General features: G+C 35.4%; 4 protein-coding genes and 1 long non-coding RNA gene across 7 annotated transcripts; 2 read left to right on the top strand and 3 right to left on the bottom strand.

Annotated features, from left to right (window-relative positions):
• Positions 1-79,156: 79,156 nt before the first annotated feature.
• On the bottom strand, positions 79,157-79,586 carry LOC150109554 (uncharacterized). The gene is made up of 2 exons (XR_016549921.1): positions 79,502-79,586; positions 79,157-79,365 (listed from the first exon to the last, which is right to left on the bottom strand). It is a non-coding gene; the product is annotated as an uncharacterized LOC150109554 (long non-coding RNA).
• A 105,437-nt stretch (positions 79,587-185,023) lies between these two features.
• Positions 185,024-352,222, bottom strand: LOC150109555 (uncharacterized). Its single transcript, XM_090402650.1, has 5 exons — positions 352,103-352,222; positions 344,618-345,538; positions 274,823-275,015; positions 224,434-224,613; positions 185,024-185,298 (listed from the first exon to the last, which is right to left on the bottom strand). Exons 2-5 carry the CDS (start codon positions 345,473-345,475, stop codon positions 185,024-185,026), a joined length of 1,506 nt encoding a protein of 501 aa, XP_090258776.1. The 5' UTR covers positions 345,476-345,538; positions 352,103-352,222.
• A 20,330-nt stretch (positions 352,223-372,552) lies between these two features.
• Positions 372,553-480,862, top strand: LOC150109556 (uncharacterized). The gene is made up of 9 exons (XM_090413570.1): positions 372,553-372,593; positions 372,759-372,934; positions 379,708-379,831; positions 393,868-394,100; positions 399,887-400,137; positions 418,532-418,743; positions 430,060-430,215; positions 447,913-448,233; positions 473,205-480,862. The coding sequence occupies exons 4-9, from the start codon at positions 393,886-393,888 to the stop codon at positions 473,940-473,942; spliced, it is 1,893 nt and encodes a 630-aa protein (XP_090269696.1). The 5' UTR covers positions 372,553-372,593; positions 372,759-372,934; positions 379,708-379,831; positions 393,868-393,885; the 3' UTR covers positions 473,943-480,862.
• Positions 480,863-516,496: 35,634 nt separating this feature from the next.
• On the top strand, positions 516,497-534,940 carry LOC150109557 (pfs47 receptor-like). Of its 3 annotated transcripts, XM_090408983.1 has the most exons (4): positions 518,258-518,327; positions 519,542-519,753; positions 520,364-520,636; positions 534,861-534,940. In XM_090408983.1, exons 1-3 carry the CDS (start codon positions 518,288-518,290, stop codon positions 520,613-520,615), a joined length of 504 nt encoding a protein of 167 aa, XP_090265109.1. In that variant the 5' UTR covers positions 518,258-518,287; the 3' UTR covers positions 520,616-520,636; positions 534,861-534,940. The 3 variants fall into 3 exon arrangements, with proteins under 3 accessions (XP_090265118.1, XP_090265109.1, XP_090265100.1); XM_090408992.1 differs by lacking the exons at positions 518,258-518,327; positions 534,861-534,940 and adding an exon at positions 516,497-516,530 and having other exon boundaries at positions 520,364-520,828; XM_090408974.1 differs by lacking the exon at positions 534,861-534,940 and having other exon boundaries at positions 520,364-520,828.
• An 8,765-nt stretch (positions 534,941-543,705) lies between these two features.
• LOC150109558 (uncharacterized) lies at positions 543,706-568,850 on the bottom strand. Its single transcript, XM_090409001.1, has 2 exons — positions 568,688-568,850; positions 543,706-547,041 (listed from the first exon to the last, which is right to left on the bottom strand). Exon 2 carries the CDS (start codon positions 547,033-547,035, stop codon positions 546,391-546,393), a length of 645 nt encoding a protein of 214 aa, XP_090265127.1. The 5' UTR covers positions 547,036-547,041; positions 568,688-568,850; the 3' UTR covers positions 543,706-546,390.
• Positions 568,851-576,716: the final 7,866 nt, after the last annotated feature.

The following is a 576,716-nucleotide window of genomic DNA, read 5'->3' on the forward strand; positions in this document are numbered from 1 at the left end:
TGGGGTCCCACAAGGCTCTCTTTTCTCACCCGCTCTCTTCCTTCTATACATAAATGATCTACTCCAGCTGACTGCCAATCCGGTACAGTTTTGCTGATGACAGCACATTACACTCATTCTTTTCATTTGACATATCCTGCAAAACACAAATCACCACAGCCTCCAGAAATCTTACCTTTACTACCTTAAATTCCAATCTCTTTAAAGCATTCAACATTATCAACTTCAATGCCAGCAAAACACAGCTCTGCATTATTTCCCACAAAAAAGAATCCTGTTCTTCCAATCTTACCCTTGAAAATACTCAAATCTCTATTCAAGATGAGATTCACCCTCTTGGAATAACTCTAACCTCTAATCTCTCATTCTCTCTTGGCACAAACATATCACAACTATTGCCTCCTCTGCATCCAAAAAATTAGGCTTTCTCTTTTGCTTGAGGCATTACTTTAACATTAGCTCTCTTAATCCTATACAAATCATAAATGAAAATATCAATGAAAATACTCGATTCTATAAAAAAAAGAGCAGTTAGATTGATTGGCAACCCTCTCTCACTAATATATTTCACCCACTTTGTGCAGGCATTCATCTCTGCAACCTGCATCTTCTATAAATACTTCTATGGCCGCTGTTCATCAGAGTTGGCATCAATAATTCCTCCACCCTTGCAAATCTGTCCAAACATGTGCAGCAGCTAACCAACACCCTCTTGCAGTTCAACTCCAAACCCAGAGAACAAATTTCTCCTCTTCTTCATTTGTCCCTTCCACTGCTGCTCTCTGGAATAGTCTTCCACCACGTATTTCCCAAAGAATACAGCCCAGAACTTTTCAAATCAAATAAGTTCTTTATCTCCCATCCATGGTATTAATGTATTATAGGATGACCAACCTCTTGTGGATGGGCTCTCCATAAAAAACAAAAAACAATATATATATATATATATATATATATATATATATATATATATATATATATATATATATAACTAGGAGGGGGGGGGCTCTGCTCCACTGGTGCCTACAGCACCCAACCCCCCGAGTTCCGGGCTGGTAGGCCGGTTCTTTATGAACCTCATTTTATTATTCAAAATTACAAAATGAAGATAAAATATTTACTATATAATCAGTCATGACATGTGTGTTATGCTAATTTCAGTAATGAATACTAACACGTACTGTTCTAATTATCGACAATGAGTTTGATTGTTGTAATCCTGAAACGATAAAATTGTTGTCTCGTGAAGGCAAACACATTATCGGACATTTCAAAACAATGAAGACGTGACAAATTTTGTTTCAAATTTCTATTCTCTTATGCTGCCTCCAAAAAGGGCATTTTGGAGGCAGCATAAGAGAAGTGGAAATAACCAATTCCATGAGATCTACAAAGACCAGGCAAGGAGAGTGACTTGGTTGGTGAGGGTAGCTACAGAGAGGTATGAACAGCAGTTAGTTCATGAAGCCAAAAAGAATCCTAAGGAGTTCTTTTGATATGTAGCCAGCAAAAGAAAGAATGATTATGGAAGGATGACATTGATTGTTGAAAATGGTATAAAGACAGCTGCTGCGGAATGTGTGGTGGAGATACTTAATGAGCTGTTCATAAAGGTCTTTCAATCTTGTGAATGTGAGTTCATGGAGAGATTGAGAGCAGTTGATGATGGGGAAGAGAGACTGATTATAAGTGAGGAAGAGGTGTTTCAGGAGTTGAGTAAACTAGATGTTAATAAGGCTGTAGGACTTGATAATATATCACCATGTATTCTGAAGGAATGTGCCAGGGAGTTGACACCTGCCTTGACATATTTTTTTAATACGAGTCTTGCACTCGGTCAAGTCCCTAAGGAGTGGAAGGAGGGCAAGATTGTGCCACTTCATAAAAGAGGTGATCGAACTAAAGCATCAAACTATAGGCCTATCTGTGTGTCAAGTGTTGTGGTTAAGTTGTTGGAGAAGCTTGTGAGAACTAGGATCCAGAGTTGGGTTGACAACAATGGTATTATCTTTGATGGACAGCATGGATTTACTAAAGGGAGGTCGTATTTTAGTAATCTACTTACTTATTACAATAAAGTTACTGCTTCCTTGGACAGAGGAGAAGGATACACAGTAATATACTTGGATTTCGCAAAGGCTTTTGATAGAATACCTCATGATAAGTTGACAGACTAACTAGAGCAGATGGGGTTGGATATTAGATTAGTGCATTGGATTAGAGACTGGCTATCTGATAGGTATCAACAAGTTGTGTATGTGGGAGCAATATCCAGGAAAAGGAAAGTAACTAGTGGAGTGCCTCAGGGGTCTGTTTTGGGACCATTACTGTTTAACTTGTATATTAACGATATAGGTGAAGATTTGGATGGAGATATTCAGTTGTTTGCAGACGATGCAAAGTTGGGACGAACCATGAAGAGTAGTGAAGATGTTGTGGCCTTACAAGAAGACCTGAATAAATTGAGTGATTGGGTACGGAAATGGGGATGTGAGTTCAATATTGCAAAATGTAAGGTTTTAAAATTTGGAAAACAAAGATGGGATGCAGAATTTATGCTTGGTGAGGATATATTATCGTAGGTGGAGGAAATTAGAGATCTGGGGGTGATAGTGGATAAGGATCTGAAATTTAGGGGACACACAGCCAAAATTGTGAAGACAACACAAAGGCTTCTGGGAATGATGCGGAGGACACTGACGTGTAGAAGTAGGGAGATTCTTGTTCTGTTATATAAGGCTTTGATTAGCCCACACATGGACTATTGTGCCCATATTTGGTCACCTGGTTTTCAGAAGGATGAAGAGATGTTGGAAAGGGGTCCAAAGGCGACTGACTAAGGTAGTTTCTGACCTCTGGAATGTCGAGTATGAGGAAATATTGAGAAGATGTAATTTGCAGTCTAGTGGACAGGAGGGAGAGATATGATAGAGCCTATAAGTTGGTAAGGGGTTGTTATAGGGTCAATGCTGGAGAAGTTTTACAGAAAATAGTGGAAAATAGGGGGAGAACCAGAGGGCATCCCTGGAAACTGTATAAAGAGGGTCTGAGTAGGGGAATGAGAGGCAGGTTTTTTTCTTGTAGAGTTGTAAATGATTGGAATGCGTTGCCTGAGAGTGTGGTGTCTGCAAGGAGTTTGAATGTGTTCAAGCATGGTATGATGAGCTGTGTGTGTGATAAAAGGACCTTCCAGATGAATCTTTGACTCCATGAGGTCTTGGGGTAATAATAATAATATATGGTGCACAGTGCTCTACTACTGCTACATTGGATGAAGAGCTGTTGTATAACCAGAATAAGAATTTGGCAATACAGGGAGATGGAATACAGCACATTTACTAAACATGTTCAGTTAAACTGGCTAGGCCTTTAACATTTTTATATAACTTGAGTCTCAACTCAAGAAAGATATCACAGAAATGGAAAGGATGTGTGATAGTTCCGTTGTACAAAAAGTGATGTTCAAACTACCAACCTAACATTATTTTTGGTGTGATAGTGAATATTTCAGAGAAGTTGGTAAGAACTCACATATGCAAATGAATACACAGACCAGCTATACTCTGCAAGGAACAGCATGGATTTACTAAAGAAAATTGTGGAAGGCAAGCTTGATGAAGAACAAGGTGGGTTTAGAATGAAGAACAAGCTCTGATTCCAAACTGAGGTTGTTGGGATCAGATTTTCACTTTAAAACAAAACATTGAGAAATCGTGGGAATCATAGAAGGATCCGTATTTAAGTTTTGTAGATCTGGAAAAGGCATGTGATAAGGTGCCAATAGTACTATCGTTATGTGGTGTCAGTGGGACATTATATCAAGCAATACTTAGTCTTAATTTAAGTTGTAAGTCAGCAGTTAGAATTGAAGGAGGTATAGGAAGATGGTTTGATGTTAAATCATCTGTGCGGCAAGGATGTACATTATCCCTTCTGTTATTCATCATCTATATGAATCACATTATGAAGGAAAGTAGTATTAAACCTGATATCCAAATTGGAGAGGTTAATCTCAAATCTTTACTTTATGCAGATATCGCACTATATGGATGTGAAACCTGGATTCTAGGCAGAGAATACATAAGAAGATTGGAGGCTTTCGAAATGTGGTGCTAGTGCCACATGAACAAAATAAAATGGACAGAAAAAAATTAACCAACAAGTTCTGAGAGAGAGAGAGAGAGAGAGAGAGAGATAAGCGAAACAAGAAGACCAATAGATCAATCAAAATTAGAAGAGGTAGGTGGTATGGACATATACTTTGGCATGATGGACTCTTGAAAAGAATAACTGAAGGCAAAATAGAGGAGAAAAGAAGAAGGGGCAAACCAAGGAAAAGCTTTGTTGACCAAGTCAAAGGAAGCATGGGCCTGAGGAGTTATCAGGAGATTAAGAAGAAAGCCAAGGATAGAGTGGAATGGAGGAAATTGCTGCTGAGCTACAAGTCCCAAGACTGATGCAGATAATGTTATACTCCTAAATAAATCCAGTATAGGTCTGCAAGATTCCCTGACTAAACTGAATAACTGTTGCAATAAATTTGGTATGAAAATCAGCAATAAAGACAATGAAAATAGGCAGAAAGACTGGAAATATGAACTGCATCCTGAATGGAGAATCTATAGAACAAGTAAAACATCTTAGCTATTTAGGCACAATTGTTAGTGAAGATGGCAAATTAAATATGGAAATAGACAACAGTATTAGCAAAGTTGGTATGCTAATACTGTTATCAACAAAAAATTTAAATGGAATAAGAGAGAAAGAAATTAGTCAAACACTAAATTAGCTATATACTAGACAGTGTTCAAACCGATTTTAATTTATGGATCTCAGATATTTGGATTAGAAATAAAACATCTGACCAAAGACCGAAGACCAGAGATATGAGAGTTCTGAGAAAGATTAACGGAGTGAACAGATAGCATCAATACCATATTAGGTAAGAACATGACATTGTGAGCATTCAGGAATGTGTTAGCAAGTGCTAATCTCAGGTAGTACGACAAAAAGGGAGAGGAAAGATTAGCAAAACAAGTGTTCTTTTACCATAACCACTTACAAGATGTAGGTGGATATGATAAAAAGTGCCTTAGAAGACAGAAATATAAGATCTGATAGGAGTTTTGACAGATAACAGATTAATTTCGAGGAAAATGATTCATAGGAAGTTAGTAATAATGTAACTTTTCATGTAGTACTATCATAATATCCTGTACACCCCCCTGCAGTACATGTGAGGAATTTGATGATGATGAGTTATGCTACAAGAAACTGATGAGGCTAGGGATCTTGGCATCATGGTAGATAGGAATTTGAAGTTCATAAGTCACATAGCAAATTTGTAAATACAATTCACATGATAATTGAAATGTTGAAGTAAACCTTGACATGCAAGGATAAGGAAGTTATTTTGCCTCTTTACAAGGCCTTGATAAGACTGCACCAACTACTGTGTGCAGATTTGGTCTAATGCGTTCCACGGGGATAAAGAAGCTGTGCAAAGAAGAGTTACAAAGATTATATCGGGATTATGAAATGTTTATGAAATGAATTATTATGATTATGAAATGAATTATGATTGTGAAAGAATATTTGTTATCAGCAATGGTAAGTTGTATACCACGAGTGAGGAAGAGGACACGATTTGGAGTAAAGTGGATGACAAACAATATTAAACAGGAATTGCATGTGAAAAAGAGGCTATGGAAGAGATATAAGGAGACAGGTGAAGAGAAGATGCATGAAGAATATAAGACACAGGCCAGAAGAGTGACTAGTGTGGTAAGGAAAGCAAAACTGGAATATGAGAGGAGATTGGCCCTAAGATCCAAAGAAAATCCTAGGGAATTTTTTAGCTGTGGCCAGTAGGAGGAGAAATGACTGTGGAAGAATGATATTGTGGGATAAAAATGGGAATAGAGTGACTGATGCAGAGGACATAGTGGAATTGTTCAATGAACACTTTATTGGAGTATTTCATCCTAGAGGAGTCAGTTTTAATGCTAGAGGGATAGGACTGGTTCGAGGTCTGGAGGTACAGGAGGAGAGTGTGTTTCAGATACTGAGTACTCTGGATGTCAGTAAAGCTGTGGGACTGGATGGTATTTCACCACGAGTTTTGAGAGAATGTGCTAGGGAATTGACAGTGCCTTTAACGTGGCTTTTCAATGAAAGTCTGACTTTGGCAAAGGTGCCCAGGGAATGGAAGGAAGGTAAGATAGTGCCATTGCATAAGGGTGGTAACAGACTGGAAGTGTCTAATTATAGGCCAGTCTGTGTGTCATCAGTAGTTGTTAAGATCTTGGAGAAAGTAGTGAGGGACCGTATACAGCATTGGGCAGATGAGGGTAATGTTATCTGTGAGAATCAACATGGATTTGTGAAAGGACGCTCTTGTTTTAGCAATATGCTAGCCTTTTATAATAAAGTTACAAGAACATTAGATGAGGGAAAGGCATATACTGCAATTTTCTTAGACTTGGCGAAGACATTTGACAGGGTGCCACATGATAAGCTGATATTTAAGTTGCAGCACATGGGTCTGGATGTCAGATTGGTCAACTGGATTCAGGATTGGCTGTCTGATAAGTATCAGAGAGTTGTGTATGGTGGAGCAGTTTCCAGGAGGCAGAGGGTTACAAGTGGGGTTCCACAGGGCTCAGTACTAGGACCTATATTGTTTAACTTTTTTATATCAATGACATTTGTCAGTGGATTGCAAGGGGATATTCAGTTGTTTGCAGATGATGCGAAGCTGGGATGGATTATTAGTAATAGTGCAGATGTGGTAGCCCTGCAAGAGGATTTAAATAAGCTAGATAGATGGGCAAATGAATGGGGGTGTCAGTTTAATGCAGCAAAATGTAAGGTCTTGAGGTTTGGGAAACATCGATGGGATGCTGCATACTCTATGGGAGGAGGTAGGGGGAGACAAGAGATCTGGGGTTGATGATTGATAGAAACCTGAAGTTTAGGGGACATATTGCAAAGGTGGTGAAGGTAACACAGAGGATTGCTGCTATTATGAGAAGGACACTGACCTGCAGAGATAAGAGGGTTATCATTCCGTTGTATAAGTCTCTGATCAGACCACACTTGGACTATTGTTCTTAGATTTGGTCCCCAGGATTTGAAGGGGATAAATTAACTGTGGAAAGGATACAAAGACGGATGACAAAGATGGTTTCAGGACTGTACAAGGATAGTTATGAGGATTGGCTGAGAGAATGTGGACTGCAGAGTTTGGTGGATAGAAGAAGGAGAGGTGATATGATTGAGACTTTTAAACTGTTGAGAGGTGGTTACAGGGTTGACACTGGGGAGTTCTTTCGCTTGGTTGAACAGCGGGAAGGAGTGATGACAAGAGGCCATCCCTGGAAGTTACAAAAGGAAACTGTGAGCAAGAGGGTAAGGAGTGGTGTCTTTGTGTGGAGGGTGGTTGAGCCGTGGAATGCATTGCCAGATGGAGTGGTGGGAGCGAGAACGGTCAGTGAGTTTAAAGAGTGGTATGATAGACTTTGTGTTTCTCAGGGGGGGGGACTTCCCCTCGATAAGTCTTGACAGACTTTATGTCTTAGGAAGGACCTCCCTCGATGAGTCTTTTGACTCCTTGGAGGCCTGAATAATAATAATAATAATAATAATAATTATTATACAATTTAGATTATGAGGACATGTTGCAATTATATGGACTACAGACTCTAGTTAACAGGAGAAAGAGGGGTGATATGATAGAGGTCCATAAATTCTGAATGGGTGTTATAAGATATTATGTGATGAAATTTTACATTATATGGAAGGTGGAGAGAGAGAACATTGAGACCTAGGGTAGACCATTGGTCATCTTAAATTTAGCAGATTCACACCAACCATAAACCACCTTCTGATATCTATCCATCAGTCACACATTTATCCAAGTCAATATTGTGGGATAAAAATGGGAATAGAGTGACTGATGCAGAGGACATAGTGGAATTGTTCAATGAACACTTTATTGGAGTATTTCATCCTAGAGGAGTCAGTTTTAATGCTAGAGGGATAGGACTGGTTCGAGGTCTGGAGGTACAGGAGGAGAGTGTGTTTCAGATACTGAGTACTCTGGATGTCAGTAAAGCTGTGGGACTGGATGGTATTTCACCACGAGTTTTGAGAGAATGTGCTAGGGAATTGACAGTGCCTTTAACGTGGCTTTTCAATGAAAGTCTGACTTTGGCAAAGGTGCCCAGGGAATGGAAGGAAGGTAAGATAGTAATATACTTTGTCTCATTTTCTGCAGTTTATGCAAAAGTCTTTCTTGTGGTATCCTATCAAATGCTTTTGAAAATTCCAACAGTATCATAGTGTTATCCATACCCTTTATCCAAAGCTATAATAATGATATTAAATATGAGCAAATTGTTAAAACATGACCTGCTTTTAGTAAACCCCATGCTGTTCCATGCTGAGTATAGCTTGTCTCTCCAACCCATTTCTGTATGAGAGTTCTTACCAACTTCTCTAAAATCTTCACTCCCACTCCAGATATTGATAGGCTGGAGTGGGAGTGATTTGACATGTGGCATACAGCTATTTGCTGATGATGCAAAGATTGGTACAGTAATCAGTTAGACATATCCGTTTTTGCACCATCCTTGTAGAGCAGAACTATCATACATTCTATCCAGTCAATCTGTACATTGGCATTGGGAAGGATTTGACATGTGACATACAGCTATTTGCTGATGATGCAAAGATAGGTAGGGTAATCAGGAGTACTGCTGATATGCAGTACTTGCAGAATAATTTGAATAGAATGGAATTGTGGGCATGTGAAAATATCTGTCATTTCAATGTTAATAAATGTAAAATCATGCACTCTGGTGTGATTAGAAATCCAATGCCATATTATATTGGTGGGATTATGCTTGAAGAAGCTGATGAGGCTAGGGATCTTGGAGTTTTAGTAGACAAGAAGTTGAAGTTCAAGGGTCTAATATATATAACAAAAGTTGTAAATACAACTCAGAGAATAATTGAAATGCTGAAACAAACCTTGATATGTAAAGATAAAGAAGTCATTTTCCCTTTTTACAAGCCCTTGATAAGACCTCACTTGGACTACTGTGCACAGGTCTAGATTCCTGATTTCTATGGTGATTCTGATACAGTGAAGAGAGTGCAAAGGAGAGTTGTGGATACAAATTATGAAAACAGATCAAGAATTTGTAGGCTGCAGACACTAAGTGATGTGACTGAGACTTACAAACTTCTGAAAGGGTTATACAGAATTTCAATAGATGAAATTTTACATTTTATGGAGATTGGTGAAAGGACACGAGGGCATCCTTGGAAGCTGAGAATGAATGCCTCTAAGAAGGGGGTAAGGGCTAGATTTTTCTCTCATCGGGTGGTGCATGAATGCATTGCCATTGGATGTTGTGTGTGCAAGCAGTGTGAATGAATTCAAGATTAAGTGTGATAGCTGGTGTGAATAATATGGCCTCCTTCGATGAGTTCCTGACTCTCTGGAGGTATCTTTTAATAATAATATCTGCTGCCAGCTTAGTTTGCTGATTGAATAGTATATCACTTTCCAAATTACAGACTGTGGGTTTGAATCTCACTTGTGGTATGGATGTTTGTGGATGTCATTAGGTGGTAGATGATTTTTATTCAGCCAATGTGAGACTACTACTACTATTCTACTTATTAGAGGTTCTGAAGTGGCTTGAAGAGTTCCATGTTTTCTAGAATGGGAGTTCCTGGGATACCTAATCCTTAATCTCCTATGATTTAAAGTGCTATAGGCTCACAACCATTTGATGGTTAGACTGTCATAAGAAGAAAAATAAACTTTATATAATGTTCTGTTGCACGTGGTATTTACACTCCTCTAGAACTTCTCTTGCTCACTGACTTCAAATCCTTTCTTTCTATTTTTTGCTGATGATAGTATATTTCATTCTTCCTCCTCTGGCAGAAGTAAGAAAGATTTCAGATGACCTCCTCTTACCTTTGATAATATTCAGATTTGCAGAGAAGATCAGATTCCACTTCTTAGGCTGACTTTACACTTGTAGCCTTTCCTGGTACAAGCTACAAGCATATTGCATTCACAGCCTCAAACTGTTCTCACATTTAGAGTAGGGCCAAAAACCTCCCTAAAATTCTTAATGCTATCCAGAAGAGGGCAAACTGGTTAATTAATAATCTCTCCCCCCCCACTCTCTAACAAGTTGACTCCAATAACTATCATAAATTTTCTGTTTCTGCCTTTTCTATCAATATTTTTATGGACAGTGTTCCAATGGATTGGCTTCTGTCACTCTTCCACTTTCTTCTAAGCCTTAAAAACTTGAGCACCATCTGTTTGCATTCCAGTTTGACAAATACTGAATCAACTTTTCATCCTCTTCTTTCTTTCTTTCCATCCACCACTCTTCTCTATATTCTTCAAGGACTACACACCTTCCTGCTTTTCAACATCAATAAGTTGCTTCCTCCTTAATTACTTCTCCATAAACAATACGTTCATTGTTTATGGGGAAATAATTTCCTTGCAGTAGGTTTTGTAACTTTAGGTTTACATAAAAAAAAAGGTTTAGGTTTGCATTAGGTTTACATAAAATAAAAAAATTAAAACACTCACTCATGAAGTATTGTAAACAGCATATTATTTTGTGAGTGGAGCTAAAGGATGAGATGATCTGAGAACCAAGCTTCTGAAATCAAATGTACTCTTTTCCAAATAAGCAAGATGATGGTTTCACATCAGAAATGAAAACCACTACCACCTAAATGAATTGGCTATCCTCTAATGGTCAATTTGCTTTCAATTTATTTATTATTATGATTATTATTATTAAGAGAGACCTCCAGGGAGTCAGAGACTCATCGAGGAAGGCCACATGCTACACACACCAGCTATCATACTTATTCTTGAATTCATTCACACTGTTTGCACTCACAACATCCAAAATGGCAATCCATTCCAATCACGCACCACCTTCTCAGAGAAAAATCTAGCCCTCACACTGTTCTTGGGCCTTCATTCTCAGCTTCCAAGGATGTTCTTTCCTTTTCCATAAATTGAAATCTTGTATCATCCTTTCAGAAGTTTGTAAGTCTCAATCATATCACCCCCTCTTTCTCCTGTTTACTAGTGTCTGCAGTCTACAAACTCTGAATCTGTCTTCATAATCAGTATTCCACAATCCTGATATCATTTTTAACCCTCTCCTTTGTACTTTCTCTCCAATATATCAGAATCACAATGGAAACCAGGCCACGCTCAATAGTCCAAGTGAGTTCTTATCAAGGCCTCGTAAAGAGGCAAAATAACATCCTTATCTTTATATGTGAACATTCATTTCAGCATTGCAATTATCTTTTGAGTTGTATTTGCAATCTTTGCCACATGGCCCCTAAACTTCAACTTCCTATCTATTAACACTCCAAGATCCCTAGCCTCATCAGTTTCTTCTAGCCTAATCCCACCAATGTAATACAACATTGGATATCTAATCATGCTGAAGTGAATGACTTTACATTTACTCACATTGAACTGATACCCATTTTCCCATGCCGACAATTCCAGCCTATTCAAATCATTCTGCAAGTACTGCATATCAGCAGCATTTCTGATTACCTTACCTATCTTTGCATCATCAATAAATAGCTGTATGTCGCTTGTCAAATCCTTCCCAACATCATTAATGTACAGATTGAATAACAGTGGACCAAGCACTGATCCTTGTGGTACACCGTTTGTTACCTTAAACTTTGCAGACTCAGATCCCCCATATACCACTTTTTGATAACTGTCAGTCAGCCATCCTCTTATCCACGCTAATATTGTATAACCCAAACCCATTTTCTCCAATTTATGCAAGTCTACCATGCTGTATTCTGTCAAAAGCCTTAGCAAAATCCAAAAGTATCATGTGCATCTATTCCCTTTGTCTAGTTCAATGGTAACATTGTTATAGAATGTGAGCAAGTTGCTAAAACATGACCTTCCCTTAGTAAACCCATGTTGTTCATTGCAAAGTAGAGATTCACTGTCAACCCATTTCTGAATGCAAACCCTAACCAATTTTTCCAAAATCTTCACCATTACTCCTGAGATACTAATTGGTCGATAGTTGGATACATCGGTCTTTGCACCACCCTTGTGCAATGGAATTATGTGATGGATATGAGGATGGTTGGTGGAGAGATATCAGAGAGTGGTTTATTCAGGGGTAGAGTCGAAAAGACGGCCTGTGACTAGCGGTGTGCTGCAGGGTTCTGTTCTTGGACCGCTACTGTTTAATTTGCTCATTAACGATATAGGAAAGGATCTGAGAAGAACTGTGCATCTGTTTGCAGATGATGCAAAGTTAGGTAGAGCAATAGTGAATGCTCAGGATGTCAAAATTTTGCAGGATGATTTGGATAGTTTGGAGGACTGGGCTAAGGAGAATGGATGTCAATTTAATGTGGAAAAATGTAAGGTTTTGCATTTTGGGGTGAAAAGATTAGCAGCAGTATATCACATTGGTGGAACTGTACTCCAGGAGATTGATGAGGCTAGGGATTTGGGAGTGTTGGTGGATAGGGAGTTGAAGTTTAGGGGGACACATCGCAAAAGTGGCAAAATCAGCTCATCAAATCACTTGGCTGCTGAAAAACACTTTAACGAGCAGAGACAAACAGGTTATTGTTCCTCTGTATCGAGCCTTGATAAGACCCCATCTAGACAAGTGCCCAGATATGGGCACCAGGGTTTCTTCTCAATGGGGAGGAGGTGGAGAGGATCCAGAGACGAGTGACCAAGATAATAGCAGGACTATGGAATGAACCTTATGAGAACAGGTTGAAGATTTGTGGGCTGCAGAAATTGGTTGATAGGCGGAAAAGAGGTGATATGATTGAGACATTCAAATTACTGAAGGGTTTCTATAAGATTAATTCAGACGATATTTTTGAGAATAGGACTGGTAGTGGGAGGACTAGGGGCCATCCATGGAAGCTTGGTAAGAGTGTGGTTAGCAAGGGTGTTAGAGCTACGTTTTTTATTTGGAGAGTGGTAAATGAGTGTAATAAGCTGCCAGAGTCTATTGTGGGTGCCATGACTGTAAATGAGTTCAAGGTGAAGTATGATAGATACTGTGTGAATGTTGAATAGTTGTTCTTGACATGATGTTGGGGCTCCCTCGATGAGTCTAAGGACTCCTTGGAGCTGCCTGTAATAATAATAATAATAATAATTACCATACATTCCTTCCATTCCTATGGAATCTTCCCTGTTCTGAGACTCATATTAAACAGCCTGTTCAAAGGCATAGTCAGTTCAGCTGAACACTCTTTTAGCACACATGGTGATATTCCATCAGTCCCTATTGCTGAATTCTTATTTAATTTGTGCAACGGCTCTAAAACCTTGGCTTCACACACCTGCATTTCTATTTTTCATTCATTCATTCATTCATCTAGTGAAGAGGTAACAGTGAGCTCAAAAGGTTGATAGCTTTTAAGAAAATGGGCACTCATTAACTGAACAACCTCTTCTACATCTGTAATCCTCACGCCATCTGGATTTATGAGATTTATTCTTTCATATTCATTCTTTCTTTTACTTGCAGCATATCGATAGAATTCTTGTGGATTGTCTTTAGAATGCAGAGCCAGTTTCTTTTCATACTCAGACTTTGCTTTACGTACAACAGTTGTGACTATTCTAGCCTGCTGCTTATAACATTCATAACGGATGTCATCCTTATGCAAATGGTATTCCTTCAACATCGTCCTTTTCTTACGAATTTTTTGCTTAATAAGATTACACATCTATTTGACTCCTACTCTGTTTATTCTTCGAACTCTCGGGGGACATATTCTGATATCGCATAATTTAAGTATTGTTTAAATGCTTCCCATGCACTGTTGATATTTTTTCCATCCAGCAACTGGATCCATTCCACTGAACTCAGTATACTCCTCAGTTGGTCATAATTACATGCTTTGTAGTTCAGCATGTAACCTTTTCTAAATGGAACATTCATAAACTTAGTCACTTCCCAAGTGAGTACTGTATGATCACTGTCACCAACCAGAGGCAGAATAGTTACATCTTTAACTGACACGCCCTCTGACACTATAATCAAATGCAACACTCTTTGACTTCGAGTTCCTTCTGTTACATGCTGCTTGAGGAAGTTGTCACGCAACAGCTCAATCACTGAAAATTCAGCTTCGGTTACTAATAAAGGAATTATTTTTGTAATTACAACTGTAGTTATTATCCATGCAACAAATTTAATGTGTTCATTAGTTGTCAATTATTGACATTTAATATCTCTCAACTTATAAACAGAAAAAACGTACAATTTGGTTTGAAGCATGACCTTTGCATTGTTCACAGCATATATGTTATTTAAAGATTTCATCACCTGGTTTTCATTGTGATGTGGAAACACTGGAGAGGTCCAAAGGTGAATAACCAAAGTGATATCAGGACTCTGGAATATTGTTTATGAAGAGCATTTGAGAGATGTTGAAAGTTTATTTTTCACTTGGTTAGACTATAATAAATTTAGTTTAATCCTTTATCCAAGTGTGAGCAAACAAAGTTTGCACCTGAAAAAAAATTTTTTTTTTCTTTCAGGCGCAAACTTTGTTTGCTCACACTTAAACTAAATTTAAATTAAACTAAATTTATTATAGCATTTGAGAGAAAGAATGTGGATTACAGAGGTTGGTAGATAGGAAGAAAAGAGGAAATATGATAAAGACCTTCAAATTAGTTAAGGGATTCTACCAGATTAATACAGAAGAAATTATAAAAAGAGTGGAAGTTAAGATGGGAAGAATGCGTGGCCATCTCTGGAAGTTGTATAAAGATGTGGTGAATAAGGGAGTGAGGAGTAGATTTTTTATGTGGATCTATTAGTGGAATGCATTGTGAATTCAGGGAGTGTAAATAACTTCAAAGTTCATTATGATAGACATATTGCTGGTTGAGTAGACTTCCCATGATGAGTCTGTTGACTCCATGGAGGTTCAAAAGATATATTTCGGTGATTACACCACATTTTTTTTATTATTCAGTTATATAAAACACTGAAATAATAGTTCCCGACAAGTTTCGTAAATCGTAGGATTTACATCTTCAGGGGGTAAATAGTATAACTTAAAGTTTAAACAAGAGAATTAATAAATACAAATCATAACCGTCTGGCTATTCATAAAACTCAAATAACAGAATGCAGATATATAACATTATTAACGTTGAACAATACTGGACGATGTCACGTGTTCTTGTTCTCATTCATACAGTCCAAGCTCAGATTGAGGTAGATTTTTTATTAGAGCTGACCACACTTGATGGAGAATTAAACCTTGATTTTTATTGCATTGGGTTGGGTTTTTTAGCATATTAGCAGCTTCTTTAAACTTTCTTATATAACTGTTGTTTTCTATGTATGACATTACTGGTAATTAATTTACGGAATTAACAACGCATATAAAGTATATTAATTAAAGATAACTTTAATGAATCACTTCTATATTTCGGCAATGTCACATTGCCATCTTCAGGAACATAAAGATATGGTATGTGCACCCAGGCACTAACAAAAGCAAATGAGGAAGAAAGCAAGAAACTAATTTTGTTCCTAAAGTCCTAATGGTGCCCTCTTGCGGGCTAATTTGGTAGTCTTGGCAGTTGGGCTGAAGTTCTCATAATGAAAGTCTCCCAAATTTGGGGCAGTTTCATGCACCCAAATTTGTTGAGGTTAGGAACGTTTTTTAGAGCTGCTGAAGATTCTTTGAATAATCTTTCGTATTTAAACTTGCTGCGATGGATTATTTTTGTTTTCTTCCAACGAATTTTATGGTGGGTATCTAAGGCATGGTCTGCCAGCCCAGAGTGGCTGTACTGGTGAAACCGGATGTAGTCTTGGTGTTCTGAAATCCTGATATTTGTTGTTCTGCCTGTTTGGCCAAAGTAGGACAATTTGCAGCTGCAAGGGACCTGGTATACACCAGGTAGGTCTAGGGGAAGTGGTTGGTCTTTGGTAGAGCGGATAAGGGATGCCAACTTTTTATATGGTCTGTAACAGGAAGTAAGGTCATATTTTTTGAGGATATTAGTTATTTTTTCAGAGGTGCCCTGAATTGTCCTACTTTGGCCAAACAGGCAGAACAACAAATATCAGGATTTCAGAACACCAAGACTACATCCGGTTTCACCAGTACAGCCGCTCTGGGCTGGCAGACCATGCCTTAGATACCCACCATAAAATTCGTTGGAAGAAAACAAAAATAATCCATCACAGCAAGTTTAAATACGAAAGATTATTCAAAGAATCTTCAGCAGCTCTAAAAAACGTTCCTAACCTCAACAAATTTGGGTGCATGAAACTGCCCCAAATTTGGGAGACTTTCATTATGAGAACTTCAGCCCAACTGCCAAGACTACCAAATTAGCCCGCAAGAGGGCACCATTAGGACTTTAGGAACAAAATTAGAGTCTTACTTTCTTCCTCATTTGCTTTGTTAGTTCCTTAGTGTACATACCATATCTTTATGTTCCTGAAGATGGCAATGTGACATTGCCGAAATATAGAAGTGATTCATTAAAGTTATCTTTAATTAATATACTTTATATGCATTGTTAATTCCGTAAATTAATTACCAGTTATGTCTAACCAACGTATAAGTCTTACTACTAGAATTATGTATGACATTGTCGTTTTTTGCCAGAGTACATCGTGTCCAGTGGAAGTGGTATGGAAAGCAAGAATTTGGTAACCATGGAGGTTACCAAAATAATAAATAATAATAATAATAATTTATAAATTAACACTGTAAATGTGTATAGTTATATTAATTCAGTTCTGGCTGGCATATTAGTTAGTCATATATTTTTCAGTTCTTGTGTTTATATTATTAGTTTGTTCAGAAGTTCTTAGGATAAATGAAGTTATTAATATGGTGAGTAAAGTCAGTAATATGGTGTGATTTTTTCATTGATTAGAGTTGTGTATATGCATTGAGTTAGGGCTACTTTACATGTGTATGATGATTAGCATTGTATTGCTGGTGAAGACATGACAGTCTAGGAGTTAGTTGCCGACCTGGTTGGCCAAGTGGTTAGCATATCTGCTTTCCAGCCAAAAGGTTGTGGGTTCGAATCTTACTGTGGGCATGGATGTTTGTGCTTGTCTGTGGAAATACTAGTGGTTGTGGTGGGCAGTAGATGGTGTTGGTGTAGTTGCGTTTAGAATTATTATTATTTATTATTATTATTATTATTATTATGTGACACCTCCAGGGAGTCCAAAGACTCATCGAGGCAGAGTGTGCCAACAGCATTGAACAATTGTCCCTGGCAAATGAGCTGTAGAGTAGGTAACCCCCCCCCCCCTCAATGAGTCCTTGGACTCCCTGGAGGTGTCATTTAATAATAATAATAGTTGTATTTTAAAACTTGTCATTGGCTAACTTTAAAAAAAAAATACTAAATTATAAAGTTGGAAGCTGAGCAAATGTGTTTAAAAAGGAATAATCACCACATCAATGCATTAACTGCTTTTAATGAATTACTTTCTAATGGCGTTTAGTCAGATATTAAAGATGTGACTTTAGTACATGAAGATAAGACTTAAGTCACACAAAATCGTGCTGTCTACCTGCAGTTCTTTCTTTTATGGTATGTTACTTGAAAACTCGTGTAAACATCCAGTTGTTATTTTCAAAGATATAAAATACAGAGATTTAAAAATGCTAATAGATTTTATGTACAAGGGTGAAGTGGACATTTCGCAGGACCAATCTTCTATTCTACTTAGTGCTGCTAAAAGTATGAATGTTCAGATCGGTACAGAGGTTGCACATTGGGATACTTCCAATATTAATTTTCAGGAGAAGAGTGAACATGACTCAAGTAACCAGGCCTTGTTACTTGATGAGGTGCAACTAAAAAAACACAGCACAGAATCACAACAGTAAAGTAAGAGGAAAAGAGGAAGATTTCAGAGTAGATTTCTTAGTAGTTCTAACAGTAAAGGCATAAAGACATTATCAAGAATGAATGAGCTAGATACATCAGAAAATACTAACAGGCCAAAAGTCGTTTATAAGTGAAGGAAGGTCAGAGCTGTCAGGAACTGACTAATCTAAGTGAGGTTTCTGTTTGAAGTAAAGATATACAGTAATAGAAATGGAGGAATTACAGGCAGTGACAACATCTTTTGACAATTTGCTCCAAGATCCAATGTTAATCCCAGTTACAAATACGACACCTATTCTTAATACTGAGTTAGGCAAAACTCAACCAAATAACATAGAATCAGGGCCATGTGGAGATAGCCAAATATTAGTTCCTTGTTCTGCATCACCTGAATGATCTACTTCTTATCAAGTTGCATAAAATGTGTGATACAAGAGTGTCTCACTCTTATTACCTGGAATTGCAGTTTTAAAGAGGAGTATGATAGAAATAATATATTGATCAGAGGATTAATATGGAAGAAATTATACATATATAGAGAGAAAGATGAGAATCAGAGGTCATTTCTTAGTCATTTCTAAGAGTTTTTTAGAAGGTGAGTCGTGGGTGAGTAGAATGTGCCACTTGTGTGTGTATGTGTGTGCATGCTGCGAGTGCTAGGTTCAATTAAAGGTTTTATACGATAGATATATTACTGGTTGAACAAGACCTACTGCAGTGAGTTTATTGACTCCATGAAGGTTTGTTATTATTATTAATAACAATAATAATTTAACATTAATATATTATATTTGACAATTTATTATTATTATTTTCATCCATGTTATCTTAGCATAAGCAAAAAGTATGCTTGTAAAGTAATCTCATGATTAAGCTCCTTGCATACAGAGCAGTTGACTTCATATCGAGTTGCCCTTTGCATCCCACCTTGATGTGCAGTACAGTCAATTATTAATATCTTCCGATTAAGTAGCTTAGTCATGAAGATGTTCCACACACAACTTTTGTTTGATTACTTTAAGGTAAATTAGGGTACACTTTCTTGTTGAAGTTCATCCTCAGTTCATACAGGATTTCCAAAAAATGCCAGTATTTTAAATTTAAATATTTTTTAAACCAAATTATTGATAGTTACCCAACCGAATTGTTCATCTACTTAGAAGAGTTTTGTGAACATTAAGTCTCCCGGTTGCATTCTAATTGGTGAGTGTCAAGGTGTTACAGTTCATTGTAAACAGAAAAGCTCATTGTATATTATCAAATAAAAAACAAGCATAAATCCTCTATGCTTTTTATTCCCGAGAGAGAGAGAGAGAGAGAGAGAGAGAGTACATGGCACTCTTTAGCTTTATATGGAATATAGACAATAGCAACACAAGAATATAGCAGACAGTTAAAACCATCTTGTGCGAAGTTTCTTTTGGTAGGAAAAAATCCTTTTTTACCTGCACTAGTAATACCTAATTCAGGAGCTGGATGAAAAAAAGGTGTCAAAAAATTTATCTAGCCAGCACTTAGAATCAAACCAATAAGGTCTTTATTTTATCAATCCAACATTATGGACATTTTGCAAGGGCCATGCAAGACCTATACAGTGTTTTATGGTATGCAAACTTGGAGTCCGAGATTTGCATGCAGTGAGAATTTGGATAATTTGCCAGGCTAATCCAACTAATGATAAAGGTATTGAAATGATATAGTCAATTTAAAGAAACTGGCAATGCTAAGAAACATAAATCTACAGGATACCTGAGAACTCTGGAATTCCATTTCCTGAATATTAGCTAAGTAACGTGAACCTGCAACTTAAATGTTTTAACAAGTTCTGATTTTTCTACCAGTTAAAAATTAACTTTAGAGGTGAGGAGTTACAAGTTTGATTCATGCTAAACACACATGGAGTTTACCCTGAACTTGTTCACCATAAATAAAACTTTGTGCTTGAATTTGTCTTTTACCATATTTGTTAGTGCAGTATTTATTTATTTATTTTTTTCAGAATAGATTTCGAACAGCAAGGAATAGAGAAGACTGGAAGTTCCTGCTCAAGAGAAGACTCAACTCGTCTTAGATGGACGAGAAGAAGAAGAATAGATTTGCATTTAAAATGCTGGCATTCTTTTGTGGAAATCTGTATTTTTGAGCAGAGATTCAGGACTCTCAAGATTTATATAAAAAAGCATTTTGCTTTTGTTTCTTTCACTTGTAAAGAGGAAATGAGTTTGGAGAAGATTTCTGTTAACAATCAACAGTACTCTTGATATAAATCAAATTTAATACATTTTGAAAAATTATGGAGACAACTACCGTGTTTGAGTAAAACTTTAGTTTAATATAAACCAAAATCCACATTCGACGTTTCGACCTTTATATCAAGGTCATCTCCTGGAGCATATATACTATATACAAAGAAACAAGCTTCACTACAATCTACATGGTTTGTTAAAGTTACTGACCAACCGTTACAACAATTATTGGCCTGACCTCTGGTGAATAAAAAAAAACCCCTTACTACATCAACGCTAGAGTCCTATTATTAATATTATCTATTGGTTGTAAAATTACATTGGGAGCAACAACAAGTCTATATATATATATACGAGGGCTGTTCAATAAGTAATAAGACTAATTTTACTGTCGCGTAACCACTCATCACAATATTAATTTTTGTGGAATAAAGAAATGTTGCTGTCTGTATTAACAAAAGAGGTTGATAGATGGTGTATATGGACTGATGTGCCAGAGTGTCATGTGACTAAACGCAAGCTTGTTTCGGTGCACCTATGAGCCGTGATCAGTCGCCGAAATGGAAGCGTCCTTGGAACAGCGTTATGTGATTAAATTTTGTGTGCATTTGCAAAAATCGGCATCAGACACTTTTAACATAATACGCGAAGCTTTCCACGATGAAGCAATGTCGAGGGCAAGTGTTTTTCGCTGGCATAAAATTTTTAAGGAAGGAAGGCAAAATGTGGAAGATCTTGAACGTGAGGGAAGACCTTCAACGTCCATCACAGAGACAATGATCAACACAGCAGCGATTATCATCAAGGAGGATCGCAGAATTACAGTATGCCAGCTGCATGTTGTCCTGAATATTTCTGTGGGAAGTGTTCACTCATTTGGGACTGAAACGTGTTTGCGCCTGATGGATTCCCAAACTCTTGACACCGGAGCAAATACAGCATCGAGTGGATGTGTGCACAGAATGGAAAGAAAGACTGGAACAAGAAGGCGACAACTTCTTAAAACGCATCATTACAGCAAATAAAGCTTGGTTGTATCACTATGACCCTACAATGAAACAACAAAGCAGTGAATGGAAGCATCTGTCTTCGCCTACCCCCAAGAAAGCAAAAACTGTAAAATTGGCTGGTAAAGTTATGACCATAATGTTTTTTGACTACGAAGGCATTGTTTACCAACACGCTGTAGAACCCAGGAATACTGTAAATGGCTCATACTATGTTTTATGGATAATGGTACAGCACGTCAAAAGGAAGCGTCCATTGCTGAAGAATAGCTTCTTATTGCACCACGATAATGCAAGGCCACATATTGCTGGTGGTGTAGTGGATGTTTCACAGAAGAACAACATAGATATCCTACCACACCCTCCATACAGTCCTGATCTCGCACCGTGCGATTTCTGGCTGTTTCCTCAGCTCAAGAAACCACTAAGAGGCTGCCATTTCGAAAGCAACAAAGCACATGTAAAAGCTGCAGAGTCGGTTTTGAAAGAACTCTCAAAAAACGGCCTTTCACATGTGTTTAAGAAGTGGATGCAACATTGGGACAAATGCATCACGTCTCATGGTAGTTACTTTGAAAAAGACCATGTAAATGATGATGATTAAAGGTAATCTGTTTTCTGTATAAATATAGTCTTATAACTTATTGAACAGCCTCCATATATATTAACACCATGATTATACATATAAATTCCAACCAGTTGGTATGGAATGGTTTCCAATACTAGCTGAAGGTTGCCTAGAGTCCTGAAGTATGCTGGATACTAAATATTAGGTAAGGCTGAATGTGTGCCATCCAGATTCTTGGAATTTTCATGCCACCATTATTGTTGATATTTGGGTGGTTTATCAGAATTTTGCAGGTTTCCTTAAATTTTCTTTCATACCAGGTTTTTGTATGGTGTAATGAGTGGTTACTTTTCCAGTCGATTTGGTGTAAGGTGTTGAGAGCATGATCTGAAAGGCCTGCTTCACCAAAATGGTTATATTTAATGTGTCTTATGTGTTCTTTCTTACGTACAGGGATTGTACGTCCTGTTTCACCAATGTACGGTAAATTACACGTGCAGTGGATGCAATAAACTCCAGGATGTACCAATGGGAGGAGAGGATCCTTACAGGAGTTGAATATGTTTTTAAGTTTTGGAGGTGGCCTACAAATTTTAAGGAAGCCTGCAAAATTCTGATAAACCACCCAAATATCAACAATAATGGTGGCATGAAAATTCCAAGAATCTGGATGGCACACATTCAGCCTACCTAATATTTAGTATCCAGCATACTTCAGGACTCTAGGCAACCTTCAGCTAGTATTGGAAACCATTCCATACCAACTGGTTGGAATTTATATGTATAATCATGGTGTTAATATATATATATATATATATATAAATATTGACTTGTTGTTGCTCCCAATATTATCTGTTGGTTGTAATTTTACAACCAACAGATAATATTAATAATAGGACTCTAGCATTGATGTAGTAAGGTTTTTTTTTTTCCGTCACCAGAGGTCAGGCCAATAATTGTTGTAATGGTTGGTCAGTAACTTTAACAAACCATGTAGATTGTAGTGTAGCTTGTTTCTCTGTATATATAGTATATATGCTCCAGAAGATGACCTTGATATAAAGGTCGAAACATCGAATGTGGATTTTGATTTATATTAAACTCAAGTTTTACTCAAGTGTCTCCGTAATTTTCCAAAATGTATTCGGATCACCGTGTAAGCCTAAAAGAAAAGAAAATCAATTTTAAACTGCTGAATAATCTTCTGATAGAGTCTCAGTGTCTTTTTCACGCCACCAAAATGCAATTGCTATTTGTAGTTGATCATAATATAAAAAGTATTGAAACTTATTATTATAAGACAAATGAACCAACGATCAAAAGAAGGGAATGGATGAACTTCCTGTAACTGGTGAAAGTAACCTGTGACACGCCAGCAAGTGCATCAGAACTAATGGTGGCTGTGAGCAACCTCAAAGGCATTTTGAGGTTGTTCCCAACCGACCTTGCCTTCAGCCAGTGTGAACAAAGCCAACAACTTGATGAAAAGTAACTATACAAATAAAGAATCAAGCATACTGCAACTGGTATCATCAACTCTGCCTTCTCACACTACTTACACCAAAGCCCAAAACAGATGCAAGAAAATCATTAATGCATCAAAACCCAATTTCCAAAGAGCCAAAAGTAGGACACTTTCACTGTGCCCAAATGGCAGTCACACATTTTGGTCTCTTTCCAAAGCAGTTGGCCACAAATTTTTCCCAACACCATTCCTACCACTACTGCAGCCAGATTGGTCTATTGCATCATCACCTACAGAAAAAGTCAATCTCTTTGCATTGCATCATACTTTTCGTCAAATGCCAGTATAAATGATTTTGGTAAATGTCCCCCATTAGTGACTTTTTTTGATGCACTCCAAACACCCAATACTCAATCCCTCCACTCATCTTTCACCAGAAAGTGATCAGAAAAATCCTGACTAAATTAGATACCAAAAAGTTCCCTGGCCTTGATGGCATTCCTCTAATTGTCATGAAGTTTTGTGTATCCCAGAGCTGACTCTTCTTTCTGTGTTACCTCTTTATGATTTCTTAGTCCATTGGCATCTACCACAGTAGAAATTATCCCATGTACAACCTATTCTCCAAAAAAGGCTGACAAATTCTTACCATCAAACTACCACCCAATCCTCTCTCTCTCTCTCATCTCAGTCCTCTCCAAAGTAATGAGAGAACCATCAATATCCAACTCCTATGCTAGCTTGAAAGTACTCAACTAGTAAATGACCACCAGTACGTATTCTCCCAATGCTGTTTAACATAACATCTGCTCACCTATGTCACCCATTTCTGAATAAGTACTATGGAAAAGTTTGGTAAATCCTAAGTGATTTGCTTGATATCTCCAAGGCTTTCGACGAGGTCTTGGCACAAGGGCCTATTAAGTTAGCTCTCATCCAGTTTTCTCAATGGACACACACACACTGCTTGGGATGGTGGATAGTTCCCTATCTTCTAACTTTGTAACTAATGCTGAGATTCCATAAGGTTCTTTACTCTCACCTACTCTCTTTTATCTATATATATGACTTGCTCCAGTTAACCACCAATCTGATACTCAGCATTGCCAGTGACTTTGAGGTAGTTATTAATGTTTAACTGAAATATTCACGATATTGGGATGAATTTAACCGAAAACTATCAACATAAGAAGCCTGAATGGCAAAGAAATGGAGCTAGTTGAGGAATTAGAGTACCAGACTGACATAATAGGGGTGACCGAAACAAAAAGGACAAAAACTGGTGAAATCTTTTTGAGCAATAAATACAAAATGTTATATTCAGGCAATGACAATCAAGGAAAAGAAGGAGTAGCCATAGTATTCAACACTAAATACGAGGCTAATCTTCTTGAATGGCAGGCAGTCTCAGGTACAGTGATGGGCAAATATCAGAATGGGGAACTGGACAATGAGACAAGGTGCCTTAGACAATAGAAATATAAGATCTGATAATGTTGGCGTCTTGACAAGTAACAGACTGATTTGGAGAAAAATTGTAGATAGGAAGTTAGCAATGATGTAAATTTTTCATGTAGTACTATCATAACCTGTACACCCCCTTGAGGGTACATGGCAGGAATTTGATGATGATGATGATTTAACTGAAGAAATGCAGCTGTTTGCAGATGAGGCTAAACTGAGGAGTCAAGCTGATGTCATGACCTTACAGTAGGTCATCATGTTGGAGATTAACACATTTAACTAATCTGGCTTAACAAAATCATCACAATTCACCAGTCAAATAAAATTTGTTTATTTGAAACAGAACTTTCATTTGGTTTCAAATGAAAATATTTTGTATTTTTCTTTAATACAATATAACTTTGATATAATACTCCCAGATATATCATCAAATTAGAATTCCCTATATTCTAGTACACTTAGTTATGGAAAATAAGGAAAACAAACCTTAATATTCTACCCCTGTCTCCATCCACATTAATCTGGTAATAATCCCTTATTAATTTATATGTCTAAATCATGTTCCCCACTCCTCCTATCTGCTAAATTCTGCAATCTGCATTTACTCAATCTGTCTTCATACTCAACATTCCATAGACCAGAAACCACTTAAGTCAATCATCTCTGGACCTTTTCCAACAGCTCTTCATCCTTTTGAAATTCAAGTGAGAAATCTGTGCACAATAATCCATATGCAGTCTGATCAGAGCCTTATACAATGGATTCACAACATCTTTACAGTCTACACATCCCAAAAAAGGAGAGTAACCAGTGGTATAACTGAGGGTTCTGTTCTTAAGCCCTGCTTTAACTTGTTTGTAAATATCACATATACAACACTAAAAGAAAGGATATATCATGTGGACTGACTTGGGATCTTCAATAGTTTGCTGATGATGCAAAGTTGGGGAAAATTATAAGTAGCACTGCTGATGTTAATTCCCTTCAGGAAGATTTGAATGGAATTTTGACTTGGAAAAAGGATTAGGGGTTGTAGTTTTAATATTAATAAGTGCAAGGTGTTGCATTTTGGAGTGCAGAAATATAAGATTGTGTACTATATTGATGGTGCTGTACTGCAGGAAGTGGATGAAATTTCAGATTTGGAAGTGTTCCAAAGATGGCACATTGTAGTGCCACTGTATAAAGCACTGATCAGACCACACTTGGAGTACTGTGCTCAGATTTGGTCACCTGGTTTTCATTGTGATGTAGAACCATTGGAGAGGGTCCAGAGACAATATCAGGAACCTGTAATACTAGCTATGAAAAGAGGTTGAAGAAATGTTGATGGTAGAGTTCAGTGGATAGAAGGAAAAGAAGTGATATGATAGAGACATTTAAGTTACTGTGGGGATTTTATCAGATTAATTCAGAGGTGATTATAACAAGACTAGAAGGCAAAAGAAGAACCACAGCTCTTCTCTGGAAGTTATGTAAGAGTGAAGTGATGAGGGGTGTGAGGAGTAGATTTTTACATGGAGACTTGCCAGTGAATGGAATGCATTACTAGGATATGTTGTTAATGCAAATGTTAAGGATTTTAAGATTCTGTATGATAAATATGTTGTCAGTTGAATAACATCCCATGATGGTTCTGCTGGCTCCATGGAAGGTGTAATAGTAATAAAAAAAATATTTTTATTGTATAATACTTTTAATTACATCCAGTTCTGGATTTTTGTATAAACAAAGATCTAATATTATGATGATAATGATGAGAATGCAAAAGTATGCCCTGTAATAAACAGGATTATGGATTGGTTTTGGATGAAGTGTAAAAGAGGAAGCTTTATTGTGAAATAGCAGATTTGTAGGGAAATGTATCGCATATATATATAAGTTAAATGCTACCAAAATGATGTTGAAAATATTAGCCCTGAATTAATTTAAGGTCATACTTTTATATGTGCATATTGGTTTAGATAGGATCTTGATAAATAAGTGGACTCCACAGGGTTCGTGATGATACCAATAATTGTAATCGTCAAACACAAATTAAACCAAAGAGAAGATATCATAGATATAATTTTTTAACAACAATTAAAATGGTTTGGACACCTTCAGAGAATGCCCTTTCAGAGATTACTAAAAGATAAAGATTATCAAAAGGCAAACCAAAAAGAACTTGCTTACAGTCTTTGAAGGAAAGGTTGCAATTATCAAGCTTCAGAGAGAGAGAGAGAGAGAGAGATGAAAGAAATGGCCAGAGACAGATTGCAAAGATTTGTTCATGGGAGGGGGCTCATCCTGTCATCTGATCTGACATATGAGAAAGAAGCAGCAGATGCTTATGACTCTTAATAAACACAGCTGTAACACTTAACTAAGAGAAGGCACAAATACTAAAGTGCTCATAAATTCATCTTTTATTAGTTCATTTTTAAGGCTCCACTACCAGAAAGCACTGTTTTAAATTAGTCAGTTTTCTTCTCAGTGGTAGGCAGGAATATGTGATATCAACTTGCAAGTCATAAGATATAAGCAACTTTCTAGAAAGTGTCAATTGCTAAATACATTGTATTCCAATTAGGACAAACGTCTCATGAGAGAATAAATTTGGGATCCTATGGATCTTTTATGAATACATTCAATGAAGAAAGGAGAGGTTGATGAATACATTCAATGAAGAAAGGAGAGGTTGATGAATACATTCAATGAAGAAAGGAGAGGTTGATGAATACATTCAATGAAGAAAGGAGAGGTTGATGAATACATTCAATGAAGAAAGGAGAGGTTGATGAATACATTCAATGAAGAAAGGAGATGGTACAACCATCTGGTAGCAGAGCCTTAAAACAAAACTAAGAAACACAAATATATAGGCATTCTGGTATTCATATACCTTTATTCATTTAATATTATGACTATATATGGAAAGTCAATAAGCATCCATGACTGCAAGGTTTGCCAGAATTCACATTAATTTTATTTTATGCTTTTGTCTTTAAAGTAAACGTTGAATATATTCACAGAAGATTGTAGGATCCCAAACAGAATATATTCTACTATATATATTCCAGCATGAGTTTTTGCCTTAATATAAATGCAGTTACAAACTATGGAGAATCTTGCCCAGTGTATTTAGTTTTAACCCTTTGGTGGCTTGTAGGAGAGGGGATTACTTTAAATGTGTTGGATTATCATAATGTTCTTATATGCTTCTTGATGTTTTACATATAAAGAAATAATGATAAAATTTTCAAGGATACAAGGATATGCACGGTATGCAAACTCAACTTCCCCTATATCTTAAAAGAAAAAAACTAAACACTATGAGTGTAAGTATTATGAAATATACTGAAAAGAAAATGCACATTATAACATTTTATTAGGATTATTTACATGAGTGAACTTTTTATACAATAAAAATACAAATATCAACAATTTCCATAAAAAATTATTATTGATTTACAGTCAGTATGATGACAAAACAGTATTTAAATTGAAAATTTAAAAAAATGCAACAAATTATCAAAAATCCCTGACATTATTAACATTTTCACCCTTTTTTCCTTCCTTTCTTTCATTTAAACCCTTCTTTGCTTTGGAAAGGGAAATGTTTTTGCTCAGTAATGGCAGTAATATGTAAATAGTTTTAACAAAGAACAGCCTAACGTCATACCTAATATTCTGACAATATAATATCTTTTGTAATTCCCTTTCTAAATGATTTTTGATATTCAGAATTAAGGTCACATTTACAGAATGAAGTTATCACACTTGTGCTATCTGCAAACTGCAGATAATCAGGATACAATATACTCCTGTAAAATTTCCTTCAAAAATTCAAGCAACATTTTCTTGAATTCACACTAACAATTAAAACCATGAACATTCCTCATATGAACACGGAGTGTATCAGATCTGCTCCACACCTTGCCACAGATGTTGCATTGGTAAGGTGTTAGTTTGCTGTGCTGGACTTGGATGTGTCTCCGTAAGCTGTAGGATAAAGTATAAGCCTTGGAACAGACATAACAGCGATATGGTGAACCTGAGACAAGGAATATTCACTTAGTTTATTACTATGATGATATCAACGTCAACAGAAAATTAAAATGAAAAATAAATAAATAAATAAAACTTAAATGTTATACTTTATTAAATAGTTATCTGTAATAACCTTATCAAATGAGGTAATAACCTGAAGTTTTCATATTATTTCTGCAATAAAGTAATATAATGAGATAATAAAGGTATATATATTGAAAGCCACGGTACAGGCCAGAGAACAATGTAATATGTAATTTTATATTTTGATAAAACTATAAATAACTATTTGCTCAAAGATAAATGTTTGAAATCTTATGTGAAAAACTATCATATTAAATCGCAGTAAATTCATGTAAGAAATGTTTTTTCTGGAGTCTGTGACTCCAAAAATCATCCAAACTTTAACAAATATGGATGCATAAAACTTCCTAAGATATGGAAAACAGTGTTGTTGAAGTCTCTCCCAACAACCAAGGCTGTTGTACTGTATTCACAGAGGGAGCCAACCTTTTATTAAATGATGTTTCTCCACCATTTGAGTGGCTCCTTCAGATATTACTGAACATCAAATAATAATAACATTAAAACCATATAATAAATAATGCCCAATGAATGTGATCACTGAATATATATATATATATATATTATAGAACAGAACAGTACTACGGAGTTTAATTGGTATTGTTCTTTGAATAGATAAGATGATACAGATGAAATGGTGGATCTCACAGCCTGTTTTCCACTGTTGTGTAATTCAGATAAACATTTTCACAACACCCTGAAGAGTGCTATATTCATAGGATATTATAAATCTAATGTAATGTTTTTTAGTTAATGTTTAGCAAAATCTAAAAAACCACCTAAAATGGTAGAGAAATGATATGTAATAATAAATGTAATAAAGATTTCTTGCAAATAAATCTATTCATACTATGTAAATTGTATTATTTAAAATAGACTAATTCAGAAAGACAAAGCTGAGAATCTTATACAATGACAAACACAGAATTGCATGAATAGTCTTGATGAAAGGGTCGATAGACTGCTTTTTCATTGACAGGCTATGGACTTGAGTTCCACAGGTGTGAACTGACTGTGAAAAACTTGCCATCTTTGTTAACATAGATCATAGATTTTTTAATGCTTTTTTTTTAAAGGATTAGATTTTTTAAAGTAACTTTATTGCAATAAAAATTATTTTTATTGCAATTTAAAAATATACTTGACAACAAATTGAAAAAAAATTTTGCAATTTATTTATTTTTTTGTTAGATTACTACTTTTTTGTCTAGTATGCACTATTACTTTATAAAGTATAAAATGGCAAATAAACAAACAAACAAAAAAAACTAGTCACAGCTACTAGATATTTAAAAAGAAATGTAATTGCCAATTTATTTCTTGTAAGAGCTGACCGATGATATGAAGTCTCATGAAAAAATTTACAGAATAGAAAAAAATATCTTACTGATTGTTCAGCTCAGTTAGGTAAGATTTTGAAGCTCTGGAAAGATGCCAAATCCTCAATCAAATTAACCTCTGGACACAAGTGAGAGTGATTACCTTTACACTTATGATATATCAGTACTGTAGGTGGACCACAGGGACCCTCATCTGGAGAACAAGGTTTTATGTTCGCCAGATGAAGGTTCCATTTCAAGCTATTATTAAACAAGGTGGTAGTGGTGAGTTTACAGTAGATGATAGTGTTCACATGTTAAAAGTGCGGTATTACTATTATTACCCCAAGACCTCATGGAGTCAAAGACTCATCTGCATGAAAAAACTTGCCTCTCACTCCCCTACTCACACCCTCTTTATACAGTTTCCAGGGATGACCTCTGGTTCTCCCCTGATCTCTCACTATTCTCTGTAGAACTTCTCCACCAATGATCCTATAACAACCCCTTACCAACTTGTAGGTCTCTATCATATCTCCCCCTCTTCCTCCTATCCACCAGACTCTGCAAATTACATCTTCTCAATCTTTCCTCATACTCGACATTCCAGAGGTCAGAAACTACCTTAGTCAGTCGCCTTTGGACCCTTTCCAACATCTCTTCATCCTTCTGAAAACCCGGTGACCAAATCTGGGCACAATAGTCCATGTGTGGCCTAATCAAAGCCTTATACAAAGGAACAAGATCTCCCTACTGCTACAAGTCAGTGTCCTTCGCATTATTCTCAGAAGCCTCTGTGTTGTCTTCACAATTTTGGCGATGTGTCCCCTAAATTTTAGATCCTTATCCACTATCACCCTGAGATCTCTTATTTCCTCTACCTCCAAATATATTCTCACCAAGCATAAATTCTGCATCCCATCTTTGTTTTCCAAATTTTAAAACCTTACATTTTGCAACATTGAACTCACATCCCCATTTCCATGCCCAATCATTCAATTTATTAAAGTCTTCTTGTAAGGCCACAACATCTTCACTACTCTTGATGGTTCGTCCCAACTTTGCATCATCTGCAAACAACTGAATATCTCCATCCAAATCTTCGCCAATATCATTAATATACAAGTTAAACAGTAATGGCCCTAAAACAGACCCCTGAGGCACTCCACTAGTGACTTTTATTTTCCTGGATATCGCACTCCATACACAACTTGTTGATACCTATCAGATAGCCAGTCTCCAATCCAATGCACTAATCTAATATACAACCCCATCTGCTCTTGTAATAATACTAGTAATACCATTTGCTCTAGTAATAGCTTTACAATACTGTGCAATAATGTGCTTTACAATACTTGCAATAACTCCATCACCAAACTTCAAGCTTCTTTATTAATATCATTATTAATAAACCACCATTCAGTCAGCAGACTTAGTTTAACTTAACTAACAACATACCTATCATACTGGGCATTAAACTCACTCACATTTTTAGCATTTGCAGCATGTTGGTAATGCAATTCACCCACCTATTACTCCATACTATTATACAATTCTTTAAAGGGTGATGTCCTTCATTCTTATAATCATTTCTGTATTGATCCTGTAAAATCCTCTCACCAACTCAGACGCTTCTATCATAACCATCTCTTTTCCACTTACTCACTGTAAGTTACATCACCTCAACTTCTTCCCATAATCAATTGTTTTAAGGGAACATGTGTACTAGAAATATTTATAGATACTTCTACAGCTTACATTTGTAGAAAAAATATAGAATTTTACTCAGGAAGTATCTATTTTACTCAGCACCGATTAGGTCATTCAGATTACACATGCATTATTGTGCACAAATTTGGTTCCTGATATTGCTTCTGAACCCTTTCCAATTTTTTCCTTATTACAATCAAACCAGGTGACCAAATTTGTGCACAATAATGCATGTGCAGTGGCGGCCCGTGAAGCTTTAAGTGGGGGTGCTGCCTATACAAAATAATTTTTAAAAAAATTCTTTTTTTCCTAATCAGTAACCAATTTATTAATAAATAAATCTGTAGATTTATTTATTAATAAATTGGTTACTGATTAGGAAAAAAAGAATTTTTTAAAAAATTGTAGATTTATTTATTAATAAATTGGTTACTGATTAGGAAAAAAAGAATTTTTTTAAAAATTATTTTGTATAGGCAGCACCCCCACTTAAAGCTTCACGGGCCGCCACTGTGCATGTGTAATCTGAATGATCTAATACGGTGCTGCAACATTCTCCTTATCTCTACTTGCTCCTTTTCATAGCTTTACAATACTCTGCAATAATGTACTTTATAATATTTGCAATAACTCCATCACGAAACTTCAAGCTTCTTTCAGTCATGATTTTGAGGAAGTGATAGTTTCATCTCTTTCTGGAACATCACAGCAATTCAACACTTTGACTCAAAAGTGCAATGTTGTACAGTTATTAACATTAAAACAGCAATTTCTCCCATCTGACTAAGATAAAAGTCTATTTAAGTCTTTCTGAAGGAACCTGGCATTAGCATTCTAATTTTACATCATTATTAGCCAACAATTCAATATCTTATATCAATCCACATGCAATAAATCCTCAGTGTTCAGCTATCATAGTATCCTGCATACAACTTGAGAATACACACCAGAAATTATGACGATGGGAATGCCATGTGAGAATTAAGTAATTTTATTGAGAAAGAAATATAATAATGCCAGCAGAGAGAGAGAGAGATGTGACATGACTTAGGGTGAGAAAAATACACATGGCAGAAGTGAGTATAGACTTGACAATGGGCAGGTGGTGTGATGATAGAGAAACAGGAATATGGTATTTACAAGAATAATGATAGATAGCTTTAAATGTTGTGAATCAAGAATCAATCACCAGGGAGAGTAGAAAACTTACAGAAAAAAATGGAAGTAGTGAGGAAAGAAGTGGAATGCATTAAAACTGAATTGAGGATATCAAATGGAGAGATTATTATTTTATTATTATTATTCAGGCCTCCATGGAGTCAAAAGACTCATCGTGGGAGGTCCTTCCTAAGAACATAAAGTCTGTCAAGATTCATCGAGGGGAGGCCCCCTTAAGAAACACAAAGTCTATCATACCACTCCTTAAACTCATTGACTGTTCTTGCTCTTACCACTCCATCAGCAATGCATTCCATGGTTCAACCACTCCTCACCCTCTTGCTCACAGATTCCTTTCGTAACTTCCAGGGATGGCCTCTTGTCATCGCTCCTTCCAGCTTTCAACCAAGCGAAAGAACTCCCCAGTGTCAACCCTGTAACCACCTCTCAACAGTTTAAAAGTCTCAATCATATCACCTCTCCTTCTTCTATCTACCAAACTCTGCAGTTCACATTCCCTCAGCCAATCCTCATAACTATCATTGTACAGTCCTGAAACCATCTTTGTTATCTGCCTTTGTACCCTTTCCACAGTTAATTTATCCCCTTCAAATCCTGGGGACCAAATCTGAGAACAATAGTCCAAGTGTGGTCTGATCAGGGTCTTATACAACGGAATGATAACTGTTTTATCTCTGCAGGTCAGCGTCTTTCTCATTATTGCAGCAATCTCTGTGTTACCTTCACCACCTTTGCAATATGTCCCTGAAATTTCAGGTTTCTATCAATCATATCATCAACCCTAGGTCTCTTGTCTCTCCTACTTCCTCCAGTATAACTCCTCCCATAGAGTATGCAGTGTCCCATCGATGTTTCCCAAACCTCAAGACCTTACATTTTGTTGCATCAAACCAAACCAACACCCTCATTCATTTGCCCATCTATCTAGCTTATTCAAATCCTCTTGCAGGGCTGCAGTATCTGCACTATTACTAATAATCCTTCCCAGCTTCGCATCATCTGCAAACAACTGAATATCCTCTTGCAATCCACTCATTGTCATTGATATAAAGGTTAAACAATATAGTTAAAAAGCTTGAGAGGTGGTTAGCTGTTGTGAAGAAAACAAGATGGGTGGAAACGAAAAGAAGTCAGAGAGAGAAGAAATGAGATGAAGATGTGAGCAAGAAAAAGAGAGGAAAGTGAGAGGCAGGGCAAAAGAATTTTAAAAAAGAAGAAATAATGAATTTCATTGTGAGAGAGATGAGCGAGACTATGAGGAGCTGTACTCTTCACAATGAAATTCAATGATTTAAGATGTATGGAATGTTAGATGAGTGCTTGCTTGGGAAATAACACAGAGAGTGTAGTAAAGACAGCAAAAGATTCAGAGCAATGTTATAGAGATCATGAAGGGAAGGATAGCAAGGGTGTTGCATTATTATCACAGGAGAGTTGGAGACCAGTTGTGATAATGAATGCTATGACAGAATGTGTTTACCAACAGATTTGGTGTGGGTAGAAGTCACAAGTATGTTTGATAACAGAACAGAGTAGTATTCAAAGAGATGGGTTGCATTTACCATCTCTTGAATGGATGTAGACATTAGGAGAGGCTGCTGTTCTGTGAACTAGTCAGTGTGCTGAGTCAGAAAAACAAAATTTTCAGACTGGAAGTTACTAGGGATAGTAGGAATGTAGGATATTGCAAGTGGTGGGAAGTTATATGCCATGGCATCAAGAGGAATAAAGACTAGAGAGAATGATGGGCATGGTGTAATAAGAATACTGGTAATGTACTGCTTTTTCTATATGAATGGTAAGAATGTTAGAATAAGGAAGAAGAGTTTGTGGGCAGGACAAATGTAGTCTCCAAAAATTACTGGCATTAGCCAAACATGGTTGAAAGAAAGATCATGTTCCAACAGGCATTCTATAAACACTGAAGTCTTAATATATTTTAGAAGACAGGAGGGATAAACTTGGTGTGGGAGATGATGAAGTAGACAAGTTGCATGGATGGAGAACCAGAAGAGTAATGTCACCAGTGGTTTTGAGAGTATGAGAATACTCTGTGAGTATTATACTCGGTGAGAAGGACAGGATATTTAGTGGAAGTGTTGTTATATGCTAGGGAGTGTGGAAGGAGAGCCTCTGTAGCTCAGTCAGTATAGATCAAGCCTTTTGGTCGGAAAGACCTAGGTTCAATTCTCATCAGTAATGTGAGGAACCTTTATCTGGTCTTTTTCGACTAAAGGCGAGTTAGCCAGTCTCATACAGAGGTAGAGGATTTTTTTCACCTGGAAAGTTGGGTTTTTCATTCCCAAGAACAGACAAACCAGCCCCGTGAAGAGACATGGATTACAGTCATGAATACGTCCCAGTCATATGCTGGTCCTGAGCCCAGATAAAATTCAAGGGGGGGGGGAAGCAATGATGAACTACCCTGTAAAAAATCTCACCAGAAATACTTTGTGGGAAATGCTTACAAAGTCGCATACAGTCAGAAACGACTGAAAGGAAAACCAGTCAGTGTGGAAAACAATGCTAAACTAATTATTTAGGCAAATTAGTTTAGCAATGCAAAGTGGGTGATCATTATGGGAGATCTAAACTAAACTAACATAGACCAGAAAGAATTTCTGATGAATAATTATCTAAGGCAACATGTTATTGAGTGAACACATAAGTTTTTAATTTTATTGCATGATTAGAGGATGCATTCCTTTTCCTTACTTTGAATGATCACGTAGTTTTAACTCAGGAAGATGAGCATCTAAGAAGATGTCTCAAGAAGAAAGGAATTTATGTAGTAAGGCTTAAGTGCTGGGAGAAACTCATTGTGTAGACTTCAAGGAGTGAAACAGCATTGAGAAAAGGATTAAAATTACTATTTAATTATTCAAATATTTCATCTCAGTCATGGAGACATCTTCAGGGAGTACAATATGAAATTTGTAACACTCACATAAAGGCAACATCAGTGTTGACATATTAAAGCCACTTGATCACTTTATCATATTATTTCAACATGATTAATAGTGAGTGAATGTAAGTGAATGAAATGAAATGGATGTATCAAGAGTAATGATATCTTCCCAAATGTTTTAAAGAAATGTGCTTGAGAACTGATAAGGCCATTGAGCTGGCTATTCAATGAAGGTCTTATAATAGATGAATCACTAATTGTGATTCATCTATTATAAATGTGTGGAAAGAGGGTAAGATATTGCCATCTTATAATAGTAGTATAATGGAAGCTTCAAACTGCAGATCAGTTTCCACTTTTTCAGTGAAAGAAGTCAAGGTTTTGGACTTCTTTCACTGAAGTCCAAAATCTTTTCACTAATATAAGAATTTGGCAATGAAAGTGAGATTCTATTTTTTTTATTTAGTAATATGGTCATTTTATAGTAAAGTAACAAGAATAGTTTTGAGGAGAATGCACATACTGTAATTTTTCTAGATTTTGCATTACAAAATCCAAATTCAGATACCAAGCCTGTGATTAACTGGCAACTGCTATCATAAATATATGTTGTGCAGGAGAGGTGTGTGTGTGTGGGGGGGGGGGGTAACAAGGAGAAAAGATTGCAATTCAGTTCCAAGGAGTTAAGTACTGAAGCCATTACTATTAAACTTTTACATCAACAATACTGCATTGAGGCAATTCTACTGTTTTAAATCAAGTCTCCTGGCTCGAAACTGGATCACCCCAGTAATAACATAATAATAATATACCAACAAGCTATGTGCAAGCAGTGTCCTAAAGATGAAAGCTAAATGGTGTATCAGATGAGTCTGTTCTTGAACATATATGTTTATAATATCGTCAGTAATTTGAAGATGGGCATTTAGCTGTTTGCAGGTGATTTGAAGATGAAGAGAGTTATAAGGAATAATGCAAATGTTATGGATTTGAAGAGACCGCAATGGTAGCAGATAGATGGGAATTGTAAAAATTCTGTATATATACTTACTCTAGGGGCTGTGTTACAGGAAACAGGTTCTAAAGGAGATTGTTCACAAGGAACTGAAATTTAGAGAACAACACTAAAGTAGAGAATGCAGCAAAGAAGTTTGGTGCAAAATGTAAGTTAGGGTTTCACTGAGTAACTTCCCTTTTGTTTCAAATCTAGGAACACTATGCATACAGTATTCCTAGGTTTAGTCATCTGACTTTTAGATGGATCAATAACTCTGGAAATAATTCTGAAAGAGTTAATTGGGCAATTGTGGAGGCAGCATAAGAGAAGTGGAAATAACCAATTCCATGAGGTCTACAAAGACCAAGCAAGGAGGGTGACTTGGTTGGTGAGGGTAGCTAAAGAGAGGTATGAACAACGGTTAGCTAATGAAGCCAAAAAGAATCCTAAGGTTTTCTTTTGATATGTAGCCAGCAAAAGAAAGAATGATTATGGAAGGATGACACTGATTGGAGAAAATGGTATAAAGACAGCTGCTGCAGAATGTGTGGTGGAGATACTTAATGAGCAGTTCGTAAAGGTCTTTCAATCTTGTGAATGTGAGTTCATGGAGAGATTGAGAGCAGTTGATGATGGGGAGGAGAGATTGACTGTAGGTGAGCAAGAGGTGTATGGGGAGTTGAGTAAACTAGATGTTAATAAGGCTGTGGGACTTGATAATATATCACCATGTATTCTGAAGGAATGTGCCAGGGAGTTGACACCTGTCTTGACATATTTTTTTAATACGAGTCTTGCACTTGGTCAAGTCCGTAAGGAGTGGAAGGAGGGCAAGATTGTGCCACTTCATAAAGGAGGTGATCGAACTCAAGTATCAAACTATAGGCCTATCTGTGTGTCACGTGTTGTGGTTAAGTTGGAGAAGCTTGTGAGAACCAGGATCCAGAGTTGGGTTGACAACAATGGTATTATCTTTGATGGACAGCATGGATTTACTAAAGGGAGGTCATGTTTTAGTAATCTACTTACTTATTACAATAAACTGACTGCTTCCTTAGACAGAGGAGAAAGATACACAGTAATATACTTCAATTTCGCAAAGGCTTTTGATAGAGTACCTCATGATAAATTGATAGTCAAACTAGAGCAGATGGGGTTGGATATTAGATTAATGCATTGGATTGGAGACTGGCTATCTGATAGGTATCAACAAGTTGTTTATGGGGGAGCAATACCCAGGAAAAGGAAAGTCACTAGTGGAGTGAATCAGGGATCTGTTTTGAGGCCATTGCTGTTTAACTTGTATATTAACGATATAGGTGAAGATTTGTATGGAGATATTCAGTTGTTTGCAGACGATGCAAAGTTGGGATGAACCATGAAGAGTAGTGAAGATGTTGTGCCCTTACAAGACTTGAATAAATTGAGTGATTGGGCATGGAAATGGAGATGTGAGTTCAATGTTGCAAAATGTAAGGTTTTAAAATTTGGAAAACAAAGATGGGATGCAGAATTTATGCTTGGTAAGGATATATTGTTGGAGGTGGAAGAAATAAGAGATCTGGGGGTGATAGTGGATAAAGATCTGAAATTTAGGGGTAAAATAGACAAAATTGTGAAGACAACACAAAGGCTTCTGGGAATGATGTGGAGGACATTGACTTGTAGAAGTAGGGAGATTCTTGTTCTGTTGTATATAAGGCTTTGATTAGGCCACACATGGACTGTTGTGCCCAGATTTGGTCACCTGGTTTTCAGAAGGATGAAGAGATGTTGGAAAGGGTCCAAATATGATTGACTAAGGTAGTTTCTGACCTCTGGAATGTCGAGTATGAGGAAAGATTGAGAAGATGTAATTTGCAGAGTCTGGTGGACAGGAGGAAAAGGGGAGATATGATAGAGACCTACAAGTTGGTAAGGGGTTGTTATAGGATATGCTGGAGAACCAGAGGTCATCCTTTGAAACTGCATAAAGAGGGTGTGAGTAGGGGAGTGCGAGGCAGGTTTTTTTCGTGCAGAGTTGTAAATGATTGGAATGCCTTGCCTGAGAGTGTAGTGTCTGCAAGGGGTTTGAATGTGTTCAAGGCACAGTATGATGATCTATGTGTGTGATAAAAGGACCTCCTAGATGAGTCTTTGACTCCATGAGGTCTTGGGGTAGTAATAATAATAATAATAATAATAATAACTAATTTTTCAACTTTAATGATACCTGTGACATACTAATATCGTGTAAAATACATTAAACACCAGTAATAAATTTATTAAAAATTAGTAAAAGATATTTCATACTGAAATTAACAGCAAATTGTCAGTGTGGAACAAATAATGTAATGAGACATCTACAACAGCTGCTGCCCAGTAAACTAGAAGGATCATATTAAATACATAATGAATGATATTTGCTAAATATGAAAATATTTTATCTGGAAAAATAAATTTATTATTATTATTATTATTATTCAGGCCTGCATGGAGTCAAAAGACTCATCGTGGGTGGTCCTTCCTAGGAAACACAAAGTCTATCAAGACTCCTCATGGGAGGTGTCTTGATAGACTCTTCCAGGAAACCAGGAAGTATCAAGGTGAATGGAGAAAGTGTAGAGCAAGTGAGACAATACAAATACCTTGGTAGTATAATATAAGAAAATGAAAAATGTGACATAGAAATAAAAGAAAGAATTAACAAAGGAAAATATGCATTTTATACAAGAAAAATTTGTTTATTAATAAAAGGAATAAAAATCTAAAGAAAAGGCTTATTAAGTGTTATATTTGGAGTATGACCTTATATGGGTCAGAACATGGACAATTGGGAAGAAAGAAGCTAAAATGTTGGAGGCATTTAAAATGTGGTTATGGAGAAGAATGGAGAAAATAAAGTAGACTGAAAAAAATCACCAATGAAGAAGAATTACAAAGAGCTGAAGAAGAAAGGAATTTACTAAAGACCATAAGAAGAAAGCATAACTGGATAGGACATGCATTAAGAGGAGACAGCCTACTGAAAAGAATGATAGAAGGGAAAAGTTGAAGGAAAGCGACCAAGAGGAAGGAGACGACTAATGATGCTTGATGATATAATGGGCACAAGAGGATATCAGGAAATGAAGGAGACATGTACAAAAAAATGTACATCAGCACTCTCTTTGAATAAATGCTCAATGTAGTCATTCTGATATTCAAGAAGAATGTACATCAGCACTCTCTTTGAATAAATGCGCAAATTTAAAATGACATTTATATAAAAGATAGAGAGAGATTTGACTAGAAGATTGTCGACTCTGTGCTGAACTCTTGACCAGCCTCAAGCTAAATAGGCCCAATTTGTTCCTGAAGTAAAGAATTTGAAATTTCATAAAATTTTGAAAGATGGTGCTAAGTTCGATTCTCGTTGCAACGGGAGGAATCTTTATCTGGATGATTTTCAATTGAAGGTGAGTTAGCTGATCTCATACAGAGGTAGCAGAGTTTTTTCTCCTGGAAACTCGGGTTTTTATCCTGCATACAGACAAATCGGCCCTTCAGAACACACGCAATTTACAGACATAGAATACTAGTTGTAGTGGTGGTGGAGGTGGGCGGTAGATGGTGTTGATTCGTAGTAGAGGTTCGACGTAGTGGTTGAAACAGTTGTAGGTGTCCTCCCGCAATGAGTCTTCGGACTCCTTGGAGGTGTCAGGAATAATAATAATAATGGTGCTGCTTCCTGATTGTCTTAAATTAGGGGCCCACCAAAATAATGTCAACTGTAGGACTGATATTTGCTATGACTGGGACTGGCTGAGCCAGACAAGAGTTTATACACACATATACACTGCTTGGAAAGAAGTCAATGGACATCCCTATGGGCAAGGAGCATTGTGCCATATAATGAGTCATGTGTTTGTAGACAGTATAAACTAGAGATATATGATGCTCCCAAGTCAGTGCAACTGTGTCTGAGTGAAATGGTTGTGAGAAGGGAACTGACAGAGTTTGAAAGAGGCAGTGTGATAGGATGCCATGTACGTCTAACTGTTCAGCAAATTCTTGACAAATTGAGCTATGCCAGGTCAACAATCAGTAATGCCATACTGAGATAAAAGCACAGGAAGTGAGCTGCAAGTGCTACCTGCAGTGGATGACCCACCAAATGTGACTGTACGGCACTACAAAGGATAATATGTAACAACTGCCATTTGTCAGCTGACACATTGAATGTAAAGTTTTGGGCATTGATTGGAACATGAATCTACACAAAAACATTCAGAACCGAGGCTCAGAACATGAGTTTCCATCGTAGGACTGCAATATGCTAGCCACACATTACCTGAATCAACATGCAGCATAGTCTTTAGGGGTGCAAAGAGCATGTAGGATGTGGAAGCTTGGAAAGCCGTGTTATAGAGCAAAATCGCACTATACCCTCCACTGAGCAGATAGATGGGTGTGGCAGATGCCCAGTAAATCTCTCTTACCAGAGTGCATAACCCCAACTATGAAATATGGAGGTAGCGGTGTGATGGTATGGTCCTGTTTTTCCTAGTTTGGTCTTGAACCTCTGTTTATGGTCCATGAACATTGAACTTCAAGAGCTATCTGGACACTGTTCAGATAGCTCCTACTGTGTGGTGCTTCTAGAGAACTGATTGTTTCTTTATTTCAGCAAGACAATGCACCGTGTTATAAGGCTGGTGCTGCTGTTACTGTGTGGTTTGTGGACATAAATGTTACTACACTTAACTGGCCTCCACAGAGCCCTGATCTCAACTCTATTGAACGTATGTGGGATGTGTCATTGTAGCAAAAGGAGGTCCTAAATTTTATTAAGGGGGAGACCATGGCTGTTTATTCCATTTATATATATATATATTAATTAGTTTAAATGACTGATACCGAGAGATAACGAGATTAACCATGCCACCTCTTTATCTCTCGGTATCAGTCATTTAAACTAATTAATAATATTTTCTACCGAGTTAAAATGAACAATCATAATAAATATATATATATATATATATATATATATATATATATAGGATGTAAAGAGCAATGTTTCAAAGCCTCTTCTCAAATGAATGTTCTACTCTTTCAGAGTACAAGAGCAGGCAATCACAAGGAACCTGGTAAACACCTGAGAGGAAAAGTATGCACAAGGTTATAATTTTTTATGATTCTTGAAATTGGTTCTGAGATTTCAGGAAGACAGGGGATCAAGGATCTGCATACAGAATCAGAGTTCTTAGAAGTTCTGTGATGCAGTGAATCTTCTCTGGGTTGAAGCCATTCTGATGCATAATTCTTTTGACAGTATCAAATTCTAGTTTTAGGTCAACATTGTTAAAATGTGGGCAAACATCAAAATTTGAGTCTTGCACAATAGTATTGAGATTGAGCATGGTATCTGATGTGTGCCTAATTCAGAGTTTTAAATATGAATGGCTCTTCAAAGAAAGTTGAGAGGTCCTATTACACCATCCAAATTTGAATCAGAATGATTGTCTTTTGATCCTGATGGCTTGGAAGATCCTCATCCACAGTGAATATCAAAAATGATTACATATCTATTTGATGTGCTCCTTCTGGCTCAAAGTACTTGCTGTTACTGGTTAATATTATTGCATTTGCCTTGGGTATTCCATCTTTTAAACTTATTTGTTACATATGTATTGATAATGTACTTAATTATTTAATGTGTTTTATACTCTTTCACAACAATTTTTTGCTGACACTTTCTTTGCAACTCTCTCTTCATCAACCAGCATTCAGGATACTTGCAAACTGTATTGCAGTTAATGATTTAAACTTCAGATATTTAGAATAATGGGACAGGAATATACAGTAACAGTTTGTGCATATTATATTAATTTTTAAAGAATCATTGTCACCAGATTGAATATTATGTTGTAGTAATCTATTAAAACACATCATAGTACTAAAAGTTTAAAAACACATTGAGTTACTGTATAGTTATCACAAAAGTATCCTGTCTACCTTAGACCAAAAATGGAATCTTAGTTAGCAACAAGTTAGTTACAAGTAACCAACTTTACTCACCTATATAGCTCACCTGTAATTAAGTTTTAGGTTTATATATGATGATGCTGGCTTTATTTCAGATTCACAGAAGAAGACACTCAATATTTGGATATACTCACATATTTATCCATCCTCAAAATTACTTTGCAAACCTTACAGATGAAGTCATCACTTTTATCTTCTCTGAATTAATATAACCAAAACACATGCCCATAAAGTCACATTCAATTACAACTAAATTCTATTTTAAATTTCAGTTTCAAACTTTGAAACTAAATTGCATACAATACATCATGCAAATTATGGAAACAACTACCTGTTAGAGTAAGACTTTAGTTTAATATAAACCAAAATAAACACTTGACGTTTTGACCTTCACATTAAGGTCATCATCATCTGGAGTATACACATACATACAAAGAAACAAGCTGCACTACAATCTAAATGGCATGCTAAAGTTACTGACCAACTGCTATAACTATTGGTCTGACCTCTGATGACAAAAAAAAAAAAAAAAAACCTTACTACATCAAAGCTAGAGTCCTATTATTATTATTATTGTCCATTAGGTTACAAAATTAAATTAAGCTAGAGAGCAACAGTATAGCGAACAGTATGGCCTCAGTTTCAACTTTAAAAAGACAAAAATCATGATAATTTCAAGAGAAAAGAAAATACCAAAAATGTGCATCAATATAAAAGGAAATAAATTAGAACAGGTGCAAAAATACATATACCGCGGACACTTGATCACAGAGAATGGCAGGACAGAAGATGAAATTAGAAAAAGGATTGAAATCGCAAGGACAACTTTCGACAGTATGAAAAATCTACTAACATCTAGAGAATTAAATCTGAAAACAAGACTAAGAATCTCCAAATGCTACATATGGTCTACATTATTATATAGAGTAGAGACATGGACACTCTCCAATTTGAGTGTGAAAAAACTGGAGGCCTTTGTAAAGTGGATGCTGCGAAGAATTATGAGAATATCATGGAAAAAAAAAAAGACAAATGAAGAGGTACTAGAGATGGCAGGCGTCAACAGGAGCCTGATGAAAGAAATTAAAAAGAGAAAAGTCAGATATTTTGGACATATTCTGAGACATAACTGCCTACAAAGGACACTTCTCGAAGGAACTGTTGAGAGAAAGAGAGGAAGACAAAGACTGGAGTGGATGAAAAATATAGAAGACTGGACCTATCTCTCATATGAGGAATGCAGCAGAGAGGCACAGAATAGGACATGGTGAAGACACATGGTAGTCAATCTCCTGGAGGGAGAAGACACCTGACAGGACAGGATAGGAGAGAGCAACATGTTTACAAAAAGGAAAAAATTAATAAATTAAAAAAAAATATTACTTAATATAAGTAATACATATAAATTACAGCCAACTGGTATGGATAGTGACCAATAAAAACTGCTTCAAGTCCTAAAGTCAGGGGTTGCTAGAAACTAAGTGGGCTGAATATGTGCCATTGAAATTCTTGGGATTTTTATGCCACCATTATTGTTAAGACTGGGGTGGTTAATCAAAATTTCACAGGCTTCTTTAAATTTCCGTTCATACTAGGTTTTTGTATGATGTAATGAGCAAGTACTTTTCCAGTATAATGTGGTGTAGGGTGTTAAGAGCAATCTGAGAGGCCTGCTTCGCCAAAATTGTTATATTTAATGTGTCGTTTAACTAATAATTTTTAATTCTTATTTAAGAGCTTGTTCATTAAAGCAAATTTTCTTGCTCCCTTTCCTGGATACACTAGTCACACATCTTCCCTCAGGCTGTCCATCCTTCATTGTTTACCATAAGCCTAGGTATACCAGCCAATATATACATGCTAACTCATATCACCACCCTTCGCAAAAATTTGGAGTCATTAACACCCTCAAAAACAGAGCTATAACAATTTGCTCTAATGAACAAGCTCTTAAACAAGAATTAAAAATGATTAGCAATACATTTATAAATAATGGCTATAGCAAAAATACTATTAATAAAGTTCTTAATAAAACTTCATCAAAAAAGAATATAGATTACAATAAAACCATTGCTATCCCATACATTAAAGTTATCAGAAAAAAATTAATAGAATCCTACACCATTACAATCTTGATGCCACAAGCCTTTGACTCGATGAGGTCTTGGGTAGTAATAATAATAATAAACCACCTTTAAAATTAAAAAACATATGCAACTCCTCTAAGGTTCCTCTCCTCTCATTGGCACATCCTGGAGTTTATTGCATCTACTGCACCTGTAACTTACCTTATATTAGGGAAACTGGACGTACAATCCCTATCCGTAAAAAAGAGTACAAACAACACATTAAATATAAAAATTTTGGTGAAGCAGGCCTCTCAGATCACGCTCTTAACACCCTACACCACATTGACTGGAATACAATTTCCGTTCATACAAAAACCTGGTATGAACGGAAATTTAAAGAAGCATGTGAAATTTTCATTAACCACCCCAACTTAACAATAATGGTGGCATAAAAATCCCAAGAATTTGGATGGCACACATTCAGCCCACTTAGTTTCCAGCAAACCTGAATTTAAGACTTGAAGCAATTTTTCAGCTTTTATTGGCCACTATCCATACCAATTGGTATGGATAGTGGATAATTTATATGGATACTTATATAAGTAATAATTTTTTCCTTTTCAAACATGTTGCTCTCTAGCTTAATTTAATTTTGTAACCTAATGGACAATAATAATAGGATTCTAGCTTTGATGTAGTAAGGTTTTTTTTTCACCAGAGGTCAGGCTAATAGATGGTTGGTCAGTAACTTTAGCATCCCATGTAGATTGTAGTGCAGCTTATTTCTTTGTCTATATGTGTATACTCCAGATGATACCTTCATGCAATGGTCGAAACGTTGAGTGTTTATTTTGGTTTATATTAAACTAAAGTCTTAATCTAACATGGTAGTTGTTTCCATAATTTGCATGATGTATTCTGATCACTGTGTAAGCATGAAGGAAATAAATTACATATAAAATGTTCTGAAAAGTAATCGCCCAGCAGTGAAAACTGAAAATTTTTTTACCGCAGTAGATTGTGGCCCCGATCAAAATGTAAACATTGGTAACTAAGCAAGTGATATGTGCCATTTGGCAAGCAAAAGGATTGGCTTTTTTTCCTTTTGATAATGACATCTTGAGAGTGGTCCAAGAACACGAGTAAACAGGTGATTTCAAGTAGGAAGTGGCCATTACCTAATGTTGAGAAGAATAAAAATGAGCATCCCATATTCACATTTTGAAAAGAAAAGAATCAAAAATACAAAAAACTCTCAAATGTGAACAGAAAACTAAGATATTTAAATATTTATTAGGATATATGAAAAGCAAAAGTGTTTGACAACAAAAAAACAAGCTTTAGAAAATGAGCACAAAAATATGAAGACACTGACTAACTTGGCCAGAGATGAACACTGTGAAGTTATCTGCAAAAATAAAAAAATATGATACAGGAAATTAATGAAGTAGGTCATGAAACAAGATATCATATAAAAAACTTCTGGCTAGCATGTGCTGATAGAAAATACAGAGGAAAAACTATGTGTAAAACTAGCTAAAAAGAAATAATTTTTGAAAATATAGAAGATGGATATCGTAAAGCTGGCAAAATGTTCTGGGGGATACTAAGAAAGCTTAGAAACTGAGCAAGAATACCATATTAATGAATATAAATAAAGAATAGGTAATGGCCACTTCCTACTTGAAATCACCTGTTTACTCGTGTTCTTGGACCACTCTCAAGATGTCATTATCAAAAGGAAAAAAAATCCAATCCTTTTGCTTGCCAAATGGCAATAGGAATTAGAGATCATAAAGACAATATAAAAAGCTAAAGAGAGATATATTCTAAGTGTTTGGATTTATTACTTTCAAAAAACTATTAAAGTTATGACATTGATATTATGCCATTTCAGATAATATCTGGAAAGGATGTAGTTAAGGATACATATCAGTATGAAGCAGAAAAAACATTATAACTCCGAAATCTGGAAAGGCAGCTGGAGTGGATAATAATATGAAAGTTTCAGAAGTCATGGTCACAAGGTTCAACCAGATGACTGTAGTAGAGATCTTAACACACACATTTTTTTTTTTTAAAGGAAATAAAACAAAAACTAAGGAAAGGCATGCACACTGTCATTTTTTAAAATTTTTTTATGGATTTTTCCAAGGCATTCCAAGACAGGGTGCCACATGACAAGTTGACTATTAAGTTGCATACTATGGGTTTGGATATGATATTAATGAAGTGGATTAGTGATTAGCTCTCTGATAGATATCAGAGAGTTGTATATGGGGGGGAGCAGTACCAGTACCAGGATGGGAGTAGGAAGGTTACAAGTAGAGCTTCACGGGATTCAGTCATAGGACCATTGTTGTTCAATCTTTATGGTAATGATATTGTCACAGGACTACAATGATATGTTCAGTTATTTGCAATGATGTGAAGCTTGGGAGGGTTATTAGTAAGTGCTGATATTTTGACTCTTCAAGAGGATTTGAATAAGCTGGAAGGGTGGGCAGTTTAATGCAACTAAATGTAAGGTTTTCAAATTTGGGATCCGCAAAAGGGATGCTTTATAGTCACTTGTTCGAGTTATACAGGAAAAAGTGGAGGAAGCAAGAGATCTTGGGATGATTGTGAGTAGAGATTTAAAGTTCCCGGGATATATTGCAAAGGTTGTGAAGACATCTCAGAGAACTGCTACAATGTTGAGGAGAACATTGACCATGAGATAAAAAGTGTGCCGGTCCCATTGTATAAAGCTTTGATCAGACCATATCTGGATTTCTGTGCTCAAATCTGGTCACTGGGATTTGAAGAGGATGAAGTAACCTTGGAGAGGGTGCAGAGACAGATAACAAAAAAGATGACAGGACTGTACAACGTTAATTATGAGGACAGACTGAGGGCATGCAGACTGCAGTTTGGTGGAAAGAAGGCAAAGGGGGGGGGATATGAGTGAGACATTAAGCTGCTGAAGGGTTATTATCGCATTAACACTGAGGAGAAATTTTCCAGGAAAAATAACACATTTCTCCATTTTAGCTTTGCTGATCTCAGAAAACCATATATTAGAGTACTACCAAGAGGAAAATCTGTTCAAAGAAGTCATCTGTAAATACATGGGTTATACATAGAAAATTGGCAATTAGAATGAAGGATATATGAAATGTGGTTCATTGTTAAATCAGGAGTAAGGTAGGGTTATATACCTTCACTGTTATTACAAAAGGTGTTATTAAACCTGATATTCAAATAGAGATATTAAGTTTGGTTATTTAAGATGCTCATTTTCTTAAATAAATCTGCCAAAATCAGCAAAAAAAAAAAAGTACGAAAACATTAAACTGCACTTTCATTAGTGAATCTATGGCACTATAACTATTTAGATGTGACTTTTTGAGAAATCAGCCATCACACCAAATTAGCAATATATAGGATATATACCCCAAAAACCAATTTTAGCATATGGATCAGGGGGGGGGGATGGGAAATAAATAGAATAGTAATCAAAGAATGGATACTACAGATATAAGATCAATGAAGAAAATAACAGATGGTATCGATAGCAGAATCATGTTAAAAATGAAGATATCAGAAAATTAATATTCAAAAGTCAAGAATGTGTAAACAATGTCTAAGATTATAGAGTCCTTTAAACACAATTTAAACACATCTATATCTTAGTGCTACTCAGAGGAACACTAAGCTATAGATGTTTCTCTGAGGCTGATACATTAATAGAAAAAAAATCAAAATATAAGAGCTAATCACTCTGAAACGATAGACAAATTTGGAAGAGAGCTGCTGTTTTATGTAAATCCTCACTCACAAAGGGTTGCAATCTTATAGAAAATTAGTTTTAGTATTTTGTATAATTGGAAAGTAGTCATGAAATATGATACTTCAGATTAGGTTGCTATAATATCAAGGTCCAGCTATTTTTGTTAAAAAACTATTGTGATTACTAGAGATTTTTTAACAACAACAAAAAAAAAAAAAAAATGCAGCAATTCCATTGGGTATAATCCTTTCCAAAAACAGGGTTTTGAAGATTTGCTCAAATGAACAAGCGCTTAAAGATGAATTTAAAGTTATCAGCAATACTTTCCTAAAAAATGGTTACAGCCAAAATACTATCAACAACATTTTCTACAAGACCTCACTTAAAAACAAAGATAAACTAGACTAGACTACAATAAAACTGTAACCATTCCATACATTAAAGGGACATCAGATAAAATAAACAGAATACTACAGAAATACAACCATAAAGCCACCTTTAAACCTCCTGCAAAATTAAAGAGCTTTCTCAATTCATCCAAACATCCACTCCCTCTGCTGGTCCGCCCTGGAGTATACCATATTTATTGCACCTGTAATCTACCCTATATATAAGGGAAACAAGACGCACAGTTCCTATCAGACAACAGAACATAAACGACACATTACATATAATAACTATGGTGAAGCCGGCCTTTCTGATCATGCCCTGAACATTTTACATAGAATTGACTGGAAAAGTTGTTTATTAGATTTTGTTTACATCACTTCAAAACATGGTATGAACGTAAATTTAAGGAAGCCTGCGAGATTCATATCAACCACTCTAATCTTAACAATAATGATGGTCTAAAAATCTCAAGAATACGGAAGGCACATATTCTACCCACTTAACCTTTCTCCCTAAGAGTTAACTATAAATAGGACCATAGGTAATCCAGAATCTTAAATCTAATATAACAATTGTCATGTGAAATTAGAACACCATTGTTACTGTAATAAAACTATCTATATGAAAGAATGTTTCTCTGATGTTATCTTAAATAGAATATAGCTTTGATGTAGTTTTTTTTTTTTAATTAATTAATTTTATTTTCACTAGAGGTCATGCCAGTAGAATAACTGCTGATCAAATCATTGTCTCTTTAGCATACTGTGTGAAATGTAATTCAGCTTGTCTTTGTATATATGTGTATACTCCAGATGATGACCTTACCATGAAGGTCAAACGTCAGGAAATTAAAATAGTTATTTATAACACGATTGTAGAGTCGATAATTTGTCTAAAATGAATCCATTGAGTATAACATTTTCAATGGAATTCAAACAGAATTCCAATCTGTTCTGTTAAAAATATTTAGGAATTTTCCCATTTGCAGAAAGTGAAAAATAAGTTTTCAAAAAACAAATAAATCTTTCTAATTTTGCCAGAGTTGTTGTTTATAATTATAGCAGAACAAGATGAGGCAACAAAGTTTTTTTTCTTTTCAATTAACAACATGCAAAACATTGGTAATCTATAGCACATTTAGTATCATAGGTTAGGGCAGTATTCTTGGGTTATTTAACCTGGAAATCTTGCTCTTGAGACTAAACGTGAATGCAGAACACTTTCAAGCCACTTCAGACATCTAATAAGCAAGGTGGTAGTCTCACACTAGGAGATGTTAAAAAAAAAAAAAAGTCTAACTAAATTGTACAGCTTCTCCAGCAGGTATGTCTATTTTGTGGGGGGAAAATACTGAGTTCGTCATATGAGACTGGCTAACTTATCTTCAATAGAAAACATCTTATAAACCTCTTCCTTGCATATCAGATGAAACTACAATCCATATCTTTTAAACTGCATGCTGTCAAAGTGGCTAACTTGGTATGATGAAGAAATTCACACATATTCTTGGTCTCCAAACCATTTCAATAAAGGGAGACTTGTTGTTCTTTAACATGAGCAAACACAGACCAAAGAAAATAAATTGCTGAAAATGTCAACAATTTTTGGATGGTTAAGACTGTAAACTTTAAGAATTAGGTTAAGAATGCAACATGTTTTTACCAACTTGGTTGTTGACATTCATATTAACACTATAAAAAGTGTTATAATTTTTACAATGTGAATCAACATTGTAAAAAATGTTGATTCACAATACGAAAGGAGCAAAATAAATATGATAATTTATTAAGCTGCTGCTATTTTGATGAATTTTAAAGAATTTATACCGCTTCAGAGTAGAGTACAAAAAACACTTATCACAGAATACAAGGCGCTATAATCAAGTAATTGTGGATATGAATTCAAAATTTTAACAGACAAAAAGAACTAACATCCTACCACAGCATATCCTATAGGGGTGGATTTAAAGCAGACTACAAATGCTGGCACTGAAGGAAGTCTTAAAATAACTCTCTCTAAAATAAATCAATACAGAAGTATTTGTTGAGATTCAGGGTGAGCTCTCCTTTGATGATTAACTCCAAAAACAATCTTTCAGACTTGTAACACAGTTTCTATGTGGTACTGTAGCTTACTTTCATCATTTAATCCAATATGAAGGGTTAACAACACACTTTGTCAGCCCTGCAATGCCATAATGGTGGTAGTGTATGTATTTCTTGTTCTTCAAAGTGGATATTAACAATTCCTCCTGTTTGTCCTAATAGGTTAAGTTGCAGGAACAATGCACTTTATATACCCCTGGATGATAAGAGATAAGGGTTGTTAGTTTGATGCACCAAATTGACCATCAGTTAAAACTAGTGTGTCACCTAAAAACATGGATATGTCAAATTTTGACAGAAGCTTAAATGTGCCCTATAGCTACAACTTAATACTATGGACACAAGAAATATTACCATCTACTTTAAAGAACATAAGAAATATATATAAACTACTATTATTATGGTAGGTCAGGACTAACAGACACCATTACCATAACAGTACCAATGGAAGAAAACTACAGTACTACAGAGAAGCCATCACAAGTCAGAAACTATCTTTGGAGTCTGTATGAATGAAGCACTTACTAAACTTCAACAATGGTTGCATAGACAACTTTAAATACCCCCCCCCCCAGAGAACACTACAACAGGATGTCAATTCTTTTTTGTCCATTACAGTTTTGAAGTGTTTCAACAATTACTTCAACGTGTTACCTTATGTTTTTTGTGTGTTCAGAGAACAATGAGTGGAAATCCAGTGAAATATCAGCAATAAATCAAACATCAGTTTAATAAATTAACATATAATTCTTATAGTGAGTTTTATGAAACCTCTGAATGATCAAAAAAAATAAAATTAATTCTGTAAACTTTCAGTGACACAATGAATATCAACTATAAGGTGACATTTAATGTTAGTGACTATCTACATAATTTAAGCATTTGAGAACAATGAAATATTCAACAATATGTATATTATGTAGTCATACATGATCTCACATGTAAATAAAAAATAAGGTAGATAGCTTATTTTTTATTTAGAATTATGAGCTCCATTATTATCCATTCTCAGTGACTGTCTATTTGAGCCCATACCACCATGCTATAGTCAAGACTGCACTTTAATGAAGGGTACTATAAATTTTTTTTTCCTGCACTCCCTTTGGGTGAACATGGGTTTTGCACTCTCCTATCGTCACCCCTATTAATTTATCACAGAAATTTAAACATTATCACATAAAACATAACAGATTCAAAGCCTATACCTTTCGATCATGGTTTGCTGCCTCATGTTTGTATTTAAACATTCAGTTGAAGACTTCATGTAATATGAATGGTAGTAATATATAGATATTTTCTGCAACAAGTATAATCTTTTGGTATTAATGATCTTTTTTAAATAAAAATGTTTTAAATTAAATAACAAATATTACTTTGGGAAACCTCTTCCATGTTCAAAGGCCAATCACATCCATCCTTTTTCGATGTATGACCATAGTTTTGAAACCACTGCTCTGATTTTTGAGATGTATATATCCAACATTAAATGCTGCCCTTTGCAGACAGTTGCATTTATAACTCTCTATTTGGTGACATCAATAAATTATATTTAAGCATAATGCTACATTAAGGGCTCTGGTATACAGTCAACTGATCTGAATAATCTAAAAGCAAAAATTATATTATTCTGAATGGATAAGTGCTCATGAAAAATCAATAACCAATTCACTGCACATATAACGGTTTTATGTAGGGCATAAGGTCTTAGAAAATGCATTTTCAAATCTTCTGGTAGTAAAAGCACTGATTAATAGTAATGGCAATTGTAAAACTTTTTCCAGTCATGGAGGACAGGAAAAAGTTTTGTGCTAAGCTGGACAAATTTTCTTTTTCTCTCATACACAACAAAGTAATCTAAGATTTCTTTGCAGAATCTTGCCAAGATTTTCAGATTTCCTCTCCTATTGTCCAAGCTCATTGCTACATGATCTGAGTAAGACTTATAAACAACTAAGCCAAGTCAAATGTTACTTTTATTTTCATCCTAGTCTCAAAAGGATGGAAAACCCATGCATTAAATGTATGACATTTCCATTCCTTTAAAGACCAGCATCCTGATTAACATACTCCATTCAAGATTGATCTGGATAAGTCAGTTAGCATGATCATATCCTGCCAACCATCAATTCAAAGTTGCATTACCAACTGAATTATGTTTCACAACCATCCTAGCCTTTTTCTCTTTTTTTTTCTCTCTGTCATTCAAGTATCACATTTTCTACTGCAATCATCAATATTATATTATAACTTTTCTGAACCACCCTGCTTTGGCATAGTAACATTACTGACTTCTAATGTATCACATAGGTGCATTAGCACTGATGTGTATAAAATGCATAATATAAAAAAAATATATATATATGTTTGCATATATCATTGCATTAGGACTGATGTGATGCATTGATGGTACTTTACACTCCATTATCATAATTTCTGGTTTTAATTGTAATTTTTTTATATGATGTATTTTATGTACGTTTATTTGATATGGAAATATTTACAATGATATATGAACAATATAATATGCTGAGCTGTTTGTCTATGAAATGTATGCACATCCCACCAATTGATGCCAACAGATACACTAATACCTTACTGATAACAGCAAATCATATGAGAATCTTGATATCCTAAAGGCCTGAATTTGATTCTTGCCATGACAAGAGGAATATTTATATCAATTGAAGGTGAGTTAGCTATACAGAGGTAGCAGGATTTTTTCTCCTGGAAACTTGGGTTTTTCATCCTGCGTACAAATAAATAGCCATGAGAACACAAAATTTACAGACAAAAAGTACTGTTGTTGATGATGATGATCGGCAGTAGATGGTAGTGTCATAGTAGTAGTATGAGAATTTAGTAGTGGAGACATTGAGATGTGGGTATGGCGAAGTAGAGTAGAGCACCCTCCTGTGTCACATACATCCATGCCTACAGTGGGATTTAAATCCATGACTTGGTTGGAGAGTGGGTATGCTAACCACTTAGCCAACCAGGCCAGCATTTGAAGGGGTTGTAAAGTATTCTGGTAGGGAGAGCGACAATGTGTGTGTTTGGTTGTGGCTAATAGCAAATACCTTAGCATCCCTATCTGTTTGATCAGTGAAACTGGAGAACGGAAGCCAATTTGAATTGTGGATGCCAAAGTCCCTAAGAAGGATGACCTCAGTATTAGGTATTTCGACTGTAGAAAGTTAGATAGAGCCTCAGAGAAAGAGAGAGAGAGAAAGAGAGATGGTTGAAGAGGTCAGAATGGTTAACGGAGTTTGGAGAGCAATAGAGGCAGCACATGAAAAGGGCAGGTTGGTCTGGTAGAGAAAATTTGAGCCAAACCCAAAATTTATGGATTTGAAGTTTTCGAATGGACAACAGCAGACTACCAAAAATATTATACAGATACAAAATAAGTGGAAAAAGAAGAATCGGAAGACCAAGAAAGAAGTTTTACAATTGATATTTTAATTGATATAGTATATCAATTCTGATTAATGCACAAGTGCAGATCTTGTGGCAGAAATAACTGTGTAAATGGACAGTGATTGTTGAGGTTGCCAGCTTATGTTGTCTTAAGAATGGTAATTCTGGGGTAATGATGCACATCGTTTCTATTGCTGTTTAGGCCATAGATTTTGGTGAAGTGGATATGGAAACTCTTTTTTTCTTAGTAAGAATTAATGTTGGTGGTGTTTCTGGTTTCAATTTTGTTACTTTTTTTTTCTTTTTTTTAAACTATTTTTTGTGGGGGAGTTTTTGTGATCTGCAGTAAAATCATATTTCCTTGGATTGTGATCCATTATATGTGAGGAAGATATATAAAAAAGGAAATGGAGCATTTAATAAGAGGTGACAGACTCACAAAGGGAATTAGACTGCAAGCCTAAAGCCAAAAAGAGAGGTACCCTCATTGGGCACTGGTAGACAACCATAGCTATTGAGTGGGTCGTGTAAGAATTACTGTTTCCCAAATCTTGGAAAGTTTCACAAGTTAAGATTTGGTTGTCTTTTTAAAAATCTGCTGCTGATTCCAAAAAAAAGTTTGTGCTGTTTGTATTTGCCGCAGTGAAGAATGGTAGTTTTTTGCATTTGATTCTGTGGAAGTGTGGAAGGTGTCTGAGGCATGGTCATGTAGACATTTCTAGTATTCTTAAAGACAGATGTCGGTTGATCTTCCAATCTGCCTATAATAGGACAGGTTGCAAGAACAGAGAACTTTGTATATGCCTGGAACTGAGAGAGGTGGGGGGGGGGGAGGACATTTAGGAGAGGGCAAGAGCAACTAGCTTCAAACAGGGGTAGGAAGCAGTTCTAGTTATAACAGCTAGGAACTTACCAAGATTTGGGAAATGGTAAGTAACTCTTAAACCACCTTTCCAACAGCCAAAGGTTGTCTATCACTGCCAACAGATGGCACTCCCCTTAGGACTCCAGGCTACAAGTATAATGGAAGATACTCTATTATACTCGTATACGAGTATAATGGAGTATCAGTATACGAGTCGAGTATCTTCCATTTATTTTTATGTTATTTGTGTGCATTTACAATTTTCATTATAATAGATTTAGTTTAATCCTTTATCCCAGTGAGAGCAAACAAAGTTTGCGCCTGAAAATATCTTCAGGACTAAATATAGTGTTGTACTATCTTATCCAGTAAGTAGTGCAACACCAAGGCAACTCGTGGCAAAGGGTGTTGCACTACTTACTGGATAAGATAGTACAACACTATATTTAGTCCTGAAGATATTTTCAGGCGCAAACTTTGTTTGCTCTCACTGGGATAAAGGATTAAACTAAATCTATTATAGTCTAACCTAGTGATAAATAAATTTACAATTTTCATATTGCATCTCCAATGATGTTTCTGTGACAGATGAAATATTGGAACCATATTCTTTGTAATAATTGTACTCCATTAAACCTCAACATGAGCTTCCAACACTTCAAAAGCCTAACTACACAATCAGAGTTCACTCCTTCTGTATGTATGCATGTTTCAAAATCATAGACTTTCAAACGCAGGTTTCAGCTCTCTCATCCCATGTTTTTAAACTATGTCAACATCTTTTTCTTTTTTTTTTTTTTTTTGAAGTTCTTTATAGTTGAGGAAGCAGATAAATCACAAATTTATGTCAATTAATACAGGTGGTGTCAAATGTTAGTGGATACTACACCTACTCTATAACTCTCCATCTCCACTACTTAATCTGCCAACTACAGCGAATTGCATCAGCTACACCAATGCCATCTACTACCCACTACCGCCACCAGCATTTTCACAGAAAATCACAAACATCCATACCCATGATGGGATTTTGGAACCCGCAGCCTTTTGCCAGGAGAGCAGATATGCTAACCTTGGCCAGCCTTCACCATTATAATGGTGAAGAAGATTCCATTTGCTAGAAGTCCAGTTTTGCATCTATTTCTACCATCTTACCATCACAAAAATGATCAAAACATTATATAAATGAGGGTTAATATTTCAGCTTTGTAATACAGTGGTACCTTGGATTGTGAGTAACTTGGTCTGCGAGTGTTTTGCAAGACGAGCAAACATTTTTAATAAATTTTAACTTGATAAACGAGCGTGGTCTTGCAATAAGTATTACCTATATGCTTTGTCTGCCGAGCGTCACGTGATCACAAGCCGCTCCGGATTGTGGGTAATCATCTCGCATGCTCGGTCTGTCAGCATACCTCATTCGTATAGTCAACATTCGTATTAGCATTGTGACCACGTGTGTGTGTGTGTGTGTGTGCGTAAAGCATTTTTTTATTTTGTGTCCAAATGTAGTGACTGTTCTTTATTAACTGTACTACGACAATGGCCCCAATGAAGAAAAGGGTTGAAAAGGAAGGCGGTAAGAAGAAGGAGATGATTATGGTGGAAGTTAAGAAGGAAATCATCGGGAAGCACGAACAAGGTGTGCAAGTGGCCGCCATCGCAAGAAGTGTAAGAAGTCTACGTCAACGATTTGCACAGTATTAAAGAAGAAAGAAGAACTAAGGGGGCTAGTTGTAGCAAAAGGAGTCACGAGAGTATCAAAGCAATGGCCACATATTCTGAAAAATGTAGAACAGTTGCTTTTGGTGTGGATAAACGAGAAGTAACTAGCAGGTGATACTGTGACCGAGAACTTGATCTGTGAGAAGGCAAAGGCCTTGCACGCCGACCTCATAAGTAAACTGCCAGGTACGTCTACAGAAAACGAAGAAGGCTTCAAGACGAGCAGGAGATGGTTTGATAACTTTAAGAGGAGAAGTAGCATCCATAGCGTTGCGAGCCACGGAGAGGCTGTGAGTTTGGACGCAAAGGCAGCTGAGGCGTTCGTTGCCAAGTTCCAGAAGCTCATGGTTTCCGAATGTTACCTGATGCAGCAAGTTTTTAACTGCGATGAGACGGGGCTTTTTTTTGAAAAAGATGCCAAAGAGGACCTACATTACAGCAGAAGAGAATGCAATGCTCGGTCACAAGCCCATCTTACCCTTCTCCTGCTGTGTGCTAATGCAAGCGGTGATTTCAAAGTCCAGCCCCTGCTCGTGTATCATTCTGAGAATCCATGAGCCTTCAAGAAATGCAAGGTGCAGAAGAGCCAGTTAAATGTTATGCGGAGGTCCAACACCAAGGCTTGGGTCACCCGTATCTTGTTCGTTGAGTGGATTAATGAGGTCTTCGGTCCTGCAGTGAAGAAATACCTTTTAAAAAAAAATTGCCACTCAAAGTCTTGCTGGTTATGGATAATGCTCCTGCTCATCCTCCAGGCCTTGAGGACGACTTACTGGAAGAATTCGAGTTCATTAAGGTCAAGTTCCTTCCTCCCAACACTACTCCATTAATCCAGCTCATGGATCAGCAGGTCATTTCGAACTTTAAAAAGCTTTACACCAAGGCACTATTTCAGCGATGCTTCGAGGTGACTGAAGGAACTAACCTTAACCTCCAAGAGTTTTGGAAAAATCATATCCACATCGTAAACTGTGTCCAGATCATCGATAAAGCCTGGGTTGGAATCACCAAGAGAACCCTTAATTCTGCTTGTAGAAAACTGTGGTCTGATTGCGTTGAGGGGTTTGCTCTGAACAGGAGCTGCCAGTTGTCGATGAAATTGTGTCCTTGGGGAAGACCATGGGACCGGAGGTGAATGAGGACGACATTCAAGAGCTGGTGGAGGAACATGGCCAGGAGTTTACCACCAACGAACTGATGGATCTGCATCGCGAGCAAGAGGTTATGGAAGAGATCTCATCTGAGGAGGAGAAAAATACAGAGACATCCCTCTCTTCAAATGAGATTAGGGAGGTGTGTAAAATGTGGGAAACAGTGCAAAATTTTGTAGAAAAGCACCACCCGAGTAAGGTTGTGGCAGTGTGAGCGATGAATCTGTTTAACAACAATGCAATGTCATATTTCCGTGAAATCCTCAAAAGGAGGCAAAAGCAAGTGTCATTGGATAGGTTCCTTGTTAAAGTCGCACAAAAAGAAAAAGTCAACAGATAGCAGTGATTCCGTTAGTGACAATGAAAGTCGTCCTACCCAATACAATTACTGTAATATGTAGATCTGATAATGTTGGAGTCTTAACAAGTAACAGACTGATTTGGAGGAAAATTGTAGATAGGAAGTTAGTAATGACATAAATTTTTCATGTAGTACTATCATATCCTGTACACCTCTTGAGGGTACTTGTCAGGAAATTGATGATGATGATGTAATTAATAAATTCGATTACTTTATGTATACAGTATTACATTTAAAAAGATAATAAAAATATAAAAAGGTATACATATATAAGGTATATGTATTTTGTATTAATCATTTTTATATGAATATTTTTGAGTTTTGGAACGAATCATCTGAGTCTCCATTATTTCTTATGGGGAAATTTGCTTTGATATATGATTGCTTTGGATTACAAGCACGTTTCTGGAACGAATTATGCCCGCAAACCAAGGTACCATTGTATATTTATAATACCTATTTTTGTGGGAAAAAAATGTATCACTTCATTTCTTCTGTGAAAAGAGTGCAGTAATAAAGAGGACAGTCTATTATAATAGCTGTTGTTTTGGTCACAGGATCATACCTGTATTTTAAACTATGCCTTATGTGATACTACTTAAGATTTTATTGGCATTGTAGCAAACTACTAAATGCATAAATGCTATTCATTTGGCACTGGTGTTAGTAGTCATGAACAGACTTCACAGACACACAGTTCATTCCCAAATCTTCAGTTAAAACAGTCACATTGTATCATTTCTACATTATCTACCTTACTTATGGATTCTTGAGTACAAGCAGTTAAAAGATGTTTAATGTTAATCTATCTTTAAATTAACAGAAATTGCTTACATGGTTTCATTGTGCCACCGAATGCTGTTAGTAGTCATGAACAGACTTCACAGACACACAGTTCATTCCCAAATCTTCAGTTAAAACAGTTTAACATGAACCATTAAGAAATCCTATCTCTATGAAGACAGTCACATTGTATCATTTCTACATTATCTACCTTACCTATGGATTCTTTAGTACAAGCAGTTAAAAGCTGTTTAATATTAATCTATCTTTAAATTAACAGAAATTGCTTACATGGTTTCATTGTGCCACCGAATGCTGTTGCATTAATTCATGTTTCAGTTACTGTCATCTTACTGAGTTATAACAAAACTTAATGCCGACATAGTTTTTGATTCTTGGATATCATGAAATGCTATGAACACTTCAGAGTAACAACTGTGACCTTCAATAACATCAAAAGTCAGTGAAATATAATGAGATTTTATACTGCTGCAGTCAGTATAAAATCTCAACATTTTTGGAGTGGTCCTTGTATGTTAACTATAACACTGATACTACCAGAAATGTGCACTAGTAAATCATGAAGCATGGTGATATCTGCTCTGAGTTAAATTTTAAAGCTTTTAAATTTCAAATATTTGGCTTTGAAACCATGATGGATTTTTATAATTTCATTTACTAGCTTTATATTGCCATATAAAGAAAAAATGAGAAAAGTGCTTTCTAGACTTTTTCTTAAATATTATTCATTTAATATTCTTAGCTTACAACTATTTGTAAATGCTAATTAACTCTCACTTTTTTTTTGAATTCATAGCCAGATGAATAGTTAGTTACAGTCGAGTTCATTATGGTGATATCTGCTATAGAGCACTAGTGTTAATGAATTTCTTTTATTTATTTATTTTTATGTTGAGCCCATACACCAGAGGTTGGTTGATCAACCTATAGTACATTAGTACCATATATGGATAGTGGGTTGGGAAAGGAGGAACTTGTTCACATTTGATTTAAAAGACTGTATATTGTATTCCTTGGGAAATACAACACAACAGGGAGATGAGGGGAAGACTGTTCCACAATACAGCAGTTGCAGGGATGAAGGAGGAGGAAAACAAACTTGTTCTGTGGGTTTCGAGGTGCACTGTGAAGAGATGTTGAGCGACAGCTGTATGTGTTCCAATGAGCTTAGTACTAAGTGGGGGAATTATTATGCTATTTCAGATGAACATTTGCCATGGAAATTTTTGTACAATACACATAGTGCAGAAACTAAACGTGTCTGCAAAAGTGGGGAGAGTGAGTTGGTAAGAGATGGGTCATTAAATAAGTCTAATTGCTCTCCTCTGTTGAAAGTTTTATAATAAATTTAGTTTAATCCTTTATCCAAGTGTGAGCAAACAAAGTTTGTGCCTGAAAGTACCTTCAGGATTGGGGTGAGGCGGTACAACACCGGGCAACTCGTTGCAAAGGTGAAGCAAGCGAACATCACTCCTATCTCAGTATCTCTCATAATGCAAAACACATCTCCTTGCGGATATGTCTAATGTTATGCGTATTGACTCAAGCATTTTGAAGGCGTTCTTAAGGGCTTCACTCCAAATGTAAGAGCAGTATTCAATTGCTGGGTGGGTTTGTGATTTGTATAAAGTTAACAGCTGTTCAGGTTACGTCTTGAGCAAAAGAGAAATCCTAGTTTTTTAGAAGCTGAGGTATTAAGCCTTTGGTATTAAGCTATGTTAAAGAAAATTCATTGCAAAAAACCTTCCACTCTATTCCTTGGTTTCCTACATGTTTGTTATTATAGTGAATGATGATTATGGCTACTGCAGAACCTTTATAGCATATTTCAGCAAATCAGTAAGTGTATCTCAGCAAGAGTTACACTTACTGAGAGTTAAATCAACAGCCTTTATAAGCAAGTAACCTATTTATGATGATACTTCATGTGCAAACTTTCGTTTGCTTCATGCCTAGATAGGAGTTTGATTGGTTCAGTGCCATGGCATGTACAACTGCAAGGACTAGAAGTTGATAATGCATGGGAGGTAGTTAAGAAGTGCTTGCATGAAGCAATGGCTGACTGTATACCTAGAGTCCGAATAATAAATCAAGTAGGGGTTAAATGGATGAATAACACCATTAAGCTTGAGTTGCAAAAAAAGAAACAACTATGGAGGGAATTTAAGGAGAAGGGTGACCGGCAGGCACATGAACGGTATAAAGCGCAGGCCAGAAGGGTGACGAGTGTGGTAAGAAAAGCAAAAAAGGATTACGAAAGAACATTGGCCAAGCAGGCTAAAGAGAATCCTAAACAGTTTTTTAGATATGTAGCAAGTAAAAGGAAAAATGTACATGGCAGATTGATTTTAAGGAATGCCGATGGTAGGGAGGTAACTGAATCAGTTGAGATAGTTGAGTTACTGAGTGAGCACTTTGCAAAAGTATATCATCCAGGTGGTGACATTGCAGAAATGAATAAACCAGTAGATTATACGGGAATTGTGGTTAATGAAGTGGAGGTGAGTAGTCTATTGCATAACCTCAATGTCAATACATCTGTGGGATTGGATGGTATACCAGCTCGTGTTGTACGAGAAGCAGCTAAAGAATTGTCAGTACCCTTGACCATTTTGTTTAATTTGAGTCTCGGGTCTGGGTTAGTCCCAAGCGGGTGGAAAGAGGGGAAAATAGTTCCACTGCATAAAGGTGGTTCCAAGACTGCTGTTGTAAATTACCGACCGATTAGCATATCAGGAATCATTGTCAAGGTCTTAGAGAAAATAGTCAAAAGGAAAATACAAGATTGGATTGAAGAAAATGGGATACTGTATCGGGGACAGCATGGTTTTGTGAAGGGTAGGTCATGCCTCAGTAACTTGCTCACGTATTATAACACAGTGACGGCTGAACTGGATAAGGGTAATGGGTTTACGGTGATTCTACTGGACCTTGCCAAGGCCTTTGACAGGATTCCACATGGAATTCTAATCAGTAAATTGCAGCATATGGGAATGGACATAGGGTTGGTGAGATGGATAGGAGGGTGGTTGACGGAGAGATATCAGAGAGTGGTTTACTCGGGAGTAGAGTCCACAAGACGGCCTGTGACTAGTGGTGTGCCACAAGGATCTGTTCTTGGACCACTGCTGTTTAATTTGTTCATAGATGATATAGGAAATGATCTGAGAGGAACAGTTCATTTGTTTGCAGATGATGCGAAGTTGGGTAGGGCAATAGTGAATGCAGTTGACGTCAAAATTTTGCAGGATGATTTGGATAGATTGGAGGTCTGGGCTAAGGAGAATGGATGTCAGTTTAATGTGGCAAAATGTAAGGTTATGCATTTTGGGGTGAAAAGATTGGCGGCAGTTTACTGCATTGGTGGAACTCTGCTCCAGGAAATTGATGAGGCACGAGATTTAGGAGTGTTAGTGGATAAGGAATTGAAATTTAGGGGACACATTGCAAAAGTGACCAAAACAGCTCATCAAATCACTTGGTTGCTGAAGAATACGTTGACAAGCAGAGACAAGCAGGTTATTGTTCCTCTCTATCGAGCCTTGATAAGACCCCATCTAGACTACTGTGCTCAGATTTGGTCACCTAGGTTTCTTCTTGATGGGGAGGATCCAGAGGCGAGTGACCAAGATGATAGCAGGTCTGTGGAATGAACCGTATGAGAACAGGTTGAGGATTTGTGGGTTGCAAAAATTGGTTGATAGGCGGAGGAGGGGAGATATGATTGAGACATTCAAATTACTGAAGGGTTTCTATAAAATTAATTCAGAAGATATTTTTGAGAACAGGGCTGGTTGTGGGAGGACTAGGGGACATCCATGGAAACTGGGCAAAAGTGTGGTTAGTAAAGGTGTTAGAGCTGGGTTCTTTACTTTTAGAGTAGTGAATGAGTGGAATGCGCTCCCTGAGTCTGTAGTGGATGCTGTGACAGTGAATGAGTTTAAGGCGAGGTATGATAGATACTGTATGAATGTCAGATAGTTGTGATGAATATGATTTGGGGCCTCCCTCGATGAGTCTAATGACTCCCGGAGTTGCCCGTAATAATAGTAATAGTAATAATAGAGGATAAAAAAATATATACATAATTTTTTGTCAAGTATAATTTAGTTTTTTTCCCTTTTGAAAAGGTGGGAGGAAATGAGATTTAATGTAAAGATTAAAGAATATTATTTATGACCTTTTTGACATTTTTCTTATTAATACACTCATCTCTAAGTACAGGAAACTCTAGATGCCACGCAATAAATTTCTGTGGGAGTTTGGTCTCGAATTTTGATATTTATACTGACCAAGTTTATTATTACATTGTTTACTCTAGTGAGAGTTAATTAATAATTTCAAATTTTTAATCTGAATTCTGTTATATATTCATGGGATTTTTAGGAGGACAGAAGTCTCTTTGTAAATAAATAAATACCGTATATTCCGGCATATAAGTCGACTTTTCAGCGTTGAAAAAAAAGTACTAAATTTTTTAGGTCGACTTATACAGTGAGTCAAAAATTGATTGCTTTCCAAGAAAAAACTAGTACATATCATACTCTGTTAAATTTATTAGCAATATACAAAAAGGGTAAATAAGTAAAAATATTTCAACTTATATCAAATTTATTTACAGAAAAAATTATTTACATGTTATATAATTAGTTATTTACAAAAGAAAATAGGTAGGCAACTACATAATTAAAATTTAATTTTCACTGTCTGAATGTATGAAAAGTTCATTGTACTCTGGTTCTGTAATTTCTTCTGGTATATCATCATATGAATTGTATTCGTTTTCTCCATCAATTTCATCATCATTGTAAACAAAATCATCTTCTGAGTCATCTAATTTGTTAGATATAGCACATTTTTTAAAAGATTTTATTACCGTATCTGGTTTTATTTCATTCCATTCACGCATAGTTACCAAAGACACATTTGTCCTCCTTTTGTGTAACTTTTCTCTACTCCATGCATTCCACTGTTTTTGTAAACGGTCTTTAAATGGCTTTATACAAATATCCAACAGTTGCACTAGTGAAGTTAACCCACTCGGAATCACTGCCACATTTGCATTATTCTCTCTTAATAAGGATTTTGTGCTCTCCGTTAAATGGGATTTGAGCATGTCCCACACTAAAAAACTTCGGATTTTTTAATGCGCCTTGTCGTGTATTCCAAATATTTTTTATCCACAGCTTAACTCCTGCTTCGTACATCCAACCATTCTCATGAACATGGACAAAAACGTTTCTTGGAATTTTGATCTTTGGCATTGTTTTTCTTTTAAAAATTACCATAGGTTTTAATTTAGTACCATCTGCCATACAAGCAAGTACAACTGTGAAACAGCTTTTTTCATGTCCAGTTGTTTTTAAAGAAATAGTTCTACTTCCTTTCAATTCTACTGTTCTATTCCCAATCATGTCAAACATAACTGGAGTTTCATCCATATTTCCGATTTGAGACAATAAATATTTTTTTTGCTTTCTTTTAGCAATTATAAATCTTTGAAAACTTAATAACTTATCATCCAAATCCTTTCGCAGCTTCTGTGCGATTTTCGTTTTTAGGCGAAGCACTAAATTTTTCCTTTCCATAAACTGGCTACACCAACTCGCTGTAGCTTTGAAGTTTTCGCTGTCTTTTTTATTTGCTTTGCTCCACTTCAAAGCAAATAAACGAATATTATTTCTCGTTATAATGAGTTCCATTTTGGCGATTTTCTCGAACCCAATCTGCAACATTATTTTCCAGAATAGACCACTTACAAATTCCTTTCCGTAATACGCACTTATTTTTTGGCATTTTCATTATTAAAGTTTCATTTTTTCTCTAATAGCAAACTAGTTTTTTGTTTACTCCGAACTGACATGCAGCAACACAGTATTTTCTTTTTCAAATTTAATCACTTTGCACTTAAAACTCGAGTCATATTTCATTCTTTTAAAAGGAGCCATTGCACTTTAGTTCACTATTGGTCAACTGGTCAATACGAAAAAGAAATTTTTCGAGTCGACTTATACGAGTATAAGTCGACTCGAAATTTTCCTTTGAATCTAGAAATTCAATGTTTTATAATCCCAATGACTAATTTCAGATATAACATATGACTGATTTACCACCAAATGGGCCTTAATATATTTACACATCAATATTATACAATATTATATGGATACAAAGTGTCCATTAAAGTTATAACATTTGGATACTATTGAAATAAAAACATAGATATGAAGCTTATCATTATTATTTCGTGACAGCTCCAAGGAATCCAAAGACTCATTGAGGGAAGGCACCTACTCCACAACTCTGTCTCCTCCACTTCCATCCATCACCATCATCTACACCAATGCCATCTACTGCCTGCCACTACCACTAGTATTTTTTGTCTGTAAATTGTGTGTGTCCATAAGGCTGATTTGTCTGTATGCAGAATAAAAAACCGAGTTTCAGGGAGAAAAAAAATCCTGCTACCTTCGTATGAGATCAACTAACTCACCTTCAACTGAAAAAATCCATATAAAAATTTCTCTTGTCATGACGAGAATTGAACTTAGGCCTTTTCCAATCGAAGGGAGCAACATCCGGTCGTTCTTCCAATTGCACTACAGAAGAGCTTATATTTTTGATATATTTTATCTGTAGCACTGGGGTGGTTAATATGCACAATAGGTTCATTCATTTAAAACCATTTGAGAAGGGGTGGGTATCCACTCCATCTGGAACCAGGTAGGCTAGCTGCAGTTGAAATGACTTATAAAATTTATTCAATATATATCAGGGTATATCACTTACTATTACAATGCAATTTGTAAATTAAATAAATAAGGCAAAAATATGTTTCCTTTTGCATGATCAAGAAATATGGATGTTTTTTTATCCTTGATTTGATATATTTAGTTATGCTATATTCTGAATTATCATTTAGCAATTACCACGCTGAAGCTTTATCAAGGCTCTTTCTTCAAAATAATAACACACGAATAAAAATGATAATGTATGAGCTAAATTTAAATAAACTTGTATAATAAATGTTTTAATGTATTTATTTCTTATTATTTATTTGTCTTCTTTAATCTTTGTTTTTCAAAGCAAATGAGAAATGCTAATTCCGTTTGTATGTAAGAAGTGCACCTGAAATATTTTTAATGAACATTTAAGTAACTGTATTCTTAAGGATGAATACAATCTTAAAGGCATACAAAATGTTTTAAATGAATTTTTTTCAGTCAATGTATTCTTAAGGACAGTTATAGTTTTCAACTAATATCTTTCTTCAATGGTTTTTAAGTTATGCTGCATTTAACAAAAAGAGTCTACATTATGTGAAGTAGGAGGGAAAAAAACGTATTCTCCCATTTCACAAGAAGCCAATTTTAGTTCAAGTTAAAGCTGTACTAATTGCCAAAAGTTTTAATTATCATTCATAAGATATGTGTTTAAATGGAATGATGCACAACTGAATCTCTTTAATCTGGAAACTTTTGAACACTGTAGATCAACTTTTGAACTTGTTAGATCAAGTAACTAAAAGCCTTATCCACATCTTCCTTGGTTTTTTTTAAAAGATCAAGTATTATTAGGATATACAATACACAATTTTTACTTACAGTTCATACTTATGCAAATAAGTGATTTTTGCATAACTGCTGGCCATTTTAATCTAAAGATGGGCCAGTCTGATTGGCTGAGTGAATAGAGCATCCAACACCACACTTTTAACCCACCCAAACAATAGGGGTGGGTTCAAATCCTCCTGTGGCCATAGATGTTTGGAAAGGTCTTTAGATAGGAGATGATTTTCATTATCCAGTGCAAGACCATCACCCTGCTTATATGTGGTTGATCTCTAGAGTAAGGCTACTGGATTATCTTAGCACATCCATAGTACTGATGTACCACAGATTAACATCCATTTGTGCATGGCATTCATGTGAAAAAATGAATAAAATCAAAATAAATAATTAATAAAATAAATTCAGCGAAGCAGCCAACCATTTAGCTTGGGTAGATAGTGTCTCTGCTTGCAGCCAAATGGCTGTGAGTCTAATCCACTGTAGTATGGCTGTTTGTGAAGATCTTTAGATGGTAAATAATTTTCACTGCTTGGTTTCACATGCACCACTCTGGTCAGTGGAGACCTGAAATAGCCGAAAAGCTTTTGTTTAGTCTCTATGGCAGAGGGTTCTTAATTTTTATTTAACCTAGCCTGCCCAATTCACTCACCATACTAATGGCTAGAGTTTATTTCAGTCTTTTCATGGGTAGAATTGTTAAAAAAAAAATCTTATTTTAATTAATTACGTGAATAATAACGATATAAAATGTAAATCATCCCATTTCATTTAATTACCTTAACACAGTTTTGTTGCTATAAAATATGTGAGGACACAGCTATTTTATTTAAATGTTTTGGTATAGCAATATCATTTGTTACAATGTCAATTTCACTTGATATTTATATATCGAAATAAAATATCACATTAATCAAGAAATTCACAGAAATTTTTAATATCAGTTACAATAAAGAAACACCTGAGATACTACTAAAGCCATTCTGCAAAATAGGCACACCAACCAGAGAGCATACTTAGTTAACAGGCATAACATGTTCGTCTCACAGTCTTAGTTGCTTTAGTCAAAATTCCAACCCAAGGAATATGGCCAGCTATTTAAAAATCTTAAAGATCAGAAGAAGCAGTTCCTGGAAAACAGAATGACAGACTAAAGAGATTCAAGTGTGTTACTGTCAACCAAAAAAAGCTTACTTCTCTATTTCAAAGTTATTGTTCTTCCCACCCCTTTGGCTTATTTCAAAAAAAGATTAAAATATATAAGAACATCTAAATGAAACAGTACTCCCATTCCTGAGCAAACAAGTGTAATGCTGATAAACAAACCTCTTAACAATTATGATTCAAGTACAATTTTAATTTCATGACAGGCACTAATTAACACAAGAAATTAATTTTTTCAAAAATGTGATAATGACATTTATAACCATAAGTAACTATAATCTGCAGAAGTTTATTTTGATAATTAAATTTTGTTTTGAAACAAGCATTTATTTTTACAACCATCCATTAATAAAATTTATAATTTCAAAAAATCTTTAATTTCATTTATATCATCTACTGATATATATATATATATATATATAAACACTGACATTTGAATAGTGAAATGCAGGTACTTAAAGTTTTTAACCTCAGCAAATGGAGGTTATTTTTAACTGCTCAGAATAGGGAGAAAAATAAATTTCCTTTCTAATAATATTTCTATGAGCTAGGAACTTCAAATGATTTAGTCCCATTTCTGAACTTGTATCACACAGATGCTACCATTGGATATTATCTTAAAATGGATCTAATGAGCAACATAAATGTCTGAATGTTTCTCCAACAAATGTTTCTGTAATGCAGCATCGTACATGAATTTTTTTTGACACATCTGACACTGATAGCGATAAACTCCTTCATGGGTTTTGCGGTGGTGATAGAGTCCTGTGATATATTTATAAGTTTGTGAGCAAACATTGCATCGATAGACTTTACGCTGTATTTTGTGCAAGTCCATGTGGCGTTTAAGACCTTGTTTATTAAAAAATTTTTTTTTGCAAATACTACACTGTGGTCTGTCTTCATGAAATGGATCACTGATATTCTTCTGTGCAGCAACAGCTGGATGATAACCAAGAAATGTAACTGAAAAGGAAATCAGAGGAGACAAAATTAGTACCGTTCATGTATGTATGTATAATATGCAGTACATGTAAAATTTAGACTGTACATGTAAATATTTTAAAAGCCTTATTAATTATGCAGATTGGCAACTGTTTAAACTAATGTGAAACTGACTAATAAATATATTCTATATTTACCTTATAGTGTCCTGGATATTCCTCAGTAAATCAATATTAAAAACAATCTCCTTTCTCAAATGTACATCTGCAGAAATCATGAAAACTAAAATTTCTTTGTGTTACTTCATTGTATGCCTGAAGTAAACTAAAAGTACCACATAGTAACTTTGATTTTAATCAGTGCTAAGTTTCATTTTAATTATTAAACAAATTAAATAGTCAAAAATTAATTCAAATATTTCTTCAGAGAAATGATATTGTATTTTCACTAATGCTTGTTTTAGAAAGTTTTAGCAGAAAATAATGCAAATTTCTGTTTTAGTTATCAATCATGGGAAGTATGTGAAAGTCAGAGTTTATTGGGGAGAAAAAAAAACAATCAAAAGATAGTATTTGCTTAAATACTACCATATTGGAAATCAGTAAAATAGATAACATAATTCAGAAATTAAAACTGCAATATAAGGCAGAGGTACAATTATTATTTCTTCTGACTTCATATTTTGCTTCATGAATCATATTCTTTGAAGGTCCACAGAACACACTGATTATCTTTCGTGACAGAAGAAGAATGTTTTTTTTTTTTTACTGCAAACAAGAAAACAATAGTTATTTATATAGAAAAATACATACTGATTTCAGAACTTAACAGAAACTCTTTCAGTAAGAACAGCAGAAAAATTAAAGCAATACCTACACATAGGTATATATTGAGAAAAATAAAAATATTTATATATTAATATTAATACTGACTTATAAGATAAACTGCATATTATCTTATATTTATAAACATTTTCTTAATATCCACAGTTAAGGCTAATAATATTAATAATGAAAATCAATCAGGAGACCAGAGAAGAATTATATTACAATATTCCAAAATAGAAGAGTAGAAGGAAAGAAATCACTAGGAAGACCTGGAAGAAAATGGATAAAAAATATCAAGAGTATAAGTGGTGTTAACTCTTACAGAAGTTTAAATAACTTGGCTGCTAACAGACTGGACTGGAAAATTATTGTTCATGGTAGCCTCAACCTGCCTTAAGTGAATGAGAAAGATGATGATATCAATAAAGTGAATATCATATTTGCATTAGAATAGACCCTGTTTAAACACAATCTACAAAGATTTCATTAGTATTATATAACTACAACATTTATTTTATACCTCAGCATATAAAAAGGCTAAGAAACTAAAGAAGACACACATATACACCATATTTCAAAATTACATCTTAAAATATGAACAACAACAACTAAAAGGGCACTGTCTCCTTTACAAAATAAAACAGCTTTTGAATGTTAATCCTAGACCACTATGACTTTGTAAGAACTTGTTAAAATTTAGGATGGGAGTTTGCCTTTCATATTTACAAATAGCAAGTTCTGATGTTTTCAATGTAGAAGATTCTCCACATCACTGTCATTGGCAGGGATTTCAAATCCCTACTAATGATAGTAATTTTATTCCTCTTTCCCAACTAACAAATCTTGCAGTACTTGAATATTTAAAACCCAATAAAATCTACGATTTATCCTTATCTTAATTTATCCTAATAATATCTTTAAATGCTGGTCTGTATACCATTCTCCAATAGGGTGAAGGCAAACTAGTTAATTTCAGTGCAACTGAAGAAGAAGAACCCTAACTTCCTGCTTTGCTTCTCCCTTATCTCTGATACATACATTACACACATCAGATACTGCTTTTCATGCAAATTTACCTTAAACCTTTTTCTGGCACAAGTATATTAAAACCATATATATATATATATATATAGACGTATGTAAACTTTTAGTCACATAAGTATGTGACTAAAAGTTTATAAGGCAGAACACCAGAATAAGATGATAACATTCATTTATTTTAATTGACAAGACGATGTTTCATCCTAATTGAATAGGATTTCTTCAGGGTGTAAACATACAAACTAGTAAACTAGTAGACAAAACAGTAAGGACTAACAAAGGTGACAAGGTGTTATGCAGTTATAGAAGAGACTGATGTTATTTTAAAATATTTCTAATTGTTCAGAATGTTGTGCATGTTTATGCATTCATTAGCCAAATATTCATTTTTGGCTAACGAATCTTCAAAATTTGAGTCATCAGAATTCAGAAAGAACCGGCCTAGTCCGGAACTTGGGGGGTTGGGAGCCATAAGCGCTGGTGGGGGGAAGAGAAGAATCCCCTTTCGAGTCTTCAAAATTCGAGTCATCAGAATTCAAGGAGAACTGTCCTACCAGTCTGGAACACTCAGGGGGGGAGGGGGATGCAAGGAGGGCATTCCGTCCTCTTTGACAGGTGTGGGAAACCCTTTCCGAGTTTGCAAAATTCAAGTCATCAGAATTCAAGGAGAACCGGCCTACCAGTCCAGAACTCGGGGGGTTGGGTGCCATAGGCACCAGGGGTCAGTGCCCTTCCCCTAGTGTGTGTGTGTGTGTGTGTGTGTGTGTGTATATATATATATTAATCTCACAAATGAGAGACTGTAGATTCAATCAGCTGTTTAGAGGGTTTGAAGTTCGACTATGAATGAATGAATATTGACCTGCAGCTGCTAATGTTTTCATAGATTGTCTGAGATAACTATGATTAAAGAAAGGTACAATTACCATATTAAAAATAAATAAAAATTGCATAATAGAACAATATATATTTTATTTTTTTCCTTTTTACATGACATCCAACTGCTACATTTTATACCTATATGATTTTGATTAATATTTGATTGTTATTTATATGCATGTCTGCTTATGAGATATGCTGCAGTGATTTTACTGTTTCATTCTATAAGCAATATTTTGTTTAGCAAAATTATACCAATTAATCATAGACAAAAGTTTCACTGGAGTGGTGGCCATATGAAATTAAAAGATCAGCTGAAGACCTGAAAGAAGATGGTCAGATGATATAAGAAAAACAATTGGAATTCTTTAGCACCTACAAGCTCAGTATAGAAACAGATGAAGAGAACTGGGAGACACCTATGGCTAGAAGTGGCTATAAAAAGGGTTAAAAGAAAAAGAAGAATATACAGTTGACCCTTGAAGAACAGGTGGGGGTAGGAGCACCAACCCCCCACATTGTTCAAAAATCTGAATATAACTTTTGACTCTCCAAAAACTTAACTACTAATAGCCTACTGTTGATCAGAAGCCTTAACAATAAAATAAACAGTCAATTAACACATATTTTGCATGGTATGTATGTATTATATATTCTTACAATAATGCAAGCTAGAGAGCAGAAAATGTTATTAAAGAAAATCATAAGGAAGGGAAAATACATTCACAGTACCGTGTTTATCGATACCATAAGTTTATGTTGTCTGTTTACAAGATGAATCGTATCTCTATCAGACATCGATATTGTGTTAATAGATACAAAACACAGTAAATGTTATACATATCACTAATACTAGACATCAAAAATGAAAAGATAATGTGGAAAAGAAATTCGTATTTATTTACAGATATAACAATTCATGCATTGATAACGAAGAAGCAGCAACATGATTGCTTTATGGTAGCCTAGTACAATCGATACGACTGCTTCACAGTAGCCTAGCCTATATATTAATGAATCATTACAAAAATTTTATTTTATGCTAATTAATTGATTTAACTAATTAATAACGGTTAATTTTGGGAAGTTATGATTTAATACTGCATCTTTACATTTGTTTAAATTTCTCTTGACTGCAAATGGCCATGTATGATCTATAAGTGTTTGTGCACAAGTTTTGATAAATTTTAACTTTTTATAATAGATTTGTATATACTTTATAGTAGTAAATGATAAAATAGACTAGTATCTACATATATTTTATGCATTCATGACATGCCTAATTTTTTTCGATGCTTCTAGGTTACATGGTTCATCTGCAAATTTTTTTAAATTGTCGCAAACCTCCAAAAAATTTTCCATTATATAAATTAAGCAGATATTAAATCCAACATCATTTCAAAGCTGAATATAGAAACTATAAAAGTTTTGTGTGAAAACTGACCACAGAGCTTGCGGGAATACACTCACTGCCATAATACGAGTTGCCCTAGCTGAACTTAACATGAACACTCAAATTGTCCGTATATTTGCCTCTTATTGGTCCATTTTGATAAGGTTTCACTGGTGTGACAACTGTTTCAAACTCATTGGTTTTTGTCAGAGACCAGGCAGAAACCTAAGAGAGCAAAACTCTCAGTACTAAGGAACTCGACTGGTACATAAAGTATTTACTAAAATAAAGAGCCAAAAGGCTTCACTTCAGTGATGCAAAATTATATAAATTAAGTGGATATTAACTCCAACATCATTTCAAAGCCAAATACAGAAACTATAAAAGTTTCGTACAAAAATTGACCAGAGAGCTTGCGGGAATACACTCGCTGCCATACTACAAGTTGCCCTAGCCGAACCTTATAGGAGACATGAACACTCATTAGAGTGTTTTCGTCAGAGACCAGGCAGAAACCTGGTCTCTGATGAAAACTAATGAGTTTGAAACAGCTGTTAGACCAGTGAAACCTTATCAAAATGGGTGAATATATGGGCGCTCTGAGTGTTCGTGTCTCCTATGTAAGGTTTGGCTAGGGCAACTCATAGTATGGTGGCTGTGTATTCCCACAGGCTCTCTGGTCAATTTTTGCATGAAACTTTTATAGTTTCTGTATTCGGCTTTGAAATGATGTTGGATTTAATATCCACTTAATTTATATAATTTTGCGTCGCTGAAGTAAAGCCTTTTGGCTCTTTATTTTAGTAAATATTTTCCAATATATTTATTAAAAAAAAAAGAAAAAGCGTATAAGTGGAACCACGCAGTTCAAACTCGTGTTCTTCAATGGTCAACTGTGTGTGTGTGTGTGTGTGTGTGTATATTTTTTTTTGATATTATAAATTCTTGCAGAGCTTTCACAGGATTTAAATTTTTAGACATTTTAAGTTGACTGTAGAAATGTTTTATGACATTTTTTTTAATGTTAATCCTATCTATGAAAAGTTATAACCCTATATATATATGTGTAATAAATTAATAACATTGATGGATTCAGGTTTAGAAAATCTGAAAGTCCTTCTCTGTTGAGCTCAACTGTAGTAGTTTTAAGCCAATTCACACTTCCAATAAGCAGGATAATGGTCTTACATCAGATGATGAAAATCTTCTATCGTCTAATAGCATTTACAAAGATCTCACTATGGAAGGGGTAGAAGAGAACAGAAATCCTATTCACTCTGTTAGGTACAGTAAGTTCCAAACCTCCTAATATCCCTTTCCAAATTCTTACTTAACGTCCAAATGATTGTTCAGATGTTCATGTTCTGCTATCTTATATATTATTTGAACATCGAACCCCAACTTAACTGAAAAAGTCTGAAATTTTTTTTTTTTTTATCTTGTTCACACCCATAAAGGTTATTTGCAAACCAATAGTATATTTTATACTATGGGCAGGCTAGGGTTATTTTATCTATTTTTATCAATTATTTATATATATATATTGTTTTGTATTTTTCATTTACATTTTCATCAATAAACCCTACTCTAGAGACCAAACGTAGAACTTTTTCAAGCTACTTCAGGCTTCCAATAAGCAGGGTGGTAGTCTCACACTGGGCAATGACATTCATTTCCCACCTAAAGACAATCATATAGTTCCAGGTGGCACTTTGAGTAAGTTGATGTAAATGTGTGCTCCTCATTACATTGTTTTTAAAAGTGATTTCCCACTTAAATTTCACAAGTGGATTAATCAGCATGGAGAAAGCTGTAAGTACTCTATAAGTGCCCCATAACAGTGTTTTTTTTTAAAATGATGCATATAATATCAGCCATGTGCAAGTGTCCGCTAATACCTACCTCTCCAGCCAAAAGGTTGCAGGTTCGAATCCTGCCGTGGGCATGGATGTTTGTGATTGTCTGTGGTAGTGGATGTTAGATGGTGTTGGTGTAGATGATGACTGTAGTTGCAGGTCGTTGTACTTGGTGAATTGAGTGATGGAGACAGAGCTGTAGATTAGGTGCTCTCCCTCAATGAGGTGTTATGTAATAATAATAAAAAGCAGTGATGTCAGAGCATGCTGGACATATCCAATGCAGCATAGGCATCCAGCACTCATAAATCCAATGATGCTATCTAGTGTCAAGTTGCAGACACAAAAGAGGCCTTCTATGTGATTTCTGTCAGCAATGGATTTTTATGCACGTTCAGTGCATAAAAATCGACGGATCAGCATACAAACTTCTTGTGAACCTGAACCTGCCTTTCTTCTGTCCCCTGTGCCTCCCTTCAGCGAAACAGTTCCTCAACCTAGAAAAATGCATTAAAAGCTTGGAGCAGCACCTTGCTACTATAGAACAAACTTTATCCTGCAAAATCAAATTAATTGAAATCAAGCTAGAATTTATGTACTGTTGTGGATGTGTTCTAGCTTGATTTCATTTATCAACTTCCATATACCACCCTGCTCCTTAACTTCATTGGTTCAATGATTCATGACTCGATCAAGGCTGAAAACAAAAAATATAACACCATTATCTGAAGGAAGATACCCTGAAGGAAGACATAATCAAACTAATGTAAAAATCCCATTTTGAATGCAGCAAAATCACCAAATGCCACAGCTTCAGACACACGGATGAAAGAAAAGTGATGGGACAACTTTCCCGCAACTGGTAAAAGTAACCTGTGACACACCAGTGAGTGCATCACTACTAATGGTGGCTGTGAACAACCTTAAAGTCAGTTCTCCCTAATCACGTATACAAGTCCGGCCTAAACTTCTTACTTTTACCCAGCATGAAGGCCAATTACTTTGCAAGCAGCTGGAAGAAAAACAACAAAGCAGCAATAAAATATATCAGCAATGGTACACTGACTACAAAAGAGGAATTTTTGTATGGAAATTGAGCGGTGTTGCATAGGGAATGTGTATGATCCACTCGGTCTACAACAAACCCCACAGAGACTTTCAGATCCACCTTACAAATATATGTGGTCTCTGCTCCAACCTCAACAGTGTCCACTTCCACCTCCAGTCTGCAAAACCCCACCTGCTTTTCTGACAGAAACCCAAATTTCAGACTCTCCATGCACTACTCATCTGAACTTCCCCAAATACACACTATTCAACTCCTTTTGGCTCGAGGGAGATATTTACACATACGGTTACTTTGACATACATGTGTACCATGCAAGAGAGCATTCAATTTAGAATCTCCTGATTTGATCTAGTTTAGCTGAAAATCTTTCTGTCCCCACTCTGTCAAATTCATTTGCTGTCTCTATCACTCTCCCAATGCCACCAACTACTCAGAGCTCTTTGATTTCCTCTCCGTGAAAGTCGATTTCCTTCAATTCAACTCTCTCAGCAGTGAGATTATCTTCCTCGGTGATTTCAATGTACACAATACCAACTGGCTTTCCTTTTTCAACTGCACAGATCAAGCGGTGGAGTACTGAGACATTTGCCATCACCAATGACCTTATGCAAATTGTTCACATACCCACCGGAGTACCAGATAATGATTCCTCCAAATATACTATGAAGTTTGTATCTCCTTTAGGTAACTTCTAACCTAATAGACCAAAACCTAGTGCTTAGCTCTTCCACCACTAAACAACAGCCACACAGCTATTCTCAACCAAAAGTCATCTGGCATTATAAGAATACCAAGTGTGATGACCTCCGAGATTTCTATTTCATTCTCATGGATGGATTTAGACTTTCAGTCTTCCAACCCAAGCATATGTACTGAATGCATCACTGAAGTAACCCATTTCAGAATGAAAGCACATATTCCCCATTCCACTCTAAATTCCCATACCCTAAGTAAGTAAGCTCTGGTTCTCAAAAAGATGTGCTAAAGCTGTACACAAATGAAGAACCAAAGCAGGTTATCATCAAGAACTCTGTCTTCTCTCACTGCTTACACCAAAGCCTGAAACAGCTGCAAGAAAATCCTTACCATCAAACTATTGCCTCACCTCAGTCCACTTCAAAATAGTGGAGAGAACTATCAACAGCCAACTTCTATGCTTTCTTGAAAGTACTCAGCTAATAAATGACCACCAGTATAGATTCCGCCAATGCCATTCAACAGGGGATCTGGTCACCTATGTCACACATCTCTGGATAAACACCATGGAAAAGTTTGGCGAATCCCAAGTGGTTGCACTGGATATCTCCAAGGCTTTTGACCGGGCCAATTAAGTAAGCTTCTATTATCTTCATCATCAGCCTCCGTTGGTCTGTCCTATGAATTCTGCAACTGGGTTGCCAGTTTTTTCCCTGGATGCATATTGAGTGTGATAGTTGATGGTTCCCTATCTTCTAACTATGCAACTAATGCTGGGGTTTCACAAAATTCTGTCCTCTCACCCACTTTGTTTCTTCTGTACATCAATGACCTGATCAAGTTGACCACCAACCCAATACAATGTTTTGCCAATGACAGTGCACTACATTCAATTTTTTCTCACTTGACAAATCTTGCACCAAACTACCACAACCCACATAGCAACAACCTCTGCAAACCTAAATTCTGATCTCCAATACCATTCTTTGATGGGCTTGGATAACCTTGTCAATTTCAACACCTGCAAAACAGTTCTGCCTTTTTTCCTAACAAAAAAGAACTACAGTATATCCCAGACTTACCTTTGACAATGCTGAAATCTCTATGCAAGAGAAGATCTATCTTCTTGGATTACCTTGACATCAAGACTCCCTTGGCATAAACACATTACAACTGTTGCCTACTAGGCATCAGAAAAATTAGGATTCCTCTTTTGTTCAAGGCATTACTTTACTCCCGAACAGCTATTAACCATGTACAAATCACAAATCTGCTTGCACATCTGGGGAAGATGCCCTTAAGAGATCCCTAAAAATACTCACTCCAACCACTATTGCGCAGGCATTTAGCATCTACTGCATGCATTTTCTATAAACATTTCATGGATAAATGTTTACCAGAACTATCATCAATATTCTCATTCTCTCTATCAAATCCATTAAAACACGTGCAACTACCACTCAACATCCCTTCACAGTCAAACTCCAAACTTGTAGAACAAGTTTCCCTTCATCTTCCTCCATCCTTACTGCTGCTGCTGTATTCTGGAACGGTCTTCCCTCCCATGTGTTTCCCAAGGAATACAATGCAGAGGCTTTCAAATCCAATGTGACCAAGTTCCTCGTTTCTCAATTCTCTTCCCATACGCTGTACTAATGTATTATAAATTGACTAACCAACCTCTCGTGTATGGGTCCAACTGGGGGAGGAATCACAAACATCCATGTTCACAGAAGGATTCAAACCCACAGCATGTTCATTGTAGAGTGGGGATGTTAACCACTCGGCCAACCAGGATAGGATGATTATTCCAATGTCTTATTTTTTTCCTATTATGTGAGCATCAACACCCCACCATTCTCACTGACAGCCTAGTTGGTCAAGTGTATTAGAATGTCTTTAAGTGGAAGATGAATATTATTACCCAGTATGAGACAATTATCCTACTAATCAAAACACTTTTCAAGTTGCTTGAAAAGTACCAGTTTAGTATGTATAGGAAACTCTGATTATTTAATCTTTATCCTACCAAAATTACTAATGTATGATAGCTTTATGACCTTTCATGGGTGCAATTATCATTAAAAATAAATAAACACTTACTGCATTTCACTCTCGCTATAATGGAAACAACTTCACTGAACTGCACTACAACATCATAGCATGAGTACGGTGAGTGGTATACCCTTGCCTCAGGTGCCGTGTCTTAAGGGATGCCACTTGAAGTCACAGAGCAACTTTTTTTTCTTTTTTTTTTTGGATATTAAATATCTTTATTTTCAGCAACTGTTTTTGGACTTGCGTATGATATTCTGGAAAAAATAACATCTGATGGATTAGAAATTAAAAATTACACAGGACAGGAATGTGATAATAGTGCGAATATGGTGACTAAATACATGGCATCCAAGCACATATTATGAAAATTAATGATGCAAGATATGTTACCTGTGCAGTATTATGCAATAAATCTTGTAGTGTACATGCTGCTGAAGTATCACATATGGCATTCTTTGGAGTTGTGGAACAAATTTCTACTTTTTTCTCCCACTTCTCCTGTGAGATGGAGTAAACTTTTGTCAGTAATAAAAATGTTATTAAAAGTCATTTTGCAACTGGATGATCTTCTGAAAAAAAGGACAGTAATTGCACTCACTGAACAAACTCCAGAAATATATCAAGTTTTAAGACATCACGGGATCCAAAGTCTAATTTTAACACAAAAATTGGTGCACAAGCTTTGTTAAAACAAATCGATTACCAATTTATTTATTTATTAGTTGTTTGGTCTGATATCCTCGTTTGTATGGATCATGTGAATATTCATTTGCAAAATAAAAAACTTATCAGTTCATGAAGCTTCAAAAATATTAAATGGTCTAAAAATGTCTATACAAGACATGAGAAAAAGAGGAGTGGAAGATATATTTAAAAAAAAAAAAGCAAAATATAACAGAAACAACAGTTATTGAATCTACATTTCTATTAATCATAAAATGTAAAACTGAAGTTATGAGTGATGAAAAAGCTGAAGACGGAAGCTATTTACTTGCATATGAACATAAATTATAGGAAATATTAATACTATAAGACAACATTCTTACTCAGTTTGGGTGGAGATATATGATATAATGAAAGAAATTTATACTGATTTCAATTTTTTTATCAGGAAAACGTTTGGCAAGAATGCCAACAGAAGAGTTTAAAAAATTGTACAGCAGATCTTGCTCATAAATAGGAAGAGGATTTTGATTCCAGAATTTTGCTTAGAAATAGAAAGTTTTAAGATGCAAGCAAAATCTTTATTCAATAATTCCGATAATCTCATCAATTCTTCCTTACCTAATTTATTATAATTAGTTACATTCATATCAACTTCAAGATGAGTATCCCAATGCCAGTATCTGTAGTATCCTGTGAGTGTAGCTTTAACAAACTCGAATTAATCAAATCTTAAGATCACAAGACAGAGCAATTGATTTTGCTATAATTTCAATAGAAAGTTAAATAAACACTTACATTATGATGAGTTAATTAGAGTTTGCAAATAGCCAAAATATTTAATTATGTTTTTAATTTTAATTTGTTATGTTTATTTACTATGTAAATCTCATTGTATTGCATTATTAGAATTAATATTTTTTTTGTGTATTTTTATACATTATTGTTGTATCATCAATATAATAAATAACACTATAAAGTACCTGTTGAATTATTATTATTATTTATTTATTTATTATTTTTTTGTGGTCAAAATTAGCAGCACTAATTCTGATCTCCACCCCAGGCATCAATTTATCATGCTACAGTGCTGCAGCAGCACTGTCTCCACAACTTAGAGTTTCCGTTCAATGTGTTAGCCCATTTATGGCATCGTCTTATCACGCAGTAAATAAAATTTGGGTTATGGATGATGTTGACAGAAAGCTTGTATACAGGCACAGATTCAATTTTGCTCGAATCATCTTCAGAATTTTCTAACTTCCCAGTTTTCAATTCAAGTGCTGACTGATATGCATATAAATTTAACAGCAAAAGTTCAATATCTTTATCTGTGTTATGGATAATTCTTCTTTAGTAAACAATTTTTGAAGAAGTTAGTAATACTGGTAATTTTAAAGAAGTTCTACAACTACTGCTATACTAATAGATGGGCTTCAGACCTTAGATACTTTAAAAATTTATTTTGTTTTGGATTTCTGCCATCTTTCCCTATTTGATTTGCATTTTTTTATTTTTACTTTTTAATATCAGATTCACTTCATTTCAGTAAGATGTTATTTAACAACAACATATATGATCAATGTTTTTTTGACTACTATATACTACATAAGATGACATAAACATTGGGTTTAATAAAAAAAAAACAGTTCCTATGAATTTGATATTTTTTCATCTTTCAGTTATGTATTAATTAATTCATAACCTAAGCTCGTTTTTGTTTTTAAGCTGTTATGTGTAGAATTATCTGGCCCAGAAGAAGCCACCAGTTAACATGGCAAAACTAATAGGCTAATACGTTGGATCAAAATCTACGAACTATTAAACCCAATTTTTATGTCATCTTATGTAACAACATATATATCATTTGACAACAATGACTAAATTTAACTTACACACAATTATGAAAAATTCATAACCTTTCATTATGAATTTTAAACATAGATGATGATTTATAATTACCAATAAACATTAGTAAAAAGGCACAACAAATAATTAATTTCTTCATATGCAGAATATATAACAACAATATCCTAACAGGTTTAATAGAATAAATACAGAACAGCACAGAAAAATAATTAAACACAAGTTTAATCATTCCTATATTTCATCTCTGTGACAGAGACAAAAACTGTTGGGTGGGAGGCATAACAATTAATATAAATACTGAATAATTACAAGTCACTTACATAAATCATTTATTTGTAGAATTTTTGGCTACATTTCATAGTAGCTAAATTTTCAGTACACTATAGAAAGATGACCACAAAAAAAAAAAAAGGAGAGAAAGAACAACAATTAAATTGAAAGTGCATAATATTATATGCACTATTGAATGCAGGAGAATAACTCCATCTGCATTAATAAATATTAAGAAATAAATTAAAATAAAGATAAATAGTAAATTATTTTAAATGTAAATAATTAATTACAATTTATGAAACACATGAATGGTAAGCTTTAGTGAGGATAACTTCCCAATATTGAGACAGTTTAAGGCATTGCTTTTGTTAAGGTTAGGATTGTGAATATGTGCTTAACAGCTTTCTTTATACAGTCTTTCTAGAAGAAAATTGCTTTTATATAGAATTTTGGTATTATTCCACTGAATTTTGTGTTTTGTAGATCAAGTGTGGCTTGCTACACCAGATTTATTGGGCTCTTCAATAATAATAGCATAAGCTTCAAGAACAGGGAATTCTTGTATCAGTTAGAGGGATATTTATAAAGAGTGAGACTTCCTGATATCTCCAAGACGAGTCTTCGGACTCCTTGGAGGTATCAGGAATAATAATAATAATAATAATTCAAAACTTACTAGAAGGTCTATAACCACAGAGATAAGAAAGAGGAGAATCTATAGCGAACCACATAGGATGTCTGACTTATAAACTCTCAAGATACCTATTTAATCTTCTCTCTGTGGTTATAGGAAACTCTGCCTCTTACATAAAAAATTCAATAGATTTCAAGAATAAGATTTCAGGATTATCCTTACAACTCATAGATCTTCTAGTAAGTTTTGAATTAGGCTCACTCTTTATAAATATCCCTCTAACTGATACAACTGAATTACTTCATAATGGTTTTCCTTCTGATATTGTAAAATTATTTCACGCTGTCATTAATTCAGGATATTTTGGTTGTCAGAATAAATTATACAAGTAATAGAAGGGAACAGCTATGGGATATCCCATTTCTTCTACTCTAACTAATTATTTCATTTAACATTTTTAACAACATCTTTTCAACATTTTTTATTTTCATCTAAACCATTGATTTGGTCAAGATATGTTGATGATGATTTTGCTGTGCGGAACTCCTCTTTGTCCAATCTTCATAAATTTCTTGAGAAAATTAATTTGACAAACACAAGAATCCAATTTACCCTAATAGTAGAAGACACTGTCTTCTTTTCCTGGATATTCTCATTCCATGTCAACCAAATGGCAGTCTACAGTTCTCAGTGTATAGAAAACCAACTCATACTGGCAAATACATTGATTTTAACTCATATCATTTAACTCATATTTTGCAGATAAGGCATAGCTTGCTAAACCACACCTCATCTGCAAAATACAGAATTCAGTGAAATAATAAAGTTTTAACAAAAGCTATTTTCTTCTGGAAAGAGGAAGCTGTGAAGCACACATTTGCAATCCTGTTGTGGCACAGGCGAAGGCCATGGCATATCAAGATCTGTATGATCAATTAGAAACAAAGGAAGGACAGAGAAAAATTTACCAACTAGCGAAGTGTAGAAATAAAGCAGCTAAGGACATCTTACATGTGAGGCAGATCAAAGATGCTGAAGGAAGAGTATTATGGAGGGATGTGGACATAAGAAACAGATGGAAAATATACTTTGAGGGACTTCTGAATGAGGAAAATGCAAGGACTCACAGAGGAGATGGGCAGCCTTCTGAGGGGATGGTGCAGAACATCAGTAGAATGGAAGTGACGGAGGCCATGAAGAGGATGAGGAATGGAAAAGCGGTGGGCCCCGACAGAATTCCAGTGGAGGCATGGAAGGCACTGGGGGAAGAGGGAATTGACCTGCTGTGGGACCTGTTCATGAAAGTTTGCCAACAGGAAAATATACCCGAGGAATGGAGGGAGAGTACTCTTGTTCCCATCTACAAGGGTAAAGGGGATGCACAAGAATGTAAAAATTACAGAGGAATAAAGTTGATGTCCCACACAATGAAGATCCTAGAAAGGGTTCTTGATGGTAGATTGAGGGAGGAGGTGGAGATTGCAAAGGAACAATTTGGCTTCATGCCTGGTAGATCAACAACAGATGCTATCTTTGGGTTACGACAGATGATGGAAAAATATCGAGAGAAACAAAGGGAGCTGCATCTGGTATTTATTGATCTGGAGAAAGCATACGATAGAGTGCCAAGGCAAGAAGTCTGGAGGTGTCTGAGGGAGAAGAAGGTACCGGAGAAATATGTCAGGTTGGTGCAGGAAATGTACAGAAATGTGAAGACAAGTGTTCGGACCTGTTTGGGACAGACAGAAAGTTTTCAAGTAACAGTTGGCTTGCATCAAGGGTCAGCATTAAGTCCGTTTCTGTTTAATATTGTGATGGAGGTGGTAACAGAGGAGGTGAGAGAAGATGCACCTTGGACAATGTTGTATGCAGATGACATCTTGCTATGTGTAGATTCAAGAGAAGAAGCGGAAACTAAACTGGAAAGATGGAGAAAAGTACTGGAAGAGAGAGGTATGAGACTGAGCAGAAGTAAGACAGAGTATATGTGTTGCGCAGTGGGTGGTGGCCAGGAGACAGACCTGGAGCTGGAAGGAAATGTCATCAGGAAGGTGAGAGACTTTAGATACTTAGGTTCGACAGTGGAAGAAGATGGAGGAGGTGAGAAGGAAGTGGGATGCAGGATACAAGCAGGTTGGAGGAACTGGAGGGAGATGGCTGGAGTGTTATGCGATAAGAGGGTGCCGATCAATCTGAAAGGCAAAATTTATAGGACAGTAGTGAGGCCAGCTATGACATATGCTATAGAAACTGTGGCCCTGAGGAAAAATAACATTAGCAGGATGGAAGTAGCAGAGATGAGAATGCTTAGGTGGATGTGCGGTGTGACCAGAAAGGATCATCTGAGAAATGACTATGTCAGGGGAACAGTGAAAGTTACGAACTTAGGAGCGAAAATACAGGAGGCAAGGTTGAGATGGTTTGGTCATGTGATGAGGAGGGAGGACGAATATGTGGGAAGAAGGGTCATGCAGATGGATGTGCAAGGAAGGCGGAAGCGTGGGCGGCCAAAGAAGAGATGGAGGGAGCTGGTAGAAGAGGACTTGAAGATGAAGAACTTGGATGTGGTGACAGCCCAAGACAGGAAGGTGTGGAGGAGACTCATAACAAACAGTGACCCCACTTAAGTGGGAGAAGCTGCAGAAGAAGAAGAAGAAGAAGATCATCACCTTTCAGAAATATAGTGTGGTAGAACCTGTAGTCGACAGAACTCATAAAATATGTTCAACCCATTCTCTTCTAAACAAAGAGCTGCCTATTATCAGAGCTACCTTTATTTTAATGATTATAATATCTCCCCAAAAGACAAATATTCTCCTCTTTTTTTCTTATCCTGGAGTTTACAGAATCCCTTGTTCTTATGGCTTATGTTATTATGGACAGACTGGTCATTCTGCACAAATTCTTCTTGAAGAACATCAAGAATATATTTCACTTATAGAACCCAATAAATCTGGTTTAGCAAGCCATGCTGTATTTTGCAGATAAGGCGTAGCTTGCTAAACCACACCTCATCTGCAAAATACAGAATTCAGTGAAATAATAAAGTTTTAACAAAAGCTATTTTCTTCTGGAAAGAGGAAGCTGTGAAGCACACATTTGCAATCCTAACCTTAACAAAAATTATTGCCTTAATTTGTCTTAATTTTGAGAAGTTATTCTCACTAATACTCACCATTAATGTGTTTCATAAATTGTAATTAATTATTTAAATTTAAAATAATTTATTATTTGTCTTTAATTTATTTCTTAATATCTATTAATGCAGATAGAGTTCTTCTCCTGTAGTCGATGGCACATATATCATCACACACTTTCAGTTTAATTGTTCTCTTTTTGTGGTTATCTTCTTCCTGTGTTGAAAATGGCAGCCGAAAATTCTACAAATAAATAATTTTACGTATGTGACTTCCATAATTGTTTAGTATTAATATATTTTCCACTTACATCTTGACTTTCAAACTATCCTATGAATTAATGTTTCCCAAATCTTGGGAAGTTTACCACAACCATATTTATGTAGATTAGGTTGATTTTTTAAATCTACTGCTGATTCTAAAAAATAGTTTATAAGTTTGCATTTGCTATGGCGAAGCATAGAAGTCTTTTTCCATCTCATTTGGTGCTAGGTATTGAAAACATGGTCAGCAAGGCCTGACTGGACACTCATGGCAGCAGATTTCCCAGTGTGACCATAATATGATAAGCTGAAAGAACACTGAACCTTGTAAACACCTGAAATAGAGAGGTAGAGTATCCTTAGAAGAGCAGATGAGGACAACCACCTTCAAATTAGCTTTGAAAGCAGTGCAATGATTATATATTTTTATAAAGCTCTGGCTATTTTTTCTAAGGTGCCCCAGATATAGGAATTAGTAATAGCATTATTGTAATCTGTAATGTTAAGAGGAATGAGAGGAGATTGGAGGAACAACTAATTTGTTAATCATTTTGGCATTGTAGCCATCAGATAGGAAAGTTTGGCAAATAAAGGAGAATTAAGCTGGGGGGGGGGGGGCTGGTTGGAAGAGAAGTTGGAGGTTCTGTTAACAAGCATTTTAATAATGCCATATTGTTGAGAAGGAGGATGATGGGAAAGTATGTGTATGTGTCTAGATTCTTAGCTGTTAAGGTAGAGGAGAAAAGAGTCTAATGTGTGAGCCATGCAGCCAAATAGAGAATACATCGTTGTCATCAATATATCTTAATCAGACAGAAGGTTTTTAGAAAGGCAGTATCAAGAGCATGTTTTTCAAAATATTCCACAGAGAAATTGGCTAAAGGAGAGGGAGAAGAGAGAATAGTGAGCATTGATGATGCCTCTTTATTTATCATAAATATTTTAAATAAAGAGATGACATCATCATTATTATTAAAACAAAATTTTGAATTAAAGATCTGAAATGAGTAGGATTTTTAATATAGGATGAAGTGCAGCTTGTAGGTGAGAATAAAGATTTAGCTAATTTTCTGGCTAGTTTAAAGTGTGGGGGGGGGGTCAATAGCATCTACTATGGGAGAGGGATATTAAGTTAATGAATTCTAGACAATACATATATCCACAAAATTGATAAACCCAATCTCCCTCTCCATCCCACAGTAAATGCTACTAACATGTCCTCCTTTAAACTAGTCGAACAGTTAGCTAAATTTACTAGCCAACTTCATATCTGATATTAAAAGATTCTACTCATCTCAAATCTTTAATTCAAAATTTAGTCTTAAATAATAATGATATCAAGGCAAGCTTGATGTCATCTCTTTATTTATCAATCCCCCTTTCTGACATTACTTGACTGAAAAATGTTTTCCCTCCTGACATTACTTCCTCTTCAATTTTGCCATTCATACATCACTTGGAAAGACACCATACATAAAGAGACAGAGGGTACAGCAATGGGCTCTCTTCCTCTTCTAGCCAATTTCTGTACATACTGGCCACTGAATTAGAAACTTCACAGAAAACAGTGGTTTCTATATAGACATGCGACTGCCAATACCAATTTTTTTTCAATGCTTTGTGCACAGTTTAAGTGAGATATGGGTAGAGAACAACCTTCATTAAAAGCTTCGGTCAATTGCTGCACACAGAAGGTTCTGTTCGTCGTTAATTGCATCATTTGACTTCTCAGACGATGGCAATCTCGTTCTTAACAGACTATCTTAGGATCACAGTTATGCCTCTTAGACAAGCAATATCAGTTATTTTTCCACTGATTAAACATCTGGGGGTAGCTAACATTTGAGAAACCGGTCAGCTTTGCTGTTTTCAAAATTGTAGCTCCAGCCAGACAGGCATCCACAATAAGCCCTTTATTGAACTCCAGTTCCTTGAGTTTATCCATCGTGATCAACACTATTAATGATTACTGACCAGCAGTATTCTGAAACAGTTGCCTAGAACACGTGGTGATGCACATGATCAAGTATTTTGCATAAATGACACTTACATACATCTACATAAAGATTTCTAATCCAGTATGTGTATATGGAACATTTTGAAATACAAGCTCTCAATACTGCCTATCTTAAACCTTCTATCTGGTTAAGATATATATTGATAATGTGTTGTCTATTTGGCTGCATGGATCAGATACCTTAGACTCTTTCCTCCTTAACAGACGCTGCTCCAGAATCCATTTCACTTTAGAAAAAGAAAATAATACCCTGCTTTTTCTAGATACTCTAATCACAAGTCTTCCCAATGATCCTCTTTCTTTCTCAGTTTACAGAAAACCCACCCAGACATAGAACACAAACTTTTCTATCATCATTCTCCCTATAATATAGAGTACAATAATGCTATTATTATTCCATATATCTGGGGGTGCTATTTTTTGTGGGCCAGAAAAAAAACAGCCAAAACTCTGAAGAAATATAATCTTTTCACTGCTTTTGAATTTCATTTGAAATTGGCTGCCCTTATCCGCTCTCCAAAGAATGCATTCCATCCCCTCTGGGAGATGTGTCATCATCTACCTTGATCTACTTGGATCAAAGTAGATGATGACATCTACTTTGGATACCTAGCCCTGAATTAGATGAAAAAAAAAAAACACTACGCTTCACCACAGCAAATAAAAGAAAACATCTTTCAAGTTTTTTTTTTTTTTTTTTAGAATCAGTAGCAGATTTAAAAAAATCAGCCTAATCTAAATAATATGGTTGTGTTAAACTTCCCAAGATTTGGGAAACATTAATTCTATGGCTTCCCACTCAACAGCCAAGGCTAGCCTACAGCACACATAGAGGATGCCCCTGTATAGCACTGTAGTCTTTTAGTCTAACTTCTCCAATTATTGTTTGTATGTTTTCATGTATTTTCATTATTACAATTTTTTATTATTGTATTCCTGATGATGTCATTCCTGATGACAGAAATGAAATATAAAAAGATTAAACATGTTCATTTTCTATGCTGTGTTCATTCCATACAGTTAAACTAGCTCTAAACTCACAGTTAAACCTAACTGTGAGTTTAGAGCTAACATCTGAATGTTGTGCACATGTTTGGTCACCTTTCCTTGGGGATCGAGAGGTAGTGGAGAAGATTCAGAGATGAGTGACTAAGATGGTGACAAGTCTGTGGAATGTTCTCTATGATGATAGATTGAGAGTGTGTGTGATTTGCAGAGTTTAGCTGACAGGCAGAGAAGAGGGGATATGATAGAAACTTATAAGTTACTAAAGGGATTCTATAAGATTGACACAGAAGAAATTTTTCAATACATGGGGATTAGGGAAAAAACAAGGGATCACACTTGGAAGTTGTCTAAGAGTGCAATGAGTAAGGGTGTGTAAACTAGGTTCTTTACTTGGAGAGTGGTGAATGAGTGGAATGGATTGCCAGAGGTGGTTGTGAGTGTCCCAACAGTATATAGGTTTAAGGAGATGTATGATTAGGTATTGTTTTAATGGATAGAGTGGGGATCCCACAATGACTCTTTGGCACTCCATGGAGTGCCCATATAAATGATAATAATAATAAAATACTTATTTAATAGCCATACCACTCAGAACATACAATCAAGTTAGAAGTGAGCAGATGGAAGTAGCTACTAAATAATAATCATTTCATAACTATTTGCATTACTAATATTGGCAGTGACTGTTACTCGACTGCCTAAATCATGCAGCCTCTGCTAGCCACAACCATATTCATACCATCAAACTGCATGTGTGATCACCCAATTTATAAATTCCACTAAACTTTGACATTTACTATCCTATATGAAAAAAGAAAAAAAAAAAAAAATTGAGATAACAGCCCCCCCCCCGTGTGTGTATGAAACCTATGACATAACCAAGAAAAGAATGTAGGAATCCTTAGAAATGGCATTGGATCCACATCTAAATATAAACCCAAGTATCAACTTGTCAGAATACATCCTAGCCATTGTTAGACAAATGTGTGTACACAATGTGCTCAACAATTAGAAATATTTTTAAAATACTCGTATCGTATTATCCTCTTGTATAACTACATAGTGATTATTAAAATTAAGGGGATATTAAATCCCACATTGTTTTAAAACCGAATAAGAAACTCAAAGATTGGAATCAGAGAGTTTCTTGCCGAATATAGTAAACTATAAAGTATCGGCGAATAATGTTTATATCGCCGAAATGAAGCTTATTAGCTCTTTATATTTAAGTACATAGTGATTATTGCATCTGTTAGTCTTTATACTGTATATCTACTAATTTTCATGTTTAACCTGAAGAAATCCTATGTAATTAGGATGAAACATCATGTTTTCAATTAAAATAACTGTTACCATCTAATTCTAGTTTTCTGCTTATAAACTTTTACTTATATATCCACTAACCAGCAAATTCTACATGCTTATATATATATATAGCAGGTTTTGTACTCCCCAAGTATCAAACAATATTTTTCAATTTTAAAACCATGATACCATGAATGTATACTAATGAATAAGTAGTTTCAATTAAGCAAAACAATTTCAAAACAAAGTAATGCCTGTATTAGCTCTAATGATACATTCTTAAATGCTAACAATAAGTTCTTTCTTGCTGACAACATCAACAACTGCCATAAATTCAACTGGGAAACAGGAAACCTAAATAGTATAATAGACTATATAATAGCTAATAGGAAAACATCTAACAAGATACTAGATAGTAGGTTATTCAGATGTATGGAAATAGAACCAGATATCATTATCTATTACAAGGAAAACTGATAATACATACAAGATATTTAAAATTAGCCAAATTAGCGCAAAGAAGAATCTTTTAGAGTTCAACTCCTGGATGATAAAAGTATTAATTACATATATTTGCAAAGAATCAATTAAAATTGTAACAAATAAAAGAAAATGACGATAAAGAAATAGAATGGAATAATTTAAAAACCATATAAGTCCAGCAACACAATGTCTTGAAACAAAAAATAAATGAAAGAGGAGAGAGAGGAGAAGGAAAATAAGAAACTGAGATGAGAATATTAGAGCAATAATCAAAGACAAGAAAAAAGCATATAAACAAGGGATAAATATAAAATCACTAGAAATAAAAAAAAAAACAATTATAAACACAAAATATCAATAGCAAAAAAAACCATGCACACAAAAAAAGAATAGAGAAACATGGGATCATTTCATGGCAAAATTGGAACAAGATCTTACAGCAAAGAGGATAAATATATACATACAAAATTCTAATAAACAAGAATATGAAGGAAAAAGTAAAATTTGAAAAAATCAAAGAGAAAACCTGGTAAGACTTCTTCCAAAACTTATGGCAAGATAGTAATGAAACTAAAACTGATATAATGCTAACTACTAACTATACAGCAGAAGAAATAACACCGTGCTATAGAAAAATTTGAGGGAGTAGCTATAGCACAGGTGACCTTAAAACCACATGTCTGGGGGAGATATGTTGATGACATCTTTATTATTTGGAAACATACCCACAAAGACATTGAAGATTTAGAATATTTCCTGAATAACTGTCATCCAAAAATCAAATTCACATTAGAAATAGATAATGATGGAAAATTACCCTTCCAGCAAAAACATTGCTGGAGGATCATTAGAAGGCTACAGGAAAGAAACCCCACACAGGAAGATTCATTTCCCCCATCATCCTCAACAAAAATTAGGCATAATCAAAATCTTAAAAAAACCAAGCTTTAAATATACTCAAAAAGGATGAAATTAAAAGAAAAGAAGAACTTCATATCCTATTTAATCAGTTCCTTCAAAATGGCTACTCAAGAAATTGGAAGTTTTTTCTCACTTGGTTAGACTATAATAAATTTAGTTTAATCCTTTATTCAAGTGTACGCAAAGAAAGTTTGTGCCTGAAGTATCTTCAGGACTGAGGCAACTCTTGGTAAAGGTGGACCAAGCTCTCATCACTCCTTGTCTTAGTATCTCCCATGATGCAAAGCACATCTCCTTGCAGACATGTATAATGCTATGCATTAAGGGAAGGGCCACTACCCAGACAGGTTTTGACCTTTATTGAGGTCTTGTCAGTGGGAGCCAGACCCAGAGGTGGTGATACTAAGGCAGAAGCAATGGAGAAGTCATATTTACCTACATGACTTGCCAAAAGGTGTCTCACCTTGTTATTAAATTACTCTGGATTTAGAGAAAGATGTTGGAAGTTGAAAAAAACTTCCAACAACAACAGGAAAAAAAAAAAAGTGAAATAATGCAATTTTAATGGACAAAAGATCTAAAGTCCTATTTTGGCATCCACTAATGCTGTAAAAAAAAAAAAATTACAGCTATGTGGGAGTTGCTCTTACAATAACAGTTTCCCAAATTTTTGGCAAATTAATGCAACCATGATTGTTTAGGTTAGGAGAATTCTTCAAAGTCATGACTGACTGGAAAAATAATCTTTCCGATCCATAATGACTTCTAAATAGCATATTCGTTTTCTTCCATCTAATCCTGTGTGAAGGAGTGTCCAACATGTGGTCTGCTATAGTAATAATAGCCTGACTTGTCACACACACACACACACACACACACACACACACACACACACACACACACACACACACACACACACACACACACAGTAATAGTAGCAAATATATTTTTTATGTTCTTCCAGGTGTATGTTAACTGATCTTCCTGTTTGCCCATAGGAGACCAAGTCACAGTCACAAGGAACTTCATACACTCCAGGGTGTGCTAGGGGGGTGAAGTTTATCCTTAGGTGAGCGGATCAGAGTTGCTAGTTTAACATGAGGTTTGAATGTGGTGTGAAGGCCATGTTTCATCAGTAATTTGGCTATCTTTTCTGATGTACCTTTGCAGTAGAGAACAGAAATGATAATGTCGTGTTCCTGTGTATTAGAGGAGGGAGGGGTAATGGGGGCTATGGAGTATTTTATCTATTTTGTAGGGATTGTAGCTGTTGGCCAAGAATGTATGGCGCAGATATTTGAGTTCTGTGGACAGAGTTATATCGTTAGAACAAATGGCTATGGCTCTGTGCGTAAGTGTTTTTAAAATGCCATATTGTTGGACAGGATGATGATGTGATTGTTTATGTAGGTATCTTCCTGTGTGTGTGTGGTGTGTGTGTGTGTGTGTGTGTGTGTGTGTGTGTGTGTGTGTGTGTGTGTGTGTGTGTGTGTGTGTGTGTGTGTGTTGGCTTTCTGTAAATGGAAAAATATAGTGATCCATCTGAAAGGCGGGTGACTAATGTGTCAAGAAATGGTAAAAAACAGTTATTTGATTCTTTTTCTACTGTGAAGTGGATTTTGGAGTGTTGGCTGTTTAGATAGGTGACAAATGCATCCAAAGCATCTTGTCCACGGGGCCAAATGGCAAAGACATCATCTACATAGCGTAACCACACTAGTGGCTTGTATGTAGCTATGGTAAGTAATTCATTTTCAAAGTGTTCCATGTTAAAGTTTGCTAAAAGGAAGGGAGGGGGAGGGAGGGACCCATAGCAGTACCATTAATCTGTTTGTAGATTTTTCCTTCCTAGCTGTATTGTGCTCTGATGATGCTGATTTGAAATTAATTCAGTAAATATAAGCAGTCAATAAAACATCTTTTGATAAAACTGTTTGGTGTTAATAGCGTTAAAAATAAGTCATGAATAACTGTCAACACTTAAGCTTATCATTTAGATTCATTCCAATTTACATTACTATAATTAAAATCATCCTTCTCTTGTTAATTAACCCAAGTTGCCTATACATTTCTTCATTACACCCTCCATATTCCCTGGCTTATAGCAGTATCTAACTAAATATCTCTTCTTGCCAACCTCCACCACACACCATACTATCTCAAAACCGCCGCCACTATTTTCTCCTTACATCTCCACCTTGTACAGACATAATTATCCTGCTATCATCAACAACACACCCTCTCCCTTTTTGCCATTTTCATGACAAACATCACACTCTTCTATTTCCATCAAGATATCATTCTCATCCAACCATGCTTCACTTATTCCAACAATTTTTGGCTGAATAAACTCAATCAGTGAACAATTTCATCTCCCTTATTTCTGATGTTCCTGGTATTTATATATAAAAATAGCAATTCACTTTTATTATAACTAGTCCTATCTATGCCCAATCACTTTTCTTACCACTTATCCCATATATTTCCTCAGACTCAACTATTCTTTACATTCCAGCCCTTCCCATTCTTATGCTGACCATTCTCATACACACATAAACCATCACTACTGTTTCCAACATTCACTCTCTTTGTTTCTCTGTCCATCTTGCATTTCTGCTAACTCATTCTTTTGTTTCACACTTCTACAACCATTACTATTCCATTCACCTGATCTTTCACATCACCTTTTACTTCCTCTATCACTTGTTCACATTATTCATTATACTTCTTTCTAGCAACACTCTTTCCAGTTGATTCACACCAAATCAATTTAAATGAAGCCATCGCTATGTACAATTCCATCCTTCCCTCAAATGCATTCTACACATTAGCAAATTGTACTCCTTTCTACTCACACAGTTCTGCGAACATATCAATATGATTTGAATAAATTTGATAGATGGTCAAATGAATGGGGGTATCAGTTTAATGCAGCAAAATGTAAAGTCTCGAAGTTTGGGATACATCGATGGGAGGAGCTGCTGGAGGAAGTAGGGGAGACAAGAGATCTGGGGGTGATGATTGATAGAAAACTGAAATTCAGGGGGCATATTGCAAAGGTGGTGAAGGTAACCCATAACTACAATACTGAGAAGGACGCAGACCTGCAGAGAGAAAAGAGTTATCATTCCGTTGTATAAGACCCTGATCAGACCACACTTAGACTATTGTTCTCAAATTTGGTTCCCAGGATTTGAAGGGGGATAAATTAACTGTGGGGTGCTTAAGGGTCAAAGCTGTATAACTGAGAAGAGACCTCTGCATAGCCTTTAAAGGAATGCGGAGAACCGACAGGTCTTCTGACCTAATGTCCAATCCTCACCTTCTTGTGGTGCACCCTGTTGGGTATCTACTTTGATACTGAACGAACGAGGATGGGATGGCAATTTGGGATTTAGCTTGGAAAATTTGGAGAAAAGAGCAAAGCTAATAATAATGGCAAACATCTGTTGAATTTCTGCTCAGGACATGAACTGGTTATTACTAACACCATGTTCCAACATAAAAATGTGCACAAATTCACATGGAGAGAAGAGGCAAGGAATAAGAAAAGTCTCATTGACTATGTTATTGTTGATAGTGATGTTTTCTCCCTGGTGCAGGACACCAGAGTGTACAGAGGATTTAAATTGGAAGTGATCACTATTTAGTCTTGAGCAGGATAAAATTGAATTTCATATTGAAAAGAATAACATGTAAGAAAGTTTTAAAGCGAATAAAAGTTGAGCAGCTCTCAGATGTGAACTGTAGACTAAAATACAGAAAGATTATTGAAAAGAAAATGAAAGAGTTTGAGAACAGGAATCAAACCTTGGAGATTCAGTGGCAAACTCTGAAGAAAACATTGATGGATTCTGCCAGAGAGGCATGTGGTGAGGTTGTGTGCAAGGATAAAAAAATCAGAACTCCCTGGTGGACACAGGAAGTTAAAGAGGCAGTGAAAGAAAAGAAGAAAGCATATCAAAAGTTCCTGGGAAATAAGTCAGCTTTTACTCTTACAGAATACAGAGACAAATGTAAGAAAGCTAAACAGTGTGTAAAACTAGCTAAACAAAAGTCATGGGAGGACTTTGGCAAGAATATAGAAAATAAATATCAAGAAGGTGGAAAAATATTCTGGAGGTTGTTGAAGAAACTTAGGAATGGAGGAAAGAGTGCTGTAAAAGGAATTAGAGATGATAAAGGTGACATGAAAACAGGAGAAAAAGAAGTATGGAGAAGTATCCTTGAAGTATGGAGTAATTACTTTGAAAAACTGCTAAATGAAACAAGCAGTGATGACAGCACAGTGATAAAAAACACTGACCAGGCATGCAGTCAGGAATACATATCCATACATCAAGTAGAAAAAGCCATCAAAGGCTTGAAATGTGGAAAGGCAGCAGGAGTAGATGATATTCGACCAGAAATGCTGAAGTATGGTGGTATAAAAGTCTTACAGTGGCTGCACTGCATAGTTCAGAAAGCCTGGACAGAGGGACAAATTCCCGATGATTGGAGTAGAGCTCTCATAGTACCCATATATAAAAAGGGAAATAAAACCGAATGTGAGAATTACAGAGGTATTTCCCTACTGAGTGTTCCTGGCAAGATCTGTGCAAGTATACTTGAGAAACAGTTGAGAAGAATTGTGGAAGAAAAGCTTGGTGAAGAACAAGCTGGATTCAGGCCAAACAGAGGCTGTCAGGATCAGATCTTCACTTTACGACAAATAATCGAGAAAGCATGGGAATATAACAAACATCTGTATTTAAGCTTTGTCGATTTGGAAAAGGCATATGATAAGGTGCCAAGAGAGAAGCTATTCAATACGCTGCAGTTATATGGTGTCAATGGGGCATTATATCAAGCAATACTTAGTCTTTATTTGAGTTGTAAGTCAGCTAGAATTGAAGGAAGTACAGGAAGATGGTCTAATGTTAAATCTGGTGTGAGACAAGGATGTACATTATCCCCCCTGTTATTCATTATCTATATGGATCACATTATGAAGGAAAGTGGTATTAAACCTGATATCAAAATTGGATATGTTAATGTCAGCTTATGCGGATGATGTTATACTTCTAAATAAATCCGCTACAAGTCTGCAAGATTCTCTGACTAAATTGAATAGCTGTTGTAATAGATATGGTATGAAGGTCAGCAATAAAAAGACAAAGACAATGAAAATAGGCAGAATCATTGAAAATGTCAACTGTGTTGTGAATGGAGAACCTGTGGAACAAGTAAAACATTTCAGCTACTTAGGCACGATTTTTACTGAAGATGGTAAATTAAATACAGAAATAGAGAACAGAATCAGCAAAGCTGGTATGGTGGGAAGTCAATTGAATAAATTCATATGGAATAAGAGAGAAATTAGTCGGAACACTAAATTAGCTGTATACAAGACAGTGTTCAAACCAGTTTTAACTTATGGATATGAGAGCTGGGTCAGAAGTAAAACACTTGACCAAAGACTAGAGACCGCAGATATGAGAGTCCTGAGAAAGATTAGAGGCATGAACAGATGGCATCAATGGTAATATCATATTAAAAATGAGGATATTAGGAAAGAACTTGACATTGTCAGCATCCAGGAATGCATTAGCAGAGCTAATCTCAGGTGGTATGGTCACTTAAATAGAATGGGAGAGGAAAGATTAGCAAAACAAGTGTTCTCTGCCAGATTGGCAGGAAAACGACCCAGAGGAAGACCAAGATATAGGTGGATTGATATGGTACAAAGTACCTTAGATGATAGAAATATAAGATCTGATAATGTTGGAGTCTTGACAAGTAACAGACTGATTTGGAGGAAAATTGTGGATAGGAAGTTAGTAATGATGTAATTTTTTCATGTAGTACTGTCATATCCTGTACACCCCTTGAGGGTACTTTGAAATTACTTTGATGATGATAAATTAACTGTGGAAAGGGTGCAGAGGCAGATAACAAAGATGGTTTCATGACTGTACAATGTTAGTTATGAGGATTGGCTGAGGAAATGCAGACTGCAGAGTTTGGTGGATAGAAGGAGAGGTGATATGATCAAGACTTTTAAACTGTTAAGAGGCAGTTACAGGGTGAACAATGGGAAGTTCTTTCACTTGGTGGAGCAGAAGGAAGGCGCAATCCTGGAAGTTACGAAAGGAAGCTGTGAGAAGAGGGTGGTGGAACTGTAGACTGCATTGCCTGATAGAATGGTGAGAGCAAGAATGGTCAATGAGTTCAAAGAGTGGTATGATAGACTTTGTGTTTCCTAGGAAGGACCTCCCACGATGAGTCTCTTGACTCCATGGAGACCTGAATAATAATAATAATATCAATCACGATTCTTGTTCACCATCTCAACTTGTTATTGTCATACCTTGGCAACACGCTACAACCATTCCTATAATACTGTTATATTTCATTCTCTTTAATATCTTTCTGATATACATCTTCAGATTCACTTTCTGTTTAATTCAAACAAATGATCTGTCGTACTTGCTGTTATGTTGTCATTTCTTTCTTTTGTTCTTGCATTCACGTTGCAACTAATGCCAGAAGTATCAGGAACAAGAGTGAGGAATTTTTGGTATTGGAACCTTGCCAAAAGTTATAGACATTAGTGAGACTTAGCTAACAGCAGATGATGTAGTTAAAGCGATTGAATGTGAAGGGGTGTTTAGTATTTTCATTGAAGACAGAGAAGATAGGATGAGGAGGAGTACTGTTGATGATGCCAAATGAATTGCAACCAAAAAGAATAGAAGATAGGCAGGAGAGCAGCTGTTCATTTGAAGCAATTTGGTGTGAGATTAAGGCCAGTAAGACAAAATATACAGTTGGTTGTTGCTATAGGCCAGGGAGTTCCACAGATGATCTGGAAGACATGCATTGCCAAAATAGTACGAGTATTGGTTGAGTGGTAATACTGGACTTCAACTATGGAGATATAGACTGGAAGGAAGGAAGATTACTGGCAGAAAGGAAACAGAATTTATACACTTGCTGAGAGACAATTACTTAAGGCAGCATGTGATGGAGGGAATTAGGGGTGGGAAAGTATTGGACCTGGTCATAGGATCAGAAGAGCTATCCATAGCCAAGGTGACAACATCACCTCCAATTGGTGAAAGTGATCATGTGCTATTGACTTGGGAGATTGTAAAACATGAGGAATATTCTAACAAGAAGGGGGTGTTTGTGGAACTACAAGGCAGGTGATTATGACATGCTTAGGCTTAAATCTGTACCATGGCATAAAACTGCAGTGTAAGGATGTTAGCAGTGCATGGGATATAGTTAAGGGTTATCTAGAGCAGAGATTCCCAAACTGTGGGCCACGGCCCCCCCTTGGGGGCCATTAGTTTTATTGAGGGGCTGTGAAATAATGAAAACAAATTTAAAATGTTTTAAGACTAAGTGTGCCATGTCAAATGTGTATGTACGATGCTAAAAATACCCGAGTAATGTAATATTTGCATTTGACTTTTGCAATATTCGCTGTGCATGTTTTGTATTAAATATAAAAACAATAAATATTATAATAATATATGTCTGTATTACAATTTTTTTTTCAATGGGGCCGTGAAATATTTAAATTTTTCCAAGGGGGCCTTTACATCCATAAGTTTGGGAAGCACTGATCTAGAGGAAGTAGAATTAAATTGTAGACCTAGGTTAAGGAGGTTAATTGGGTAGGAGTTAGATGGATGAGTAATATCATTAAGCAAGCGCTACAGAAGAAGAAAATGCTGTGGAGGGTATATAAAGAGAAAGGTGACCAGCATGGCAAGGAAGGCAAAATCAGATTATAAGAAGAATCTAGCCAAGCAAGCCAAAGGAAATCCCAAAGAGTTCTTTCGTTATGTGGCAAGTAAGAGGAAGAATGACTAGGGAAGATTAACCTTAATGAGTGATGATGGTCACTAGGAGACAGAAGCAGATAAAATAATTGAGTTACTGAGTGACCGCTTTGCAAGGGTATATTATCCTAGTGAGGTTATTGCTTTAACCTATGTGACAGACACTAATGTGGGAAAAGAGGTGGATGTGGATGAATTGGAGGTTCTTAGGATATTGCAGAATCTCAATGTAAATACACCTGTGGGATGGGATGTTAGCTAAGGTTTTCCAAGAATGTGCAAGGGAACTGGCAATGCCCTTGACTAGGCTGTTTAATTTAAGTCTCGGCTCTGGTAGAGTTCCAAGGGAGTAGAAAGAGGGCAAAATAATTCCTTTGCATAAGGGAGGTTCTAAGACTACAGTAGCAAATTATAGGCCAATCCTAGTAAAAGTACTAGAAAAATTGGTAAAAAAGGAATTCAAGAAGGGGTAGATAAAAATATGATACTGTATGAGGGTCAACATGGCTTTGTGAAGGGTCAGTCACCTTAGTAATTTACTAACCTTTTATAACAGAGTAACAGCTGAGTTAGATAAAGGAAATGGTTACACAATGATTTTGCTGGATTTTGAAAAGGCATTTGACAGAATACCACATGGAACTCTGTTACACAAATTAAGTCAAATGGGGATGGATAAGACACTGGTTATGTGGATCAGGGGTGGCTGCTGGACAGATAACAAAATGTGGTATGTGGAGGGGCAGAATCAAGAAGAAAACAAGATTCTAGTGGTGTGCCACAAGGTCAGTGCTGGGACCATTCCTGTTTAATTTGTACATAAATGATATAGCAAATAACCTGAAAGGAAATATGCAGTTGTTTTCTGATGATGCAAAATTAGTCAAGTAATAGTTAATCAAGGTGATGTGGGGAGTTTGCAGGATGATTTAAATAAGCTGTCAGTATGGGTAAAACATAATGGGTATCAGTTTAATGTGGAGAAATGTAGTGTTATGCATTTTGGGATAACTGGATTACAAGCTGTGTATAACATTGATACTACTGTACTCCAGGAAATAGATGAAGCTAGAGATTTTAGGGTGGTGGCAGATGGAGAGTTAAAGTTTAGAGGACATGTTGCTAAGGTAGCCCATAAGGTTACTTAGCTATTGAAGAACACATCAACAAGTAGAGATAAGGAAGTTGTCATTCCTTTTTATAAGGTCTTGATATGTCCACATCGTATGGAACATTTCAAAGGCCACTCACCATCTTGGACACTCGTTTCTCAATCCCATCCACCACTTCCTCAGAGGATAGATTGAAGGTGTGTGGAGATTGCAGAAGTTGGTTGATAAGAGAAAAAGAGGGGATCTGATAGAAACATTTAAGTTGCTTAAAGGGTTTTACAAAATATAGGAATCAGTATCAATGGTATAAAATACAACAATTGTAGATATGCTGATGATACCATTCTAATTGCAGAAAATAGAAACAAATTAATCAAATTACTGCACCTACTAATTGAAAAAGGTAAAGATTTTGGCCTACATTTAAATACAAAAAAAAAAGACCAAATTTATGAGAAAATAGATCCGAATCAGAAATATTCATAAACAATATAAAAACTGAGCATACAACAGAATACAAATATTTACTGCAGATGGAAAACAAGATAAAGAAATAAAAATAAGAACCATCATAGCTAAAGATGTCTTCTAGAAAAATAAAGATCTGCTCAGAATTTCTGTGGGTAGAAACAAAGAAGAGAATGACAAGAGCATTAGTTTGGCCAGTTTTCACATATGGAAGTGAGACCTGCGTATTCAAGAAGAGAGTAAGACAACAGATAGTGACCTTTGAAATGTGGTGCTACAGAAGAGCCCTGAAAATCTCATGGACAGAGCATGTGACAAATGTAGAAGTACTACAGAGAATGAAAACACCTACATCTTTATTGCAAGAAATGATCCAGAGAAAGTGAGACTGGCAGGACATGTTGAGGGGATCAGTAGGACAGAGGACACTAACAGCTGTAGAAGGAAAGATTATGGGAAGAGGATCAAGAGGTAAAAAAAAGAAGGCATGGTTTGATGATATAAGATCATGGAGAGGAGCATGTGACTATGCTGAAACAAAAAGAAAAGCTGCCAACAGAAAGGACTGGAAGAACATATGCTGCACCCTTGCATTGAGAAAGCCACATGAAGGACATGTTGAGGGGTTTAATCTGATAGATGCAGGGGAAATATTTCAGCACTTGACTAGAGGGACCAGAACAAGGAGATCATCCCTGGAAGTTGAATAAAGGTGTGGTTAGTAGGGGGATGTGAGGACCATATTTTTTGCTTGGAGAATTGTGAATGAATGGAATGGGTTGCCAGAGTCAGTTGTGAGTGCTTTGTCTGTTAATGGATTCAAGGAGAGGTATGATAGTGTGTGTGGATAGATTGAGTCTCCTGCAGTGAGTCTTCAGACTCCATGGAGGTATCCGTAGTGAATCATTTTCGAGAAATCTATGCATTTAATCACATTTGATCAGCACGTCACAAAAAGTGTGATGTGCTGATCTCGTTCATACCCCATTTGCTGTTATTCAATGCAAGCTGCAAATTTCAGGAAAAAATATCCCTAGCAATCCAAAAAGTTCCACAATCACTATGCAGTTAGGTTAATTTTCAAAAATAAATGAAACTTTAACAAAATGTAAACAATATCGGCAACTATTATACAAAATAGCACTTACCTTTTCCTGAGCTGTTTCCCAATGGCCTGGCACCTTGCAGTTCCTTAATGGAAATTAGTAAAGCATCTTTGTAATAGGTTTGATGGAATACTATTGTCCTTATCAATGCAAAAAATAATGTAGAATGGTCAGTTTAGCATTTTTGGGTAGATATATTTAAGCAGAAATCTTGTTTGAAGTAAAAAATTAATTTTCACTCAGAGATAAAACCTATAATTTAATAAAGCAAAAATTAGAATTGCACAAGATGTTAAATGTCACTTAACATGTTAAATGTTTTCCCTACAAAAAATTGCTGACAATGTTTTTGGAGGGATTATTGTAATAATTAAAAAAAAGTTGAATCATTTATAAGCGTATAAAAGGATATGACCTGTAAATCGTTGACGTGCCAGCAAAATTCTCAGCATGCCACCTCTGGCACGAGTGCCATAGGTTCGCCATCTAGGGTTTACTGTATAAAGCGTTTATTGTTGAAAATTGTCATTGTTTTCTGCCAGGAAAGCACATTAAAAATCATAAGTGTGTCATATGTTTATTTTTATTATTATTTTTTTAAATTACTTTTCAAATGCAAGTTGAATTATTTCAGATTCAAACAGAGATAACATGTATTAATTCTGGTCAGACTGCAAGCAAAACTATTTTTGGCTGGAGAGTGGAAATACAGGATGTTTCCAGGGGATGTATACAACTTTGCAGGAGAACAGAGAATAACTTGGAAGACTTCCAAAAGTTGAGCAAGTGTCATAATGTAGTGAATGTTGTCAAATGACAACACTAGATGGTGTGATACATCACACCATTTGAAAATGGAGACTTTTGATGGTATGGACCAAGCACATTGTTTGTTTTGGTTTGAGAAACGAAGTCTACAACACAAGTTCAGAGGAATTTCAGCATGAAACACAGCAAAGAGCCTTCTAGTAGGCGCACGATCTACATATGGCACAAGAATTTTTTGGAAATAGCCTGTTCTGTGCATCATCCAAAGTCGATGGGAAGGCTATGTGCTGCTGATGTGCAAGAAGTTTGGGAAAGCGTTTCCAGAGAAGTCCTGGAAAGTCAACCAGATGGGCATCTCATCAAATTGAAATTCCACATACAACCATGTGGCATGTTTTACGACAACATCTACATTTAAGGCCCTACAAATTTACCCTCATACAGCATTTGAAGAAAGTTAATAAGAAGATATGCTAGGATTTCTGTACAAAAATGATCAGCAGGATATAACAAAATGAGGTCTTTTTGGACACAATCATTTTCAGTGACAAGTGCACTTATCATGTAAGCAGGCAAGTAAACACTCACAACAGCAGAATTTGGGGAAGCAAAAATTCACACACTGTCAGAGAACATGTTCGGAGTACCCCAAAGGCTAACATTTTTTGCACCATAAGCATGAAGAACGTGTATGGACCCTTCTTTTTTTTTAAAGCCTACCATTACTGGTGATATGTATCTGGAAGTACTATAAGGGTACCTAATACCACAATTAGACGACAATAACTACAACAGACACATTTTCAGCAAGACGAAGCACCTCCTCATTACCTGACAGATGTAAGGTCATACATCGACACTCGTTCACCAGGCAGATGAATTGGTAGAAGGGTGCCTGTAGCATAGCCCCTGTGTTCCCCAAACCTTACATTGTTAGATTTTTTCTTGTGGGGGGTGGGGGGGCTTTGCGAAAGATTGAGTGTTTGTACCACCACTACCAGCCAATTTGGATGAGCTGCATTCCAGAATCAAGTGTTATGTTACATTTGCACAGTAATAAAAATTGTTCATCTATCACTATTTACCTTCTATTGTCATTCAAAGTTGTATACTCCCTTTTGAAACACCGTGTACTATTCACTTGGCATTTAATGATACTGTGATGCAGCCAGAAAAGTACATATCAGTACTTGAGGTAGGAAAATCACTTGGAGTAGATGATATTCAAGCAGAAATGCTCAAATGTGGAAATATAAAAGTTTTACATGCATTGCATAAACAAGAGGGCATGGTCTGAAATCAAATACTGGATGATTAAAGTAGAGCTCTCATAGCACTCATCTATAAAAAGGGAAATACAGGAATACCTTGTATAGCACGGTTTTTGGGTCTAATGCGGTTTTTATTATTACACCAACATTGTCAACACTGACTGGCGACTCCTGGGCATCGCAAGTAACAGTCGAGAGCTACATTTATGCAGTAGTTATTCGATTGGCTCTCAGGTAGACACATTCTTTCCCTGCAGCATTTTATTATTTATGCTAATATTAGTATTTAATATTTTTTTATTATTTAAGTATGAGTGAAAAGAGACAAAACAAAGAAGACACTGTTGGAGTAACAAAAAAACGTAAGTGGTTGACATTAGAGAAGAAACTTGAAATTATAAAATGTCACGAGAATGGCGCTTTGTTTGCTAAAATAGCACGTGAGAATTCAATGAATGAGTCATCTGTATGAACATATATGTCAAAAGTGATCATGAGAAATTGATCTTCTACAATGGAAAATATGGAACGCCTTCTAATGATCTGGATTGAAGATTGTAATCAGAAAAAGATTCCTTTGAGTCAAATGATAATCCAGGCAAAAGCAACAAGTCTATATGACAAAATAAAAGAAAATGAAAGCGAAAATGAAGGAGGTACAACCAGTGAAACTTTTATAGCAAGTCGCGGGTGGTTCTACAATTTCAAAAAGGGTATGGGACTCCATAACGTAAGAATCCAAGGTGAAAGTGCAAGTGCTGACACTAAAACTGCAGAATTATTTCCCAATGAATTGAAGGAGCTTATTGAGAAGGAAGGCTACAGAGATGATCAAATTTTAATGCTGACGAGACTGGCTTGTTCTGGAAAAGAATGTCATCGCGCACATTTCTAGCAGACAAGGAAAAAACACAAGCTGGGTATAAAGTGTCAAAAGACCTATTGACACTTTTACTAGGCGGTAATGCATCAGGTGATTTAAAATTGAAGGCACTGTTAGTGTATAGAGCAGAAAACCCAAGGGCTCTTAAGGGCTTTACAAAGAACAATTTACATGTTCATTGGCGTTTGAATAAAAAAGCATCAGTGACTCGTTTAATTTCGAAGACTGGTTTAAAACTTGTTTTTGCCCTGAAGTTAAAAGCTATTGTAAAAAGAATGATATTCCTTTCAAAGTTTTGCTTTTTATTAGACAATGCACCAGGCCATCCAACTCTATTGACTGACTTAGATGAAAATGTCAAGATTCATTTTTTCCCTCCAAACACAACATCAATTCTGCAGCCGATGGAGCAAGGCGTTATCTCCACTTTCAAGGTTTACTATTTAAGACGAACATTTTGCCCAAGCTATTAAAGCTGCAGAAGAAGAAGATTCTTGGACTTTGAGTGAATTTTGGAAGAAATTTAACATAAAAGATGCCATTCAAAATATTTACGAATCTTGGCAAGAGGTGACTCAAAGCAACATGAGAGCCATCTTGCCGCATTGTTCAAAGGACTTTGTTACCTTTGCAACACAGAAAGAAGAAATCTCAACAGAAATTGTGCAGTTGGGAAAGATCTTGGTTTTACAAGTTTAGATTGTAACAATGTGAAAGAATATTCTCATTCAAATGATTTGGATGATGAAACCCTTTTGGAGTTGGAACAATGAGCCTATGAAGCAGAAGAAGAAGAAGAAGATGACCTCCATTGATGTCATGGTTGAAGAATTTTCCTTAGCTGACCTTTCAACTTTTGTGAGAAAAATCGACGAAGCTTCCGACTTTCTCATAAATGCCGACCCGAATTTGGAAAGAAGCATCAAAGTGAGACAAAGTCTCAATAATGCCATCAAATGCTACAGAGATCTAGTACTTGAAGAGACAAAGAAGACAAGGATGATTCAATGAACACTAAAATACTACTTTAGTAAAAAATAAATTACTGTATGCTAAAATTGAAGCAATATTTATTTTGTTTTCTACAACTTCTATATCCGTTTTAAAACAATGTGGGATTTAATATCCCCTTAATTTAAATAATGTTTATATCACCGAAATGAAGCCTATTGGCTCTTTATATTTAAGGATTTTATTTGTTATTTAGTTAATAAAAATAACAATTTTTTTTCATTTTTAAAATTTTTTATTATCCTAAATTTTTGTAATAAACAAATTAAATTGAAAACCTTTATAAATAGACCTCGAACAATGCGGTTTTGCATAGCGTGGACGCTTCTTGGAACCAATTAACCGTGCTATACAAGGTATTCCTGTAACTGAAATGTGAGAATTTCAGAGCAATTTCTCCATGGAGGGTTCCAGGTAAAATTTATACAAGCACACATGAGAAATATTGTGGAGGGGAAACTTTGAAAAGAACAAGCTAGATTCAGGCCCAAAAAACAGCACTGTCAGGATCAGATTTTCACTTTAACACAGATCTTTGAGAAATCACAGGAATCCATTATGGATACAATTATACAACACAATAACAGAATTAAGTTTTGTTGATTTGGAAAAGGCATATAAAAAGGTTCTAAAAGATAAATTTTTCAAAATGCTATAATTATTATATAATTATCATTATCAGTAAGCATGACTTTGAATTCAGATTTGCTGAATGTGGATGCAGGGACAGGAAAGAAAAAGTTGCCCAACTGGGACCAGCAGACTGCAGATATAAATACAGGTAACTCTCGTATAACGCGGTACTTATACAATGCGGTTTCGATATAACGCAGTCTACAATTTCTAGTAACCCTTTATTTTTTTTTCATATATTTTTCGCCGCGGGACTTAAAAATCTAATTTTATCTTCGTTAAATTTGTGTCTGCCCGTATTGCACAAGTAGTTATAAGTATCAAATTTAGTTTTATTGTATCCCTGAATAAGATACTGTACAGAGGCTTTTGCAGTCTGCATAATTCTCAACAAATAGTGAAATTAGAGACAGCTGTAATAAAAACGGTGCTAACTAACGAACAACATGTCCCCTCTCACAGAAACTATGCTGTATAGCCTTAAGCAAAACCATATGTTGCACTGAAACACAGTATCTAACTAAAAACTATTGTCCAATTTTTCAATTATGAAATAAGTGTTTGTTTTATTGCATTTGAAATTCTCAATGTCATTATGACAGATCACAAAGGCTAACTTCAAATAAAATTCTACCAAGAATTGAAACATGCCATATAATGAGTGTGTGAGTTCAAATGCAAACGCAAACAAGCAACCATAAAATTCAACCAAGGGTTGAAACTTTTGTGTGAGTTTTGCCAGTCGGTATTGAGAAGTTCCGTCGGAACGATAAATGACACCCTGTCGTGAATGTGTTAAAACTAATAGCGAATGTTGTTATGACAGTTTCAGATGTTATGGAATTCGATTGAAAAGAAGTAACATTTCAACTCAACACTTGTCGGTTGTCTTTGGCTCGCACGATCTTTTGTTATTACCGCAACAATCATATGCACATCTTTATAACTGCTTTCTTGGGTAAAACAAAATTCAACTTGTACGTATTGTAATAATTAAAAAAAAGTTGAATCATTTATAAGCGTATAAAAGGATATGACCTGTAAATCGTTGACGTGCCAGCAAAATTCTCAGCATGCCACCTCTGGCACGAGTGCCATAGGTTCGCCATCTAGGGTTTACTGTATAAAGTGTTTATTGTTGAAATTTGTCATCGTTTTCTGCCAGGAAAGCACATTAAAAATCCTAAGTGTGTTATTCTCAAGCTGAGCAATTTATTTTCTGGTGAGTTACATATGTAATACTTTTTTTATGCAAAAGTTTATTTTTATTGTAATGGCCACTAAAACTGCAATGAAAGGGAAAAAAAATCAACGTTGAAGAGGAAATTAATTTCTCTCAAAGAAAAAATTAAAATTTTGGATCAGTTGAAAATTGGAGAAAAACTAGGAGTTGTTTCAAGAACTCTGAATTTAAACACAATTCGAACAATCAAACAAAATGAACATAAAATCCGAGAAAGTGTTATTCCTGGGTCAACGGTAAGTGCAAAGCGCGTTGCTCGTGTACGTGATATTCTAATAGAAAAAATGGAGAAATCTCTAATGATTTGGATAGAAGACTGCACTCAAAAGAAAATTCCTTTGGATGGACATCTTATTAAGCAAAAAGCTCTCAAATTTTATAAATATTTAAAAGAACTTGATCAAGATTCTTCAGAAGAAATCTCTCAGCATGGATTTTGTGCCAGTAAGGGTTGGTTCAAAAACTTTAAAAAGTGGTTTTCTTTGTATAATCTAAAAATCCAGGGAGAATCAGCATCAGCAGATGTTGAAGCTGCCATTAATACCTAGCAGAACTTTAAAAAATCATTGAAGAAGGTGGTTATAGTGCAGACCAGGTGTTCAATGCAGATGAATCTGGGTTAAATTGGAGAAAAATGCCAAAATGCACCTATATTTCGAAAAATGAAAGATCAGCTCCTGGATTCAAAGCTTCCAAAGATAGAATTACTCTACTGTTTTGTAGTAATGCATCAGGTGATTACATGACAAAACCAATGTTTATTAACCGATCTGCAAATCTCGTGCGATGAAAGGGCTCGACAAGTCCACCCTACCTGTTTATTGGCAGGCCAACAAAAAGTCATGAGTTACAGCTAGCATGTTTGAAAATTGGTTTTTCAAGTGTTTTGTACCCAATGTAGAAAGTTACACAAAGAAAAAGAATATGGACTTCAAAATACTACTAATTTTAGATAACGCACCAGGCCACCCAAAAAATTTAAGCCATCCGAATATTAAAATAACTTTTTTGCTGCCATATAGTACTTCACTTATTCAACCACTTGACCAAGGAATAATATAAACATTTAAGTCGTATTATATTCAGCAAACATTCCAATTAATTTTGGAAAAAATGGAATCTAATCCAAACATGACACTGCCTCAAGCGTGGAAAGAGTTTTCAATATTGAATTGTGTGAAAATTATTTCTCTGTCCATTAAGGAATTACAACCCCTACGCTGAATGCTTGCTGGAAAAAAAATATGGCCTGAAGCGTTCTGGAACAAAATTTCGTATCTCCAGTCAATGCCGAACTACGTCGTATAATAAACGTCACACACATTTTTGGTGGAGAGGGCTTTTGCAATATGGCTGAAAACGAAATTAGTGAATTAACTAATGGAGAAATATTTAAATGAGGAGGAACTGGTACAATTAATAGATGGTGTCGAACCAAATGGCGGGGAAAGTTCTGCTGAAGATTCTGATTGCAATAAATCCATTAAAGAATTCAGTTTAAAGAAATCAGCAGAAGGATTGGACTTGGCAAGAAAGTTAGGAAGTTATTTTACGGATAATGATCTCTCAATGCTCTCTCGGGAAAATTCACGAAGCAATTGGATATTTGTTTAGCTCCATATTATGAACTTAATAAAAAATTGCAGCATAGTGGTAAGCAAAGTCTTATTACTGACTTCTTGATAACTAAACCAGCCGAAGTAGGCAATGAGAATTATACAAATGATGTCCAAGAGATTTCAAGTGGTGACGATCTCAGGCCACTTAAAGAACATCTAGAAATGTTATTTCTGAAGACAGTGATGACGATTAAAATGTGCGCATTATTTTATTGTGTCTAAAGCATTTATTCATTATGTGCAATGAAATTTATGTACAATTTGTAATTTTTATAATTTTATACTATGTATTTGTTATTACCTGAATTAAATAAAAATATTGTTTTTGTTGGATATGTCATTGTTGTTTATATAATTAAAAAAAAAACGATTTTGGAACATAACCCTAGTTTTTCTATGTGACCTAAGTCTCGCATAACGCGAATTATATAATGCAGCATTTCTGTGGAACCTAACATCCACGTTATACGAGGGTTACCTGTATGCTGGTTTTTATAAATTAAGGAACAAAGAGAAAAAGTGCAATAACTTGAGGAGGGGAAGGAAAAAAAAACCCTGAAAGTCAGGTATATTATGTAAAAAGTGGAACAACAACCTTCTGCATTCCCTAATGACTAGTCTCCAGCTGTTCAAAAAGAATTACTTTGCTCTTGATACCAATATCGAGCTGACAGCCATTTTCATATGCTCGTAATTCCAGCCCATTCAAATTATTCTACAAGTGCTGGATATCAGCACACTCCTGATTAACCTGCTATCTTTGCATCATCAGCAAAGGTACTTTACATTAAAGATATTGGGAAGGTCAAAACCTTCCCAATATCTTTAATGTAAAGATTAAATAACAATGGACCAAGGACTGAGCCCTGTAGTGCACCACTGGTCACTTTAAATCCTTTTGATATCTTTCAGTCAGTTATCCAAGCTAATAGTTTATAATCCAATCCCCATTCTCTAATTTATACAAGTTTTCCATGCTGTATCCTGTCAAAAGCCTTAGCAAAGTCCAAAAGTCTCATAGTGAATCCATTCTCTTTCTCTAACTCAACCACAAAATTATTATAAAATGTATACTCAAACATGACCTTCCCTGTAAACACATGTTGTTCATCGCAAAGCTCTTCCCAACTTTTCCAAAATCTTTGCTATCACTTCAGATACTGATATGGCAATAATTAGACACATCATCACTCTGATAATTCAAAATTAGATTATTACACCAGTATTTCACCTGGTCACCAAGTCATCTTCATGGGCACAAAGAAATATACTAAGCACATGCATGCAGGCACACCGAGAGGAAGGCAAATACAGTAAGTGTAATTCCATCATGAAATTAAACCTTGCTGAAGGATGAAACCTTGATGAAGGTCTCCCAGATTTCTGATAAACATGAGATAGCCCAATTTTTTATGATTCGGAGAATATTGTAGTGCCGCAGCAGATTCTGGAAATAATCTCTACTCTCATATTTATATATGCTTCTGTTTATATAAAAGGGAGTTTTTTTTTAAATATATGTTAAAGATACCAAGCTATTTTAATACCGATTATTATACCCAAGGTAAAATACTTTCTATATATATATATTTATATTCAGAAGCAGATATAAATCTGAGATTATTTCTGGAATCAAGCACATAGCACTACATCTCCAAATCTTAATATGATTGGCTGTCTTACTTTACAAAAGATCTGGGAGACCGTATTAAGATCTTCAGCAAGATCTCATCACCATACCCATAGAGGGCACGACTTAATGTCCTTTAGATGCCTTATGTCAGTCTTTGCACTATCCTTGTACAATGGGATTTATTATACGTTCTTTCCACTCCTGTGAAATCTTCTTTGTTTTGAGACTCAAGAATTATACAGCCTAGTCAAAGGAATAGCCAATTCAGTTGAATACTCTTTTAGCATCTACACTGTTATCCCATCAGTCTCTATTTGCCAAATTCTTATTCAGTTTGTGCAACAACTCCAACACCTCCTCCTCACAGACCTGAGTTTCTTCACCTAGTGAAGAGGTAGCATTGGGCTCCATGTTACAAACATTAGGTTGATAGTGCTAGCAAAATGGACACTCACTAGTTGAATCATGTCTTCTACATTTGCCATCTGCATTCATTATTCTAACATGTTCATTCTTTATAAACTTGAACAACAAAGAGAGAATTCTTTTGGGTTGTCTTTAGCTTGGAAAACTTTATTTTCATAGTCAGACTTAGCTTACTGTAGAATACTTGTTAACTTTTCTGCTCTGCACCTTATAATTTTCATAACTGACATGTAGAAGGTATATCCAAGTATTTATATTTTTGATCTAGCCTTGTAATACTTAACTTTCTTTTTTTTTGAAGCTACTACAGTCTACAACTGTTTGTTATCTAAATTTACAACTGAATTTTTGTATTTCTTCCCTTCGCCAGCCTGGCTGGCCGAGTGGTTAGTGTATCCGCTCTCCAGATAAAAGGCTGCGGGTTCAAATCCCGCCGTGGGCATGGATGTTTGTGATTGTCCTCGGAAATACTAGTGGTGGTGAGCAGGTGCCCTCCCTCGATGAGTCGTTGGACTCCCTGGAGGTGTCCAATAATAATAATAACAACCAGCTTGCAAAATTACAAGAAACCAGCAGAAATTATACTATGATTATAAATTCAAGTAAAACAAAGATAATGAAAATTGTAAGTCACCTGAAAGATATACAGATAATACTTAATCAGGAAACCAGAGAACAAATTAATGGTTTTAATTACCTAGCAGCATATTTGACTTCAAATTTAAATGACATAGCAACAATAAAAGACAGATTACACAGCATGATCAATGATGAATAAACTTAATAGACTTTGGAAAACAACAAAATTCCTACAACTCTAAAAAAATAAAATTATAAGAAAGTATAATACTACCAACAGCTCTCATGGAGCAGAAACTTGGGCCTTAAAAAAAAAGAAGCAGAGAGGAAACTGTTAGCTTTTGAAATGAAATGCTTCAGGAAAATAAAAACAGAATTCATTGGACAGAAAATAAGACAAACGCTGCAAGATTTGAATATCATTAAATTATGAGGACATTATGGAAGGTACAAGACCCAGAAGAAGATAAGATTAACATGGCATAAAGCCCTTAGAATTGCAATGGACTTTCAAAGCTGTTTGCATATGAAAGAGCTTGCTTTGGACTGAAAATGGTGAAAGGATCTTATCCATGTTTGTTTGATTTTTCTTTGTTTCTTCATAAGCTATTTTTATTATTACATAACACACCTCCAAGGAGTCCAAAGACTCATCGAGGGAGGCACCTGCTCTACAGCTCTCAGTCTCCACCACTCCACTAACCATAGCTACCTTCATCATCTACACCAGCACCATCTACCGCCAACTACCACCACTATTTTCACAGACAATCACACACATCCATGCCCACGGCGGGATTCGAACCCACAGCCTTTTGGCTGGAGAACAGATACGCTAACCACTCGGCCTCCTCAGTAATTTTGTCTTGCTTCTGTTTTGTGGTACTAGCAATTTCAAGTGAGAACTTCATAAGATTTTGGCTAATAATGTCATTACTTTCTGATAGATAAGCATAGTAATCTATATTCTTTATGATAATCAAATTCCTGACATGTACTTTCATGGGGTGTGAAAGGATGCTATGATAGTACTATATTAACTTTACATTACCCAATGCATCTAACATTTCAGTTCTCTAGGGCACTATGTCAATCTACCTAGATCTGGGTTATCCAACAACTCTTTTTGCTTCAACATCCATAGCCAACAACCAAGAAATAGAAAATTTCTACACAAATCTTGAACAGGCATTAAATTACAAGTTAACATACATTCATTGGTGGAGACTTAATGCCAAAATAGGATGAGGAAAACAGAATGAAAAGTTTATAGGCTCCAATGGTCTGGGAGAGAGAAATAGAAGATGAGAGAGACTAGCCAAATTCGCCACAGCTGAACAACTCTTTATTATGAATACTTTTTTCTACAAATGCCCAGGAAGAAGATGGACTTGGCAATCACCAAATAAGAGAGACAAAAAATGAAACAGACTCTACAAGACTGGTATACAAAATGTTGGTGCAAGAGGTGAAACATACTTCAACATAGATTCTGACCACAGACTTCACAGAGCCATTATAAGAATAGACCACAAAAAAGAAGAACGTATTAGGGCAACATCAAAACACAAAAATATAGCCTAAACAAATAGACTATTGCAAATTCAGGAAGTACATAGAAGAGACCAAATGGACTATTAAGAACTGCTACATAAATGATGACTATATTGAATTTATTAATAAATTTAATGAGTGAAAAAAAAAATCAGAAATTTCTGTGAAACAAAAGAAAAGAGAACGACTCACACCTCAAACTATAGAACTACTGAAAAAAAAAAAAAAAGAAAGAAAAAGAATTAAAGAAATCCCAAGGAAATGTTCTAGAATACAAAATTATCTGTAAGTTGCTAAGGAAAAGAATTCTAGAAGACTACAAAGCTTTCAGGATACAAAAATTCGAGAAGCAGTGCAGGCAAAAACCAACATGAAAGAAATCGAGAAAAACATACTAACAGAAAAAAGATAGAAGAAATTGTGCAGAATTTCTATAATGATCTTTCTGCGACTAAATGCCAAGTCTCAGAACCAATCATTCCAAAACCAAGCAATATATCAGATGTACTTCCTGATGAAATAGAACACTCCCTTAAGAAAATAAATAAAGGTAAAGCTTCAGGACTTGATCATTTATTAAGGCTGAAGAAATCCAACAAAGTGGAGCAACTATATTCAAAGCTTTGACTACCAGATTCATGTGGTACTTGAAAGAAGGAAAGATTCCAGAGGAATGGATTAAAGACCTCAAAAACTATACTTCTATTCAAGAAAGGGAATAAAGAATGCATAAAAAATTATCGTCCAATCTGTCTACTCTCTCACATATATAAAATCATGAACAGGGTATATATAATGACCAGAATCCAAACTCTCGAAGACAACTCCAGCAGAGAGTAAGCAGGATTCAGAAGAGGCTTCTCCAAAATAGATCATATCCAGATCATTTTACAATTAATAGAAAAATGCAGAGAATACTGAATCCCTCTTTACAGTAAAGTTTCAGTACAGAAAAAAAAAAGCATTTGATACCACAGAACACAGTGCAGTCACCCGTGCTTTACTGGAAATAAACGTGGATCCTACTTGCATCCACATGATAAAAGAAACTAACAAAAATCTGAACACACAAAATACCCTTTTTGATCAACCTATAAATATAAATATAAAGAGAGGATCAGCCAAGACAATGTGATCTCCCTAAACCAGTGATTCTCAACTTATGGGGGCATGCGAAATACCTAGGGGGAGGGGGGGGGCAAAGAAAGTGGAAATCAAAGGAAAAACTGAAAAACTACTTTCCTGAAACAAAAGCATTTAATGAAACTATTTATTGACACATAAACAATATAAAAACATAAAATACAATCTGAAAATAAAATAATAAAATCCACTGTATCGAATAAACTAGTCATGCTTATGGGAACATATCAATATTGCAAAATATACCGAGCAACTAATTAAAACTTAACAATAACAATCAATCTAAAAATTAATGGCTTCCTTGGACCTTTGCTCATATGAGCAAAGCGTTTCATATGATGGTGATAAATTGGAAATTGCCACTCTTAGTTCTCCTTCTATACTATATTTAACTGAGATCTATATTTTGTTTTTAAGGCAGCCACTGCAGAAAAACTGATTTCATGAGGATAAGATATTGGAAATGGCAAAAGTTTACAAAAAACTCTTGACGTTAGTGCAGAAAATTCATTATTAACACCAGCCAAAATTCAAACAGCGTTTAGATGCAAATTGTCTTTTCATTTCGCTGCTTGATGTGAAGTCTATAAATTGTTCCTCTTCTTCAATTGAGAAACCTTCAGGGGTAATTTGAAATAGGTTTCTAACCCACTCCTACATTGCCATTATCCTTCTGGTATCTCAGGGAGAGATACCAGAAGGTGGTGCATGAGGGAGCAGAGTCCAGGATGAGGCATGTGACCAGTGGTGTGCCTCAGGGTTCTGTGCTTGGGCCATTGTTGTTTAATTTGTACATAAATGATATAGGAAATGGCTTAAAGGAAGATATTCAGTTGTTTGCTGATGATGCAAAGTTGGGTAGCGCAATAAAAAATCACGCTGATGTTGAGAGTTTGCAGGATGATTTAAATAAGCTGGCAAAATGGGCAAAAGGTAATGGATGTCAGTTCAATGTGGAAAAGAGTAAAATTATGCATTTTGGGATTAAAAGATTATCAGCTGTGTACTACATTGATGGAACAGTACTCCAAGAGATCGATGAGGCTAGGGACTTAGGAGTGTTGGTGGATAGGGAGATGAAGTTCAGGGGACACATTGCTAAGATGTCCAAGATTGCACATAGGATTACTTGAGGAACACACTAATATCCAGAGATAAAGAGGTTATTATTCCCTTTATAAAGCATTGATACTTCCACATTTGGATTACTGTTGTCAGGTCTGGTCACCTGGATTCCTTAGAGATGAGGAGGTTGTGGAGAGGGTTCAGAGGAGAGTGACTAAGTTGGTGAGTGATGTAAAAAATGTTCTCTACATTGATAGATTGAGAGCTTGTGGATTGCAGAGGTTGGTTGATTAGGCAGAGAAGAGGGGATATGATTTTATAAGACTGATGCAGGGGAAATGTTTCAGCTGTGAGAATGATGGAAGAACAAGAGGTCATCCCTGGAAATTAAGGAAAAGTGTGGTTAACAAGGGTGTGAGAATGAGGTTTTTCACCTGGAGGGTGGTGAATGAGTGGAATGCATTGCCTGACTCAGTTGTGAGCTCTTCATCTGTAAATGAATTCAAGCAGAGATATGATAGATATTGTTTTGATAGTTTGGGTCTCCTGCGATGAGTCTACTGACTCCATGGAGATACCCGTAATAATAATAATTATGTTGTCATCCATTATAAAATAGTTTCTAAAATTCTTCGTCAACAATGTTAAATCATTTTCAATAATTGCAAATAAAACTTTGACGTGTTGCTCTTCTGCCTTATAGATTTTGATAAATTCATCCACCTTTGCAAACATTTCTAATTTTTTTGTTGCTTTACCTTTTTGTTCCATAACTCTAGTTTTTTACAAAAAGCATTAACTTTGTCACTCATCTCTAATATATGTGTATTTTTTCCTTGGAGTTGCAGGTTTAATATATTTAATTTCTCAAATATGTCCACCAAGTAGCTCAATTTCATCACAAATAAGTGGTCTCTAAACTTCTCTGCTTCTTCATGATTTTCCTCTTCCAAGAAGATTGCTATTTTGTCTCTTAATTCATAAACACATTATAAACATTTTCCCTGTGATAACCATCTTGTCTCACAGTAAAATAGTAACGCTGAATGTTCTGCTCCAGCCATGTCTTTGCAAAGTTCAGAAAACAGTGTTGATTTTAAGGGTCTCATTTTCATATAATTCACCAAGGTTATAATTGTTGTTAACACAATGTTTAGACCAGGACTCATTTTCTTTGCAACCAGAGCTTCTCTATGAATCATGCAATGTGTCCAAATACATTGTGGGGATTTTTCTCTCACAAGGGCTTGTAAACTTTTAAACCTTCCAGACATAACTTGAGCACCATCAGTGTAAATTCTAACACAATTTTTCCACTATATGTTTACCTTGCATATAAAATCGTCCAATATTTTGAACAATTCAGGTGCTGTGGCTTTTCTTTCTATTGGTTTACAAAACAATAACTCTTCAACTGCTGATAATCCATCACAAAATCAAACATAAGCAATTAAATTACAATCCTTGTTGCTATCTGTTTCCTCGTCAAGCTGAATTGAGAATAATTGGTTACAAAGCTTCAAAAGTTGTTGCTGCATATCTCTTTAGATAGAGGTATGCACTGTATTTGTTTAGTAAAACTTTCTCCAAGCATAGTTTCCACAATGTCGATCGCAGCTGGAAGAAATGGGTCTCCTCCAATAGTGTGGGGCTTTTTGCACCTAGCTATTTTATATATGCAACTTTGTAAGAAGCTAGTAAAGCTTTTTTCATTTACAGACAAAACTTTTTTAATACTAGATTTTTGCTTTTCAAAACATTTCAGTTTGGCAGCAAAAACCTCTCCAGGTTTGTTAACATACTCCTTATGAAGTGTTTCCAAATGTCTTTTAAGTTTATTCGGTTTCAGGCTATCAGCCACAAAAATTTTCAAACAAATAACACAGAGTGGTCGTTCTTCATCATTAACTTCAGTCTTTGTAAAACCAAAATCTAAATATTCTGCTGTATACTTTCTTGATTTTACTTTCGGAGTGATATTCCGTGAACCTGAATTTGTTGACGTCGACACTCCACAGTTGTCAGATGCCTGCTTATGTCCAATTAAAGTTTATCCATTTTTCTATACTAGAAAAGATTGCTTTTATACCTTGTATCACAGTCGTTGCAAATAGGAGTAAAATAACACCAACCAATGACTCTCCTCACTGTTGGTCACTGTTGCAGTGTTACTGCCATCTTGCCATTTCAAGCCTTATTTATATTCCCAGAAACATTTCAAGAACATTTGAGACTTCCCCGTGATGAAATCACAAATGTTTCCAAAAGGCCAATACGATTCAACAGTCCGTGCAGTGATGCCAGATCTATACAATTTTCAAAAGATTTAATGATGTATTTAAATTTGTATGTATATTTAAAAATTTTAATTAATTCCTAGTTTTTTTCATTTTGCTAACTTTTATGGGATTTGTCAGTATCTCAACACAAGAATTGCAAAGGGGGGGGGGGGGCACCACAAAACCTAATATTAAAAAATGGGACACACATGATAGAAGGTTGAAACACTGCCCTAAACCTATTTATCAGCACATTTTTGAATATATTCTACGAAAAATAGGCCTAAACAGAGGAATAAACATATATGGTGAAAAATTACAAATCCTAAGGAGGACAATCTGACAATTTGGGTAATCGGTTTGTAAAAAATCAAGTTTTAGTGATAGGTAATCAAAAAGGACAGCAAGATTATAAAAGTTAGGAGAGTGGTAAAGGCAGAAAATGAAGACTGTTAAGTGAGGTAAAGAAATTTTGAGGCAGAGCAGATTGAAAAGTGGGGATTTTAAGTTGGATAACCTGCAGAGGTTGGTTGATTGGTAGACCCTCTGCTACTAATGGCTCCTAAAAAGTTAAGCAAGTTTAAGTGCGGTTAGTAGTTGGAAGGGGTTCAATCGTTCGATGCTGTTAACACACTCTCCCTCGATGAGTCTTTCGCCTCCCTGGAGGTGTCACATAATAATAATCTTTGACAAGAGATATCAGATTTCACAAAAGTGCATGTTCCACCCATTCTTGTGGAATGCATCGTGTAGGATTAGTTGGGAGAGCTGAGGTTGGGACAATTGAGGTGGTTATGGAGGATGCCAACTGAGGTTCTGTTAGAAAAAAGAGATTCAGGTGTTGATGTCCGTAAGTGGTAATGTATGTCACTAATGTTTGTATTAATGCCTTGAATGTTAGCAATTTGAATATAAAAGTGTTTTTTATTGGAAAAAGTTTGGGTATTATTTTGGTGGATTAGGGCATAGTTTTATTATTTGTTTCAATTTTTTTTGTTATATTTTTCATATTTTTAGATTTTTAGATTTTTTATGGGAGATTTTTTTTGTATCTGCATTCATACAATGCTGGTCAGGAGGTCAACCACGTGGGCGTCGACTGGTGCTACTGGGCGAAAGTCAAGTAACATTGGCGACACAGACTTTTCAAAACTGATTAGATGTCCTGGGTGTGATATGTATGCATGGCGGAATGTAAGAGATGTTTTTGTGGAGAGGGAGAGAATGAGCAAAAGACAAGAGAAAGTATGGATTTTTCATAAGTGCGATACACCGTGGGACCATGATATACAAAATGTGAAACTGACTGAAAAGATAGATAGTGTACATGAAAGAAATGAAAATGGAACGAAAGATAGAGAGACTGATGGAATGTAGAAGTGAAAGTTACGAAAAACCAAAACGAAATGAAAGCAAGAGAAACTGAGGAAGTAAAAGAATGCAAAGATGTAGAAGCGAAAGTTAAGGAAGACGTTGCGAAAAACAGAAGTGAAACAAAAGTTGGAGAAACTGAAGAAGTGAAAGAATGCAAAGTTGTACAAGCGAAAGTTAGTGATAAGGGGGTGAAAGAAAGTATGGATGAGGGAAAAGGAAGTAAAGTGCAGCCAAACAAGAGGTAGTGAGATAGAGAGTGAAGCTGTTCATTTTAGAAATTATGGACTTTACAACCGTGTTATAAATAACTCTTTTAATTTCCTGACATTTTGATCTTCAAATTAAGATCATCATGTGGAGTATATACAAATAAACAAGGATAAGCTGAGTTACATTATACACAGTAAGCTAAAGAAACAATGATTTGATCACTGGTTATTCTACTGGCATGACCTCTAGTGAAAAAAAAAAAAAAATTAATTATTTGGAAACTACATCAAAGCTAAATTCTATTTAAGATAACATGAGAAAAACATCCTTTCTTATAGATAGTCTTCTTTCAGTAACAATAATGTCCTATTTTTAACATTACAATTGTTATTTTTGATTTAGGATTCTGGATTATCTAGTCCTGTTTATAGTTAACTCTTAGAGAGAAAGGTTCCATGGATAGAATATGTGCCTTCCATATGCTTGGGATTTTTAGACAATCATTATTGTTCAGATTAGGGTGGTTGATAAGAATCTCACAGACTTCCTTAAATTTGCGTTCATACCATGTTTTGGTGTGATGTAAACAACTGGTGCTGTTCCAGTCAATTCTATGTAAAGTGTTCAGGGCATGATCAGAAAGGCCAGCTTCACCATAGTTATTATATTTAATGTGTCGTTTATGTTCCTTTTGTCTGACAGGAACTGTTCATCCTGTTTCCCCTATATATGGTATATTACAGGTGCAATAAACGGTATACTCCATGGTGGGCCAGCGGAGGGAGTGGGTCTTTGGATGAGGAAGAAACAAGCAAGAGAGTTAGTTGTGATTGTAGGGATGAATGATCTAACTGGACATAAGAAGGATGTGAGGACAAATATCAGGAGGCTATTGAGAAGAGTGAAAGATAACAGTGTAGTAGGAAAGGTTGTCAGTGTGTTACTCAGGTATGATGATGATGAGTTGCGACAGAGAGTCAAAATCATGAATGGTATGTTGGTGGAGCTGTGTGAGGAGAAGGGAGTGGAGTTTGTGGATGTGTTTGAGGGACGAATGAAATTATACAAGCGTGATGGGTTGCATTTAAATAGCTTTGGAGTGAGTGTGCTGGAGAAAGTGTTGCTTGATGAAAGTATAGTGTGTGGAAGTACAGTGTGTGATGCGTGCCAGAGATCAGAAGGAAGAGATGAAGAGAAAAATCAGGAGAGTGGTACTGAAGAGACAGCAATGCTTGACAATGGAAACAGTAGTAGTGTGAGAGAGGAAGAGAGAACAGGAATACAAGAGGAACAGGGAAACGGGGGGGGGGGGGGCTCAGGTGGACAGGGAGACATGGCATAGAGAGAGAATGTTGAAAGCGGTAGTGAATGTGTGTGTATGAAGATAGAGTATATTACAATGTGGGTGGAGAAGTGGAGACTGAGCAGGTATATGTGGTAAGCGGTGATAAAGGTGATTTGAGAGGTGTAGTGGGGAAATCACAACCAACATATGGCTTGGATAGGACTTGCTATAGACCTAAAAATGAACTATTGTGTTTGTTTACAAATCCCAGAAGTATCAGAAATAAAGGGAATGAAATGGTTTCAGTTATTGAGTTTATTCACCCCCAAATCATTGGAATAAATGAAACATGGTTGAATGAAGATGTTATCATAACAGGAATAGAAATGGAAGGGTACAGTATTTTCGTGAGGATAGAAAGGGCAGGAAGGGAGGGGGAGTGTTGCTGATGATAGCAGGGGAATTAAGTTCACATAAGGTAGACATGAAAGGGGGAAATAGTGGCAATGGTTGGTTAAGAGGCAGTGTGGTGTAACGTGGAGGTTGAGAGGAAGACATATTTAGTTGGATGTTGCTATAGGCCTGGGAATGTGGTGATGAAGAAATGTATAAACAACTTGGATTAGTGAACATAGGAAGGGTAATTATGGGTGATTTTAATTATGGCGGTATAGATTGGAATGATGAGATAGCATTTGGGAATAAGGAAAGTAAATTTCGAGTTCTTGAGAGATAACTATCTCAGGCAATACGTAAAGGAAAGCAAGCGAGGATCAAGAGAACTAGATCTGATAATTTCATCAGAGGATATAATTGTTAGAGGGATTTCACATTTTCCTCCAGTTGGTGAAAGTGATCATGAAGTAATCACCTGTGTTGTGGCTAGTCATATGCAAGCTTTTGCGAGGAAAAGATATATGTGGAATTATAAGGCTGGTGATTATGACAAGCTTAGGAGACAACTTCGAGCTATAACATGGAACGAGGAGTTGAGTGGTAAGGAAATAAATGCTGCATGGGAACTTTACAAAGAAATACATAAACAGCATCAATGTACGAATGTATTCCAAAGGCCAAAAGGCTGAATAAGGTAGGTGTAAAATGGATGAATGTGGAGCTTAAGCATGAAATCTGGAAAAAGAAAGTACAAGATGAATAATAGTAATCAGTCACATGAAGAATATAAAGAACAAGCCAGGAGAGTGACTCAGTAAGGAAAACAAAAGTAGAGTATGAGCAAAAATTGGCAAATCAGGCTAAGAAAAACCCTGGAGAGTTTTTAGATATGTGGCAAGTAGAAGGAAGAATGATCATGGAAAGATGAAGTTAAGGGATGAAAGTGGTAGAATGGAAACTTGCAGAAGACAATGTTGAGGTATTCAGTGATCATTTTATAAGTGTGCTTCATCCTGATCAGGGTGGAATCATGAGGAACTTAAGTGTAGAGGGCATAGGAGAGGATAGCTTAATTGTGAGTGAACAGGAGATATTTGAGGAAATAAATAACCCTGATGTTAATAAGGCAATAGGATTTGATGACACATCACCACGCATCTTAAGGGAATGTTCCAGGGAACTGGCAGTAGCATTGGCATGCCTTAAATGTTTAATAAGAGTTTTGCAACAGCACAAGTTCCAAGGGAGTGGAAGGAGGGTAAAATTGTTCCACTGCATAAAGGCGGTGATAAGGCTGTAGTTTCAAATTATAGGCCGGTCTGTATATCTGGAGTTGTAGTGAAAGTCTTGGAGAGATGTGAGAAGTAGGATACAGAAATGGGTTGATAACAGCAGTATTCTCTGTGGTTATCAGCATGGGTTTGTTAAGGGGAGATCATGTTTCACTAACTTACTTATGTACTATAACAAGGTGACAACCTTGGACAGAGGAGATGCATATACAGTGGTGTACTTGGATTTTGCAAAGGCTTTTGATAGACTGTCACATGACAAGCTCTTAAATAAATTGAAACAGATGGGATTGAATAACAGATTTCTGTGTTGCATCAGTGACTGGCTGTCAGATAGATATCAGAAAGTTGTATATGGAGGTGCAGTAGCTTGACAGAGAAAGGTCACTAGTGGTGTGCCACAGGGGTCGGTTTTTGGGACCATTGTTGTTCAACTTGTATATTAATGATATTGGGTCGGGTTTAACTAGTAATATCCAGCTGTTTGTGGATGATGCAAAACTGGGGAGAGCAATGCACAGTCAGGCTAATGTTAATGCCTTACAAGAGGACTTGAATAGATTGCATGAATGGGCAGGTAAGTGGAATGTCAGTTCAATGTTGCCAAGTATAAGGTTTTCAGATTTGGTAAGCAACGATGGAATGCAAAGTATACACTTGGTGGGGAAACTTTAACAGAAGTAGAGGAAATGAAAGAGATCTAGGAGTGATGGTGGACAAGGACCTGAAATTCTGGGGCGACATTGCACAAGTTGTGAAGACATCACATCGAATAATGGCATTGATGTGGAGAACCCTAACATGCAGAAATAGAGAGGTTATGATTCCATTGTATAAGGCCTTGATCAGGCCTCATATGGATTATTGTGCACAGATTTGGTTGCCAGGTTTTCATGGTGACGAGGATATGTTGGAAAGGGTACAGAGAAGATTCACAAACTTTGGAATGTGGAGTAAGAAGACAGATTGAGAGAATGTAAGTTGCAGAGCCTCGTGAATAGGAGGAAGGGGGGGATATGACTGAGACATATAAGCTGGTCAGGGGTTGTTATCAGGTAGACATGGAAGAGATTTTTCATAGAATGGGAGAGGGGAGTAGAACAAGAGGCTATTGCTGGAAACTGTATAAGGAGGGTGTGAGCAAAGGAGTGAGAAGCAGGTTCTTTGTATGGAGGGTGGTTGGTGAGTGGAATGCATTGTCTGAGTGTGTTATGGTGGACACATTGAATCAGTTTAAGACGCGGTTGGATGAGCATTGTATGCAATAGTGAGTACCTCCCACGATGAGTCTCTGACTCCATGGAGGTCAAATGTTGATAATAATAATAAAACTCTAGTATTTTTATAACTGATTTTCATGTGTAGGGTGGTTGATTCTGAAAACAAAGAGTAGGGGCAGGTAGCTGGGGCGAGGGACTTGGGTACATGACTCACACACAGTGAGTGCCCAGACTCCAATCCAAGTGTGGCCTCGGACAGTGCCTCCTACATACTTTTGACACTCTAGGCATGACCTAGTGGGGTAAGCAGCAGCAGGATCATTTGCTAGCTGATTAGGAAGCCTCCAACAGAATCATTACCATAGTGTTCAGTCCCATGCACTACCCGGCAACCAGCTTACAGGAAACTGTTTTAATGGTGTACCCCCAAATGGAGCAGAAACTGGCTCCTAGTTGAATATGATAATGGAGTAATGAATTTACTCAGCAAGGTCAATACCTAAATTGCATGTGAGAAGATGGGGGGAGGGTGAGAAATCCGAGGCTCTATGTAAGAAACCACTTCACACTTCCAAAAAGCAGGGTGGTAGTGTTTCACCAGGCAATGAAAGACATCTACCATCTAGAGATCTAGCTGGCAATTCTTCACAACTAGGGAATATATGCATTTAAGCGGGCAATACTTGCCCTGCCAGAGCCTTCATTGAGGTAATGTGAGGTAAGGTGCAGAAGGTACCTCTCTCAACACTGAATGATCTACATCACTCTAAATTTCACAGAGTGACTTAAAAGGATCATGTATAAACTTATTCTCATTTTACTCATTTTAGACTGAAGATGAATTTAACTGTCTGGTGTGAGACCACCACCACTGCTTACTGGAGGCCTGAAGTAGCTTGAAAGGTGTTTGGTCTCTAAAGTAGGGTTTCTGGACCATAAAAAAATAAATTAGAAATACAAAAAATATATAATTAACAAAAATAGATAAAAATTGCTAGCTCACTTGCAGTATGAATGCACTACAAGGTAATGTAACCTTTTGTGGGTGGGAGCCACAGAGTGGCAGCTTGTCCATAAGGGCTGCAGCCCCTCCAGTATAAAATGAAAGTTCCTGTTTTATTATCACTATTCTTAAATTTTTATATATTTATTTAAAACCGTTATATTTTTGTTTGTAATACAATACTGCTCAATAGTATTTTATATAATTCATTTTGTAGCAATAGTTGTATTTTGCAATTGTCAATGTGCTGTGCGGGCTAGGGCTAGTATCAGTACTGGCTAGTATACTCAACGCTGGAGTTACATTCAATGCAGACTGCACCAAATCGCTACCTAGTGGGGATAACGCATGATTTACATGCAGTTTGGGCTGGTAGCATTGCAGCCCAAGATACTGCTACTACACGAGCACAAACAACACTAATTAACATTGTTGTCGTTATCATAAATAAATATTGTGCAGTTTTTCTTTTTTCTATTTAATTCTAGCATTTAATTTATATCTTTGGAAATGAACGAAGAGAAGAATTCTGTTAAATGTTAAATTTTGTTATATTTTAGTTTTATAAATGATATGTTTTTTATTCCATATTTATTTTATTTTATTTTTTACTTTTATTGTTACAGCCCCACCACTACAAATTCTTAAGAGCTGCCATTGGAGCCACGTAAAATAAAAACACTCATCGATAACTCTAATCAGTTATAAATAAAAATGTACCACCAAGCAGAACCACTGTACTCCCCAAAATCAAGCCCAAAGACGAACATTATTAAAATGTCATTAGTGGGAGCCAGGCTCAAAAGAGATGCTATGGTTGAAGTAATGTAGGAGTCATATATTTTCCACATACAAGTAATGAAAAGGTTAAAAAAAAAATCCACTAACACTTTTATTCCCCTATAGGGAGTAGGCAAGGCCGTTTTAACCATGTCTGACTTTGGAAGACTAAGACATTAGTTCAATCTCTACTGGTAGCCAATCCAAGATAGCTGGCCCAAGACTATCACTAATTATACAAGGTGTCTAGTATAGAGAAGTGGTTGACAAGTGCCACCATCTTGTGTTCCCTAATATTCTAATACTATGTTTACTGTCTGAAAAAAATAGTATGAGTTCTACAGTTAATTTTTCTTGAGTTTCTGGGAGAAAAAAAATTACTTCCTCATGCCAGAGATCAAATAACTAGGGAACCAGTCAAAAAAGGTTTAGAAAAAAGTTCCTCTAGTTGGCAGCTAGAATTGAACTTACTATGCGCTTTTTTTCAGGCAACCTAGCATTGTAACGTATATGCCACTTTCATTGAGCTACACAGGCTCAAGTGAAAAGGTATAACACCTTATTATCAAAATACTCTGGATAAGAGCTACTTGTTGCAGGTTTTTTTTTTTTTGGTTACAAATTAAATTAAAGATTTTTTTATTTATTTTATTATTATTATTTTTTTTTAATGCTGAGTCCATGCATGAGAGGTTTGTTGATCAACCTATAGTGCATTAGTACCATATCTGGGCAGTGGGTTGGGAAAAGAGAAACTTGTTTACATTTGTCTCCTTTCTTTTAGGCTTACACGGTGATCCGAATGCATTTTTGAAAATTATGGAGACAACTACCGTGTTTGAATAAAAACTTTAGCTTAATATAACTAAAATCTATATTCGACGTTTTGACCTTTATGTCAAGGTCATCTTCTGGAGCATACAACTATACACAAGAAACAAGCTACACTACAATCAAACTGGTTTGTTAAAGACACTGACCAACTGCTACAGCAATTGTTGGCCTGACCTCTGGTGGGAAAAAAAATAAATATACATTAATGCTAGAGTCCTATTATTAGTGTTATCTGTTGGTTGTAGAAATACATTGGGCACAACAACAAGTATGTATCTATATACATATATTAGCATCATGTACACATTCCAGCCAGTTGGCATGGAATGGTTTCTAATACTAGCTGAGGATTGGCTAGAGTCCTGACTTATGCTGGATCTTACATATTAGGTAGGCTGAATGTGTGCTATCCAGATCCTTGGAATTTTCATGCCATCTTTGTTGTTGATATTTGGGTGGTTTATCAGGATTTCAGAGGCTACCTTAAATTTCCTTTCGTACCAGGTTTTTGTGCGGTGTAAAGAGCAGGTGCTTTTCCAGTTGATTTGGTGTAAGGTGTTGAGTACATGGTCTGAGAGGCCTGCTTCACCACAATGGTTATATTTAATGTGTCTAATGTGTTCTTTCTTGCGTATAGGGATTGTCCGTCCAGAAACAGGACGGATTCAGCAGTAATTGCATCCATTATGCCTTCCATTTCTGCCAGATGTACAGGAAATTGAGCAACAGCTGCTCAACATCCTTTTACAGAAACTGCATACTCACCAAACATGCTACTCCCAGTCATCAATTCTATGGAACAGCCTCCTTCATGAAGCATTTCCTAAGGGCTACAATCATCAACAGTTCAAGAGAAATATCTGATTACTCTACTCCTGCCCCTACCTACATAGAGCATTTGTTTGCTATGAGCTCTTCTGCCTTTCATGTGTGCGAGAAATATAAAAAAATAAAACAGAAGTTTTTCAAGCCTCTTAAATTCATTTCCTATCTAAAGACAATCACAAACATCCACACCCATAGTGGAATTTGAATTAGCAGCCAGTGGCAGGAGAGTTGGTACAATAACCACTTCATCAACCAGACGAGCACAATTCTGCCTACTTTCCTCTAAATCTATTAAGATATATGAGAAGTTTAGTCATTTCCCCTTCACAGCTCAAATTTACAAAACAATTTTTTTTCCACATTGCTCACTAACTCTGCTACATCTATTCTTTGGACAATCTTTCTTATGTATTTCCTAAAGGTGCAATCTGCATATCTTCAAATCTAGCATTTACAAGTTTGTTCTTCCCTCTCAATGTTTTATCTAGGGTGCTACATGTACCCTTACCCATCCAGGCTAATATGTAGTGTTTGGGATCACTATAACACAAAATAATCAAAATCAGCAACATAGCAATAAGGTGCTATATAAACTAATTCTAATTTATAGAACTAAGAGCTGTATTAGAAACACAATAATTAATAATTCTGATAACTAATTCTTCAACAATGAGCATTCAAATCCTACTATAGCACGAAAGTTTGTGAATATCATTAGGTGGTAGATAATTTTCAATACCCCATGTATGATCACTACGCTGCTTATTAGAGGCCTAAAGTGGTTTGATAAAGTTCCCTGTATAGAGGGAATTTTTTTAAGATAATCTAAACCTTTACTAATCCACAGTGCTATTGCATTATATGGCCTTCGATGTATCATATATTCACATTAGAGAAAGAACAGATGTCATCAACGGGAGTGATTAAAATATCAAAAAATACTATACGTATAAATAAGCCTGACATTAATAGTATTCAAAAATGTGTGAAGTTAATCTGGTGAATGGAACATATTGCAATGGAAATGAACAGATAACCACTGCAGAGAATAGCTATACTTGTAGTATTTAATGAGCAGTTCATCAAAGGTATTTCATCCTGATGAATGTGATAATGTACAAAGCATGAGTGAAAAGGGAACGACAAAGGAGAGACATGTGGAATGTGAGGAAGTAAGTAAACGATACTAATATGGCCACATGATGTATGACTATGTGTATGACAATGCATCATCATATGAGTTTAGCTGACAGGCAGAGAAAAGGGGATAATGATCAAAATTTATAAATTACTAAAAGGATTCCATAAGATTTTACACAAAAGGGGAGAACTAGGGGTGGCTCCTAGAAGTTGTCTAAGAGTGATTAGTAAATGAGTGCAGAAAAGGTTCTTTACTTGGAGAACGGTAAATGTGTGGGATGGATTGGAAGGGGTAGTTGTGAGTGCCCCAGTGGTGAATAAGCTTAAGGAGAGGTATGATATGTATTGTGAAAATAATGGGTAGTATGGTACTCCTGCAATGAGTCTTTTGACTCCACGGAGAATACCTGTATAAATAATAATAATAATAATACCTGTATAAATAATAAAATTTTGTGAGTGCCCCAATGGTGAATAAGCTTAAGGAGAGGTATGATATGTATTGTGAAAATAATGGGTAGTATGGTACTCCTGCAATGAGTCTTTGGACTCCATGGAGAATACCTGTATAAATAATAATAACATGTTTTAAAGTATTTGTAGGGAATTAATTGCAGTCTTGATATGTTTACTTAACAAACGCCTTGAAATGGGAAGGGTCCCAAAAGAATAGAGAAGAGGGTAAAATTGTTCCACTTTAACAATTTTACCCTCTCTAAAATTGTTCCAAAGGGGGGGGAAGCTGATAGTTCAAATGACAAGCAGTCTATAAATCTGTTGAGATTAAAGTGCTGCAGATTGGTAAGTGATAATCACTATGGGTTGCTTAAAGGAGGGCACATTTTAGTAATTTACTTTGTTACAATGGTTTCAAAAAATTCATCAAAAGATGGTTTACCAAACAGAAATTCTTCAAAAAAAAAAAAACAAATAAATAAATAAAACAAATAAAATAATAATAATAAAAAAAAATAAAATAAGTAAAATAATAATAATCAAATTTGTCAATGATTTGCTGAAAAGCAATTCATCATCATAACAATTTATTAAAAACATTAAAGTTTTTAATAAATTCCTTTTCATAGTTCACTAAAAGAAACATTTATTTCTTTTTTGCACATCAAAACATTAAAAATAAGGTTTTAATGTTTTCCTTAAAATTACCTAAGATACAGGAAAGATGATTCAGGAAGTAATGTAATCAAGGATTTTAATAATTTTATATTATTTATTTATATTTTATTCCACTTCAGAATATTATTCTACAATGTAAATGTATTATTGAAAAGTGAGATTGGTAATTCATCTGTAGTAAACTTATACAGATAGGTATGGAACAGAATCAGAAGTATTCCTGTAAAATTGAGTATTTAATCAGTGTGACTAGAAAATATTATTTCCTCATTATGGATTCATTTAGATTTTTTATTCTTGCAACAATTTTAATGATCTGATAACTTCTAATTAAAAAAAAATACTAATTTTAGTCAATTTTACTTTTATATATTTATTTTTGCCATGCAAAAGCAAGAACTGTATCATTTGCCATAAAATAATGCATTTTATTTATTTGTTTTTTTTTTTGGATATCTCAGTCTTATGCAATACTTCAGGATCATTTTCCACTTTAAACTTAAAAAGTATAGCAGGCAGGAATAGCATCCCTTTGCTATTTGTTTTTTTTTCCACAAAAAAGTTCTTTCCTATTCTGAACTACTTGTACTGTATTTATGTCTTCTGATGGAAGATTAAGGATTCTGCCATCTCTAACTCATGAAATATAAGCTCCCCATATGAACTCGAGTTTATGACTATATGAGTTGTATTTCTATTAAAATGCCTCATTCATTATATATTTATTATAAGTAATAACACAGCTTTATGCCTGCACCTCTGGTTGACAAAGTTTCTGATCAATTCTTAATAATCAACAAAAGTATTTAATTGTGCATTTTGATCATCACTTTGTTTCTTTCTTTCAGCTAGCATTTTAATTGTATGAACACAGAACTGACATACATATTGGCAGCGAGTTGTTAATTATGAAGTATAAGAAAAGGAGTATTTTACAACCAGAAAAGCAATGAGTGCAACAATAAAACATCCTTAAAAATAATGCACAATTAATTAGAATTATGAGTTACAACAGTTGATAATCAAGTGATTTAAACAGTACTAAAAAAACAATTTAGATCTCAATCAATATACTAATGAAACTGCCTTTCTGTTAATTTTTTTGTGACTTGCTTTCTTTGATGATTTGCTGTTTTGATTAACTGCTTTACCAATACCTTATTGTTTAATGAATTATCATTTGATGAACTGTCTTCTATGAATTGTTTTTAGTGAAGTCCTTGCCCATTACAAAAAGGTGATGAATGCAAGGGGGAAAAAGATCATGAATATATATTAGTGCACTTTGCAAAAGCAAAATATAAATGTAGTACCGGATACCTGATAACTTGACAAGTTATCAGTCATCAAGCTGCACTTGACAAGCTGGTAATAAAACTGAAAAAGATGGAGTTAGATAACAGATTAGTGAGTTGGACGAGATTCTCTGATAGATATCTGCAAGTCGTGTGTGGGTTAAACAATGACCCCAAAATAGACTCCTGTACCACACTAATGTGTGGTGGTACAGGAGTCTATTTTGGGGTCATTGTTTAACTTCATATGTTGATACTGGAAAAATGTTTAAATGAGGACAGTTATGTGTAGATAATGCAAAATCAGGAAAACTATGAGGAGTGCAATTTTGTGTACCAATTTAATGTTGCAAAGCAAGGATGGGATGCAGTGTATACAGATGGTCTCATCAACCATCTGTATGCACTGCATCTTGAAGGAGGTGAAGAAGATAAGAAGCCTGGAGATGATAGCAGACAAAGACTTGAAATTTAGAAGTCACATTGCTAGAATTCTGAGGAAGATACAGCAGATTATGGAAATAACAATAATAGCAAGGAGACAATGATATGTAGAAGTAAGGAGCTTATGAGGGGGGGGAGGGATCTGGAAAGTTCTGATAAACACCTAGAACAAAAATGATATAAAAGCAACTGATATAACCACAAGAAAGAACAAACAATGATATAAGAACATAAGTTACCTTCATAACTCTGCTACTAGTATGTTCTTTCTTGCGGTTATATCAGTTGCTTCAATATCATTCTTGTTCTAGGTGTTTATCACATAGTTACTTTTCTCTGGAACTTTTCCAAAATATCTTCAAGGGAATGAAGATATTTTGGAAAAGGTCTGAAGAAGAGTAACTAGGTGATATCAAGTCTCTGGAATGATATGTATGAGGATGGAGTGAGTAAATGACATTTGCAAAACCTGGTGGAGAGGAGGAGGAGGAGGATGTTATGACTGATATACATAAGTTGGCAAGGAACAGGAATAAGACTAGAGGACATCACTGGAAGCAGTGTAAGGAGGATGTGAGAAGGGGAAGTGAGGAGTAGGTTCTTTGAATGGAGAATGACAGTTGAGTGAAGTACATTGCCCGAGATTCATGAGTAGAGAAACAGCAAATTACTTTTAAGGCACAGTTTGATAAGTACTTCACAGTATGTGACAGTGAAGACTTCCATGGAGTTTCTGATGTTAACAATCCTAATAATCTAAGGTGGTATTGGTGATCACTTAAACTGAATGGTAGATGAATGAACGAATGATTGGTATAATAAATGTAAGAGCTGACAGTAATGGAGGCCTATTCAATAAGAAACCAGTGTGAAAGAAAACTGTTGACATGAAACCAGTAAACAAATTTCTGTGGTGGATTATCATAGGATCCTGTATCCCATGAAAATGCATACCAGGAAGTATAATTTCTTTGAAAAAAAAAATACAGGTGGGTGTTTTTTTTTTTTTTTTTTTTTTTTTTTAACTTGTTTCTAATATTGTACCTATGATATGTTTTATAGTAGCAATATTTAAACTAACTTTTAACTTTGGCATTAATTTTTTTTGTTCAGTTTTGTATTGGTTAAAATTTATTTGGTAAGAAATATTGGCTAACACACAATTTGCATTATAATATTATGTTTCTTTTTATTTCTAATTTAAGTCTTTGGAAGACATTAACAAATTTTAACAAGTAACAATCCTTGCAACTAAATAGATTACAATGAATATGGAAAGAAGATTTAAATGTATGCAATAATAAGAGCTAAAACAGAACAATGAAAAGAAATTTTATTTTGATTTTAAAAGCTTTATCATAAAATATGCAACAACTAATTAACATCATGAAATTTCTTTAAGCTCCTGAGAAATCTTTACAGTATTTATTCCACTAAATTAAGACATTAGGAACAATCATGAACTTTTTGAAACTATTCTTTGTTATCCTAAGAAATCTGTACTTCATTAACTGTAGTGATTTACATGACATCCAATCCTCCTGAGCCAGAGATGCAGTAATAATAATTGTATCATAATTAATAATATTACATATAATAAATTCACATTATCATTAATAAAATATAAAATCTTGATTATAGTAGGTCCCAATAATTACAGTTTTAAAAGTTTTTTTTTTAATCAGTTATTACACATTTCTAATAGCATTTTCATCCTTGTTATTAATAATAAATTATTTATTAGATTATATTAAAAGTCAATGGTATATCAAAAATTACTGGTTTCCAAAGTTTTTTGTTTTCAATATTGCACCACACAAAATGCTACTGAAAATTTGAATGCCATTCAAATATCAAATGGAATAAATAACTTAAATGTGTTAAAGTGAGAAAAGAACTAAATCAATAGCACTCACGCAAGCATAGCCGCTTTTGTCTGCTTAAAAAAAAGTTTTAATATTTGAGCAAACATGAAGTAATGGTTTAAATATTATTGACTCTAAGAATTAGTTACAAAGTCTGGTGTATGAATACATACTATTATTCCTTTCTCCCAATAAAAATGTTTTTTTTTTTGAAAAAAATCATCTATATATGTTATTTAAAAAACTACACTTACATTCTCTAGACATGACAATCCAAATTCAGTCAGAAACCACTTTTGGCTATCTGAAAAACAGCTGAAACTGCAAGAGGTCATAGGTGATTTGTGAAAAATGCAATAATTAAGAAATTAAATCACACTATCAAAATATTCTTTGTCCCAGATTCTTTTAACTATTCTAATTTAACGGATTCTAGTTTAAAACTACTTTTGAAGAAAAAAAAATTAATATTATATTATATCGCAAAAACTGATTTTTTTTTTTTTCTGTGATATGAAAAGGTTGATGAAATTTCTATTCTGATCCTGTTGAAATGTTTTCAGATACTGCTAAGCCTAGTTGATACAGATGAAATATAAGCGTGAACAAATAAGATAAACTTTTTTTTGAGAGAATTTATCTTAAATATGCTATTTAACTGACAAGTTAATTTTTATATGACACTGTTCAGTTTTCCCAAAGACTAAGTTTTATTTTACACAGGAAAATTTCACAAAGCAAGTATAAATTAAATGCTCTTATATACACTGAAGAAAATTTCTCATAAACACTTTTGAGTATATAATATAAAATGAACCACTGGACTAAAAATTACATGCTGATTTATTAGCTGTACAAGTGTTCTGCATGAAACTGCCTAAAATTTGGGAAGCAATCATCGTCAGAACTTCAGTCCAATGACCAAGAATATCCATTTTAGACCACAAAAGGAAGGGGTTTACTATTTAGGACTTTTAGCCCACCTTTGGTTGCCATGCTTTGGTCTCATTTATATAGTGTAGTGCCTGTTCACATACCACATTGTGCTATGCTCCTGATGATGGCAATTTGACTTGGCCAAAATATCAGAAATATTAAGTTTATTGTAATTAATATTTTGTCTATGCTGTAATTTCCTTAAAAATGCAGTAATGTTAAATGTAATATTGTAATCAATAACCATTTTATCTGACTGCAATCATGGATATAATGGAAGGCTCTAAGGCACTCTTCTCAGTGACTGAAGCTCATTCACTTCAGCCAAATGTAGCAATTTTGTTCTTTTTGTTGGATTCTGATTATGTAGATATTAGAGTAATTATTATTTGCTTCAGAATCCAACATGATCTTCCATCACAAAGGCTACATTTGTAAATATTATTTAATGTAAATAACTTAAATTATAATTTGATATCATGTAATTACCTTAATTATATCTAATATTTAATTGTTTAATCAAAGATATGTGTTAATAGTAATAAGATTCTGTATTAAATATTATTAAGCTATTTTATTTATTGTTATGTCAATATTATAAGAACTTGTATTTGTAATTTAACTATACATTTATTGAAATGCAAATATTCTATTTATTCTTGTTTGTGAAAGTTTAACGTTATGTAATAACTGAACGTAGTGGTATAACTTTATGTAACGTTAGCGAAAATGTTTACGTTTATTTGTTGTCATGGAAACGCGTGAAATAAACGAGCGCGAGTCGAACAGAGCGAGGGCTGGAAAAAGAATAATAAAAAAATATAAGAGGTAACAAGAGAGAGTTGGGACAGAAACTTGGAAGTGAAAGGAAGCAAGGGGATAAACTACAGAAGTAGAAGTAAATAAAAGGTTCTTAAGGGTAGGAGTTAAGTGGATAATTTTTATAAGTGAGCAAGGACGAAACGAATTTTCTAGTTAGCTGATAGTGAAAACAGCAGTAATAATAGAAGGGAAATTAATGCTACAATCGGATAAAATAAAAAGCTGGTCGTCTGATCTAAAATTGCGGCTTATTTCCGATTTGCCCTGAAAAGAACATCACAGTGTTTTAATTAGTTTATGAGTGGTAACAAGGATAGTTGAAGTACCCTGTAATTGATGTCCAGAATTCTGAAGTGCGATTGATAGTGCTTTAAGTATAACTGTGGATAAGTCTTGTAGATGTGTTCTTAAGTGAAATAAAAATAAATTCCAAAAGTTTGCTCATAACATAATTGATGTGCTAGGAACTATTTCCGGTAAGGTCTATCATAGTGTATTATTTCATTGCTTGAAGAATTGTGTGTTAATTACGCTATGCTTAACCTAACTTTAACTGTGGAAACTCTTCGTGATTGAGAGTTGGAGATAAGAATTGTTTGAAAGATATTTTTCAGCTATTAGTGCCTGTGATACTTTGAACTTATAGCATGACTGAGAAATGTGTGAAAACTGATTAGATTGGATGTTCTATTATATTTATTTAAGTGTGGAAACTTTGTAATCCAGAAGCTGAGAAAGTGCATGTGAAGACTTGGAAGATTGTGCTAATGTGATTATCTTGACTTAATGTTTGACTTATTTCTATTGTTTAAAATTAGAAGTAAAATTTATGTAAGTGTTATATGACCTATATTAAATGCTTTATTTGTTAACCTAACTGTTGTATTTGCCTGAAATTCTTTTTACTGCACCGTTCACAAAAATTCGAATCTAGCGGGAATCCCAAGTGGAAAACAAATACTTCGGCCAGAATGAATGAGGAGACTGCTAACTAACTATGAATTGTTCCTACTATTTTATATAGACTAATCTAAGGATAGAGTGGCGCAGTATAATAGAAATTTCTCTACCTTTGGATTGGTGATCAATTTACAATTAGTTGTTTTTTTTTTATGAAAGTGACTACAACAAGATGGCGAATTCGAACATGAAGAAAAGAACGTCACGAAAAAATGGCACAGTCGACAGGATTTGATTTCACTGAAATAGATTGTAATATTAAGTATTAAAATTTGTAATAGTAAAGGAATTTGAAGGTAAATTGAGTGAATCAAGTGAATTGGTTGTAAACTAGAATCAGGCAAACATAGAAGTTATTTTAGAATTCTAATTTTTTTAAAGTTGTTGTTAATAGAATAATATGGCTGTTTCATCAAGTTCTAAAATGGAAGATAGTGAATTTTTTCGTACAGTGAACCCACAACAGGTTTTTCCCCAGTTTTCAGGTGAAGAATCAGATAATGTACTGTTTTTTTTTTTACTTATGTTGAAAAACTTAGAGAAACAGCAAATTGGACGGATTTTCAACTGTTAGTTTTACTCAGAAGTAAATTAATAGGCAAGGCTAAAGCATATTTTAACTCATCTCCAATTCTCAAGGATACATTTGATTATCAAATATTTAAGGACAATCTTATTTCTCAGTTCTCAAAATTAAGAAGTATTGGCCCAAATTTATGGAAGTTACAGAGAGTTTTACAAAAAGATAAAGAAACTGTTACTGATTTTCACAATCGTTTGTTGACACTAGCCAACAGTTTAAATGTGACTAATGAGGATAAACCACACTTAGATTGGGCTGTATTCCAACAATTTAGACAAGGTGTTAGGTAAGAATTAAGAGAAACAGCTTATAAGAAGAAAATTTCCACCTTAGAAGAGTGTCTCAAAAGTGTCAAGGAAAAAGAACAAATGTTAGGAGATCTTTATCCCTCAACCAGTGTAGGTCTTGTAAATCTTGTAAATAAGACTGGTTGTTCCTTGAACCAATCTGAAGTTGAAAAGAAAAATAAGGATGGAAAGGGAAAGAATATTGGAGAAAATCCAAGTAGTATTAATTGCATAACTGAAGGTAAAGAGCAATTTGACAAAAGGCTGATGACAGAAGTGAAAACCCTAATTCACCAGGAAGTAAATAGGTTAAATCAGCCAATAATGGATAGTCTTAATGAGGCTGTGAGACAATTATCAGCTATTACTTTGAAGTCTGAAGAAAACCAAAACCCCACAACTGATAAAATTAATGAGATAATTAAACATGAAGTGGAAAAACAAAATCAACCCATTTTAGCTAGTCTAGATAAGGTAATTCAAGGGCTAGATAATGTCAAACAACAGATGTCTATTATCCCTCAATCTAAGACAGAGACAAAACAAAGAGATCCTCCAAAATGTTATAATTGCAAGAAAGTTGGACATTATGCCAGGAATTGTTTCTATAACAAAAGAAACTACTCTAATAACAGATGGGACTCAAAATTTGGATACATACCCTACAGAGGATATAATAGAATGCAGAAACACCAAGGACCTAATGAAAGAATGATGAGAGTTAGAGGAGAAATCCTAGGTTCTAAGTGTAATATTTTATTAGATACAGGATGTAATGCTTCAACTATTAGAAAAGACTGTCTCCAAGGTATAAGACATAAATTAAGGAATAATATTACCAAACTTAGACAACCAGAATTTAAACTAAGTGTCTGGCTAGACTTACTTATCATCCCCTCAAATGCTGACATAAGCTCCCACATCATATTGGGAACAAATTTCTTAGAAAGATGTCAGTTCTCCTGTGATTTTTTTAAAAGGGAAGTATGCCTAATGGGCAGGAAAATAAGTGTCAGAACAAATGGCAATTATATGCATAATAGAACAAGGAGGCAGAGAGAAAGGTTTCATGTACCTGAGAAAGGATTTGCCCCAAATAAAGTGGAGCTGTCTGTAATTGAACCAACTGTGGAGAATAGTAATACACAGTCTGTTATGCCTTATCTACCAAAATCAAAATGTAATACTGATGAACATTCTCAACAACTAATAGCCAAACCTGAACCTGAAGTTATCAATAAGGAACAAACAACAGTTGAGGTAAATTGTGCCAGGGTGACTAGTCTATATAACAGAACTAGGACAAAAGAAACAAATTACCAAAATGATAGACAACTGAGAATAAAAGTTAGTAACAGAGAACAGAAATTCTACACTGAAAGGACAATATCACGTTATAAATGTAGCAATCAGAATTCTCCTTATGATAAAAACAACAAGAACTCAAGTGGAGAGATGCAGAAAAGCATATACAACTGTAATAAAATATCCAATTATATTCAAACTAAGTGGTACTTAAGATCTTGGAAGGGAGATAAGAAGTCAATTTTCTCCACTTGTGAGTCTAGTGTGAAAAATTTTTCTTTAAAGAAAAATTTTTCAAACGAAGAGTAAGCCTTTGTTGGATTCTGATTATGTAAGAGTAATTATTATTTGCTTCAGAATCCAACATGACCTTCCATCACAAAGGCTACATTTGTAAATATTATTTAATGTAAATAACTTAAATTATAATTTGATATCATGTAATTACCTTAATTATATCTAATATTTAATTGTTTAATCAAAGATATGTTTTAATAGTAATAAGATTCTGTATTAAATATTATTAAGCTATTTTATTTATTGTTATGTCAATATTATAAGAACTTGTATTTGTAATTTAACTATACATTTATTGAAATGCAAATATTCTATTTATTCTTGTTTGTGAAAGTTTAACGTTATGTAATAACTGAATGTAGTGGTATAACCTTATGTAACGTTAGCGAAAATGTTTACGTTTATTTGTTGTCATGGAAATGCGTGAAATAAACGAGCGCGAATGGAACAGAGCGAGGGCTGGAAAAAGAATAATAAAAAAATATAAGAGGTAACAAAAGAGAGTTGGGACAGAAACTTGGAAGTGAAAGGAAGCAAGGGGATAAACTACAGAAGTAGAAGTAAATAAAAGGTTCTTAAGGGTAGGAGTTAAGTGGGTAATTTTTATAAGTGAGCAAGGAATTTTCTAGTTAGCTGATAGTGAAAACAGCAGTAATAATAGAAGGGAAATTAATGCTACAATCGGATAAAATAAAAAGCTGGTCGTTCAAGGAAGAATTCTGAATAAACCCAGCTGATCTAGAATTGCGGCTTATTTCCGATTTGCCCTGAAAAGGACCTCACAGTGTTTTAATTAGTTTATGAGTGGTAACAAGGATAGTTGAAGTACCCTGTAATTGATGTCCAGAATTCTGAAGTGCGATTGATAGTGCTTTAAGTATAACTGTGGATAAGTCTTGTAGATGTGTTCTTAAGTGAAATAAAAATAAATTCCAAAAGTTTGCCCATAACATAATTGATGTGCTAGGAACTATTTCTGGTAAGGTCTATCATAGTGTATTATTTCATTGCTTGAAGAATTGTGTGTTAATTACGCTATGCTTAACCTAACTTTAACTGTGGAAACTCTTCGTGATTGAGAGTTGGAGATAAGAATTGTTTGAAAGATATTTTTCAGCTATTAGTGCCTGTGATACTTTGAACTTATAGCATGACTGAGAAATGTGTGAAAACTGATTAGATTGGATGTTCTATTATATTTATTTAAGTGTGGAAACTTTGTAATCCAGAAGCTGAGAAAGTGCATGTGAAGACTTGGAAGATTGTGCTAATGTGATTATCTTGACTTAATGTTTGACTTATTTCTATTGTTTAAAATTAGAAGTAAAATTTATGTAAGTGGTATATGACCTATATTAAATGCTTTATTTGTTAACCTAACTGTTGTATTTGCCTGAAATTCTTTTTACTGCACCGTTCACAAAAATTCGAATCTAGCGGGAATCCCAAGTGGAAAACAAATACTTCGGCCAGAATGAATGAGGAGACTGCTAACTAACTATGAATTGATCCTACTATTTTATATAGACTAATCTAAGGATAGAGTGGCACAGTATAATAGAAATTTCTCTACCTTTGGATTGGTGATCAATTTACAATTAGTTGTTTTTTTTTTATGAAAGTGACTATAACAAGATGGCGAATTCGAACATGAAGAAAAGAACGTCACGGCATTTTATTTATTCTTCCCATTACTTCTATAGAGTGGTTTAGTTCCATTGTAATTACATGCAAAACAATTAACACTACGAAGTCAACATTTTATGTGTGTTACTGCATGTCCTAGAATTAGTTTGCCTGTTTGGTGGAATAAAAACATAAGTCTCTGTGAGAAAAAATTCATCTACTTCCATATGAGATCAGCTATCCAACCCAGACAGGATTCGAACTCATGTTTTTCCAAATGAAGGGCAAATGTTGCATCATCATCATCATAACTGCTTGTTTTTATGGTGATTTCAACATATAAGCAAGAATGGCACAATTTTGGATTAGTATATTTTTAAGAATAATTAATAATATTTATCCATATTTGAGGACAGATCCAGCAACATTTTACAAACTGTGGTTGGTCCTGTTGACTTGAATCGCAATGATTATCAGATTTTAGGCAATTTGTGAGGATGTGTTCTTTCATACATTGGCTATGCAGCAATGGTGAAAGCTTGTTTGTCAAAAACTGATCTTAAAATTGAATCTATTTTTTTTTTAAAGTGCAAAACAAAACATTATCATCATCATCAAACACTATATTTTCATAATATTCTTTGAAGCCTTTTAGGCTTCAAAGGATATTATATATATCCATTCCCTTCTTATAGTCCGATTCAAAATTTTCTGAGAACTTATTATTATTATTATTCAGGCCTCCATGGAGTCAAAAGATTCATCGAGGGAGGTCCCTCCTAAGAAACACAAAGTCTATCATACCACTCCTTAAATGCATTGACCGTTCTCACTCTCACCACTCCATCAGGCAATGCATTCCATGGCTCAACCACCCTCCATACAAAGATACCACTCCTCACCCTCTTTCTCACAGTTTCCTTTCGTAACTTCCAGAGATGGCCCCTTGTCATGACTCTTTCCTACTGTTCAACCAAGTGAAGGAACACCCCAGTGTCAACCCTGTAACTATCTCTCAACAGTTTAAAAGTCTCTATCATATTGCCTCTCCTTCTTCTATCTACCAAACTCTGCAGTCCACACTCTCTCAGCCAATCCTCATAACTAACATTGTACAGTCCTGACACCATCTTTGTTATCTGCCTTTGTACCCTTTCCACAATTAATTTATCCCCTTCAAATCCTGGGGACCAGATCTGAGAACAATAGTTTAAGTGTGGTCTGATCAGAGTCTTATACAACAGAATGATAACCATTTTATCTCTGCAGGTCAGTGTCCTTCTCATTATTGCAGCAATCCTCTGTGTTACCTTCACTACCTTTGCAATATGTTCTCTAAATTTCAGGTTTCTATCAATCATCAACCCCAGATCTCTTGTCTCTTCTACTTCCTCCAGTTTAACTCCTCCCATAGAGTATGCAGCATCCCATCAATGTGTCCCAAACCTCAAGACCTTACATTTTGCTGCATTAAACTGACACCCCCATTCATTTGCCCATCTGTCTAGCTTATTCAAATCCTCTTGCAGGGCTACCACATCTGCACTATTACTAATAACCCTTCCCAGCTTCGCATCATCCACAAACAACTGAATATCCCCTTGCAATCCACGGACAATGTCACTGATATAAAGGTTAAACAATATAGGAGATTGATGAGACATTCCTATGTCAACTCAATAATTCTTGTAAGCTTTCAAAAAATTTTAGTTATAAGATGAATATATAACATCCTTTTTATAATAACTATGCCATAATAATGAATCCTTTTAGGCTCTTTATTATAGTATTTGTTATATGCATCTGCTGAGAGTTCACTTACGAAAATATAACTTTCTGACATGGGATTGCTATGGTTGAACAGAGGGCTTGGTAGATTTTGCAGGTTGATAAGCATTGAAGTGTGCATATTTAGATAAGTACTTTCTTTCTGTTGCATTTATTAGCATATTGTTTAACTTTAAAACACAAACCTTACTGGAGCTGACAGTGAAGTATTTAACCTATAGGATTATAGGTTAAATTATATGCTATTATATTATCATTTCCTTTCTTTCCAGCAGTTTCATAAACTACAGATTGCAGGTGATCTTTGTTCACAGGATTTTTCCATTGTCTTGGGTAAAACTGAGCTACTGTAAACGTAACATTACAATGTTGAATTTTCAAAATGTGCTTGTTCATCCCAAGGGAGCAAACTATAAGTTTCAAAACTGAGGGGAATGTTAATATAGGCAGATAGCTAAAGTCCTTATGAACAAAGTAGGTAATATTGATAAGATATATGGCTTAATCCCCTTTAAGGGTGGATAGATTCCAAGTCATGGCCAGCAATACCGATATTGGGAATGATCTTTTAGAGGGGTTTTTACTTTAACAAATAATCAATTAAGCCATTCCTTATTGGAAAGTTGATGCACACCATGAAGACAAAGTTTTTCACAAGAGTTTTTAGATAACAATCATAGTAACAACATATGCTAAATAGGTCATAGTTAAACAGATACAAAGAGGAATAAGCTTTGAAGATTTAAAGTGAGAATCAGAAAACATGCTATTCTCATGGACATAAAAATACCAGTTCCTAATTTGTTTATACATGAGGGGAGGGGGTCAGAGGAGCAACTATTAACAACAACAAACAAGGAAGGAACCAAAGAAAAATAAGAAGAAATAGTCAGCCCCTATTGAGAAGGGAAGGGATCAGTGTTATGCTGAACTATCTCAGTGTAAAAGTCAGTGCTGTGTTTTGTAGGTCAACTAACCACATCAGTACAAACTATGAAAAGCAAAATGTTTTAATTACAAAGTACAGGGCATATCACCAGCCAGTACCATGTCATGTAAAAAATGTCAAAGCACATGACATAACGTAAATGGCTGTTGCTGCTGAAAGCCAGAGGCGGGGGGGGGGGGGTACCAACCAGCAAATGGTTGAAGCAGCTGTGTTAGTTAAAGACTTTTCACATATAAACAGTCAATTAACGGTTTAGGAAAAATCCCAAAACAGAGTAAATAGAGCAGCAGCAGAAAATTCAACAGCACCCACAAGATGCAAGCAACTTATCCACTGCTTTCACCTGAGAATAGTGTTGACTTCACAGATACAGCTAAACCTCAGGGGTTTTCCTTAATCTGACTCATCAGAGAATGAGATGGAATTGGAAAGCTGCAGAGGCAAAAGAGGAGCAACTATTAACAACAACTACAACAAATAAGGGAATGAACCAAAGAAAAATAAGAAGAAATAGTCAGCGCCTATCAATCTAGGTAATCTCAATATCTCCACCACTGAAGATCTTGACAAAACACAGGAATTACAAGAAGACCAGCCCAACTGCGACCCAAAAAAAATGGCAAACAGAAGTCAACAGATTTGGTCGACCAAGGCTAAAATTTAGTACACAGAGTGACTGGAAGATATCCTAATTAGGTTTGAATGTAGACTGGTGTGTGATAACATCCAGAAACTAACCATCCCTCTTTCTGCAAGCAGTTAGAGAGTAATAATATGCATATGTCTTATAGAGCACTTTATTATGCTAAAGGTATTACAAAACTCTTATGAACATTGGAACCACTATTACAGAACAAGTATGAATGCAATTTTTTTCCATTGCCTTGCTTAACACAAGAAAAACAAGCAAGGACATGGAAACTCATTTTCTTGTGTGTGTGTGTGTGTGTGTGTGTGTGTGTGTGTGTGTGTGTGTGTGTGTGTGTGTGTGTGTGTGTGTGTGTGTGTGTGTGGAAATTTGTGTTGTTATATAACATCCATGTGTTAATTTACAAGAAACTTACTTCTTAATTCATAGTGAAGTGCAAACTTTTCAAGCTGTTACAGGCACTGTAGAGTCAGAATATCAATATGACCCTCAATTATTAGTTTATTATTCAGTGTACGGTCAGATATTAACACAGGAATATTAGCCAGTAGATTGGGTTTAGATCAGTGTTTCTCAACATTTTTTGGATCATGCCCCACGTCAATGTCTCAAAGATTTTGATGCCCCTCCCCCACCCTCTAGCATAATAGTCAGCCAAGTTCTGAAAAAGTATAATATAAATATGTATAAATATATACATGTACATTTTCTAATTGCCCCCCCAAAATATTCAAATTGCCCCACACTGAGAAACACTGGTTTAGATGGACAAAAAATTAGATATTTCTGACCATCTATGCTCTCACAACAGAGAGAGAGAGCAACTGGGCAGACCTGTAGAGGACACAATTTGTCTTGGCAGAGTGGCAGTGCTACAGACCTTTTGTAAAAATTTTAATCTAATAAACATTTGGAGGGTCAGAAACCATGGAGCCTGAGGCTTCATGTCATTTTGTCACCAGAGTGATACTCAGATTGATTGTTTCTGTGTGTCCACCCACCAAGAACATTAGGTAGTCAACATAAGACATTTGAACATCCCCAACCAACAGCAAATTTCAAATCATAAAATAGTGCACTTAAAGCTTCACCTTGTTGACAACATAGACATGCCCCAAACCTTGACAACTCAACCCCAGCCACCTTATGCTGTCTGAAGATAAAATCTGAGAACTATGCCACAAATGGGCACAGGCAAAATGGGACTGGACAGCATGGTTCCACCTGCAGACTGTCATACAAAGTAAATTCAAGTCTTGAGAAGGAGAAAGACACCTGCCACAAAGTCAAAAGTTTTATTGGCTATTTAAAGAACTAAAATGGTATATCAACAACAAGAAATCAGGCATGCCACACTTTGGATTGATATGCCATCAATAAGCATACTTATTGACATAGGTCTAGAGAATAATAATAATAAGAAGACTTTAAAGTAAACGTGTGATTCAGGTAAGCAGATGCTCCCTCCATAGTCTTTTACAAAAAAGCAACTCTGGACAGCTAGAGAGAAGAAAACCATCAAGGGAATCATGATAAAGAGGAATGCACTAAGCAACACTCACAGAATCCTGCAAGCTTTTACTGACCTTTACAAGAAAACTTTCTTGGATAAGGATGCAGCAGTCATTCCATGAATCCAGGCATATACCATGCTTGTCACCAGATGTTCAAGTAATCCACAACAGTCCCATAACAGTGGATGAAATCAAATTAGCACCTATGTGGGGTGGTCTGAAAATTTCTTGGCCTCAACCATAAATGGCAACATTTTTCTTTTTCAAAGTTGGTACATCTGTCATAAGCATCGATGTGAAATTGCAAATCACTCTATCAAGTAGTTTTTTCATACTGCTGTCGGAAGCCAAAGTGTTGTCTGTATCCCTAGAAATGGATAAAATTGAGTATTGTGAAGTTATAAAATTCTTTGTAAAAGAAGACTTAATGGCAAAAGAAATTCATCTGAAGCTCATAAAAGTTTATGGGCACGCATCTCCTTCGTTTTTGACAATTAAGAAATGGGCTGCCGAGTTTAAACATGGCCGTACCAGCCTTGAAGACGATACACGTGAAGGACGTCCAAAAAGTGTAACAACAACAGAAATCATTGATCAAGTGCACGATATAGGTATTGGATGACCGGTGAGTCAAAGTGCGTGAAATTGCTGAGACTAGGTATTTCAAAAGAATATGTAGGATACATTTTGCATGAAAGAATTGCAAATGAAAAAGCTTTGCGCAATATGGGTGCCGAGCAGATCAAAAATGCACTCACATGAAAATCTCTGAACAGTGATTGGAGTGTTTTAACAAGAATAAAAACTAATTTTGTGTGTTCGATTTATTACTATGGATGAGACTTGAATTCACCATTACACACTAGAATCCAAACAACAGTCAAAACTGTGGACAGAAGCCAGTTGTTCAGTGCCAAAGAAGACAAGGTCATGGCATCGGTGTTTTGGGATGCTAAAGGCATTTTGTTTATTAATTATTTTGAAACGGGTAAAACAATAACTGGGGAATATTATTCCAATCTTTTAACCAGACTAGATGAAAAAATTTGTGAGAAAAGACCCAGTTTTCAGAAGAAAAAAATCATTTTTCATCAGGACAATGCACCTGCCCACAAAGGTGTTTTGGCAATGGGAAAATTAAGGAATCTGCACTATGAATTGTTGTAACATCCACCCTATTCCCCAGATTTGGCTCCCTCTGATTTCTATCTCTTCCTAAAACTAAAAATCTTCATCGCTGGTCAGCGTTTTTCTTCGAACCAAGAGGTGATTGCAGCTGTAGAGGGGTATTTTGCAGATCTTACTGAGAACCACTACAGGGATGGGATAATGGCACTTAAAGCATTACTGGAATAAATGTATTAGTCTTAAGGGAGATTATGTTGAAAAATAAAAATAATTTTGAAATTATAAATTACCGTATTTACCAGCGTATAAGACGCACCTTTTTTTTCTTTGAAAATAGGTCTGAAAAACAGGGTGCATCTTATATGCTGATACTCAGTTTTTTATTACTTTCATTTCTGGAAATTTTCTCTGTTCCGAGTTACGCAATTTCTTTCTTGTTTCCTTGCGGTGTGTGAGAGCATTCCAGTTATGTAGAGGTCAGTGGATGCGCTTAAAATTGCTTAAAGGAGTATTTGTACATGTTCATGCAAAAGACTGGATGGATGGAGGAGGAATGAAGTTATGGATAACTAAACTTTGGTCTAGGCACACTGTTGAAGAAGCCTGCCCTGCTAAGTATATGGGATCAATTTCGTTCTCACAGAACAGAAGATGTTAAAAATAAACTCAAGGAATTGAAAACTCAGCTGTAATTCCAGGAGGTCTAACTAGTCAGCTTCAACCTTTAGATGTCTGTATTAATAAACCATTTAAGGGATTTATGAAGGAGAAGTGGAACAGCTGGATGTAGTCTTCAGATTTTGAGGTTACGCCATCAGGAAGAAGGAAGAGGTCTAGCATTTCGCAAGTTTGTGAGTGGGTCAAAGCTTCATGGGATGCTGTGAAAACTGAGAGAGTGGTTAAATCATTTAAGAAGTGTGGCATTAGTAATGCACTGGATAGTACAGAGGACAGTTTGTTGTATGAGGACTCGGATTCTGATTTAGAAGAGGTTTCAAGTGTCTCTTCATTTAGTTCTGGAGATTAATTTCTGGGTTTTGACGAAGAAGATTAAAAGATGGTTACTCTTTCCTAGTTAGATTAGGTACTTGTTGAAAGTAGACCTACTTATTACTTTATATTTGAAATACTGTAAATTCATTATAATATTCAGTGATAAAGTGTTTTTTTCCTAAAAAATGTGTACAAAAAAGGGGTGCATCTTATACACCGGAAAATACGGCAATTTTTTCACTGTTAGGCCGAGAACTTTTCAGACCTCCACGTAAGCAGTACAAGCCATAGCAAGTGTCAGTGCTAAACAGTCTAGGAACAGAATTTTAGAATCACATGGAACACTAATCCTACCCATAGTAATCAGGCTTTTGAATAAAATCCGACCAGAGGCATACTAGCAGATTTTAACCAGTTACACAATATTCATCCCTAAGCAAAGCAGAGATGAAAGAATTATATGCAACCAAATTCCATCAAACTCATCATAGACTATAAATTATTCACAAGAATAATTAACAATTGAATGAAAGTCAATCTTTCAAGTATTTTTACATGTGTCTAGACCTGCAGTAATCCAGGCTGGGAGATGGGATTCGACCTCTTCCTTCTGCAAGATGCTATACAGCTTTGCAAGAATAAACAGTATCCCTTGGCAATACTTAGCACAGATTTAGAAAAATCATTTAACTGAGTCTGACTTGAATTTCTCTTCCACATTTTATATCTTGCAGTGATTGATGAAAGTTTGTGCCAATCAGAGGAATTTACACTGAAGCCAAAACCAGTTTGAATGTCAAAGGCAAAGGAATGTGCCAGGGTTGTTTTCTTTTGAGTCCACTATTTCTCTCTCTGGTATTAGAACTGTTTCTGAGATAGATTAACAGCACCACCATGATAAGAGGAATACCGTTACCATCAACCACACAGGAGTGCAAAACATCACCCATACAGATGTTTTATTCTGTGTCTTCAACAACAACAGTTCCACCAGTACGTTCTTTAACATCTTTCATCAGTTCAGGAAGGGTAGTGGACTTGAGGCCAATCCTAACAGAACCAAACTATTAATCATTGGACAACAGGATGCTGGCAACTTACTACCGGGCTTAACCTCAAAGATTGATCCTATAATTATCCTAGGAGTACCATTCCTAAGGTCCAATACTGACTGTAGAAGATTTGACCAGCAAGAGCAAAATCACCTTACATGAATGAGACATCTCTCCTGTTTCAGTGAGAGCCACTGAAATTGAAGCCACAGAAAGTGATCTGTACAAACTTCTACTTCAGTTCTTTTTGGTATCATTATGAGCAAGAGACTGAGTTTCAACACTTATGAGATGGATTTGCCTCCCCTGTGCTCACTTCTTTACTAACATCATTACAAACATTAAGAAAAGTTTTATCTCTAGTCATCTGAGTAATTATCTAGTCAAATACTTCCTCGAATATTCTCTATCCCACTTTGGTATAAGTAATCACAAAGGAGCATGTGCAGAATTTATCCCCAAATACTATCAGAGTACATGCCAACTTATTAGACAAACATCAATCAAAGGAATATATTTATCTCTAAAATTCACACAATTGCACACAAAAATCTTCCAAATTCATAGTCACCTATCACTGAACTCACATATGGATACTGGAATTTTTTCAAGTAGCCTCTATAAATTTCATTGCTACCCTTCAAGGTAAAACTTGTCCTGGATGATAGCACATGGAAATCTCCCAGTGAAGTTGATAAAATACAGAAAATTTCAAACAGGCATTCCAACTTGCTCAATATGCAGACAACTTGAAACAGTTAACCACTTCTTTCACTACTGTGCTATAATGAGATATATCTGGTTTGGCATTTACAGAGTTCTGCACGTTCCTATGTTGACAGCAGAGGAAGTTGCATTACTGCAGTTTTCTCCACTAATCACTAGCCAAACCAAAGCATCATCTTTCTAATGACAGAATTTGGGTATTATTTATGGAGAATCTGGAAATGGTATGCACAAACCCAGTAAACAAGTTATACTCCACAGTAATTGCAGCTCTAACTCAAAATTTCTGCCTTTAGAACAGTCCATTTGGAACTCTCTCAATTCATGAAGTACTGCATACCTGAGTTGGCCTTCTCTGCCCAGGGTTTCATAGGACTTCCCCCCCCCCCCTTAAGAATGACAGAATTCAGATTTGTCTGATGTTTCCATTTGTTTACCTTTAACTTCAGAACCAGCAAGTAATTCAATGAAATAGTGTAATATCTCTAAGGTGGAAGGAAGTCCTATGAAACCCTGGAGCAGAGAAAGTCAACTCAAGTTGTGCTAGCTTTGAGATGGGAGCCTATATGTGGAGCCCAAACACCTATGATGTGTTTGAACAGTTTGAAACAACTATCAGGCCAGTGAAACTATTTTTTTTTTTTTTTTTTTTTTTTTTTAGGAAATTACAACACATACTGAATATTAATTACAATAACTTTAATTAATACTCCTGTTATTTTGGCAAAGTCAAATTGCCATCATCAGGAACACGGAACAATGATATGTGCATGCAGGCACTAACACTGGGTGCATGAGGCTCAAAGAAAGTCAATCAAAGTTGGGCCTAGATTTTAAATTGCACCCCCAAGTGGGCTAGATTAGGTAGTCTTGGCTGTAGAGCTGAAGATGAGTGCTTCCCAAATTTGAGGCAGTTTCATGGACCCAAATTTGTTGAGGTTTGGAAAGTTTCTCAGGGGTAAAGCAGATTCCATCAATAGCCTCTCATATTTGTATTTGTGGTGGAGTAGAGTGGCCTTCTTCCAGCATAACCTGTGTTGGGTATCCAAGCATGATCAGCAATTCCAGAGAGGCTGTAATGGTGGAACCTGGATGTTGGCTACATGTTCCAAAAGTCTGATAATGATAGTCCTGCCTGTTTGGCCATAGTAGGACAGCATGCAACTGCGAGGAGGAACCTGGTAAACACCTAGCAGATATAAGGAACGTGGCTGGTCTTTGGTGGAGCAGATAAGTGATTCCAATCTTTGGTATGTAAAGGGTGGTAAGGTTGCATTTCTTTAGAATTTTTGTTAATTTTTTGGATGCACTCCAGAGATATGGAATGGTGATAGATTTTGTGTAGTCTATGTTCTGAAGGGGGTGGTTGCAGTTATGGGGTTTTTAATATTTTTTGGATTTGGCAGGGATTGTAACCATTGGCTGGGTAGCCAATTTGATGGTATTGAGAACGTATTCAAGTTCAGTAGTTAGAGCACCATCATCAGAAATAATTAATTTTGCCTTGTTATATAGGGTTTTTCTAATCGCATATCGTTGGGAGGGGGAGGTGACAGTTGGTGAATTTATCTACCAGTATGTGTGGGTTTTCTGTATACAGAGAATGCCAGGGAAAGCATCAAGCTTGCACTTAATCAGAGTGTCTAGGAAGAGAAGATGGCTGTTGTTTTCCTTTTCTAGGGCAAACTGAATCCTGGAATGTTGATCGTTTAGATGTGTTAAGAAAATGATCAGAGTATCCAGGCTGTGTTGCCAAATGGAGAACATATCATGTACATAATATAGCTAAACAGTGGGTTTATGTGAAGCAGGGTTTAAGGCTTTCCCTTTGAAGGTCTCCATGAAGTAGTTGGCCAAGATATGACATTATAATTAATCTGTTATTTGTCAGGTCTCCAAATATAAATTAAAATCCAAATAAAAATATTAAAAGGAATTATTAGAAAATCAAGCAGGGAGTTAAAAAAAAAAAGATTTACTAGAACAAAGAGAGGAGAAGAAAAATAAGGAACACAACGAGAGGCAGGAAAGCATGAAAAGTGGTAAGTTATCAATGAATAATAATCATAAAAATAAGGTAATTCAATTAGAATGTTAGAAAAAAGAAGTAATATGGTAATCTGATTTGATAATTAAATTTACACTTGAAGACAGATACACATCGAGCTTCCTGAGAGCTAAAATGAAGGATGTAACGAATGCCAAAAAGAAAAGAAAAGATGGCAGTGCTTGTTGGAATTAATGATTTTTAAGTAGTGACAAATATAGTATGAGAGAGGATATGAATGCTCGATAAAAGGAGGGAAAGAGAGAGAGAGAAACGTGAGAAAGCGAAAATTGTTAGTTAATTATCTAGATATAGAAGTAATGAGTTAAGAAGCAGTGATATGATACCAAATGATTCAATGCACAGGTGTTGTAGAAGAAATGGGTGCAAGTTGATGGTAGAAAAGACTTTCATAAAAAGGATTGCCTGTACTTGAACAGATTTGGAATCAGGTGGCTAGAGAAACTATTTTGTCTTGTGCATTGCTTCAACCATGGTATCACTTCTGGGTCTGGCTCCCACTGAAGAGACCTCAATAAAAGTCAAAACCGGTCTGGGTAGTGACCCTTCCCATAATGCATAGCATCATACATGTCTGCAAGGAGATGTGCTTTGCATTATGGGAGATACTAAGGCAAGTGATGAGAAGTTGTCTACCTTTGCCATGAGTTACCCCAGTCCTGAAGATACTTCAGCTGCAAACTTTGTTTGCTTACACTTGGATAAAGGATTAAACTAAATACAGGTATCCCTTGCTTAACGTGGGATTTGATTAATGTGGCAAAATTAATTGTGACAATCCCTTTATATATGAGGCAAGAGTTTTAATTAACGCCTTTAAATTTACCAAAATTTCACCAAATATGACATCATTGCTACAACCCATGGACATGGGCATCATTGCAACTTTAAAAGCTTATTTTCTTAAAAAGACATTCTCAAAAGCAGTAGAAACAACAATGGGAGATAATAAGATTAGGCTCCAAGAATTTTGGAAAAATTTTAACATTAAATACGCAACTGAAAACATTCCTGACTCATGGAAGCAAGTGTCTTCTAGCTGAATGAGAGCTGTTTGGAAAAATCTTTTGCAGAATGCGCTAATGACTTAGGTCAGTGTTTCCCAAAGTTTTTTGGATTATGCCCCACCCCAACGCATCAAAGATTTTTGATATCCTCCCCCCCCCTAGCATAATAGTCAGTCAAGTTCTGAAAAAGTATAATAAAATATGTACTTTAAATAAAAAGGAACATAGGTAAAACTGTTTTTAATTTGACTTTCTTCAATGAATATAAATTTTATGCTACACTTTGTTTATTATAAAACATAAATTGAACTGAACTCGGGGAAATAAAATCCAAGTTAATGCGATCCTTGAGCTTGATGTCTGCTGCAAAGAGTTTTTATTTGAGGTACTAATTTAGTCATTTTCAATCTCAAATCCCCATGGTTTGTGATATCCAGATGATTTCTTTGTTTCAGTAGCAAGTCATTTACAGCACTAAAGCCACATTCAACTAAATATGGTGATGGGAAGAGCAACAGTATTTTTTTTTTGCAAAACTAGTTGAATTTTGGTATTTATTTCTGTCTTTGAAAAGATGTTTAAATGAGACAGTATCTGAATGTGTCCTTAAATTTTGAAGAATAAATAGGATGAGAGTGAAAGGGGTGTGCAACCATATTAAGGAAGAGATCCATATGAAGAAGTATGAAAGAATGGTAATGAGAAGAAGAGTGAGAGATGTTATGAAATTTATGGTCAGAAAAGTTACAAGCACTGTATGGAAAGCTAAGCTGGAATATGAAAAGAAACTAACTGCACAAGCAACCCAAAGAAATTTTATCGTTATGCTGCCAGTAAAAGAAAGAAGGGAAGTGGACTTGAATGAATACAGACAGTATCCTTGTGTCAGAAGCAGATGCAACTGTTCAAATAATGAGTGCTCACTCTTCTATGATCTATCAACCATGTACATATAGTGCACAGTGCTGTCACAGCATTAAGAGATAGGGGTGTGTGAGAAGGAAGTTCTAGAGTTGTTACATAACCTTGATAAGAATTCAGCAATAGGGATAAATGGTATTTCTACTAAACGACTGTTCAGGCAAACTGGCTAGGCCCTTGACATGTTTGCATACTGTGAATCTCAGCCCAGGAAAGAACATGATAATCCCATTTCATAAGGGTGATGAAAACACCGATGCATCTAACTATCAATCAGTATCTATAGAGTGATTCTGAAAATTTCAAGAGAAGTTTGTAAGAACTCCCATACAGAAATTGGCTGACAAACAATCTAAACTCTGCAAGGAACAGCATGGGTTTACTAAAGGGGAGATCATGTTTTAGCAATTTGTTCATATTTTATAATAATGTTACAGCTGATGGATACACTATGACACCGTTGGACTTTGCTAAGATATTCAATAGGATATCATATGAAAAGCTGCTACATAAGCTGAAGAATATGAGACTGAAATATAAACTATTGGCTTGGATAAATGGGTCACTGGAAGACAGGCATCAGAAAGTGGTATATGGGGAGAAGTGAATCAGTCAGATTCACTTTCCCATATACTACTTTAATCTATATATTAATGATATACTGAGAAGAGCCTGAAAGGAGATGTTCAACTGCTTGCTGATGATGCAAAGATAGGCAGAGAAATCAGAGATGTAACTACAGCATTTACAGGGTGATTTGAATAGGCTGGAAATGTGAGTTTGGAGAAACTGACAACGCTAAACATCTTACAGTTATGGTGGATAGGAAGTTGAAGTTCAAAAATAGCAAAAGTTGCAAATGCAACTTAGAGGATAATTGCAATGCTGAAACAAACACTGATATGTAAGGATATGGAAGTCATTTTGTCTTTTTACAAGGTCTATATATGACTGCACCTGGACTACTGTGTGCATATTTGATCTCCTGTGTTCCTTAGAGGATAAAGAAGCTGTGGAAAGGCTGCAAAGAAGAGTTACAAAGATGATGGAAGGATTATGGAATGCTGTTTACAAGGCCAGATTGAGAGTATATGGACTGCAGACACTTCTAGACAGGAAAAAGAGGGGTGATATGATAGAAGTCTGCAAACTTCTGAGAAGGGTGTTATAGGATGTCAGCTGATGAAATTTTTCATTATACAGAAGGTAGGGGGAGGACAAGGAGCATCCATGAAAATTAAGAAAGGAGTGAGAGTTAGATTTTCTCTCACAGAACCACGCGCGAGTAGAACTTTCCCTGTTGAAGTGGCAAGTGCATCTAGCATGCATGTGTTTAAGAGGTATGACAGCTGGTGTGGGTGATGTGCAGTCCCTCTTAATGAATCCTCGACTTCTTGGGAGGTCTGATAATAATAATAATAATTAGCTCTTATTCAGTTTTTCAGGCACTATGAACTGAATCAATCCATCTAGCTGGTATCTCTACATGTTAATCTTTTACTCCATTTTTGTTTCAGACATTTGTTTTACTAATCTTCCATTCTAATTAAATTACTATGCTATTTCAGAAAAAACTCTAATTTATATATTCTTGATAAAAATGTTAAGTTCCTTTCTGTCATTGATACTATAAACTCTCGGCTCCACATATTAACAGTGGTTTGTAAACTACAAGTTGGTGTATTAGCCAGATGAATGTGACTGCCCCCCCCCCCCCCCCCAAAAAAAAAAACCACATATGAGCTTTGCTTATTCTATTGTCTATTTTCATATTTAATTTACAATCACCACTAAAAATTTTAGTAAGATAGATTAAATGTTTTATTTGTTATAAAAGTTCTTATGTATGTGTGTGTGAGAGAGAGTACATTTGATGTTTTTCACTTTCCTGTCTACCTTCACAGTTTCTCTTTATGGCTAATTTTCATAGCAAATTTGTTACAGCAGGGGGAAAAATAGCAAGAAAACAAACAAAAAATCATATTTAAATTAATAAATGCAAATTAATTTTTTTCTGTATGTAAAAGTGTCATGAACATAACAGAGTGACAAGCAGCAATGACCGAAAATTCAAAGTGTATCAACCATCTCCCAAATCAAAGACCATGTCTAAATCATAATTTGGTAGTCTGTCGAGTCAATTCCTAGGAGGTCAGATGTCATGTAATTCAACATACAGTTAAAAACGAATAAAAAATCTGAGCATCTATACCAGGTCAGTTATTTAAATATATACAAGAAAAAAACAATATAGATTATAATTATATGTTTTAATTTCAAGCAGGAGAAATTTATTTTACAGTGACCAATCACCAGGAATTAGTATATATATTAGGGTGGTCCTTATTTTTGAAGTTTAATATTCTGAAGTATTTGTGTGTTTTTATTTCATTTGTATATATGTAACCTGTGTCATGCTTTATTAAAAACAAATCATATTTAAACATCATGCAATAAAAATGAATTTCATCCTTCACAAGTCAAAAAGAATGTTACTAATAACTGTTATTTTATTTTTTTTAAATCAGATTTGCAAAAATGGCTGAGACAACTAGCGATACTTGCAAGAATTTATTATAAAATGAAAGCAAACTGTCTTTTAATAGACAAATGTTAAGCATTTTCTTCCATGAACACTTGTTCATTAAAAGGAAATTTGTTTCCATTTTATGGTGGTTGTTTACTTTTATATCTACTTTAAAAGAGACAGTTTTGAAAGTTTAAGTAATTCTGAAGGTGACATGGTTCTGAGATAGTTCACCAGCATAATCAAACTTTGAAAAGCGATAACTGGAGTACACAACATTGAAGAGAAATATGAAATGATTAAAAATCTGCAAATGAAGCAGAATTCATCAATGGATTTAGACAATCTTTTGGATATAACTCACATGGAAAAAAAGTATGATTAATGTTCAAGATAAGAATTTCCTTCTTACTCAAGCAAGATGAAAGGAGTGAGGGCTGGGGAAAAAAAAAGATGGTAAGTCTGAAGAGGAAGAAGAGCAGTAGCTTGAGACAAGATAAATTCATTTCTATGGAACTGTCTGGTAGTGATGAGTAATAAAACTACCAGTGGTAATTATAATAAAGAGCATATAGAAGAAATCAAGAGGAAATATTGACACTCTCCAACAATAAGAAGAAATTCTGAAGAAAGCAGAATATTTTACATTTAGCATGTCATTACTCATATTATGAAAATCATGCATATGTATCTGAAGAATACATGATATTTCATCTGGATCCAATGTAGCCATTTGCAAAATCCCAGAATTTACTAAATAAGCTTGCTGAAGCTGAGTTTCTTTACTCAGCTTTATAATCAGCTCCAGTTTATTTGTTTAAATAAACTGGAGCCTCATTATAAAGAGACAGCAAGAGCCTGAATAAAGGTAAAGAAAACATGATTGAGTTTACCACTAGCCACCCTCAAACAGAAATGATTACAATGAGTTTTGCAAACTATAATATTTCTTGGAGAGATCCCACAATATGGAGTGAGATTTTTGGATCCAGCAGCATATACCATGTGAAATAGTTGACGAAGGAATAATTACATTATCATAAAGATTTGGATGTCATGAGGATAGTTCAAGAACACTCCCTGAGAAGGGAATTGCTTCCTAGTTCTAGCATACATAAGAGCACAGTTCACAGAATCTCTTGCTGATTCCTCTCCAAATAATGATTTGAAGGGCCTAACTTTTTATCTATTATGAAGAGAAGAGCCCAATCTTCTATCAAGTTGCCCATAAATTTGCTGAGTGAGAATGAAAGACCAAAGAATTCTTTAGTTGTATCAGTGGAATCAAAGCAGAAAGGGGCTAAGATCCTGGATGAATAAGAAAATATGGATGGAGCATGAGTGCAGACATACTAATATGAGAAAATCATTGGATATGATGCTTGAAGATTATCACCAGTGGAAGAAATATGGATTTCTTCCATTGCATTTGCATTCCAATGGCACTTATTATTAAGATCCCAAAACTTGGGAGCTTTTCAATGATTATAAACAGGATTTGGGGATAGTACAAAATGGAAAAATTGTGAATGACTATAGAATGCACAGTACGGCTATTAGTGAAGAATACAAAATTCATAACAAAGGATGAAAATAAATCCAATGGTTGCTTCAAAACCACAGAAAATGTCTTCAAGACCACAAAAAAGAAACTATCATAACCAACAAATGAAGAGTGAAAGATCTGATATTTGTGAGGCAATGGAGAATTGTACCGAGGACTATCTTCTTTGCTAAAATATACAGCACATGAATATAATCGCTGTATCATTTCCCTGAGGCTAAATGGTAGAATTTCAGTTCCTTGCATGACCTCCAGAAATATATAAAGATGTTCAAAATTTCTTGAACATTTTTGTATATTTATTCTTTACCGAATCAAGAATAAAGAGTTAAAAGTATAAAAAATGCAAAGCAATTTTTTTCCCCTATACCTAAGGACCACCCTAAATATTATATATATATGATCATGATAATGCATAAATTCAAGTTATGAAATTCAAGTAAGCATACTTTATAAGAAAAATAATAATACATTATATACATATATGTCTAAAATGATGAAAAATTTTACTTAACTAGGAGTAAAATTATACATAAACATGATCCTAAGTTTATAGCAAATATTAATTTTTTTAGGACATGTATATACTTTTTTGAATAAATAATGAACATAAACTATACTACATCTAAAGATTTAACATACAGTGAAATCACGATTTATAATTTGACAGAAACTGATAAATATGACAATAAATGCTAATAATTATATTTCGGGAAAAAAAATTATAGCATGACTATAAAGCAAGAAAAAAAAAATTAAAACACACATTGCAGTTCTATACAAAGAATGTTCATTTTTTCTTTGGTAGTATCCCTGGTAAATAAACTTAGTTAAGCGGTACTGGTATGGCCTTTTTCAGTAAATTCATAAACAGTAAAGGAATGATGAAATTTCCTCAGGCATATGTAGCTGTCAATAGTGAAGGAACATAGTTATCAGAAAATCTGGTAGTGTGCTACTCCTATAATTGATTTTCAATTTTAGATAAATGTTAGGAACAATTTCGTCACACATAGATGAACTAAATATTAAATATCTTCAAATATATGTGATAACATATTCAAATCTTATCAACAAATTTCTCCAATTTTCAGATTTGAATTTCCTACAAGAGTCAGTTCATGAGAACATAAAAACTATAAACAAGTTACACCACAATTGGTTTTATTTTTCAATCACACCCAAATCTTTTATTATTTTTGAATATGAGAAATCTTGCTATTTCTTATCCTTGTGGTATGACAACAAGAATGAGAAATAACAAGATTTTCTGTTTTTAATTTACATTTTTCACAGCTTATATGTGAAGTAAAAGAATCAACTATGGATTAGAAGTTGCCATAATACTTAAAGGATATCAGCTGTACACAAATTATAACAACTGATGCTTTCTGCAATGTCACTATGCAAGCATGGTAACTTAAGTAGAATTATGTAGGTAAATAGTAATCTGCATTTCTTTAACTACCTGAACAGTACAGAAAATTATTATTATTGTTTATATTTTTTATAACTAAAATTATTTTAAAAAAAATTGCTATTAAAACTAAGAGTGGCACCGATGATACTTCTTTTCTGATCCCCCTCCCCATCACTGATTCATTACAAAAAGTACATTTTGTAATGAATCACTAAAACATCCCGTTTTAGTGTTTTCATTAACTAATTTAATTTTATTAATCATTTTTTTAAAATATTTTGAAAAAAAAAATAAAAATTTAGTAAAATTAAGGGTCAATAAAGATGTTCAGTTTCAGACATTTCTTAAATTATCCAAATTAAAAAAAAAAAAAAAAAAGAGATGAAATTTAAGTCAGAATCTGTTTCTAAAACAATTTTGAATCATGTTGGCTGATCACCTTTTTGCTACCACATTTTGCTCAATTTTATATTTAATTTGGTAATATTGCCTTCCTTTTTTTGAGACTTAAATATCTTTCGCCAGAGGAAAGTTTCAATAATGAATAAACAACAAATGACAATTAACAGTGGCTAAATGAATTCATTGAAAGTATTAACAGTAGAAAAAATTGTGACCATACATACCCAACTAAAATAAGAACTACTACAGAAGTACCAATCACTGTAAATCAGCACTTCTCGAAAAGATTTTGAATCATAGTCTCATCAGTTTTTTTTTTTTTTTTTAACTCTGTATCTTAACACAAATAATTTCCAAGCCTATAGAACAACAAGATTGTATTAAAGCTTGTAGGCTAAGTAAAACTATAATTTTGAGGTCCTTAAATCAAAAATAGTAACGAGGTTGTTTTGCTTATTGCCATCCTTCCCCCAACACACACACACATTTCTCTTGCCAGTTTCTCGGCCTCTTTAAAAATTAATCCCCTAATAAACAATGTTTAAATTGTGTATTCTTATATTTTATACTTCTGCCTTTTGAGTCTTGAAAAAACTGCAGTCATAATGTTACTAGGTTTATTGTATATAATGTATCCATACAAGGAGTAATATTTATAGCAAACCTCATTTTATTCATGGTGTCTTTTAAAAAATGTAATCCTTCAATATGAAAAGGTTGTTGGAAGAATCAAAAAAAGAACAGCAAGAGAGTGAAAGTTGCTAGTTTATTACTAAGTATCATACAGAAAGCTAAGCTGGAGTACAAAAAGAAATTAGTTGTGCAGTCTAAAGGCAACTCAAAGAATTTTATCATTATATCATTATGAATATGGAAGAATAACTTTAAGGAATGCATATGGCGCCCTTGTATCAGAAACCAATGTGATTATTTAAATAATGAGTACTCATTTTGCTAAGATCAACCTGGGTGCATAGTGCTATCATTACACTGGAAGAAGAGAAAGAGGTGCATAAGAAACTAATTCTAGAACTGTTGCATAACCTGGACAAGAATTTGGCAATAGAGACAGGTGATATCAGCACATGGGCTAAAGTAATGTTCAGCCAAAGTAGTTAAGTCAATGACAGGATTGTATAACTTGAGTCTCAGCTCAGGAAAGATCTCACAAGAATGGAAAGAATGTATGATAATCCCAACGTATAAGGGTGCTGCAAAGACTGATGTGTCTAACTACTGACTTATCAGTATCTCTAGAGTGGTGATGATAAATATTTTAGAAAAGTTGGTAAGAACTTGTATACAGGAATGGGTTGACAGATACGCTATACTTTAGCTTGTCTGTCAACTAAAGAGAGGTCATGTCTCAGGAATTTGTTGATATTTTATAATATCATGCTGAATTGGACAAAGGAAATGCTTAGACTATGATACCTCGAGCTTTGTTAGGGTATTTAACAGAATGTCACATGGAAGGCTATTAAATAAAATTTGGAGGATATGGTAGCTATACAAGCTATGTATAACTAAGTCAAGCTATACATTAGTGATAATAGACAGGATGTGTCAGGAGAGGTTCAGATGCTTGCTGATGATGCAAAGATAGACAGGGCAATCACAGATGCAACTGATATGCAACACTTAGAAAATGACTTGAATAGGCTGGAACTTTGGTGAATGATAATAACTATCAGTTCAATGTAAAAAGCATAAATTAATTCGCTTTGGCATAATGAGATTTACAACAGCATATTATATTTGTGGAATTATCCGTGGAGAAACTGATGAAGCTAGGATCTTGGAGTTATGGTGGATAGGAATTTGAAGTTTTTTGTATTTCCATTTTTTGCTATGTGACCTTTGAGGTCACATAGCAAAAAATGGAAATGCAACTCAGAGGATAACAGTGATACAAACACTGACATGTGAGGATAAGAAAGTCATAATTCCACTTTACAAGGCTACAATCACATCTGAAATACTTTGTGCAGATTTGGACTTCTGAGTTCCAAGGGGATAAAGAAGCTGTGAAGAGGGTGCAAAGAAAAGGTATAAAAATAAATGGTATTGGGATTATGGAATGTAGATTATAAGATCAGAGTGAGAGTATGTGGAGCAGATACTGATACACAGAAAAAAAGATGATGGTAATAAACCAGAAAAGAAAGAAATTAATACTGATCTGAAGTTAAAAATCTTTTTAATTATTAAAATAATGAACCTGCAAAATTAAAACTCATCACAGAAAAATTTTAAGAGAACAGCATTTATGAAAAAAAAAAGTGGTGGGGGGAGGCCCTATCCAAAAGTTTCTATATGTTTAATTTATCTGTCACAACTCTGGAAAAAAATTATTACAGTAGATACTTTTATACAACAATACAATACAATAAAGATCAAAAACTAAATAGAAGGCATCCTATATTTCAAATTATGCAGCATATGAAGCAAAAAAGAGTTTTAAAAAGAAATTTTTCTAAATCAATAAAAATTACCAACATATGCAAGAAATTGTATTCAGGAAAATGATAAAATGAGGTTTCACTGTATTTATATTTAAAAATTTGTAAAATCAGATGTATAAACTACTTCAAAGATTCAAGAAGTATAATTTAAATACCTTTATGGGCAAAATGGCCTTTTGTAAGGAAATGTTTATGTGATATGATTTATGTTTTATGATAAATAACTCAGTTAGCATTATCTTACAGTACAATACTGAAAAATAGTTAGTCCACACAACAATTATGGTTTCAAAAACCCTAAAGTTATCAGAAGTATATATATATTCAGAAAATATATCCTTTCTATAGATTTTCATAATATTTTTATATATATATAAATATATATACAGACATAGACAATGCACAGTTGTAAAAACAGGTACAAAACAGAAGTTTCCTTCTGTATTCATATATTAGCTCTTAACTAAATGAATTAGTAATACAAAAGATTGGCAGAACCTTATTTACCACTTTATAAAAATGTTATAAAATGGATTATATGATAATGCAGATTATTAGAAAGGATATATTTTTATTGCAAAAGTTGCAGCATGATGAAAATACCAAGATAACAAACTTGTTTGAAACATACTGATATACAAAATCATTCAAGGGTAAATTAGGGAGCTATATATTATAGAACCATCAGTTATGGATGTAAATTAATTGATTTTTCCTATAATAATTTGCATTATTACATACAAGTACCATATTTTTCCAACAAAATCTCTGATAATTCTTTGTATACATCTATAATTTTATTAATATTGCATAGCAATTACAAAACATCTATAGCTGGAGACAATCCTCGACCTTCAAAGTTTTTTTTTTTTTTTTCACATGCTGCAACATTTTACATAATAAAATGCAATCCTCATCACTCAAGTTTACTGGTTTATTAACTACACATTTATTAGTTTAAAATTCTGTTACGCATACCAATTCTTCATGAATGCTGTATGAAATATATAAACAGACTGATAAAATAGAGAAATGGGAAGAATTTTTTGTTTTTAATTTATTTGAATATGTCTATATAACAACCATGTACATACATACAGGAAAACCTGACTAATCTAACATTCAAGAAAATAAAGTTAACATGAAGCACTGATTACTTATAAATCAGTAGCAGTTCCATCTTTGTGCGTAAAGTGATTTGAAAGAGGTAAATTTTAGTTTGTTCAACCTGTAAAGCTTTATTTACACTTAATAATATATTCCTGATAGAGAAGATATTTGAAATATGAATAATTTGAAACTGAAGGTTGTTAATCATTCTGGAGATGACTTCATTATTTTTCATATAATTTGAATCTCAAGTATGGAATGAAAGCATAAACATTGATACTAATATCTTTATTAAAAAAAAAAATATGAGTGGAGGTAAAAAGAGAATGAAACTGATTGAAATTTACTTTTATATTTAAAAAATTATATATATATATATATATACACATATATATATACAATTGATACACAACAGAAAATAGGAATGTCTAGGTGCAACCTTTATAACAATGACTGCTCAATTATATGGACCTCAAATAAATGAAACATCAACTGTCTGATCCTTGAACGAATTAGCATGTCAAATGACTTGCTCTTGAAATCATCCAACTGAATATTTAGTTAACACATCCTCAGTTAAATGATGAGCAACCAGATTTTTTCATATGACTGGATAATTAAGAGATCACTGCACATGCAGTACTCAACTTATGCAATTATAATAGTGTGCATTTAGTTAGTGATAAATGCTTCAAAGATTGCTAATGTTACAAATGGAATCATTATGAAGGCAATGTCAGCTTTGTAAAGAATTAAAAAAAGAGAGAAAGAGAGAGAGAGAGAGAAATGTTGTTGTTGAAAAGCAACAGTGGCCTGCTCAACTTGAGTGTGATACAAGGAAGTAAGAGTGAAAGATGATATAAAAGAGCAACAGTTAAATGTTTATGTTTGGAATTTACAACAAAACAGTTATGATCTATTGTTGGATTCTGAATGAAGATAAATTTAAATTATTAATACTCTCCTCAGAATTCAACATAATCCACATTGGCAAAGGCTACATTTGTAAATATTATTTAATGTAAATCACTTGTTTATAATTTAATATTCATATAACCACCTTTAATTTTATCTAATATTTAATTATTTAATCAAGAATATATGTATTAATAGTAGAAAAACTCTGTGTTAAAATATTATCAAGCTATTTAGCTTAGTTCTATGATTTTTTTTTTTAAATAACGAAACCTGTGGTGCGTTCATAATTAGAAGAAACACACGTATAAACCACAGTGAAAATTATTTAATTGTAAATATTTCATCCTAAGTATCTTAGGACATCATCAGTACAGTATTTAAACAAAAATTAGGAATAACATACAGTTAGGGCGCATGATTACAATAGAATCTCATGAAAACGTGCATAACGTGCTAAAGTAGTACAAAAAAAAAAAACAACGTTAATTATTTAACACAGTTTTGTATGATAATTTCCCATACTTTAGGAATAGTAATCCTACAAATCGTCAACTCAGAAAATTAAATAAGCTACTTAATGAAACTTCCTCCTTAGACGAAGAAACAATCAAAAAACTTAAGACATACCATGCAAGACCTCCTAGAATTTATGGCTTACCTAAGCTACACAAAACTAATGTTCCACTTAGACCTGTCGTAGACTGTATCGGCTGTCCAACGTACAAGTTATCAAGATTCTTATCCAACCTTCTCCGCCCCCCACATAGGCCACTCAGTCTCTTCAATCAAAAATTCTACTGAGTTTCACACAAAAATTAAAGACATTCAACTATCAAAAACTGACTTGTTAATCAGCTTCGACATTGTCTCCCTCTTCACTAACATTCCCCATAAAGAAACAATAGAATTACTAACTCAAAAATTTCCGTCTGATATAGTTGAATTGTTCAAGTTTGTTATTGCACCAGGTTACTTCACCTGGAAAGGTCAAATTTACAAGCAAGAGGAAGGAACAGCAATGGGATCTCCTTTATCACCAAACCTAGCAAATTTGTTTCTAGAACACATTGAGGAAAAAATATTCACTTTTGAACCCAAACCAAAAATTTGGCTAAGATATGTCGATGACGTATTTGCAGTATGGAATCATCCCGAACCCGAATTACAACTGTTTCTAGATAAAATTAACCTTCTTCATCATCGCATCAACTTTACGTTAGAAAAAAAATCTCCACAGGGTATCTCTTTTTTGGATTTACACATCAAAAGAAAAGAAGACGGTTCCATCGCCACGTCCATCTTTCGCAAGCCTACATTCTCAGGTCGCTACATTCACAATTCTTCTGCTCATCATCCATCTCAGAAATCTGGCATTATTAAATCACTAGTTTCCAGAGCACACAAATTCTGCTCCTCTGAAGAATCTTTAAACCAGGAATTAGAAGTTATCAAAAATACAGCCATCCTAAATGGATATAATCCCAAAACAACTCAAAAAATCATCAGTCACTTCTGCATACATCAAACCAGACAGGAAGAAGTGCATAGGATTCCCATACCTTACGTTAAAGGCATCTCAGAACGTCTTTCTAAAATTATGAAGAAATACAATTTTGCCACTACTTACAAACCTATCATCAGAATTTACAACTTATTACCTTCTCCTAAGGACAAATTCTCACCCTTGATGTTACCTGGTGTTTATGAGATTCCGTGCTCCTGCAAATTATCTTACTTTGGACAGACAGGTAGGTCTGTTCAGAAACGCATCTCGGAACATCAAGACCACATTCATCTTCTTAAACCGCAGAAATCTGGCCTCTCTCAACACGGAATTGAAAATCCAAACCATAGGATCCATTGGGAAAAGGCTAAACTTTTACATAGATATTTATTTAAACATGAACGTTTATACAAAGAAAGTTCTGAAGCCCTACTACACAGACCAAACCTAAACCGCAACGACGTTCTTACTATTCCTAAAGTATGGGAAATTATCATACAAAACTGTGTTAAATAATTAACGTTTTTTTTTTTTTTTTTGTACTACTTTAGCACATTATGCACGTTTTCATGAGATTCTATTGTAATCATGCGCCCTAACTGTATGTTATTCCTAATTTTTGTTTAAATACTGTACTGATGATGTCCTAAGATACTTAGGATGAAATATTTACAATTAAATAATTTTCACTGTGGTTTATACGTGTGTTTCTACTAATTAGTTCTATGTTAATATAGAATTTTTATTTGATAATTTAACTGCACATTAATTGAAATGTAAATATTCTTTATTTATTCCTATTTGTAGAAGTTTAGCGTTATGCAATACCTCAATTTTATTATGTTTTGTTTTGTTGTCATGGAGACGTATGTAAGTGAGCGAGCACGTTTTGGAACACCATGAGGAGAAGGTTTATTGAAAAGAGTTTTAGAAAGAAATCACGAGAATAATTTAGGTGTGAAGAACAGATATATAAGCGATGAACGCTGAAATTATTAATAAATTAAGGGGAGATTAGATTATTAAGAGAGAGAGAAAGGAGAGGATTGGCATTAGGTTGGAATCGGAGCATTCGGGAATCACAGTGCGATAATAGTGAGTCGGCAAGTAACTCAAGCAGCTAATAAAGTCTACTAGTCGAGAAGCAGTTAGCTAATAAGTTGTAGAATAACAATTATAGCTATGGAAAACAGCTGAGAGACTATTAATTAGACTAGCGATACTTGAATTGAGATATAATTTCAGGGCCGACCTGTCAAGGACACACAGAATCTTGAAATAAAGCATCGAGTAACTAGGGAATAGTAGAGGCTGTAAAACCGAAGTTTACTGTTAGCTGTGTTTAGAATTGTAATGTCTAAAGAATTAATTGAATGCCGGAAGAGTGAACAATTGTGCATATAAAACCTCAAGTTAAGGAATTATTGTGTGTTGCCTTATTTCATGAGTGATCAGTAGTACTTTATGCAACAACGTTTGTTTATGTGTATAGTGACCGACGATTAATTCAGTTATTGCTTAGAGGAATTATTTTAATGAGTGTCATATACTGTTTAAGTGTTTACAGTTATAAAAAGTGTTTACGTTTATAAGTAAACACTTTTTATAACTGTAAATATAGAGAAGTGTGAGAGTTTCATCCTAGAATTTCCTTATACTAACAGTAACTATTGAGGAAGTTAGCTAAAGTGTAAATTTAAAAGTGTTTGTTTGTGAAGAGGTATTACTGCAATTTTTTTGTATTTGGAACTTAAGGAACTGTGAGAAGACTGTATTATAGAGATAACAGATTTACCATTGTATGAGTTGAATGACTGAATTTAACTGAGGAGTTAAAATGTTTGTGATATCTTAATTACTGATTTGAATTTAAGTGTAAAATTTGTGATTCTAAATTAAATGTTTGTTTTTGTTTATCTAAAGTTGTATTTTGCCTGAATCTCTTTTACTGCACCATTCATAAAATATTCGAACCATAGCGGGTAAATTAAGTAAGTCAAATATACTCGGCCAGTATATAATTTTAAGGAGAAATAGTTGAAGGTTGATTTTTCTTCAATTCTTGAACTAATTCAGATATAGCGTGGTGCAGTCTTTAAATATAAATTTTCTCTATATTTGAATTAAAAATCAACTTACAACTTATCAATTAGTTAAGAACATCGTAATAGTAATTATGTCGGATCCAAAGTATAGATTGAGAAGAAGTAGGATCCAACACTATGAAGATGAATTTATTCTGTCTGCTATTTACATATTGCATATTCACTGACTGGTTTCTGGTTTATCTGTTTGTTTGTTCTTCAGTACACATGAAGAAAAATCTTGCTACCTTCATGTGAGACCACCAGCTAGCTCAGCATACCAAAAAAAAAAGGATCAAAAACATTCGCAGCATCCTCACCAGATCTTTCCAAACAGAGGGTATAAATTATTGATTTAACTGCATTGATGAAAATGTGCAGCAAAAGAGCTATTACATTTTTAGAATATGGATCCTGATGCTCATTTAAAAACAATATGAGGGAAGACCAAACATTGTGGGATAAAATATCACAGCTAGGCTGATCTGCACAAGTACTAAATCAAGCTGATCAACACCTGTTTATGACTCTGCTAGATTCATCAAGTGGATGTATGCAATGTATATAAAGCAATGGATTGTTTTATATACATTGCATGTGGATGTACAGTAGTGTAATGTCAGATGGTCATATTTCACCATAATTTCTATGAATGTGCATGTGGATGTACAGCAATTTTACACACACAATACAATCCTATATGCTTAATTCCAAAGCAAAAAAATAGTAACTGCATGATGCTGATTATATTTTCCTGGTGTGTTATAATTTGATCATTTCAGTGGACAAGGACAACATTTCTTTGCTTCCAAAAGGATTTCATGAAATGAGCAATTCTACAGAACTGGTTGCTTCTTCAGGTTCAACAGATAACTGCTGCTGTCATATATGGATTTCATATTTATGACATGATGCACAAATAGTTTTTGGAATGCAGAGTAGAGAAACTGATATTATTATTATTATTATTATTATTACCAAAGACCCAATGGAGTCAAAGACTCATCTAGGAGGTCCTTTTATCATACATATAGCTCATCATACCGTGCTTTAAAGACACTCAAATTCTCTGCAGACACCACACTCTCAAGACAAGGCATTTCAATCATTCACAACTCAACTGAGTTTTCCAGTATTATCAGAAAAAGTGACTTTTGAATATTAAATTGATCTGAAAATTTCTTGCCACTGAAACAAAATTCGCTCTTGTTCTTCCTCTTGTTCATAACTGACATGATAGTGTCAGTTATGAAGAAGTACACAGTGAGTTAAAAAAAAAAAGTGTGTGTGTCATAATTACGATTCCCACACAAATCTGTTAATATAATGAAATTGGCATTTCATGATATTGCTTCCCATCCTGACAGATGCTGAGATGTATACTAATCTATGACTGGAAAATAATTCTTTAACTTGAGATATCAGGAAATTTAAATTTTTTAGCATGTGTAAAACCAATGACTATTTTTGAAATTATTACTGCACTGATGAATTATCTTCTGCATTTTCATTTTATGTAACTGCATGCTATGTATAATAAACAGCAAAAAAGGATTGACATATTACTTGTGGATCTGAGTTCTATCCAAATTTAGTATGGCATAATATATTAGAGCCCTCTATATGTAGAGAAAGAGAGAATAAAAAATGACAGCATGCAATGAAGGAGGGGGGGGATGTCAGATACTACTACTACAAGAGACAGTAAAGAGATGTTGTCGACAAGAGGGCAGTGTAAAACAAGTATTGTAATGTAAGAGGAGGAGGAGGAGGAGGAAATAAATAGAAGCAGTTGAAATAGTCAAACAACTGGCTGAACAAGTTTTTCCAGTATTCCTGGATACAAGATGAAACCTAAACCTGACTGAAGACAAAACATGACTATATGGCAGAAGAGATGGAAAATTCAAATTATTTCAGCAAATGATTCTTGTTTCTAAAAGTTGTTGAATTAATTCCTTTTTTCTTTTGTGTGTTTATCATATCAGTCTGTGTATCTAGTGCTACTAACAGTTATTTAAAGGCAGGACTCAAGGTGCTTTCTCAACTGTTTTACAAGAGGTAAGATAATGGAAATCAATTAATGTAGAATAAGTTAAAAGAGGAAAGGACCATAAAAAAAAAGAATAAAAAAAACAGATTCAAACAGCAGAAATGAAATTTCTCAGAAAAAAAAGCTGGATAGTACTAAGTGGGACCATAAAACAAATGAAGAAATTTTATAATCCCTGAATATAAAAACCAATTAACTACTATATAAGTAAATATATAGAATTCATTCCCCCATTCACTTCAGATGAAATAAAACAGGCATTAAAACAAATGAAAAATGTCCTGGTGAAGACTTAATTCACATAGAATTAATTAAATGGGGAGGAAACAATATAATTCACCATGTCACAAACTTACTAAATCTATGCCTAGAAGAGGGGAAGATACCAGAAAACTGGAAAAATGCTATTCTGATACTGTTATTTAAAAAAGGTGACAAAGAAGAAGTAAAGAACTATAGACCAATTAGTATTCTCTCCAATCTGTACAAATTTCTCACAAAAGTAATAACAAACAGGTTAACCCCTCTTCTAGACTCAAATCAACCAGTAGAACAAGCAGGATTCAGTAAAGGCTTTAACACAATTGATCATATTCATGCAGTAAAACAAATAATAGAAAAAGCAGAAGAAAACCAATTGCCTCTCCATTTAGCCTTTATTGATTATGAAAAAGCATTTGATTCCATCAAAACACTAATGTAATAATCAAAACACTCCAGAATCAGGGAGTTCCTGGCAAATATACGGACTTCCTCCAGGAAATATATCACACTGTAACAGCAACAATCCAACTTCACACAAGTAGCAATAAAATATCAATTGAAAAAGGTGTCCGACAAGGAGACTCTCTATCACCCAAAATCTTTACAGCAGTCCTTCAAGAAATATTTAATAATATAAATTGGACAAACCTTGGCATAAAAATTAATAACAGAAACTTAACACCTAAGATATGCAGATGATATCATAATTTTTGCAAACACTCCAGAAGACCTTAATATAATGATAGACGACCTATATCATGAAAGCAGAAAAGTCGGTCTAAAAATAAACAGAGAAAAAACTAAAATCATGTTTAATCATTTTGTAACACCAAAAAACATAATACTAGAAAACAATTTCTTGGAAAGAGTCTCTTCATACACATACACTGGTTACCCTCCTTATGTCATCTCATTGATCTAAACTGTGGACTCCAAAAGGAAATAAATAGGAGAGTTCAACTTGCTTGGGGTGCATTCAGAAAATTGAAAAGCATTTTTCAAAACAATGATGTCCCACTCTGTTTAAAAAGGAAGACATTTAACAAGTGTATACTTCCAGTCATCACATATGGTTGTGAAACTTGGTCGCTAACAAAAGCACTGGCAAATAAACTAACAACAACTCAAAGAAAAATGGAGAGAATGATGCTGGGTATCACATTAAAAGATAAGCAGCGAAACACCTGGATAAGAAGCCAGATTCACATCACTGACATCATTCTTCACCATAAGTGACTAAAATGGAAATGGGCCAGACATCTATCTAGAAGAGAAGATGAGCGATGGACCACCATACTAACGAACCGGATTCCAAAAGAAGGGAAACAAGGCCAAGGACGTCCTAAAAGAAGGTGGAGTGACGAACTGTCAAATTTTGTTGGGAAAAATTGGTCAACTATTGCCAAGAACAGAGAAAGATGGAAAGAACCGGAGGAGACCTTTGTCCAGTAATGGACAGAAAATGGCTGAAAAGAAGAAGTAAATATAAGCAAAAATGGTTAGAACATTTAAATTGAATGGACAATAACAGACTGCCAGAAATACTACACAGATATAAAATAAATGAAAAAAAAAAAAAAAGAATCGAAAGACCAAGAAAGCAATGGCATGAGACCGGAACAGACCACTTGCCTAAAATCCATGATAGGAGAAAGAAGTTAAGGAAGAATGTCGACAGTAATTTTGTGGAAAACTGTAAATACTTATATATACGAAGGCTATTCAATAAGTAATAAGACTAATTTTACTGTCGCGAAACCACTTATCACAATATTAATTTCTTTGGAATAAAGAAATGTTGCTGTCTGTATTAACAAAAGAGGTTGATAGATGGCATATACGGGCTGATGTGCCAGAGTGTCACGTGACTAAACGCAAGCTTGTTTCGGCGCGGCTACGAATCTCAACCAGTCGTTGAAATGGAAGCGTCCTTGGAACAGCTCTATGTGATTAAATTTTGTGTGCATTTGCAAAAATTGGCATCAGACACTTTTAACATGATACGTGAAGCTTTCCACGATGAAGCAATGTCAAGGGCAAGTGTTTTTTGCTGGCATAAAACTTTTAAGGAAAGAAGGCAAAATGTGGAAGATCTTGAATGTGAGGGAAGACCTTCAACGTCCATCACGGAGACAATGATCAACACAGCAGCGATTATCATCAAGGAGGATTGCAGAATTACAGTACGCCAGCTGCATGTTGTCCTGAATGTTTCTGTGGGAAGTGTTCACTCGTTTGGGACTGAAACGTGTTTGCGCCCGATGGATTCCCAAACTCTTGACACCGGAGCAAATGCAGCATCGAGTGGATGCGCGCACAGAATGGAAAGAAAGACTGGAACAAGAAGGCGACAACTTCTTAAGCTTGTCCGATGCCGATTTTTGCAAACGCACACAAAATTTAATTGCTCGTAGGCGCACCGAAACAAGCTTGCGTTTAGTCACGTGACACTCTGGCACATCAGCCCGTATACGCCATCTATCAACCTCTTTTGTTAATACAGACAGCAACATTTCTTTATTCCAAAGAAATTAATATTGTGATGAGTGGTTTCGCAACAGTAAAATTAGTCTTATTATTTATTGAACAGCCTATGTATATATCAATATAACCTAATCATTTATTTGTATAATTATGACAAGCTGCTAATTGAACTCTTTAATGTTACAAATTGTTCTTACTGAATCTACCTCACACCTCACTACCAATATTCAGAATCTCACAAAAGGAGGAAAATACCCTTTATATAATCAGGATGCAAACCCTGTGTTCCTTTCATTCTCACTCACCACTGTGTGTGTCTGTGTGATCCTCTTAAAGAGTCATAATATGGTGCATCACTGCAAATGTGCGAACAGTATTCTAAAGTTATGTGGTTTTTAGATTTGTACAGTGTAAGCAACTGTACATGTGAGGAAGCAGAATCAGTCACGAGCAGAATATAACTAGTTTCTGGAAGCTGAAGAAATTATGAAACTAAAAATGAGTTAGTACAAGAAGAGAAATATAATCAGGTTTGAAGATCTTGGTATTATCAAAAGTAAAAGGTAGTGAAATGAGATATTGTGAAAAAAAACAAAAAAACAGGCCCATGTTTTGTTAGAACTGAGTTTTGCAGGGTTATTCTCACCTCATTGGTAAACGGCAAGGGAATCAAAGTTTAAATGTGCATTACAAGGTCTGTCAAACGAAAAGGAATGAAGTGTACTGTCATCAGATCAACTACAGATGGATATTTATTAGAGTTCTTTTTCTTTTGATTGTAATTTTTAGACTTGTGAACGCTGTTTATTGCATATAAACTTTCTTTAGTCAATGCTACAGTAATCAGGATAGAGTATCTCCACATTTCAAATCCTTATATAGGCTAAAAAAATTACAAAAAAGCAGCAATATTTTGTACATCTTATAAAATTTGAATCTAAGAGTGTGTATGTAGGAAGGAGATAATTTTTCTTTGTGACCAGAGGGCATACAATGATCATAACCATTTAGGAACAGCTTTCTTTTACCTGTGGTGGTTTACAAAAATAACTACATCTATTCACTTTCCAACATTATTTTTTTTTTTTTTGACAAAGACTACTTCTTTGTTTAAAACTGTAATAAAAATGGTTCATTAAATTATTATTGTTGGATCTCCATTATTATGCTATTACCATTCCTCTGTTCTTTGGATAACACTGTGATAATTAAATGTTATAGTATTTTAATCTTATGACTGAGTTAGATTTTAGAGAATAAAACTTATTCTCATATGGCAGCTTATTTAAAATATAATGTGACAATCTCTGAACATATGAGTGGGTGAAGATAATGCATGCTTATAGCAATTGCTTTAACTGTATAAAAAAAACTAAATGCTATAAAGTATGTGGGTACTTTATTCTTGACAGTTTCAATATGTGGACCACATGACTACTTCTAAGACAAAAAAATTAGTTTTATATTTCTCAACAAGCTCCCTATACCTTTTTTGTACATTTCTTCAGGAGAGTTTGTAAAAATATAAGTTAGATGATGGGAAACATTTACAAGCTGACTAATGGAATCAATGGTTGAAAATGGTTTAATAATAGGCTCATGATCGCATTTGTACTTAGCACAAATTATTATATTTAAAAACATAATGTGAATTATTGGAAGTTTTTCCACTTGGTTTTACTATAAATTAAAGATACCAAGAAATTATATACTTGGTTTAATCCTTTATCCAAGTGTAAGCAAACAAGTTTGCACTTGAACTATTTTCAGGAACTGGGGCAACTCGTATACAGAAGCCATGACTTCACATCGCTTGCCTTAGTATCCCATAATGTAAAGCACATAGCCGTAAGCAACTGTACATGTGAGGAAGCAGAAGCAGTCATGAGTAGAATATAACTAGTTTCTGGGGGCTGAAGCAACTATGAAACTAAAAATGAGTTAGTACAAGAAGAGAAATATAATCGGGTTTGAAGATCTTGGTATTATCAAAAGTAAAGGGAAGTGAAATGAGATATTGTGGGGAAAAAAAAAAAAACAGGCCCATGTTTTATTAGAACTGAGATTTGCAGGGTTATCCTCACTGACTAACTGATTGGATGATAAGCTATTTTTCAAATGTGGGTTTCTTCTTCTTTTCATGTCTTTAATATGTTCTACTAAGACATCCGATTTCTTCTACATAAACCACCATTAAACCACTTGCAACTGCTGATTCCATCAATCAGACATGACAGAAATTTCATCAAACAAGAGAGACAGTAAATGTCTCTCTTGTCACCTAACTTATACTTCTACAACCACTCCCACAGAAGTCTACAAAAAAAGCATATGAAACTAGTCGAGAAACTGTAGAACTAATAAAGTAGTTGTGTGGGTGTGAGACGTGGTCTAGATTCTCAAGAATTTCATTATATGTACTTCATACCTAGGCAGCAATGTTCCCTCTAAACTGTGTGTATGTATACCAGTCAAAAGAAAGTGCGCATGCACACAAAATTTGCCCTTTCAGAATTCCTCATTTACAGTCAATAATTTTTGAACATACTATAAAAGTGAATTATATGATAAATCATATTGTCATTTATTCAGTAATTTCTCCAATGTCTCCACTCCAATATCACTCCAACTTAACATACTAATTAGTTACTTTTAGCCTGCACCATGTGGACGAACTGACACTGACATCAACAAGTTGAAGAGGCATATTTGTTTAGAGCATTTTACTGGCTAGACAGTACAGTGACTTGAACTTGTGTAAACAGTGATGGATTTTTGTAGCTATGCAAATTTAAGAATTAATTTAGTGCACACTATTTTACAAATTATAGGTAGATGGAAAAAAGGGCGACATTAATATGAGAAATATTACATAAGCTCACACATTGAGTCTGGGACTGGGTAGGAACCTACAAACAAAATGTTTTTCATTACACATGGGCCAGCAATACCGCTAGACAGTATCTGTGTAAAAGCAAGTCTATGTTAAACAGTTCAAAATAACTTTCCCACCATGGCATTAAATGTCAAGGAGTTATCATTTTTCACATTTTGATTAATAAATTCTTTTCAGTTAAATTCACAAGTTATATAACTAATATACAAGGGATAATTTGTAATTATCCTTTATATACTGCTAAAATCTGAGCAACATCATACATGCATAAAACATGACCAAAACTGTCAAGATAAAAATATCACTCAAGTTGAATATCCCTCAAATGGATCCTATCATGGTAACAGAAGGTCTTTTTCCTTCTTTCTGTTTGTGAAACTAAGTGCAGAAAAATAAACAAGTTATAAAGTATCATCTTAAAATAACACGAGGCAAGCAGTTTAATTAGAAAATAAAATCTTAACTTTACAACTAGTAATTTCTGAAATGTACAAAGGTTCTTTACATTACAGTTTTACTAGTGGCTGAAATGAATAAAAACTTGTGTGAGCTGTAGAAAGTAATGCCATTTGTAAACTAGCCCTAATTTTTAAACAATCAAAAACTAGACTGGAAGGTTCCCCCCCCCCCCAAACAAAGTCTACAAAATTTCTCCTTAATTTTAACATGAAGCACTGTTATGACTTCTTATTTTCATTTTTTTTTAAGGTTTTGAGATATGATTTAACAAATTCTTCATTTCAGATAAATTCATCCCAGTTACTTAACCAGTATGCAAGGAATAATTTTAAATACTGCTAAAATTAATTACTGAAATTTGCCAAAGCACATTGAGATTATATCAATTACATGCACACAGTACATATAAAGGGGTATGTTTGCTAGTGTTTTCAGCCTACAAATTCTCAATCTGTCTTCATAATCTGTATTCCACAATCCTGATATCATTTCTGACACTCTCCTTTACACTCTTCACTCTATCAGAATCACTACAGAAACCAGGAGACCAGATCTGCACACAAGAGTCCAAGTGAGGTCTTATCAAGGCTTTGTAATGAGGCAAAATAACTTCCATATCTGTCAAGGTTTGTTGTTTCAGCATTGCCATTATTCTCTGAATTGTATTTACAATTTTTGTTATATGACTCTTGAACTTCAATTTCCTGTCTACTAAAACTCCAAGATCCCTAGCTTCATTAGTTTCTTCTAGCATAATCTCACCAATATAATGCAATTGGATATCTAATCACATCAATGTGCACAACCTTACATTTATTAACATTGAAATGATAGCCAGTTTTAGATGTCTACAATTCCAACCAATTCAAATCATTCTGTAAGCAATGTATATCAGCAGATATACATTACTTACAGTAATGTATACAGTATACTGTATACAGTAATGTATATAGCAATTTCAGCAAATTTTAGATATGCAGTACTGATTACCCTACCTATCTTTGCATCATCAGCAAATAGCTGTATGTTGCATGTCAAATCCTTCACAATGTCATTAATATACAAATTAAAGAACAATGGACCAAGGATTGATCCTTGAAGCACACCACTAGTTACTTGAATCTTGCAGATTCACCCCCCCCCCCATATATGCTTTTTTGATATCTGTCAGTCAGTCATCCTCTTATCCTTGCCAATAGTTTATAATCCAATCCTATATTCTGCAATTTAGACCACAGTATTCCATGCTGTACTCTGTTAAAAGCCTTAGAAAAATCCAAAAGTATCATGGTGTATCCATTCCCCTTGTCTAACTCAGTGTTAACATTATTATAGTATGTGAGCAAGTTGCTAAAACATTAACTTCCCTTAGTAAGCCTATGTTATTCATCACAAAGTAGAGATTCTCTTCATCATGAAGGTTATTTTCTTGATCATAAATTAGTAAATAATAATATTTTTTGGTTTACCGATCAAGTGTTGATCAATTTTATTATCCTTTAACTCCGAGACTCTATGGTGTGCTAAAAGTGCACAAAGGTGGTATTCCTTTATGCCCAATCATTGATGCAATCAACTCTCCTACCTACTTATTGTCAAAACATCTCTCGAAACTCTTACAACAACACATCCACAACTCAGAGAGTTACATTAAAAACTCCGGACATTTTGTGGAAAAGTTAAAAAACATCAAGATATCGGATAATGATCTTCTAGCCAGCTTAGATGTCACCTCTCTCTTTACAAACGTTCCTGTAGTAGAGGTCATTAAGTACCTTGTTCCCACAAGATATAACCTCATTGTTTGCTCACTGCCTAAACTCCAACTACTTTTCTTGGAAAAATAAGATCTATCAACAATTAACAGGCTTGGCAATGGGGAGCCCACTCTCACCTTCATGTGCTGACCTCTTTATGGAAGACTTAGAAAACAAAATCTTATCGCAAATTTTTCCTAAACCTAAAATTTGGTTTAGATATGTGGACGATATCTTCATCATATGGAACAATAACAAAGATGACATATATGATTTTCTCAAAAAGATCAATGCCTTCCATCATTCTATTAAATTCACTCTGGAACTTGAAAGAGAAAAACAGACATCTTAATCAAAAAACAAATTGACGGCAGTATAAATCTATCGGTGTACAGAAAACCGACCAATACAGGTCGCTACCTACATTTCGACTCCTCCCACCACATCTCACATAAACTCAGCATTGTACACATGTTAAAGAAAAGAGCGATTCGCATCACAACGGACAACAAGACCCTTCAAGATGAGTTAAAATTTATTTCCAACAATTTGTACTTGAACGGATATCCAAGAAGACTAGTCAATAAAATCCTTTTCTCTGAACCACCACAAAGAGAACAAGAAGATATTCAATATATAAAAACGATTGCAATTCCGTTTGTAAGTGGCATCACCAACAAGCTCGCCAATCTCCTCAAACAACATAAAATAAGAGAAACATTCAAACCAATAGAATCTATTAGTAAACTACTAAGATCTCCAAAAGACAACCATCCTTTCTAAAAATATGCTGGAGTTTATAATATTCCATGCTTATGTGGCTCTAGTTACATCAGACAGACTTCGAGAAGCCTCGAAATCAGGAAAAAGGAACACATTAGCTATTTCAAAAACAACAGACAGGACATTTCTGGCCTATCGCCTCATTTCTCTACAACTAACCATGTCATCGAGTGGGACAAAAGCTGTTCCCATTACATAGAGGAAGATTACCATTCAAGAATTTTCAAAGAGGCAGCCACAGTCGCCCGTTCTACTGTCAACCTTAACAGAAATCAAGGCCTAATACTCCCAGAGATATGGAAAACCCTAATCAGAACCTTAAAAACGGAAGAAATGAACTTTAATACAAACTACAGAAAGTTCCTCAGCAACAGCTAGCTGATCTTGTACACGCGATACGTGTTTCACTCACGTTCGATACTATTTTATTTGTAATTATTCTAGTCAGTGTTTTACAGTTATTCTTGTCAGTTTGCAGTTACGCATAATTGTGAGATTGTTTAAACCTCTATGTAAGCCCTGAAGATGCCATCAGATAAGTGTGGCGAAACTAGTTGGTTCAGTTAATAAAATTGATCAACACTTGATCGGTAAACCAAAAAAATATTATTATGTAGAGATTCTCTGTCAACCCATTTCTGAATGCAATCCCTAACCAACTTTTCCAAAATCTTCACCACCACTCTTGAGATACTGATTGGTCGATAGTTGGATACATCAGTCTTTGCACCACCCTTCTGCAATGGGATTACAAAACATTCTTTCCACTCCTGTGGAATATTCCCTGTCCCAGTTCAGAACACTCTTTTAGCATCCATGCTGATATTCCATCAGTTCCTACTGCACAATTCTTATTCAGTTTGTACAATAGCAATAGTACTTCCTCCTCATCCACATGCATTTTCTCACATGGTGAAGAGGTAGCGATGAGTTCAACGTTGCATATACCAGGTTGATAGATTTTCTGATAAGTGAAGAGTGCAAAGGAGAGTGTCAAAAATGATATCAGGATTGTAGAATACAAATTATGAAGACAGATTGAAAATTTGTAGAGTGCAGATTAGTTAAACAATCACTTCTACATCAGTCACCCACAAACCATCTGCAATCAGTAGAGTTATTCTTTCAAATTCATTCTTTCGTTTACTTGCAGCAGAATGATAGAATTCTTTTGGGTTGTCTTTAACTTGCAGAGCCAGTTTCCTTTTCATACTCAGACTTAGCTTTCCATACAACACTTCTGATCCTTATGGCTTGCTGCTTATAATTATCATAACTGACATCATCCTTATGCATGATATTCCTTCCACATCATTTTTTTTCTTATGAATCTCTTGCTTAATTAGATTACACATCCATTTCACTCCTACTCTATTTATTCTTTGAACTCTATGGAACACATTCTGATATCGCCTCATTTAAATATTTTTTAAACACTTCCTATGCACTGTCGATATCCTTCCCATCCAATAACTGATACTATAGAACAGAACCTAGTATACTCCTCAGGTGGTCATGATTTCCTGCTTTGTAGTTCAGCATGTAACCATTTCTAAATGAAACATTCATAAACTTAGCTACTTCCCAAGTGACTACTGCATGATCACTGTCACCAACCAGAGACAGAATAGTTATGTCTTGAACTGAAATCTCCTCTGACACTATAATCAGATCTAACACTCTTTGACCACGAGTTCTTTCTGTCACATGCTGCTTGAGGAAGTTGTCTCACGAAACCTCAATAAATTCAGTTTTGTTCTTCTCATGTAATTTCATAGCTACCCAATCGATGTTTGAATAATTACAGTCCCCCATTATGATTACTCTTTTTGCACATTATGGAAATAAAATTGGAGAAAACAGATTAGCCATAATCCTATGAAGAGCCAGATTAAGATTCTGAATGTCTTATTCAATAATATCTTAAGATGGAATAGGAATACTATTAAGGGAAAATGCATTCCTATGGTTTTGGCAAACCTGCAACTAATGAAATTGGCAAACTATGAAAAATTCTATGGAATTAGTGAACTTCAATTAATGAAGACAGCAATGCATGACAGTTGTCTATACTCTCCAGAGTTTCCACATCATAATGGAAATTAGATGACCAAAGTTTGAGTACAGTAGTCCGTAACCACAGTCTGCCTAGTGTTTTTATAGTGACACAAGCACTTCCTTACCTCTACTTAACAGTACATTCCTTATCATAGCAGCAATACACTGTGTAGTTCTGTAACACTTGCAACGTATTCTCTGAACTTCATGCTACCACTAACCCCCCACCCCCACCCCCCCTACTATCTCAAATATCGCCTACTTCCTGCAGTGCAGCTCTCCACTAATACAGTCCAGAGTAGGCAACCCCATGGCCAATGGACAATACAATTGTGCCCAACAATGTTTTTGGAAAATGTTAAGATTAAATTGATTATTTTATTTTAATTGTATAAAATTATATTTTTGTATATTTTCATTGGTAAAATCTTATTTTCTTTATTCGCGAGTTTAGGAATCAACTTTTTCAAAACATTTATTTTTTTTATTGCAGATTTGGTAAAATGGGGCAACTCCACTGCCTTTAGCAAACTATTTTCATACATGACTTAGCACATTTTGTAACGGCATCGCTTAATTGTTTTTCAGCAAGTATAGGTGGGTAATTGTGTACATTTTACATGCTCTTGCAAACATATTTGTATTGTGCAACCTTAAGTGTTTAAATAAATTTTATTTTAAATCCATAATATGAATAAGTGGATAATTCAAAAATGAAAGAATTCAGAAGATGATAGTGAAAACTCAAAAAATAAAGACAATTCAATTGATTCTAGCATTGCTGCTGAAAAGAGAATGTGTGACTGGAAAAACGTGAAACAATAATTTAACGAAAGTTGAGAGTTGAAATTTGCAGTGATGGAAATAAAAAATAAGCCAGTGTGCCATTTATGTAACAAAGTTTTTAGTGATAAAAACTATACAACTTTAAGCAATACTTTAACAATTTTCACAGGGAATATCATGGTTAAATGAAATTAGCAGCCTTATTCATAAACAAAAGAGAAGCCTAAAAAGATTTTTTATCATCGATGGAACTAGTTACATTAGTCAGCCATAAAGTAGCTTGGATTCTACATCAAAAAACGAAATGATTATCCTATGCTGAACTAGTAAAAGAAATATTGATTGTGGTCATTGAAGCTCTGTTAGAGAGTCATCATTCAAAACTAAAAAAAGATACTCTTCAAAAAGTAAATAATTTATAATTAAGTTGAAGAATAATTGTCTGCAGAATGCAGACAATTATAGGAAATCAACTTCTTGAACAACTAAAAGATTGTTTGCATTTTTCTTTAGCACTAGATGAGTCAACACGTGTTAGTGACATTGTGCAGTTGGTATTTTGGGTTCAATATGTGACTTCAGATCTTTGAGTTAGGAAAGAAATGCTTGGCACATTTGTGGATTATGAGATTGAACATGTGGAAAAGACATCTTGGAAAACTTTCTTGAAATGTTAAAGAAAGTTTAATCTGGTTTTCTGTCACAACATGACTTGGGCGAAATTACCATTTGTTTCACTTTTGAAGCAGCTTTTAAATGAAAACAATATGAAATTCACCCTGCCATCTTTCCATTGCATTTTGCTTCAGGAAAATTTATGTGCCCAGATTTCTAAAAGTGATGAACTGAAAAATGGGATGGACATTATTGTAAAAATTGTGAATTATATTAGATGTGGAAGCACTCTCACTCATAGGCAGTTTGTTGAGTCTTTGAAGAAAAGCAGTGACTGCACTTTTGATGATCTTACTGATTTTACAAATTAAGATAGTTACGTAGAGGAAAAGTCTTGGAACGATTTACTTCTTTAATCTTTAAAGGTACCTGTGGCATGACTATAAACAATAAATTACATGATAACCACAATAATTAACTTTAATGAAATGAAAGTACAAATATTTCGTACTGAAAATAACAGTACATCATCAGTGCATAGAAAGAAGCAAATCAAAGAAACAGGAATACAAGGTACATACAACAGTCGGTGTTTGCCAATTAAAAACTGTTAAAATAAAATTTTAATAATATTAATAAATAATATTATTAAAAACTATTTTTAATGGTCACATAAAATAAGAATCTTCCAAACTTTTGGGAGATTCTTATCTCCCAAAATTTTGTTATTTTTATTAAAAACTATTTTTGATGGTTACATAAAATAAGAATCTCCCAAATTTTTGGGAGAGAGAGAGAATCATTCCAATTCAGATTTGGCCAATGTAAAAGAGCTTCACCCCACTGGATACTGTGTTTAGTGTCAATACTATGTTGTGCAAGACCAAACTTTTGAGGCTTCATGTATTCAATATAATGGCCTGTCTGTCCAAAGTATGTTATATTACATTCACAAGGTGTCTGGTAAATGCCAGCTAATGATAGAGGTGACAGTTTGTCTTTTGTAGATAGTAACAGATGAGAAATTTTGTTGATAGGAAAATATGTGGGAATTAAAAATATCCATGGTGAATGCGTGAGTGAAGGATATTGATCTGTCATAGAAAGTGGCAAGTTCATTTTCAGAATGAGGCTAAACAGCAAAGCCATCATTAATATATTTCTGGCATCTCTGAACTGATTGGTAGAATTTTGAAGAAGTATAATCTCATTCCCACATATTTTCCTATCAACAAAATTTTTCGTCTGTTGCCATCTACAAAAGACAAACTGTCACCTCTATCATTAGCTGGCATTTACCAGATACCTTGAGAATGTAATCTAGCATACTTTGGGCAGACAGACTGTTCTGTGAAAAAAAAAAATTAATGAACATCAATATTATATTGAATACATGAAACCTCAAAGTCTGGTCTGGCACAACATAATAGTAACACTGGAAGTATCCAGTGAGATGAGGTTCATCTTCTCTACAGAAGCAAGTTTAAATATGAATGCCTTTTCAAAGAAAGTTGCGAAGCCCTTTTACTCGGCTAAATCTGAATTGGAACAATCTGCCAAAAGTTTGGGATATTCTTATTTTATGTAACCATCAAAAATAGTTTTTAATAATATTATTTATTAATATTAATTTCTAGCATGTGGCAACAGTTTTTAATTGGTAAGCCACCAACTGCTGTATGTACCTTGCATTCCTGTTTCTTTGATTTGCTTGTTTCTATGAACTGATGATGTACTGTTATTTTCAGTATGAAATATCTGTACTTTCATTTCATTAAAGTTAGTTACTATGGTTATTGTGTAATTTACTATTTTTGATTTACTTCTTTACTTCTTCAAAGAGTATTTCAACAAGAGTATCTTATTGAAAAAAGGTAAGATTGTGTGACACGATGGTTCACTTGAATAATTTGAATACAAAGCTTCAGGGAAGAGGTAAAATAATAAGCAAGCAATCACAGTCTATTTATGAATTTCATTTAAAGATGAATCTCCTTGCAGAATTCCAAAATTCCAAGATTCCAAAAGAATGATCTGACACATTTTGCAGAGTTGAATCATTTTATAGAAAATACTGACCATGATTTCTCTGATGCTAAAGATCTCTATGTAAACTGGATCAAAAATCTATCTACAAAATTCAAATCACGTTTCTCTGAAATTGATATTTGATTTTTTTGATGATCCATTTCAATTTGACTTAGAAAATTCCAGTAAGGAAATGACAAATTTTTTATCTTTGGATAAGCATGGATTTGAAGACGAGATGCTTACCCAGCAAAGTATAGAACATATAAAAGGTAAATAAAAATGTTCTATCAAAGAGATGTGGCTCATTATTCTGACAAATGAGTCTTCCAAATTTAAAGATAGCAATTTCAAAATTATTTTCTATGTGGATTTACATGGGTATGCAAGTTAACATTTTCTATGATAGATTTCCTCAAGTCTAAATACAGATCTCAGCTTACTGAAATAAATTTAGAGGCAGAGCTAAGATGCTCATTGAGCATAATAATTATACCAAATTTCATGAAACTTGTTGATGGAAAAACCCTATCAATTTTTACACCAAAGGTAAGTTGAAATGCAATTATTTTGATTAAATTAATGTGTTTCAATTATTTCTTATTTTTGCATAATGTGGCAAACATTGCTTTCATTTGACACATTTGTGGTCACTATGAAAAATAAGTTGCCCACCCCTGCTATATACCTTGCATTTATTAATATTAAAAGTGCAATCCCACTTCTTCATCTAAGCTAAAAGTCTATTTATATCTTCCTGGGATGAGTTAGCATCTGTATCATCCTTATAACTCTCTCCAATTTTGCATCAGTAGTAAAAAACTGAATATTCCCTTCCAATCCATATGAACCGACTGAACCACAATCTACTTTAATTGTAGATAAATAAGTTAAATAGAAGGGCCAAAGAATGAAACCCTATAGCACCAATGGTGACCATTCTTTCTGGGACAGAATACTTTAACCCCACCCTACACACACACATTATACAACTTTCAGGTATTGTTCAGAGCCAATCTTCTATCTGCCTGACCAATCTATTATCCTTCCCCATCTTGTACATCCCCAACTTTTCATGTGACAATCTGTCAAATACTTCTGCAAAGCAGAGTGAGTCCCAGTATGTCAATGTAGCATAATTTTATTTAATTTAACTGGGCTTTGATAATTTTTGCTAGGTGTTAAAGAAGTGCAATTCGATTGTGTTTTATTTGTATTCTGATTTTACCCTAAGAAAGGCTGATTTTGAGTTTCATGACAGAGATTTTTCTGTATGTACAAACATAAACAAGATCAAACATTATAAGGAAAATAAAAATTTTCATACAGTATTCATAAAAATTATCTAGAATATTAGCAATAATGTTGGATATTCTACATCTTATATGGCACAAGTTTTAAGGGAAATTCCATCTTAGTTTCTTATTCATCAAGTATTTTTTTTATTCTTGCTAAATAAAAAAAAAAAAAAAAGAACAAGAAAATGGAAGCGTAAGCTTACCATCTTATTTTTAAATAGAATATTCACCCATTAACAGTTTCATCATATATATATATATATATATATATATATATAATTCTTGAATTATATATAAGATTTTAAAAAGTATAATTTTTAAATAGTATTTGTTAACGTGTAAAAATCATCATGCAATGCTTAACATCTGTTAAGATCAACAGTTTGCCTAACTGTGCAGTTTGTGCTATATTCACATGAAAAACAAATCATGTATACTTAGTAGAAAAAAAAATTTTTTTTCATACCCTAAATATGCATTTCTAAACCCTGAGTTAGCATTTCTTTTTTTTTAATATATATTTTCCAATCATACTTGAATGTGATGATCTCGCCTCAGATGGGAGTTTAGAGTGTTCTTCCATGAAAACCGTTTATGGCATATATAACAAACATAATTCTTTCGCTTTAAGAAATGAATTTCAATATGTCTTTTAAGATTGCCTGGACTGTAGAAAACCCTATTACAGTATGGACACAAAGGCCTAATTAAAGAAGTTGTTCCAGCATTGACAATGCTTGAATCATCTTCTCTACACTGTAGTACATTTTTATGCCGAAGATGGAGCTGATGATGGTTTCTGCCTAATGAAAGAGAAAAAAAAAGGAAATGAATTTCACATATTTATCATATTTCCCATTCCTTTAAAAGTAAACTGTTTAACATAATAAACTATGGACATAAAGGATATTATGAATTCATCATTATTTCATAGCAAACAAACAAACTGATTTTGAAATTTAAAAAGTTTCAACAGCCAGAGAGTTTATGAGAATAAAATCCTCAGCACCAGAGTTGACTTACTAGCAGAGTACTACTTTACTCTGCCCACAAGTCTATATATTATCTTTTACAGTGCTATTGATTAAAATTTCACTGGCCTGACAGCTGTTTTGACCTGTTAGTTCTATCTGAGACCTAAAGAAATCTTAAGAGGGCAAGAATCAACGTCAATATTCTATCATTCCCATGTCAAAAAGTTGCATTTTTCATAAGTGAACTCTCGATCAGTGCATCTGATGGCAAAGGTTGTATTCTCATAAGCTCTGTGAACAGTTTTGAAAATTTTTTTAGTTCCAATATTGAAACTGAAAATTTAAACTAAATTTAATTATTTGACTGTGAAATAATGGATTCATAATTTCCTTTCTATAATTTTACTATGCCAAATTGAAGCTTTCTAAGCTCTTTCCTCAAATAGTTTATCATGTGCATTAACTAATTTTTGTATCAGACATTTTAATGGAACAGACATATTTATTTACAAATAAAGAAACAGCATATTTACAGTCACATAAATAATATTTGATGAATGTAATATTTCTCTGTTTGCTACAAGAGCACTATCAGAGAAAATAATACAGAAATGATATGACTGCATTTAAAATTTTGATTATTGCATGCACTTTAAGTTCTCTAGCTCTAAGAGATCCCACATTCTGTATGGATGTTTGTAAAAGCCTGCTCTAGATGAGTATGTATAGCTCTTTGAGTGTATAAGGCTTGTCTTTATTTTAAAAAAATAATAAATAAATAAAAAATTAAAAAAAATAAAAATGCTAACTAGACATGCCTAGATTATCATTGAACTTAGTGAAGTGGCTACGGCCAGTGCAGGACACTGCAGGCATGCATAACATGCCGAATAAACTAATGTGCCAGTACATCATCCCTTTGAAAATATAATAGGCCAGTTGCCAGAAAGTATACAAAACAAAACCAGAATGGTAATGCATTATGAGGTTTCCTACCCAAATGACAAATAATTCAGATAACAGTGTTTCTATAAGACATCTACAGGAGCTTCGGAATTTCCTGTGTGGGAGATATGTCCATAGGCCATAAAACACACCATCAAAAATAACAGTGACTGAGGATTAAAAAATTTCCAAGAAAAATAACAAAAAGTGAAAAATACAACTAAAAAAAAAAATAAATAAATAATACACACCCTTTGTCAAAAAAAACCCCCGAACTTTTCGAAAATAGAAGAAACTAGTGGAGCCATCTGTTGTATCTTTTTGTTGTCGAAAGCAGTAACCTTCATTAGTGTTGTGTCAACTGTTTGTGACATTTGTTTCATTAGAAGCCGAGTTATCACTATAACTCGGCTTACAACATGTTTGACGAACAGTCAGTTGTCATGATATTCATGCCGTATGCAACGAATTGTCACTATCAATCGCTTCAAAACTTCAAGATAAAACTCACCATTGACAGTTTGGCCAGGCGGAATGAATTCTTTGTGGATAATGCCCTTGGAATCATAGAAACAAATCAGCATTGTCTTTACTTTTGACTTCTCCAAGCCACTTTGTTTTTGGATGCCCCTCTTCTGGTGGTCTCCATTCAGCACTCTGGTGGTTTGTTTCGGGCTCATGCTCAAAACACCACGTTATGTCACCAGTAACGATTGTTTCAAGGAAGTTTGAGTCCTTATGAGTGGTTTTAATAAGGTCCTTGCAGTGTTCAATTCGATACATTTTTTGGTCGTCAGTCAACTTGTGAGGAACAAATCGTGAATTCAATTTACGAAGGCTCAAACTCTCGGACAAAATGTTGTGCACAGTTGATTTTGGAATCCCCAATTCATCTTAAATCAATCTCGTGGATGATTTCGGGTTTTCTTTGATGAAATCACGCGCTTTTTGGATGTTAACGTCACTTAGTCCAGTTTTTGGACGGCCCTGGCTTTTCGTCGTTCTCAAGTATCTTGCGACCACTTTGAAATCACTTAAACCACTTGTAAACTGGAGTATGGGATAAGCATTCATCACCGTATGCTTTTTGAAGCATTTGATGCATTTCAGTAATTTACCAAATTTAACACAAAAGTCAATCGCAGCCATCTGTTTGAAACTCATTTTCTGAACCAATTTTTTCAAAACACACTGTCACTCTTGGCACTATAACTCAGCTTCTAATGAAACAAATGTCATAAACAGTTGACACACACTAATGAAGGTTGTCGCTTTCGACAAACAAAAAGATACAACAGGTGGCGCCACTAGTTTCTTCTATTTTCGAAAAGTTCAGTTTCTTTTTGGATAGAGGGTGTATATATATTGCTTTCACTACACCAACATGTTCATGGCCTTAATTGATATAAATGACTAGTCAAATCACCTACACGTATGAAAACCTGATTTGTTATTTCTTATAGAACCTCAATAATTAACGTCCGAACTATGTTCTTCATGATTCCTTTCATAACAAGGTGGTGTGTGGGATGGGGTTCATGTGTATTTGTCACCTCTAACATTCCATGCCAGAGAATGCTTATCCTAGAATCTACTTTTCATGATTTCCTCTAGCTCAAAATTTCCTTACCTTATTGCTTTCATTTGTCCTTCACTGGTCCTTGAATTACAATAATCACTATGATTTCAATGATTATTTATCTCTGAAGGTTGATTTTTCACAATCTAATTACCGAGAGAGAGAGATCATCTTCCTTGGAGCCTTCAATCATAATTCAAATTAACTTCGCTTCTGTAACTTCACAGATTTAAGCTGGAACGTTCCAAAGTATTGCTGTTAATAATGACCTAATTATGTAAATTTTGCATCTACTAATCAGAATAGTTCAGGCACAAACTTGTTTGCTTACACTTCAATAAAGGATTAAACCAAGTATATCATTTCTTGGAATCTTTAATCTTTAATCACTAATCAGAATATAAGATAATCCTAATAATGCTCCAGACCTTTTCTTAACCAGCGTTCTCCCTCCAAATAGGCATTAGCTCATCAGTTGGTACTTCTAATCATGACTATGTCGGTATCTCCTTTTCCACACACACACACACACTCTACAAATAATTGTCTGGACATCCCTGTTATTTGAAGTTATGGAACATTCCAGGTTTGTTAATAACATAAAAACTCATGTACAGATAGTAAGAAGCAGTATTTCATCATAGCAGTTGAATACAGGTGGTATGGAAACACGACATGAACTCAGTGACTTCGACAGAAGCTTCATCGTGAGCTGTCAAAGTGGATGCCATGTCCATATGTGCCATTGCTGCTCAACTGGAACATCCAAAATCAACGGTTGGCAATGTGATCAACAAATGGGGATGTTCCAGCATCACTAGAGCAGGAAAACACCCAGAGCAGCTGCTGAAAATGACTGACAGGAGTGGAGGGTGTAAAAGCAGGTGGCACGCAAAAACCAGCTACAGCTGGCACAGACCATCCATGATGAGTTCCAGAGCACTAATCCTGGTGAGCACCAATACTGTACAAAAAAAGAACTCCATTTACTGGGTTTCCATGGAAGAGCAGGGGCACACAAGCCGAACATCACAACAATGATTTCTTTTAAGGTTACACGGTGGTCTGCATTCATAGTAAAGAATTTATGGAGACACGACACGTATTAGAATAATTACTTTACTTACCATAAGGAAAGTAACGTTCGACTTTACGACCTCTGTATTGAGGTCATCATCAGGAAAACATATATAGATACAAGCTACCTGACATTAAATTATACAAAAGTAAGCTAAATCTAAATGTTTGTTAATCATTTACCCTAGCCAGACCAGAACTCTGGTGAAAAAAAAAAAAACCTACATTAAACAATTTCTAAAGTCCTCTTGTATTAAGATTTTTTTTCTGTTTGGGCTGGTTCTGGATGCTATATGGGTTGAAGATGATTCCTCCATATTCTTGGAATAATTAATCCATCATTCTTGTTCAGATTTGGATGATGTTTCAGCATTTCACAGACTTCTTTGAATTTTCTTTCAAACCAGGTTTTAGTGCAGTGCAGGGACCTGACCTATCCAGTCAATTCTGTGACATGTCTGAAGTGTGTGGTCTGACAGGCTGTTTTACCTGTTAGGTATTTAATGTGCTCTTTGTGTTCATCTTTTCTAATTAGGATGGTGCGTTCTGTTTCCCCTATGTAAGGTAGGTTACATGTACGTTGAATTTTGTAAACCCCTGGGTGGGCAAGGTATGGAAGAGGATCTTTGGAAGAGCTAAGTAAATTTCTTAATTTTGTAGGAGTTTTAAGGTTGTCTTAATATTGTAATTAAGTAGGGTTCTCTCTTTTTTCTGAAATGCCCCTGATGTATGGCATGGCTATGACATTCTTGTAATCTTTTTTTTACTTTTAATGGCATTTTTATGGAGTCTTGTGAACTTTTTTTTTTTTTTTTTTGTAGCCATTTTTTACAAACGTTTGGCTACCAATTGCAAATTCTCGGTTGAGGGTCTGTTCATTGGAGCAAGTTGTTAGGGCTCTGTGTTTGAGGATGCTGATGATCCCTAGTTTTGTGGTGGATGGTGGTATGAATTTTTATGTATGTATTGGCCTGTGTGTGTGTGTAGGTTTGCAGTAGACTGTGAAGGAGAGGCAGCTTGAAGGAAGACGTGCAACACATCTAGAAAAGGAAGAGAGTTATTTTCGATCTCGATGGTGAATTGGATACATTTGTGTTGTTTGTTGAGGTGGCTCAGGTATGCATTTAATGTTTCGTGGCCATGGGGCTAAATAGCAAAAATATCATCAACATACCTCAGCCAGACTTTGGGCAGGCAGAATCTAGAGCTCGTTGTTCAAAGTTTTCCAAGTAAAAGTTTGCTATTGGAGGTGGAAAGCTAAGTCCATTGTACCTTCTTTTTGTAGGTAAAAATTATTTTGCTATGCGAAATACCTGGAGCAAAGTACGTGGACAAAGAGGGTTGTAATATCAGGTAGAAATATGTTCTATAAGAGAAGAACAGTATCACTGATTGGGACATTTGTGAAAAAGGGAGTTTTGTCAAATCTGACTAATGTCGTTGATTCTGATGTTTCTAATTTTGTTTATGAAGTGTTGTATATTTTTTATGCAGGAGGGGTAATGACCTACCAACTCCTTGAGTGTGGCTGCTAGTTTCTTGGCTAAGTGATAATTCGGGCTGTCAATTCCTTCAACTATCAGTCGTAGTGGTGTTTGTTTCATGTATTTGACAGGCCATAAATTCTGGAAGTGCAGGCATAACGTGGTATTAGTTTTTTGGTTGTTTCTTCTGGCAACATGATCACCGATTTGATTAATTCTACTGTTTTCTTTTTAATGTGGCTTGTAGGGTTGTAGTTCACCATTCGGTACGTGTTGCAGCGGGACATCAATTGTTTAATTTTTTCCAGGTATGCTGTCCAATCAAAGATGACAGCAGCATTGCCTTTCTTTATCTGCTAAGTTATTTTTTAAAGATTTAAGGATCAATTTTTCTGCTCTGTTTAGGTTGCAACTTAGTTGTTTATTAAAGTTTAATATTTACTATGTTTTCATTCATATTTTGTCAGTTATATTGGAGGGGAGGGATTTTAGACCTTTTTCAATTGATAAATGAAATCTAATTTGTTAACTGACCTTTGTGCAATGTTCAGGCTTTTTTTTTTTTCAGAAGTGAGAGTTCTCCTTCATTAAGGTCGTAGCTGTATTTGTTGATAATTTGGCTGTAGTCCATTGGTGGCTCCTAATTTTGCTTGGCTACAAGCTCTAATTGGCTGCTCGTATCGTTCGTTTGTAATTGGCTGTTCCTCTGGGTACAGTGTCCGGATTGTCTGTTGCTTTCTTGTTGTTTTAGTGCTTGAAACTTTGCTATTAGTTTTTCTTTGTTCTTCAATAACATGTGCTTTGATGAGTCTATAATCCTCTCCAGAATATCCCAAACATCAGGATTTAGTAGCTTGATAGCTCTAATTTTTGTTGTAAAACACTGGCTTGGGTAACTGTTAGATTTTTGCAGACTTCGTGGATTTGTTCTCTCAACAAAGCTTTTTTCCAAACGGGCATAAATACGGAGCATTTTGGATGAAAAAAATAGTTTACTTCAACAAAATTCTACCAATAAATACCACCATCCAACACAAAAACAAGGGATCGTCAGCACCTTCAAACACAGAGCTCTAATAACTTGCTCCAATGAACTGAACCAAGAATTTGAAATTGTTTGCCAAACATTTGTAAAAATGGCTTCAACAAAAAAAAAAAAAAAAGAGTTCACAAGATTCTCCATAAAAATGCCATTAAAAACAAAAAATATTACAAGACTGCCATACCATACATTAGAGGCATTTCAGAAAAAAGAGAGAACACTACTTAATTACAATATTAAAACAACCTTCAAACCCATGCAAAATTAAGAAATTTACTTAGCTCTTCCAAAGATCCTCTTCCATACCTTATCCACACAGGAGTTTACAAAATTCAATGTACCTATACATAGGGGAAACAGAATGCACCATCATAACTAGAAAAGATGAAAACAAACATCACATTAAATACCTCCACTATGGTAAAACAGGTCTGTCAGACCACATACTCGAAACATGTCACAGAATTGACTGGAAAGGCACCAAGTCCCTATAGTGCACCAAAACCTGGTTTGAAAGAAAATTTAAAGAATCCTGTGAATTGCTGAAATATCATCCAAATCTGAACAAGAATGATGGATTAATTATTCCAAGAATATGGAGGACCTATCTTCAACCATATAGCATCCAGAACAACCGCAAACAGAAGAAAATCTTAATACTAGAGGACTTTAGAAATTGTTTAATTAAGTTTTTTTTCCCCCACCAGAGGTCAGGCTAGGGTAAATGATTAACAAACATTTAGATTCATCTTACTTTTGTATAGTGTAGTGTCATGCAGCTTGTACCCTGTACATATATATGTTTTCCTGATGACCTCAATACAGAAGTCAAAACATTGAATATTTCTTTCCTAATGATAAGTAAAGTAATTATTCTAACATGTGTGTTGTATCGCCATAAATATTTCACTATGAATCACTACAATAACAAGGCAGCTCATCTGGGCTGGTGCATTGTGTGAATTGGACAATTGGGCAGTGGAAAATGATACTCTGGAGATGAAACAGATGAATCAAGGTTCATCTCTAAAAAACACACGTACTAACCATAGTGATAATTTTAATACGTAAATATTTCATCCGAAGTATCTTGGGACATCCTCAGTACAGTCATTCAAACAATACTAGGAATAACATACAGTTAGGGCGCATGATTACAATGGAATCCCAATATGCGTGCAGTAGCGTGTTATAGAAGTAAATTAAAATATAACTGAAAAAAAAAAAAAGATAACATATATAAAGAGATTATTTTACACAATTTTGTATGACAATTTCCCATACTTTAGGAATAGCAAGAACGTCATTATGGTTTAAATTTGGCCTATGTAGTAGGGTTTCAGCACTTTCTTTATATAAACGTTCATGTTTATATAAAGATCTATGTAAAAGTTTTGTCTTTTCCCAATCGATCCTATGGTTTGGGTTTTCAACTCTGTGTTGAGCGAGGCCAGATTTCTGCAGTTTGAAAAGACGAATGTGTTCTGATGTTCCGAAATGCGTTTCTGAACAGATCTACCTGTTTGTCCATAGTAAGACAACTTGCAGGAGTATGGGACCTCATACATGCCAGGTAACATCAGAGGTGAGAGTTTGTCTTTAGGAGAAAGTAACAAGTTATAGATCTGGTTGATGGGTTTGTAGGTAGTGGCAAGATTGTATTTCTTCATAATTTTTGAAAGACATTCGGAGATGCCTTCGACATAAGGTATGGGAATTCTATGGGCTTCTTCTTGTCTAGATTGATGTGTGGGGAAGTGACTGATGATTTTTTTGGAGTTGTTTTAAGATTGTATCCATTTAGTATGGCTGTATTTTCGATTATTTATAATTCTTGGTTTAGAGATTCTTCAGAGGAGCAGAATCTGTGTGCTCTGGTAACTAATGATTTAATGATGACAAATTTTTGAGATGGATGATGAGTGGAAGAATTGTGAATGTAGTGACCTGAAAATGTAGGCTTGCGATAGACAGACGTGGTGATGGAGCCATCTTCTTTTCTTTGAATGTGTAAATCCAGAAAGGAGATACCATGTGGAGATTCTTTTTCTAACGTAAAGTTGATGCAAGGGTGAAGAAGGTTTATTTTATCTAGAAACAGGTGTAATTCTTGTTCGGAATGATCCCAGACTGCAAAGATGTCGTCGACATATTGTAACCAAATTTTTGGTTTGGGTTCAAACCAAAAAAAAAAAAACAACAACTCAAAACATCATCAGTCACTTCCCCACACATCAACCTTGGTTTGTTGTGTGGGGAAGTGACTGATGAAGTGACAAGAAGAAGCTCACATGATTCCCATACCTTATGTCAAAGGCATCTCTGAACACCTTTCAAAAATTATGAAGAAATACAATTTTGCCACTACCTACAAACCCATCAACCAGATCTATAACGTGTTACCTTCTCCTAAAGACAAACTCTCACCTCTGATGTTACCTGGCATGTATGAGGTCCCATGCTCCTGCAAGTTGTCTTACTATGGACAGACAGGTAGATCTGTTTAGAAAAGCATTTCGGAATATCAGAACATTCGTCTTTTCAAACTGCAGAAATCTGGCCTCGCTCAACACGGAGTTGAAAACCCAAACCATAGGATCGATTGGGAAAAGACAAAACTTTTACATAGATCTTTATATAAACATGAACGTTTATAAAGTGCTGAAGCCAAACTACACAGACCAATAATAATAATAAATTTAGTTTAATCCTTTATTCTAACCAAGTGAAAAATAAACTTTCAACATCTTTTTACACAGACCAAATTTAAACCATAATGACGTTCTTGCTATTCCTAAAGTATGGGAAATTGTTATACAAAATTGAGTAAAATAATCTCTTTGTATATGTTATCTTTTTTTTTTTTTTTCAGTTATATTTTAATTTAATTCTATAACATGCTACTGCACGCATATTGGGATTCCATTGTAATCATGCGCCCTAACTGTATGTTATTCCTAGTATTGTTTGAATGACTGTACTGAGGATGTCCCAAGATACTTGGGATGAAATATTTACGTATTAAAACTTATCACTGTGGTTAGTACATGTGTTTTTTAGTGATGAATTCACCACAAGTTTCCTTGTATAAAAAAACACAGTTCATCTGATTCTATTCTGATGGTAGGCTGTGGGTGTGGTGGAAGCCTGCCATCAGAATGGAAACAGATGAACGCTTGTTACCACAGTGTGTAGTACCCACAGCAAAGTTTGGTAGTGGAGTAAAGTAATGGTGTGGGCTACATTCAGCTGGTTTGGAGTGGGACTACTGGTTGTTGTCCGTGGTTCCATGAAGGCAACTCAGTACCTTGATATTCTGGATAATCAGGTGCTGCTGCCGGCACTGTGGTTTTTATGGAATGGACCCATGTTACTATCAAGATGACAATACCCTATGCCACAAAACTGCTAAAGTCATGCACTTTGGCATGCTGCAATATCTAACAGCATATTATATTAGTGGGATTATCCTTAGAGTAATTGACAAGACTAGATATCTTGAAGTTATGGTGGATAGAAAGCTAAAGTTCAATGATCACATACCAGAATTGCAAATACAACTCAGAGGATAACTGTGGTATTAAAACAAACATTGACATGTAGGGACATGAAAGTCATTTTGCCTCTTTACAAGGCCTTGATACAACTGCAGCTGGACTGCTGTGCACAGACTTGGTCTTCTAGGTTCAAAAGGAATAAAGAAGAGTTACGAAGATGATATTGGGATTACAGAATGTATATTATGAGGATAGACTGAGTGTGTGTGGACTGCAGACAGTGGTAGACAGAAGAAAGAGGGAGTAATATGATAGAGCTTCTAACAAATTGTTATAGGATATTGGATAATAAATTTTTTCATTATATAGAAAGAAGAGAGAGGATAAGGGGACATTCATGGAAGTCAAGATTTTGTGCAGTTAAGAAAGGGGTAAGAGCTAGATTTTTCTATCATAGAACCATGAGTGAGTGGAATAGTTTGCCTGTTTGAAGTTGTGAGTGCATTTAGTGTGAATGAGTTTAAGAGAAAGAGCAAGATAGCTGGTGTGGGTGATGTATGGTCTTCGTGAGTGAGTCCTTGACTTCCTGGAGGTGTAATAATAATAATAATAAATGCATTTTAAATTGTGCAGTTGACAAAATTTCAGGAAAGAATAAGAACCATATTTCCTAAGAAAATAGAAGGAAATGACAGTTTTCTTGGTATACAATATTCATTTTATGCTACAAGTGTTCTATATTCAGCGCTTAAAAATTTTGTGTAAGCTTACAATCAGGCAAAAATTTCACCTGTCAGATGTATCTGTTCATCTGCCTAATATATCACAGTCAAGTGTTTATTCCTGGATTTAATCAATTTATGAACTTTGGTTAATGCTATGACTAATTTTAACCCTATATAACTACCAGTGTTGAAGTAAATATATGATTACTTATTTATTAGTGTTTTTATCAGTCTGTGAAGAAAAATCGCTTTTAGGGAAATTAGCAAACAATTTCTTTTGCCTCTTTAAAAGGTCTTGATAGTGGGGGAGGGGGGGTGAGAGAGAAAGAGAGAGTGGGCAAAGAAGCATGTCAAAAATGATATCAGTATTGTGGAATACTGATTATGAAGAAAGACTGAGAATTTGTAGACTGCAGACACTAGCAAACAGGAGAAATATGATTGAGATGTATGTATGTACAAACTTCTGAAAGGAAACATCATACAGGATTTCGATGGATGAAAGTTTTAATTTTATGGATGGGTGGGGAAAGTACAAGAGGGCATCCTTGGAAGCTGAGAATGCCTCTAAGAAGGGGATGATAACAAGATTTTTCTTTCATAGGGTGGTGAATGATTGGAATGGATTGCCACTGGATGTTGTGTGTGCAAGCAGTGTGAACGAATTCAAGATTAAGTATGACAGCTGGTGTGTGTGTGTGTGTGGTATGTGGTATGTGGCCTCTCTTGATGAGTCCCTGACTCCCTGGAGGTCTTTCTTAATAATAATAATTATTATTATAAGCAAACACTGTAAACATTCAGTAGCATAAAAACTCTCAATAAAATAAACCTGTTAGGCCTACACACATAACTACAATAGTATGATTCTGAATTCTGATTGGCTCCAAAGTATTGCTGGATGGACAGGGCCAGCGATGTCATATAACATGGTAGCAACTCAAGAAAACAATAAAAAATTATTTAGGTTATAATCCATGTAAGGGGGTGCTTAAGGGTCAAAGCTGTATAACTGAGAGGAGACCTCCACATAGCCTTTAAAGGACTGCGGAGAACCGACCATGGCTTCTGACCTAATGTTCAATCCTCACCTTCTCGTGGTGCACCCTATTGGGTATCCATTTGGATACTGAACGAACGAGGATGGGCTGGCAATTTGGGATTTAGCTGACCAAATTGTATTCTTATTGGTTAAATCAAAATTTAAAAAAATGATGGTGCAACATGACAAAATTTCATGCCAGCTGGGGCGTCACCCGGTTAAACAAGGCCCCTGTTGTTTTCGGCAGGGAACCAGGGCGAACAGCGAAAAGTCAGCTACTGGAACAAATCTGAAAACACACCACAACTCAACATCACCAGAGTTAAATATCGGTACTATCAACATAAGAAGCCTGAATGGCAAAGAAATGGAGCTAGCTGAGGAATTAGATAAGTACCAGATCGACATAATAGGGGTGACTAAAAAACAAAAAAGACAAAAACTGGTGAGATCTTTCTGAGCAATAAACACAAAATGTTATATTCAGGCAACGACAATCAAGGAAAAGAAGGGGTAGCCATAGTATTCAACACTAAATACGAGGCTAATCTTCTTGAATGGCAGGCAGTCTCAAGTACTGTGATGTGGGCAAATATCAGAATGGGAAACTGGACAATGAAACTTAATTGTGCCTATGGTCCCACAGAAGGTACTACTAAGGTAGAAGTGGAGGAATTTTTTGAGGCTTCAGAAAAAGCAACTGACACAATGAAAAAGGAAAAGTTGGTCCTTGTTTGGGATCTAAATAGCAGAGTAGGAAATGATTGTGAGACATACAAAAATATTTTGCGAAAATTGGGAGAAAAGAGCAAAGCTAATAATAATGGCAAATATCTGTTGGATTTCTGCTCAGAACATGGACTGGTTATTAATAACACCATGTTCCAACATAAAAATGTGCACAAATTCACATGGAGAAAAAAGGCAAGGAATAAGTGTACAGAGGATTTGAAATTGGAAGTGATCACTATTTAGTCTTAAGCAGGATAAAATTGAATTTCATATTGAAAAGAATAACATGTAAGAAAGTATTAAAGCGAATAAAAGTTGAGCAGCTCTCAGATGTCAACTGTAGACTAAAATACACAGAGATTATTGAAAAAAAAAAAAAAAAAATGAAAGAGTTTGAGAACAGGAACCAAACCTTGGAGATTCAGTGGCAAGCCTTCAAGAAAACCCTGATTTATTCAGCTAGAGAGGCAGGTGGTGAAGTTGTCTGCAAGGATAGAAAAATTAGAACTCCATGGTGGACACAGGAAGTTAAAGAGGCAGTAAAGGAAAAGAAGAAATCATATCAAAAGTTTCTGGCAAATAAGTCAGCTTGTGTTCTTAGAGAATACAGAGACAAATGTAAGAAAGCTCAACACTGTGCCAAACTTGCTAAACAAAAGTCATGGGAGGACTTTGGCAAGAACATAGAAAATAAATATCAAGAAGGTGACAAAATATTCTGGAGGTTGTTGAAGAAGCTTAAGAATGGAGGAAAGAGTGCCGTAAAAGAAGTTAGAGATGATGAAGGTGACATGAAAATGGGAGAAAAAGATATCCTTGAAGTATGGAGTAATTACTTTGAAAAACTGCTAAATGAAACAAGCAGTGATGACAGCACAGTGGTAAAAAACACTCACCAGGCATACAGTCAGGAATACATATCCATACTTGAAGTAGAAAAAGCCATCAAAGGCTTGAAATGTGGAAAGGCAGCAGGAGTAGATGATATTCAGCCAGAAATGCTGAAGTATGGTGGTATAAGAGTCTTACAGTGGCTGCACTGCATAGTTCAGAAAGCCTCGACAGAGGGATGAATTCCCAATGATTGGAGTAGAGCTCTCATAGTACCCATATATAAAAAGGGAAATACTGAATGTGAGAATTACAGAGGTATTTCCCTACCGAGTGTTCCTGCCAATATCTACGCAACTATACTTGAGAAACGGTTGAGAAGAGTTGTGGAAGAAAAGCTTGGTGAAGAACAAGCTGGATTCAGGCCAAATAGAGGCTGTCAGGATCAGATCTTCACTTTACGACAAATAGTCGAGAAAGCATGGGAATATAACAAAGATCTGAATTTAAGTTTTGTCGATTTGGAAAAGGCATATGACAAGGTGCCAAGAGAGAAGCTATTCAATACGCTACAGTTATGCGGTGTCAATGGGGCATTATATCAAGCAATACTTAGTCTTTATTGGAGTTGTAAGTCAGCAGTTAGAATTGAAGGAAGTATAGGAAGATGGTTTAATGTTAAATCTGGTGTGAGACAAGGATGTACATTATCTCCTCTGTTATTCAGTATCTATATGGATCACATTATGAAGGAAAGCGGTATTAAACATGATATCAAAATTGGAGATGTTAATGTGAGCTCTGCTTTATGCGGATGATGTTATACTTCTGAATAAATCCACTACAAGTCTGCAAGATTCTCTGACTAAATTGAATAACTGTTGCAATAGATATGGTATGAAGGTCAGCATTAAAAAGACAAAGACGATGAAAATAGGCAGAATCACTGAAAATGTCAACTGTCTTGTGAATGGAGAACCTGTGGAACAAGTAAAACATTTCAGCTACTTAGGCACAATTTTTAGTGAAGATGGTAAATTAAATATGGAAATTGACAACAGAATCAACAAAGCTGGTATGGTAGGAAGTCAATTGAATAAATTCATATGAAATAAGAGAGAAATTAGTCGGAACACTAAATTAGCTGTATACAAGACAGTGTTCAAACTAGTTTTAACTTATGGATCTGAGAGCTTGGTCAGAAGTAAAACACTTGACCAAAGACTAGAGACCACAGATATGAGAGTCCTGAGAAAGATTATAGGCGTGAACAGATGGCATCAATGGCAACATCATATTAAAAACGAGAATATTAGGAAAGAACTTGACATTGTCAGCATCCAGGAATGCATTAGCAGAACTAATCTTAGGTGGTATGGTCACTTAAACAGAATGGGCAAAGAAAGATTAGCAAAACAAGTGTTCTCTGCCAGGTTGGCAGCAAAACGACACCCAGAGGAAGACCAAGATATAGGTGGAGTGATACAGTACAAAGTGCTTTAGACGATAGAAATATAAGATCTGATAATGTTGGAGTCTTGACACGTAACAGACTGATTTGGAGGAAAATTGTAGATAGGAAGTTAGAAATGATGTAATTTTTTTCATGTAGTACTATCATATCCTGTACACCCCTTGAGGGTACATGGCAGGAATTTGATTATGATGATGATGATGATAATCCATGTAATGAAATATTCTGAGGAAAATAAATACTTCTTTCTCAACTTTCCAAGTTTTAATATCAACAATGAATGGCCAAATTGTGCATATTATATCACAAGTAAGAAACAAGATAATTACCGCTATCCACTGCAGATCTATTTTAGGTTGTTGTGCCAGAATTAACTGGTTACTTTGTGGTATGACTGAGTGTTCTATATTATAAGATAAAATTATATATGCATATTCAATCCTCTCAATGGGCATATTCCATTATGACAAAAAAGTAGCTGTAATGATCAGCATTGACAAACAGATGTGATAAGTAAACATACAAAATACTATTTATGACATCATCATCATCATCATCAAATTCCTGCCATGTACCCTCAAGGGGTGTACAGGATATGACAGTACTACATGAAAAAAATTACATCATTACTAACTTCCTATCTACAATTTTCCTCCAAATCAGTCTGTTACTTGTCAAGACTCCAACATTATCAGATCTTATATTTCTATCGTCTAAGGCACTTTGTACCGTATCAATCCACCTATATCTTGGTCTTCCTCTGGGTCGTTTTCCTGCCAACCTGGCAGAGAACACTTGTTTTGCTAATCTTTCCTCTCCCATTCTATTTAAGTGACCATACCATCTGAGATTAGCTCTGCTAACGCATTCCTGGATGCTGACAATGTCAAGTTCTTTCCTAATATCCTCATTTTTAATATGATATTGCCATTGATGCCATCTGTTCACGCCTCTAATCTTTCTCAGGACTCTCATATCTGCGGTCTCTAGTCTTTGGTCAAGTGTTTTACTTCTGACCCAGCTCTCAGATCCATAAGTTAAAATTGGTTTGAACACAGTCTTGTATACAGCTAATTTAGTGTTCCGACTAATTTCTTTCTTATTCCATATGAATTTATTCAATTGACTTCCCACGATACCAGCTTTGCTGATTCTGTTGTCTATTTCTATATTTAGTTTACCATCTTCAGTAAAAATTGTGCCTAAGTAGCTGAAATGTTTTACTTGTTCCACAGGTTCTCCATTCACAACACAGTTGACATTTTCAATGATTCTGCCTATTTTCATTGTCTTTGTCTTTTTATTGCTGACCTTCATACCATATCTATTACAACAGCTATTCAATTTAGTCAGAGAATCTTGCAGACTTGTAGCGGATTTATTTAGAAGTATAACATCATCCGCATAAAGCAAAGAGCTGACATTAACATCTCCAATTTTGATATCAGGTTTAATACCACATTCCTTCATAATGTGATCCATATAGATAATGAATAACAGAGGAGATAATGTACATCCTTGTCTCACACCAGATTTAACATTAAACCATCTTCCTGTACTTCCTTCAATTCTAACTGCTGACTCACAACTCAAATAAAGACTAAGTATTGCTTGATATAATGTCCCATTGACACCATATAACTGCAGCGTATTGAATAGCTTCTCTCTTGGCACCTTGTCATATGCCTTTTCCAAATCGACAAAACTCAAATACAGATCTTTGTTATATTCCCATGCTTTCTCGACTATTTGTCGTAAAGTGAAAATCTGATCCTGACAGCCTCTATTTGGCCTGAATCCAGCTTGTTCTTCACCAAGCTTTTCTTCCACAATTCTTCTCAACCGTTTCTCAAGTATACTTGCATAGATCTTGCCAGGAACACTCAGTAGGGAAATACCTCTGTAATTCTCACATTCAGTTTTATTTCCCTTTTTATATATGGGTACTATGAGAGCTCTACTCCAATCATCGGGAATTCGTCCCTCTGTCCAGGCTTTCTGAACTATGCAGTGCAGCCACTGTAAGACTCTTATACCACCATACTTCAGCATTTCTGGTCGAATATCATCTACTCCTGCTGCCTTTCCACATTTCAAGCCTTTGATGGCTTTTTCTACTTCAAGTATGGATATGTATTCCTGACTGCATGCCTGGTCAGTGTTTTTTATCACTGTGCTGTCATCACTGCTTGTTTCATTTAGCAGTTTTTCAAAGTAATTACTCCATACTTCAAGGATATCTTTTTCTCCTGTTTTTATTTCACCTTTATCATCTCTAATTCCTTTTACAGCACTCTTTCCTCCATTCCTAAGCTTCTTCAACAACCTCCAGAATATTTTGCCACCTTCTTGATATTTATTTTCTATATTCTTGCCAAAGTCCTCCCATGACTTTTGTTTAGCTAGTTTTACACACTGTTTAGCTTTCTTACATTTGTCTCTGTATTCTGTAAGAGTAAAAGCTGACTTATTTGCCAGGAACTTTTGATATGCTTTCTTCTTTTCCTTCACTGCCTCTTTAACTTCCTGTGTCCACCAGGGAGTTCTAATTTTTTTATCTTTGCAGACAACCTCACCACATGCCTCTCTGGCAGAATCAATCAATGTTTCCTTCAGAGTTTGCCACTGAATCTCTAAGGTTTGATTCCTGTTCTCAAACTCTTTCATTTTCTTTTCAATAATATTTCTGTATTTTAGTCTACAGTTTACATCTGAGAGCTGCTCAACTTTTATTCGCTTTAAAACTTTCTTACATGTTATTCTTTTCAATATGAAATTCAATTTTATCCTGCTCAAGACTAAATAGTGATCACTTCCAATTTCAAATCCTCTGTACACTCTGGTGTCCTGCACCAGGGAGAAAACATCACTATCAACAATAACATAGTCAATGAGACTTTTCTTATTCCTAGCCTCTTCTCTCCATGTGAATTTGTGCACATTTTTATGTTGGAACATGGTGTTAGTAATAACCAGTCCATGTCCTGAGCAGAAATCCAACAGATATTTGCCATTATTATTAGCTTTGCTCTTTTCTCCAAATTTTCCCAAAATATTTTTGTATGTCTCACAATCATTTCCTACTCTACTATTTAGATCCCCAACAAGGACCAACTTTTCCTTTTTCATTGTGTCAGTTGCTTTTTCTAAAGCCTCAAAAAATTCCTCCACTTCTACCTTAGTAGAACCTTCTGTGGGACCATAGGCACAAATAAGTCTCATTGTCCAGTTCCCCATTCTCATATTTGCCCACATTACTCTACTTGAGACTGACTGCCATTCAAGAAGATTAGCCTCGTATTTTGTGTTGAATACTATGGCTACTCCTTCTTTTCCTTGATTGTTATTGCCTGAATATAACATTTTGTATTTATTGCTCAGAAAGATCTCACCAGTTTTGGTCTTTTTTGTTTCAGTCACCCCTATTATGTCGATCTGGTACTTATCTAATTCCTCAGCTAGCTCCATTTCTTTGCCATTCAGGCTTCTTACGTTGATAGTACCGATCTTTAACTCTGGTGATGTTGAGTTGGGGTTTGTTTTCAGATTTGTTCCAGTAGCAGACTTTTCGCTGTTCGCCCTGGTTCCCTGGCGAAAACAACGGGGGCCTTGTTTAACCGGGCGACGCCCCAGCCGGCATGAAATTTTGTCATGTTGTACCATCATTTTTTATTTTGGTTTAACCAATAAGAATACAATTTGGTCGGCTAAATCCCAAATTGCCAGCCCATCCTCGTTCGTTCAGTATCAAAGTAGATACCCAACAGGGTGCACCACGAGAAGGTGAGGATTGGACATTAGGTCAGAAGCCCTGGTCGGTTCTCCGCATTCCTTTAAAGGCTATGTGGAGGTCTCCTCTCAGTTATACAGCTTTGACCCTGACATGAAACAGAATTAGCATTATGTAAATAAAATTGACGATAAAACCGAAAACTTCTCGTGTTTTTTTTTTGTTGTTGTTTGTTTTTTTTGTTTTTACTTGTCAACTACAAATTTTCACTTGTCACGAATGAGAGCATTTTTCAAGCACTGTCTATACTAATATAAAAAAAGGTAATATTTGACAATCCAAAGAAACATACAATTCAGTTGCATCTTTTTTTTCCCTTTTTTGTCTTGTCAATCATTTCATTTTTTCTGTATGGATTTATTCTCATTAACAGAACTATGCTTACCAATGGGAGATGGACATTAAAAAAAAATTGTCTTGAAAAAACATTAAAATATGTAGGGAAAAAAATTCCACTATTATTTGCCTACTTGGCATCAATTAGTACATAATAATAATAATAAGGGGTGCTTAAGGGTCAAAGCTGTATAACTGAGAGGAGACCTCCACATAGCCTTTAAAGGAATGCAGAGAACCGACCAGGGCTTCTGACCTAATGTCCAATCCTCACCTTCTCGTGGTGCACCCTGTTGGGTATCTACTTTGATACTGAACGAAACGAGGATGGGCTGGCAATTTGGGATTTAGCCGACCAAATTGTATTCTTATTGGTTAAACCAAAATAAAAAATGATGGTACAACATGACAAAATTTCATGCCGGCTGGGGGCGTCGCCCGGTTAAACAAGGCCCCCGTTGTTTTCGCCAGGGAAACAGGGCGAACAGCGAAAAGTCAGCTACTGGAACAAATCTGAAAACAAACCCCAACTCAACATCACCAGAGTTAAAGATCGGTACTATCAACGTAGAAGCCTGAATGGCAAAGAAATGGAGCTAGCTGAGGAATTAGATAAGTACCAGATCGACATAATAATAATAAGGGGTGGTCAATAGACTGTTATATTCAGGAGACAATCAAGCCAGGAATAGCCATAGAGACCAGGGCTTCTGACCTAATGTCCAATCCTCACCTTCTCGTGGTGCACCCTGTTGGGTATCTACTTTGATACTGAACGAACGAGGATGGGCTGGCAATTTGGGATTTAGCCGACCAAATTGTATTCTTATTGGTTAAACCAAAATAAAAAATGATGGTACAACATGACAAAATTTCATGCCGGCTGGGGCGTCGCCCGGTTAAACAAGGCCCCCGTTGTTTTCGCCAGGGAAACAGGGCGAACAGCGAAAAGTCAGCTACTGGAACAAATCTGAAAACAAACCCCAACTCAACATCACCAGAGTTAAAGATCGGTACTATCAACGTAAGAAGCCTGAATGGCAAAGAAATGGAGCTAGCTGAGGAATTAGATAAGTACCAGATCGACATAATAGGGGTGACTGAAACAAAAAAGACCAAAACTGGTGAGATCTTTCTGAGCAATAAATACAAAATGTTATATTCAGGCAATGACAATCAAGGAAAAGAAGGAATAGCCATAGTATTCAACACAAAATACGAGGCTAATCTTCTTGAATGGCAGTCAGTCTCAAGTAGAGTAATGTGGGCAAATATGAGAATGGGGAACTGGACAATGAGACTTATTTGTGCCTATGGTCCCACAGAAGGTTCTACTAAGGTAGAAGTGGAGGAATTTTTTGAGGCTTTAGAAAAAGCAACTGACACAATGAAAAAGGAAAAGTTGGTCCTTGTTGGGGATCTAAATAGTAGAGTAGGAAATGATTGTGAGACATACAAAAATATTTTGGGAAAATTTGGAGAAAAGAGCAAAGCTAATAATAATGGCAAATATCTGTTGGATTTCTGCTCAGGACATGGACTGGTTATTACTAACACCATGTTCCAACATAAAAATGTGCACAAATTCACATGGAGAGAAGAGGCTAGGAATAAGAAAAGTCTCATTGACTATGTTATTGTTGATAGTGATGTTTTCTCCCTGGTGCAGGATACCAGAGTGTACAGAGGATTTGAAATTGGAAGTGATCACTATTTAGTCTTGAGCAGGATAAAATTGAATTTCATATTGAAAAGAATAACATGTAAGAAAGTTTTAAAGCGAATAAAAGTTGAGCAGCTCTCAGATGTGAACTGTAGACTAAAATACAGAAATATTATTGAAAAGAAAATGAAAGAGTTTGAGAACAGGAATCAAACTTTGGAGATTCAGTGGCAAACTCTGAAGGAAACATTGATTGATTCTGCCAGAGAGGCATGTGGTGAGGTTGTGTGCAAGGATAAAAAAATTAGAACTCCCTGGTGGACACAGGAAGTCAAAGAGGCAGTGAAGGAAAAGAAGAAAGCATATCAAAAGTTCCTGGCAAATAAGTCAGCTTTTACTCTTACAGAATACAGAGACAAATGTAAGAAAGCTAAACAGTGAGTAAAACTAGCTAAACAAAAGTCATGGGAGGACTTTGACAAGAATATAGAAAATAAATATCAAGAAGGTGGCAAAATATTCTGGAGGTTGTTGAAGAAGCTTAGGAATGGAGGAAAGAGTGCTGTAAAAGGAATTAGAGATGATAAAGGTGAAATGAAAACAGGAGAAAAAGATATCCTTGAAGTATGGAGTAATTACTTTGAAAAACTGCTAAATGAAACAAGCAGTGATGACAGCACAGTGGTAAAAAACACTGACCAGGCATGCAGTCAGGAATACATATCCATACTTGAAGTAGAAAAAGCCATCAAAGGCTTGAAATGTGGAAAGGCAGCAGGAGTAGATGATATTCGACCAGAAATGCTGAAGTATGGTGGTATAAGAGTCTTACAGTGGCTGCACTGCATAGTTCAGAAAGCCTGGACAGAGGGACGAATTCCCGATGATTGGAGTAGAGCTCTCATAGTACCCATATATAAAAAGGGAAATAAAACTGAATGTGAGAATTACAGAGGTATTTCCCTACTGAGTGTTCCTGGCAAGATCTATGCAAGTATACTTGAGAAACGGTTGAGAAAAATTGTGGAAGAAAAGCTTGGTGAAGAACAAGCTGGATTCAGGCCAAATAGAGGCTGTCAGGATCAGATCTTCACTTTACGACAAATAGTCGAGAAAGCATTGGAATATAACAAAGATCTGTATTTAAGTTTTGTCGATTTGGAAAAGGCATATGACAAGGTGCCAAGAGAGAAGCTATTCAAAACGCTGCAGTTATATGGTGTCAATGGGGTATTATACCAAGCAATACTTAGTCTTTATTTGAGTTGCAAGTCAGCAGTTAGAATTGAAGGAAGTACAGGAAGATGGTTTAATGTTAAATCTGGTGTGAGACAAGGATGTACATTATCCCCTCTGTTATTCATTATCTATATGGATCACATTATGAAGGAATGTGGTATTCAACCTGATATCAAAATTGGAGATGTTAATGTCAGCTCTTTGCTTTATGCGGATGATGTTATACTTCTAAATAAATCCGCTACAAGTCTGCAAGATTCTCTGACTAAATTGAATAGCTGTTGTAATAGATATGGTATGAAGGTCAGCAATAAAAAGACAAAGACAATGAAAATAGGCAGAATCATTGAAAATGTCAACTGTGTTGTGAATGGAGAACCTGTGGAACAAGTAAAACATTTCAGCTACTTAGGCACAATTTTTAGTGAAGATGGTAAATTAAATATGGAAATTGACAACAGAATCAACAAAGCTGGTATGGTAGGAAGTCAATTGAATAAATTCATATGAAATAAGAGAGAAATTAGTCGGAACACTAAATTAGCTGTATACAAGACAGTGTTCAAACCAATTTTAACTTATGGATCTGAGAGCTGGGTCAGAAGTAAAACACTTGACCAAAGACTAGAGACCGCAGATATGAGAGTCCTGAGAAAGATTAGAGGCGTGAACAGATGGCATCAATGGCAATATCATATTAAAAATGAGGATATTAGGAGAGAACTTGACATTGTCAGCATCGAGGAATGCGTTAGCAGAGCTAATCTCAGATGGTATGGTCACTTAAATAGAATGGGAGAGGAAAGATTAGCAAAACAAGTGTTCTCTGCCAGGTTGGCAGGAAAACGACCCAGAGGAAGACCAAGATATAGGTGGATTGATACGGTACAAAGTGCCTTAGACGATAGAAATATAAGATCTGATAATGTTGGAGTCTTGACAAGTAACAGACTGATTTGGAGGAAAATTGTAGATAGGAAGTTAGTAATGATGTAATTTTTTTCATGTAGTACTGTCATATCCTGTACACCCCTTGAGGGTACATGACAGGAATTTGATGATGATGATGATAATAATAATAAACGTATTGTTATTTTATGAAATAATAATACTTTTTTATATGATTTATTTATTTTTGAAATGTAGTTTTTAAGCCTTTCTGAGTCCTATGCTTAACTGCAGAAAAATGTTTATAAGAATCATTATCATAAATATACATAAGTCTAAATTTTCACAATAAAAATTATATTAAGTTTCACTTTGTTTTTCTATAACTGATTACAATTTTAATTTTTTTATTTTTATTTTTTGTTTTGTTTTTGTAGAATTTCTATTAACTTTCTCAGTACTGAATTATAAAGTAGTGTAGTCACTAAGAACTGCAAATTTACTGACTTTTCAATTACTAGTAATTTGGTAAAAATTTTCATTAATTTTGAAAATGTAAGAAATTACAGATAATTTCTTACATTTTCATAAAAATGTTATATTAAAAAGAATATTTATTAATAAACAAAAATTTTATTGAAACAAAAAAAATGAAAAACAAAAATTATTTTAAGGAAAAATATATTGTATATTAATATTATTAATATAAAATACGCTACAGTTATATGGTATGAATGGGGCATTATATCAAGCAATACTTAGTCTGTATTTGAGTTGTAAGTAGGCAGTTAGAATTGAAGGATGTGCAGGAAGATGGTTTAATGTTAAATCTGGTGTGAGACAATGATGTACATTATCTCCTCTGTTATTCATTATCTATACGGATCACATTATGAAGGAAAGTGGTATTAAACATGATATCAGAATTGGAGATGTTAATGTCAGCTCTTTGCTTTATGCAGATGATGTTATACTTCTAAATAAATCTGCTACAAGTTTGCAAGATTCCCTGACTATATTGAATAACTGTTGTAATAGATATGGTATGAAGGTCAGCAATAAAAAGACAAAGACAATGAAAATAGGTAGAATTGCTGAAAATGTCAACTGTGTTGTGAACGGGGAACCTGTGGAACAAGTAAAACATTTCAGCTACTTAGGCAAGATTTTTAGTGAAGATGGTAAATTAAATATGGAAATAGACAACAGAATCAACAAAGCTGGTATGGTAGGAAGTCAATTGAATAAATTCATATGGAATAAGAGAGAAATTAGTCACAACACTAAATTAGCTGTATACAAGACAGTGTTCAAACCAGTTTTAACTTATGGATCTGAGCGCTGGGTCAGAAGTAAAACACTTGACCAAAGACTAGAGACTGCAGATATGAGAGTCCTGAGAAAGATTAGAGGCATGAACAGATGGCATCAATGGCAATATCAGATTAAAAATGAGGATATTAGGAAAGAACTTGACATTGTCAGCATCCAGGAATGCGTTAGCAGAGCTAATCTCAGGTGGTATGGTCACTTAAACAGAATGGGCAAAGAAAGATTAGCAAAACAAGTGTTCTCTGCCAGGTTGGCAGCAAAACGACCCAGAGGAAGACCAAGATATAGGTGGATCGATACGGTACAATGTGCCTTAGACAATAGAAATATAAGATCTGATAATATTGGAGTCTTGACAAGTAATAGACTGATTTGGAGGAAAATTGTAGATAGGAAGTTAGTAATGATGTAAATTTTTCCTATAGTACTATCATATCCTGTACACCCCTTGAGAGTACATGTCAGGAATTTGATGATGACGATGATGATATAAATTATAAATTAACAAAATCAACATATCAAAACATAAGAAGCAGCTTTCCAAATAAGTAAAAGACAAACATACATAATTTTTTTTAAATTTAGTGTTCTTTTTATTAAAATAAGGGTAGAGATTTAGGGAACCACAGCATCCCTATGTCTTATAGGAATGCTGTGGTTCCCTAAATGTAATGACTTAATTTTTGTACAAATTAATCTAGCAGATTTAATACTTCTTGGTTGACTGATCATTAGGCAATCAAGTCATTTTTAAACATTTTCCTCTTATTTCTTCTTCTTGAAAATATATCATTGTAGACTCAAATACACAAACATTATTCAAGAAAAACTAAAAGAGTTTGAAAAACAAGAACCAAACCTTGGAGTTTCGAGAAGGGGCTGGAAAGTTCTGATAAACATCTAGAACAAAAGTGATATTGAAGCAACTGATATAACCACAAGAAAGAACATACTAGTGGCAGAGTTATGAAGGTAACTTATGTTCTTATATTTTTATATCTTAGTATGTTCTTTCTTGTGGGTATATCAGGTATTTTAATATCATTTTTCTTCTAGGTGTTTATCAGAACCCCCCCCCCCACCCCATATAGCAGCAAACCGTAAAGAAAACTTTGAATGATTCAAATAGAGAGACATGTAGTGAGGTAATCATCAAAGATAGAAAAATCAAAACTCCATGATGGAATCAGGAAGTTAAAGTGGATGTCTAGGAAAAGAAGAAGAAAGCATATCGAAAGTTACTGGCAATCAAAACTCCATGGTGGACTCAGGAAGTTAAAGTGGATGTCAAGGAAAAGAAGAAGAAAGCATATCGAAAGTTACTGGCAAGTAAGTCAGCTTGTGCTCTTAGGGAATACAGAGAAAAATGTAAGAAAGCAAAACATTGTGTAAAATTAGCTAAAGAAAAGTCATAGAACATAGAAAATAAATATCAGGAAGGTGGTAAAATATTCTGGAAGTTATCGAAAAAGCTGAGAAATAGAGAAAAGAGAATTGTAAAAGGAATTAGAGATGATAAAGGGGACATGAAAACAGAAGGTAAAGATATTTTTGATATATGGAGTAATTTGAAATTACTCCATTTCAAAGTAATATTGAGTAACTGCTAAATGACACAAGCAGCAACAACATGGTGGCAGAAAACACTCAACAGGAATACCATTTAGAACATATGTGTGTGTACTTTAAGTACTAAAAGCTATCACAAACTTGAAATGTGGAAAGGCAGCTGCAGTAGATGATGTTCGATCAGAAATGCTAAAATATTATTATTATTATCATCATCATCATCATCATCATCTGAGACCTCCAGGGAGTCAAGGACTCATTGAGGGAGGCTATAAATCACCCAAACCAGCTATCATTAAGGGAAGCCATGAACCTTCCCTTAAATTCATTCACACTAGATGCACTCACTATCCCGAAGGGCAAATTATTCCACTCAGTCACTCACTGCTCTCTGGGAGAAAAACCTAGCTTTTATCCCTTTCTTGACTGTGAACAAACTTAACTTCCATGGATGCCCCTGTGTTCTCTCCCCACTTTCCATATAATGAAAAATTTCATCAGTTGATATCCTATAACACTCATTCAAAAGTTTATAGACCTCTATCACATCATCCCTCTTTCTCTTGTTAACCAGAGTCTGCAATCCTCATAATTTAAATCCCACAATCTGGATATAATCTTTGTAACTCTTTTTTGCACCCTTTCCAGAGCTTCTTTATCCCTTTGGAACCCCAGAGACCAAATCTGTGCACAATAATCCATGTATTATCAAGCCTTATAAAAAGTCAAAATGACTTCCTTATCCTTATATGTCAAGGTTCGCTTCAACATCGCAATAATCCTCTGAGTTGTATTTGCAACTTTTGCTATGTGACCTTTAAACTTCAATTTCCTATCTACAAATATGCTAAGATCCCTTGCCTTCTCAGTTTCATGTAGCATAATACAATATACTGCTGGAAATCTAATCATGCCAAAGTGCATAACTTTACACTTACTAACATTAAACTGACAGCCATTTTCGTTTGCCCAAATTTCTAGTCTATTTAAATCATTTTGTAAGTGTTGAATATCAGTAGCATCCCTGATTGCCCAGCCTATCTTCACATTATTGCAAACAATTGCACATCTGATGTTAGACCCTGCCCGGGGATTGAATTCCAGATGATTAGAGTAGAGTGCTCACAGTACCCATCTATAATAAAGAGAATAAAGTTGAATGTGAGAATTACAGAGGAATTTCTCTACTGAGTGTTCTTGGTAAGATTTATTCAAGTACAATATTTCCATTAAGTAATGAAATTGATTTTTTACAGGACAACTCTTTGAATATATGAGTAACATACATGTTTATAGTTTTGACCACTAGTATGTGTTGGAAATGCAGGTGAAATTTTTGAGTTGGGGTGATGCAGCAGTTTTCATGTGGCAACCGTTGAAGTAAGAATGTGTGAGTGGAGCATGTCAAAAATTGTGTCATGCAGCAAAGAGCTGTGATAAAATTTTACTGTAAATTAGGAAAAACTGCTACAGAAGTGTACCGAGACTTAAAAAGGGTTTATCGCAATGACTGTCTGAGCCACGCACAGGTTTCTGCTAGTTTTCAATATTTAAAGAAGGGAGAGAGTCCCTGGAGGATTAACCATGCTGTGAACAGCCAGTTTCTGCAGAGACAAATGAAAATACAGTGAAAGCTAGGAAAATTGTTTGTTGTTCATAATAGGCGAATAACCACTGTACAGCTTGGTGTCGGTAAGGAAATAGCCAGATTAATCTTAGAAAGAGATTTGCACAAGAGGAAGATTTGTTCGAGGTCTGTGCAGACACATTGACACACGAACAGAGAGAGAGCACCCTGTTGCACGTTGTCAAAATTTCATCCATGCAGTTGATCAAGATCGTGATGTGTTGCAAAGAATTGTCACTGGTGATGAAAGTTGGTGTTTTCAGTCTGATCCAGAAACGAAACGCCAGAGCATGGTTGAAAAAAATCATGTATCAAGATAATGGTCATTGTTTTTTTTTTTTACAGTGCTGGAATTATCCACTGTGAATTTGTTCCTGAGGGCACCACAGTGAACAGTCAGTATTATTTAGTAGTAATGCAATATCTGTATGTGTCATGCAATGTGTCAGGAAAAAAAAAAAAAAAACTGTTCCACAACAACAATTGGTTTCTTTTGCATGACAATGCCCACACACTGTGCGCTGCCTGTGAAGCATTTCTAGCTTCAAAGTTGATCTGTGTGATCAAACATCTCCCCCGCCCCTATTTGCCTCACACAGACTTTTTCCTCTTCCCAAAGATGAAGTGTGCCTTGAAAGGGGAGCACTTCAGCAACAATAAGGATATCCAATACTGTGTACCCAGACACTGAAGGAGGTTCTCGTTCAAGACTTTCCACTGTGCCCACAAACATCTGCGCGACAGATGCAGACGTTGTGTGGAGTTGGAGGAAGATTATTTTGAATCTGTGTAATTGACAATTCCAAATACAGTTATTTGTTTTGATATAATAATTGTTGTCTCATTACTTAACAGGTACACTGTGTATTCTCGAGAAACAGCTAAGAAAAATTGTGGAGGAGATGCTTGGAGAAGAACAAGCTGGGTTCAGGCCAAACAGAGGTTGCCAGGATCAGATTTTCACTTTAAGATAAATAGTTGACAAATCATTGAAATATAACAAGGATCTGCATTTAATAAGACTATTACACTTTTTTTATAAAATCTTTATCAAGTAGCTTTATTTTTATCCTCCTACATGTTTCGCCAATCCGTTTCTATTGGCATCCTCAGGGAATACAAATCAGTAAGCAAAAATGAAGGTTACAGACTAGGTTATAACCGATGGTTCTAAATCATACAAAAAATTGGTATTGTGCGTGACAATGTGCGTGTCTCGTTAACGTGATTTATTCGTAATGACTCATGACGTAATTGTTATGAAAGTTCATTTCTTTGATATTTAATGATCTGATAAAAGTTTTCCAAATTTCTGGTAAAATTAGACCTTGATTCTTGTTTAGGTTTTCAGTTTTACGGACGACTGTAGCTGCTTCTTTAACGGTTCTTGAATGGTAGTTATCTTCTATGTATGGCATAAGGCTCTTATCTCACTCAATGTGATGGTTAGTAGAGGCAAAGTGGCATGAAAGGCCTGAAATGTCTTGTCTGTTATTTCTGACATATCCTATGTGTTCTTTCTTTCTCGTTTCGAAGCTTCTAGATGTCTGACCTACGTAACTAATACCACATGAACAAGGAATATTATATACTCCAGAGTATTTGTAGAATGGGTGAGGATCTTTCGGTGATCTTAAAAATTTCCGAATAGTGTTGATTGGTTTGAATGCCACTCTGATCTTATGTGGTTTTAAATAGCGTGATCCCAAAATTTCTTCGTTTGAAACAATCTTATAAAACTAGACAAGCCAACTTGATTTACCAACGAACTTCGTATGCTCTTCTTAGAGAAAGAATTCGCCATACGAGATTCATGCTTAGCAAAATAGACTCACAGTGCTATAATTTATTCACAGATATCTCTAATAATCTTGACGCTGAAACATGGCAACTATTAGACAATATGATTAACCACAGTTTTACCAAAACATTTAATCACAGCAAAAAGACACAAATTGATAAATTCAATATACTGTATGATAATCATAACAACTGCAAACCGTCTCTACCAGATAACCAAGTGATAATTAACCTATCTAAACACGTTTTAAGTAAACCTGAGATCTCTATCCTCAAAAAAGGTTTCAACTTTGCTTTAAAACCCACTGTCATTCCTAAAATAGAGTTCATCTGCAACTTAGAAAAAGCATTCTCATTACTACCAGCTCCAACTGCTAATGACTTGCGATTAAAAAGCAGCATAATCCTTTCAGCTCAGTCAAGATCTTCTAACACCAACTCTAACCAAATGGAAAGAAGAACGCTTCTCAAATTAAGGAATAATAAAGATATCATCATACTCAAAGCCGACAAAGGTAATAATACAGTTATATTAAATACTTCAGATTATAAAGAAAAAATTAAAACTCTATTATCTGACAGGTCTGTATATGAAGTTCTCAGTAGAGATCCTACAACAAAAAATCATAATGACACCAATGAATTATTACGTGGAATGAATAATTGGCCTATAGAAATTATAAAAAAATTAAAATCTATGCACCCACTTACTCCTAGATTGTATGGCCTTCCAAAAATTCACAAAGAAGGTATACCATTACGTCCAATAGTTGATGGAATCTATTATCCCACTTACCAACTATCCAAGCATCTTGCGAAGATTTTACAACAACACATTCACGTCTCGGATACTTATATTAAAAACTCAAAACATTTTATAGATAAAATAAAAAATATCCCTATTTTTGAAGAGGATATACTAGCAAGCCTGGACATCACATCTCTGTTTACTAACATTCCAGTGGTTGAAGTCATCAACATCTTAGAGAAATTATTCCCAAGAAACATCACTACTTTGTTCAATCACTGTTTAACTTCTATTTCATTTGGCAAGAAACGATCTACAAACAACTAACTGGATTAGCTATGGGTAGTCCCCTCTCACCTCCAGTTGCTGACTTATTCATGGAAGATCTAGAGAAAAAAATCTTAACCCAGATCGTTCCAAAACCGAAAATTTGGTACAGATATGTAGATGACATCTTTATCATTTGGGATCATACAAAAGAAGAACTAATGAATTACCTCAACCAAATCAATAGTTTCCACAATACCATCAAATTCACATTAGAAATGGAAAAAGATAAAAAACTGCCATTCCTTGACGTTTTAATAAAGAAACAATCCAATAATAGTATCAACCTATCTGTATACAGAAAACCTACAAATACTGGATGTTACCTCCATTTCAACTCAGCTCATCACATAGCTCAGAAAATTAGCATTATCCATAGTCTCAAGAAAAGAGCAATACAGTATACGACAGACAAGGATGACCTATTCACGGAATTAACCACAATATCCAGAGAACTTTCTTTAAATGGTTACCCTAAAAGACTCTATAACAAGATTCTATTTACTGATATACCACATCGACAACGTGATGACGTCCAATACATCAGTACAATTACGATTCCTTTTGTCAACAACCTTTCCAAAAAATTAGCTAACCTTTTAAAACCACATAAGATCAGAGTGGCATTCAAACCAATCAACACTATTCGGAAATTTTTAAGATCACCGAAAGATCCTCACCCATTCTACAAATACTCTGGAGTATATAATATTCCTTGTTCATGTGGTATTAGTTACGTAGGTCAGACATCTAGAAGCTTCGAAACGAGAAAGAAAGAACACATAGGATATGTCAGAAATAACAGACAAGACATTTCAGGCCTTTCATGCCACTTTGCCTCTACTAACCATCACATTGAGTGGGATAAGAGCCTTATGCCATACATAGAAGATAACTACCATTCAAGAACCGTTAAAGAAGCAGCTACAGTCGTCCGTAAAACTGAAAACCTAAACAAGAATCAAGGTCTAATTTTACCAGAAATTTGGAAAACTTTTATCAGATCATTAAATATCAAAGAAATGAACTTTCATAACAATTACGTCATGAGTCATTACGAATAAATCACGTTAACGAGACACGCACATTGTCACGCACAATACCAATTTTTTGTATGATTTAGAACCATCGGTTATAACCTAGTCTGTAACCTTCATTTTTGCTTACTGATTTGTATTCCCTGAGGATGCCAATAGAAACGGATTGGCGAAACATGTAGGAGGATAAAAATAAAGCTACTTGATAAAGATTTTATAAAAAAAGTGTAATAGTCTTATGAATAATTGTCAAGAAAAAATTCAACATAATGATCTGCATTTAAGTTTTGTAGATCTGGAAAAAGCATATGATGACAAGGACCCAAGAGGAAAGCTCTTCGAAACGCTACAATTATAGTGTGAATGGGACATTATATCAAGCAATACACACTCTCTGTTTGAGTTGTAAATCAGCAAGAACTTAAGGAGGTACAGGAATATGGTTTGATGTTACGTGTGTGACAAGGCTATACATTATCTCTACTGTTATTCATCATTTATATGAATCACGTTATGAAGAAAAGTGATACAAAACCTGATATCAAAATTGTAGATGTTAATCTCAGCTCTTTATTTTTTGAATTGAAAATTGAATAAGTGCTGTAATAAATTTGGTATGAAAATCACCATAAAAAAAAAAAGACATTGAAAATTGACAGAAACATTGAAAATATCAACTGCATCCTAAATAGAGAACCTATAGAATGAGTAAAAACATTTCAGATATTTAGGCACAATTTTTAGTGAAGATGGCAAATTAAACTGCAGATGAAAATAGCTGCAGAATTAACAAAATTGGTATGGTAGGAAGTCTACTGAAAAAATTTTTGGAATAAGAGAGAGATTAGTCAAAACACTAAAACAGCTGTATAAGAGAATGCTCAGACCAATTTTAACTTATATATCTGAGAGCTGAGTTAGAAATAAAACTTTTGATAAAAGACTGGCATCAGTGGCAGTATCATAATAAAAATGAGGATATTAGGAAAGAACTTGATATTGTTAGCATCCAGGAATGTGTTAGTAGAGCTGATCTCAGGTGGTATGGCTACTTAAAACAGAATTGGAGAGGAAAGATTAACTAAACAAGTCTTCATTTTGAAAAATTATGGAGACAACTGTGTTAGAGTAAAACTTTAGTTTAATATAAACCAAAATCAACACTTGACGTTTTGACCTTCATATCAAGGTCATCGTCTGGAGCATACTCAATATATACAGAGAAACAAGCTACACTACAATCTACATGGTTTGCTAAAGTTACTGACCAACCGTTACTACAATTATTGGCCTGACCTCTGGTGAAAAAAAAAAAAAAAAAACCTTTACTACATCAAAGCTAGAGTCCTATTATTATTATTATCTATTAGGTTACAAAACTAAATTGGGCTGGAGAGCAACATGTTTATATATATATATATATATATATTAAAAAAATAAATAAATAAACAATGTGATCATACATATAAATTTCCACCAATTGATATGTAATAGTTTCCAATAAAAGCTGAAAATTGCTTTTATTGTCCTAAAGTATGCTAGATAGTAAGTAGGCTAAATATGTGCCATCTAAATTGTTGGAATTTTTATGACACCATTATTGTTGAGATTAGGGTGGTTAATCAGAATTTCATAGGCTTCTTTAAATTTTCTTTCATACCAGGTTTTTTGTATGATGTAAAGAGCAGGTATTTTTCCAATCAATTTGGTGTAGGGTGTTGAGAGCGTGATCTGAGAGGCCTGCTTCACCAAAATTGTTATATTTAATGTGTCTTTTGTGTCCTTTTTTTGACGTATAGAGATTGTACGTCCAGTTTCACCAATATAAGGTAAGTTATAGGTGCAGTAGATGCAATAAACTCCAGGATGTGCCAATGGGAGGAGAGGATCCTTAGAGAAGTTGAATATGTTTTATAATTTTAAAAATAAAAATTAAATTAAAATTAAATTAAAAATAAAATTAAAAAACATATTCAACTCCTCTGAGGACCCTCTCCTCTCACTGGCACATCCTGAAGTTTATTGCATCTACTGCACCTGTAACTTACCTTATATTGGTGAAACTGGACATACAATCCCTATACGTCAAAAAGAACACAAAAGACACGTTAAATATAACAATTTTGGTGAAGCAGGCCTCTCAGATCACGCTCTCAACACCCTACACCAAATTGATTGGAATAGTACCTGCTCTTTACATCATACAAAAACCTGGTATGAAAGAAAATTTAAAGAAGCCTGTGAAATTCTGATTAACCACCCTAATCTCAACAATAATGGTGGCATAAAAATTCCAACAATTTGGATGGCACATATTCAGCCTACTTTAGGACTTTAAGCATTTTCAGCTTTTATTGAAAACTATTCCATACCAATTGGTTGAAATTTATATGTATAATCACATAGTTTTTTTTTTATTTTTAATATATATATATATATATATATATGTATATATATAAACATGTTGCTCTCCAGCCCAATTTAGTTTTGTAACCTAATACTTTCTTTTAGGGTTACACGGTGATCAGCACTCATATTTGTAGATTTAGGGACTCAAAAACACACGTGTTGAACAGATTATTTTATTAATTACAAATAAAATAAAACTTGACGTTTCGACCTCTATATCGAGGTCATCATCAGAAGAATACAACTATATACAGAACCAAGCTACATGCTCATGCTTTCTATATCAGTAAACTAAATCTACGTAGTTAATAAATCTTTTTTCTAGCCTGACCTCTAGTGACAGAAAGGAAAAACAAAAATAAAGAAAGAAAGAAATAAAATTATAAAAAAAAAAAAAATATATATATATATATATATATATATAAAAAAATTATATATATATTATAAATAGATAAATGCAACTACAATAAACTGTTAGAGTCCTCATGTATTAATATTCTGGATAGTTACAAAATGATTTCTTTCAGTTGCTATTGAATGTTCTAAACACCCTACACCAAATTGATTGGTTCAAGAAGATTCCCACTACAAGAAGACAACCTTCACCAGGTTGTCTTCTTGTAGTGGGAATTTTTCTAATGCTAGTTTAGGATGTTATACAGGTTGTAGATGGGTCCTCCACATTCTTGAAATGGTGAGGCCATCATTTTTGTTGAGATTTGGGTTGTGTTTGAGATTCTTTAAATTTTCTCTCAAAAAGAGAGAAAATTTAAAGAGTCTTGTGAAATGCTCAAACACAACCCAAATCTCAACAAAAATGATGGCCTCACCATTTCAAGAATGTGGAGGACCCATCTACAACCTGTATAACATCCTAAACTAGCATTAGAAAAATTCCCACTACAAGAAGACAACCTGGTGAAGTGTTTAGAACATTCAATAGCAACTGAAAGAAATCATTTTGTAACTATCCAGAATATTAATACATGAGGACTCTAACAGTTTATTGTAGTTGCATTTATCTATTTATAATATATATATATATATATATATATATATATATATATAAATATATTTTTTTTTTTTTATAATTTTATTTCTTTCTTTCTTTATTTTTGTTTTTCCTTTCTATCACTAGAGGTCAGGCTAGAAAAAAGATTTATTAACTACGTAGATTTAGTTTACTGATATAGAAAGCATGAGCATGTAGCTTGGTTCTGTATACAGTTGTATTCTTCCGATGATGACCTCGATATAGAGGTCGAAACGTCAAATTTTATTTTATTTGTAATTAATAAAATAATCTGTTCAACACGTGCGTTTTTGAGTCCCTAAATCTACAAATATGATTGTAACCTAATAGGTAATAATAATAATAATAATAATAATAGGACTCTAGCTTTGATGAATTAAAGTTTTAATTTTTTTTTCCACCAGAGGTCAGGCCAATTGTAGTAACGGTTGGTCAGTAACTTTAGCAAACCATGTAAATTATAGTGCAGCTTATTTCTCTGTATATATTGTGTATGCTGCAGATGATGACCATGATATGAAGGTCGAAACGCCATGTGTTGTTTTGGTTTATATTAAACTAAAGTTTTACTCTAACATGGTAGTTGTCTCCATAAATTTTCAAAATGTATTCTGATCACCATGTAAGTATGAAAGAAAGGCTATAAAAGTGTTCTTTGCAGGATGGAGACCCAGAGGAAGACCGAGATGTATGTGGATTGATAAAGTAAAAAGTGCCTTAGATGTATGTGGATGAGATGTATGTGGATTGATAAAGTAAAAAGTGCCTTAGAAGACAGAAATATAAGATCTAATAATCTTGCATAGCATTATACACATCTGAACAAGTGTGTGCTTTGCATTGTGAGATCTCCCAATCATATTGCCAAGAATATCAGACTGGATGTAGCCGGTGTTCTTACCCAAGCCAAATCCCCCAAAAAAGTACCTATCAAAAGAAGAATTCAAAGCTCTATAAGAAATGAAAAACAACAGAAAAATAATAATTATTAAAGCGGATAACCGAAATGCCAACACAGGTAAGCTTGCCTCTTTATTTTTAGATCGGTCTACTTACTTCCCTAAAGAATACGATCCCACCAGCTTCCAAATCAGAACATGCCAGAGGCTCCTTAAGAAGGTTACCTCTTGGCCTCTAGAAGTGACTAACAGACTAAAACCTTTTAACTCTAGATCCCCCCCCCCCAATATATCAACTACCAAAAATCCATAAGCAGAATGTACCATTAAGTCCCATTGTAGATGGCATTGATTCCCCACATGTTGCTTATTTTTAACAGTATAGATGAGAACACAGATTGATAAGAAAATAACTATTTATTAACTTATTGCTGATATTTCACTGGTATTCTATCCAGCATCTTCAACAATGGGACTAGTTTGAACAACTGTAATGTGCAACACAAAGACTACCGTCCTAATTAGGTGCCATCTATGTGTGTGTGTGGGGGGGGGGGGGGGGAACAGAGAAAGAGAAAGCAGGTATTTATTTGGTCTTGAGATGACTGTCTCCCAAATCTTTGGCAAATTTATACACCCATACTTGTTGAGGTTTGGAGTATGTTTCAACAGAATCAACAACCTCTATGACTTAAAAAAAGCTTCTGTGCAGCACTTTTGTTTTTTTCCAATTGAACCTGCGTGCAGAGGTATCTAAAGCATGGTCTGCTAGACCTGACTTGCTATAGCGATTGTGCAGGATATATTTTTTACGTTCACTGAGGCAGATGTCCACCATTCTTCCTGTCTGTCCATAGTAGGCTCAATGACATGAACAGAGCACTTCAGAGACTCCTGGATGTGATAAAGGAGAGATTCTGTCTTTGGGTGAATGAATGAGAGTTGCCAATTTCACATACAGTTTAAATACGGTGCGTAGTTGGTGTTTATTAAGTACTCTAGATATTTTTTCAGATGTGCCTTTAATGTATGGGATGGTGACAGTTTTGTTGCAGTCTTCTGTGGTAGACAGTGGGAGGGGGGATGTCTGGAGACCATTTAGTATTTTGTCTATCTTATGGGGAATATAGCCATTGGCCAAGAAGGGGTGATGTGAGTGAGTTCAGCAATGAGAGCAATGTCATCAGAAGAACAAATTGCTCTAGCTCTGCTGGTTAGTGTTTTTATAATACCATATTGTTGAGATGGGTGATGGTGTGATTGTTTGTGTAAATATCTCCCTGTATATGTGGGTTTTCTATAAACCGAGAACGATAAAGACCATATGGAAGACATGATCAGTGTATCCAGGAAGGGCAGACAGTCATTGGCTTCCAGTTCCATTGTAAAGTGGATTTTTGGGTGCTGGTTATTTAAATGCACTAAGAATGTATCCAATGTGTCTGGGCCATGTGGCCAAATAGCAAACACATCATCAACATAGCGATTGTAATAACAGCAGTTCTCCTGTAATTACAATAGTATCTTCATGATTTGAGTTGCACTGACATTCGCAAAAACTGTGAATCTATACTTGAAGTAGAAAAAGCCATCAAAAGCCAGAAATGTGGAAAAGCAGCTGGACTAGATGATATTCGACCAGAAATGCTCAAGTATGGAGGTATAAAAGTCTTACAGTGGCTACACTGCATAGTTCAGAAGCCCTGGACAGAAAGAAGAATTCCAGCTGATTGGAGTAGAGCTCTCATAGCACCCATATACAAAAAGGGAAATAAAACCGAATGTGAGAATTACAGAGATATTTTCCTAATGAGTGTTCCTGGTAAGATTTATGCAAGTGTACTTGAAAAATGGTTGATAAAGATTGTGGAAGAGAAACTGGAAGAACAAGCTGGGTTCAGGCCAAATAGAGGCTGTCAGGATCAGATTTTCACTTTACAACAAATAATTGAAAATTCGTGGGAACATAACAAAGATCTGTATTTAAGTTTTATAGACCTCTAAAAACTATATGACAAGGTACCAATACAAAAGCAATTCAAAACGCTACAGTTGTATGGTGTCAATGGGACATTATATCAAGCAATACTTAATCTTTATTTGAATTGTAAGTCAGCAGTTAGAATTAAAATACAGGAAGATGGTCTGATATAAATCTGGTGTCAGACAAGATGTATATTATCCCCTCTGTCATTTTGAAGAAAAGTGGTATTAAACCTGATATCAAAATTGGAGATGTTAATCTCAGCTCTTTGCTTTATGCAGACGATGTTTATACTTCTAAATAAATCCGCAGAAAGTCTGCAAGATTCCCTGACTAAATTGAATAACTGTTGTAATAGATGTGGTATGAAGGTCAGCAATAACAAGACAAAGACAATGAAAATAGGCAGAAACAATGAAAATATCAACTGCATTGTGAATGGAGACCCTAAAGAACAATTAAAACATTTCAGTTACTTTTAGGCATGATTTTTAGTGAAGATGGTAAATTAAGTATTGAAATAGATAAAATCAACACAGCTGGTATGGTAAGAAGTCGACTGAATAAATTTATATGGAATAAGAGAGAAATTAGTCAAAACACTAAATTAGCTGTATACAAGACAGAGTTCGCACCAATTTTAAGTTATGGATCTGAGAGCTGGGTCAGAAGTAAAACACTTGACCAAATACTAGAGACCGCAGATATGAGAGTCCTGAGAAAGATTAGGGGCATGAACAGATGGCATTAATGGCAATATCATATTAATAATGAGGATATTAGGAAAGAACTTGATATTGTCAGCATCCAGGAATGCATTAGCAGAGCTAATCTCATGTGGTATGGTCACTTAAACAGAATGGGAGGGGAAAGATTAGCAAAACAAGTGTTCTGTCAGGTTGGCAGGAAAAAGACCCAGAGGAAGACCAAGATATATAGGTGGATTGATACAGTAAAAAGTGCATTAGAAGACAGAAATATAAGATCTGATGATGTTGTAGTCTTGACAGATAACAGAGTGATTTGGAGGAATATTGTTGATAGGAAGTTAGTAATGATGTAAGTTTTTAATGTAGTACTATCATAATATCCTGAACCCCCCCTTGAGGGTACATGTCAGGAATTTGATGATGATGGAAACTGTGAATATAAGAAACTTCATATATAAAACAAAATAAAAAAGCATAAAAAATACATAAATCCATTAGGTAATAGCATAACTGATTTCACAGTTAATGTCTGGAAATATGTAACATGTATTACACATAATACTTATCTACAAACACAAAATTAAATGTTGTTTATGCATTTAGTGAGTTCTAAGATTCAATTTTATTAGCATAATTTCATCAATACTGACTTCCACTGATTCCATCTTATGAATGGAATTTTCTTCTCTGTTTCTGACAAAACATTATGCGCAATAATAACTGGAAAGATGAAATGGAAACGCAACATCCACTGTTGTGTTTACATTTCTGTTTAACAATGAAATTAGTTGTCAGCTATCTGACCTGTTATCTATGATTGAGCTGAGTAGCTACTTTGCATTTCCCAATAAGGGGGTGAAGAGTGCATTATCTCAAGGTAAAAAACAAAAGCACACTTCTTCCATAGCTTCAGTATTCTGTGTTCAAATTATAGAAATTCCCAATATATTCAACATTTCTTAATTTGAATTTTCATGCATGACTAAAGAAGGATTTTCAAAAGTAAGAACCACATAATTATCTATTGTCTGAGGACCTTAGGTAACCTAACAGCATATTTATAGCTAATGTTTTTCTTTGTGAAATATATGTAATGACAGTATATCATGAAAATATTAAACTACTATTATAATATAATAACTCACTTGGTGTAGATAACTGCCTTATGGATGAATTAATTACAGATGCTGATTCTGGCTGGATTGTCAGGGACTGGATTGTTAATGATTCTGAATATAGTATTTCTTGAGAGTGAGAGTTCACTGAATCTGCTGTCAGTCCTGATGAATCTTCAGATAATTCCTGGTCACTGAATTTAATAATTTCTAGAATAGTAATAATGAAATTTAAAAAAAATATTTATTTTTATACACAACATAAATATTTAAAACTAAAATAAAAGTTTGTACTGTTGAGAAATTTAGAAAAGCAACACGCTGTCCCAAAGAAGGATATCTTCAAACTGAATAAGCAACAATGTAAATTTCTGTTTTTTTTTTTTTTGCTTCAGATGAGCAATATCAGCAAGTCAAATGACAAGAAGCCAGGTAAATCAATTCTAACTAATGACAATCTGACTAGGACTAAATTCTGACTTTAAAATTAGGCTTGATATCACTATCACACCAGAGGTCCAAACTTTTTGCTGCTGTCTTTTGCTCATAAGTGTTTAAAATATTGATATTGCATATATTCATTTTTAACATGATTCCTGTTTGATATTAAAAAAAAAAAAGAAAAGTAATTTAACCACCTTACTGGCCATTATGGATCAAATATGCATCCTCATACGCTTCGTATCCATCACATATTTCAATGTAATATCAATGGTATTACAACTTTAATATGCACTTCGCATCCATGGCAACTTGGACGTATATATACGTCTTGGCCAGTAGCGTGGTTAAGATCAACTTGCAGCAGATAAGCTACAACACTGTGAACTTACAGCTGATCTTATTACCCATAGCATGTCATCCTTTCCCCTAGAGAAGAAATTGCATTGTGTATCAGCAAGTTCATTGAATTAATGAAGTAGTAATCACACTAAAGTTGACATGGATGAAATATATCATCACATTATGTCAATAAAATATCAATGGTAATGCACTTTTAGTGGACACTCTCCATCCATATTCTGGTTGACATAATCATGGCCAGTTAGGTGGTTAATTAAGTAATATATTTTTTAACTATTACAGGCAATTTGTTTTATATACCTGCATACAGGACATTTTCACGTGCACAACTGTAGGTAACCAACATTTGTAAAAATGCACTTGTTCAATGCATCAGGTAGGCTATATACAGCTTGATGTGAACATATTAGTTATTGTTCCCTGGGAACAATATGAGAGCTTTTTTTTTTTTTACCCAATAGTATTAGGCAGAATACCTAATTGGATTAGGTATTCTACATGTGCAATGCATACACTGTATGTAACTGTAAATATTATATGCAGTGTTTTTAATTAACAGTTTTAGATTTTTGATTCAATAATCGATACACATAATTTTACTTTGCTAACTATATTCTACTAATTTATTTATAATTTTATCAGTGGTTCGATAGTGAAACTGGAAAAACAATGATACATCACACCCTTCAACTGAAAAGGATCCAAGTTCAATTCTCGTTGTGACAAGAAAAATCTTTACATGGGTTTTTTCAACTGAAGGTGAGTTAGTTGATCTCATTAATGTTTAATGTGCAGTGGTGGAAGGTCAGGAGAACAAAGAGGACCTCAATGAAAAAATAGTGCAAAACTGAAAAATTGCAGAAACATCAAGAGATTAGCAGAGTTAAGAGAAAAAAAGCAAGATTGCATGAATAAATGAGATAAACAGGGTGGGGGAAAGATTTTGTACAGAGAGCCAATGATCATATGATGGTACAACATGAGATTTCATTCAAGCTGGAGAATCGCCTGGCTAAACAAGGTCTCTGCTGTTTTCATCAGGGAACCAGTGAGAACAGTGAAAAGTCAGCTACCGGAATAAGCTTCAACTCAACATATATAAGAAGAAGAATAAACCCAAGATCTGAAGAAATGAAGATAGGAACCATCAATATAAGGAATATTAATGGAAAGGAAATTGAACTAGCAGAAGAACTGGAAAAGTACCATGTGAACATAATTGGCATATGACTGAGAGAAAGAAGAAAAAAACAAGGGAGATCTTACTAAGTAATAAGTAAAAGTTTCAGTAAGGAAATACCGTGAGTAGACATATTACTAACTATTATAATAATGGAATTAACTCACGTCAATTATTCTTTATTCGTAGAATTTTCACCTGAGTATCACAGGAATTGTCAGTACAGGTACGAGGCTAATTAAACAATAACTGTTATATAATCACAAAGTGCCACTGCCACCTAAGTAGCTAAGGATAAATTTCCTAAATTTAATTATTAAATAATAATTATTAAATTATTCAATTATCATAATTAATATGATACTGGCCTGTATGAGTCTCTTTCCTATACTGTGAATTGTAGATAACCATCTGGTTGGCAAAGAATCAAGAGGTCTAGAAATGCTAACTGCTTATTTACTTCTGCTTCTAGGGTGAACTGGATCCTTGGATGAAGTGCATTAATTTTTGAGAGAAACAGTTGTAGTTCTTCTGAGGTGCCCTTCCATATGGCAAAAATGTCGTCCACATATCTGAACCAAATGTTAGGTCTGGGTGTAATGTTGTCAAAGATACGCTGTTCGAAATGCCCCTAGAAGTAGATGTAAATAAGCAGTTAGCATTTCTAGACCTCTTGATTCTTCGCCAACCAGATGGTTATCTACAATTCACAGTCTATAGGAAAGAGACTCATACAGGCCAGTACATCCACGCTGAATCACATCACCATCCCAGCCAAAAGGCAGGTACTATAAAAACACTAGTTCATAGAGCCCACTCCTTTTGTTCTTCAGAAGAACTTTTACAAAAAGAATTACAGTATATTAATTCCTCCTTCATATCCAATGGCTATAAGAAGTTCTTCATAAAAAGAGCTTTAAGTAGTCATGCTCCAGCATCCTCTTCAAGTTCAGAAGAACCTACACATATACCTATCCCCTATGTACAAGGGGTTAGTGAACACATAGCTAAGGTGCTAAAACCACTAAATATCTGTGTGGCTTTTCGATCCATCAGAAAAATCTCCACTTTCCTAATGTCTCCAAAGGAAAGGTCCCACATCTCAGCTATCCAGGTGTCTACCAGATTCCCTGCTCGTGTGGATTATCATATTTTGAACAAACAGGAAAATCTGCTCAGGTCCAGTTAGAAGAACACCAGTCGTACATCCAGTACCTTGAACCCGAACAGTCTGGAATTGCAGAACATGCCATCAACACCAGACATAGAGTTAAGTGGAACAAGACAAAAGTCATTCACAAAAGTCTGTTCCTAATGGAACGGCTATACAAAGAAACATTACTTCACTCTCCTAACCTAAACAGATCCGATGGTCTATGTCTTTCCCCCTTGTGGGAGATAGTACTTTATAAAGCAGCAAATCTTCCCTAACATAAAATTGCACACACACACACAAATTAATTATGATAATTGAATAATTTAATAATTATTATTTAATAATTAAATTTAAATAATTTTAAAAAAATAACATAAATAATAATTAAATAAATTTAGGAAATTTAACCTTAGCTACTTAGGTGGCGCTTTGTGATTATATAACAGTTATTGTTTAATTAGCCTCGTACCTGTATACTGATGATGCCTGTGATACTCAGGTGAAAATTCTACGAATAAAGAATAATTGACGTGAGTTAATTCCGTTATTATAATAGTTAGTAATAAGTATAAGATGTTTATTAAGGAAAGGAAAGGAAGGAATAGCGATAGCATTCGATATCAAACATGAAGATAAACTTCTTGATTGGAAGGCATTTTCAAGTAGAGTTATGTGGGCAAATGTCAAAAATGGGGAGAATGGACAATGAAACTTATTTGTGCCTAAGGCACCCGCAGAAGGTTCTTCTAAGGAAGAAGTGGAGGAATTTTTTAAGTCATTAGAACATTGAGCTGACATAAAGAAAATGGAAATGGTAGTCACGGTTTGGACAGCAGAGTAGGAAATGAATCCCAACAGGCATATAGCAATATTTTGAGAAAATTTGGAGAAAAGGGAAAAGCTAATAATAATAGCAGGTATTTACTGGATTTCTGCTCAGAAGACGGTCTAGTCATTACTAACACCATGTTTTGACTGTACGAGTTCACATGGAGAGAAGACACAAGAAATAAGAAAAGCCTCATTGACAACATCGTTGTTGATAGTGATATCAACATGCTGGTTTAGGATACAAGAGTGTACAGAGGATTTGAAATTGGAAGTGACGATTACTCAGTACTAAGCAGGATAAATATAGATATCATACTGAAAAGTATTTGGAAAGTTTTAAAATGAATTAAAGTTGAGTAGATTTCACAGGTAAATTGTAGACTCAACTATAAACATTATTATAGAAAAAAATGAAACAATTGAAAACAAGAACCAAACCTTGGAGTCTCGGTGACCAACTCTAAAGAAGACAATGACTAATTCAGCCAAAGAGATATGTGGTAAAGTTGCCTACAAGGAGAGAAAAAAAATAAGCATACCATGGTGGACACAAGAAGTTAAAGAAGCAGTCCTGGAAAAGAAGAAAGCATACTAAAAGTTCCTAGCAAATAAGTCGGCAGATGCCTTAAAAGAATAATAAGAAAAATATAAGAAAGCTAAGCTATGTGTAAAAGTAGCTAAATAAAAGTAATGGAAAGACTTTGGTAAGAGCAGTGCTTTTTTTCTGGTGTAACACACCAGAACGGTGTTCCGGCACCTATTTTTTTTTTACAGTTTTTTCAATTTTTCAAAAGTAATTTTTGAAATAATGTTCAAGCGTACATAACATGTGCACATGCCATTAGCATCTATGTTTGTGGCTGTGTGGATGTGCGATTGACAACATGTGAAAGATTTTCGGTAAAACACTTATTTATCTAAAAAATACCTTTATTGAATTGACATAAATTTAAAGTTATTATTTTCATATCCTTTTAGTATTTTTTTCTTACTTTTTAGTGTAAAAGTCTGACCCCAAGTTTGAAAATGAAAAAGATTTCCAATTACTTCTCAACCACCGGTCCCATTAATAAAAAGCCCAGAACAATAACAGACATCATGTCAAAAAATATGGAAATAATGGTGCCAGTTGATGTTTTCGAATCATTTCAAGCTAATCTTGAGGAGCAAGGCCAAACTGAAAACGACTGGCGAATTGCTGGACATTACATCAAAAAAAAAGATTTTTGCTCGAAAAATGAATCAATGTATATTTGCAAAAAGAAACTTGGCTGTATGCCTTGCAGAAAAGTTAGAACTCTTGGAATTGAAACAAAGATGGGAATGAAAATTTCCAAAGAATGGACCAACAATGAGATTACATATTCTGGCAAAGATAGGAAGCTACAGATGTGCTCACTTCGAAAAAAAACGTTCGATCACAGAGAATCTGCTGCAAACAAAGTAGCGTTAAAAATTGTTTCTGAAGTCGAAAAAAAGACCTTGAAAAGTTTTTTTTAAATCATTATCTCGTGAAAAAGAAATAATCGCAAAAATTTTTCAAAGTGCATATAAAGTAGAAAACGAAAACCAATCATTCCATAATTTTGAAAGTGAAATTGATCTGCAAGAACTGAACGGAATTGAAATGGGTCGTATTCTTCATTCAACAAATGCATGTATTAATATTGTGAATCATGTAAGTGAAGAAATGAGAAAAAATGTGTTTAAAGAAATCATTCAGTCCAAAAATATAATTTCATTGATAACTAATGAATCAACAACAATAAGCAATAAAACCACTCTCATAGTGTATATTCGATGCTGTATCGAAGGTGTTGAAATTAATTCACCAATAAATTTATTTTTGGACTTGATCAAACTTGAAAACGTAACGGCAAAAAGTGTATTTGATTCCTTACTCCAATGTCTTAACTATTATGGGATGACAGAAGATTATTTTAAAAAATATTTAGTTTCTCTAGCATGCGATGGAGCTGCTGTAATGTTAGGGTGTAAAAGTGGAGTGAAAAAATCGCTGTCAGAAAAAATTCCTTCGATTATAGTTCAGCATTGTGCTAATCACAGACTAGAATTATCAGTAAGTGATGCTGTAAAGGAAATTTCAGGAATCAATAGATTCAAATCATTTATTGATAAACTTTATGTCCTATACCATGCTTCGCCAAAAAAACAGTAGAGAGTTGCATTTATGTGCAGAACCACTAGAGGTTGAGCTGCTGAAAATTGGAAGAATTTTAAGTACTCGATGGGTATCATCTAGATTCCGTTCAGTTTTGGATGTGTGGAATAATTTTGAATCTCTAGTGCATCATTTATAGATGCAATGCATGATCCTAGGAGAGATAAAAATGATAAATGTATAAGGGGACCGGAAAGTAATCAATTTTTTGAACTACATTTTTAATATAAATTTTATTAAAGAACAAATTAACATTATTCAATTCTATAATCGCTATCGTTAATTATAACCTTATTCCAAAGATCTACTAAGTTTAGAATTCCTATTTTGAAAAAAGTTTTTTCTTTGGAAGCAAAAAATGATATCAAACTCCTTTGCACATCATCTTGCGAAAGGAAGGTTTTATTTCTTATGCTGTGTTCTAAGGATCTGAATAAGTGATAGTCACTAGGGGCAATATTCAGCGAATATGGAGGATGTGGTAGAAGTTCCCATCCTAACTGCTTAATTTTTTCTTGAGTCATTCTTGCAAAATGTGGTTTTGCATTATCTTGCTGCAAAATTACCCCTTTTCGATTGACAAACGCAGGACGTTTGATTAACAATGCGTGATGTAGTCGCTCTAATTGTTCACAGTAGATGGCTGCTGTGATAGTCTTACCTTGTTCCATGAATTCGTAATGAATAATTCCATGAATATCCCACCAAACGTACAACAGAACCTTTTGTGGATGAAGTCCATCTTTGTGTTGGAATTGGAGTTTGATTTGGAGAAAGCCACTGTTTTTTGCATTTATTATTCTTATACAGCACCCATTTTTCGTCACCAGTTACGACTCGTTCCAAAAAGTGGTCATTTTGTTGTCTGGTCAACAATGAATTGCAAATCGCCCATCTCTATGCTTTATTGTTTTCTGACAGTTCATGCAGTACCCATATACCCTGTTTAAGAACCTTGCCACTCTTATGTAATTGCTCTTGGACAGCTGACCAAGATGAATTAAGTTTCTGTGCTAATTCTTGTATGGTTTGTTTTGGATCTGATTCAACAAGAGTCTTAAGAGCATTGCCATCTGGAGTAAGAGGTCTTCCAGATCGAGGACGATCAGGGAGATCAAAATTTTTTTCTGCAAATCTCCTAAACCATCGCTGATATTTGTTAACTTTCAATACATCTCCATAAGTTGAGCAAATGATTTTGGTAGCCTAGGTAGCATTCTTTCCTTGGTGAAACAAAAACAGCATACAATGACATAAATGGTGCTCTTCAACTTTAAAGTCCGCCATATTAAAAAAAAAAATCTAAAATTAAAAAAAACAAACAGATTTTTTTAAATAGAAAAGTAATGCTAATATTTAAATAAAAATCAAATTTAATAATTTATGTGTTATTTAAGAAAAAACAATTGGCTAAAAATTACCTATTAAAAATAATTGATTACTTTCCGGTCCCCCTTATACTTATGATGGCTTAAGAAGAAGAAAATAACACCTACAGACTTTTTATTGGATCTAGGATTGATATGTGACGCTCCAAGAATTGTCTGAATTAAGTTTGGACCTGCAAGACAGTGACATGAACCTTTACAAGGCAAATCAAAAAATAAATAGATTTGTACAAGTTTTTGAAGAAAGAAGACAGAATTTTGGACCCTATTATAGATGTGCTGCAGCTGCTGTACATGATCTGCGCTTTCATGGAGTTTTACTTCATGAAAAAGCTCCAAAAAATAATCCTCCTATTGACCCAAAAACATTTTATACCAAATTGAAAGAGTCAATTGAAAAAAGGTTGCTTGATAGCAAAGATGTTGAGCTAGCACTTTGGGCTCGCGTGCTTGACCAAAAACATTGGCCTGAAGATATTGATGCTCAGCTAACATTCGGAGAGGCAGAAATTAGAAATTTGTCAATCAGACTGCAACTAAATGAAAGAGAAATGATTCGTGGATTCTGTAAACACATTCTTGATAAGCCATACCCAGAAAAACTGTTGCATTTGGTACATGCTCTGAATACCATTCCCATTTCATCAAGTGAATGTGAACGCGGATTTTCACAGATGAATTTAATTATCACCCCAAGAGCTTCGTTGAAGACTAAAACAGTTTCGGCACTTTTATTCATCAAACTCGTTGGACCACCTTTAAGACTTTACGATCCTTCAAAGTATGTTCATCTGTGGTTACTTAGAGGATGACATTCGGCCTTAGATATTAAGAGCAAAGAAAGGAGTCGAGACGATTTGTTCGACAATAATTGTACAAAATTTATTTTTAAATTGGACAAAACAATATTTTTACTTTTACTTTTATATTTGGTCTTTGGTTGTATATTTTAATTTGTTTGTTTAATTTTACATTTGATCATGTCTAAAATAAAAAATACTGAAGATAAATTATATTTAATTCATTAATGCGACTTTGTGACAACAACAGCTGCTTTATATTTCATTTAAATTAAGATCTGAATATCATTTTCTTTAATAAAAAGCTTAAGATGTGAGTTCTGGCACCTTTTTTTTTCTAGAAAAAAGCACTGGGTAAGAGTATGGAAAATAAATATCAGGAAGGTAGCAAAATGCTCTGGAGGCTACTGAAGAAGCTTAGTAATGGAGGAAAGAGTAGGGAAAAAAGAATCAAAGATGATAAAGGTAATGTGAAAACTGAAGAGAAAGGTATCCCAAGTGTCTGGAGTAATTACTTTGAAATGAAATAAAAAATTACAGACCAATATCTATACTATCCACAATCTCAAAGGTTATTGAAATTCTGATAAAAAAAATGCTTAAATAGCTATTTAAATACAATATTCATTTACGCAACTAATCAATATGGGTTCAGATCCAGATGCAATACTGAAAAAGCGGTACTGGAGTTTCATAAAAAGGTCTATAGTGGAATAAATGAAGGAATGCACATGGCAGCTGTTTTTCTTGATATATCTAAAGCGTTCAACTGTGTTCATCATGATCTATTGCTAATGAAAATGTCCAAATATAGCATTAGAGGAATTACTAATGACTGGTTCAGATCCTATCTGAATAATAGAAAACAATATACCAGCTATGATATATTTAAAAGCACAACAAACATAATAAAATACGGAGTCCCACAAGAGTCGGTACTAGGACTCATCCTATTCATAATATATGTTAATGATCTATGTAAATACAAACTTTTTGGCAAAATGATATCCTTTGCTGACGATATGGCTTTAGTATACACCGAAACAACCCTTGAAGATCTAAAAAATTGGATTAATAGCGATATGTTAAAACAAAGTATATGGTTTAGCAACAATGGATTTAACATTAATACCGACAAAACGAGATATATGTACTTTACATTAACAGACAAATTAGATCACAGTATAACTATAAAATGGCATGAAAGGAAATGTAGTGATACTCTAAATTGTAAATGTAGCTTAATCGAAAAAAACAAAAACCGTCAAGTATTTGGGCCTCCATATCGATAGCAATTTGAAGTGGAACTCCCCCACCACTTTCTTAACAAATAAGTTTAGGTTCATAATTAACAGAATATATTATGTTAAAAAATTTGTAAATGCAGCATTCTTAAGATGTTTATACTATTTCTGGGTAAATTCTTCACTGCAATATGGCATTACCTGTTGGGGAGGAGACTATTATAACAATTTGCTTCCATTAATAAGAATACAAAACAGAATAATTAGAGCCATAACTATTACCGATTTCGCACATTCAACCAATGATCTGTATATCGTTCATAATATTCTACCATTTCAGAAACTATATCTCTATGGTTGTCTGTTATATGTAAAAAGAAACACTGAAAGTTTCTTGGTATATAACGTAGACTATGGATTGTGCTGCGGTCGAAACACGCTGGAAGTACCTAAGGCTAACAAAATATTTTTTCATAAATCTTTCGAGTATATTACGATGAGTAGCTATAATAAACTTCCGAATGAAATTAAATTTATAACCTCAGAAAAAGATTGAGAAACTACCTTATGGGATTAAAGAATGTTGACAATTATTTTAAACGTATAGTATGAGATCATTATAACTCATATATCATAACCAATAAGGTATTGATTTACAAATTGGTTCATTCAATTAGGAATTAAAATATCAACATGTACATTATTATAACTGGTAAGGGAGCCCTCTTAGATGCGGTCCCCGGACTCTCAGTGTCTGTTTTGAGTTAATTACTTTTCTAGTAACCAGTATGGCTATGGCTCTTGGTTACACATATTTGCATTAACTAACTTATGTTACTCTAAACCAGTTACTTATCATAACTATGAAACCATTCGAAATATATTATATTATATTCTACTTGCATATATGAGAAAACGTTTTATTAACCATAATAAAATAATAGCCAAAATAAGTATTAGTACCAACAGAATATGATAGTAATACTTGAATTTTATTTTGTAACATTGTACTGTGCATTGATATTGTCATAATTATACAAGTTGAATAGTATAATACGTATAATTTGTATACGTGATATGAATAATAAACTGTTAAACTAAACTAAACTAAAGACTGTTAAATGAACCAAGCAGTGACAGAACGATACTAGAAAATTTTCAAGTGGAATGCAAAGAGGAGTACATATTAATACTTGAGGTAGAAAAAGTAGCAAAAATTTGAAATGTGGAAAGGCAACTGGAGTAGATGATATTCAACCAGAAAAGCTTAAATATGGAGGTATACAAGTTTTGCAGTGGCTACACTGCATAATTCAGACTGCCTGGTCAGAAGGTCAAATTTCTGATGATGGAGCAGAGCGCTCATAGTACCCATCTATAAAAAAGGTAACAAAGCTCGTGAGAGAATTACAGAATAATTTCTGTACTAAGTGTTTCTGGTAAGATTTATGCAAACATACATACCAAGAGGCTGAGAAAGATCGTGGAAGAGAAAATGGAAGAAGAACAAACTGGGTTCAGGCAAAATAGAAGTTGTCAAGATCAGATTTTCACTTTAAGATAAATAGTTGAGAAATCGTGGGAATATGACAAGGATCTGTACTTAAATTTTGTAGATCTGAAAAGACAGATGACAAGGTGCCTAGAGAAAAGCTTTTCAAAATACTTCAATTATATGGGTAAATAGAACATTAACACAGAGCAATATCTAGTCTATATTTAAGTTGTCAGTCAGCAGCTAGAATTGAAGGAAATAAAGGAAGATGACAATGTAAAATCAGGGGTAAGAGAAGGATGCACATTATCTCCACTCTTGTTCATTATCTATAGGGGTCATATTATGAAAACAAAATGGCATTAAATTTTTAGATGATGTTGTACTCCTAAACATGTCTAGTACAAGTCTCCAGGATTCTTTAACTAAACTGAATAACAGCTGTAAAAAATATGGCATGAAAATCAGCAATAAAAAGACCAAAACTATGAAAATAGACAGGAGCATAGAAAACTTCTGTTGCATTCTGAATGGAGATCCTTAGAGCAAGTAAATTATTTAGGCACAGTTTTTAGTGAAGATGTCAGGTTAAATCTGGTAATAGACAATTGATTAAGCAAAGCTGGTATGGTGGGTAGCCAGGTGAATAAATTTATATGGAATAAGAGAGAAATTAGCCAAAACACCAAACCAGCAGTATACAAGACAGTGTTCAAACCAATTTAAGTTATGAATCTGGGAGTTGGGTTAAAAATAAAGCACTCGATCAAAGACTAGAGACCACAGATATGAGGGTTCTGAGAAGAATTAGGGGAGTGAATTGATGGCATCAATGGTAGAATCATATTAAAAATGAAGATATTAGAAAAGGAACCTGACACTATTAACATTCAAGAATGTGTCAGTAGAGTTAATCTAATGTGGTTAAGCCAAAATAGAATGGATGAGGAAAGGTTAGCAAAACAGGTGTTTGATACCAAGATGGCAGGAAAGAGACCCATTGGAAGACCAAGGTCTAGGCAGATTGATTCAGTTAGAAGTGCCTTAGAAGCATGAAATGTTAGACATGACAATATTGGAGTGCTCACAAGTAATAGATATATTTGAAGGAAAACTGTTGATAGGAGATTAATAACAATGTCAACTTAATCATGCAGTGCAGTCACAGTAACCTGAACACCCCTTATCAGAAGATTGATGATGATGAGCGTCTATGATCAGAGGAGTATTTAACAAGGGTGACAAAAGCATGTTTCCCTGGTGCAAAAATTACCGTATTTGCCGATATATAAGACACACTTTTTTCTTTGAAAATAGGTCTGAAAAACAGGGTGTGTCTTATACGCCAATACTCAATTTTTTATTACTTTCATTTCTGGAAATTTGCTCTGTTCTGAGTTACGCGATTTCTTTCTTCCTTCCTTGCGGTGTATGAGAGCATTCCAGTTACGTAGAGTTCAGTGGATGCACATGCGTTGTCATCGATGATCACACCTGGTTCCTGTTCATTTAAACTTTCCAATTGTTGTTGCGGTTGTTGTGAACGGCGATAAATTTCTGCCGCTGAATGATAAGAACTTGACAGAATCAGGAAGAGGATCTAAAAAAAGCAACTCACAGTAACCATAACCCACGAAATGGAACTGCAAAATGGCCAGAACTTGAGGCAGAACTGAATACTTGGATTTTAGACCACAGAAAAGCGGGACTTTCAGTGTCTACAAAAATGATTATTCATCAAACGAAAGCGATAGCCACTAACAGAGGGATCGGCAACATTAGTGGATCAACATCATGGTATTCAAGATTCATGAAGAGAAACCAGCTATGTATGCAGACTAAAACAAAAATATCGCAAAAGATGCCAGCTGAATATGAAAAAAATATACTGAAAATTCATTATAATATTCAGTAATAAAGTTTTTTTTTCCTAAAAAATGTCTACAAAAAAGGGGATGCATCATATAGGCCAGTGTGTCTTATACGCCAGCAAATACGTTAATATTAGTAATGCTGTCAGAAGGTAAAAAAAGGTAACATGAAAGAATTAAACGTTTGGCTAGTACTAATGACCTGAGAGGTGAAAAGTATCATATAAGGCAAGGTTTCCCAAACTGGGTTCCGCGGAAGGTGAATAAGTGTTCCGCGAGAAGTTCTCCTGGAATTTGTCATTTTAGTTTTCTAAGCATTTTTCATGAATAAATATTTTATACTGGAAATATTCTGAGGAGAATAATATTCATGAATATGTCGAAAAGCTCAGACCCAGAATGCCTAATAACACCTGTGTATTGTTAATTTTCACACATCGAAATCTTTCAACAATCGGGAAAGAGAATACCGCTGTTTATGACTGATCATAAATATTGCCTGCAAGCCGATTACAACAATGGGCAGCATATCTTCTGTTCTCAAAACTCAAAGAAATAACATCTGTGTTGCAAATGTTAGTGACCAATCAGCAAGGAAGTATAAAGAAAATTTTTCCACTAAAATTGAAGATCAACATAGTCTGTATCTGTTCTCAAATCTAGTAATACTGAATACTTTCTTCCCAAGTTCGTATTGTAGGGTGAAAGTTTCGAAACCATAGTGCCGTGATTTTCATCATCATCAAATTCCTGACATGTACCCTCAAGGTGTGTACAGGATTATGATAGTACTACATGAAAAATTTACATCATTACTAACTTCCTATCTACAATTTTCCTTCAAATCAGTCTGTTAATTGTTAAGACTCCAACATTATCAGATCTTATATTTCTATCGTATAAGGCACCTTGTACCGTATCAATCCACCTATATCTTGGTCTTCCTCTGGGTCGTTTTCCTGCCAACCTGGCAGAGAAAACTGTTTTGCTAATCTTTCCTCGCCCATTCTGTTTAAGTGACCATACCACTTGAGATTAGCTCTGTTGACGCATTCCTGGATGCTGACAATGTCAAGTTCTTCCCTAATTTGCTCGTTTTTAATATGATATTGCCATTGATGCCATCTGTTCACACCTGTAATCTTTCTCAGGACTCTCATATCTGCGATCTCTAGTCTTTGGTCAAATGTTTTACTTTTGACCCAGCTCTCAAATCCATAAGTTAAAACTAGTTTGAACACTGTCTTGTATACAGCTAATTTAGTGTTGTGACTAATTTCTCTCTTATTCCATATGAATTTATTCAATTGACTTCCTACCATACCAGCTTTGTTGATTCTGTTGTCAATTTCCGTATTTAATTTACCATCTTCACTAAAAATTGTGCCTAAGTAGCTGAAATGTTTTACTTGTTCCACAGGTTCCCCATTCACAACGCAGTTCACATTTTCAATGATTCTACCTATTTTCATTGTCTTTTTAATGCTGACCTTCATACCAATTCTATTACAACGGTTATTCAATTTAGTCAGGGAATCTTGCAAACTTGAAGTGGATTTATTTAGAAGTATAACATCATCTGCATAAAGCAAAGAGCTGACATTAACATCTCCAATTCTGATATCATGTTTAATACCACTTTCCTTCATAATGTGATCCGTATAGATAATGAATAACAGTTGGGATAATGTACATCCTTGTCTCACACCAGATTTAACATTAAACCATCTCCCTGTACTTCCTTCAATTCTAACTGCTGACTTACAACTCAAATAAATACTAAGTATTGCTTGATATAATGTCCCATAGACACCATATAACTGTAACGTATTAAATAGCTTCTCTCTTGGCACCTTGTCATATGCCTTTTCCAGATCGAAAAAACTTAAATACAGATCAAGCTTTTCTTCCACAATTCTTCTCAACCGTTTCTCAAGTATACTTGCATAGATCTTGCCAGGAACACTCAGTAGGGAAATACCTCTGTAATTCTCACATTCAGTTTTATTTCCCTTTTTATATATGGGTACTATTAGAGCTCTAGTCCAATTATCAGGAATTCGTCCCTCTGTCCAGGCTTTCTGAACGATGCAGTGCAGCCACTATAACACTTTTATACCACCATACTTCAGCATTTCTGTCGAATATCATTTACTCCTGCTGCCTTTCCACATGTCAAGCCTTTGATGGCTTTTTCTACTTCAAGTATGGATATATATTCCTGACTGTATGCCTGTTTGAGTGTTTTTTACCACTGTGCTATCACTGCTTGTTTCATTTAGCAATTTTTCAAAGTAATTACTCCATACTTCAAGGATATCTTTTTCTCCCATTTTCATGTCACCTTTATCATCTCCAATTCCTTTTACAGCACTCTTTCCTCCACTTCTAAGCTTCTTCAACAACCTCCAGAATATCTTACCACCTTCTTGATATTTATTTTCTATGTTCTTGCCAAAGTCCTCCCATGACTTTCGCTTAGCTAGTTTTACCCAGTGTTTCGCTTTCTTACATTTGTCTCTGTATTCTCTACGAGCACAAGCTAACTTATTTGCCAGGAACTTTTCATATGCTTTCATCTTTTCCTTCATTGCCTCTTTCACTTCCTGTGTCCACCATGGAGTTCTGATTTTTCTATTCTTGCAGAGAACCTCACCACATGCCTCTCTGGCTGAATCAATCAGGGTTTTCTTGAAGGCTTGCCACTGAATCTCCAAGGTTTGATTCCTGTTCTCAAATTCTTTCATTTTTTCTTCAATAATCTTTGTGTATTTTAGTCTACAGTTCACATTTAAGAGTTGGTCAACTTTTATTCGCTTTAAAACTTTCTTACATGTTCTTCTTTTCAATGTGAAATTCAATTTAACCTGCTCAAGACTAAATAGTGATCACTTCCAATTTCAAATCCTCTGTACACTCTGGTGTCCTGCGCCAAGGAGAAAACATCACTATCAACAATAACATAGTCAACGAGACTTTTCTTATTCCTTGCCTCTTCTCTCCATGTGAATTTGTGCACATTTTTATGTTGGAACATGGTGTTAGTAATAACCAGTCCATGTCCTGAGCAGAAATCCAATAGGCATTTGCCATTATTATTAGCTTTGCTCTTTTCTCCAAATTTTTCCAAAATTTTTGTATATCTGACAATCATTTCCTACTCTGCTATTTAGATCTCCAACAAGGACCAACTTTTCTTTTTTCATTGTGTCAGTTGCTTTGTCTAAAGCATGAAGAAATTCCTCCACTTCTACTTTATTAGATCCTTCTGTCACCAATTCCCCATTCTGATATTTGCCCACATCACTTTATTTGAGACTGCCTGCCATTCAAGAAGATTAGCCTTGTATTTTGTGTTGAATACTATATCTACTCCTTCTTTTCCTTGATTGTCATTTCCTGAATATAACATTTTGTATTTATTGCTCAGAAAGATCTCACTAGTTTTTGTCTTTTTTGTTTCAGTCACCCCTATTATGTCGATCTGTAATTATCTAATTCCTCAGCTAGCTCCATTTCTTTGCCATTCATGCTTCTTTTGTTGATAGTACCAATCTTCAACTCTGGCGATGTTGAGTTGGGGTGTACTTTCAGATTTGTTGATTTGTTCCAGTAGCTGACTTTTCGCTGTTCGTCTTGGTTCCCTGGCAAAAACAACGGGGCCTTGTTTAACTGGGCGACGCCCCAGCTGGCATGAAATTTTGTCATGTTGTACCATCATATTGTATATTGGTTTAAGCCAATAAGAATACAATTTGGTTGGCTAAATCCCAAATTGCCAGCCCATCCTCGTTCATTCAGTATCCAGGTAGATACTGAACGAACCTCCATATTCACGGTTCTCCACATTCCTTTAAAGCTATGTGGAGGTCTCCTCTCAGTTATACAGCTTTGACCCTTGCCGTGATTTTTTTAAAAGTAATAGGCCTGCAGATTTAAATTTTAATATGAATAAGAGACAAGGGACTTGGTTTAATTTTAGTATTAAGAAATCTCTTATTGAAAGTGTTTGTGACGCAGCAGTTAGTGAGTCATCCACCACCAGCCTACAAAGCAATCTCCAGGATGTACAAAAGGAGGGGAAAACTACCAGCATACAGGAGAAAAAGTCTGCATTCACTCGTAAGTACTTATAATAATATTATAAATTTTTGGTGATCAGAATGGAATATGTCAATGAAAATCAGCACACATTAATTTAATGTTTATGTTTAATATGTTTAATTATTAATTAATAATAAAAAATCAGCTAAATTAACGATTATTAATTAATACATTACAAAATAATCAAAGTGTTCTGTGAAAATTTCAGGATTTGTGAAGTGTTCCGTTGTAGGAAAAGTTTGGGAAACGTTGATATATGGGATGATGTAAATTAGTTACTGAAAAAGAGCAACAGGGTGAAGATTCTAAGTCTCGTACCAAGATATGATAAAAGCAAACTGAGGAGGAGGAGGGAATTGATTGGAGTTATGTGTCTGTAGACGGCTTCGTTCATCTGACAGTGTGGAAGTGCAAAGCAGGAAAAAGCTATAGCAATTACAGTGGATGCTGGTGAGTATGTATGCAGAGACATGAGGCAAGTGAGTGTGAGAATGATCAAATGTGGAATCTGGTCTCTCAAACAAAATTATCAAATAGTGTAGTCAGTTCAGGATGTAAAGGTAGCTGAGGGCCTAAAGAGATGATACAGTTTTTGTATACTAGTGCCAGAAGTATCAGAAACGAGGAGGAGGAGTTTGAGGCACTGATTAGTGCAACCTTGCCTAACGTTATAGACATTAGTGAGACTTGGCTAACAGCAGATGATATAGTTATATGGATAGAATATGGAGGAGTTGAGTATTCAGGGAGGATAGAGAAGACTGCAGTAGCCAATTATAGATCAGTCAGTATCTCAGTTGTTGTGACAGTAAATATACTAAAAAAAGTTGGTTAAAGAGAGAATTCAGGAAGGATGGATAAGAATATAAGGGGCAGCTTGGCTTTTTGAAGGGTTGGTCATGCCTCAGTAATTTATTAACTTTTTATAACTGAGTTGGATAAATGGAATAACTGGATGATACTGCTGGATTTTGCAAGGGCATTTGACAAGATATCACATGGAACTCTGTTAAGCAATCAGACAAATGGGGGTAGATATGAAACTGGCAATATTGATACAAGATTGGCTGATGGACAGATACAAAAAAAGTAGTATATTGATGAGCAGAATTCATGAGCCACATGGCTTTTTTCCCCCCCCCCCCCTTTTTTTTTTTTTTTTTTTTATAAAAATCTCATACATGAGAGGTCTAGGAATGTATAAGCACATCAGCGCCATGTGTGGGTGCAGATGAGGACTGAGATAGAAGTTTATTGATGTTTTCTTTTTGAAGAGTTGCAGGTTGTAATTGTTTGGGACTACTTCTTAAGGATGGCTGTTGATGGGATAAAAGAGGATGAACAGAGGCAGGTTCAGTGTGTTTGCAGTTGCACAATAAGGAGGTACTGGGCAGCTGCAGCTCTTGTATAAACAGATGCAACAAAAAGTGCAAGAATGATGATTGCCAATTCACTTAGCAACCATCATTTCTCCACTTTCTGTTGTGACTATGGAAATAAATGTAGAATAGGCACAGTGCTGAAACATTACATAAATGATATAGCAATCATTTGAAGGAAATTGTTCAGTTGTTTGCTGACGATGCAAAATTGGGTAAGACAATAGTTAATCAAGGCAATGTGGAGCTCTTGCAGGATCATTTATATATGATGCCACTGTGGGTAAAGATAATTGGTGTCAGTAAAATGTGCAGAAATGGAAAGTTATGCATTTTGTGATAAATACGAGGATGGTCTGAAAAGTTCTTGGCCTAACAATGAAAAAACGAGTTTATAATTTCAAAATTATTTTTATTTTTCAACATAATCTCCCTTATGACTAATACATTTATTCCAGTGATGCTCCAGTGCCATTATCTCGTCCCTGTAGTGGTTCTCAGTAGGATCTGTAAAATACCCCTCTACAGCTGCAATCACCTCTTGATTCGAAGAAAAATGCTCACCAGCAATAAAGAGTTTTAGTTTTGGGAAGCGATAGAAATTAGAGGGAGCCAAATCTGGGGAATAGGGTGGATGTTCCAACAATTCATAGTGCAGATCCCTTAATTTTCCCCCATTGCTAAAACACCTTTGTGAGCAAGTGCATTGTCCTGATAAAAGATGATTTTTTTCTTCTGCAAACTGGGTCTTTTCTCACAAATTTTTTCGTCTAGTCTGGTTAAAAGATTGGAATAATATTCCCTGGTTACTGTTTTACCCTTTTCCCTTGTCCAACTTTGTCTTCTCTGGCACTGAACAACCAGCTTCTGTCCACTATTTTGACTGCTGTTTGGATTCTGGTGTGTAATGGTGAATCCAAGCTTCATCCATAGTAATAAATCGATGCACAAAATCAGTTTTATTCTTGTTAAAATGCTCCAAGCACTGTTCAGAGATTTTCATGCGAGTGCGTTTTTGATCTGCTGTGAGAAAACGTGGCACCCATCTTGCACAAAGCTTTTTCATTTGCAATTCTTCGTGCAAAATATATCCTACACATTCTTTTGAAATGCCTATAGTGTCAGTAATTTCATGCACTTTGACTTGCCGGTCATACAATACCATATCATGCACTCGGTCAATGATTTCTGGTGTTGTTACACTTTTTGGATGTCCTTCATGTGGATCATCTTGAAGGCTGATACGGTCATGTTTAAACTTGGCAGCCCATTTCTTAATTGTTGAAAATGAAGGAGAAGAGTACCCATAAACTTTTATGAACTTCGAATGAATTTCTTTTGCCATTAAACCTTCTTTTACAAAGAATTTTATAACCGCACGATACTCAATTTTATCCATTTCAAGGAATGCAGACAACACTTTTGCTTCAGACAGCTGTAAAAAACAAACTACTTGATAGAATAACTTGCAATTTCACATGGATGCTTATGACAGATGTACTAACTTAGAAAAAAAAATCATTCCGATAGTGTTGACATCCATCGTTGAGGCCGAGAACTTTTCAGACCACCCTCGTATATCATACAAAAACTTGGTGTGAACGTAAATTTAAGGAAGCCTGTGAAATTTTGATTAACCATCCTAATCTTAAAAATAATGGTGGCATAAAAATCTCAAGAATTTGGATAGCACACATTCAGTCCACTTAGTTCTTCAAGTTTTCCAGCAAACCCTGACTTTAGGACTCTAAGCAATTATTTCAGCTTTTATTGGCCACCATCCATACTGTTTTGTTTTAATTTATATGTACACTTATATGATTAACTTTATGTGAACATGTTGATCTCTAGCTTAATTTACTTTTGTAACCAAATAGATAATAATAACAGGACTCTAGCACTGATGGAGCAAGAGTTTTTTTTTCCACCAGAGGTCAGGCCAACAGTTGACCAAACCAATGTAATTTTATTACCATATAGATTGTAGTGCAGCTTGTTTCTTTGTATATATGTGCATACTCCAGACGATGACCTCAATGTGAAGGTCAAAATGTTGAGTGATTATTTTTGTTTATATTAAACTGAATTATGGAAACTAACAAAGTTGTTTCCATAATTTTTATAATGAATATGATACAAATATTTAAGTTACTTACATGGTTTTATAGGATTGATACATGAGAAATGTTTCAGTACTTGGCTAGAGGGGCAAAACTTACTAACCAGATTCTAACTTTGGAAGTTAGAATGTGGTTAGTAAGGGTGAATACCATTTTTTGCTTGGAGAACGGTGAATGAATGGAATAGGATGCCAAGTCAGTTGTGAATGCTTTGTCTGTTCATGAGTTTAAGAAGAGGTATGACAGATATGTGATCATTTCAGTCTCCCAGTTATTGTAATAGTTAAAATACTGAAAAAAGCTGGTTAACCACCTTACCGGCCATTAAAGATCAAATACGCACCCCCTCAAAAGCTTCGTATCCATCATAAATTTCAATGTAATATCAATGGTATTACAATTTTAATATGCACTTCGCATCCATGGAAATGTGGACATATATATACATCCTGGCCAGTAGCATGGTTTAAGAGAGAATTCAGGAAGATTGGATAAGGTCTATTACTATGCCAAATGAAAAGTAGATCTACTGACAGTTCATTTAATGGTGTTCTGTGGTAGATGAACATACCGAACATCCTGTCCTTCAACATAGAGATTTCCTCATTGATACCTTTTTTCTATAGATCAGTCAGTTACTTCTATACAGATTCAGTGCTTGCATTATATTTTTGTGTATATCTGGATATTTTAATAGGATACGTGCATGTATGTCTTTTGGAAATATCATTAACCACTGCAGTTTCACAATCAAATTAATGATAAATTTTATGGCATGTTCTTGAAGTATTTTAGCAATGAGATTAGAGAATGTACCAGCATATAAGATTACAACAGCTCCTTTGAATGGGTATGGTTCTGGTGTAAGATCATTTAGTTGTACTTCATTTATTTACTTGTATCCTGGTATAAGCTTAGCAGCATAATATCTCATACATGAATCAACAACATCAAAAGTTTACCACAGAGATTGCGAAACATGGCACACTGCCATATCTGATAATCCTTTTCATTGGCATATGCAGAAATCCAATGTATCTGTTTTGTATAGTGCATTGTATCTGAATGCACTACACAAAACTGTTATTGTATAGTATATTTTTTTTTATTAGTCTCAAACTAGGCTAAGATCATCATTTCTAGATCAGATCTAGAGACTGAATGAACTTGAAAGATGCTTCAGATTTTCAATAAGGATCGCATCTCAGTGAAGGCAATGACATTCATCTTTCACCTAAACGTATTTATAAACATCCATACCATAGTGGGATTTGAACCCATGGTCTGTTGGTTAGACAGTGGTCACCCAACCAACTAAGACCAGTTTAAACAAAACATTATGCCACCAAGCAATGACCTTATTATGAGATGCAAATAAAAAACAGTGAACTATCACTGACTTACAGTAACTACCAAAAGCCCAATACTATCTGAAAACCACATGCCAAAATTACATTCATACAATTTAAGACAAAAATGATACTACAATACGTTTACTGAGATACAAGTTGCATGCAGATATAGTTTAAAAAGTACTTAATTAACACAGATTTACTATAAATATTTCAATTCCCACATTGTGAATCATCATCAGTGTGATACAACTAAAAATTAAAAAATTAAACAACAATGAAAGTATATGGAGAACAGAATCTCTCCTTATATGTAGTTGGCAAGACAGCCAGGTAACAATCAATACTATTAGGATCAACTGAAGCATGTGTGCAATTAAAAAAAAAAGAAAAAGTGTATGTGTACATGTAATAAAAACATTTATATAATTAAACAGTACAGTTCTTAACAATAATTTCCCATATTTTTGATGTGGATTTTAACACCAATCTGTATGCCTTTCTGAACATCAATCCAACACTGATGTTGGATTGATGTTAAGAAATATTCAGATGTTCAGAAACTCGGTCTTGCAGAATGTGGGATTATTAATACCACTCACAGGATATCCTTTGGAATGATGCTAAATTACTATCTAGATGTTCTCATAAATATGAGCATCTCTTTAAAGAAAGTTTGCCCAAATCTCAACCTTAATCTGCATCGCCCAAATCTCAACCTTAATGATGGACTCTCCATGCCAAAAATCGGGGAATTATTAAGAATTATACTGCTCAATTATATAATTTTTTTAAAATACATGTACGCATATGGATTTTTTTTTTATCATACACACACACGCAAGTGCACACTTCAAATGATCCTAATAATATTGGTTTTTACCTGGCTGTCTTGCAACTGCATGTAAGGAAAGATTGCATTCTCCATATACCTTCACTGTGATTTCATTTTTTAATTTCGAACTGTATTACACTGATGATGATCCACAATATACGAATTGAAATATGTGTAATTCGTCTATCTTAATTTAATAATTTTTCAACTGTCTATGTGTAACTTATATAGAATAATGATACTATAACTGTTAGTGAGAATGTCAAAAGACATTCTCATTAACCTAACTGGAAACTATGCAGGAAAAAAACTCTGGAAAGTCAGTTAGAGTAAAAACTTGCCACACATGCACGTGCACACATTGATAGTAATAGTATTTATAACACAGTCACCTATGAAAGGCCACAAAATGGGCTGAAATGATCTTCTATTTAGGATAAACTATCATTATGAATTTTTTAAAGAATCTATATAGGCAATTTTAACAAATGGCAATGAATTGGACCAAGGGATCAAAGTGCATAATGTGCAGAAGGCCCTAGTAAAAAGCTAGAAGACTTAGGAAACATATTATCAACAAGAAATTATAACATTTGAATTGTGAGTGCCTGTGTTTCAGTACAAGTTTAATTGATCATAACAGTTTAAAAATAGTATAATGTAAAAAGGCAAAAACATATTGCTTTTAAAGTATATTTTTATACAATAGTTCTCAAAATGCCAAATTAAATATACAGCTAGCACTATAGCAAATCACTAAAGTGCCTCCGTAGTGCAATTGGAAGAATTATGGTACGTTGCACATGTTGATTGGAAAATGCCTAAGTTCGATTCTCGTCATCACGAGAAGAATCTTTATGTGGGATTTTTTCTCCAGGAAATGCAGGTTTCCTGGAGAAAATGTGTAGATCAGTGTTTCTCAATGTTTTTGGATTATGCTCCACCTCAACGTCTGAAAGATTTTAATGTCCCCCCTCTAGCATAATAGTCAGCCAAGTTCTGAAAAAGTATAATATAAATGTGCATGTATATTTTCTAATTGCCCCCTGTGGGGCGTATGCCCCATGTTGAGAAACACTGGTGTAGGTGATGATGGTAGTGGCAGTTTGCTGTAGTTGGTGGAGAGAGAGAGAGAGAGAGTTGTAGAGTAGGTTCACTCCCTCAATGAGTATTTGGACTCCTTGGAGGTGCTACGTAATAATAATAATAATAATTGTGGTGACCACAGGAATAGTCTGTTACATTCTACTATCTACTTTATTTTGAATTTCTTTTAGACAAGCATTATGCATATAGGGATTTGGTTAGAAATTTTTTGGCAGTTTGTTATAACAAGTGAGTTATCAAATCACAATTAGTTGTCACTTGTTCTTCTTACATGAGACAGTCCATTAATTTCAAAATATATGGATTATAGTACACTTCATCAGGAGAGTGAAATAAAAAATTATGACTGAGTTAAACCACACACAAATTAATGGTAACATTAACAAAGAATATTTGAAACAGAAATGGTGAGCATGCATGATTCATATTATATTATGCTGGCATCAACATGATGAGAAGATTGTCTAAGATCTGCATGAGCCAAGTTTCTGATGAAAGATGACCAAACCTGATGCAGAATCATGCCTTTACACTGATGCAGTTTCTGAACATTTCTGATGATTCAATGAATGTCCTGATGAAGAAATTGCAATCAATGTAGGATAGTTTTTCTATGATGCACAGTACTTGAGTTTTGTCTCTGTTGTATGTGCTGCTAGTACTTATTTATATTTCCCCCCCCTCCACATTTCTGAAGTGTTCCAATAAGTTTCTCTTTCCTGACCAGCCTCTATGCCCCACCTAGCACATTCCACAGGAACAGGTAATCTTGTATGTTCCATTTTTTTGAATGGCGAATAGAGAAGTTTCAAGCATTGAAGGAGATTCTTGATCTTGTTTAGTGGGTAAAAAACTTTTATTTCTTGTTGACACAATATATCTTTGATATCCTATCCATGACAGCTATATATTTAAGGAAGAACACTGCTCCTCGATGTTCTTGTTTTTTCTGTCCATCTGTTTGTATAGTAGTGTGGTCTTCAGAATGTTTTCCTAACCATTTTTTGGAAGCATAAGAAAGAGGTGCTTGAATTCATGGTTTCTCTTCTCTATACTGCTGGAAATTTTATGCCTCTTTCTGGCAGAATGGAGAAAGGTAGCTCTTTGTATATTTGTTTTCTATGGACTTAAAACCTAAGTTTATTAATGAATAAGTTTACTGTGTTTGGAGACTTCCAAAAGAGTGTCTAAAAAGATGCAGGGTTCTGCTGTTTCTGATTTGATAACAAACTTAATGCAAGATGAATAACATTTTACAGAAATTATGGACTCTACAACCGTGTTATAAATAATTATTTTAATTTCCTGCCGTTTCGACCTTCATATTAAGGTCATCATCATCTGGAGTATACAAATATATATACAGACACAAGCTAAATTACATTTCACACAGCATGCTGAAGAAACAATGATGTGATCAACGGTTATTTTACTGGCCTGACCTCTAGTGAAAATAAAATAAAATTACAATAAATAAATGAAATAAAATAACTACATCAAAGCTATATTCTATTTAAGATAACATCAGAGAAACATTCTTTCATATAGATAGTTTTGTTACAGTAAAAATGATGTGTTAATTTAACATGAAAATTATTACATTAGATTTAGGATCCTGGATTACATATGGTCCTATTTATAACTAACTCTTAGGGAGAAAGGTTAAGTGGGTAGAATATGTGCCTTCCATATTCTTGGGATTTTTAGACTCTCATTATTGTTAAGATTAGGGCGATTAATAAGAATCTCACAGGCCTCCTTAAATTTATGTTCACACCATGTTTTGGGATATGCAAACAACAGCCCCATGCAATATACAGTACATTATTCATACACACAAAATATGAAAAAACATCATGAAAGAACACATCAAAAATGTTGAGAAAACAGAGATAACAGAAATCGGGACTGATGAATCATACTATAAATGAGAGACAGTGATTTGAGAACTAAAAAAAAAAATGCCATATAGTGTAATTAATAACCATATTCAAAACTGGTAATTAGTTTACGGAATTAACAACGCATATAAAGTATATTAATTAAAGGTAACTTTAATGAATAACTTCTATATTTCGGCAATGTCACATTGCCATCTTCAGGAACATAAAGATATGGTATGTGCACCCAGGCACTAACAAAAGCAAATGAGGAAGAAAGCAAGAAACTAATATTGTTCCTAAAGTCCTAATGGTGCCCTCTGGCGGGCTAATTTGGTTGTCTTGGAAGTTGGGCTGAAGTTCTCATAATGTAAGTCTCCCAAATTTGGGGTAGTTTCATGCACTTAAATTTGTTGAGGTTAGGAACGTTTTTTTAGAGCTGCTGATGATTCCTTGAATAATCTTTCGTATTTCTTGAGGCGGTGTATTATTTTTTGTTTTCTTCCAACGAATTCTATGGTGGGTATCTAAGGCATGGTCTGCCAGCCCAGAGCGGCTGTACTGATGAAACCGGATGTAGTCTTTGTGTTCTGAAATCCTGATATTTGCTGTTCTGCTGTTTGGCCAAAGTAGGACAATTTGCAGCTGCAAGGGACCTGGTATACACCAGGTAGGTCTAGGGGAAGTGGTTGGTCTTTGGTAGAGTGGATAAGGGATGCCAACTTTTTATATGGTCTGTAACAAGAAGTAAGATCATATTTTTTGAGGATTGGTTATTTTCTCAGAGGTGCCCTGGATGTAGGGGATGGTGATAGATTTGGTGTAATCTTTATTGTGGAGGGGGGAGGGGGGTTGTGGTTTACTGGTTTTAGTATTTTTTGGATTTTTTTGGGGTTATAGCCATTGGCTAAGAAAGTGTTGAGGATGTGGTTTAGTTCAGTAGTCAGGGCCTTGTCATCTGAGCAGATTAATTTTGCCCTGATATATAGTGTTTTTATAACCCCATATTGTTGTGTGGGGGGAGGGGATTGCTGGTGAATGTATTTTTATTATTATTATTATTATTATTATTATTTCGGGCGACTCCAGGAGTCCTTAGACTCATCGAGGGAGGCCCTAAACATCATGTCCACACAACTATGCGATTACATTCTCACAGTATCTATCATACCTTGTCTTGAACTCATTCACCGTCATAGCACCCACAACAGACTCTGGCAGCTTATTCCACTTTACCACTCTAAAAGTAAAGAACCCAGCTCTAACACCCCTGCTAACCACACTCTTGCCCAGCTTCCATAGGTGTCCCCTAGTTCTCCCACCACCAGTCCTGATCTCAAAAATATCCTCTGAATTAATCTTATAGAATCCCTTTAGCAATTTGAATGTCTCAATCATATCTCCCCTCCTCCGCCTATCAACTAGTTTCTGCAACCCACAAATCTTCAACCTGTTCTCATATGGTTCATTCCATAGACCTGTTATCATCTTAGTCACTCACCTCTGGATCCTCTCCACCTTCTCCCCATCAAGAAGGAACCGAGGTGACCAAATCTGGGCACAGTAGTCGAGATGAGGTCTTATCAAGGCTCGGTACAGAGGTACAATAACTTGCTTGTCTCTGCTCGTCAAGGTATTTTTCAACAACCAAGTGAGTTGATGAGCTGATTTAGCTACTTTTGCAGTGTGCCCCCTAAACTTCATCTCCCTATCCACCAACACTCCCAAGTCCCTAGCCTCATCAATCTCTTGGAGTACAGTTCCACCAATGTGGTATACTGCTGCTAATCTTTTCACCCCAAAATGCATAACCTTACATTTTGTCACATTAAATTGACATCCATTCTTCTTAGCCCAGAACTCCAATCTATCTAAGTCATCCTGCAAGACTTTGACATCTTCTGCATTCACTATTGCCCTACCCAACTTTGCATCATCAGCGAACAAATGAATTGTTCCACTTAGATCCTTCCCTATATCATTAATGAACAGATTATACAGCAGTGGTCCAAGAACAGAACCCTGCGGCACACCACTAGTCACAGGCCGTCTTTTGGACTCTACTCCTGAATAAACTACTCTTTGATATCTCTCCATCAACCAACCACCTATCCACCTCACCAACCCTATATCCATTCCCATATGTTGTAGTTTACGGATTAGTATTCCATGTGGTATCCTGTCAAACGCCTTTGCCAGATCCAGCAAAGTATCTGCCAGTATGGGTGGGTTTTCTGTAAACAGAGAAAACCAAAGGTCCATCAAGCTGGCGAGTGATTAGGAAGGGGAGGGTGTTGTTTTCCTCTTTTTTTAAGGTGAACTGGACTCTGGGGTGTTGGTTGTTTAAGTGTGTTAGGAAGGAGTGGAGTGTGTCTAAGCCATGTGGCCAAATAGCGAACACATCGTCCACGTAACGAAGCCAAATAGTGGGTTTTTGTGGGGCGGAGTTTAAGGCTTTCTCTTCAAAGGTCTCCATAAAGAAATTGGCCAAGGGTGGGGAAAGTGGTGAACCCATGGCTGTCCCCTCTATCTGTTTGTAGAACTTTCCTTGCCAAATGAAATAGCCTGGGTTCATTGTGAACTGAAATAGGGCTGAGATATCGGGAGGAAACTTGGCTTGGATGAGCTCCAGTGTGTTGGAGTGAGAGGTTTTCTATACTGGCTTTAAAGTGGGCTGAGTTTTTTTATGTGTGATGGTGTGTTGCCAGTATAGTGTGTGAGCGTTTTGGCTAAATGTTTGGCTAATTTATATGTGGGGGAATCAATGCCATCCACTATGGGACATAATGGCACATTTTGTTTATGTATTTTTGGGAGTCCATATAATCGGGGGGGATCTAGAGTTATAAGGTTTTAGTTTGTTAGTGACTTCCACAGGCCAAGAAGTGACTTTCTTAAGGAGTCTGTGGAGAGTTCTAATCTGAGAGCTGGTAGGATTATATTCAATAGGGAGGTAAGTAGTACGGTCTCGTACTAAAGCATTAAGCTTACCTTTGTAGTCCTTTTGATTGAGCACCACAGTGGCGTTTCCCTTATCGGCTTTGGTGATTACTATTTTTTAGTTATTTTTCATTTCTTGTAGGGCTGCATATTCGTCTTTGGATAAGTTGATTTTTGGAGGTTTGGCTTTAGTGAGAACACCGACTACATCCAGTCTGACGTTGTTGGTGATATGGTTAGGAAGGTTGCGAATCCCACGTTCTATTTGGATCATGATTTCCTCGGCAGGTATTCTTTTAGGAGCTAGGGCGAAATTGTGACTACGTGCAAGTGCGGTGAGTGCTTCAGGCTTTAAAACTATCGATGAGCGGTTGACTACAGTGTTGAGTGGTGGCTGTGGTAAGGAAGTAGAATTCTTCATCAGGTTTTTGTATTTTTTCAAGTGCCGACTTCGTACTTTTTCGAATTCTTTTCTTGCTGATGGGCATGAGACGTCATAAAGTATCGTCCAAAGATCATGGCCGAGTGTATTCGAAGGTAAACTAATTACCAGTTATGTATGACCAACGTATAAGCCTTGCTACTAGAATAATAACCATATTCATAAATTAAAAGAAGCTTCAGAGAGAACATGATGTTCCATTCGGTGCATCAAAAAACAAGAGCTTATTAGCACTTATTACATGAGTTTATTAGAGACCTCTAGAATTCGAGAATTTATAAGGGAGACTGTCACCAACACTAGCTGTCATACCTTCTCTTAAACTCATTTGTGCTAGATACACTCAACAAGTAGATAAGCTGTTCCATCCACTAACACACTACTTGCAAGAGAAAAATCTTGCTTTTTTTCCCCTTTCTTAATAGCACACAGACTCAACTAACACATATATCTACTTGTCCTCTCTCGATCTTCCACACAATGAAAAATTTCATCAACCAGAATCCCATAACATACCTTTCACAAGTTCATATGTCACCTCTGCTTCTACTGCTTACCAGTGTTTGCAAACCATATACAATTAATTTGTCCTCGTAATGTACATTCCATAATCCCAATATCACCTTTGTCGCTCTTCTTCTTTGCATTCTCTCCACAGCTTCTTAATTCCGTTGCAACCCTGGAGACCAAATTGCACACAGCTTTCTAAGTATGGTCATATCAAACCTTCAAAAGGGCAAAATTACTTTATTTATTACAGTATCACAGTATCTTAACCTCTGAGTTGTATTTGCAATCTTTAACTCCAAGGATCCCTCATCAGTTTCTGCAAGCATAATCCCACTAATATAATATGCTACTGGAAATCCTATCATACCAAAGTGCATAAACTTTGTGCTTACTAATGCTGAAGTGACAACTATTATCATTTCCAAACAGTTCCAGTCTATTCATGCCATTCTGTAAGAGCTGCATGTCACTAGTATCCCTGATGCCCGTGTTGAACTGTTTTCTGATAATGCAAAGATCAGCTCTTCCCAATATCATTAATGTATATATTGAAACAAAAACAACAGTCCAAGGAGTGATCCTTTGGAAACACCACTGGTCACCTTACATCTGGCAGACTCTAGCTTCATCAGTTTCTCAAAGTACAATCCAACCAGTATAATATGCTGGTGCAAATTTCATGACACCATAGTGCATAACATTATACTTATTAACATCAGACTGACAACCATTCCAGCAGAATCTCTGATTATCTTGCCTATCTTCACACCATCAGCTGGACCATCAGTGGAACATCTGCCATGTCCTTCTCAATATCATTTATAAGTAGACTGAACAACAACAGTCCAAGGGATGATCCCCAGAGAACACTATTGGTTACCGTAAATCTAGCAAACTCTCTCTCTCTGTCTCACAAACACACATCCTATACTACTTTCTGATACTGTCCATCAGCCACTCTCTTATTCAAGTAAACAGTTTATAATTCCAATCCTATGTCTTTTGTGCAACAGCCTTTCATGTGGTATTGTCATTCCTGCCAAATGTCTGAGCAAAGTCCAAATATATCAGTGTTTCCATTCCATTTATTGAACTCAGCCATAACATCAGTATAAAATATGAGTAAACTACTCAGACATCACCATGTTTGCAAATAACCCATGTTCAACCATATGGGTGATAACTCATGATCATGTTCAACTGTTTCTTTAGTAAACCCATGCTGTTTCTGTCAAAAAAGTATAGGCTTGTTTGTAATTCCAATTTTACAAGCAGGTTTTTTACCAAGTTAACTAAAATCTTCACCACTGCCACTCCAGAGATACCGATAGGCCACAGTTATTGCACTATGCTTACCATCGGACTATCATACATTCCTGAACTAAGATTCAAATTATACAAAAGAGATCAAGGAACCTAACCAGTTTAGATGAACATGCTTTTGTCATGCATGCTGATACTTCATCTATTTGCTTCTGCCATGCAGCAGCTCTAAACCTTGCTTTCACACACTTTTCTCTCTTCACAAAATATTGAGTACATGTAACATGTAGCACTGTGCTCCATGTTGCATACACAAAGTTGATAGATCTTAGCAAAGAGAGAGTAATATTTAATTAAAGGCCACATATTTTGATCTGAAAATTATAGGCCATCATCAGTAGCAAATGGTAATTGAATGAAAACTAGAACATAAACAATGAATTGATTTGAAACTATAAGAACCACATGATGTTATAAATAAGACAAAGCAAAGGCATAACTGAGGAAACATCGTATTACTAATTAACAGTATTATTAATTAAAACTTTAATTATGTGTGATTAAAATAAGACTCTTATATCTTTGATAAAGAGAGACATTCATTCTGATTCAAGTTCAGACGATGAAGTAAGGTTACGGCGCTTTCTTTGAATAAACATCTGAACTTGTAGCGACAACAATGGAGTAGATGCATCTCAGACCATAAGGCAGTGTGATTTGAATGTATCCCATGTTGTGCAGAGTCAGATTGCTCTGATTTCCTACTGATGATGCCAGTCTGGTTGGCCGAGTTGTTAGCATATCTGCTCTCTCCAGCCAAAAGGCTGTGGGTTCGAATCCCTCCGTGGACATGGATGTTTGTGATTGTCTGTGAAAATATTAATGGTAGCAGACATAGATGGCGTTGGTGTAGATGATGCAGTTCACTGTAGTTGGTGGATTGAGCGGTAGAAAGAGAGATGGAAAGTTATAGAGTAGGTGCCCTCCCCTTGATGAGTCTTTGGACTCCCTGAAGGTGTCATGTAATAATAATAATAATGATGATATAAGCCTGGTGCTCTTGTATTCATTTTCCCACTGAATGTCCAGTTTGTCTGAAGTAAGAAAGGTAACAGTCACAAGGAATTTGAAAGACACTAGGAAGAGCAAGAGGAGAACATTTAATTCATCTTTAGAAGATGGGAAACATGATGACATCTTGTTGACTGCAATAAATGTAGCCACTAGACTGTACTTCTTAAGAATTCTAGAAATTGGTTCTGAGATGTCAGAAGTTTATGGGAAAAGGACTCTATTTACTGTTTCCTTGTTATTTAAGCTAGGATTATACGAATCAAAAGATGTTGTGTGATCTGCTCTGAGAAGCCATTGAGTTTCATATACTGTTTGATGTTTAAAAGTTCTTACTGCAGTTGTTGTGGTTTAGAGCATATAATGTGAGCACGTTGTAATAAAGTTTTGATAATTCCAATCTCCCGAGAAGGATGGTGAGCAGATTATTGTTGAATGCAGCATCCAGTGACAGTAGGCTTTTGATAAATGGAAGTAATTAGTTCACCTGACGATGAGCAGAGGAGTAGGATATCTAAGAAGGATAATTTGTTTTCTTTTTCTATTTCCATAGTGAAATTAATTATGTATGTAGATTGTTTATGCTGGATAGAAAGGCAGATAATGTATTTTTGTTGTGGGGCCAGATCAAAAAAAATATCATGTATATGACTTACCCAAAATGAAGGCTGATGGTGTATAGATGAGAAAAGGATGTCTTCCAAATGGTCTAAAGAGAAGTTGGTGAAAGCAAGACTTCCCAGGACAGTTCTTTTAACTTGTCTGTAAACTCTGTTTTCAGAATGAAAATAACCAGAGTGAATGAATAATTTCATTATATCTGCTGCAGGAAAGATCCTACATTCCTCTAGGAGCTTTCCTGAACTAAGATTCAGATTATACAGACAGGTCAAGGAACCTGACCAGTTTAATCATCAGTCAACAAACTTCCCATCTCCTAAAGATAAACATTCTCCTCTTACTTATCCTGGCACCTAGCAAGTTCTCGTGACAGTCACCTTTCCTACGTCAGACATACTGGATGTTCAGTAGAAAAAAGAATACAAGAACACCAGTCTTTATATCATTAATATAAAATCAGATAAATCTGGCCTTGCACACATGGGCTATATACAGACCACAATATCCTATGGATCTGAAACACATCTACTCCACTGTTGTCACTACAAGTTTGAACACTTATTCAAAGAAAGTGCTGTAGTCTTACTCCATCATCTGAACTTGAATCAGAATGACTTTCTCAATATCAAAGATATGAGAGTTAATCACACATCATTAAAGTTTTAATTAATGATATGGTTATTTAATAATACAATGATTCCTCAGTTATGTTTTGTTTTATGTATGACATCACACAGCTCTCATTGTCTCAAATAAGAGCCTCCATAGCTCAGTCGGTATAGACAAAGTCCTTTGGTCAGAAAGACCTGGGTTCGATTCCCATCCATGATGTGAGGAACCTTTATCTGGTCTGTTTCGATGAAGGTGAGTTAGCCAGTCTCATACAGAGGTAGGGGGTTTTTTCACCTGGAAACTTGGGATTTTTGTCTGCCAGAACAGACAAAGTGGTTCCGTGAACACACACACACGGATACAGTCAGGAATACTTAAAACCAGCCACATGCCTGATTCGTCAGCTATGCCAGTTCCGAACCTGGATAAAATTAGGGGGTTGGGGGTGGGATTGAGATAGTGCTGTACCTCCCATAAAAGGAGCTCATGGCTGTTGTATCGTCATATGAAATAAATAAATGTTTCCAGTGTTTGCATTCTACTTTGTATCCAACTACCGTTTGACAATGATGATGATGGCGTATAATTTTCTTCTGTGCAGTACGCTGCATAGAAGCGTTTACAAGTCAGAGAAATTGTTCTTAGAAGCAACAGAAGCCCTGAAACATACTCCGAATCTCAACAAATATGGCTGTATAAATTTGCCTAAGATTTGGGAGATAGTCATCTTAAGACATAACTAGTACCTGCTTTCTCTCTAGTTTTTTTTTTTTTAGGACTTCAGCCTTTGTGTTATTGCTACAATATATATATATATATATATTAAGATTAATTAGGGCTTCAGTCTTTGTGTTGTTGCTACAATTTTGTTAAACTAGTCCCTTTGTTACACCATGTTGTTGTAGTCTCGCGTACTGTGACAAACGGTTTTTATGCTCTGAAGATGCTGGTTATAACACCAGCAAAATATCAGCAATAAGTCAATAAATAATTATTTACTTATAATTCTGTGTTCTGATATATCCTTTCTTCCTGATGCGTATCGCATTTGTGTACAGATACGACAGGTTACCTCCTGGCTTTTTCAAATACTTACATCTGCAGTCTGCTTGGCCCAGTTGGGTAGTTGTCTCTTTCCTACTCCCCCTCTCCCCATACACATACATTCATTCCTTCAAAATGTGTAAATTTTGAAGGAATGAATGTATGTGTGTGGAGGGAAAGGGGAGTAGGAAAGAGAAGAAGTAAGTATTTGAAAAAGATGACAATCAAATGTAATATGTCAGCATGATATCAGCTATTATTATATAGGCATCTACATTGGAGTCTTCAGACTCACTGAGGGAGGCACTAAACATTTCACTAAGCACTAATCACACAATATATGTCGTGCTTTGCTTTGTTCTGACTCATCAACAAACCACTCACAATTGACACTCATTCTCCACTCTCCAAGCAAAACTATTTGCCTCCTCTTTCCACTCCCAGGGGAGTGGAAAGAGGAGGCAAATATCTCCATTCTTGCATGAATCACTACCCACCACATCATTTCATTTGTTTCCTCATTTGAATTTCAGCTAACATTCAATTTAACATTTCATACTCCTCAATCTGCCTTATTACCACACATTTCTGACAAATTCTAGCACCACTCTCTCCTCTCCTTTTCCCCAAAAACTATTCACATTCACTAATGCATACATTATGCATAACAATAGAAAAATTTTCAAATCAAACAAATGACTTGATAACACACACACACACACACACACACACACACACACACACACACACACACACACACACACACACACACACACACACACACACACACACACACACACACACTTTATATCATATATATACCAATATAAACACATTTATATAAAAAAATTAGCTACAGGCACAATTAATTCAAAGACTCAGATTAATTATTTATTTATTTAGTGTATGGCTCACACATGAAAAGTTACATTACATTAATCCTTAATATATATGGACATAGTAATAGACACATTGTACATATAATAGACTTATTATATGTACAATAATAAGACATAATACAGTCATAAAAGAGACACTCTCAAGAATAGGCTATAACTGAATGTCTAGGTTGATTATCCAGTTGACTGCACTTGGTGTAGCATGGATGAAGTCTGACAGGTTTCCACTGTATGCATGTAGGACACATTCTGCTATAATATGATTAATTGTCTGTAATTGTCTGGCGGGGTGATCCACAGTCACACCTGGGTGAGGCAATCATGCCCCATTTGTAAAGGTGGTCTGCACATCTGCCATGGTTGGTGTGGATTCGGTTAAGGGCAGACCAAGTTTTCCGAGATAGGTCAAAACCCGAAAGTATCTGTGTTGGGTCCACTAATTCATGGAAGATCCCTATTGAAGTGTTACACCAGGACTCTTTCCACTTTTCCTTTATGTTGAAACTTGTCTCTGCAAGATTTTTTGCTGTTAAGATTAGAGGGTGTCTTGACTTTAGCCAGTTTATTTCTAGGGGTGGGATGTCTTCATGGATTGGAAGATTTTGGATTTCCATGATTTTGCTGTATTCATGTAGAAGAAAGTTGGATCTGCGGAGATGTTGCTTAGCACTGGGAGCCAGTAGGTTGGAGTCGATTTTACAGTTCCAGAAATAAGGTGCATAGTGGTGTTAAGCTGAGCATCAACCAAATACACATGGGCGCTGTTCAGCCATATGGGTGAGCAGTATTCAGCTGTAGAGTAAACGAGGCCAAGAGCAGTGCAGCGAAGCGTTGTTGCTGAGGCACCCCAAGTTGTTCCACATAGTTTTTGCAGTATATTGTTTCTTGTTTTTAGCTTGGATGCTGTGTTAATGAGATGTGGTTTAAAAGATAGTGTTCTATCTAGAGTGACGCCCAGATATTTCGGGAATCTGTTGTAGTGTAGCAGTTTGTGGTTGAAGTAGACCATGAGTTCTTTGTTAGCTTGGTTATTGTTCAGGTGGAAGCATGAAACTTGTGTTTTGCTAGGATTTGGGCGTAATCTCCATTTGCTGAAGTATTCATCTAGGACTGCAAGGTCGTTTATTCGTGTATCTTCCATTGTAGTAAAATTGGTGTGTCTGGTGGCTAGAGCAATGTCACCAGCATAGAAAAACTTTTTAGAGGCTGTATGAGACATATCTGCGATGTATAAGTTAAAAAGGAGGGGAGCCAGAACTGACCCTTGTGGTAATCCATTATCCAGTGTTCTTTGTTTACTTTTGTTCTCATCCACACACACTTGGAACAGGCAGTTGCTTAGCATGTTATCGATTAGTTTTGCTATTATTTTGCATGGGACTGCACGGAGCAACTTTCAGACTGTGCCATGCCTCCAGACTGTGTCATAAACTGCGGTAAGATCTACAAAAGCTAAAGCTGTTTTCCGGCATTGTTGGTAGCCTGCCTCTATATGTGTAGCGAGTGACAGAACCTGATCACAGCAGCTTCGTTTATGTCTGAATCCGGCCTGTTCCACTGGGACTTGCTCTATTATCTTAGGGGCAATTCTATTAAGGATGAGCCTTTCTAGGAGCTTATAACAGGTGTTAAGCAGGGCAATTGGCCAGTAGTTTTCTGGTTTGTTGTTGGTTTTTCCTGGTTTTAAGACAGGGATAATTTTTGTCCTCTTAAACTCTTTTGGAAGTCTACCAGTCTGGAGGATGTCAGAGAAAAAGCATGCCAACCACTATTGAACTTTTTGGCCTGTCTTCAACAGGAAATCAGGATGAATTCCATCGAAACCTGGAGCCTTGCTTGGTTTCATATCCATTAGAGCAGTGTTAATATCTTCAAGAGTGAAGGGCCATGAATATAGAGGATCTGATGGTCTGTTATTTTTCAAATATGTAAGTTCTCTTTTTATTTGAAGAGTGTGTTGTTTGTCCTTGGTGGTATATCTTGACATGTTGACAATATGTGGCATATTGTCAACACGTTTTCCAATCAAAGTACAACAGATTAGCTAGATCCATTTAAGTAGAAGTCTATGATCTTGCCTTTGGCCTTTTTTTTTTTTGATTAATTGATTATAGATTGAATTTACAAAGAATATTGGTTAGGAGAAATAGTTGATTGTTCCCAGACAGTCAGGGTGCCACTACCTAGTTTTCTTAGAAGGCTCCATGCTTTTCTACTGGAATGCTGAAAATCGAGTCTTTCTACCGTTTCAGTCCATTTCTTCTGTTGGTTGGTGTCAAGGCTGTGAATTAGTTCATCTGCAATTTCAGGATCGCCACACTCTAGATATTCTTGATACAGTTTATTACTATCATCATCCCATCGGATATACTCCTTCCGGAAGCCTCTTGGTATGGTTTTCTTACCTACAGCTAAGACAGCTCCTGCGAATATCTTGGATTACTGCTTGTTGGAGGGATCCAACGGACATATTTGTCAAGACAGGCAGCAAATGTATCCCAGTCGGCTTTCTGGAAGTTCCAATGGGGACATTGGATGGATCTGACAAGGGGTACCTGCAGACCTACCTCTAATATAATTGTTCTATGTTTGCTTCTGGGAAAGTTGGAGAGAACTCTTCTCGATGTACGTAACAGTCATCCACTGTTGTCTTGAGTGACGAAGCAGAGGTCCGGGTTGTACTCCCTGTTCCAAGCTGCTGACCTGAAGGAAGATCTATCTTTTGCATCGAAAATTAGGTGCATGTTGTGAATTTCCCCATTCAGTCAAAGTCTCTCTGCATTCATTGTTGGAAGCATATTTCCATAGCATGTGGGGGCTGTTGAAGTCGCCTATATGCATCGCAGGGTGGTTGTGCACTGGTAGAACTTGTGGAGGCCACAAGAGGGCAGGGGGTTTATACACGTTGGTAATGGTTATGTTCCCTATCATAGTTGTTATCAGATGCACGCAACCAACAATGCTGGTTGTAACAAGGTGGGAATCTTCTAGGGTATTATGTACATAGGTGGCAAGGCCATGTGCATGATGGTAAGTGGCTCCAATGATAATGTAATCAGGAATTTGGCCCCTCCAGTGGAGCTGATCCTCATCCTTACAGTGTGTTCAAATATTAAAAACTTAAGAGCAGGAAAAGCAAAACACCATTTCTGACTGGACTTTAAAAAATTTCACTATGTAACTTTACATTTCACACACACAAAGAGATATCAGATCGTTATATACAAAAAGAGCTTATAAGGCAATACACTATATTGAAACAAGTGTTAAGATAGTATGACATTGTCATACTATCTTAACATATAGTATGGCTGATGTCATACTATCTTAAGATAGTATGACATCAGCCATTGTCGATCCACTGCTGGATGAAGGCCTTTCCAAGATTACTCCAAGACTGTCTTGTCCATGAGTCTCCTTTCCCATGTCACTCCTGCAAATCTGTTGCTATCATCAATCCACTGTGATTTAGGTCGGCTTCGTGGTTATTTTTCCTCTTGTGGAATCCAATCCAGTACATCTTTTGTACAGTACAGTACAGTACATATATATATATATATATATATTTCAAAAAATAGATTTAATGACTCCAAGACCGAGATAACATATAAAGATTTTAATGATAAATACTACTAGTTTCGGCATATAGCAGCCTTCTTCAGGTATTTATAAAGGAAAGGAATACTAATAAACATTGAATTATTTAAATAAACAAACTGGAAATTACAGGTATAAATTGCCTCACATAATCGATACATAAAAACGTTGTATTTTTCAAGTTGTTCCAACTGGCGTGCCATTGTTTGTTGCAATTGTGCGTGCAAGTTCACGTGAACGCCAATATTGAATAACTGCAGCATGGCTATCTGGGATGTTATAACTTAAATTATTATTTAAGTGGACCGGGTTCAGTAGGATTTCCCGTGATTCTACGATTTTTCTTTCAAACTCATCTTCACAGCGAAAAATATTTTCTGATCTATTCCAGCATACAGAGTGGCTTTGTTGGTCATCATTAGGATTATTTGAAAAAAGAACATGACTGGATAAAGCAGTTGCATGAGATCTTTTGTATGAGATGTCTCTCTTATGCTCTTCTATGCGTTGTTCAATAGATTTGTTAGTTTGACCAAAGTATGGGATATTGCAATCACACCACAATTTATATACTCCAGGGTACTTAAGGTTGTGATGAGTAGGTTTTGGATGGCTGATTAGAGAGCGGATTTTTGGAAGTGTGGTGAAGAAGGTCCTGATATTATATTTTTTAAGGACTTTAGCTATTTTCTTAGAGACTGTGCTAATGTATGGAATAGAGATGCTACCTTTAAAATTAATAGTCTCTGTTGTGCACTGCTTAGGAGGGTTCAGAAGAAGTTTCTTAATTGTTTTTTCAGAGTATCCATTTTGTTTAAAAATAAGAGTGAGGTGATTCATTTCTTTTTGTAGTTCATCTTATATATATATATATATATATATATATATATATATATATATATATATATATATATATATATATTTATTTATTTATTTAACATACATTATCAGTGATTTACAAAATTCTGATGTCCTGGATTAACATCATCAAATTCCTGATATGTACCCTCAGAGGGTGTACAGGATAATTATGATAGTAATGCTGTAAATTTTTCATGTGGTACTAACTTTCAATCAACAATTTTTCTCCAAATTAATCTGTTATCTGTCAAGATTCCAATATTATCATATCTTATATTTCTGTGTTTTAAGGCACTTTTTACTGCATCAATCCATCTACATCTGGATCTTCTCTGTAAAAAATATATTATTTTTATATCTATTATTTATTATAAAATCTATTTGATTTCTTAAGATTTATCAGGATTTGTCTAAGTATAGAGTCTGCGCTTAGGATGCTGAAAGAACGTATTCATTATGCATAGGTTGTTTTGAATGCAGATTTGTATCAATCTCTCACTTCTTTTTCACCCAGTCCAAATTTTCCAACAACCAGATTTTCTTCCCCTTTGTCAACTTTTGCATTCAAGTCACCCATTCACTATGAGTATCTCATTTGATTTAATATATTCTACAGGTTGTTGCAAGTTATTATAAAAATCTTCTATTTCTTCATCATTGTGAGTCATTGTAGGGTCGTAAATCTGAATAATCATGATGTTAAAAGGCTTTGCAGCTAAGTATCATTCTTTCATTTAATGAGCCACAACTCCATTTCCAGATTTAAAGATACCTTTCTTAGAATATGGAGTGGGATTCTTAATCAAGAATCTCACTCCATATTCTAGGCACAGAGTTATTTGGAATCAGGCAAAACTTCTACATTCCAGTAGTGGGATTCTTAATCAAGAATTTCACTACATATTCATGTTTCTCTACACCAGAATATACAAATGTAAAGCCATCTTTATCTAGTTTTGCTGAGTTAGGCCGTCTGGTTTCACTAATTTCCATCACATCAACTTTGAGTCTTTTCATTTTCTGTATAAGATTGTCAAAATTTCCTACTTTATATAATGTTCTCACATTCCAAGTTCCGATTTCAAGATTATGTTTCTTGTTTTCAAATGAGAAATAACAGATGCCAACCTTCCTTTTGGGTTTGAGTTGACATCATCTGAGTTGACAAATAAAAATTATGATATTAGAAATCTGATTTTATTTTAAGAATCTGATGGAATCTTTCCAATCAAAGTACAAGAGATTAGCTAGATCCATTTAAGTAGAAGTCTATGATCTTGCCTTTGCCCTTTTTTTTTGATTAATTGATTATAGATTGAATTTACAAAGAATAAATTCAATCTATATGCTTCCTTCAAACCTGCTCAGAAACTATCTTCCCTCCTACCATCAACAAAAGACATATTACCACCGCTTTCCCTACTGGATGTCTATCAAGTACCCTACTCATGTCATTTTTCCTATTTTGGACAGACTGGACATTCTGCCTTGATTAGAATCGAATAATATTAAGACTATATTAAATTTTTGGAATCTGACATGTCAGGCCTTGCTTTTCATGCTATTGATACTAAGCACAGAGTTATTTGGAATCAGGCAAAACTTCTACATTCCAGAAAGTTCAAATTTCATGGTCATTTTCTTGAAAGGTGAAATACTATAAAATTGCCTGAACCTGAACTGAGACTGTATGCCAATCACTATTAATAATTAATTATTTTAATAATTAATAATTATTTCAAATAATTTTTATCTATGTGACTTACTACAATGGTTCCTTTGAACTCTAGTAATATAATATCGTATACTTCAGCTGTGACTGAAACATTAACTAATATATATACACACACATATACAGGTAACCCTCATATAATGCGGTACTTATACAACGTGGTTTTGATATAACACGGTCTACAAACTGTAGTAACCGTTTATCTTTTCATATATTTTTCAATGCGCGACTTAAAAATCAAATTTTATCTTCGTAAAATTTGTATCTACTCATACCATGCATGTAGTTATAAGCAGCGAATTTATATTAAGGAAAATACTCTTCAGCATGTATGCACATTTTGTGTGTGCATGCACGCGTAGTGTCAATTGTTTACCATATAAAGTGTTTATTATTATGCATGTAGTTATAAGTAGTGAATTTATATTAGTGGAACTACTCTTTAACACACATGTACTTTACCGTATCAAGTGTTTATTATTGAAATTTGTCTTCAAAAATGAAGAGTTTTCTGCCAGGAAAGCACATTAAAAATCATAAGTGTTAATCTCAAGCTGAGCACTTTATTTTCTGGCGAGTTACATAATTAATATGTAATGCTTTTTTTATGAAAAAAATTTATTTTTATAGTAATGGCCACTAAAACTGCAACAAAAGGGGAAAAAACCAATATTGAAAAGAAAATTAATTTCTTTGGAAGAAAAAATTAAAATCTTGGATTGATTGGAAAATGGAGAAAAACCAGGAGTTGTTGCAAGGACTTTGAATTTAAATGAATCAACAATTCAAACAATCAAACAAAATGAACATAAAATCCAAGAAAGTGCTATTGCAGGGTCAACAGTAAGTGCAAAGAATGTTGCTCATGTATGTGACATTCTAATAGAAAAAATGGAGAAATCTCTAATGATTTGGATAGAAGATTTCACTTAAAATAAAATTACTTTGGATGGACATCTTATTAAGCAAAAAGCTCTCAAAGTTTATAAACATTTAAAAGAACTTGATCAAGATTCTTCAGAAGAAGCTCTCAACTCTTAATGTGCCACTAAGGGTTGGTTCGAAAACTTTAAAAAGTGGTTTTCTTTGCATAATCTTAAAATCCAGGGAGAATCAGCATCAGAAGACGTAGAAGCTGCCCAGCAATACCCAGGAGAACTTTTAAAAATCATTGAAGGTGGTTATAGTGCAAACCAGGTGTTCAATATGGATGAATCCGTTTATATTGGAAAAAAATGTCAAAAAGCACCTATATTTCGAAAAATGAAAGATCAGCTCCTGGATTCAAAGTTTCCAGAGATAGAATTACTTTACTGTTTTGTAGTAATGCATCAGGTGATTACATGACAAAACCAATGTTTATCAACAGATCCTTGAATCCTCGTGCTATGAAAGGGCTCAACAAGTTCACCCTACCTACTTATTGGTGGGCCAACAAAGAGGCATGGGTTACAGCTAGCATGTTTGAAAATTGGTTTTTCAAGTGTTTTGTACCTGATGTAGAAAGTTACGCAACGAAAAAGAATATCGACTTCAAAATTCTACTAATTTTAGATAATGCACCAGGCCACCCAACAAATTTAAGCCATCCGAATATTAAAACGTTTTTGCCACCTAATACTACTTCATTTATTCAACCACTCGACCAAGGAATAATATCAATATTTAAGTCATATTATATTCGTCGAACATTCCAATTAATTTTGGTAAAAATGGAATCTAATCCAAACATGACACTGCCTCAAGCATGGAAAGTTTTCAATATTGAATTGTGTGAAAATTATTTCTCTGTCCATTAAGGAATTACAACCATCTACACTGAATGCTTGCTGGAAAAAAATATCGCATGAAGCCATCCTGGAACAAAATTTTGTATCTCCAGTGGATGCCGAGCTAAGTTGTATAATAAACGTCACAATACATTTTTGGTGGAGAGGGCTTTTGCGATATGGTTGAAAGTGAAATTAGTGAATTAGTTGATGGGGGAAACAGATTTAAATGAGGCGGAACTGGTACAATTAATAAATGAAGTCGAACCAAATGGCGGGGAAAGTTCTGCTGAAGATTCTGATTGCAATAAATCCATTAAAGAATTCAGTTTAAAGAAATCAGCAGAAGGATTGGATTTGGCAAGAAAGTTAGGAAGTTATTTTAGATAATGATCCCTCAATGGAGTGCTCCAGAAAATTCACGAGGCAATTGGATATTTGTTTAGCTCCATATTATGAACTTAATAAAAAATTGCAGCATAGTGGTAAGCAAGGTCTTATTACTGACTTCTTGATAACTAAACCAGCCAAAGTATGCAATGAGAATTATAGAAATGATGTCCAAGAGATTTCAAGTGATGATGAGGTCCAGTCACTCGTAAATAAAAAACATCTAAGAAATGTTACTTTTGAAGACAGTATGACGATTAAAACATGCACTTTATGCACAATTTGTAATTTTTATAATTTTATACTATGTATTTGTTATTACCGGAATTAAGTAAAAAAATATTTTTGTTGGATATGTCATTGTTGTTTATATAATTAAAAAATAAAAAAAAACGATTTCGGAACATAACCCTACTTTTTCTATATGATCTGAGTCTCGCATAACGCTATTTATATAACATGGCATTTCTATGGAACCTAACATCCGTGTTATACGGGGGTTACCTGTGTGTGTGTGTGTGTGTGTGTGTGTGTGTGTGTGTGTGTGTGTGTGTGTGTGTGTGTGTGTGTGTGTGTGTATATGTATGTATATATATATATATATAGAGAGAGAGAGAGAGAGAGAGAGAGAGAGAGATACATGCACACATGATTTGACTCATTATTTTGATTCATCTTTTAAATGTAGTTAATAGTCTTTCTCCGACAACGTCCATGTAACACTGGATGAATTATAATAGAGTTTTTGAATAAATTTTACATAATGTTTGTTACATGTGTAAGCCATGAAAGTTATTTTAATGTCTCAAAGCCTTTGCTTCAGGCATAATTCCAAAAACCACATATGCCATTAAGAACAGCAACAAATTTTATAATGTATCTGCAAGAGGTGATGTAATCGCAAATTAGGCCACCAGATAACTAAACTGCCATATTAATACAATGCACAATGCAACTTAGCACAGAAAGCAAATTATGATTTGTACTTTACAAATCCTTGCTTGTGAGCACTGTTCATTGACAGTTTCAAAAAAAAAGTTTACTATCAGATCACCATTTCTGATATATGCAGTTCATGGGAAAAAGTTGCATAAGTGAAAGACCCAAACGAGTATTTAGGCTTAGGTGCTGGCTTACATTCATGTTGCACTTTAATGGAATAATTTCCAGCACAAAGAGAAATAAGTGCAGAAAATTATTCCATTAAAGTGCAACATAAAAGACCCGAACAGCTGTCAGTAATCAAACGGATTGTGGTTTATCAAGCATTTTTCAAAACCCTTACAAGTAACAATACATGCAAAATGAGAATCATAGATGTTTCAGCCAACAATATGGGAAATCTAATGAAAGCAACTGAAAAAGATGAAAACATTAAGATGTCAAATACAGTAGTCTCCACCCCCCCACTTTATCTATGGGGGATATGTTCCAAGACTTCTTGTGGATACCAAAATCGAGGATAGTACTGAACCCTATATATATCGATACAAAATTAATAACAGAAAAAACTCACATACAAAGATTACTTAATAGTATAATTTTTGCCTATGTGTCACAGGCATCTTCAGTACATATTAAGCTCAAATTAAACAATAACTGACAATTCCAAAAAGCGTCACCTAAGGAACTGGTGTAAGATAACTAAAAAGGTCAATAAATTTCCTAAAAAAAAATAATAATAAAAAAAAAGTTAGGAAAGATTAGCTGATTTGTAAAGTGCTATCTCCCATAAAGGGGACAGACTTAAGCCTTCGGATCTGTTTAAGTTAGGAGAATGAAGCAGTTTCACATGTTTCTTTATAAAGGCGTTCCATGAGGAACCGACTTTTGTGAAAAACTCGTCTTTCTCCAATGAACTCTATGTCTAGTGAAGATGGCATGTTCTGCAAGTCCAGACTTTTCAGGTTTAAAGTATTCAATATAAGATTGGTGTTCTTCTAGCCGAATAGAGACAGATCTTCCCGTTTGTCCGAAATAAGATACTCCAAAAGAGCACGGAATCTGGTAGACACCTGGATGATTAAGATGTGGAAGCTTGTCCTTAGGAGAAGTGAGAAAGGTGGAGATTTTTCTAAACGGTCGAAAGGCAACAAAAATATTCTGTGGTTTTAAAACTTTTACTATACGTTCACTGATGCCTTGTACATAAGGGATAGGAATACGCATTATTTCTTCTGTGTTTGAAGAGGAAGACATATTAAAACTACTCAAAGTTCTTTTAATGAAGCAATTTTTATAACCATTAGATAGAAAGGAAGAAGTTATATATTGTAGTTCTTTCTGTAAAAGATCGTCCGAAGAACAAAAGGAGTGGGCCCAATGAACCAGTGTTTTAATAGTTCCTGCCTTTTGACTGGGATGGTAATAGATTCCACATGGGCATAATGGATATATGTATAAGGCATCAGTGAACGTATAGCAGAAGTTTTAAAACCACTGAATATTTTTGTTGCCTTTCGACCGTTTAGCAAAATCTCCACCTTTCTCACTTCTCCTAAGGACAAGCTTTCACATCTTAATCATCCAGGTGTCTACCAGATTCCGTGCTCTTGTGGAGTATCTTATTTCGGACAAACGGGAAGATCTGCCTCTATTCGGCTAGAAGAACACCAATCTTATATTGAATACTTTAAACCTGAAAAGTCTGGACTTGCAGAACATGCCATCTTCACTAGACATAGACGCCGCCTTTATAAAGAAACATGTGAAACTCTGCTTCATTCTCCTAACTTAAACAGATCCGACGGCTTACATCTGTCCCCTTTATGGGAGATAGTACTTTACAAATCAGCTAATCTTTCCTTTTTTTTTTTTTTTTTTTTTTTTTTTTTTTAAAGGAAATTTATTGACCTTTTTAGTTATCTTACACCAGCTACTTAGGTGGTGCTTTTTGGAATTGTCAGTTATTGTTTAATTTGAGCTTAATATGTACTGAAGATGCCTGTGACACACAGGCGAAAATTATACTATTAAATAATCTTTGTACGTGAGTTTTTTCCGTTATTAATTTTGTATCGATATGTCTACTCACGGTATACCTCTTTTAAAACCTATATATATATATATATATATATGTATGTACTGAGGTTGATTTACTTGTTGTTAAACATAATTTTTAAAAGAATTGAATGACATAAACCGAGAGTAAAGGAAGAAGGTTTAATGGTATCAAATGACTAGTTTCGGTTTTTTACAGCCTTCTTCAGGTGTTTTCATATAAGAAAAGAAAAAAACATTAAACATTGAAGATAAAAACTGTGAACAGCACAGGAAAGTCACTATACATATTTAACGTGAAAACGTTGTATACGTATTCAAAGCTGTTCTTTCGTTGGCCACATTGTTGGGTTAGTGCATGCATATAGCATCTCATGAGCACCAGTATGTGATTATAGCAGAATGACAGCCTGGGAGGTTGTAGCTTAAATTATTATTTAAATGTACAGGGTTGAAGATGATTTCTCTAGATTCAACAATTTTTCTCTTCAATTCGTCATGGCAACGGAAAATGTTTTAGATCTATCCCAAAGGATTGTATGACTATGGTTTTGATCATCAGAATCGGCAGAAAAAAGGATATGGCTGGATAAAGCACAGGCACGTGTTCTCTTGTAAGTGATGTCCCTCCTGTGCTCCTCCATACGCAATTCAATAGACTTATCCGTCTGGCCAAAATAAGGAATGTCACAGTCACACCATATCTTGTATACACCGGGATATTTTAGATTGTGAGGGCTAGGCTTTGGACGGCTCACTAGAGAGCAGATCTTAGGAAGCGGAGTGAATAAAGTTCTAATGTTATATTTTTTGAGAACCTTGGCTAATTTTTGAGAGACTGAGCTTATGTATGGTATAGATATATTGCCTTTAACATTATTTATTTCTTCAGTGTGGCGACTAGGAGGATTAAAAAGATATTTTTTAGTAATTTTTTGAGAATAACCATTCAGTCTGAAAGTAGATCTATGAAAATTGATTTCTTTATGAAGTTCATCTGGGTCGTCAAGAAGAGAGCCAGCTCTATGTCCTAAAGTAGAAATAATTCCAAGTTTCTGTATATATATATATATGTACACTATGTTTTTTCCTATACATACATACATACCTATGATGTAGTTTAATTTATAAATCAGGCACAGTAAGAGATTAACAACAATAACTAATAATAAAATAAAACAATTATAACAACAAACTGTAATAAAAGTTAGTTGAATGTGAATGGGATCTTAGCTACCTCAGCATGTTTTATTATTAATTTGTTATTTTATGAAGTTGAGAATTTTCACCTTTTCACTTAAAAGGAAGCACTTTACAGCTTCTCTTTGGCATATCCGAATTGCCAGCATTACCACTCTTGCACTTTGGGGCCATTATTAAGTGAAATAAGAGTTACTTGAACACAAGCACTGCGATACTGCAACAGTCGATCTGATAACCGAGAATTACTCAGAACGGCGCACAATTTAAAACTTACAAAATGTTGATTTCTGAAATTTTCCATTTACTATTTTCAGACGGCAATTAAGTGACTAACAGGCAGGTAGTGGATATGCTGGACAAAGGGGTGATTCATGTCTCAGGCAGGATAGCACGAGATTTCATCACATTACTCAGAACGGCGTGCAATTTAAAACTTATAAATTGTTTATGTCTGGAATTTTCCATTTAATATTTTCAGACCAGGGTTTACTGCAGATAACTGAAACCATAGAAAGCAAACCCATGGATAAGGGGAGGGGGGGGGGGACTAAGGTACTATTCTACAAACAAATAGAGGGGACTGCCATGGGTTCTCCACTCTCCCCACCTCTGGCCAACTTCTTTATGGAGACCATCAAAGAAAAAGCCTTAAACTCGGCCCCACTTAAACCTATTGTTTGGCTACACTATGTAGATAGATGATGTGTTCGCTATTTGGCCTCATGGCCTAGACACGCGCGAAAACTTCCTTTCACATCTAAACAATCAACACCTCAGGATCCAGTTTACCTTAGAAAAAGAAAACAATAACAATCTCCCTTTCCTAGATACTCTGATGACTCGCCAGCCTAATGGATCCCTGGCTTTCTCAGTTTACAGAAAACCTACACATACAGGTAGATACATTCACCAGCATTCACCCCCCCCCTCCCAACAATATGGGATTATAAAAACCCTATATAACAGGGTAAAATTAATCAGTTCAGATAACAATGCCCTTACTACTGAACTTATTCATATTCTTAACACCTTTGTAGTCAATGGATACAACCCCCATAAAATCCAAAAAATATTAAAACCAGTTAACCCCCCCCCCCTCCACAACAAGGACTACTCTAAATCTGTCACTATTCCTTATATTCGTGGTACTTCTGAAAAGTTAACAAAAATCTTAAAAAAATATGACGTGACAACTTGTTACAAACCATATCAAAAATTGGCATCTCTTATCTGCTCTTCCAAGGACCAGCCACTTCCTCTAGACCTACCTGGAGTTTATCAGGTCCCTTAGGCCCCTTACATTCTCAATACACCAATTGAGAATGTAAACGAGTTCACTTATCTAGGAAGCACGTTGAATCAAGATGGTCGTTCAAAAACCAACATTAAATACCGAATTGCTAAGGCAACCGTGGCCCTACAGAAGTTAAAACCATTGTGGGGAGAGATAACAGAATAACAATCACAACCAGACAAAGACTAATTGACACCTTGGTGAATTCTACTCTCTTGCATGGTTGTGGGGCCTAGACTTTATTAACTCCTGTCTTTTGAAATGAAAACTTACAGAAGACTTTTGAGAATTCCCTATACTGCTCACAAAACCAATGAAAATGTTCGAAAACGGATTGATACAATAGATGGGAGAAGAAGGGAAAATATTCTAACAGTCATCAGAAGAAGACAGATGAAATGGCTCGGACATGTGGACAGGGCTAACGGCATTCCAAAGCAAGCACTAGAAGGAATCGTTCCAGGACCAAGGGTTAGGAGCCAACTTGATTAAAATGGACTGATAACATCAAAAAATGGACAAATTCCTCCCTTTCTCAACTAACATCAAGAACAAGAGACCGAGATGATTGGAGGAGGAGGCCAACGGTCCATTTAGGACTACGGGAGAGAAGAAGAAGAATATATCAGTAATGCCCTAAGAATTTCTGAGTAGAAAGCCAATGACACAAAAAAAAAGGGCACTCCTAAACAAAAGCAGGCAAATTCACCATAAAAATAATAGTTTATCAGGAAACTGGGAAAATCAAGCACATTAATTTTTGTGAAAATCAATGTATTTTGTACACTGTAAACTCTTGTTCCAGGGTGAATATTACTGCTTTATTTTATTCAAAAGAAGTATTTAAACAATGCAGAGCTTGCAAAAATATGAACCGTCTAATTTGATTAATGAACCACTGAATATAGGGGGGAATTATGGTTTTCTTCTACTTTGCCTGCGAAGGTGTCTGCAAAGGAGAAGAAAAACCATACAGAAATTTGCACGGTTCAACCAATTTCAATCAAAATTGGAATATACTTGTTTAACATGTTGCTTAAGGTCCCTTAAGAACTTTAGCAGAATTAGAATAGAATGGAATAATGGACAACGTATAAGGAAGGAAATGTAGAAAGTAAAATCCCACAGTAAAATCTATTGCATTTTTGAATGATTTTCATCAGTTATTCCTAAATTGTTACCTACTTCATCCAAAAAAAAAAATAATAATAATAAATGTATATCATATATAAATGAATGAGCTAAGTACTGAGGAAGTAGTAAGTTGGAGGTAGGATGCAATTTTTCACAAGTTAGTTGAATTTAGTCTTAAATAAAAAATTAATAAATTTTGAAATTTCATTAAGTAAACGTTAAATAAACAAGGTATGCCAACAATAATTCCAAGGAGTGAGTAAAATTTTGTTAAATACTGCTACAGAAAATCTGAATATAGCTTTTCACCTTGTTTACTGTCTTCTGGAATGTGACATGATGTTGATTCTGTGGTAACTGCAGATAAATGGTTTGGATTAGACCTTGTAATTAACTGCTGTGATTCACTTTCTTCACAACTGTCAAAATTTGATGTTGCCATATGTGGACTACTAGCTGAAAGAACATGCTGTGTAGGATGATTTTCAGCTAACCCTGAGATCTAGAACCATAAATAATAATAAATCAGCAATAAAGTCAATAACTAAGTGAATAAGACATGAAACTAAAATTCCATTATAGAAATTTAAAGATATTTCATTTCATTATTGTAAACTTAAATATAATATAAACTCCATATCAAATGTAAAATGCAGAGTTAAAACTGGATAAATGCACCATAAAATATGTAAACCACACCAATCAGTTTTGTAAGCCATATGTACAACTCCTACATGAAACTATGACTTCTCTTTTTAACCTTTTCATGGCTGAGAAAACAGAAACCAACTAAACTCTTCTTGACTTATTGTAAAATTTTCTTTTTTAATTTAAATTAAAAAAAACACACAACTTGAAATTGTTTTCAAATCAAGGTTAATCAAAATTGTGACACAATTTATGTTTAATTAAAAATATTACTCATTATTTTTATAAAATGCTGACTACACTGTGTTATCTCCATCATTTCTTTCAAAATTTATCATTGTATGATACTTTTCAAAAAGAGGGAATACAAACATAGGATAACCTAAATATAATTCTGCTCTCTTTCATCTCTTCTCTTCAAGTGAGCTATTTAACACACATGCCAACACCTAGTTTTTTTTTTTCTGTGCACATGCATGCAGAAAGAACCAAGGTTGGGAAGCATCTTCCTTTTAATCTAAGGGGTTGGTCACAAGGTGATGCACATCTCATTTTATTCACTATTCCTGGTGTATGTGAAAGTCTGAAAAATTCTCTGTTATGAGTCAATGAAAATCTGCATACCCCAGTCATACAACACACTAGGTTGCAGACTATCATCATATAGCGAATCACTGCCTTCCCCCCCCCCACACTTGTAGATATGTGTAATGGTTTGATAATGTTTTTACGCAGTCATATATGTGCATAAATGCCTATGTCATTTATGCACAGCTGCAAAAATGCAGTTGATACACATGATGCTCAAACCGTTGTATGAGTGAATGCAGTGGTCATAAATGAAAAGTGTTTTATGATTGAATCACCATAAAGCAGAGCATCGTAAAGCCGGATATTACCGCATTATGTTTTTCTCTATTTTTAATTTGTGCAGTGTCTGAGAATTTAGAATTGTTTTCAGCAAGTGGTGGGGAAAAAATATATGCTGCACTAACAAAGCATGATGCAAACATTCAGCACAATTACTCAGCATGTCTGAACTGTCAACTTCTCAATTCCGAATGTATTCTATTATACAATGAGGCTTCGATATAGGCTGATTGGTCTAAGTGTCTCTTTCTCTCTCTCTCTCTCTCTTTCCTGATGATTTCATGCAGTTTTCATGACTTGTGGAAGATATGCACACTACCTGCTATTTGTGTATTTTTAGCCTTGTTAATGCCAAATATGGTCTGTCGCATGTGACAGGAAATCGATTACAGATAGGACCATGGTGATTAGAAATTTGCCTCTGTGTAACACATTAGTTTTTTTTTTTTATTATTACTATTATTTAATTTAATTATCTGAATGATGCTAATGATTTATATAGTATATAAGTTCACGACAACTTTCCTCAAATACATATCTTTTCTTTGTAATGAGTCAATGCAAGAGCTATTAGAAGAATAAACATCGTAGATTCTAGAGTCAAGGTGATAGTTCATCTTTGGCAAAATGCAAGGAAGATCATTTTTATTTTATTATTTTTTTTTTATAGTTTAGAGACAATATAAATATTGTATCTTCTGAGAGTTTGGCAACCTGTTCTTTTAATGTAATGAATTACTGCGGCTATTATTATTATTATTCCAGGCAACTCCAAGGAGTTGACAGACTCATTGAGGGAGGCCCTAACATCATGTCAAGAACAACTATTCGACATTCACACAGTATCTATCATACTTTGCCTTGAACTCATTCATGGTGTAGCACCCACAACAGACTCTGGCAGCTTATTCCACTCATTCACCACTCTCCAAGTAAAAAACCTAGCTCTAACACCCTTGTCAACCACATTCTTGCCCAGTCCCTAGTCCTCCCACCACCAGTCCTATTTTCAAAAATATCTTCTGGATTAATCTTATAGAAACCCTTCAGTAATTTGAATGTCTCAATCATATCACCCCTTTTCCGCCTATCGACCAATTTCTGCAACCCACAAATCTTCAACCTATTCTCATAAGGTTCATTCCACAGACCTGCTATCATCTTGGTCACTCGTCTCAGGATCCTCTCCACTTCCTCCCCATCACGAAGAAACCCTGGTGCCCATAACTGGGCACAGTAGTCCAGATGGGGTCTTATCAAGGCTGGATACAGAGGAACAACAACTTGTTTGTCTCTGCATGTTAAAGTATTTTTCAGCAACCAAGTGATTTGATGAGCTGATTTAGCCACTTTTGCAATGTGCCCCCTAAGCTTCAATTCCCTATTCACCAACACTCCCAAATCCCTGGCCTCATCAATCTCCTGGAGTACGGTTCCACCAATGTGATATACTGCTGCTATTCTTTTCACCCCAAAGTGCATAACCTTACACTTTGCCACATTAAATTGACATCTATTTTTCCTAGCCCAGTCCTCCAAACTATCCAAATCATCCTGTAAAATTTTGACATCTTGTGCACTCACAATTGCTCTACCCAACTTTGCATCATCAGCAAACAAGTGAATACTTCCTCTCAGATCCTTTCCTATATCATTGATGAACAAATTGAAAAGCAGTGGTCCGAGAACAGAGCCCTGTAGCACACCACTAGTCACAAGCTGTCTTTTAGACTCAACTCCTGAATAAACCACTTTCTGGTATCTCTCCATCAACCACCCTCCTATCCCCTATATCCATCCCCATCTGCTCCAGTTTACAATTATAACAACATCAGATTAAATATCTTTGAATTTTTAAATTAGTTACGAACTGTATCCGCTGTTCACACATGTCATCTATTCATGCAAGTTCCTGCTATTAATGTACCTCTTAAAAACAAATGCTTTAGCTGTATGAATAAAGATTTTCTTAATTCTAGCTTTCAAGAAGGATAAGAGTGGAAGTTACAGGTACACCCTGTCTGCTTAAGCCATCAGATCATTATCGAGATGTGGATCAATGAACTGATGAATTTTGTTTGTCAGGGATTCTAGAGTCCATGCAGACTCAACCATTTCCTGTAATTCCCTCAACCTGGACCAAGGAAGATTTCTGGAGCATCTTATTTTGATGATGCCAATTTGAGATATGGTAAAACTATGCAGGCAACCTCATGACTATGAAGGAATGCAATTTTTGAACAACACTGTTCAAGCAGACTTCTTACAGAGCAGACCCCTACACTTTTACAGGAGTGTAAGACACTGGCAAGAATAATATCCAGTTTTATTATTTTCATTCAAATGGGCTGTGACAATCAGATATTTCTCCACTTGTATCAAAGACTTAATGCAGCAGTTCTCAACCTTTTGGCTATTTGCATATATCTGCTATAAATTATTAAATAAGGAAAAAACAAAATTAAAACTGGAAAATATGTCTTCTCCTAGTAATAATATTTATTAAAACTGTAAAAAAATATTTATGTTATATTATAAACATTTTGTAATTCCTCTGTCTTTGAGTGTGAGTGTTACCAGTGCCAATTTTGTGCATATGTTTTATGTATTTAGTCTACTGGCAACTGTGTACTTGAGGGATGTGTCACCACTTCACCGGTGTTGTTCGGCACACTTTGACCATACATTGTTTTCTCGCATTTAAAAATTTTGCTCCAAAATGAGTAATCCAAATAAAAAACAATGAACCTATAAATTCAACAACAACTGGGAAGAAGCATATTGTTTTATCCAGAGTAAAGAGTAATTAATGTGCTTGTTGTGCAAAGGTTTGATTTAGTTGTATAATAAATTTTACATGTGTATTTATCCTACTTTCATAGTTAATTAATTTGTTAACTGTTATCACCTGATATGATAAGTATAAATTTTCATAGAAAAAAATATTGGTGCCCACTACTCTTGTGCCTGCGACCACAACCAGGTTGAGAAGCCTTGGAATTAATGCATGCCAAAAAATGCTCTCCACACCATCACATAACCACCACTAATCTCTAGTGCTGCTTTGGCATGATGAGTTCCCTTATTCATATTTCTTTTGCTATAACTTGATCTGGAACAACTGGGAATGGAACAAAAACTAAGGATGCCAACAGTGTCCACTGTTGGTGTTCCTAAGTTCAATGCATCCACAGCTGCTGGAAGGGATGAAACTCAATGAGAGTCACCATAGCAAATGACCATCTGCTAGACAACTATTTTAGCAATTTCTCTCCTGCATACGAATACATGCTAGTCTCTAAGATTAACAAGCTGCCAAAGACCTGCCATTAGATGTTTACTGATTCCTCCACCACTCTTGATACACGATTGTCTCCAGCAGACTATTTGTATGAACAGTCCAACAGAGAAGCAGTTTCTTTGATACTGTACCAGCTCTGATACTTTGTCATTCTTTGCCAATTGGAGGTATATGAACTAATTAATGACCAACAATATGGATTTCACCACTCTCAATCACAGCAAATAGAGTAGCTATCATCAATCACCTTTAAACACAAGTCATGAAAGAGTTTGAAGAAACTAGTGTGGATTCGATTAGATCTGACACACACACACAAGCCTACTTCAGATCACCCTTATGGTCTACCTTCTATGCTTTGCAAGTAGATTAAGTAGATTGCCAGTTTCCATTCTGGTCATTTGCTATGGTGATAGCCTCTTTTCTTCAAGTTTCTCCACAAATGCCAAAGCATCCTAGGGCTCTGTTTCATTTCTCAAAAGAAAGATTTTATTCTACTTTCCATTACTTACAATAACACTCAGATCTCTATGCAAGATCAGATTTCTTTCTTTGGCTGACTTATGCCAATAGCCTTTCCTAAACACATATATATTAGCCTGCTCAGCATCCAAAAAACTGTGTGCATTTTTCTGCTCAAGAACACTACCACCATATAAATTCAAAATCTGTCAAAACTCAGAATATTGCTCTCATATTTGGAATAGTGGACCAAAAATCTCCCAAAAAATGTTATCTAGAAGAGGGCAGTCTTTCTTTCTCAAAAACTCAATTCAATCACTCTCTCATAGACATTCTTTATCATTATGTCTCTTCAGTAGGTATTTTTATTTTCATGGTCAGTGTTCTAGTGAAGTAGCCACTATCATGTCTTCACTTTTGTCTAAACATGTAAAAGCATGAACATCTGGCCAACAACCATACACGATTTAGCTTTAAACTTACTGAACCAACTTCTTATCCTCTTCTTTCATTCTATCTAGCTCTGTTCAGTGAAATGACCTTTCTCATGCCATTTTTTTTCCCTCAAAGGCTACAAACTTCTAACTGTTCAAGAAACTTAAAACTTGTCCAGATTCGTTTTGTCTCCTTAATCTTGAACTTAAACTTGCTTATGGTTTATTTGCTAATGTGTAATAATTTTGACCCCTCTCTTGTGTGTGGGTTGATGGTAAAATAAAAACATACTATAATTTTCCATCCAATGTTCCAGTCGAGTACAATATGTTAGATATTTAAAGAATATTTTGTAGCAAAAGTGGCAAAGAGAAAGCTGTGTTCGTCGAGATCAATGTGAAAAGATAAGTTTAAATTTTAAAATTATGTGTGGTATTAGCGATAGATAGCTTTTTAAATACTGTTCTGATAGTTCTGATTGGTAGGCGGTATTTGGCATAGTTATAATTCTGTATTTATTATATATTTTTTGCGATTTTGATGTGCAGCTTTGAGTGTGAGTGAAATGGCAGTGAAACGTAAGGTGGCACGAAAGACGAGTGCAAGTGGCATAGATTTTTTGAAAATGGTGAGAAGCAGTGAGTGAGGTATGTATGCTTGGGGAGAGATTGAGGGTATTTTTGAAGAGAGAAAAAATAAGAGATGAGAGAGTTTGGGTGTGTAAGAAGTGCAGCATACTTATGGATTATGAGATATTGTTGAATGAAAGCGGTAGCAGGCAAAAGAGGTGGTAAGTGGTGGGAAGTGGTAAGACAGTGGACGTGCAAGGTAGTGAAAATGCAATTTGCGTAAATGGCACTGAAAAGCTAATTCAAGATATGAAAGAAGAGTTGGCAAAGATGAGCCAAGAGATTGTTTGTATGAGAAATGACCTGAGAAGAATTACAGATTTGCATAGGAATGTGAGGAAGAATGGGATGAAAGATTTGAAAGAAATATCGAATCATTTGAGAGTGGCAATGTATGGATATTTGATGATAAGAGGTGTGGTGAGTGAAAACATGTGCAATGTCTGTTTTCTGGGGAGGTAGAATGGGCAGGGTGGTTAAAGCATTGGGTAAAAGGAGTACACGAGCAAAATAGTTGGAAGTGGTAGTTGGCACGAATGACATGACTGGTAACAAGAAAAATGTAAGGAGAGATGTCATGAGGCTGTTAAGGAGAGTGAAAGATAACTGTGGTAGGTAAGTAGTCAGCATGTTACCCAGGTATGATGATGAGTTGAGAAGACGAACAAAGATCTTGATGGTATGCTAGCAGAGTTGCGTCTGGAAAAGTTTTTTTTTTTGTGAATGTGTGGGATGAGTCAGGGGCAGATAGAGCTATATAAAACAGATGGACTACATCTGAATGGATTTTGTGTGAGTAACTGCAGAAATGGTTACTGCTATAGAAAATGATTGAAGTGACCTAATATAAGACCTCAGGAAGCAAGAGGTGTTGTGGAAGAGCAGGGGAGTAAGGTAAGCAAGTGTTTGTGAATGGAGAGGTGAGTGACATGAGTGAAGAGAATAAGAAAGAAGTGTGGACAGGGAAATGGGAGAGGTCAGGTTGGACAGGGAGGACACTGTGTGAAAACAGTGGATGATGGTGTCAGGAGCAGATGTATGTGCGCAAGAAACAATTAGGACAGTCAAAGATGTGAGGGGTGATATTTAGGTCTGGGGAGAGGGTATAGTATCAGTGACAATAGAGAGGAATGGATAGGGGAGAGTGTAGAGGAAGCATATATGAGTTAAACACCTGGGTCTCTTTTTATGCGGATTTGAAGTTATGCGGTGCATGCCCACAGATATGAGACCTTTCGACACTTTTGTGCATGTCAACAGAAGGAGAATCCATTCCGATAATAGGGTAATCCAGCGTTTCCCAACCTTTTCCTACAACGGAAACACTTCACAAATCCTGAAATTTTCATGGAACACCTTGGTTATTTTGTAATGTATTCATTAATAATTAATTGTTAATTTAGCTGATTTTTTATTATTAATTAATAATTGATCATTAATTATTAATGAATAATTAATTAAATTTGGCCCAATGGAGGAAAAAAAGCACCAAAAAAAAGAAATTTCTTTGGAAATGAAAATTGCAATTTTTGATCGCTTAGCAAAAGGAGAGGGATCTACAGTAATTCATAAACATTTTAATTTAGGTGAATCTACTATAAGAGCAATTAAAAAGAATGAAGTCGCAATAAAAAAATCTGTCATTTCTGGCACAAAACTAAGTGCCAAATTATCATCCTACTCAAGAGATGCTTTATTAGAAAACACGGAACGAGCGCTCGTAATTTGGATTGAAGAATTAACTCAAAGAAGAATTCCTATAAGTGGTTATTTAATTAAACAAAAAGCTCTTCAGTTTTTATGAACAGATGAAGCAATTGGAGCTGTCTACTTCCGCTTCCCAGGCTGATAAAGAATTTTGGGCTAGCGATGGAAAACCGGGTTTTTAAAAAGGAATGCACTTCATAACGTGAAGATTACAGGCGAGGTTGCAGCAGCAGCAGCAGATGAAGCAGCAGTCAAAAATTTTCAAGAGAAGTTAGCCAAAATTATTGAAGATGGGGGATATTGTCCCAATCAAGTGCTTAACACTAATGAAACAGGATTGTTTTGGAAGGAAAATGTCTAGTTGAACTTGCGTTGCAAAGTCTGAGGAAAAAGCAAGTGGATTTAAAGAAGCAAAGATCGAGTAATGTTGTTACTTTGTAGCAATGCATCAGGAGATCGAATGTTGAAACCCCCTCCTAGTAAATCGATTTCTAAGACCACGTCTCTAAAAGGCAAAGCTCTAAAACAGCTGCCTGTACATTGGATGGCTAATACAAAGGCCAGGGTAACAATTGCTGTATTTACTGAATGGTTCAATAATTACTTTGTACCAGAAGTGGAAACATACATGAAGCAAAAAGCTCTTGATTTTAAAGTATTATTAATTGTTGACAATGCGCCAATACAACAAGCATTATTCAGCCTTTAGATCAAAGCATAATTGCTACTTTAAAAAATATTATGTTAAGCACACTTTTAAATTTATATTGGATAAACTAGAAAATGAATCATTAACAGTAACTGATGTTTGGAAAAAAGTTTCTATTTTGGACTGCTTAAATCATGTTGCATCTGCTATCGCTGAAATAAGACCATAAATTTTAAATGCTTACTGGAAAGCAGCTTGGCCTGGATGTACTGCAAACAGTGCAACCATGCAAACATCTACATTATCAGATGAAATCATTACATTGGCACATGAAATTGGTGGAGAAGGTTTTGATACATTTAGCCAGAACGATGTAGATGAATTGTTTGTGCATAATGCCTTAAGTGACAATGATATTATTGGATATCGATTAACTTTAGATATCGTCAAAGATCCAGAACCAAGCCACTGGGGAGGGCAAATTAGTCTTCTCAGTGCCGGTCCCAAGCCTGGATAAATGGGGAGGGTTGGCGTCAGGAAGGCATCCAGCCATAAAAAAAAAAACCATGCCAAAACCAATGATGAAATGTTGGGTAACAGAGAAAGGACCACGGCTAGGGCGTCCCCCGTAAGCGACGTGCAGTTCTGTCGCCCGAGGACTGTGAGATGTGGGCTAGGGCTACTGAACCAAGGACGGGTTTGGCTAAAGAAGCGAGTCCAACAGAAAGAGAGTGTGTGTAAAATAAGAATCGGGTCGCTGAATGTGGGTACAATGAATGAGAAGAGTAGGGAGATAGTGGACATGATGAGAAGAAGGAAGCTGAAGATCTTGTGTGTGCAGGAGACAAGGTGGAAGGGCAATCCCGAGAGAAGCCAGAAAATACCCTGAAAGAGTAGAGAGGCATGAGAATTAACTGGGTGAAGACTGAATATATGTCAACGGGGAGTGATGAGGATATGGCCATACGACTCCAGGGTGAAAGGCTAATTTCAGGAAAGAAATTCAAGTACCTTGGGTCGGTTGTCAAGAGGAATGGTGATGGATGAGGAAATACAGCACCGAATAACATGCAGTTGGATGAATTGGAGGAAGATGAGCTGGGTCCTGTGCGACAAGAGAGTGAGTTGTAAGAGGAAAGCTGTATAAGATGGTGGTGAGGCTGGCGATGCTCCATGGTGCGGAGACATGGCCTATAACCAAGGCACAGGAGAGGAAGATCGAAGTAGCGGAGATGAGGATGTTGAGATGGATGAATGGTGTGACAAAGAAGGACAGGATAAGGAATGACTACATCAGAGGGACGGCTAAGGTGGGACCAATTGGCAAGAAGATACAAGAAAGTAGGCTGAGGTGGTTTGGACATGTAGAGAGGAAGGGTGAAGAGTATGTTGGTAAACGAGTGGAGTATATGGAGTCAGAGGGAATGAGGAAAAGAGGCAGTCCCAAGCTCAGGTGGAGGGATAAGGTGACAGAGGATCTTAGGGAGAAAGGATGGAGTCCGAAGAATGCCCTGGACTGGAGAACTTGGAAGAGGAAGGTTATAGATCAGTGCACCGACCCCATTTAACGTGGAATAAGGCATAGTGAAAGAAGAAGAAGAAGATCGTTGAAGATCCAGAAAACGATAGTGAAGTGGAAGAAAAACCTATCCTCCTCACTGCAAATGTAATTCGAAAAGGTCTTGAACTGTGCAATAAATTGGAAAATCATTTTCTTGTTAATGAAAAATTCTGAACGAGCCTTTAAATTGCAATGTGAGCTGAAGAACTGTATGTCTGGATATCGCGAGCTGCATAAAAAATTAGTGAAATCATCATCGCAAAGTTTAATCACTGATTACATTGTCACAAGAAAAAAATCAGCACAGAATGAGGGTGAAGCTAATCCTCTTTGTGAAGAACCATTGCCTTTACCTTATAGATTTGATGCACTGACTATCTCTTTTGGTGATGAAAGTGATTTTGCACTAGTTTGCAAAAGTTGCCGAATATTGTCTAATAGCGATGAAAATTCTGATGACAAAATGTTTAAAAAAAAATTTTACTTTTCAATAAAATTAAATGAATAAAGCTTTAAAACAACCTTAGGCATTCTTATTTTCCTGAATTTTCATAAACTTTTTTTATGTGCTTTTAGGTTTATTTTAATTCATTGCTTCGGTTTTATGTGGTTTGAGAATATTATGGAACGTATCCCTGATTTTTCAACGTAAGTTTAGGCTTTTTTGTGCGATTTTTTATATGCGGTTTTCTGTGGAGTACCGCATCAAAAGAGATCTGACTATATATGGAATTAGTGGGACTTGTTATAGAAACAGAAATGAGCTAATGTGTATGTTTACAAATGCTAAAAGTATTCAAAGCAAGGGGAATAAAATTATACCATTGATAAAGTTCATTCGCCAAAAAAATGTTGGCATAAGTGAGACATGGGTGAATGAGTATGGACATCCTGACAGGAATAGAGACGGAGGGATATGTAGTCTTTCGCGACGAGAGACAAAACAAAAAGGGAGGAGTTCAAGGTTCAAGTGACCATGAAGTAATCACTTGGGTGCTGGACAGTCATATCAAGACTTATATGAGAAAAAGATATATGTGGAACTATAAGGCAAGAGATTATGGCAAACTCAGGGGGCAGCCTGCAGCGATATCATGGAATGAGGAATTGCACTGGAAGGAAATAAATGCTGCTTGGTCTCTACTCAGGAATTCTCTGGCAGAGGCAATCATCGTCATCAAATTCCTATCATGTACCCTCAAAGGTTGTACAGGATATGATAGTAGTACATGAAACTTACACCATTACTAACTTCCTATCTATAATTTTCATCCAAATCAATCTGTCACCTATCAAGACTCCAACATTATCAGATCTTATATTTCTATCGTCTAAGGCACTTTGTACCATATCAATCCACCTATATCTTGGTCTTCCTCTGGATCGTTTTCCTGTCAACCTGGCAGAGAACACTTGTTTTGCTAATCTTTCCTCTCCATTCTGTTTAAGCGACCAAACCACGTGCTATTAGCTCTGCTAACACATTCTTGGATGTTAACAATGTCAAGTTCTTTCCTAATATACTCATTTTTAATATGATATTGCCACCTGGTCATGCTGCTAATCTTTCTCAGGACTCTCATATCTGCAGTCTCAAGTCTTTGGTCAGGTGTTTTATTTATAATCCAGCTCTCAGATTCATAAGTCAAAACTGGTTTGAACACTTCCTTGTATACAGCTAATTTAGTGTTTTGACCAATTTCTCTCTCATTCCATATAAATTTATTCACTTGACTTCCTATCATACCAGCTTTGCTGATTTTGTTGTCTATTTCCATATTTAATTTACCATCTTCACTAAAAATCATGCCAAGTAGCTGAAATGTTTTACTTCTTCTATGGGTTCTCCATTCACAATGCAGTTGATATTTTCAATGATTCTGCCTTTTTTCATTGTCTTTGTCTTGTTATTGCTGATTTTCATACCATATCTATTACAACAGTTATTCAATTTAGTCAGGAAATCTCGTGCAGACTTGTAATGGATTTATCTAGAAGTATAACAGCATCTGCATAAAGTAAAGAGCTGAGATTAACATCTGCAATTTTGATATCAGGTTTAATACCACTTTTCTTCATAATGTGATCCATATAGATAATGAATAACAGAAGGGATTATGTACATCCTTGTCTGATTTGACACCAGATTTAACATAAAACCATCTTCCTGTACTTCAATTCTAACTGCTGACTTAAAACTCAAATAAAGATCAAGTATTCCTTGATATAATGCTCCATTGACACCATACAACTGTAGCGTTTTCAATAGCTTTTCTCTTAGACCCTTGTCATATGCCTTTTCCAGGATCTACAAAACTATTTGGCCTGAATCCAGCTTGTTCTTCACCAAGTTTCCCTTCCACAATCCTTCTCAACCGTTTCTCAGGTATACTTGCATAAATCTTACAAGGAACACTCAGTAAAGAAACATTCAGCTTTATTTCCCTTTTTATATATGGGTACTATTTGAGCTGTACTCCAATCATCCAAAATTCGCCCCTCTGTCCAGGCCTTCTGAACTATGCAGTGCAGCCACTGTAAGACTTTTATACCTCAATACTTGAGCATTTCTGATTGAATATCATCTACTTCCACTGCTTTTCCACATTTCAGCCTTTTGATGGCTTTTTCTACTTCAAGTATGGATATGTATTCCTGACTGCATGCCTGTTGAGTGTTTTTTTACCAACGTGCTATCACTGCTTGTTTCATTTAGCAATTTTTTGAACTAATTACTCCATACTTCAAGGATATCTTTTTCTCCAGTTTTCATGTCACCTTTATCATCTCTAATTCCTTTTACAGCACTCTTTCCTCCATTTCTGAGCTTTTCCAACAACTTCCAGAATATCTTGCCACCTTCTTGATATTTATTTTCTATGTTCTTTCCAAAGTCTTCCCATGACTTTTGTTTAGCTAGTTTTACACAGTGTTTCGCTTTCTTACATTTGTCTCTGTATTCTCTAAGAGCAAAAGCTGACTTATTTGCCAGAAACTTTTGATATGATTTCTTCTTTTCCTTCACTGCCTTTTTAACTTCTTGTGTCCACCATGGAGTTCTGATTTTTCTATCCTTGCATACAACCTCATCACATGCCTCTCTGGCTGAATCAATCAGTGTTTTCTTCAGGGCTTACCACTGAATCTCCAAGGTGTGGTTCCTGTTCTCAAACTCTTTCATTTTTTCTTGAATAATGTTTGTGTATTTTAGTCTACAGTTAACATATGAGAGCTGCTCAACTTTAATTTGCTTTAAAACTTTCTTACATGTTATTTTTTTCAATATGAAATTCAATTTTATCCTGCTCAAGACTAAATGTTGATAATTTCCAATTTCAAATCCTTTGTACACTCTAGTGTCTGGCACAGATCACTATCAACAATAACATAGTCAATGAGACTTTTCTTATTCCTTGCCTCTTCTCTCCATGTGAATTTGTACACATTTTTATGGTGGAGCATTGTGTTAGTAATAACCAGTCCATGTCCTGAACAGAAATCCAACAGGTATTTGCCATTATTATTAGCTTTGCTCTTTTCTTCAAATTTTCTCAAAATATTTTTGTATGGCTGACAATCATTTCCTACTCTGTTATTTAGATCAGAGGCAATGACAATGAATTCCAAAGGTCAGGAGATTAAATAAGGCAGGTGTAAAATGGATGACTGAAAAGATGAAGCATGCAATCTGGAAGAAAATGGCATTGCAAAGGCAGCACAAGATGAGTGAATATAATTAGTTACATGAAGAGTACAAGGAGAAAGCAAGGAAGGTGACTCATTTAGTAAGGGCAGAAAAATTGTGGTATGAGCAGCAGTTAGCAAGTGACGCTAAAAGAAATTCTAGGGAGCTTTTTAAACATGTGGCCAGTAGAAGGAAGAACGATTGTGGGAAAATGATGTTGGTCAGTGATGATGGGAGAATGATAAACACTGAGAAGGACGTAGAGGTGTAAAATGAGCAGTTCATTAAAGTATTCCATCCTTGTGACTGTAACATAATGCAGAATTTGAGAGCAGTGTGAATGGGGGAGGAACTAATGATGATGAGTGAGCAGGAGGTATATGAGGATTTGAGTAAACTTGATGTCAACAAGGCCATTGGACTTGATGGTATAATACCGTGTATCTTTAGGGAATGTTCCGGGAATTTAACAACACGTTTAATGTACATTTTCAGCATGAATCTTAGATCAGCCCAGGTCCTAAAGAAATGGAAAGATGGGAAAATTGTTCTGCTTCATAAAGGAGGGGATAAGACTAAAACTTTGAATTATAGGCCTGTTTGCTTGTCTGGAATTGTGGTGCAGGTGTTGGAAAAGCTAATTATTTATTTCATATCCAAACACAAGTGGTACAGTAGTAAGTAGTGGTGCAACATTATTTACAACAAATTAGGATACGTTACAAATGAGAACAGCTTAAATTTGGTAGGTGAATTATACAGGGAATAATAATTAAATATGAAAAAAAGGAAACTATACATAACTTATATAGAATAAATATAGTCAGATGTTCCTCCAGTATCTTGCACAATCAACTGCTCTTTCTGTGCAGGATATAAGGTCCTCTTTTGTGCAAGGTGATGGAAGAAAGGGACAAGAAAGAAGGTGTTAGATGGACTAGGTTGTCCCACACTCGCAATTATCTAGGCCTTTGATGAGGTTTTGTTTGCAGTGTCCTGTCGTTTGAAGTCTACTGAGGCTTTTCCAAGAATTCCAGTCCAAGTGGGTACCACGTGGAAGATGTTCTGCTGTTGGAATGCCAATATTATTTTCAGGATATAGTGCAAGCCATTATTGAAGTCTTGTCTCTGGGAGGTTTTTAGTTGGTTCAACAGTTACCAGAAAGCTATGTCGGGATCTTAGTCATTGGGGGCACTGAGGTCAGGCCAAATAGTGGGTGGCATTCATCATTCATTTATTTGCTTCTTTCATCAGCTGAGAATGCAGATCTTTGAATTGAAGGGGGTGCAATACCATCCAAAGTATGCTGGTCTTTTAGTAATGTTGGTTTCAGGCATCCTGTAATTAAGTGGCAGCTTTCATTCAATGCTGGGTCAAGTTTTCAGCATGGCAGGATCTGGACTATACTGGGCAGGCATATTCAGCAAAAGAATAGCAGAGGGCCAAGGCAGAAGATCTCAGTGCTAGGGTCTGCTTACCCCATTTGGAGGAGGTAAGCTTTCTTAGTATATTGTTTCTTGTATTCACTTTTGCCTTCGTTTTTTTCTGTGTGTGTTTTATATGAGAGGGTGCGATCGAGAGTCACACCGAGGTAAATTGGGCTCCAGGAATGTTCTATATTAGAGCCTTCCTGTAGGCTTCCTTATTGTTAAGGTGGAAATGGCTATTCTGGGTTTTCAAGGGGTTTGGTATTAGTTAATTGCTGCTATAATATGTGGTTAGACTATTTAAGGCAAGTAATAGAGTAGTTTCATTGGACTTGAAATTTTTTGATTGAGTAGCTATGGCAAAGTCTTCAGGATAGATAAAATTTCTAGTTCCTGGAAAGATGGGGAGATCATTGATGTAAATATTGAAAAGTAATGGTGATAACACACTTCCCAGGGGGAGGTCATTTTTTTGGAGGTGCCAGCAGCTCTTCTTACTCCCTAGGTCCAAGTAAAAGTCTGTTTTCCAAGAGTGACTGGATCAGGAGGACAAGGCGATAGTCTCTAGTTATTCTGTATATTTTATTTCTGAGTGTGAGATGGTTTATGGTATCATATGCTGCAGTTAGGTCTACAAAGACTGCTCCTGTGGTTAGTTTTTGCTCATAACCATTTTCTATATATTGCGCCACTGTTGAAAGATGCAGGGAGTTCTGGATTATGTATCAGGTTTAGAGAAAGGTTTCAGCCCATTTTTCAACAAGTTCTCCATCTTCGTTGGACTTTGTGTAATCCTAGTTAACACTATGGCTGTTAAAGTTACCTAATACAACATTAGTCATGTATGCATTATTATTGAGGAGGGTGTCAGGGAAGGAAAAAGCTTCTTCTGGTGGTTTATAGATTGAAGTGATTCAGATATTTTTAAATGTGATTGTAATAATCTCAATGTTTCTGTTATTCGTTGAGTCAATGGACGATGGGATCAAGTTTTCTTTTGTAAATATTCTACTACCATAACAAAAATAAGTATTCAGAACTAGGTTGACAGCAGTAGGATTCTCTTTAATGGACAGCTTGGGTTTGCTAAAGTAAGATTGTGTTTTTGTAATCTGATTATTTATAACAAAGTGACGAATACATTGGACAAGGGAGATGCATATACAGTAGTATATTTAGATTTTGAAAAGGCATTCGATAGATTACCACATGACAAACTAATGGTTAAATCGGAATGATAGGTATGAACAGGTTGTGAAAGGGGATAGTGATATCCCAGAAGAGGAAAGTCACTGGTGCCCATGGGTCTGTTTTGGAGCCATTGTTATTTAATTGTATGTAAATGACATTGGAAAGGGCTTAAATGATGATATACAGTTGTTTGCAGATGATGCAAAGTTGGGGAGAGTTATGAGAAGTAGAGCAGATGTAGTTTTGCAACAGGACCTAAATAGACTGTCTAAATGGGTGAGTGTCTGGGGATACAGTTTAATATTACAAAGTAAAAGGTTTTAAAATTTGGGAAACAAAGATGGGATGCAGAGTATAGGATTGTTGAAAATATTTTGGAGGTGAAGGAGATGAAGTATTTGGAGGTTGTGGTGGATAGAGACGTAATTTTGTCGACATTTTGCTAAAATTCTGAGGACGACACATAGCAGATTATGGGAATAATGCAGAAGTAAGGATGTTTTGATTCCATTGTACAAGACTTTGATCAGGCTGCATATGGATTATTGTAAACAGATTTGGTCGCCAGGTTTTCAAAAGGATGATGAGATCCATCTCATCATCCTTTTGAAAGAGGGTCCAGAGACAATTGTCTAAGTTGGTATCTAGTCTTTGGAATGTAGAATGCAAGGACACATTGAGAAAATTCAAATTACAGAGTTCTAGTGGATACAGGAAGAGGGGGAGACATGATAGAGACATATCAGTTGGTAAAGGGTAATTACCAGATTAGCGTGGATGAGATTTTTCATAGAATATCTGGAGATAGCGGGGAGAATGAGAGGCCATCCCTAGAAGCTGTATAAGGTGGGTGTGAGCAATGGGGTAAGGAGTAGATTTTTTGGATGGAGAGAGCAGTGAATGATTGGAATGCATTGCCTGAGAGTGTGCAGAGTGCAGGGACAGTGAATGCATTTAAGTTGAGGTAAGATGAGCTGTAAATGTGATAGTGGGACCTCCCACGATGAGTCTCTTGACTCCATGAAGGTCTGTTGATAATAATAATATTTTATAGGTTATGTACTCTTTTGTTTTAAATGATGATCAATATTGTATATAATCAAGATATGAATTGCAATGGCTAAATCATAATGTGTTTAAAATCTGGCTTTTGTCAAGGAGATGCTCTGTTACCAACCCTGTTCAACCTAGCATTGAAAAGACTAAACAAACACACGTAACCACAGTAATAAGATTTTTAATTAAGTAAATATTTCATCCCAAGTATCATAGGACATCTTCAGTACAGTTAATTCAAACAATACTAGGAATTGCATACAATTAGGATACATGCTTACAATGGAATTCCTCTATGCATGCAGTAGCGTGTTATAAAATTAAATTAAAATATAACTGAAAAAAAAATTACATTAAAATGAGATAACATATAAAATTATTTTACACAATTTAGGGTGACAATTTCTCAGACTTTAGTGATAGTAAGAAGTCATTACGGTTCAAATGAGGTCTGTGACATAGAGCTTCAGCACTTTCTTTATATAAACATTCATGTTTATATGAAGATCTATGTAGAAGTTTGGTTTTCTTCCAATGGATCCTATGGTTTGGGTTTTCAGTTATAACACGCACATTTGAATGCATTGAGATTTAATGCGCTACGATATCTATGAAATATACCTCATGCTGTCTCCTGGTCTCTTTTGGCTGCTTGGCACTCAGGGTTCCACCAAGGCTTTGGATACAGTGGAAACAGAGACGACATTTTTGGAATTGCAGCTGTTATTGCCTAAACCAGTGCTTCCCAAACTTATGGATGCCAAGGCCCCCTTTGGAAAAATTTAAATATTTCACGGCCCCCATCGAAAAAAAAATCATAATATAGACATATTATTATAATATTTATTGTATTTATATTCAATACAATTATATTCAAGATTTTGTGTTTGTAATCTTTTTTGCGTTTCTTATCAATACCTTTGAAATGAAACTTAAATGAATAAGCATATATTGATTAATATTCATTAATTGCCGAAATACGCAAGAAGCAAAATTTGTGAACCAACACCAATGTGTGATTTTTTCCATTAAAATATAAAAAAGAACAAAAAAGAAATAATAAATGATAAAAATTAAATACATTTCTTTTAATATTAAAAAAAAATCTACTTAGTCTTAAAACATTTTAAATTTGTTTTCATTATTTCACACCCCCCTCAACAAAACTTACAGCCCCCAAGAGGGCCGCAGCCCACAGTTTGGGAAGCGCTGGCCTAAACAATATAATCTGTTATATACTTTACTGCTTCATTCATTCATTAATAGATGTTTGACCAACTGCTTCGACATCAATCGCATTTTGCAAGATGGGAAAAAGTATTCCAGTCAGCCTAGTCCATTTTTCACATGGGCATCTGTGTAGGAGAACATGGTTCCTGTGAGGACTAAGTGCAAATAACAGGAAAATTATTGCCTCCATGGATGCTCTCTTCAACAATCCACGTAAGTAGAATAGCAGGGGAGCAGACTATAAGATCTGTTGCAGAATTTGTGCATGCAGGCATATAGAAGAAGAAGGTATTGAATTGACTCAATACCTTCAGAAGGAAGAAGGATCATTATTGTCAAGCATTCATTCAATGATATGACCTCATTCATTTATGTTGGCACTACCTCATAGAATGTTGTGCCCACTAAAGTCCCTCATAAGAAGTATGACATCAGGCAGATGCAAGATAAGGTTGTCGAGATTGATTTCATTTAACTCAAAACCTGTTAGTAAATAAATGGCACATACTATGATTAAGAAATCCTATGGAGAGGTGACCTTCTATTGCTTCCAGAGCAATATTAAGTTGGATCTTTTGAAAGGGAGTATGTAGCCCATACTATCCCCAAGAATAACAGTGAAATTTCTTAAAGTTGGGTTTCTCACTGGGTTTTAAATGTTTCCTGAAAACAGGAAAAGAAAAGCTTTTGTTTCTGCAGCAAATCTGGATATCACTGATATTTTGGCAAAACCCATGCAATAGAATGTTGTGCCTGCTAAAGTCACCCATAAGAAGTATGACATCAGACAGTTGCAAGATAAGATTGTCAAGATTGATTTCATTTAACTAAAAATCCGTTAGTAAAGAAATGGCACATACTATGATAGCAAATCCTGAAGACAGGAAAAGAAAGGCTTTTGATTCTCAGCAAATCTTGGTATCACTGATATAGTGGGCAAAAATTACGTGAATTCCACTACAAAAATTTTCTTACTGTCTTGACTTGGTAGACTTGTCAAATTTCCAAGATGTTCAGGGCTTACCTTTATCAGATTTATATTCATTAATTGATTTTAGAAAGAATAGATGACTAGTGTCCATCTCTTTGTCTGGAAAAATGTTTAATGCAACATCTGATGTGTCAGATTCACTGAAAGTAAATTTAATTTACTTTCAGTGGATACCAGAGTACTCATTTTTTCTGTGGGGGTATCTGGTGGGTTATCTTTCAGCGATATCCTTGCCATAATTTTTTTGACAAGTGAGTGGTCATCGTATTGGACCATTTTTGGAGTAGTTTCAGGAGTGAGACCATAGGTTGTGCGATTGATGTGATCCACAGAGAATCACTCACAATCATAAATTTCAGTTATGGTGAAATTATTATATGATGGAATAGACATATAGGTTTGAGTTACTATTGACATTTTCTTAATTATCACCATTTCAGCATAAGATTTCAGGATAGGTGTGGTGGCTAATGTCCTCTTTGCATCTTGGTATATTTTGTTCTGTTTTTTATCTTTTGTATTTCTTTTCATTTTTCCACCTATGGCACACATGGGAGTAAGCTGGGTGATCTCCGTGACTGACACATTTAATTTTCTTTACAGGACAAGATTTATTATCATTCCCTTTACTACCAACATTGGGCACAGATGGTAGAGCCATGACAGGCAGTTTAGGTATGCCCACATTTCTGACATTTAAAGCATCTCAGTAGATTAGGGATGTACAGCCTAACAGGACAATTAAGGTACCCTGCTTTTACAGATGTTGGAGGTTTAGGTGTATCAAAAGTAAGGATGATGTGCTTGGTTAGAACCAAGTGACCATCTCTATGTATGAGGATGCACCTCATATCTATCACTCCCTGATCTTTAAGCTCTAAACATATCTCCTCATCGGAAATATGAAGGAGGTCCTGATCTGATATCCCTCCTCTAGAGGAGGAGAGTGTTTTATGAGGTGTTACTTGGATTGTATTCACCCCATTGATATTGTTCTCAGAAGTTTTTCAGTATTTCTGACATGATGTTTCCACAAGGATATCACCAGGATGTGGTTTAACTGTTTTGAAAGAATCTACCAGTTCTTCTAAACCTTTTGAATAAAGAAGAGTGGCATTTGCGCAAAGCAAACTTTGCACCTGAAGTGTTTTCTGGACCAGGGCAACTGATATATAGAAGTTAGACTTCACATCACTCGCCTTAGTATCCCATAATGCAAAGCACATATCCTTATAGACATGTATAATGCTGTGTATTATGGGAAGGGTCACTACCCAGACCAGTTTCGACATTTATTGAGGTCTCATCACTGGGAGCCAGATCCAGAGGTGATACTAAAGTTGAAGTGATGCAGAAATCATATTTCATATACGAGTAGCCAAAAGGTGTCTTTTGGCTACTCGTTAACTTCTATATATGAGTTTCCCCGGTCCTGAGAATGCTTCAGGTGCAAACTTTGTCTGCTTACACTTGGATAAGTGGTGGTGGTGGTGGGCGGTAGATGGTGTTGATGGAAATGATTGGTGGTAGAGGTTCAGTGTAGTGGTGGAGACAGTTGTATAGTAGGTGTCCTCCTGCGATGAGTCTTCAGACTTCTTGGAGGTGTCACGAATAATAATAATAATAATTTTCCCTATAGCCTTTTCACCTGTAGCATGAATGATACGGAACACTGGTACATTTATACTGTTGTCACATTTTTTGTTTTTTACTTCTGTAATCAAATGATGTATTATGGTATCAGTGTGTGGATGGGGCCTTGTGAGGGTCCCTTAAATATCTGAGGATCAAAGCTTCACACTCAAGGGATTTTTTGTTTGCCACCAGAGCTCCCCACCACAGAGCCAAATATGGATACCCACTAAACTGTAAGCAATAAATGCACTTGGAGGTGGAACACCAGGGTTACCCCAGATGCTATACCAGCACCACAGCAAGCCTTGGGTCCTAAACCATGGGGTAAGAGACTTACTGCGACACTGATGACCCTTGCATCCAAGCCCACTACCCAAATGTTCCTGGCTAGTGGACCATCCAGGACACCCATCTTGCTGAAGCAGAGGCCAAAGTAGTGCAAGAATACCACATCTCCCTTTTTCAGATGTACACAGGTCCCACATTGAATGACAAACATGGCGGCAGGGCATTGGATCCCAGTGATGGTGGTCTGGAAGCTGGGATAGTAAAAAAAGACCGCAGAATTAGAGCGAAGAATACAGAAAGAAAAGCAAAGAAAAAGAGGAAGTACAAAAAAAGAGTCAGTATCATCACTGGGAGGTTTCCTCTATTGCAACAGGTGTTCCACAAGAAAGGGGGTAAGAATAAAGAGTCGGTGAAAATTGAATAATGGAGAATGAGATGGCAGATTGACTTTGAAGTGCACTGTCAATGAATGAGTTTAATGAAGGGTGTATGGATTACTATGGGCCTCTCACAGTAATCATTAAAGTAATCAATAATCATGTTTTTATTCTCTGAAGAAAGACCAGGTACCATGTGCCTCACCCTACAGCACTTTCAATAACATTTCTTGCCAATGAAAATCAGTTTTTGGTTCTTGTGCTGACTTTCACATAAACATTCATAAACCCATCACATACGTAGCCTCTTTAGCTCCCAGAAAAGCATGGTATTCTTTTGCATTCTGAACAATATTTTTGTAATTAACTCTTAACACTATAAAAATCTCAAATCCACCCAACATTTATATATATATTTTTATGTTGCTCCCACCCACGAATGGTTATTTCCAAACCTGAGATAAATAAATAACTACGATAAATAAATAGAATAATACAAGCACATTTTATTTCTTCACGTTCATTATCAAGTATGTAGATACCCTTCCAGTTTCATGCTAGAGGAAGATCAACACACTATTAGGCAGGGGCAGGTATCTCTAATGTTTTGTCTATTGAGTGTAGTCAATGAGATTTTTCTTATTTCTTGTATCTTCTCTCAATGTGAATTTGTGCACATTTTTATGTTGGAACATGGTGTTAGTAATAACTAATCTATGTCCTGAACAGAAATCTAACAGGCATTTACCATTAATATTAACTCCGTGCTTTTATTCAAATTTCTACAAATAATTTATTTATAATGAGTGACGTAATAAAAAAACAGCAAATTCAAGGTTCACAGTGTGATACAATTTTGTTGGCAGAAAATAACAGTGCTGCAGAAATTCACCAACAACTATGTAAGGTTTATGGACCTAATGTAATGAGTGACAGTAGAGTTAGGCAATGGTGTAATTTGTTTAAAGAAGGGTGCAATAATGTTCATGATGAAGAGCACATCGACCGGCCAAGTGTAGTAACAGACGATTTGGTGAAAAGAGTGATCATAAAAATTCACGAGAATCTTCGTTTCACAATTACAGAACTTTCTTTTGAATTCCCAGAAGTTTACCACTCAGTCATTCCTGAAATTGTGACAGAAAAGCTGGGGTTAAGAATGTATGCAGGTTGATCCCAAAAATACTGACCAATGTGCACAAAGCAATAGAATAGATAGAATCAGCTCAAAAATTTATACAGCATTATGAAAATGAAGGAGATGAACTGTTTTATCGTATTCTGACTGGTGATGAAACATGGATTTTGTACACAAATGTTGAGTCAAAACAATAATCAATGCAGTGGTGCCATTCAATAATCTCCAAAAGCAAAAAAATTCAAACAGACATTGACAGTCAAAAAAATGATTGCCATTATATTCTGTTGACTGAAAAGGGATCTTGCTCATCAATTTTCTTCAGTAAGGAACCACAATTAATGCTGATGTCTATTGTTAAACACTGAAGAAACTCAGATAAGTAATCCAGCAAATCAGAAGATGGTGTGAGAACTTTTCAACCACCCATCCTACAATCCCGACCTTGCGACTACCTCTTGTGCCTGCATATGAAGCAATAGATCTCAGCGTTTTGAAGATGAGGAACTGAAGAGGAATGTGATTCAGTGGCTGAACTCACTAGTGACAGACTTTTTTGATGTGGTATGAAGAAGCTGCTGCCACAATACCAAAAATGCTTGGAAGTCAATGGCGACTATGTGGAAAAATAAAGTATATATGTAAGTATTAGCATATAATAAAACTTTTTTCTTCTCTACCATTTTTTTTTTAATTCTTGACTGGGATTTACTTTCCGGATGTGCTTCATACATTTTGTATAAGGATTCTTTTCTATTTTTAACAATTTTATATATATATATTTTTTTTGTATTTTTAATTTATATTTTACATAGTCCAGAAACCCTGCTCTAGGGACAAAACATGGAACTTTTTCAAGCCACTTCAGGTCTCCAATAAACATTGGAAACCTAAAGGGCAATGAAATTCATCTCCCACCTAAAGACAATCATTGAATATCCATGCCTAAGGTGGGATTCAAACCCGTAACCTCTTGGATGGAGAACAGGTATGTTAACCACTCAGCCAACCAGGCCAGAGTTCATATTTGTTGATATATTTGGGATGGCACATCAAAAACCTCTTTCTTGGAATGCTTCACCTCACTGAACCAACTTCTCATCCTCTTCTTTCATTCCATATACCTCTGGTTCCTCAAAAAGTCTTACCCATATTGTTTTCACCCAATGAATACAACTTCTACTTTTCAATTCACACATTAACAGATTCCTCTCTTCTTTCTAATCACTTACTCACGCATTACATCACGTTAAGTCTTGAGACAACTGATGTGGGGGGGGGGGTTGATATAAAAACTAAATTAGAATCAGCATAGGATTACAGAAGGATAATAAAGATGGCAGAAAAAGAGATCTCAGTCAATTCATTTAGCCATTTGACTCAAAGTCTGTTGCTAAAATTGTCATTAGGCTAGTTACTACCAAAATACTAAACCAATCACCAGCTGGTTAATGTATTACTCTCCAATCAACAGGCTGCATATGTGAATTCTGATGTGGGCATAGATGCTTGTGATTATTTAGTGGAACATGAATTTCATCATCCAGTGTAAGACTACAACCATGCTTACTGGATGCTTGAAGTGGATTGAAAAATTTCTCAAGTCTGATCTCTACAGCAGAGATTTTTGACTATGTAAAATATAATAAAAAAATACAGAAATAAATAAAATGATATAAAAAAAAATCTTTCTAAATACAAGTAGTCAAAAGATACCTTTTCACTACTTGTATATGGAAATATGACTTCTGCATTACTTCAACCTTGGTATCACCTCTGGGTCTAGAGCCCACTGATGAAACCTCAATAAAGTTAGAAACTTTGGGTAGTGGCCCTTCCCATAATGCATAGCATTATACACATCCATAAGGATATGTATATTGCATTATCAGATACTAAGGCAATTGATGTGAAGCCATTAGCCTCTATATACAAGTAGCCCAGTTGTGAAGTTACTTCACGTGCAAACTTTATTTGCTTACACTTGGATAAAGGATGAAACCAAGAATATAATTTCTTGGAAACTTTAATTTATAATATAACCAAGTGAAAAAAAAAATTTCAACATCTATCTCTAATCCAGCGTATTTTAGTAATAAGGTGTGACACCTTTTTGACTACTTGTATATGGAGATGTGACTTTTGTATTACTTCAACCTTGGTATCACTTCTGGCTCTTATTGATGAGACCTCATAAAGGTCAAAACAGGTGTGGGTAATGGCCCTTCCCATAATGCATAGTATTATACATGTAGCAGCAAGCTGGTAAGCCATAAGGATATGTGCATTGCATTATGGGATACTAAGATAATTCATGCAAAGTCATTAGTCTTTATATACAAATAGCCCAGTCATGAAGTGACTTAACGTGTGAACTTTGTCTGCTTACACTTGGATAAAGGATGACACTAAGAATATAATTTCTTGGCATCTTTAATTTAACAGCACAATAAATTCAGTTTCATTCTTCTGATAAGATTTTACTGCCAGCAATCAATGTTAAGATAATGAAAGTCTCCCATTATGATTACTTGTTTCTAATCCATCGTCTTTATTTAGTAATGCATTTCTTTGTCACTATAAACCAATCCACTGGGTCTGTCACAACACCCCACTATGTTTGATCTTGTTAGACTCCACCTCACACCAGATGGCTTCAAACTTACTGCTATGTGAAAAACGTTTACTAGTATTACAGTCATAATTCTCAACTCCAACTGCATCAAGTCATTCAATATCATTAGTATCACTCTCTCTCTGCTCCTATCTATCCTTCCTAAAAATACTGTACCCATTAATATATTTAAGCACATCTGATTATGAATTATGTTTTTTGTCTAGATACTGAATTGCTTAATTTATAATTTTAAATTTGCTTTTTGTACAGTACATATTATCTGCTAATTTTTTTTATATTTATCCCACACACAAAAGGCAGAAGAGTCGATAGCAAGTGGGTGCAGTGTGAGGGCAGAATTAAGAATAGAGTAATCTGTTGATATTCTTCTTAAACTTTTTATTTTATTAGTGGCTTGAAACTGTTGAAGATATATATATATATATATATATATATATATATGGGAATGGGAAAACAAGCAAAACTGCATTTTAGAAACACTGAAGTTTACCAGGTTTTCACCTCAATCAAAAATACTGTATAGATTGGTGTTCAGGGTGCTTGTTATAGATGATCTTGAAGCTTCAGATGTTTGAGCACTGCATGCTATCATCAGCAAAACTATGAATAGGATTTGCACTCAATGAGAGCAGGTCATTTATATAAATCAGAAAGAGAATGGGTGAAATGACAGAGCCTTGAGGGAGACCGGTATTATTACTATTTGGCATTACCTTCTGTACTGCTATTAACCTATGCTTTGGCATGGCATGGCCTTTGCAATCCTTGCACCAATAAACCATAAATCAATCAACCAGATTTCTGGTCAATTAATATAGCCATACTTGTTGAGGTTTGAGAATACTGTATAGCTGTTACTGCAGAAGTCATTACAAGTTGGTTTTTGGACTTGGCAGCACCTATGCAACATTCCTCAAACCTTTACAAATGTAGTGTTTCATTAATTTACCTGAAATCTAGGGGCCAGTCATTTTAAGATCAACTTAATATTTGCAATGTCGCTTTATCTATCAAATATTATTACTGGCATATTAACATGAGAATGAATATCGATACTGAAAGAAACTCATCATATATAATTCCAAATGTTTTGTGTAACTTTTGACTGCAAGAATTATATAAGAAAATCTTACAGATTATCAATTATATTAAATCGTGAACCGATAATATCAAGCGCAATAAAAAGGCATTGGCACAATCACTGGCATTATGATTTTAAAGAATGCATATTGATTAATCATCAATCACATAAAACCATGAGTAGCAACAAATATAGATTTGCTTAAACATTGGCAAGCAAATTCATCTAGTATCACACAAAATACAATACATGTATGAAATAATACATTTTTTTTTTGTAGGAAAAAACAAAAATACATATAACTTCACATAAATAAACCATTTCACAAGCACTTAAATATATGGTTCATGAATACACATGAAAACCACATGCTATGAACACACATCCCCCTCATAACACATGGTGATGTTCTTGAACATGTCTAAAAGTTTCTGCACTAAAATATCATTATTATGATTATGGGTATCTCCATGAAGTCAGTAGACTCATCGCGGGAGACCCAAACTATCAAAACAATATCTATCATATCTTTTCTTGAATTCATTTACAGACGAAGAACTCATAACTGAGTCAGGCAATGCATTCCACTCATTCATCACTCTCCAGGCAAAAAACCTCATTCTCACACCCTTGTTAACCACATTTTTCCTTAATTTCCAGGGATGACCTCTTCTTCTTCCATCACTATCACACAGCTGAAATATTTCCCCTGCATCAATCTTATAAAAATCTTTTAGTAATTTAAATGTTTCTATCATATCTCTTCTCCACCTATCAACCAACCTCAGCAATCCACAAGCTATCTATCAACGTAAGGAACATTTTTTTCATCACTCACCAACTTAGTTACTCTCCTCTGAACCCTCTCCACAACCTCCTCATCATCTCCAAGGAATCCAGGTGACCACACTTGGGCACAGTAATCCAAACGTGGAAGTATCAACGCCTTATAAAGGGCAACAATTACCTCTTTATCTCTGGTTGTTAGTGTGTTCTTCAATAACCAAGTAATCCTATGTGCAATCTTGGACACCTTAGCAATGTGTCCACTGAACTTCATCTCCCTATCCACCAACACTCCCGAGTCCCTGGCCTCATCAATCTCTTGGAGTACCATTCCATCAATGTAGTACACAGCTGGTAAACTTTTAGTCCCAAAATGCATAACTTTACACTTTTCCACATTGCACTGACATCCATTACCTTTTGCCAATTTGGCCAACTTATTTAAATCATCCTGCAAACTCTCAACATCCGCTTGATTTTTTATTGCGCTACCCAACTTTGCATCATCAGCAAACAACTGAATATCTCCCTTCAAGCCATTTCCTATATCGTTTATGTACAAATTAAACAACAATGGCCCGAGCACAGAGCCCTGAGGCACACCACTGGATACCTGCCTCCTATACTCTACTCTTCCATACACCATTTTCTGGTATCTCTCCCTAAGCCATTCTCTTATTTATATTACCAGTTTAGTATCCATCTCCATCTGCTCCAATTTGCACAACAGTATTCCATGGGGTATCCTGTCAAAACCCTTAACAAAATCCAGAAGTACCACTGCGTAGCCATTTCCTTTGTCCAACTAAGATGTCATTCTATTATAAAAAGTTAATAAATTGCTAAGGCAGGATCGACCTTTAACAAAACCAAATCCTGTCAAAAGCCTTAGCAAAATCCAGAAGTACCACTTTGTATCCATTTCCTTTAGTCCAACTCAGATGTCATTCTATTATAAAAGGTTAATAAATTGCTAAGGCAGGATCGACCTTTAACAAAACCATGTTGGCCCCTATAGATCATCATATTCTGATCCACCCATTCTTGAATTCTGTCTTTAACCAATTAATTAATACAATAATAAAACAATTAATTAACTGCTTTGCCTTCCATCCACTCCCTAGGGACCATACCAGAGTTCAAACTTAAGTTAAATAACCAAGTAAGAGGCATTGACAATCCCTTTGCACATTCACTCAACACCTGAGCTGATATTCCATCTAAACATACAGCAGTGTTTGCATTGAAATTCTGCAATATACTAAGTATCTCTGATTTATTAATTTCAATTCTCACATTTATTATTGCAACAGGTACAGAGATATCCTTACTTGGGTGATAGACTTTTGAATAGTGATCACTCAGTAACTCTACTATTACATTTGAATTGGCATCTCAATACCATCAGCACCCACTAAGGTTATCCTTCCAAAGTCATTCTTCCTTTTACTTTTAACATAGCAGAAGAACTCTTTGGGATTACCCTTGATCTCCTTGGCTAAGGTGTTCTCATAATCTGATTTAGCTTTTCTTACTATGCTGGTAACCTTCCTAGCTTGAGTCTTGTACTGCTCATGGGCATACTGATCGCCTTTCTCCTTGTAAATTCTCCATAATTTTCTTTTTTTGCAGATCAAGCCTGATACTACTACTCATCCATCTAATGCCTACCTTGTTTGTCTTCCTGACCATGGGAATACATCTGATATAGTCTTCCTCAGATACCCACTGATTTTATCCCATGCACTGCTAACATCTTTCCCCTGCAATATGTTCTGCCATGGGACGGCTGTAAGCTCACTCCAAAGCTTGTTATAATTACGTAACCTGTAGTTCCATATATAAGAGAGAAATTTTTACTAAAATCTTAACAAATTTTTGCAACGTCCCAAGTCAATAACACATTTTCGCTCTCACCAATTGGAGGTAACGAAGACACCTTACTTATGAAAATGTCCTTTGAACCAATGAGCAGGTCCAACACTCTCACATCACAAGTCTCTTCAGTTATGCGCTGTTTCAAGTAATTATCTCTCAGAAGGTTTATGAATTCCATTTCCTTTTTTGCCATGTGATATTTCCTCCTTCCAATTGATATACCATAATTAAAATCCCCCCCATAATAATCACTAACCCTGCACTCATTGCACTAATTTGCTGATGCATGAATTCAATATCACTCCCTGTATCCACTGGCCTATAGCAGCAACCAACTGTATATTTGATTGGGTTGGTCACTATTTCACACCAGACTGCCTCAAATGAACTATCATTCACATGTCTATCCCCTTGATATACTATTTTCTTTGGCTGTAACTCATCAGCTATCATCAACAGTACTCCTCTCCCCAGTTCTATCTTCTTTATCCTCCCTGAAAATACTGTACCCATCACATTCAATTCCAGTAACATCTTCTGCTGACAGCCAAGTGTCACTAAAGCCTACAACTTTTAGTGAGATTGCACTGACTAATGCCAAAAATTCTTTCCTCTTATTTTGAATGCTTCTTGCATTAGTATACAAAAATTGCAGATTCCCTTTAGTTCTCGTACCAGCTTTAGAACGATATACATTCTACTAATTTCAGTAGTCCCATGCCAATTTTTATCTACTCTATTCTTCAAATTACAGGTAACCCTCGTATTAGCCGGCAAAGGTTGGTCGATTGGTAGAGCCTCTGCTACTAATGGCTCAGTTAAGTAAGTTTGAGCGTGGTTAGTAGTTGGAAGGGGTCCAATCGTTCGATGCTGTTGGCACACTCTCCCTCGATGAGTCTTTAGACTCCCTGGAGGTGTCAAATAATAATAATAATAATAATAATAACGCAGTACTTATACAACGCTGTTTCAATATAATGCGACCTACAAATCGTAGTAATGTAAAAATATTTATGTAGCTCCAAAAAGTCTAAATATTTTTACATAAATTTTACCAAGGTCAAGCCCAGTAAGAATTGTAACTTGAACATAGATGTTTGTTTAAATGTAAATAATCCCAATGGGAATTGTATATGATCTCTGCCAAATAAGGGAATATTCTAGAAGTGTAGTATTAAGGCAATACCTTGTCACTAGTAAACAGTATATTTTTAGCTCTTTGTAAAGATGTCAAATTTTGTGTGTGTTCTACATGGAAACGCTCAAGGTCAGTGCTAGGTGGACCGACAAAAGCTTCAAACGAATGTCCTCTGCTGCCAGAACGAATAGGATTTAGGGAGTGTTGGAGAAAAACAAAGGAAGGGTGAGTCTGAGAAAAGCATTAAGGGATTTCACTGAAATGTTTGGGGGTCACAGATCTCCGTACAAGGATTCGCAAGTGACCGAATAAAAGGCGTTGGCGAAAAGATCGCAACATCGGTTCCAGAAATTTTCATCTGGTGATCCAGAGGTCATCGGTCAGTTATCTGTCAGATGGGCATCATCAGGAATGCGACTTCAGGCAAAATCATGCCAGTGATCTAAAAGAAAGATGACGAGGAGCCGATCCACCAGGCAAAGCAGATATTTGATGACAAACTGATGAGTCTTCGCTGGGAGCTGTTAACCAGAGGGAAGAAATTGCTCCGTTAGTCCAACGCGCATGCAAGCATTCCACAAGCCGATAATCTTCGTCCGAAGTGCGGCGAGTACAGCGTCCCAGAAGCGTCAGTAAATCTATCGCCTGCGTAAAGAGGGAGAGAAAAACCTGACATGGAAGAAAAGGGAACAGAAGTCCAGTTCGAAGCCAAGTGCACAGTAGGTAGCAGCTATAAAGTGAGTTGACCCGTATGTTCAATTTTCTTGAGCTTTTAAGAGAACTTTTATTAGTGGACTGTAAAGTAACGACTGATCTAAATAGGCATATTTAACAGTTGAAGATTATAAAGTAATTAATTGTCAGGAATTTGTAGTTGAGATAAGTGTTTGCTGAATTGGTGAAACTTACCTATAGAATATTCCCAGCATAAAAAGGAAGGAGCAATTGTGTGTAAAAGATATTGTCTATGTGTTCGATGAATAAGAGTTAACAATTAAGTAATAAGTACCATTGCTCAGTATAAATGATTTATGTTACATTAAGAAAATTAGTTAAATATGTGATATGATTCTGTGTGAGTAAAATGCAGGAACTTAACTGATTTATTTATGCAGATTTGAATTGAGATGTTTTTTCTATTACTGCATATGCAGTATAAATTTGTCTCATGTGAATTAAATTTTGTTGTTTAAATATTAAATAAGTGTCGCCTGATTCTTAATTATTTGATGTACTGTTCCTAAAAAATATTAGAGCCTATTAGCGGGAACCCAGGAAAAAGGATAGTAAAGGATAGATAGTAGACCACGACTGCAGATGCTAATTAAATTAGGGATATTCTGAGGGTAAATGGAAAACTACTGGATGCATTTTACATTTCTTGTTAATAGAAAATGAACATCAGTGGCGCAGCTTTTAATCAAATAAATTTTCTGGTGTTTGAAGAATAAGAAGGCAAGTGCGGAAGGCAATTTAGCGTAAGGAGATATTAAAGATATACTAAAGAGTGATAAGAGTGTTCCTAAAAAATATTAGAGCCTATTAGCGGGAACCCAGGAAAAAGGATAGTAAAGGATAGATAGTAGACCACGACTGCAGATGCTAATTAAATTAGGGATATTCTGAGGGTAAATGGAAAACTACTGGATGCATTTTACATTTCTTGTTAATAGAAAATGAACATCAGTGGCGCAGCTTTTAATCAAATAAATTTTCTGGTGTTTGAAGAATAAGAAGGCAAGTGCGGAAGGCAATTTAGCGTAAGGAGATATTAAAGATATACTAAAGAGTGATAAGGAAGAATAGTTAGAAGTACATAACAAAAGTTGCATTAAACATAAATACATACAGAGATATAAAGAGATAAGGAAAGCAAATTGATGTATAAGAAAAAAGAGATATATAAAAGATATATACTAATAAGAACCATATATAGCATAACTGGTAATTAGTTTACGGAATTAACAACGCATATAAAGTATATTAATTAAAGGTAACTTTAATGAATAACTTCTATATTTCGGCAATGTCACATTGCCATCTTCGGGAACATAAAGATATGGTATGTGCACTCAGGAACTAACACAAAGCAAATGAGGAAGAAAGCAAGAAACTAATATTGTTCCTAAAGTCCTAATGGTGCCCTCTTGCGGACTAATTTGGTAGTCTTGGCAGTTGGGCTGAAGTTCTCATAATGAAAGTCTCCCAAATTTGGGGCAGTTTCATGCACCCAAATTTGTTGAGGTTAGGAACGTTTTTTAGAGCTGCTGAAGATTCTTTGAATAATCTTTCGTATTTAAACTTGCTGCGATGGATTATTTTATGGTGGGTATCTAAGGCATGGTCTGCCAGCCCAGAGCGGCTGTACTGGTGAAACCAGATGTAGTCTTGGTGTTCTGAAATCCTGATATTTGTTGTTCTGCCTGTTTGGCCAAAGTAGGACAATTTGCAGCTGCAAGGGACCTGGTATACACCAGGTAGGTCTAGGGGAAGTGGTTGGTCTTTGGTAGAGCGGATAAGGGATGCCAACTTTTTATATGGTCTGTAACAGGAAGTAAGGTCATATTTTTTGAGGATATTGGTTATTTTTTCAGAGGTGCCCTGGATGTAGGGGATGGTGATAGACTTGGTGTAATCTTTATTGTGGAGGGGGGGAGGGGGGTTGTGGTTTACAGGTTTTAGTATTTTTTGGATTTTTTGGGGGTTATAGCCATTGGCTAAGAAAGTGTTGAGGATGTGGTTTAGTTCAATAGTCAGGGCCTTGTCATCTGAGCAGATTAATTTTGCCCTGTTATATAGTGTTTTTATCACTCCATATTGTTGTGAGGGGGGGGGGATTGCTGGTGAATGTATCTGCCAGTGTGGGTGGGTTTTCTGTAAACAGAGAAAACCAAAGATCCATCAAGCTGGCGGGTGATTAAAGTGTCTAGGAAGGGGAGGGTGTTGTTTTTCTAAGGTGAACTTGACTCTGGGATGTTGGTTGTTTAAGTGTGTTAGGAAGGAGTGGAGTGTGTCTGAGCCATGTGGCCAAATAGCAAACACATCATCCACATAACGAAGCCAAATAGTGGGTTTTTGTGGGGCGGAGTTTAAGGCTTTCTCTTCAAATGTCTCCATAAAGAAATTGGCCAAGGGTGGGGAAAGTGGTGAACCCATGGCTGTCCCCTCTATCTGTTTGTAGAAGTTTATGTTCCCGAAGATGGCAATGTGACAATGCCGAAATATAGAAGTTATTCATTAAAGTTACCTTTAATTAATATACTTTATATGCGTTGTTAATTCCGTAAACTAATTACCAGTTATGTCTAACGAACGTATAAGTCTTACTACTAGAATCATATATAGCATAAGGAGATCCATAAAGAGAAATCAAAGATATATATAAAAAAGATAGAATAATAAATAAGATAATAGACTCCTCTCCCCGTTTACAGTAACCCTTGTTCAACGCGGTTTCGATATAACAAGGTCTACAAACTGTAGTAACCCTTTATCTTTTCATATATTTTTCGTTGGACGACTTAAAAATCAAATTTTATCTTCGTTAAATTTGTGTCTGCCCGTATCGTGCATGTAGTTATAAGTAGCAAATTTATATTAGGGGAAATACCCTTTAGCACGCATGTACGTCAATTGTTAAAGCGTTTATTGTTGAAAATTGTCTTCATTTTCTGCCAGGAAAGTGCATTAAAAAGTGTGCTAATCTCAAGCTGAGCACTTTATTTTCTGGTGAGTTACATACATAATTAATACGTAATGCTTTTTTATATTAAAAAATTTTTTATTTTAATGGCTACTAAAACTGCAACGAAGGGAAAAAACCAACATTGAAAAGAAAATTCATTTCTCTCGAAGTAAAAATTAAATTAAATTAAATTAAAATCGGTTGAAAAATAGAAAAAACCAGGAGTTGTTGCAAGGACTTTGAATTTAAATGAATCAATATGATTTAGCTAGGGATCCACCTCCAACAGATGCCGAGCTAAGTCGTATAATGAACTTTGCACACATATTTGCGATATGGTTGAAAACGAAATTGGTGAATTAATTGATGGGAAACAGATTTAAATGAGGAACTGATACAATTAATAAATGACATCAAACCAAATGGCAGGGAAAGTTCTGCCGAAGAATCTGATTGTGATGAATCCGCTAAAGAATTCAGTTTAAAGAAATTAGCATAAGGATTGAACTTGGCAAGAAAGTTAGGAAGTTATTTTATGGATAATGATCCCTCAATGGAGCTCTCTGGAAAATTCATGAGACAACTGGATACTTGTTTAGCTCCATATATCAATTTAATAAAATAATTGCAGCACAGTGGTAAGCAAGGTCTTTTACTGACTTCTTGATAACTAAACCAGCCGAACTATGCTATGAGGATTATACAAATGATGTCCAAGAGATTTCATGATGACGACGTCCGGCTCCTCGTAAATAGTTTTGAAGACGGTGATGGCGATTAAAATATGTACGTTATTTTATTTTGCCTAAAACATTTATGCATTATGTGCAATGAAGTTTACGTACAATTCGCAACTTTTATTTATACTATGTTTCATAATTTATGTTTTCTTAACTTACATGAATTACCTGAATTAATTAAAAATATTTTTTTGTTGGATATGTCATTGTTGTTTATATAATTAAAAAAAAAAAACGATTTCAGAACATAACCCTACTTTTTATGTGTGATCTGAGTTTCACATAACACGATTCATATAACGAGTCATTTCTATGGAACCTAACACCTGTGTTATACGAGGATTACCTGTATTCCATGAAAAAGGTTCAACAAATATACATTCACTGAGTATACATTCAGCATGACTCTCCCGGTTTCATTACTTTCCCTCAACACTCTTTTACTTACTCCTTCACTTCCACGACATCTCATTTCTTCTAGACCTCTTGTGCTTTCACACCCAGTTGACTCCCAATCACCCCCATACTATTTATTACTTCATCATTCACCAAAGACTCTTCCTTACTTAATACTTTTCTAGTTACTTCAGCTAAAATAATCTCCATAGTCCTAATTTCTCTATTCAATACATTTAACTCAGTTTTAATTTCCAGATCCTCCTTACTGAGCACTTCCAATTCCTCTTGTAGGAGATGAAGGTCACTTTTCGTTTTCACGAACTGCTGCCAAAACTCTTCCACGACAGTCCCAATGTCTGCTTCCATTCCTAATCACTCCAGTCTATCCCGAACAGTCCACAGATCCTTCACATTCTTTGGTGCATACATATAGCAGTTTCCACAACGCATCCACTGTGAAAAATCTAAGGCAGAACCAGACTTTTGTATGGAAGTCCTCTGCTTTAGACGTACATCAGCGGCTCTTGTTGGATGCTGAAGTAGTGCAACAAACAGCAGCGAAAACACAATATATACAACAAAGTTTCAACAATAACCACTGAAGGACACTTGTATCCAACTGAAGCACAACTGCAGCACAATTTGAGACAAAAAGCCACTATACTTTAATGTAAAAACACTTTTTCTAGCATAGCTCAACACGACCAGCATGTTCACTAGTGCCCAAATCACGCTATGGCCTTCAAAAGTTTAAATTGTGACAGAGTGGACCCATTTAAGATTGACGATCATCATAATCCAAACTTTCACTTTTCTAAAGACGACATGAATTATTTTATCATGTTCATCTGGCTGAATCCCCATTTACAGCTAACTATGAATACTTGTGACACAGCAGTGATTTTCAGGAGTTTTCAGAGAACAAGACATGATCACTGTTTGTTTTATTATTATTATTTTGGAACTCCATGGAGTCATAAGACTTATTATGGGAGGTCCATCTTAGGCCACACAAGTCTATTTTAATAAAAACAAATCTAATGTCTCAGTAACGTCTCCCTTTGCCTGCTATCCATATCCACAAAACTTTGCATTTTGCATGCCCTAGGTTTATCCTCATAATTAACATTGTAAAGTCCTAATATCATATTGCTTATCTGCATCTATACTCTCTCTCTCTCTCTCTCTCTCTCCAAAATTAATTTATCCCCCTCAAATCCCAGTGACCACATCAGGGCAAAATAATCTAGATCTAGACCAGCACACTTATAAAGGTGGGCAAGCTTTATAAGTGTGCTTACCAAAATCGGCAAACCTTTGATGCAAAATTTTCTCACGTGCCAACCGAAATTTTGGTAAAATATTATTATTTGGTGTCTTTTAAATAATGGGAGAACCTTTTCAAATAATCAAAAATCACACTAGAGTGGTAAAATCAAAGAATATTGGAAGAGTGATTATTGTAAGTCATGTAAGATTGAATGAATGTAAAAATTAGTGACAGAATTTTTACTTAAAATTCCTTCTACCCTTTTCATAGCGTGGATATTTTTTATTTGCCTTTAAGTGCAATTCTAGCTGCCACATACAGTCACACAATTTAAAGACGCAATTTTTAACATCAGCAAAAGAGTAAACAATATTTCTGATTTTTTTTGTTTTTTTTATATAAAGATTAATCATACATAAGTTTTTTCAGGTTTTTCCAATATGTTACAGTGCACAATCTCATAATCGTTTTACTTTACTAAAGAACAATAAAAGAAATTAAAATTTCTTTACATATTTTAACCCCATTGGTACATTCAGGTAGTGTTACAAGGTCAATCATCTCTTCGTGTACTTCATCAACCCTACAAAATCAAGCAAAGATTGCTAGCTGAGTTAATGATGTAATGTCTATGCTCTCATCAACACAAATAGAAAAGAACTTATGCGAAGCCAAATCTTTTGTTAATTGTTCTGCTATATTCCTTTCCAACTTAAGTATCCTATCCTTCTTAACTGTTTTTCCATTCACAGACAAATCTTTAATGCACTGCATAATTTTTACCTTTTCTGAAAGATTGTCAGAAAGGAAAAGGAGCACATTCTAGCCATGCTTCTTTAATATACTCCCCATCACTGACTGGTTTCCCACGGGCAATAACTTTTGAAACCTCAAAACTAACAGCAACTAAGTTGGAACCAGGCCAACTTGAAATAAATTTCATGTATTGCAGTTTTTATCTTGCTCAGTTCACGAGAAATTAATTCTCTTTGTACTTGCTCACTTTTATTGCTAAAGTTCTTATGAACAGTTTCAAAATATCTCTTTACAGAAGAAGTCCTACAAAGAACTGATTTGGAACATAAAATACATAATGTTTTGCTATCTTTCTTCATCATCAAATTTCTGACATGTACCTCAAGGGTTGTACAGGATATGATAGTACTACATGAAAAATTTACATCATTACTAACTTCCTATCTACAGTTTTCCTCCAAATCAGTCTGTTAATTGTTAAGACTCCAACATTATCAGATCTTATATTTCTATCGTCTAAGGCACTTTGTACCATATCAATCCACCTGTATCTTGGTCTTCCTCTGGGTTATTTTCCTACCAACCTGGCAGAAAACAGTTGTTTTGCTAATCTTTCCTTGCCCATTCTGTTTAAGTGACCATACTACCTGAGATTAGCTCTGGTAATGCATTCCTGGATGCTGACAATGTCAAGTTCTTTCCTAATATCCTCGTTTTTAATATGATGTTGCCATTGATGCCATCTGTTCACGCCTCTAATCTTTCTCAGGACTCTCATATCTGCAGTCTCTAGTCTTTGGTCAAGTGTTTTACTTCTGACCAAGCTCTCAGATCCATAAGTTAAAACCGGTTTGAACACTGTCTTGTGTACAGCTAATTTAGTGTTCTGACTAATTTCTCTCTTATTCCATATGAATTTATTGAATTGACTTCTTACCATACCAGCTTTGTTGATTCTGTTGTCTATTTCCATATTTAATTTACCATCTTAACTAAAAATTGTGCCAAAGTAGCTGAAATGTTTTACTTGTTCCACAGGTTCCCCGTTCAAAACACAGTTAACATTTTTAACCATTCTACCTATTTTCATTGTCTCTGTCTTTTTAATGCTGACCTTCATACCATATATATTATAACAGCCATTCAATTTAGTCAGGGAATCTCCAAACTTGTAGCGGATTTATTTAGACGTATAACATCCTCCGCATAAAGCAAAGAGCTGACATTAACATCTCCAATTCTGATATCATGGTTAATACCACTTTCCTTCATAATGTAATCCATATAAATAATGAATAACAGAGGGGATAATATACATCCTTGTCTCACACCAGATTTAACATTAAACCATCTTCCTGTACTTCCTTCAATTCTAACTGCTGACCTGCAACTCAAATAAAGACTAAGTATTGCTTGATATAATGCACCATTGACACCATATAACTGTAGCGTATTGAATAACTTCTCTCTTGGCACCTTATCATATGCCTTTTCCAGATCGACAAAACTTAAATACAGATCTTTGTTATATTCCCATTCTTTCTCGACTATTTGTCGTAAAGCGAAGATCTGATCCTGACAGCCTCTATTTATCCTCTGTACATTCTAGTGTCCTGCACCAGGGAGAAAACACTATCAACAATAACATAGTCAATGAGACTTTTCTTATTCCTTGCTTCTTCTCTCCATGTGAATTTGTGCACATTTTTATGTTGGAACATGGTGTTAGTAATAACCAGTCCATGTCCTGAGCAGAAATCCAACAGGTATTTGCCATTATTATTAGCTTCTCTTTTCTCCAAATTTTTCCAAAATATTTTTGTATGTCTCACAATCATTTCCCACTCTGCTATTTAGATCCCCAACAAGGACCAACTTTTCCAAAAACTAGTGAGAGAAAGATCTCACTAGTTTTTGTCTTTTTTGTTTCAGTCACCCCTATTATGTCGATCTGGTACTTATCTAATTGCTCAGCTGGCTCCATTTCTTTGTCATTCAGGCTTCTTATGTTAATAGTACCGATCTTTAACTCTGTTGATGTTGAGTTGGGGGTGTGCTTTCAGATTTGTTCCAGTAGCTGAGTTTTTGCTGTTCGCCCTGGTTCCCTGGAGAAAATGACGGGGGCCTTGTTTAACCGGGCGACGCCCCAGCCGGCATTAAATTTTGTCATGTTGTACCATCATTTTGTACATATTGACTGGTTTAAGCCAATAAGAATACAATTTGGTTGGCTAAATCCCAAATTGCCAGCCCATTCTCGTTCGTTCAGTATCCAGGTAGATACCCAACAGGGTGCACCACAAGAAGGTGAGGATTGGACATTAGGTCAGAAGCTTTGGTCGGTTTTCCGCATTCCTTTAAAGGCTATGTGGAGATCTCCTCTCGTTATATCTTTCTATCTCAGTTATATCTTACTATCTTCTTAAGCATACCAATTTTTTTCAGTCCAGTATTCTTTAAATTCTAATTCTCCAATATCCTCTTCATTTGAATGTCTGTTTCTTTGCTGGTGGTTGTGACATTCTGTACGATTTGTAAAGGGCAGGAAGCAAATAAAAATATCTGATAATGGCACATATATATATATATATAGCATAAATATGAAAAGAAAAAAAAGGAGGGAAAAAGAAAGGAAGTCAAGAAGGGAATAAAGTGAAAGGCAAAGGGAAAAAAAAGTAAATTACTTTTTTCATACAGCTTCCAACTTTAATGAAAATCTGATCATGTGGTGAAAAAAAGTGGAAAGAGACGTATGGACACTGACAAAAATTATAATTTGGACTCAGAAAATCTCATCGTAATCACTTTCTGCATACACCTACCACGTTTAAGCAAACACCAAAAATTAGTACAATTATACACCTTCCTACACCTAAACACATGCCAATAAAAGAGAAGGGTATGCATGCCATCTAAGCAAGTGCAGATAACACTTCATAATCCTGAATATTGATAATACATTTCACATAGCTTTAACAATAACTTATGTTTATGGCAAATGTAATGTAATGTAGTTGGAAAGTCGTGGATGCTTAAGTGCCTGTTAGTATCACTGATGATAATGATATAGCAATGTAAAGAAAAATTTGCATTTATATCTAATAAATTAAACATATTAACTGACAATAAATACTTCCAATTCATATTTTAATGACTTACTATTAAAATCCACATATATACACACTTTAGAAAACTGATAAATTCTTTACGAAACACGAAAAATAAAATAAAATGATGGTAAAGGAGTCATGCCATGTCTGGCTACTGGGCGAATGATGCAACAACTGAACAGGACAAAACTTGTACGTTGGTATATTGCAGAGATAGATGTCTTGGATGTTATGGGATGTTTGTTTCATTTTCTTATTACTTCTAAAACAGTTGATAGTGTCTGTTTCTTAATTGCATTTTTATTTGGTATCGCTCTACTTAATAAAATTGTATTCTATTAAGTTAAAATATACAACTCAGCAAAGATGTTGGATATATATTTATTTAATTAATTATTTTTAAGGTGAGCCCCAGGTTGCATGCCGGAAAAAAAAAAGTCGCTGGTCTGTAACGTTTGGTATGAGTGCCAAGGGTTTCTCACCCCTGATCTAGATGATGCCTGATCACAGCTTTATACAATGGAATCACTACTCATTTATCTCTAAGTCCTTATTACTGCTGTAATAGCAATTATCTGAATTGCCTTCACCACTTTTGCAATATGTGGCCTAAACCTCAAATTTTTATCTACTGTAACAGCAAGATCTCTTGCCTCGTACACTTCCTCTAGTTATGATCTCTTGATAGAGTATGCAGCTTCCCATATTTCAAAACTTCACATTTAGTTGTGGACTTGGTTGGTCAAGTGGTTAGTTAAGGTGACCAATCGTCCTCCTTTAGGGAGGACAGTCCTTCTTTTGTAGGTTCTGTCCTTTCTCGAAAAGAGTCCTTCTACCTGTCCTCCTTTTCGATATTTTAAAACTAATCTGTTAATTTCTGTATTCAGAGATGCCACGCTGAACTGTTACGTGTCATGTGACGGTACAGTTCGGAAAGACGCGATTATGAAACGCACGCGCAGGGCATAGGAGAACTTCACGTGTCTTGCACCATTGCGCACTTCACTTTGTTTACTTTATCTCTATATTATACTTCGTGTTTATTTCTAACGGAAATACGAAATTATTTCTTTCTCAGTGAATATTATACTCAGGTAAGTACAATTCACATTTTATTAATTCATTAATTCAATTTTATACAACCCTGTTTTCAATACAAGTGTAAAATAATTTAAATATAGATTTAGTAAAGTTTTATCGCTTTTGTTATTAAAGTTTTAGTTTTAATTATTAATTTTATTTATTCATAATGTGCTTACATCGTTCATGTGGCTCTATATTTTATTTTTAATTTCATTTAAGGGATGGAAAAATCAAGAAAGAGGAAATGCCATTTCAACGATCAATTGAAAAAGGAATTTCCACTCCTCATATCAAAGAGAGACAACATTGTTTTCTGCAATATTTGCAGAGGAGAATTTTGTATTGCAGTTGGAGGCAGAGCAGCTATAACGAAACACTTGAACACCAACAAACATAAGCAATCATTAGATGCATCAGCTTCCAGTAGTAAAGTAACCTATTTTTTTTAAAACTTCTAATTATTCTGAAGATGAAAAACAGTTAGCTATAATGGAGGGAACATTTGCATTTCATACCATAATTCACAATCAAAGTTTTCATAGTATGGATTGTACAACTAAATTATTGAAAAACTTTCACAATGCTAAATTTTCATGTGCCAGGACAATATGTGAGGCTATTATTAAATCAGTATTTAAAAATTACTGTGATAAAATACTTGCAGAAGACTTGAAAAATGCAGCATTTGTAATGGTTTTATCTGATGCATCAAATCATAATGAAATCAAATTGTATCCAATACTAGTAAGGTATTATAATGTTACCAAGGGCATTCAAGTAGAAATTTTAAATTTAGAATCCATAGTATTCAACACAAAATACGAGGCTAATCATCTTGAATGGCAGTCAGTCTCAAGTAGAGTAATGTGGGCAAATATGAGAATGGGAAACTGGACAATGAGACTTATTTGTGCCTATGGTCCCACAGAAGGTTCTACTAAGGTAGAAGTGGAGGAATTTTTTGAGGCTTTAGAAAAAGCAACTGACACAATGAAAAAGGAAAAGTTGGTCCTTGTTGGGGATCTAAATAGCAGAGTAGGAAATGATTGTGAGACATACAAAAATATTTTGGGAAAATTTGGAGAAAAGAGCAAAGCTAATAATAATGGCAAATATCTGTTGGATTTCTGCTCAGGACATGGACTGGTTATTACTAACACCATGTTCCAACATAAAAATGTGCACAAATTCACATGGAGAGAAGGGGCTAGGAATAAGAAAAATCTCATTGACTATATTATTGTTGATAGTGATATTTTCTCCCTGGTGCAGGACACCAGAGTGTACAGAGGATTTGAAATTGGAAGGGATCACTATTTAGTCTCGAGCAGGATAAAATTGAATTTCATATTGAAAAGAATAACATGTAAGAAAGTTTTAAAGCGAATAAAAGTTGAGCAGCTCTCAGATGTGAACTGTAGACTAAAATACAGAAAGATTATTGAAAAGAAAATGAAAGAGTTTGAGAACAGGAATCAAACCTTGGAGATTCAGTGGCAAACTCTGAAGAAAACATTGATTGATTCTGCCAGAGAGGCATGTGGTGAGGTTGTGTGCAAGGATAAAAAAATCAGAACTCCCTGGTGGACACAGGAAGTTAAAGAGGCAGTGAAGGAAAAGAAGAAAGCATATCAAAAGTTCCTGGCAAATAAGTAAAAGCTGACTTATTTGCCAGGAACTTTTATGTAGAAAATAAATATCAAGAAGGTGGCAAAATATTCTGGAGGTTGTTGAAGAAGCTTAGGAATGGAGAAAAGAGTGTGGTAAAAGGAGTTAGAGATGATAAAGGTGACATGAAAACAGGAGAAAAAGAAATCCTTGAAGTATGGGGTAATTACTTTGAAAAACTGCTAAATGAAACAAGCAGTGATGACAGCACAGTGATAAAAAACACTGACCAGGCATGCAGTCAGGAATACATATCCATACTTGAAGTAGAAAAAGCCATCAAAGGCTTGAAATGTGGAAAGGCAGCAGGAGTAGATGATATTCGACCAGAAATGCTGAAGTATGGTGGTATAAAAGTCTTACAGTGGCTGCACTGCATAGTTCAGAAAGCCTGGACAGAGGGACGAATTCCCGATGATTGGAGTAGAGCTCTCATAGTACCCATATATAAAAAGGGAAATAAAACTGAATGTGAGAAACACAGAGGTATTTCCCTTCTGAGTGTTTCTGGCAAGATCTATGCAAGTATACTTGAGAAACGGTTGAGAAGAATTGTGGAAGAAAAGCTTGGTGAAGAACAAGCTGGATTCAGGCCAAATAGAGGCTGTCAGGATCAGATCTTCACTTTACGACAAATAGTCGAGAAAGCATGGGAATATAACAAAGATCTGTATTTAAGTTTTGTCAATTTGGAAAAGGCATATGACAAGGTGCCAAGAGAGAAGCTATTCAAAACGCTGCAGTTATATGGTGTCAATGGGGCATTATATCAAACAATACTTAGCCTTTATTTGAGTTGTAAATCAGCAGTGAGAATTGAAGGAAGTACAGGATGATGGTTTAATGTTAAATCTGGTGTGAGACAAGGATGTACATTATCCCCTCTGTTATTCATTATCTATATGGATCACATTATGAAGGAAAGTGGTATTAAACCTGATATCAAAATTGGAGATGTTAATGTCAGCTCTTTGTTTATGCGGATGATGTTATACTTCTAAATAAATCTGCTACAAGTCTGCAAGATTCTCTGATTAAATTGAATAGCTGTTGTAATAGATATGGTATGAAGGTCAGCAATAAAAAGACAAAGACAATGAAAATAGGCAGAATCATTGAAAATGTCAACTGTGTTGTGAATGGAGAACCTGTGGAACAAGTAAAACATTTCAGCTACTTAGGTACGATTTTTACTGAAGATGGTAAATTAAATATAGAAATAGACAACAGAATCAGCAAAGCTGGTATGATAGGAAGTCAAGTGAATAAATTCATACGGAATTAAGAGAGAAATTAATTAGAAGAAACACACGTATAAACCACAGTGAAAATTATTTAATTGTAAATATTTCATCCTAAGTATCTTAGGACATCATCAGTATAGTATTTAAACAAAAATTGGGAATAACATACAGTTAGGGCGCATGATTACAATAGAATCTCATGAAAACGTGCATAACGTGCTAAAGTAGTACACAAAAAAAAAAAAAAAAAAAAACGTTAATTATTTAACACAGTTTTGTATGATAATTTCCCATACTTTAGGAATAGTAAGAATGTCGTTGCGGTTTAGGTTTGGTCTGTGTAGTAGGGCTTCAGAACTTTCTTTGTATAAACGTTCATGTTTAAATAAAGATCTATGTAAAAGTTTAGCCTTTTCCCAATGGATCCTATGGTTTGGATTTTCAATTCCGTGTTGAGAGAGGCCAGATTTCTGCGGTTTAAGAAGACGAATGTGGTCTTGATGTTCCGAGATGCGTTTCTGAACAGACCTACCTGTCTGTCCAAAGTAAGATAATTTGCATGAGCATGGAATCTCATAAACACCAGGTAACATCAAGGGTGAGAATTTGTCCTTAGGAGAAGGTAATAAGTTGTAAATTCTGATGATAGGTTTGTAAGTAGTGGCAAAATTGTATTTCTTCATAATTTTAGAAAGACGTTCTGAGATGCCTTTAACGTAAGGTATGGGAATCCTATGCACTTCTTCCTGTCTGGTTTGATGTATGCAGAAGTGACTGCATACATCAAAGAAGTGACTGATGATTTTTTGAGTTGTTTTCGGATTATATCCATTTAGGATGGCTGTATTTTTGATAACTTCTAATTCCTGGTTTAAAGATTCTTCAGAGGAGCAGAATTTGTGTGCTCTGGAAACTAGTGATTTAATAATGCCAGGTTTCTGATATGGATGATGAGCAGAAGAATTGTGAATGTAGCGACCTGAGAATGTAGGCTTGCGAAAGACGGAAGTGGATATGGAACCGTCTTCTTTTCTTTTGATGTGTAAATCCAAAAAAGAGATACCCTGTGGAGATTCTTTTTCTAATGTAAAGTTGATGCGATGATGAAGAAGGTTAATTTTATCTAGAAACAGTTGTACTTCAGGTTCGGGATGATTCCATACTGCAAATACGTCATCGACATATCTTAGCCAAATTTTTGGTTTGGGTTCAAAAGTGAATATTTTTTCCTCAAGGTGTTCTAGAAATAAATTTGCTAAGTTTGGTGATAAAGGAGATCCCATTGCTGTTCCTTCCTCTTGCTTGTAAATTTGACCTTTCCAGGTGAAGCAACCTGATGCAATAACAAACTTGAACAATTCAACTATATCAGACGGAAATTTTTGAGTTAGTAATTCTATTGTTTCTTCATGGGAATGTTAGTGAAAACTGACTTGTTAATCAGCTTCGACATTGTCTCCCTCTTCACTAACATTCTCCATAAAGAAACAATAGAATTACTAACTCAAAAATTTCCATCTGATATAGTTGAATTGTTCAAGTTTGTTATTGCATCAGGTTACTTCACCTGGAAAGGTCAAATTTACAAGCAAGAGGAAGGAACAGCAATGGGATCTCCTTTATCACCAAACTTAGCAAATTTGTTTCTAGAACACCTTGAGGAAAAAATATTCACTTTTGAACCCAAACCAAAAATTTGGCTAAGATATGTCGATGACGTATTTGCAGTATGGATTCATCCCGAACCTGAATTACAACTGTTTCTAGATAAAATTAACCTTCTTCATCATCGCATCAACTTTACGTTAGAAAAAGAATCTCCACAGGGTATCTCTTTTTTGGATTTACACATCAAAAGAAAAGAAGACTGTTCCATCGCCACTTCTGTCTTTCGCAAGCCTACATTCTCAGGTCGCTACATTCACAATTCTTCTGCTCATCATCCATCTCAGAAATCTGGCATTATTAAATCACTAGTTTCCAAAGCACACAAATTCTGCTCCTCTGAAGAATCTTTAAACCAGGAATTAGAAGTTATCAAAAATACAGCCATCCTAAATGGATATAATCCGAAAACAACCCAAAAAATCATCAGTCACTTCTGCATACATCAAACCAGACAGGAAGAAGTGCATAGGATTCCCATACCTTACGTTAAAGGCATCTCAGAACGTCTTTCTAAAATTATGAAGAAATACAATTTTGCCACTACTTACAAACCTATCAACAGAATTTACAACTTATTACCTTCTCCTAAGGATAAATTCTCACCCTTGATGTTACCTGGTGTTTATGAGATTCCATGCTCATGCAAATTATCTTACTTTGGACAGACAGGTAGGTCTGTTAAGAAACGCATCTCGGAACATCAAGACCACATTCATCTTCTTAAACCGCAGAAATCTGGCCTCTCTCAACACGGAATTGAAAATCCAAACCATAGGATCCATTGGGAAAAGGCTAAACTTTTACATAGATATTTATTTAAACATGAACGTTTATACAAAGAAAGTTCTGAAGCCCTACTACACAGACCAAACCTAAACCGCAACGACATTCTTACTATTCCTAAAGTATGGGAAATTATCATACAAAACTGTGTTAAATAAGTAACGTTTTTTTTTTTTTTGTACTACTTTAGCACATTATGCGCGTTTTCATGAGATTCTATTGTAATCATGCACCTTAACTGTATGTTATTCCTAATTTTTTTTTAAATACTGTACTGATGATGTCCTAAGATACTTAGGATGAAATATTTACAATTAAATAATTTTCACTGTGGTTTATACGTGTGTTTCTTCTAATTATGAACGCACCACAGGTTTCGTTATTTAAAAAAGAGAGAAATTAGTCGGAACACTAAATTAGCTGTATACTAGACAGTGTTCAAACCAGTTTTAACTTATGGATCTGAGAGCTGGGTCAGAAGTAAAACACTTGACCAAAGACTAGAGACCGCAGATATGAGAGTCCTGAGAAAGATTATAGGCGTGAACAAATGGCATCAATGGCAATATCATATTAAAAATGAGGATATTAGGAAAGAACTTGACATTGTCAGCATCCAGGAATGTGTTAGCAGAGCTAATCTCAGGTGGTATGGTCACTTAAATAGAATGGGAGAGGAAAGATTAGCAAAACAAGTGTTCTCTGCCAGGTTGGCAGGAAAACGACCCAGAGGAAGACCAAGATATAGGTGGATTGATACGGTACAAAGTACCTTAGACGATAGAAATATAAGATCTGATAATGTTGGAATCTTGACAAGCAACAGACTGATTTGGAGGAAAATTGTAGATAGGAAGGTGGTAATGATGTAAATTTTTCATGTAATACTGTCATATCCTGTACATCCCTTGAGGGTACATGGCAGGAATTTGATGATGATGATGATGATGAATCCATTGAGGGCGAAACTGCTGAAATTGTGTCAAACCACCTATGCAGAGTAATAAATGAAAACAATTGGAAATCTAAAGTTGTTGCACTAACAGCTGATAATACAAACACAAATTTTGGTGGGCGAAGACGCAAAGGAGTGAATAATGTCTATGTAAAATTACAAGATTTACTCCAAAAGAAAATACTAGGAATAGATTGTAATGCACATATTTTGTCAAATGCAATCAACACAGCGTCATGTGCCAATTGATGTAGAAATAATAAAAACGACAATTTATTTGTATTTTAGTCGTTTTACTGTTTGTGTGGCTACTTTAAAACAATTTTGTGAAGACGCAAATGTTGAATACAAAAAACTTTTAGGATATTCAAAAGTTAGATGGCTCGCTCTAACACCTGATATAGAGCGTGTTTTACAATTATTTGAGCCTCTCCGTTCATATTTTTTAAGTTTAGACAAATGTCCAAAAATTCTGGAATCTTTTTTCAATTATGAATTATCGGAGATATTAATGTATTTTGTACATAATCAGGCATCTATTTTCCACAAAACGATTCAAAAGATTGAAGGTGAACATATTTCAGCTACAGAAGTTAGTCTTATTTTGAACGATTTTGTCCTTCAATATAAATCACGATTTGAAGAAAAATTTATTCCTTTAATAATAAAAAGAAAATTGTCAAACTTAGAGGAATCAAATCCGGGCATAACGGAAAAGTTTACCAAAGAAGTGCAGAATTTTTACCAAACATGTTTCCAATATGTCGAAGAATGGTCTGAAACAAATATCACAGGAAATAACAGTTTTCAATGGTGTTTTTTGACTTCATCGCAAGTAAATTGGGCAGATATTGAAAATTGTGTTGAGTTTTTATCGAAAGAAATGCCTGATATTAAAATCGATGACAATTGTCTGTTTGAAGAAATTAGAAGACTGAATGTATATTTAAATTCTGATAAATTAGAACAATGGGAAAATCAACATGTTGAAATTGATAAAAGATGGGTGGAAATATTTAACCATTTCAAAAATGAACACATTCCATATGAAAATGTAGTTATTCTTGTTGAATTTACGTTGTGCTGCCCTGGAACTAATGCAGCAGTTGAAAGAGTTTTTTCAATTGGTAATGATTTTTTGACAAATGAGAAATCAAGATTGAATGTTGATACTCTAGCTGCAGCACTTACCGTAAAATTCAATATGAAGGATATTTCTTGCTCCGAAATTTCCAATATATTGTTAGAAAATGATATATTGACAAAAAATATTCATTCAATGGAAAAATACTCGTTTAATTAAATAATTAAACCTTTAATTAATTAATTAAAATAATTAATTAAATAATTCAAACCTGCAACCAACAGGTTGCAGGTTCGAATCCTGCCGTAGGTATGAATATCTGTGACTGTTTTAAGTGGGAGATGAATTTCATCACTTGGTGGTACAAAACCACCACCCGGCTTATTAAAATATTTTTTGTTTTGTCTCTAGAGCAGGATTTCCAGACTATGTAAAAATAAATATTAATTCAATAATGAGCTCATAAAATATGTTCTACAGAATTTCTTCTAAACAAAGGAATTGTTTATTATCAGAACTACCTTTATCTCTAATGGTTACAATGCAAAAAAAAAAAGTATTAATTGGCTTGAAGAACATCAGGAATGCATTTAATTTAAAGAACCCAACAAATCTGGTTTAGCAATAAAACACATTATCTACAAAACACAGGATTCAGTGGAACAAAACCAAAGTGTTACACAAAAGCTATATTATTCTAGAAAGTCTGCACAAGGAAAGCTGTGAAGCACATTCACAACCCAAACTTGAACAAATACAATTGCCTAAAACTTTCTCGATTTGGGAAGTTACACTGACTACTCACCATTCATGAGTTCCTTAATTTGTAATTAATTTTTGTTTATAGTTAAAGATAATTCATTAACTAAATTGTTTTATTGTAATTTATTCTGGATATCTATTGATGCAAATGGAGCTATTCTCCTGCAGTCAATAAATCACATAATATCATGTGTTTTTAATTAAATTGCTGTTCTCTTTTTTTTTTTTTTTTGTGTGTGTGTGTGTGTGTATTTTCCTATAATTGTACTGAAAATGGCTATGAAATTTAGCCAAAAATTTTACAAATAAAAACATTTAAATTAAACATAGGTGATTGCAGTAATGGTATTTTATGAAGAATTCTTCCTCTTACATCTCAATTTTTAGAACAATTATCCTGAAGAGCTAACACATTAGTACTATTACTAATAGCCCTTCCATACTTCATATCATCAGCAAAATAATTGAACAACCCCATGAAACCCAATGACAATGACATTCAAATAAAGGTTAAGAAAGCAAAGCTCCCAGTACTGATCCTTGTGGAACTCCCATTTGTGACCTTCCTTTTCCTTGAAACTGCTCTCCCATACACATATATCTCTGATATATGACAGCCAATTTCCAATCCAATTCACTAACTGATGTCTAACTCATGTCACAACTTAAATATCAACTTATGATGTGGCACTCTATCAAATGCCTTTACAAAATCAAAAAATGGCAGTACATGCCTTCCCCCCCCCCCCATCACTTCATTATAAAAGGCAAGCAAATTACTGACAAAAGCACCCTTTAATCCATGCTAGGCCTTCACAGATAATATTACCCTCACAACCATGTATATAATCTATAACTAATTTCTCTGCTGTGTGCTGTGTCGTAAAGCGAAATTAGGAGAAATTTGTGTATTTTTGAGAATGGCACTTCACTCAAAGTCTGCAACAAAAAGAAGAAAATCAAGTTTTAAATGTGGAAGGAAGACAAATGAAGGTTTAAATTTCAATCTGATTTCAGAGTTGCATACAAGTATTTCTTTGAATCTCTCACCTGATGATTGGCTATTGGAATTACTAGGAAAGTGTTTCCAGATGAGGGAAACCCCAATAGGTTGCTCCAAATAAAAAATAAGGAGTTGTGGACCAAAGGATGTAGCAGAGGAGTGGCAAGCCGGCTGCATTATTCTGCCATTCAACCCTATGAATCAGGAGTCTCCACTGTGTCAAGAAAATGTTATTGCATCCGAGGAAACCGACGTGACTGATCCTAGATCACAGGGAGCAGTCGAGAAGTTTAGTATGTGGTCAGCCAATAGAGTTACGCATCTCTTAACCTTAAACATAAGGACACTGTTAAAACCTGAGAAAATAAATCTGATGGAAAAAGAACTTGCTAGGATTAAATGGGACATTGTAGGTTTGGCTGAAACCCATTGGACAGAAGAAGGAGTTATAAATCTAAATTCAGGAAAACTATTCTACTCGGGCAGAGAGGCCAATATACATAGAGAAGGAGTCGCCATCTTAGTGAATAATAGTCTACAAAATGCAGCCATGGCCATAGAACCACATGGCCCAAGAATGATCACTATCAGATTAAAAGGTAAAGAAAAAATGTTCACTTTACAATAATTCAAATCTACGTGCCCGACAAGTCAAATGAAGATGAAGAAATCAATACCTTTTATGATAAGTTGCAAGATCTAATAGACAAGACCAATAAGAAAGATATATTAATAGTAATGGGAGATTTTAATGCCAAAATTGGGAAGTTCACCCCAGGCATGGAGGATGTTATGGGCAGGTTCGGAGTTGATAACAGAAATGAAAGAGGTGAAAGAATATTAGAATTTTGTAAAGCAAATAATCTATTTATCTGTAACACCCTTTTTTTCCATAGACCTTCCCACAAATACACATGGACCTCACCAGATGGTACAACAAAGAACTGTATTGATTACATTCTAATCAAACGCAATTGGAAATCATTACTGCAAAATGTTAGAACTTTAAAAACTTCAGACTTCGACACTGACCATGAACTGCTAGTAGCAAAAATTAAACTAAAATTCAAGTATCGTAAATCACGAGCTCCTATCAACAAAGTGGACCTGTCAAAACTGAAAGAGAAACCTATGCAAGATAATTATCAGACACTAATAGGAAATGAGTTTAGAAGATTATCCTATGACAATATAGAAAATACATGGAATCAAGGTAAAAAAATTGTTATAAGTACTGCAAGAAATATACTTAGTACAACATCAAGACCAAATCATTAATGGATAACCCCTGAAATTCTAAATACTTTAGAAGAAAAAAGAGCAGTGAAGCATATATTAAATATAAAGAATACAGAAGAAAATAAACAACATTATAAGAATCTTAAAAACAAAATTGATAAAATGTGCATATCTGCCAAAAATAACTGGTTGGAGGAAAAAGCAAAACCTTGCAAAGAAGTTAATAAAAGAAATGATAATAAAACGGTATACAAAATTATCAAAGAATTAACTAAGATCTATAAAGATAAACCATTAACAATGAAAGATAAAAACAATCTAGAAACTGGGTCAATGCAAAATATTAAAATAATTTGGAAGGACTACTATCAAACATTATTTCAAAAAGAACAGGAGGAGGAAAGTATAACAGAAAATATGATATATGAAAAGGCACCACCCATAACCTCAGCAGAAATTATAAATGCAATAAACCAAATGAAACTTCCAAAAGCTACTGGTAAAGATGAAATATCTATAGAACTATGGAAATATGGTAGCAAGGAAGCGATTAATTTCTTAATGAATTTATTTAATCAAATTCTTTATACTGGAGTAATTCCAACTGACTGGAAAACAGGAATTATTATACCAATTCACAAAAAAGGAAACAAAAGAATATGTGAAAATTACAGACCCATAACACTCTTAAGTCATAGTTATAAACTATTCATTCGAATTATACAAAAGAGAACACAGGTGCTTACAGAAAAAATCATAGAGGCAAACCAAGCAGAATTCAGGCCACATAGATCCACTATAGACTATATCTTCACCATTAATAGTATAGCAGAAAAATATTGGGAATATAACCTGCCCGTATTCTGTTGTTTTATATATTTAAACAAGCCTTTGATTCAGTTAATAGAAACAAATTGATTACTATCCTAAAAAATGTAAAAATGGATTCTGATATTTTAATATTTATTACAAATTATTATGGAGACACCAAAGCTTTTGTTAAAACAAACAACATCAAAACCGAGAATTTCAGTCGAGAAAGGTGTAATGCAGGGATGCTCTCTCTCACCTCAACTCTTGATCCTCTTTCTAGAAGTCTGTAAAACCATAGCTGATGAACCAGGTGTAAAAATCAATGGTACCAACATTAATTACATAAAATACGCGGATGATATCATTCTTTTAGCAGATTCTAAACCACAGCTAGAAAAAACTATTAATATTGTAAATGACTCTTGTAAAACTTATGGTATGAAAATAAATCTTCATAAAACAAAAATAATGAAGATAGGTAGAGAAGAAGAAAATATTTCTATAAATCTTGAAAATCACCTGCTGGAACAAGTTAATAAATATGTTTATCTTGGCAGTCTTATATCTAGTAACCTCAACAATATGGAAACAGTTAAACACAGGCTAAACCTAGGTTGGACCAACATGAATAAACTAAACAAAATATGGAAAAATAAAAAAATCCCAATGAGTCTAAAATTAAAATTATATAAAACAATTATTATCCCAACGGCTACTTATGCTTCAGAAGCCTGGAGATTAACTCAATAACCAATCAAGAAACTTCAAGCATTTGAAATGAAATGCCTCAGAAAAATTAATAACACCCACTGGATGCAACACAAGACTAATGATCAAGTCAGAACAGATTTAGACTTAACAGATAATATAATAGACACAATCATTAAGCATCAATTGAGATGGTTTGGTCATATTCAGAGAATGGCTCCTCATAGACTCCCATATTTAGCTCTGAATAGATATATCGGAAGAAAAAGACCTAGAGGTAGACCAAGAAGTACTTGGATAAAGTTGCTGAAAGAACATTCACATCTACCCAGCTTATAGAGTCATGATTGAGATAGCTAAAGATCGCGATAAGTGGAGAACTTTTCTTCTTAGTGGACTCAACCCATTACCAATCGGATGAGATGAGATGATGATGAGTTTCTCTGCAATATTAATGATCACAGAAGAAATATAAACTGGTCTATAGTATGAAGCCCACATTCTACTGCTATCCTTGCAAAATGATACATCTTATTCTTCTTACCCTACTCACTGGGCACTTTCCCAGTAGCTAAACTTTTATTGAACAGCCAGCTGAACTGAGCTATCAGCTGAATGTTGTTTCTATATTCATCCAAAATCTCAACACTTGTCTGCTTGCTAATTCAACAGGTGACAAACTTGTTGTTTTGGGCAATATAGTATGATGTGCTGAAAGATTTCTAAAAGAGCAAACATTTTTTCATCCATCTTTTTTTACACACTTTGCAACTGCACTATTTTCTGTTCTTGGCCATTTAAATGCTTCCAAACACCTAATATGTAGGCCAGACAAATTGTAGAAGTTGAAAGTTCATCATCATCATCATCATCATCAAATTCCTGCCATGTACCCTCAAGGGGTGTACAGGATATGACAGTACTACATGAAAAAATTACATCATTACTAACTTCCTATCTACAATTTTCCTCCAAATCAGTCTGTTACTTGTCAAGACTCCAACATTATCAGATCTTATATTTCTATCGTCTAAGGCACTTTGTACCGTATCAATCCACCTATATCTTGGTCTTCCTCTGGGTCGTTTTCGTGCCAACCTGGCAGAGAACACTTGTTTTGCTAATCTTTCCTCTCCCATTCTATTTAAGTGACCATACCATCTCAGATTAGCTCTGCTAACGCATTCCTGGATGCTGACAATGTCAAGTTCTTTCCTAATATCCTCATTTTTAATATGATATTGCCATTGATGCCATCTGTTCACGCCTCTAATCTTTCTCAGGACTCTCATATCTGCGGTCTCTAGTCTTTGGTCAAGTGTTTTACTTCTGACCCAGCTCTCAGATCCATAAGTTAAAATTGGTTTGAACACAGTCTTGTATACAGCTAATTTAGTGTTCCGACTAATTTCTTTCTTATTCCATATGAATTTATTCAATTGACTTCCCACGATACCAGCTTTGCTGATTCTGTTGTCTATTTCTATATTTAGTTTACCATCTTCAGTAAAAATTGTGCCTAAGTAGCTGAAATGTTTTACTTGTTCCACAGGTTCTCCATTCACAACACAGTTGACATTTTCAATGATTCTGCCTATTTTCATTGTCTTTGTCTTTTTATTGCTGACCTTCATACCATATCTATTACAACAGCTATTCAATTTAGTCAGAGAATCTTGCAGACTTCTAGCGGATTTATTTAGAAGTATAACATCATCCGCATAAAGCAAAGAGCTGACATTAACATCTCCAATTTTGATATCAGGTTTAATACCACATTCCTTCATAATGTGATCCATATAGATAATGAATAACAGAGGGGATAATGTACATCCTTGTCTCACACCAGATTTAACATTAAACCATCTTCCTGTACTTCCTTCAGTTCTAACTGCTGACTCACAACTCAAATAAAGACTAAGTATTGCTTGATATAATGCCCCATTGACACCATATAACTGCAGCGTATTGAATAGCTTCTCTCTTGGCACCTTGTCATATGCCTTTTCTAAATCGACAAAACTTAAATACAGATCTTTGTTATATTCCCATGCTTTCTCGACTATTTGTCGTAAAGTGAAGATCTGATCCTGACAGCCTCTATTTGGCCTGAATCCAGCTTGTTCTTCACCAAGCTTTTCTTCCACAATTCTTCTCAACCGTTTCTCAAGTATACTTGCATAGATCTTGCCAGGAACACTCAGTAGGGAAATACCTCTGTAATTCTCACATTCAGTTTTATTTCCCTTTTTATATATGGGTACTATGAGAGCTCCACTCCAATCATCGGGAATTCGTCCCTCTGTCCAGGCTTTCTGAACTATGCAGTGCAGCCACTGTAAGACTCTTATACCACCATACTTCAGCATTTCTGGTCGAATATCATCTACTCCTGCTGCCTTTCCACATTTCAAGCCTTTGATGGCTTTTTCTACTTCAAGTATGGATATGTATTCCTGACTGCATGCCTGGTCAGTGTTTTTTATCACTGTGCTGTCATCACTGCTTGTTTCATTTAGCAGTTTTTCAAAGTAATTACTCCATACTTCAAGGATATCTTTTTCTCCTGTTTTCATTTCACCTTTATCATCTCTAATTCCTTTTACAGCACTCTTTCCTCCATTCCTAAGCTTCTTCAACAACCTCCAGAATATTTTGCCACCTTCTTGATATTTATTTTCTATATTCTTGCCAAAGTCCTCCCATGACTTTTGTTTAGCTAGTTTTACACACTGTTTAGCTTTCTTACATTTGTCTCTGTATTCTGTAAGAGTAAAAGCTGACTTATTTGCCAGGAACTTTTGATATGCTTTCTTCTTTTCCTTCACTGCCTCTTTAACTTCCTGTGTCCACCAGGGAGTTCTAATTTTTTTATCTTTGCACACAACTTCACCACATGCCTCTCTGGCAGAATCAATCAATGTTTCCTTCAGAGTTTGCCACTGAATCTCCAAGGTTTGATTCCTGTTCTCAAACTCTTTCATTTTCTTTTCAATAATATTTCTGTATTTTAGTCTACAGTTTACATCTGAGAGCTGCTCAACTTTTATTCGCTTTAAAACTTTCTTACATGTTATTCTTTTCAATATGAAATTCAATTTTATCCTGCTCAAGACTAAATAGTGATCACTTCCAATTTCAAATCCTCTGTACACTCTGGTGTCCTGCACCAGGGAGAAAACATCACTATCAACAATAACATAGTCAATGAGACTTTTCTTATTCCTAGCCTCTTCTCTCCATGTGAATTTGTGCACATTTTTATGTTGGAACACGGTGTTAGTAATAACCAGTCCATGTCCTGAGCAGAAATCCAACAGATATTTGCCATTATTATTAGCTTTGCTCTTTTCTCCAAATTTTCCCAAAATATTTTTGTATGTCTCACAATCATTTCCTACTCTACTATTTAGATCCCCAACAAGGACCAACTTTTCCTTTTTCATTGTGTCAGTTGCTTTTTCTAAAGCCGCAAAAAATTCCTCCACTTCTACCTTAGTAGAACCTTCTGTGGGACCATAGGCACAAATAAGTCTCATTGTCCAGTTCCCCATTCTCATATTTGCCCACATTACTCTACTTGAGACTGACTGCCATTCAAGAAGATTAGCCTCGTATTTTGTGTTGAATACTATGGCTACTCCTTCTTTTCCTTGATTATTATTGCCTGAATATAACATTTTGTATTTATTGCTCAGAAAGATCTCACCAGTTTTGGTCTTTTTTGTTTCAGTCACCCCTATTATGTCGATCTGGTACTTATCTAATTCCTCAGCTAGCTCCATTTCTTTGCCATTCAGGCTTCTTACGTTGATAGTACCGATCTTTAACTCTGGTGATGTTGAGTTGGGGTTTGTTTTCAGATTTGTTCCAGTAGCTGACTTTTCGCTGTTCGCCCTGGTTCCCTGGCGAAAACAACGGGGGCCTTGTTTAACCGGGCGACGCCCCAGCCGGCATGAAATTTTGTCATGTTGTACCATCATTTTTTATTTTGGTTTAACCAATAAGAATACAATTTGGTTGGCTAAATCCCAAATTGCCAGCCCATCCTCGTTCGTTCAGTATCAAAGTAGATACCCAACAGGGTGCACCACGAGAAGGTGAGGATTGGACATTAGGTCAGAAGCCCTGGTCGGTTCTCCGCATTCCTTTAAAGGCTATGTGGAGGTCTCCTCTCAGTTATACAGCTTTGACCCTTAAGCACCCCGAAGTTGAAAATTTTATGTCTAAAAGGTTGTTTGAAGACATAAAACTACATCTTGTGTAGTTTTTGTCACATAATACTTTTAACTATGAACAAACAGAGGTTGCCACTTTCATATTGATGCAATGGAAGTACTGTTTCCACTGTTTGGTACAACATTACCTTTAATCAACTCTTGAACTGTGGAATCACTAAATGAACATGACCCAGAAGACCTGGCATCACACTGTCATTTTGCACACATTTTCAGTTCCAATGCTGAACATATGTCTTGAATTACTTTTAAGAAAAAAAAAAGTCATTCTTCTATGCTATTCTAAACATATCTTGAGAATAGAAACACTCAAAATCACCACAAAAAAAAGTCTGAATTAAAAATTCTTAGATCTATCTCCACATAGTAACATGTTGAAGCTCTGATTATATTGCACCTATTGCAAATCAGCCGGGAACACACTAGACTTATATCTCACACACATCCTTCAGTAACAAGTAGGGACATTTTTTAAAGATTTGTGAATAATTATGGAATGGTGTGATTTTTTTTTTTTCAGTAGAATTTTTGTATAAAGTCTATATTTACCAACTGTCTCAATGACATGAAAAATGCAAAAATCAATGTTTTGATGCTATATAAAAACAGAGCATTTTCAGTTTTTTTAAAATGCAGGCAAATCGACCCGAGTATACATGAAATTCACAGATACAAATTACAAATAGACAAAATTTTGTAGAGATCATGGATAGTCACACTGCATGTAGATGGAAGAGTGAATAGTGTAGAACAGTGTTTCTCAACCTGTGGTCCACGACAATGGGACGGGTGGTCTGTAGGCAGACTTAAATTAATTAAATAAATATATATTTTTTAATTATCTAAACAAATTAAAATTGAATAAGTAAATAAAAATTATTGAAATCAAATGGAGACTTAAAAAACAACAACAACAAATATCGTCAGAATGTTTAAAGAAGGAAGCAATAAAACTATTGTTGTTCACTTCACCCTTTTTATTATTCGTCATTCTGCCGCTAAATTTGTAGCGGCAAAATGACAATAATAAAAGAGGGATGAAGTGAACAATAATATAGTTTTATTGCTTCCGCCTTCCCTTGCTTTTTTGTAAGATTTGAAGTGAACATGTATTATCCGCATTTCAACCAATGGCTTGTTGTTTATTGATTTTTATTATTGAAGGTTTCCCTTCTTCAACCAAGGCTCAGTATATCTTGAGAAGTGCTAAGTGATACTTGGACAAAGTGTGTCCTGAGTTAACCCCAGTATTATATATTTATATATTTTTCGGAAATGTCTTTTAATAATGGAAAAGTGGCTTAGAACTAGGACTTTGAAAAGAAGGGCAAATGAAACAGGTGATGCTAACTCTAATTGTGATACAAGTGTTGTAACGGCGAGTAAATCTGATACTATTAAAGAAGAAACAAGCAGTTCAAAGAAAAAATACAGTAGGAAATATAACAGTTCATATTTGGAATTCGGGTTTACTTGGTGTGGAGATGAAAGTGAACAGAAAACTTGATGTGTTTTGTGTTATGAAGTGTTGTCAAACGAGTGCATGAAACCTGCAAAACTCAGATGATATTTAGAAACTAAACATTGTGATGTGAAAAATAAGCCAACTGAATTTTTTCAGCGATGCTTAGGGACATTAAATCATGGGAAAGATATAGTTTCGGCCATGGGTTCGATTAATAGCAAAGGCACTGGAAGCATCCTATCTCTTAAGTTTGCACATAGCGAAAACAGGAAAATCTCATTCTATCGGGGAAAATTTGCTACTTCCAGCTATAAAAGATGTGGTAAAAACGATGTTTGGCAACAAGTTACTAAAAGATGTCGATTTGATTCCTCTTTCAAATGACACTCTCAGTCGCAGAATTAATGATATGGCAGGTGACATAGAATCTCAGTTAATCGAAAGAGTTAAGGACTTAAATCCGCATAGTAAGAAGGACCTTATTATGCATTACAAATAGAAGATACTACTGATGTTACCAGTGGTAATGTGCAGTTATATGGTACGTAAGATATGCGCATGATAACAACATTCATGATGATATTCTGTTTTGCAGAACTTTGCAATCCCGAACAACTGGAGAAGAAATATTTCACACTCTCAATAATTACATAATACACAAAGGGATCCAGTGGGAAAAATGTATAGGCTTCTGTTCGGATGAAGCTCGTGCCCTTACAGGCAGGCATAGTGGGGTTGTTTCTATGGTCAAGGAAGTAGTTCCAGATACAAATTGGGTACATTGTTTCATATATAGGAGAGCGTTAGCCTCCAAAGGAATGCCACCAGAATTTAAAACTGTGCTATATAACACTGTAAAGCTAGTTAATTTTATTAAAGCTCGACCATTAAATAACAGATTATTTTCAGTACCCTGCGATGAAATGGGAAGTGAATATATACAACTTTTGCTTCATTCTGAAATTCGCTGGCTTTCCAGAGGCAAAGTACAAGGTTATTTCAATTAAGGCATGAAGTTTTATTATTTCTAAATGAACATAATTCTGATTTTGCATCACTCCTTGTTGATGAAGCATGGTTATCAACACTATTCTATCTTTCAGACATTTTTTCGAAATTAAATGAACTAAATCTCTCCCTTCAGGGAATTCTTTAACTGTTCTTGATGCCTACGACAAAATAAAGGCATTTGAGAAAAAACTGGTTTTATGGGTTATGTAAAAGAGACAGACAATTTGCACCTTTTCCAACATTGGAATCCTTTTTAGTGGAAAATTATATTTTTGTTGATTCTGAGTTTCTGGAAAGGGTTTGTGACCACTTCAATAATCTGAAACGGAATTTTGGAACGTATTTTCTGAATAACTTTTATAAGAAATTTCTGGGGGTTCGCGATCCATTTCAGGCTTGCAGTCAAGAGAAAGACCTTTCATTATCGAAAAAAGAACATTAATTGAGCTTTCAAGCGACAGTGGACTTAAAATACAATTCCGTATTTTAAGTAGCGAATTTATTTAGAAGTATAACATCGTCCGCATAAAGCAAAGAGCTGACATTAACATATCCAATTCCAATATCATGTTTAATACCACTTTCCTTCATAATGTGATCCATATAGATAATGAATAACAGAGGGGATAATGCACATCCTTGTCTCACACCAGATTTAACATTAAACCCATCTTCTTGTACTTCCTTCAATTCTAACTGCTGACTTACAACTCAAATAAAGGGTAAGTATTGTTTGATATAATGCCCCATTGACACCATATAACTGTAGCGTATTGAATAACTTCTCTCTTGGCACCTTATCACATGCCTTTTCCAGATTGACAAAACTTAAATACAGATCTTTGTTATATTCCCATACTTTCTCAACTAATTGTCGTAAAGTGAAGATCTGATCCTGACAGCCTCTATTTGGCCTGAATCCAGCTTGTTCTTCACCAAGCTTTTCTTCCACAATTCTTCTCAACCGTTTCTCAAGTATACTTGTATAGATCTTACCAGGAACACTCAGTAGAGAAATACCTCTGTAATTCTCACATTCAGTTTTATTTCCCTTTTTTATATATGGGTACTATTAGAGCTCTACTCCAATCATCGGGAATTCGTCCCTCTGTCCAGGCTTTCTGAACGATGCAGTGCAGCCACTATAACAATTTTATACCACCATACTTCAGCATTTCTGGTTGAATATCATTTACTCCTGCTACCTTTCCACATGTCAAGCCTTTGATGGCTTTTTCTACTTCAAGTATGGATATGTATTCCTGACTGTATGCCTGTTTGAGTGTTTTTTACCACTATGCTATTACTGCTTGTTTCATTTAGTAATTTTTCAAAGTAATTACTCCATACTTCAAACATATCTTTTTCTCCCATTTTCATGTCACCTTTATCACCTCTAACTCCTTTTACAGCACTCTTTCCTCCATTTCTAAGATCATATTATTTATTTGTTTAATAAAAATTAAAACTTTGTTCAATGATGATACACTTTTAATCGTTTACTTCCAATTTAATTAATTATGTTGCCGTATGTATTCAAAACATGCTTTTAGATTTATCATGTTATAAATGGCACAGTTTTTCAGAAATGTTTGTAAGTCCTACTTAAGTTTTTAAAAAAATTACGAAAAGTCAAAATGACGTATAGGGAAATAAATTAAAAACACTTTTATTTTTGAAGTAAAACTTTAATTCCAACATTCTAAAATGTTATTTTTCTTGCTTTTTGGTTTGCAAAATTGCCGATGTCATTGTCGAAATCTATTTCATTACTCAGTTGCTGTTTTATAGATAGTAAGGCAAGATTTTTTAAATGCCAAAAAAGTGCCGCCCGGGGCAGATCGCCTCCCTCCCCCAGCTATGCCTCTGTAACTTAGTTGTCCGTAGAATTGTTTTCAACATTTTACTGGTCCTTGACCTTAGAAAGGTTGAGAAATGCTGGTGTAGAAGATGGATTGTACAGATTGGGTCATAAAAAAGGAGAAATTTATTCTATGAGTTTGGAGTTGAATTGTGCAAGGGTAGTGATAGTTGGTTGATGCATGTGTATTCAGATATAGATTACATAGGAAGTTGGGGAATTATAAATATTCCTTTTTCTCCTATGGCTCTGAAGTCCATATCAAGCCTTAGCTTCTTGGCTTCCAACCCTGTCTGTCTGTCCAAAATCTTACTTCTTCATTTTGGACATTGCAATACGATGTTGCTATCTTGACTAATGGTATATCTTGTTTTTCCTTTTGATTTTTTATCAAGAATTTTACTATTATAGTCTTCTTAAGAATACTGTCACTTTCCTGAAAAACAAATCCTGTCCACTGCACAGGTTTCACATCCATAGATAACTAGATAAATTATCAGTTTCTATATTTGTACTTTAGTCTTGAAATGGATATCTTTTGAGGTGAGTGAGTGAGAGTGAGAGAGAGAGAGAGAGAGAGAGAGAGAGAAAAAAAATATGCACTGATTTGTTTATTAGAGCACCTTTAATATCTACTGACAAAAATCAGATAATGTATTCCAGAGCTAAGTTAAAAAGGTGGAGATAGATTATTTCCTTGATTTAATCCTTAAGTTATACATGAAAAGGGATCTGTTAAATCACTTTTATTTGAACCAGTGCTAATTAATTTTCCATCACCTAATCTTGTAAGTTTTGCTAGCTTATCTGGTATTCCAAAGAGTATCATAATCTCCTATAATTTTCTCTAATAATGCTGTCCTATGCTTGTTAGAAATCAACAAAAATCTGATGAATATATCGAATTCATAAAATTTCTCAAAGAATTGTTTAATTCCATACATTATGTTGAAAAAAGTATTTGGACACTTTATTTGCTTGGTATGATATACCAAGCAAATTTCGAATCCTACCATATGCAAATATTCACGGATTATATTGTATCACTGTGTAAGTCTGATAATAAAAGGTGGGATATGCTGCATGTTTTACACTGCACTATACTTGATGTCAAGATGCCACGTTCAACTAAACTGACAGACTTCCAATATGGGATGATAGTTGGGTGTCACATCAGTAGTCTTTCTGTCTGTGACATTGCTATCTGTCTCAGTATGCCAAAATCCACTATTGCTTATGTAATTCATACATGGAAAGATGATGGTGCTAACACAGCAGGAAAACACACTGGGTGGCCACCAACACTCAGTGACCGAGAGATTGACAAGCTCTGTCATGCAATGTTTGAGAATCCTGCATATCATCACTGGCAGACCTTGCAGTCAACCTGGAAAATTCTTCATCGACATCTGTCAGCACTAGAACTGTCTACTGTCTGAAGAGAGTTGCATGCCTTAGGTTACACGGCAGAACTGCAGCGAACAAGCCACACATACCCTCCCCCCCCCAATGCTAAATCATGTTTGGACTGGTGGTGTCTTTCACACTGTTCCTGGACCATAGATGATTGAAGAAGGGTTCTGTGGAGTGATGAATCATGCTTTCAAATGTTTCACTCTGATGGTCAAGTTTGAATCTGGAGATTACCAAGGAAATGGTTCCAACAGGACTGCATTATTCCAACTATCAAGTTTGGTGGAGGCTCAGTATGAGGGTGTTTCAGTTGAATGGGGCTTGGTCCACTGGTGAATGTGCCCAAAACCGTGACGTCTGATGATTACCTGGACACTTCATGCTTCTGATGCTGTCGAAGTATTTAGGCAGTGATCCTTGCATGTTTTAGCACAACAATGCTCCATGTCATACTGCAATGCTTATTTCCACAAAACAATGCTGAAATGTTGGACTGGCTGCCTGGCTCAGAATCCAGACCTCAACCCCCATCGACATCTTTGGGACAAATTAGAACACTGAATTCACTCAAGACCACAGCAATCATCATTAGCATCAGCAATGGGTAGCTTTGCACAAGGAATGGAAGAATATTCCTGTTGCAATATATCAGAAATTGGTTGAAAGCATGCCCTGAAGGGTAGGTGGTCCCACTCAGAACTAGGAATGTAATTAAAACATATTTTTTAACCCCAACTAGGTGTCCAAATACATTTGTCAACATAATGTATATCTGATCAACTGTAGATTTGCAATTCCTGAAACCTGCTTGAATGATATAATCACGTAATCACAAGAAAGATATTTATTTAGCCAAATATTTCGGTCTGGAAATAGCAGACTGAAATATTTGGTAAACACCAATTACCCTCTCCATAGTAGTAGTGGTGCCAAATGTAACTGACAAATAAGTCTTCTTATTTTAGTAAATATTAGCAATTTTAGTAATCATTTTTAGTAGTATTTTACTTATTTTAACTGTGAAGTTGAGTGTATATATGTTTATGAATTTTAACACATGGCATCATTCAAAAAGCATTTTTACTGGCACCAATATATACAAGAAAAATTGCAGTCAAGGCTTCCTTATTCAGGGAATTTAGCATGAGGAATTTCATACAATGCAGTGCATGTTCAATGTATTCATTTCACATAGCAAAATGTTTAAGGTATGAAAGCGAGAATGGAGATGGAGGGGGGGGGGGATGAGAGAGAGAGAGAGAGTGCATCAGAAATGTTTCGTGTGCAACTCCAAGAAATGCAAGTTATGAGGAAAGCACGAGAATGAAGCAGCTAGCATCACTGATGTAAGGCAAGATAGTGAAAGAATTGTAGAGAATATGGAAGGAATGAACGATAGTGCAAGAAATATGAATGAGAGCATGAAATAAGTGGCTGAAAGTAATTGCCTCCCTAGCAATTGGAAGAATGATGGAACAATGTGCCATTTGATTGGAAAAGAAAAGTTTGATTCTCATCATGATGAGAGGAATCTATATATGGACTTTTTTTAAATGAAGATGAGTCAGCTGATCTTATAAGGAGGTAGCAGGGTTTTTCACATTTTATAATAAGGTGACAGCAGAATTAGATAAAGGAAATGGTTACACCATTGTGATGCTGTTGGACTTGGCAAATATATTTGACCAAATACTGCATGGAAAACTATTACATAAGTTAGAGCCAATTGAAATGGATATGAGACTGGTGACATGGATAGAGGGTGGCTGATAGACAGGCATCAGAGGGTGGTGTATGGTGGAGTGGAATCAAGGCAAAAGAGGATGACTAGTGGAGTGTCCCAGGGCTCTGTACTGGGACTATTACTCTTTAATTTGTATATTAATGATACAGCAGAAGATTTGAAGGGGAACATTCAGTTGTTTGCCAATGACGTAAAACTAGGGAGGGCAATAGTTGATAAAGGTGATATAGATATCTTACAATCTGATTTAAATAAATTAGCAGTGTGAGCAAAGGACAATGGTTGTCAATTAAATGTTGTGAAATGTAAGATAATGCACTTTGGGATGAAAAGATTACACACTTTGTACCATATTAATGGTACTAGTTTACAGGAAATTGATGGGGCTAGGGATCTGGGAGTGATGGTGGATAGAGATTTGAAATTCACAGGACATATTGCAAGAGTTAGCAAGATAGCTCAAAATAGTTCCTAGGCATACTGACAAGTAAAGATAGGGAGGTTATTATCCTTCTTTATAAGGCTATGATTCAGCCACATGTTGACTACTGTGCACAGATTTGGTCACCTGTGTTTCTTGGGGATTGGGAGGTGGTGGAGAAGATTAAGAGATGAATGATCAAGTTGGTAACAGGTCTGCAGAATGTTCCCAATGAGGATAGATTGAGGGTGTGTGGGTTGCAGAGTTTAGCTATATCAACAATGTATGATAGAAATTTATAAGTTACTAAAGGGACACTATAAGACTGACACAGAAGAAAAATTTCAATACATGGGGGAGTAGGGGAAAAAACAAGGGGTCACACGTGGAAGCTATATAAGTGTGGTTGGTAAGGGTGTGCTGGACTAGATTCTTTTCTTGGAGAGTGGTGAATGAGTGGAATGGATTGCCAGAGGCAGTTATGAGAGCCCCAACAGAGAATAGGTTTAAGGAGATGTATGATGGGTACTGTGTTAATGGATAGACTGGGTCTCCCATGATGCTTCTTTTGACTCTGTGGAGTGCCCATATAAATAATAATAATGTAATAGTCAGGGGTGAAACAGTGGGCCTACATCACATCCTTCACAGGACAAAACATAAGCTAGAGTGACTGGAGAAAAAGATTGTCATGTGGAGGAAAAATGAACGAAAAAGTGAATGGGAAAAGTATGAAAGTGTAAGAAACTGGGAATAAGGAGAAGGCAATGTATGAAGATTCAATAAGTGGTGTAATTAATGAGAAAGTGAAGAAAGCATTTTTCCCAGGTGGGAATATCGTGGATTAGTGAAATTGTAAGTCTGCAGAGGAAAGAAATGAAAGAACTGATTGTTTTAGCTGGGACAAATGATTTAAAAGGTGAAAAATAAGCAATAAGAGAAGATATAAAAGAATTGCCAATAAAGTCAAAAAAGAAGAGTGAGAAAGTAAACATTTTGTGTCTGCTGCCTTGGCATGATAGGACTGAATTGAGAAGAAGGACCATAATTGCTGATAAGTTAAAATGAGAAGATTGTGTAGGAGAAATTCACTCCATACATCTACAGATTATAGATGTATGGAGTAAATTTGATGGATGAGAGGACTTGTATATGCATGATGGACTGCATTTAAATGGTCCAGTAGTTAGATGTTTGGCGAAAGTGTTGTTTAGTGAGAGGATGGAAGTGCAAATTCAGGAAAACTAGAAGTATTGGATGGCTTAAACCACACCTGCATAAAGGTGCAGGTGTGGTTTAAGCCATCCTTGAGACAAATGAATGTGTGTATATAGAAATAATTATGGAATGTTCAATGCAATTTCATGGTTCAAATCTGAATCAATTGGTAATGACATTATGCAAAGGTAATTGTGTATCCAAAGTAATGTTGAAATGCATATACATGAATACCATCAGAAATAAGGGAGAAGAGTTTTTGGCATTGGTCAGATTGACTTGGCCAAATACAATCATCAGTGAGAACTGGTTGACAGAAACTGATAGTTACAGGGATAGAATGTAAAGGGTATCATTTTCAGGAAGGACAGAGGGGATAGGACAGGATGTGGAGTATTCCTGATGATAGCTGAAGAACTTCAATTACCTGAAACAGCATATCATGGAGGGGAGGACAGATGGTTGAGAATGCTAAATCAGGTAATAACATCAGAAGAAGTAACCATAACTAAGGCAGACACTCTGTTTCCAATCAGAGGAAAGTGACCATACAGTCTTGTTCTAGGAGAATGCCAAATGTGGAATTCTCTGTCAAGAAATGGTTGAACTATAAAGCTGGTAATTATGACAAACTAAAAAGGAAATTGGAGCAGTGCCATGGCTTGAAGAGTTACAAGGAAAGAATGTCAATAGTGCATGAGAAGTTGTCAGGGATTATTTGAGAGAAGCAGTATGGGGTTAAGTGGATGAGTACAGATAGAAAACAGATGCTGCAAAAAAAAGAAAATTGTGGAGAAAATATAGAGAAAAAGGTGATCAGCATATGCATAAAAGATATAAAGTGCAAACAAGAAGGGTGACTAGTACAGTAAGAAAGGCCAAATCAGATTATGAGAGAAAATTAGCTAAGCAGCCCAAATTAAATCTGAAGAAGTTTTTATCTTATGTGGCAAGAGGAATAATGCTTATGGAAGGATGACTTGAATCAATACTAATGATAGAGATGAAAATGTGACAGAGACTGATGGTAAAATTCAGGTAGATGAACTGGAGGTGCTCAGCATACTGAAAAATATCAGTGTGAATATGAAAGTGAGAATGGATGGATGGAATGTCAGCCTGTGTAATACCCTCTGACAAAGTTGTTTAATCCAAGTTTCAGCTCTGGCAAGGTTCCAAAGGAGTGGAGAGAGGGCAAGATAATTTTATTACATAAAGGTGGCCCCAAAACAAATTACAGACCAATTAACATCTCAGGGGTGGTGGTTAAAGTTTTGGATGGATGGATTGGGAAAGTGGGTTGAAGGTAAAATCCAGCAATGGGTGGATAGGAATACAATACTCTATGGCAAGCACCATGACTTTATAAAATGTAGGTGCTGCCTTAGTAATTTACTCACATTAGTGACAGCTGAATTATATAAGGGAAATGGCTATATCATGATACTGTTGAACTTTGCAAAGCCATTTGACAGAATACTGCATGGAAAAACTATTACATAAGTCGAGCAAATGGGAATGGATATGAGCTTGTGACATGAATTTGGGGAGGGGACTTATAGAGAACCAGAAACTAGTATTTGGTGGAGAGGAATCTAGAAGAATGAGGATGACTAGTGGAGTGCATCAGGGCTCTGTACTAGGGCAACTACTCTTTGATTTGTACATTAATGACATAAGGAATGATTTAAGGAGAGGGATATTCTCTTGTCTGTGATGATGATACAAAATTGGAGAATGCAATAGTTGCTAAAGGTTGATATCCTGTAGGATGATTTAAAGAAATTGGCATTATAGGTGAAGAAAAATGGTTATCAATTTAATGTTACAAAATGTAAGGTTATGCCCCTTGAGTTGAAAAGGTTACATACTGTGTATAACACTGATGGTACTAGATTGGAGGAAACTGATGAGGCTAAGGACTTGAAGTGGCCAACAGAAAGTTGTAGTTCAGAGGGCATATTGGAAAAGTTGGTAAAAAAAAAAAATAGCTCAAAGGATTACTTGGATGTTGAAAAACATGCTAACAAGTAAAGGTAGGGAAGTTATTATCTCTCTTTATAAGGTTATGATTTGGCCACATCTTGACTGCTCTACACAGATTTGGTCACCTGGGTTTCTTAGGACCAGGAAGTGGTAGGGAGAATTCAGAGATAAATAACCAAACTAGTGATAGGTTGGAGGTGTATGAGTTGCAAAGTTTAGTGATAGATGGTAAAGACTAGACATGATAGAAACTTTATGTTATTAAAGGGGTTCCATAAACTTGACACAAAGAAAATTTTTCAATACACTTCAAACAGAGGATTAGGACCCTTGGAAGCTGTGTAAGAGTGTGAGGACTAGATTTTTTTGTTTGGAGAGTGGTGAATGAATTGCTAGAATCAGTTTTGAGTGTCCTGACAATTAATGAGTTTAAGGAGAGTTATGTGAGGTACTGTGTGCATAAAGGTTAGTGTGGATTTCCCACAGTCTTCTGACTTCACAGAGATACCGGTATAATAATAATAAAATGGGTTTGATCTGTTCTTCAAAATAAAATAAATGCTCTGTATGTTGCACATAACAGAGAAATATAATTATCATTTCCAGATATTGTTTGTCATTCTTTTTATATATCAGGTAGATCAGATTCTTGCTCCTCACTTTTATCATTCAATTACTGGTGCAAATTCTGATGAACAGTGAATGTATTTTAACTTTTTTATACAATCAAATAAGAGTATTTTCTAAAGATATAATTACTTGTTGTACATTAATATACATTAACACAGCAAAAAAAAAGAATTACAGGTTAAATGAAACAAAGGGTAAAGAAAGTTGAATAATACCAAATACTGATTATAATATAAGGATATTTCTTTATAAAGAAACATCCTTAATTAGAACAGTTTTCTACAGAACCATGCTGTCAGTATGTACATTACTATGAGCTGTGAGAAATAATTAACATAAACTTGCCTTTTCTTTGATCACTGTTTCAACAATTTCATGTGCTTCTGAGTAACTATCTGTATCATCAAATTCTGGTTCTTCAATTAAAGGTACTTCTGACTGAAATGAAGTTGATGAAGTATGAGCATTTAAAACTGTAGGTGGCTGAGCAACAGATTCAGTTAAATGTGGAGTACATGTCAACGAATCATCATGTAAATTATTTGATACTGCGACACTATCTCCAGAATTAGAAGAAATATTTTTGCCTTTTTCTTTCCTAAGATCTTGAGGATAATCCATGGAAGATGTTATTCTAACTTTAGCTGGTAAATATTCTTCACAATCAGTAAGACTGGAATCACTAGTAAAGACAGTTGCTGTCCGTCCTCTTCTTTTCTGTCGTGACTTTGAAGGATCAGAATGCAATGGCATGCTTCTTTCTTCGTGTATTCTAGGAATAATGACTTGAGGATTACGGGCAGTAATTTGAGCTGATTCTTGTTCATATGAATCTTTACAATCTTTTGAATTACCCGTTGCTAACCCTTTTACCATTAATGATTCAGCTGTTTTAAAGAGGGCAGACATCTGATCCTGTGAAACATTAACTTCACCACGATACATGAAGTCAACAATGGCTTTAAGGTCTGTATATTTTATATCTTTAAGAATCACTACAGGATGTTTGCATGGATTATCTAAAAAGATGCTCTGAAAGAATGGACTGCATGCTGAGAGCACTAGTTTATGAGCTTTCAATGTTTGACATTCACACACTAATGTTACATCTACAAATGATTCACTTGAAAGTAATTCTTCAAATACTGATAACATATTAGAATTATGGTTACTCCATTTCAGGCAGAACTGATTACTTCCCATTTCTGAAATAATTCTTAATGACTTAAGAACAAAAGATGCAGGGATGGGAGTAGGAATAAAAATCTGAAATGAGAAAAAAAAAATAAAAATATGATGAAAACTAATATTTAGATATGTAATTAAACTTGTATAATTAAAAAAACATCTCATAAGAAAAAATATTAATGCACTGATGTGACCTCACAAGTTGAATATTTTAAAGAAATTCTTCCATTCTGGTAAAAGGTTTTTTTGCTAGTTTTGTGGCAGAGAAATACACCTTCGCTTCACTATTGTTCATTTACAGCAGATCACATAGAAACTACCCTAAGTTTTCTCTTTCTCACTAACCCTTAGTTAACTCATGGAACTAGTGCAGTTCAGATCATATACACTGTTACAACATTCAGTGAGTATGATCAATATTTAAAAATGTTCCCGTGCTTCATGGAATAACTATCACATCACAGCCATGACTTTGTCTGCATCCACAAACTTAGATGGAAGATAGAAGACGATCTAAAGATAGAAGTTATTTTTTAGGGAAGAGGAGGATTTAAGAGTTTACTGAGTTTTTGTCACATTTTATGGCTATTGTTTCCAACATTCTAAGCATTGTTTCATTGTCTGGTATTTCTAATATTATGGCCTTGTCAATCTGCAGGGTATGTGTTTGTTCAAGAACGTGGACTGGAATTTCAGTTTTTCCTGTACTTTGCTTTTTATCCTGTTTTTCTTTTTGCTGTTGCATTTTTTATTATATAAATGTTCTGGAATGTTCTTGTAGTCTTGTCCATAAAGATTTGATAGTAGAACCTTGTAGGTGACATCAGAGTCTTTCTGGCAGGGATTAACAAAATTTTGCAAAAAAAAAAAAAACAGGATACAAAAGTACAGGAAAAACTGAAATAGCAGTTAGCAGTTCATGCACTTGAACAAAAACATACCCAGACTATTAGACATACAAGACAATGCTTAGAATATTGGAAACGATAGCCATAAAATGTGATGAAAACTCAATAAACGTCCACCGGTCCTATATAATCTCCGAGTTGAAAGCTCCATAACCTAAAAATTAGGTCATGACTCCGACCAATAGGAGACAACACAAGTACACCTAACCGACATGACATAGCATCCACTTTCCCCATAAGTTTCAAAGACGACTCCTGTCGAAATGGCTCACACCCCTGACTTTTTCCCTTAAATCCCTCCTCTTTCCCAAAAAATAACTTCTATCTTCATATACCCCCCCAACTGCTCTCTACCCACCCTTAATAATAATATTATACATATAAAAATAATGGGTTTTTTTCAAATAATTCCCCACATTACTTTACTCCCACTTTCCCCCCAAAAAAACCCCCTTCCTTTAACAGCAGATGAAGGCACATCGCTAGGACAAGGAGACAGATTTTCCTCAAAATTTTCCTCCTATTTATTCTTCATATAGTCATCCCTCAACTTATGTCTGTTCGAGTTACGTCCTTTCGAGGATATGTCCGTGATCCCATAATGGAATAAATAACATTTTCGACTATACTTTTGAACAAGATGAAAGCGAGTATAAAGTAAAAAGCTTTTTATTTAGCAACAATGCATTCAGTGGCAACCTCCCTCAGCAGTCAGCACTTGGATTCAACAGATCCTCTGTTGATTTTGTGTTTGAAAAATATATTATTTGTGCAACATGGCCCTACACACTCAATTAAATAACCTAGTGAAGAATCACAGAAAAAGAGGCGAGCAATTCATCTTGAAACAAAGTTGCAAGTTTAACGATAGTGATGAAGCTACGACAAGGTCCTATCAGTGATTGGAAAAGCTACTTACATCATGTATAGAGGACCTGAACCAAAAGAACTAAGAGATATGCAAAAGTGCATATCTCTTAGCACTATGACCATAACCACTGAGGCACTTAGTCTCTTCAACATGTTGGAGAAGCAAGCAGGACCTGATTACAACTACGAATTCAATGCTTCTTCCAGTTGGTTCATGAGATTCAAGCAACGTTTTGCACTGCATAATGTGAAAATATATGGTGAATTCTGATGAGAAGCTCCAAACTCTGCAAGTTCTGATGAGAAGGCTGCCAAAGAGTTTGTGAAGAAATAATTACAGAGAAAAATTATTTGCCACAGCAAATATTTAATATGGATGAGACCACCTTGTTTTGGAAAAAAATGTCCGAGCAGACATTCATCCACAAAAAGCTAAAATCTATGCCTGGTTTCAAAGCTCTTAAAGACCATGTTACAATTCTGTTAGAGTTAATGTGGTGTTGGATATAAACTGAAACCATTTGTGATATGGCACAGTGAGAATCCACAAGCCTTCAAAAACATTAAGAACCATACTCTTCCAGTTCATTACTGGAGATATAGGTCGTGGATGACTCAAAAATTGTTTGCAAATGCCTTAATCAACTGTTATGCGAGTGAAATGGAAAGCTATTGTGTGAAAGAACATGTAGAATTTAAAATTTTATTAATTCTAGATAATGCTCCAGGTCATCCGTCTTATATCGGTGATCTTCATCAAGTTCAAGGTCATGTTTCTCCCTCCAAACACTACTTCATTGATCCAACCGATGAATCAGGGAGTTCTAGTAGTGTTTAAGGTTTATTATCTACGGAAAACTTTTTCACGAGCCATTTCTGCTAATGAAGGAAATGACCAAGACGCTCATGCAATTCTGGAAGGCATTCAATATTTATCATGCTATTAAAAATATTGCTATAGTTTGGGACAAAGTGATCTCTCAATGTATGAGTGGCATATGGAAAAAGACATTAAAAAGATTTGTGCACGATTTTGGAAGTTTTGAAAAAAAATTAAGACCTTTGTGAATTGAGTGAAGAAATAGTGTGCCTAGCAAACAATCTGAATCTCGAAGTGAATGATGACGACAATAGGAAGTGACCCTGAGAGTTGACCGATGAAGAATCGGTCGAATTGGAAGAACAAAGCGTTGCAGAAGAGGAAGAATGAGAAAAGGAAGAAGAAAAAGAGAAACAAGGAGAGGTAGTTAAACGATTCACAGTGAAGCATGTAGAAATGTTCTCTGCAGTTAACGATGCTCTCAAAATGGTTGAAGACATGGATCCCAATGTTGAACGCTACTTATTAGTAGAAAGGAAAGTACATGATGCATTTGCTTGCTATAAACAAATTTATGATGAAAAGAAGAGGAATAAGCAAAGCACATCGAACATTTTCATCGAAAAAACAAAGGGCACACCAGAAGAGCCACAGCCTGGTCCTTCACATAGGGAAGGTAATGAAGATGTGATTGTGGAGGAAAATTTGGGTGATTATTCTCCTGTTTTATAGTGGCACAGTACAGTTTTATAATAAGGTTTAAAAATTAAAATGACAGTATACTTATTACTGTGAAGTCCCTAACCCCTATAACTCTGTTGATTTAATGTATCGACTTACAGCCTGCCTTATGGAACGGAACCATGACATAAGTCGAGGGATGACTATATTAGTTTTATAACACTTCAGTAATGCCCTAAGTTTTTGGATAAAGAGCCAATGACATTGTAAAAAAAGGGGCACTCCTAAACGAAAGTAGGCTACATTAGCCTACTTTCGTTTAGGAGTGAAAATAATAGTACATTACTAGTATGGAAAGAATAAGGATTTGTTATTTCTTTTAAATTTTATTATTATTTTTTTGGGAAGGGGGTTTGGTGGCACTGGGTAATGAAATTCATCTCTCACCCTAAAGATAATAACACACATCCACACCCAGAGGATTCATACCTACAGCCTGTCACAGTTGGGGAGAATGAGTACAGTAACCACTCGGCCAACCAAGCTAGCAATATATTTAAAATATTTTAAAAAAACTTAAAACAAAGAATAATAAAAGGTTCCATTAGTTTCATTTGACCCAGAAACCAAACACTAGTCAACCACGAAAATCACTTATCCAGCCAAAATAAGTCAAAAGTTAAATCAAAGATAACTGATTTAACTTTTGACAATTCTTGAAAATTCTTTGTGAATGATTCTATAGAGCAGCGATTTTCAACTGGTGTGCCACGAGATTTCTTTCAATTAATTTGTGAAAACAAAACAAATTAATTGAAAGAAATAATGTCGTAATTTGTGCATTTATTTATTAGTGTCTGGTCTTCCATCCACACCTGAAGCTCGCTTATTTATATTTTATGAAACTTAAGGTTGGTGAATCGATTTAAAATTGTGTATTAATTAGCTTTAATCTTTTGATAAGTGTGTTTCACAAATAACTTCATTTAATTCTCTTATTTTTAAGGTAACTGATCAGAGTTCTTTTATTGTTTTTTTTTTTTTCATTCAGATAATTTTATTCAATAGTATTCCTTTAACATGGATAAATTTGTAATAAAAAAATTAAAATTTAAAAACAATGAAGGAGGTGAAGCTAATACATCAAAAGAAAAAAGAAAAAAAAAAGAAGTGAAGCTAGTTTTGCTCAGCACATCAGCAACTGATACCATATCTAGTACTTTTCTTCTAAAACTAAATTAAAAACTAAAGTTCGCCATTATGACAGAAATTATTTGTCGTTTGGCTTTATTTCCAGTCAAGAAGATCCACCACATCCTACATGCGTAGTTTGTGGCGAAAAATTAGCAAACAACATTATGTTTCCAAGTAAATTAAAAAGACATTTACAATCTAAACATTCTCACTTAAGCGAAAAACCAGCCGAATATTTTAAAAGACTTGTACCAGATAAAATTATTCAAGCAAAAAGATGGACTAAATTTGTAGCTGTGTCTGAAAAAGCCCAAGAAGCCAGTTATGCAATTGCAGAAATTGTTGCTAAAAAAAATGAAATCTCACACAATTGCAGAATATGTAATTCTGCCAGCATGCTGCAAAATTGTTAATATCATGTTTGGCGAGGAATATGAAAAGGAGATTTTAAAAATTCATAAAAAATTCGATAAATGGTGTTATCTATGTCAGATAACACCATTTATCGATGTATTCAGGATTTGGCCAAAGATATTGAGTTGCAAGTGGTATCTCACATTAAAGAAGCAGATATGTTTGCTATTCAGTTGGATGAGTCAACTGATGTAACTGGTAAAGCTCAACTTCTAGTCTTCAGTAGATTTATTTATAAGGAAGATATTATAGAACAGTTTTTATTTTGTCGACCACTCCCAGAACGAAGGGCCAAGATATTTTTGATGTTGTTGATAATTACTTTAACTGCCATAACTTGTCTTGGAATTCTTGCATCAGTGTTTGCATGGATGGTGTCCACTCGATGTCAGGAAATGTAAAAGGATTTGTTACACTGGCTCAAAATAAGAATCCTAGAATTATTTTTACACATTGTTTCCTCTACAGAGAAGTACTAGTGTCAAAATCATTGGTACCTGAGCTTAAAAAAGTACTAGACGAGACTATCAAAATTGTCAATTATATAAAAGCCAGGCCTTTACAAACGCGATTGTTTGCAACACTATGCTCCTCAATGGAAGCTTCTTACATGCAGTTGTCAATACATACAGAAGTGAGATGGTTATCTCGTGGATGAGTTTTATCAAGTTTTTATGAACTAAAAGAGGAAATTCTAATTTTTTTGACAACTCAACAATCTGAGTTATCAGATTTTCTTAGCGACGAACTTTGGTGCAGTAAGGTTGCATTTCTTGCTGATTTATTTCAATCTTTAAATACACTTAATAAAAGTATGCAGGGAGACTGTGAAAACAATCTTACTTCCACTGACAAAATTAACACATTCAAGGAAAAATGAATGATTTGGGATGAAAGAATCAGAAAAGAAAATGCAGTAAATATGTTTGAACTAATGAAAAAGTGCAAATTATATGAAAATCTAATAGATCTAATTTTACAAACCTTAAGATTACTAAATACAAATATTGAAAAATATTTTCCCTCACTTGACATATCATCCTTCGATTGGATACGAGATCCGTTTGTGCGTGTGTAAATTGGGAAATTTATAGATTACAGAAGTGGACGAATTAACAGATATAAGAAATGACAGAGGTTTAAAACTAAAACATCCAACAATAGATACTGCTTTGTTTTGGTTATCTCTAAGAAGTGAATTTCCCAATATTACCAAAAAAGCAATAGAAGTACTTTTCTTCCATTTCTCCATCATATTTGTGGGAATCAAGCTTTTCCGCAATGAATATTATTAAGAACAAAAATAGATCGCGGCTGGAAGCCTTGGAAGATGATTTAAGAGTATGCCTATCTAAATTTCGACCTCGCACAAAAGACATTCTGAAACAACATCAAACTCAGATATCTCATTAAAATTAATTGCAAGTATGTATATTATTTAATACATTTAATATTCATTTGAAAAAATCAATAAAAAATTTTTTAAATAATTTAGAGTATTGTTTTTCTTACTCAAAATGTCAAAAATATAGTTTACATTTTTTGGAGCAAAAAGGATAAGTAATTACTATTATTAATATCTTGTGTGTGTAAATCAATCAAAATTATGCCTTTTTTTGCCAAATCGTCAAAAAAATAAAAAGAATATAATTTTATTGTGTTGCAGAATTTTAATAATTAGTCTAGGTGTACCATATTATGAAAAAGGTTGAAAATCACTGCTATAGAGGAATCACTGAGGAAAAATTTTTATACCTAGAATGACCATAAATCAACAATTTTATATGATGTTCTTGAACATTTTCAAAAATGCACTTTTCAGAATGTGAACAGAAAAAGCAAGCAACTAGACTCTGTACCATGGTAACACTCCACTGGAACAGAACTTTGTGTATAGGAAATTTTAGGATTCAAAAAAATTCCACAGTGCTGAGCATGCTGATTTATACCTAGGTCTCATTCTTCTCTTTCCTACAGTGAAAAAAATAAATAAATAAATAAAAGGAAAGGAAAGGAAAGCATAAGATAATCATGGATCTACATTAAGTTACTGAGAAAGCTGCATGCCTGAGAAAAACAATGAACTTAAATGAACTGTTCATATATCACAATTCAGTAGGAAGGCAGTGCCATTTGCCTCAGTAGAGAAAAATGCCACTGCCTACTGAGTCAAGTTCCCTTAATGGATTCTTTGGAGATGCTTGTGTGTTCTAATTCAGGCAGAATAACAACTGATTTAACCAACCAACTGGCCATGATGGAAGCAATACATCAACTATCTTAAACTTCATATCCATAATAATCAATCGTATCTCACATCTCAATAGTATTTTAATTTTAATATTGCACTTTTGCATTCATATTTTGCATGATGGAAAAATCTGTTATGACAGGATAGATGGTTAAAACTATTGGTCAAACAAACCACACTACAGCTGCAAACTTGCAATAATACACACAAGCAGTTACATCAGATTCATTTAAAATGAATACGTATTAGCCAACTAGAGGAGGAGCACATGAGACATTGCATTATGAATTGAAAATCAAACCACTGTTTGGCATTGTGGATGATTCATGTGCTCCTCCATTTTACATGAATCTGATGAAAGTAAAAGTGGGGTTCAAAGATTCACTGGAAGAGGCCCACATTAATCATTATTCACAGAATGCCTATCATATCCTCTTTAAACACTCATTCACTGATAAAGTACTCAATCACTTCTGACAAACAACTCCATTCATTCACAACTCTAAAAGCAAAAATCAATTTCCTCACACAACTTCCAAGAGTGATCCTTAGTTCTCTCCTGCCCTATCATTAGTGTCTGAATTTTGCATCTGAATGGGTCATCATCAAATTCCTGCCATGTACCCTCAAGAGGGTGTACAGGATATGATAGTACTACATGAAAAATTTACATCATTACTAACTTCCTATCTACAATTTTCCTCCAAATCAGTCTGTTACTTGTCAAGACTCCAACATTATCAGATCTTATATTTCTATCGTCTAAGGCACATTTTACCATATCAATCCACCTATATCTTGGTCTTCCTCTGGGTCGTTTTCCTGCCAACCTGGCAGAGAACACTTGTTTTGCTAATCTTTCCTTGCCCATTCGGTTTAAGTGACCATACCACATGAGATTAGCTCTGCTAATGCATTCCTGGATGCTGACAATATCAAGTTCTTTCCTAATATCCTCGCTATTAATATGATATTGCCATCAATGCCATCTGTTCACACCTCTAATCTTTCTCAGGACTCTCATATCTGCGGTCTTTAGTCTTTGGTCAAGTGTTTTACTTCTGACCCTGCTCTCAGATCCATATGTTAAAACTGGTTTGAACATCGTCTTGTACACAGCTAATTTAGTGTTCCGACTAATTTCTCTCTTATTCCATATGAATTTATTCAATTGACTTCTTATCATACCAGCTTTGTTGAAAATACAAAATCTAAATGGGTTTGATGTTCAAAGTCTGGAAAAAGTGCTCTGAATAAAGTGAAAGTGGATGTGCAAAATCAGGGAAACTGGAACTTTTCAGGAGAAGCTGTTGAGCAAGTACACAGATACGATACCACTGCAGCAGCTGAATGTGAGAATCCATGTGTTAAGCATTAAATACCATTTTAAGTAATTTTCTAGTGCTGTTTCACTCCATTAAACTTTTATCATGAGTGTAAGAATGTGCATAAAATGTCTAGTTAGTACTTATTCGTCTTTATTCTTTTCAGCCATTTTCTGTCCACTGCTGGACAAAGGCCTCCTCCAGTTCTTTCCTCCTTTCTCTGTTCTTGGCAATGGTTGACCAACTTTCCCCAATAAACTCTGACAGTTCCAGCAACAAACCAGAATGGGATAGTTAGTATAAAGTGTAAGGATAGCAGTGAGTCTTGATGTACACTAATGCCAGTAGCATCTGGAACACAGAGGAGGAGGAGTTTTTGGCATTGGTTAGTATCCTGGCCAAAGGCTACTGTCATTAGTGGGATAGAATGTGAAAGGTATAGTGTGTTCAGGGAGGATAGAGAGAAAGGGAAGGAGTTTTATTGATGATAGCCAATGAACTGCAACCAAAAAGAGTAGGAGTCCAACTGCAGGCCAGTGAAAACAGCACATTTTTATATGTGAAATTACAAGGCTGGTGAGCATGACAAGCTTAGGAGATCTTAGATCAGTGCTATGGAATGTGAAACTGCAAGGGCATGGGAATGGAGTGTTTGAGGGAAGCAACAGCAGACTGCATACCTAGAGTCAGGAGAATATCATACATGGATGAATAGCATCATTAAGTCTGAAGCTACAAAAAGATAAATTTGTGGAGGGAATTTAAGGAGAAACGTGATCAGCAAGCACATGAGCAGTACAAAGCAGAGGCCAGAAGGTTAACCAGTGTGGTAAGAAAGGCAAAAGCAGAATATGAAAGGAAATTAGCAGTACAGGCCAAAGTTAATCCCAAAGATAGATGTTAATTTCCACTTGGTTATACTACAAATTGTCGGCCTAATTGGCCGAGTGATTAGCGTATCCACTCTCCAGCCAAGAGGCTGCAGGTTCGAATCCCGCTTAGGCATGGATGTTTGTGATTGTCTTCCACCTTCATACATTCATTCATCCAAGTATATATACACTCTCCCAAGATGAACTGGGTCACCATGGGAGAAGTAGACCCAACCCTCTCACAATGGGGCTGATCATCAGCCCCATTGTGGGAGGCAGGCTGATCATCATCATACTATAAATTAAAGATGCCAAGAAATTATATTCTTGGTTTCATCCTTTATCCAAGTTTAAACAAACAAAGTTTGATCATGAAGAGACAGATGTTGAAAATTTTTTTCACTTGGTTATACTATAAATCTTTGATTTATAGTATAGCCAAGTGAAAATTGAATAATATAACCACGTAAATACAAGAAAGATATTTAATTAGCCAAATATTTCGGTCTGAAAATTGCAGACCATCTTCAGTGGCAGTACAAGACACAGTTTTAAAAAATACAAGGTGGAATACTAACAATAGATCATTTAAAAATAGAACAAGCCGTGTGATGTTATATCACTAAGTATGAAAGGGAATATTAAGCAAAGACATGATTGAAATAAATATATTAATTAATAATATTAAATAACATAAAATTAATGTGAATTTGTGAAGAACAAGCTGGATTCAGGCCAAATAGAGGCTGTCAGGATCAGATCTTCACTTTACGACAAATAGTCGAGAAAGCATGGGAATATAACAAAGATCTGTATTTAAGTTTTGTCGATTTGGAAAAGGCATATGACAAAGTGCCAAGAGAGAAGCTATTCAATACGCTGCAGTTATATGGTGTCAATGGGACATTATATCAAGCAATACTTAGTCTTTATTTGAGTTGTAAGTCAGCAGTTAGAATTGAAGGAAGTACAGGAAGATGGTTTAATGTTAAATCTGGTGTGAGACAAGGATGTACATTATCCCCTCAGTTATTCATTATCTATATGGATCACATTATGAAGGAAAGTGATATTAAACCTGATATCAAAATTGGAGATGTTAATGTCAGCTCTTTGCTTTATGCGGATGATGTTATACTTCTAAATAAATCCGCTAAGATTCTCTGACTAAATTGAATAGCTGTTGTAATAGATGTGGTATGAAGGTCAGCAATAAAAAGACAAAGACAATGAAAATAGGCAGAATCATTGAAAATGTCAACTGTGTTGTGAATGGAGAACCTGTGGAACAAGTACAACATTTCAGTTACTTAGGCACGGTTTTTACTGAAGATGGTAAATTAAATACAGAAATAGACAACAGAATCAGCAAAGCTGGTATGGTGGGAAGTCAATTGAATAAATTCATATGGAATAAGAGAGAAATTAGTCGAACACTGTATACAAGACAGTGTATACAAGTTTGAACACTGTATACAAGACAGTGTTCAAACCAGTTTTAACTTATGGATCTGAGAGCTGGGTCAGAAGTAAAACACTTGACCAAAGACTAGAGACTGCAGATATGAGAGTCCTGAGAAAGATTAGAGGCATGAACAGATGGCATCAATGGCAATATCATATTAAAAATGAGGATATTAGGAAAGAACTTGACATTGTCAGCATCCAGGAATGCGTTAGCAGAGCTAATCTCAGGTGGTATGGTCACTTAAATAGAATGGGGGAGGAAAGATTAGCAAAACAAGGTGTTCTCTGCCAGGTTGGCAGGAAAACGACCCAGAGGAAGACCAAGATATAGGTGGATTGATACGGTACAAAGTGCCTTAGACGATAGAAATATAAGATCTGATAATGTTGGAGTCTTGACAAGTAACAGACTGATTTGGAGGAAAATTGTAGATAGGAAGTTAGTAATGATGTAAATTTTTCATGCAGCACTGTCATATCCTGCACACCCCTTGAGGGTACATGGCAGGAATTTGATGATGATGATGAAAATTAATATGAATTAATGAGTTATCCTGATTAGACTTTCCCAGATTTTTGATACAGATATACAGTCATTCCGATTCAGGTTAGGACGATGGAGTAATGCCTCTACGCTTTCTTTGAATAAACGTTCAAATTTATAGTGGGATCTATGTACGAAGCGAGTTTTTGACCAAAGGATGTTGTGGTTAGTTTCAATCCCGTGCTGAGCCAATCCAGATTTTTCAGGTTTGTTGTGATGAATGGAAGATTGATGTTCTTGGATTCTTTTTTCAAGAGAGCATCCAGTTTGTCCAAAATAGGAGAGATCAGAGTTGCAGGGAATTTGATCTTTATGTCACAAGTATCCTTAAAATATCAAGTGAATATTGTGTGGCAAGGACCACACAACAGTGGTTGGAGGTGAATGTGCCCAACCACATATCACCATCTGATTGGCCATCTGAATCTGCTGGACTTCAAATTGTGGCTGGAGCTGGAGGGAGTAGCCTGAAAGAAACGACACCCCAGCATTGCTAACCTGAAGGTGGATTTGGAGCGAGCAGTAGCAGTGTTTTCACTGGATGTTGTGTGTGTGTGCCACCATCGATGTGTAGCCTCATAGACTTCTGGCATGCGTGAAAGCAAAATGGGAACATTTTTTCAAATACTGTGTTATATGCACATTATACATGTGGTTTGTATGTGCTGAAAGCTGTAAATGATTTCGTGATAGATTAAAGGTTTATGGGCTGTTCAAGTTGTAACAGCATTTAAAGGCTAGACTAGGTAAAGTTATTTCTTCTATGGTTGATAAGATTTTAAAAAAAATTGTGAAAGTTCCATATAGAACTGCAAAGAAGAGGATGATATTTATGGAGACCAACATGGATTTGTTAAAGAACATCTTCATTTCAATATTCTTGTCCCACAACATGAGGAATGCCACAATACAAACTGATTTATACACTAATTTACAAACATGAAAAGCCCTTAAATGCTGTTACAAAAAAATAGGAGGGAAGACTTACAAGAAATAAGATAGGACTGTGAAATTCAGTATATTATCTCACCCCATTTGAGAATTATGAGAAGATTAGTGCTTAAGGATTAAACAAGAATATAATTTCTTGGCAAGCATAATTTACTTTATAAATAAGTGAGAAAAACTTTCTACATCTATCTCTGATCCAGTCAATTAATAGAGCACATAATGTGTGATCCTCTCTCTCTCAAGCTTACAACAAGAACTCACTATCCAAACTTTAATGGAACCGAATGGTTACAACCCTTATCAAATCCAGCAGATAACTGACTCCTGTGTTCCAAAACCTAAGGATTCTTCAACAGACCGTAGGATTCTAATCACTTATATATTTGTTATCTCTGAAACTATTGGCAAAATTTTGAAGAAGTATCAGTTTACTCTCACATATTTTCCTATCAACAAAATTTCACATCTACAAAGGGCAAACTGTTGCTTCTATCTTTAGCTGGTGTTTACCAAATTCCTTGTGAATATAATTTGACATACTTTGGACAGACTTTTCCACAGAGTTCTATGGAAAAAAGAATAAATTAACATTAGTACTACAATGAATATGTGAAAACTCAAAAGTCTGATCTGGCAGAGTATCTAGTGGGATGAAGATCATCTTCTCCATAGAAGCAGTTTTAAATATGAATGCCTTTCAAAGAACGTTGTGAAGTCCTTTTACAGTGGCCTAACCCTGAATAGGAACAAATGGTTGTCTCTCTGCCGAAAGTTTGGGGAAGTCTCATTTTATGTAAATATCAGAAATAGTTTTAATACCATCTATTTATTAATTTCAAGCTCACAACAACCGTGTTTAATTGGTAAAGTGATTGTTGTATGTACCTTGTATTCCTGTTCTTTGATTTACTTGTTTTTTCTTACATATTGATGACATACTGTTATTTTTAATATGAAATATCTGTAGTTTGTAGTTGGTGGATTGAGTGGTAGAGACAGAGAGTTGTAGAGTAGGTGACTTCCCTCGATGAGTCTTTGGACTCCCTGGAGGTGTTACGTAATAATAACATTATTATATTATTATTTATTACTGTGTCATCATGTAATTTTACTGTTTATAGTTATGCCACAGGTATCTTTAAAGATATCTTTAAAGATAATATAATAAAGGTCATATATTACTAATGTTTTTCTTTGCAGCAAAGAAATTAAAAGTTCTCTAAGTTTATTTCTAACTATACTTTGCATTGTTTACATTATGCAAATTCTAGTAATAAAAACATGAAAATAAAATTGAAAAACATCATTATTCTTGCTGATGAACAGTGAAACTAATAAGTTATACTGCATTTTGTATATTCTTCTATTACAATGGCTGATAACTTCATCATTCATGAAGATTTAACAGGTAACGTCTTCATTTATATCAAATTTCTGTAAATGTGCAATGTGCCATTGAAACTAATGGCACATTAGTTCATTGTGAAACCATAACACTCCAAATGTACAGAAAACAACAAATCTGGAAATGTACTAGTGGTTGGTTCATGTTGGCTGCGGCATTTATGGTACTAATTTTTCCATATTTTTGTCTGTGTTGAGATGGCGATTTGTTCGTTTCACCGACTAAATGGTCAGGTTAGCTCTCTGAGGGCAATTTCTCAGAGAGTTAACCAACCACAAACAAAAAACAACACAAATGCAGCAGCTAACAAGAACCAAACACCTGTGGCTCTCAGAGACTAGGGTAAATCCACTCACCTCCTGTGCATATATTGCCAGAAATGACATCATAGGGATGCCACCATACCATTCCTCCACCTGAAACACCCCACCCATTTCCACCTGCTCACAACACATCCTCCTCAGCTCAAAAACAGCAAAAAATACACCTACCCTGCGAGCACATTGCCAGAAGTGATGCTACAGGTGTGATCAACACAATGTGTCCACACCTACCATTTTCACCTAAAAATACCTACCCATATTGCCAGAAGTGACATCAAAAGGATGCTGTCACACCATTCCTCCACCTGAAACCCCCCTCCCATTTCCACCTCATGAACAGTGAAAATGTTCATCAGGTGGAAATGGGGGGGAGGGCAGCCATGTTCAAAAAGTAGCAGCCATGGTGGAAACTTCCCACCATGGCTGCTACCTCCCAAAACATACCTCCTCAGCTCAAAAACAGCCAAAAAATACATCTGTCCTGCAGGCACATTGCCAGAAATGACGTCACAGGTGTGATCAACACAATGTGCCTACACCCACCATTTTCATCTGAAAATACCCACCCACCCACTCACTCTGGTCTTCACTTCCAACAACACATCCACCCAACTTCAAAACACTACTATACACACTTTCCCTCACAAATTGCCAACACACATGCCCTCCTGATGATGATGCCACAGGAATCATAAAAAATAAACCCTAACACAACACAAACAAACATAATCTTAACAAACCATTCATTGCAAACAAGAGCTCAATAAAAATATTACGACAAAGTAACTTCAAAAACCCCAAAGAAAAGCAGGAAAAATATAACCTGCTAAAAGAAAACAAAAATCTGCACAGAGGTGGACAAGACAGGATATTTAGTGAGGTGCTGCTACAAGCCAAGGGTCACAGAGGGGTGAAGAGCGTTTAGACAGTTGAGCTTGGCAAGTGCAAGAAGAATGATTGTTATGGGAGATTTTAACTATGGCAGCATAAATTGGGAAGAGAAAAATGCACATAGTAATAAGGAAATGGAATATCTAGAATTCTTGAGGGTCAAATGTCTTAAGCAACATGTAACAGAAGGAACACGAGTTTCAAGAGTTTTGGATTTGGTCATAGCATCAGAAGAGCTAATTATAACTGAGATGGCCATCTCTTCCTCCAGTTGGAGAGAGTGAACATGTGGTTTTGACTTGGAAAAATGAATAGACATGCAGGAGTATCAAAGAGAAGGGAATATATGTGGAATTCTAAGGCGGGTCATTATAATAGTCTCAGATATCAACTTGGGGCAGTTCCATGAGGGAGGAATTGGAAGGGTGAGATATCATTAGTGCTTGAGAAATTATGAAGGAATATTTGTTAGCAACAATAGTAAGATGTATTCCACTAGTGAAAAGAGGACACAATTTGGTGTAAAGTGGATGACAAACAATATCAAACAGGAACTTCAGGTGAAAAAGAGGTTATGGAAGAGATACAAGGAAAGGGGTGGAGAGCAGATGCATAAAGAATATAAGACTCAGGCCAGGAGAGTGACTAGTATGGTAAGGAAGGCAAAACTAGAATATGAGAAGAGAGTCGCACTAAGATCCAAAGAAAATCCTAGGGAATTTTTTTAGCTATGTGGCCAGTAGAAGGAGAAATGATTGTGGAAGAATGACATTGTTGGATAAAAATGGGAATAGAGTGACTGATGCAGAGGACATAGAGGAGTTGTTCAAAGAACACTTTATTGGAGTATTTCATCCTGGAGTTTTAATACTATAGGAATAGGACAGGTTCGAGGTTGAGATGCAAGAAGAAAATGCATTTCCAATACTGAGTATCCTGAATATCAATAAAGCTATGGAACTGAATGGAATTCCTCCGCCACAAGTTTTTAGAGAATGTGCTAAAGAACACAGCTCCGTTGACATGGCTTTTCAATGAAAGAGTTGCTATGGGAAAGGTACCCAAGGAATGGCAAGAAGGCAAGATAGTGCCGTTGAATAAGGGTGGTAGCAGACTGGCAGTGTCAAATTATAGACCAGTTTATGTTTCATCAGCAGATGTTAAGATCTTGGAAAGATTAGTTAGGAACCATATACAGCATTGGGCAGATGAAAGTGTTATCTAGTAGCAAGGCTTATACGTTGGTCAGACATAACTGGTGATTAGTTTACGGAATTAACAACGCATATAAAGTATATTAATTAAAGGTAACTTTAATGAATAACTTCTATATTTCGGCAACGTCACATTGCCATCTTCAGGAACATAAAGATATGGTATGTGCACGCAGGCGCTAACACAAAGCAAATGAGGAAGAAAGCAAGAAACTAATATTGTTCCTAAAGTCCTAATGGTGCCCTCTGGCGGGCTAATTTGGTAGTCTTGGCAGTTGGGCTGAAGTTCTCATAATGTAAGTCTCCCAAATTTGGGGTAGTTTCATGCACCCAAATTTGTTGAGGTTAGGAACGTTTTTTAGAGCTGCTGAAGATTCTTTGAATAATCTTTCATATTTAAACTTGCTGCGATGAATTATTTTTTGCCTGCATGCACATACCATATCTTTATGTTCCTGAAGATGGCAATGTGACATTGTCGAAATATAGAAGTTATTCATTAAAGTTACCTTTAATTAATATACTTTATATGCGTGGTTAATTCCGTAAACTAATCACCAGAAAGTGTTATCTGTGAGAATCAACATGGATTTGTTAAGGGGTGCTCTTGCTTTAGTAATATGATTGCCTTTGATAATAAAGTGACAAGAGCAGTTGATGAGGGAAAGGCATATACTGCCATTTTTTTGGATTTTGCAAAGGCATTTGATAGGGTACCACATGATATGCTGACACTTAAGTTGCAGCACATGGGTTTAGATATGGGATTCAGGATTGGCTGTGTGATAGGTATCAGAGAGCTGTGTATGGTGGGGCAATATCAAGGAGGCAGAAGGTTACAAATGGGATCACACATGGTTCAGTACTGGGACCTGTACTGTTTAACCTTCATATCAATGACATTGCCAATGGATTGCAAGGGGATGGGTTATTCAGTTGTTTGCTGATGATGTCAAGCTAGGAAGGGTTATTAGTAATAGTGTAGATGTGGCAGCCCTGCAAGAGGATTTGAATAAACTGGATAGATGGGTAAATGAATTGGAATATCAGTTGAATGCAGCAAAATTCACTTCTCAGTATTGCAGCATGCTCTGTTGGAGGAAGTAGGGGAGACAAGAGATCTGGGGGTGATGATTGATAGAAACCTGAAATTCAGGGAACATATTACAAAGGTGGTGAATGTAACCCAGAGTATTGCTGCAATACTGAGAAGGATGCTGACCTGCAGAGATAAAGCAGTCATTATTCCATTGTATAAAGCCCTGATCAGACCACACTTGGACTATTGTTCTCAAATTTGGTCCCCCAGGATTTGAAGGGAATAAATTAACTGTGAAAGGGTACAGAGGCAGATAACAAAGATGGTTTCAGGACTATACAATGTTGGTTATGAGGATCGGCTGAGGGAATGTGGACAGCAGAGTTTAGTAGATAGAAGGAGACGTGATATGATTGAGACTTTTAAACTATTGAGTGGTAGTTACAGGGTTGACACTGGGGAGTTCTTTCACTTGGTGGAATGGGGGAGGGAAGGAGCGAAGACAAGGGGCCATCCCTGGAAGTTACGAAAGGAAGCTGTGAGCAAGAGGGTGAGGAGTGGTTTCTTTGCATGGAGGGTGGTTGAACCGTGGAATGCACTGCCTGATAGCGTGGTGAGAGCACGAATGTTCAAGGAGTGGTAAGATAGACTGTGTTTTCTAGGAAGGACCTCCTGCAATGAGTCTTTTGATTCCATGGAGGCCTGAATCATAATAATAACATTTCCTTTTATTTTGCAAGATGGTGCATTACAGCTTTTAATCTTCCTATTGATGGCATGTAAGTTGCTATAATGATGTCACATCCAGTGGCATGAAGCTGTACTGTTTTAAACAGACCATGAATGATGTGAAAACTCATGGTTCATACACAGACGCACTCAGACCTAGTCACCTGAATTTGAAGAGTATGAAGAAACTTTAGAAAACATAAAAAGCAGGAAACAAAAATGATATTAATGTAGCAGAACACTGGTTATGAGGATAAATCAACAGCATCTGTTCTGCTGAACCTGATGGACAAGAGATTGAGAGAGAGGAGGAGGAGGAGGATGATATGACTTGGACATATAAACTGTTAAGAGGAAGATTTTTCAAAAGGAATGAACAAAGAGCCATTCCTGGAAGTTGTGCAAAGGAGTGCTAAGATGTAGATTTTGTATCAAGAATAGCAGATGTGTGAAAGCAATGACAGAGGGTGGTGCATGTGCAAACAGCAAGCAATTTTAAGGTGTGGTATTATAAACTTTGCTGGATCTAGAGGGGAACCTTGCATGATGCAAATGACTTAATGGAGGCTTTCTGATGATGATCATAATAATATCAGCTGTTTTTGCATTTTTATTTGTATATGCTAAGAGCACATATATAAATGTCACCAACAGAACAATGAGCAATAAAGGAAAAATTATGAATAATAATTGCCATTTGAAATGTTCTATAAAATAGTTTGACAGAACTGAAGAGAAAAAATATTATCATGGAGACTGTAACAATGGCTAAAAGTAGTCGTTGAAAATTTTTTACTTGGTTATATTATAAATTAAAGATACCAAGAAATTATATTCATTATCCAAGTGTAAGCAAACAAAGTTTGCACCTGAAGTATCTTCAGGACTGGGGCAACTCATGGCAAAGGTAGTATAACTTCTCATCACTTGCCTTAGTATCCCATAATGCAAAGCACATCTCCTTGTGGACATGTATAATTCTATGCATTGGGGGAAGGGTCACTGCCCAGACCAGTTTCGACCTTTATTGAGGTGCTGTTTAAGTGAAGACCTCTCCAAAAATTAGGTGGTCCGTCCCCCAGACCACTCCCTACGAGTGACCGTCCAACTGAGCGGTGGTTCCACTCAGTGACAGGCTCACTCCACCACCAAGCAGAGCCATAATCTCAGCAGTAGCACCACTCAGACACAGGCAAAAACCTATCCCCGAGCAGAGCCTCTCGCATCTCAGGGAAAGCAACCACTTCTGCGCAAAAGCACATATCAGTGGTAGCCAAGACCCAGAGGTGGTGATACTAAGATGGAAGTAATGGAGAAGTCATATTTTCCTATATGAGTTGCCAAAAGGTGTCACATTTTATTATTAAAATACTCTGGAAAGATCTTAATATCACCACCTCAGGGTCTAGCTCCCACTGATGAGATCTCAATAAAGGTCGAAATTGGTCTGGGCAGTGACTGATTTCGACGAGCTGCCCCAATCCTGAAAGATACTTCAAGTGCAAACTTTGTTTGCTTGCACTTGGATAATGGATTAAACCAAGTATATAATTTCTTGGTATCTTTAATGCCCAAAATTGTTTGTATCAATCAAAATGAGCCTCCATAGTCCAGTTGATTTCAGAGTCCTATTGTTGAAAAGACCTGAGTTTGAATCTCATTAGCAAATCCTTGTAGATATCCTTGGGTCGGTATGGTGGCATATTATGTCGGTATGGTCGATATTAAGGCACCACTCTCTTCATAGGCATGGGCTCGAATCTCACTTCTGCCAAGAAAGTTTTTGGCAGTCTTTTCCACAGTTATGAAATCACTTTTTTTTTCCTTTTTTGTCACTTGCTTTGTAGTACTCTCTCTGAAGTTTTTTTCATCCATACCAAATCATGGTGACGATCCGAGGGTAGACTAATCTGGATCTTAACTGAACTAATCAGGAACTTATACAATAGAACCATTGCTGCCTTATATATCTGCTGGCAATGTTCCCTGAATTTTCCTTACTATCTTCGTAATATGAATTTTTTTTAATTCATGAAATTATCAATAGCTGCTAATACTTGAAGTAATGAAACTGTACTTATAACATTCTTATACCCTTGGCTTACAAAATCATATCGCGGTAAATAATCTCCAGCAGCCTTAATGTTTGGTTTACAATTATCATAGTTAATATACTAATCGATATTGTTATTCGATTATTGAAAAAAAAAAAAAAAACTAAGATCTCTAAAAATCTAGACCAGGGTGAATGAACATCAATATTTAGTTTGCTTACGACTGTGCCATACGAATATACAAAGCTGATGTCTTTAAGCGTCTTAATACTACAAAACAATTGTGCCACTTGCGAAGCCAATCCACGTTGTTGGCGAAGTTTGTTTACATATTCTTTAACGCACTTTTACTTGACCGCAAAATATATATAACATCCATATGCACAATATATACACATCTGCAGCATATCTGACTAATCTCAGTAATAGTCATTGTATCATTACATAATAATAACAAATGAATTGATTTTTCATTTAATTTTCCAAAGTTTTGCATCGACTGCAAACCAATACATCAACATCATATTCACAAGAAGCTGGCATTTCATATTAAAATAGGCACAAATCGCACTTATTTAGACAGCGCATGTTGTAAGTTAGATACACTTACCTTTATTGAATATTAATAATAATCACAAAAATAAAGTTGTAATACAGAATATAAAACGTAACCCTAATACTCATATAACAAAACTTTTAAACTTGTTTACTTCACTTATTTCATCTAAAGTTTAAAGCGCCATCTCGTGCTCATATTTAAAAGTATATCGTGTTAAATAAAACATTCCAGACCGGTAGCCGAAATTCTGTTTCTACTATCCACAACAATCGGGCAGAACCCTTTACACATATGTTGAGTAATGTTTCCATTACGATATTTGTATTTGCGTACTTTCAGTCTTCTCATTCCAGGAGAGAAAATAAATATAAGTTACAATTAAAAAATGAACAGGATATATACTTGTTTGCCAGCCTCTTCATCGGCGGCTGCTATAATTAGTGATAGACATGGGCCAGCTATCTCTGATTGGCTACCGGTGGAGATTGAACTGTCCACTCAGTCTCCAAAAGCTAGATAGGGTATAAAGGCCTCGCCTACTCCCTATTAGGGAATAAAAGGTGTTAGTTGTTTTTTTTTTTTTTTATATATATCCAAGGCCAGATGTGTTCCGTGCTTTATGTTCAGGTTTAAATGTTTTCTTTCATTTGATATTTTCAAAACGGTGAATGCTAATCCAGGTACGTACATTTCCTTCCTACGATCCAAGTTTGAAAAAACCTGTCAACAAATCTGTTTTGAAGATTAGTTATATAAAATAAATAAGTAATGCTGGTAAAGGATCAAATATTTTCCTTAGCTCGAGGCGATATGGTCGCAAGTCATAAATCAGTACGAGTATATACTGTATTAATCACAAGGATTAAAAAAAAGTCTATTTTATTATATTTTAATTAATTTTACTCTTTGTTTATAGTTAAATTATCCAGTGAAAAAATTATAACATAAAATTGATTTACTGTAATAAATGATGAAACATGAATATACTGTGAATACAAAACGAAAAAGTTTTATAAATGAAATTGATAAAAAATGCTAACAAACACATAGCTACCATGTGTCGGCTACCATTTAGTAGCCTGATATCCAAACAATAACAAACGTGTCCTCCTTGAGGCAGTGTGCCGAGCCCATGTGTTATCGGATGGCGTATAGAGCGATATGAGCAAGAGTCACAGGGGCAAATTCTCCATGCTTGCTATGAAAGCTCGTTAATTGAGAAAGCAGTAATATTTATTTGTTAATAAATACATGCATTTATAAACATTCCATTTAGGCTTTTATTTTTGTAGACAGAAGACGTCTTAACTTGCGCGGCAATAGTTGAGCTTTGCGTTGTGTATCGAAGGCCGATGCGTGCTCGTCTAGTCAAAACTACCTTGGCTTGCTCGGTTGTAGGAGCTTCCAGGTCCCCGCAGCTGCAGCACTGTGAATTCATGCACGCACATAGCTATTTCCAATCCCTTCACGTCGTCTTAAACACAGGCCATGCGCAGTCAACGTAGCTCTTGCCAGTGAGCTTCAGCCAACCTTTGCAAGTGTGCATGTTGCTTGGTAAAATTAAGTTACAACCAACTTTTCATGACGCTGTTATTGACCAGTTCATAAAGAATAACTGTAGAGTAGAATTTGTATTCAAGTAGCTAAATTGAAAAAGATAGAATATCATTTGTGAAATAAGTGATGTATTTGTATGATTAAATTTACATAAATTTCTAAATATATAGTTTTAAACGGTCATTAATTCATTATTCCGCAAATCAGACTTCAATCACACCTCTCACTCTCCCTAAATGATAATAAGAGCAGCCCTGAATTTCAAGACCAGCATTCGCTCCTGAAGAGTCACGAGTCGAAAATAACATAACACGTTTAATGGAATGGCCTTCATAAGTACGAGTGGTCGTAAATGGTCTTAGAGAATCTGTATATATAATATCCTATATAAGTTATGTAACAACCTATACTTGCCTATATAATTACTTCTTTATAGAAAAATGTGCATCATGGCAGAGATTCAAAGGCAATGCTCAGGATACTTAGCAGTTCGCCATTTATCGACTCTTAGGAACGAAGTATGAACAGAAATCGTGTGCGCGTAGCGATCATAGAGGAACAAAAACGAAAATACCAGCTAAGTGGGGGGAGAAAATATAGTCTATTGGATCTTGATGACAGAAAGAGAGAGAGAAGTTAGAATATTTAATAAGGCCGCATTTGGACTATTGTGCACAGATCTGGTCGCCAGGATATCTTGGTGATGCGGAAGTGGTAGAGAGTATTCAGAGGCGGGTTACAAAGATTGTTGCAGGTGTGTGGGATGTTCCCTATGAAGATAGATTGATGATCTATGGGCTCCAAAAACTAGCTGATAGACGTAGGAGAGGAGATATGATAGAGGTATTTAAATTGTTAAAGGGATTTTACAGGATTGATACTGATGATATTCTTAAGACCAATGCAGGATGTGAGAGAACGAGGGGCCATCCCTGGAGATTGTGTAAGAGTGTGGTTAACAAGGGTGTTAGGACTAGATTTTTTACTTGAAGGGTTGTGAATGGGTGGAATGCTTTGCCAGAACTGGTTGTGAATGCTTCAACTGTGAATGAATTTAAGGAGAGGTATGACAGGTATTGTGTAAATAATGGTCAGTGTGTCAATGTCGGGTCTCCCACGATGAGTCTTTTGACTCCATGGAGACACCGTTAAAATAATAATAATAATAATAATCCAAGAAAGACGGATAACGATAACACTAATGTGCATCATCTCTTGGAGAAATGATAGTTTCGAATGAAAAGCAACAAGAACACAAAAATCTGAAATTTAGGCTAGGTTCTTACTAGCAAACCGAGGAAGTATAATCACAAGATTAAAAAAGCATTCGCGCAAGAAGTACTTCCAATTAGCAATTAGACTAAAACGTTAAAAATGTAAACTATATTGCTGTGTTGCAAGGTAAGCCAACAAAATTTGCTGCAGACTGAAATGTACTTCATTTTAACGAGATCTGCACAAATCGGCCATATGTTTACACCATAGTTGTAAATATGTGGCCGGATCTCTTCTCCAAAGTAATTTTTATAATTTTCATTTGCGCACAGCAACTGCCAAAATGTAAATTTTTGACAGATTTGTCATAGCATAATGAGCTTGGAAAACTCGCAATCACTACAGAAAAACTGCAGTGAAATTTTAATGTGTCGAGCAATTAAACTGCTTGGCTTACATTATTCGAAATATTACAAAGTAAACAACTCTATTGTAAAATCCAGATACAGTTCCTTTTTCTAAAAATTTTTAAGATGCTTTCCGAATTACTCTGCCTTCGGCAAAGGCATTTCGTTTTTTTCTCCAGGAGGAAATGTGGATATTCATTCTTTAATTTATATCAATCATAGAATAAACATGGCAGTCACTCAATTATACTAGCTGTTAATGTGAAGACGAGATAATGGCAGTCGCTTACATATTCATGTATGTACTTTCGTCAATACGCATCAACTAGAGCCCGAACTATTCTTCCACTGGCAAAGTGCAGACCGATGTCGATTTGCATTAATAGATATTCAAATATTGATTAATCCATGATAATTAATCAATGTCTAAATTTGGTTGATAAAAAAAGGTAAAGAGATGTGTTAAAATCGTATCTACTAATTGTATCTCAGTGGAAGTGGTGTTTGCGCTAAACTGCCGAAGGTAGACTGAAGTTCAAGTCTAGTGGCCGAATGGAGGAACATTTTCTGACTTTTTTCGACCGGTTCCTGGGTTAGTCTTTAGCGCGGGCAAGCGCGTTTTATCTCAAGAAAATCGACGGTTGAACCCACACTATTTTATACATTAAAAATGTGTTACGGTTAGAGACCATGGGGAACTACCTGTGCAGCCGTCTCTTCGCTGTGGGCCGTTTAAGCTGGTGATAGCCATGGGCAAGCTATCTCTAATTGGCTGCCAGTGGAGATTGAATTGCTCACCTCAGATAGGGCTAAAACGGCCTCGCCTACTCCCTATATGGGAATAAAAAGCGTTAGCTGATTTTCTTTTTTTTACTATGGATATTTATATTAGATGCGCATCAGAAGGGATAGGTACCCCAATATTCTTTATATCTAGCGATTCAACTAACGAACCACTAAAAAAATCAGCTAACGCCTTCTTTTCCCGTCTAGGAAGTAAGCAAAGCCATTTTAGCTCTATCTAACTTTTGGAGACTGAGTGGGCAATTCAATCTCCACTGGTACCCAATCAGAAATAGCCAAGGCTATCACTGATTAAGCGGCACGCGGTGAAGAGAGATGGCTCAACAAGTGTAGCCATCTCGTGGTCCCTAACTCTAATACAATATATTTAATGCCTGAAAGAAAATGCGATTCTATGGTTGATTTTCTTGAGTATACAGGACGAAAAACCCGAATTTCCGGGAGAAAAAACCCGCTTGCCCGTGCTGTAGATCGACTAACTCGGGAACCGGTCGAAAAAAGGCTTAGAAGAATTTCCTCTACTCGCCTTCGTGCAAGCACTGTGGTGTACAAATGCCACATCCATGGAGCTACACAGGCTACCCTAACTAACCACTTGGGATGTTAATTTTTTGTCCAAAATATTAAGCTGTTTGCATCATAGCACTATGCTACCCGAACAAACAGCGTTCTAAGTTCGATTCTAGTAGCTGTCTTTCTAACTTTTTATAAGCATTTCCTCACCCGATTCTATAGAGAAGTGGGTGCAGAAGTTATTATTCTTTTTTTTCCTCAGTAAACTGGGTTTTTGATTCTGCAACTTAAGAAAAATTAACCATAGACCCCGTACTGTTTCAGGCAATAATATAATATAATAATAATATATTTTTATGCAGTAGTTTTTTATGGGTAGTGACCATGAGATGGTATCAGTTGTTTGCCATATGCTCTTTACAAGCTGCCGTTTCAGCTCGATAGTTTGTCAAGCTATTTCTGATGGTGTACTGGTGATGGAGATTGACTGCCTGCAGTGTTTAAAAGTTAGATAGGACTAAATGCGCCTCGCACACTCCCTTTTGAGAATAAAAGGCGTTAGCAGATTAAATATAAGTAACAAACGCTTATAAGGTTCATGTCAGTCATATTTTCACAGCTAGTGATTTCTTGAAAACAATGTAAAACAAATAGGGAGGAATCTGAATAGCTCATATTTGGACTACTACAACACAACACATTATTAGCAATGTAAATAGAAGAGAAGGAAATGAATCGCGAACATAATGCTCTGGGGAAATTTTGGGAGAAAAAGTACAAAAGTGAGTAGTACTGATAATAATAGCAAAGCTAATAATACTTGCCAACATAGGGGGAACCTTTCTTTTCAGAACACGAACAAAATTACTGACTTGTAATGAATAATTACTAGTCATTACTCACACCATAGACTATATTGTTGTTTATATTGACATTTTTCGAATAATTTGACCGGTTCCCCGAGTTAGTCGATCTCTGGCACGAGCAAGAGGATTTTTCATCCCGTAAACTCTAGAAAATCGGCTGTAGAACTCACACTATCTCAGACAATAAATATTTATCGTCTAAGATAGTATGTATATATATAGTGTTGAATTAGGGACCACGAGATGGCGACACTATATCAGCCGTTTTTCTTCAGCGGTTACCTGATGGTAGTCTTCGGCCAGATGTCGCTGATTGAGTGCTGGTGGTGATCGAACTGTCCCTCAGTCTCCAATAGTGAGATATGGCCTCACATACTCCATATAAAAGAATAAAAGGCGTTAGCTGATTTTTGAACTTGGGTTTTTCTTCTGCAAGCTCACGAAAATCGACTGTGGGACTCGCACGATTTCAGTTATAATGATATACTGTGTTAAGGACCACCAGATGGTAGCACTTGTCTCTCTTCACCGGATGTCGTTTATAATTAGATAGTCTTACACCATCCATCTGGAGATTGAACTGCCCCCCTCAGTTCCCGAAAGTTAGATAGGGCTTAAACGGCATGCCTACTCCTTAAAAGGAGTTAGCTGATGATTTTTCTTTGATAGGTCCTCTCTCTCTCTCTCTGACTAGATACCGGTGGAGCTTGAATTGTCCCATCAGTCTTCACGTAAATTATTTATTACTTATTTTACAAGTTTATAAATGTCTTTGTGATATAATAATTTAAACTCCGGCGTGTGACTATCACCCAGATTATAGGAGGCTTAAAGTAGATTGAAATAGGTCTTAAGGGAGAGTTCCACATTTTTAACCTTCAACCAACTCATGGCACTAATGTGCGATAAAACACACAGACACACGACTCTATATTTAAAGACTATGGGCACTATCTGCGCTTTCTTTGATATCTGCCCAACATCTCTTCCTGTTTGGAAAACTCATTCAGCATGTATGAACGTGACATAGCTACAGCTGTTGTAAGGTGTGACGTCATTACCTTCAGCGAATGGAAATTCTCCGCGGTCCAAAATTCCGAACTCAACATGGACAAATGGTCACACGTTGCTATTCTGGTTCGCTCGTTGGTAATATTCGCTGTTTTTGGAATTAATAAAGATATTAAATGCACATAAAATATAATGAGTGAGCGCAATGAAATGTGTCAGTGGCCACTAAAGTAAATTTAATACACAAATGTTAGTGTAGACGTTTTTATGCAGTAGTTTTTCCTCCCTCAACATTAAAGAATTATATCCTTCTTTTGTATTGTTTATGATTACAAACATATTTTTAATTTATCTGCTTTAATATGGCAACAAATTTTGTTTAACTTTAGCTTTTTAATTTATGAATTTTCGCAGGTTTAACTAATCAGCATAGAGGTATGATTTCTTTTATTCATACCAAACCCACGTCACAGTTTATTGCCAACAAGAAACGAAAGTCAACATAATTGAATATGTAACACACCAGAGAAGTTCAGATATGCTTATTCCGTAATTTATGTGCAATGAACGCTGAAACGCAGTTGTCGAAGGTAAGTTTGCTGCATTTCGCTATAAAGTTATATTTGCATTAAAGCAGTAAAAAGTGCCATGTGAACATAGTACAATAAAAAAAAAATATCATGAATTACCAATAGAAAAAAAAAATCTAGTAGAACTCTGTGTGTGTATGTAGAAAGATCAGGGAATGCCTGCATAAGGAAGATTGATGTAGGGTGGTATTTTTGGACTTTGCAGGAATTGTATAGCAGATTGATTATCAGAATGCTCACAGAACCACTCCACTGCTCCACCGAAAGTTATTATTGAAGCTGTTGTAGCAGTTAGCAAATGCAATAGAAAATTTAGCATGTCATTCTTTACTGGTATGGCACAAAGCGATCTTTTTTCTTTCTTTCTCTTTTTTTTTTTAAATAATCCCTCAAATCTTGCAGGTAATAAGATGGACTGAGTTTTAATAGTATTGAATTTCACTAAAATGTCTTCACCTCACTTGAGAATGCTGAGGTCAGTATTTAAGTCATTGGTTATGGATGGTGTTGAAATTCCTATCATTTGAGTGCTACAGGGTTTCTCAAATGAAAAAAGGAATGGAGAGTACTACCTTCAACAAAGCTAGGGATTTGAAGTCAGAGATGGGGGGGGGTTCATTGATATAAAGGAGGGAGAGTATGGATGAGAGTTAAGTTTCCTGGAGTAAGCATGGATAAAGAAATCTGATGAGAGGAAGCGATCCAGCATGATATGCACTGAATGACCAGAGAAAAAGCTCAATCCACTCCCAAATGACAGGAGGGAGCTCATAACATGGTAGCTTGTTCAGAAGGTCTCAATAACTGACACGTTCAAATGCCTTTGAAATATGTAGAGTGATTATACTGATTTTTTTCTAAATCTTTCTATGGCTTATTTCCAAAGATGGATAAGGTTAGTGAGGAGGTCTGCTGTAGAATGAGATTGGCAGAATCCATACTTGTAATTTTTAATTAATTTGCAGGCCTTTAGATAGTGAAAAATCTAGTTGTTGATAACCTTCTTCATCATTTTTGAGAGTACTGAAGTACAATGTGATGATAGCTTGATGGCTTACTTTTATCTCCTCTTTTGTACAGGCTGAATAAATTGCTTCCATGTTCTTGGATAGTTGCTGGATGAACATGAAAGCCTACATATGCAATATGGAATGGTGCCAGTTCTGGAGCACAACTAGCAGAATACTATCTAGACCAAGAGACTTATTAGTATCAGGTTTTGTCAGGATTTTTCTGATTTCCTTCTGGTAAAAGATTAAAGGAGGCATGCAGTGGGCAGTTTGCAATAGTGCAGGAGGTGATTTCCCTTTTGGTCATCTAAATAAGAGTTGGAGATGAAGACTGATGCCAAGAGGTTTGCCTTATCCGTGGATGAGGTTACCAAAGTACCATCAGGATGTGAGAGAGGTTGGAACAAGGAAGGGCAGAAATTGCACCCAGTAGTGTTAGCGAAGAACCAGAAAGCAAGCTTATTGCATTTCATTCTTATGAAGTCTGCTTTGAAATCACTGATAATTTTTTTTTACAATCTGTTTTGGGCTGTAATTTAAGCTGAACAAGAAGCTGGAGTGTTTGATTTAAACCATTGGAAGCATATTTTCAAGCAAAGCAGGGCTTGGATAAGGGTTTGGGATTTTCAGTGTAGTGAGGACTGAAGATCTTCATTTCAGTGTAGAAATGTTTAGGCACTAATGCCAAAACATTTCTATACCTTTATTTCTCTCATAGTTGATAGTTATGGTGGGCTGTAATCGTGGAGGATTTGAATTGGGATTTGGTTAGGAATAGCAGATTGAGTTTTGATATCACGAATTGGTAGCATATACCAATGTTTGTATATGATGCCTTGGAGTTTGGTGAAATGAATGTGATATTGTTTTCAATGGGAGAATTTTTATAGGATTTTGGAGGGGTTTTTTTTTCCATTTTTCATATTTACAGTATTTAAATTAAGGGGATATTAAATCCCACATTATTTCAAAGCCAAATAAGAAACTCAAAGATAAGAATCAAAGAGTTTCATGCCGAATATATAGCAAACTATAAAAGTTTTGGCGGATTGTAGCGCAAGCTAAAGCACGTAGTTCAACACTAGGGCAACTCGTAGCAAAGGTGGGTAAAGTTCTGATCACTATTCTTAGTATTTCCCATAATGTAAAACATATCTCCTAGGAGATATATGATGTTTTACATTATGGTGGAAGGTCTCCCCCAGACTCAGCATGAAACTCTTTGATTTCTATCTTTGAGTTTCTTATTCGGCTTTGAAATAATGTGGGATTTAATATCCCCTTAATTTAAATAATGTTACATTGCCAAAGTGAAGCCTATTGGCTCTTTATTTAAGTAATTTATTGGTGCACCTTTTTGATAACTCGTATAGCAAAGTATATAAGTACTCTTCACCATAACCTCAGTATTACCTGGTCTACCTACTCACTGATGAGATACCAAAGAGGATTGAAACTGGTGTGGGTTAGGCTTGGGTTCTGAGAGGCTCTGCTTGAGGATAGGTTTTTGCTTGTCTGAGTGGAGCCACCGCTGAGATTATGGCTCTGCTTGATAGTGGGGGTGAGCCTGCCACTGGGTAGAGCCAATGCTGAGAAGTTCTCGGTGACAGGGTGAGCCTGTCACTGAGTGGAACAATGCTGAGATGGGTGATCTTTCGGGATCGTCTAATTTTTAGAGCCCGCTTTGCCTATAGGAAGGTTGAAACCTGTCTGGGTAGTAACCTTCCACCATAATGTAAAACATCATACATCTCCTAGGAAATGTGTTTTACATTATGGGAAATACTAAGAATAGTGATCAGAACTTTACCCACCTTTGCTATGAGTTGCCCTAGTGTTGAATTATGTGCTTTAGCTTACGCTACAATCTGCCGAAACTTTTATAGTTTGCTATATATTCGGCATGAAATGCTTTGATTCCTATCTTTGAGTTTCTTATTCAGCTTTGAAATAATGTGGGATTTAATATCCCCTTAATTTAAATAATGTTACGTCCCCGAAGTGAAGCCTATTGGCTCTTTATTTAAGATATTTACAATAATCTTACAATTTATTCAACCCTTCAGTTATAACTCACTGTTCTGATAATCAAAGGGTCGAATAATTGAAGTACAATTACGTGACCCTTACATGTCTACTGACTTCCAGAAGTCAGTAGACATGTAAGGGTCAGTTAATTGAAGAGTTGTTGTTTTGAAGGTCAGATAAATGATAGGTTGCTGTATTGTTATTTTTTATGGGCAATTTTTTTTTTTTTTTTTACTCCCACAGTGATGCTAATATTTGTGTGACTGTCTTTCATGATAGAGTTAATGGGGAACATTTAAATAGGAACTTGTGCATATAACTCCTGTATAGGGAATGCCTAGACTCAACTCCAAGTGTGGCTTCAGACAGTTTCCTCCTGCACACCATTATACTCGACCCCTTTCAGATATTACTTGGCAGAGCAAGCAGGAGGATTATTTGCCAGCTTATTGGGAAGCTTCCAACAATGTGTACTTGCTGAACATGCCCAGCAAGGCCATCACCTGCACTGCATATGGGAAGAAAGGGGGGGGGGGAACAGAAACCAGGGACCCTACTCTGGAGATGAAACACAGCAGTAACCACTTCACACCTCCAATAAGCAGGGTGGCAGTGTTTCACTCAGTGATAAAAAAAAACATCTTCTACCTAAAGTATCGATCATATGCATGGTTTCCAGACTGGTGGAAGTGGTGTGTTTGTTGAAAAGGAGTTTCTTATCCAATAATACCCTAAGATATTTGGTCTCTGATTGCCACGGGATCTTTTGACCAGAGAGCAGGATGTCTTCTTTGTTGCAGATTTTTCTTCTTGAAAACATTATGGCTGAGCTTTTGAGGGGGTTCACTTGAATTACTTTGTGCTTAAATCATTTCTGAGGATGTGGACATTTTTAGCCAGGAAACTGAGCATTTGTTAACCAATCATGATGGCATCATTAAAATTCGAACGAAATTAGGAAGAAAGTCGACTTTGATCCGTGATCATTATTAGGTGCTGATGACGTGATGTCACAGGAGAAGAAAAGCCCACCCTCCCCTCTTTTTTTGTGAAAAAAAAAAAAAACCTACTTGGCTTTGATTCTACCATTCTTCGAGTGTGAGGAAATAAGTGTTAAATACGCTTGATCTTGATACCAGATTTCTCCAAATCCAGATCACTTTTTTTAATTCACAAAGCATTTTTTTTTTTTTAACAATAAGGGCACAGCAGATGGTGATAGTATGATTATGTTTTACTTTTGCATAATTAGGATTTCTGTTGCATATTGACTAGCATATGATTGGTGTGGCCTGCTGGCAGCTCATAAGTAAATTGTGTGCACTGCCACATTTGTACCTGTTCTCACACAGAGATAATCTTCCAGGTTGGTTACACATGTAACTGGTAATGTCATTAATGCTCTAAGAAATTTGTTTCAGGAACACACAGAGGACATCTTCCGTCTTAAATGTCCAGTAAAGTAACTAGATATTAACCCAACTGAAAACACCTATGAGATGTTCTGGAACATGATGTATAGACATTGTACCCTTTCACATTCATGGCTAGTAGAATACATTAGAGACATCACATAGATATCTAGTGGAGTTAATGCCACGTTGGGTGCAGGTGATTATGCACTTGAAAGAACCTCAACATGGTATTAAGCAGTTGGTAATAGTGTTATGTCTGCATAGTATTAGCAAGTGGAACAAAGAATCTCAGTATTATTATTATTTCCCAAGACCTCATGGAGTCAAAACCTCATCTGGGAGGTCCTTTTATCACACACATCTCATCATACCGTGTCTTAAACACACTCAAACTCCTTGCAGACACCACACTCTCAGGCAGGGCATTCCAATCATTCACAACTCTGCACGAAAAAAAAACCTGCCTCTCACTCCCCTACTCACACCCTCTTTATACAGTTTCCAGGGATGACCTCTGGTTCTCCCCTGATCTCCCACTGTTCTCTGTAAAACTTCTCCACCATTGATCTTATAACAACCCCTTACCAACTTGTAGGTCTCTATCATATCTCCCCTCTTCCTTCTCTCCACCAGACTCTGCAAATTACATCTTCTCAATCTTTCCTCATACTCAACATTCCAGAGGTCAAAAACTACCTTAGTCAGTCGCCTTTGGACCCTTTCCAACATCTCTTCATCCTTCTGAAAACCAGGTGACCAAATCTGGGCACAATAGTCCATGTGTGGCCTAATCAAAGCCTTATACAACGGAACAAGAATCTCCCTACTTCTACATGTCAGTGTCCTCTGCATCATTCCCAGAAGCCTTTGTGTTGTCTTCACAATTTTGGCGATGTGCCCACTAAATTTTAGATCCTTATCCACTATCACCCCCAGATCTCTTATTTCCTCTACCTCCAACAATATATTCTCACCAAGCATAAATTCTGCATCCCATCTTTGTTTTCCAAATTTTAAAACCTTCCATTTTGCAACATTGAACTCACATCCCCAATCACTCAATTTATTCAAGTCTCCTTGCAAGGCCACAACATCTTCACTACTCTTTATGCTTCGTCCCAACTTTGCATCATCTGCAAACAACTGAATATCTCCATCCAAATCTTCGCCAATATCATTAATATACAAGTTAAATAGTAATGGCCCTAAAACAGACCCCTGAGGCACTCCACTAGTGACTTTCCTTTTCCTGGATATTACACCCCCATGCACAACACGTTGATACCTATCAGATAGCCAGTCTCCAATCCAATGCACTAATCTAATATCCAACCCCATCTGCTCTAGTTTGACTGTCAACTTATCATGAGGTACTCTATCAAAAGCCTTTGCGAAATCCAAGTATATTACTGTGTATCCTTCTCCTCTGTCCAAGGAAGCAGTCACTTTATTGTAATAAGTAAGTAGATTACTAAAACATGACCTCTCTTTAGCAAATCCATGCTGTCCATCAAAGATTATACCATTGTTGTCAACTCAACTCTGGATCCTAGTTCTCACAAGCTTCTTCAACAACTTAACCACAACACATTCTTGGAAGCTTTTCCATGCATTATGGGATACTAAGGCAAGTGATGTGAAATCATTAGCTTCTATATATGAGTTGCCCAGTCCTGAAAATAGTTCAGGCACAAACTTTGTTTGCTTACACTTAGATAAAAGATTAAACCAAGAATATAATTTCTTGGCATCTTTAATTTATAGTAAAACCAAGTGAAAAAACTTTCAACAAATGAACAATTGCATGTGAGTTATAAACCTGGTTATCACTAAAATTCTCTTTCAGTATTATTATCTTTCTTGTACAAATCCTCTACATATACTCTTTCCATCTTTTTTTTTCACTGCTTCTTCTATTAAACATTTTCCCAAATTACTTTTTACAACTCCTAATCTAAGGATAAACTTCCCTGTAACTTTATTTATATTTCTAACCAGATCTCGTTCTACTTGTAATATTGCTTTCTTCAATTTCCTTGCACCTTTTGTTTAGATGTTTTTCCTTATCTTTCCTACCTTTCTTTGGAAATCCACTCAGTTGTCTAATCCTTTCTTTGTTTTTCTGAAGTTTCATTTTTCTACTTTACTCTGCTTCTTCTGGCAGCCATTTACAATAATATTAAATTGTATTATTAAAATACAATAAATGTTTAAAATACAGTAAATGTTTACATTGGTTTTAGTTTAAGATGTACTATGAATAGCATATAATAATAATAATAATACTGTTTTAAAATTCAAATTTTATTGCTAAAAATAGGTGTCTCCTGAGTGACTTTCTTGATGCTAGATCAGCAGAAATATGACATCTTGGTTAGCTTCTAGATGCCAAGAAGAGGAACTGTTGTACAGCTAGTTTCTGAGTTGGTCAATCTGTGGCACAAGTAGGTATTTTTTTTACCCCTCCTCCTTGAAGGAAACTGTTTTTTTAATTTGCACCTGAGAAAAATTGACCATTTTACACATCTAAGTGAGACAGGAAATTGTATTATTGTTTTAATCCATTCTGTTCATTCACTGCTTTCCAGGCAAAAAATCTAGTTCTCATGCTGCTAACAACACTCTTACCCAACTTCCAAGGATGACCTCTGCTCTGCTCCCTCTAACCAAATGTTGAAACATTTCCCCTGCATCATATCTCCCTTTTTCACCTATTAACCAAATTATGTTCAGTGACACTAAACACAATATCCAGTAGGATAAAACTCATCTTTTCCATAGATGCAGGTTTAAATATGAACACCTTTTCAAAGAAAGTTGTGAAGCCCTTTTACATTGGCCAAATCTGAATCGGAATGATTGTCTCTCTCTCCCAAAAGTTTGGGAGATTCGTATCTTATGTAATCAAAAATAGTTTTTAATAGTATTTTTAATAATACTAATTATTTATTAATACTAATTTCTCAACAATTTTTAATTGGTAAAAAAGTTAATTACTGTGGTTATTGTGTAATTTATTATTTATAACAGAGTTCCATCCAGTATCCTGTCAAATGCCTTCGCAAAATCGAGCAGCATCATCATGTAGCCATTCCCCTTTATCCAACTCAGTTGTCACTCTATTATAAAAAGTTAGTCAATTACTAAGGCATGACCAATCTTATCCACTCATTCCTGAATTCTCTTTTTGACCAACTTTTCCAGTACTTTTACCACCATTCCTGAGATAGTAATTAGTCTATAAATTGCTATCATAGACTAGGTCCTCATTTATGCAAAGTTCTTTGGTTAAGGTTAACGATGATAAGTTCACAACGACGCCATCTTGATTTAATTGCAGCCGCTGCATAGCACTGCATTGCAGGAGGATTTCAAATTTCTTTTGGTGCCGGTTTTTAACTTTAGCGAATTCTTTATTGGCTGTAGAGTCGAAGATTCTCTCCAGGATATCCCATAGCTACGGGTTCAAAATGTCAGATAGTATATCACGTAGTGCACTGATCGAAGAATTTATTTTTGAAAGTTTTCGGTGAGTAGCGTATATCTGTTCCTGTAATAGTGTTAAAAACCAGCACCAAAAGAAATTGAAATCCTCCAGCAACGCAGTGTTACACAGCGGCCGCAATTACATCAAGATGGCATTGTGAACTTATCATCGTTAACCTTAACCAAAGAAGCCACAAGCGCATTAAGTCGTGGACACAATTTTGCCAAAACTCCTAAAGAAGTTCCAAAAACCAAATTAATGGCTTCCATTGAACATGGAATATACGACCTGCCTCCAGCAATAGCCAATAATATTAGGTTAGACGTGGCCAATATCCTAATCCATTCTAAGCCTCCCAAAAATAATATCCCACATAAAGAAATAATGTCTCTAAAAGAGCTACGCAATATTAACCACATTACGATAACTAAATCAGACAAAGGAAACGCAACTGTAGTAATGGATACAACAGAATATGAAAACAAAATGCACATACTTCTCCAAGACCGGTCAACATATCTAATTATAGATCGAGATCCCACGAACTCACAAAAGAATAAGGTGTGCAAGTTATTGAACAAAGTCACTTCCTGGCCAAAAGAAACAATCAACAAACTCAAACCCTTTCACATTAAAACACCCAGAATATATGGAGCTCCAAAATTTCACAAACAAGGTACTCCTTTAGATATATGAAGAGCCAAAGGCTTCAATTCGGCGACATATATAACTTGTTTATATATGTATATCCCTTAACTTAAACAAGGTACACCTTTATGCCCTATTGTAGATAGTATAAATAGTCCTACATATAAACTAGCTAAACATTTAGCCAAACTACTAGCCACTTGCATAAACAATTCTCCCTCTTTTGTTAAAAATTCTACCCACCTAAAAAGTATTTTAGAAAACTGCACCTTAAATAGTTCATACCTAATGGTGAGTTTTGATATCACCTCATTATTCACTAATGTACCATTGACTGAAACACTTAACTTATTATCACAATTGTCCCATGATATATTTCAGCTATTTAAATTCACAGTACAGGCAGGTTATTTTTACATGGAAAGGGAAAATATACAAACAATTAGATGGGACAGCTATGGGATCCCCCCCCCCTTTCTTCCCCCTTAGCCAACTTCTACATAGAACATCTGGAAAAGCTAGATGTTCTATGTAGAACATAGAACATCTGGAAAAGCTAGCTATCAACACAGCCACTCTCAAACCTAGTCTCTGGCTACGCTATGTTGATGATGTGTTTGTTATTTGGCCACATGGCCCAGACACATTGAATACATTTTTAGTACATCTAAATAGCCAGCACCCTAAAATCCACTTTACAATGGAACTAGAAGCCAATGACTGCCTGCCCTTTCTGGACACACACTAATCACATGTCTTCCAGAAGGTTCCTTATCATTTTCGGTTTATAGAAAACCCACATATACAGGGAGATATTTACACAAACAATCGCACCATCACCCTTCTCAACAATAGGTATCTTAAAAACACTAACCCATAGAGCTAGAGTAATCTGTTCCAATGACATTGCTCTCACCGCTGAACTTTCTCGCCTGCACTGCACCTTCCTAACCAATGGCTATAATCCCCATAAGATAGACAAAATACTTAATGCTACCCAGAAATCCCCTCCCCCCACTATCTACCACAGAAGACTACAACAAAACTATCACCATCCCATACATTAAAGGCACATCTGAAAAAAAGATATCCAGGGTGCTTAACAAACACTAACTGTGCATCGTATTTAAACCTTATGTGAAATTGGCAACTCGTCTGTTCACCTAAGGACAGATTCACTCCTTTATCACATGCAGGAGTCCATGAAGTGCCCTGTTCTTGTCATCGAGCCTACTACTGACAGACAGGAAGAACTGTGGACATCCGTCTCAGTGAACACAAAAAATATATCCGGCACTATGGCAAGTCAGGTCTGGCAGATCATGCTTTGGATACCCCAGCACACAGGATCAATTGGAAAAAAACAAAAGTACTGCACAGAAGCTTCTACAAGTCAGAGAGGTGTTGTTCCTGGAATCAACAGAAGCTTTAAAACATACCCAAAACCTGATCAACTATGGCTGTATAAATCTACCAAAGATTTGGGAGACTGTCATCCTAAGACCAAATTAATATTCATTTTAATTTATTTTATTTTATTTTTTTTCAAAACTTTCAAGGACTACTATATGTTTTTTTCAGAACTTTGGACCACTGTTTTTTTTTTTTTTTAAACTTAGATGGCACCATATTAGGACTTTAGTCTTGTGTTGCATGCTACAATTACTTATACTAGCCCCACTGTTACACCGAATTGTGGTTGTCTCTCATTTGTAACAAACTTTGTTTGTGTGCTCTGAAGATGCTAGATATAATACCAGCGAAATATTAGCTTTTAAGTTAATAAGTAGTTATTTTCTTATCAATCGTGTTCAATTCAATACTGTTAAAATTCAATTCAGCATGTTGTGTAGGATATATTTTGCATGAAGAATTGCAAATGAAAAAGCTTTGTGCAAGATGGGTGCAGCACTTGCTCACGGCAGATCAAAAACGCACTCACATGAAAATCTCTGAACTGTGCTTGGAGTGTTTTAACAAGAATAAAACTGATTTTGTGCATCAATGTATTACTATGGATGAGACTTGGATTCACTATTACACACTAGAATCCAAACAGCAGTCAAAACTGTGGACAGAAGCTGGTTGTTCAGCGCCAAAGAAGAGAAGGTCGGTTCCATCAGCAGGAAAGGTCATGGCATCGGTGTTTTGGGATGCTAAAGGCATTTTGTTTTTACCCTTTTGAAAAGGGTAAAACAATAACCGGGAATATTATTCTGATCTTTTAACCAGACTAGACGAAAAAATTCATGAGAAAAGACCTAGTTTTCAGAAGAAAAAAATCATCATTCATCAGGACAATACACCCACCCACAAAGGTGTTTTGGCAATGTGAAAATTAAGGGCTCTGCACTATGAATTGTTGGCACATCCACCCTATTCCCCAGATTTGGCTTCCTCTGACTTCTATCTCTTCCCAAAACTAAAACTCTTCCTCGTTGTCAGCATTTTTCTTCGAATCAAGAGGTGATTGCAGCTGTAAAAGGGTATTTTGCAGATCTTACTGAGAACCGCTACAGGGACGGGATAATGGCGCTGGAGCATCACTGGAATAAATGTATTAGTTTTAAGGGAGATTATGTTGAAAAATAAAAATAATTTTGAAATTATAAATTCGTTTTTTCATTGTTAGGCCAAGAACTTTTCAGACCACCCTCGTACCTCCAGTTCTTCAACCTCTGTTCTCACATCTGTCCCTGTCACTTGTCATAACAATATATCTTCACTTGGATGATATACTATTGTAAAAGGATCACTTAGAAGCTCAACAATTTTGTCTGCCTCTGTTACCTTTCTATCATCTGCATTTATTAAAGTTATCCTTCCATAGTCATTCCTCCTACTACTACTTGTCACATACCGAAACAATTTTAGGATTTCCTTTCACCTGTTTGGCTAATTTCTCCTTATAATCTGATTTTGCCTTTCTTACCATGCTAGTCACCTTTCTTGCCTGATCCTTGTACTGTTCATGAGTTAGCTGGTCACTATCTCCTTATGCCAGCTCATGCTTAATGATACTACTCGTCCATCTAACGCTTATCCGATACAATGTGATATTGCTTCCTCCAGATATCCCTTGAATATTTCCCATGCACTGTGAACATCCTTTCCTTGTAGAGCTTTATGCCATGGTGATGCTTCAAACTACCTTCTAAGTATATCATAACCTGCCTTGTCATTCCACATTTACTCCTTTCTTAACTGGAATTTCCATATGATTTGCTACTTCCCAATTTGAGACACATGATCTCTTTCTACAATAGGAGATAATGTAGCCACCTTAGTTATTGACAGGTCCTCTGATGCTGTAACTAGATCCAACACGCTTGTACCGCGAATCTCCTCTGTCACATTCTGCTTCAAGTAATTATCTCTTTGTAGGTGTATAAATGCCATGTGATTTTTCCTCCTTCCTAAAGTTGATGTTATCCCCCATAAACTTGTATTAATCTGCTGATGCATGTCTTCCACATCATCCCTGGCCTATAACAGCAAACATTTTTATATTTTGTCATATTGGCCTCAATCTCACACCAGATTGACTCAAAAGAACTGCCATCTTCATGACTGATTCCTACTGTTGTTGGAGTTGTTGTTGGCTGCAATTTATCTGCTATCATGAGCATTACCCCACCCACTGTCCTGTCTATTGTATCCTTCCTGAAAATACTAAATCCATTCCATTCAATCTCTGTAACTATCTGCTATTTGTATCATCTGCTATTTGCTAAATCTCACTAATGCCTATAACATTTAGTGAGGTTGCACTAACCAATGCCAAAAACTCCTTGTTTGGGATTCGTATATAGAAACTGCAGCATCCCTTTTGTCCCAAACTACTCTTACTTCCAAATCGACTACCCTATTCAATATTTTTGCTTGAGAGACTAGATTTTGCACTTGTTGGTCATTCTCATACTCATATGTGCCTCTACACACACACATGCACACTCTTCTGCATTCATCCTAATTTCTTTAGTTTTCCTGACTTTTGCACACTTCAATACTCTCTATGAGATACTTTTAAAAAAAAAGTAATTTATCTTCTAATGAACTCACTACTCTCAGAAAGATAAAAGTATTGTCGTTACTAGAATGGATAAGGGTAATGCTACAGTCGTCCTTAATGCCATTGAATATAATGGAAAAATGGAAATTTTTCACACTACCTACATCCCACTAGAACACCATCCCACAAAAATGCAAATTAAAAAATTAACTTCAAAAAGTATCTCCCTGGTTGCCAGACATTAAAAAAAACCCTCAAACCTTTCAGTTCCCCCCCCTTCCCCTGGATATACGGTTTATCAAAAATCCACAAACCTTATTCCCTCCCCAAGACCTATAATAGATACCACTGATGCACCATTTCACCATGCTACAAACTGTCAAAGCAGCTGGCTAAACTCTCTGACCCCCCCCCCCTCACTGTACTTACCACATTCCATATAAAAAAACTCTACCCATTTTAAAACCTTGATTGAAAATATAACTTTAAATAATACAGATATATTTGTAAGCTTTGACATCACCTCACTGTTTACCAATATTCCCCTAAATGATACCCTAACACTCTTAAAAAAACGTTTTTCTTTCTGATATCTTAGAGATATTTTTCCTTTGACATCAATTCTAGTTATTTTGCTTGGAAGAATAAAATATACAAACAGATAAAGGGAACTGCTATGGGTCCCCCCCCCCCTCAAACTTTCTATCTGGCTAAGATATGTAAATGATGTGTTCTCTATTTGGGCTCATGGCCCAGCCATATTAGGCTCCTTTCCCAGTCACCTAAATAGTCTACATCCAAGAATCCAGTTTACGATGGAAAAGGAAAATAACAATAGCTTACCCTTCCTCGACACCTTAGTAACATGCCTTCCTATTGGTAACCTTTCCTTCACCAAATATAGAAAGCCCACTAACACTGGCAAATACATTCACAAACCTTCCCACCACTACCACCCCTCTCACCAATATGGCATTATCGAAACTCTAACCAATAGAGCCTATAATCTTTGTTCCAGTGGAACCTCTCTTTCAACTGAACTCAACCACATTCATAACACCTTACTATCCAATGGCTGTGGTGATTACAAAATTTTTAAAAAAAATCAGTTCATTATCTATTCCTCAGCCATCTCTTCTGAAGGATTTCAGCAATACCATCACCATCCCCTACGTCCATGGCACATCGGAAAAAATAGCCAGGTTATTAAAAAAGTACAACCTCTACATAGCTTTTAAACCCCACTTGAAACTTGCTATCCTTATCCATTCTATGAAAGATCAGCTCTCTCCTCTCTCAGTGCCTGGAGTATATAAAGTACCCTGAAAGTTGGCTTACTTCAGACAGACAGGTAGATCAGCAGCTATTCATTTAGAAGAACACAAATTATACATCTGCAGTCATGACTATGGTCAATCTGGCCTTGCAATCCATGTTGGATACTACCCACAGGATCTCCTAAAAGAAAATGACCATGCTCCACTATGGTAAATTTAAAAAGGAAAAACTGTTTTTAGAATCTGCAGCGGCACTCAGAAATCAACCAAATTTAATTAAATACAGTAGCATAAAACTTTCCAAAATTTGGGAGACAATAATTGTTAGAGGTCCCACTTTACATCCTAGGCTGCCTACAAATGCCCATAGAAGGTGCACCATCTAGACAGGACTTATGTTTCATTTAGTATTGTGTTGTTTTTGTGTGTGTGTATGTGTTACAAAAATTATTTGTAATCCTCGAAGATGTCTCAGAAATATTGGAAACATTAAAATTAGTTTTTATTCCTTTCCTAATGTTGTAAATATTTCATTTAACTTCCGACATGATGTCCTCCCAGTACTTAAACCCATGGATTCCATACTCTCCTAAACATAGCTCTCTCTAGACACCTAACTCTGAATTCATTTTAATTGCAGTCCATCAGCATTGTACAAATTTTTACATTCATAAAACTCAAGCCATAGGTCCACAAACTCTATATCATTCCTTTTGCACAACCTGCATATTGATTCAGTAGCTATCATTACTCTCCTCCTTGGTTTGCCTGTATCATAGCATGGCAGCAGACTCTCAACCTTCACTTTCTTGCTATTTTTTTGCTTCTTTCAATAACTCTTTCCCATCCTCTCCTCATACAATACTTCTCACCTTTTAGGTCATTGGTTCCAACCAAAACAGTCAGTTCTTTCACCTTCCCTTTCTGCATTCTAAATGCATTACTAATATTATTAATTTTCGAACTAGGGAAACATGATTTTATAGCATTTTCATGAAGCATTATCCTTGAATCACTGTAAAAAATTATCTGCATGTGTGCTCTTCCTCTTGTTTATTCTTACAATTTTCTTTTCGACTTTAGTCCTATTGCTTTTACTGTTCTCAGTTTGACTAATCTGTTTTATTAGCCTTTCATTCTTGCTTTTTGTCCTGTAAAGGACTACATGCATGCATGCATGTGAGCTATTTCTTTATTCAGGTCTTCTACATTCTACATACTAATATTTCTAGTTTTCTCAAACATAGTAATGAAGTTGGAGAATTCTCCTCTTTCTTTTAAGGATCTGAGCCAACTTTTCCTCGATCTTCCAAGTGGACGCTGTTTTCCTATTCTTCCATTTAGTATGATATTTAGAAGTCTATGTGGAAGCATTCTCTGGACATGGCCTAACCATCAGAGCTGTTGCTGAAGAATAATGTCTGTAAGGTTGTCCTGGTAGTTGAGATCCTTTTTCTTTACTTGTTCTGTAGTTTAATGCTTAGTCCACAGTGTTTTGTTTATTTTTCTTAGGCACTTTCCCTCGGATGCACTTATTTTGAGTAGTTCCTTCTTAGTGAGTTGCCATGACTCACTTCCATATGTTGCTGTAGGGATGATCAAGGCTTTGAATAGTTTGATTTTGAGATGTTTCGAGAGTTTGTTATTGTTCCATATTTTGTTTAATTGTAGCCATTCAATGTTAATTCAGTCTTTTACTGTTTCAGTTCAGTGTAAATTGTGTGTTATGGTACTTCCTAAGTAGACAAAGGATTTTACTTGTTCTAGGGTTTGGTTTGGTTCTCCAAGGTTATTGAGATGTTCTCAACTTCTCTTCCTGTTTTCATTATTTTGGTCTTACTGCTGTTCATCCTCATTCCAAAATTTTTACATGCGTCATTTAAAAGATGGACTACTTTTTCTAATTGTAGCTTGGATATTGCCAGTATTACTATATTATCTGTGTATTTAAAGTTTCTTTTATTTATATTTATCCCTGGTTCATTGGAGATTTCTTTGCATATTTCCTCTAGGTATATGTTGAATAAGTGCAGTGAAAGTGGACAGCCCTGCATGACTCCTTTTTTATCTTGAATTCTTCTGTTTTTATATTATTAAATTTGATGAGTGCTTTTGTGTCTTTGTAAAAGTTTGAAATGAAGATCAACAATTCAGAGTCTATTGATTTAGAATTTAGGATGCTGATCAGTTTATCTCTGTCTGTGGAATTGAAGGCTTGTTTAAAGTCAATGAAGCTGCAGTACAGTGGTAGATTGTGTTCCCAGCACATTTCTGCTATAGTATTAAATGTGAAGATTTGATCAGTTATAGATCTCGTAGCATTGAAACCAGCTTGTTCCTCCTCTCGACAATTTCTTCCATTAATTTATGCATGTGATTTTGTATAATTTGAATAAATATCTTGTAGCCATGATTTAAAAGGGTGATAGGGCAATATTTTATGGTTCCTGGCATCTGTGTTTCCAGAGTTCAGTAGGAATTTGGTCAATTCCAGGAGTTTTTGATGTTTTCATTTGGTTTATTGCTTTAAGTAGCTAATCTTTTAGGATAGTAGGTGCTCTTTCTTTTTCTTTGTTATTTGATGAACCCCACATTTGGTTTCTTTGGAATAGTGTTTGGTAGTATTCTTTCCATATTTTTTGTATACCTTGAATTGCACCAGTTTCTATGTTATTAGAATCTTTCATTTTTAAAGTGATATTATTATATTCTTTGGTTAGATCTTTTATTATTTTGTAAACAGTTTTAGTGTCATGCTTTTTATTTGCTTTTGAAAGTGGACAGCCCTGCATGACTCCTTTTTTATCTTGAATTCTTCTGTTTTTATATTATTAAATTCGACGAGTGCTTTTGTGTCTTTGTAAAAGTTTGAAATGAAGATCAACAATTCAGAGTCTATTGATTTAGAATTTAGGATGCTGATCAGTTTATCTCTGTCTGTGGAATTGAAGGCTTGTTTAAAGTCAATGAAGCTGCAGTACAGTGGTAGATTGTGTTCCCAGCACATTTCTGCTATAGTATTAAATGTGAAGATTTGATCAGTTATAGATCTCGTAGCATTGAAACCAGCTTGTTCCTCCTCTCGACAATTTCTTCCATTAATTTATGCATGTGATTTTGTATAATTTGAATAAATATCTTGTAGCCATGATTTAAAAGGGTGATAGGGCAATATTTTATGGTTCCTGGCATCTGTGTTTCCAGAGTTCAGTAGGAATTTGGTCAATTCCAGGAGTTTTTGATGTTTTCATTTGGTTTATTGCTTTAAGTAGCTAATCTTTTAGGATAGTAGGTGCTCTTTCTTTTTCTTTGTTATTTGATGAACCCCACATTTGGTTTCTTTGGAATAGTGTTTGGTAGTATTCTTTCCATATTTTTTGTATACCTTGAATTGCACCAGTTTCTATGTTATTAGAATCTTTCATTTTTAAAGTGATATTATTATATTCTTTGGTTAGATCTTTTATTATTTTGTAAACAGTTTTAGTGTCATGCTTTTTATTTGCTTCCTCACATTGTTTTACTTTTTCTTCTAACCATGATTCCTTTGCCTCTTTGCACATCTTATCGATTTTATTTTTTAGTCATTTATAGTTTTTATATGTTGTCTGCTTTCTTTGGAATTATTCTGATTTAATATGTTTTTAGTCTCTCTTTTTTCTTCTAGGAATTTTAAGATTTCTGGGGTGATCCAATTGTTATTTGGTTTAATGGCTGTGCCTAAATCTTGATAGCTGTGATTTTGACTATTGTTCTTCCCTAGTTCCATGCAGTTTCTATGTTAGCAAAGGGTATGTTTTGCAGTTCTGTTTCTATGGTATCCTCATATAATTTATTTATGTTCTTTGTTTATTTTGCTTATGTCTATTAGGTTACAGTTGCTCTTTGAGATGTTATTTTTAAATTTTAATTTAATCTTTGCTGAGAGAGCATCATGGGTCAGAGTCGAAATCAGACTTTTTTAGAGCTTTGACATTCTGAACCGATGTTTTCCATTTATTTCTTATTAAAATGTAGTCAATACAATTTTTAGTGACTCCATCCAGTGATGCCCAAGTATATTTATGGGAAGGCCTGTGGTAGCATTAGGTGTTGGAAATAAATAGATTATTTTGTTTGCAGAATTCAAGTAATTTTTCTCTCTGTTATTTCTCTCATCTATTTTGCATTTGCCCATGACACCCTTCATATCTGGTGAGTATTTTCCTATTTGGGAGTTGAAATCATCCATGACTATTAAGATATCTTTTTTATTAGTTTTGTTTATGAGGTCTTGTAGTTTGTGATAGAAGACATCTATTTCTTCATCATGTTAGTGGTACAGTGCATAGAACTGGATTATTTTTATGTATATCCCCTCTTCCTTAGCTGTCATTCTAATCGCAATCATTCTTGGTCCATGTGATGAATTTTATAAGAGTATTTTTTACTAGCAAGCCAACTCCTTCTCTATGGACGTTATCGTATCTTCCTGAGAAGGACAATCTTCTGCTTTATAGCTCCTTCTCCTGAACAATGTGTTTCTGCAAGAACAATTATATCCCATTTGATTTTTTGCAGTTCCTTTTCCATTAGTCCCAGCTTTCCTGTCTTATAAAGCATTCTTATATTGAGAGTTAGTAGGTAAGAGCACTTTTTGGCTGATCACATTGCATATTTCCCAACTGCTTCCTCTGCTCGAGAGGCAGTCGTGTTGGCTGCCATGTGGATCCTCCGCGTTCAACTTGAACTCGGAGGATCCACATTTTTTTCACCATCGTTTATACTCGAGTTCCATTCACTCCAATACTTTCAGTTTCACATCCTTCAGTACTAACTTCTGCTACTTCATTCTCTCACTTCTGACAAGTCTCACATTTCTGGCTCATAAAATATCTATGACACACTCTCTCTCCAATACCACTCTCATACCACAATCCATTTTCTCTTGGCAACGAATAGCTAGCACACACACCCTACATTTCATAAAATGGATTGTGGTCAAGTCAACACCCCTGCACAATGATGTCTTGACTGCCATTGTTCTTGTTCACATCGCTGCCATGAATAACACAGTTTATCTGTTGTACATGGTATAAATATATCAAAAATTAATAAAGACATGCAACTGCAGTTGTTCACACAAATACTACAATGGCTAATTATCAAAATATGATTAAATCAATTTAAAACAATGACTTAGCTGCAAGCACTCATGATCATGCGATTCATTAAGTATGTGACCCCCCCCCAGTGGTTTATGATGCACTTTAATTCTTCCTTGAATCTGCAAGGAGAAAAACTAATACAAAAAATGATGTTCTCTATGTGACAGTAACATAAATCTGCTAAATTCTTCTTGCATCCTAAAATCATAAAAGACTGAAGAAAACATATCTTGTCCTCATCCAAGACATTTCATATAACCTAATTCATTTTCTTCATGAAAGTAACAGCAAGCTCCATTGAATAAACTACCAAAACTATATCAACAATCTTATCACTTCAAAACAAATTTGCCTTCTCTATGAAAGTATACTTTGCTGAAAAAATAACTACGATTCATATCAATGCTTCAAATCACTTATCAGACTGAGAATCCTAAATAAAACAAGACAAAACAACTCTACCCTGCCTATTTCTGTATGAATTGTATAAAGTTCCTTTCAGATTTAACTGAAATAAATCTTATTTGGATTAATGACTGCTAAAAACGTCACTGATCTCTCTTTTAAAGGATATCCTCTCTGTCTTCCATTTTTCTATATTTTATTTTAATTTCTGTTCAGTCTTCGTATTTTAAAGATGCAGAAGCTCCACAGTTTTTTTTCTTTCTGTGTTCCTTTTCTACTTCTGAACAGCTGAACATTTAGCGACATTTGATAACATTCTTTCACTTCCGTGCATGCTCGGAAATACATTACACCAGCTTCTGCTCCACTCCACCATTATGCACTGCCATTGCTGCTCTCACCTCTATGGTTGAAATGACAATAAAAGTTCTTTTCATAGTGCAGAAAATTTAATTATCATTTTGCAATAAAACAAATAGAATTTATAACATTCTTTGGTTGACAAGGTTTATGCACTGAGGTAAGTTCATTTAATTATTCATGCAACATGAATTCCAGCAGTCACTTTCCTAATTAATACCTTCTTTATCTCACCTAAAGACAGATATCCTCCTCTTTCTTATCCTGGAGTTTGCAGAATCTCCTCCCCTTGTGGCTTATGTTATTATGGACAAACTGGTCGTTCTGCACAAATTCGGCTTGAAGAACATTAGGAATGCATTTCACGTAAAGAAACCAATAAATCCGGTTTAACAGTTTTTTACTTCTAGAAACCTGAGTTTTTCATTCTGCAAAACAAACTGCCCAGAAAATACATACAGTTGAGAGACATAGCTATCATTCTTCATAGCTCAGTCAGTAATGATGATATTCTTTGGATGGAAAGGTGTGAGTTCAGAGTCTCATCTAGCATGCACAGAACCTATAATTGTAATGACTGTTCTCTTGAAGGTGAGTAATCCAATATCATACAGACATGGCAGATTTTGTATTCCCAGAAACTCAAAATTTTCATTCCACAAAATAGAGACATCAGCCATAGAATACATGCAATTGACAGACATAACACTAGATAGATAGGATTAACTGCTCTTTCATAACATTAAATAGTTTCTGTAATGCCATTAATTAGCTGTAACAGGCCATTACCCTAAGGTGTATGGGGAAATTTTTATGACTGGCTGATAGGTTAGTTACAATTTAAGTATGCTGATTATCTAATTCAGCAATGCTGAACATGCCAATATTGTTATGAGCTTGTATATAAATATTTATGAAAAAAATGATAAAAAAATTAAAGAAGGATGTAAGATAATGAAGAGGAAAGAAAGAGAGAGAGAGAGAGGGTATAAATAGGAATTTGGTTAAGGTGTGGGATTCATGCCATCATAGATGGACTTATGTCTCCTGATAAAAGGCCAGGGGTTCATATAATAGCTCAGATATTTTCATAATTTTATATAATATTGTACTCTGAATGCAGTTGTGTAATAATACCTTTCAGAAATCTAAAGGTGAAGACATGGCATTTTATATTAAACCCCCATCAGGTAGTATTTCTCTTGCCCAACTTTTTCATTTTGGAAGAAAGAGGCTTGAATTTTTGCATCAATTATTATTATGCAATGGAAATACAAATGATGAAAAAGAACTAATAGAAAGCATTTCATCTGTAGAAGGGTCTGACTGTCTTATAGAGGGTACCATGAAAGATCGTATTTCACATTTTTTGCTCAGGTGAGTAGTTTTCATTTTCTGAATATATTTAGTTATATATACTGTATCAAAGTAAAAAACATGGATTATTATTTTTTTCTCTGAATGGTGCTTTGTCAGCATCATTCAGAGAATTTTGTTGTGTGCGTGAAAATATTGTTTACAAATTATTACTGCAAAATAGACAACCAGGAAGATCATACACTGGACAAGTATTAAACTTAACACAGTTTATTGAGGATGGCTTTGAAAGGGGATTAGCAACAGGAGCTGTATTTATAGATTTGACAGCAGCATATGACACACTAAATCTTAGAAAGCTTATAGTCAAAATTTACACCATGACAAACAGGTATCGGTTAGTGGAGGTATTCAGATTGCTGCTATTCAGCAGGAGATTCTTTGCAGATTTTTAAGTAAAAAAAGAGCAGATGGTAATATTCAGAAAAATGGTCTACCTCAGTGAAGTGTGCTCTTTCTCCTCCTCTTCAATATATATACTAACGACCAACCTATAAACCCACACTCAAGAACCTTCTTATATGCAGATGACCGGGCAATAGCCTATCAAGCAAAATCCTTTGATAACATTGAGAAGCAGCCCACACAAGAACTAGAAACCCTTACAGTTTACTATAAGGAAAACAAACTGAAACCAAATCCCAGTAAAACTCAAATATGTCTTTTCCATCTCAATAATAGGGAGGCAAAGAGAGAGTTGAATATAGAATTGAATGGCGTGAAATTGGTCAATTATCGAAATCCAACTTACCTAGGTGTCACACTAGCTAGGACCTTAAATTATAAGCGACACATGGAGAAGACAGCAGCTGAAATTCAAACACGTAATAATATCTTGCGCCAATTAACATCATCTCGGTGGGTTGCAAGTCCACAAGTACTGCACACCTCTGCAGTGGCACTTTCCTTTTTGACAGCCGAGTATGCTAGCCCTGTTTGGGAAAGATCATCATATGTCAAAATTATTGACAAGGTTCTCAATGAAACGTGTCGGCACATTACCGGCTGCTTTAAGCCTACAAAAATTGACCATCTATACTCACTGTCTGGTATTGCACTTCCTCATATCAGAAGACCTACACAGAATAGATATGAGTGGAAACAACAACTAAATGATGAATGGCATCCTTTGTATGGACATGTTGCAGTAAATAGGAGGCTAAACTCAAGGAAAAGTTTTATTCACTCAGTGAAACTTGGTTAAGAATTATAAACACGTTAACACAAGAATATTTTAATGTTTGCCAAATATTTCAGTCTGAAACTAACAGACTATTCTCAGTGACTTGATATGAACAGTTTTTACAAGGTGGAATACAAACAATTGATCATTCAAAAGTAGAATGAGCTGCATGATGTTACAATACTAAGTATTAAAGAGAGATAAATTTCATCAGAGTGATGAATAAATTATAGGTATTAATTCACCGTTTCATATAAAAATCTTAATTTATAAATTCAATTAAAGATAACATTAGACTAATGTATGAATTAAAGGTCTCAATTTAAAAAAAAAAAAATTTTATGTGTTATCTGGATTAAACTTTCCCATATTTTTGACAAGTATTTACAGTCATTTCGATTCAAGTTAGGGCATTGAAGTAAAGCCTCAGCACTCTCTTTAAATAGGCATTCGAATTTATAGCGACATCTGTGTAGAAGGTGAGTCTTGGACTGGAGAATGTTGTGGCTTGTCTCTATCCCATGCTGCGCCAATCCAGACTTATCGGATTTGTTGTGAAGAATGTATGATTGATGTTATTGTATTCTTTTTTCTATAGAGCGTCTGATTTGTCCAAAGTACGACAGATTGCAGTTACAAGGAACTTGATATACACCAAGCAGAGACATAGTTGAGCGTTTATCTTTAGAAGAGGGGAAATAGGTGGATATTTTGTTAATAGAGATATAAGTGGCTGTTAAATAATATTTCTTCAGAATTCTTGAAATCGGTTCCGAAATCCTGGAAATATATGGAACTCGACATATTGATTCTTTGTTGTTCTGGATTGGATTATAGGAATCAAACAGATGTGTAGTTTTTTCGGAGAAGCCATTTAATTTCATGTGATGTTTGATAGTTGAAAGTTCTTTCTGTAATTCATTGGGAGTTGAGCAATTAATTCTAGCTCATCGAATTAAACATTTTATGATTCTTTTTTTTGATAGGGATGATGAGCAGATTGTTTGAGAATATAACGTCCAGTAAAAGTGGGTTTTCTGTAAACTGTTGTTGTCATAATACCTGAAGGTGAGCGGATGAGGAGGATGTCTAAAAAGGATAACTTGTCTTTTTCAATCTCCATGGTAAACTTAATACGAGAATGTAAGGAATTGATTTTGGCTAAAAAGGAAGGTAGATGTTCCAAATAAAAGTTGGCTAAAGCAGATGAAAGTGGACTTCCCATGGCCGTTCCTTCCACTTGGTTGTAGAATTTGTTTTGACGCAAGAAATATCCAGAGTGCATCACAAAATCGAATAATTTTATATCTTGTGGGAAGATGTCAGCAAGTAATTGTAAAAGTCTTTTTGAGAGGTACATTAGTATATAGAGATTCTACATCGAAGCTCACCATAAGATCGGTAGGTTGTAATGAGATATTTTTTAATTTATTTAAGAAATCCGAAGAGTTTTTCAAAAAAGAGCACGATTTGCCTATATGTGATTTCAATAATTTTGCTAAATATTTGGCTATGCAATAAGTAGGTGAATCAATACAGTCAACTATAGGACAGAGAGGAATGTCTGTCTTGAATTTTAGGTAGACCATAAAATCTAGGAGGTCTTGCAAAGTGTGTTTTTAACCTTTCTATCGTGTCTGCATCTAAACTTATCACCTCATCTAGAAGGGAATTTACTTTCTTCAGTTGCCTGGTGTCGTGTTCATGATCAAGTTCTTGGTATGTTGAGCGATCTCGAAGTAAAAGAGAAATTTTTCTTCTGTAGTTTGAAGAATCCATAATTACTGTCACTTTTCTTTTGTCTGTTTTAGTGATAACAAGGTGACTGTTGTTTCTTAAGGAATGTAGCGCTTTCTTTTCAGAAGATATGTTGGTGTCAGTTGAAAACATGTCAACAGCTAATCAAACTAACCATCTGATAATTTCACCATACCTGAACTTTATGATCGTAAGTGCTTCTCTGTTGATTGCATTAATCACATGACCCATGGCCTCATTCTTGAAACAATTCCAAAATGATTCCATTCGATGAAAACCTACTTGTTAAAAAAATTATGTCAAGGATATCACTTAAAGATAAACCACCAGACATTTCTGCTGAAAACATGGATACTTTGGTATCCACACTCACTGATCTTGACACATCAGATGATGTATTGAATTTTTTTCCAGAGAAGGAGATGGAAACGGCTATCCATATTTCTGAAATCATTTGATAGATGTAAACCTGATAAAGGTAAACCCTCAACCTCCTGGAAATCAGACGTCTACAAAGCCAAAACAATAAAAAAAATTTTTTACAATGGAGCTATTGTGGGTTTTGCCAGAGTATTGATGATGACAAGATTTTGCTGCAGAAAGACAAGCCTTTCTGTTTCTGTCTTAGGTAACATATAGTGAGGAATTTCACTTATGCAAGAACAGAACTGAAGATGATCTCATGGCAGAGTAGATCTTAGTGGATCTTCTCTGCCATGAGAGTCATAATTATCACTTCAGTCATAATCCTTTCCTTGATGTCCAGCTTAATATTGCTCTGTGGGATTACTTATTACAGTATGTTCAATTTATCACTGGGTTATTAGGTAATGTAGCTTTCATAGACATTGTTTGACTTTGGACTATCTGGTCTGTTTAGAAACTTGTATAAGAGATACATTCCTGAAATAAGAACATCTGGTTTTTATCCTCTTTGATATAGAAAAAGCTTTAGATACAGCTTGGAGATATGTCCATTCTCCTTTGTTGATTATATTTGTTCTGTTAGCAAGATAATAGTTAATATGGCAATGTATGCTTTTTTATGTTAACGATTCTGATTATCTGTTATCACTAAATTTTAATTACATTTTGATATTTGCTTTTGATGTTTATATAAGCAGAATTCAAATGTTATGAAAATGATTACTGCCTTATGACTTTACTGGCTAGCATGGCAAAGAGTTTATTATCCAGTAATGATTTTTATTTAATTGTTTGCTGTTAAAAACCATATTTTGAAAAAAAATGCATGTTTTCTCTGTTAAAGTCAGTCATTTGAGAACTCTGAGTACTATATGTTTTGTAAAACACCATAATTAAAATTTCCCTCTCATGTTAAAAGTGGTATAGATTTAAGAAATTGACATAAACTGGGTTTTATTGCCCGAAGGATTTTAATTGATACTAAGTAAGAAATACCAACAAGTTTCGCCAACTTAGCTGTTTGGCTTCTTTAGGGTGAATAAAAGAGATACAAAACAACTTAAACTGTTCATGAAGGAATGAACCGAATACAATTGTATTTTTTACAAATACAGAAGAACATGCACATCAAACGCATGCCACCTGTATGATGTCAACTGTTGTTATGCAGGAAGTTCTATAATTAGCTGCGAAATTTAACTCTGGCATGCTTACTGATCTTATGAGGATCTTCCAAATATCAACTAGAATTAATCCTTGGTTTTTATTGAGGTTGTGTTTAGAACGGATGACTGTTATGGCTTCTTTTATGTATCGGGAGCAGAAATCTTCCTCTAAATAGGGCATGAAGCTTTTATCCCATTCGATGTTATGGTTTGTTCTCGAGAAATGAAGGGCTAACCCAGAATTGTCTTCTCTGTTATTGTTTACATCTCCTACGTGTTTTTTTTCTAATTTCCAAACTTCTTGAGGTCTTTTGCTACACTCCTCAAGCCACAGACCTCAAGAAGTTTGGAAATTATAAAAAAAGAACACGTAGGAGATGTAAACAGTAACAGAGAAGACAATTCTGGGTTAGCCCTTCATTTCTTGAGGACAACCCATACCATCGAATGGGACAAAAGTTCCATGCTCTATTTAGAGGAAGATTTCCTCTCCTGATGCATAAAAGAAGCCACCATAATAGTCATCCATAACATCCATAAGCCACCATAACAGAGAAGACAATTCTGGGTTAGCCCTTCATTTCTTGAGGACAACCCATACCATCGAATGGGACAAAAGTTCCATGCTCTATTTAGAGGAAGATTTCCTCTCCCGATGCATAAAAGAAGCCACCATAATAGTCATCCGTTTTAAACACAACCTCAATAGAAACCAAGGATTAATTCTAGCTGCTATTTGGAAGACTCATAAGATCATCAAGCACACCAGAGTTAAATTTCGCTGCTAATTACAGAACGTTCCTGCATAACAACAGTTGACATCATACATGTGGCATGTGTTTGATGTACAATTTCTTCTGTATTTGTAAAAAATACAATTGTATTCGGTTCATTCCTTCATGAACAGTTTAAGTGTTTAAGTTGTTTTGTATCTCTTTTATTTACCCTGAAGAAGCCAAACAGCTAAGTTGGTGAAACTTGTTGGTATTTCTTACTTAGTATCAATTAAAATCCTTCGCCTAATAAAACCCAGTTTATGTCAATTTTCTTATGTTTAGATGGTCGAAAATAACATAGAATCATCATGAGTTCTATAGATTCTTGTATAGTGTAAAAAGTGTGAATTTAAAATTTTTGTGTATTCTGTTTATGCAGTACACATGTCTTTGTTGTTATTCTTATGTACTGATATTTAAAAAAAAATTAGGTTTTATATTACAGTAATGTAGAATAATTTTTGACATTATTTTTAGGTTGGCATTTTGTAATAAGAAAAAGATGACTTCATTCTTCATTGATGCAGAGGTGACATTGTTTCGTATTCGTTTAAACTACCAAACTCTTAAAGAGAGAGACCATTTCCTAAATACTGCATGCCACCACATACATACCACAGTTGAGTCTAGTAGATTTCTTTGTAAGGATTTTAAAAATGTTCTATTGCAAGTGAAGACAGTTGCTGAACAGCTGTTAAGGAATACAACTGTTGATGAGATAATAAAAGGTATATATGAATCAAATTTTATAGATTTTTTTTTTTAATTTTGATTGGATACAGTATAATTATTGACACTGGAATTGACAGATAGAGAATACATCCTCCATCCTGACAGGAGGTGTAGAAGGCTTGATCTACTCTATTTTCTTATTGGTATGTGTGCTGTTTTTGTTAATGAGAAACTGGCAAGTGAAGCAAATATTTCTCTTCTAGACATATCTTCTTAGTTGGTGAATTTTCCAGAATGGATCCCAGATACTAGATAATGGTTTTCACTTAGTGCTACATTACTGTTTGCTTTGGAGGCTTGGAGTAAGTAAAACATACTCCTGTCTCTTTCTCTTTTCTTTTTCTTCTCTTTCTCTCTCTTCCCTCTCATTTTCTGTTTCAAAAATTGTGAATGATACCCATTATTGTTATCTCTTTCCCCTAGTAGTTTAGATCACAATTTTGTGCATCTTTTTCCTACAGTGGAACATCTCTTGCAGTCCTTCTGCACTACTTGTCATTAGATAACTAATAGAAATTTCACAAATCTATCCTAAACAATGCAATGGGATAACTTGTGTAATTTCGTATTCCTTTTTCTAGACTATTGCTTTCAGTCTCCTGATCCCAACACATACTCTAAATATGCTGAGTAACTGAAACATTCTTACCAAAATGCCTTCAGTAACATTATTATTAAGAGAGATCTCCAGGGAGTCAGAGACTCATCGAGGGAGGCCATGTACTACACACACACACACACCAGCTAACATACTTCTTGACTTCATTCACACTGCTTGCACTCACAACATCCAATGGCAATCCATTCCAATCACACACCATCCCATGAGAGAAAAATCTAGCCCCCCACCCCCTTCTTAGCGATTTTCATTCTCAACTTCCGAGGATGCCCTCTTGTCCTTTCCCCACTCTCCATAAATTGAAAAATTCCATCAACTGAAATACTGTATGACCCTTTCAGAAGTTTGAAAGTCTCGATCATATCTTCCCTCTTTCTTCTATTTGCTAGTGTCTGCAGTCTACAAATTCTCAACCTGTATTCCACAATCAGTATTCCACATAATCAGTATTCCACAATCCTGATATCATTTTTAACACTCTCTCCAATATATCAGAATCACAACAGAGACCAGACCTCCGCACAATCGTCCAAGTGAAGTCTTATCAAGGCCTTGTAAAGAGGCAAAATAATGTCCTTATCTTTACATGTGAACGTTCGTTTCATCATTGCAATTATCTTTTGAGTTGTATTTGCAAACTTTGCTAAATGCCCTTGAACTTCAACTTCCTATCTATTAACACTCCAAGGTCCCTAACCTCGTCAGATTCTTCTAGCCTAATCCCACCAATATAATACAACATTGGATATCTAATCACACCGAAGTGAATGACTTTACATTTACTGACATTGAACTGACACCCATTTTCCCATGCCCACAATTCCAGCCTATTCAAGCCATTCTGCAAGTACTGCATATCAGCAGCATTCCCAATTACCCTACCTATCTTTGCATCATCAACCAATAGCTGTATGTCACTTCTCAAATTCTTCCCAATATCATTAATGTACAGATTGAATAACAGTGGACCAACCACTGATCCTTGTGGTACACCACTTGTTACCTTAAATCTTGCAGACTCACATCCCCCACATACCACTTTCTTTTGGATATCTCTCAGTCAGCCATCCTCTTATTCATGCTAATATTGTATAACCCAAACCCATTTTCTTCAATTTATGTAACAGTCTACCATGCTGTATTCTGTCAAAAGCCTTGGCAAAATCCAAAAGTATCATGATGTATCCATTCTCTTTGTCTAGTTCAAAGGTAACATTGTTATAGAATGTGAGCAAGTTGCTAAGACATGACCTTAGCTTTGTAAACCCATGTTGTTCATTGCAAAGTAGAGATGCACTGTCAATCCATTTCTGAATGCGAGCTCTAACCAATTTTTCCAAAATCTGCACCACCACCACCACTCCTGAGATACTAATTGGTTGATAGTTGGATACATCAGTCTTTGCACCTCCCTTGTGCAATGGAATTACCATACATTCCTTCCATTCCTGTGGAATCTTTCCTGTTCTGAGACTCATATTAAACAGCCTGGTCAAAGGAATTGCCAGTTCAGCCGAACACTCTTTTAGCACACATGCTGATATCCCATCAGTCTCTATTGCTGAATTCTTATTCAATTTGTGCAATAGCTCTAATACGTCGTTCTCACGTACCTGCGTTTCTTCACCTAGTGAAGAGATAACAGTGAGCTCAATGTTGCTTACACCAGGTTGATAGCTTTTAACAAATGAGCACTCATTAACTGAACAACCTCTTCTGCATCTGTAACCCTAATGCCATCTGGATTTAGAAGAGTTATTCTTTCATATTCATTCTTTCTTTTACTTGCAAAATATCGATAGAATTGTTGTGGGTTCTCTTTAACACGCAGAGCCAGTTTCTTTTCATACCCAGACTTTGCTTTCCATACAACAGTTGTGACTATTCTAGCCTGCTGCTTATAAAGGTTCATAACGGACGTCATCCTTATGCTCATGGTATTCCTTCTACATCGTCCTTTTCTTACGAATTTCTTGCTTAATAAGATTACACATCCTTTGACTCCTACTCTATTTATTCTTTGAACTCTCGGGACACATTCTGATATCGCATCATTCAAGTGTTGTTTAAATGCTTCCCATGCACTGTCGATTTCCTTTCCATCCAGCAACCGATACCATTCTTGAACTCAGTATACTCCTCAGTTGATCATAATTTCCTGCTTTGTAGTCAGCATGTAACCTTTTCTGAATTTAAAGTCTCCCATTATGATTACACTTTTTGCGCTCATCTTTTCTATTTGGTGATGCATTTCTTCATCTCTAGCAACCGATCCACCAGGTCTGTAACAACACCCCACTATGTAATTGATCTTGTTAGATTCCACCTCACACCAGATGGCTTCAAACTCAGTGCCACATGAAAAATACTACATTCATAGGTCACAACTCTAATTAAATTCAAGTCATCTAATATCATTAGCATCACCCCCCCTCCTCTCCTATCCTCTCTATCCTTCCTAAAAATACTGTACCCTTGACACTCAATACCAGTTAGTAGGTTGATTCTGACATCCAGGTCTCACTAATACCTATAATCTGAGGTCGTAACATATTGACTAAGGCAACAAACTTTATCCATTTGTTTCTGATACTCCTAGCATTCATGTACAGACACAATAATCTACCTGTTTGTGTTTGTTCTTTTGTGTTGTCTTGTCTGCAGTCATTTGATGGGTCCAAACCTTACGAACACACAAACGCGAAATCATTCTCTCTTCCTCAACATTTCCATGACAAAGCCCATTCCTGTCATTAACACAGTTATATAACATTGTTGCTCTTACACTCACATTCACACCATTCTTTCCTTTATAATTTAGTTTCCCTGACTCTCTGTGTTAGGTCTCTTACCAGTTATTAGTTTTTCTAGGCTCCTGATACCATACGCATTCAGGTGTAGGCCATCCCTTTTATACAAATCAAACTCGCTCCACACATCCAAAAACTCGCATCCATTCCTTTTACACAGCCTATGCATTGAATCATTTACCATCATAGCTCTTCTTCTTAATTCAGTTTTATCATAGCGAGGTAAAATACTGATGATTTTCACTTTCTCACTCTTCACTCTTGTCTCTTCCAACAACCCTTTCATATCCTCTCTCATACTGAACCTATTGCATGTTAACTCTGAATGAGTTAATTCATACGACTACGACTAAGATTTGCTTTACTTTTCTTTTCTGTTTTTGAATTACTTCCTTTATATTCTTAATTTTCGCTCCAGGAAAACTCAGTGTTATAACTCACTCATCTATAGCATGTTTTATTATAGAGTCACCATACCAAATAACTTCTTTTTACTAATGAGATCACTTACCTGATTTCTGTTATTTCCTGACTTACCTGTTTCCTTACTTTGTTGTTTCTTATTTTCCTGTTTAATTTTCTTTTTCTCCCTCTGTTCATTTAAACGTCTCTCGACTTTTTGCAATTCCCTTGTCATCGCTCTGATGATCTGCTTTAACATCGCTATTTTGGAGGTTAATTCATTTTTATTAATTCTTCTTGTTCTCGCCTGCGGTGTTTTTTTTAGCATTACATTTCTTGCCCTTCTTTGGCGCCATTTCAAACGTATACTAAATATTGAGATATCTTAATAAAAATATGTGATAAAATACTAAATACACCAAAAAACACTAAAATCTACACTAGTATACTACAAAACACTAATTTTCTAAGGGAAAACACAATAAATACAGACTAAAATCACCAATTTCACAGAGCACCAAATTTGCCAACTCCACGATGTATCCTCGAAACAGATTATACGATCTAATAATGTGGAATGAAATATTATAATATTTCATTAATTATAATAATTATTTTATTAATTAATTAATAAAATTAATTATTGTGTGGGATGCATAAATTACTACAGTTGGCACGTTGGTAGGATGAGCCTTAAGTCAAATACTAAGTATATCGTTAATAGGATCATAACGAAGAAGGACTCTTACCTGAACTGTCTTCAGTACCACAGCTATCCCATGCTGCTTTGAGTCACCTCCTGAATAAATAACTAGCTTACCATCCTGTTTTTTAAAGTGACCTTCTCCCTTCCATTTGGTCTCTGTAATTCCTGTGATGTCAATTTGACACCTCTCCATCTCTTTACAGACAACATCAAGAGTACTCATCTGAAGATCCTATCCATTCCATGTATCTATGTGAAGTTCCCTCTAATTCCTCTCTAAGATTAATCCCATACCTTCAGTGTTCTTCGTTCACAATATCACTGACTTTTGTTGGCTACTCGAATATACTTCTCAAACAGAACCCTCTGCCTAAGTCCTGAATATAGCTCTGATTATTCTGTGTGACAAGTGATGCAGCATGAGATGCATTATAAGTCACATATTATCATTTTGGATTGAAGTCACTACAAAAAAACACAAAGAAAGAAAGAAAAAAAAAAGGTGGTAAAGTTGCACAGGCTCTTTCTACATATTTGGGAGGTTTTGGTCCCAATTCATTCCACATTGGCCAGTTGAGTTTGGACTTCAGCCTATTAGGTGAGGCAAATACCTAGAAGAGAAAGCAGACTCCCACTGCATAAGACAAAATAAAATACCAAAATAGGAAAGATTCATCTGAAGCCCTTGAATATTCTAATAGCACTGTAGTAAAGGAGCAAGAAGAAAGAAAGAAAGAAGGGGGATGAGACAGTCTACATATAACAGATGTATGTTACATGAAATCAGGCATGCTCCATCATCATTCACTAAAGTGAGCCTTTTAGGTCCTGTCAATGTTGGCAGTATTAAATTTACATCAACCTGACATTAAACTCATATTTGTTAGGGTTTCCCCCCCCCAAAAAAAAAGATTAACAGTATTGTTACATTTTTTTTTGAAATTTTTAAAGATTAATCCTGTCCAGTGCAGTACTGAAAAATTCAGTGCGATAATACTTAAAAATAACTACACTTTAATAAATCATTTATGACTCCACTTTTTGCTGCTTATGTTAGTGACAAATACTGCAAATCAGCAGCACTCCTGATTACCCTACTTATCTTTTTATCATCAGCAAAGCTGTATGTCACACATCAAATTCTTCCCAATGTCATTAATGTATAGACTGAATAACAAGGGAAGGGACCAAGGACTGATCCTTGAGGCACACCACTGGTTACCTTGAATCTTGCAGGACACCCCCCCCCCCCATATATGACTTTTTGATATCTCAGTCAGCCATCCTCTTATCCATGTCACTAGTTTATAATCCAATCCCATATTCTTCAATTTATGCAACAGTCTTCCATGCTGTATTCTGTCAAAATTCTTAGCAAAATCCAAAAGTATCATTGTGTATCCATTCCCCTTGTCTAACTCATTGGTAACATTATTATAGAAGGTGAGCAAGTTGCTAAAACATAACCTTCCCTTAGTAATTCATGCTGTTCATTTCGAAATAGAGATTCTCTGTCAACCCATTTCTGAATGTGAACCCTGACCAACTTTTTCCAAAATCTTCACCACCACTCCTGAGATATTGATTGCTTGATAGTTGGATATATCAGTCTTTGTACCACTCTTGTGCAATTGGGATTACAATACATTCTTTCCATTCTATGGAATCCTTTCTGTTCTGAGACTCAAATTATATATCCCTGTCAAAAGAATAGCTAGTTCATCTGAACACTCTTTTAGCATCCTTGATGATATCCCATCAGTTCCTATTGCAGATTTCTTATTTAGTTTGTGCATCAGCTCTGTTACTTCCTTCTCATATGTGAGTTTCTTCATAGAGTGAAGAGGTAGTGGTGAGTTCGATGTTGCATATACCAAATTGATAGCATTTAGCAAAATGGCTACTCATTAGTTGAACAATCTCTTCTGCATCAGTCACTCACATATCTGCATTCAATAGAGTTATTCTTTCAAATTCATTCTTTCTTTTACTTGCAGTATCTTAATAGAATTCTTTTGGGTTGTCTTTTCATACTCAGACTTAGCCTTCCATATAACACCTGTGATTCTTCTGGCCTGCTGCTTATAATTATCATAACTGACATCATCCTTATGCATGATATTCCTTACACATCATCTTTTTCTTATGAATCTCTTTCTTAATTAGATTACACATCCCTTTCACTCCTACTCTATTTATTCTTCGAACTCTAGGGACACAGTCTGATAGTGCATCATTTAAGTATTTTTTAAACACTTCCAACACACTTGCGATATCCTTCCCATCCAACAACTGATATCATGTGCAGAACATTCATAAACTTAGGCACTTCTCAAGTGTGTGCTGCATGACGACTGTCACCAACCAGAGGCAGAATAGTTACATCTTTAACTGAAACCTTCCCCCTCCCCTCTGACTCTGTAATCGGATCAAACACTCTTTGACCACAAGTTCCTTCTGTCACATGCTGCTTGAGGAAGTCTTGCAACAGTCAATAAATTCAGTTTCATTCTTCTCATGTGATTAAACAGCTACCCAATCAATGCTCAGATAATTAATCAAATTACATTTGGTCTTGTTAGACTCCACCTCACACCAGATGGCTTCAAATTAGTGCCACATGAAAAATTATTACTAGGATTGCAGTCAGAGGTCTCAACTCTAACTGGCTTCAAGTCATCTGATATCATTAACAGCACATATACTTTCCTCTCCTATTCTTTCTACCCTTTCTTAAAATACTCTACCATTTGCACTCGATACCAGTTAGTATATCTGCTTCTGATACCCAGCTCTCATTAATTTTTATAAAATGAGGTCCCAATTATTTACCAAGCTAACAAACTCTACTCCTTTGTTTCTGGTACTCCTAGCATTTGTGTACAGACACAAGTTACTTGCATGCTTTTTTTGTATAATCTTGTCTGTAGTTTGCATGACACAGTTCGACAACTTGCAAATCTTTAATCTCATCTAGTTCCTTACTTATGCAGACAACTTTACACATGCTTGATAGGTCTGAACTGGATGAATATAAAATTGTTCTCTCTTAATAATCATTTTTATAATAATAACCATTCCTATCATTAACACAGTATCTAACATGTTGCTCTTACATGCAAGTTCTTATGATTCCTCTTATCATAATTCAGTTTCCCTGACTGCCTGTGTTAGGTTTCATATCAATTAATAATTTTTCAAGACTTCTGATGCCAAATACATTCAAATGTGTAGGTCGTCTCTCTTTCTTATACAAATCCATTCTTTCCTCAGACTCACTCCACACATCCAAAATCTTGTATCCATTCCTTCTACACAGCCTATGCATCGAATCGAACCGTTTGCTATCATACCCTTTCTTTATGATTCATTTCCATCATATCTAGGTAATATACTAACAATTTTTCTTTCTCACTCTTATCCTTCTTACAACTGCCTTTTCATATCTTCTCTCACACACTGAATTTATCACTAGTTAAGTCATTAGTACCTACCAGAATAACAATTCTGGTAGGTACCACATTGTACCTTATTTTTCTGTTGTGCAATGGCTCGTGCTATATTTTTAATTTTTGCTCCAGGAAGATGTTATTTGGTATGATGATTCTATCATAGAACATGCCATTGATAGAATCATCATACCAAATAACATCCTTCTTTTTACTTTATTGTTTTTCATTTTGCTCTCATACTTTTTTATTCTCCCTGTGTTCCTCTAAATGCAGCTTGACTTTCTGTAATTCCCTTATCTGTCTAAAAATATGCTTTAACCTAGCGATTTCAGAGGCTAAATTATTTTCAGCATCATCTTTAATGGAGAAAATCTTCTTGTTCACTACTTACTGTTCTTATTAGCATTCCATTTCTTCTACATTTTTGGCCCCATTTTAGAGTTTGATTTAATATTGCAATATCACAAAAAATGTGATATTTTACACAAGCTCCAAATACCCTGACCACTCACATTATAACCTTGAACCCAGACCACCCTAATTCATTGCATAGTGATCCCTTAGGTCAAAAAATTACATCTGGTCAAGAATTTAATTCTTTTTCTTATGCATTAAATAAATATCAGTAGAGAATTTTTGTCTCATTTTGTTTTATTAAGCCTCAGCCTTGAAAAATCTTTCGAAAGTGCAACAGCCAAAACCACCCCATTAGAAAGCGCCATTTGGACTCTATGCCTGACTTTGATTGCCTTTTTCCAGCCTCGTTTGCCCAGTTTTAGTTAGCCTGTGTGCTTGTTTGTGATTGTGATCCCCGACAATGACATTTGTAAGTGCACAAAACTAGTGCACCTGCAAAACTTTAAATTATAATAACAAACTAAATTTCCTTTTTATTACTATAAAAGTAATAAGTCAATGATAGTATATTGACCACATATAATTTAAATAATATTGCAGTAGTTAAACACAGAATCTCAGTAGAACGGACAGTGATGATTAAATTACTATTAATATGGAAAAGTAATAAATTATCGATCTACTTCAAACTAAAACCTTTAATCATTATTCATTCATTATTCCCACTATTTATGGAGCTGAAACATGGACAATTCAGCAAATATGCTAAAAGAAAATTTTCTAGCCTTTGAAATGAAATGTCTGTGAAATTTAAAAAAAAAAAAAAAAAACACCAGATAGACTGTACAGCGAACATATTAAAACCTTGATAGATCACATACAATTATGGAATTATCAAATGACAACAGTTAGAATAGTTCAGAATAGTTTATTTAGAATAGTATATTTAGATATTTAGAAAAAAATAAATACTGAGAGAAATAAAATTGTGGAAAATTCCACAATTTTATCATCATATCAAGGATTTAGGCTAGCGTAACCTGTTCCGGCCTTAGAAGTCATCGTTTAAGATAACTTCTAAGGCCGTCTTGGTTTTCTTTTTCCTAATGGCTGGTACTTAAAGGCTTGTTTTGGTAATCTTTCTATTTTCATTCTTTGAACGTGTTCTATTCATTTATGTATGTTTATATTTTTTAATTTTTTTCTGTTACTGATTCTTGGTTTAATTCTTTCATAATTTCTTCATTTCTTTTGTGATCAAATAGAGTATACTTTGCAGTTTTTCTCATAAACTTCATTTCTGCTGTTATCAATCTTTGTTTGTCTTTTGTTTAATTGTCCAGATTTCACTTCCATAGGACTAATGTATTGTATACTTTTAGTCTGGTTTGGTTTAAATATAGAGTTAATTGCACCTGTTATTTTTAAATATTTTTCAATTTTTACGTTTATATCTTTTTCATTTTCATATGTGATCATACATCCTAGATAGTTATATGAATTCACTTGTTCTAAGATCTTGTTATCTATTACCATTTTAGTTCTTGCTGGATCTTTTCCTTTAAAGGCCATAGTTTTTGATTTTTCTGTTGATATTATCATACCATAATCTTTGGCTATCTCATTTAGATCTAAAATAGCTTTTTGTAAGTTATCTTCAGAATTTGTAATTATTATTTGGTCGTCGTCAAAAAAGAGAATGTTTAAGTTCACAGTAGGAGAAAGTTTAATACCTTGTTGGAAATTTTTATTCCATTTTATTATTATTTCATTTAGGTAAATATTAAAAAGAGTTGCTGAGAGGAGACATCCCTGTCAGACCCTTTGTTTATCTCTCTTGTATATGATAACTCATGATTTAATCTTATTTGTATTTGATTATGTTCATATATACTTATGATAGTTTTTAGGATATTATTTGATACTTGTTTTTCATTTAATATGTATAAAATGCTTCTTTTAACTTTGTCAAATGCTTTTACAAAGTCAATAAATGCAATATGTGTTTCTAAATTGTAATCTCTTCTTTTCTCTGTTATTAATTTTAGGCAAAAGGCTGGGTCTATACATGATCGTCCTTTTCTAAACCCATTCTGTACTCCTAAAATAAAGTTTTCGGAATATTTCATTAATTTGCTATTTAAAATTCTGCTATATATTTTGTAACAGGAATTTAGTATGCTTATACCTCTATAGTTTTTAGGGTCATCTCTATTACCTTTTTTAAAGATAAGAATCACAGTTGCTTTTTTCCATTCTGTTGGGGGTGGGGGGTTACCAGTTGTATAAATTTTATTAAAAAATAATAGAAGTCTTTCTTTGAATCTTGATCCTGCATATTTATACATTGTGAAAATTAAACATAGAATGTATTAAAAATTAAACGTTACAAAAATTAAACATAGCAAATTATTAATTTTTTCTTGCAACAGATTTTACACAATAATTTGCCGAACAGATAGACCTGCAACATGGCATTCTATCACAACGCCTATTTTAAACTCTGTCAGTTCCCTTCTCGCAGCCATCTCACCTGGACACAATGCACCGACTTGGGAGCATCATATTCTTCCAATTTATACTGGCTACATACGTGTGACTTTTTACATGTTGCAGTGCACCTTGCTCAGGGTGGTGGTTCCATTGACTTCTTTCCAAGCAGTGTACACTGCATATTGCTCTGTATAATGTCCTATTTACATCAGATACTTGCAGATAGTTTCTAGTGTTTTGGATAATTTTTCTCTTGCCACATTGTTATATGGCTCTTCCAGATCTATAAAACTTAAATACAAATCCTTCTTATATTCCCATGATGTCTTAACTGTTTGGGTTAAAGTGAAAATATGATCTTGACAACTCCTATTTAGCCTGAACTTGGGTTGTTCTTGTACAAGTTTCTCGTCCACAGTATTTTTCAAGTATTAGATCCAGATTTGTATTCATTGCCTAGTCCAGAAGAGAGGAGTGTGGGGAGAAGGTGTGAGACCATAGGTGTGCCTTCGGTCTGCTTATAGGTTGGCAAAAAACTTGTAAATAGATTTAAGACACAGATATGGGTTCCTCACTATGCCATTTGTTTTCATGGGACATTTTGAAAACAGAGCCCAGAACTCATTCCCCCCCCCCCCCCCCTCAAATCTTCAATATGACTGTGCTATGTGTACAATGTGTTCTCCATTTGGCCACATGGCTGGTGTATGTTGGAAATGTTTTTAGCACACTTCAGCCAATACACAATGATCCATCTCTCCATTGAATAGGGAAACATTAGTTCTGCCCATCCTTGGCACACTAGTCACCAGACTACTCAATGGACCTTTATCCTTTTCTACTAAAGAAAACCTATTGGAAGGTACATCATCTCCTGTCACTTCACCACCCCTCCCTGCAGTATGTTTTATTAAAACCTTAGTTAATTGAGCTAGAACCATTTTCCCCATCTACATTAGTCTATCCATAGATCAATTACATCTGCAATACTTTTTTGACTGTTGGCTCTTCCCTACCAAATCAACAGAACACTTTGAATATCTCCCCCCCCTCAAAAAAAAAAAAATCTACACAAAATATCAAGTGCCACTCTCTACATCTGGGGCACCTCAGAAAAAATTGTACTAGTTTTAAAAATGTACAACATACAGACTGCATTCAAGCCATACCACAAATTAGCTACTCCTATCTGCTCAGCAAAAGAATCTTCTTCCTCATCTAGACCATTCTAAGGTATATAGCATCCCTTGCTCCTGCAAACTTTCCTATTCTGGACAAAACAGGAAGAACTGCCAATATCCATCTAGAGAGAGAAAGGCATAGTTTCTGTGTATTATAGATGGATGTTGGCATGTGCCTATAGACTATTATTTTGAAACCTTCAGTGAGTTTCCCTCAGCTTATGTTTCCCACAGTTATGACTGTAGGATCCTTACTAGCCAAATATATTTAGTTAGTAATTATTATCTCTAGATGTGTATTTTCTCCATAAACTTCAACACAAGTTACATCGTGACTTGTCCAGTAAGTTTCACCGCCGTGGCTGTTTGGTGAAATTGTGCTTTCCTGTGATTCTTATTTAAACATATTCATCATATACTATAATGAATGACAAAATATTTAAACATTATCTTTGTTTATTTACAACTTTTCTGTTAAACAGAAAGTAAGCCTAAAGTCTTAAAAGAGGCATTTTCTGGGTACTGGTAGACAGCTTTGGTTCTTAGGCAGGTTTAAGAATTCTTCTTCTTCAACCTTTTGGTTGTGTCCATTGCTGGACAAAGGTCTCTCCTATGATTTTCCAGGCCACTCGGTTTTCTGCCTCTCCCATCCATCTCACTCCTGCAGTTCCTTCCAGTTCATCCCTCCACTTCCTTCTTGGACTTCCTCTTTGTCTTGCCCCATCCATTGGTCTCCACTCTGTTGTTTTTCTAGTCCATCTCCCATCACTGCATCTGGCAATATGGCCAGCCCACCTCCACTTAACTTGTTTAATGTATTTTACAATATCCATGACACCTGCTTGAGATCTTATCCAGGTATTTGTCTTCCTATTTCTTAATGTTATTTTTAGCATACTTCTCTCCATGCGATGTTGTGTTGTTCTCAGCTTTTTGTGGTCTTCTGTTAAAGTCCATGTTTCTCCTCCATATGTTAGGACAGGAAGTATGCACTGGTCGAAAGCTTTCCTTTTTAGACTCATAGGGATGTCACTTCTGAATATGTCTCTCATTTCCCCATAAGCCATCCATCCAAGGTGACTTCTTCATTCAATCTCTTTTCTTTGGCAATCCTCAAAGGATAACAATTGGCCCCAATACACATATGAAGTAACTTGTTCTATTTCATGGTTTTCAACTTTGACAGTTCTGTGGTTTATGTATTTATTCATTATTATTTTTGTTTTTTCTCTATTTATTTTTAATCCAATTACTTTGATTACTTTGTCTTTTGGAGCCTTCGTTTAGCTGATTTAGCCTTTTTTCCAGATCTTCAAGATTATCTGCTATTAGGACAATATCATCTGCAAATTTCAGATGATGCAGCATTTCTCCATTTATGTTTATTCCTTTTGTTTCTCAATCAAGGCTTCTAAAGACTTTCTCTAGTGCAGCTGTAAATAATTTGGGAGATATGGTGTCGCCTTGCTGGATGATGCCTTTTTGTATTGGAAACTTTCACTGTTTTTATATAATTTAATTGCAGAAGTTGCATTATTGTAAATATGTTTTAGTGTTTCAATATATGGTTTTGGGGTTCTTAAGGGTCAAAGCTGTATAACTGAGAGGAGACCTCCACATAGCCTTTAAAGGAATGCTGAAAACCGACCAGGGCTTCTGACCTAATGTCCAATCCTCACCTTCTCGTGGTGCACCCTGTTGGGTATCTACTTTGATACTGAACGAACGAGGATGGGCTGGCAATTTGGTATTTAGCCGACCAAATTGTATTCTTTTTGGTTAAACCAAAATAAAAAAATGATGGTACAACATGACAAAATTTCATGCCGGCTGGGGCGTTGCCCGGTTAAACAAGGCCCCCGTTGTTTTCGCCAGGGAACCAGGGCGAACAGCGAAAAGTCAGCTACTGGAACAAATCTGAAAACAAACCCAAACTCAACATCACCAGAGTTAAAGATCGGTACTATCAACATAAGAAGCCTGAATGGCAAAGAAATGGAGCCAGCTGAGGAATTAGATAAGTACCAGATCGACATAATAGGGGTGACTGAAACAAAAAAGACCAAAACTGGTGAGATCTTTCTGAGCAATAAATACAAAATGTTATATTCAGGCAATGACAATCAAGGAAAAGAAGGAGTAGCCATAGTATTCAACACAAAATACGAGGCTAATCTTCTTGAATGGCAGTCAGTCTCAAGTAGAGTAATGTGGGCAAATATGAGAATAGGGAACTGGATAATGAGACTTATTTGTGCCTATGGTCCCACAGAAGGTTCTACTAAGGTAGAAGTGGAGGAATTTTTTGAGGCTTTAGAAAAAGCAACTGACACAATGTAAAAGGAAAAGTTGGTCCTTGTTGGGGATCTAAATAGCAGAGTAGGAAATGATTGTGAGACATACAAAAATATTTTGGGAAAATTTGGAGAAAAGAGCAAAGCTAATAATAATGGCAAATATCTGTTGGATTTCTGCTCAGGACATGGACTGGTTATTACTAACACCATGTTCCAACATAAAAATGTGCACAAATTCACATGGAGAGAAGAGGCTAGGAATAAAAAAAGTCTCATTGACTATGTTATTGTTGATAGTGATGTTTTCTCCCTAGTGCAGGACACCAGAGTGTACAGAGGATTTGAAATTGGAAATGATCACTATTTAGTCTTGAGCAGGATAAAATTGAATCTCATATTGAAAAGAATAACATGTAAGAAAGTTATAAAGCGAATAAAAGTTGAGCAGCTCTCAGATGTGAACTGTAGACTAAAATACAGAAAGATTATTGAAAAGAAAATGAAAGAGTTTGAGAACAGGAATCAAACCTTGGAGATTCAGTGGCAAACTCTGAAGAAAACATTGATTGATTCTGCCAGAGAGGCATGTGAGGTTGTGTGCAAGGATAAAAAAAATCAGAACTCCCTGGTGGACACAGGAAGTTAAAGAGGCAGTGAAGGAAAAGAAGAAAGCATATCAAAAGTTCCTGGCAAATAAGTCAGTTTTTACTCTTACAGAATACAGAGTCAAATGTAAGAAAGCTAAACAGTGTGTAAAACTAGCTAAACAAAAGTCATGGGAGGACTTTGGCAAGAATATAGAAAATAAATATCAAGAAGGTGGCAAAATATTCTGGAGGTTGTTGAAGAAACTTAGGAATGGAGGAAAGAGTGCTGTAAAAGGAATTAGAGATGATAAAGGTGACATGAAAACAGGAGAAAAAGATATCCTTGTAGTATGGAGTAATTACTTTGAAAAACTGCTAAATGGAACAAGCAGTGATGACAGCACAGTGATAAAAAACACTGACCAGGCATGCAGTCAGGAATACATATCCATACTTGAAGCAGAAAAAGCCATCAAAGACTTGACATGTAGAAAGGCAGCAGGAGTAGATGATATTCGACCAGAAATGCTGAAGTATGGTGGTATAAGAATCTTACAGTGACTGCACTTCATAGTTCAGAAAGCCTTGACAGAGGGACGAATTCCTGATGATTGGAGTAGAGCTCTCATAGTACCCATATATAAAAAGGGAAATAAAACTGAATGTGAGAATTACAGAGGTATTTCCCTACTGAGTGTTCCTGGCAAGATCTATGCAAGTATACTTGAGAAACGGTTGAGAAGAATTGTGGAAGAAAAGCTTGGTAAAGAACAAGCTGGATTCAGGCCAAATAGAGGCTGTCAGGATCAGATCTTCACTTTACGACAAATAGTCGAGAAAGCATGGGAATATAACAAAGATCTGTATTTAAGTTTTGTCGATCTGGAAAAGGCAATTGACAAGGTGCCAAGAGAGAAGCTATTCAATACGCTGCAGTTATATGGTGTCAATGGGACATTATATCAAGCAATACTTAGTCTTTATTTGAGTTGTAAGTCAGCAGTTAGAATTGATGGAAGTACAGGAAGATGGTTTAATGTTAAATCTGGTGTGAGACAAGGATGTACATTATCCCCTCTGTTATTCATTATCTATATGGATCACATTATGAAGGAATGTGGTATTAAACCTGATATCAGAATTGGAGATGTTAATGTCAGCTCTTTGCTTTATGCGGATGATGTTATACTTCTAAATAAATCCGCTACTAGTCTGCAAGATTCTCTGACTAAATTGAATAGCTGTTGTAATAGATATGGTATGAAGGTCAGCAATTAAAAGACAAAGACAATGAAAATAGTCAGAATCATTGAAAATGTCAACTGTGTTGTGAATGGAGAACCTGTGGAACAAGTAAAACATTTCAGCTACTTAGGCACGATTTTTACTGAAGATGGTAAATTAAATATAGAAATAGACAACAGAATCAGCAAAGCTGGTATGGTGGGAAGTCAATTGAATAAATTCATATGGAATAAGAAAGAAATTAGTCGGAACACTAAATTAGCTGTATACAAGACAGTGTTCAAACCAGTTTTAACTTATGGATCTGAGAGCTGGGTCAGAAGTAAACCACTTGACCAAAGACTAGAGACCGCAGATATGAGAGTCCTGAGAAAGATTATAGGCGTGAACAGAAGGCATCAATGGCAATATCATATTAAAAATGAGGATATTAGAAAAGAACTCGACATTGTCAGCATCCAGGAATGCGTTAGCAGAGCTAATCTCAGGTGGTATGGTCACTTAAATAGAATGGGAGAGGAAAGATTAGCAAAACAAGTGTTCTCTGTCAGGTTGGCAGGAAAACGACCCAGAGGAAGACCAAGATATAGGTGGATTGATACGGTACAAAGTGCCTGAGACGATAGAAATATAAGATCTGATAATGTTGGAGTCTTGACAAGTAACAGAGTGATTTGGAGGAAAATTGTAGATAGGAAGTTAGTAATGATGTAATTTTTTCATGTAGTACTGTCATATCCTGTACACCCCTTGAGGGTACATGGCAGGAATTTGATGATGATGATGATGATGATATATGGTTTCTCAATTCCCTGGGTTTCAAGAGCAAAGTGTTGTAGATGTTTTAACTGAATCAAATGCTTCTTTGTAGTCTATATAGGCCAGTCATAAGGGTTTATTGTATTCAGTTGATTTTTCAATGAGCTTTCTTAATGTGTGAATATGGTACAAAGTATTGTAATTCTTTCTAAATCCAGCTTGTTCACAGAATTGCATTCCCTCTACTTTAGATTTTATTCTATTATTTATAATTTTTGTGAAGACTTGATATATGGTGGGGAGTAGGCTTATAGGTCTGTAGTTTTTAATTTCTTCTTTATTTCCCTTTTTAAAAATTAATATTAGAAGTGAATTGTTCCAATTTTTTGGGATTTTTATCTGTTTTAGGCATTTATTAAAGAGTTTAGTCAGCTGTTTGATGACAGGACTTTCTCCCAGTTTTAAGAAGTCTACCATAATTCCATCTTCTCCTGGGGCCTTTCCATTTTTCATTTCCCGCGGTGCCATTTCCAATTCACCTTGTAAGATCTCAGGGGCATCGTGTTCTTCTTCACTTGAGTTATCCATAGATGATTCTTGGATGTCTCGGTCTTTGTCTTCATACAGTACAGTATAAAATTCCTGAATTCTTTGGTTATTGCATCTCTATTTTTTTATAAGTTCAGCATTTTTTCCTCTTACAGCAGCTATTTCTTTTGTTCCAACTGATAATGTTTGTCTTAGGATCTTCATATTACTATTGTTTTTTATTGTTTCTTTAATTTTCCTAGTATTATACGATCTAATTTCATGTTTCATCCTTTTACATATAGTTTTACAAATTTCCTGCATATTCTATTTTGTTGGTGTCATTTGAATCTCTTTTCTTATCTCTTCTTTTCTTCATCAGATCTAAGGTTTCCTGTAGTTTTTCTTCTCTTTGGTACCTTTTTACACCTCCTATTTCTAGTGTAATTCAAGATAGATTTTGTTAAGATTTCATTAGCATCATCGATGGTAGTAGCTGTGTTTAACTTTTTTAGAATTATTGTTTCCCACATCTTGGAAAATTTCACACAACCTGTATTTATTAATACTTGGTTGGTGTTTTTATTTCTGCTGCTGATTCAAAAAAAAAAAAGTATCATATTTGTATTTGCTGCAGTGATGCATAGAGAGAGTGAGAAAGAGAGAGAGAATATGCCCTTATTCAACAAAAGTTAATTATTTGAAAGTATAATTTATATTAAGTATTATCTAATTAATATTGTTTAATGTGAAAGACCACAGTTTAAACTAATTTTTTTCCCATTTTCTGTTTTATCAATCATAAGTTTTTTTTACACTATATATATTTTCAGTTTGGTATTGAATAAATATAATCAAAATACAACTAACCTCAAAAAAAAAAAAAAACTGTATGATACTTGTCATGATTAATATGCTGCTACTTACTAAACTCCAACTGTACCTCTTTTCAAGTACCATTTGAATATGCACTGGATCTTTTAAGGAATCGTGAAGTAATCTTAAATTATGGCATGGCATTAGTGTCACCTGAAAAAGTACAAGCACTGTTAGTATCGTTATTTCAGATGACTTTATCAGAGGGTATTAAACAGCTACAGTCTTCTGCATGTGTTACTGAACTTCAGAAAAATTATAGAATGAAATTGCTCTGTAGACGACTTCAGGTGAGAATTAAAGCTTAATTTTATTTTGTAAATGAACTAACAAATACAAATCCATTCTGTATACAGGGTGTTCGGGATAAATTTGACAGTTTCGTAAGGAAAAAGAAAATCTTCTTTGTATCTATTAAATTTAATGAATTGACAAAAAAACATTACAGGCAGAGTTAATTACAATACTATCAACAAGATTTACTCAAAATAACCACCATTAGCATCGATCACAGCTTCAATTCTGCTTCGGAACCTCGAACAAGCTGATGCTACAGTCTCCCTGGGAAGGGCCGCAAAAACTGTTTTAATTTTATCCATTAACTGGGCTTTTGTATTACTGGAAGTGCGATTGGTGTCTTTTTCAACTGCACCCCATACAAAATAATCCATGGGGTTAAGGTCTGGGGAGTTTGGAGGCCAAACATTTGGACTGGTGAAGTCGTAGAAATTTTCAGACAACCATTTTTGACTTTTCCCAGAGGTGTGGCAAGGGGCCGAATCCTGCTGCCATACATACGGCCTACCATTGGCTACCCTTGTTATCCAGGGCTTGACTACAGTTAGCAACTCCACGAACAAAGCCCGAATTCCAATGCCAGGGTTCTTCAACACCTGTTCCTGCAGATTTGCGAGGAATTCTGCTGTACGAACGCAATCAGATCGTCTGCTAGGGATCTTTCTTCTTGCTACATCCTCGTAGTCACCATTGCAAGTCTCTAGTTCATGCCTGATTGTTTTTACTGTATTCAGGGAGCATTGGGCAGCAGTCGTAATATCCTTATTTTGATGGCGGGCACGAATCATCATGATACAAGTTATTCTCTTCCATGATTCAGGTGGGTTCCAGCTATCCATCCTTTCTGACATCTTGTATATGAATGAAGAAGGGTCCAAACTTTTAAATGAAGAGAAGTGTGTGTTAATACATGTAACTTACGGAAAAATATAATTAATTATAAATATGTCAAATTTATCCCGAACACCCTGTATATTGTGACTAATTACAAATAATTTCCCATAAATGCATTTTGCTTATTCAACAAAAGTGGCAGTAATTTTCTGGCTCTTGAAGAATCCTTTAATTGCTCAGTAAACAAGAGCTGGCAGTTGGTTGTACTTTAAGTTAGATTAGAAAATAAAATTGATGTAAGTTTTTAGTTTAATTAAAAAAAGTTTTGATATATTTTCTCACTATATTATCGTGAGGGAAAATTTAAAAATCAAACACCAATAAAAGTACATGAAGATTGGAAACTTTATTTTGTTTTATCTGCAAGAATGAGAGACAGTCAGATTAACAAATGACACTATTAGGATCCAAAAGGTGTGTGTATTTATATACATATATATAAATACATATACATTTTATATATATGTATATAAATAAAAAATACATATTTTACCATAGGTGGTGCATGGAGACCCCATCATTAAGGTTAGAGTGATGTAGAAAAAGACGTTCATATATATGGGAAATCTATGTAATAATTTAGTATTTACCCAGAGCATCATGTGACTAATATTGGTGATCCCATGTCTGGCTAGATCTGATTTGTTGTGATGCTGCTTAGAGGCAATGTTCATAGATGACATTTGAAACAGGACTGATGTTCATAGATGTGATTGAAATAGATTGTCTTTGAAATAGAATAATTTGCAATTCCATGGGATTAAATATACTCTATCTAGTAAAGGTTGAATTTTATCTTTTAGAGAGGTATCATGGAGCTGATGGAATTAATAAGCTTGAATGTGGTAGAGATATTGAACTTCTTTAAGATATATGAGACGTTCCGAACATGTTCATATTTACAGAAATATCTCATCATCATCATCATCATCATCAAATTCCTGCCATGTACCCTCAAGGGGTGTACAGGATATGACAGTACTGCATGAAAAAATTACATCATTACTAACTTGCTATCTACAATTTTCCTCCAAATCAGTCTGTTACTTGTCAAGATTCCAACATTATCAGATCTTATATTTCTATCGTCTAAGGCACTTTGTACCATATCAATCCACCTATATCTTGGTCTTCCTCTGGGTCGTTTTCCTGCCAACCTGGCAGAGAACACCTGTTTTGCTAATCTTTCCTCTCCCATTCTATTTAAGTGACCATACCACCTGAGATTAGCTCTGCTAATGCATTCCTGGATGCTGACAATGTCAAGTTCTTTCCTAATATCCTCATTTTTAATATGATATTGCCATTGATGCCATCCTTTCATGCCTCTAATCTTTCTCAGGACTCTCATATCTGCAGTCTCTAGTCTTTGGTCAAGTGTTTTACTTCTGACCCAGCTCTCAGATCCATAAGTTAAAACTGGTTTGAACACTGTCTTGTATACAGCTAATTTAGTGTTCTTCCGACTAATTTCTTTCTTATTCCGTATGAATTTATTCAATTGACTTCCCACCATACCAGCTTTGCTGATTCTGTTGTCTATTTCTATATTTAATTTACCATCTTCAGTAAAAAATTGTGCCTAAGTAGATGAAATGTTTTACTTGTTCCACAGGTTCTCCATTCACAACACAGTTGACATTTTCAATGATTCTGCCTATTTTCATTGTCTTTGTCTTTTTATTGCTGACCTTCATACCATATCTATTACAACAGCTATTCAATTTAGTCAGAGAATCTTGCAGACTTGTAGCAGATTTATTTAGAAGTATAACATCATCCGCATAAAGCAAAGAGCTGACATTAACATCTCCAATTTTGATATCAGGTTTAATACCACTTTCCTTCATAATGTGATCCATATAGATAATGAATAACAGAGGGGATAATGTACATCCTTGTCTCACACCAGATTTAACATTAAACCATCTGTTTAATGTTAAATCAATTCTAACTGCTGACTTACAACTGTTACTTCCATCAATTCTAACTGCTGACTTACAACTCAAATAAAGACTAAGTATTGCTTGATATAATGCCCCATTGACACCATATAACTGCAGCGTATTGAATAGCTTCTCTCTTGGCACCTTGTCATATGCCTTTTCCAAATCGACAAAACTTAAATACAGATCTTTGTTATATTCCCATGCTTTCTCGACTATTTGTCGTAAAGTGAAGATCTGATCCTGACAGCCTCTATTTGGCCTGAATCCAGCTTGTTCTTCACTAAGCTTTTCTTCCACAATTCTTCTCAACCGTTTCTTAAGTATACTTGCATAGATCTTGCCAGGAACACTCAGTAGGGAAATACCTCTGTAATTCTCACATTCAGTTTTATTTCCCTTTTTATATATGGGTACTATGAGAGCTCTACTCCAATCATCGGGAATTCTTCCCTCTGTCCAAGCTTTCTGAACTATGCAGTGCAGCCACTGTAAGACTTTTATACCACCATACTTCAGCATTTCTGGTCGAATATCATCTACTCCTGCTGCCTTTCCACATTTCAAGCCTTTGATGGCTTTTTCTACTTCAAGTATGGATATGTATTCCTGACTGCATGCCTGGTCAGTGTTTTTTTATCGCTGTGTTGTCATCACTGCTTGTTTCATTTAGCAGTTTTTCAAAGTAATTACTCCATACTTCAAGGATATCTTTTTCTCCTGTTTTCATGTCACCTTTATCATCTCTAACTCCTTTTACAGCACTCTTTCCTCCATTCCTAAGCTTCTTCAACAACCTCCAGAATATTTTGCCACCTTCTTGATATTTATTTTCTATGTTCTTGCCAAAGTCCTCCCATGACTTTTGTTTAGCTAGTTTTACACACTGTTTAGCTTTCTTACATTTGTCTCTGTATTCTGTAAGAGTAAAAGCTGACTTATTTGCCAGGAACTTTTGATATGCTTTCTTCTTTTCCTTCACTGCCTCTTTAACTTCCTGTGTCCACCAGGGAGTTCTGATTTTTTTATCCTTGCACACAACCTCACATGCCTCTCTGGCAGAATCAATCAATGTTTTCTTCAGAGTTTGCCACTGAATCTCCAAGGTTTGATCCCTGTTCTCAAACTCTTTCATTTTCTTTTCAATAATCTTTCTGTATTTTAGTCTGTTCACATCTGAGAGCTGCTCAACTTTTATTCGCTTTAATACTTTCTTACATGTTATTCTTTTCAATATGAAATTCAATTTTATCCTGCTCAAGACTAAATAGTGATCACTTCCAATTTCAAATCCTCTGTACACTCTGGTGTCTTGCACCAGGGAGAAAACATCACTATCAACAATAACATAGTCAATGAGACTTTTCTTATTCCTAGCCTCTTCTCTCCTTGTGAATTTGTGCACATTTTTATGTTGGAACATGGTGTTAGTAATAACCAGTCCATGTCCTGAGCAGAAATCCAACAGATATTTGCCATTATTATTAGCTTTGCTCTTTTCTCCAAATTTTCCCAAAATATTTTTGTATGTCTCACAATCATTTCCTACTCTGCTATTTAGATCCCCAACAAGGACCAACTTTTCCTTTTTCATTGTGTCAGTTGCTTTTTCTAAAGCCTCAAAAAATTCCTCCACTTCTACCTTAGTGGAACCTTCTGTGGGACCATAGGCACAAATAAGTCTCATTGTCCAGTTCCCCATTCTCATATTTGCCCACATAACTCTACTTGAGACTGACTGCCATTCAAGAAGATTAGCCTCGTATTTTGTGTTGAATACTATGGCTACTCCTTCTTTTCCTTGATTGTCATTGCCTGAATATAACATTTTGTATTTATTGCTCAGAAAGATCTCACCAGTTTTGGTCTTTTTTGTTTCAGTCACTCCTATTATGTCGATCTGGTACTTATCTAATTCCTCAGCTAGTTCCATTTCTTTGCCATTCAGGCTTCTTATGTTGGTAGTACCGATCTTTAACTCTGGTGATGTTGAGTTGGGATTTGTTTTCAGATTTGTTCCAGTAGCTGACTTTTTGCTGTTCGCCCTGGTTCCCTGGCGAAAACAACGGGGGCCTTGTTTAACCGGGCGACGCCCCAGCCGGCATGAAATTTTGTCATGTTGTACCATCATTTTTTATTTTGGTTTAACCAATAAGAATACAATTTGGTCGGCTAAATCCCAAATTGCCAGTCCATCCTCGTTCGTTCAGTATCAAAGTAGATACCCAACAGGGTGCACCACGAAAAGGTGAGGATTGGACATTAGGTCAGAAGCCCTGGTCGGTTCTCCGCATTCCTTTAAAGGCTATGTGGAGGTCTCCTCTCAGTTATATAGCTTTGACCCTTAAGCACCTCTTTCCCAAAAGAAAATTCTGGGGAATTATCATTATTAAGACCTTATTTATTAATATTATTGACACTGTCTTAATAATATTAATTATTATTAAGACCTGGCTGTCTTATGACTGCAGACAATAAAAATATTCCATTTTCTTTGTATCTTCATTGTTGTCTGATTTTTCAATTTCTCACTGTAGTATACCATACTGAGAATAGTTCACAATAAGTGTGAACTATCCTCAGTATGGTATATTACTGTATGAAGTGCTTAACATGTAACTTTATTTAAATTAATATCACATAGGTATTCTGTCATTAACAAATGAGTTTGAATCATTTCAGAATCTTGCCCACACATTCAGAAATGCCTTTTATATAAGGAATAGGAGTTCTGTGGACTGGAGCAAAACAATCCTTGATTTTTTTGTGTAAATGGATTATGACCATTTAATTGGGCCATTTGCTTGATAATTATCCAATTGTTGTGGAAGAAATATTTTGGTGGAGCACATTGTATGTTCTACATTTCATGGATTTTAGAAATCTGTATTTTTGAGATGAATGGTGATGTGTAGATGAGATAAGAATATAGCAACCCATAAAGAATAAGCTGTATCCAGCTTATCTTGTCTGGCTCAACATAGAATTGATAATAATAGCCACAGGATGCAATGGAATACTGCCATGCTTCAGCATAATTCTACTTGTAAATTTCAATGTTTATTCAAAGAAAGTACTGAATCCTTACATCATCATCCTAAATTAAATCATAATCACATTCCTATTTGAATAGTTTGGAGAAATGTTATCCCCAGTGGTATTATTATTATTATTATTTTTAATATACACAGACACATATGCACAAGTTTTAATAAAATTTTATTCTAACTACCATGTGACAACATGTCTATAAGGATTCCATTGTGGTGCACGTTTTTTAGTTTTTATATTCAAATTTCTATTATGGAGCTTCAACACACACACATTTATACAATGATGATATTTTAGGATACTTAGAATGAAATACATGTGATTTATAAATAATTATTGCGCTGTGACGAATGAAACTAATTTTTGTGAGAATTACAGGGTAATTTCTCTATTGAGTATTCCAAGATTTATGGCAGCATACTTGACAAAGGAACTAAAAAAAAATGTAAAAAGTTTGTTCTTCAAGAGAAACTTGAAGAACAAACTAGGTTAAGATCATATTTTTATTTTCAGACAAATAGCTGAGAAATTACTGGAATATAAATGGATTTGTATTTAACTTTTAATAATTAATACTTATTAATAATAGTTATTATTATTAATTTGTTTGACAGTAATGAAAATATTTCTATTCACACCTGTTCTTTCTCTCCCTTATATTTCCCATTCTCACATTCCTCAATAATGATGGTTCACATATTTACATCTTTTAGTAATTCAAATATTCCAACCAAATATAGCATTCTCCTTACATTTTGTTTTCTAATATATCCAGAAATAAACACATTTGTTTCCCCATGCAAAATCATTACAATATGTGGCATGTCTGCTGATACACAAGCATGAAATTGCCATGATACACTGTGTTTTTTCTTGCTCTGCCAGATGGTTAGAGTGGTGGCGAGAGAGTTCCCATCTCCTTGATGTGATGTGATGTGTTAATAAGGTTTAAGGCTAAATTGTAGCCTTCTAGTTCTTTTATTACTTAATTGCAATTGACATACTGATGAAGAGTTCCTTTATGCAAAATTAATCCTTAAAGCATAAGCTTATGAAAAAATTCCAAGTTTCTGCTTGGTTGAGAACCAGAATTTCAAAACAGCTGTCACACTTAAATTAGGCTGTAATAAAGATTATGGGCTCTTTAGCACATTGGGGTCTTTTAAGTAATGCTGCATTAAGGCAACTCATGTTGAAGGTATGTGTTTTAATCGCATTTATTTCTGAACTTATATATTTTTAAACATAAGTGTTGAAAATCCCTAGATCAAGTATTGACAATGCTACTTGATTGGAAAGATTTGGATTTCAATCCAGTTTAAGATAACCTTTATAAGAGCTTTTCAGTTCAGGATGCAGGTGGCAGGGTTTTTCCACCCATCAACTCAAACTTTTTCTCCCACTATAGTAGGCACACTGGCCAGGAGCAGTAATTAAAGCTGTAATACAGTGGTCTTCATAGCATTAGTTCTTTTGGTTGTAATTCCAGACATAATTATTTTAGACTAATTTGTCTAGTTTACTGAAGGAGAAACCTGCTGTATAAGACCAGCTAATTAACTTAGCTCTCTCTCTCTCTCTCTACAAATAATTTCTCAAAACAGGCTAATCAGCAAGAAGAATACACACAACCTACAGACAATATTCTAGCCTCATAGTCTTAGTTGCTTCAGCCATAAATTCAAAATACTAAAATCCTTGCTAAAATCCTAATAAAGTTCCTTCTTTCTCTTCCAGGATTTGATCTTAGGTCTAAGGCAAGTGAAACCAACTCAGCATTTGAATGTCATATGCACATGTACTTGCATGTATATAATAAACATAACTTAACTAGTGATGTGCATGATCATTTTTTTGATGATTTCTCATAATTCATTTATATGATTATTTTCAGTCAAATCACTTAATTAATTTCCATTATCCAGATATTCATTTGATTAGTTCAGAAGGAAGTTATTCAAGTGATATAAACATGTTTATATCAAGTCCAGGTTACTTCTCTTGAATGTAAATTGTACGGGCATGCATGTGGCATCAATTTTTGTGCCACACAGCACATCGGAAACAAACTGAGAATTTTATATGCTTCTGGTTTTTTGAGTGGTAAATGGGAAAATTTTGGAGGATGAAGGATATTTAGGATCTAACCTACTTTAAAGGGGAGAATGCCACCTTTAATTCTTTGTTTTCATAATATCTTTTGAGATCTTGTCTGTTATGGATTGGATGTATGGGAGCAATATTTTGATATTGCTCCCATTCATATTTTAGAGGTTTTTTTAGGATGTTCTCTATCATTTTTTGATCGCATCGATTTTGCAACAAAATACAAAAAATTATCCTACATCAAAAACTTGCACGTGCACAGAAATGGATTATCTCCCATGCAAGAAGTTTATTGTGTTGAGTTTAGTGTGGAATGCTGTAGCATCTCCTTATTCTAATCATTATTCTCTGAACAACTGACTTTTCACTGATCCACCATAACATATTTGGTTATAATATATCACAATATTGAATGTGTTTTTTAAGCCAATGCAGATTATATTAAAAAAGAAAGAGAAGCTGGGTTTAGTGTCATGACAAACCAATTTTTATAAAATTTTATTTCTGTTATAAAGATCACAAAATAGAATTTAGTCAGCTAAGTAATAAATTTACCAGTCCATCATCATCATTCATTCACTCTCTGGCGTGATACCTACTAACACTTCAGGAAAGTGAAAACAGGATATTAAGTCAGCCAGTCTGGTCAGTTCTCTGTATTCCTTACAGACCATGTAAAATTCTCCTCTCGGTTATTCTTTGCTTCTTAAGCAACTTGAGGACACTAAATTATGTTTGAATTAAAGTTCAATATCTTTAGAACTGTGTATCAACAAAAAGGCATGTTAATGGAAAGAAATTGACTCAAACCTTTTTAATCTTTTGTCACTTTCAGTATGCATAATTAAAATAAAAGCAAAAAAAAAAAAAAAACAACTAAAATAACATGGTCTCTAATGAAAGTGTTATATCTCGTGTTATTATCTGTGTTAATTTTATTGTTGACAGCACTATTATTATTTTTTTTTTGTATACTCAGATTGTAAATTGGATCAATTACTCTAAGATTTTTACTATCAAATAGATCCCTGAATGAGCCTTTGTTAAATTAATATAAGCTGCTAATATGACTCCTTATTACTCTACTTTAACTATTTCTACCTTATTGTCCTTTCTTAACTCTGTTCCTAATTCCCGCTGCATACAAAGCAGACCTTAAAGTTTCTGTTGTGTCCAATTTGTGATTTGCAGTTCACCAAAATTCTTGTACTTCTCAACTGGACAAATTTGTTTCATTATCAACTCCAGCAGTCTAATTGAATTAATATAGTCCGAGAATTTCAGGACTGGGAACAGGCAAAATTACAGCTATTTTACATTTATTCATTAGCAAGTCATGGTGATTCTCTATCAGTTTGCACACAGGTTCTCAGTTATTTCGAGACAGTGCATTGGCAAAAGATTAGGCAAGGTTATTAATCAATTAAAACAAGTTCATTGCTAACTAATAAGAGGTTACAAGTAATACATTCATGAGGAAGAAATTACTTCTCCTGACCACACTACACTGAAAAGCATACGTATTGTAAATTTTTCAAAGTTTTATTAGGCTTTTGCATCTAAAATAAGTCAGTGAACTGATTCAGTATTTTATTGTGTTTAATAATGTGTTTAACAGAATTATTAAACACATAGCTTTCATGTAACCTTAGGATGTTGTTCAACAAATTGTCAATATAAGGGCAGTTGTCCCCTTATTTCTAATCTAATTTAGTTCCTCCCACTCTTTGTACATAATCACAACCATATCACTCTTGCATATCTACAACTCTAAAGCCAAATTCACACCAGCTCCTTTCTGTAAGCACAAATATCATTTATACTAATACTAATCTTATATCTACAATAAAAAAAAAACCATTAACAAAGCGTGCCTACTCACAGTACCTTTTACATTTACAGTAATATCTTGCTAATCCTTTGTTTCAATACTGAAGTTTCCATGATTGCCCCTTTGTATGATGATGTCACTTCGCCTTTTTCCCTTCGAACGTCTCTAATGTGGGCACATGAACAAAATTTCAGTCCAGATTTCTTGCCTCTGTTCCTTTATTTCAGGGAACAGTAGTCGCTTGGGCACTCCATAGACAATTGTGGTGCTCTTAACTTGGGTTGCAGACCACATCCTTTCTTCGAACTTCCTGCAACAACTGCTGTTTCTACTTGCGCTGGTCGATTACTTGGTTGCTATTGGGGGAGAACTCACATCCATGTGGCAGGTCTCGTCCTGGTAACAGTCCGACGATATCGGGGAGATATCCCTTTGACACAACCACTATGATCTTCCATCAGGTTGCTAGAAAATAACTGCTGATCTCTCCATCACATCCTTGGGTAGTCACCTTCTCCTCGTCCTTCCGTGCATCGAAGCAGGAATCCCACAGGTATGGCCTCGTCTCCTCACAGTCGACACTGGATCCTCCGAGACGGGAAAAGGAAAAAAAGAGTCTGTCCCCTCTCAGTCCCTTTAAATATCTTGCTAATCCTTTGTTTCAATACTGAAGTTTCCGTGATTGTCCCTTTGTATGATGACGTCAGTTCGCCTTTCTCCCTTCGAATGTCTCTAATGTGGGTGCTTTTTTTTTGTTCGCAAGCCCTTGCGAACTTTTACTTTTGCTGATTCACTTTACTAATCTTGTTTAATCCCCTCTCTTTAGTTTTTCATACAACTTTTAACAGGAATTATTTTATGCACTTTACAAGAATATAAAGTATTATTTAATTATTCTAACTTCACATTTTTCATTATATATGTGTTTTTGAAACCCTTGTAAAACCAAGCTCAATATGTAAACTAATTTAACTTATTGTGTGAGATTTTACAAAAGGTATTATATACTGGCATAACTGAAACAATACTTAATTGTTATTAGGATTAATAATTTTTTTCATAATATGGTATAGAAAAGAGTCTAAAGAGTTTGAACTTGTCAATAAACTTATGAAAAGGATAAAAAAACTCAGTATCTGTTTGTTTTGTATCGAAGTTTGCAAAAAGCATATCTATTGTAAATTTTTCAAAGTTTTATTAGGCTTTTGCATCTAAAATAAGTCAGTGAACTGCTGAGTCCTGAAAGATGACTCCAAGAATAAATTACTGTAACTTCCAGTACTGTAGATGTTCTTCATAAAAGTTTTATTGATAGAAGCCTTAATAGAAAAGATGTAAACTTAAAAAAAAAAAAAAAAAAAAAAAAAAAAGAGCTCTTATAAGAACTAGATGCACTTTACCTAATTGTGAATTGTATCTACATTAACACCTTTAATTGAACTTGAGAATTCTAGTGATTCTCATGAATCATCTATCTGCAGATTTTCTTCAATCAACTCGATGTTAGTTCCCCTCCAATAGAAGTACTTGAACTTAAACATTCAGAAGTAGATGAGGCTAATGCTTATTTTCCTCTCTGTATGCAAAATCTTCATAACATTCTCAGGACAAAACATCGATTACAGCATGCTGCCAGGGTGAGTTTGATTTTTTCAATGTTAATTCTAAATTGTTATTTTTCTGTATGAAGAAGAATGGATTTATTTAAGGAATTGAGAAATGCATTTATGTCATCATCGTTATTATCAATTTCTTGATATGTACCTTCAAGGTGGTATATATATAATACTATGTCAGTACTACATGATTAAGTTTACATTATGCTAATCTCCTATCAAACAGTTTTCCTCTAAATTGCTCTATCACTTGTCATGCACTTCTTGCTGCATGCATCAATCTACCTAGATCTCAGTCTTCTTAGCATGAAATACCTGCTTTGCTAACCTTTCCTCTTCCATTCTGTGATCACACTACCTTAGATTAGCTCTTCACACGTTCTTGAATGCTAAAAATGCTATTACAAATTACTTGTTCTCTAGATTCTCCATTCAGGATGCAACTGATATATAACCATATTCCTGCCTATTTTCACAGCCTTTTGTCTTTTTATTGCTAATCTTCACCAAGTTTATGATATAAGATATTTACTTTAGTTGAGGAATCCTCAGACTTTCACTGGATTTGTTTAAGAGTAAAACTTCATCTTTATAAATCAAAGAGCTGTGTTTGATATCTCCAATTTTGATATCAGGTTTAATATCAACTTTCTTTTTAACGTGATCCATGATGAAAAGAGTGGAGATAGAATGCACCCATATCTTACATCTGATTTTACATCTCACTACCCTCTGCTAACTGCTAATGGGTAACTTACAACTTAAATATAGGCAGTTTATTGCTCTGTGGAATGGTCCATTTACTCCATATAATTGTACTATTGTACTGTTCTGAAGGGCTTTTTTCCCTTCAGAACAGTACAGTACCTTGTCATAAGTTTTTTTCCTGATTGCAGAATTTAAGTAGAGATCATCCTTATGTTTGACTTGTTCTTCTCAAGTTTCTCTTCCAGAGTTTTTCTTGTCCTCTTCTCAGATATGCTTGCATAATCTTACCTAGAACACTTAGAGAAATTCATATATAATTCTTACATTCAGTTGTATTTCCATTTTTATGCATGGGAACTATAAGAGCTCTACTACAATCATTTGGATTTTGACTTTCTGACTAGGTCTTCTGAATTGTGCAGTGTAGCCACTGTGAAACTTTTATACCTTCATATTTTGAGAATTTCTGGTCAGTTTTCTTCTACTCCAGCTGCCTTTCCATATTTCAATTTTTTTATAGCTTTTACTACCTTATCTGTTTATAGATGCTCCTGGTTGCATTTCTGTTGAATATTTTCTACCAATGTTCTGTCACTCATCATCATCATCATCATCAATTTCTTGATATTATCCCCAAGGAGTGTTCAGGTTACTATGACAGCACTACATGATTAAGTTGATAGTAATATTATTAATCTCCTATCAACAATTTTTCTTCAGATCAGTCTATTATTTGTGAGTACTCCAATATCGTCCTATCTAACATTTCATACTTCTAAGCCACTTCTGACTGAATCAATCCACTTAGACCTTGGTCTTCCTCTGGGTCTGTTGCTTGCCATCTTGGCATCAAACACCTGTTTTGCTAATCCTGCCTCACTCATTCTATTGAAGCTGCCATACTATCGTAGAGTAGCCCTGCTGACATATTCTTGAATGCTAATAATGTCGGGTCCTTTCTAATATCTTCAATTTTAATATGATTCTGCTATTAATGCCATTGGTTCACTCTTCTGATTTTTCTCAGACCTCTCATATCTGTAGTCACTAGTCTTTGATCAAGTGCTTTATTTCTAACCCAACTCTCAGATCCATAACTTAAAACTGGCTTGAACACTGTCTTGTATATTGCAAGTTTGGTGTTTTGGCTAATTTCTCTCTTATTCCATATGAATTTATTCAGCTGGCTACCCACCATAACAGCTTTGTTTATTCTGTTGTCTAATCCAGATTTAACCTACCATCTTCACTAAAAACTGTGCCTAAATCGCTGAAATATTTTACTTTATATTACAAGGATATCCATTCAGAATGCAGCTGAACTATGTTCCTACCTATTTTCATAGTTTTGGTCTTTTTATTGCTGATTTTCATGTCAGCTGTTATTCAGTTTAGTTAGAGAATCCTGGAGACTTGTACTAGATGTGTTTAGGAGTACAACATCATCTGCATAAAACAAAGAGTTAAGTTTCACATCTTCAATTCTAATATCAGGCCTAATGCTACTTTCTTTCATCATGTGATCCATATAGATGGTGAATAAGAGTGGAGATAATGTATATCTTTGCCTTATCCCCAATTTTACATTAAGCCATCTTCCCGTATTTTCTTCAATTCTAACTTCTTCTCTTCCGTCTAAGACGGGTTGAGTCTTCTCTTGAGCAGGATCTTCCAGTCTTCTCTATTCCTTGCTGTTCGAAAAAGTTCCTATGTTCTGCATCCCGAGATGCTCTTTATTAATTTCAGCCAGGTAATTCTTGGTCTTCCAGGTCTTCTTTTTTTCAGTTGGAAAAGTATTGATTAGGACGTTAGGAAGTCTTTTTTGCATCCATGCGTACGGTGTGTCCAAACTATCTCAGTTGTTGTTTTCTAATTTTTTTCTATTATTGTCTTTTTATACAATAGTTCTTATCTGACTGTGATGTTTATTTTCTTTTCTATCCAACTTGTTCTATTTATTTTTCTTAAGCATTTCGTTTCAAATGCCAGCAGTTTATTCTCCTCTCTTTTTTTAACTGTCCACGCTTCTGCTCCATAAATGACTGTTGGTATAATTATTGCTTCATATCATTTGATTTTGGCTTGCTTAGATATCTTGTTTGTTTTCCAGATTTTATGTAATTTTCCCATGGTGGTCCATCCTATTGCTATTCTGTTTGATTATTTTGAGTTCATCTATTTTTCTGTTAGTTTTAATCCAAGGTATATGAAGTTGTCTGCTTGTTCTATTTGTTCTCCGTTTAGGGTGGCTGTGATGGTAGTTCCGTTCCTCCCTAGTTTCAACTTTTGTCTTTTGTATATTTATTGTCATGTCATATGTTTTACAGGTTTCGTTTAGCTTGTTGATCAACTTTTGTAATTCATTTGGGGTTCTTGCAAGAAGGACGAGATCATCTGCATATTTGATATTATTTATGTTTATACCATTGACATTGATTCCAGGCTCATTGTCTATTGCCTTCTTTACAACTTCTAGATATATGTTGAATAGGCATGGGGATAATGGGCATCCTTGCATTACTCCTTTTTGGATCTCTATGGGGTCTGTTGTGAGTGTGTCCTTTTTTAAGTATTGCATTTGTCTTAGAGTAATATTTTATCAGAAACTGTATTATATATTTGTCTATTGCTTTTTCTAGTAGAATTTTAAGAAGGATTTCTCTGTTGATGTTATTGAAAGCTTGTTTGTCTTGAAAGTCCACAAAACAACAATATAGTTTTTTATGGTATTCCCAGCTGAGCTCTGCTAGTTGGTGCAATGTGAAAATTTGGTCTATTGTTGAATAGTTTCCTCGGAAACCAGCTTGTTCTATGCCTATCATTTCTTCATAGGTGTTTTTTAATCTATTTTGTATAATTCTTATGAATATTTTATAGGTGTGAGGGAGTAAATTGATTGGTCTGTAATTTCTGCAGTCTCTTTTGTCTCCTTTCTTGTATATTGGGATGATCTTTCCAGTTCTCCAGTCATCTGAGATCTCTCTCCTGTTTGTAGTATTTTATTGAATAGGGTTGTTAAATATTCTATTGATATGCTGCCTCCATATGACCACAGTTCAGTAGGGATAGTATCAATGCCTGGTGCTTTATTGTTTTTCATATGTTTTATTGCATATCTAACTTCTTCTTGTAAAATTTTTGGGTGATCATTATTTTCTTCTATTGTTGGCATTGTAGTTTTGTTTCCTTGGTGGAAGATAGCCTTAAAATGGTTTGATCAGATTTTTCTTATATATTCAATATTCCCGGTTTCAGTCATCTTGTTGTTTAGCATTGTTACTGCTTTTGCTGAGAATTCCTTTGTAATTTCTCTTACAGTATCATGGAAAACTTTTAGGTTGTTTTGTTGGTATGCTTCTTGGCATTTCTTAGCTTTTTCTTCTAACCATTTTTCTTTGACTTTTTTGCATAGGTTATCAACTTTATTTTTTTAGTGCTCTGTATTTTTCTCTATTCTCTTCATTGTTTTGTTGGTTTACAAGTATCTTGGCCTCTCTTTTCTCTTCTATGGTAGCTATGATTTCTTGGGTTATCCACTGTTTATTTATTTTGGGTTTGGAACCTAGAGTGTCTTTTGCAATTGATAACACTGTTTCTTTTCCTTCTTCCCAGTATTTTCCGCTGTTCTGGAAGATGGAGGATTTTAGTTTCAAGCACATCTGTTCTAAAAATCGACTTCTGCTTGAGCTATCTTTTAGTTTTGATAGGTTGATGTTTTCTTCTTTTCTGATATTGTTTTTCCTGTTGAATTTTCATGGTCAGTGTTCAAAATCAAAACTTCTTAATGTTCGTACATTATTTACTGATCTTTTCCATTGTTTGTTTATGATGATATAGTCTATGCAGTTCTTTATATTACCATCTCTGGGGATGTCCATGTATATTTATTATTAGGGCGTTGATAGAACAATGTGTTTGTAATCATTTGATCATTTGTTTTACAGAAGTGGAGTAATTGTTCTCCTCTGTCGTTAAGCTCTCCGTATCCAAATTTCCCCATCACATCTTTTTTGTCTGCTGTGAAATGTTCTATTTTAGCATTAAAATCTCCCATCACTATCATGAGTTCTCTATTTTTGAGATTATCTATTTCCTGTTGTAGTTCTTGATAGAAATTTTCTATTTCTTCCTCTGAATGGTTACTGTCTGGTGCATATATTTGGATTATTTTAATTGTTTGACCTTTTTCTTTTGCTTGAAGTTTGGCTGTGATTATTCTAGGAGACACTGTTTATTTCAATTACTGAGTGTTTAAGTTTCTTTTCAATTAATAATGCACCTCCTTCTCTGTGTATGTTATCTTTTCTTTCTGAGAAGTACTAACTACTAGAAGTACTAAAGTACCAATTCTAACTGCTGACTGACAACTTAAATATAGACTGTATTGCTCTGTATTAATGACCCATTCATCCCATATAATTGAAGTATTTTGAAAAGCTTTCCTCTGTGCACCTTGTTGTATGCCTTTTTTCCAGATCTGCAAAACTTAAGTACAGATCCTTGTCATATTCCCATAATTTATCAACTATTTATCTTCAAGTGAAAATCTAATCTTGGCAGCCTCTGTTTGGTCTGAACCTAACAGAGGTTCAGGCCAAACAGAGGCTGCTTGTTCTTCAAGTTTTTCTTCTACAATCTTTCTCACCTCGTTTCAAGTATGTTTGCATAAATCTTACCTGGAATACTTAGTAGAGAAATTCCTATGTAACTCTCACATTCAGCTTTATTCATTTTTTTATAGATGGTTGGATTTCTGTTGACTATTTTACTGTGCATGCTCTGCTCCAGTCATCAGGAATTGACCTTCCGACCAGGCAGTCTGAATTATTCAGCGTAGCCACTGCAAGACTTTTAATACCTCCATATTTAAGCATTTCTGTTCGAATATCATCTACTAAAGCTGCCTTTCCATATTTCAAGTTTTTGACAGCTTTTTCTACCTCAAGTATTGGTATGTACTCCTCTTTGCATTCCTCTTGAAAATTTTCTAGTATGGTTCTATCACTGCATGGTTCGTTTAACAGTCTTTCAAAGTAATTACTTCAGACACCTAGGATATCTTTCTCTTCAGTTTTCATGTCACTTTTATAATCTTTGATTCCTTTTATAATACTCTTTCTTTCATTTCTAAGCTTTTTCAGTAGCCTGTAGAACATGCCTAATATTTATTTTCCATATTCTTACCAAAGTCTTCCCATGACTTTTGTTTAGCTAGCTTTACACATAGCTTAGCTCTCTTACGTTTTTCTCTGTATTCTTATAGGATGTCTGCTGACTTATTTGCTAGAAACTTTTTGTATGCTTTCTTCTTTTCTGGAACTGCTTCTTTATCTTCTTGTGTCCACCATGGTGTTCTTATTTTTCTTTTCTTGCAGACAACTTCACCACATACCTCCCTAACGGAATCAATCAATGTATTCTTCATTATGAGTTGCCTCAGTCCTGAAGATACTTCAGGCACAAACTTTGTTTGCTGACACTTGGATAAAGGATTAAACTAAATTTATTATAATGTTTGTTTAGTTGAGTCTACACTTTACTATTCTTGTAAAATGTATTCAACTTTAATTTTGTTTAAAATTCATCTCTGACTTTTTATACAGTAATCTTTCCTTCATTTTGAAGCTTTTTCAATAAGCTCCAGAAGATTTCCACCTGCTTGATATTTTTCTTCTATATTCTTACCAAAGTCTTCCCATGACTTTTGTTTTATTGACTTGTTTATACATTTGTGTTTTAAAAATTAAATTTCAGGCTCAGATATAAACTGACCACTAGATGTAGTCTAGTGAGAAGATAAGAAATATAAATAAGCTCTCAGGTCATAAAGATTCTGATAGTTTGGGATAAGGTTTAGATTATTGGTTCCCAAGTATTAGTCTCTCTTATAGACACTTCTTATTACTATTTCTTATCAGTCCATCTATAACATATCTCCTAGATTACAAAAGGAATGTACAACAAAAGATGGAACAAACTTACAGAGGCTCTGTGTTGCACACTCATCCAAAGGTCCTGCACTAAAGTCCCTATGCTTTTCCTTTCATCTCGGGCCTTAGGCTTCTGTCTGGAGAGTCTTGCTTCAGGGGACATTTTGTCGGGATATTTGGCAAGCTTTGGACTGCAATTTTCTGGTCTGTATGCATCAGCATCATCTCCTGGTATATCCCTCAAGGGATAAACAGGATAGTATGATAATACTACATAATGAAGTTTATATTATTACTAGCTTTCAAACAAATTTCACAAATTAACCTTATTTACCAAGACACTTATGTTGTCAAATCTTACATTTCACTCCTCTCTCTTTAACTTCTTGTGTCCACCATGGTATTCTTATTTTTCTATCCTTGTAGATAACTTCACTACATAGTTTTATCCTGCTAGTTATTATACCTGGACATTTGCTTTTCTTTCTCTTCAACATTATCATAAACATTAACATTAGCAATAATTAGCATCTAAGCATCCATATCAAATTGATTAATTTCTCCATGTTTTTCGCATTTTCTTTTTTACAACAAAATTCAGCTTCTACATGGACTCTTTACTCAATTAAAAGTTTGATTATTGTCTTTGCTATTATCCTCACTTTCTTGATATGTATCCTCAAGGGATGCTTTAGGTTTGATCACTCCTAATTTTTCTGTACAGCAAATTATTTCATTTGCTACATTTCACATCTCCCATTCTGGTGTAAAATTTAATGCCCTTTTCTTTCATAATGTGATCCATATAATCAATATTTGCCAAAGCGTGTTTAAATCCCTCTCCCCCCCCAACAGGATACTTGAAATGTCTTCAGAAGGCATCCATTCTTTTTTTTTTATTTTATATATTTTTGTCACCATATTGTTGTAGATAAGTGAAAGTCTATTCTGTAATTAATTTTTCAGTAACTAAATAAAATCCAAATGAATTTTTAAACGAAGTATGTTTCTTGCCACGTATTGACTGACCTCTGGTAGGGTTGTGTCTGGTTGATGGCATGATCGTGTTCCAGCAATGTGGTGTGAACTGTTTGCATTAAAAGTTTAAATTCAAATAGTTTAAACCATATGCTCAGAGCTCTGCTAAATTTCAGAAGCATTCATATCTTAAATTGTAAAGCCTTTCCTTTAGTGTTACACAATGATCAGCATTCATTTTAGTAAAAAATATGGAGACTACAACCATGTTGGGAATAATTACTTTAATCTCCTGACATTTTGACTTTCATATTAAGGTCATCATCTGGAGAGCACACACACACACGCGCGCACACACAAAAGACAAGCTATACTACATTTCAAACAGCATGCCAAAGTGACAATGATTTGATCAACTGCTATTATACTGGCCTGACCTCTAGTGAAAAAAAAACTACATCAAAGCTATATTCTATTTATAACATCATCATCAGAGAACAAATTCATATAGAAATTCTAATTCTAATTAACTCTTAGATCAAAAGGTTAAGTGAGTAGAATATGTGACATCCATATTCTTGGTATTTTTAGACCATCATTATTGTTAAGATTAGGATGGTTGATAAGAATTTCATAGGCCTCCTTAAATTTTCACCAAAACGTAGTATGTGTGACTTTCCAATCAATTCTATGTAGAGTATTCAGGGCATGATCAGAAAGACCAGATTTATCATAGTTATTCAATTTAATGTGCCATTTATGTTCCTTTTTTCGGATAGGAACTGTGCATCCTGTTTAACCTATATAGGACAAATTACAGGTGCAGTGAATATAGTATACTCCAAGGTGGGCCAGCAGAGGAAGTGGATCCTTGGATGAGTTGAATAAATTCTTTAATTTTGCAGGAGGTTTAAAGGTGGCATTAATACAGAAATATTAATGCTACTTTTAAACTGTTGTGAAATTAAAGATTCCATAAATAATAATATTTGAACATTCTTGATCAAATATCATCTACTCCAGCTGCCTTTGCATTTCAGACTTTTTGATAATTTTTCTTCCTCAAGTATTGATATGTACTCCTGATTGCATTCCTCTTGAATATTTTCTACTACTCTCTCTCTATCTACTTGTTTAACAACCCTTCAAAGTAATTACTTCAGATATCCAGAATATCTTTAATTTCAGTTTGCATGTCAGGCATTCTTATTTCTGATTCCCATTGCGGTACTCTTTTCTCCATTTGAAGAAAATAACTTTTTCTATAGCATACATCATTTTGCCACCTTCCTGATATTTATCTTCTATATTATTACTGAAGTTTTCCCATGACTTTTGTTTAGCTGCTTTTTCACATAGCTTGGCTCTTGTGTATATTTTTCTCCATATTCTGTTAGGACATCTGCTGACTTACTGAATCATACTGAATTTTTGGCTTCTTGCATCTACTATGAAGTTCTGATTTTTCTTTCCTTGCAGAGAGTTTCATCCCATGCCTCCCTAGCTGAATTTGGCAATGTTTTTTTCAGAATTTGTGAGACTCCTTGGTTTGTTCTTGTTTTCAAACTCTTTCATTTTTATATACTCTTTATATACATTGTGAAGATACAGCTATCACAATAATATAATGCAGGGTTTCCCAAACTTTTCTGACGATGGAACACTTCACAAATCCTGAAAATTTCACGGAATACCTTGGTTATTTTGTAATGTATTAATTAATAATTAATTGTTAATTTAGTTAATAATTGATCATTAATTATTGATTAATTAAACATCAATTAAACATAAACATCATTAAATTAATTTGTGCTGATTTTCATTGACATATCCCATTCTGATCACCAAAAACTTACGAGTGAATGCGGACTTTTTCTCCTGTGTGCTGGTAGTTTTCCCCTCCTTTTGTGCATCCTGGAGATCGCTTTGTAGGCTGGTGGTGGTGGTGGTGGATGACTCGCTATCCATTGCGTCACAAACACCTTCAATAAGAGATTTCTTAATACCAAATTAAACAAAGTCCCTTGTCTCTTATTCATATCAAAATTTAAATCTTTAGGCCTATTACTTTTAAAAAATCACGGCACTATGGTTTCGAAACAAGCATTTTCACCTTACAATACGAACTTGTGAAGAAAGTATTCAGTATTACTAAATTTGAGAACTGGATACAGACTGCCTTAATCTTCAATTCAGTAGAAAAATTTTCTTTATACTTCCTTGCTGATTGGTCACTAACATTTGCAACACAGATGTTATTTCATTCAGTTTTGAGAACAGAGGATACATACGCCACCCATTGTTGTAATGGGCTTGCAGGCAATTTTTATATCAGTAATAAACAGCGGTATTCTCTTTCCTGATTGTTGAAAGATTTCGATGTGTGAAAATTAATGATAATTCATGAATATTTCCAATGTTAAAAATATGCCGCTTGGTCACTGACATTTGCTACACAGATGTCATTTCCTTCAGTTTTGAGAACTGAAGGAAATAAATGACTACAAAAAAAACTACAATTTTTATGACTGGTCATAAACAGGGGTATTCCCTTTCTCAAATGTTGAAAGGTTTCGATGTGTGAAAATTAACGATACACAGATGTTATTAGGTGTTCTGGGCCTGAGCTTTTCGACATATTCACGAATATTATTCTCATCAGAATATTTCCACTATAAAATATTTATTCATGAAAAATGCTTAGAAAACTAAAATGACAAATTCCAGGAACTTCTCGTGGAACACTTATTCCCCTTCCGCAGAACACTAGTGTTCCACAGAACACAGTTTGGGAAACCCTGATATAACAGTGTGTATTTTCTCCATGTGAATGAATGCCATTCTGGATATCATTAACACCATGTTTCAACAACAGCCCAACAGTAATTGCCATTACTAGTTTTGCTGTTTTCTCCAAATTTTCTCAAAACTTTTTTCTATGCATGGAATTCATTTCCTACCTTGCTGTTTAGATCTCCAACAAATAACAGCTTTTCCATTTTCTTTATCAGCTGCCTTGTCTGACTTGAAAAGTTTTCCATTTCTTTCTTAAGAGAACTTGCTGTGGGACCAAAGGCACAACTAAGTTTCATTATCCAATTCCCCATTTTGAAATTTTCCCATGTAACTCAGATTTGGAATTTGCCTACCAATCAACAAGTTTATCCTTGTGTTTGGTGTTGAATGCTATCACTACTCCTTTCTTTCCCTGATCAGTAGTGCATAAAATATGACATCCTATATTTATTACTTAGTAAGATCTCACTGATGCCAGTTATATTTGAGATGAAGAGTGTTATTTTAGTGTTCATTTCAGTAACACCAGTTATGTCCACATGGTACTTCTCTATCTGTTTTGCTAGTTTGACTTCTTTTCCTTGAATGCTTTTTATGTTTAGGTGAGTAGAAAGGCTTATGTGTTGATAGTTCCTGTTAAGTTTTTTGTAACATTTTTAGTTCACAAGACAGTAATAAGAAAATAAACACTATATTTATATATTTAGTTGCTGATATTTCACTGATTTTATGCCCAGCCTCTTTAGAGCATTTTGGCATAGTATGCAGACAGCAACTGTTAGTTAATAGTGGCAACTTTAAAATTCTAACAGACAACACAAAGTAGACTAAAGTCCTAATTGGTGCTGATATGGCACCTATCTTGTCAACTATTTATCAAAATAAGGCTTTCTTATGTTGATGGTGCCTATCTTGGATTCTGTTGATATTTAGTTGTGTTTATATTTAGTTATTCATGCCCAACTGGTGTGAAATTTCATGTTGTACTATCATTTTTGTTTGTTTAAGGCATTTTGCTTCACAAGAAATTATATTGTTTTAGTCCTTTACCTAAGTATAAGCAAACAAAGCTTATGCATGAAGTATCTTCCTGACTAATCTTCATGTACATAGAGGATGTTGACTTCATATAAATTGCCTCATCGTCATCATCAGTGGTTCTAACAGGCACTTAAGTGCCCATGACCTTCCAACTATTCTTGAACTTTGCAACTGCAAACTGCAATTTGAGGATAAGGTGGTTAGCCCTATGCCTCCCAGGGTGTCCTATATCTTAAATGCGTGTGTTCATGGGGCCAGTTTGCCTCTTCTAGGCGATGAAAAACTTGAGTTTTCCAGGTGAAAAAGCCCTCCCTACCTCCGTATGAGACTGCTAACATCTTTCATCAAAAGAGACCAGATAAAGGTTCCTCATGAAAGAGACAGGAATCGAACCCAAGTCTTTCGACTAAAGGTCTTCATCTATACCACTGAGCTACAGAGGCTCATAAATTGCCTCAGTATTCCATAATGCAAAAACATTATGAGAAGGATTACCATCAGGATTGGTTTCGACATTAATGGAGATCTCATCCTTGAGAGTGAGACTCAGAAGAGACCAGCTAAAGGTTCCTCATGAAAGAGACAAGAATCGAACCCAGGTCTTTCGACTAAAGTTTTTCATCTATACCACTGAGCTACAGAGGCTCATAAATTGCCTCAGTATTCCATAATGCAAAAACATTATGAGAAGAATTACCATCAGGATTGGTTTCGACATTTATGGAGATCTCATCCTTGAGAGCTAGACTCAGGAAGGGACTTAGGCTAAATAATTGCAGAAATCATACATTTTCCATATATAAGTAGTAAAATGGTGTATCACCATATTATTAAAACATTCTGGATTAGAGATGTTACTTTCTCTAACTGTCTCTTTAACCTGCTCCAAAATTGCAATTCAGAGAATTGAATTGAAGACTAAGACTTTTGAACATGAAACTTATTATACTATCACCTAGAAATATCTAAACTTTCACTAGTTGAAGTAGAAGGAAGCATAAAGCAATATATAGCAAGACAGTACCACATATTGATGAAATAGTAGCTGAACTCATCAAATATGGTAATAATGAATTAATTGGAGAAATACATAAACTGAATAAATTTAATAATGGAAAACAAAGAGAGACCCTCAAAATGTAAAGAATCATTGACATCATATACTAATGTATAAAAAATGAAAAAACAACTATGAATTTAAATATCATAAAAGAAAGCCACTTTGTCTGCATGCTAGAAAATTTTATCTAGTAATTATATTATAAAAGAATCGTAACAATATTCTGGAAGAAAATATAGGTGAATATAATGTCAAGCAGAATTCCTAAGAAACACATCTACATTTGATCACATTTTTACACTAAGACTAATTTTAGAGAAAAAAAAAAATGGAAATGAGCCAGTCCATCCATATTTTATCTATGGATTTTAGAAATGCATATGATAACCTATTTAATAGAGAAAGCCTTTGAAGTGCATTAAATGATTTTAGAATACCTCATAAGATAATAATTTAATGAAAATTTGCAATACTGACAGCTAAAGCATGGTATTGGCTAATGAAATTAGATCTGAGCCTTTATGTTGAGCCCATACACGAGAGGTTGGTTAATCAACTTATAGTATGTTAGTACTGTGTATGGGTGGAAGGTTGGGAAAGGATAAACTGGTTTACATTTGATTTAAAAGCCTGTATATTGTATTCCTTGGGAAACACATCGAGGCAAGACTGTTCCACAATACAGCAGTAGCAGGGATAGAGGCGGAGGAGGAGGAAAAGAAACTTGTTCTTTGGGTTTCAAGATGTACTATGAAAGAAGGGATGGTAGGTGGCAGCTGCACTTGTTCCAACAGACTTAGTACTGAGTGGGAGAATTATTGATGCTATTTAAGATAAACATTTGCCATGGAAATATTTATAGAATACACATATTGCAGAAACCAAATAACTGTGCAAAAGTGGGAGAAGTGAGTTGGTAAGAAATGGGTTATTAATCAATCTTATTTTGCCCTCCTCTGTATTGAGTCAAGCATTTTGAGGGAGCTTTCTTAGGGACCCCACTTTAAATGTGAGAGCAGTATTCAATAGCTGGTTGAATTTGTAATTTGTATATATCACCAGCTGTTCAGGGGTGAACTAACATCTTGAGCAAAAGGGAAATCCTAGTGTTTTGGAAACTGAGGATGCAATGGTTGTGATGTGTTTATGCCAGGAGAGGTTTGATGTTAGGGTGATTCCAAGAAGAGAAATCTAATAGCCTTTTGCTATTAACACATGATTGAAGCAAGGAGCCCTTTCAGTCATTTAATTTAATTCTAGAAAACTGTATTATTATAGAAATTGTGAAGATTACACAAGCAGAATAGTAACATTAATAAGAATAGTAATATGCAGATGATATTTGCCTAGTTGGAGAAAATGCTAAAGATATTAAAAGAAAATAACACAGTTGCAGAAAATGTGTTCACATTGGTTCATAATGCTAGTATATGCTGTGTAGCCATGATATTGCAAGAGTTAAAGGAGAAAACTGTAGAAAAACTAAGATTCCAAATCAGCTAGAATAAAACTGAATATTTAAACATATGTAGAAACAATCACAAACAGAAAACTGACCACTTTACTGTTGATAACCAGAAATATAAAAATGCCAATTGCTTCAACTATCTTGGAATGTGGATTACTTGCACAGCAAAATTAGTTCAATAATACAATACATATTATCATTTATTATTTTCTAAAATTCTTGTATAGAAATAAACAAGACAATCATTAGACTTCCTGTTTTATGTGGAGCAGAAACCTGGAGTGTAATAAGCCAAGATGCAAAAGCCTTGCAGATCATTTAAAATCCTCAGAAAAGTCTTTGGACCTGTAAAAGATAACAGGGGAATGGAGAATAAAACACAATCAAGAATTATACAAACTCTCGAGATCCACACTGCTAACTGATTAAATCAGTACTTGCAGACTGATGCAGCTTGAACATGTGGAAAGAATGAGTTAGGGGAAAATGGCTAAACAGGCATTTAAGATGAGGTCTGATTGAAAGCAGCCTGCTGAAGAAGATCACATTGATGTTGGAAGGACAAAATCCAAAAAAAGACTTATCTTAGATGGTAATCCTGCACTTGACTGAAAAAAGAATGGAGGATCCACATTCTTAATTAGATTACGAGGTCGTAATTTAATTCATCAATAAGAACTCTCCGAATTTATAACGCTGTTATCCCTGTGGTAGCTTTTCCAACTTCAACCATAAAGATCCCATAATTAAATCGGTCAAATTCATAACAAAAAACAGCATATGTAATTACCGCCCCAGTAAAACTCATTTCAATCTAATACTAAGACAAAACAAAATAAACAAAAATGAATAAAGCTCAACAAGGTCTTATCGTCCCATGTTATTTTTGTTGTATTTTTACAACAATTACAATTTCAACAATACTAAAATTAAAAAAGCTTTTATCCATCAAACCTTTCATTCCAGTCTACAATCAATAGACTAATGATTATGCTACCTCTGCACAGTCAAAATACTGCAGCTCTTTAAATCTCAGTGAGCAGGCCTAATTCTTTATTCTCTCCAAAGAGCCATGTTTTTGATATACAGGTAGATAAAATATTGCCAAGTTCTTTAATTTCAACTTAAAGTTAATAATATTTATATTCATTTAAAAAAAAAAAATTATTAACTTATCTACTCATATTTACATTTTAACATACTTAAATTATTCTTCTCCAATCTTACTATTTAAACTCCATAACTAAATAATATAATATTTGTTACTACACAAGTCACTTCTAATCGTCTGCTAATATTCAACTCTTATACTTATAAATAAATATATTACTAATCCAATATATCATAGCTAATCTCACACCATAACTAAATTAAACCAATTAGAACCAGATACCCAACTCATCGAATAGCATTTCACTTCAAATAGGAATTTTTTGGGTTTATTGCAACAAAACCTTAACTCCTATTAGCCTTAAGCCCTTCGGGAAAAACAAAACCTGCCCTTTATTGTAAAACCCTGATACAAAAGGTAATCATTTATTATCCTCCCCCAAACTTTTTAAACCCATCACTGTTCATTACAATAGTCAAACCTTTATCTTTCCATACAATTGAATTTTTATAAAAAATCTTTAATTCTACAGTAATGACAGTACAGAAATGAGTTACAATAAATTAACTTTATTGTAACTCATTTCAGACTTTCTTATAAATTGAACCTTGACTGATATAGAAATAAATTTTTTGATAATATCTTTAAGAATCATCTTATAATGGCAGTATACAAATATATTAAAAAAGTAAAATTTATTGTGGATTATCAATTAAAGAAAAAGTTCCTCTGGTAAGATTGAATGCCGCCAATATTATTAAGTTTCATGTTCATCATATAGTACCCTAGCTTATCTTTACTTTTTTAATAACAGGGTATCTAATCCTGGTTTTACCCAAAAATTTCTATAAAAACTAATTAATAAATATTTATTAAATTTTAACTTAAATAAATAATGATATATATTATAAAATTTTTATAAACTTTAATTTTATTTCTTCTTTGTTTAACTGCTACTGCTGGCACAAAATTAGTCAACTATTTATAAATTACTAAATAAATTTATTGTTCTATTTAATTTCTCATTATGAGTATTTTCTATTAAAATTATTAACCTCAAAAATTATAATTTATTTAAAAACTTTGACATTATATTCATCAATTTATATTAAATTTCTTTCTACGACTCTATTCGTAGTATGCACACGGGCTGTATTGCCGGGTGAGGGACTCAAAAGAAATTATCATTATGCATAGCACTTCTTTTTTTTTTTTTTTATGCCTCGGTTGGAGATTGGTGGCTCATGAATTACAAAGAGCAGGGCAGTATAAATGTTAAGTAAAATAGACCCAGGTGCATGGCTATTTTGCTTGGGATGGCTAAGGACATACTTTGAAATACCCCTCCTTTTACGCTATAAGCGTAAAACCCAAGTAATTTGATAGATTACCCACGGTGATCCTAATCTCCTTACACTTATAACAACCCCCTCCAACATCAAAATTTGGTGTGCCCATACACCATTATAAAGAATAAGCATAAAGCTATTGGGTTCATATCAAATACAGAGAAAATCTTTCTTTAACATCCACCCAAAAATCATCCTCTATACCTGTACCCTTATAATTAGTATCCTCATTGTCGTCTCCAGTAATTCTTGATTCACAATATGATTAGGGTTAGAAATTAACACCCTAGCCTTTTGTGCACTTCTCTTTTTCTATCATAATTCAAAAGCCTCAGAAAGCACAATAAAGTATTTCCTTATCCAATCCATAGCATCCACTATTTTTATTGCTTCCGCACTTCTCTCTCGCTCTCCATTCATAATTTTGTGTTATCTAACCTCTTTAGTATAACCACAGTATTAATGTGCTGTTGGTTTAGGGGTGAGATTTATTTAATGAAACATTTGGCGAAGAATAGGGAAGCCTATTCCCTCTCAGCTTCTTTAAGATATGAAGCCCTCCCACCTTAGACAGATATTATGAACAGCACAATTACTGCTATTTAAAAATTATCCATTCATCTACTGCTTGCATAGAAAATAACTTTTCTTTTAGAATTGGTACAGATATAGGAAATAAATGTTGTTTAATTTTAGCCATGACAGAGTTGCCTCTTTTTCTTTAGTGCAATAAAAATTCTTGTAAAAGAATTTTGTAAAATATTTACATTTAAAAAAAAAAAAAGTGCTATGCTTTCACAAGTGCAGTTACAGAACGCAAAAAGGAAAAAAAAATTCTGTCTTTTTTTTTCTGCATGTATTTTTTAAAGAAACTAATAAGTTAAGATGATAATAAATTCCTAGATAATTAGGATTACTTCCACACTTTACTCCTAGATTTTACTAATATGTGGTAAAATGGTAACCAAATCCAGATTCTTAGAAAATGAAATACCATATTAGTTTCAGAATTTAATCCTCTTTAGTTCCTTAAGGAACTTCTCAAACAGACCTATGTTGCCACAAAGTGTTGAAAATGCTAATAGTTTTTTTTTTTTTAACCCTAATCAGTGTTGTTATAATGCGTTATACTGCAGAAGTATTATGTATACAGTTTGAAGCAGTAAACCATTAAGTATGTTTGTCTATATGTTGTGATATTGGTATTTTGTGTTCATGAACTGCATGAAAAAAAGTTTTTCTCCCTTTTTTTTTTTATTTCTTTAATTTCTTAATAGATCCAGTACACCCTCTTTCTAAAAGAAGCAGGTTTATCTGTTGAAGAGGCAGTAAAGTTTTGGAAAGAAGAGTATTCAAAGCATCCTGTCTGTATAGACTACCAAAATGGATGCAGTCATTCTTGGAATAGGGATCAAAATCGTTATGTTTACAATATCCGACACTTGTATGGAAAAGAAGGATCTTGTATCAGTTATCGGTCTCACTGTTGTCAATCACTGCAGTCATGCTTAGTTGGAGCAACTCAAGAGGGAGGTTGTCCTTTTTCTCAGTTTGATAAATATCACCTTAATAAGATACTCGTGAATAGTGCTATAAAGGTTAGTAAATGTTTATGCATTACTGCTATTTATAGGAATAATATAAATGTGGCTGTTTGTAGACATATAAACTAGTGTTTTTGGTCATCATTAACTAACCACCAATAATTATAAATGAGCAGTAATTAAAGATCATACTACTGAATATGCGAATGTGGTTCTGTCCTAAGTCACCTTTCAAACTGTATTTTCTGCACCACTTTTTGTTATAGCTGTTTAGTTGTAATGATTGCAGGATCGGATTTAGTTCTGATTTTTCCTTCTCTTATTTTCTATTATCTGTTAAGGTTTCAGCATGATAATGTTTTAATCATATCTGCTTTTTTGGATGAAAAGTGGTACACAGGTATCATGTGGTATGTATTGGTTTCCTGTATATTTCTAGAAAATGTGTTGCCTGCCAGATCCTGTGTTAAACTATATTTCTTTGCTGTTGCTGATTCAGATATTTCGATCACCAAATCATTTCTTTTTTAACTGAAATTAATTGAGGTGATTCATTGTATTGCAATAAAATATGTTTCATTTGTGGTGCAGTGATTAAAATTGTCAGACAAAAGGAAAAACAAAGATTAACAGGATTTGAAGATAAGTGTTTAAGAAAAATAAACAGAACAGTATAGTCTGAAATGAAACTAATGAGGAGATCAGAAAGAATTAAACTACCATATTCCATTAATAGCAAAAATCAAAGAAAAAGCAGTTATCATAGTATATGGACTTGCATATAAAAGGACTTTTGCAGATTCTCAAAATTAGCAGAGCAAAAGGAAGAAGATTTCTAGGAAGACCAAGAAGGAGATGGATAGAAAACATCAAAATTGCACAACTGGATTGACCCATCACAGAAATCTAAACTTGTCTACAGATGAACAGAAGGAGAAAATTACTGTTCATGGCAGATGGGGATGATTAATGTAATTAAAGTGCTGAATCCAAATATAAAATCTAAAAATTACATTGAATAAGAAAATTTTTTTAAGACATGCTTGGTTATCATAGGTTTTTGAAATATAAATTATTCAGTAATAATGCTGAAATTTTAAATTATTTTCATGTTATTGCCGTTTTTGTAGTTATCACTCTGTTATACAGTAGATGTACACTATAGCGAATACCATTATAATTTAATGACAAGCCATAATGAACTGCAGCCTGATTAGAAGCGGTGCTATTTTAAGCACTATTACAAATAGTAAAAGCTCAAAATCTTCATGATAGTGAATTTCCTTTTGATGAATTTCCTAATAAATGACATGATCAGGACAGAAGAAATGATGTGAAACCATACATTGTTCTGTAGTCAATGTTTATGGCATGAACCATCCATAAGCAAAGGAAATCATAGAAAATCATACATTAATGACAGTACACAAAGGATTGGCAGGAGCCAAACATAAAGAACACAGAACAATGCACATATATATCTAGGACATATATACTTACATTGACATCTACTCTTTGAAAATATTACTATATTTTTAGCATATCTAAATAAAGTAGGTGTTTTGCTATATTTTTTAAAATTATCTTTTTTCTAAAAAAAAAAGTACAAATGCAAAAATTAATGGGAGACAAACAAGAAGAGTATGAAATTTAAAAATGAAGATTCAGAATTAATGTTTATATTTCAAAATATTATATTAGCTTTTGAAAACTTGATAACCAAATATGTGCAGACTGTACCACTGAAATTAAAAAAAAAAATTCTAAATCCAGATAGTTTTTTTATCTATGGATAAAAATTTTTTCAAACACAAAATGAGCTATTACCCCCACAAACTTCATAACTTTTAATTAAACTTTAAATGAAGTCGAAGTTCTAAGAGAACAGTATCAATTTACATCAGCTACCCAATCATTGGGTCTCTGTCCAATTGCTAAGTGGACTTGTTCATACAATCCATCCATTCTTTCATTGGACATCACCAGATGCTGTATGATCACTTCATGCTTACACTTGGATAAAGGATTAAACCAAATATATAATTTCTTGGTATCTTTAATTTATAGTATAACCAAGTGGAAAAACTTCCATTAATTATTTCTCTGTTAATGTACACTTGTTTCTCGGGATCTTCCCTTTTTCTATTTCCTTCAAGAACCATAATCTTTATTTCAGTAGGATTGAGTTTAACTTTCTTGCTTTTGCTGATCTTTGCTTCAGAGTAGTCTGTGAAGCACATTGCTAAAGAAAGTCTTAACTCTATACTTCTCAGTGATCTAAGGCAAAGAATTTGATCTCTGGTATCCTTGCCTTTTCTGAAACCTGCTTGCTCCTCGGGCATCTCTGCTTTGACTTTGGCCTCAATCCTATTTAGAATGATTTTTAATAGAATCTTGCTTGCATAAGTGATTAAATTAATAATTCAATAGTTCTTACAGTCTTTCATATCTCCCTTCTTGTGCAGTGGTATGAATATTGACTTCTTTCAGTATCTAGGCCATAATTCTGTTTTCCATATCTTTATGATCCCCCTGTGAAACACCCTTATCTCTCCATATCCTGGTGCCTTATTGTTATTGAGCTCTTTAACTGCTCTTTCAACCTCATGCCTTAGTGGCAGTGATTTCAAATCGAAATTCTCCTAGTAAGGGAGCTCATCCAAATTTTCCTTATCCTCTCTGCTGTACAGTTCCTCACAGTGCTCAGTCTGTTTATAATTTCTTGTTCCTCTGTTAATACTGCACCATTTTTGTCCTGGATAACATTTGATTTAGACTTAAACTTGTGCTTAAGGTCATAAACTAGTGCAAACATCCTTTTGTAATTGTACTTTCTCATCTGTAATTCTCTCTCTTCACATTTCATAGCATAATATTTTCCTGCCTGATGTGTTTTCTGACTTCTCTATGTAATCTATTATATTCTTTAGTCCTTGTGCCCTTTGCTTTCTGACCTCCTTCTTTGAATCAGATACCAAGTTCATTCTGAAATCTATGGACCTCTTGGTCTTCTAACTAGTCCTAGACACTTTTTTAGTTGTATCCTGTATTATAATCTTGACTCCTTCCCAAAGCATTTCAGATGTGTTCTTCTTACTAGTCTCTAAAGAACATCTGGCTGTTTTGACATTTCTTCTGTGAACCAGCTTGGGATTACTCTAACATCTAGTCTCTAGTAGGACTGGGTGGACCTGGAAAGTTTCGGAATCTTGATCTTACTCTGGCTCTTACTAGATTATAGTCTGTGCCACAGTCTGCTCCTGGGCAAGTTTGTACATCAAAATATCTACCCAGCTTTACCAATCACTTTTTCCCTCCCCTTAAGCTGACTCATGTTCATCATTTGTGTTCCCTTCATCTTTGTAATTGGAGGTATCAATTATGAAGTTGATGGACTGCTGAAGTTGTCAGGTTGTTTTTGATTTTAATGGCACAGAGCTCACACGTTTAGTTTATTAGAAAGATTTAAGTTAGTGTAACATTTTGAAACGTAAACATTAATTCTGTATTTTAATTATAATTTCATATTCTTCCAGTTTGTTCTTCTTTCTTATATATCTTCCATTATTGTTTTCATTTATACTCTTGTCATATTTGTGTGGTTTATGTATTATTCCTCCTAATACTTTGTGTTCTCTGTCATCAGTGTACAATTTCCTGCTACCATTTTGTTCTATTCTTTTTCTTATTTCCTTTATTTCATGGGAATGGAATGAGGGAACCTTGTCCTATAACTCTCTTGTTCCTAGGGATTTGCTTTGTGATCATGTACTTTTGTTTGAAAATGATTGAACATAACATAAATCCAAATCTGTTGGATTTCTCACCTGTACTCAGATGTCTTTGAATCTCATTAACATTGAATTCCCTGATAATAAGATTCAAATTTCTTCAAAGTTAATATATTTATTTCCAATGTTGTCAGATCTTGCATTTCAGTCTTCTGAGGCACTACTTGCCTCAGAAGACCAAAACTTCATCAATTCACACGGATCTCTGTCTTTCTCTGGGTCTTTTTCCTGGCATCAAACATCTGTTTTGCTAACCCTTACTTTTGCTAATTCCATTCTGTTTAAGTGACCATACTACCTTAGATTGGCCCTGCTCACATTCTCTTGTAACATGTTTATGTTTATGCCAGGCTGTCTTGCACATATTGTACAACACAGCCTAGCATAAATATGTTACAAGAGAATGTGAGCAGGCTGTCTTGCATATTGTACCTCAACATGCATGAGATACAGTCTAGCATGAATATGTTAGGTGACCATACCACTTTAGATTAGCTCTGCATGCATGTTCTTAAATGGTAATAAAGTCAATTTCCTTTCTAATGTCTTCATTTTTAATACGATTCTGCCATATTTTTATTTTATTTCTTCTGTTCTTATGTCACTTTTTAGCAGATGAGATTCCTTTTTTGGTACCCCAAAAAAAGGAATCTGATCTCTTTGCAATAGCCTCCAAAATATTTTGCTATTTCATGATATTTATTTTCTGTATTTCTTTCAGTCTTCTCATGACTCTTGTTTTGCTACTTTTACTCATAACTTTCATACATCTTCCTGTCTATTCTACTAAAGGCTCATTCTGATTTACTTACGATGAATTTTGAATAGGATTTCTTCTTTTCCTAGAAAAGAAGAAATCCTTCTTTTTCTTAGATAATTGACCCTTTAACTTCTTAAGTCTGCCATTAAGGTCTGATTTTTCTAACCCTGCAAACAGCATTACTATCTTTGAAACTCTAATTTATTGTTATATCATGTTTAAAAGGTAGAGATTGTAAAACAGGTGCCGAGAACTTTAGTTTTGTTTCAATTGTTATTTACATGCAATGATACAACATCACTCACAGAGTAAGGACTTCATACTGTCATTACTTTTAGTATGAAATAGAGAATCATCATCATCAATTTCCTGATATGTATACTCTCAAGGAGTGTTCAGGCTACTATGACTGCACTATATGATCAAATTTACATTTTTATTAATATCCTATCAATTTTACTACAAATTAGTCTATTACTTGTCAGCACTTCAGTATTGTTGTATCTAACATTTTATTCTTCTAAGGTACTTCTGACTGAATCAATCCACCTAGACTTTGGTTTTCTTCTGCTTCTTTTCCCTGCCATCTTGGTATCAAACACTTCTTTAGCTGCCTTTCTTTTCCCATTCAGTAGCTCTGCTTACACATTCTTGAATGCAAACATTGTCAAGTTGAATATTAATGTCTTCATTTTTAATGATTCTGCCATTGATGCGATGTATACAGGTCTCTAATTTTCTTCAGAACTCTCATATCTGTGGTCTCTAATCTTTGATCAAGTATTTGAGTACTAATGCCTTTTATGCCTTTTCCAGATCTATAAAACTTAAGTACAGATTTTTGTCATATTCTTATGATTTCTCAACTATTTGTCATAAAATGAAAATCTGATCTTGACAACCTATATTTGGCCTGAACCCAGTTTGTACTTGTCCAAGTTTCTCTTCAACAATCTTTCTCAACCTGTTTTTAATTATGTTTGCATAAATATTACCTGGAATACTTAGTAGAGAAATTCCTATGTAATTCTCACATTCAGCTTTATTCTTTTTTATAGATAGGTACTCTGTGAGCTCTACTCTAATCATCTGGAATTTGATCTTCTGACCAGGTCCTCTGAATTATGCAATGTAACCACTGCAAAACTTTTTTACCTCCATATTTGAGCATTTCTTCTTGAATATCATCTACTTCAGCTACCTTTCCACATTTCAAGTTTTTGACAGCTTTTTCTACCTCAAGTATTGATATTTACTCTGTTTGCATTCCTCTTGAAAATTTTCTGGTATGGTTCTATCACTGCATGGTTCGTTTAACAGTCTTTCAAAGTAATTACTCCAGACACCTAGGATATCTTCAGTTTTCAGGTCACCTTTATCATCTTTGGTTCCTTTTATACTACTCTTTCCTTCATTTCTAAGCTTTTTCAGTAGCCTGTAGAACATTTTGCCTAATATTTATTTTCCATAATCTTACCAAAGTCTTCCCATGACTTTTGTTTAGTTAGTTTTACACATAGCTTAGCTCTCTTACATTTTTCTCTGTATTCTTATAGGGTGTCTGCTGACTTATTTGCTAGAAATCTTTTGTATGCTTTCTTCCTTTCTAGAACCACTTCTTTATCTTCTTGTGTCCACCATGGTGTTCTTATTTTTCTTTCCTTGCAGACAACTTTGCCATATACCTCCCTAGCTGAATCAATCGATGTATTCTTTAGAGTTTTCTACTTGAGACTTCAAGGTGTGTTTCTTGTTTTCAATTTGTTTAATTTTTTCTTCAATAATGTGGAGCTCTTAAGCATGAAATCTGGAAAACAGGACTACTGTTCTGTCACTGCTTATTTCATTTAGCAGTCTCTCAACGTAATTACTCCAGACATTGACTCTGTATCTTCAATTTTCATGTCACCTTTATCATCTTTGATTTTTTATATAGTACCCCCCCCCCCCTTGTTAAGCTTTTGCAATAATCGCAGAGCATTTTGCCAACTTCCTAATATTTATCTTCTATGTTCTTGACAAACTACAAACTATAGGCCTATCTGTGTGTCAGGTGTTGTGGTTAAGTTGTTGGAGAAGCTTGTGAGAAACTAGGATTTAGAGTTGGGTTGACAACAATGGTATTATCTTTGATGGACAGCATAGATTTGCTAAAGGGAGGTCATGTTTTAGTAATCTACTTACTTATTACAATAAAGTGACTGCTTCCTTGGAAAGAGGAGAAGGATACACAGTAATATACTTAGATTTTGCGAAGGCTTTTGATAGAGTATCTCATGATAAGTTGACAGTCAAACTAGAGCAGATGGAGTTGGATATTAGATTAGTGCATTGGATTGGAGACTGGCTATCTGATAGGTATCAACAAGTTGTGTATGGGGGAGTGATATCCAGGAAAAGGAAAGTCACTAGTGGAGTGCCTCAGAGGTCTGTTTTAGGGCCATTACTGTTTAACTTGTATATTAATGATATTGGTGAAGATTTGGATGGAGATCTTCAGTTGTTTGCAGATGATGCAAAGTTGGAACGAACCATGAAGAGTAGTGAAGATGTTGTGGCCTCACAAGAAGACTTGAATAAATTGAGTGATTGGGCAAGCAAATGGGGATGTGAGTTCAATGTTGCAAAATGTAAGGTTTTAAAATTTGGAAAACAAAGATGGGATGCAGAATTTATGCTTGGTGAGGATATATTGTTGGAGGTGGAGGAAATAAGAGATCTGGGGCTGATAATGGATAAGGATCTAAAATTTAGGGAATGCATAGCCAAAATTATGAGGATAACACAAAGGCTTCTGGGAATGATGCAGAGGACACTGACATGTAGAAATAGGGAGATTCTTGTTCCGTTGTATAAGGCTTTGATTAGGCCACACATGGACTATTGTGCCCAGATTTGGTCACCTGGTTTTCAGAAGGATGAAGAGATGTTGGAAAGGGTCCAAAGGCGACTGACTAAGGTAGTTTCTGACCTCTGGAATGTCGAGTATGAGGAAAGATTGAGAAGATGTAATTTGCAGAGTCTGGTGGACAGGAGGAAGAGGGGGAGATATGATAGAGACCTACAAGTTGGTAAGGGGTTGTTATGGGATCAGTGCTGAAAAGTTCTACAGAAAATAGTGGGAGATCAGGGGAGAACCAGAGGTCATCCCTGGAAACTGTATAAAGAGGGTGTGAATAGGGGAGTGAGAGGCAGTTTTTTTTCATGTAGAGTTGTAAATGATTGGAATGCCTTACCTGAGAGTGTGGTGTCTGCAAGGAGTTTGAGTGTGTTTAAGACACAGTATGATGAGCTGTGTGTGTGTGTGATAAAAGGACCTCCTAAATGAGTCTTTGACTCCATGAGGTCTTGGGGTAGTAGTAGTAATAATAATAAGTCTTCCTATGACTTGTTTAGCTACTTTTAGCATAGCTTAGCTCTTTTACATTTTCTTCTGTATTCTTTTAGGTTATCTGCTGGCTTATTTGCTAATAACTTTTAGTATGCCTTCTTCTTTTCCACAACTACTTCTTTAACTTCTTGTGTTCACTATGGTGTTCTTATTTTTGTATCCTTTCAGGCAACTCCATCACAACCTGAATTGCTTAATGTTTTCTTTACAGATTGCCACTGAGACTCCAAAGTTTGGTTCATGTTTTCGAAATGTTTCATTGTTGCTTCAGTAATGTTTGCATAGTTGAGTTTATAGGGACTACAGTTTACAGCTAATAGGAAATGAAGAAAATAATAGCCACCTCCTTTTTCTGCACATCTTCCCAAGCTAATATGAAAAGGCCATCTATCAATTTTCAGGTGCTATTGATTTGGAGAGAACCAAAGGATTATGCAGCAGATTGTTATATAACCTTTTGGTTCTCTAATAATTATGCATTAGTTCTCTGTAATTAATAAATTGGTCATAAGATACAGTGGCTTGCCCTTTAGAACTTCCATTACTGCAAGATATTGCAGTACGTCTGCTTCCAGTGTGGGTAATTATCATCAGTATTTGTGAAGTTGGCCACCCTCATCTGTTTGAAGGAATTAAATGATATAAATTTATTTTAACAACAGTTGGAATCGTTTGACTCTCTTCCTTTGATCTTTTGAGATCTAAGAACAAAAATGTCTGTTTTTATTTTTTGAAATAGGAACAAATTTCTAGCTTCATATTTCCAGACAAAAAAAAAATATTATTGCTAAGAAGTAGATGACCTTTTTTAGAGAAGTGAATGAATGAAGTTCATGAGCCGAAAGACTGGTTTTTTTTGTTGACTCTTCCGAAATAAGCATAAAAGCAGTTTTTTTACATTCCTTGACTTATGTGAGGGTTACACTCCACAAGCTTTGTTAAGTGAATTTTAAGTTGGATTTACCCCCCTCATCAATTAACATTCTATTGCTTCAACATGTTTCAAAGGCTATTTCTGTTAATTTCATTCACACAATGTGCACACAAATTATATTTAAGTATATAATTATTAATTATTAATATATATAATTATTACAGTTTAAATCATATAAAAAAAATGAAACAGGAAATGTTTAATTTTGCCATTCGACTTTTTCCTATGAAATTATCAAGCGATTGCTGAACAGGCTTCTTTCTTTTCTTCATAAAGCTCTCCATAACAGGAAGCATAATTTCTTTCTCTTTGGACATTCTCTACTGTATGAAAGTGAATCATGGACCATGGAAACTGTAGAAGAGAAAAGAATTGAAACCAGAGAAATGAAATTCCTACAAAGGACAGCAGGCTTTCTAGGACAAAAAAAAAAAAAAAGTACACAGAAATGCATAAAGAACTAAAAATAGATTCAGTGTTGGATAAAATACGTGAATACTGAAAGAAGTGAATTGAATATATTGAAAGAATGGGCAGTTCAAGGCTACCTAAAAAAAAAAAAAGATACTTCAGTACCTCCTTGTTGGAGGATTTAGAAGTTAGGGATGACCAAGGAAAAGATTGAATGAAACCAGAACAAGCCACTGGGTCTAAATCCCTGAAAGTATGATGCTGCTGATGAAAATAGATGTCCACGTTCAATGAAGGAAAGTGTTTGTATGCACTGTATAGGCTGCTTGCTTTGAGAATGATTGCTGTTATGTGGTGTGCAAGTAATGTATGTACAGTGATGAAAATTTTTATAATTCCGATTGTTTTCATAGTCCTTTCAGGATAATTTGCATAAATCTGAATTTACATAAGTCTGAGTCAAGACTACCAGTACTTAAGAGAAACCTTTGAATGAATTAATACTTCTTGTACATGCAACAGGTATAAAGAAGACTTTTACAGATATGTTAAAATTGATGGAAGTAATAAGGTACTTCAAGGATTCAGCATATGCCTATTCTATTTAATGTTATCTAATTCTACTGCTTATATTTTGATAAGGTGATATGACAGAGTGGCCATTACTTCATACAATTTAAGCTAGATTTTTCATCTTTTTTTTTTTTTTTTTTTCAGTGTTCTTTTAATTGTTCTGCAGAGTATCTGAAATTTATTTTTTCATCTATATATTTTCATGTTTGTCTTTTAGATATGTTATTATACAACTTAAGTAAGTATTTTATTGTTCTGTTAACTATTTTTACTATTTTGATCTTTATCTTTAAAGCAATGATTTTTAAGAGATTGTATCATTGGCAAACATTATATTATGAGCAAAGTAAGATTAAGCAATGATCATAGATTAGTCCAAAGCAAAATAACAATAAACCTAGGAATGGAAAGACATAATAAAAACGAATATAGTTTTTGTAAAATAAAAACTAATTTAAAAAAAAAAAAGAAAGAAAAGAAAACCACAAATATTATAAATATTAGAAACAAAAAAAGAATTTTAAATAAATTTTAAAAAAGACATTTAAAAATGGACCAATTCAATATTGAAAATTTCATCAGTATCCTAACAAAAAGCATAAGAAGGCATGCTGAAAATTTATCTGGAAATTCAAAAAGAGCATAGTGTAAGAAACATAGTGTACTGAACTTTGCAAACAATAAGAAAGGATATAAGATTTTTCAGTAGAAAAATAAGAACAGCAATATAAAATTACAATAGCATAAAGAAAAGACACTTCCAGTCTGCTACCACCCGCTGCACAAGGGTGGTAGAAGACTGGAAGTGTCTAATTATAGGCCAGTTTGTGTGTCATCAGTAGTTGTTAAGGTCTTGAAATTAGTGAGAGACTAAATACAGCGTCGAGCAGATGAGGGTAATGTTATTTGTGAGAATCAACATGGATTTGTTAAGGGGCGCTCTTGCTTTAGTAATATGATTGCCTTTTATAATAAAGTGACAAGAGCAGTTGATGAAGGAAAGGCATATACTGCCATTTTTTTTTTAGATTTTACAAAGCCGTTTGACAGGGTGCCACCTGATAAGATATTTAAGTTGCAGCACATGGGTTTAGATGTCGGGTTAGTCAACTGGATTCAAAATTGGCTGTCTGATAGGTATCAGAGAGTTGTGTATGCTGGGACAATATCAAGGAGGTAGAAGGTTACCAGTGGTGTTCCATATGGCTCAGTACTGGGACCTGTATTGTTCAACCTTTATATCAATGACATTGTCAATCAATGGATTGCAAGGGGATATTCAGTTGTTTGCAGATGATGTGAAGCTGAGAAGGGGTATCAGTAATAGTGCAGATGTGGCAGCCTTGCAAGAGGATTTGAATAAACTAGACAGATGGGCAAATGAATGGGGTGTCGGTTTAATGCAGCAAAATGTAAAGTCTTAAAGTTTGGGACCCATCGATGGGAGGATGCATACTGGATTGGAGGAGCTATATTGGAGGAAATAGGGAGACAAGAGATCTGGGGTGATGATCGATAGAAAACTGAAATTCAGGGAGCATATTACAAAGGTGGTGATGGTAACCCAGAAGATTGCTGCAATGCTGAGAAGGATGCTGACCTGCAGAGATAAAAGAGTTATCATTCCATTGTAGCCCCTGATCAGACCACACTTAGACTATTGTTCTCAGGATTTGAAGGGGATAAATTAACTGTGGAAAGGGTACAGCGGCAGATAACAAAGATGGTTTGAGGACTGTACAATGTCAGTTATGAGGATCGACTGAGGAAATGTGGACTGCAGTGTTTGGTCGATAGAAGGAGAGATGATATGATCAAGACTTTTAAACTGTTGAGAGGCAGTTACAGGGTAGACATTGGGGAGTTCTTTCGCTTGGTCGAGCAGCAGGAAGGAGTGATGACAAGGGGCCATCCCTGGAAATTACAAAAGGAGGCTGTGAGCAAGAGGGTGAGGAGTGGTTTCTTTGCATGGAGAGTGGTTGAACTGTGGAATGTATTGCATTCCACTGTTCAACCGTTAGAGCAGGAACGGTCAATGGATTCAAGGAGTGGTATGATAAACTTTGTGTTTCCTAAAAACGACCTCCCATGATGAGTCTTTTGACTCCATGGAGGTCTGGATAATCATCATCATCAAATTCCTGCCATGTACCCTCAAGGGGTATACAGGATATGATAGTACTACTTGAAAAAAATTACATCATTATTAATTTCCTATCTACAATTTTCCTCCAAATCAGTCTGTTACTTGTCAAGATTCCAACATTATCAGATCTTATATTTCTATCGTCTAAAGCATTTTGTACCGTATCAATCCACCTATATCTTGGTCTTCCTCTGGGTCGTTTTGCTGCCAACCTGGCAGAGAACACTTGTTTTGCTAATCTTTCCTCGCCCATTCTGTTTAAGTGACCATACCACCTAAGATTAGCTCTGCTAACGCATTCCTGGATGCTGACAATGTCAAGTTCTTTCCTAATATCCTTGTTTTTAATATGATATTACCATTGATGCCATCTGTTCATGCCTATAATCTTTCTCAGGACTCTCATATCTGCGGTCTCTAGTCTTTGGTCAAGTGTTTTACTTCTGACCCAGCTCTCAGATCCATAAGTTAAAAATGGTTTGAACACTGTCTTGTACACAGCTAATTTAGTGATCTGACTGATTTCTCTCTTATTCCATATGAATTTATTCAATTGACTTCCCTCTATACCAGCTTTGCTGATTCTGTTGTCTATTTCTATATTTAATTTACCATCTTCAGTAAAAATCGTGCCTAAATAGCTGAAATGTTTTACTTGTTCCACAGGTTCTCCATTCACAACACAGTTGACATTTTCAATGATTCTGCCTATTTTCATTGTCTTTGTCTTTTTATTGCTGACCTTCATACCATATCTATTACAACAGCTATTCAATTTTGTCAGAGAATCTTGCAGACTTGTAGCACTTTTATTTAGAAGTATAACATCATCCGCATAAAGCAAAGAGCTGACATTAACATCTCCAATTTTGATATCATGTTTAATACCACTTTCCTTCATAATGTGATCCATATAGATAATGAATAACAGAGGGGATAACGTACATCCTTGTCTCACACCAGATTTAACATTAAACCATCTTCCTGTACTTCCATCAATTCTAACTGCTGACTTACAACTCAAATAAAGACTAAGTATTGCTTGATATAATGCCCCATTGACACCATATAACTGCAGCGTATTGAATAGCTTCTCTCTTGGCACCTTGTCATATGCCTTTTCCAGATCGACAAAACTTAAATACAGATCTTTGTTATATTCCCATGCTTTCTCGACTATTTGTCGTAAAGTGAAGATCTGATCCTGACAGCCTCTATTTGGCCTGAATCCAGCTTGTTCTTCACCAAGCTTTTCTTCCACAATTCTTCTCAACCGTTTCTCAAATATACTTGCATAGATCTTGCCAGGAACACTCAGTGGGGAAATACCTCTGTAATTCTCACATGCAGTTTTATTTCCCTTTTTATATATGGGTACTATGAGAGCTCTACTCTAATCATCGGGAATTCGTCCCTCTGTCCAGGCTTTCTGAACTATGCAGTGCAGCCACTGTAAGACTCTTATACCACCATACTTCAGCATTTCTAGTCGAATATCATCTTCTCCTGCTGCTTTTCCACATTTCAAGCCTTTGATGGCTTTTTCTACTTCTAGTATGGATATGTATTCCTGACTGCATGCCTGGTCAGTGTTTTTTACCACTGTGCTGTCATCACTGCTTGTTTCATTTAGCAGTTTTTCAAAGTAATTACTCCATACTTCAAGGATATCTTTTTCTCCGTTTTCATGTCACCTTTATTATCTCTAATTCCTTTTACAGCACTCTTTCCTCCATTCTTAAGCTTCTTCAACAACCTCCAGAATATTTTGCCACCTTCTTGATATTTATTTTCTATATTCTTGCCAAAGTCCTCCCATGACTTTTGTTTAGCTAGTTTTACACAGTGTTTAGCATTCTTGCATTTGTCTCTATATTTTCTAAGAGCACAAGCTGACTTATTTGACAGGAACTTTTGGTATGCTTTCTTCTTTTCCTTCACTGCCTCTTTAACTTCCTGTGTCCACCAGGGAGTTCTGATTTTTTTATCCTTACAGATAACCTCACCACATGCCTCTCTGGCAGAATCAATCAATGTTTTCTTCAGAGTTTGCCACTGATTCTCCAAGGTTTGATTCCTGTTCTCAAACTCTTTCATTTTTTCTTCAATAATTTTTGTGTATTTTAGCCTACAGTTCACATCTGAGAGCTGCTCAACTTTTATTCGCTTTAAAACTTTCTTACATGTTATTCTTTTCAATATGAAATTCAATTTTATCCTGCTCAAGACTAAATAGTGATCACTTCCAATTTCAAATCCTCTGTACACTCTGGTGTCCTGCACCAGGGAGAAAACATCACTATCAACAATAACATAGTCAATGAGACTTTTCTTATTCCTAGCCTCTTCTCTCCATGTGAATTTGTGCACATTTTTATGTTGGAACATGGTGTTAGTAATAACCAGCCTGGATAATAATAATAAAAAAAATACTTTTTTGATAATGCAGGTAATCTTGATATGACAGGTGGAAAAGATGAAAATGGTATCCCTGGTTATAAACAAAACAAACAAGTTTGGAGATTATAGCTAAATTTTATCAAGAATTATGTATAAATAAGGGGCGAGTAAAGAGAAAAACAATTGAGAAAAGGAAATTATTATTTGACACCTCCAGGGAGTCCAAAGACTCATCAAGGGAATGCACCTTATTAAAATTAAAATAATTAAAAACTACAATGAATATACAGTCAAAGATAGAAATAAAACACTTATAAAAATGGAAAGGCACCTAGACTTGATGGAATACTAGTAGAAACATTGAGAGATGGAGGGGATCTCTTGCATATAAAACTATGACAGTTCAAGAACAGGAAGAACTCTAAAAGTTGGAATCCTGGAAAAATCATCTTTCTAGATAAGACAGGTGATAAAACTAAAATAAGAAATTATAGACCAATAACTCTTCTCTCAGTCATTTATAAGTTTATTACAAAAATTATTTTTGCAGAATAAACAATATATTAAATTTCTATCAACCAGACATGCAGGTTTCAGAAAATCCTTTTCACGTTTACATCATTTACAAGCCTTAATAACCTCCAACTCAATAGGCCTTTGTAAAATGCTAGAAACTTTAAAACATAGAAATAAATTATTATATATATATATATATATATATATATATATAGGATAAGAAGTTCAGCAGAAATAAATTTAAGAGAAATAGAAAAAAGAGCAGTCAGACAGGGATACTCTCCTTACCAAAATTATTTATTACAACTCTTGAATATGCAATGAGAAAATACTTAGGAGAAGAGCAGATACTCATGTTGAATACTAAAGTAATCTATGGTTTGCTGATGATATCATACTAATAGCAACATCATTAGTGGAATTAGAACACGTGATTATTGGATTGCGATGCTTAAGAGTCAAAGTTTGGATAACTGAGAGGAGATATCCACATAGCCTTTTAAGGAATGTGAAGAGCTGACCAAGGCTTCTGTCCTAATGTTTCATCGTCACCTTCTTGTGATGCACCCTGTTAGGTGTCTACCTGGATACTGAATGAATGAGGATAGGCTGGTGCAATTTGGGATTTAGCAGACCAAATTGTATTCTTATTGACTTAAATCATAATGCAAAATGATGATACAATGTGACAAAATTTCATAATTGGGGCGTTTAGCTGGGTCTTGTTTAACTGGGACATTGCCCAGTAAAACAAGGTTCCTGTTGTTTTTGTCAGCAAATCAGGGTGAACAGCAAAAAGTCAGCTACTGGAACAGATTCCAACTTAACAAGAAATGGAATTAGCAGAAGAATTGCTTACATACCAGATCAACATAATAGGTGTTACTGAAACAAAGAAGACAAAAACAAGTGAGATATTTCTAAGCAACAAATACAAGATGTTATATTCATGCAATAACAATCCGGGAAAAAAGGAGTGGATATAGTATTCAACAATAAATACGAGGATAATCTTTTTGAATGGCAGGCAATAACAAAAAGAGATGTGAGCAAATATCAGAATGCAGAACTGGACAATGAGACTTATTTGTGCCTATGGTCCAGAAGGTTCTACGAAGGTAGAGGTGGAGGAATTTTTTGAGGCTTTAGAGAAAGCAACTGACACAATGAAAAAGGAAAAGTTGGTCCTTGTTGAAGATGTAAATAGCAGAATAGAAAATGATTACCAGAAAAACTATCTAAACAAAAGTTGTGGGAACGCTTTGGTAAAAACATAGAAAAAAAATAAATATCAGTATAGTGACAAAATATTCTGGAGGCTATTTGAAAAGTTTGGAAATGGAGGAAAAAGTATTGTAAAAGGAATCAGAAATAAGAAAGGTGGCATGAAAACTGAAGATATTATAGATGTCTGGAGTAATTACTTTGAAAGATTGCTAAATGACACAAGCTATAACAGCATGATAATAGAACATACTCAACAGGATCCAATCAGAATTACGTATCAGTTCTTGAAGTAGAAGAAAAAAAAAACATCAAAAACCTGAAATATGGAATGGTAGCTGGAGTAGATGATATTTGACCAGAAATGCTGGAATATGGAGGTATTAAAGTTTTACACTGGTTACACTGTAGAAAGTTCTGATGAACAGCTAGAACAAAAATTAATTAATTTTGTCTTATATATCCTAAAAGAAAAGATATTTTCTGACATAATCATCATCATCATCAAACATAGTTGATGATGAACTCGTTACACAGTTATTCAGTGTAGTTAAAGAGTCCTGAAGACTACTCGATCTGCATACTTCTAATTTTTTAGGAAATGACAACGTAAACTAAATTATTAATTATAAAAACTTTAATTAATAACTACCTATATTTTGGCAGTGTTACATTGCCATCTTCAGGGATCACAAAACAGTGATATGTGCACACAGGCAATTACACTAAGTAAATGAGGCTGAAGAAAGGCAACTGAAGTTCGTCCTGAAGGTGCCCCTTAGTGTGCTAAATTGGGTTGGATGATCTTTGATGATGATGACCGATTGCCATCATTTCTGAAGATGGCAATCAGTAATTATCATGCTTCATAATGCAATTCATGTTGATAATGCATAACAGCAGAGATAGCATGCACTTTCTAACAATCTTATACCAAATTTTACACCAAACCATCTTCAAGTGCCACTTTCAGTACTAAAAGCCGACTTACAACTTTGTTATATGTTATGTATTGCACTATAATTGTATGGTTTTGAACAGCTTTTCCCCTGTTACCTTATCATATGACTTTTCCAGATCTGCAAAACTTAAAATACAGATCCTTATTATATCTCCTGATTTTTCAACTGTTTGAAAAATTGCTTTTAAACTCTTAAAGTAAAAATTGGAGTTTAACAATCCTTATTTGGCCTAGACTTAACTCGTTCTTTCCCAGGTTTGTCCTCCATGGTTTTTCTTAGTATTCCCAAGTATTCATGCATAAATCTTGCCTGGAATGCTAAATTGAAAAACTCCTCTGAAATTCTCACATTCTTATTTATGTTCCTTTTTTATAGATAGGTATTAAGCCAGTCATCTGGAATTCAATGCTCAGACTAGGCTTCTGAATTATGCAATGTAAGCATTGTAAAACTTGTTCTTTTAAGGTTTTTTACATTCATATTCTTTTAAATTTTAAGTAACAGAAGGAGAAGAGTAGACAATTAAACATATAAGCTGGTAAGTGGATCTAAAATAAAGGCATGAGTGAGATTTCATATCTCATGATAGGTAGGAAGGCAGCGTGAATACTAAAGTTCATCCCTGGAAACTGAACCAGGGTGTGTTTAGGAAGCATGAGAGATCCAGATTCACTTCATGGTATGTGTGTACACGCACATGCATGGAATAGACTATCAGTGGATGTTGTGAGCACATCTCAGCAAATGTTTTCAAAGAGAGAGATTGGATAGATATTTGAGCATTGTATGAGCTGGAAGAAATCCTCAATGAGTCCTTGACTTCCTTTATGATATAATAATAATATGAGCATTTTTTGGTTCACTATCACCTACTCCAGCTGCCTTACCACCTTTCAGACTTTTGATGGCTTTTTCTAAGTATGTATCAGTTTTATTATTTTTATTTTTTTTATTGTATTTCTCTTGAACATTTTCTACTATGTTGTCTTTGCTTTCCATTTAACAGTATTTCAAAGTAAGTACTTTGGACATCCAGACTGTCTTTATCATCAGTTTTCATGTCACAACAGCCTCCAAAAACAATTGGCCATCTTCATGATGTCTTCTATCTCCTTACCAAAGTACTATGAAGTAGAATGAGAAAATGTTTGTATCCCCTTCAGAGCAGACTTTATTTTAGAATAAGTTTCATAGAATTCATAGAGGTGATTTTATCAAATTGCAGCTTTCATCAAAAGAAGAACTTCATGATATTTTGAAGTTTCTAGTAAAGCAATATAAGCCAAGAAATTTAGGTTATGCAAATCCTGTCTACTGAAGTTATAATAATCAAATCAGGAAACACATGCTAATAGCACTTAATACATAAATTGTAGCTTTTTAGAACAGTTCATATTGATATCTGTAGTTCATTTGTTATATTATTGTAACAAACTCTTTAACAGTTTTGCTTTGTATCAGCACGCACACACACACAGCCTCAGCCTCCTGAAATCTCATTTGCAAATCACGCCATAGACTATGGAGCACAGTATTATGCCATATATTTGGAAGAAGAAGTCTTATCCTTTTAAGGAATCAGACGAAGTAGGAAAGCCTGATTAACTTGCATTCACTATTGATTGGTTATTAGTTTGTTGAACATACCAAGCAATTAGTCATTCCTAGATTTCTGAAAAAAATGGTAATTCATTTTAGATTTAAGTAAAATATATATATTGTGTGTGTGTGTATATGTATATATTCCTAGATTTCTGAAAAAAGTGGTAATTCATTTTAGATTTAAGTAAAATATATGTTGTGTGTGTGTGTATGTATTACCAGTAAGTGTTCTTGTGGTTAGAGCTTGATATTTACAATAAATTTAGTTTAATCCTTTATCCAAGTGTGAGCAAACAAAGTTTGTGCCTGAAAGTATCTTCAGGACTGGGGTAAGGTAGTACAACACCAGGACGACTCCTTGCAAAGGTGGAGCAAGCTACTAACCCTCCTATCTCAGTATCTCTTATAATGCACAACACATCTCCTTGTGGATATGTCTAATGTTATGCATTAAGGGAAGGGCCACTACCCAGACTAGTTTCGACCCTTATTGAGGTAGAATGGGAGTTCATGCCTTTCATCACTGGCCTCTTTAGATTTAAAAAAAGTTGTGCTGAAAGTCAGCCTAATAGTGAGAGAGGAGGAGAAAGATAGAGTGGATAGTAGTAGATAGTTAAAAGAGGCCTCAGTCGATCTACTTGGCCTCACTTAAATGTCAGCACCAAGCAGATCTCCGACATTATCTCCCTCCATCCGTTCTTTTCAGCTTTCACCAGTCAGTCACCTCTTCAGGTGTCTGCCCGAGGAAAGTGGGGAAAAACAAATGAAAGAAGCACCACATGAAAAAGAGGAACTGGTAAATAACATTAAAAATTACATATAACAATTTGTAAGACAGAACCAAAGAAATAAGAAACTAGGTGAATTCTGAAATTTCAACCTGAATGACCAGTTTAATACTGAGAAGAGCGGGGGGCAGAGCCTGGCCTGGGTGATGCAGCTCACAAGGAGCTGCACCGCTTCGGTGTAAGCCTTCGCAGCCCAGGTTCTCAGGATATCCCCTCCTGTGTGGAATAGACATAGACTTTTTTTACAACAAAAATTCTAATCTGAAAGAGGACAAAAAGAAGAAAAAACAAACCAGATTTTTTTATTTTATTTTATTTATTTTTTTTCCCTGTCTGGCAGATCTATGCTAGGAATGGACTGACTTGCCAGCATGTTAGGTGAGGTTTAAATCCTCCTGCTGTCTATTTTTGTGGGTTCTAATTATGTGATCGGCTAATTTATCTCCGTGGACGTAGTTTAGCATGTAAAGTCCTCTGTACAATGCTAGTCCCACGTCGTCGCCTGCATCAATAAAATCGTTAATCTGTTCAGGAGTGATTTCATTTATGTCCTCGACAAACATATCGTTCCATTCTGCGCTGACAACTTTAGGCCCATTTTTTCCTGAGTATGAGTTTAATGTCTCCGAATGTTTCTATTGCTGTTCTTAATAGCTTCACATGCTCGGGGAAGCCCTTTAAGAGATGCAGTATTGGTGCATTGGCTTTCGCGTGAGGGAACTTTGTGGGTTCTGAAGTTGCCTTTATTTTTTTTTCAGGGCTTTATTTTCAGGGCTGGCTGGCCTCTTTTGTGTGGTTTCTGCATTGTTGATTTCCATATCTACTGCCTCCGTGTCCTCGTCTATTGTGACTGCAGTGATAGTTCCATTTTGTTGGTGCTGCTGGTTATTTTCGGTTGCTACGTCTGTAGTGGCGGTTTGATCGGTGGCCGGTTCCTCCTGCTCTTCATCTCTCCTGGTTGCAGGCTTCTCCACCGGTGTACTTGGCAGTGTTTCAGAGGTGGCGGCATGATTCTTTGTTGTTCCCTCATGCGCAGCCTTCAGGGTGGGGAAATCATTCTGTTCTGCACCAATGACATTTTTGACTGTTGTTTCCGTGTTGGGCGTAATAGTGCCTCCCAATTTTTCGGCCAGATTTCTGTCCGGACAGGTGTCTATTTTATGGCCGTTAGTGCCGCATTTTAGCCATGCCGATTGGCACTGTACTAGTGTATGACCCGCTGTTAGGCAGTTCTTACACTTTAACTTCGGGAACTGGGCCTCGAGATGAGTCAGGGCTCCACATTTAAAACATTGCCTCTTTACTCCCGGGTAACTCACCATTATCCTGGCCGACCCGATCATTACAAAATTCGGAACTTCTGTTTTCATCGTTAACGAGAATGTGACTTCCCCTGACATCCATTCAGGGTAGTCAGCATCTTTGCCTACTTGGACATCTCGTACAGTTCCCCATTTCGAAAAGACTTGATTAATTATGTCATTGCCTCCTTCTAGGTATTCCAGAGGGAATCGCTCTATTCTCATCTTTTTAGAGATGCTACCAACGACAAAAGGATGGCAAAGTTTCCCTTGACACTCAACCCCTTTGAGTAGTTTCTCCCTTGTTGTTGTATTTTTACAAACTACTTGATATCTGCCACCCCCATAGGGGGTAAAACCAGAAATATTATCTGCCCCTATGCAGTCAATTAGCGCTTTCGCAAACGTCCTCTTGTGTACACTTGCATCGATTTCGAACCAGAGGATTCTTACTCTCGGTAGAGCCGAAGACATACTTCAAAAAAAAAAAAAAAAAGGAAAAAGTAGACCCTTGTACGATCCAAGTCCACAAAAAGACAGACCTGTAGAAAAGGCCAGGCTTTCCCTGTTTGCAGATAAGAAAAACCTGTTACACTTAGGTACAGGGGGAACACAAACAACCAAAGAAGAAAAAAAGACAAAGGGTTCTTACCAAGGCATCAGGACTCGAATAGGAGCTCTCTCTCGGGATCTGGTAACTGGAATCCAAGGCTGGGATACTTTCACTGCAGAGCTGGAACATGGAGCTTTCTCTCAGGGCCGCTAAAGCTGGAACTTGTCTCATCAGTGGGAGCCAGGCCCAAGTGGACATACCAGCCAGAAGCATTAGTAAAGTCATCTCTACCTATAGGAGTTGCCAAATGGTGTGCCACCTTTTTAATAAATTACTCTGGATTTAGAGAAAGATGTTGAAAGTTTATTTTTCACTTGGTTAGAATATAATAAATTTAGTTTAATCCTTTATCCAAGTGTGAGCAAACAAAGTTTGTGCCTGAAAGTATCTTCAGGACTGGGGTAAGGTAGTGCAACACCAGGACGACTCCTTGCAAAGGTGGAGCAAGCTACTAACACTCCTATCTCATATCTCCCATAATGCAAAACACATCTTGTGGATATGTCTAATGTTATGCATTAAGGGATATGTCTAATGCATAACATTAGACATATCGCAAGGAGATGTGTTTTGCATTATGGGAGATGCTGAGATAGGAGTGTTAGTAGCTTGCTCCACCTTTGCAAGGAGTCGTCCTGGTGTTGCACTACCTTACCCCAGTCCTGAAGATATTTTCAGGCACAAACTTTGTTTGCTCACACTTGGATAAAGGATTAAACTAAATTTATTATATTCTAACCAAATGAAAAATAAACTTTCAACATCTTTCTCTAAATCCAGAGTAATTTATTAAAAAGGTGGCACACCATTTGGCAACTCCTATAGGTAGAGATGACTTTACTAATGCTTCTGGCTGGTATCTCCACTTGGGCCTGGCTCCCACTGAAGAGACCTGTTTTCAGCGGCCCTGAGAGAAAGCTCCATGTTCCAGTCCTTCTTCAAACCTGTTCCAGCAGATTCCAGCAACAGTTTAGGAGAACTGAAAAGAGAGCTCCGAATGAAGTCCTGCCTTGGTAAGATTCCTTTTTTTTGCATTCCGCTATTTTATAGGAATAGACTATCCTTGGAAAGTCTTCTTCCTTTCTTTTGTTAAATAATGTCTTCGGTTTTACCGAGGGTAAGAACCCTCGGGTTCGAAATAGATACAGAGATCGAGAAGAGGACGTTTGCTAGAACCATTATTGATAAAGTAGGGGCAGACAAAATTTCCGGTTTCACACCTTATGGGGGTGGAAGATTTCAGGTTGTTTGCATGGACTTTGCAACATGGGAGAAACTGCTGAATGGAGTACAATGCAAAGGGAAACTTTATCATCCTTTTGTGATGGGAAGCGTTTCCAAAACAGTTAAAATTGATCGATTCCCGCTCGAATATTTAGAAGAAGACAGGGATGTAATAGTAAAAGTTTTCTTGAAATGGGGAGCTGTCCGGGATATAAAAATTGGCACGGACGCTGATTTTCCTCAGTGGAAGTCAGGAGAAGTTTCGTTCTCGATCATGATGAAGGCAGAAATCCCAAACTTTGTCATGATCGGGTCAGCCAGGGTAATGGTCAGTTACCCGGGCGTAAAAAGACAGTGCTTTCGGTGCGGATCACTGGAACACTTAGGTGCAGACTGCCCCAAGAACAAGTGCAGGAACTGCATGGGGGCAGGACATGCGCTAGCCCAGTGTGAAGCACCCTGTCTGAAATGCAAGGATACTACCCACAAAGTCAACGTTTGTCCTAGCAGGACACACGCCGAGAGAATAGGAGGCGCCATTTCGCCAATCCCAGCAAATATTTCAACCAAGAGTTCAGAGCCTACAAGTCATGACTACCTGACTGCAGATAAGACAGTGACAGAAACTACCACTATAGATCCTGACGTTTTCCCAGCACTTACAACCCCAGTTATGGTGATAACAAATGACAAAATTCAACCACCTACTGGCAACAAGACAGAAGGAAAAACAGAGAAAAAAGAAAAACGAAATGCTAGAAAAATCATCGAAACCAAGGATGAAATGGAAACGGAGACTAACACCAATGCCACCAAATGACCTATCACACCAGAAGAAGAAGAAAATAAAAGAACCAAACCAAATTACGACAGCCCAGCAGAAACGTCAAGTTCAGAGGAGGAGGAAGAAAAAGGAAATAAAACAGACACCCATTTAGAAACAGATGAACAGGAACAAAGAGACAATCTAAGACCCATAGGAGAATCCCACAATCCTGGAAAAAAAATCTCATAGAGGAATTCCAGGCAAAGCTGAAAGGCAATATCAGAACCGACAAAGTTCCCTCACGCAAAGGCCAATGCACCTATATTGCATCTGTTAAAGGACTTCCCCGAGGAGGAGGCAATACTACGAACAGCAATAGAAACATTCGGAGACATTCAACTGATAATCACAGGACAAAACGGGCCAAGAGTCGTCAGTGCAGAATGGAACGATGTGTTTGTCGATAATATAGATGAAATCACTCCTGAAGAGATCAATGATTTTATTGTTGCAGAGGACGACGTGGGACTAGCACTGCACAGAGGCCTCTACATGCTAAACCACGTCTGTGGAGACAAATTAGCAGATCTCATCATTAAAACCCCCAACAATATACAGAAGGAGGATTTAAACCTTGCCTAACAAGTCAGTCGACTCCTAGTATCGATCTGCCAGGGAAGGGGGGGTGGGAAAACCTTTAAGTTTTGTTTCGTTTAAATTTTGTCCACATAGGAGGGGGTATCCTGAGAACCTGGGCTGCGAAGGCTTACACTGAGGCAGTGCAGCTCCTTGTGGGCTGCATCACCCAGGCCAGGCTCTTCCCCCACTCTCCTCAGTTTAAATTAGTCTTTCATGTCACCCAGTTGTTGTTGTTTTTTTTCGTTTTGTCTTTGCTATTAGTGATATGTAACTTCTTGTGTCCTTTCTCAGTTCTTCTTTTTAAGTGTCCTCTTTCATTTGTTTTTCACTTCTTTCGCCAGCCAGACATCTGAAGAGATGACTGGCCGTCGAGAGCTGAAAAGAATGGATGGAGGGAGGAAATGTCAGAGATCTGCTTGGTGATGACTCTTGAGTGTGGCCAAGTAGATCAACTGAGGCCTCTTTTAACTACCTACTACTATCAACTCTATCTTTTCTACTCCTCTCTTACTATCAAAGCTGGCTCTCAGCACAACTTTTTGACTCTAAAGAGGCCAATGATGATGAGATATGAACTCCCATTCTACTCAATAAAGGTCGAAACTAGTCTGGGTAGTGGCCCTTCCCTTAATGCATAACATTAGACATATCTGCAAGGAGATGTGTTTTGCATTATGGGAGATACTGAGATAGGAGTGTTAGTAGCTTGCTCCACCTTTGCACGGAGTCGTCCTGGTGTTGCACTACCTTACCCCAGTCCTGAAGATACTTTCAGGCACAAACTTTGTTTGCTCACACTTGGATAAAGGATTAAACTAAATTTATTATATTCTAACCAAGTGAAAAATAAACTTTCAACTTGATATTTACAGGTCTTAAGACTATTCAGATTGTTTTTATACTTTTAAAATGAGTATCAAAAGTTTTATGTTAAAAAAACAAGTTTCATTGAGATGGTAAAAGAAATTTTTAATTATTTTTCAGGTGGAAGATATTGAGGATATTTTAACTCTTTCTGTTGAACAGAAATATTCTACTGCATGCGAAAGGTACTTTGTAGCTCAACTAAAAAGCTATCTTCAGATTGAAACTCCAGTTTCATCATTCATTGCAGCTGATGAAAACAAGTGTTCAAAAAGACAAAAAGATAATATATATTCTTTAGAAGTACCAAATTCTACTTCTCTTAAAGAAAGTGACTTGGGTTATTTTAGTGGTAGCAACTTCAGCAATGAAGCTGGTTCTTTTGGAAATGGTGAATTAATTCCCAAAAGCAGCACTATTATTACAAACTGCACACAACTTTCACCAACATTGCCATACCAAAATTTTAAATACAAAGGAAATTACAACAGTCAAAGTACTTTTTTAAAATCTTGTTCTAATAATTTTTCATCTCCATTATTAAACACTAAAATGGGCTTTTCTTTTCAGGCTGGTACAGTGCAAACTGGAAACTCTAGAAATACAAATATATTCTCTCAGCAAAAGAAAGCACGTTTAGAAATAAGCAAAATAACCTCTTCTAGTAAAATTCAGTCAGATAAAGATGAGAACAGTACAGAATGTATAGAACATGAAAGATGTTCATCTCAGGTTTTAAGAGATTCAGCAAATATAGTTCACATAAATTCCTTGTTATCTGTAGCTATTACTAGGCCTTCTGATTATTATAAATCATTTTTATTAACAAAAGAGAAATTATTACTTTCAAGAAATTAAATAGATGATGAAAAATGCTTAGTGAAATTTAATGTGCATTTTTTAAATGGGCATCATTGCAGTAGAATAAAATTGATTGTGTGATTATTTATAGCATTCTTCTAGCTTTAATACAGAGAGGATTTTCAGTTCCTGTTTTATCTCATCACTATAAGAATTAGCAAAACAAGTGTTCTCTGCCAGGTTGGCAGCAAAACGACCCAGAGGAAGACCAAGATATAGGTGAATTAATATAGTACAAAGTGCATTAGACGATAGAAATATAAGATCTGATAATGTTGGAGTCTTGACAAGTAGCAGACTGATTTGGAGGAAAATTGTAGATAGGAAGTTAGTAATGATGTAATTTTTTTCATGTAGTACTATCATATCCTGTACACCCCTTGAGGGCACATGGCAGGAATTTGATGATGATGATGACTATAAGAATCTCTGCCTAAAGAAGTCAACCTTTCTTTTAGTGACTAAAGAAGTCATGTTTGAACTGAATTCCCCAATTGGATAAAAGTGTGGTTTCTAAACTACAGTTCAAAATACAGGCACATAAATTTTTGATTCATTGAATGGTGTTGTTTTTATTATTTAAAATCTTTTCAGTTGTTGAAAAAAATTGGAGCTTTTTTTTTTAATCTTATTCCTTTAAAAATAGCCTTGCAAAAATGGATATCACTGTTTTTAATAATTTGTCTCTGTTCATCGAAACCATTTTCCTAAAGTTCTAATCTTCAAGTTGATGCTATGTATTTTTTAAGATTATTACTGATTAAGATTAAATGCACTTTTAAATATACATGGAATGGAAGAATATGTCCCATGTGTATGTGTGACTTTAAGATTTGATATATACAGGTATCCTTCACTTTACATGTTTATTGCCCACAAAACTGTGGGCAATAAACATGTACTAGATGAAATCATGTTAATTGAAAATATATATATACACTCAATGGACAAAACATTAGAAATACCCACCTGATAGCATGTCGGTCCTCCTCTAGCACGAATAACAGACTGTGCTCTCCGAGACATTGACTCCACCAGATGCCGGAGGTAATTCTACCGTGCCTGTTGCAGCACAACTGCACTTTAGATGTTATCCCAGATACCTGGATCTAATGTCTCGCTCTACAGATTCCCAAGAAATTCAATTGGGTCTAAATCTGGGGATCTTGGGGGCCACTGGATAGTCCAAACTCAGATGAGTGTTCCTCTATGGCCTGGGTGGCTGCGGCTCAATGGGACACGGCACTGTCCTGCTGAAACAGACCATCAGCTGCAGGATGCGTGAAGGCTGTGGAAGTGATCAGCCAGCACATTCTAGTGGCTCACAACATTTGAAGACCTCTCCAGACACACTAAGGGACCTAATGTGTCACATGAGAAGGATTCCCAAACCATCACAGAGCCGACCTGGTGCAACTGGATCATGGCCTCATGCTATCAATGCTACACTTGCATCCCACCACCCGTCAGCTCAGTGCAACTGATAACAGGATTCATCAGATCGCACAACTCTAGTCCATTCTGCAGAGTTCCAGTTTTGATGGTCCCAGCACCATGTGAGGCACAGTGCCTGATGATGAGCTGTCAACAGTAGTACACTATTAGGGTTGGCTGTATGCAGGGTATGCCATACCATTCACTTGCTGATGCTGCATGGACCTCTGACATTGAAATTGGATGTGATTTGTCCTTCTGTTGCCCTGCAGTCGGTCTGTATGAGCCTGGACAGTCTACGTCGAACCTGGTCATCAATGGCCTGTGGTCGGCCACCACTTGCTTGCTGGGTGCTGGTATATCTGTTGATGGTGTACTTATGGTAAACCCTTGATACTATTTCCCTCGAGAACCCATCTGTCTTGTACCGATAATCCATCTGTGATCAAAGTCGCTAAGATCACATTTACCCATGTTCATCGATTGTAATACACTGTTGGGAAGCCCCAATGTCTGCCTATTTACCATCTGCATTCGGTTTATGTTTCACTCTGTGCAGGGGATGCTAGTGTGAACTTCCAATCACCCCTATTTCTAATGTTTTGTCTATTAAGTGTAATAAGCAATGAAAAAAAAATTGTAACTCATCCATGGAGTTTCAAAATCTTTACTAAATTTTTTATAATACATTTGTTTTTGCTGTTTATATTGCCAGTATATAAAAGATAATAAAATGCTAGAAACAAAAGTTTTGTTAAACACTGCATAATATGTATTTATCATTGAACACACAAGTGCATTTAACAGGAAATTATTTTTTGAGCAAGAAATACATGTATATGATTTAAGCAAGGTAGTTTGCACTGACTTTTCCTTCTTCTTCTGTGTGTACATTTTGAAGTAATAGCTCATAGCTTTCTTGACATTCCGGTAGATTTGCATACTGAGATCGAACTTAGGGTCAATATCCATAAGTTGTTTTCAAGTATCAACATCTTGAGTTGGACTGCAAAGGCATGTTGAATAGCTGCTGCATGCATTTCAGTAAGCAGCACAATATAAAAGTTTGTAAAAATTAGTTGGAAAGTGATGGGTCATTAATTATTCCTATTTCTCTCTTCTGTACTGAATCAGCTATCTATAGGGATTCTTATGTGCACTACCCTTAGTGTGAGAATGGCATTCAGTAGTTGAACAGATTTGCAATTTATAAAAATGTTTTTATTTATTTAGCACCATCATAGTACCAGTACTGTATACCCCTTGGTTGTGCATATGAGGAATTTGATGATGATAGAGTTAATAAATGTTTAAAGTAACACTTTTAGAGAAAGAGAGAACCTAATTTTTTGGATGCTGACAGCATATTTGTAATATGTTTATCCCAAAGGAGATTTCATGTATTAGGGGTAATCCCAAGAAGAGTGATATCATCTTATCTAGAGATTTGGGTATTGTCAGGTATAACACTAGTAGGAAAGGGTTCTTGTTTTGTAAAAAAATAAAGTGGGATCATGTTCCACTAGCATTGAAATTGACAAGGTTATCCTCACTCTGTTGACATATGGTTTGGAGATTACAGTTTCAAGCACTATCAACTGATATTCCAAGGTGGCATATCAATTGATATGCCACTGGAACTAAACTATCATCATCATCGTCAAATTCCTGATATATACCCTAAAGGGGTGTACAGGATATGCTAGTACTACATGAAAAACTTACATCATTACTAACTTCCTATCTACAATTTCCTCGAAATCAATTTGTTAACTGTCAAGACTGCAACATTATAAGGTCTTATATTTCTATCTCCTAAGGCACTTTTTACTGTATCAATCCACCTATATTTTGGTCTTGCTCTGGGTCTTTTTCCTGCCAACCTCTCAGAGAACACTTGTTTTGCTAATCTTTCCTCTTCCATTCTGTTTAAGTGACCATACCACCTGAGATTCAGCTCTTTTATCACATTCCTGGATGCTAATAATGTCGAGTTCTTTCCTAATATCCTCATTTTTAATATGATATTGCCATTGATGCCATCTGTTCACACTCCTAATCTTTCTCAGGACTCTCAAATCTGCGGTCTCTAGTCTTTGGTCAAGTGTTTTATTTCTAACCAAGTTTTCAGATCCATAAGTTAAAATTGGTTTGAACACTGTCTTGTATACAGCTTAGTGTTTTGACTAATTTCTCTCTTATTCCATATAAATTTATTCATTTGACTTCCTACCATCCAGCTTTATTAATTCTGTTGTCTATTTCCATATTTAATTTACCATCTTCACTAAAGATTGTCTAAGTAGCTGAAAATGTTTTACTTGTTCTATAGGTTCTCCATTCACAGTGCAGTTGATATTTTCATTGCTTCTGCCTATTTTCATTGTCTTTGTCTTGTTATTGCTGACCTTCATACCAAATCTATTACAACAGTCATTCAATTTAGTCAGGGAATCTTGCAGACTTGTAGCGATTTATTTAGAAGTATAGCATCATCCGCCTAAGCAAAGAGTTGATATTGACATGTGTACTTCAATTCTAACCGATGACTTTCAACTCAAATAAAGACTAAGTATTGCTTGATATAATGCTCCATTGACACCATACAACTGTAGCGTTTTGAATAGCTTCTCTCTTGGCACCTTGTCATGTGTCTTTTCCAGGTCTACAAAACTTAAATACATATCTCTGTTACATTCCTATGATTTCTCAACTATTTGTTGTAAAGTGAAAATCTGATCCTGACAGCCTCTATTTGTCTTGAATCCAGCTTGTTCTTCACCAAGCTTCCCTTCCACAATATTTATTTTGGAAGGGAAGCTTGGTGATATATTTATTTTCTATGTTCTTACCAAAGTCATCCCATGACTTTTGGTTAGCTAGTTTTGCACAATGCTTACTTTCTTACATTTGTCTCTGTTTTCTCTAAGAGCACAAGCCAACTTATTTGCCAGGAACATGCTTTCTTCTTTTCTTTCACTTCCTGTGTCCACCATGGAGTTTTGATTTTTCTATTCTTGCAGACAACCTCGCCACATGCCTCTCTGGCTGAATCAAGCAGTGTTTTCTTCAGGGCTTGCCACTGAATCTCCAAGGTTTAATTCCTGTTCTCAAACTCTTTCATTTTTTTCTTCAATCATGCTTCATGTATTTTAGTCTACAGTTCACATCTGAGAGCTGCTCAACTTTTATTCACTTTAAAACTTTCTTACATGTTCTTCTTTTATATGAAATTCAATTTTATCCTGCTCAAGACTAAATGGTGATCACTTCCAATTTCAAATCCTCTGTATAATCCTCTGTGTCCTGCACCAGTGAGAAAACATCACTATCAACAATAACATAGTCAATGAGACTTTTCTTATTCCTTGCCTCTTCTCTCCATGTGAATTTGTGCACATTTTTATGTTGGAACATTGTGTTAATAATAACCAGTCCATGTCTTGAGCAGAAATCCAATTATTGGATTTCTGCTCAGATTTTTGCCATTATCATTAGCTTTGCTCTTTTCTCCAAATTTTCCCAAAATATTTTTGTATGTCTAACAATCATTTCCTACTCTGCTATTTAAATTTGCAACAAAGACCAACTTTTCCTTTTTCATTGTGCCAGTTGCTTTTTCTAAAGCCTCAAAAATTTCCTCCACTTCTACCTTAGTAGAATCTTCTGTAGGACCTTAGGCACAAATAAGTTCCATTGTTCAGTTCCCCATTCTGATATTTGCCCACATCACTCTACTTGAAATTGACTGCCATTCAAGAAGATTAGCCTCGTATTTTGTGTTCAATACTATAGCTACACTTTCTTTTCCCATTAACATATCAATAACCGTAATTTATTTGCGAAAGAGAATAATTATTTAAATATATAATTCTTAATTATTTAATTAAAGTTGGTAATGTACCATAGAGCACTGTATTTATCATTAATAATGCAAGATGCCTTAATACAGATATTGAATTTAATATAGAAAGTTAGCAAAATGAGTGACATATGTCATAGTGAGGCACTGAAGAGGTCCATGGTATTTCTTATTTTCATAGCCTGGCAAATTATTCAGAAAAAATATCAAATACCAAAAAAATTTGCTGTTGTCATGAGAAACAACTTGCAAAGTCATTAAACAACTCACTTGGTTATAACCTCTAGTTTAGCCACTACTTTATTTAAAATTTATTTGTGTTTATATTTGCATGTATAAATAATTACACAGTAAATGCAACTTTAAGCAGGTATATCAGAAATAAATAGGCAGTAGATAAATGAGGAATGAATTGATGTTTATAATTTATTTATATATTTTTGTATATATTTATAGTATTGTATGCTGAATTGTAAAATGTTTATACTGATGGAATTATATGTATATATACCAAGTTTAAATTGCTGCTTTTTTATATAGAGGTTCAAATCAAGTGTTTAATATACATAATGTATAGTTTTTATTTTAAAATGGAAAAAACAGTTGTCATGTTGGCAATTGCATTTATATTTGCTATGTTGGGTAGGTGAAGAAATTAATTGTTCTATGGAAAAAAAAAAGTTGTATAATAATAAAAAAAAGTAGTGTATAATAATGGATTGCATCTTTTGTTTCTCTGCAAATTATCTTATATTATCTTGTATGATTTGTTATGTAATATTGATTTTTAAAAGTTAAATTGTTTTTGAGAAGAAAGAGAGAGAAAGATTCCGGAACATATTTTATCATGTTTGTATTTACAATTTAAGAAACTAATAAATTTTTAAGACATTGTAAATAATGTGGAGTTTAATTGTTAGAGAGAGAACTTTGTAATGTGCTGAAAATAATGAGCCAAAGACTTCATTCTGGCAAGATCAAATTATCCATGCTAAGGATAGAATATATCCATTGAATTTCTAAAGCCAGTTTAAAACTTTCCTGAGAACTTATGAGAATATAACCTTTGGCATGGGAGCTGTCTGTGGGTTGCACTACTAGAAAGACATGAACTCGGCTCATGAGCCTGTATATTCACCTTTTATTAGTGCGATTAGGTTTCACAGGCCTGACAGCTGTTTCAAATCTTGTCATTGTTCTCATCAGAGACCAGGCATATATACACCTATTAAGAATTGCATGTTATCGCTTATGAAAAATAACTTTCTGACATGAGATGATTGCTATGGTCAGATAGAGGAATTTGTCCTCTTAAGTTTCTGCTTGATCTCTGATGAGAACCAAACAGTTTGAAAAAACTGTCAGGCCAATGAAACCCCTAATCATGCAAATAAAAGGTGAATATGTGAGCTTGTGGGCTGAATTCATGCCTTTTAAGTAATTCAGACTAAAGACAGCTCCTTTGTCGAAGGTTATATTCTCAGAAGCTCTCATGAAAGTTTTAACGTGGGCTTTAGAAGTTCATCATCATTATCAAATTCCTGATATATACCCTCAAGGGGTACCTCTGTGCTGTCACTGATTGTTTCATTTGGATGTATTATATCCTTTGCAGGGATAACATTTTTATATTCTTAAAGCTCAAAAGTGTAGTTTTGTATTTCTTAAATAAAATCATTTTTTTCTTTCAGATGCTATGTTTGTTTATTCAGTAAAATGTCTAGTTTATGAATTGCTTTTCTTAACATATCCAGTCATTATTTAAGTTAAGGGGATATTAAATCCCACATTGTTTTAAAACCGAATAAGAAACTCAAAGATTGGAATCGGAGAGTTTCATGCCGAATATAGTAAACTATAAAGTATCGGCGATCACTAGCGTGAGCTAATGCAAGTGACCCTAGTACGTAGTACAATACCGGACAACTCGCAGCAAAGGTATGGTAAATACCTAAGAATAGCGATCAGAACTTTACCACCTTTGCTGCGAGTTGTCCGGTATTGTACTACGTACTAGGGTCACTTGCATTAGCTCACGCTAGTGATCGCCGATACTTTATAGTTTACTATATTCGGCATGAAACTCTCCGATTCCAATCTTTGAGTTTCTTATTCGGTTTTAAAACAATGTGGGATTTAATATCCCCTTAACTTAAATAATGTTTATATCGTCGAAATGAAGCTTATTAGCTCTTTATATTTAAGTATCCAGTCATGTTTTCTGCAAGTGGATTCCATAAAAAAATTATAATTCAGGAATAGCCAATTATCAATCTAAAGCCAGTTTAAAACTTTCTTGAGAGCTTATGAGAATATAACCTTTGGCATGGGAGCTGTGTTTGGGTTGCACTACTAGAAAGACATGAACTCAGCTCATGAGCCTGTATATTCACCTTTTATTAGTGCGATTAGGTTTCACAGGTCTGACAGCAGTTTCAAATCTAGTCATTGTTCTCATCAGAGACCAGGCATATATACACATATATACACCTATCTAGCTTAGAAAAAGTGCTCTTCCAGAATAAAGAATGTTTTTTTCAGCATAAAAATATATAAATGGCTAACATTAGTATCATTTTCTTTTGTATATGCTAACAGTCTGATGCATTTAATATTTCATGAATAGTTTCCAATTTGCAGATTTCTTCCACATTGATCTATTAAATGTCAGGTCTCGGATTTAAAGTGCTTTTAATTTCCAAAGCATTCCTAACTGCATCGATCCATTCAAGCAGTCCTTTTAGGCTCTTCATGCTACTTTTGCTTTTGTCTAAAACATTTGTTTTGCTAATCTTTCATTTTCTGTTCTGTTTAAGTAAACATCCCATGGGAAATAAGTGCTGCTTATGCATTCTTCAGTATTGATAACATCAAGTTCCTTTATGATATTTTTTATTTTTAATCATACAGCATGCTGATGAGGTTTCCCTTGATTCCATCTGTTCATAGTTCTACTTTTGCTGCTACCCATTCCCTTGTTCACATCATCCTTATACAACTTCCAGGGATGATCTCTTGTTCTCCCCTGATCTCCCACCATTTTATGAAAAACCTCTTCAACATTAATCCTATAACAACCCCTTAATAACTTGTATGTCTCTATCATATCACTTGTCTTCCTCCTATCCACTACACTCTGTAAATTGCATCTTCTCAACCTTTCTTTATATTCAACATTCCAGAGATCAGAAACTACCTTAGTCAGTTGCCTCTGTACCTTTCCAACATCTTATTGTCCCTTTGAAAACCAGGTGACCAAATCTGTGTACTGTAGTCCATGTGTGGCCTAATCAGAGCCTTATACAATGGAACAAGAATCTTCTTTCTTCTACACGTCAGTGTCCTCTGCATCATTCCCAAAATTCGTTGTGTTGTCCTCACATTTTTGCCAAAGTGTCCTCTCAATTTTAGTTCCTTATCCACCATCATCTCAAGATCTATTTCCTCCACCTCCAACAATATATCCACACCGAGCATAAATTCTACATCCCATCTTTGTTTCCCAAATTTTACAACCTTACATTTTACAACAGTGCTCACATCCCCATTCACTCAATTTATTCAGGTCTTGTAAGGCCACAACATCTTCTCTACTCTTCATACTTCGTCCCAACTTTGCATCATCTGCAAACAACTGAATATCCCTATCCAAATCTTTACCAATATCATTAACATACAAGTTAAACATCAATGGCCCTAAAACAGACCCCCGAAGTGCACCACTAGTGACTGTTCTGTTCTGCAATATTGCTCCCCGATATACCACCTGCTGATACCTATCAGATAGCCAATCTCCAATCCAATGCACTAATCTAATATCCGACCCCATCTGTTAGATTACCACATGATAAGTTGATAGTCAATCAAAAGCCTTTGCAAAATCTAAGTATGCTACTGTGTATTCTTCTCTTCTGTCCAATGAAGCCATTGCCTTATTGTAATAAGTAAGTAGATTAATAAAACATGACCTCCCTTCAGCAAATCCATGCTGTCCATTAAAGATAATATTGTTGTCGACCCAATTCTGAATCCTGGTTCTCTTCAGCATCTCGACCACAACATTTGACAGACAGATAGGCCTATAATTTGATTCTAGAGTTCTATCACCTCCTTTACAAAGTGGCACAATCTTGCCTTCCTTCCATTCCTTTGGAACTTGACACCCAGTACAAGACTCATATTAAACAAATATGTCAAGGCAGATGCCAACCATGTGGATATTCCTTTAAAATATGTGACGATATGCTATTAAGTCCCACAGTCTTATTAACATCAAGTTTGCTCAATTCCCCATATACCTCTTGCTTTCATTTACAGTCAATCTTTCCCTCTCATCAACTGCTCTCAAACCCTCCATGATGTCACATTCACAAAAATGAAAGACCTTTATGAACTGCTCATTAAATATCACAACTGTATCTTCTGCAGCAGTTGTTCTTAAACCATTTTTTCCAATCGATGTCATCCTTCCATAATCATTCTTTTTTTTTTTTTGCTGGCTACACATCAAAAGAACTCCCTAGGATTCTTTTTGCTTCATTAGCTAACTGCTAACTGCTGCTCATACTTCACTTTTGCTACCCTTACCAAGTCACCCTCCTTGCCTGTTCTTTGTAATCCTCATGGAATTGATTATTACTACTGCTCTTAAGCTGCCTCCATAATGCCTTTTTTTCTTTGTATCGCATGCTTAATCTCTTCATTCATCCATTTCATACCCTACCCTATTTAACCTTCTGACCTTTGGAATACATTTAGACATTGCTTCTACTAGATAGTTCTTGAATATCACCCAAGTTGCATTGATCTCCTTTCAAACCAACTCCTCATTCCATGCTACACCTGCAAGCTGTTTCTTGAATCTGATAATCATCAGCTTGTATCCTTTCCTCACAGTTCCTTACACTGTTGGCAACCACCCAGTAATTACTTCATGGTCACTTTCACCAACTGGAGGGTGATTTGACACCACCTTTATAATAACAGCCTCTGATAAGATGAGATGATCAAATCCAAGACCCTCAATCGTGTCCCCTCTGTGACATGCTGCCTGAGGTAGTTATCCTTCTAGAAACTCATTTTCTTTATTTCTAGTTGCTTTCTCATCATCCCAGTCTATATTGCTATAATTAAATTCATCCATAATAATTACCCTTTTCTTATTTGCTTGGCTAATTTGATTATACATTTCATGGTCACTACCGTCCATATTACCAGGTCTACAACAACGTCCGATTAAGTTAAATACTTAATCGGACATAACTTGTTCTCTATCATCAATAGCATCCCCCCCTCTCTCTTTTTAGCCTTTCTGTCTTCATGAAATACATCATACCTTTCCATCTCTATTCCTCTCAGGATGTTATCCTCATCCAACCATGTCTTGCTTATTCCAACAATTCCTGGGTGAACAGACTCAATTAATGCAATCATTTCATTTGCCTTGTTTCTTACACTTCTAGCATATATATACAAACAACATTTCATTCCTGGATCTATAGCAAATTTCACTGATGCCACTTCTTAGATGTGACTTCTCCATACTTAACTTGAGGCATTTCTTTTTCTCCTTATTTATCTAAGAACTCTTCATATCCAACTATTTTCCCTTGATCCCAAGTCATCCCTTTTCCTTTTTTGTCTACACACTCACATCCTCTTGGAGCATCAACCTTTTGCATGCTGTGTTCCCCTGGCCATCCTGAGCCTTCCCATTTCCCTGTTCATCGTGTACATGTTCTCTCATTCCTTGTACTCATGCTACCCACTTCATTCTCTCGTAAAGGGTGTGCCGGCAATATGTGCAATGCACACAGGCACCAGGATAGTAAAGGCGAGGAGGAAATACTTAAAAACATTATTCATTAATTATATCAAAATAAATTACATTTTGTTTAAATTTTAATTATAGTTTATAGATTTGTCTTAAATAAGTTATTTATAATCACTTATTTGTTATTATTCCTTAAGATCTTATTTTATTCTGATCCTAGTTCTAACAAGTAGTTTAGTGTAAACAAGTAAAAACTTGAACTAGCGTTAGTTTACTGTTTACAGGATGATGCGCATTTGAATTTGTTTAATCTTGTTCAAACTTGCATTTGCTCTAAACATATATAAGAAAATCTGCTGCAGTTTTTAACTTTATTCTGTATTCTGCTATTATCAGCAGAATATAGGCAACATCTTGCAATGTACCTGAATCGTAATGAGAAAACTTTAAATCATTTGAACAATTACAAAAAATGGACAGAATTAATTACATCCTTAAAAAAATAAAACTTGTATTGATCATTTGCAAAAAAAAACAGTTTTAGATAATGAAAGGAAACATTGGTATGAAGTTATAAAAGGAATAATTTTTGTAGTACAGTTCTAGCTCTTCATGGTAAAAGTAATAAACTTTACGATCGCAACAATGGAATTTTTTTAAAATGCATTGAGATGTTACAAAAGTTTGATCCTTTTATATCAGAACACACGACGTGTAGTTAATGATCCTGACTTTAAAAGTTTTCCCTCCTATTTAGGAGATAAAATTCAAAATGAAATACTCATTTTATCGGCATCAAATATTAAAAATAATGTTTTTATAAAGTTTTTTTTTTTTTAATTGGGGGAAGGAGTATATAAGGGTGCTAACTAAAGTTTTGCACACAGATGCCGGACATTACTGGTGTGCCCCTGTCTCTCCTTTCTTATTTTCCTGCTCTTTCACATTGCTTCTTACTTGATCAGATTCATTCTCTGCACTCATTTCTCTACCTTCTAGTAGCAGTCTCTCCAAATGACTCGCACCAAAACCATTCAAATGAGGTCCATCACTCTCATACAGTTCAATTCGCCTGTCAAACTCATATCCCACATTAACAAAGTGCACTCCTTTCTCCTCGCCCATTTTGCTAACATTTTCAAAATCTTTGCTCTCAGCCTCATTTCATCACTGTCATATGAATCCGGGCAATACACTGACTACCTTTCCTATCACACTATTATTTTTTATCCTTCTCAACAACTGCCTGATATCCAATCTTACATGTTCTTTGTTCCTAGTCATATTGTAAGTTTTACTGATTTTCAATTTTGAATACTTGGCCGAGTGGTTAGTGTATCCGCTCTCCAGCCAAAAGGCTATAGGTTCTAATCCCACCATGGGCATGGATGTTTGTGATTGTCTGTGAAAATAGTAATAGTAATGGTAGTGGTTGGTGGTAGATAGATGGCATTGGTATAGTTGCAGCTCATTGCAGTTGGTGGAGACAGAGTTGCAGAGTAGGTGCCCTCCCACGATGAGTCCTTGAACTCCCTGCAGATGTCAAGTAATAATAATAATAATGAAATATTTTTTATTGTAATTTCCACATGGCCAATTGATTCTTGCAAATGTTTTCATTGATACTTGCTGAGGTATTGCATTCATAGCTAATCTCTGGTTGCAATTCAGCCAGGACTTGAAAAATAGTTACATCTCAATCTGCTAACTCTTTTCCCAGTAACTTTATCATCATTTAATCTGATTATATGATCTGTCATTAAGTTATTTCTCACCTTTGTATAAATTATGTTCATTAAATTGAAACCTCTTTCAGCTTCAGCACTGCTGTCTTTTAGGGTTTTTTTTTTTTTTTTTTAATATTTGCCTAGATTGAAACATTTTTTGATTCTACATTATCTACAAAATCCTGAAAATCATTCAAATCTATTTCATATTTTAAAATTTCTCTTGAAAAGGACTACTTTTTTTCTCCAGCTATTCATGATGAAATTGGTTCTTCATGAGGCCGGGTATATGGTTCTAATAAATAAAAAACAACAACAAAAAAAAATGCAGCATGTTTTCATCATCTGATAAAAGATGTAAATTCACATGCTGATATTTTCTAGTAACATATTCCTAGAAATAATATTGCATTTATTATTTTTATTAAATGGAATATCTTTGTTTTATTTAATCAGATCTTTAACCTGAGATTCTTGTTTTCCAGTACCAACCTTTAAATTTCAAAAAGCTCTTATTGTAAGTTTGATTAATTTTTGCACTTTTTGAATATTAGTTGATCTTGACTGAAGTGCAGTTGAAATTAATTAAAATTCTTTAAGAACATCTATCAATAATATTAATATTTGCTAACATCTTTGCCAGACCGGATAAATTACATGCCACCCATTTGCTACCAGTGCTTGACCAGTTTTAATTATTTCAAGTTCTTTAGCTAGAGTTTGAATTTTTATTAGATTGGTGGTAAATAAAATAAATTTTATCTCAAAATATTTTTAAATGATTAACTTGTTTAATTTTAGATACCACATCATTTAATAATTGCAGTCAATGATTTAAACAGTGCCAAATTGATGATTTTAGGAAGATTTTCTAACAAAAGATACTCCAAGCTCTCTTTCTAACATGATATTAGCACCTTCAGAATAAAATACTTTTTAATTTGCTTTCATATATTTGTTATTAAAGCCACAATCATTTAAAGTAGATGATAACATATTCAAGGAATTAGCATCTACTATGCAGACAGCTTTTATAGATGCTAATTTGTTTAAAGCAACAAATAACATTTCTAGTGTGGGAGCAGACTGAATTATGCAATGGAGATAAATCACCCATTTTACTTTGTGAAGTTGAAAATGTCGTCAGAAAACTAAAACCACATAAAGCTGTAGGAATAGATATCTTGACAGAATGGTTGAGAGCTCTCGATGAAGGAGGACTGAAATATCTAACAAAATTATGCAGCAAGATATATGAGACTAGATTTCTACCCAAAGATATTAATCACTCAATTTTCGTTCCAATTCCCCCAAAAAAACAAAAGCTACAAGATGCGAAGAGTTCAAGACAATTAGCCTCATCAGTCAAGTATCAAAAGTCTTCCTATATATATGTTATTCTATAAAAGAAAAATAAACATAGAAATAAATGATACACAAAGTGGCTTCAAGGAAAATGTAGGTACAAGAGAAGGCAGTTTCAACACCAGAATCATCATAGAAAGATATCTAGAAAAACAAAAAGATGTGTACCTCTGCTTCATAGATTACAAAAAGGCATTCGACAATGTTCAACATGAGCAATTAACTGAAATCCTTTCAAAAATAGGTATGGATGGAAAAGATATTAGGCTAATAACTAATCTTTACTGGGAACAGACTGCATCTTTGAAAATAGAGAGACCTCAGAAGAATTCCCAGTTCAGAAAGGTGTGAGACAAGGCTATGTCTTGTCTCCAATTCTCTTTAACCTGCACAAAAATATTTAATAAAATTAGTAACCTCAAAGGAATCACTGTAGGGGACAGAAATATTAATAACCTAAGATATGCAAATGACACTGTTCTTCTAGCTGAAAACAAATATGACCTTAAGACTTATAAATGAAATCCTCAAGTACAGCGAACAGTATGGCCTCAGTTTCGACTTTAAAAAGACAAAAATCATGATAATTTCAAGAGAAAAGGAAATAAATTAGAACAGGTGCAAACATAGATATACCTCAGACACTTGATCACAGAGAATGACAGGACAGAAGATGAAATTAGAAAAAGGATTGAAATTGCAAGGTCAACTTTCAACAGTATGAAAAATCTACTGACATCTAGAGAATTAAATCTGAAAACAAGACTAAGAATCTCCAAATGCTACATATGGTCCACATTATATTATATGGAATAGAGACATGGACACTCCAATCTGAGTGTGAAAAAGCTGGAGGCCTTTGAAATGTGGATGCTGCAAATTATGAGTATCATGGAAAGACGAAGAGGTACTAGAGATGCAGGGGAAAATGCTGGTCTTGAAATTCACGCTTGCTCTTGTCATCATTCAGGGAGTGAAAGGTGTGATTGAAGTCTGATTAGCAGAATAATGAATTACTGACCATTTATTTAAAACTATATATTTAGAAATTTATGTACATTTAATGATATTCTTTTTCAATTTAGCTACTTGAATACAAATTCTACCCTACAGTTCCTCTTTATGAACTGGTTGATAACGTCATCATAAAAAGTTGGTTGTAACTTAATTTTCCCAAGCAACACACACACTTGTAAAGGCTGGCTAGAACTACTTTGACTGTGTATCGCCTGTGTTTAAGACGATGTGAAGGGAGCGGAAATGGCTATGTGCGTGCATGAAATCACAGTGCTGCTGTGAGGACCTGGAAGCTCCTACAACCAAGCAAGCCAAGGTAGCTTTGTTTAGACGAGCACGCATCGGCCTTCGATACCCAACGCAAAACTCAATTATTGCTGTGCAAGCTTAAGACGTCTTCTGTCTACAAAAATAAAAGCCTAAATGGAATGCTTATAAACGCATGCATTTATTAACAAATAAATATTACTTCTTTCTCAATTAATGTGCTTGTGCAGCAAGCATGGAGAATTCGCCACTGTATAGATGGTAGGCGTAAACAGGAGCCTGTTGAAAGAAATTAAAAAGAGAAAAGTCAGCTATTTCGGACATATTCTGAGACATAACTGCCTACAAAGGACACTTCTCTAAGGAACTGTTGAGAGAAAGAGAAGGAGAGGAAGACAAAGACTGGAGTGGATGAAAAATATAGAAGACTGGACCTATCTCTCATATGAGGAATGCAGCAGAGAGGCAAAGAATAGGACGTGGTGTAGACACATGGTAGTCAATCTCCTGGAGGGAGAAGACACCTGATAGGACAGGACATGTGAGCCAGGTCCAGCACACCACTATAAGCTTTTTCCATATTTAATTTGTATCTTCACTAAAATATTTTACATGTTTGTAGATTTTGATACAAAGAATTGGCATTTTCTGACCTGTTTTCATAGTTTGTCTTTTTAGGCTGATTGTCATACCAAATTTGTTGCAGCAATTATTTTGGCTATAAACTCCTGAAGACCTACAGCATATTTAAGAGAATGAATAAATCTAGTATCGAATAAAGACTTAATGGTATCCTCTTTCCTTTTCTAAATGTTCCTAGTCTTTGAACTCTTTAATTCTTTAAAGGAAATCATTAGAATAGTTGGGAAGGAGCTTACTGTGTAATTATTTTTATAGTATCTGTTTTCTGTGGTGGATGATGTGCAAGGATAGATGAAGGCAGTATATCACCATTAAAATAAGATTGATAATTAGTAAATTGAATATAGCCTGTAAGGGACAGATAATAATATATCCAGAAAGGGAAGGCTGTTGTGTGTGTATTTAGTATGTGGAATTTATTTATTTATTCATAAATTGTGTTTGTGTATAATATACACACACAAGATGCTTCAAGGCCTATACCAAATAAATGCTGTGTGTAGACTGAAGTCAAGAGCTAACTAATCCACTGATATTGCGCTTAAAGAGCTGGAGGATGTAGTCTTGGGAATACTTCATGCAGTAGGCTATTCCATAGAACAGATAGATGAAATAAAAGAGGACTGGGTAGAGGAGTAACAAGTTTAGTTAGGAATAGCTCAGTTGTGAAAGGATTTTGGGAAGCTGTTGCTTATGTTATTGTAAGTTTAATAGAAGTATGGTGAACGCTGCTGAAAAATGTGGAAATATCCTAAAAGATACAAATTGAAGAAACTGAGTTTGTGAGACAGTGGCTTAAGAAACAGAGAGAGGAGTCATTAACACCATGTTGATTTGGGACAAAAAAATACTGAAATTTATGAGAGCAACTGTGCAGTAATTTAGCATCATCCCAGAGGACTCTGTGACTAGTGTTAATAATGTGTCCAGGTATGTGCTGATGTTTGGATTCAATATAGGATTGATGTTCAGAAATTGATTTAGTGATAGATCAGCCGGTTTGACCAAAGTAAAATAACTTGCATTAACATGGAATTTAATAGATCATAGCAGCAGAGGTTGTACTTCATCTTTAATAATGGCAACAAAGAGTTGATATAATTAATTTAAGCATGGTTGAAAGATGAAATTTCCTAAGGATATGAGAAATTGAGAAGTACCTCTGATATTGAATGGATATTCTTTGGAAGCCATCTCTTATTGTGGAAGTAGGAAAAATAGCTGATGATTTTCTTAATAATTTTTAAGCTATAACTGTTGAGACACAATTTCTTTGAATTTCCCATTCTGTTCTGCTACAATGATGATGATGGTTTAAAAGTTAAACCATCATCATTTGAATTTGTTAAACTTGAACACATTGACACTGGGCTGTGCGTTGAGCTTTATGTACAGCATGAAATGCTGACATGAATGTTAGAAACTTAAACTGAAATATTTGCATAATTACTTATTCTGTGTTCACGTGTATTTTATGTTTCTGTTATGAATTCATGATTACCTCTATATCAAAGAATGAGATACATGATTATTTTATATCATTATTTGTAACTTGTTTTTTCCTGTTTCATTAAGTTCAGAAATTCATCTTCTTGATTATAATAAAGTGATCTTATTTCCCTAAAAGCAATTATTTTTAGATTAAAAAATGTATATATTCCTTTATGAATTTATTGGGGTTGTTAAATTTTTATTTTTAACTGTACTTAATCCAAACATCTTTTTGAATTGTATAAGGATTATAGCATCACTTTCTCCTCTCCCTTTTTTCTTTAGTACCCAGAACCAAAAGTAGGGGATAAACTTCCCTTCCTCTGGTTATTTAAAAAAAAAACACGAGAAGATTGATTCCAAACTGAGAATATCCAATGAGACATTATCAAAGAATATGGAAAATGAAAAGACGATTTAGAGATAACTTCAATCTTCATCTGTTGCCTTAAAATAAAATATTTTTAAAAATTTGAAAGTAATGTCATAGTTCATCATCTTATTCACTTCAAGCCTGTATAGTGTTACACCTGATATCTTGAGAATATAGTATTCTCAGTTATCATGGTGTAACATGAAAAATAAATAACATAAATAAAAACTCCTGCATAAAAAGGATAATTTAATTAATAAAATATTCTTGCATCCAGTATAAATTGAGTAAAATGTAAAGGTCTATTGTTTGGTTAAGATAACAAAAGAAAAGAATGTATTAAGATGTATTATGACTAAACAAGGAATTTGTATTAAATAAGTAGCTAACTAAGAATTAATATAGTAATGCGATTAAGAATGAAAGACTTAAGTGCATAAGTATAAAAGAATGAGTCATGAAATACGCTATGTAAGAGGCTACAGATTAAGCATTAAGTAGAATTCTGAGAAAAAGTTTAAAAAGGGGGTTAAGATAGAGGCTAACAAGAGAAATAACGGAATATCGCTTAGGGCCTATACCCGGATAGAAACTTCGTTACGAGTTGCCGATCAAAATGACGTATGGCAGCCAAATGCTACCCAATTGGTAGACAGACGGAAAACAAGTAGGAGGTGGGAAAAAGAAGTAAGAAAGGGCGCCGTTAGGGAAGCAGCTATAAAAGGGTTGGTACCCCCCCCCCCCCTCAAGACTTTTTCGAAGAGTAGGCTCCTTTGAGTTTTGGGGAAGACGTTTAGATAGTCAGGGAGGCTTGAGGCCCTTTTGCCAGAGGAGAAGAAGCGTTTGGATAGTCGCGGTGGTTTTAGTTTGGTTTTCTAGTGGATTTCACGGTGTTCCTGAGTGGAGAGATATGACTTATATCCTCATGCCACAACAAGGAATCGAAGGTGAGCGGGAAAGCTATTCCCGTATTCCTATGTAGAAAGCGAAATATACCATAGAGTCATAGGAAGCTGTGATAATATCGATGTCCTCGTTTCGGATAGTACAGACAATTGACATTTATGTCTTTAGGGGTGAAGCAAGATGCTTTTCATATTCCCCGCTATCTGTTGTGGTTGCAGTGAAGGTAAAATTAATGAGCAGATTGCTCGCCCTGGATGGGCATGGAGATTATGCATCACTAAAGGAGGCCAATATAGCTTTTGGTCTTCTATATTTGAATATGTCCGTTGGATCGTATGCTGTAGCTTGTTGAACCAAATTGTTGGGATGTGTGGACGTCTTTAGGAAAAACTTGGTGGCTAAGGATCGTAGAAAAGAGAAAATATAGGGAATATTTGTGTCTCTGTGGAGTTGAATGTTTCTAACATACCACGGGGCGTTCAAAATCATTCTCAGGCACTTGTTCTGCACTCGCTGTATTTTGATGATGTTAGCATTAGAGGTGTGGCTCCAGGCCGGAGAGGCATAGGTGATTATAGGACGAATTGTCATCTGGTATAGTTGTAATTTGATTCTGTTGCTGAGCTTGCTATTTCTATTAATTAGCGGATAGATCTGTGCTGTGGCTTTAGATGCCTTTGTGCATGCAGACTTGGTGTGCTGATTGAAAGATAGCTTTTTGTCGAGAATTACACCCAGGTAATTTGTTTCTGACTGCCAAGGAATTTTAGTATTGAATAGTAACAAATCTCCTACAGGAGACATTGGCCTTTTTGAGAAAAGAACGGCTGAGCTTTTCTGGGGGTTGACTTCCAATCTCCACTTAGAGAACCAACCCTCCAGCTTTAGAATGTTTTCTTGAAGCTTTCTGGTAATGAAAAGGGGTCTGAGAGATCTGGTTAGTATTGCCGTATCGTCCGCATATAGGGCCAAAATGGAAGTCATCGGATTGTGCGGGATGTCTGACATGTATATAGAGAACAGTAATGGAGCCAGTAGAGATCCCTGCGGCACTCCAGCAAAGATGTGGCGCTGGGAGGATGTAGAACCGTTGATTTTTACTTGCATTGATCTATTTTGAAGATACGAGTGGATTAAATGAACCATTCCAGGTGAGATGCCGGCTGAGATAAGCTTGTGCAGGAGTCCAAAATGCCAGATTTTGTCAAATGCTTTGGATAAGTCTAGGAAAACAGCGCCTGTGCACTGGCGCCAGTTGTAGCTGGTTGTGATGTATTCAACAATTCTGTGGATTTGCTGGGTAGTACTATGGTGTTGCCTAAAACCAAACTGTTCTTTTGGAAGGATGTTTAGGTCATTTATTGAGGTCTGAAGTCGTGAGAGGATGACCTTCTCTGCAACCTTACCCAGATTTGAGATGAGACTGATTGGACGATAATTTTGGGGTAGGTGTGAGTCTTTGCCTGGCTTATGTAGGGGAATTACGTCAGCCAGTTTCCAGGTGGAAGGAAAATAGTGAAATCTTAAAATTGCATTTATTATACTGGTCAGGTACACTACTGCCCTCCGGGGCAGAAGTTTAATCACACGATTAGTAATGCCGTCTGGTCCGGGAGCTTTTTTGTTCTTTAAATTTTTAATAATGTCATATATCTCAGCAGGTGATGTTGATGCAATATGGTCAGTGCTGGTGATAGGAAGTTTGAGTGAGTGTCTGACCTTGCTGTGAATCTTATGTATGTGGTCAAAGTCAAGGTTTCCATACGAAGGCCTGCATTGCTCTTCCAAGCTGTGCGCTATAACCTCTGCTTTGTCCACATCTGTGTGAGCAAGGCCCTGATCAGTTAATATTGGGGGAAGGAATCTGCCTTTGTTTTTGGTATTTTTCAGTAGTCCCCAGATGGAGTGATCACTAGGTGAAATGGAGGATAACTTTTAATCCCATACATAGTCTCTATGAGCTTTCAGTGCATCTCTTACTGTCCCATTTAGTCTGTTTAGATTTGTTTTGTCTTGTGGTGCACACTTGTTACGGAATCTTTTTCGAGCTCTGTTTTTATCTCTAATTAAGTTCATGATGTCTTCAGGCAAACGATCTGGCTTTCAGGCAGATTTGTAGGAGGAAGCTACCTTTATAGCAGAATTAATTTGTTGTGTGAGATTTGTAACTGCAGTTTCTACTTCTTCTTTTGTGCGTATGTGAGGAACAGGTCCAATATAATCCTTGAGTGCGGCTGACAGTCTTTCACATACAATGTAGGAGTGAGAAGGAGGACACAGGAATTCATGATTTCCCAGCTGTACTAGAATTGGATTGTGATCGGATGATAGTTCATCCATAGATATGATACTGTACTGAAGTTTAATATCCTGCAGGATAGCTATATCCAGGATGTCAGCAGTGCCGAACGTACTGAGATGAGTTGGTTCGGTGGGGCCTGCCACAACAGCGTTGCTTGATCCTAAGTAATTGAAAAGGATGCAACCATTCTTGTTTGTGGTTGAACAATTCCAGGCAGGATGCTTGGAATTCAGATCCCCGGCAATAATGGTGGGCCCTCTGATGCCTAAGATGGCATTTAGATCAGAGTGAAGTAGAGATTTTTGGGGAGGGTTGTAAGCTGAGTAGATTTTCAGTTTGCCAGTGGAGCTGGTGACTACTTCCACTCCTGTGATCTCAAGGTTAGTGGTTGAAGGAATGCTCACAGAGTGGTGCTTAATGTAGTTTTTAATGAAGATGGCAGTGCCACCGCCTCTGTAGAGTAGTCTGTCTTTTCTGTATAGGCGATAGCCCCTTATTGTAGGATTGTCTGAGGGTCTTAGATGAGTTTCGCTAATTAGAATAACATCAGGCTGATACCTAGATGTGAAGGCACGGAGTTCCAGGATTTTGTTTTTGAGGCCATTTGCATTCCAAGCAACTATTTGAAGAGATGCTGGAATGAGTTTGTTTCTATTCATTTATGAGAGCTGTGAGGATGACCTGTGTTTCACGAAGAAATCTTTTAGTGGAGGTTTCAGTAGGGTTTGATAAGCTAAAATTTTGTAGCATGTTTGCTAGTGAGGCCGTGATAATAGCTGTTAGGTTTTTAGGTGCTCTTGGTTGATTTTGTTCTGGTGTTGGCCTAATTGTACGGGTCACATCGGCATAACTTCTTGTTTGCTTTTGATTGGAGGTCTCCAACTGTGGCCGCAGAGTCTCAGGTTTTGATGTCTGGGCCGCTGGTGTTCTTGCACTGTAGGAGGGGGGGGGGGGGCTGACTGATTGCCTCCATCTGTCTGTTCTTTGGGTGTTGAGTACATCCCTTGTCGTTTGCTGGATGAAGGCCACTGCAGTTGGCACATTTGGCCGAGGTGGTCCTTGGCTTAGTGCAGGTATCGGTTGGGTGGCTGTCTCCACATTTTAAACATCTATATTCTGCTCTGCATAGATTCTGGGCATGGCCAAACTTTTGGCACCTGTGGCACTGCCCAGAAGATGATCTTTTACGGAGTGGTTCCGGTGTGACGATGAGACCACAGACTGTTTTTAAGTTGTAGATATCCTTATATATTTTGTGAATCTCAACAAGGACTAATGGCATGGGAGTTTTGTCAGCTTTGTACATTCTGCTCACTTTGACTGGTGGCAGATCCTGAGAATTTAGGTCAGCAGCGATTTCTGCTGTGTCAATGTCTTCACAGACACCACGAAGGACTACTTTTAAATTTTTTTCTGAACTGAGCGCAAAGGTATGATACTGGATGCCTCTGTTGTCCAGTTCCTTGGTCAACCTTCTATAGTCTGTCACTGTTGCTGGCTGAATCTTTATGCCTTCATCCATGTTTTTGGCCTTAATGAAGCCAATATGCAGATTGGACATTGTGGATCGTAAAGCTGCCCACTTTTGTTTTTCTCTAAGGATGACCGGAGGCACCTTTTCTTTGGGAGAAGTAGCGACGTCCGAACCCTGAGAATCCTGTTCCATTACAGTATTGTCATTGTGCGGTTCTTCTGTTGTTCTTCGCTTTTTGCGAGCACGCACTTCTACAAAGTCTGAAGGAGTAGAAGGCATCGACTCTAAATGATCTTCAGCGACGACTTTGTGAGCACTCACTTCTACAAAGTCTGAAGGAGTAGAAGGCATCGACTCTAAATGATCTTCAGCGACAGCGTCTGAGACACATTCGGGGGGAAACGTGTCATACAGTTTAACCTTTCCCGGCCAATTATCACTCAGTAGCTTTCCCAGTCTGAGGAATTCCCTGTAAACTTCTTCGAATTGGGTCTCATTTAGAAGTTTTGTCATTTCAAGAAATTAATATGTGTTGAGACACAGATGGAGAAAGAGTAGAGGTCCCTCAGGTGCCCCGAGCGGGCAAAGATAATCCTGTGGACTTTTGAGGGTCCACTAGCAGATCCCGTAGACGCTCTTAGGTGTCTACCAGCAATAAAATGTTACTCTATATATATATATCCCGTAGATCAAATCGATCTACCAGCAACGGTAGCAAATATTTCACCTTAAAAAACCTCAGAAAATGAAGAACACTTACCTCTGTATATATCATTTATCATTCAAAACTATCGCCACTAATTAACAACACAATGACTCATCTGACTCTTTAATTCCATCATCAATAATACACTACACAAAACACTAACACACGGGCCGCCAGTCGGATAGTACAGCCGACAGCGCAGATGTTTATATAGCCCTGAATTGCAAGAAGTTATGCAAGCAAGTTCGTTCAGTAGAAGGTAAAGGCCCGTAAGTGAAGTTAAAGAAAGGTATTGTGAATTTTATCATATGTTAACTAGAAGTTGTTTGTGATAGGTACCATTGTCATAATACGGAACTGTTAAAGTGATTAGGGAGAAATTATAATAGGACTTTAGAATTTGATAGAGAGTGTTAAAAGTAAGCTAGCTGGTGTTGATAATTTGTGAATAATTAATTATCCTAAGAATCTTGAGTGCCTACTATATTGTAAAGGGAAAGCTAATGACGTAGTTGTATGTTAATGAAGTAAATGATTTTATTAATATTGAGTTTGATTAGTGTGAATTGAGTAATCAAGTAGCCTGAGGAATTTGAATGCCTAGTGTGATGTGTAGAGAATCGGAATTGTCATAAGTATGTGCTAGAGTAGTTGATGATTTTGTTAGTGTACTTGAAGTTGAATAATCTAATAATGTGTGGTGATCTAATTTTTCCATGTTAAGTGAATTCATGTTTTGTATGAAAATTTGTGGCGGCATGATCGTAGTAACTTTTGTCGAATCATAGCCCAACTACTTGTATTAAGTAAATTTTAGTGTGTAAGTAATTTAGTTGAGTATTTTGATATGTACCATGTTTAGAGAAATAATAAACCTTTTGCTTAATGATAAAAAAAGTTGTCTGATATTGCTAATCCAATGCACCGCTTAGAAACATTCGAGCCTAATCACGCGGGGAATTAATGTTAAGAAACGGGAAGTTTAAGGAATTAATATTGAGTAACAAGAAATAGTGTCACGATTGCAATAGTTACACTTTCAGATATTTGAGCTCCTTTTCTCTGATTATGTATAAAATATCTTAAACTAAATATCCCAAAGGGCGCAGTTAAAATACAAATACTAGGGATACTACGGGGAACAATAACTCAGATATTAGTAGAAAATTTGGTGATGTCTTGAAAGCAGAAGTTAGAAGAATATAGACGAAGGCAATTTGTAAGACAAACAATATCATAGGATAGAAAGGGACATAACAATAGTGTGTTATTTCCTTTGAAATTGGTAAATTTTATCTGTTTTATTGTGTTATTTTCTTAGAATAATTAGTTTCATAGGAATATTACTGCTAAGTTTTCCTGTATTTATAGTATTTGGTATATTTCTTGATGTTTTCTTGGAATAATACCATTAAATTGTTAATAACGAGGGTTGCCCTTATGAAAAAATTTAAAAATAAAATAAATCAGCTAATGACTTTTATTCCCTTATAGGGAGTAGGCGAGGCCTTTATACTCTGTCTAGCTTTTGGAGGCTGAGTGGGCAATTCAATCTCCATCGGTAGCCAATCAGAGATAGCTGGCCCATGTCTATTACTAATTATAGGCAACCACTGATGAAGAGGCTGGCAAACAAGTGCTCCATCTCTTGGTACCTAACCCTAACAGGATATGTTACTGTCTGAAATAATGTGGGTACTACAGTCGATTTTGTTGAGTTTTCGGACGAAAAACCCCGAGTTTCCGGAAGAAAAAACTCGCTTGCCAGTGCCAGAGATTGACTGTAACTCGGGAACTGGTCGAAAATAGGCTTAGAAAAAGTTCCATGAAAAAATTAAAAAATATAAGCATAAACGGATGGAACACGCGTCGAAAGAATGAAAACAGAAAGATTACAAAATAAGTCTTAAATTACAAGCCATAAGGAAAAAGGAAACAGGATGTCCCCTAAAGAGATTCAACGATTATTTCTAAGGCCAGAACAGGCCATTCTGGGCCTAAATCGTTGAAAAGTATAATGATGATGATGTATCTAATACAAAAAACATTTGTAGTTACATTTCTATAACAGTGAATGATACCTTTATATACAGCGTGATCATAATTAAAGATAAAAGTACAGTAGTTAAAAAATAACCATTGGGGGAGTTGTAAACATCTATCTAATGCATGGAATTTGTATATCACGCAACTCAGCAGGTGCCAAGAGGATTTAAAGAGATGGAAATGGGATTTTTTCCTTCATTCTGGTTAATACCGTCTGTGGTGATGGCACTAATCATTCCCCAGTGTGCTTTGCCTTGATAGGCTGTACCATCTAAACAATTACAATACTGTTGTTGCACTCCTTGAATTTCGTCGCCTGAACAAATATTGACGAAATCCAGTATCTCCATGTGCTCTGCGATGATTCATTAGTCGTTTTCAAAAAATGGGATCATTGTGAGTTAGATCTGGCAGAGGTCGTAAACCAATCAGTTCACAAGTGAATCAAGTTGCTACTGCTGTTGTGGAACAGACCATGAATAACAGCAGCGGTTCCTGCACTGCATGTGATACATCAAGACACATGGATGTGCCTTACACACAGGGCCGTTGCTAGATTAGATGGCTCCCTGAGGCAAACAATTAAATATCGCTCCTGATGGATTATAAGACAAAAATATAAGAAAATCTCCAATTAATATTTTGTTTTTATTACAGGAGAAACATTAATGCAAAACAATTATATAATAATATTAATTAAATGTTTCAGATTACATATCTGAATAGACTATAAAAGTTTATAAAATTCACATCGTAAGATACTTTGAGTTGTTTCCTTTAGTATCTAATAAGTGGGTTCTAAAAATTGATTATTAAAATATAATAAGCACATAGTTAACTGTCAATGGGAAGTGGTACCTTTTTATTTGCTAAACTAAACGCCGTATATATATATATTTGTAAAATATATATACGGCGTTTAGTTTAGCAAATAAAAAGACAATATATAATTGCCATAATACGCCGCCTACCGCAATATGGCTGAACGAGCGCACTTATTAAGCGGTGCCGTGAGGCAGGCTGCCTCTATGCTACACCCCGCCAATGGTACTGCTTACACAACTGGAAAATTATACAGAAGATTCTGCATTTCTACCCATTCAAGATAACCCTGACATAAGAGTTACGCCCACAGGACTTTGAAAGTCGTCTAATATTTGCTTTAACATTCTGTGCTCAAGTGAAGTTGAATGCTGCATGGCTGTGAATGATTTAGTGGGGAGATGAGGCTCACTTTCATTTCAATGGAACTGTGAATACTCACAATTGCTAGGTATGGGCTATGCAAAACCCACATGCAATCCAACAAATTCCTTTGCATTCCCCCAAAGTTACTCTGTTGTTGATTTAGAGCTTTGTTTATTATTAGGCCATTCTTCTTGGAGACATTCGCCAGTCTGGTCCTGTGATCTGCTCAGTTACTGCTGACAGATTTTGCAATATGATAAACAATTTTGTTGAGCCATAGCTAAGGCAGCGCCTGTGAATGATTCAGGAGGAGGATGAGGCCCCTCCACACATCGGTCGATCTGTACAGGACGTTCTTCAAGAACATTTCACAGAAGCCAGAATGACCAACCTTGCTTTTCATACTGCATGGCTGGCCTCGTTCACCTGATCTGACCCCCTGTGACTTCTGGCTCTGAGCATTTCTCAAAGACAGGGTTTATTAGGATCATCCTGATAACTTGCCAGCGCTGAAAGAAAGCATAATGCAGAATGTGCAGAACATCAGTTCAACCAGCTGCATTCTGCTGTTGAACACACTGTGTAAAGGATGCAGTTTGTGGCATGTCGGGAAGGGCAGCACATTGAACAGTACAGCCCGTGAATGCCTAATGGAAGTGAATAAAAATGATATTTACGCTTGTGGCTTTACTGCTTCTTGCACACAGAAAAAATATTACATCTACATTCGTACATCATACCGCATCCCTGGCGGTGAATTTTGAAACTATTTTCTTCAGATATCGCTTTCGCATGACGCACAATGTATTCCTGCAAAGTTTCAGGAATCCGTTCAACCAACAGGCCAGCATTTGAATCACTGAGTGGCACTCCACAAGGCCGTAAACAGGGATACTTTAATAATGATCACCCTGTATAGAATCCTATTGAGAAATGCAATGTTTTTGTTACACCAATCAACTGCGCACTTATAGCTTTGTTTCGCCAAATTTTCGAATAAAACTGATCAGATTATAACTGAAATTGACATGAGTGGGATGGATCCTAAATCACCTTCTACTACACCATGAATACCTCAAGACGTGCCTTCTCCCATCCATTCTCAGGACAAACATCCAAATAATGATAAATAACTTAAACACCACTAAATCTGCTAATGAATAATAATAAAAAAAAAAAAAACCCGAGCTGTACTCAAAATTTGTGCTTGCTATAGAACTAACTGTTATATTTTACCTTTTGGAATCATTTAGTTGTCTAACACCTACCATAGTTCATAAAATAAGCCTTATATTCAGTCCATGCCAAAGAAAAAAGAAACGAAGTCATCCAGCCAATTATTCCATTGTCCTCACCTCAGTCACAAATAACAGAAAAGGTCATTAAAAACAATGCACCACTTATAGGCCCACTAACTAATTGCCCCTTTCAATCCACACCAAATTTCTTGACTAACATCACCCACCATTGATGCCCCCCCCCCATAGCTCAATTCGTATAGACTGGTCGGAAAGATCTGTGTTCGATTCCTGTGTATGATGAGAGGAACCATTATCAGGTCATTTTCGACTAAAAATGAGTTAGCCAGTCATATATGGAGGTAAAGGGTTTTTTATCCTCCAGGCGCCTGTGACCACACATATCTCCAGATATAGAACACTTTGGGGAATGATGGTAGTCTGCACTGGCCTCCCGCTATGAAATAGTGACCTCCGACCCATACCTCATCTCGGATCCAAATGCCAATGCTGGTATCCTGGATAATAATTTTCATACATCAACAACAACTTATCTTTGAACACAAAGGTAATTGTTGAGTAGCTCATGTGGACTTATTTTGCCTGGCATAAAGTCTTATTTACTAAACTGGAATCTGGTCGACCTCAACTGGACCACCTCCAGTTTCCTCTCTGTTCGCTGTGGTGAATCATTCCTTCTATACATAAAGGTAAGTATTTTTCTTTTTTTAAACTATCATAGTCTTTCGGATGATTATCTTTATAATTCTGCTCAAAAATTCCAAACTTCAAGATCTTGGGTAACCAATTAAATAATAAAAAAAAATCCGTCTTTCCTTCTTTCAGCTGGAATGAGAATCACATTAACTGCAATATTGCTTAAGTGCACTCCTATATGACTGTTTCCGTCTCTAAAAAGTGGGTTTTCTTTTCTTCTCTATAGCTGCCTACCATCTATCCCACTCTCCATCTAACCTTAAAATGCTACACCAAAAACTTTGCTAAAATATGTTGCCATCATTTGCGCATTTGTAGAATATATACAGAAACAAAATGATGCCTACTAGAAAGTGATTTGAGAAAGTTCAACTGAACTGATTACCATAATTTCTTCACTTTCCTATACGCATCTAAAATCACAAAGCGCTGATCATCATCCGTATACAGTTCAACTTCAAACTTACTAAACCAACTTCTCATCTTTCACTTTCATTCTAACCACTTCTGTTGATTGGATCAGTTGAACTCTCTACCTTCCCGAAGGACTTTCTCCTCTCCTTCATTTTAATGGGAATCCACTACCAAAGTTGTAAATCTGTTGTTTATCATTCAATGAATCAGTAAGTATGTGCACTGTGAGATTCACCATAATTTAGTAAATCCCACATTGTTAGAAAGCACAAGTACTATCCTTTCAGCTAATCGGGCCACCAATTTGTTCAAACAAGGCACTCTTATACTGCATAACAGTGCCTTGTTTGAACAAATTCTTGTTTGAGCAATCTCTCATTACAGAATTTATTTTATTTTATTTTATTTTTATTTTATTTTTTATGTTGGGCTCATATACAGGAGGTTGGCTGGTCAACCTATTGTACATCAGTACCGTATATGGGTGATGGGTTGTGAAAGGAGAAACTTGTTTACATTTGATTTGAACGCCCGTATATTGTATTCCTTGGGAAATACGTCAGGGGAAGACTGTTCCACAGTACTGCAGTAGCAGGGATGAATGAGGAGGAGAAGAAACTTGTTCTGTGGGTTTCGAGGTGTACTGTAAAAGGATGTTGGGCGGCAATTGTACGTGTTCCAATGGGCTTAGTACAGGGTGGGAGAATTATTGATGGTGTTTTAGATGAACTTTCCCGTGAAAGTATTTATGGAATATACGGATTGCAGAGAAGCTCGGTCTCTGCAATCTGCATAATCTGTAGAATTCCCCTTCCGGCATGTTTCAAAAAATACTGGCACTCATTATGATTTTTCCCAATCCGTAAGCAAGTTATTTACTCTGGCCCCTTCTGATTTTCATAAATTTCGGAACCTGGAATCCTTACAGGAATTTCGTGGGCAATATCAATGTTTATTTTAACTGGATTATTATAACTGGACAATGTGCTGAACCTCAACAAACTAATGTTGAGGTTCAGCACATTGTAGGTTTTTGTCTGCCTGCCTCTGCGTGGAGCTGAGGTATAGCACATTGCTATCTGGAGGAATCCTCTATGCTGAGTATCTTGAAGTGTTCTTTTTTTGCATCACTCATAAGGATTATCTCTGCTTTACAATAGATCTCCATAAAAAGCTAAATAGTCTACAATGACTCATTCCACAACATTATACACCCCCAGAATGTATGTGTGTGCGTGTGTGTGTGTGCGTGCGTGCGTCTAATATTGCAGAGTCCAATAATGCTCGTTGTGCATTATTGGATTCTGAGTCCACTTGGTGCGAAGTCGACTTCCTCTATATGCAAGTTCCTTTGTCATGAAGATATTTCAAATGTAAACTTTTGTTTGCACCAGACCAGGGTTAACTATCTCTGATTGCTACCAGTGGAGATTGAACTGCCCACACAGTCTCCGAAAGTTAGATAGGGCTAAGACCGCCTCGTATACTAAAAGGAAATAAAAGGCGTTACCTGATTTTTAATATAATTTTTTACTTTCATCTTATTTGATCTATAGCTGATTTTTCTTTATCTCATTTCATGATATTTTCATCAAATTACATCTCGATTTAATATCTTAATATTGCTTTGTGTAATTTTGAAAACGTTCCCTAAACTTTGCATCTGAAAATGGTCCAATTGTAAAGAAAACAGAAATCGATAAGTTTTGCTAATGACTCCAAATATTCCATTTCAGTTCGTTTAGCTATGCCTGAGAAATAACTTTCATATAGATGGAGCAAAATGAATCCAATTAGTATTTACACTTTTTATGAAATGCAAATAACGAATACACAAAAATATAGTAACTAGAAAAATGCAACTTATCGTTATAACGCGATTCTCTTTATGTGATATGTTACCTTTTCTATAAGTAATCTCACAAACTACTCATGGAAAGTGTACTTTACAACAAAAAAAAAAAAGAAAAGAAAAACGAACGATAAGAAGCAATATGCATAAAATTTAATGGATGTTATTAATGATTTGTTCACTTGTTAACACATGAGAATAAAAAAAAAAACTGGTACACCATATCATTTGTCAAAAAAAAAAAATCAGCTAACGCCTTTTATTCCCTTATAGTAGGCGAGGTCGTTTTAGCTCTATCTAACGTTTAGAGACTGGGTAGGCAGTTCAATCTCCACTAGTAACCAATTAGTGATAGCTGGCCCAAACAAACCGATCACTAATTTTAAACTAGTGAATAAACTGGCAACAAATGGGGCTGTCATGGTCTAAGGGAAAAAACCCACTTGTCATGTCAGAGATTGACTGACTCGGCAAGAAAGAAAAAATCTAGGTTCAACTCTAGTCACTGACAAGAATTGAACCTAGGTCGTTCTTCAGACGGCCTAGTGCTGAGGAAGCAAATGGTACTTCCACTATTTTTATTAAATCAAGAATAAATATACAAGGGTAGTCTGAAAAGTTCTCGGCCTACAAAAAGAAATATATATATATAATTTTGAAATTATACAGATGTATAATTTCAAAAGTTTTTTATTTTTCAACATAATCTCCTTTATTCCAGCGATGCTCCAGCGCCATTATCCCATCCCTATAGTGCTTCTCAGTAAGAAAATACCTCTCTACAGCTACATTGACCTCTTGATTCGAAGAAAAACGCTTACCAGCGAGGAAGTGTTTTAGTTTTGGGAAGAGATAGAAGTCTCAGGAAACCAAATCTTAAGAATAGGGTGGATGTTGCAACAATTCATTGTGCAGTTCCCTTAATTATCCCATTGCCAAAACACCTTTGTGGGCAGATGCACTGTCCTGATGAAAGATGACTTTTTTCTTCTGCAGACCGGGTCTTTTCTCACGAAATTTTTCGGCTAGTCTGGTTTAAAGATCGGAATTTTGATTGCTATTTGGATTCTAGTGTGTAATGATGGCTCAAAGTCTCATGAATAATAATAAGTCGACGCACAAAATCAGTTTTATTCTTGTTAAAAATCTCTAAGTACTGTTCAGAGATTTTCATGCGTTTTTGATCTGCTGTGAGCAAATCAAAATCTTGCTCGAAGCTTTTTTATTTGCAATTCTTCATGCAAAATATATCCTACACGTTCTTTTCAAATGCCTATAGTCTCAGCAATTTCAAGCAATTTAACTCGCTGGTCATCCAATACGATATCCTGCTCTTGATTTCTGGTGTTGTTACACTTTTTAGACGTCCTTCACATTGATCATCTTCAAGGCTAATACGGCCACGTTTAAACTCGGCAGCCCATTTCTTAAATGTCGAAAACGAAAGAAAAGAGTGCCTATAAACTTTTATGAACTTCGAATGAATTTCTTTTGGCGTTAAACCTACTTTTACAAAGAATTTTATTATAGCACGATACTCAATTTTATCCATTTCAAGGGATACAGACAACACTTTTGCTTCAGACAGCTGCATAAAGCAAACTACTTGATAGAATGACTTGCAATTTCACATGGATGCTTACGACAGATCTACCAACTTAGAAAAATAATCTTGTCCATAGTGTCACCATCTATGGTCGAGGCTGAGAACTTTTTTAGACCACCCGCGTACAATGCTTGGAAAGAAGTCATCTGACACCTGTATGGGCAAGGCAGTGGTGTAGCTAGAGCTTTTGCCGCCCGGGGCGATCCCTGAGTTTGCCGCCCCTCTCAATACTCACCAAAAGTACTACGAAAAGTCAAAACGACATATTGGGAAATAAATTAAAACAGTATGTTTATTTTTGAAGTAAACATTCTAAAAAAATTTCAACATTCTAAAAAAATTCTAAAAGGTCAACAGCCAAGATATGTCCAACGCTAATTGTAACAGCTGTAAAGACATTCCTAGGATAAAAGAGGTCATTAATGTGGTACTGTAATGCTCAACTCTATGAAAGTTAACCTCTGCAAGTAGTTTTAAAAAATTGCCTATCCAAGCTGCTGTTGTTCTACGGTCGCCATTGGGCTAGTATACAAGGTGAGTACCTAGAACAAATAGGCTTAAGGCTAAGCACTAAACTCTAACATAATGAGAATCCGCTGCAAAGTTTGTGAAGAGACATGTATTGATGTTACATCTATTATGAAGTGTGCAGATAAGTGCAAAAAGTAGTTATCATTTTTATTGTGCTGGTCTCAGCGAAAGTCAATTTAAAAAGCTCTCCAAAACAGGAAACAAAATTGGAAATGCGCTTCTTGCAAATTCGGCGAACAATAAAGACCGGGAACTTCTCCTAGGGGTGATGACTCGTGCATTCCAGAGATTAGTAATGCTGACAATATATCTATAAGGATTTAATGGGATTAATAAAAGAATTAAAAAAAGACATCAACGACTTAAGAAGTTCGACTGAATATACCTCGAACAAAATAGATAATTTCCTGGGTATCATTGCTGGCCTAACACAAGAAGTTAAGGAACTTAAAACAAAGAACTATGAACTAGAAAACACAAATATTGAGCTGCGTAGGGAGCTGAAAATAATTCATGAAACTGTGGATGAGTTGAATCAACAGGCAATTAGCTCAAACCTAGAAATTATTAGTGTTCCTCATGAGCCACGTGAAAATGTGAATGAAATTGGAAGAAAATTGCAAGTAAAATCAAAATCAGCTATAATGAAGATGATATTGAGGGTATAAACCGTGTTCCTAGTGGGCAGAAAAATAGAGCAATGCCTATCATTATAAAATATAAAAGTAAAACCATCAGAGACAAATGGCTGGACAGAAACAAAAGTATCAAATATAGACTAAGTACAACTGATATATGTGACAGTTTTAAGAATAGTAAAATATATTTAAACGAGCACTTGACTGGAAACTTAAAACACCTACTATTTATTGCCAAGAAATGTAAAGAAGAAGTCAACTGGGTCAAACAGGGCAAACCTTTCATGAGAAGAGACGATACATCTAAAATATGGCGAATCAGATGCGAAGAAAGACTTATCTAAACTCCAAGAAAACAGTGAGAGTAATAACTAATTACGAACAACAATGACAGATGAGAATAATAACTGTGATGTCCCTTTTCATAAATGTGTAATTTGCCATGATTCAGTAGAATTAAGAAATTTTTTATTCAGACACTGTAAGTACCTTGAAAATTTTGCTTATAAATATAAGAAGTATTCGAGATAAATTAGAGCACATTGAATTACTACTAGACAATTTAAACTATCCGCTAGATGTCCTGATATTAACAGAAATCTGGGTTAAAGACGAAGAAATTGATTTGTACCAATTAAGCGGATTTAAAAATTATTATCAATGTAGAAATTATAACAAATCTGGAGGAGTAATTATCTTTATCCGAAATTCCATATCTGTTAATAACATTACTAACATAAAAATGAAAACAGCTGAAAATGTCAATTTATATTTAGAACATCATAATATATAAATAATGGCTGTATATAGGTCGCATTGGTACACAGAGTCCAGTGTAGTCTAGATGAGATCAGAAGTGACAATGTTCTCATAACTGGGGATATGAATATTGACTTGCTGAGGAATAGCGGATCCTTTCAAGATTATCTAGATCTACTTGCTATGCATGGACTCGAAAAATATATTAATGTCCCCACAAGAGAATTCATTGGTGGTAGAACGTGTCTAGATCATGTATTCGGGAGAACATTAAGTGGAAACAAAATCCAAGCAGCAGTTCTGCGCCAACCTCTCACGGATCACTTTCCAATCGGTATTAAAGTATTTGCAAGTACAGCACAAAGATAGTACAACCGAAAACATTCCCTACACAACAATTGACTCCAGAGTATTGAAACGTAACTTAAGTACTGTCTCCTGGGAAGATATAATGACGGAAACAAATATTGATACCTAGTATCATAAATTTATTGCAATATTGAACAATAAAATACAACACTCAATTAAAGTTAAAATAATAGGCAAAATGAAAGAAACAAAGCCCTGGATTACACAGGAAATCAGACACTACATAAAAATTAGAGATAAAGTGTATAAAAAGTTTAAAAAATACCCGCACAATCAATATTATGAACACAGTTTCAAGTACTATAGGAACCTGATACATCATAAATTAAAAGAAAGTAAAAACGAGTACTACAGAAATGAATTCCTAAAATGCCAAGGAAATCCCAGAAAACAATGGAAGTTTGTGAATAAATTAATCTGTAAAGATACACACAAACTAAACCTCCCCATACTTAAAGATATCGATAGGAACAGAGAAAATGGAGACAGAGGATTAGCTGAAGAATTCAATAACCATTTTGCCACAGTCAGTGAAAGCATTCTGAAAAATGCTAAACCCACCACTCAGAATTGCACTCTCAAGAGACTTATAACTCCATATATCTTTTTCCCACTTGTGAAAACGAAATCAAAAATGTTATAGCTAGCCTAAAAACAACCAAAACTTCACGATATGATGGTATTAACACAAGAATTGTGAAAGAATGCCAAATGTACATCTTAGAACCCTTAATGTACAGTTTTAACTTATCACTGATCACAGACACGTTTCCATCAGATTTTAAGAAAGCCGTAGTTGCACCTATTTACAAAAAGGGAAACAAAAATAACTTGATAAATTACAGACCGATCTCCCTACTACCTGTCTTTTCGAAAATATTAGAGAAATTGGTAAAAATTAGACTCGTGAAATTCTTGGACAAAAACGACTTATTTTCAAAGAATCAATTTGGGTTCAGGCAAAAGTTTAGCACAGAACATGCTTTACTGAACTTCACAAACACAGTTTATACCTTCCTGTACGAACATAAACTAACATTAGCAGTATTTCTAGATATACACAAAGCTATTGACTCTGTATCACATGAAATTTTAATAAAAAAAATTAGAAGTCATAGGAATACGAGGTACTGCCCTAAACTGGTTCAAAAATTACTTAAATGCCAGATCACAAATTGTAAAAATAAACAACAACTATAGCAGCTCCAAAACAGTACCACAAGGATCTGTCTTGGGACCAATTTTATTTAATATTTATATCAATGACTTCTGCAATCTTAAACTAAGCAGTAAAATAAATACTTTTGCAGATGATACAGTACTAATTTTCTCTACAGACACAGCCGAACAAATGAAAACCATCGTGAATGCTGATCTTTTGAAAGTAACAAATTGGTTCCAGTTAAATAAACTCAGTCTGAATGTCTCAAAAACTAAATATATAAATTTTAACTTGTGAAATACAACTGGCTAAATGAACTTCACTGCACAATTAATTTTGCATGATTGAAATTGCAGGACAAATTCATATTGCAACTGCGAGAAAATAGAAAAAGTCAGTGTAATAACTTACTTGGGATTAAAAATTGATAGTAATTTAAGCTGGAAACTGCGTATTACCGATGTCGTAAAGAAAGTAAGGATTATGTTAAACAGACTTTACTACCTAAACAGATTCTTAAATTTAAATATGCTAAAAATATTATATTCTGCCTGGATTCAAAGCACACTACAATATGGTATATTAAGTTGGGGAGGAATCTATCGCACTACTCTGAAACCTTTAGACTCAGAATAAAGTAATTAAAATCTTAACTAGAAACAAATATAAGGATACTGCAATGTGTAATAAATACACCATACTAAACATACTACCCTTAGATATTTATACGTCTATAGGGTACTATTATTCATAAAAAATGACAACGAATACGTAAATATCAAACAAGATACTTTCCTTAGTAGACATAAAGGCCTAAAATATTTAGTTCCAAAAGCAAATAAAGAAGCAATACACAAACATTATATTTATTTAGCGCTAAAAGTATTCAACACACTACCTTTAACAATAAGAAATTAAACTAACCCAAACAAATATATAACTCTAATCAGAGAGTATTTATTTTCCCACAGAAATGAGGAAGCTCAGTTCAAAATAATTGTATAAATTATTGATTTTTATCATATTTGTATTCAAAGATCCAGTCTTATGTGTAAAACGTAAAATTTAAATGCTATTTAAATGCTTTGTTTTATTTTGTTTTTAATTAATTATTATGCAACTTACTCTGTATGATGAAATTTTATTTTATCTGCGATTTTATTATGTAATTATATTATAATAATATGTAATATGTATATTATATGAATGTACATATATGTGTATAATGAAAATGAATTACATAAATTTTTGTAACTTTATGCATATCGTAACCTGGATGAGATGTTGCTCTTAGGTTACACATATGATTGTGAAAATTTTGTACTATTATAAGAAGCTTACAAATAAATAAAATAAATAATATGGAAAAAAGACAAAAATGTTATTTTCTTGCTTTTCTGTTAGCAAAATTGTCGATGACATTGGTGAGGTCTATTTCATGATAATGTAGGTAATTCTTAATCCATTTTATTTAGAAAAACTCCTCTCACATCTAGCAACACTTACAGGAAATTGTGAGGAAAATTCGCAGTAGTATTACAATATTTGGAACTGAGTTCTCGAGACTGTATTTTAGAATTAACTGTAAAAGTTCAAAAAGGTTCAAAGTGCCGCCCGGGACGGACCCCCCCCCCCCTCCGCACCCCTAGGCTACGCCACTGGGGAAAGGTGCATTGTGCAATATAACGAGTCACTTGTCTGTATCCGGTATAAACTGGAGAAATATGATGCTCCCAAATCAGTGCAATTGATCCAGGTGAAATGGGTGCGAGAAGAGAACTGAAGTTTGAAAGAGGCATTGTGATAGGGCAATCCCAGGTCCATAATCAATGATACCATACTGAGATGAAAGTGCAGGGAGTCAACTGCAAGTGCTATCTGCAGATCTGCAGTGAACAACTGGCCACACTCGCCGAACGTGAACGCATGCAGGGCATTACTTACAATTTTTTCCCGAGGCAGGTGGAGCCCGAAACTAATTTTTCGTGGGTTCAACCAGAACCTCGTGCGCCTCTACATAAACGGCCCTGACAATAGGGTGCTACAAAGGATAATACGTAAAAACGCCATTCGTCGGCTGACACTTTGAATGCGGAGTTCCGGGGATCGACGGGAACACGAATCTGCAGAACCACATTATTATTATTATTATTATTCGTAACACCTCCAAGGAGTTCGAAGACTCATCGCGGGAGGACACCTATTATACAATTCTCCGTCTCCACCACTATACCAACTACTACACCAATCAACAACATCAGCGCCATCTACTGCCTACCACCACCACCACAGTTAGTATTTTTTGTCTGTAAATTTCGTGTGTTCTGAAGGACCGATTTGTCTGTATGCGAGATGAAAAACCCGAGTTTCCGGAAGAAAAAACCCTGCTACCTCCGTATGAGATCGGCTAACTCACCTTCGATTGAAAAAGTCCATATAAAGATTCCTCCCGTTGACGAGAATCGAACTTAGGCCTTTTCCAATCGAAGGGTGCAACGTACCGTCGTTCTTCCAATTGCGCTATGGAGGCGCTAAATTCAGATCAGAGGCTCAAAACTTAGGTGTCCAGCGTAGGACCGCAATATGCAAGCCGCCCATTACATGAACCAACATGCAGCATCGTCTTCAGTGGTGCAAAGCCCGTTTACAGTAGGACATGGAAGCTTGCAAAGCTGTGTTGTGGAGCAGCGAATCACGCTACACCATATGCAGAACAGATGGGCAAGTATGGGTATTGCGGATGCCTAGTGAACGTCTCTTACTAGAGTGCGCAACCCCAACTATGAAATTCAGAGGTGGCGGTGTGACTGTTTGGTCCTGTTTTTCCTGGTTTGGCCTCGGCCTCTGTTTGTGGTGGTATGAACATTGAACTCCGAGAGCTATCTGAACGCTCTGGACAATGCAATGCTTACTAGTTGGTGACGTTTCTACAGAACTGACCATTGTCTCTTTCAGCAAGACAATGCATCGTGTCATGATGCTGCTGCCGTAACTTTATGCTTTGTGGTTATGAACGTCACCAGTCCTGAGTGGCCTCCTCAGAGCCCCGACTATCTCAACCCTATTGAACATCTGTGGGATGAATTGGAGTCGGGTGAGGTAAAAGGACGTCCACCTCACAACAGTCCAGGACCTTATTACATACCTACATGGAGAATGGTCAAAAATTCCCACCGATCGATATCGCACGATTATGCAATCGTAATGCACGATTAGTAAGGTGTGCGCCATGGCTGTTTGTTCTTCACAATATGGTGTCCGTTAACTTCTTTCCAAGCGGTGTTTACATCATAATAAATAATATTTACAATACATACAGCTGTTTTTATGCTGAGGGGTATTACTATGTGTTACAATTATTTAATTTTGTAAAATTACTTCTCGCATTTCTATAGTCCTACAACTTTGACGTATTTAGGTATAGGCTCGGGCCTAGAGCGGCAATTTTTGAAGGGCGGCGGAAATTTCCAGGCTCTCATTTTTGTAATTATAAAATGTTCCTTATATGCCGCATCTACTAACAAGTAGAGAAATATTTCTCTTTTCCTCATTGTAAGTTTAGTCTGCAAGCATATTGGCATGTAATCAGATTCTGCATAATTATACAGACCAAAACAAGTGCACGGAAAGCTACTGTATTGTTGTCGGTAACTTGACACAAAGGCAATAAGGATTAGTGAATTTAACCCCTTTCTTGCTGAGCACATTGCCAAAAGCGGGAAAAAAGGAAAAGGTTTCGTTTCCTATCTTTCCTTTGCCACGTATGAGGAATTTATTAAAATAATGGGCAAGAAAGTAATCAAATTTATTGTGGAAGAACTAAGTACTATTACATAAATGTTGAATCAACACCAGACTTGTCTCATGTTCATCAGCTGTCCTTCATTGTACGATATGCCGAAAGAACGTGGAACTCCTGTGGAGCGTTTCTTGCGTTTTATTCCTAACGTAAGTCACAAATCTGAAGAGTTACAAGAGGCGGTTTTGACTTCACTAAACGAGCTTGAATTGATGTAGAAAATTGCAGAGAGCAGGCATATGTTAATGCTAGTAACATGTCAGGCAAGTACACAGGACTGCAAGCAAGAATTCTTGAAATAAATCCATTGGCAGAATTCACACCGTGCGCTGGACATTCTCTGTCTCTAATTGGTACTTGCGCTGGCGAACCCTGTCCGTACTCTTCCGCATTTTTTGATGTCCTTCAACTGTACGTATTTTTCACATCTTCAACACATCGGTGGAGTGTTCAAAGAAACACCTGGAAACTTCTGCAAAAGTAATCAAACGTCCTACGCCTACTCGTTGGTCAGCTCGTGATGATGCCTCTCGGAGTCTTCGTGAGGGATGGACGGAAATAATTTCCACTTTGTCCGAAATTGAAAATGACACCACCCGGAAGAAAATTACGCAATGCGAGGCGAGTGCGATTCTACGGCAACTTCAGTCACTGGAGGTTGGGATCATGATCTGCCTATGGACAGGTCATGAGGAGCGGCATTCTCTGCGGGTCTAGGAGCTGGAAATACCTAAATACACTACTGCCTACAAGTCATCGTGGTTTTTATGTAAATTCATTTCTGCTTTCGTTTGACCAATTTTTTTTTTATTATTTTATATTTAAGACATTTCTGATTACTTTTGTGAGATAGTTTGGATTTTCAATACTTATTTCTAATTACATAAGAATAGCTTCATAGCAATAATTATATTCTTAGTTACATTGAGTTTTGTACACTTCAGTACTAAGTTTTTTTATCATCTTTACCTTCAAACATTTTCGCACATGTATGTGTAAATTAATATTTTTTAATTAAAACGTCATTTAATTTTATATTTTTTTGCCAAGATTTTATAATAGGGGATTGGTTTATTCCCAAAATAGCTTTTTTTTAAATCTAACTTTAACCAATTTTAGGAGGATCATGATTTTTAAGTATAAAATGTTGATTTTTTTAATAATGCAAAATATATGATTGCCTTCAGAAGAAACGATAAAATGTGGATAAATAATTCTGGAAACTAGCTTTTCTTCTCCAAAAGAAGCAAACCGGCCAAATAGGACATGCAATTAGCAGACTGAAATATGTTTAAGTAGTACATTATTTTGTGTAGTGCAGATAGCCTCCTACAATGAGCCCTGGGAGCTCTATGAAAATGCTACATTGCATTTTTAGTTTCCTTTTGAGAGCGATATGAGAAAACCAATATACCAGAAGATGAAATAAAGCCGAACTTAAAAAAAAAGTTTATGAAATATAAGAGTCAGGATATACGGACTTAATGAAGATTACGACTAATGTAGTTATAAGTGCGAAGTTTTTGACTTTGGGATCCACCGAATAGAAGGCTGTGCATTCTGTTGGTTTACTGTACTGGAGGAAGTAAAGAGAACACAGGGACTTGAGGATGGTGGTCGACAGAAAGTTTTAAATTTTGGGTACATTTTGCAAAGGTATAGGGACAACCGAAATTGATGTAAGGGTCATTGACCAACAGAGATAAGGGTGTGATGATTCCTCTATAAAACACCATAATCAGAACATCTTATTTTGAATTCAATATAAAATTTCCTTTTACATATAAAATATATATGTCGCGCATATAACTAGTTGATGCATATGTGAATATGCACGTAGAATATGTAAATAGAATACACGAAAAATGAATTATTATTTTTATTTCCAGAAATTAAAATTATTTTAGCATATTTTATATGATCTTTAGGGAGTTCTGTAATTCATAACGAAAATCATATTCTTCCCTCCCAACTCTAGTATTTCATTCATTGCTTTCGCTAAATGGAAGCTGAAACAGGGAAGATTTGTAAAAAAATTATAAGCATTCCCAAAACATTTCATCCAGAAATGTCTCGATTATATATATTATAAAACGGCAAAACTAGGATGGTCCTAGTTTTGCCATTTGTGAAATTTCTCCCATATCCATCTGGTATATATCCTCAGCAATTTAAATGTCTCATTCATATCCTTCTTCCTCCTTCCCCTCCCGAGGTCTATCCCCCAAACTCAGCAGATTACATGCATCAATTAATCATCATAACTAACATTCTACATTCTTGAAATCATTTTTGTCAACCATCCTCGTATCTACTCCAAAGTTTTTCCATCCCTCCAAATCTGAGCAGTATAGTTCGAATGTGATGTGATCAGGGTATTATGCACTTGATCATTGCTGATTAAAATCCTTCTTTGCATTGCAGCAATTCTCTACTTCTTTTTCTTTACCAACTTTGCAATATTTCCCTAGAATTTCAAGATTCCGACCTCTGTTGATAACCTTTCTTCTAAATTTGGATTCATTTCTTATATTATCTGTATTATTGTATATTACCTGCATATTATTGTAATATCTGTATTCAATAATCTTTAATATTTTTTATGAACATCTGGTTTTTAAGAGATGGCTCATTGTATCATTAAATATCGTATTATTTTTATTCACATAATAACATTGACGATTTCGAGAAGATAGCAATGTTATTATGTTTTCATATGAAGTTCCAGTCAAAAGTGCGTGCCATTTATGAAACACAAAATAATACGCCATCGCGTGGCAAACTGTGAAATTGTAGTGTTCACGTTGCAGCAGTATTCAAATGTGTGAGCCTGCTCCGAATGGTAATGTGTTTTTTTTTTAATTTTTTTTATAGGAATCTGAGCAGTTTGTGATTTAAATAAATGATGAATTTAAAAGATTATGGACGTAAGTGCCTGGAATTATTGTAAGCAGTTACGCCATGACCACGTAAATATTACAGAAAAATCTTTCAAAAATGATGTTATGATATGCAGTTATGCGTCCATCTGTTCTTTATGTTGGCAAAGCATATTCGTATTTTCAGTATTTATTTTGTATATATTCCTGTTACTTTGCAGCCATTAGTACTACCATTAGTGCTATAAACACATATTAAATATGAAAAAGAAAAAAAAACAGTTAAATTATTTGGAGTAGAAATTAACGACTATATGGTTTTAAAGTTGCGTTGTTAAAAATGAATATTTGTATTTGAAATAGAATTAACAGCAAGACTTGAATTACATGAACATTCGAAATTGTATTGTTTAGCCGAAACTTTTGAATTCACTTCAGATATTTTTACTTTAAAGTATGATAATGAAATAATCAAATGATACTGCTACTACGGGATTTAATTGGCAGTTGAAATTATACTTCTAAACTTTTTTTAACCTGATAATTTCTTTTTTTTTATTTTAAAATATTGATCTGGTTGACTATGATAATGGAAATATTTCTATGAATAACATTAATTATGATAATTATGTGATGAGCTACACGTTTCTATATGTTTGTAACTTTCTAAATTATTTACAGAGAAAATATATACGAACCTACAATTAATTTACAATTAATTCAAAAGAAAGATCTGGAATTATTTGTACTTAGTACATAATCTGAGCTTAGTACATAATTTGTACTTAGTACATAATACCGACTTCAGCGATTTATAGATGTCGCTCGGCCCTCTCTTTTTAATATTGCCATTAGAACCAGATATCGGTCATTTTAATTTCCTTGCTTATTATTATTGTCACGTGGCATCCTCAAAGAGTCAGAGAACTCATTCTTGGAAGGGTATTAATTAATGTCTTCATTATTTTTTTTTAAATACTCTTGAAGAAGTTTATAACATTTGACACTTCACGAGCCTTTATGATTCCGAATTTGATATCTTGTCCTTTTGCGATTTTATTCTCCGGATGTCACTTTTCCCGATGACGCCGAAGACATCCTAGATTCAGCTCAATGTTTAGCAGCTGGTAACGTACAATCTATCTAAACTGTATGTACTCCGTAAAAGAAATAATACACAGTTGGTTGCTGGTACGATTAAAGCATGATAAACTCTCAAAAGTGCCCTTCACTTTCTCCTAAACAAATAGTGATAAACTCGCGCCCTACAAATCATCTGTTTGTAAATAAATTACTGCACGTTATGCATCAGAAGTGTATAAACATTTCAGGATATCTTGTGAACAAACTGTCCCTTTGTTTTTCCCACTCGGTATATATACTAGCTACAAACGTGTAAATATTTTGATTTTCCTTGTATTGTTGCAGACTCAATGAAGAAAACATACTAAAGCGATGCGATTAAGGAAAGTAGCCAAAAGCGCTAGAAATAGCGTGCTTGTTGTTACAACAGCAATCTTTCTGTATTTAATCTTATGATATGCGCAAAAAAAAATATGCGCATTGCGTTGATAATCATTCATAATAGTCAATGTCTTTCTAATATTATAAACCATGCTCGATGCATCGAGTTTTCACTGTAAATATTGTCATATTCAGCTAAAAATCTGAAATTTAGCAAATAGGTGAAATATTTCACGCCACTTGTACTAAAATACTTCGTTACATTTTTCGAAAATCATTTTATTGCAAGAAAAGGTTAATGATAGGATCGTTCATTATCACGAGGAAAATAAAAATTAAAAATGACGTCACTAGAAGGAACTTGCAGCTTTGATGAACTAAGTAATAACCCTGATTTTCTATTTTCAATATATTATATTCACTGGATAATTTAAACTGTTGATGGACAGATCAATAATGTATACTAAATCGAAGATATTAAAATGAAATAAAATGATATGTTATCAGTATACATTATTATTATTTTAATAATTACTAATAATTTTATTATTAAATAAAATTATATCTAAAGGTTGGAAAAATATTAAAATAATATTCATGTTTATGTTTCATGATTAATAAGAGATGCTTCATGTTTATGATGTAATTTCTAAGTAAGGTTTATAAAGGCCAAAATATATAAGGGCCACTGAGCCAAAATTTATATGGACAAATTTGAGAAAAATAAATAAAGTCTAGGAAAAGTATTCTCTCAAACTTATGTTAAGATACACAAAAAAATGTATCGATGATTTTAGTTTAGTGAACCACGGATAACACTCTTTTTCGGTTTTTTAGATCACATCAACAACCATTATTTCAATTCGAACTTTAGTTTAATTGGCCGTTTCCTTTCTTCGATTTAAAATTAACCAACTAATCATTCACATTGAGTTAAAACAATCTATAATAGATTTTTAATTTTCGTATAAAAAGTAAATATTAAAATAAATAAATACACTATTCTTAAGGGGGAAAAGACAAATCTCACACTTTTATTATTTTTTAACAAAAAAAAAAAGAAAGAAAGAAAAAGAATAAAAGTAATGAGCTTATTAACGAAATAAAATTCTTATTACCAAATTTGTCGCCTGAGGCAAGTGCCATCTTTTTTCCATAGTTAGAATCGTTCGTTCATGCTAATGATAATTTGATCATTCATTTTTTGCAGCAAAAGACGAAACCTATAGTTTGTAGTTCTCATCTGTACACTGCATGTAACTCAGCGTTAGGCATTAATAACGTCAGACGCTGAGTTATGAAAATTAGCTTTCTTTTGGCAGACGATCATCGTATGCATTTCTATCCGCTAAACATTGCTAAACATTAATTATAAATTAAGTGGATATTAAATCCAACATTATTTCAAAGCCGAATACAGAAACTATAAAAGTTTCGTGCCGAATATTAGGAAATGCATACGATTTATAATTTATTCGAATAATACACTTGATTTGACTTTAAGTTAAAAAAAAATAATTTATGTCTTTACTTTATAACTTATTTCTTTCAGAATTTCATTTTCCTTTAATTATTTTATTTATTTATATTTTCAGCGCAAACTTACCGCCCAGTGGCTGTATGGGTATCATCCTGGGGTGGAAACGTTCCACAGCATGCTGTCAAAGGTGGACATGACTACTGTGATATAATATATGTTGCACGTGCTCACCATTTTGGTGATACCATTGTTGGTAAACTTTTACCTTCTCATGGTTGTTGTTACGTTCCTTGGAATGGACACGAATATCCACTACGAGATTACGAGGTAGGCTCATTGCTAAGATCTTTTTTATTTATTTATTTGTTTTTTATTTTAATAAATCTTAAAGTTTAAAAGATGCTTCCGTATAGTTCTAATAAGCATGGAAAACCATATAAACCTGATTTAAATTGAAATTGTCATTTTTGGATTAAATGAAGCTTGCTGAAATAATAATAATAATAATAATAATAATAATACTTAATCATCATGTACTTTGAACTCTGATTTCATTGTAAAACCTTCGAAATATTTGATAGCTACTCCAGTATTTGCTCTCTGAAAATCAACTTTTCACATCTCAAAAGCCTTCTTTTGAAGATTTTAATTCAGTGTGAAACACACGTTAATGAAAGTGGTAAGCTTGTTGGCAGAGCAGTAGAGTACCTGCTCTCTAACAGGCTGCGGGTTTGGAGCATGGCTGTTTCTAAGTGTCTCCAGACACTTAGAAACAGCTTGTTGGAGCCATTAGTTTTGTACTAACTATACAATTGTCATCGGGTGGTCACCCCAAAAAATGTTTTTGATCATATCTTTTATCTTATATATCATAAAATAATATAAATTTCAGTTAAATGTCTAATAAGCTTAATTCATTTAAAACTGTCGCTTTCAGGTGCTCTGCAATCCAGCTGGCGTTAGATTAAGGTGGGAGGAAGCTAAAGATGGACTACTTCCTCCTGGAGCCATCCAAGGTGGTCGTACAGCTGATGGCGATATCCTCTTCATCGGCCGACACGAACACGAAGGTACCATGGTCGTAGGATCAATAAGACCCACTCATCGCTGTATGTATTTGTCGTTTGGTGGAAAGGAGTACAATTATACTAGTTATGAAAGTCTTGTGTGCGAAGCAATCGTATTTTGATGGACTGGAACCATCATAAATGTAATTATGAACATTTTCAATTTTCTCTTTCCGTGGATCATACCGAAAAGCAGGACAATTTTCTCATTGAACATCATGAAGGTTGTTCGTATTAATTGGATCTGAAATTTAATTTACTGGATGTGGTATTGCTGACGTTGCTTTAAACTGTTTAAGATAATTATTGCATTAAATACTGTGTATATGCGAGCATTTTGAATCATATTGGATGATCTCATTTTATCGTTTAGATTAATGCACTATTTGCGGATGTTTATCTAATAAATGTAAATTTTAAATTACTTGAGCTGTGCGTTAGCAGATACCGAGCCAGACAGATTGCCGTGTCGAACCTTTTTTACTTAATGGCTGAGATACAGTGAACAAAATAAGTATCGAAATATCACATTTAATTATTGCATACGTTTGATCGATTGAACAAGGACTGATTTTTAAAATATATGCGATGTAGCATCTAACATCTTAAAAATGAAATGGATATCAGTAACGTGTTGCTCGCCCACAACACTAAGACGAAGGGATTATAGGCTTACAGCCTTTCACAGTGGGTAGAATTCACAGTGGGTAGAATCAGATTGAAAAAATAATAATAATAATAATTGTCGTGTAATTTGCTGAAGCAGTAGAATCTTGAGAACTAAGCACATAGCTGGTTTTGATATTCTATAGAAATCCCCCAGAAGTGCATATATTAACTTGTAATCCAAAATGGGATTTAGTGAAAGATTACAGGAGATCCTGAAAATCTGTTGCCTGAAAATCCAACGATTGTCATTCCGTCAGTGTCTCCTGGAAAGTATTGAGAGACTTATTTGAATAACGTACGCAGTTGCATAGTAAATCGTAACATTACAAAACAGTCTAATGTTTAGCAAACCCATAAACCGCTGTTCTAAAACGATGTGATATTATTAGGAGGAACAGTTTGGTGCAGAACAGGTTAAGATATTCATGAGAAAAGTTTCGCAAACTTTTCTTCTGAATACCATTGTAGCAATCCTCGACATCCAGCTGAGGATTGTTACAACGGCAGAATAATCTACCCTTAAATATGGAACACTATTGAAAGTTGTTCATTCCAAGTTCATATCCAATTGCTGCTTGTAACATTCCAAAGGTCTTTACAGCAATTTTACATTCTGAAATGCGAGGTTAAAATTCCACCTTTAGTAATCAGTAAAGTCTATGGCTGTTGATTTTTTTTTTTTCAAGGCTTTTTTTCTAAGATGGGTTAAAAAAATTTATTTTCCCGAAGAAAAATTCTAACTTCCTGTGTCAGAGATCGATTAACTCAGCTAAAAATGGCCCCTAAAAAAGTTCCACTAGGCAGCAACTAAAATCAACCCTGCAATTGTTTTTGTTCTGGCGGTCTAGCATTGTGCATAGTACCAGAAACATTGAACTGCAAGGCACAGTAAGTTTCATTTAGTTTTGACTTGTTGTATCGACATTTCTTAGAAATCCTTGCTAAAGAAACACAACTAAATATTGAGAGTATTAATTGATGGGTTTAATGTGGGTGTTGGTAGCACTGAAGAATAAATGGGACGGGGAAAGAGAGAGAGAGAGCAGGAGGGTAATATCATAACAAGAACGTACACGTTTGGCATTAGACTCGCACTGCGAGATGGTGGAAGGATAACGCCTGAGATGTGTCTTTAGAGTTTGATTGTTTGGGATTACGGATGGAGCGATTGAAGCTATTAAGCCTGCTTATTAATGTCCGTGAATTGCGTATTTTTATTTATTTATTTTACTTTATTTATTTCATTTTTTCCTTTTGGAGGGGGGGGGAAAGAAACTTCCTCCTAACTTCCAAGAAGAAAAGCCCTGCCATCTGTACGCGACTGGCTAATCCCATTGAAACCAAAATCTAAAGTAACTCGACAAAGTTTAGTAAAGTTTCAAATACTAAATTACACTAAAATTCTTCCAACCGCAGAGTTTTATGTGCGTGAGTAATATCAAACGGCGTAAGCGAATAATTGGTCGATTTTGTTCCGTAAGGTATATTTTGAGGTATAGTAGAACATTGTCTAATCGTTTGCTTCTATGTTTGACGAAGATAAGAAGTGAGGATCAGAAGCCAGTTTGGGACGACATGAATATTTATAAGGACTTTTCAGCCGAATGAGTGTCAGTCGAGGTTTTCTCTTCCCTCTCTCTAACTGATGAAAATGGAATCCCTTGATAATCACATTATTCTGCAAGAGATAGTGGAGGATCTTGAAAGAAGCGAAATGGGAAAAAAAAATCAAAGTAAAAAATCATGGCGAGTCTTTACAGGGCATCGGCTAATTAAAAAGAACAAAATCTATCATTTAAAAAAATGTAATACAAATAAAAGAATTCAGATAATCGAAGAATTGAATGAAACTGTATTTATAGAGAAAAAATGCTTAAAAATCGAAGCATTTCTCAGTTATCAGATTAATGTTTCTCAATTTTTTCTTAATGTTTCTCAACCCCCCCCCCCCAAAAAAAAATAGCTGGGTCGTCATTCCCCTTCCCTTCGCAGATTTCCTCTGTTAGAGTAGATGAATAAGGCATACAGAGAGAACTTTGCACACAAACTCTGCAGTTTGAAGTAGAAAAATCGAGAACTGTTTGCGTGCAGGAGACAAATGTAGCTCTGTGAAAAGTTGCACGAAATGTATTAAAAATTGCTGAAGCACCTTGTTTATGAAGTAAGACTCAGTCTCAGTGGATTTTCTAAAATAAAATATCTTTATTGTAACCGTAATGTCCTGGTACGTATTCCATGATCTAAATATGTGCATTGTTATATATAATTAATACATTTCTAGCTGTTCCCTGTATGGGTTGCGTTGCAGTTGGATAATCTGGTATATTCAGCACACACACACACACACACAAATTTTTGTCATGCAGGAAGAAAATGGTATAAACCAGGGGTACGCATTCAGCCAAAAATTCAGTGTATAAGTTAAGCTAAATGTAATTTTTAGTGAAAATTGGAATATTGGTTTACATTTTAACGTAGTATTGTCTATTTTTGGTAGCTTGTTGTGTCTGTGTGATTTTGATGTGAATTTCCATTTTATATAACTTAGTATTTTAACGATACGTTTCATAGAATAGCACATGGCGCCAATGCAGCGTAAGATAATGGCGTCCAAAAATACGACGCGTTTGTTCAAAACTGTAATATGAGGGAATTTGTCCAATGTGATGTATGTGGGATGTATGCATTCCCGAAGGAGGCTGGAGTTTGGATGGAAAGTGATAGTGGTGGGAGAATGTGCAGAAAGTGTAAGCAAAGTGAGGAATTGAAGATGTGTCAGGTCGTGAGATTGTTGTGGTTGAAGAAAGCCAGAATGTGAGTGAAGATAGTGGCTTGATAGGGAATTGCGATGATCAGAGAGAGAGTGAAAGCAACTATACAGAGATAGAATGGTTTAAATGATGAAAAAAATGAGGAATTATTTGTAGGGAGTGAGATCGCTAGGTTGTGTGCAGTGATACACAGTGCGCAGCGAGAGTTGGAGCACCTGCAAAACTCTTTCCAGAGTGCCTCGGCTAATGGAAATAAACAAGTGTTTGAAAGGAAAAATAAGCGTAAGAGCGGGAGAGTTTCTGAAATGAAGGAAAGAGTGTTGTATGGTGACTCGTTATTAAGAGGGGTGATAGATGGGAGTTTAACTAAATCGTACTTACCGGGTGCGAAATTTAAGGATGTAAGTAGAGTATTAGAGCGCAAAAACAGAGGGTGAAAGAATTGATAGTTGTGGCAGGTACGAATGAATTGAAAGGAGATAAATTTTTTATGAGAGAGGACTTTAAAGTATTGTTGAAGGTAGCGAAAAAAAAGAGTGACAGAGTTAGGATGGTGAGTTTGTTGCCGCGGTACGACAGGAGTTTAGGAGGGCCATAATCGCAAATGACTTTATGCGCAGGTTATGCAGACGGTGTGGTGTGGAATGAGTTTGATGGGCGAAAGGATTTATACAAGATGGATGGCCTGCATTTGAATGGATTTGGTGTGCGGAGACTGGAAATAGTGTTACTGAATGAAGTGAAAATGGATGTGCATGGAAACAATCATGGAAACTAGAACTACCAAGGAGGGGGGAGTGGATATGCGGACATAAGTGAGACAGTTGATTGTAAGAATTTATATAATGTACCCCAGCCAATACTAAGGACAAGAAATCGGAATGGGATAGTTAGAATAACGCATCAAGATAAGGGTGAGACAAAGGGACCTCTGCATTTCATGTATACTAATGCCAGGAGTATTAGGAACAAGAAGGAAGAATTTTTGGCCTTGATTGGCTCTTCCTTGCCGCAGGTTACTGGCATTAATGAAACATGGCTTAAGGAAGATGACATAGTTAGTGGGATAGAATGTGTAGGTTATAGTGTGTTTAGGAGGGATAGAGAGAATAAAATGGGGGAGGAGTGTTATTCATGAGAGCTGATGAACTGCAGCCAAGGAGAATTGAAGTTGTATTGCAGGATAGTGAAAAGAGCTCATTTGTTGAGTGCTGCTATAGACCAGGTGATGGAATAGATGGTGGAGATAGTATGCATAAACAAATTGATGAAATGAGTGGAAGGAGGGTAATTATTATGGGGGATTTCAACTATGGTAACATTGATTGGAAGGAGGAGAGGACACATGTGAGGAAGGAAATGGATTTTATTCAATTATTAAGGGATAACTATCTGAGACAGCATGTAATTGAAAATACTAGGGGTGTGAGAGTGCTTGACCTGGTAATGGCATCTGAGAATTTGATTGTAATCAATATGACCATGTTGCCACCTGTTGATGAGAGTGATTATAAGGTCTTGACCTGGGAGGTGACTAAAGGTGTGGAATTTTCAATTAAGACAGTGTATATGTGGAATTACCATGCTGGCAAGTATGACAAGCTTAGGAGATTGCTTGGATCAGTGCCATGGCATGTAAAACTGCAAGGGCTGGATGTCAATGGAGCACGGGAAGTGGTCAAGGAGCATTTACAGGAGGTTATGGCTGATTGTATACCTAGGGTCCGAATAGTAAAACAAGTAGGGGTTAAATGGATGAATAACACCATTAAGCTTGAGCAGAAAAAAAAAGACAACTGTGGAGGGAATTTAAAGAGAAAGGTGACCTGCAGGCACACGAACGGTATAAAACGCAGACCAGAAGGGTGTGGTAAAAAAAGCAAAAGTGAATTATGAAAGGCAACTAGCTATGCAAGCTAAAGAGAATCCCAAACAGTTCTTTTAATATGCTGCAAGCAAAAAGAAAAAAAAAAAAAAACTATACACGGCAGAATGATTTTAAGGAATGACGATGGTAAGGAGTTCACTTAATCTATCGACATAGTGGAATTACTGAGCGAGCACTTTGCAAGAATATATCATCCAGGTGGTGACATTGAAAAAATGAAGGAACCACTAGTTTATACTGGAATTGTGATGAATGAAGTGGCGGGTGAATAGTCTATTACAGAACCTTAATGCGAATACATCTGTGGGATTGGATGGTATACCGGCACGGGTGTTACGTGAAGCGGCTAAAGAATTATCAGTGCCCTTGACCATGTTGTTTAATCTGAGTCTCGGGTCTGGTTTAGTCCCGAAGGTGTGGAAAGAGGGGAAAATAGTTCCACTGCATAAAGGAGGATCCAAGACTACTGTTGCAAATTACCGACCGATCGGCATACCAGGAGTCGTTGTCAAGGTCTTGGAGAAAGTAGTCAAGGGAAAAATACAGGAATGGGTTGATAAAAATGAGATACTGTACGGGGGACAACATGGCTTTGTGAAGGATAAATCATGCCTCAGTAACTTGCTCAAGTTTTATAACACAGTGACGGCTGAACTAGATAAGGGTTTACAGTGAGACTGCTGGACCTGGCTAAGGCATTTGACAGGATACCACATGGAATTCGAATCCGTAAACTGCAACATATGGGAATGGATATAGGATTGGTGAGATGGATAGATGGGTGGTTGATGGAGAGATATCAGAGAGTAGTTTATTCAGGAATATAGTCCAAAAGATGGCCTGGGACTAGTGGTGTGCCACAGGGTTCTGTTCTTGGACCACTGCTGTTTAATTTTTTCATTAACGATATAGGGAAGGATCTAAGAGAAATAGTTCATTTGTTCGCTGATGATGCAAAGTTAGGTAGGGCAGTAGTGAATGCAGAAGATGTCAAAATCTTGCAGGAAGACTTGGATAGATTGGAGTTCTGGGCTAAGGAGAATGGATGTCAATTTAATATGACAAAATGTAAGGTTATGCATTTTGGGGTGAAAAGATTAGCAGCAGTATACCACATTGGTGGAACTGTACTCCAGGAGATTGATGAGGCCAGGGACTTGGGAGTGTTGGTGGATAGGGAGATGAAGTTTAGGGGGAACATTGCAAAAGTGGCAAATCAGCTCATCAACTCACTTGGTTGTTGAAAAATACTTTGACGAGCAGTGACAAGCAAGTTATTGTACGTGTGTGCCGAGCCTTGATAAGACCTCATCTTGACTACTGTGCCCAGATTTGGTCACCTAGGTTTCTTCTTGATGTGGAGGAGGTGGAGAGAATTCAGAGGCGAGTGACCAAGATGATAGCAGGTCTATAGAATGAACCTTATGAGAACAGGTTGAAGATTTGTGGGTTGCAGAAATTAGTTGATAGGCGGGAATGGGGAGATATGATTGAGACATTCAAATTGCTGAAGGGTTTCTATAGGATTAATTCAGAGGATTTTTTTGAGATCAGGACTGGTGGTGGGAGAACTAGGGGACACCTATGGAAGTTGGGCAAGAGTGTGGTTAGCAGGGGTGTTAGAGCTGGGTTCTTTACTTTTAGAGTGGTAAATGAGTGGAATAAGCTGCCAGAGTCTGTTGTGGGTGCTATGACCGTGAATGAGTTCAAGGCGAGGTATGATAGATACTGTGTGAATGTCGTATAGTTGTGTGGACATGATGTTTAGGGCCTCCCTCGGTGAGTCTAAGGACTCACTGGAGTCGCCTGCAATAATAATAATAATAATAATAATAAAAAGTTATTATTATTATTATTATTAACTGAAACGATAAAACACAGTTTGAGAGGTTTGAACCCAAAAATCTTAAACAGTTGGCAGACAGCTTTAATCAGCACTATTGTGAATTCTGCCCGAAAAATGTAGGAAATATTTCCTCCACCCACACAAAGCAATATTCTCCACTAGGACCACGAGCAGACAATGTGATTCCTAACGGTAACAAAGAAAGAAAGAAGTCTCACTTCAATTCGGAATTAATCTCAGCAAAGAACTGTTAAATAGAATATTCAAATATAATATCAACCTACAGTAGAGAGTTACCGATAACCTGTGGAGTCCCCACAGAGCAGTGTTCTTTCTCCAGTATGTTCATCATATACACGCACGATATTAACCTTGAAAAGTAAAATCTTCCAATACGCAGATGACACGGTCATCGTGCATCCACAATGATGCAAATACAACCCACACAAACTTGCAACATGACATTAATCTGGTCACCAACTGGCTAACCGACAAAATCGGCATACACATAAACTCTGCAAACACAAAGCTAATAATATTCAAATACCCAAAGATCCAACCCATAGAAACTAATCTCAGTATTCAACATCGTCCTCCTATACACGAGGTATCACACAGGTGAAAACAACACGTTATTATTATTATTTGACACCTCCAGGGAGTCCAAAGGCTCATCGGGGAGGACACCTTCTCTACAGCTCTGTCTCCACCACTCAAACCACCGCACTGACCGCAAATATACCAACATCAACTACTACTGACCACCACCGCCACCACTAGTATTTCCACAGACATCCATGCCCAAGGCGGGATTCGAACCCACAGCCTTTTGACTGCAGAGCGGATACGCTAACCACTCGGCCAACCAGGCCGGCAAAAATTAACACCAGCAGCACCCAGTGTTCTCAAGCAGACACCCTCCCAAGTACTAAGTGGGCTCAGGTTTGCTTAACTTCAGTGATCAGATGCTTTCAAACCAATCTGCTGATTACAGTGTATAAAAAAACTTCCCTCGGGGAAGATTTGAACCAGCGACCTATGGATATCTACAGTCCACCGCTCTGCCAACTGAACTACAGTTGGCAGAGCGGTGATCTATAAGGCATTATGTGAAAACATTTTAAGATACGCAATCACATCATACGCATTCTGCTCAGACTACAAACTTAACAGATTACAATCGCTGCAAAATAAAACGGCAAAACCGATATTCTGGGAACAAAGAGAAGATCACGCACACATACGGGCCGCAGTAACAGAAGCACTTTTACACCAAACAATCCTTCCAAACTTCGCGAGTAACATAAATAAGCTTTTCAATGGAACGTGGTCTCACATGAAAGCGAAACTTTATCCCTCCTGGATCTTAACAGCCAACTAATAGTGGGTTATTATATTTTCCTTAAACTCTTACACAGAATATTATACAGAGGATGAATACACGTATAAGCAAAACATGTTAGCAATAATTGTTGTGAAGGAATCATTCAGCAGATAAATAAATAAAGTATTAAATACAGACTGATATCGAAGCAGTTGTTACTGAAATTTAGTACAGTAGTGTGTTACTGTCTGTACACTCACTTTGCAATAATCATTACACATTTATGAATGGCTTCCAGTTAGGAGATTATTTTTCCCTTCTTCGAGTGTGTGTTGTTTTGGCTAATGGTGCAGTAGTAGTTCTGCGGAGTCTCTTAACTGCAAAGAATTCCACTGGGAAAAGAAAAAAAAAAAAGCGAGTTGCAATTGGCTATAATTTAACCTAACTTCCTATACAGCTGCATGCAGTAGTCCCTTAGAAACAATCGTGACAAACGAAAGGCATGACCCTTGGGACATAAGAAAATAAAACTAGAAAACAACAATAAAAGAACAGCGAACTAGACAAAAAATACCTGGGTTGAGGCTAAAACAGTCGAGCGAAGTATAGTACTGCATGTTTATATACAGTGGAAGAATGGTTCGTAGTTAATATCATCCCTCACATGGTAAGTCCTTTTCCGTTTATACATTGTTATTATAGCAGACAGAAAATAAGTATTATTCCTGAATTTCATCATAGCTCGAGAACAAGATTGAGTTAATGGATATTATCACGTACTAATATTGCATAAGTCAAAAATCAAAATGTTAGATATTTCTTTGCATATGCGCGATTATTATGTTAAGAAGATATTGAAATAAAAATGTTTTGCTCATTTATAACTCAAATGTTTTTAAATACTTCACTTTTTCTACTTAAATGGTTGCAGACGATATTTATCTGCGCACTGTTCTAATTTAAATACTTGAATAGTTATTTTTATGTTATGCATTGTACGTTTCTGGATACAAAGCATACAGCAGATCATTAAAATTAGGGATTCAGCAGTTAAATGAAATATAACTGCTTATTTGTACCCAGAAATATATGACAATATAATTTATCCTAACTAAAATAGTCACTAATAAATGAAAGAACAAGTCAGTATTATTTTATTGGCAATGTTTTACTGTATCCACTCAGATTCAAAAGAATCTTCCGTCGGGCAGGATTTGAACCAGCGAACTATGGATATTTACAGATAATAACTAAATAGTCCACCACTCTGCCAACTGAGCTACCGACTGATCGACGATAGGTCTCTGAGTGGACAATATAGTCTTAGATCAGTGGATAGTAACAGTCCATAGATATTCATATACTTCTACTTCAAATTTTGGCAAACTAAATATTTGAATATTAGCAAAGTAACTTTCTGAATGAATATTACATTGCTTGTACCTTATTGAATAGTGCTGCCTACTCATAAAATGTATAGAAATTCTGAGACTATTACTGTCCACTCAGAGACCTATTGTAGATCCGAAAATTCAATAATTTTCGGATCTACAATAGGTCTCTGAAATTGAAAATAAGTACTTAGCTAATCTTAACTGAATTCTCATTAGATTCAGTTAAGATTAGCTAAGTACTTATATATATTGCATGATGGTAGTTACAAGAATCGGCTGGTGAATTTATCTGACAGCAGACAGAGGGGAAAATCAATAAAAGTTTATCAGTTACCGTTATAATAAGGAGGATAGCAGAAATTTTATTGCACTTGGCTGAGGGAGTACTAAGATGAAATTCATATTTTATGTTGCATCGAGAATATACAGAGTGGTTTTCCATAAAAATTTATGTAACTTTACCACAAAAAAGTTATTGTGCTACACTTAAGTTAGGCAGAAAATATGAGTATTTTGCGCGTCTATGCCATTACCACCTAAATGGACTGAAGTATGAAACTCTTTTAGTAACTTAAATGTTTCTATCATATCCACTATTCTCCGCCTATCAACCAACCTTTGTAATCCATAAACTCTCAATCTGTGAATGAAGGGAGCATTCCTTACACCACTCACCAACTTGGTCACTCGCTTCTGAATCTTTTCAACCACCTTCCTCATCTCCAAGGAATCCAGGCGACCAGACCTGAGCACAGTAATCCAGATGTGTACGTATCAACGCCTTATAAGGAGGAATAATAACTTTTTTTATCTCTGCATGTTAGTGTGTTCTTCAATAACTAAGTAATCCTATATGCAATCTTGGACACCTTAGCAATGTGTCCTCTGAACTTCAACTCCCTATCCACCAACATCCCCAAGTCCCTAGTCTCATCAGTCTTTTGGAGTACAGTTCCATCAATGTGGTACACAGCTTGTGATCTTTTAATCCCAAAATGCATAACGTTACACTTTTTCACATTGAACTGACATCCGTTATCTTTTGCCCATATTGCCAGCTTAATTTAATCATCCTGCAAACTCTCTACATCAGCTTGCTTAATTATTGCGCTTCTCAGCTTTGCATCATCAGCAGACAATTGAATATCTTCCTTCGAGTCATTTCCTACATATATTTATGTACAAATTAAACAATAATGGTTCAAGCACAGAGCCTTGAGATCTGTACTTGAACTGGTCACCTGCTTCATCCTGGACTCTGCTCCTCCACACAATACTTTCTGGTATCGTATCTATCCAGGAGCCATTATCTTATCCATATCACCAGTTTAATATCCATCCCCATTTGTTCTAATTTGCATAACAGTATTCCATGATGTAGCAAGATCCAGCAGTATCACTGTGTAGTTATTCCCCTTTTCTAACTCAGCTGTTACTCTATTATAAAAAGTTCATGAATTACTAAGGCAAGAAAACCTTTAACAAAAACAACTTGCCCCTATAGAGTATCACATTCTTATCCATCCATTCCTGGATTCTATCTCTTTAACCAACTTTTCCAATATTTTTACCACCTCTCCCGAGATTGTGATTAGTCTGTAATTTGCTACCGCACGCTTGTAGCTTCCTTTATGTAAAGGAACTATTTTACTTTGCATCCGCTCCCTAACTACCATACCAGAGCTCAAACTTCAGCTAAACAGCCAAGTAAGAGGCGTTGACAATTCCTTTGCACATGCATGTAATACTTTTATAACTTCCTAAGATCAAGAACACACTCAGATCGAGTGTCACCAGGGGCTCGCCGGTAGTGTCTGGCGCCTGTGTGCAAAACTTTAGTTGGCGCCCCTATACCCCTCTCCCCAATAAAAAATCACTTTATAAAAACGTATCAGTGAGTATAAATGAAATACGAAATATACTGTATTAATTATAAGTTTATTGAACATAAAGCAGAAAATACAAAAAAAAGGTATAAAAAACAATAAATATACACGAAGGGTACAAAAACAACAAAAATAATTTGGAAAAAAATAAATTAAAAAAATCAGCTAATGCCTTTTTTTGTTCCCGTATAGGGAGTAGGTGAGGCCGTTTTTTTAGCCATATCTAACTTTTGGAGACTGAGTGGGTAGTTCAGTCTCCACTGGTAGCCAATCAGAGATAGTTGGCCCAAGGTTATCACTTAATAATCGGTACGCAGTGAAGAAGGTGGCTAGTGAATGCCACCATCTGGTGGTCCCTAACTCTAACACAATATTTTTAATGTCTGAAAATAGTATGGGTTCGACGGCCGGTTTTCTCGAGTTTAGGGGACAAAAAAACCGAGTTTCCAGTAGGAAAAACCCGCTAGCCCGTGCCAGAGATCGACTAACTCTGGAGTCGGTCGAGAAAAGGCTTAGATAAAGTTCCTCTAGTCGGTGACTAGATTCGAACGCCTTTCATTGTGCGGTCAAGCGCTATAGAGTGCAAACGCCACTTCTACTGAGTTACACAGGCTCTAATAGTAACTTACAAGTATATAAAATAGGAACATATTAAACATTATTGGGTAAAGAAATAGTTAAATAAATATTTAAACAGAAAGAAAAATCACTGTGAATTGAACCTTTTTAGTTTTCATGAATGAAAATTCTCGAATAATACCATGCATATCAAGTTGATCTAAAATATCTGACTCTATTGATATAATGGCAAGATTTGAAAGTCTGTCTTGTACCATTGTGGAGCGCAAGTAGTTTTTAATCATTTTAAGTTTAGAAAAGGACCGTTCCGCAGATGCTACAGATACGGTAATGACAAAAGAAATGTGATTAAGTCGTTTGAATAAATATACTGAATCTGATATATATCGTTTTTAAAATTAGAAATAAATGGTTGACAGTGTAAAATTTCTTCCCATAAATCGTCTGCGTCAATGTCTGAATGATTCTCGTGTGTTAATTTTTGTCGTAACTTTTTACAACAAAATAATAAATATTCTTTATTTTGTGAAGTACTTAACAAATACAAAAACTGAAATGAATTCATATTTCTTTTAATAAAGTAAATCTTCCCTGCAAAGTTTGTAATGTTTGATCTATCATGCAGAGAAAAAAATTACTTTAAAAGAAATTTAAGGATCTACTATATTTTCATGTTCGTAATCAAATTGCGTTGTCTTTTTACGTCGCCTTAGTGGTCTACTACTACAAAATACAGACTCTACGTCAAATTTTGCTGCAATTAATTTTGAGCCTTCTACAATTTCTTTGCAAGTTTCATCAGACCTATAATCATTTAAAAATTGATTTAGATCATTTAATGCATCTAAAACAAGTTGGCGATTCACAGATGAAGACTGCAGTATTTTGCTGATAAACTTCACTTTATTTAAAATATCATACCAAATCTTTGGCGCCTTTACTATCTGGCGCCTGTGTGCGTCGCACACATTCATTGCACATATGGCCGCCGCCCCTGAGTTTCGCAGTAAATTATGTTGTCGTGCCTTCCTAGGGCCCGAAAAATATCACTCGTTTATTGGCTCTTGCATAACACGTAATTTAGCAATTATTGAAAAGTACAGTTTCAGGTATAAAGAAACTACTTGCTATTATCCATATGTATATCGATAAAGTAATGGTAAATTTTCATTTTATTAAATTTTTTATATATTTAGCTTATTTGTTTTAAAGTAATAGTAAAATCAGTGACAGCTCGTGGCTTGAAATCGTGGGGGTGCTGCAACTTTCCAAATATACATACACACTGTAAGTATACGTGTTTGGATAAAATATCAAAATTATGGTAAAAATTAGAAAAAAAAATGAAATATGAAAAAATATTGTTTATTATCGATAAAATTATACAGTTTGGTATAATTGAAATTCCAAAATTACTTAAAAATAAAATATATTCTTCTTGTTTTGTTTCATGAAAAAATATTGTTTATTATCGATAAAATTATATAGTTTAGTATAATTCAAAATTAGTTAAAAATAAAATCCATTCCTTTAATTGTAATTAAAGAAATGGATTTACAATTTTTGGACACTACAATTAAATCCTTTAATTGTAATGTCGAAATATTTAAAGAGACGGAGTAAACACGATAAGAACTACGAGCACTCTACTACTGGCACAAACTGCATATAAACAACAGTGGAACTGCGCGAAGGACAGTGCCGCATTACACTAATAGCTCGCATCTCACTATGACGTGCATATGCTTGCGCGGATAGCAATATGACACTGTGGTAAACACAGTGCTGCCAGCGTCCTTCGCCCTCCTAAGTGCTACAAGATGGATTTTTATTATTTTTTATACAAAATAAGAGAATTGTATAGGATTGTTGATGACAAAATTAAATGTTACAAGCAAATATAAAATTTTATTGACAAAAATTTTGTATCTTTCACTCATGTTAAACTCAGAAGAAATTATGTATCTGATTTTCTATTTTTTTTATTTTTGTTATTTTAATTTTTTTCAGAGGAGTGACTCGCCATGATTACAAAGACGAATCTCTCGACCTCCAGCAAGTACGTCATCTGTGAAGTTATTCTGGTCATCTTTACTTCTACGTTGGTGGTATTAGGCTCTGTGGTTATCATCATTAGCAGATTGTATGCTGTTCCCAAAGAAATGATTGACGGGGCGATAATCCTTATTATCACAGCAGCCAACGTTGCACTCCTGGGTTCGGTCCTCTGCCTTTACTGGTGGTGCTCCAGTCAACTTCCAGAAGTAACGAAAACTCAACATCCAAAAGACGAGGAGGAAAACCAGCCTTGGATCAAGACTCCGCCATATCGAAGTAATAACAAATATTAGCTGAATTAAGTTAATCTGAGAGCGGGACAACCATTTGTCGCAATGCAGACGATTGTAAATAAAATGCAAACGAAATAAATAAGATAGTTATGAACTGGACTATTTTATCAACAGCGTTAATTCTTAGTAAGAGAAAAGGGAACTGAAACTATTGTACAAATCGAACACATTCAGATAGTAAAGCTAAACAGTTATTGTGGGACACTGTTGTAAATACCAACTAGTAACAGGACTTTTTCTCGCGTAAATGTTGCTATAAATATGTATCTCCATGTTTATTTAATATTGATATGGTTGGTTGAACATCCGCGGAATTAATATGCAAGTAATGAAATTATCCAAAAAAAAAAAAGAAAAAAAAAAGTGGATTACAGAGCAATGAATTGCATACTCATGTCTCTTCTTTGCTACAATAGTTTCCAAACCGTTGTTTATGGAATCCAGTTGATATAAGTATCACTTGCAAGTGTCTCGTGGTTTAGCTATGTTAGGGTATTTTTCATATACCAAGTGGTTTTATTTGAAATATTTTATCGGGCCTTTCAGGATTCACATTGTTTTTTTTTTTCATTTCTTTATGATTCAAGTTGCTGCGAACTTATGTAGAATCTTTGAACACTCTCTTTTTCTCTTAATAGAAATATGTTCTGAAGGGGGGGGGTGCTCAATTGGGGCAACACAGTAGGCTTTAATAGTACTCATATCAGCTAATTTTTCCTACACAAGATTTTCTGCAGATATTTTGTATCTCGCCAGATAATGTTTAATTAGATATGCATGTTTTGGCTCACGAATTTATTTTTCTGAGGCTACAAGTGGTTTCTGGAACCTGGTTTCTTCACCAAGACACTACGCCATGCTATGCCTATAATGCCTTCAATGTTCGATGGGAGCTTTATTCATAGCTTGGCGTATATCCCACCTTCACACGATTCTTTAAATTTCGCCATTTCGAGACTTATTTATTAGAATGCACTCGGTACGTATTATTATTATTATTATTAAACCTCAATGGAGTCAAAAGACTCATTGCGGAACGTCCCTGTCTCTGCACTCAACAAAACTATTTGAATTGCGAAGTATCTAAGGTTAATTAACTAACAGTTTGTAGTGAAAAATGTTGCATTTAAAATATCGGCATTCTTTTGCGTAAAGCATAATGTAAAAAAAAAATCGACTTTTTTTTAAAAAAATTAGCGCATAAACACACATACCACAGTTACATCAACGCGTTGATTCTACTGGCAGTTATAAGTTATCATAAAATCCACAATATTTTCATGTGGGATTATTTTAAATGGTTTTAGTCTAATGTGCAGGCTTCTGCGATACTAACGTGGTTAGCTAACAAAGGCTTGGGGGAGGGGAGGTAATTCTCAAGCTCTTACAGGGTCCATTGAAGTGTATTTTTCCAAATATCGTACTTTGCCTCTGGTGGCTAATGTGATATTAAGTATAGTTATCCTAATTATTAAAAATCTTGAATAATGAACTTCAATACGATCTTTGAGCTGACCAAGATGTTTGTTTGTTCAAAAAAAAATGCCCTTGTAACATATCTTTTGTCTGATCGGTGCTTTTCTGCTGATATTTTTACAGTACTAATTAGAACTAACAAGAGAAAGATCTAATAGATAAATTTTGATGATAAGAAGACAAACAAACATATCTGAGATAAAAATAATAATATTAATAAAAGGACAACCAAAAGTCAAGTATTGTGCCTTGTATTGTGATAACACAAAACGTGATAAAGCACGGACAATCTTAAAATATCAATTTCCATTTGAGGCGTATATTTCTAAGTACTTATGAAGGTTCGTAAAAATCGAGCACTTTAATATAAAAAGATATTGAAGATGGCATTGTTCAGTTGCATGCTATCTTTATATTAAATTGTTGCACATTACGCGTTAACACGTATATTGATATTATTTTAGTCATACATCACAGAAACTTGTTATAAAATACACTAATATGACATGTACGACCGTTTTCATCCAGAGTGAAACATGTCTAGCGCTATAACACAGTAGACTAGCACATTGTGATAGGGTATGTGTTAGAAAAGATAAACATATTGAGGACGTACGTCATCTAAGAAAAAACCGCCTCTGCACAGAAAGAAGATGCTCATGGTACGCAACGATTCTTCACCTCGCATGGGCTGATCGAAAGCCTTTTGCGGGGATAATGGCTTGTACCTCTCCCACACCACCTCCGTAGATAATGTCGAAATTCAACGCCAAAGTTCCCTCAAGACACTCTCTTGTCACCGAAGGTCATTAGCGGGCTGGTCCAACAGGAAACTTCTTGTATCACGTACTCATGGACAGCTGTGTGTGTGTGTGTGTGTGTGAGAGAGAGAGAGAGAGAGAGCAAATAACACAAGTCGATGGATCCTTCGTGCAGTTTCCCAGTAACCAAGCCACCGTGGGTAGTAACACGGTCTCGACGTATGTTTTGCAGGTCAATATTAGGATCTCAGTTGCGTATTCACAAAGGCAGACCAATGTGGTTACCAGCAAGTCGTAGTAGATCACGCGGTACTCCCGTTTTTCTTCTCTTTTCGGACAGATCCTGAAAACAGATGCGAAAGATGCCCTGTCGCTGAGCACACGTTCTAAAGAATAAGTTCAAAGAAGATGTAGAGAACATCATCCATCTTGAATGGCTGTGAAGTCACTGGATCTGAACCTCCGTGGAATGTCCTGGAACTCTAAGCACTGCAATATCCTTGATTCATGGATTGTTAGGGTGCTTTGTCTTCAAATCAACTCCTCTGGTATTGATTCAAATAGAATGAATACCAGAGGAGGCGGAGAAGAGATACCAGCTGTTATCCGTGCGAAAAGCTGCCAACAAGATGTTAGAAAAATTGTAACAGTTCATTATTCTGACATGTCAGATGTTGACATCAGAATTTTCGAAGGATGAAAATGCAGTGTGCATTACTGCTGATAACAGTCTTAGTACCTTGCTTCAATGTGTCATTAAGTCTCAAATAAAGGGGTGCTTAAGGGTCAAAGCTGTATAACTGAGAGGAGACCTCCACATAGCCTCTAAAGGAATGCGGAGAACCGACCAGGGCTTCTGACCTAATGTCCAATCCTCACCTTCTCGTGGTGCACTCTGTTGGGTATCTACTTTGATACTGAACGAACGAGGATGGGCTGGCAATTTGGGATTTAGCCGACCAAATTGTATTCTTATTGGTTAAACCAAAATAAAAAATGATGGTACAACATGACAAAATTTCATGCCGGCTGGGGCGTCGCCCGGTTAAACAAGGCCCCCGTTGTTTTCGCCAGGGAAACAGGGCGAACAGCGAAAAGTCAGCTACTGGAACAAATCTGAAAACAAACCCCAACTCAACATCACCAGAGTTAAAGATCGGTACTATCAACGTAAGAAGCCTGAATGGCAAAGAAATGGAGCTAGCTGAGGAATTAGATAAGTACCAGATCGACATAATAGGGGTGACTGAAACAAAAAAGACCAAAACTGGTGAGATCTTTCTGAACAATAAATACAAAATGTTATATTCAGGCAATAACAATCAAGGAAAAGAAGGAGTAGCCATAGTATTCAACACAAAATACGAGGCTAATCTTCTTGAATGGCAGTCAGTCTCAAGTAGAGTAATGTGGGCAAATATGAGAATGGGGAACTGGACAATGAGACTTATTTGTGCCTATGGTCCCACAGAAGGTTCTACTAAGGTAGAAGTGGAGGAATTTTTTGAGGCTTTAGAAAAAGCAACTGACACAATGAAAAAGGAAAAGTTGGTCCTTGTTGGGGATCTAAATAGTAGAGTAGGAAATGATTGTGAGACATACAAAAATATTTTGGGAAAATTTGGAGAAAAGAGCAAAGCTAATAATAATGGCAAATATCTGTTGGATTTCTGCTCAGGACATGGACTGGTTATTACTAACACCATGTTCCAACATAAAAATGTGCACAAATTCACATGGAGAGAAGAGGCTAGGAATAAGAAAAGTCTCATTGACTATGTTATTGTTGATAGTGATGTTTTCTCCCTGGTGCAGGACACCAGAGTATACAGAGGATTTGAAATTGGAAGTGATCACTATTTAGTCTTGAGCAGGATAAAATTGAATTTCATATTGAAAAGAATAACATGTAAGAAAGTTTTAAAGCGAATAAAAGTTGAGCAGCTCTCAGATGTGAACTGTAGACTAAAATACAGAAATATTATTGAAAAGAAAATGAAAGAGTTTGAGAACAGGAATCAAACCTTGGAGATTCAGTGGCAAACTCTGAAGGAAACATTGATTGATTCTGCCAGAGAGGCATGTGGTGAGGTTGTGTGCAAAGATAAAAAAACCAGAACTCCCTGGTGGACACAGGAAGTTAAAGAGGCAGTGAAGGAAAAGAAGAAAGCATATCAAAAGTTCCTGGCAAATAAGTCAGCTTTTACTCTTACAGAATACAGAGACAAATGTAAGAAAGCTAAACAGTGTGTAAAACTAGCTAAACAAAAGTCATGGGAGGACTTTGGCAAGAATATAGAAAATAAATATCAAGAAGGTGGTAAAATATTCTGGAGGTTGTTGAAGAAGCTTAGGAATGGAGGAAAGAGTGCTGTAAAAGGAATTAGAGATGATAAAGGTGAAATGAAAACAGGAGAAAAAGATATCCCTGAAGTATGGAGTAATTACTTTGAAAAACTGCTAAATGAAACAAGCAGTGATGACAGCACAGTGATAAAATACACTGACCAGGCATGCAGTCAGGAATACATATCCATACTTGAAGTAGAAAAAGCCATCAAAGGCTTGAAATGTGGAAAGGCAGCAGGAGTAGATGATATTCGACCAGAAATGCTGAAGTATGGTGGTATAAGAGTCTTACAGTGGTTGCACTGCATAGTTCAGAAAGCCTGGACAGAGGGACGAATTCCCGATGATTGGAGTAGAGCTCTCATAGTACCCATATATAAAAAGGGAAATAAAACTGAATGTGAGAATTACAGAGGTATTTCCCTACTGAGTGTTCCTGGCAAGATCTATGCAAGTATACTTGAGAAACGGTTGAGAAGAATTGTGGAAGAAAAGCTTGGTGAAGAACAAGCTGGATTCAGGCCAAATAGAGGCTGTCAGGATCAGATCTTCACTTTACGACAAATAGTCGAGAAAGCATGGGAATATAACAAAGATCTGTATTTAAGTTTTGTCGATTTGGAAAAGGCATATGACAAGGTGCCAAGAGAGAAGCTATTCAATACGCTAAAGTTATATGGTGTCAATGGGGCATTATATCAAGCAATACTTAGTCTTTATTTGAGTTGTGAGTCAGCAATTAGAATTGAAGGAAGTACAGGAAGATGGTTTAATGTTAAATCTGGTGTGAGACAAGGATGTACATTATCCCCTCTGTTATTCATTATCTATATGGATCACATTATGAAGGAATGTGGTATTAAACCTGATATCAAAATTGGAGATGTTAATGTCAGCTCTTTGCTTTATGCGGATGATGTTATACTTCTAAATAAATCCGCTACAAGTCTGCAAGATTCTCTGACTAAATTGAATAGCTGTTGTAATAGATATGGTATGAAGGTCAGCAATAAAAAGACAAAGACAATGAAAATAGGCAGAATCATTGAAAATGTCAACTGTGTTGTGAATGGAGAACCTGTGGAACAAGTAAAACATTTCAGCTACTTAGGCACAATTTTTACTGAAGATGGTAAACTAAATATAGAAATAGACAACAGAATCAGCAAAGCTGGTATGGTGGGAAGTCAATTGAATAAATTCATATGGAATAAGAAAGAAATTAGTCGGAACACTAAATTAGCTGTATACAAGACTGTGTTCAAACCAATTTTAACTTATGGATCTGAGAGCTGGGTCAGAAGTAAAACACTTGACCAAAGACTAGAGACCGCAGATATGAGAGTCCTGAGAAAGATTAGAGGCGTGAACAGATGGCATCAATGGCAATATCATATTAAAAATGAGGATATTAGGAAAGAACTTGACATTGTCAGCATCCAGGAATGCGTTAGCAGAGCTAATCTCAGATGGTATGGTCACTTAAATAGAATGGGAGAGGAAAGATTAGCAAAACAAGTGTTCTCTGCCAGGTTGGCAGGAAAACGACCCAGAGGAAGACCAAGATATAGGTGGATTGATACGGTACAAAGTGCCTTAGACGATAGAAATATAAGATCTGATAATGTTGGAGTCTTGACAAGTAACAGACTGATTTGGAGGAAAATTGTAGATAGGAAGTTAGTAATGATGTAATTTTTTCGTGTAGTACTCTCATATCCTGTACACCCCTTGAGGGTACATGGCAGGAATTTGATGATGATGATGATGATGATGATAAATAAATTTGTACTAATAAGCTGTACTGTCGGTTTCAGCCTTTTGTGAGTGAGAATCGCATAAAAATAAATAATAATAATAAACCAACAGTTTGTTTCAACCTCAGGCTGTTGTTGTAGACCAATTCCTCTGTGTACATGTGAAGCGACGGTTTAAGAAAAAAACCGTCGCCGTGCCTGCAAATAAATAATATTCCAAATCAAAAACTTTCCAATTCACCATTTGTTTGGCTGTCGACATTTCACCTTCAGATTCTCAAAAGGTAATCAGTCATATAAAAACATCATTTAGTCATTTGTGATCGTAACAGCATTCATCGTTAAGCCCATATTTGGTTGTCAGAACTGATCGTTCTTGATGAGTTACTCAGTTTGGGTTTTTATAATATTTAAATAAATAAAAAAACTCTCGCTACTTCGGCATTTGAATCAGCTAAATTGAAAACTGTTATTGCTGATCGCAGTGGATCTTAAGAAGGATATTCTTACAGGGATGCCTTCCTGTAAGATGCAATTCAGTCCCAAAGGAAAATATGTCGGAAACTTCATTCCGCTCTAGACTGCGATTTTTCCATCGCAGGTCAATGCAAGTCAGACTTTCAGAACGTTTTATGAAGATTTTTCCAAGTTCTAAAATGCCTCGTTTTATCGACATTAGGCATTCATTACACTGAAATACTTTATAGATTGCAGCACGCACGCACGCACGCACGCACACACACACACACACACACACACACACACACACACACACACACACACACACACACACACACACACACACACACACACACACACACACACACACACACACACACACACACACACACACACACACACACACACACACACACACAGATATTGTCTGGAAGATGCTGCTGTTGAATTCTTGTTACTGCACACTCAAGGGTATCCTTGTGGTGCTCACCTTGTACGAGCTCCAAAGACTGATCTCTTTTTGATAAACCGATGATTGGAAGAACTAATCATAAAAACCCAAATTCCTTGGTAAACACTCAGCTGCGACATAATTAAAGAGAACGACAATCATATCAATAAGTATTAGATGTGGAACTTCTTTTTTTAATGTCGCATTTTCTCCCATTGATTATACTTATCAACTAAGGATAGTTATTGATTTATTGATTGATTGAGTTAATGCTGTTTTTAAGTCATCTTTCAAATCTTGGCACAAATATGACCTGAGAACATCTATATGACATTACACTGTGATTATTGCTCTAGTTTGATTTTCAATTTCGGAGTTTCCGATGCTTGCTTGTCATCAAAATAGTCTTTACAGAATTTCTTAACATGATCCATTTTCACTTAATCTGACATAATAACTGACGTACAGTTTGAAGCCTCCACAAAAGCATACAACAGAGGACTGCATGCAGCAAATCGCACCTCAGAGGTCGTTGATTTTACAACAACAACGAAAGCAAACTTTGGAGAATATTGGAAATATCGATTCTTTAAAGTTTTTAAATTAAAACTACCAAGTTCAGAAAATTGCATATAAAAATGTAATGTTTTGGTACCTAAAAATAATTAAAGAGCTTTAATTTGACAAAAGCTTACGATGAATATAAAGATACAAGAACGGTTTTGAAATAAAAATGACAAAAACACCACAAAAGTTTTACAGTGCCTAATTCGGAATCCACACGCCACCATTAATATCTCATTTCATCCGTTTTTGAGAAGATTAAGTTTGGAAAGTGTGTCGATTTTAATGTTGAGTGACCATATTTTTGTCATTTCTGGTTGGAATTGTAAGCATAAGTAATGCTATAAACAATATTTATGACATTTAACACGCCATCTCGACTTCAATAAGCAGGTTGGTGATTTCACAGATTTTACCATGAAATTAATCTACTTTGTAAAAATATTTATATATCTTTTTTTCGACTATTAAGACTCGAATCTGACCAAAGACACACGCACACATCTAACAATAAAAATATTTTCCTTCGCAAATGATAATTCACAACCCATGGGTTCTATTTAGAAATATATTTCATGTAAAGTAAAATATATTCCTTTGTAACTTATTCGTTTAAGAATTTTGTTATTCTTGTAACAATAAGAAAAGTCGACCTGGAGAAGTATCCTAGAGAAATTCACAACAACAAAAAAATAAAAATATTTTTTATTTTATTTATTTTTCTGTACAGGCATATGGAATTCATTTCAGCAAAGTTATGACCGACAAAATCCAAAATATAGACAGTCATTAATACAGTCAGTGGCGTCTGCAGTATTTTTCTTTTCCTGAGATAGTTTCTGATTTTTCTAAGGGAATTTTTTTTTTTTTTACTATTATCTATTTACATTCTGTGAACTGGTAACAAAAATTCAATATAATTCGCAAAATGACAGTGAAAAATCTTCATTGTGGTAATAATTTTTTCATTACTTTTCCCTCTTAGTGTTGTGGTTACAGATCTCTTCAATAACCCGTTGGGAATGCTATCAGAATTCTGTGTGTCTTGAAATATTATCATTATAATCATTTCATTATCACATCAATGCTCAGATGGATCGTATGGTGACCAGAATGTCAATATAACATTCTGTGTTCATTCTTTCTATGCTACGATATGTGAATGCATCGTCATTTGTCGCTTCATACACCTTTCCATCTGGCAACTATTCAATTACGGCAAGCTGTGTGCCACGCAAATTGAACTCGCAAATTTAGGCTTCTGCATATTGATCCTTCCAGGACATCCATGATTTGGAGTTCTGTAATTGTTCTGGTAAAAATATTTCCAGCTAGAGACGCTGTAAATCCTTGGTTATGCTAATAATCCAATAATTGGAGGAATGCATAACACTTACAACCACTTCTCCACTTTATATGATTTGTCTGATTCTGTTTCTTTAAGATTACATTTCCCCTCTTTTATGCACACAAACATAGTTACCTCGGAAACTAATTGGTCCGCAATCTCACGAACTATAGGATAACTAACACAGAGACCTATGATAACACCTGACTGGAAGTCAGTTGATTTTAAACAGCGCTCAGTATGTAGTATTGTACACCACTACAGTCCCTTGCTGTATTCGGTGGGTTGGTCACCGGTAATTATTTATAAAAAAATGGAAACCTCATTATTTTCGCAACATACTGTGTGTTTTCCGACCAGTGCAGCCAAAGTCGAACTAGCATATCACAATGAACCAAAGTACACTGAGTTGATAAGCATGAATTGATTACAATTTATACGTATTCATATTTATCTTATGAAGTCCTGGGTTGAATATAAATTTACGGCGATCATTTGTAAAGTTCTGTACCCTATGTACATCTGTTATTAAACCAAACTTTCATTTAACGAAAGATATTTGCCGGTCTTCCATATAATTTCCATTCTACCTTATCATTGCTTCCCAGCGTTTGGATATCCTTGAATTCCTGTCAGGAAAATATTGTTGTTGATAACTTTGATAAGTCCGGTCAGCAGAAACCTCGTCAATGACAGCGAAGCGATTTTCACTGAGTGATTCTTGGAATTCAGAGAACAGATCGAAGTCTGGGGGCTCATCCATGTATAAGCTACCAAACACACTTGCCTCCAATACGTTTTTAGCAAAACCCGCGCAGTATCTGACCTTAATCAGATTCGTTCTTCTCTATATTTCGCAGAAAGAAAACATCAAAACAGAAAACAATTTTTACACATAGTCGAACTTAAAGTCGGACATCTAGGTGGAAACTATCACATAATTCTATTGGACGCTGATGCGCGCGCAGAACTTTTGAAATCATGAGTTCACAAGGCAATCAGTTGCACATTAATTTCAGTCAGCAAAAATATACAAAAAATACCACTTAACTTGTAATGGTTTCTATTAATGTGACCCTATTCTACAAAACGCCCTCTACACCACCGGATCATATATATATCCTTTAGAAAGGTACAGAGTTCCTAGCTCTCCCTATATTTAGATCGTCATTTGGACACCAAGTATCTGGGCCACACCTCATCAATATGTGTATGTGTGTGTATGATGCGATAATTTATGCAATTAAATTACATAATTAAAGAAACAGGCAAATGTTTTCTACTGACTAAGGTAAGATTTCGCTTCCAACAGTTGAGATATTCCACGTAAATCCAAAGCGAAATAGTGCACTCACAAGAAATCAGAACTCCAGTGTTTGGAGTTGAATCTTTTTTGGTGTATCTGATGCACTTTCATTCAATGAAATCTTCAAAAAATGTACACTGAAGCAACATCACACTGTTAGCGTGATTGAATCGTTGTTCATCTGTTATTGCACAATTTTATAAATAGATTAGATGCATTTCACACAAGAAAAAGAATTAACATTTATTGGAGATTAATTTATTTATTTTTATTTATTTATTTTTTCCACTTGAGCTTGAGAATGGAACTCAACTATCAAAATTCTTACCTTCTTTTAATTAACCATACCTTGATCGATTTAGTAGAATCATTTCCAAAATGTTCAATGTCATGGAAATTGCAATTTTAGAGGCGTTCAAGTATTTTTTTTTTAAGATATCACAGATGACAAAAACCTGGCAGAAGAGACGACACTTAAGCAGACAATTAAAATTGGAAGGAAACACTTGATTGAAATCAGTTTCTAATATTTTCATTATCAACCATCTATTTGAAGAGACGTCAGACTACGGTATTTGATCTCTGTAATGCCAGAGATAAAAACGGATCAGCTATAGTTCCGATGCATTTTCTATTACAGCTTCCTGGATAAAATACGATGTTTTCTAATACATTCTTCTTATTCTTTTGATTAAATAAATGTTTTGATTTTTATTGTTCATTCCACTGGTCTGTCGGAATATGGAGGTGGTGGTTCATTTGGCATTACAAACAGACTCCTTCTACCCCTGTTCAGGGATGAAGTATGAAGCGATGGAATGTCACGTGACTCTCGTCTCTGCGATGGTAACTCGTTTATCGACTCAGACGACTGTTCAGGAAAAAGAAAACTATAAGATGGTGGGGGTGTAAAGTTGCAAATAAAAATATCGCTATTCCTTTCGGGTATGTTATAGACACGACAAGCATCACCTTCTCTGTCTCCTTCGACCACATCTGACACAATGGCTTCTTCGTCTTCGGATTCACTTCCACCTTCTAAACAACCCGTGCAATATTTTCGCAGGATGTAGCCAACCCTACCAACAATTATCAACAACACTCCACAAACAGCGAGGGCAATTCCAACTGCTGCAGCATTATCTTCCTTTTTGTGCCCGACTTTAAACCGTTCCGGTTCTTTATCATGTCGATATATTATCACCATAACTATCCCAACGACAAACAGCGCACAACCACAACTAATCACGCACACCATGTGCTTGGAAGTACAACCTTTTTGTCTTACATCACTTTCAGTTCTTCTATACGAACCTCCATAATGAACTCCATCTCGACCTTGCAGAGACATTCTGCTTATCATATGTTTCTGAAAAAAAAAAAAAAAAATTTCTTTATTTTTGTAAAAAAAGATGCCATTAGTATTTATCAACATTTTCATAAATTGATTTTTTTTATTCCATAAGAAGTATTTTAAACAAATTATTTCACAAAAAATTATGTTCAAATAAATATTTATTATTATTATTATTATTATTATTATTATTATTATTATTATTATTATTATTATTATTGTCGCTGTTGTTGTTGTTGTTGTTGTTGTTGTTGTTGTTGTTGTTCTGGGCAACTCCACGAGTCGACAGACTCATCGAGGGAGGCCCTAACATCATGTCAAGAACAACTATTCGACATTCACACAGTATCTATCACACCTCGCCTTGAACTCATTGACGGTCGTAGCACCCACAATAAACTCTGGAAGCTTATTCCACTCATTCACCACTCTCCAAGTAAAAATCCTAGCTCTAACTCCCTTGTCAACCACGCTCTTGCCCAGCTTCCATGCATGGCCCCTAGTCCTCCCACCACCAGTCATATTTTCAAAAATATCTTCTGGATCAATCTTATAAAAACCCTTCAGTAATTTGAATGTCTCAATCATATCACCCCTCCTTCGCTTATCGACCAATTTCTGCAACCCACAAATCTTCAACCTATTCTCATAAGGTTCATTCCACAGACCTGTTATCATGTTGGTCACTCGTCTTTGGATCCTCTCCACTTCCTCCCCATCACGAAGAAACCCTGGTGCCCATAACTGGGCACAGTAGTCCAGATGGAGTCTTATCAAGGCTCGATAAGAGGAACAACAACTTGTTTGCCTCTGCATCGAAGCAAATGTTAAAGTATTTTTCAGAAGCCAAGTGATTTGGTGAGTTGTTTTAGTCACTTTGGCAATGTTCCCCCTAAACTTCAATTCCCTATCCACCAACACTCCCAAATCCCTGGCCTCATCAATCTCCTGGAGTACGGTTCCATCAATGTGATATACTGCTACTATTCTTTTCACCTCAAAGTGCATAACCTTACACTTCGGCACATTAAATTGACATCCATTTTTCCTAGCCCAGTCCTCCAAACTGTCCAAATCATCCTGTAAAATTTTGACATCCTGTGCACTCATAATTGCTCTACCCAACTTTGCATCATCAGCAAATAAGTGAACACTTCCTCTCAAATCCTTTCCTATATCATTGATGAACAAATTGAAAAGCAGTGGTCCAAGAACAGAGCCCTGTGGCACTCCACTAGTCACAAGCCGTCTTTTAGGCTCCACCCCTGAATAAACCACTCTCTGGTATCTCTCCTTCAACCACCCTCCTATCCATCTCACCAACCTTATATCTATCCCCATCTGCTCCAGTTTACTGATTAGGGTTCTATGTGGTATCCTATCAAAAGCCTTGGCACGGTCCAGTAGTATTACTGTAAACCCATTACCTCTATCCAGTTCAGCCGTCACTGTGTTATGAAACGTGAGCAAGTTACTGAGGCATGATTCTCTTTAGCCTGCATGGCCAATGTTCTTTCGTAATCCTTTTTTGCTTTTCTTACCACACTCGTCACCCTTCTGGCCTGCGCTTTATACCGTTCGTGTGCCTGCCGGTCACCTTTCTCCTTAAATTCCCTGCATAGTTGTTTCTTTTTTTGCAGCTCAAGCTTAATGGTTATTCATCCATTTAACCCCTAGTTGATTTATTATTCGGACTCTAGGTATACAGTCAGCCATTGCTTCATGCAAGCACTTCTTAACTACCTCCCATGCACTATCAACTTCTAGTCCTTGCAGTTGTACATGCCATGGCACTGAACCAATCAAATTCCTAAGCTTATCATACTTTCCAGCCCGATAATTCCACATGTACCCTGTCTTAATTGAAAATTCTACACCTTTAGCCACCTCCCAAGTTAAGACCCTATGATCACTCTCACCGATTGGTGGCAATGTGGTCATATTTGTTACAGCCAAATCCTCAGATGTAATTACTAGGTGAAGAACTCTCTGACCCCTAGTATTTTCCATTACATGCTGTCGCAGATAGTTATCCCTTAATAATCGCATAAAATCCAATCTCTTCCTCCCGTGTGTCCTCTCCTCACTCCAATCAATGCGACCATAGTTGAAATCTCCCATAATAATCACCCTCCTTCCACCCATTTCTTCTATTTGCTTGTGCATACTGTCACCACCATCTTTTCCATCACCTGGTCTATAGCAGCACCCAATTGTATATTTAGTTCTGCTAGCCACAGTCTCACACCAAATGGCCTCAAATGTGCTCTTTTCTCTATCCTGCAATTCAGCTTCTATTCTCCTTGGCTGCAGCTCATCAGCTATCATCAACAATACTTCTCTCCCCATTTTATTCTCTCTGTCATTCCTGAACACACTATACCCATCACATTCAATCCCACTAGCTATATCATCTACAGTCAGCCATGTTTCACTAATACCAATAACCTGTGGTCTGGAAGTGCCAACCATGGCCCAAAACTCTTCCTTCTTGTTCCTAATACTCCTAGCATTAGTGTACATGAATTTAAGACCCCCAACCCTACCTTGATGGCTTATATTAACTATCCCACTCTGATTTGTTCTCCTTATTTGCTCGGGCATATTATATTCATTCTTACATTCAACTGCCTCCCTAAGGACTGTATATCTACTCCCCCCCCCCCTTAATAAATCTAGTTTCCCTGAATTTGCACATCCACCACATTCAGCAACACTTTCTCAAGTCTTCTTACACCGTAACCATTCAAATGCAAGCCATCCATCTTATATAGATCCTTTCGCCCATTGAACTCACTCCACACTTCCACAAATTCCACACCACTCGTCATACATAACCCACGCATAAAGTCATTCGCAATTATGGCCCTCCTTTTAAACATTTCACTGTCATACCGTGACAAAAGACTAATCATTCTAATAATATAATCTGTCTAATATGCATATAGCTCAATAAAGTGTACACTGTACAATCTATTCAAGGCGTGTGTATATTTATTATTATCATTTTTACTTAACAGCGATATGAAGTTCAAAGACTCATCGCGAGAGGGCACGCTACTTCACACAACCTACCGTGCAAGGGAGAATATTCCAGGTATGCTAGGTGTGCGGTGCTCATCCACCGAATAGCAATATCATCGATATTATATTTCTGCATTTCATTCCAGACTTCGCGTGATTCCTAAAAGTAAACACAAAATACTAATGCTTCATGAAGAGGACACTTTCGACGCGTAAACATTGTATCACATTCGCGTTAATAGCCCGGGTGTGCTTCCAAAATACATACACCTTTGAACTCTTTGAAAAGATGTACAGATGGGCAAGCGGGTCAAATTCTTAGCGTCCTAGAAGTTTTTAACCGCTTTGAAAGCGAGGCAAGGTGAGTTCTGAGACAATAGCACCTAGAGGCTGTGATTGGTTATTGTGTCAACTAGTCTAATTGAACGTTGTCATGATTTGCTGTTTTGATCTTCTGAATTTTATCTGTTTTGCGTGCGTGAAGAGGGAACTGACGTGGTAAGCAGGTTTTTATATATAATATAGACAAGTTTTTAGTAGATAATTTTTGATAAATTTATGCCTTTTTTGCCCTTATTTACAATGGGAAACAGTATTGTAGTCAAAGGAGGCAAGCCGCGTTCTCCTCTTGCAAATTTTACACCTTTCAGTAATTCAAATATACCAACCAAATCTAGCATTCTCCTTCATATTGTTTTCTAATATATAGTATCTTAATACAAACACATTGTCCTCCACTATACACAGATTTGGTTACAATTAACTGATAAATTAAAGTACTCAAAGTTATCCTATAATTAGCATTGGACCAATAAAGATGAGCACTGATGTGATGTACACTCTTAAAACTTTCATACATCGATAAAAGTGCAATCGTGCAGGCAAACTGACGTGTATTTTTTTATTGAGGGTTGCATAAGCCACAACAGCACATCCAACTGAAATGGGCATGCAATGCCACTGCTACCGTGTATATCACCTAATCCATTATCTATACACTTCGCTATGGACCATCTAAATCAGATCTACTGTCCATTCAAACCACGATATAATCCATCATCTGCACACTTCTCTATCTACAGCCTAATAATATTTTTTTATCTGCTATGTTTCTCTTGCCAATTTGACTGTATGTGGAATTAAAAACCGTGCTATCGCTATGTGAGATCGGCAAACTCGACAATCTTAAAAGCCTGTGTAGATTCTCACGTCACGAGAATTGGACTAGGGCCTTTTCCAGTTGAAGAGTGCTAAGGAGATTGCTAGATTTAGCACATTCTTTTGCGAATTTAATGCAGACTAATTATTTGTAAAGTATAGTAATTATCACTAAAAGAGAATATAAAATAATTCACAATGAAACTAATTAAACAAATAATAATAATAATAATAATAACCTGAAAAAATTTACGTTTGTCAGCCTGGGTGTCCAAATGGTTAACGTATCCGCTCTCCAACCAATAGGCTGACTGCTCGAATCCCACCGGGGTCATGGATGTTTGTGATTGTCTTTACGTGGAAGATGAACTTCATCGCCTGGTGTGAGACCACCACCCTGCTTATTGGATGCCTGAAGTGGCCGAAAAAGTTTCATGTTTGGTTTCTAGAGCAGAGTTACCTGGTAAATAAATAAAAAATACCAAAAAAAATCAATAAATATAGAAACGAAACTCCTTAAACCCATCTATGGCACAAATGTCCTGTGGATTTATAAAAGCCTTTCGTGAGTGGAAGTAACATAAAAAAAAGGAACAGGATTCTAAGGAACTACAAATTATAATTATTATAAATATACGTATAAAATTATCGCTTTGTAACGAATGCTTATAATTATAATATACACGTGTAAGAACTACTATCTCGCTGTCCTAAACTCCAACTCGAATAGCATGAATTGTAGGTCTATTTTTAGGGACCTGAATTTCCTTGTAAAAAAAAAACAAGCAAAAAAAGCTATTTGCTTGTGCCAAAGATCGACAAAGTGAACCGTCGGAAAAAAAAAGTCTAGAAAAGCTTTCCTCTGGTCGCTTACTGGAATCGAGCCTGTAACGGTCTGCCTTCTAGTGGTCTAGCATTGTGGAAACAAAATAAAAGAAACGTTAAATAAATTTTGTTTCTTTATAAAAAATGTAAACGCTTTTCACTTGGAGAGAGTTCTAATTACGCTAATTAACAGTACCTAATTATGCTAGTTATGGTATACTGCCCATCACGATTGGTATTATTTTCTGTTTGTTTAGTTTGTTTTACAGCTTTTATTATCACAATGATTAAAGCCAAATCTTTTGAAATACATCTCTGATGATTCATTTGAAAATGAGTTTAATGTTATTTTATTATTATCTGGAAATTAAAACGTAATAACTGCAAATGACATTCATTATATTATTATCATCAAGAGCTGTTAACAACTGATATCAATAAGCGATATCAAAGATTTGAGATACATCGAAGGGCAAAACTGATGTTTCACATCAGTGAGACTTTTTCATTCATGCGTGAATGAAACTACAGCAATCCCTCGATTAATGCGCCTAATGCATTTTTTAAAACAGGCGCATTAATCGCAAATACACTAATCGAATATAATACCTATGGGAAAATGTATAATTCGTTCCTCAGATTTCTTTTTTGACCCTTAATTTTTTTTATAAAAGAATTAGGGTATGTCTCCGGGCCTAGTTAAAGGAAAACCATGAAGCTTAAAGACAATAACACATATTCAGAATATGAATTGATTATTCTGCTTCTTAACAAAGAATTGAGCTAACGTAGTTTGGTGGGCATTCTGTTTCTTTTTTTTCATACAAGCATTTCTAAGCATTGCTGCTTAAAAACTTCGATTGTACGAAAACTGTTTTCAAATTGTTTCTGTGAAGCCTCTTTGGGCTTGTCAGTGATTAAATTTTCTTCATATTCTTCAGGATCTTCATCTAAAAATAGCAGGTGGGAATCCCTCAATTTCTCAGAATGAGATTTCATTAACTTAGATTCATTTGAAAAGCCTCTAAGATCATTTGCACAATGTGGAAGAACGTGCTTCCAAACTTTTGCTAGCAGTAATTTCATTCGCCGAATAACCTCGATGATTTAAGTCAAAAATGTAATTAAATTAAATTTATTATTATTATTTTTTAGTTGTTCATTAGTGAATGGGTGCGAAAGTGTAAACACGCAACTACATTCTTATTAAAGTGGCTTATCTGAATTGACTAATCCGTTGTCTTTGACTGCAAGCATCCAAATAGAAAAACGGAATGCAAATTCTGCCTTTGTCAGTAAAGACGAGTGCAGAAATTAATCCAAGATTTCAGACTTAATCGACCTTCTTGTTTTGGATGGACAACTGGACATCAAGTAGGCAGCCTTTATTCAATGGCTCTCGCCAGTTGTGGATCTAAATAAGCATTTTCTGGATACTTTTTTATTCATTTTTATGTCTCGCCTTTTCTAAAAATTCAGTACGCAACCAATTCGCCAACTTTTATCATTAACATAAAAATTTTTATCATTAATCGCATATGTACTGTAATTCGGGATAAAGGAGGTATAACACAGTATCAAATAAAAGTATCTAATTCAGTTCAGTGCATTCTCAAGGCGTGGTAGAAATGTACTAGTGTATTTTCGCATTTCCGATCTTCTGTTGGTCATTATGTCAGTGGTGGTTGGCGGTAGATGGCGTTAGTGTAGATGATGAAGGTAATGGCGCTTGGTGGAGACGGAGAGTTGTAGAGTAGGTACCCTCCCTCGATGAGTCTTTGGATTCCCTGGAGGTGTTGTGTAATAATAATAATAATAATAATAATAATAATAATAATAATAATAATAATTATTATTATTATTATTATTATTATAACAGACGATTCTGTAGGACAGTTGACAAACACAGCAGCCTCTGGAAAGATTTGAATTCGAATCCCGCCTAGAATAAAAATCTTATGATAACTTTTTTTTTTTTCAACTGCCCATACAAAGTAGATACACACACCAGCCACTGAATTAGATTCCTAAAGGAGGTATAACACAGTATTAAATAAATACTGTGTTATACCTCCTTTAGCCCGAATTACAGTACATATGCGATTTGGCATAGATTCCACACTGTCGGATTGCATCTACGTCTACAACATATCAGGTGTTCACCAGACGGCCCTTTAACTGGCTCAGATTTGATGGAAGAGAACATTGCTTCCGGTTTTCTCACATCTCCCATACACTTTCAATGGGGTACAAATCACAGCGTTGTGGTGGCCATGGAAGATGGTGGAAGTCGCCGTCATACTCGTTGAACCACTACTGAACAATTCTGCCCGATGGACAGTACCATTGTCGTCCATGAAATAACCGTCATCTTCTGGATAAAAAAGTCAATATTGCAGGATGGACTTGATTGGCAACAATGTTCAGATATTCCTTGGAGGACAGTTGACCTTCCAGCAATATCAGGGGAACTGTTCCATATCAACTGAACATGCCTCACACCATAGCATCACTTCCAGAACCTTGAGATGTGTTTATAAGGCAAGCTAAGTTCATCGATTCATGGAGCTCCCAACAAATTCTCTGCCTATCGTCGGTACAGAACAAGGTGTAACGTGACTCATTGGACCACATGATTTTTTCTAGTCTTCCAGTGTTCATCACGGTGTTTCTGACGCCACTGTACACAAACTTTCTGGTTATTCACAGAAATCAGTAATTTCCATGTAGGCATGCCACTGTCAATACCGATCCTCTTCAATTCCCTGCGCATAGTTCGTTGAAATATGGATCGGAAACAGTCTTCATTAAATTCTTCTGTCAATTGCTGAACACAGGAAGTTCTGTTTGCCCGTACTAGCCTTTTGAGATTATGGCGATACGACGCTGCACGAGAGTAACAGAATTTGGTTTTGCAAATTCAGTCATGCAGAAAGCCTTACGCCTCTCATACAAGTAAAGTGGAGACCTCAATAAAGGTCGAAACCGGTATGGATAGTGGCCCTTGCCTTAATGCATAGCATTACACATGTCCACAAGGAGATGTGCTTTGTATTATGGGAGATACTGAGATAGGAGTGATGAGATCTTTCTCCACCTTTGCAACGAGTTTTCCAGTGTTGTACCACCTTACCACAGTCCTGAAGATATTTTCAGGCGCAAACTTTGTTTGCTCACGCTTGGATAAAGGATTAAACTAAACTTATTAAAGTGGGTTATTTTCCATCGATTAAACACCCGGATTCTTTTGATAAACCATTCAGCTCTACTATTTGCAAAATCGTGGCTCCAGCCAAGACGGGCATCTACAATAAGCCCTTTATCAAACGCCGAAAGATCATTTGTTTTTCCCATTGTGATAAACACTATTGATGATTACTGACTAGCAGCACTGTTAAATAGTAGCCTAGAACACATGAAGACCAAGTATTTTACATATACGTTACATAAGTGACGTTTACGTACATCTTCATGAATGTTTTTAATTCAGTAGCCAGTATGTGTAAATTAGACCATTTCAGGGGAGTTTTCGCTCTCATAAACTTGGAATTTCATTTCCCAACACGCGCAAACGTGGCAGGATTATATGCAATTGATTGACATAGTAGACTATAGATAGAATTACCTACTTAGGCTTCTGAAAGTCATGTTACATGGCCGTAACAGATTATATAGCGTAAAACATTTGGTAAAATAATCATAATAATTATTATTATTGTCTGTCATAGTCTGATTTGGCCTTCCTTACCATACTAATCACTCTTCTTGCTTGCACTTTGTACTGCTCACGAGTATGCTCATCACTTTATTCTTTATATTTCTTCCAGAATGTTTTCTTTTTTTTGCAGCTCTTGCTTCATATCCCTAGTGATGCACTTAATTCCAAATTGGTTGGTCCTCCTGACCTTTGGCATGCAATCTGACTCTGCTACCCTCAAGCAATCTCTGACCACTTGCCATACTGACATTATTTCCTTATATTTCTCAAGCCATGGTACTGTTCCAAGATGATTCCTGTGTCTTTCATAATCACCAGCCTTATAATTGAACATCAACCCCTTCATGACAGAGAGCATCACGTGTTTGGCAATTTCCCAGAACAAGACCGCATGGTCACTCTCCCCAGCTGGAGGCATTGTCTACCTTGGCCATTGATATATCTTCCGATGTTACTATCAGATGGTCCAACACCCTCAAACCCCCTTTCCCCCCTATAACATGTTGTTTCATGTAACCCTTAGCAACTATATAAACCCACTTCCATCTTGCCATGCCCCCGTTCCTCCCTCAAATCGATGTCCACATAGTTAAAGTCTCTCATAATAATTGTTCGGCCTACATCTTCCTGTGGCCTCCTGGTCTATAGCAGCAACTGACAACTTATTTTGTCCTATTTGCCTATCTCACACTAGACAGTCCCAAATGAACTATCTCTCTCAGACCTAATATCCTCCTTCACTTCTAATTTTGTTCGTTATAATTCTGAAGCGATCATCAGCAATCCCCATCTCCTGTCCTGTTCCTTCTATCCTCCCTGAAAGTACAATACCCTTTAATTCTGTCCCTGTAGCTGTATTATTTTCAGTCAATCTGATCTCAATGATGCCGACAATTTTTGGCCAAGTTGAGCTTACCAATGCCAAAAAAAAAAAAAAAAAAAACTCCTCACCCTTACTTCTTGCATTCGTATACACGCATTTCAAAGTTCGTTTGTACCCATAGTTACCAATTTAAATTAGACACTTGTGAAATCCCATTGCATAATCATCACTGTACCCATGCTCATTTATCAAAGGAGTGGCCGGACGCATGCTAGATTTCATCCTTCCTAATATCGCTAGTTTCCTTCGTTTTGCACTATCATACTCTCACTAAACAACACTTTCTCCAAATAATAAGGATTTGATTCATCTTTAATGTTTATTATATGCTGTCGCGTGTATGTGTGTGTGTGTATCCCACAATCGATTTTTCCGAATGAAAGGATTATAAAGCTTTCTTTTCTCTAACTTTTTTTCCCTCATTCCTTCTTCTGTTATTATTTTTTTGCAGATCTGACAAATCATGGGAGAAAATTCATCATCATACATATCAAGGATTTAGGCCTAGCGTGGCCTGTTCGGGCTTAGAAGTCATCGTTGAATCGTTTAAGAGGTCGTCCTGGTTTTCTTTTTCCTAATGGCTTGTACTTTAAGGCTTGTTTTGGTAATCTTTCCATTTTCATTCTTTGAACGTGTTCCATTCATTTATGTGGGAGAAAATTAAAAAAAAAAACTTTTAAAACAAAGGGATGATTTTAAGATTTCATGAACATACTAAGAATTTAAATCAGTCTGTTAATAAATTATCGGAAGCATGTTTTTTATTTCTCATTTTATCTTTATAATTATATCAGTATATAGTCGTTACGTTGTTAATTTGCTATTTGAAAACGAATTATTGGTTATCATATATTATAACATCGATACTTAGGAGTTATACGAAATTTAAACAAGGTGTCATTTCGTAGTAAACATTTTTTTTTCCTTTTCGGTGTGAAGAATTTCGAATATCCCTTTGCTTTCAAACTGTTTAACAAGACTATGTAAACGTATTTAGTTTTTAAATCGAAATCTGATTTAATTTTAACAACACACACACACACACACACACACACACACACACACACACACACACACACACACACACACACACACACACACACACACACACACACACACACACACACACACACACACACACACACACACACACACGTTAGTAGCAAATCTAAAAAACAAGTAAGTACTTCTGATTAGATAGTTTATCGTTCTTCCCCAAGGTTTACATAGCTTTGAGCAGACTTACCAGACTTAATAAATCACTTTGTTTTTCTTTCATCAGTAGTTTGTGTATTCGCCACAGTTCATTAACCACTTGACATTAACTCACGTGGAAATGATGAGTGTTCAACTCAGTTTTGTACACAAGGAATCCTAATTTCTAATATGAAAAACGATGGCGATGTTCTCGAAGTTACAAACTGATAAGCTTCCTTGCTTACAGGTAAATAGAAACTATTTAAACCATTCAGGAAGACCAAAATAATTACTAGAACTGACTAATAACTGTTCTACATGCTCTTGAAATACAACAGAATGTGGTCTATTTGTTTAATAAATGTGATTCAAAATTTATGAGAGTGGTACATAATAAATAAAATAATACTAACACTCCCTAGTGGCCATTGAAGGAACGAACATAAATAAAAATAAAGTTTTGATATGAAAATTAAAATTTATTAAAAACAAAACTGACACAATAATAAAATAATACTAACACTCCCTAGTGGCCATTCAAGCAACCAACATAAAATAAAATTTTGATATGAAAATTAAAATTCATTAAAAATAAAACTGAAATAATAATAAAATAATACTAACACTCTCTAGAATTACAATAGGAGGTAGATTGATCAGTAATCTAAGGTACGCTGATGATACAGTACTCCTTTGTAATGACATGGAAGAACTAGGACTAATTCTTGACAAAGTTAACAAGATCAGTAATAACAGAGGACTTCAACTCAATTCTAGCAAGACAAAGATCATGGTTCTCAAAGGAAAAACAAACAGAGAAGCTCTTGAGAAACAAATGTATCTTAATGGAGAAAGAATTGAGGAAGTCAGCAAGTTTGAGTACCTGGGATTCATAATTAATGTAAAGAATTGCTGTTCAGAAGATGTCAGAAAAAGGATAGGAATGGCTAAAACAACAGTCAGAGACCTGTCTAAAATCTGGAAGGATGGATCTATCTCTATGGGAACAAAGTTGAGGATTTTGGATGCAGTTGTTTTTCCAACAGCAACTTATGGATGCGAGACTTGGAATCTAAAGAAGTCAGATAAGAAACGGATATCTGCTTTTGAGATGTGGTGTTACAGAAGGCTGTTGAGGGTATCATACACTGAAAAGCGTACAAATGAATGGGTGTTAGAAAAGATTAGTACAACTTTAAGGCTCCTTAAGGATATTGACAGAAGAAAATTAAAATATTTTGGACACATAGAAAGGATGGAAGGAGGACTTCTCAGAACAGTAATAGAAGGTAAAGTTCCTGGGAAAAGAGGCAGGGGTAGACCATCAATGAGATGGATGGATGGCGTGTGTGGAGTGTCTGAAGATCAGCCACTCCACACACGCCATCTGGTGTGGGACACCATCGAGCATCGGAGTGACCATACGGCGTCTGTAGATGCCCAGTGAACACAGACAGACAACACTCTCTAGTGGCCATTGAAGGAACCAACATAAATAAAAATAAAATTTTGATATGAAAATTAAAATTTATTAAAAATAAAGCTTACAGCTTCTCTATAAATAAAACAGCATTGTGCTGTTTTATTTATTTCATGGTGATTCAAATTTCAGTGGAGGTATTCAATAATAATAAAACAATACTAACGTATCCCTAGTAGCCAGTCAAGTAACAAATATAAAAACACAAAATAAATCCCATAATACCTTTTATTCCAATCAGCATAAATGTGAGTTTTCAAGCCGTAAGGTTTTGTTATTGGAAGGTTGGTGCACAGCATGTGCACCATCTTTGGACCCTTGCTCATCACTAAGGGATGAGCCCAATGCCATCAACGATTTCATAAGACTGAAGGAGAGGGTAAGATAGACAGTTGTCATCGTATGTCTCTCATTGTATATTTCTAAGAGATATACTGTATATTGTTGTCTGGAATAGCATTCGTTTTTACTGTCGATTTTTGAGTTGCTGGGTAAAAATCCAAATTTCCAGAGGCAAAAAAAAAAACACTTGTCTGTCAAGAAACAGATTAATAAAAATTTGAAATTGACAAATCAGTATACTATCTCATGGCTTTGTTTATTTGAAGAAACAAACGTCTACAGATAATATTGTAGTTCTGCAGATGGTATTGTATGGTTCCATTCGATTATTAAGTCAATATTTTACCTAGGTAAGATATGATAGGTGTGTACATGCAATCACATAGACCCTTCCGTGTCACATTTAATACTGGCACGTTCAGTGGGTGTGACAATGAAACCTAGATGGATGGTCTTATAATAATAATCTCCGAGATTTGTTGTAATGTGATGTAGGCATATTATATTTAGGTTGGCGCGATATTTTGTAAAACTCTGAAAGATTCCTAGAAACAAGCTCTCAAATTTAAATGTATATCTGAATAATAGAGATTTTTTTAACACATTGAATAAATGATCTGAATTAATGGCATGGTATGCAGTCCCCGAGCAGCTGTAATGCAGATACGAGAGTAGTCTTTATATTTGCATGGTGGATACTGCTGGGAGAAGTAGGGCAATTTCCAAGACAAGATTTCATATGGATGACCTAAGTGATGAAGAGAATCTTTCGGTGAGCAGACAAGTTATATGATTTTTGGAAAGGCATGACAGAAGTTTTCAATGTTGTGTTGTGTAAAAACTTCTGACGTATTTTTTTCGAATTGTCTCGAGTGTAATTGAGAGTCAAGAATTTTTTGTGATCTGGATCTTTTTCTGGGAGGGTTGGGTTTTGAAGAGGGGCATAAAGTTTTATTGATTCTGTTGTAAAGACGTCAGTAACTGGAGATAGCCATAGATGTATTTGATTTCAATGAGGATGCTAATGTGGTCTGAACACTTGGTTCTAACTCTATTAGTTGACATCTTAATAATGTCATACTGCTGGGAGGATTGGCAATAATAATCGTTTAACCTGCGATACAGTTAGGTTTCTTAATACGATAGAAAAGGATAAGGATCCATTGGTTCGATCAGACTGTTGCGGGAGGACAGAAAATTTGACTGATAAAAGAAATCTGGCATGTTTTTCCCAAAACGTGTCCTTGAAGAGGTTTCTACCACATCCGTATCGTGTGACTACATAACGAACATATCATCAATGTAGTGTAGTGTAGCCATGGTGGAATTTGGGAGGGGGGGCAGTATCTAAGACACCTTTTTTCTCATAGTGTTCCATGAATAGATTGATGAGTGGAGGAAAAGAAAGAGAATACCCATACCCACAACAGGTCATTCGGTTTGGTTGTAGGTTTTCCTTCCAAATAAATCAACTGTAAAAGCGAATAAAGCAGATATAGTAGAGGAAACAGTTTCAGTTCTGCGGTTCCTTTAGGGCAGGGGTGGCCAACCTATTGCGCATGCGCCAAAAGTGGCGCATTGCATGACTAGAAGTGGCGCACTGAATCCCAGAGAAAAATTTAAAAAAATGTTGTATACGATATATATATATATATATATATATATATATATATATATATATATATATATATATATATATATATATATATATATATAAACACAATTAACCTACTACTGAATTCTAGAGCGCGCACTTATTATACTTGTTTGATCTTGCAGCAACAGGCACCGGCAAATGCTGACATGCGTCACCAGTTACTCAATCAGTTTACAGCTGACTCTCGTCATAACGTTCGATGAACTTCTGATTCGATGTGAGTGAACAATTCTGTGTTTTGTGAACTTATATGTTTTTATTAACAGTTCTTTAAGTTTAAGATATGATTTCTGTTTTCATGAAGGCTTAATATAGTTGTGTAAATTTAAAAATATATTTTTTTTTTCATTTTGAACGCGTATGTCAAGTTCTTGCCGGCTCCTCTAATTTGCTGATTACTGAAACTTGCAATTATTCGGTGTATTTGTATGTGTGTGTTTTTATGTTTTTTTATGCAATATCTTTCCTTTTTATTTACGTATAGTAGGTTTATTCCTAAAATTTAACTGATCATCAGCAAAGCTTTCGTAATGAGGATGTTTGGGTTGTGTGCGTGTGATTGCCAGCTGATCGACTGTTTTATGGCAGGGAAGCGATCTCGTATTTCATATATTACAAGAGAGAGAGAGAGACGAAAACACTATGAAAAATTATATATATAATATTTTTAAACTTATAGAACTTATAGGCCTTCATGAAAACAGGAATCTTATTTTTAAACTTGTAAAACTGTTTTTGAATGTCCATAATGTTTAAAACCATAAACTAATTTAAATAAATTATTTAATAATAAGCTTTTCTTTGAAATAATTTTTTTACAGTCAGTTACCCATTACTTTACAAAAGAAAATTAGCAGAAGAAAAGCAGAAAAAGAAGGTGATAGCACGCGCTAGTTTAATGAACTGTGGGAAAATTAGTTCTTATTTATTGCGGGTCCTTCAGGAAAACCGTTGTACATTGTTTGTGAAAGCACTCTCTCAGATAATAGAAGCCATTATCTTGACACCATTGAAAACATCAAGCTGAATTAGAAGAAAAACTGAAATGAATTCCTGGGTCCGAGTTGCGGAAAGAATAGCTAGTTAAGAAAAAGGAAGAAATGAAAAAGAGAAAATATATTTGTGAAACGAAGTTGTGAAAGTGTGGCAATGCTTGAGGCGTCTTATGAAATTGTCTTTGTGTTGGCTAAAAAAACACAAGCCTTTATCTGATGGAGAGGAATTTGTTAAGCCCTGTCTCGAAAAATTTGCAAAATGTCTTGGTAATAAGAATGTTGAAAGAAAAGTAAACCACACTGCTCCGTCCAAGCAAACAATTACAAGACGCATCGAAGAACTTTCCCATGATGTTAACGAGCAATTGAAAGTCCATGTTCATGCTTGTTCTTTCTTTTCTTTAGCCTTGGACGAATCCGCTGACATATGTGATGTAGTCCAATTAAACATTTTTATAAGAGGAATTGATGATAATTTTAACATCTTTGAAGAACTTATCGGCTTGAGTCACTTCATGGAAAAACCAGAGGGTCAGACATATTTGACAAAATAAAGTCATGTCTAGAAAATCAACAACTAAATTCTAGTAAGCTCATCAGTGTTTGCACTGATGGAGCACCATCAATGATAGGTAGAGTTTCTGGGACTGTAACTTTACTTGAAAGGTTTTTAGGTCGTTCTCTACTAAAGTATCACTGTATTATACATGAAGAATCTCTGTGTGGAAAAACTCTAAATTTGAAGCATGTTATCATACCAGTTGTAAAGTGTATGAATAATATTAGCAAGAGGGTTAAACAGATGAGCATTCAGAGAATATTGTGAACTGCTAGATATAGAATATGGTGATCTTATCCTTCATTGTGAGGTGCGCTGGCTTTCTAAAGGACAAGTTCTCAGTAGATTTTGGAGGCTGAAAGAAAGTGTTCGTAATTTTCTGGAAGAGAAGGATGAGCTGCATGAGGAAAAGCCCTGTTGTGTGATGAGAAATGGTTATTTGATTTAGCATTTTTAGTTGATGTTACCAGTCACCTCAATGATCTAAATTTGAAACTGCAGGGCAAGAACAAATTGTTTCCCAGCTTAGTAAATGACATCAGTGCATTCAAAATGAAATTAAAACTGTTCATCTCCCAGTTAGAAAATGGGGATTTAAGTCAATTTCCACATTTAAAAGAACATAGTGGATCTGTTGAAGATAATGGCAACTTTACAGAATATACTGAGAAACTCGGATTATTGCAAGAGTCCTTTAACAGTCGTTTTAGCAATTTTGCCGAAAAATACTGCATACTCGCACTTATAAATCCCTTTTCATTTACGGAACAAAAAATCTTGACGACGCCTAGTAACATACAAATGGAACTTATTGATCTCAGAACCAATTCTTTATTGAAAATTAAATTTAAAGAACTTCCCTCACTCCCAGATGCTTCTGATATAATTAATTTCTGGCGATCGTTGCCCTCTGAACATTTTCCAGAACTGAGAGAATTTGTTCAGAGTTATATCTGTCATTTTGGAACTACATACAGATGCGAACAAGCATTTTCATCAATGAAAATGATTAAGAACAAACTACGGTCGCGACTGACTGTTTCAAATTTGAAAAACTGCTTGATACTTTCTGTAACAGATTGAACAACTCCAAACATTTCAAGCTTAGCAAAAGCAAAGCAATTTCAAAAGTCAATAAAATAATTAATGTTTATCTTGTCTTTATATGAAATCCTTTTATTTAAAACTGCTAAAAGTGTCTATATTACCATATATATAATAAATCATTTTATGCATAACTGTTAAATGTATCCATATACCATATTTTAAAAGCGCTGAAAAGTGGTATAAGTTTGTATGGCGCATCTTACCTGAAAAATGAAAAAATTGACGCATGAACTATAAAAGGTTGGCCACTCCTGTTTTAGGGGAGTTTCGTGAATATTGAAGCGATATCCATAACATAAAAGCAATACCAATAACCATAACTCCAGTATCTTTGAGAATGAGTGAGTGAAAGAGAGAGAGAGAGAGAGAGAGAGAAATTATTTGAATTTGCCCTTTCCCACATCATGAGAAGGGCAGTGAGGTCAATAATGAGAGAGGGAGAGAGAGAGAGAGAGAGAGAGAGAGAGAGAGAGAGAGAGAGAGAGTTTTTTTCGGGGGAACAATTCTTAATTCTTGGGAGAGTAGTTGGATTATAAGGGTTGAATTTGTGAATTGTTTCGTGGAGGCCAGATATGAACCACCGCTTTTCGAAGTGCCATTTTCGTGTATGGGTAAGATCAGAGTTATTTAAATTATCAATAGATTTGCAGAAAAAAAAAAAAAAAGCACTATTGGTGTTGGTGGACGGTAGATGGCGTTGATGACAGTTGAGTGTAGTGGAGAGTTAAGTATCCGGGGAGATTAGAATGATCGCTAACAACAGGAATATTATCTTTATTTAATTTGGTGATAGCGACAATGTCATGACGTTGTTTCCTAAATGTAGAGAACTGCATATTCCTTTTGGGAGGTTTGCATTTTTTTTAAAGATATTAGCTATGTCCAATCCAACTTGATATTATTTCTAGTAGAGGAAGTGGGGTCATAGATGCACCCTTCTGTTTTACATATGATCTGCAGACATATTTCTGTGGGAAATATCGCAAAGTTGTCGCCATAGCCTAGAGCATTATTTTTTTTATTTAGTTTTTTTTTTTTTTTTTAATTTATCAGAACAGTTGATTTACGATTTGTTCCGGTTGCAAATGTGGCTTGTTTTGTGTATATTTGGAAAGGTTTAGAAATTTCTAGAGATGACGGAATTTTGCTTTATTTTCTTTTTGTCGCTGAAGTATTAAAGATGTCCGTAAGAATATGTAAAACTAAGAAAGCTAGATGTTCAGAACGCTTCAATGTTGTCATGCAAAAGTTGATAATTGCTGTGAATGTCTTCAACATATCTTCGATCTGTTCCCATAGAAGGTCCAAGCTGGTACGATGTTAAATACATAAAACTTTGGGAAGTAAAATCTGGGCTCGATTTTTACAAATGTGAGAATGACGTTCAAGTAAGTATCACGACTTTCGAGGAACTGTTAATGTATTCCGAAGTCTAGACATTCTGAGTTTGCATTTACCATAATGTGTTTTCCGTGATGCAACACTTCCACGTAAACTCATTAATCTGGGGGGAGGATAGCCAGACGCCAATTACAATTCATGTTTCTACTGAATGAAACAGACGTCTAGAATAATAATGGACTAAACTTTCTTTTATATAATACTTTCCAGGGTATGTTCTTACTGTTACGCTTCCAATGATAGTCTCTGTGATTTGCCTTAGAAAAAGACTACTTCATCAGGGGAAAAAAACTTAACCAAATCGCTTTTCAAATCATGGAGACTATTCTTGGAAGCAGTTCAAGGTCCAATCCTAATTACAAATTAGGATTGGACCTTGTTGTTGTTCTATACAAAGCATCATTTTTTCTTCTTCAACATCAACTACAAAAGATCGCCGCAAGGAGCGCAACTTTCGCCACCAATTTCCTTGCAAGTGACCACAGTGTTTGCTTTGTGGGTCATTCTACTTTTTCTCGGTTGAGTGTACCATAGCTGTCGAAATGTCGCGGCGTAAATATTTAATTTAGTTAGTGAATATTTAGAGAACAACATAAAGAGGAAGAAAAGGAATACATGTCTATGTTTAACTTACAGTGACACAGTACGGACTGTTTCATTTACAGCAGCAGCATACATACTTTTAAAAATAGAGCAAGGTGATCAGAGAACTGTTTACATCGCTATCAGAGAACGTCCTGTTCGCCAGATCAAACCATAAATGACTTATCTTCACGAAATAAAAAACTGGCTAAGCGCTCTCACCATAAGCCATAAGAATAAAGCTGTTATCATTGTTGATGCGAACATCAATACAATTGGCCAATCCGTGTATGTACATAAAAATTCCTGATTCTTCTGGCCAGCTACAACTTTGCAAATGTCATAACAGATGTTAGTGGAGAAGAAGTTAAGGAAAATCACCTGGTAAGCTCATGCAATAAGCATATTGGTCCCATACGGTAAGCACCCCCACATCAAAACCATTAAAATAAAACTGGATCAACATTCTGGTGTACATTAAACAGTTTGGTCCAAGGTATATTCCGAAGGTATATGCCAATAATGCCAATCTTTTGCACATTCTCCTTACACAAGGGCGGATATCTCCCATCCAATTCCCCGGTTGTATTGAAATTTTGTAATATCCTAAATACCAGTTAATCGGCTTCATTTCTCACTTCGATCGCTGCCACATTATTCAGTACATTATATTCCCCTGGATGATATACTCTGTCAAACTGCTCGTCCAGTTATTCAACTGTTTCTTCTGGTTCTCTGAGCTTCATACCATGAGCATTCATTAAACTTATTCTTCCACAGCAAAAACATTCTTCAGTATTTCATCATGAACATTATGGAAACAACTATCGTGTTAAAGTAAAACTTTAGTTTAATATAAAGCAAAATAAACATTCGACGTTTTGACCTTCACATTAGGTCATCATCTGGAGTATACACAAATATACAAAGAAATAAGCTGCACCACAATCTACATGGCATGCTAAAGTTACTCAACAACCGTAACAACTATTGGCCTGACCTTTGGTGGAGAGAAAATAGGCCAAGTTGGCCGATTTCCTCTTATAACTTGATTTTGTCCTCTTTACAATAGTGGTGCTCTTTCATATTTCGTATTAGCATCGTATTTGTTTTTTGTGATATTCCCAAAACTTTTGATTTAATAATTGAAATATGTTTTTGTAACGTAAATGAATATGCTTTCAACTGTTTTCGAAAATATACATAAATAAGGTACATTCCTCCAGGTTTATTTTTTGTTCTACCTTGCCGTTTTCTATTTTTTCATAATTCCATATTCCACTGGTGTCTATCCTACATGGAAATTAGCCTGATATTTTCCCCCTTCTAAGAAAGTTCATTCACCAAATTACTGTCCGATTTCGCTCACTTCATATCTCTCCAAAGTGATCTACAAAATCATTAAAACTCATCTTATAAACTACAATAAATCTTCTCAGCCAATAAATGAATTCTGCTACTTGATCAAAAGGGACTTCTTGCTAATGTCACTCCCTCCCTTTTGGAAAAATGCCATGAGAAAAGTTGAGTAACCTCAAATAGTTGCTCCTGATATCTATGAGGCATTGACATTTGAGACAAGAATGAAGAGTGTCGGAAAGGGTTCAGAGTCGATTGACTGAGGTGGTTTCTGGAATGTTGAGTATGAAGAAAGATTGAGGGAATGCCAATTGCAAAATCTAGAATGGTTTAGAAGAACTAAGGAAGACATGATTAAGACATATGTTGGTAAAGGATTGTTATAGGATTAACGTTGAAGAGGTTTCTCATAAAATGATGGAAGAACAAGAGGTCATCCCTGGAAGCTGTATAAGGAGGATGTGAATAAGGAGGTGAGGAGTAAGTTTTTTGCATGTACAGTTGTGGGTGGTATAAATGCTCGAATGGAAGTTTGGTGGGTGTGGAAACAGTGAATGCATTCAAAAATATCAACCATCCTTCCAACTATTCTTATGCAGGTCTGATAATATGGTCTGACAACGAGATTTCATTCTTGATATAACTTTAATCCCATATTTCTGAGTATAAAAATATTATAAATATTTGTCCCCGGCATTCAAGAAATTGGTTATTGTATATCTTTTGCTCAAGTTATTACTTTGCCCCTCCACATCAATATACAAATCATAAATCTGCAACCATTGAATACCGTTCCCATACGAGGATAGCCCATGGAGCTCTGTAAATATTCATGACTCAATACGGAAGAATAGTCCGATCAATGTCTCATCTCAATTGTCCATTTTCTGTACATCTAATAATTATCTGCAGCAATTTGACGATATAAATATCATCATATTCAATTAAATAGCCCTTAGAATACAGTATTAAGATCAGTCTCAGCAGATTGGGTTTCTTTGAGAACATTCGAAGGATGTTTGTTAGATAAAAGCAAATAACATTGCACGGTATTTAACTGAAAAAAACTAAACTTTCAACAAAAAACGGCTATTTACTGAATGAAGACAAAAAAATATATATTTTTTTATTTTTTTATGATTCAAGTAAAACTGAACTACTATTACATTATCTGATCATAAAATATCTTTTGGTGGTGTTTCAAACGTCCACCCTTTTGTGCTTTATAAAATAGAAATTCCTTGTAAACACGGGATAAATCTATCCCCATAATCTGTTATTTTGATTATAATAATCCAAAAAACTCAATGAATTAGTTAAACTACAATATCAAAATATAAGATTTGTGGATTACACTGAAACATCTATACTTACGTAACTAGTCTAAAACGGACATTCATATCTCTTAAATAGGCAGCTGACATCACTTAGATTCAACATTAGTCTCATTTAAAGACAAATGTCATTGGCGTTCGTTATTACCAAATACATATTACAACTACTAATATTCATTTGAAGAGAAACAGTTGACAGGGTGCATTCGTTATCACTTAAAACTGACTTCAACTACAGTGTAGAACATTTATAGATTTCGTGATTGCTTATCTCGTTACTATGGCTACTTGACCTTTGTTACCAAGCTGTTAAAGATAAAGTTGGTGATTTTTTAATTCCGTCTGACTGAATATTTGGAACAAACAGAAGACCAGCAGATCTAAATCGGGTGCATGCTAATGAATTTCAGGTTAACGATGTTATATGAAGCTCGTCTTTCTTTTCCAGGTATTTTCTGTGTTTGATTATTGAAAAGACGACGTATTAGAACTGTCAGGACAGTAACTGTATATACGAAAAGCATCAATGGTCGAAATCATAAAAAAAGTCTGCATTTCTTGCTAAATGTGAACTCGTTTCTGGTCTCTTTGAATGCATGCCTATTGACTTCCGCATTAAGGTCATGCTTCGGAGTAAGAAACCCACTAACTTTACTATTGTGCTCATGTGTCAGATATTAATGTTTTTTTCCAGAAAAGTATTTGATGAGTCTGTTCGCATGCAAGTCTTGTGTTCTCAGCAGTTGTAGTGATAACGAATCACAGTTCTTGCATTCCATCATCGTGCTTATTGAAGTTTCTTGAAAAGAACCATGTTCGGTTCATAGTGCAAAGAACACAAATTCCTAACGTTAAACCCACTGTAAAAATATTTAGCCAATTATAAAAATGCCGAAATTAGGGCTAACTTTTATCATCATCATCATCATCGAATTCCTGCCATGTACCCTCAAGGGGTGTACAGGATATGATAAAAAAAATTACATCATTATTAATTTCCTATCTACAATTTTCCTCCAAATCAGCCTGTTACTTGTCATCACTCCAACATTATCAGATCTTATATTTCTATCGTCTAAAGCACTTTGTACCGTATCAATCCACCTATATCTTGGTCTTCCTCTGGGTCGTTTTGCTGCCAACCTGGCAGGGAACACTTGTTTTGCTAATCTTTCCTCGCCCATTCTGTTTAAGTGACCATACGACCTGAGATTAGCTCTGCTAACGCATTCCTGGATGCGTTAGTAGAGCTAATGATGGGTTAACTTTTATTATTATTATTATTATTATTTCACACACGAGACCTTACAAGATCTCTAAAACAACAGTGCTGTATTTGGTAAGATAGATGGAAAGAATATATAAACGCGTTTGGTGAAGAGCTGGAGGCTAAAGGGGGAAAGAGTATAGAGAGAGAGATGGAATAAAGAAAAGTAGATGGGATGAAATAAGTGCATGAGAAGTTGGTTCCCTAACTTTGAGGATAAAGCGTGTATGGATGTTGACAAGCAGTTACCTCTGTTCATACATGATTAAAGGAAGAAGGGAGAAACTGAGATGATCACTTCAGTGGAACAGCACTCGTAAAATATCTACAAAAATACAGAATGTTAAAGGAATGCGTCATTAGGAAAGTGATTAAAGAAAGTTATACAGGGTGGTTCAAAATTCCACGTACAAACTTTGAGGGGAAGTGGAGAACATCAAAATCAACCATATTCACATAGGAAGGCATGACCGGAAACGCCACCCAAAAGTGATAGGCGACGCTGTTCGCCAGCGATCCAGGTGAGCAATTGGGGCTTCCTCATTCAAGTTTTCGACGTCGTACGAAGAACATGCGTCGTTTAAGAACGCTGAGATGGCAGACATGCACCTCGTTTACCATACAACTACTATTGAACTGTTCAGTGACGACTAATAAAGTTTTTTACACTGCTTACTGCCTTGTGTTATTTCTGTATGTTTGTGTCTCTGTTAGTACCTTCCGGTGGTATTTCCGGTCATGCTTTCCTATGTGAATATGGTTGATTTTGATGTTCTCTACCTCCCCTCAAAGTGTGTACGTGGAATTTTGAACCTATATTAAAGGATAATGCCCTCTTCTGAATGAGAATGGTTTTAGATAAAATATTCCAAAACCGAGAACAGTATCCTAAAGTGGGTCGGATTTCGATTTTATGAAGTGTTTGAATTTATGTAGGAGATTTATATTCTCATTTTAACCCTATGCCTAGCAATAGCAAACAATACAAACCCTTTGATAAAGGATTACAATATGAAATAACATTATGACAAGGTACTTTATGTAGGCTGTTGACTACATGTCAATTGTTTCAATATCCATAATTTACAGCTATAATTCATATTGCAATGCATTATAGGAAGGAAAGTATAAAGACCCGTTTCAACCTTTATTGAGATCTCATCAGCGATAGCTAGATCCCAGGAGATACTAAAAGCTATATCAATGCAGAAGTCAGATTTTCCCAGCCAGCGTAACTCGAATGAGTAATTGCAGGTGTGCTGCGAGATACTGATGGTTGCGCACCTTCCGACCACCGAATTAGAAACTTTTATGCAGATGTACGTGAACGTCACTTACTCTGCGTATATGCAACATGCTTGGTAACACGAGTCACCAAATGTTCTTTGCAGCTCTTTAAGAATGCTGCTGGTCAGTAATCGTTAACGTGTTGATCACAATGGTCAAAACAAAGGATCATTCGGAGTTCGACAAAGGACTAATGGTGGGCACCTGTCTGGCTGCAGCCACGATTTAGAAAACAGCAGAGCTGAATGGTTTCTCGAAAGGAAAGATATCCCACATGATTAATCAGTGGGAAAATAATTCACGTTGTTTGTCTAAAAGGAGGAACTGTGGTCCTAAGATAGTTTGTCAGGAGTTTGTCGCCGTTGCTTGAGAACAAATAGAACTTCCTATGTACAGCAATTGACAGAGACATTTAATGAAGGTTGTTTCAGACCTCACTGAACTATCCGCAGAAAATTGAAAACATGACAAGACAGTTTGATTTTCATGGCGCAAAGACATCAAAGGTCATAGTGCGCCAAAATTTGGGTCACGGCAGCACATATGGTAAACGGTTAGTAGGACAATCGCAAACATCCTTGCCATTGACTAGATTTGAACTTGCAACCACTTATTTCTGCGAGTATCCAGAAAGTCCGTCTACAGTGGTGTCAGGAATACCGTGATTGGACACTGGAAAAACGTCACGTGGTCTGAACAGTCACGGTAACCTTGTTCTGTACCGACGGTAGGCAGAGAGTTTGGTTGGAGCCCCATGAAGCAATGAACTCCGCTTGCCTTGTAAACACAACTCAAGGGTACTAGAGATGGTGTCATGGTGTGGTGCATGCTCTGTTGGTATGGAACGGATCCCCTGATATATCTAGAAGGTTGGATGTCATCCAAGGAATATCTGAACATTGTTGTCGATTAAGTACATCCTGCAATGTTGACTTTTTATTCAGCAGATGATGATTGTTTCATGGACTACAACTACTGTCCATTGCGCAAGAATTGTTCAGCAGTGTCTCAGTGAGCATGATAGTGATTTCCATCATCTTCCTTTGCCGCCAACAAAATCGGAATCCGAATCCATTGAGAATGTATGGGACACGTTACGGAGTAAAGTTCTGTTCCATAAGATAAGCCAGTTCAAGGACTGTCTGGAGAACGCGTGATTTCAGTGTCGGATTGCATCTACCTGTTGATGTAGATGCAATCCAACACTGGAATCAATGCCAAATCGCACATGTGCTGTAATTCGGGCCAAAGGAGACTCAACACGATATTAAATAAAAGTTCCTAATTCATTAATCGCTATGTGTAAATTTTTTTGGGGATAAAAATTTTAAAATCATTTTTATCATAACAGCTGAAAAATTCACAATGGGTGAAAACATACTTGAACATCATTACATCTACCTCCAGAGAGAGCTCTGCAGATACTTTACACGAAGCATATCCTGATCTTCCCGTTGAATAATCGCAGTTAATATGATATCACTTTAATCGCAATAAGTTCTTTGAATTACGGCGAATGTAAAAGAATGGTTGCACCCTTGAGATATAATTTAAGGGAGCAAATTGTTTGATTTCTGGTTAATAGCGATCTGACATTTACTCATTCCACTCATAAAAATTGATAATAAATTTCACTAAAACCAGCGGAGCCTTTCAAGGAAAAAATGTTAGTTTGATTTGGAAATTTTATACAAAATTAGTATTCTTCTGATTATACCAGGATAAGCTAGATGTGAAAGTCGAACAATAAAAAGAATATTCATCTTGGCAGGTAATTGGAGTTATCAAGAGTGAGAGAAAGATTAAAGCATGATCTTCCTTCCTGGAAACAAGACAGGATTGGCTTTGGTAGCATCAACTAGATTATTTTTATTTCACTTAACAATGGCATGCAGATCACTGGTTAAGGTATTCTATATTGGAGATCTTGATAAGGTTTTTAAATGAAGAAGTGAAATGTAGTGTAGTTTATTGTAATCTGGAAAATATAAATAGAAATTGGCGCTAAAGAAGTAGAAACATTCTCTGGATGAAAGCACCGAAACACGAGGCCATCCGTGGTTCAGTTCTTTCACCTTTCCTCTCATCAGTGAAGATCTGAAACCGTCCACTGGCAAGCGGCAAGGAGGACCCATATTATGATACCCTAGTAAGAAGCTCAAAGATCGAGTTTGGCATATGGAGGACCCAGATGCCAAATTCAATCAAATTCTTTTCAAATATTTAGAGCTACCACGTGAGTTCTCCCTGTTCTATTGTTTATATCCCAAGGTGGGCAAGGATAGATAGTAAATATTGTTGAGCCTGATAGGTCTGTCAGTAGTGAAGTATTTGGCGGTTAATAACCTTTTCTATGCTTTTTGAGTATCGTGATGAGATCATTGGTTCGATAATTTGATGTCTGACCATGGAAATGATGGAAAAGAAGCATAGAAATCCCAACAGTCATGGCATTTAGTTCTAATGACCAATGCCACAAGGCTAGAGGCAGAAGTTGGCTGAGAGAATGGAAATCGGTAGAAAAAAGAAAACATGAATTTGGTTAGAGTTCCAAATGGAATGTTAATATTAACTACGAGGGTGGTCTGAAAAATTCTCGGCCTCGACCATAGATAGCAAAACTATCTGCAAGAGATTTTTTCTATGTTGGTACATCTGTCATAAGCATGCATGTGAAATTGCAAGTCATTCTATCAAGTAGTTTGTTTTATACAGCTGTCTGAAGCAAAAGTGTTGTCTGTATCCCTTGAAATGGATAAAATTGAATATCGTGAGTTTATAAAATTCTTTGTAAAAAAAGGTTTAACGCCAAAAGAAATTCCTTCGAAGTTCATAAAAGTTTATTGGCATTCTTCTCCTTCGTTTTCCACAATCAAAAAATGGGCTGCCTAGTTTAAACGTGGCCGTATTAGCCTTGAAGATGATCCACGTGAAGGACGTCCAAAACGTGTAACAACACCAGAAATCATTGATCAATGCACGATATAGTATTTGATGACCGGCGAGTCAAAGTGCGTGAAACTGCCGAGACTATAGGCATTTCAAAAGAACATGTAGGATATATTTTGCATAAAGAATTGCAAATGAAAAAGCTTTGTGCAAGATGAGCGCCGTGCTTGCTTACAGCAGATCAAAAACGCACTGGCATGAAAATCTCTGAACAGTGCTTGGAGCGTTATAAGAAGAATAAAACTGATTTTGTGCATCGATTTATTACTACGGATGAGACTTGGATTCACCATTACACACCGAATCCAAATGGCAGTCAAAACAGTGGACAGAAGCCGGCTGTTCAGCGTCAAAAAAGACAAAGTCGATTCCATCAGCAGGAAAGGTCATGGCATCGGTGATTTGGGATGATAAAGTTTTAATTGTCTTGAAAAGGGTAAATAACCGTGGAATATTATTCCGATCTTTTAACCAGACTAGACGAAAAAATTCGTGAGAAAAGACCCGGTTTGCAGAAGAAAAAAATCATCTTTCATCAGGATAATGCACCTTTCCACAAAGGCAGTGGCAAAATTAAGGGATCTGCGCTATGAATTGTTAGAACATCCAACCTATTCCCCAGATTTGGCTCCCTCTGACCGTATATATACTTTTGTTTTATTTTTATTGCTTTTTTATATTTAAAAAACATTTCTGTTGGTTTTTTAACTGCAGCGGAATTACAATTGTTATGGTAGTGGAGTATTTGGAAAATTTCTAGAATTGAAACACATATCGGAGTTAGGGAGTTGAGGACAAGTCCTTTACCTCTGCATAGAAGGTGAGAAGATTATCTAGACTCCAAATCAAGCGTGACATTGACACTACCTCTGCGAGATGCTATACTCCAATCCCTCCAGTGTGACCTGGAAGATTAAGTGCAGTAGCAGCAGGATTATTCGCCACCTGATCAGCAAGTCTCACAAAGCAATACGAACAGGTTCACTCTCAAGTAATACCCAGATGTCGGCATGCGGAAACCATTTTACTGCTTGCCATCTAACGAAGGAGTTAGCCTCATGTTTAGTTAATTACATTGTGACGAGCATATCCAGCAGGCCATCACCTTCAATAAATGTATAGATAAAGGGCGGGATTGAAACTGGAGATCCTACTCTTTACAGGTAGCATAACAATCGCTACTCGATATCTCCAGTAAGCAGAGTGGTGGTGTTTCACCAGACGATGAAAGACATCAACCACTTAGAAGTCTAGTTAGTATTTCCTTCAGCCATGGAAGATGCATTTATAAGGGAGCAATACTCGCCTCTCCGGAGCCCGGTTCGTAGAAACAAGCCTAACCAAAAGGTGGGGTTAACATTACTGAGAGTGACTACTATATAGAGCACTACCAGTCCCCGATGACCAAAATTTATTAAACATATTCTTATTAGCAAACTAGCAATACTTTTGACTGTTTTCAATTCAAAATCACCAGGTTCTTCTGTGTTAATTTGTTCTTCCATCATGATGGATTGCTCCTCTCTGATTCCTTCTCCAATCACACCTAATGCTGGCAACCTCGGCTCCATACTTTTGTGCATGCTCCCTCCACCTTTTCTACATCAAAAATGAAAATTCTCCCAGGGAACTAGTCCTTTCAATAATTTTGCTAATAACAGCATGCTCCATTCCTCTTTTTCATTTCACAAACCTTGTATTCCAGTAGTCTAAGCTTCAAATTTATTTATGCTCAATACCTTGAACAATGATATTCTTATCATTTTCACGTCCGGGCAAGCATAACCTTGTGAACTTCCATGCTATCCAAACACTGTCCTATTTCTCGTAATAAGACGAAGTGAAGACCTGATTCAGCAACTTATAATTCGCAATTCTACTTCCTCCCCCTCCTCTACTTACTTCTTCTCCTATCTTCCAACCTTAGTCTATCATTATATTCAGTATCCGTCTTATACAATTTTAGTTACTTCATCATTGGCTTTCCCAACGTTTTTTTATCTCCTGAAATTCAGGAGACCAGGTAAACAGGAAAGCACATCACGATTACTGCACACATCACATCAGTCGAAGTAAATGACGCCTTATATAACAGCATTGTCGCATTCTTAGTCCAAATTGTCAATGTCTCTCAGTATTACTATCATTACTATTACATGACACCTTCAGGGAGTCCAAAGACTCATCGGGGGAAGGCACCTACTCTTTAGCTCTTTGTCTCCACCACTTAACGATCCGCAACTACACCAGCGCCATCTACCGCCCACTACCACCACCACTAGTATTTTCACAGACAATCACAAACAACCATGCCCACGGCAGAATTCGAACCGGCAGCCTCTTAGCTGGAGAGTGGATACGCTAACCACTCGGCCAACCAGGATGACAAATATATGCCGGCAATCCTCTGTTTGACTTTAACACTGGTTCAATGACAAATTATGGTGTGTTCCTCTAGACTTCAACCAAATTTCGATTGTCATCTTGGAGGATGATTGATGTATATAAAGAAGGAAACCCCATTCGTGTGATGTTTTCATCGAATTGCCAAATGAAGGCAAATGAG

Source organism: Typopeltis vanoorti, chromosome 2 (genome assembly GCF_054136105.1).
Source record: "Typopeltis vanoorti isolate ZY-2024b chromosome 2, IOZ_Tvanoo_1.0, whole genome shotgun sequence".
Classification (NCBI taxonomy): Eukaryota; Metazoa; Arthropoda; class Arachnida; order Uropygi; family Thelyphonidae; genus Typopeltis; species Typopeltis vanoorti.

What these genes read in the sequence shown, in the direction of transcription:
- LOC150109556 (XM_090413570.1), top strand. Translation starts at nt 393,886, where the DNA reads ATGGCATTTTATATTAAACCCCCATCAGGTAGTATTTCTCTTGCCCAA. An exon ending in TGTTGATGAGATAATAAAAG is followed by an intron (nt 400,138 to 418,531) that starts GTATATATGAAT and finishes CCTCTTTTCAAG; the next exon opens with TACCATTTGAATATGCACTG. An exon ending in TCGTGAATAGTGCTATAAAG is followed by an intron (nt 448,234 to 473,204) that starts GTTAGTAAATGT and finishes ATTATTTTTCAG; the next exon opens with GTGGAAGATATTGAGGATAT.
- LOC150109557 (XM_090408983.1), top strand. Translation starts at nt 518,288, where the DNA reads ATGACGTCACTAGAAGGAACTTGCAGCTTTGATGAACTAA. An exon ending in TTGCAGCTTTGATGAACTAA is followed by an intron (nt 518,328 to 519,541) that starts GTAATAACCCTG and finishes TTATATTTTCAG; the next exon opens with CGCAAACTTACCGCCCAGTG. An exon ending in ATCCACTACGAGATTACGAG is followed by an intron (nt 519,754 to 520,363) that starts GTAGGCTCATTG and finishes TGTCGCTTTCAG; the next exon opens with GTGCTCTGCAATCCAGCTGG.
- LOC150109558 (XM_090409001.1), bottom strand. Translation starts at nt 547,035, where the DNA reads ATGATAAGCAGAATGTCTCTGCAAGGTCGAGATGGAGTTCATTATGGA.
- LOC150109555 (XM_090402650.1), bottom strand. Translation starts at nt 345,475, where the DNA reads ATGGGAAGTAATCAGTTCTGCCTGAAATGGAGTAACCATAATTCTAAT. An exon ending in AAACAGTGATCAAAGAAAAG is followed by an intron (nt 275,016 to 344,617) that starts GCAAGTTTATGT and finishes TTATGGTTCTAG; the next exon opens with ATCTCAGGGTTAGCTGAAAA. An exon ending in AAGGCAGTTATCTACACCAA is followed by an intron (nt 185,299 to 224,433) that starts GTGAGTTATTAT and finishes CTCTTTCATTAG; the next exon opens with GCAGAAACCATCATCAGCTC.